General features: G+C 41.0%; 5 protein-coding genes, 3 long non-coding RNA genes and 4 other non-coding genes across 17 annotated transcripts; 9 read left to right on the top strand and 3 right to left on the bottom strand.

The window, feature by feature from the left end:
• The first annotated feature begins 4,054 nt into the window (after positions 1-4,054).
• cfap53 (cilia and flagella associated protein 53) lies at positions 4,055-25,770 on the top strand. Of its 3 annotated transcripts, none has more exons than XM_003227283.4 (8): positions 4,055-4,197; positions 8,146-8,375; positions 10,615-10,788; positions 17,515-17,818; positions 18,655-18,873; positions 22,666-22,882; positions 23,874-23,976; positions 25,358-25,770. In XM_003227283.4, exons 1-8 carry the CDS (start codon positions 4,093-4,095, stop codon positions 25,584-25,586), a joined length of 1,581 nt encoding a protein of 526 aa, XP_003227331.3. In that variant the 5' UTR covers positions 4,055-4,092; the 3' UTR covers positions 25,587-25,770. The 3 variants fall into 3 exon arrangements, with proteins under 3 accessions (XP_003227331.3, XP_016852833.2, XP_062828628.1); XM_062972558.1 differs by lacking the exon at positions 4,055-4,197 and adding an exon at positions 4,210-4,411; XM_016997344.2 differs by lacking the exon at positions 10,615-10,788.
• Positions 25,771-32,279: 6,509 nt separating this feature from the next.
• On the top strand, positions 32,280-387,947 carry myo5b (myosin VB). 4 transcript variants are annotated; one of them, XM_062972559.1, is made up of 40 exons: positions 32,280-32,722; positions 154,243-154,353; positions 166,404-166,575; positions 168,063-168,207; positions 208,748-208,904; positions 243,986-244,129; positions 245,254-245,335; positions 248,733-248,840; positions 251,183-251,292; positions 265,076-265,341; positions 283,004-283,085; positions 284,963-285,103; positions 288,805-288,927; positions 290,058-290,141; positions 300,633-300,785; positions 300,951-301,048; positions 305,077-305,163; positions 314,828-314,942; positions 318,624-318,835; positions 320,311-320,467; positions 323,152-323,391; positions 328,529-328,765; positions 333,499-333,583; positions 334,830-334,978; positions 337,537-337,656; positions 339,074-339,211; positions 345,023-345,088; positions 345,593-345,835; positions 348,724-348,821; positions 350,808-350,885; positions 356,872-357,070; positions 370,579-370,672; positions 375,790-375,933; positions 376,917-377,068; positions 377,894-377,983; positions 379,972-380,122; positions 381,698-381,983; positions 383,403-383,577; positions 384,488-384,568; positions 387,076-387,947. In XM_062972559.1, the coding sequence occupies exons 1-40, from the start codon at positions 32,696-32,698 to the stop codon at positions 387,226-387,228; spliced, it is 5,553 nt and encodes a 1,850-aa protein (XP_062828629.1). In that variant the 5' UTR covers positions 32,280-32,695; the 3' UTR covers positions 387,229-387,947. The 4 variants fall into 4 exon arrangements, with proteins under 4 accessions (XP_062828629.1, XP_062828630.1, XP_062828631.1 ...); XM_062972560.1 differs by lacking the exon at positions 350,808-350,885 and having other exon boundaries at positions 32,281-32,722; XM_062972561.1 differs by lacking the exons at positions 345,593-345,835; positions 350,808-350,885 and having other exon boundaries at positions 32,281-32,722.
• Positions 204,955-395,206, bottom strand: LOC107982332 (uncharacterized). Its single transcript, XR_010003652.1, has 6 exons — positions 395,073-395,206; positions 386,973-387,261; positions 383,365-383,508; positions 379,114-379,188; positions 377,856-377,992; positions 204,955-205,037 (listed from the first exon to the last, which is right to left on the bottom strand). It is a non-coding gene; the product is annotated as an uncharacterized LOC107982332 (long non-coding RNA).
• On the top strand, positions 208,922-230,196 carry LOC134296793 (uncharacterized). The gene is made up of 2 exons (XR_010003653.1): positions 208,922-226,181; positions 226,267-230,196. It is a non-coding gene; the product is annotated as an uncharacterized LOC134296793 (long non-coding RNA).
• Positions 392,763-392,848, bottom strand: LOC134297255 (small Cajal body-specific RNA 18). Its single transcript, XR_010003984.1, has one exon. It is a non-coding gene; the product is annotated as a small Cajal body-specific RNA 18 (non-coding RNA).
• Positions 395,207-395,211: 5 nt separating the features above from the next.
• Positions 395,212-415,373, top strand: acaa2 (acetyl-CoA acyltransferase 2). The gene is made up of 10 exons (XM_003216167.4): positions 395,212-395,326; positions 402,740-402,906; positions 403,788-403,916; positions 406,097-406,213; positions 407,144-407,291; positions 407,533-407,708; positions 409,144-409,273; positions 410,365-410,435; positions 411,145-411,299; positions 414,857-415,373. The coding sequence occupies exons 1-10, from the start codon at positions 395,311-395,313 to the stop codon at positions 414,939-414,941; spliced, it is 1,194 nt and encodes a 397-aa protein (XP_003216215.3). The 5' UTR covers positions 395,212-395,310; the 3' UTR covers positions 414,942-415,373.
• A 98,318-nt stretch (positions 415,374-513,691) lies between these two features.
• On the bottom strand, positions 513,692-539,412 carry lipg (lipase G, endothelial type). The gene is made up of 10 exons (XM_003216174.4): positions 539,137-539,412; positions 530,709-530,905; positions 529,732-529,911; positions 527,004-527,115; positions 524,858-525,082; positions 522,853-523,095; positions 519,372-519,492; positions 518,071-518,289; positions 516,201-516,305; positions 513,692-514,950 (listed from the first exon to the last, which is right to left on the bottom strand). The coding sequence occupies exons 1-10, from the start codon at positions 539,270-539,272 to the stop codon at positions 514,941-514,943; spliced, it is 1,548 nt and encodes a 515-aa protein (XP_003216222.2). The 5' UTR covers positions 539,273-539,412; the 3' UTR covers positions 513,692-514,940.
• Positions 523,079-526,352, top strand: LOC134296794 (uncharacterized). The gene is made up of 2 exons (XR_010003654.1): positions 523,079-523,390; positions 524,818-526,352. It is a non-coding gene; the product is annotated as an uncharacterized LOC134296794 (long non-coding RNA).
• Positions 539,413-569,917: 30,505 nt separating the features above from the next.
• On the top strand, positions 569,918-575,636 carry rpl17 (ribosomal protein L17). The gene is made up of 7 exons (XM_062972563.1): positions 569,918-570,057; positions 571,815-571,867; positions 571,956-571,996; positions 572,552-572,686; positions 573,715-573,813; positions 574,645-574,836; positions 575,549-575,636. Exons 2-7 carry the CDS (start codon positions 571,828-571,830, stop codon positions 575,594-575,596), a joined length of 555 nt encoding a protein of 184 aa, XP_062828633.1. The 5' UTR covers positions 569,918-570,057; positions 571,815-571,827; the 3' UTR covers positions 575,597-575,636.
• Positions 572,390-572,457, top strand: LOC134297244 (small nucleolar RNA SNORD58). Its single transcript, XR_010003973.1, has one exon. It is a non-coding gene; the product is annotated as a small nucleolar RNA SNORD58 (small nucleolar RNA).
• Positions 573,479-573,545, top strand: LOC134297242 (small nucleolar RNA SNORD58). The gene has a single exon (XR_010003971.1). It is a non-coding gene; the product is annotated as a small nucleolar RNA SNORD58 (small nucleolar RNA).
• LOC134297243 (small nucleolar RNA SNORD58) lies at positions 574,283-574,348 on the top strand. The gene has a single exon (XR_010003972.1). It is a non-coding gene; the product is annotated as a small nucleolar RNA SNORD58 (small nucleolar RNA).
• Positions 575,637-576,716: the final 1,080 nt, after the last annotated feature.

Below are 576,716 nucleotides of genomic sequence, written 5' to 3' on the forward strand. Positions count from 1 at the left end.
ATGTTCTCTATTTTTAGGTGTATTTCACACCACTCAAGATATTTAATAATGTGTGCTTTGTGAGGAAATTGAAAGAGAAATTTCATTAGATTGCCCAATAATCTTTTTTAAAAATTAAGAAATACGTATAAAAAATAATGTAAAAAAAAGTCCTTTATAATATAATACAGCAGCCACTGGATGGCAGTAATGCTCCACAAAGGGGATAACCAGTAACATAATAAATGCGAAATGATTCTCAATCATTTAAAAATAATATTTTATATACAGTATATTATTATAAAATATTATATTATAATATAATAATATATTTAAATATGATTGAAATACTATTTAAAATATTACATATAGATATAATATAAAAATTAATATGATTGAAATTTCATTAGATTGCCCGATAATCTTTTTTTAAGTTAAGAAATACAGTAGAGTCTCACTTATCCAACACTTGCTTATCCAACGTTCTGGATTATCCAACGCATTTTTGTAGTCAATGTTTTCAACACATCGTGATATTTTGGTGCTAAATTCGTAAATACAGTAATTACTACATAGCATTACTGCTTATTGAACTACTTTTTCTGTCAAATTTGTTGTATAACATGTTTTGGTGCTTAATTTGTAAAATCATAACCTAATTTGATGTTTAATAGGCTTTTCCTCAATCCCTCCTTATTATCCAACATATTCGCTTATCCAACATTCTGCTGGCCCGTTTATGTTGGATAAGTGAGACTCTACTGTATAAAGAAAAATGTTAAAAAAAGTTGTTGTATGTCTTTCGGGCTGTGTGGCCATGTTCCAGAAGTATTCTCTCCTGACGTTTCGCCCACATCTATGGCAGGCATCCTCAGAGGTTGTGAGGTATGGATAAACTAAGTAAGGAAAGGAAAGAATATATATCTGTGTATAGTCCAAGGTGTGGCAAGAGTTCTTTGTCACTGGGAGCCAGCATTAATGTTTCAGTTAATCACCCTAATTGGCATTGGAAATGTTTTGTCCCTTGCCTGGGGGCATCCTTTGTTCAGTCAAGTCCTCATTGTGTTGGTTCCCATCTACTGTTTTGATTTTGGAGTTTTGTAATACTGGTAGCCAGATTTTGTTCATTTTCATGGTTTCTTCCTTTCTGTTGAAGTTGTCCACATGTTTGTGGATTTCAATGGCTTCTCTGTGTAGTCTGACATGATAGTTGTTAGAATGGTCCAGCATTTTTGTGTTCTCAAATAGTATTCTGTGTCCAGGCTGGTTCATCAAATGCTCTGCTATGGCTGATGTCTCTGGTTGAATTAGTCTGCAGTGCCTTTCATGTTCTTTGACTCGTGTTTGGGCGCTGCGTTTGGTGGTCCCTATGTAGACTTGTCCACAGCTGCATGGTATCCGGTAGACTCCTGTAGAAGGAAAACTGCCATTTCTAGATGTTCTGATCATCCGCAAACCCAATCAACAATTGGGCCACACAGTTTACAGAAAACCTACACACACAGAAAGATACCTTCATAAAAACTCCAACCATCACCCAAGTCAAAAAAGGAGCACAATCAAAGCCCTGACAGACCGTGCACAAAGAATCTGCGAACCTCACCTCCTCCAAGGTGAACTAAACCACCTAAACTGGGCTCTACAGGCCAATGGATACTCCACCACAGACATCAGAAGAGCTGCAAGGCCAAGAACAAGCCATGAGAGTCAAGACAAAGATCCACCCAGAGGAAAGGTGTTCTTACCATACATCAAGGGAACTACTGACCGCATAGGCAAAGTGATGAAGAAGCACAACCTACAAACTATCTACAGACCCACAAAGATTGTGCTTTGATTGTGCTCCTTTTTTGACTTGGGTGATGGTTGGAGTTTTTATGAAGGTATCTATCTGTGTGTGTAGGTTTTCTGTAAACTGTGTGGCCCAATTGTTGATTGGGTTTGCGGATGACCAGAACATCTAGAAATGGCAGTTTTCCTTCTACAGGAGTCTACCGCATACCATGGAGCTGTGGACAAGTCTACATAGGGACCACCAAACGCAGCGCCCAAACAAGAGTCAAAGAACATGAAAGGCACTGCAGACTAATTCAACCAGAGAAATCAGCCATAGCAGAGCATTTGATGAACCAGCCTGGACACAGGATACTATTTGAGAACACAGAAATGCTGGACCATTCTAACAACTATCATGTCAGACTACACAGAGAAGCCATTGAAATCCACAAGCATGTGGACAACTTCAACAGAAAGGAAGAAACCATGAAAATGAACAAAATCTGGCTACCAGTATTACAAAACTCCAAAATCAAAACAGTAGATGGGAACCAACACAATGAGGACTTGACTGAACAAAGGATGCCCCCAGGCAAGGGACAAAACATTTCCAATGCCAATTAGGGTGATTAACTGAAACATTAATGCTGGCTCCCAGTGACAAAGAACTCTTGCCACACCTTGGACTATACACAGATATATATTCTTTCCTTTCCTTACTTAGTTTATCCATACCTCACAACCTCTGAGGATGCCTGCCATAGATGTGGGCGAAACGTCAGGAGAGAATACTTCTGGAACATGGCCACACAGCCCGAAAGACATACAACAACCCTGGCCATGAAAGCCCTCGACAACACATTTTTTAAAAAGTACTTTATAATCTAATACAGGTGCCACTAGATGGCAGTAATGCTCTACAAAGGGGAAAACCAGAAAAATAATAATTGCGAAATGTTTTTCAATCATTTAAAAATAATATTTTATACACAGTATATTATTATAAAATAATATATTATAATATAATAATATATTTAAATATGATGAAAATACTATTTAAAATATTACATATATAGATATAATATATTTAATATGTTTAAATATACAGTAGAGTCTCACTTATCCAACATAAACGGGCTGGCAGAATGTTGGATAAGCGAATATGTTGGATAATAAGGAGAGATTAAGAAAAAGCCTATTAAACATCAAAATAGGTTATGATTTTACAAATTAAGCACCAAAACATCATGTTATACAACAAATTTGACAGAAAAAGTAGTTCAATACACATTAATGCTATGTAGTAATTACTGTATTTACAAATTTAGCACCAAAATATCACGATGTATTGAAAACATTGACTATAAAAATGCGTTGGATAATCCAGAACGTTGGATAAGCGAGTGTTGGATAAGTGAGACTCTACTGTATTTTAAATATTATATATATATATATTATAGTATTCTATTTAATATTTAATACATTTAAATTATATCTATCATAATATATCTAATATTTTAATATATTTTAATATAATATATAATATATATAGTATTATAATATAAGATTTAATGTTTTAATATATTTAAATATTATACATATTATAGTATTATATTTATACTCCTCAATACATTTAAAATACTATATTATATTTAATATATTTAATGATTTACTATATTTAATATGATGTAATATTTATAGTATATATTATATAATTAATGATTGATTGTATTTAAAAGATTATATATAATATTATAATACTTAATTCCATTTAATATATTTTAAATATATGAATTATAATATAATATTTAATAGATTTGAATATATTTACAATATTATAGTATTATAATGTAATATTTAATAGATTTATCAAGATTTAATATATTTAATATATTATATATATATTATAACATAATATTTAATATGATTTAATATAGTGTTTAAAATATTATATATCTATATTATTTTATACATATATTTAAAATATGGAACAGATCGAAAATCACAAAGGATACATATTATAAGTAGTTCACAAAAGGTAAAAATGGAAAAATATGATGTGAAAATGTAAAAATAATAATAATGGAATTATAAGCAGCTAAAATATTTTTTCTCATATACCAAAATAATAAAGTTTTAAATGTGTATACATGCACTTGTTTGTTTTGTTGTCCTAAATGCAACTGTTTTGGAACTTCAATGAAGTTATTAAACTGGCTGCAAAATGAATGGCAGGACTCTTACCGGCTTCAACTCAAGGCGCATGCGCCGCAATGGGCAGGTCTTCTGTTCCGCGTTGACTGACGTGACCTTCCTCCTCCTTGTTGCGTCGTTGCTATGGCAACGGTTCCGCGTCCGGCGAACGCATCCAAGATGGCGGCGAACCCATGGAGCCGTGTGGTTCGGGAAGTGAAGGGACACAAGCCGTTTTGCTTCGGGATTGTGAGTTTCTAGGGTCCAAATACGGAAGGCATAATAATAATATAACAATTATTTTACTTATATTTAACTTGTCGAAGGCTTTCATGGCCGGAATCACTGGGTTTCTGTGAGTTTTCCGGTCTGTATGGCCATGTTCCAGAAGCACTCTCTCCTGACGTTTCGCCCACATCTATGGCAGGCATCCTCAGAGGTTGTGAGATCTGTTGGAAACAAGGCAAGTGGGGTTTATATATCTTTGGAAAGTCCAGGTTGGGAGAAATAGCCTGTCTGTTGGAGGCAAGTGTGAATGTTGCCATTGGCCACCTTGATTAGCATTGAATTGCCTTGCAAATTCAAAGCCTGGCTGCTTCCGGCTTGGGGAATCCTTTGTTTGGAGGTGTTAACTGGCCCTGATTGTTTCATGCCTGGAATTCTCCAGTTTTCTGAGTGTTGTTCTTTATTTACTGTCCTGTTTTTAAAGTTTTTAAAAATACAGTAGAGTCTCACTTATCCAAGCCCCGCTTATCCAAGCTTCTGGATAATCCAAGCCATTTTTGTAGTCAATGTTTTCAATATATTGTGATATTTTGGTGCTAAATTCGTAAATACAGTAATTACAACATAACATTACTGCGTATTGAACTACTTTTTCTGTCAAATTTGTTGTATAACATGATGTTTTGGTGCTTGATTTGTAAAATCATAACCTAATTTGATGTTTAATAGGCTTTTCCTTAATCCCTCCTTATTATCCAAGATATTCACTTATCCAAGCTTCTGCCGGCCCGTTTAGCTTGGATAAGTGAGACTCTACTGTACTGGTAGGCAGATTTTGTTCATTTAATAATAATAATAATAATAATAATAATAGGCACCTCCGATGGCCTAGGGGATAAAAGCCTTGTGACTTGAAGGTTGGGTTGCTGTCCTGAAGGCTGCCAGGTTCGAATCCCACCCGGGGAGAGCGCGGATGAGCTCCCTCTATCAGCTCCAGCTCCATGCGGGGACATGAGAGAAGCCTCCCACAAAGATGGTAAAACATTAAAAAAAAACATCCCCTGGGCAACGTCCTTGCAGACGGCCAATTCTCTCACTCCAGAAGCAACTCCGGTTGCTCCTGACACGGAATAATAATAATAATAATAATAATAATAATAATAATAACTTTTTTTTGTACCCCACCTCCATCTCCCCAAAGGAACTTGGGGCAGCTTACATGAGGACGAGCCTGAACAACATTGTTAAAATATAACATACTAAATACATAGATGGAGCCCCCAGTGGCGCAGCGGATTAAACCGCTGAGCTGCTGAACTTCCTGACCAAAATGTCGGCAGTTCAAATTCAGGGAGCAGGCTGCACTCCCACTATTAGTCCCAGCTTCTGCCAACCTAGCAGTTCGAAAGCATGCAAGTGTGAGTAGATCAATAGGTACCGCTTCTGCGGGACGATAACAGCGCTCCATGCAGTCATGCTGGCCACATGACCTAGGAGGGGTCTACGGACAACACCGGCTCTTTGACTTAGAAATGGAGATGAGCACCAGCGCCCAGAGTCGGACACGACTAGACTTGATGTCAGGGGGAAACCTTTACCTTTACTAAGTGCATATGTAGTACATAGCAAACACATATAGACAATAACATAAAACAAAATAAAACAGGAGCATTATAACAAAATATAAAGCAACCATCAAACCAACCAGTAACCTGAAATAGCTGTCAGTTCATGGGCGTAGGTGGATTGACTAGTGCAAATCAGTTTTGAGGATACGACTATTAGATAAAGTGCATAATCAACAGCAGAGTTTGAGGTGGTGGGCAATGTGCAATGGAGCATAGTATTTTTGAGTAGAGAATAGTAATAAAATGCAGGGACGAGATTTTATGTCCTAGTTGGGGTCAAGTTGTCTAGGGAATTGTATAATCAAAAGCACAGTGGAACATCCACATTTTTAGATCATTTTCATGGTTTCCTCCTTTCTGTTGAAATTGTCCACATGCTTGTGGATTTCAATGGCTTCTCTGTGTAGTCTGACATGGTTGTTGTTAAAGTGGTCCAGTATTTCTGTGTTCTCAGATAATATGCTGTATCCCGGTTGGTTCATCACATGCTCTGCGATGGCTGACTTTTCTGGTTGCATTAGTCTGTAATGCCTTTCATGTTCCTTGATTTGTGTCTGGGCAATGTTGCTGCATTTGGTGGTCCTTATATAGACTTGTCCACAGCTACACGGTATATGGTAGACTCCTGCAGAGGTGTTTTTTATCCTTTGATGAACGTAACATTTGTTGAATTTCCTTATTGGGTCTGTAGATAGTTTGTAGGTTGTGTTTGGGTCAACTTCCCTATGCGGTCAATGGTTCCCTTGATGTATGGTAAGAACACTTTTCCTCTGGGTGGATCTTTGTCTTGACTCTCATGGCTTGTTCTTGGCCTTGCAGATCTTCTGATGTTTGTGGTGGAGTATCCATTGGCCTGTAGATCCCAGTTTAGGTGGTTCAGTTCCCTTGGAAGAGGTGGGGTTCATAGATTCTTTTTGTACCATCTGCCAGGGCTTTAATTGTGCTTCTTTTTTGACATGGGTGATGGTTGAAGTTTTTATGTAGGTATCTATCTCTGTGTGTAGGTTTTCTGTAAACTGTGTGGCCCAATTGTTGATTCGATTTGCGGATGATTAGTACACCTAGAAATGGCAGTTTTCCTTAATTTTCTTTTTTCATGGTGAATTGGATGTTTGGGTGGATGCTGTTGAGTTGGTCCAGGAACTTGTTTACAAACCCTTCATTCCCCAATTTAAAATAATTGAGGAATTTGAAATCAGAATAATCGAGTAAACTAAAATACTAAAATAATTTTATTCAGGAATAAAGAAGACACAAGAAAAAGCACAAATAATACAGAAAATAGCAGATTTCTGTGATATATATTGCTAAAACCAAGCAGCTAACTAGCCACGAATTTTAAACTCTTGTCCTTTGTTTATTTATCTTTTGTAGAAATACATTGTAATATGTGTATTTGTGGTATTTTTACAATGTTTATGTGTTTTAATTATTCTGTAACCTGCCCCAAGGCACAAGAAGTGGGTAAGGAATAAAATTATTATTATTATTACTATTATTATTATTATCGAACTTAAAATAATTGAGGAGTTTGAACTCAGAATAATTGAGTAAATAGTAAAATACTAAAATAACTTTATTCAGGAATAATGAAGACACAACAATACAAAAAATAGTAGATTTCTGTGATATATATCACAAATACTAAGCATGAATTTAAAACTCATGTCCTTTGTTTAATCTCAATTTTTTCTATATTTTAATATGTATTTTATAGAAATATGTTTTAATATTTATCTTTTATAGAAATACATTTTAATATGTGTATTTGTAGTATTTTTACAATGTTTATGTGTTTTAATAAGAATAAGAATAAGAATTCTTTATTTATATCCTATTTTTCTCCCATGAAGGGACCCAAAGCGGCTTCCAGCATGTTAAAATACAATAAAAAATACAAAATATCATCAGTAGTCAAGAACAAAGGTATAAAAACAAATGAAATCAATAAAACAAATCAATAAAACATAAATAGCATTTTAAAATGATATACAGTACATTATGGTGTCTTGTCAAGCTTATAATTATTTTGTAATCCGCCTCAGGCCATGAAGAGACATGGGTAAGAAATAAAATTATTATTATTACTGAACTTAAAATAATTGAGTTTGAATTCAGATTTTACTCAAGAATAAAGAAGACATAACAAAAGTGCACAAATAACACAAAAAATAGCAGATTTCTGTGATACATATTGCTAAAACTAAGTTGCTAACTAACTAGTCACATTCTCCCTCCCCTTCCTTTACTATTCTGCACAAGCACTCCTTTTCTAGAAAATTATGCCTGGTACAAAATCGAAATCTGTTTACTGTGAATAAAGTCATGCATCCTTTTGTTACAGCGGGCCAAATTTCCCAAGCCAAATGTCGCTGGAAAACAACTTATTATCTGGAGGGAACAAGAAAGGATACGTCATGAAGCTGAAATGCACGTCAAGGCCCATCAGATTGGCCAACAGATGAATGAAATGGAGGAATTGGATGAACGCAAACGCCTCCACCGTCTTGTCCAGCAGAAGGTTGATATGGAAATGCAGTGCTACCTGACAGGAGAAGAGGAGAGGAGAAAGAGGTAAGCAAAGCTGAATGATGGTTCCCCGTCAGTTTCTTGCCTATGGGCAGAATAATTTTATATCACCTTAAGCACAAGGCCGACCCTCCGTGTCACTGAACTTCAGTGTCCATCACCCCTGACTTCTTGACGTTGTGTGGATTGATGGGAATGGTAATTCATCAACAACTGGAGGGTTACAACAATAAGGTTAAGTGTACTATTATATTCTGGTAACATCATCAGAGTAGATGCATTTTTAAAACAGGCAAGTTGTTGCCTTGAGATACTTATTGCTCTAAAATGGTGTGGCATCCTTGTTTGATGGTAGATGTTTTGCATGCAGAAGACCTCAGCACCAGAAATTCAGAGCATAAGGGGTGCATCTGTTTCTGAGGCCCTGGAGAATTGCTGCCATTCAATGTAGAGCAGAAGTAAAGATTTATTTATTTATTTGGTCGGGGGATCAAATTCGCATTAAGGACAACTCTTGGGAAATGCATTATATTAGTGGGTGGAAATAAGTGCACTAGTAGAGAAGAGTAGCAAATATAGCATTCAGATGGCCAGCTGAGCGGCCATCAGTCTGGACGTTTTACTATTAAATATACAACAGACAGATCTTTTCAGATGTCCACCCCTATTCTGCAATGTTCCTGCCATTTTGACTCCTTAGTTACATGTGATCGCTTTTCTAACTGCGTATAAAGTTACATATATACAACATTATTTATATATATAAATGCACACCATTAATGACCATTAGGAAGAAAAGAGAAGTACAGTATTAAATATAGAATTAAAAGCAATGTTAAATATAAAATATTTGTATTTATAGTAATTAAGAAGCAACATGTGATAGCAATACTGTTTATGCTAAGACAGCATCTTATGCTGACAGGTAATTTCTGCCACACAAAAACTTGGCTATAATCTCAGGAAACTGGTCAGCAAAAATGTAGTCAATGTAATTGATCAATCCCTGGTATACTTTATAAAGTTGTATTAATAAAGCAGCATTGAAGATCACAATAAAAAGAACAATCCAACAGAATAAGTCTCACGGTTTCTGCTTTTCTGCCTGGCAAGAACACAAGCATTGCCAGTCTCTTTCAACTTCATCTCCTTCAAAGATTTTGTGTACAAAATGGATATAGATCATGCATTCTACCCCAAATTCCCTAGAAAAGTCTTTGAAGTGGAGTTGAATAAATAAAGGGTTGTGCTGAAAGATTCAAATAAAAGTACATTTTGAAGATTAATTTGAACTCTCCGTGTTGTTGGGTACATGACAAGTAGACTTCCCTTCCAGAGTTTGGCCATTTGTGGCCCAGAGGAATTATTCCCAACCTTTGATCTTTCAGGTGTTTTGGACTTCCAAGTGAAAAACCTGGAAGACTAGAGTTTTGGGACTCATTAATTAAGCAAGCCTCAAATTTTAGCATCACAGCTTTGCTTTGGTGTTTAAAGTAAAGAAATTTAAATCATGAGTCCCTTGAAATGAATGCAAAAATGAAATATGAATCCAGAATTAAAATTTTTGTCATTTAAAAATATTTTTATCTTAAATTTTAGTAGTTATTTGAAATGTTCATATCTTGTCTACCAACCAATGTTCTTCAGTGGTCTCATGATATATATAAAATACATCAGAATAGACAAGAGCTATTAGGGTAGAACATACTTGTCCATCACTCCCTGATTTCAGATGTTACTTCATCCATTCTGTTTCTAAATTAGGATAATCAGGTGCCAAAGAAGACAAGGTTAATAAACTTGTACTAGTTGCAGAGAAGATGGAATTTCTGCTGAAACTGCTACTTCTGTGCAGTTATAAAAAGTGCAGGAGCCGTGTCTGTTTATCCTGAAACTCTAGGACATGTCAGATTTCAAAGGAAATAACTTCAGACTAGAAATGGCTGCCAAAACAGCCAAAAGTTAATTCTTCACAAGACAAAGTTTCTGCATCCAGGTTGTTGCTGCTGACTCCTGCAGTTCTGGCTCCTAGTGACAGATGCCAGAGGCTCTGAGAAAGCAAAACCATGCCACTTTTAGACAGCTCTTAGATGTTCAGTCACTGGCCAGTGAACATTACAGGTGTATTTTGCATTGTCAGGCTGTTTTCCCAAAGAAGACATTTCTATCTCTTGATTTGTACAGCATTCTTTTTTCTGTTCACCCACACAGCATTTTGGAGAATTCTCTAAAAAGTCTGAAACGTGTCAAATGTCACTGAGTTCTTAATTAACACTCTATCCAGGCTACTGAATCTCTTGGAAGCAGAGGAAAGAGGTTATTTCATTGAAATGGAAGCACTAGAAGAAACCATGGAGGACCGACAAAAGGATATGAGAGCAAGAGCAAAACAGCTAAGAGAGAAGAGGGAGGAAGCCAGGCAGAAACTTGTAGCAGAAAAAAGGGAGCAGCAGTTCAGGTATGTTGGTCATAAGCATAGATGGCCCTGCTAGGAGCTGTGTGTGGAGGGAGGTGGTTTCCTCAGCACTTGGGTTTTTGGTGCTGTGGTGGCCAGGTGGGAATCATGGAGGGATTCTTCACACCAGTTCATAGAGGACGAAGAGGAGAACCACAAGTGTATGTGTACATAGCTCTTTCTCACTAACTGTGATTGCATAACTGCTAGTACAAAAGTTGTATGTCTGTGGGTTGCATGTGGCACTTAGAGGAGAAATCCAATATATTTCCAGCAACCTCCTAAAATTAGGATTATTATGCTAGGAGTTTTTTTGATTTATTTTGTTTTGCTTATCTGTTATGGCAAATATCACCAAAAACTATCTATAGACCTTTTTTCTTTTCTTTTTTGCTCATCAGCTTTGATTATATTTTATATATTTTCATTATATTTCAAAATATAATTTATTATATTTTGTATATAGCACAAAACAATTCTTCTTCTGAAGTCGCCCATGGATGCCAAAATGCTGGAAACCCTTGTCCTAGAGTTTCAGGATAAACAGACAAGGCTCCTGCACTTGTTTATAACTGCACAGAGGTAGCTATTTCAGCAGAAATGTCCTCTTCTTTAAAACTAGTTCAGGTGTCCTGTCTTCTCTGGCACCTAACTTTCCTAATTTAGAAACAGAGAGGCAGATATTACAGTTGAAATCAGGGAGTGACGAACCTTTACGCTCTACTCTAATAGCCCTTCTTTATTCTGATGTGTTTCATAGATAGTATGAGCTCACTAAAACATTGGTAGGTATGCAGGATATGAACATTCTAAATAACTGTACTAAAATGTAAGATACAAATAAAAAGTGATTTAGTTAAAATTTTGATTTTGGATTCAGATCTAATTTTTCGACTCATTTCAAAGGAATCATGGTTTAAACTCCTTCATTTTAGAATCAAAACTGTAATACTAAAAAAAAGTGAGGCCTGCTTGATTCATGCCATCCTCTAGCCAGCAATTCTCAAAGTCTAGTCTTCTGGGTGTTTTGCATTTCAACTCCCAAAAACCTCAGCTGCCTTATTTATTTACAGTATTTATATTCCGCCCTTCTCACCCCGAAGGGGACTCAGGGCGGATCACATTATAAACACACATAGGGCAAACATTCAATGCCCATAAACACATCAAACAGAGACTGAGAGACACACGCAGAGGCAAGTTAACGTTCTTCTGAGGGGATGTTCGATTCTGGCCACAGGGGGGAGCAGCTGCTTCATCATCCACACTGATGGCACTTCCTCATTCCAGGTCGTAAATTAGTTAATCTTGCCTCCCCACTTTAGTGGTACCTTATCTCCTACTTGATAGATGCAACTATCTTTCGGGTTGCTAGGTCAGCAACGAGCAGGGGCTATTTTTTATTTTTAATTGACGGGTGCTCACCCCGCCACGTGCTGGCCTCGAACTCATGACCTCATGGTCAGAGTGATTTAAGGCAGCTGCTCAACAGCTGCGCCACAGCCCGGCCTTGGTTCTGCAAGCTCCAAAAAACCTGTTACCATCACCATTTTAAGAGAGAAACTGAGATATTTGGGGGCAATATAATTTCTTGGGGTATCTTCACATGTTTACATACCCCTAAATCATGCCTTTTGTAAAATCAAAGATTGTGAAGCTTCTGCAGCCAAAAAGTAGGTTCTGGACATCACCTGAAACCCATGGGCCGCGTGATAACTTTCCCCATTTATTTTCTGCCTTTTCTCCAACACTGGGTCTCTCAGTCATCTTTCTGAGCATTGGGAATTTTGCTGTTTACAGCTGGACCCTTTGAGCAATATTTCACAAGCAAGGAGCATGCTTTTCAGCCAAAGGGGATTGGGGTATGCTGGAGATTATGTCCTGTCCTTTTAGGAGGGTCTTTTAAAATCATCAAGTAGGTTTTCTGGCTGAACTTTTTGCAATTATAATGCAAATTACTGGTAATACTCCAATATTTGTGGATGTAACATACACTAATCTTTCCATTCCAGTCTGTTGTCATCTACAAAGTTTGTGCTTGAGAACTGCACAAGCAATTTACCCCGCAAAAAGAAAAAGTCACCAAAAATGATAATGTTTTAAATAAGTTTAGTTTTGTGTTGAGCTGTATTCATAAGCATCCTGCAGCCCATGCGAGCCATGGGCTGCAAGTCAGAGAAGCATGTTCTAGGACAGGGGTCCCCAAACTTTTAAAACAGGAGGCCGGTTCATGATCCTTTGGACCGTTGGAGGGCCGGACTATAGTTGGCCACCGAGCAATAATAATTATCAACAACAACAACAACAACAATAATAAAGAGGGTTGGAAGAGACCCTTTGGGCCATTGAGTCCAATCCTCTTCTGCCTTTGTGCGCCAAAAGCACAAGCAAAGCACCCCTGACAGATGGCCACCCAGCCTCAATGTTAATAATAATAATAAATAATAATAATAAAGAGGGTTGGAAGAGATCCCTTGGGCCATTTAGTCCAATCCCCTTCTGCCCTGGTGCACCAAAAGCACAAGCAAAGCACCCCTGACAGATGGCCACCTAGCCTCAATGTTAATAATAATAATAATAATAATAATAATAATAATAATAATAATAATAATAATAAAAAAGAGGGTTGGAAGAGACCCCTTGGGCCATTTAATCCAACTCCTTCTGCCTTTGTGCACCAAAAGCACAAGCAAAGCATCCCTGACAGATGGCCACCCAGCCTCAATGTTTAATAATAATAATAATAATAATAATAATAATAATAATAATAATAATAATAATGGTTGTAAGAGAAGAAGAGACCACTTTGGTCATTTAGCCCAATCTCCTTCTGCCCTTGTGCCGTGGGGGCCGGATAAATAGCTTCGATCTGGCCCCCGGGCCTTAGTTTGGGGACCCCTGTTCTAGGACATGTCAGATTTCAAAGGAAATCACTTCAGACTATAAATAGCTGCCAGAACAACCAAAAGCTAATACTTAACAGAGGAGGGTTTCTGCATTCAGGTTATTGATGCTGACTCTCCCAGTTCAGGCTCCAAGTGACAGATGCCAGAGGCCTTGGGAAAGCAAAATAATGCTTCTTTCAGGCAACTCACATGGGTAACTGCAACTTGAGAGCATTTGAGTTGGCGATAGACCTCCAAAACATCCCATGTTCATCTCCCAATTCAGAAGAAAAAAGGAGAGACAATAAAGTATCTTTTGCAATTTCAGGCTGCAAACCATGTATGTCAGCATGGCATGAAAAATGTTAAATATGATCTATGTTCTCCAGTATGAAATATTCAGCCAAGATTTAATTCTTTATGCCCAAATAAACAAGCACATCCATTTCATTTGTATGCAAATTTGCTTTGATCTTTAATAAAAAATTTCTTGGGTAAAGAGAGGCTGTGAGTAGAAAAGGATTAAGAAGGTGCTATTGAGGAAGGTGATCTTTGGTCCTTCAGATGACTGAAATGTCAACTTTGCCTGGCATAGGAAATGATGAGGGGTTTAAGAATCAGGGCCTGTCCCAGGCATATGGAAGAAAAAAGATTCCCCATCCCAGTTGTTCTGCACAGTGCTTATTTTTGTTTTTTGGACCTAAACAGATTCATTGTATCCAGAGCTGGAACTTCTAATTTCTGGTACGCTGAACAAAATACATTGCTTTGGAAGGGTAACTGGATGAATGTCATTGCTGTTCTCTTAAATACATCACATGAACTTGTTGTTTTTTGTGCATTCTACCCATTGGTAGCATTTCTTGTTTTTATGTCTGTATTAATGAAAGTTAGAATTTCCCCAAGACCGGAATAACAGCATATAATTCTCTCTTTTTAGTATAACATTTGTCACTTCTTGCAGAGGAGATGGGAATCTTAATGATTCTGCTGTGGTTTGTAAAAATGGATAAATGTTGGTGAGGGGCACATATTTGGCATTAACCTTTGGAAGTAACATTAAAATTGTTGCTTGCTGTGTCACAAATGCGCTTTGGAAAGCAAAGTGACGAAGTCCAACAACCATCTGGGGGAGCAGATGTTTATTAGTGGCTGTAAAAGTTGTTTTGGAGAATTTATTTTGACAGAATGAAGATGCAATTGCAGAGTTGTTTTGTATATAAAATTTGCTGCTTTAGCTAAATTTTTGCTTAACTCCTACTTCTCTTTTTAGATTACTATTATATGTATAAAACACAGGGATATAATAGCTCTTGTTTCACGGACCATGCCCTTATCAAAACCAACTAAGATGTCACCAGATAGTAAGCTTTTAATTTCTCCAGACCTTTTTTAATCAGAGCTGCATGATATCATTTACATTGTATGAAGAAGAGTTCTGGAAATTTTGAACGGACATCTAGGTTGATTCTAATAAGGATACCGCAAAACTCCGGATTTTACAGATTTTCTTACAGGCCAATATATGTTTACATGTTGACATAGGTTTATATAATATATATTAAAGTGGAGCTGGATAAAGTTTTATGCAATCTTTTGCATATTTCCCGCTCAACACAGTGGTTCTTAATTCTGAGTAAATTTGCATTAGGTTCTACTTTTAATCTCCTTTCCATTAATGGAATTTTGCTACTTTCTTGGAATGTCACAATCTCTAATGCCTTCAAACTGCAGAATCGCTGCCTATAATGTGGTAAAACCTATGCAAATATGAGAAAAAACTTAAGACTTTCTGAATCCAAACCCCAAAATTCTTAAAGAGCAAATCTTGCTGTAGAGTCAACCAATCCCATTGCTGATATTAGGGGCACAGGATCCCTACCTTAAAAACATCTCTAGGAATCTCTGGGTCCTCTATTGTGATCAATTTCCACTGGAAGTTGATCATAGAATCACCGTGGAGGACCTAGAGAGAACATTTAAACAAAATCAATCAAATTCACAAATATCAAGCCTACAAATGTGGAGGGCCAACAGCACTAGAAATACCAAATGCATACAGAAAGTTGTCTCATGTTCCAGGCCAAATTGTATGTGCTGTTAGTCATATCTTTTCTATTTGTCCAATAATTGCCCTTGCGTTGCAGCCATTCACTTTATGTCACATCCAAAGTAAAACCTAAAATTGAATGCATTCCCAGTTTTCAGTGTCCATTTCTTTTTGTACGTATAACAATTATTTATGCTAAAATCTGTATCATTTTATATTGCTTCCTTAGGTCTTCATTAAAAATGTATCTGACTGACTACCAGTGAAGCTCTCAATTTTATTTGCTGAGTCAATTAAACTCTGGCACCTGCAAATTAAATCTAAACTGAGAACAGATCATTAACAGCATTCCCTTGCTTCAGTAACTGCCAAGGCTAAAAAGCAGCAGTGCACAGATTTGTAAAATTGTTCTTCAGTTTTGTTCCAACTGAGTTAGCTGATTCTCTCTTTGATTTGCTAGAATATTTAGTTGAAACATAGTTCAGAACTTGCAAAGTTAGTTTTGAACATCTCCCATAATCTACTAGTGAAGATGTCCAAACTCAAGAAGGATGGTACATGCAAAAAAGATCAATTAGGAAGAGCGAGAAGAAGGGAGAATAGCTTCCTATCATCTTGTTCTTTCTCCCTATGTGGATTGGGCTCAAATGATATATCAAGGAGAAACCTTGCCCTTTTCCTCCCCCAAATCCTAAGTCTGCCCTGAAATAGGGACAAAGCTTTAATTGAAATACAGCAGAAGAGAAACAAACACAGAGTACTGGGTTGTTGTGCATTTTCTGGGCTGTATGGCCGTGTTCCAGAAGCATTCTCTGCTGACGTTTTGTCCACATCTATGGCAGGCATCCTCAGAGGTTCTGAAGTCTGTTGGAAACCTGGCAAGTGGAGTTTATATATATCCCTATGGAATGTTTACGGTGGGAGAATGAACTGTTGTCTGTTGGAGGCCAGTGTGAATGTTGTAATTAATCACCTTGATTAGCATTAATGGCTGTGCCAGCTTCATGGTCTGGCTTCTCAATGCCTGGGGGAATCCTTTGTTCAGAGATGTTAGCTGCCCCTGATTGATTCATGTCTGGAATTCCTCTGTTTTTAGAGTGTTGTTCTTTATTTACTGTTCTGATTTTAGACTTTGTAATACTGGTAGCCAGATTTTGTTCATTTTCATGGTTTCTTCCTTTCTGTTGAGTGGCTTCTCTGTATAGTCTGGCATGATACTTGTTAGAGTGGTCCAGCATTTCTGTGTTCTCAAATAATATACCCTGTCCAGGTTGGTTCATCAAGTGCTCTGCTATGGCTGACTTCTCTGGTTGAGTTAGTCTGCAGAGCCTTTCATGTTCCTTGATTCGTGTTTGGGCAATGCTGCGCTCGGTGGTCCCTTTGTAGACTTGTCTCCATATTAACTTGTGCAGACCCTGCTTAATTTCCAAGGTCAGATAGGACCTGGTGCTTTGGGAGTATTTGGTCCCCATAATGGGACTTATTTTTAGTTAATCAGAAGAGTTTTTCGTGTTCTTTGCTTATGGTTCACTTTTGCTTTCCAGATCTGAGATTGCCTATCTCATTTTATTGTGTGGAGGAAAGGAGACATATAATTCAGTGGGCTGACTATGATGATGTCAGCACCCAGATGTCATGCCATTTTTTTTCTGTTACACAATTATTAATCTATTGAATGGCTGTGTTAGAGGTTATGTCTACACAATTTGTGTATGTATACCTTTTATGTATGAAACATATTGGAATTAAATTCAGATATGTATGCATTTATTTTTCTCATTATGTGTGGCTCAGAGAAACTTCTGAGGAGCTGCGGACACAGTGGAGCCAGAAGCACATGTTGGAGGTGTGTGAAGACCGCCTGGCCCAGCTGGCCCTGAAGGAAGAACTGAACAAGCAGAAAGCGCAGGAGGAGGCCGCTTTTGCAGCTCTCTGGGAAGCAGACAGGCTGGCCAAGGAGAAGCGGGCAATGGAGGATGACCAGAAAAGATCTCGTCGCAATGACGACATGCTTAACATGCTTAACACCCAGCAGGCGATAGCAGAGGCTCAGCGGCAGGAGGAGAGGCGACTGAAGGAAGAAGAGGCTAAGCTGATGGTAACAGCCAGTTTTACAGCTGTTGTTGACTGGTTTGCATATCATTGAGTAGACATTACTTCATATTTTTTAACCCGCTGGAGAGCATTTTTGCCCAATATATTTTGTGTAACCACTAATAGTATAATTTGTGGTTCGCTACATCAGGGTTTCATTGCAAGTGGCTACACAACCACTCAGTTCAAGTCTTTGCCTGAAAACAGACTCAACCATATGACACAAAATGTAAGAAAGCAGAAATGTAGAGCAAGGTGCCTGCCTAAAGCTCGTCCCCACATGGTTTGAGCAATGAATTAATCCATACATCTCCCATGCCCCTCCAGCCTCTGCACCCCCTAATGAGGTTAAGAAACTTGCCATTTCTGTAAGCCACTCTGAGTCCACTTTGGGGTGAGAAGAGCGGGATAGAAATATAGTAAATAAGTAAATAAATCAATAAGAAAGCCAATCTGAAATCAATTGAAATTCTTTTCTGGAACAGCTCAAATTGCAGAAGCATGCGCAAACTTTGACTAGGGAGCTATGTCTCAGGAAGATGAATGGAATGTGGGAAATTATAACTCAATATCCTGTTCAAAGTTGTGATGGTGCCTCATGCCCAGAAAGAGAAATGGGAGGAAGGGTTTTCATGATATTAGATTGAACGAAACTGCTTTCTTGCTCACAAAATGTCAAAAGGTGGACTTATTTATTACTCTGATCTGGGAAATCTTCACCCTGTATGAAATAATAACCTGTTTTTTACATTACTATTTCAGTAAATTAAATCCATCCTGTTGTTCCTTTGAAAGTATAAGGCAAACACTATGAATTGATAATTCCTCTTGCCATTTTAGCAAGAGGACATGCAGCTGATGAAACTAGAGAATGAACGTGCTGAGATAGAAAGACGGAGGAAACTCAGAGAATGTGGAAGCATGCTACTGGAATCCATGAAGGAGAAAAGGAAGCGTTTCGATGAAGAAAGGGAAGAGGAGCTGGCATTAGAAATGAAGATCTTGGACCATATCCTTCAAGAATCCTTGGAGGACACTGAGAGTCAAAGGCAAAGAAAAGTAAGGGCAACTTTTAATTGTGATTGTAGACTACCTGCAGTAGCTCCTAAATGATGTGTGTCATTGTTTAATAGTGGTAGCTTTGAATAATAGAAAAGGTAATAGCAAATTATCCTACTGTTACACATTCAAGTAGCTCCAACTATAATAATAATACTGTAATACTTAATTTCTACCCTGCCACCATCTCCCCGAAGGGACTCGGGGTGGCTAACAAAATACAGCAAAGTGCTGCATATAGACAATATATAAATCTAAAATGATAAATCCATAGAATTACAACCACAACGCAAACATAATTACAATGTAAAACATTAAACTTCATAAGATGAGGTCATAGCTACATAGATAAAACAAGTTGTTTCAATTGACACAGCCCAGTGTCAACGTGATGCCCTCAGTAAGACCTCGGACTAATCCTTAAAAACCTAAGGCTTGATTAAAAAGCCATGTTTTTAAGATGGAACTGATGGCTTGAAGCGAAGGGGCTAGCCTGATCTTTCTAGGGGGGGGGGGCATCCCAGAGCCAGGGCACCACCACCAAGAAGGCCCTCTCTCTCGTCCCCACAATTTCCCTTCCCCTAGGAAGGGAAGTTCACTCCTGAAAGAGTTATTATGGGAGAAAGTTATTTCCACTGAAAATATCACCAATCTTTGTTTCCACAACAAGACGGATTTTTCAAAATCCAATTATCAACAGGGACAGAAAGTGAGGTGAAATCTTCTGAACAGGGGCACAAACAGGAAAACAAACTCCACAGGATTGCTAACTCTTCCTTATGCTATCCAAAGCTTCTATCTATCTAGCTGGTGTTGCACTTAAAAATCTCCCTGTTCTGACTTATAAACAAATTCAACTTAAGAACAAACCTACAGAATGTATCTTGTTTGTGACATGGGGACTGCCTGTATAAGCAATCACAATATTTCTGGCTCAGAAGGATGTGCACTATAGCCAGTTCTTCAGTGGCATGGTTGACATTGTGGTAGCTCTAAAGGGTCTTGACCTTCTCACATGCCCTGAAAAAATAGGCAATATGCTGAAAGTAGATATAATAGATTGAAATCGGGATATGTGGCTTTCAGAATTCCTGCCAGGCAGCCAGCAAGTCCCTGGAAAAGAGGTGCATATTAGAGTCCACTCCCCATTCTTAGTGTTTGGGTACGTTTTTGCCCTACATGTGTCTGTGGGAAATAGTGGTCATATTTGGCATTTGAGTAGCCTCTTTGTCATTGCCAACCTTCTTTACTAAGAAGCTCCCATGAGGTAAGTGTCCAACAAACTCAAGGCTCAGGAGCAAAAAAAAATAAATCATTAATTATATATATGTGCAGTATGAAACTCCCTCCCCAATCCACAGGGGCTTACTGTGGAAACAGGAAACTGTAGTTAGTAGCCAGTCTTATTCAAATAAATGAAGCCATCATAGAGTCACTTTGGAGGACCTACATGTATTCTCTCTGAATTGGCTACCCCCTCCCCCAGCCCAACATGACTTTATGATAACTTCTGGCAAAAGCATACATAGAATCACCTGAAGGACCTAGAAAATTTCTAGAGAGGACATATTTTGTTGGATGCAGATAGGTGAAACCACTGGTATGGGTCCCGTGGGTAAGGGGGTCATATTGTATGTGAAGGTTTTTAAAAATCATGCTTTTTCACTGACTTGCATAAGTTCTGAAATCAAAACAGTTTTTCAAAATTAAGCACAAGGAAAAAAAAAAGATTTAACATCCAACCCGATAGCAAAATCTGAATCAGCAACATTATCTTAAGCAACAGGGAGAATAAAACAAGGCCAACACGCTTGGAAGTTCACAGCTTGCCTAAAAAGAAAAGCCTAATTAACAGCTCATCTCAATGAGTAACGCCTAGGGTATGGAAAGTGTCTCGTAAAGGAAGATTTCCAAGACAGTCAATTTTTTTTGTTTTATTTCTTTTGTCTCTATATTGATTTGTCATGTTATTATCTGGTTTATTTTAACTTGCATATACTGTATAATTCATCATATTTATTTATGTTGTAAGCCACCCCGAGTCCTTTCGGGGAGATGGGGCAGGGTATAAATAAAGTTTATTATTATTGCTATCTGCATAGCACACCTTCCACCCCTTTCAATCACAAAAGTTTCTCAGTAGTTGTTCTGAAGCTTGCCAGGGCCAGCTCAAGATATTTTGCTGCCTTAGACAAGGAACCAGGTGATTCCTCTTCTTTCAGGTACAAAAGTTGAAGGATGTTGCAATTGCTTTTTTTTGGTGGCTGCTCCCAGACTTTGGAACTCCCTCCTAAGAGGGATCAGAATGTTTTTTTGCCACTAGACATTTGCGAGATGATGAAGGGCCGGCTGCTGGGGATGTTATGGGTGGGATTTTGGAGAGATGTTTAGCTTTTAAATGTAATTGCTATTGTATTTTCATTGTATTTTAACTTTGTATCCATGGCATAAATATTGTTTTTTAATTTTTGTTTTTAAATTTAATTGGGTTGTGTCATGTTATTGTTAGCTACCTTGAGTCCCTATGTGGAGAAAGATGGGGAAAACATGATGATGATGATGATGATGATATCTTGTTACTTCAGCAATATAGCATCCTCCTTTACTTCCAAATGCAGCAAAGTAGACAAGTTTTGAGGTACAGGTCAGGATATGACATAAGCAGACATGGATCCATCTGCTGCCTGAGGTTGTTATCTTCCTAATTGTAAGATTGGTCCTGCATGCAGCCTTTCTTGCCTTTTCACTCATAGCAATAAGAGCTACACTGCTCATTTTAACCTGACAGTATAGTACCTTGCACTTGTCTTTTGAAAACAGAATTATCAACAGACACCACACCTAATTATTTTATCAGAGTCATTAATTGTTCCCCAGAAAACCCGCAGATAGTATTTAATTATTCCAGAGACTAACTCACCTGGGAAACATACAAAAAGGTGTAGTCATCATGCACTTTGTCCCTCCAAGCTCTGGTCTCCAAAATAATCCTGTGTCTCTTTTTAGAAGTTTCCTATACCTACCAGGACTAGTGGCAGTTGAAAGCATATTCTCTGTTGACTTCTTCAACTTCATCTTAAAGCCATTTAACCTACTAGTCAACGTGTCATGGCACTGAATTCAAAAAGGTGGTTGTGCATCATATCAAGAACTATTTCTCTCCTAAAACTATCATTAACCAGTTTCACTAGTTGATCTGGAGTTTGTGATACAGCATTCAAACTAATCCACCACATTGGCTCTCTTATATTAGACATCTAGAGACCCACCATATTCCATTTCTAGTTTCAAGATACTAGATTATTTTGTTTGACATCCCCTATTCCCAGCCTCTGCACATAAGAGTTTTTCAGGTAGTTGTGTTTCCCTCTTTAGCTCCAATATATTTTTCTTCCTGCTAGTTCCAGTTTTTTCTGATCCCATCAGTATAAGAATATCTGTCCCAAACTGATCAGAAATCAATCCAGTCCAATCATGGTAAGAGGCAGGGAGCCGGTGGATCAGTCTACTCCTCTCCTTCCTTGATCAACTCAAACAATTTGAATATTCCACAGAAAAATGAATAATTACTGTGATTCAGCTGATAATACAATTATATTGGCTCAAAAGGTTGCCCCAAAAGGAATGAGATGCTGCTTTGCTAATTTCAATTGGCAAAGGATAAGAACATGACCAGAGCTCTGTGAATTTCAGAATTTATCAACAGAAATATGTCAGTTATTCATAACTGTGAAAGCTGTGTGCTTAAAGTGCCTTTCCTTTTTTCTTCTTTTTTTGTCTGACATTTTACAGAAAGAGCTCTTGAAAGAGCAGCAGACCTATCGGGCATACCTGGCTCAACAGAGAGAGGAGGAGAAACAGCGGGAGAAAGAAATGGACAAACTGCGAGCCGAGGACTCTGCCAAGATGTGGGCAAAGAGGGCTGAAAAGGCGAAGGCCCTGAAAACCGCCAGGGATGGTTTGCTAAGAGAGGTCATGGATACAAGGCGCCTTCAAATTGAGGAGAAATGTAAGGCTTGGTGTCTCTGATTATCCCTCAATCAGCATGGCATATGTTTTAATACGACACATTCAAAGGGTGATGTATAGCTCTCCATTTCAGCCTATCCAGAATTGTTGGGTTGTGACAGTGGAACTCTACACAAGGCCATCTGCAGGATTAAAATCCTCAGACACAAAGCTTGTTTGATGGCCTCGCATCCTGTTCTATCTCACAGGAGTGTTGTGAGGTTAAAAACAAGGGTATGTTTTCACATGCCCCTTTGCTTTTTAATTGCATATTTATCAGGAAAAAAACAATACAAATCTATACACATGCATCTATATACAAACAAATGCATTTTGAGCAATATTTCCTAACTATGACATTCCCTCCTCCCACCCATCCTGCTGTAGTGACTTCCCGTCCTTTGGGTTGAAGAAAATCATGTAGTTATGTTCTTCCTTCCTAGTAAAATATTTTTCCATTCTTCTTTCTAGCATAATAGTTATTATTTAAAAATTCCATGCAGAAATTCTAACAGATTAAATTAGAAAGCCTTCTATATAAGCTTTCCTCTCTTCCTTTCTTTTTACAAAATTTAGGAGTGATTCCCAGTCTGATTTTTCTGAGTTTTTTCTTTGTTCCTCATAGCCAATGTATCAATTCTCGCTATTCCAAAAACTTTTAGTATCAATTATTCCACTGTTGGGATATCTGATTTCTTCCAGTGGTGTGCATATAGCAATTATGTTGTTTCACATGCTGCTTTGGACCCTTTAAAGCAATGGTTCTCAACCTGGGGTCCCAGGATATTTTTGGCCTTCAACTGGCTGGGATTTCTGGGAGTTATAGGCCAAAAACATCTGGGGACCCCAGGTTGAGAACCACTAAAAGGGGGGGGGGGAAGAAATGCAGTAAAATCAGTGGTGTAATAAACAGACAGCTGTAATGAGCCTTTTGATATGTGCTTAATTAGTTTGCAGTATTAGGCAATTGCTTTTTTTTTAAATCCTTCCAGTGCAAAGAAATGCTCGCGAACAAGAGGAACTTTTTAGGGACAGAGAGTTATTAAATGAAGCCATTCAAGAACACAAACGTCAAGAAGATGAACAATATGTGAGGTAATTTCTCCCAAGCCGATTGTATGCTTCCTTTCAAAAGTGTCTAGAAAAATCAGAATCTGGTGCTGAACTTCGTTGATTAGAGTTGGTTATAGGTAGAACTGCAAATGAAATAATGAGCAGCACTCCTGTCCCTTATAACGGCTTTGCAAAAGAGGAAATTTCAGCAGGCGGCAACCATGATAGGTCCATGCACCCTATTGCTTCACCTGACAACCCTAGTTATAATATATGACTCCATGTTACGAGAGTTTCATTGACTACAAGATTATTACGAGATACATTTGCCGATGTCAGTTAAAAGCCATATAGCCCCATATAGCTTGAAGCCAGGATATCTTCAGGGCTATATTTTACTTTATGAGTTTCCTGGGTTTCCAGAACTTCAGTGGAGGCCCTTCTCTTTACTCTGCCACCATTAGAGGTTACTTCCACACTGTCAAACCTCCTGATAAGCACTCCCCTCTATTATCCTTAGGGCTTCCAGACTGAGGACTAGGGAGGGCACCTCTACCTTTACTAAAGGTAAAGGTTTCCCCCTGACATTAAGTGTAGTCTTGACCGACCCTGGGGTTTGGTGCTCATTTTCATTTCTAAGCCAAAGAGCTGGCGTTGTCCATGGACACCTCCAAGGTCATGTGGCCGGCATGACTGCACGGAGCACCGTTACCTTCCCACCGGAGCAGTGAGTTTCAGCAGGTGTTGCTTATTTCCTGGTTTTGTGGCAAACAACACCTGCTGAAATATGCTTTTCTACACAGCCTTAAAGCTACAGGATCTCTTTTCTCTTTACAATTGGGTAAGATTCTGGTACTAGCACAGGTATCAGGAGAACTACAAGAGTAAGGAAGGCTCCTGACAGGTTCAAAATTCAACATGCGAGGGTTTGTTTAGTCAATCATGAACCTCAAACTTTTGAAGAGGTTGAAAGTTTGCCTCATGAGGAGAAAGAAAAGTGGCTAAAAGCAACAGTGGAGGAGTTGGATAACATGAGGTTAAATGTGTACAAACCAGAAGGAGTATGACCAATAGAAATCAAATGGGTATACAAGCAAAAGGTGAATACAGAGGGGCAGGTGCACTACAAAGCACGTTTAGTAGCACGTGGGTTTAGTCAAATAAAAGATATTGACTACTTGGAAGTATATTCACCAACTCTGGTGGAGTATAACTGGGTGTGCCCCAAACTTACTAGCCTTATGAGCATATAATATAATGGGCACCAGAATGAGGGTTGTTTTTTTTTCTTAACACATATATCTGTTTCAACCTTGGTGTTGATCCTTGTAAAACTCACCCCATTTTCTGTATACCTTAACACACTATACTAGATGTTTTCTAGTTGTTTGATATATATCCCATTTTATTATGTTACCTACAGGAGTGTACAGCAAGCAAAGAAATATCGGGAAGATCTCAAAGCTCAGATGGACTACATCAATCGAGCACATGCTTCTGAAAAGGAGGAGCTGCAGAGAGAATATGAGATGGCACAGGAAGTAGAAAGGCTTTTACAGGAGAAGATCGCAGATGTCCTGTCAAGGCCTTACATGAGAATGAAAGACCTCCATCCTCTACGGAGGCATCTTGTCAGTAGCTCACAGTCTTAGAATCAGCTAAATCTGATTCTAATCTAATATGTATTTATACTCATGGCATTTAAAACAGTCCAGTGGCCGATAAAGCCTATTCTCATTGTGTTTCGTGATGGATGGAAGGAAAGATTTTTCCCATCTTATGCTTTTCTGTGGTTAAAACTTTTAGAACTTAAATAAAGAATTCTGAACAAAGAAATCAATCAAATTTAAATTATTAATAAAAAAAATTGAAATGAAAAGATCAACCTATAATGCTATTCACATATTCCCAGTATGGCTGCCCCCCACCCAAAAAAAAGTTGTGCGTATTACAGTAGCATGTAGGTCTATGGAAATTTAATGGGGAGAAATTTAGAGACAAATGTTGAATAAAGCTTTGGTAAATTAATTTCATAATTGCCTTGATAATGTATATTGGATAGGAGTTAGTCGTTCCTTCTGAAGATTTTGGACTGAATCTCCCATCAGTAGTAGACACGGTAAGTAATGCTGAAGGTTGTTGGGAGCTGTAGTCTCATAATATCTAAAGTGTCATATTTGCCCATCACAGTATATAACAGAAGTTATTAGGAATGACTTTAGTGCCTAACCAGATTTTAGAACAGGAATGTCAAGCACATTTTCATTGAGGGCCACTTATGGTTGCCTTCAAAGGGCCATTGAATCCATGGACGGAGAATCCATGGACACAGATGGGGCCCCAGATGTCATTGAACAACTCCCATCACTTTTATCCACCATGCAGACTGGGGATAATGGGAATTACCAACCAAAAGCACTTTTTTACTCTGAGATTGGGGAAAGGTTAAAGGACATTTAAAGTCAGGCGTCATACCCACAAGCCTTGTATCTCAATTCAAGCCCCACTCTCCTGACGGAACAGAACAAACTACAACCTTCCAGATGTTACTGTATTACCACTTCCATCAGTTCTAGTGTTTAGTGATGAAATGTCAATTATCCAAAGACTTGAATGACACATTCTCTGAATCAGGGCCATAGCCAGAAAAAAATTCCGGAGGAGGGGGGTTGAAACATTTTTTAGCGAATCATGAAGAATAGTTCCATAATGCAAAATAATTTAGAAATCAGGCTCCATCAATAAACTTCAGTGGACACTCATGGGGATTTGGTTAACCAGTTAAAATTCATGAGTAAACCAGGTTTTTTTTAAACCTGAAAAATTTCAGAGGGGGGGATGAACCTCTAACCCCCCCCCCTCCATTGGCTACAGCCCTGCCCCGTATTACAAAGAATAATAAGAGTTGGAGGAAATTTCAAGGGCCATCTGGTCCAATGTCCGGCCAAACAGGAATACACAACAAAAACACTCCTGAAAGATGGCCATCTCTGTGGATCATAATCTGAGACGTGAATTGACACTTGCACCAAAATAATCAATTTTGTAAGGCAACATTTGATAACAATGAGCAACTAGCTGGGGAGTATACTGCCCCATTTCAAAGCATTCTTGAACATCCTTTAAATCTGTATCCATTTCAGGAGGTTGTTGTTGTGTATCATTTTCCTACTAACACCGAATATTTCCACCTCCTTAATCCTGTTATTCCCCTTCCCACTCAAACCCTTTCATCTCATGCAGTCATACAGTGAGATGATTTACTGCCATTACACGGTTTGGTTGGATGAGGAATTACTAAATCCTAAACACCAGTGATTAATCTGTTTTCCAGTAGCATAATATATTGGCATTAATCATTGTCACATATATACCTAACACACACACACAGATATGTACTCAGCACTGCAAAATTCCATGACAGATTATAAACAGGTGTAACATTATAATTTAATAACCAAAATGACTTACAACGTAATACTGCAATCCAAAATACAGCTGTCAGTATTAGAAGCAGAGCTTTCTCTTACCTGTCCCTTCTATTATGTCCCTTTTATGATAATGCAGGAGATTCAAAATTGCTCCAGAAAATAAACAAGGATGCCCTGAACTCACAAGCCCCATAATTATCATAATGTATACTTTCCAATTAAGTAATGAAGGCTGCAATTCAGTGGGGTAGATCTGGTTTTACTGGCAGATCTCTGGTTTTCTGTGAGTAGAACAGCAAGTGTTAATTATCAGTTGTTTAATATCAGAAGCAATCAGATAATCCACCTCTCAGACTATATTTCTAACATGATTTTTGTTTGGAATGCCTTTAACCTCCATTCAATTTTGATGATCCAAAGAAATTCTTGATATCAGATTTAGTTTGGTATGTATTTTTATACCTATAGTAAAGATCTTGGAATTCTAGTAGAGAATTAAAAAAAATCCCAGGGTGTATCTACACTGTAGAATTAACGTGACTTGACACCATGGTTCAATGCTATGGAATCCTAGAAGTTGTTGTTTGGTGAAGCTCCAGAACTCTGACAAAGAAGGCTTGCAAAACTATAGTTCCCATGTTTCCATAGTATTATGCCATGACAGTTAAAGTGGTATCAAACCACATTAATTCTACAGTGTGTACATGCACCCCTAGAGACATTCAACAGTGAAATCTAATGACAGTACTCCATCCATAAAGTTGCCATAGTTGGTATCGACTCAATTAACAACATGCTGATCCTTCATTTCTGTAAATAAATGAAGATTATAAAGCAAAGCCATCTCTGCTGTGGCAACCCAGCAGGGCAATGCCTGCATCTTGGAGGCCTGATAGGTATATCAAATTTATTCCAAGGCCAAGTTATAATTTGGTTTTTTTTATTAAAGTCAGTGAGGGCAGGTATAATGATTTCATCCAAATCTGTACACAGTAGGCCTGCATATTATGGAAGAAATCCATCTCAGGATCCTATAATGGTAATGTAAGATCTGTAATGCTTCTCTAAAAATTTGAAATACTGTAAATCGCCTGTGTTCATTATTTTGGTTTCCCTAATATTCAGTGATAAACCTACTTTTGTTGTTTCTTAACTTTCCTCAATAGTTATTCGAAGTCTTTACGTTTTTTTCTTCTAGTAGTATGTTGCAATCCATGTTTTTTTAAAGATTGTTGATGTGCCACAAATGTTCATGCTTCCATCCTTGGAGTCTAATCCATCTTTTTGTTTGAAATGCACAGCACAGAAATTAAACAAAGAGGCCAATAGATCTATTCATGGCTATTAAGTATGAAGACATAATGAACCTCTATATTTAAAGGCAGTGTACCTCCCAACAACAGATGTTGTGGACAAACAGTAGTGTGACTCAAAGGCAGGCTTGTTGGAGACCTCCTGGTCACCAATGTTGGAAACATGATGCTTGGTTAGCTGGAACTTTGGTCTAATCCACTTTGGTTATATTTTATGCAACTTTCCCCAACATGGGTTGAGCTACAATACCAACCAATTCCATTCTGGATTGCCAGTGGGCCTACTGGGTGAGAGATGATGGAAACTGTAGTCCAGCACAAATACTAGCCAGATTTCCAAATATTGTTCGGCAGCATCATGATGAACAGGGGCAAAGTTTTGTGTCTAGATGTCCGAGGACAAGAAATATGGACTCCTGTTTGTGGCTAATGTCCCTGCATTCTTACCTGTCATATGGGACTGGAAGAGCATTGGGAGCAAAATGAACTTCCCACTGGTTGGATGATTTGTGTGTGTGTGTGTGTGTGTGTGTGTGTGTGTGTGTGTATCAGGAGCGACTTGAGAAACTGCAGGTTGCTTCTGGTGTGAAAGAATTGGCTGTCTGCAAGGACATTGCCCAGGGGATGCCCAGATGTTTGATGTTTTACCATCCTGTGGGAGGCTTCTCTCATGTTCCTGTATGGAAGCTGGAGCTGACAGGTAGGAGCTTGCCTTGCTCCCCAGATTTGAACCACCGACCTTTCGGTCAGCAGTCCTGCTGGCACAAGGGTTTAACCCATTACACAACCAGGGGCTCTGGTTGGATGAGGATAGTAATAATAACAATAACAACAACAACAGCTGTAGACCTGGGTTACTAGCATTTCCTGTCCAATTATAGGTATGCCCCTCTTGATGGCCAGAAATTAATCTTTTAAGCTTCTATATACTAAGCAAGATCGTTGGTCTATTTAGCTTAACATTATATTTTGCATTGGCTTACTTTGAATAAACTGAGATCCTTTCAGCTGGAGGCATCAGAGATTGTATGGATGTGAAGCAACGAAGGGTGTGCCCATGAGGTCTTCATTTCACATCCATACGATTTCCTTATCTATACCCGTAGACCTTTGTGCCCTTCATGTGCAATCTCCGAGAAAGGGAACTACGCAATTATTAAGTGTGTCAAGAGATGATTCATCCAAATAACCTGCCACTAAAGGAACACCTCAAACAGCAGCTTTCCCCAGGCAGGCACCCATTGGACTACAGCTCCCATTACACCGTAAGAGCAGTAAGTGCAGTAAGAGCACAGTGGGCCTTGTAGTTCATGTAGCTCTTTGCTTCAGCCCTTCCATGCCTAGCTGCCTGAACCTGTTTCTCAGCTTGAAATTCCTCCAGTTTTGCCTGGAACCAATATCTCAAGAGTTACAATCTATCACTTGCATTGTCAACATAATGGGAGCTCTTAAAGAACAAGCAGGAGGACTTAGGGACATGGACATTTTCTTTCTGTCCCACCACAGCTGCAAGGCACTAACATGCTTTGGCAGAGAATGCTAAAAACCTGTAAAACTACAACTCCCAGGATTCCATAGCATAGAGCCATAGCTATTAAAGTGGTGCCATGCTGGATTCATTCTATAGTGTAGATACATCCAGAGTGTTTGACTTGAAGGTGCATCTTAATATAGTCTGATCCCACTTTAATGGAAACACTGGCACTGTGCTTCTACAAGGTCTTTGCCTTCTCCACTAAAGAGTGTTGGTACGATGAATGCTGTTTCAGCCATAAAGTGATACCACTTTAGAGCTCAAGGCTATGGCATCCTGGGAGTTGTCATTTCATTTGGTCTTTAGCCTTTTCTAGTACCGCACCAAACTATAAATCCCAGCGTACAAACTGCCTTCCCTCCCTCCTGGCCCAGCCCTCTCAACTGAGCCCGTAAAGCATCCCAAGGCAAAGAAGTTTACCCATGCCTGATTTATACACATAATCCATAAACATAATAAAAGTGAAAATCTGTATGTGTATATGTGGCAGAGGTGTCCTTTATACAGTCAGCTTCCGGCCTCCACAAACAGCTTTAACTCACAGTGCTGGGGAGCCACCAAAGCCCTCCCTCCAAGGACATTGCAGGCTACAATGAGCCACATCCCAGTGTTCCTTTCTCTCTCCACTGATGTGGAATTTGCATGACCCGGCCACTGCCTCTCCCTCAACCCTTTCTTATGCTTTTCTATGGCACACAGCAACTGAACATACTAAAGAGAGAGGTTTGGGAAGAATTCACCATGATTTCTAGGAGTTGTAGGGACTGGAATGTATAATTCACCTGCAATCTAAGAGCACTCTGAATCCCACCAACGATGGACCTGGAATTAACTTGCCACACATCCTTATGCATTTTCTAATGGCAGAATTCATAAAAAAACAAAACAAAAGCAAAGGCTGGGTCCCCCCCCCCCCCAAGAAATAGCTTAACATATGACCAAGCTAATATTACCTAACATCCAAAAACAAACAATGCCCTTTTCAAATAACCTGGGACTCACTGGATACTCGGAGCCTACAATGGCCTAGGGGATAAAAGCCTTGTGACTTGAAGGATGGGTTGCTGACCTAAAGGCTGCAAGGTTAGAATCCCACCCGGGGAAAGCGCAGATGAGCTCCCTCTATCAGCTCCAGCTCCATGCGGGGACATGAGAGAAGCCTCCCACAAGGATGGTAAAACATCAAAAACATCCCGGCGTCCCCTGAGCAACGTCCTTGCAGACAGCCAGTTCTCTCACTCCAGAAGCAACTCAGGTTGCTCCTGACATGAAAAAAAAAAACAACTGGATACCCAAGCTAGTATAAATATAAACATAAACACACACACACACACACACACACACACATATATATATATATATACACACACACACACACACACATACATACACACACACATATATACACATACACATATACACTAGCTTGGGTATCCGATGAGGCCCAGGTTATTTGAAAAGGGCCTTGTTTGTTTTTGGATGTTAGGTAGGTAATATCAGTTTGGTCATATGTTATGCTATATATATATATATGGCTGGAGCTACACTTAAAAATATACCTGTTCAGACTTTCATACAAATGCAACTTAGGAACCCTGTAACTTGGGGACTGCCTGGATAAGTTTGCTCACTTATTTTTGGGCCATTCTGAAAGGACAACACATTGTGCCTCATAACACTAGAGCATGAATCCACTTTAAATCTGGTTTTTGCCTCCTGCAGAATTCTGGGGTTTGTAGTTTGGTGGGGCCCAGGACCTGTCTGGCTGAGCTGTTTAAAGCCCCCTCCCTAAAGTGGATTTAAAATGGATTTAACGTGGATCCAAGCTCTTGTGTGATGAGGTCCAGGGATTTCTTTGGTGTCGCCATGGGATCTTTTTGGCTGTAGCGCAAAAAGTGTATATAATTTCCCCAAACTTGGGAACTTGGCTGCGGGTTTCCCTTGAAGGGAAGGAGGGAGGGAAGGGTCCTCGTCCAGCAGAGGGCGAAGCCTGCCTTCATTTCTTCTTTCTTTCTTTCTTTCCTTCCTGAAGCGTCTCCATCCAAAGGCAGCCTGTGCGCCAAAGGAGCCGAGGCACCTGCAAAGCCGGAGCAGAGCTCCCCATTGCGCACGCTTGCCGACTTCCTTCCTTCCTTCCCTGCCTTTACCTGGCGAGGGAGCGGCCAGGGAGCCCCGCCCCGTCCCTCCGGGCAGCCCTTGATCCCTCCCCCTTCCGCTTTTCCCTCCCTTTGCATTTAGTCCAGTAAGTTTTCCCCGGGAGCCGGGCAAAGGTCGAGCGCTTCTCTCCGGCTTTGCACCGCCCGGCCGCCCTCTGCTCTCTCTTCTCCTCTTTGCAGTCCAAGAGGCAGACTTCCTGGGCTCTTCCTCCTGCTCCCAGGCCGGACTTTGGATTGTACCGAAGGGGTTTTCCTCTCCTTTTTGGGGCGACGTTTTTGGATGCTTCGGGGACTGGGCTCTCCTTGCGCGCCGCCTGCCAGGAGGACATGTCGGTGGCGGAGCTCTACACCAAGGTAAGGCGAGGTGTTTGGAGTACTCTCTATATGGACGTGTAGGGCAGACTTTCCCCTTCCTTTCCCCCCAATCTCTGAGTTTCTAAGGGCAATTTGGGAGGCCAGGGACCCCCTCCTTCCTCGCCCCCCTCTCCCGATGGAGTTCTCTCCACTACTTTCTTTCTCTGCGCCTCACTTTTACGCATTGCTTTCGGCTTCTCCAACTGGGTCGAGTCCAGGTGCAAACACACTGTAGGCTTAATGCAGTTTGACACCACTTGAACTGCCATGGCTCGAGGCTATGAGAGCCTGGGAGTGGTAGTTTTACAAGGTCTTTCTTCTTCTCTGCCAAAGAGTGCAGGTGCCTCATTGATTGAACTCCAGGATCCCATAAGCATTGAGCCATGGCAGTTAAAGAGGTAGGTTCCTGCTTCTTGCAGGGGGTTGGACTGGATGGCTCCCGAGGTCTCTTCCAACTCTATGATTCTAGGTGTCAAACTGCATTCATTCTGCAGTGTAGATGTGCATTAGGACCCCCAGATTCCTTGCAATGGGGATACAGAGTGAGTATTGCTTGTCTGAAATGCTTGGAGCCAGAAGAGTTTTGAATTTAGGGATATTTGCTTATAGGTAAAGGTTTTCCCTGACATTAAGTCTAGTTATGCCCGACTCTGGGGGTTGGTGCTCATCTCCATTTCTAAGCCGAAGAGCCAGCGTTGTCCGTAGACACCTCCAAGGTCATGTGGCTGGCATGACTGCATGGAGTGCTGTTACCTTCCCGCCGGAGCGGTACCTATTGATCTATTCACATTTGCATGTTTTCAAACTGCTAGGTTGGCAGAAGTTGGGGCTAATAGCGGGAGCTCAAACTACTTCCTGGATTTGAACCACCGACCTTTCGGTCAGGAAGTTTAACAGCTCAGCAGTTTAATCCGCTGTGCCACTGGGGGCTCCTTTGCTTATACATAGTAAGATATATTGAAGAAGCGACCAAAGTCTAAACTGCAACCTCCAGGATCCCATATCAAGCCACGGCAGTTAAATAGGTGTCAAACCATTCATTCTGCAGTGTAGATGCCAAAGCACTATTCATTATGATTCCCAGATTTCTTGATACAGAGTGAGCATCCCTTGTCTGAAATGCTTGAAGCCAGAAGGGCAGAATAATCTGTAGGTAAGAACTTACAAGTGGTAGCAATTAAGGGTGGAGGCCTGCAAGAGAGAGGATGCAGCTGTGATTAGTTGCATGAAAAGAACTTAGAAGAGATTGCCCTTTGGGAGAAAAGTTTCTGCCATACTTGGCAGTGGATACTGGTGGTGTTTCCCCCGTTTTGGTGGATTATGGTATCCAGACCTGTGTCATGAACTCTTGTAAGCCTTGTTCCTTATGGAACCTTGAACCAAGAGGATTATTGTGTTGGTGAAACTCGTTGTGTTTGTAACCTGCTATGGATCTTGATGAACTGTGAATCCCTGGACTGACTCAACTACTGTGTTTGGGCTACCCTTGAACTTCGGCTTCTCTGGCTTGACCCATGGAAATATTATTATATTGCTGTGAGTCTTTCAGGCTGTATGGATATGTTCCAGACGTTTTCTCTCCTGAAATTTCACCCATATCTGTGGCAGGCATCCTAAGAGGTTGTGAGGATGCCTGCCACAGATGTGGGTGAAATGTCAGGAGAGAAAACTTCTGGAACATGGCCATACAGCCTGAAAGACTCACAGCAACCCAGTGATTCCAGCCATGAAAGTCTTCGACAATACAAAGATGACTATGTTTTAAACTCTTGCTCTTTGGACATTTATCATTGACTCTCGGTGTTTGTAGTACATGCCTTGTTATAAGTCTTTGCTTTATATTCTTCGGTGGTGAGCTATCTTTATGTTTTAAACTGGGACCTTGAAACAGCCAATGTGTTAAAATTAATGTTTCAATCAAAAAAGGTTTGACACAAGCTTGCTGTTACAGTTAACCTCTGCCGCATATAGGCAGAAACCTGAATCCTGACACAGATGGAGCTCTTTTTGCCCCAGGGTTGTAATCAGGACATTTTGGACATCCTTATTAAGCCTGTGACATTAGAAGACCTTAAGCTCATTGCTGTCTCTTGACTGAGTCTACCTTGCAGGGTTGTTGTGAGGATACAAATTCCTTTGGTCTCAACATAATGGAGGAGATGGGACTCAGACTTGGAGTTGTCTGATTCAAATACAGCCTTCTTTACTTGGGAACTTCTAGGTTCTTTATTCTCCCCAAAAAGGATTGTTTTCCACCTTGAAACACTCATTATCTGCATTGCTGGCCTGCTTGATGATGTTGTTTTCTAAGGCAGTCAAAACTTTTGTGGCTGGGAGGCGATAGTCTTTGTCCTGAGAATCTTCTTTCTTCTCCTTCACCTGCTCACTTGCTGCAACCTGGTTTAGATTCTGCTTCTACCATTCCCAGGAAAGCCCTATGTAAATCCTGGGCCATCCTTGCAGTACGCTGCCACTTTTCCATTCTAGAAAAATATCTTTCATTTCCCTGTGAAGTATTGCGGGGACACTGCCGTATCTCTTTCCTGTCAGTGGTGTTGACAACTGTGCCGTAATCTCAGAAGGAACACCCCTGAAGTCTGTGCTGTTCCTAGCGCTCCTTCTTCATGATAAATTATCCGTTTGAGCTTTGATTGCTCCCTTGTGTCCCATTGGGGTCAGTGAAGTGAAAATTTCCTTTTACAGTGTGTGTACGAGTGTTCACTTTTCTTTCTGGCACAGAGGGTTGCCTCCGGTAAGATGTAGTGCGGCGGGTTTCACCTCGGTAAAATATTCATGAGTGAAAATCTGACCATCGGCTTTGGACTTGGGCCTGATAATCATGTTTAGAGATAGAAAGGCATGCGTCTCTTCTGCAATTTGGCATTACACTAATTCATAAAAACTCTTCATTTGTGGGGCTCACCATTTTTGCTTAGGGGTTGCCCAGCTGAACTGCCAAATAACTGTTTCAAGGATTTCAGTAAAAAGGGAAAGGCAACAGCATGGTATAATGGTCTGAGGAGTTGACAAGGACTCCTGGAGACTATAGTTTCCTACTCAATAGAAAACCTACTCTCTCAGCTTAATCTTGTAAAGAAAGCCCTATGGTAGGATTGACAAGTTGGAGTTGCTATAAAGGCACATTATAACAACAGTATCAAGAGCAGAGGCAAATTATATCATCTCCTTGCTCTTCGTCAGATTCTTGAGTCCAATGCTGCTCAAAATAGACTGGTAATAGTCCATGAGCCATCAGCATGTGATCCTTGGAGAGTTTCCAAACAAGAAAAAGAAAACTGTTGTAGCTAATGGGCAGATATATAGTACAGAATGACTTTGGTATCTGCTGGGGTTTGGTTTTAGGATGCCCCATCTGGATATCATGAAAGCATAATAAATTATTAGTTTAAGTCTGCTGAAGTAGACCCAGTCCATGAAAACTTAGGCTACAAACGTCTTTCTCTTGATTATTCTCACAGCTTTTAGCATCTATATTTTTTAACTAAAAACCTAGATTTTTCCTTGTTTATAATGAATCCTGATATGTCACCGTGTCTTTGAATAATGTCCAATACTTTTTTAATACTTTGTAGTGGTTTAGTTAGGATATAGACTATATCGTCTGCATAAACCCTAATTTTTAGTTCTTGGCCACTGTCACGACCCAGGCTGCAGAGCACCAATAACCATACACAGAGGCCAGAATCTATCTAATATCTTTATTAAGGAAATATGTAAAGTCAATAAAAATAAGTGTAGAATATAGTTCAGAAGAAGACCTTTCAGGAAAGGTCAATTATAGTCCAGGAAAACAATGTCCAATATAAAATATTAAGGTCCAAAGTTGTAATCCAATAACCGAAACACTCACTTTGCCAAGCAAAGTGAGGGGAGATGACAAGGTTCTTAGTCCAAGGAACTTGATGTAAGGCTAGGAAGTAAACTTGATTCTTGAAACACAAGGCTTGATACAAGGCAACAAGGAACGAGGAACAGGGACAAAATCCGTGGTAAATACTTGGCAAGGTCCTGGAAAGCAAGGCTGAGTCCTAGGAAGCAAGGCAAGGTCCGTGGAGCAAAACAAGGCTGGAAACGGGAACGAAGGCTTGGAAGCGGGAACGAAGGCTTGGAAGCGGGAGTAGCGCTGTCCACACACAACCTACTCCAGTAGCTGACGAATTGACTCCGCAAGATTCCTACAGGGCAAAGAACCTAAATAGGGTCTCGTTTTCCCACCAAAGAACACTTCTCTGGGGAATCAGAACCGAAAGTCAATCTCTGTGTCCAGATGCATGACTCCCTAAAGTTTCTCATGGAAGCAGGCTTAATCAGCTGAATGCCTGGCTGCGATTCTCAGGCTTCTGCGATTAGCCTGTTGAACTCCTTTTTGTTGTTGATAATAATTACGGCGAGAAAATGGGGGAGATTTTGACTCAGGGCTTGTTTGGCAGATTTCTGGAAGACAAACCTCCTGCAGGTGCAAGGGCTCCAATTCTGGCTGGGAAAGTTCCAATTCTGGCTGAAACGGTGGAAAACCCAAGTTTTCCTCTTCATCTGTCACAACAGCGCTAGGAACGGGACTACATGGCCCATGAGTCATCACAGCCACTGATCTTTAAACCATATTCTCAAAGGTTCCATATAGGATCCCTTTAGAACTGTGGTTCCCAACCTTTTTTGACCAGGGACCACTCTCCAACATTAGTCCCAAAAGAGTTACGAATCAGTTTTTGGTCAACTTTTTGGTTTGGTTATCTGGGGTGCTGATTCAGAAAATTGCACTGGATAGACCACATCAGCTCTAGTTTCTGATACAGAACATATGCTATCCAGTAGTCATCATCTGCTCGCGCACAGAAAACCATATTTAATAATCTAGAGATGATTTGGTTTATCCATTGCAATTTTCTGAATCAGCACCCCAAATAACCCCAGGAACAGGCCTAAAAATGAAGACACCAAGGTGCACTACATGAAAAGGGTCCACTCTGAGGGAGGGAGGAGGAGGAGAAGCAGCAGTCAGGAGGCTTGTTGTTGCATCTTTTGTGGGTAGTCAGCTTCTCCCCTCCTGTTACCTTGGTAGTATAAGAGGGTTCTGTGAGACCAGGTGCTCTTGTTGCAATGGTGTTTTAACAGTGAGGCCGTGAACCATATTTTAGTTTTTGGAGACCACTGGTGGCACATGGACCACAGGTTGGAAACCACTGCTTCAGAACTTCAGGGTCATTTTCTTTTCTTTTTTAAAAAAGCAGGCATCTTTCCACCTTATCTTCCAGTTTGGATTGGTCATCTAGCATAGGGAAGGCACTGGGCCAGGCCCCCAGTACAAATTCATCCCCCTTGAAGCTGAATTTGGATGCAGAAAAAAGAACTGGTGGTGCTGGGGATTACAGAGTGAATAGAGCTGGCTTCAGCAATAATCCTGCTCTAAGTGCTGGAATTGATGCTAATTTCCTGGCTGCAATATTGAAATACGGCCCAGCTCTCCAACTGACCAAGGTCTGACTATGAAATCAAGGATGGAAAGTTATCTTCAGATTGCACATACAAATAATACAAATTTCAGTATACATAGGTTTACAGATTTCGGTTGTGGGTGTATCTATCATTACACATACATAATACGTGCATCTGTATCTACGTCCTTCTATATAACGTCCACAATTTCATTTTGTCTCATCATAAATGTAAGGATTCCCCTAGGCAGGGAACAGCCAGACTTTGAAGCTGCAAGGCTTTTCCATGCTAATCAAGGTGGCCAACTGCAACATTAACACTTGCCTCAAACAGACAAGAGTTTTTTCTCCCACCCTGGACTTTCCATAGATATATAAACTTTCCTTGCTTAGTTTTGCCATACCTCACAACCTCTGAGGATGCCTGCCATAGATGTGGGCAAAACATCAGGAGAGAATGTTTCTGGAACATGGTCATACAGCCTGGAAAACTCACAGCAACCCAAAGATAAGGATACAGAGCCAATTAAAAAAAAATCATGTTCAGAAAACCAAGTGCTACCTATAATAATAGTGAGCACTTGACTGCCTAACAACCTCAGCAACCTGGCAACCTCCAAATGTGTTTGACAACTACCATTTCCACCCTCTATGATAATGAATATGCTGATTGGGGATAATGAGGATAGTTTTTCAGTACACCTGAGCCTTGTAAAGGCTGTTTCCCAAAGCTTAGAAATTCTGCGTGAAAGTTTTTGTTATCAGCATCTTAAACTATCGACTTGTTTTGGTGGTTCCTAAGTGAAATTAAGTCTTTTGCTTGTTTGGTGCTTAACGAAGCGAAGGAGGCAGGGTTTTGTTCCACTTGGCAGCTCATTTGATCGCTTAGGGAAATGTTGACAGTCCCTTGTTTCCTGCTGTGGGGTGATTTTTTTTTCTTTTTTTACTTGCAAGGTGGGGCCAATGAGATCATGAACTTCCTGGGAAACCTGTAGTTAGTTAGTTACCTCATTGCTATTTATAAGGAAGGACGGAGAGCAAGTGAAACAGCCTATTGCAGAAAAGTGATTTACATGCCGGGAGCAAGAGAAGAAATGCAGCTTACTAGCAGGCAGCAACTCTACCGTCCTCCTTAACTTCTTAAAACTGAGATACATATTTTCCTATAATAGATATATTGCATATAATAATAAAATGAGCATTGCCAAACAAAGCAGCTGAGATACTCATACAGTAGAGTTTCACTTATCCAACATAAACGGGCCGGCAGAATGTTGGATAAGCGAATATGTTGGATAATAAGGAGGCATTAAGGAAAAGCCTATTAAACATCAAATTGGGTTATGATTTTACAAATGAAGCACCAAAACATCATGTTAGGCAACAAATTTGGCAGAAAAAGTAGTTCAATAAGCAGTAATGCTATGTAGTAATTACTGTATTTATGAATTTAGCACCAAAATATCACGATATATTGAAAACATTGACTACAAAAATGCGTTGGATAATCCAGAACGTTGGATAAGCGAGTGTTGGATAAGTGAGACTCTACTGTATTTTGATTAATCATGCCACGTGTATAGCTTGAGAGAGTTGTCTTTTACGGTATTCTAACTTAGGGTGCATTTATATTGTAGAGATAATGCAGTTTGACACCACTTTAACTGCCATGGTTCTATGCTGTGTAACCATGAGCTTTGTAGTTTAGTGAGACACTAGCACTCTTTTTCAGAGAAGGCTAAATACCTTGTAAAACTACATCTCCTGAGAGTCCATAGTATTGAGCCATGGAAGTTCAAGTGGTGCCAAACTGCATTAACTCTGCAATTTGTGTGTGGGTGTGTTTGTGATAAAGATGCATGATTTGCCATCTTACTTTATTTCTTAAGTTGTGTGCATCTTGCCACTCTTAGAAATTGCTTAAACTATTTAAAATTGCACTCTGCTGTATGTATTTCTTGGGTTTTAGTGTTTCTGGAGCACTTATTTCCCCCCCACTAGTTCCTTTTTGCATCTCAAGCCTGAGAGAGTATAACTTGTTTCTTAGTGTATCTGTAATCACTTCTTTTGTTTCTTTCCAGTTTTGCTTTATTTTCAGGCTTTTTTCCAATGGGGAGGGGTTTTAGTGTAATGGGATGCTTTTATTCTTTGTTTTAAAATCAGTTATCTAATTCTGTTGAAATGTTAAGGCTTCGTTTCAGCATCCCCTTAGTGTAGCATAGGTATCTGTATGAGGAAATGCACTCTGTAACCCTCATTTGAAATAGCAATGTTGTGTAATGCATGCCAGCGACTGGGTGCCTTTGTGCAATGCACAATTGGAGTATACAATACAAAGCTGCAATGCTCAGTGTGCAATCACACCACATAATATTTCTGTATGTGCAGTTCTGCTTCTGACAAGGTCAGCAAAATATGTCTATTGTGCCATGGTGAGTATGTTCACCCAGTGTACACAGTGCAGCGTGCACATGTGGCTCACTAACAAGATGCCAGCCACATGCAAAAAGTTAGATCAAAACTTTTCACATGTTTTGATACCACTTGTTCTGTCACGCGTTGGGCCTGTAACTATTGTCTTTGTATAGGACCTATACTTTATGCCCAGCGGGAAGCCAGGGTGCCTCAAAAGAGAGGTTCTTGAGGATTTCCCTGAAAAGGATGGCCCTTTGAGTCTTTAATGAAATAACAAAGTCTTTATTGATGAACAAATAATAAATCTTCAAGGAGTCAAATAACACTTCAAGGTTTCCTTAATAAACTGTTGACCTTTCAATCTTGTCCCCAGGGGACAGACAATTGGCTTTGGATAACTCTGCTTTCTCTATAAGAAAATCCCCTTATGACCTCTCCCAGGCTGTCTATTATCTGGGCCTAGCTGATGTGGGACCCACTACCGACTCCAAATGCATCTGGGTATCGAGTGGACCTACCAACCAAGGCTTGCAGATGTTTCAGTTGGGGTTCCGTGGATCTGTGGTGCTGTTCCCTCTCCGAGGTTTCTTTGGAAACTTTAGAGCTGTTTCCTTCAGGAGCTGTGAGGCTGAGAGGCTGTGAGCTCTTAGCCAGAACCTTTGGGACCTTTCCCCTGGAATTTCTGTTTTTGATTCCTCGGATGTTCTATATCCCCGGATGTTGTTGAGATATGAAGCTTTTCTACGGGACGAGCTGGTCTACGTCCTATAGCTTAGCTTCCTTAAGAGAGACTGATTTAAAAATGGCTCCTTCCCTCCCAGAGCCCTGAACAAGGGGCGGAACCAAACTTAATGATGATGGACAGGCGGCCTGCCCTATGACTGCAAACATTAGCAGAAAGAAAATAAAGTTGGAGCTTCTAGTACAGCCGTACCAGCACACCACTTTAAGTGCCATGGTTTAATACTAAGTCATCATAGGCCTTGTAGTTTTGGAAGGACTTTATCCTTCTCTGTCAAAAAGTGCTGATGCCTCACCAAACTATATGTCCCAGGGTTCCATAGCATTGAGACATGGCACTTAAAGTAGTGCCAGACTGCATTAATTCTGCAGTGTAGATGCACCCTTGGTGAGTGCCAACAGGATTAGCGCAAAAACAGGTCATCTGAGAAACAGGAGACGTGGTATTGTCATGCTTTTGAAGATCTTGAAGATGTTCTTTATATTTAGATCAAAAGCATCAGTGAATCACTGAAGGAAAGTAATACTGACCTTGTTCGGTGATGGTAGAGTTTGAATGTCAATTGAAAAAGAAAACCAGGTGGGTTTCTTGAAGATGCAAAAGTCTTCTACAGAAGAGGAGGTGATTTGCATTTTTGACCCAAACTGTTGTGATTACAGACTGTCACTTGAGATTGAACTTGATGTCTTGACTCCACATTACTGGTTTTTATGATTCTGGAAGAAGAGCTGCCTCGCATAGAGCCACTGTGGGCAGAAATGCTTTTGCTTGTGTGATAAATATTATATAATTTGGTCCGTCTCTCAGTTCTTTCTGCTTGATATCCACAGGCTTGCCTCTGGGCATGTGTTCTGGAGGGAACACAAGGGATGCCTGTCCAGTGGCCAATAGCATAAAAATCAAGCAAAACCTGTTTTAAAGACAAAAAAGGTGAAAGACTATAAATGGTTTGAATGCTGATGCAGTTACATAGGTATATGGAAAACATACCTATAAGTTTGTGGATCTAGACCAGAGCTTTCCAAACTGTGTGTCGTGACACGTTCATGTGCTGCCTTTAGTATGTAGATGTGTCACACAAACATAATGAGAAACCTCTGTAAGTAATAAATCATATATTTTAAAAATGTAAATGAAATATTTGCATGAGATATGTTGTATACCTATACATTTTGTTCTAACAATTTATGCATGAGTCCATATCTCTTATAAGGGGTTGGTTTAACCTTCAGTTTGCTAGTAAAAGTGAATTGCTGTGTCATGAAAAGATGCATGTCTAAAATGTATGTCACTTAACATGATATGTTTGGAAAGCTCTAATCTAAACATATAATTAATATGTAGGTCTAATTATGTATGTTGTACCAACATATGCTTGCAAGCCACCTATTTATAATCTGTTCAGAGAGGATCTCTTCCTTGTTATTTGCTGCCAAGTTGACTTTTACTTTTGATAACTTTATGAATGAGGGACTTCCAAGAGATCATCAACTGACCTGCAACAGATTATAAGATCAACTACTGTATATGGGTTTCTTTGTTAGGTGAATCCACCTTTTATATGGTCTCCTCTTTTCTTACTGCCTTTCACTCTCCTTAGTACAGTACAGGCAAACATTCAATTTAGAAATGACTCTTAATTAAGAACAGAAATGAGACAACAGGAAGGGAGAGAAATCTGGCCCTCGGAAGGGAAATCCACTCCTTGAAGAGTTATTATCATGGGGAAAAGGTTTCTCCACTTGTTCTTTATTGCCAGTCCTTGTTTCCACAACAAGCCAAATTTCTCATTACAACAATTTATAACAACAATCCAATGCAAATTAAATTTAAGAACAAACCTACAGAATCTATCTTGTTAGTAACTTGGGGTCTGTCTGTATTTCAAACAAGCCATGTCATCTCATGATATGTCCAAAGTATGGCAACTTCAGTTGGGCTCCTCCTACACTGCTATTTAAAATCCAGAATATCTGCTTTGACTTGGATTATATGGCAGTGTGTCAGGACCCAGGCTGCAGAGCACCAATAACCATACACAGAGGCCAGAATCTATCTAATATCTTTATTGTAGGAGTATATAAAGTTAATAAAAACAAGTGTAGAAAATAGTCCAGAAGTAGACCTTTCAGGAAAGGTCAAAATTAGTCCAAAGAAACAATGTCCAATATGAAATGTTAAGGTCCAAAGTTGTAATCCAGTAACCGAAACACTCACTTTGCCAAGCAAAGTGAGGGGAGATGACAAGGTCCTTTAGTCCATGAAACTTAAGCAAGGCTAGGAAGTAAACTTGATTCTTGGAACACTAGGCTTAATTCAAGGCAACAAGAAACGAGGAGCAAGAACAAGATCCGTGGTAAATTCGTGGCGAGGTCCGGGAAGCAAGGCAAGGTCCGTGGAGCAAGACAAGGTCCTGGGAAGCAAGGCGAGGCTGGAAACGGGAGCAAAGGACTTGGACGCGGGAGTAGCGTAGTCCACACACAACCTACTCCCGAAGCTGACGAATTGACTCCGCAAGATTCCTACGTGGGCAAAACACCTAAGTAGGGTCTCGTTTTCCCGCCAAAGAACAATTCTCTGGGGAACCAGAACCGAAAGCCATTCTCTGTGTCCAGATGCATGACTCCCTAAAGTTTCCCATGGGAAGCAGGCTTAATCAGCTGAATGCCTGGCAGCAATCCTAGCGCTCCTGCGAGACGCCTCCTGAGCGCCTTTCTGTTGTTTATAATAATCACGGCGAGAAAATGGGGGAGATTTCGGCTCAAGGCTTGTTTGGCCGACTTCTGGAAGGCAAATCTCCTGCAGGTGCAAGGGCTCCAATTCTGGCTGAAAAAGCTCCAATTCTGGCTGAAACGGTGGGAAACCTAAGTTTTCCTCTTCATCTGTCACAACAATGTTAGGAACGGGACTACATGGCCCATGAGTCATCACACAGTGTAGACTCATATAATCCAGTTCAAAGCAAATAATGTGGGTTATCTGATTTGATAATCTGGATTGTATGGCAGTGTAGAAGTTTCTATCCAGGCCTGATTTTCTCTAGGACTTACTTGGAGAGGCATCAATGACGGAACTGTATAAGATCCTCAAGTGCAAAGATATATCAATCGATGGCAAAAGTCAGTATCCTCCATGTCATGGTATAAAAAAACCTGACAAGAACAAAATCAACACAGTTGAAGTGTAACAACAACCACAATAATAATGCTGAAGGAGAGTTCTTTGAATACCATTAATTGTTAAAAAGTTGTGTTTATTTCTGTCCATGTCTATTTTGGACCTGGTTTTGTAGCTCTTCAAAGGTGTTTTGAACTGCTTTAATTATGGTATTGCTAGAAATATGTTTGATATTTTGAGATTTTAAAAAGGTCATTTGGATTTTTTAGAATGAGCAATGTACTTCTGCAAAAGATTTGTGCAACATCTTGCCCACCAAACCAGAATTCCAGCTGGTGGTGTATTAAATAAGCTCTCCTAAATGCTAAAATGTGTGCCATGTTTTCTGCCATACTTTAAATACATTGTCGTATAGTATGCCACATATCTTCATAATAAATACTTATTTCAATCTGACCTCAGCTGAAAGGAATTGAATTTTTGCATGGGTTCCACCTTCCCCTTTTTGAATATAAGTAAGATAATTTTATGGAAACCCTTAGTTTAATAACTTCCTCAAGACCCAACTCACATGATAAGAACTGATTTCTTCTTATTAGTTTAATGTAAAAATGAAAGAAGCACCCTTTAGCAGTAGACTGGAATTACCATGAGAATTTTGAGGATCTCTCTGTAATTCTATGAATGAAATATCCTTTTTGTTCACACCATATGTGGTCACAGATGGCCATCTAACTATGCATATGCACCTGTTTGGTAATTTCTACAGGCATGCAAAAGCATGCAAATGCAATAGAATAATGGCTGTGTTCATTATGTCAGTGTTTCGTTTTATCCTTACAGTATGACCTTTGTGTCCATGGGGAATATGTTCTCAGACTTCACGTGGAGATGCAAATACCATGGCTAATAGTGAGCAATATTGAAATGAATGACCTGGCACCAAAAAGAGACGCGGAAAATGCTTAGAAAAGACACAGAAACCTCAGATACCCATCCAGCAGAGATACAAGGGCCATTCTGTATTCATTTTCCTATCTGATTTTCATCTTACGTATTTGAGTTCATTTAGCATCTAATATTCTTAAAAGCCATGATTGGGATCTCATACAATAATTGCTTAGTTGTTTCAGTGACCAATTTGGTGATTATGTCTCCAATTGAACCAACTTGATAGTGTGAATGAAAAGCTAACTCTCTACATAGGGTTAAGAGTTATTTAACCTGCACTCGTAAACTAAGTTTTCCAAGGTTAGTCTTAGCATGCATCTACACTATAGAAGTAATGCAGTTTTGCACCACTTTAATTGTCATGTCATTGCTATGGAAGCTTTGGATTTGTTTGGCGAGGAACCAGAAATTTTTGGCAGACAAGGATGAATACCTTGTAGCACAACCATAGTTTCATAGCACGAGCCACGGCAGTTAAAGTGGTTTTAAACTACATTAATTCTATAGTGTAGATGAACCCCTAACCGATCTATATATATATAAAAGAGTGATGGCATCACAGCGACCCACAAAACAACAAAAATACAGGCCCCCCAACCTCAAAATTTGACAACACAACCCATCATCCACGGCTCTAGGTTGATACAACAAAAGGAAAAGGAAAATAAAGTCCTAATGAGAGAGAGAGGAATAATTGCTTTTATCCAACTGCTGCCAGTTAGAAGGCTAAGCTCCTCCAACTTGGTCTCCTAGCAACCCAATAAAAAATAATAAAAAAACACTAAAAAATAATTTAAAACACTAAAAAATTAATACAATAAAATACTATAAGAACAGAAAATAACTCAAAATAATACAAGAAAATAAGAAAATATAATAAATAAAAAGATAACTTAGAATAAAATTAATTAAAAAAATTACAAATAACGTCAAATAAAAATTACACAACAATTTTTAACCAATACCACTACCACTTTGCCACAGCAACACGTGGCCAGGCACAGCTAGTGGAATATAATGATATTCAGTGTACATTGAATTATTTCTTTTTCTAACATTGAAGTTTGTTGGATATTTTTTGCAAAAGTTTTTAATTTACTTCCCTTGGCTCTGCTGCAGAAGAAAAATGACCTATCAAACAAATGAACATATAAATAATACTCTTTTACAAAACAAGGTCTGCTAAACATTGCGTTAGCCTGTAGGGTAGAGGCATTAATAAGTCTATGACAGCAATAACGGCAGTTTTTAAAAGACATTCATAATTTCTAATCAGTCTCTAAACTATCCTGTCTTACTCTTATACATAACTAGACTTTTGTGGCTTGGATGTAATGTAGACATGGTGTCCTGAATGTGTTTAAACAGGAACCAGAATTCGATGGAGTGATTTTGAGATCCAACATTGTTTTGAAAGACTAGGGCAGAACTGAAAACTACAACTCCCAGCTTGAAAAGAGCTCTGATTGCTTATGTGAGTCAGGTCTGGGCAGTGACATGACTCATAGGACCTGGGAAATAAGCCCATCAAAGAATATGACCCGGCATCCTATCTTTATTTGTTCAGAGATTTTTTATTTTTAAATAGTTCGGAGGTGTTTAGACATGCAAACTGCCTCCTCTCCAGCTTTGCCCATTTGCAGGGTGAACTTTAATGCAGTAAAGGATTTTGTTGCTTCGTGTTTCCTTGAGTCATATATAAGCTGGGTATAGAGTTAATGCAGATTGACACCACTTTAACTATCGTGCTCAATGCTATGGAAACATAGGCTATGTAGTTTTACAATTTATTTTATTTATTTAAAGTATTATATACTGCCCTTCTCACTCCGAAGGGGACTCAGGGTGGATTACGATGCACATATACATGGCAAACATTCAATGCCATTAGACATATGGCACACACAGACAAAGACACAGAGGCTATGACATATACAGACAGACAAATAGAGGCTATTTAACATTTCCCAGCTTCCGGCTTCATGCGGGTATGCTTGATTCCGGCCACAAGGGGAGCTGCTGCTTCATCATCCACTATGACACCGAGTCCTTTTGACGGTAGTACTTCCTCATGTTCTTCGCATACGGTCGGCAGTTTTATGGTGTCATAAATTAAGTTAAATTAGCCTCCCCACAACCTAGAGTTTTCTGCTTGCAGACCCATCTGCTTTTGAGCTGCTTAGGTCAACAGCAAGCTAGGCTATTAGCGGTGGGAGAAATTTAACCTCCGACCCGGGTTTCGAACCAATGACCTCACAGTCAGTGATTAATTACTTCTGCTGGCTACTAACCGGCTGTGCCACAGCTCGGCCTTTAGCCTTCTTTGCCAAAGTGTGTTAGTACTTCACCAAACTATAAATCACAGGATTTCATATCATTGAGCCATGGCAGTTAAAGCGGTATCAAACTGCATTATGATACACCCTCAGTCTTGCAGTATGTCATAATGAAAATCATGCTTTGAATCTATCATCTTGCACTTAAAGGCAACCGTATTCTATGCCCTTCACAACTCTTCTATTGAGATCCTTTGGAAACATATTGAATTGATGCTTGAACATTTTGATGTGCAAGGGATGGAAACCTGTCTAGCTTCCAGCATACCTCACAACGTCTGAGCATGCCTGCCATAGATGTGGGTGAAACGTCAGGAGAGAAGGCTTCTGGAACATGGACATACAGCCCAGAAAACTCACAACAACCCAGTGATTCCGGCCATGAAAGCCTTTGACAACACATACCATCATCCTGTCATTCTTAAAAAAAGGCTGCTAACCTTTTCTGCAGGTTCAGAGATTTGTCGTTCTCTTTTAGTGGTGTAGAAAACCAACAACGTCTGCAGTGGATGTCCTGGATCTCTTCCAGCTGAGATCCCATCTTCCTTCCCTCCTGTGTTTGCTTTTTCGGATCACCTCGGAAGGGTAATCATTACTTCGTCTGAAACACGGCAGGTGCTTTGCCTCCCGGGAGGAGATGCAGTCTCCTTAGCTGTGTTCTGAAAAAGTGGAACAGTTGAAGGAAAAGTTATATGTGGAGATGATGGAAAATGGATCATTATGATCTGCTTTTCAGCACAGGACTCTGATGTTTTGTCGAAGGCTTTCATGACTGGAATCACTGGATTGCTGCGAGTTTTTTGGGCTGTATAGCCATGATCCAGTAGCATTCTCTCCTTGGAGAGAATGCTACTGAAACATGGCTGTAGAGCCCAAAATAACTCATAGCAGCTCTCTGCCCTGATGCTTTCTCTATCTACAGAACTTAGGAAATACATTTGGCCTTCCGTATCCACAGATTTCATATACAGTAGAATCTCACTTATCCAATGTTCTGGATTATCCAATGCATTTTGTAGTCAATGTTTTCAATACATCATGATATTTTGGTGCTAAATTCAGAAATACAGTAATTACTACATAGCATTACTGAGTATTGAACTACTTTTTCTGTCAAATTTGTTGTATAACATGATGTTTTGGTGCTTAATTTGTAAAATCTTAACCTAATTTGATGTTTAATAGGCTTTTCCTTAATCCCTCCTTATTATCCAACATATTCGCTTATCCAACATTCTGCCTGCCCGTTTATGTTGGATAAGTGGGACTCTATTGTACATAGATTCAAACCCTGGTCCAATACTCATACCAATAAACTATGTTGGATCTCACAATGATGAATAATAATATAGTTAACCAGTACCTGTGGAAATTGGCGGATACCAGATAAATGTAACTACTGGTTGCTTGAGAGTTACTCTTAAAAATATTTTCCCCTTCAATACCCCATACCAGGGGTCCTCAAACTTTTTAAGCCGAGGGCCGGTCCACAATCCTTCGGACTGTTGAGGGGCCGGATTATCATTTGAAAAAAAAACCCGAACAAATTCCTATGCATACTGCCTATGTCTTATTTGTAGTGCAAAAACAACAACAACAGGAACAATGAAAGAACAATACATTATTTAAAAATAAAAACAATTTTAACCAACATACATTTATCAGGATTTCAATGAGAAGTGTGGTCCTGCTTCTGGCCAATGAGATAGTCAAGTTAATTAGGGTTGTTGTTGTTGTTGTGTGCCTTCAAGTCATTTCAGACTTTGGGCGAGCCTAAGTCTAAAATTTATTTATTTATTTATTTATTTACTGCATTTATTTACTACGTTTGTATCACATCGTTCTCACCCCAAAGGGGACTCAGAGTGGCTTACAAATTATATGTACATACAATATATTATATTATTAGCATAGCACAATATTAGCATTATATATTACTATATTGAACTATATCACTATACTGTAATATTATTAGTAATATTATATGTAATATAGAATATATAATTAATATTATTATATTATATATAAATAATATTATTATTAGTGTTATATTGTATTACATTATAATATTATTATCAATATTATATGTATATACAATATATTATAAAACTGAAGGCGGGGGCCAGGTAAATGACCTCGGAGGGCCGCATCCGGCCCCCGGGCCTTAGTTTGGGGACCCCTGCCCCATACTATAAACTCTGTATTTTGCTATGAAGATTATAATATAATAAAGAAAAACAAATAAAGACAAATTAACTTAATGTAACACCATTTTATTGTATTATAAAGACAGTTTTGTGAATGCAGTATGCAATTTTAGTTAAATGACAATTTAAATTGATTTTATTTTAATTTTTATTTGAAGTATTATTTCTTTAATTTTTTGCCAGTTGCTTGAGAGTTCTGATTGCTTGAACTCTGGTTAACTGAGAGTTTACTATATTATTATTATTATTATTTTATTATGACACAGTAAATAAGATATGCTGGATTTCGTTTCACAAAATCACAAGTCGAACACTTACCAAGTGTCTCGGACTGTGTGATGTATTTTCGGATGATGCGCGCAGATCCCAGTAGGGTGGCCTTTTGCAGTTGGCAGATCGTAATTTTGTCAATGTCTCTTGTTTCCAAATGCCAGCTGAGATCTTTTGGCACGGCACCCAGTGTGCCCATCACCACCAGGACCACCTGCACTGGTTTCTGCCAGAGTCTTTGAAGTTCAATCTTGAGGTCCTGATAGCGGCTGAGTTTTTCCTGTTTTTCGTCAATGCGACTGTTACCTGGGATGGCAATTATTTATTATTATTATTATTATTATTATTATTATTATTATTTATGGGTTCCTTCGTGGGGTATGCCAGCTACAGAAAAGGGATAGATATGGACCTATATAGATGAGTTGTTACTCTCTACCACAGTGGTTCCCAACCTTTGAGTCTCCAGGTGTTTTGGACTTCAGCTCCCACCGTTCCTAACAGCTGGTAAGTTGGCTGGGATTTCTGGGAGTTGAAGTCCAAAACACCTGGAGGCCCAAAGGTTGGGAATCACTGCTCTACCTGCTTGATATACTATCTTGGCTATAAGCTATTTAAAACGTATAAGAAATACCAGATGCAAAGCAGAACCAGCTTGCGGCTGGGTTTAGGAGTAATGTTGGGCAGGAAATGAAACCCCTTTGATTGCCAAAGGAGATGATTTAACAAATCACTGTGCTCCTTCCCTCCCATAAGCGTGGACATGCTGTTTTAGCTCTTACATAGCAATCAAAATTGTCCCTTCGGACAGACTCAAGAGGATGCATTTATTTCAGTTCTCCCTCCCTGTCCCAAAGATGTTTTAATATCTCGTTGCTTTGCAATTATAAAATTTTCAGTATCCTCATCCAACTTGGATCACTAGTCCTTTGTCAGTTTTCCTTGCCAATGCCTGGCTGGACTTGGTGTTTCATCAACTCATTTGCCAACTCTGTTTGTGCAAGTTGATATGACTGATGATGCAATGTGATGCTGCCCAGGGATGGTATCAGTACCCTGTCACAGTCTATGGTTAATTTTTTTCCCCTTGTCCCAGCATGCCAAATCTTGCTAAGTAACTGGCTCTAGTCAGTTTTGATTTCTCAAAATGCCCTGGTTCCATCATTCCAGTTGGGAATTTTGGGAACTTTAAAAGTATGGCTGGAAATAGCAGCCCAGTATAATCTGCAGTGGGCATTTATTGCTCTTGACACCTGGCAGACCTGGAGCTCTTTAACACTGCATACTTGTATTATTTTGATTTTACCTCAGTGGCCATGGCTGCATTCTATGCAATTTTGGGACTTGTAGTTTGGGTTCGTATCGGCACACTCTGGTTGAGATCTTTAAATGCTGTTGGGTGCCGTCAAGTCATTTCTGACTTATGGTGGTTTTCCATAACAACATTTGAACCCTGGTTTCCAGAATTGTAGTCCAGCACTGAAGCCATTACACATTGGCTCTGAACTGCAAATCCCAGGATTCAGAGGAAATTGCCTTATATGACTATGTAATAATTTTGTTTCTGTGTTATAAATGTCATTTCCCAATTGGTTCTATCACATTGGTTAACTCATACTCAAAACAGATACAAATGGAGGCAGATAAAGATGTTATGATCTGTGTGAAAGCTAAGGAATTCATCTTCTAAGTGTCTATCACAAAAACATGGAAAAAGTTTATCAAACTACAAAAACTTTGTTATTGCGGGACATCCTGCCTCACATTTTGCTACAGTTTTTCAATGCATATCTCATGGAGTCTCAACCAATCCAACATAGTTTATGGCAGCCACAAAAATGAAGTTTCCAAAATGTAACAACTACTTTCAAAGTAAGTATCACACAATTAAACAGGAAATAATGCTTTCAAACCAGAAACAAAAAATGTTTCAAATTTTGTTACATAGTGTCATAGTAGTGCTGCAATTTTGTAGTTTCCAAGGATTCCTAAAATCAGGCCTCTTGTTGCACCAAATTGCTTACTGATTCTGTAGAACATTTTACACATCACTAGGCAAAACATTAACATGATTCGCTCATGCATGTAAGCTGCCTTTATCTATTTGATTTTGAAATACTTTTTGAATATAGAACTGACTATGTTTTTTAAATTCAGCACCCCCTAAATATGTTAAAACCAGCTACAATATTGATTTTTTAAATAAAATCACAGTGCTGTGATATAACATCGCAGCATGTCATTTCAATAATTATGTCATCTTGGTTTGTGAACAAGTATTTTTATAATGTTTAATCCTTGGAAAAAGAGCAGCAGCATGCTTGCAATACATTAAGCAGCTTTCTACAAATACATTGGGTTGATCTGGAAATTTGGCTCTTGCTTCTATATACTCTTCAGGCAGCCAGGGTTGGCTGTAGTTCCCTATTGGGATTCCAGATACGTTTGCTCTCTGTGGAGGAAAAACTGTGAAGCCACCTGCAAAATACAGATGGTGCAAATGTGTGTGTGTCATTTCCATTTGTTTGTTGAATGTTGAAGAACCACTGTAACGCTTTACTACCGATTGCATATAGTTTTGGAAGCTAATCAGGACTCACTGTGGTTGGTATTTGGATGGGAGGCCAGCAGGGAATATTCAGAAACTCCAGATAGGGCTAGGTAAGTCTGAAGACACTAAAGTACACAGAAATCTATAATACGTGTAAAGATACAGTTGTCCTATTACTAACTAATATACAGAATGGAACAATGGTAACAGACAAATTATAATCCTTATAGGCGCATGAGTAATACACAAATACAAACTGTTTACAGCATTACATCAAACATTATATTCATGTTTGTATGTTTTTTCAGTAACAAATAAGTCTGTTCAATAACTGAGTACAACACTTTAAATTCCAGTCATGGAGCTACCTCCATGAGCTAATTGCTCACAAATGGAAGGCAGTAGGATCATTATCCACAATTGAAGTGCTACAGCAGAGCCACAAACTCCTTAGTGGAAGTAAGTGTTTTTCTTTGTTTAAATGAGTGTTAAACCAATGAGAAATTGTTTAATGTTACTGGGTGCTGGCAACAGCAAATCTATTATGTTGTCTTTTTTAAATATAGTTTACAAAAGCTGCAGAAAAGTCTACAACCGCTTGAAAGAACAGGGTTGTTGTATGTCTTTCGGGCTGTGTGGCCATGTTCCAGAAGTATTCTCTCCTGACTTGAAAGAACCTTCAGAAGCTACCTGAAGAAGGGATTTTGATCCAGAAACAAGGGTTAAAAAATACCCGGGAATCCTTGTTTCTACATTCCTTTATGGTTTACATTCCTTTTGCGCATCTCCAAAACATTAACTTACATGGGACTATGATAAAGTTATCTAAAGTATGAACCACAATACACAGTTGTTTACTCCTTTGACCAAGCATTTCTAAGACGTTTATCTACGTGGGACAATACTGAAATTTAAAGTGTTGTATTCAGTTATTGAACAGACTTATTTGTTACTGAAAAAACATACAAACATGAATATAATGTTTGATGTAATGCTGTAAACAGTTTGTATTTGTGTATTACTCATGCGCCTGTAAGGATTATAATTTGTCTGTTACCATTGTTCTATTCTGTATATTAGTTAGTAATAGGAAAGCCTGAAGAGCAGCTGCTAGTTGGATATTATCATCCCGGGGTCCCTTTACATTGTAGAATTATGCAGTCTGAGGCCACTTTAACTGTCATGGCTCCATGCTATGTAATTATGTGAGTTGTTGTTTGGAGAGGTACCAGCACTATTTGACAGAGAAAGCAAGACCTTGTAGAACTACAACTCCCACAATTCCAGAGCATTGAACCATGGCGGTTCAACTGGTGCCAAATCCTACAATGTAGATGCACCCTGGTCTAGATGGATTGGTGTTTTGACTCAATATAAGGCAGCTCCCAAGGTTTCTAACTCTTCAAGGATGCATCTGCTCAAACGCTTGTAAGTGGCATAGATTTTAAAAGTGGAACGGATGCAAGGCTTCGCTTTTATTGAACTAACCTGGACTTGCTTTTGTGCTGACATGAACAAGACTGCACAAATGAGCATCTGCTGAGAGTGTTTCTTTCTCTTCCTCCTTCCCCTTTAATTTAATTAATTAAAAAAATTAGAGACCCAGCTTGAAGAACTCCACTAAAACACTGCTTACTATTTTGTGAACTTTTAATTAATGTCATAGTGCAGTCTGCTCTCCTTTCTCACAGATTCTGCATCCATATATTGGAAATACTTTTTTTTAAGTTCCAGAAAGTAAGCCTTGATTTTGCCATTTTATGAAATACTAGCTTTGCCCAGCCATGCGTTGCTGTGGCTTATGGGAATCCTTTGTTGGCCAGATGGAATAGCAGTGAATAGCCTTGCAGTCTCAAAACCTGGCCATTTTCTGGAGTAGCCGGAGCTTTTTGTTGTATAAACGTAGAGGCATGGATGAGGGGTTGTGCTGTCAAGTTTAGTGTTTCTGGGATGTGTAGTTTTGTTGTTTTGTCCTAGGCCGAAATTTCATTACCCTTTTATATATATAGATGTGAATCTGATTTGGAGTCTCCTGGAGTGTGGAGAAATAGTCCATTTAATCCTCCTACTAAAAAGCGTTGTAGAAAATTGAGACAAAGCAATACAGAAATCACTCTTTCCTCAAAAACAGAAGATAATTTCTAACCAACAGTATGCAAGTTGTGTGTGTCTTCATTTACAACAGGGGTCCCCAAACTAAGGCCCGGGGGCCGGATGCGGCCCTCCGAGGTCATTTACCTGGCCCCCGCCCTCAGTTTTATAATATAATATAGTGTATATACATATAATATTGATAATAATATTATAATGTAATCTATATATATAAAAGAGTGATGGCATCAGGGCAGCGGACAAAACAACAAAACTACAGGCCCCCCAACCTCGAAATTTGACAACACAACCCATCATTCACGGCTCTAGGTTGATACAACAAAAAGAAAAGAAAAATAAAGTCCTAATTACAGGGAGAGGAATAATAGTTTTTATCCAATTGCTGCCAGTTGGAAGGCTAAGCTCCGCCCACTTGGTCTCCTAGCAACCTACTCAGCCCAGGGGACAGGCAGAGTTAGGCCTCACTTAGGTCTTTTCCACAGATTATCTAATTTGCACTGGATTATATGGCAGTGTAGACTCAAGGCCCTTCCACATCTATATAACCAATTTAGAATCTTATATTATCTGCTTTGAACTGGATTATCTTGACTCCACATTGCCATATAATCCACTTCAGTGTGCATACTAAACATAAAGACAGCCATACAACAGACATTAAATACAACCACTACCTCAACAATTTCTCACCAACACCACCACACAACGCCACAGCAACGCGGGGCCGGGCACAGCTAGTACAATATAACACTAATAATAATACCATATAATAATATTAATTATATGTTCTATATGACATATAATATTACTAATAATATTACAGTATAGTGGTATAGTTCAATATAGTAATATATAATGCTAATATTGTGCTATGCTAATAATATAATATATTGTATGTACATATAATTTGTAAGCCACTCTGAGTCCCCTTTGGGGTGAGAAGGGTGTGATACAAATGTAGTGAATAAATGCAGTAAATAAATAAATACATTTTAGACTTAGGCTCACCCAAAGTCTGAAATGACTTGAAGGCACACAACAACAACAGCAACAACAACAACAACCCTAATTAACTTGACTATCTCATTGGCCAGAAGCAGGACCACACTTCCCATTGAAATCGTGATAAATGTATGTTGGTTAAAATTGTTTTTATTTTAAAATATTGTAATGTTCTTTCATTGTTCTTGTTGTTGTTTTTGCACTACAAATAAGACATGTGCAGTGTGCATCGGAATTTTTTTTTCAAATGATAATCCGGCCCCTCAACAGTCTGAAGGATTGTGGACCGGCCCTCGGCTTAAAAAGTTTGGGGACCCCTGATTTACAACATGATTCAGTAGCACCTTGAAACAAATCCCACTTTGACTTCAGTTAGACTTTGTGCTTCACAAAAGAGCCGTGGGGCACCTTTAAAACATTTATAAATCTATTTACCCAGGTATTAATCTGTGAAGTGTGGCACATCTCCTTTTGCCGCAATAGACGATCACACCGAGGGAACTGTCGCTCTCCAGAATAGACTTAGACCTGCGGCTTTAAGTGAGAATTTGTTTTCCTTTAGCAGCCATTTAGCGGCATTTTCTGTTTGTTCAAACAACACTCTCATCTCAAATATTGCCATCAAATACCTTTAATCTGATCAAGGTGGCGTTGAGTGCTGAACCGGTGGAAACCAAACATTAATCACAGAAAGCTCCTGCCTCCCGTTGACTTGGCCTGATTGTTATGAAAGGGGTGATTTGGGAATTCCCCCCAATCACTCTATAAATTGCCGGGTTCTTACCAAGCTGTTATGAGTCATCACTCGGAGTCCAAAGGTTGAGGACAAAAACACCTTTATTTGTAGCTACAGGTAGACGATGACCACACGTAGTGGTGGGGTCAGTAAAGATCGTCTCCCCCGACTCAAGCTCTGGGGTCCTTTTTATACCCTGGTTGTTTACAGATTTCTAGTTCCTCTTTCTGAACTAAATTTTACTGGAAATTCCCAGTTCAGTTTGTGGTGAGCTAGAATTTCCTGAGTTGTCAACAACTTCTAACCACAACTTTCGACAGGTGCAAGCAAAACACATGTAATTTATATATTGCATACATTTCTCAGAATCGGCTGACCACAACTGAATTCTTGCTTAAACATAAACACATGATGTCCTAAGACAGCAAGTTTGCAAACTTTATACTTATGGGGGACAGACTGATCCCTGGATTTTTAAAGCAGACAGGCATTCTAAAATGGAGTCACTTTGGCCAAGGCCAAGTGACCCCTTCATTCCCCCGTTTTTTCTTGTAACCAAGGAAGACATTTTCTTGGTTACACAGGCTATTTCACCTTCCCAATTACAGTGGGGTGGTGTCTTGTTCCATGGTGTTTAACTGCATGTACATGACACGCTGAACTTCCCTGCGCTGAGTGAAAATATCAGTGATCAGTCTGGCAACCATGTTTCTCAAGCACAACATGATACATGGCAGAAAAAGCAAGGCAAGAATTACAATCAGCAAAATTACAAACAATATTTTGATGAGGTCCCTCAGCCACCAGATATCCGGAAAAAAATTCAAAAGCCAATCAATCCAGCCGGTTCCCTTTGGGGTGTATTTAGCCCTTATGGTGAAGACAACGCTGTTAATCTTGGCCACATCAGATTCAATAACTCCAGACTCATTGATGTAATGGCAGCAGGTTATATTTAACCATACACATAAACCGCCTTCTGCCGCCAAAAGGTAATCTAGCGCCATCTTGTGTTGCATGAGAACTCCTGTCAATGAATCAATTTCGGTCTGGAGTGCTTTTATGCCAAAGACAGTCTGATTAGCCATAATTTCCAGCTGTGCGGAAATCCTTCTCAGTTGTTTAACATTTAGGGCAGCTCCCACCCAAGGAAACAGAATTGCTCCAAATCGTTCTCCCTCATTTAGGTACGTATTATCAGGATTGTAGCCACGTTTTTCATCATATGATCTTTTAGGCCTGTTCCACCGGTCAGTTGCTCCCAATGCTTGCAGGGGCTGCTCTCGCGGGTGTATCTCAATATTGGTGGGGACTAGGGTACCAATGGTGCAGGTACCAACCCACAGTGGGGGCAAGACTTTACCTCCCCACTTCCCACATATCCAGAAATATCCCGGAGGCAATCCTCCCATGGCATGGTTGTCAAGCAAAATACCGGGCCTTGGCCTACCAGGAATTTGATATTCCATTGGGAAGTTTCCTCGTGTCCGGACCAGATCTTGCCGCGGTGGGGGTGCAGCTCTCGCCACTGGTGATCGTGGTGAAGGTTCAGCACCACCCACAGGCAATTGTGGTGGAGCCGCCGCTCCCGCCACAGGTGGCTGAATTGCTGCCTGAGGCAGCTCCGACCCGGGCTTAACCACATACATCTTAGGGGGGTTATTTGCTTTCCCATTACGTGCCGGACGAGAGGGTGGTGTCTTGTCATCACCCTCTGGCGAGGAAGCTTGCCTTCTTAATCTTTGTGGTTGTGGCTGTTTAACTCTATGGTGTATATTGTCATAGTATACAGGGAGAGAGAAATTACAATGGGGGTAATCTCCTACCTCTATAAGGGTGGCTTGGGGATAATTCTTATGTTCAATCTCTGAGATCCCATCTTTTGATCGTGTCAAACAAGCTGATGCGGTTGGTGCAGATTCATCATGGGCCAACATAAATTGAGCTGAATCAGTCAACCCCTCATGGTCAGCGTATGTCCAAGGGGTGAACAGTTTCCATCCACTTAGATCCAGCAATGGACCTGCTTTCATGACCCAACCCTCATATTGGGAACGAGGGCTATGGGCACAAACCCAGCAGTCTTTTACTTCTGCTTCCTTTACTATATCTTTAATTAGTTGGTGGAACATGTTCCTGTCCCAACCCATATGTGCCTGCACCAACGGCATCATGATCAACATTAAAAAGCACAATTGTGTCCTCATCTTTACCCTTGTGTTTGTCCTCAATATTACAACACTTTAGCCAACACAGAAACAGAATACAACCCACACAGGTACCCACAATTCCCCACACCCAAACCCAAGTGTCCATTCGGTCTTTTGGGACACTCTCGGAAGTGTACCCTCCTTCCTTCTTCAAGGCGGTTCTTGGTAACCTGACCTCTGGGGCTAGCTCTAGGTAGCTTCGGGCCCCTCCTCTTCAGGGCAGCTCTTGGTAGCTTGACCCTTAGGGTGTGTGAGTTTGAGTGGATTGTCCTTATGCAGGTTTACCTTCCAGGAGTCAGGATCTTTGGTGGTGTAGTCCCTTTTTGATGCAAGTGTAATGTACCCCGGCTTCACATCTCTTAACTTCACAGTAGTAGGAGTTATCAGGACCACCTCCAGTGGTCGAACGCCTCCAGTGGTTCTTTCCACCTTAGCCGAGGGGATTACACTGCCAATTTTTCAGCCAACCCTGGTCTCCTGGTAAGAAAAAAAATGTAGCGCAGTAACGGGAAAAGGGATGACACCAGCATACTTATATAGTTTATTTTAACAACATGTCCAGAGATTGGACTTCCCTTCAGAGCCCTGTTCGTTCTTTCCTCGAAGACTAAGGTCAATAACACAATGCAACTTCCAAGCGGTTCCTAACAACTGAGTTAGGCACCCAAGGACCTGGTGCACAAAGGCAGAGCCTTTGCCACCTGGTGAACAAATGGCTAGGCCATTGTCAACCCCAATGTGTAGAGCATCCCGTACCTAGGGATTGCATCCCTTGACATGGCACGCCTGACCTCTACAACTCTCTCAGCAGTGGTTGGCACCCCCACCCTGAGTATATAATCACAAAACTCTAGACCCTTGGCATCTTCGGCGAAATCAACTACTAAGGACTTAAAGAATTACATTTTAACAACAAGACGCCAGCCCATAAACATCCAGGGCTGGGTCCACTAGCCCGGCTGCAACCGGGCCCCAACTGGGCTGGTCTCCCTGGAACACAGCAGCCAAAACCTTGGCTCTATGAGACGCTCTCGCCTCCTCCCGTTTCACTTGCATAGCCTCTCGAGACAAATAAACCTGATTTGCAATTTCCAATATCCTTTCTAATGTCAGGTGGGCCAACCCCACCTCCTTCTGCAACTCTCTCCGTATGTCTGGCCAACATTGGCTGATGAAAACACTTTTCAACACTATCTTTCCATCGGCATGATCATTCCAATCCTTCATATCATAAGGAGAAAACTTCTCAAATGCTTCTCTAAGCCTCTCCAAAAATGCCACCGGACTTTCATCCTGCTCCTGTTCCATCTGGTAAATCCTTCTTACATTGGGAACTCTTGGAGTTCCTTTCTTCAAAGCACAAACAATTAACTTCTGGTACAATCTCAAAGAATCCCTACCATTTGCTGTATTTGGATCCCATCGAGGGTCTACTCTCACTGGGAACACTTTTTCCTGGTATACATCAACAGCATCTAAACTATTTGAGTTTGCATGTTCTCTCACAGCCTCTTGTCTACCTACTTGAGTCAACAACACTCTTTCTTCTGCGGTCAGCAACATTTCTATCAACTGCTTCAAATCCATCCAACTAGGATTATGTGTCAGAATGATACCTTCAACCAGATTTGCCATGCCCCTTGGATCTTCTGTCCAAGCGGGGCGGGCCTTTTTGATATTCAAAATATCTAGAGAGGTGAAGGGTTTATACTGAAACAGATTCCTAGTTCCAAACCTATGGTTCCCTTGATCATCTGGAGAAATGGGCACCAGCTGTGGTGACTCAACTTCACTTAACTTTCCATACCTACGAGCCCTTCTCATTTGCTCCAATTCCTCAAGTGCCTGTGCTTTTGCTCCATTCAGATTCCATTCACTTTCTTCCGGGGGTAGGTATGGTCCGAGGCTAGAACCCATCACAGGCTCCCGCACAGGGACTCTAGCAGCTGCAGTGGGGTGGAATCTCCCCATTGCACCTCCCCCTTTAAGTGGTGACAGTGGAGGATAGAGGGCAGGTGTATATGGGCGAGCCGGCATAGGTTCATGGGCCGGATCCCCTGAATTTGGATAGGGGAGGTACTGCCTTCCCCATTTCTTTCCCATTGGGGTGTCAATTTCCCTTTGGGAATCACCTGAACCAACTCCTCTCTTCCTCTCGGTCATCACATCATCCACATTCATGCATTCACATTCTCCCAACCATTCAGGTTGTTTTCGCACCACATCATACCAAGCAGAGATGTATTTGAACTGATTTGGATGCACGTCTGCAACAAATCTATAAACACTTAAAATCAGAACAGGATCGAGTGAACCTTTGGAAGGCCACTGGGGAGTGAGGGGAAATGAGACCCATTCTAACTCACACAACGCACGCAACTTATTTGGCCTCATTCCTTTCTCAGTAGTGTACTTCTTAAATTGCTCAAAATTATTTAACATACATTGGAGGGGGGTCATGGACCCTCCCGATTCTTTTGATTCTTTCCCACCCATGGTGGTATGTAAAAAAACCAATTTCCTAATGGAGTATGCCCCCGGACCGTGTTTGGATCACCCGTGCACGTCTTGTTACTAGGGTTTGCCTCCTAGACCCGATTGGATCTCCCTTTTCAGGTCTTTCCTAGAGCTCTTTTCTCCCTATGGGGTTCTCTTGGTTCCCAAGGGATTCCTACGGGACCTGGAACTATCTTTACAATTTAAAACTTCCCTCCCCGCAAAGCTTCTTCTTTCCCACCCACTGGGGTGTGAAAGATCAACCCAACAACAACAACAAGCGGTTCAAGAGGTATACTTGCCTAATTTTCGTCCCGTCCCGCGGCGGCCGCCTTTCCACGAGTGGTGGTTGTCTCACAACTTCTGTTTTGGAGGAGAGCACGCCTTCCCTTACCTCGGGTGATGTGAAGGGAACCACCGGTCTTTACCTCTATTAAGAGGCCGTGGCCACGTCTCGGTGCGGACCGTACGCAGCACCCTGGAAGGGGAGGGAGCACGCCTTGCTCCCAAGAGCAACTCCGAGTGGACTTCAACAGAGTCTTGGCAAAACTACAAATCCCAAAATTCCGGGCCCCACGTTGGGCGCCAGAAATGAAAGGGGTGATTTGGGAATTCCCCCCAATCACTCTATAAATTGCCGGGTTCTTACCAAGCTGTTATGAGTCATCACTCGGAGTCCAAAGGTTGAGGACAAAAACACCTTTATTTGTAGCTACAGGTAGACGATGACCACACGTAGTGGTGGGGTCAGTAAAGATCGTCTCCCCCGACTCAAGCTCTGGGGTCCTTTTTATACCCTGGTTGTTTACAGATTTCTAGTTCCTCTTTCTGAACTAAATTTTACTGGAAATTCCCAGTTCAGTTTGTGGTGAGCTAGAATTTCCTGAGTTGTCAACAACTTCTAACCACAACTTTCGACAGGTGCAAGCAAAACACATGTAATTTATATATTGCATACATTTCTCAGAATCGGCTGACCACAACTGAATTCTTGCTTAAACATAAACACATGATGTCCTAAGACAGCAAGTTTGCAAACTTTATACTTATGGGGGACAGACTGATCCCTGGATTTTTAAAGCAGACAGGCATTCTAAAATGGAGTCACTTTGGCCAAGGCCAAGTGACCCCTTCAGTTAAACTGCCGGAGATTGATCCAAACAAAGGCTGGCTCAGCGGGTCATTCTGTGCTGCCTCTGAGCAATGAATCAACAAGAAAATGCTTCACATAACTCAACAAGGAGTTGCCTTAGAGATGGCTTCTCGAGTGGAGAGCTCTCTTTTCATACACAGACCCCAGGATGTTGAAGATCACAGAACGGAAGCGTGTATCATTCTCAATCATGCAACAATTGGGTGATAGATTAAGTGTGTTGATGGTAATGACAAATGATGTCCATCAGAGCAGCTTGGCCATTAAAAGGTGAAGCCAAGGTCAAGACCTGTCATCTTCTGGAACTGTATGTAGCCTCTTCCAGAGCTCTTTAAGTGCGGACTATTATGCTCCTTACTACTCTAGCTTTATTCAAGGTCACTGACACAGAAGATGATAGAACCATCAAGTTGAAAAAGCCATCTACTCCAACCCCATTCTGCAATGTGGGAACCCACAATCAAAGCACTCGCAAAAGCTGACTATTCAGTCTCGGCTTAAAAAGCTCCAGAGAAGGAAACTCCACTGCACCCCCAGACAGTATATTCCACTGTCAAATAGCTCTCACCATCAGGAAGTTCTTCCTAATGTTTTGGTGGAATCACCTTTCCTATAGTATAAGTCTTTTAGTCTGTTCAGAAAACAAACTAGCTCCTTCCTCAATGTGATATCCTTTCAAATATTGAAACATGGTTATCTTTCCGGGCTGTGGTGCAGCTGGTTAGTAGCCAGCTGCAATAAATCACTACTGACCAAGAGGTCATGATATCAAAGCCCGAGTCGGATTGAGTGCCCAACTGTTAAATAGCCCCAGCTCATTGTTTACTTAAGCAACCCGAAAGACAGTTGCATCTGTCAAGTAGAAAATTTAGGAACTGCTTATGCAGGGAGGCTAATTTAACTAATTTACAACACCATAAAAATGTCCAGCAGTGTGTGTGCCTGAAGATGAGGAAATGCTCCATCAAGGACTCGGTGTCACAGTGGATGATGAAGCAGCAGCTCCCCCTGTGGCTGGAATCAAGCATATCCTCATGAAGCCAGAAGCCGGAGAATGTTAAATAGCCTCTGTGTCTTTGTCTGTGTGTGCCGTATGTCTAATGGCATTTAATGTTTGCCATGTATAAGTACACTGTGATCCGCCCTGAGTCCCCTTTGGGGTGAGAAGTGCGGAATATAAATACTTTAAATAAATAAAGAAATAAACTTTCTCTTCTCCTACCTAAGCACTCCTAGCTCCCAAAGCTGGACCTCACAGGGCTTGGCTTCTAGACCTTTGACCAGTGGTTTTCAACCTGTGGGTCCCCAGATGTTTTGGCCTTCAACTCCCAGAAATCCTAACAGCTGATAATCTGGCTGTGATTTCTGGGAGTTGTAGGCCAAAACACTGGGGACCCACAATTTGAGAACCACTGCCTTTGACTATATTAGTTGCCCTTCTCTGGAAACATTGCAGCTTGTCAATATTCTTATTGAGTTGTCCACAGCGGAGAAGCATTCCAGCCCTTTCATTGGTAGGATCCATCATCCCTTCACAGCCAATGGTCCAATGAGGCTTCCAAACAAATTCTATGCAGACTTATCCCCTGGCTAGTCATCAAATCAACTCCCCATTGCTTGACATATGGGGAACATTTGAACCGGGGTACACCATCCAAGGCCATACTAATGGAAAGTGGGCTCCGGAGGGTTATGTAATACATAAACAAGCAAAGCAAATCAGAGTGTGCAAATGTGACCTGCCATATTTTAATAGCCATGGGAACTGTAAAACCAGGGTAGCAACAGAACAACCCACTCCCTCAATCTGTTCCCAGCTTTCATATATTTTCCCAGTATCCGATTGCAATGAGATTTCAAGAAACATCCAACAAGGTCATTGGGAAATGCTAATTATTTCTCACTGTGGACAACTGTTTACACAATGGTGTAGTAAAATGTTGTCTCTTATATTAAATGGCAAAATCATAGTTTTGGATTTTTTTTCTAAAGTTCATGCTGTAGATGATTGAATCATTTGGATATTCTAGAATAGGTGAAAATGGAGGCCCAACTGTAGCTGCCTGCCAATGCTAAGTCCTTTCACATGGAAATGAGTTGTTGGGTTTCTGAGGAGTAGGCTGGCTGAGAGAAGGAAATATGTCCTAATATGATAGTATGCTGAAAAAGGGTGAAGTGGTTATTCAAGGCTAGTCTTTAAGAAAATGTGTGGTTTCATGATAATAGACAAGTCCCTAAAAGTGGAATTGAGACATTTCCACTAACCAGCTCCACAGCACCTCCTCATCTCTCTGTTTCTGACTTGTACACTCTCCTTTTTTAAAAAGCATAAGAAACATAAAGTGATAGCTGTAAACCACGTTAAGAGAATTGGCTCTTTCCCTGGATCCACATGATTTAAATGCATAGCATAAGACCTGATTTGTTGCCATTGTGAAAAGGAGGGAGATAACCTATGAGCTGTTCTAAAATTGGTATCAAGTGTGCTGAGTAAGGCTACAGATTTTTTGCAAGATCTATATCTCAGTATTTAGAACATAGATGATGCCCTTGACATGTGTTTTATTAAAAAATGCTGCCAAATTTAGTATCTAGGATCTAGTTGCTGTTCTGGCAAATTGTTTGGCATATAGTCGAGATCAGCCTTTCTCAAACCTTTTACCCTGGAGGAACCCTTGATATAATTCTCTGAGAAATCCTGCATAAAATATATATTTATCGCTCAATTTTAGTTTTAAAAAATCTCTCTCTTAAGAAAGCCTGGTTTGAATAGTTTGCATGACCTTATACCAAGTTATACCTTTGAGATGCATCACTATTCTGTGGGGCAAATGGGGTGGTTTTTGTACAAAGCAGACCAGTGTGCTGTGATCATAGTTATGCATTAGGGAACTGCAGCTATGTTCCCTAAAATAAACATTGAGCCACTCCCAAATGACACTGTACAGTCTCCCATATTAACTGAAATGCTTTATTCGGTTTTTCCTGAGGCTATATGATCTAACTTGTTCCTTTGCAAATTAGTCATCACCATGATTACCCATTTCTTCCCCAAATGCTCCTCCTCTGTTGTCCTCAAGTCTGGTTCCATGGCATTTGGGAAAGTTTGCATACGTTAGTACGTATGATCCCATTTTGCATACACACAGATCTTGTTACTTCACACTTCTTTCTGTAGTTCCCAAGCTGGGAAACCGATCATGACTTTTGCTGCTGGCAGACCAGACATGCACAAACTTTGGCTCTCCAGGTGTTTTGGACTTCAACTTCAACAATTCCTAACAGTCTATGATAGCTTGGTGCCACTTGTTAGGTCTCTGTTGTTATTGTGTTTCTTCAAGTCATTTTTTTTAGTTTTGGAGACCTATCCCTAGGTTTTCTGAGGCTAAGAGTGTATGACTTTGCCCAGGGTCAACCAATGGGCTTTCATGGCCAAGCAGACATTGAAAGCCTGTTCTCTAGAGTTGCTCAAACTACTGTACGGCACTGCTTCTTGAGAAGTATCTACCTCTTCCTTTAAAAAAAGAAAATACAGGTGTTGATGGTTGATCTTCCCTCTGGAAACCTGGGAGCATAACATTGCCATGGCCAGAAGTTAGGAAATATGGGAGCTATAATCCAAAACATCTGGAGAGTACCAGAATGCTTTCTCTTGTTGCAAAGATTGAAAAGCTGTGAGTGAGATACAGGTTGTTGTTCAGTGATGTTGACCATCTTGGCTTTATGTGCCAGATCTTCATAAATGTTTCATACATAACCCTTCACACCTCATTAGAAGATGGCTTTGTTGGGTGTATGAGAATGTACATTGCTTTTTATAGGAGCTAGGGAGTCATGGTAACTACCAACCACTGACTGAAATAACTATAAAACAATGTTGATGTTGTTTGTTTGCCTTCAAATCAATTTTGACTTATGACAATCTTTAAGTGAACCGATCACAGGGTTTCTTTGACATAATTGGGTTACAGGAGGTTTGCCCTTCCTCTGAGGTTGAGAGAATGTAACTTCACCAAGATCATCCAATATGTTTTCATGTCCCAGCAGGGATTTGAACCCTGGTCTCCCAGTGTACTAGTCCAATATTCAAACTACCACACCACACTGGGGTAGTGAAACCAAATGCGAGTAAGATTATAAAAGCAATTTAAATGAAACACAAAATTACAGATACAGCATACTTCTTAAAAGCTGGGACTTCATTCACCACATGAGAAAAATATACAGTGATTAATGAAGTCAAAGGGTCTCCAAAAGTGGTATTTAAACTAGAGTGTTTAAAATTCGTTGTATGTGTTGTTGTACAAGCTTCAACCAGAGAGAGGAGCTTCTTTTGAAAGGAGATATTCTTTCGATTCCTTACAGACTCTGTTCTTTGCTTTGAACTTAATCACAGCTGTCTTATGGATGTCATTATTAGGTGATAGTTGCACGCTCCAGCCACTTCCTATTGAGCATTGGAAGAGACGATATTAGAAAGTAATGCTCCTTCTGTAAGCAAAGGATTCACCTGCCTATTTGCATGTTTGTTTACATTCTCTAATTGCTTCCTTGGTTAAGCCCAGAGGCAAAGAAATGTTAATTTTAAGTCAATTTTTTAAACATGTCTAAGAGAAACTTCCATGGTAAGAAAGGTATGTGTCTGAAAAGTAGATCTGTTTAAGAAGATTATAGAAACATAGCTATATTTGTGTGGTCTGCTTTAGTTTTCTCTATTTATATAATCACAGGTTTTCATGCCAAGGTTGTTCCTCTCGTAGTGTAATATATGGATGCCTCAGTAGGTTTGAATCAGATGGGACACAGAGTCAAGGCAAGACAGTGCGGTGTCCTGGAGTATATTCTCACCTAACAATGACATCAATCTCAATTTAACAGCTATAGCATTGGCTACAATCCTGGGTTTCTGGTTTAGGAACGTCATAACGCAGTAGTTCCAAGCTTTGGTCCTCCAGGTGTTTTGAACTTTCCCTCCCAAAATTCTTGACATTTGGCCTAACTAAATTCTAAATAACCTCCTTTCAACTACAAATCCCAGGATTCTATAGGATGTCACCATGGTGGTTAAAACTGAATGTTGCACTACAATTTTGGAGTGTGAATCTGGCTTTGGTTAAGGTTTTGAATTGGGACTTTGGAGATCTAGATTCATTAAATCAAGAGAGGAGAATGGGCCGTCCCCAAACATTTCAATTTTAAAATTTTGTATGATTTGGGGGTAATTTTTGTGCACAGACAATTCCTTCCTACTCCCGATTTCTCAATAATTCACCCTGGTTGGCAATTTGGCAAGAGTATGGCTGCCAAATCTAAAACCCCTAAAGTCCCCACAGATCCTGTGTGATCTTGGAAGCCAAGCAGGGTCAACCAACAATGAATACCAGGTGCCATAGGCTATATTTCAAGGGAAGGAACTGGCAAAATCACTCCTGAATTTTCCTTGCCTAAGATAACCTTATGGGGTCACCATAAGTCAACAGGTGACTTGAAAGTACATACTTAAACATTGTTGAAAGTATTATTATGTGCCTTAGAGTGAGGGTGGCCTATGTGGGGAGGAGTGAGGACAGAAGTTGGCATCTACCTTTCTGCAGTTGCCCATTCCTGCATTCAACTTAATGGTTTGTCCCTTGGCTTGACCCACTTTTCAGGGGTGTTCTGAGAATAACATGGGGAATAGATGTATAAAATGGAGACTGTAGTTGAGAAAGCAGAAGAAGCCTAGATTTGGAGAGGTCACTAGACAAGATCCTCAAGTGTAAAAATATATCATTGCATACCAGAGTTTGGGTTATCCATGCCATGTATCTCCAATTTCTATGGTAGTGAAAGCTGGACAGTGAAGAAGGCTGGTAGGAAGAGAATAAACTCATTTAAGATGAGGTTCTTCAGAGGAGTTCTGGATTGCCAAAAAGGACAAACAAATGGATTCAAGAGGCAATCAAACCTGACCTTTCCCTAAAAGCCAAGATGACTATACAGAGACGGTCATACTTAAGACATGTCACAGCAAGACAAAGTTCACTAGAAAAGACAATAATGCTTGGTAAAGTAGAAGGCAGCAGAAAAAAAGGAAGACCACATTCCAGATGGATAGACTCATTCAAGAGAGCCAGCATGGTTTGATCATTAGACTATGATTCTGGAGGCTTTGAATCCCTATCTGCCATGGAAACCCACTGAATGATGTAGGGCAAGTCTCACTCTCTGTCTCAGAGAAGGGCAAAGCCAAACCCCTTCTGAATAAATCTTGCAAACCCCCCCCCCCCCAAAATTATAATAGACTCACTTTTGAGAACATAACTAGAAGACAGACAACAACAGCAGACATGTTTAAGGAAGCCATGGTTTTTAGTTTGCAAGAATTGCATAGGATTTAGCAGGGATACCTAGGAGTTTCTCATCTGTAGGGCCACCATACCTTGAAGTCAATTTGATGTAATTCAACTATATGAACAAGTAATGTGATTTGTGGTGCCTTGAAGTCATTGTGGGTGTGTATGTAACTAATACTTAAATAAAATTACATTTTTTTTCCAGACTGTAATGCTTCTGTTGCTGCAAGGACCATGCCTCATACTCAGCCGATACAATGGCAGCAAGCCATAATTCCTTGTGCAAAGCCTTCAGTGCAAACTGCGGTTCCCAGCATCCCCACTATTAACCATAGTGGAATGCTGGGTGTTTCCTTCCAGCCTTATAGCAAACTCAAGCAGTGCTGGGTTGTTGTGAGTTTACCGGGTTGTATGGCCATGTTCCAGAAGTAGAAAGCAATGCTGTTTTCTCATTTGGGAGCATTGGTGTCAACTCAAGTACAAATCCATCCAACTTTCCTGTAGTTTGGACGCTTTTGTCAAACTCTTTCCAGAAAGAACTCCTACTTGGTGCCTTTATTGCTACTTTACAATCTTAGCCTTGGTGACTCAATCTTTCGGTGTGTCTGCTTTATGTAATATATTTGCTCACTTTTTCTCAAGGTATTACTTTATTTAATCCTGCTTTTTATGGATGCTTTTAGAAGTAGCCGGCAACTGGCGCCATATTTAAAAGTATGGGTGCTGTTACTTGCCGTTTCAGTTCTTTTAGTCTCTATATTGGCAAAAGGGTTGCCAGCAAGAGGGAAATCAAGTTCATTCCCTTTTCATGGCAGGTCTTTGTTGTCAAATCTGCGGCTTCCTTCCGCGTGGTTTAGTGATTGCTCAGAGCTGTTCTCCTTTTCCAAATCTGTGTTATAATAGGCAGAGCTGACACAATGAAGGCAGGCCCATTTGTGTTTTCCCTAGTCACTTGCTGTTTGCTTTGTACAAAGCAGTCTTCGTTTGAACATGGGAGAAATATTTCTAGCTTTGCTGAGCTAATAGGAAGAAGAGCCACAGACAATGCAAAGAGGCTGCCTGAAAAGGGGAAACTATGCCAGTGGCATGAATCTGGAAGGGCAGCCTTATTCGATGTATGGAGCAAGGACATCAGAAGAGCCTTACTGGATCAAACTGAAAACCTATCCAGACCAGCTCTTTCTGAAGTCTCTGGACCTCATCACACTTACCAATTTAAGCGTCCTAAGATGCTTGCTAGCTAGTTGAGGGATGGATTGGCACACAGTCCATCACATGACATCTCTCAACCTTTGGCCGAGGCCCCATCTTCAACTGGCATGGATGCATCCTCATAAACACGGGAAGGCTCCTGTGTTGTGCTGGTGCCAATGAAGCCAGCACACTTCTGCCATGGTTGGGCAATGTGTGATGGGGGAAGTGTAACAGCAGCAGTGGAGAGGGTTTTTTTTTTGTGTCAGGAGCAACTGGAGTTGCTTCTGGAGTGAGAGAATTGGCCATCTGCAAGGACGTTGCCCAGGGGATGCCCGGATGTTTTGATGTTTTACCATCCTTGTGGGAGGCTTCTCTCATGTCCCCGCATGGAGCTGGAGCTGATAGAGGGAGTTCATCCACACTCTCCCTGGCAGCTTTCAGGCCAGCAACCCAACCTTCAAGAGGTTACTCCTTGTGATAAGGTCCTCTGTTCACACAGACATCAACTAAATGTCCACGAACTGCCCATTAGAAGGATATAAATGCAGTTGTTCCTACACATGTACGGTACAACTGCACTCATAGTCTGCTGGCGGACAACCTTTGACATCTGGTATAGTATCAGCATTGTCTGATGCCATGCTTTCTATTCAGAGCTAGAAATATTCTTCCCACATTCAAATGAAGATTGCTTTGCACCAAGCCCAGTGTGAGCATGCCCTAGTTTTTAAAGATCTTTGGAGGAGGGTTTTTTCTTGGTCCTACCACCACCATATGTTCACCTGTGGAGAATTTAAGAGAGACCACTTAATCACAAGATGAATTTTTAGCATCCTTAGACGCTGCTGCCCCAGTTGAATGACAAAGCTCCACGCCGGCCATCACATGCTGTAGACTCACTTCTGGTGGTGCTTTCTTGCTTAACTGGGGTGGTGGCATGGTAGGGCATTGCCCCGCCAACACAGGAGACTCCCTATGCTCCATTTGAAAAAAACGTGGTTACCGCAGGATCAAACTGCATGGCAACACTTCCCCAAATGTGATGAGGAAGCATCGTTGCTGGTTGGGCAGGGTGCGAAACGCCAGGATTGCCCAGCTGCCCTGCTGATTCACGAAGAAGGCTGGCAAATCGGCACAGGGGACCTTATCAATGTGATGAGGTTCAGAGTCTTTCCAGTGGCTGCTCCTCAATTACAAAATTCCTAGGGAAACTAGTCTGAGCAACTTCCTCCTTTTCTTCTGCCCTTTCTGTTTATCCAGGCCTTTGGATATAGTGCACAACATCATTTAGCAGGGTTGTGCAGTCAGTCCAGCACATTTGTGGGTTTTTTTTTTTTGGTGGATTTGATTGATATGTCACCCAGAGAGGACCTGGACTGACTTCGACTGAGATTCAGCAACTACTTGACCTGTCAGAATTTAAAACATAGTTAAAACCTATTTCTTCCAGCAGGCCTGCCCGGTCAATTTTAAACCATGACATTTAAATTGGCAGTTTTGGGAACAGTTATTTAATGAGTTTTAATTTTGTGTCTATGTATTTATTTTAATATACGTATTTTAATTGGCTTTTTGTTTTTATCTACATATTTTAATTTTAACTATGCTATTCCCTGGGTCTGGAGAAGAAGTGGGTTAGAAATCATCATCATCATCATTATTATCATCATAATCTCTCTAGGAATCCCTATGTCCTCTAGCACAACTGTGGTCCTAAAGAGGTGTTGGCTCAGATTTTGATTGTTTAAATGTGGTTTTCCACTTTCACAAGAGTTCTATGCTTCCAGCTTCTATAAAAGTGGAGAACCTGCTGTATTTGTATCCCACTTTAACTGTTTAGGAATCCTATGATTTGTAGTTCGGTGCTGCACTAGAAGTTGCTGGTTGAAAATTCCAAATGCTTCTCCCGAAAAATGCATGTCTTACAATTCTATAGGATGAAGCATAGTGCTAAAGATTTCTAGTGTGAAAGGATACCTAAATAAATTGGAAGGGAAATCAGAAGCAGAAACAGGAAGACCGATTGAGATTTTTGTGGGAACTTGAGCTTTTCCGTTTACACCAGGACTTTCCAGCCTTCAAAATTTGGACGCACTGAGGCTGATTTGACTCTTGGACATCTTATGGGGATCATGTGCCTCGTGATATCATGTGCAGGCATATGTGTATTTACTTATCAGGTTATTTCAAGGCATATAAAGCACCTGAATATTCTTCTGTAAGCATATTTATGTCAATTGAAGCAACTTTGTCCTTTTAAAACCTCTTTGGAATTAGCCTCTTAAGACTGATAACATCTTTGCAGATATGACGTGGCTTATCTCTACAGATATGGAGGGACTGACACAACATTTTCCCCGACTTTGGTGCTGTTTATATAGCTTCAGAATGTCTGTGTTATTGAGGTTACTCTACAAGTGAATGCAATGTATTGTTTCCAATTTACTATAATGAAAAATTTCACTGCTGGAGCAATATGCCAGTAGATCATCCATAATAGTTTTTGTCTTTTGGACCTTCAGTTCTGCTTCCCTGTCTTTCCTTTGGTCAGTTTTCCATTATCCCATCCATTCACTGCAATGGATTGGATAATGGGATTTGTAGTTTGGTGAGATATATACTCTTTTATGTCAGAGAACTCTGCTTCCACAATAAACAAAACCCATAATTGCATAGCAATGACCCATAGCACTATACAAGTGCTATATAGCATATACAAGTGCTATACATATACATAGCAATGACCCATAGCACTATACAAGTCTTTGCAAATCCTATATACATATAGATATCTATAGATATCTACCTCACAACCTCTGAGGATGCCTGCCATAGATGTGGGCAAAACATCAGGAGAGGATACTTCTAGAACATGGCCATACAGCCCGGAAAACATACAACCCTGATTTCCATGTACCTGTATATCTGTATCTATGTGTATACATTATTTTATATATATTATTTTGCCTCATATGTTTGCAAGTCTTTGCAAATCTATACAGATATAATTATCTATATATAGAGAGATGTCTAGATAGATATATATGAATATAGTTATATAGGCCTTGCAAACATTGCAGGGGAAATGCACACACACAGAGAGAGATTTCTAGATAGATATAGACATAAATATATAGGGCTTGCAAATATTGCAGAAGGGAAATGCACATATGTAGAGAAGATTTGCAAACGTTTTGGGGGAAATGCATATGTGAAATTAGTATATATAATTATAGATCTATATCTAGCTCTGCATTGTTTATGTAGGCATTAAATGTTTGCCTGTTACTATGTTGGAAGCTGGCCTGAATCCCCATGGGGGGATAGGGCAGGGTACAAATGAAATTATTATTATTAATTAGTATTAAGTTATTGTTAATACCATATTGTTTTTGTTGCCCCTACTTTTCCACTTACAGAGCTAGTTTACTGTTTTTCTTTGAAATATGGTAAATATTCAAAAACCTTTGACTTACTGATGCTTCAATATGATTTCATTGGGATCTATTTTCATTTTGAAATTGACCAGTAGCTGATGCATTTTCCCTCTTCGGTTTATACTCGAGTCAATACGTTTCCGCAGTTTTTTGTGGTAAAATTAGGTGCCGAGTATATACGGTAATCCTACTTCTATGTTGTCAAACAAGCTTCATTTATTCCTTTATTCCTGCCTTGATAGGAAGCACTTGTATTCCTTCATCCATCTAATATTGTGAAGAGTGTGTTGTTTTTCTCAAATATATAAAGATCCAGCCTTCCAAACCTCATTGGAGAAATATTATTTAAATGAGACAACATTGGACTCAATTGACTGGGGGAAATCTCAGTGGTCACCACCGTACTGTTATGATCAGGGGTCCTCAAACTTTTTAAGTGGAGGGCCAATTCATGGTCCCTCAGATTGTTGAGGGGCCAAATAATCACTTGAAAAAAAAACTGAACAAATTTATATGCTCACTGCACATGTCTTATTTGTAGTGCAAAAAACAAACAAACAAAAAATACCCCTAGCAACAATTACTTATTTATTTATTTACTACATTTATCCCCCACCCTCTCTCACCCCAAAGGGGACTCAGAGCAGCTTACAAGTTGTATGTAAATACAATATAGTATATTATTAGCATAACACAATATTAGCATTATATATTACTATATTGTACTATACCATTATACCGTAATATTATTAGTAACATTACATTTAATATATAATATATTTTTAATATTATTACTCTATATACTCGAGTATAAGCCTAGTTTTTCAGCCCTTTTTTAGGGCTGAAAAGGCTCCCCTCGGCTTATACTCAAGTGAGGGTCCTGGCTGACTTATGTTCGGGTCGCTTATACTCCAGTATATAGGTAATCAGACTTAGACAGTCTTATCTTATTAAAGTCTTATTATTATTATCATCATAAATTACAATTTTATGTAAACATTCAAAAACATTTAACCTATTGATGCCTCAAATAATGTAATTTATTAGTATCTATATTTATTTTTATTTTTGGAATTTTCCAGTAGCTGCTGCATTTCCCACCCTCGTTTTATACTCGAGTCAATAGGTTTTCCCAGTTTTGTGATAAAATTAGGTGCCTCGGCTTATATTCAGGTCGGCTTATACTCGAGTATATACGGTATATTATACAATATTATAGTATTGTATTATTATTAGCCACCCTGAGTCCCCTACTGGGTGAGAAGGGTGGGGTAGAAATACTGCAATAAATAAATAAATAAATATTATATTGTATTACATTATAATATTATTATCAATATTATATGTATGCACAATGTATTATATTATTACCATATCATTCATTTACAATATTTCATTTACAATATTAGTAAATGAAAGAACAATACAATATTTAAAAATAAAAACAATTTTAACCAACATACAGTAAACTTATCAGGATTTCAGTGGGAAGTGTGGGCCTGCTTCTGGCCAATGAGATAGTTAAGTAGGATTGTAGCTGTTGTGTGCCTTTAAGTCATTTCAGACTTTGGGCGAGCCTGTCTAAAACTGAGGGCGGGGGCCAGGTCAATGGCCTTGGAGGGCCGCATCCGCCCCCCGGGCCTTAGTTTGGGGACCCCTGTTTATGATGTAGAGTGCATCTTCATACGCTGTAGAATTAATGCATTTCTCATTATTCCATAGCACAGAGCCAGGACAGCTGAAGTGGTGTCAAACTGCATTAATTCTGCAGTGTGGCTGCACCTTTAGTCTCCAAAAAGTACTTGGAGTGTGGTTTGAAAAAGAAGCATTCCCTGTTCATGCTTTGAATGCATTTACAGCTTGTGTGGCTTTAATGAAATGCACTGTGACATGAGAGAAGCCTTGCAAGCATTATGGGAGTCTGGGGATTAGCTGCATTGCTTTTACTCCTTGAATTACTGCTCAGGATTTCCTTCTGTCAGTAGAGACAGCTGTAAATAAATAGATCCTGCCTGCAGCCAGTCTTGTGTAAAAGGGAGTGAAACGTGGGGAACTCTTTTCAACTGATTCTGTTCCCAGGATTTCATAGCATTAAGCTCTTAAATTGGTATCAAACTCCATTAATTCTACAGTATAGCTCAGGCATGGGCAAACTTTGGCCTTCCAGGTGTTTTGGACTTCAACTCTCACAATTCCTAACAGCCGGTAGGCTGTTAGGAATTGTGGGAGTTGAAGTCCAAAACACCTGGAAGGCCAAAGTTTGCCCATGCCTGGTGTAGATGTATCTAAAGTTGTTTCATATCTTTTCTGCATCCTTACAATTTCTTTCTTCACCTGATTCATATTCTGCCTTTTTCCTGCTATGGGATCTAAGGTGTTGAACTAAAACAAGAGTTTCAGTCTCATTAATACAGGCTAAGTATCCCTTTTCCGAAATGCTTGGGACGAGTAGCATAACGTATTTTTAATTTGTTTGGATTTTAGAATGCTTGTATTTGCACATGTGTACATAGTGTGATGACTCATGGGCCTTGTAGTCCTGTTCCTAGTACTATTGTGGCAGACGAAGAGGAAAACATGGGATTTTCGCCGGTTCAGCCAGAGCCGGAGCCTCTCCACCTGGAGGATGTTTGCCCTCAAGAATTCAGCCAAACAGGCCTTGTGATGACTCATGGGCCATGTAGTCCCATTCCTAGTGCTGTTGTGACTGACGAAGAGGAGAACTTGGGTTTTCCTCCATTTCAGCCAGAAAGGGAACCATTTCAGCCAGAAATTGAGCCTTTGCACCTACAGGAGGCTTGTCTTCCAGAAATCTCCCAAACAAGCCCGGAGTCGAGTTCTCCCCCTTTTTCGCGCCGTAATTACATTCTCCAGCAGAAAGGAGTGCAACAGGCTAATCGCAGGAGTTTGAGAATAGCAGCAAAGCATTCAGATGATTAAAGCCTGTTCCCATGAGAAATTTTAGGGAGTCATACATCTGGACACAGAGATTGACTTTCGTTTCTGGTTCCCCAGAGAAGTGTTCTCTGGTGGGGAAAAACAAGGCCTATTTAGGTTCCTTGCTCCCGGAGAGATCTTGCGGAGTCAATTCGTCAGCAACTGGAGTAGTGTGTGTGGACAGCTACTCCGCTTCCAAGCCTTTGTTCCTGATTCAAGCCTTCGTTTTCCAGCCTTGTTCTTCCACGGATTTTGCCTTGCTTTCCAAGACCCAGCCTTGCCTTGTTTCCCGGATTTTGCCAAGTAAATACCACGGATCTTGTCCTTGCTCCTCGTTCCTTGCTGCCTTGTATCCAAGCCTTGTTTTTCCAAGAATCAAGTTACTTCCTAGCCTCGTTCAAGTTCATGGACTAAAAGACCTTGTCATCTCCCCTCACTTTGCCTGGCAAAGTGAGTGTTTCGGTTATTGGATTACAACTTTGGACCTTAATATTTCATATTGGACATTGCTTCTTTGGACTAATTTTGACCTTTCCTGAAAGGTCTACTCCTGGACTAATTCATACGCTTGCTTTTATTAACTTTACATATTTCCTTAATAAAGATATTAGATAGATTCTGGCCTCTGTGTATGGTTATTGGTGCTCTGCTGCCTGGGTCCTGACAGGCCTTGGGCAGAACTCCCCCCCGTTTTCCCGGAGGGACAATTATACTAGAGATAGGGGAGTCAGAGAGGCTAATCGCCGGAGCCTGAGAATCGCTGCCAAACAATTAGCTGATTAGGTCTGCTTCCCTTGGGAAATTCTAAGGAGTCATGCATCTGGACAGAGTTGGGTTTCGCTTCTCGTTCTCCTGGGAAAGTGTTCTGTTGGCGGGAAAACGAGACCCAATATAGGTGTTTGTCGCAAGGGGAACTTTGCGGAGTCAATTGATCAGCTTGAGGAGAGAGATCGTGTGTGGACTTCGTAACCTCAGTTCCTTGCTTCCCGGATCAAGTTTCAAGCCTGCCTTGTTTCACGTTTTGCCACGGACTTTGTTTCATGCTTCATGTTTGCCTCGTTTCAAGTCTTTGATCTAGCCAAGAATCAAGTTTATTTTCCAGCCTTGTTGTCAAGCTACATTGGACTTTAAAGACTCTGTCATTTCCCCACACTATTGCTTGGCAAAGTGTGTGTTTCGGTCAAGTGGATTATAACTTTGAACTCTAATATCTTATATTGGACAATACTTTTCTGGACTATATTTGACCTCATCTGAAAGGTCTGCTTCTGAACTATATTCTTCACTTGTTTTTATTGTTTTTATATATTTCTTTAATAAAGATATTAGATAGAGTCTGGCCTCTGCGCATGGTTATTGGTGTTCTGCAGCCTGGGTCCTGACACATAATAAGATATTTATTTATTATTTATTTACAGTATTTATATTCCGTCCTTCTCACCCCGAAGGGGACTCAGGGCGGATCACACTGTACACATACAGTAGAGTCTCACTTATCCAACACTTGCTTATCCAACGTTCTGGATTATCCAACGCATTTTTGTAGTCAGTGTTTTCAATACATCGTGATATTTTGGTTCTAAATTCGTAAATACAGTAATTACAACATAGCATTACTGCATAGAGCTTTTAATCTATGTTAATTTTATTAATATTTGTATGTATGTATTTTTATCCTTTACAATTTTATCTTGTAAATCGCCTAGAACATCGTGGATGGAGGGCGATTAATAAGTAATTAAATGATGATGATGATGATGATGATGATATTGAACTACTTTTTCTGTCAAATTTGTTGTCTAACATGATGTTTTGGTGCTTCATTTGTAAAATCATAATCTAAGTTGATGTTTAACAGGCTTTTCCTTGATCCCTCCTTATTATCCAACATATTCGCTTATCCAACATTCTGCCGACCTGTTTATGTTGGATAAGTGAGACTCTACTGTATATGGCAAAAATTCAATGCCATATGAACATAGAGACAGAGACAAAGAAAGAGACACAGAGGCAATTTAACCTTCTCCAGCTTCCTGAGGGGAATGCTTGATTCCGGCCACAGGGGGAGCTGCTGCTTCATCATCCACTGTGACATCTTGATGGATACTTCCTCATTCCAAACATTGCTAGATGATTTTTATGGTGTCGTAAATTAGTTAAATTAGCGGTACCTAAATTCCGACTTGATAGATGCAACTATCTTTCGGTTGCTTAGGTCAGCAACGAGCAGGGACTATTTTTTAAAAAATAGTTGGGTGCTCACTCTGATATGGACTGGCCTCAAACTCATGACCTCTTGTTCATAGTGATTTATTGCAGCTGGCTACTTAACCAGCTGTGCCACAACCTGGCCCCCTTGGAGATAGAACCCAAATCTAAACATTATCTTCATTTTTCGCATACAACCCTATCCAGTGGTTCTCAACCTGTGGGTCCCCAGGTGTTTTGTCCTACAACTACCAGGAATCCCAGCCAGTTTACCAGCTGTTAGGATTTCTGGGAGTTGAAGGCGAAAACATCTGGGGATCCACAGGTTGAGAACCACTGCTATAGACGTAGCCTGTAGGTAATGCATACACAATACTGTTAACAAATTTGTGTATGAAACCAAGTTTGGATTCATTGAACTTGCAGAAAGCAAAGGTCACTATTTCAGTCTCTCACCTAAACAATTACAGATTTCGGAGTATTTCAGAATTCTGGATTAGGGATGCTCCATCTCTATTAATTTTTAAAAAAATTCTTTCACAACACTACATTAAAACAGTTTTAAACCCATTGAAAACAAAGTGCCTAATAGTAATGAGGATAAAACCTGTTGCCCTCAAGATATTGGACTGCATCTGCCATCAGCCTTTGCCTGCCTTAACAATGTAGACGAATGCTGGGAGCTGCAGTCCTGCTATATCTAGAGATGCTGTTCTATCTTTGCACAAGGCAAACTCTGTCATTATTAGACAGATTGAGATGGGTTAGTCAATTTTGTGTGTTCCGACAGAACAGCAAAATGTTTAATCTTTTTAAAAAATAGCACACCTTGCTCCCAAAGAGTGAGATTGATTGATTGATGCTTGTGAAAGTTTCTGCTTCATGTGGCAAAATAACTTGGCCAGCCTTGGAAACGATGCACCTTGTCATGGGAAAGGGTTCCACTATTTTTTCTTGTTCTGCCTAAGACAGCAAAATCTTATATACCAGCTCTGTCTGTCAGAGATATTTGTGTTTTCTGTCCTTGTTTCAAAGTTTTTATATATTGAGTCCTCCACCTTTGCGGCTTTTATGGCTTTGATTATTTGTGAGTTGGATTAATGTGTTCTTTCTGTAAATCTCTAGGTCCTCCAGTAGACCAAAATGCTGTACCGGAGAACCTAGAGATTTCTAGGGAGAATACTTTGAAAGTTTGTATTGAATGTTTGCCATTGTATGTTGGAATCCTCCCTGAGTCCCCTTGGGCAGATAGGGTGGAATACAAATAAAGTAGTAGTAGTAGTTGTTGTTGTTATTATTATTATTATTATTATTATACTTCTCTAGGCATTTGGATGCATTGGACCACCAGAAAGCAAAGGTATGACAGTGTGGACCATTTTGGAGTATTTCAGATTTTTAGCCGAAGTTGACTGGAATTGCAATGGAGCACCTGGAGAGTCCTAGAAAGCTGTTATTAAAGGCTAAAAAATAGTATTTTAATATCATTTTTTTCATTTGCTTTATTTCTCAATCTCTGCAAAGGTATAATGTTTTAAGTGTTGAATCTGCCACTTTGACCATATGAAATTTGGAATACTGTGTCCAATTTTGGGCACCACAGTTGAAGGGAGATGTTGACAAGCTGGAAAGCGTCCAGAGGAGGGCGACTAAAATGATTAAGGGTCTGGAGAACAAGCCCTATGAGGAGCGGCTTAAAGAACTGGGCATGTTTAGCCTGCAGAAGAGAAGGCTGAGAGGAGACATGATAGCCATGTACAAATATGTGAAGGGAAGTCATAGGGAAGAGGGAGCAAGCTTGTTTTCTGCTGCCCTGCAGACTAGGACACGGAACAATGGCTTCAAACTACAGGAAAGGAGATTCCACCTGAACATCAGGAAGAACTTCCTCACTGTGAGAGCTGTTCGACAGTGGAACTCTCTCCCCGGGGCCGTGGTGGAGGCTCCTTCCTTGGAGGCTTTTAAGCAGAGGCTGGATGGCCATCTGTCGGGGGTGCTTTGAATGCGATTTCCTGCTTCTTAGCAGGGGGTTGGACTAGATGGCCCATGTGGTCTCTTCCAACTCTACTATTCTATGATTCTATGATTCTAGATGCAGAATAAAAATGTGAATGAATAAATGAATATTTACCCTTTGCTTTGGGTGCATCTACATGTAGAATTAATTTATTTACTTATTTACAGTATTTATATTCCGCCCTTCTCACCCCAAAGGGGACTCAGGGCAGATCACATTGCACATATAAGGCAAACATTCAATGCCTTAACATAGAACAAAGTCAGAGACAAACGCAGGCTCTGAGCTGGCCTCGTACTCATGACCTCTTGGTCAGAGTGATTTGTTGCAGCTGGCTGCTCACCAGCCTGCGCCACAGCCCGGGCCTGTTTGATATCATTCGAACTGCCTTGACTCAATAGTATGGAATCTTGGGATTTGTAGTTTGGCAAGACAGCAGAAGCCTTTGTCAGAGAAAGCTAAAGACCTTGTGAAACTGCGACTCTCGGGATTCCATAGCATTGATCCATGACAGTTAAAGTGGTGTCAGGCTGCATTAATCTTACAGTGTAGATGCACCCTTTGAGGTTTTCTCTGCTAGACTGGAACTACTACATATTAATCATGATGTGGAAAAGATGGTACAGAGTTCAGAGGTGTTTTCACTCCGGCAAAAGTTATATGTTCCCGAGGAAGGAGAGCTGATTATAAATGGAGGCTGTCAAGGTCCTGCCAATTCAGCAATGCCAAAGAGGGGCGAGAGAGACAGAGAGAGGGCAATTGGGGTAAAGTCCTTGCAGGGAACTATCTGAGGCAGCATGGCTATTCTGCTTTGCCTCATCCAGAGATATGACTATTTTTGAGCTCACAATCATTAATGGAAAATTTCCCAAGGGTAGTGTCAGCTGATGCCCTCCAAGGCACATTAGATCAGCAGGAATGGGCTTTCGTCTTAGGAAACCCAGCCCTTCCTTGGACTGTCTTTCTCCATTTCTGACGTGGATCTGCAGAAGTCTAAACTGAGGGCCCAAAGCGTTCAATGAATTCCTCTCTGTGCACCTTCTAGCACCAAATGTTAAGCTGGCTGCCATCTGTGAATTGGAAAGCTGGCTCTGATTTGTCTGTGCCATGTGTTGTTAATATAATTTGCCTTATGAAAGCTAATGCCGGGCGATCAGTCACATCTTGCCTCACCTGCTGCTGTTTCCTGCTGACTCAGAGCTCATCTACACATCAGAATGAATGCAGCTTGACATCACTTCACCTGCAATGGCTCAATGCTATGGAATCCTGCAGCACCAACACGCTTGTGTAAAGAAGGCTGTTTTTTATTTTTGTAAAACTACAACACCCATTATTCGATAGCATTGGATGAACGGATTTTAACCATATCTATATATATAAAAGGGTAATGAAATTTCGGCCTAGGACAAAACAACAAAACTACACATCCCAGAAACACTAAACTTGGCAGCACAACCCCTCATCCATGCCTCTACGTTCATACAACAAAAAGCTCCAGCTACTCCAGAAAATGGCCAGGCTTTGAGACTGCAAGGCTATTCACTGCTATTCCACCTGGCCAACAAAGGATTCCCATAAGCCACAGCAACATGTGGCCGGGCAAAGCTAGTGTTTTATATTTTTATACTGTATTAATTGTTTGTAATGGATTTTATTTTATTTACTGTTATGTTTAATTATGTGTCGGCATCGAATTGTTGCCAGTTGTGTAAGCCGCCCAGAGTCTCTTCAGGTGAGAAGGGCGGGATATAAATATTGGAAATAATAATAATAAATAAATAACTGAGCCATGGTAGTTAAAGTGGTGCCAAACTGCACTCATCCTGTAGTTGCACCCTAAGACATTACAAAGCGTGATGCCACACCCTGAAATGAATGTGATTTCAAATGCTTCCTTTTCCATGGAAATTGGGGTTTTAAAGCAAATGGGGCAGTAGTGATAATAGGCATTTTAGAGAGATTGACTAGCACAATGTTATGAGTGAATTAGGCTGGATCTACGCTGCCATATAATTAAGTTTCTGGATCCAGATGATCTGCTTTGAACTGGATTATGTGAGTCTACACTGCATATAATCCAGTTCAAAGCAGATAATCTAGATTCAGAAACTGGATTATATGACAGTGTAGATGGGCCCCTTAGCAACATGTTTTGGTTTGTGCCCTCCTTGGTAGGAGTTGTGGTGGTGGTGGTGGTGGTAGTGGTTGTTGTTGTTGTTGTTGTTGTTGTTGTTGCGTCTTTAAGTCAATTTTGGCCTATCATGACATTAAGGCAAACCAATCATGTGTTTTTCTGGGGCTGAGAGTGTGTGACTCATTCAAGGTCATCCTGTGGGTTTGCATGCCAGGAATTCCAATAAATTGGAATTGAAAACATATTCTCTTTCTCAACAGTCAACATAAGTTATACATGTAAAACTGTGTTGATTTAATATATTCTGCAATTCCTGGTTTTTTTTTTAAAAGGAAAAGTTTTCAAGAGTAAGAATGGGGCTAGTTGGCTAAGATCCCTTAAGACTCCTTTCAATATTCTCCAGATTTTCCTAAAAAGCCCACTTGCAGCCAAAGACACTTCCGTAATACTCCCTTGGGATCCAAATATCTAGAAATTTGTTGATCTTTGCAAATTGAATAGAATTAGTGACTATGCGGAATTGAGCAGCAGATGGCCAATTTCAGGATTGTGCAGCGCTTCGATAAATTGCCTGATAATTTCCAATTTGAGATGCTTGTTGCAACCTTTAAAAGGCTCTTGGTTGATGAATTGAGTTGAAACTAAAATTAATTAAGTGCTTATTTTGGGTAAAAAAAAGGGCTTGGTTCGTAACACTGAGCTAGTCCAGATGTTACACATTTACAACAAATTAAAATACCTATTAAAATAATGAACTTTAATTAAAATATCTCTCTCCTAGGTAACGTCTCCCTTCAGGCAGAGAAACTATGTTGGGAAACTTGTTTGCTTAAGTTTTGGTATTTTTAGTAGAATGTTTTCCATAATCCCAAATATTAGGAGTGGGGACTTTTTTTGGCAGATGCTTCCAGGCTATGGAACTCATTTCCATGAAAAGCTATAGTGGTCTCTTCCCTGCTCTTCCTTTACTTGATTTTGAAAGATTTGGGCCATTTACTGGCTGTTACCAAATGATCTTTTAAGTGGGAGATATTTGACTTTTCTCCCATTTTGTATAGTATCTATGTATCCTGCATCCATGGATTCAACCATCCATGGCTTCAAAATATGATATTTCTTGTGTCAGAAGCGAACCAAGGGCATAAGTTGTAATGGATTTGCAAACATAGAGAATTTTTTAAGAAAAACATTGGCATTAATACTAAATGTCTTTTGCCCAGTATCTTGCCTCTTGGAGTGCCTCTGGTGTTGCTGTAAAAAGGTCCTCCATTGTGCAAGTAGCAGGGCTCAGACTGCATTGTAGTAAGTGGTCTGTGGTTTGCTCTTCTCTACACTCGCATGCCTTGGACTCCACTTTGTAGCTCCATTTCTTAAGATTAGCTCTGCATCTCGTGGTGCCAGAGCGTAGTCTGTTCAGCGCCTTCCAAGTTGCCCAGTCTTCTGTGTGCCCAGGAGGGAGTCTCTCATCCGGCGTCAGCCACTGATTAAGGTTCCGAGTTTTAGCCTGCCACTTTTGGACTCTTGCTTGCTGAAGTGTTCCTGCGAGTGTCTCTGTAGATCTTAGAACGCTATTTCGTGATTTAAGGCATTGGCATGCTGGCTGATATCTTAACAGGGGATGGACTGGAGATGTCAATGCCTTGGTCCTTTAATGGTTGGCTGCTGCTTCCTGGCAGATGTCAGGTGGTGCAATGCCGGCCAAGCAGTATAATTTCTCCAGTGGTGTAAGACGTAGACATCCTGTGGAAAATATGTTGAAAAATCCGGAAAGTAAACCTTGGTTTTGTCATTTTATACAAGGGATGCCATAGAATGGAACTTGAGCATCCATGGATTTTTGGGAATTGCCTCTGCGTCTGTCTGTCTGTTGTCTCTGTCTCGGTTCGATGTGTTTATGGGCATTGAATGTTTGCCCTATATGTACATAATTTGATCCGCCCTGAGTCCCCTTCGGGGTGAGAAGGGCGGAATATAAATACTGTAAATAAATAAATAAATAAATAAATAAATAAATAAATAAATGCAGGTTCTGGAACCAAACCTCAATCAACACCAAGGTCCCATTGTAAATGTTATATTTACATACCGTGTTTCCCCGAAAATAAGACAGTGTCTTATATTAATTTTTGCTCCCAAAGATGTGCTAGGTCTTACTTTCAGGGGATGTCTTATTTTTCCATGAAGAAGAATTCACATTTATTGTTGAACAAAAAAAATTAACATTTATATACTGTACAGTAGTTGTCATCACAAACCAGCATAACCAGACAAACTGTGAATCCTATCAAGAATTTCTTGTTACTACCAATATTTCCATTTACAACACTTAATGGTACATACATTTACTGATCCTGCATGTTCTGGTGTTCTGTTCGGTGGGCATGCTTCCAAACAAAAACTTTGCTAGGTCTTACTTTCAGGGGAGGCCTTATATTTAGCAATTCAGCAAAATCTCTACTAGGTCTTATTTTCTGGGGATGTCTTATTTTAGGGGAAACAGGGTAGTTTTAATTTAGGTTTGTTGCTCTTGTGTGACTTCATGTTGTTTCTGACTTACGGCAACACAGGACTGAGAGTATGTGATTTGCCCAGGGTCACCCACTGATGAGTTTCCATGGCCAAGTGAGGATTCAAAGCCTTGTCTCAAAAGTTCAACACTTAAACTATTATATCACACCAGCTTTCTGGCTGCTGACTTTCTCGCTGTCCTTAACTGATTGCCTTTAGCTGTGTTTTGTTTTCATGTATGTTTTAAACTGTCTTGAGTCCTGCACTGGGTAAAGATGAAGTATAAATTAAGTAAGCAACAAATTGTAGGCTTGTTATAAAATCACACTTGAAATTCATTTGCAACACATTTTGGAGTGAGAACGGCCATAACTATTTATAGTTGTTTGGCTAGGTGTGTGTTTACATGGCTCCATTGGTGTGGTTATGTCTACTAATAGTCGACAGACCTTCACATTCCAAAGGTTATTAAAAGTAACATCATTGTGTGGAAAAGGAACTCTTTATGAATTGAGTCCACACACTGACAATACAAGGTTAGGACTTCCTTCTTCCATCTTTTCCTTAGCCCAGAGGGTACCCGGCTTCATTTTCTATGTTTGAACCCTTCCCAGGAGCTACGTGTTCACCTATGAAGGAACTATACAACCCTTATTTCATTAGTGTCAGCTGTTGTTGTTGTTAGTTTTGTGCCATTGAATTGTTTCCGGTCATGTCAATCCTAAGGCAATTCTGTCCTGAGGTTCTCTTGTCAAGACCGGTTCAGAGAGGGTTTGTGTTTGCTTCTTCCCGAGGCTGAGAAAGTGTGATTTGCCCAAAATGAGTTTCCAGGACCCTATGGAGATTCAAATCCAAGTCTCCCACAGTCTTATCGACCATAGATCAACACTCAGGCTACAACTTTTCCAATTCCATGATTCTACCATTGATTGTGTGTACCTGCATGGCAAGGGTTTGGATTGTGTGGCCTTTGTGGTCTCTTCTAACCCCGTGATTTTGTGAACACCACACTGGAGCAAATGTAATAGCCAGGCATCATACCTTTAAAGTGATGTGACGTGAAGTGCAGTGTACAAGGGAGAATCAGTGTTGCTGTTGGGGCTCAGCAGACAGTTGTTGGGAATTCTGATTCAGAGAATGAAGGAGATGATAGGATTTTTTTACTAAGTTTGTATCTCCTCAGGTTGAAATGCAGGCCACAGATCACAGAGACAGGCCTGGGTTAGAAGAGATAAAGGAAGTTTTTCCTGAGAATCAGTTGGCTGGGCCTTCCCAGCCTTTGGAGAATGGGGAGTTAACTCATGATAAGATACTAGGTCTCTGCTCAGAGATAGATAGGCAAGGAAAGGTTAATGAGGAGATCAGAAAGAATTCATGAGAAACAGTCCTTGAAGTCCAGGTGCAAAAAAAGATGATCTCTGTTGGGTCAGGTTTGGGAAGTTAAACAATTTTGTTCATGACCAGCAAGCAAGTTTTGCCTATATTGGTGAATGGGTTTTGCCTTGCTTAAGTTCCTGTTCTAATGTTATAGATTATTGACTATGCTTTGACTCCTTGGATTTTTCATGTCCCTTGTTATGTTGTCTCTCATGTTTTTAGCTCTTGAATGCTCTTTGATACTTTGGATTTTTATGGACATTACCTGTTTGAACTTCTGATCTTGGAATTTTGGGACTATTGCTGTTCTATAACGGTAAAGGTAAAGGTTTCCCCTGACGTTAAGTCCAGTCATGTCTGACTGGGGGGTTGGTGCTCATCTCCATTTCTAGGCCGAAGAGCAGGCATTGTCCATAGACATCTCCAAGGTCATGTGGCCGGCATGACTGCATGGAGCGCCGTTACCTTCCCACTGGAGCAGTACCTATTGATCTACTCACATTTGAATGTTTTCGAATTGCTAGGTTGGCAGGAGCTGGGGATAACAGCGGGCGCTCATTCCGCTCCTGGGATTTGAACCTGGGACCTTTTGGTCCGCAAGTTCAGCAGCTCAGCACTTTAACACACTGTGCCACCAGGGCCCCCCTTTGCTGTTCTATAGCACCTTTTTATTGCCTTTTGGGAAATATCTTTTCCTCCTTTTGTATTTGTCTTTTGTAAATAAACTTCTGTAGTTAGCAACTGCTGGGGGAAAAGGTGTTCCTGACTTAGTGTGCGACAGTTGTACCTCTCCACCTACTTTTGTATTTACCAGTAATAATGTTTTTCCTCCAACTCGAGTTTTGATTGCCCATCAATGAGAAATCATAAAACGGGTGAGGGCTAGATTCAGCTCCCACCCCTACTTGCTTATATTGGTCTTTTATATTCTCCCCATCTGCACACACAAACCCACACATGCACAGATTTATAGGGATATCAGGGTGGATTAGATTGAGACACCTTTCATTTCAGCAGTGCCAATGACAAAAAGGGCAAAGGAGAGAGACAAGACATAATAAAGGACGAAGGTGGACAGGTGACATTGAGATGGGAAAGGATGACTGGGTGGAGAGGTGTTTGTGGGGCTGAGGGGTCCTGGAGAAGATTCGTGGGGCAACGTGTGGCCTGTGGGTCACATTTCTGCAACTTGGAATTAAGAGATTAGCCAAGTTTCTCCTTACATGACCTTGGGCAACAGTTTTATTCCCACCCATTTTTTGTTCTAACTGCACCAGATTATAACTGCTAGGGGCATGCTGCCTGGGGATAATGGGGCATGTAATCCAGAACTCCCGAGGGGCACATGCTTGGAAAAAGATGTTATAGCTGCTATAAAACATTGCTAGTGCCAAACATAGGGGAAGTATTACCTGTGTTTGGAGCCAACATGGTATAATGGTTTAAGAGTTTGACTAGGATAAAGGTTTGCCCCAGACATTAAGTCCAGTCGTGTCCGACTCTGGCGGTTGGTGCTCATCTCCATTTCTAAGCCAAAGAGCCAGCGTTGTCCATAGACACCTCCAAGGCCATGTGGCCGGCATGATTGCATGGAGCGCCATTACCTTCCCACCGGAACGGTACCTATTGATGTATTTGCATTTGGATGTTTTCAAACGACTAGGTTGGCAGAAGCTGGAGCTAACAGCGGGAGCTCGCCCCACTCCCCGGATTCAAACTGCCAACCTTTCGGTCAGCAAGTTCAGCGTCTCAGTGGTTGAACCCACTATAACTCTGGAAATCACAGGGCCGGGCTGTGGCGCAGGCTGGTGAGCAGCCTGCTGCAATAAATCACTCTGACCATGAGGTCATGAGTTCGAGGCCAGCCCGTGGTGGGGTGAGCACCCGTCAATTAAAAATAAAAAATAGCCCCTGCTCGTTGCTGACCTAGCAACCCGAAAGATAGTTGCATCTATCAAGTAGGAAATAAGGTACCACTTATAAAGTGGGGAGGCAAATTTAACTAATTTACGACGTTGGAATGAGGAAGTGCTGTCAGAGTGGATGATGAAGCAGCTACTCCCCCCTGTGGCCAGAATCGAACATCCCCTCAGGAGAAGGTTAAACTGCCTCTGCATCTGTCTTTGTTCTATGTGTATATGGGCATTGAATGTTTGCCCTATATGTACATAATGTTATCCGCCCTGAGTCCCCTTCGGGGTGAGAAGGGCGGAATATAAATACTGTAAATAAATAAATAAACAAAACAGTGTTTGAATCCTCCATTCAACTATGGAAACTCATTTGCTGGCCTTAAGCAAGGCATGTGCTCTCAGTCTCAGAAGACCTCTGTTAGGTTTGCTATAGATATAGAAAGCCTAAGCTGGAAATGACTTAAAGACACATTGCAGCAACATTACCTGCATTTAACGCATGTGATTTTATTTTGAATCCTTATGCACTGAATGTCCTGGAATGACATTTTGTTGGAAAATCCGCATGGGATAAAACAAAGTGCAAATGATCTGTGGCCAGCCTCCAATCAGTTGCTGTTTAAAGCCTTTTTTTTCTTTGTTTAGTTTTTTTTTTTAAGTAAAGAAAAACACTAGGGACAAAAATGCCTCAGCAAATGTATTTCAGTTTTTGGCAAGCAGTCACGATGCCAAGGTTGGACCTCATTCGAGCTCAGCTGAAATTCCTGCTTTTGCAATTCTCCTTGAGATCAGGAAATACCCCACATCTATATATGTAAAAGAATGATGGCATCAGGGCAACGGACAAAACAACAAAACTACAGGACCCCCAACCTTGAAATTTGACAACACAACCCATCATTCACGGCTCTAGATTGATACAACAAAAAGAAAAGAAAAATAAAGTCCTAATTACAGGGAGAGGAATAATAGTTTTTATCCAATTGCTGCCAGTTAGAAGGCTAAGCTCCGCCCACTTGGTCTCCTAGCAACCTACTCAGCCCAGGGGACAGGCACAGTTAGGCCTCACTCAGGCCTCTTCCACAGATTATCAGATTTTAATTGGATTATATGGCAGTGTAGACTCAAGGCCCTTCCACACAGCTATATTACCCATTTAGAATCTTATATTATCTGCTTTGAACTGGATTATCTTGACTCCACACTGCCATATAATCCACTTCAGTGTGCATACTAAACATAAAGACAACCATACAACAGACATTCAATACCACCACTACCTCAACAATTTCTCACCAACACCACCAGACAACGCTACAGCAACGCGTGGCCGGGCACAGCTAGTTTCATATAATACTAGTTTAAAAAACGCTTAGAGCATGAAATTAAAGTACTGGTGATAGTTTATTGTTTGTTTCTCTTATTTATCTGTTACTGTCAGATTTTCTTTTAAAAAGTCAACCCCCCTTTGAAAAATAAACGTGTTAATATATGGTACAATGTTTTCTAATAAATGATAAAAGCATCCTCAGAACCAGTTTTCACTCTAGCCCTTTCTCATCTCAGAGGCAGGCTTTAGGGAATCCCTCAGGAGCAAAAGGTGTGCCAAACAAATCGGCTCCTGCAAAACCAGTGTGACAGCTTGCTTCTTGCCTCTCTGGTTCTTGGAGAGCCACCCTCCACTTTGCTTAGTCATAATCTTTGAATGCGCACAATTAGGTCAAATGGAGTTGGCAGCCTTTTAGGATAGGAATAAGGTTTCCACTGGAATGTGGAAGAACAATTTCAGCCTTCTCTCTCTCCTTGAAAAACTTGATTTAGAGTGGAGTCAGTGCAGCTGTAAGTGTACAGTTATTTGTAGCTGTAAATACCATGTCTAGTCCAGCAAATTCTCATATGCTCTTAATCTGCTTGATTAAATAACTATCCTCCAACATCTAGACACTTTTTGTCAGCTTATCTGGCATTTTCATGCCCAACTTTAGGGACTAAGAATTTGCCACATATTGAGTCAGACTAATTGTTTTTTCCTGGTGTGTGCAAAATGCAGTCCTAGGATGACATATGTCTTCAGAAGATGCTTTTGTGTCCTTCTACAACTTGGAATAATAATTTTATGGCCGGTAAAGGTAGTGGAAGCCTGGCATTTGCTAGATCCTCCAGGCTATTCTGTGGTACACTTCTCCCCAGAAGTCACCATAGCAGTGCATAAACAGGATCTTTCTAGGAATCTCTAGGGTCTTCCAATAGAAGTTCTCATTTGGCCAATACAAGAACTTAATAAGAAGAGATGAAACGAGGCTACATCTGTTCAAGGCCAATGGAAAGTGGCGCGATAGCGGTTCAACAAACTGTATGCCACAACCGTAGGCAATAAGGGTAGTCATCCTGTCTTGGTTGTTCTCTTCCGTGAAATGTGCTTTTTGTAAATCATGAGTATTTCCTATTTTAATTCGAGTTGCATTTTGCAAGCAGAGTCCTACCCAGGAGCCCATAAATTCAGCCAGTCAATGACATAATGAATTGGCCCCTTATCGAATGAATCATAAGCCCCGGGGAAGTGCATATCCATTTGATTACTTTATGCTTTTTCTTTCTGTTTACCTACCCTTTCAATATGATTATAACTTTAACAACATTTATATTCAGATGAGATTTTATGCGCTAACCTGGATGCTCCAGAGGGACGTCTTGGGAGTTTATGTAGGCATTTTTCCTGCCCTCCTTTAAACCTAATGAAAACGGAAATCTTGTTAGGTGTAAGAAACCGGTGTGAGTCCAATTCAGAGACAGCACATCAGCACTTGCAAGGGTGGGTGAATGTAGCTAAATTATTTCACTACAGAGACATTATATCCAGAGTCCTAAATACCCTAAAAGCACTGATGAAACCACTTTTAAATATTCCCTTAAGAAACTATATCAAATTCATAGGGTTACCAGAAATCAATAGGCTACTTGAAAGTGCATGCATGCATACACCCACATTATGTTCAAATCAGGATGTCAGAAAGGGAACATTGCAAAGTCAACAGATTCAAAATCTCCCAAAGTGTGCTTTTGTGTGTGTTTTCTGACTATTGTGTGTGTTCACACCTTCACGTCACTTGTCAACATATGGTGACCCCATACATTTGATGCAATCTGAAGGTGTTTCAGATGATTTGTGCCTCCGTAGTCTGCCAGTAATGACGGGAATCTTGGCAACCATCACACCATAGTATTCATTTATATCTGCATATACAGGGTGTCTGAAAAAGAACACCTTAGTTCTAATGTATTTATACTTAAAACTAGGGAGTTCTTTTTCAAACACCCTGTATATGTCATTGCATCAAGAGATATCTACTACCTTTTGTGCAACAACTGATTGCCTGTAACCTGCTGTCTCTAACTTGTTCCCCAAAGGGGTGGGGGGCATCCAACCTGAATCTGACCATATTTCTTTAGCAAAACACACAGTGAGGAAGTTATCCCTTAGGATTTCTCTCACATAGCTCCTACTATTATGCACTTCTGATGGTGTTTTAATTTGGTTTTATTTCTGGCCATCTATATGTGAATGCAACTTCTATGCAGTAGTGTGCACCTAGATGCAATGGCTTGAATTGAGCAGAAGACAGTTCCTATAAGATGGTAGTCATCAGAAACAGATGTATTGGTCGCTAAACTATTTATGGAAAGATGCAATACAAGTCTTCAATGGACACCAAAAAACAGAGCACCACCAGAGCAACTTGTGCTTGGCTGAAAACTTCTTGCTAATTCACAGGGAAAATGTCTTCATGTAACCCATCATCATGATAAAGGAAATAAGAAGAAAACAGAAGAAAACAGAAATAAACTTCTGCCAATTGTGGAAATGATTCTTCTTTGTGACTGACAAGAACTGGCTTTAAGATGGATGATTCAGGGCCTATTAGTTGTGAAGGATCTTTGCACAATGATGGTAAATTCAGGGCCTTGTTGAGATTTTGTGCTAGATCAGAACACTGAAAAGTCATCTTGAAACTGCAGCCATGAATGGGCAGTCTATTAGACCTCAAATGCAGAATGAAATAATAGAAATTTGTGGTGACAAGATAATCCAAAGATGGTTGAAAGATGCAGTGCATCACAGTGTTTCTGTTTGGCAGATGAAACTTTGGATGTGAGTACCCCAGAACAGTTATCACTCTCAGTAAGGTACATTGATGTTGAAGCTGCAGGAATAAGAGAAGACTTTATAGGTTTTGTGAAGATAAGTGATATGACAGGTGGAGGATTTGCAGGCATTATTTCGAAAACACTGATAAAAACTGGGCTGAACTTGCAATACTTGTGTAGATAAGGTTATGATGGAGTTGCTTTTTGCCTTCTGAAAATGATCCAAACTCCATTTAGGTTCTCAAGGTGACATGGTCTCATGATCTCATTAGTACTGTACCTTAAATCTGTCAAATTCCATTTCTTTCTGGCTTAAAACCTGCATACACTTTCTTCTGCATCCTGTTTATATCATAATTTTTGAGGTTTAGACATTTTCAGCAGTTGGTCTTAGCCAAGAAGCTTGGAAATTCTGGCACATTGCTCCAAAATGAATGCAGTTTGCAGCCTATTTCTCTCCTTCGACTCCCACTTTGCCTTTTAATACATAACTACCAAATTACCAGCACTTTTAACACTCATGGCCCTATTGTTCTTAAAAGTGTGAAAAGATAATTGGAGGTGAAAAAGGTAACAGCAGTTTTAGGAATGTGTAGCAGAAAACCAAATGGCTGAGAGGGGTTTAAAGGCAGGCTCTCTCGGTTACGAATTTTATTTCAGAACTAGGCATCTGAGCCAAAGATGAACCTTCTCCCTGATTTGCTAAGCCGTCCCGTGTGAATAATTACTTGTTTATATTTTAGCAATCGACGGTGTTTAGCTGATATGATGCAGCCAATAGTATCTTTGCCTGAAGCAACATGGATTATGTATGAAGCACTTGCTGGTGTTTTATCCCACTGACATGTTGCATTATAGAAATCTCTTGTGGGTGAGCTGCTCTCTTTATTGTGTTTTCAATTTTTTATTGCCTTTGATTAAAATTGTAATTAAGACCTCTAAAATACAGAGGTGACATTGATTTCAGGCCAAAGGGATAGTTGTGGTGGCCCGAACTTCATGGTTTTTCACTTTTGCAGGGCTCCTAACCATAGTGAATGTGGGGGTGGGAGGCTGACTGTATTATGGTGCTGTTGTGGGGGTAGATTTTCAGCTATATTGGCGTAATGGGTATTCAAAGGGAGTCTGCTAAGGACCACATGAAGGCTGAATATTGCATTGTTTTCACCTCTGGCTTAAAAGATAGAGGAAGTGTACAAATGAGGCTTCAAATGAGAGTTCAGAATATAATTTGCATTGTGTTACATCCAAAAAGGTGGTCAGAGTTCATAGGAACAGGAATGCAGTTCTGAGCTAGAGAAACTTCATGCCTAATAATGCTACAAGCCTAAACATTTTAGTCGTCCGTCCCTTCCTTCCTTCCTTCTTTGGAACCACCATTCTTTAGGGGTCAATCTGGAGCTTGGAAAAGTAACTTTTCTTATCACTTCCAGAATTTCCCAGCTGCTATGGCAGTAGTTCTCATCCTGTGGGCCCCCGGATGTTTCAACTCCCAGAAATCCTAACCGCTGCTAAACTGGCTGAGATTTCTATGAGTTGTATGCCAAAACACCTGGGGACCCACAGGTTGAGAACCACTGTGCTATGGAACTGTCGTCCAAAAAAGAAACTTTTCCAAACTCCTTGGGGTTTATGTGTTAGGGTTTCCTAATAGGGAATTCCCCGTATCCTTTAAGAAGCCACATTCTTTGGTCAATATTATTTATTATTTAATGCCTACTCCACCTTTCTCCCAATATTGGACTCAAGTCAGTTTACAATCTAGGACTGCAACAAAATACATTTAAATAGTAATTATTCTTTATATGAATGTTCTTTACTGTGCTGTTTTTAATATGTATTTTATGTGCCATCTAATAGTCAGTTGATTATAATACATTTATTGTTGTTTTTTATTTAAATCAATATAAAAGTGTAGATCATCTATGAAACCAGCAGTTGTATTAATATACATAAAACAGATTTTTATCTGAACACAATTTGAACTTTTTTTGTATTTTTATTTAAAGCTGGTTAAAATATGGGTCTTTTAAAAATACTTACACTTTTGTAAACTTTTATTGTGAAATCCGACCTGCTTTTTGAGTCATATTTAGGAGGATGTTTTAGTTTTCTTTGGAAGGGATAATACATTGTAAAGTTTGCCCTAATGCAAGATGGGTAAAAGTCATTACTTCATCAACTGGGTGAAGGTCATTATCACATGAAAAAAGTGGATGGTATGCAAAGCAAACACACGGCCAGTTGTCTCCTCAGCTGTAATTATCTAAGGTCACACTACCAATTAAGTCCTGCCCCTGCCCCCAAATTAAGGAGGTGGCATCCCATTAGCAGTTCTCCCAGATTGCGCCCTACTTTATTGCTCATGCAAAAGATTTACATTAATGAGCCATGCCTATGTGCATGCTACTGATAGTGCCTTCTGAAATGGTTATGGCTACCACTCCTGTTTGTGTCTCTTATCATTTTTCTCTTTTGTTTCCTTGGTTGTATATCTCCAGAGTCCAAAATACATACAGGTAGTCCCCGAGTTATAAACATCCAACTTACAAGCAACTCACAATTAAGAACAGGGGTGAGACAACAGGAGGCGAGAGAAATCTAACCCTTGGAAGAAAAATTATCATGCGGAAAAGGGGTCTGTAGCGAAGCTTTATTAGCAATTCTTGTTTCCACAAGAAGCCACATTTTGAAAAATCCAATGATCTCAGGGACAGAAAGTGCAGTGAAAACTTCTGAACAGGCACAAAACAAACACCACAAGGATGTTAACTCTTCCCTATGCTATCCAAAGCATACTTTCACTTCACTTCACTTAGGCAATCTCTCGTTATCCAGGTATGATGGTCTACCAAGTGTAGTGTCTTGGCGGTGGATACGTAGGTGATTGTGGAACCCTATTCTTGACCCACATGTTCTTCCACAGTGAGGACATCTGTTTCCATGTGGAATGTGGTCCCAGTCAGGGTTGACTTGACGTGCCTTCCTCTTAGCATGTTTCTCTCTTTTGCCCTCCATTTGTGCCTCTTCGAATTCCACAGCACTGATGGTCACAGCTGACCTCCAGTTAGAGCATTCAGGGGCCAGGGCTTCCCAGTTCTCAGTGTCTATGCCACAGTTTTTAAGGTTGGCTTTAAGCCCATCTTTAAATCTCTTTTTCTACCCACCAACATTACGTTTCCCGTTTTTGAGTTCAGAGTAGAGTAGCTGCTTTGGGAGATGGTGATCGGGCATTCGGACAAGGTGGCCAGTCCAGCGGAGTTGATGGTGTAGGAGCATTGCTTCAGTGCTGGTGGTCTTTGCTTCTTCCACACGCTGACATTTGTCCAACTGTCTTCCCAAGACAGTTGCATCCAGTGTGCCGATCACCACTGGGACCACCTTGACTGGCTTGTGCCAGAGTCTTTGTAATTCGATCTTTAAATCCTCATATCGTGTCAGCTTTTCCAGTTGTTTCTCCTCAATCCTGCTGTCACCTGGGATTGCAACATCGACAATCCATACTTTGTTTTTTTAACAAAGGTCAGGAGTATTGTGCTCCAAAACTCGGTCTGAATTTGGAAGTCCCAGGGTAGCTTGGCATGTTCATTCTCTGTAACTTTTTCCGGCTTGTGATCCCACCAGTTCTTTGTCACAGGCAGATGGTATTTGTGGCACAAGTTCCAATATCATCATCATTATTAGTAAGAATATGATTATCAGTGTCACTAGTTTTTAAAGAAACAAAAAAATTCTTCCTTTGAAGATGCCACAGCCAGGGTTTGCAACACTGGAAATTATTAAGGTCCATTAGAAAGTATCCTGAATAAGCCAGAAGGAAAAGCTCAAAGTATACAAAGAGCCATTATAGAAACAGAAAGCAACAGCGAGATAACAACTATGGATTTAAAACACTTTCCGCCTTCACACGCAGGTTGATAATGCGGTACATTAATTGCTGTTTATGAATCACCGTGAAGCAGTGCGTTAACAAATGGATAGCATTTAAGGCTTCTTTATGTATTTTTTATTTATTTCACTTCCTTCAGTGAGTGTATAATGTAACCTATGTGTATTTTGCTGAATGATCAACTTGTGAACTTTGGTGCATTTTACACATGAGTGTGAATAGGTTGTGAGAACAGGGAAGGGCATATTGAACTTTCTAATACAAGTCATATCAGGGTGTCATTCAGGATTGCATGGTACTGTTTTTATAAAGCATTTCCCTCTGTTATGTTGGGAACTGGAAAACCTGCAGGCGTTTTGGAGATCATTGCTAGTTCAAATTGTCTTTACCCCAGACTTGTTTGCTGTGAACTTGTTTTCACCGTGCATCAGATAAACATTGAGTTGATAACTCTGGCTAATTGTCCATGAAGCTCATGGTTAAAGGATTTAGGCTCCTACTCCCTGATACTGACACCTACACAGGGCTGTCAGCCTGCAACACCCATTTTTACTTATCGCCAAATTGAGCCTGTAGTTTACTAAAGGCTGTACACAGCCCAGTTGTTAAATGCTTTTAGCTCTGCATCCCTGTCAGGAGCTTTTCTATACTTTTTTAATGGCTCAGTGTTCATTTCTCTCCATGCCTGTACACCGTGCTCCAAGAGGATAACGAGTTTAATTCAGTGTGACTAATTGTTCCGCTTTGTGATCCACGCTCTCCCTGCCTCTTGCGTTATTGACAATAATCCCAGGCAAAGCCCCTGTGCAGTTACTGTTCCGCCTTACCAACACTTCTCCATCCCTGTGCCTGTCCATCATCTTCCCTCTGGGTGGTCATAGATTCATAAGAATTGGAGGGGGATCATAAAGATCATCCAGTCCAGCCCTATTCTGCTACATGGAAATGCACAACCAAAGCACTTGGTTTCTGTGTCCTCTAATAATATGCTGTGTCTAGATTGGTTCATCAAGTGCTCCGCTATGGCTGACTTCTCTGGCTGAGTACGTCTACAGTGCCTTTCATGTTCCTTGATTCATGTTTGTGTGCTGCCTTTGGTGGTCCCTATGTAGACATGTCCAAAGCTTCATGGTATATGGTAGATTCCTGTAGAGATGAGAGGATCCCTCTTGTCCTTGGCTGAACGTAGCATTTGTTGGATTTTCTTAGTAGGTCTGTAGATAGTTTGTAGGTTGTGTTTCTTCATCAGCTTGCCCATGTCGTCAGTGGTTCCCTTGATGTACGGTAATAACACTTTTCCTCTGGGTGGATTTAAACATTCCTATCGCATCTCCTCATAGCCTTCTCTTCTCCAGGCTACACATATCTGGCTCCCTAAGCTGCTTCACATAGGGCTTCACTTCTAGACCTTCGATCATTTTGGTTGCTCCGTTTTGGACAAGTTTCAGCTTGTGAATCTCTTTCCTGAATATAGTGTCCAGAACAGTATTGCAACTGATGAAAATTGGACTAGAAGTGGGTAGAAAGATATACACAAGAAGATGCGACAGGACTGATGCTGATATGAAATTTGATGTTGCTTTCTGGCCAATGCTACTTTGCTGTTTTGTTTTTTTTTGCTAAATCCCATGTAAGCCGCCCCGAGTCCCCGCGGGGAGATGGTGGCGGGGTATAAATAAAGTTTTATTATTATATTATTTATTAAACCAGGGTAGCCTTGTGTTGTTGAAGGCTTTCATGGCCAGGATCACAGAGTTGTTGTATGTTTTCCGGGCTGTATGGCCATGTTCCAGGTTGTGAGGTAACAACCTCTGAGGATGCCTGCCATAGATGTGGGCGAAACATCAGGAGAGAATACTTCTGGAACATGGCTATACAACCCGGAAAACATACAACAACCCAGGGTAGCCTTGTTTGTGTTGGAGGAAGAAGTGCATCACATTCATTGGAACAAGGTGTAGCAGCCACTCCCTCATTAGCATGGATGTTGCAGTCTTTGAAGTATCATTACTTATCGGATGGCTCTATAATGATTCATGAAACCCATGTAGCCACCAGAAGGCAGGGAGCCTTTCATGTCTTTGTGACTTGTATTCTCCTCCCTGAATTGGCTGTAGATTGTGAAAAAATGGGTGAAAACGGTGCGAAACCCAGAGAAGCGGTACTCTATAATTCTGATAGGAATCTATAACATCTGATCTCTGTTTAGAAAAGGGCAATTAAGCTAAAGATCTGCATATAGAGTACATCTAGATATGTAATAGGACGCAGAGTTTGGGAATGTTGCTTCTTTGCACTACTGAATATAGGTTAAGCATCCCTTATCTGGAATTCTGAAATCTGAAATACTCCAAAATCTAAAAGTGTCCACATGGGTGGCTGAAATAGTGACACCTTTGCTATGTGATGGTTCAACATACACAAATGTTGTTTCATGCAGAAAATGACTTAAATATTGTGTATAAAATAAGCATCGGGCTATATATAAGGTGCATATAAAGCATAAATGAATTTTCTGTATTGTCAAAGGCTTTCATTGCCGGAATCACTAGGTTGCTGTGAGTTTTCCAGGCTATATAGCCAAGTTCCAGAAGCATTCTCTCCTGATGTTTCGCCCACATATATGGCAGGCATCCTCAGAGGTTGTGAGGTCTCTTGAAAACTAGGCAAGTGCGGTTTATATATCTGTGGAATGTGCAGGGTGGGGAAATAACTCTTGTCTGTTTGAGGTAAGTATAAATGTTGCAATTGGCCACCTTGATTCGCATTAAATGGCCTTTCAGCTTCAATGGGATTCCTGCCTAGGGGGAATCCTATGTTGGGAGGTGTTAGCTGGCCCTGATTGTTTCATGCATGGAATTCTACTGTTTTCTGAGTGTTGTTTTTTATGTACTGTCCTGATTTTAGAGGGTTTTTTTTAATACTGATGGCCAGATTCTGTTCATTTTCCTGGTTTCCTCCTTTCTGTTCAAATTGTCCACATGCTTCTGGATTTCAGTGGCTTCTCTGTCTGGTCTGACCTGATGATTGTTAGAGTGGTCCTCAGGTGACAATAATTTTTTTCCCACCCTGAACTTTCCACAGATTAATAAATCCCTCTTGCCTAGTTTCCAACAGACCTCACAACCTCTGAGGATGCCTGCCATAGATGTGGGTGAAACGTCAGGAGAGAATGCTTCTGGAATATGGCCAGACAGCCCGGCAAACTCACAGCAACCCAATAAATTTTATGTTTTGACTGGGGTCCCATTTCCAAGATATTTCATTATGCAACTACAGTAGAGTCTCACTTATCCAACATTCTGGATTATCCAACGCATTTTTGTAGTCAATGTTTTCAATGCATTGTGATATTTTGGTGCTAAATTCGTAAATACAGTAATCACTACATAGCATTAATGTGTAATAAACTACTTTTTCTGTCAAATTTGTTGTATAACATGATGTTTTGGTGCTCAATTTGTAAAATCATAATCTATTTTGATGTTTAATAGGCTTATTCTTAATCTCTCCTTATTATCCAACATATTCACTTATCCAACATTCTGCCGGCCTGTTTATGTTGGAAAAGTGAGATTCTACTGTATTCCAAAATCTGAAAAATGGCAAAAAAATGGAACACTTCTTGTCCCAAGTATTTTGGGTAAGGGATCCCACAACAAGCCTTGACATAACCTACTATTTGTGAGATTCTTAAATTTGTAGTTCATATAATACATCCCCAAGTTCTGAAATGGAGTCACAAACTTCTGTCTCTAGGTTTCCACTTTCTCTATTGCATTCTGTTTCCACTTACATTTTTTAATCTGGTGGAAACCTCTGTAGGATCAAAACCGAATGGTAGTAATTTGTAGATTTATCAACAGTTCTGACTCTCTATCCGTTGCAGCCTTTCTTGCTTTGAAATTAGGAATTTATGATTCAAGGGATTCAGGAAAAAATGTTTTCAGTATATCAACTTGTCGCTTCCTGAATGAAGCGGGAGGCGTTGGAGGCAATCTCAGGGCCTTAGTTCCGGCTTCCCTTCTGCTGTTTGGAGAGCAGCCTTGGCAAAGAGCAATAATGAAATATTTAGGAGTCTGTTTAGCTGCAGATCGGCAAGAAATAGTAAAATCCAGGCCAACGCAGGCAGATGGAAGGTCCTCATCCTCCCATTATGGAGGTGGATGTGTAGAATGATTACTAATTAGCATTCTGTTACAAATGCAATATTTGTAGATGGCAGCTTTTAAAGACCCTTTTTGCACGGCACAAGGGGAATTTCTGGAAAATAATATTTGTTATAAATGTATTTAATAAGCTTTGATAGGGATTTGTAATATTCTCTACCAGCTGCACTCAGTGTATATGATGTCCTTATGTACGGTGACTCTTGCTTTGCTTTAACCCTTCCTCAAAGCTCATAGCTATAATCCCTGTTTTTCACAGTTTGGTTGTTCTCAGATTTAAATATTTATTCACTACTAACTTGGGGACCCAGCAGTGCCCGGGTTATTAGAAAAAAGCATTGTTTGTTTTGGGATGTTAGGTAATATCACTGAAGTTTGGTCCACATCCGTCGTTGGCCGGGTTCAGTGGTGTTTGGATAAGAGTGAACTACAACTCCCAGATTCTCAGGGCAGTCATCCCCAAACCCTGCCAGTATTCGCAGTTGGCCATGTTGGATTTTTGTGCCAAGTTTAGTCCAGATCCATCATCTGCTAGAGTCAGGGCTCTCTGGATAAGAATGAACTACAACTCCCAGATCTGAGGTCAATCATCCCCAAACCAGGCCTGTATACACAGGTGGCCATGTTGGGTTTGTGTGCCAAGTTTGGTCCAGATCTGACGTCAGCTGGGTTCAGGGCTTTCTGGATGCAGGTGAACTATAACTCCCAAAATCAAAGTCCATTCCCACAAACCCCTGCAATATGTTAAGTTGATGATGGAGCTTCTCTGTGCCAAGTTTGGTCCCAGTCCATTGTCAGTGGGGTCACAGTATCAATGAAGGTATTGCAAGTCCCATTATCTGTGGCAAGTTTGGTCCAGATCCATTGTTGGTTAATAGTGCTCTCTGGATGTAGGTCAAGTACAACTCTTGTAAATCATGGTGAATTCTCCCCAAACCTCTTGTTCAGTTGCTGATCAATTCCTATGTTAATTGTGTGCCATACCCTGTTTCCCTGAAAATAAGACATCCCCAAAAAATAAGACCTAGTAGAAGTTTTGCTGAATTGCTAAATATAAGGCCTCCCCTGAAAGTAAGACCTAGCAAAGTTTTTGTTCGGAAGCATGCCCAGCGCCCGCCAAACAAAACACCATAGCATGCAGGATTGGTAAATGTACATAATAATAATAATAATAATAATAATAATAATAATAATAATAATACATCACACAGCCCTAGACACTTGGGAAGTGTTCGACTTGTGATTTTGTGATACGAAATCCAGCATGTCTATCTTGTTTGCTGTGTCATACAATAATAATAATAATAATAATAATAATAATAATAATAATAATTTTATTTTTATACCCCGCTTCCATCTCCCCAGAGGGACTCGGGGCAGCTTACATACCAGTTGTATATGGAAATAATGATAGTAACAAGAAAATATTGACAGGAGTCACAGTTTGTTTGGTTTAGTTATGTTGGTTTGTGATGACAACTACTGTACAGTATAGAATAAATGTTCATTTTTTTTGTTTAACAATAAATATGAATTCTTCTTCATGGAAAAATAAGACATCCCCTGAAAATAAGACCTAGCGCATCTTTGGGAGTAAAAAATAATATAAGACACTGTCTTATTTTCGGGGAAACAGGGTAGGAAAGGGTAGGAAAGGGTTAAGGGAGAGGCAGTGGGTGGGGTCATGCAAATTAAGGAATTCTGGGATTCCATTCTGAAGAAGAAACAGAACATCTAGGATGAAATTGTCCCCACATGACCCCGCCCACTGCCTCTCCCTTAATCCTTTCCTACCCTTTCCCGGGTGGCGGACAGAATGGTGTTTGTGGAGGACACTGGCAGGGTTTGGGATACATGTTCATGGCGCTCACTATAACCGCATGTCAGTGGAGGGAGGGCCACTGGTGTCTCCTACTCAGTGGGAACTATAGCTGTTTATACATCTATGTGTATCAATATATTCAATTTTATCACACTTATTTACTGTATTATTATAAGTGTTCCATTTAGCTTACTATGTAGAGTTTTATTAAGTTGTATCAAGCTTTGTTGTTTGTTTCGGTATGGTGATATGGTCTGAGATTATAAATGATAAAATAAAAATAAAAAGCAGTGTAGTTTAGTGGTTTGACTGTAAGACTAGAAATTTGGGAGGTCAGGATTCAAATCCTTGCTCACAGGGTCACAATCTCTCAGCCTCAGAAGAAGACACTGAATACATTTTGCAAAGAAAAGCTGTGATGGGTTCATTTTCAGATCTCCATAATTTGGAAACAGCTTGAAAACACACAACCACAACACAACAACAACATCATCATCAACAACATTATCAACAACATAATCATTTTGATGCACAACCTTTTACATAAATACCTCAATAAACCTGCTTGGTTTATTAGCTAAGTCAAAGCACAACACAAAAGAAAAAAATAATTGGGAGGGAATAGAACAAATGTAAACTTGGCTATCAGTTCAAATAAATAAAATGGGGCAGAATATATTACACATGGACCTAAACAATGCCAGTGAAAGTTGTGCACAGAGTGATGGATGCCTTACCAGAAATATGGGAGGATAAATGAGAGAAATGTAGCTGCTTGCTGTTCAGTTTTTGCACACAAATGTTTTTGCACTTTTCAGATATTGGGAAGCTATAACAGAGCATCCTCTTTTTAACCCAGCATAGCTGAGAACACAGAAAAGTCATGGATGAACTTGGAAGCTAAGCAGTATAAGTTCTGATTCATATTTGGATGGAAAACCACCAACAATTATCGGGTGTTGTGGAGTATACTTTAGAGGAAAGAACTGGCAAAACCGCCTCTGAGATTTCCTTGCCCAAGAAAACCCTATGAAATTCATGGGGTTGCCTTTCGTTGATTGACAACCTGAAGGTGGTGTAGAGTCTGTCCGAGTGAGCTCATAAATTCATAAACATCCCGTTGAGATCTCAGAAATACATAATTCTCTTTGTGTTCTTGCTTTCTACCTAAAAGGATCTGAAGCTAGAAGAGCTTTTGAAACCTCCTGCAAAAGAAATGTTGTGGTACCTCAGAGAATCATTACGCATTGGAATTAGAAACAAAGTCTTCAACTTTTTTTTTTTACAGAAACCTGTCTCTTTTAACACTCTCTGGGCTTTTCCCCCCAGTGGGTGCATACTTTCTGCTAGAAATCTTTGTCACAAAAAAGACCCTTTTCTTGAGATTTTGCTAGAAAATGATCATAACACAGGTTTATTTGCATAACATCACAGTGATAAATAATGCTTTGAAACAAGGTGATTACAGGAGAATCTCATTTATCCAACAAAAATGGGCTGGCAGAACATTGAATAAGTGAAAATTTTGGATAATAAGGAGGGATTAAGGAAAAGCCTATTAAGCATCAAATTACATTATGATTTTACAAATTAAGCACCAAAACATCATGTTTTACAACAAATTGACAGAAAAAGCAGTTCAATACACAGTAATGTTATGTAGTAATTACTGTGTGCCGTCACGCCTGGGGCTATAATTCTTAACGAAAGAGGCATGGACGTGACATCTTTCCCCAGGGGATTGCTTCTTGCCCTCCTTTAGGGAAACTGGAACTACCAAGGACAAAAACACTGTAGATAACACTGTAGATAAGTTTCAAAGGAGTAAAGGAAAATATACATTACAGTCTTTGGTTGTTTTAAGTCCAAGGAGCTCTGCAGCTGAGAAGCTTTTCCAGGTCCCTCTTTCTCAATGGCTGTGAATGCCGGAGCAGTCCTCAGCCTCAGTCTAAATGGCCTATGTTTGAAGACACAGTCTTCCTCTGATGCCAAAGGACTGATTGGAAGGTGCTTGAGACTCCTCAATGTCATCCAGGTTGGCCCTGAACATGAAGTGTAAGTCTCAAGGGTAAGAACCTCAGAATTGGTGCTGAGAGGTAACTTAATCAAGGGCTTTTAGAGCCAAGTCTCTCTCTCACATCCATCTGGTAGAAAGCTTGATGGTGGAATAAAAAAGGAAACACTGACCCACTCCAGGAAAGGGTGGAGTCAAACAATTGAGCTGAGGGAGCAGTATAACTGGTGCAAACATAGATTGACAGCTATAAATAACCAATCAATCCAACTACATTTACAGGGTAAAGGCAAAATCAGGCATGATACAACAATTCAAATCTTGCAGCGTACAGTTCGACATATAGATGGTGCCACTCGCGCCGTCACGTAATGTTATGTAGTAATTACTGTATTTACGAATTTAGCACCAAAACATTGCAACATTTACAACAAAATCATTGACTACTAAAAGGCATACTGCCTTGGATAATACAAAACATTGGATAAGTGAAGCTTGGATAAGTGAGACTCTACTGTAGTTTGCATATTGGACCAGAACTCTGAGGGACCAATGTTCAAGTCACACTCTCCCAAACAGGGAGGCAAACTTTCTCTGAATAAAGTTGACTCAAAGGCACAGCACAGAACATACATATTGTAGAAAGATGTATTATGGAAACTTTAAACATTACATTATATTAATTGTGTCACATGCCATTGAGTTAATGAGCAACTGGTTGGAATCCTGCATTGGTCCCCTTTCTTACAAGTTTGCAAGTAGATCTGAGATAGATCTGAGCTGCATTGAAGGGATGGGATGTCTTTGGAAGGATATATAGAGCCAAAATGTGAGTGGATTATTTTTAAATGAGTGCTGTAGAAAGAATATTCTAAAGAGTTGTCAAAGGCATCCATATGGTACAGCCCGGCAGGTATTTTTGAAGTGAAATAAGTTTCTGGTTTGTTGATCTTAAGAAGTGGCACAGCAAGCCTGGATGATCCCTCCTTTCTCCTGCGGAGAGTTTCAAATTGGCCAGAACAGCCTGAGTCTCCGATACACTTAAAAAGAGTATATTACTGTTTGAATATATCTTCAGGGCTGTGTTTTCTGTACAGAGCAATTAAAATTCTGCCACATAGCTGAGTAGAATAAAGCACACAGGTACACTGTATGTGTATGTGTGTATGTATATATATATACAGTAGAGTCTCACTTATCCAACACTCGCTTATCCAACATTCTGGATTATCCAACACATTTTTGTAGTCAATATTTTCAATACATCCTGATATTTTGGTGCTAAATTTGTAAATACAGTAATTACTAAATAGCATTACTGCATATTGAACTACTTTTTCTGTCAAATTTGTTGTATAACATGATGTTTTGGTGCTTAATTTGTAAAATCACAACCTAATTTGATGTTTAATAGGCTTTTTCTTAATCCCTCCTTATTATCCAACATATTCGCTTTTCCAACATTCTGCCGGCCCGTTTATGTTGGATAAGTGAGACTCTACTGTATTTGTGTGTATGCATAATATTTTGAGTTGTACTCATTCAGCTTCTTCCTTGTTCATTGATTTCAAAATTGAATGAGACATTACTGTGAATTAGCAAAATGCTTATAATCAATGTAAGCATTTATTGGCCATAACTTCTGAATATATGCTGCAGACATTCTGGAAGGAAGCCATTTGTATACCATGTGTCCTCTTCAGTTGAAGTTTCAGGAGCATGGAGGATCTAGCACTTGAATTTTCCTTAAGGATAGATGAAAATGGGAGCCAACGTGGTGTAGTGGTTTCTGCATTGGGACTACAACTCTGGAGACCAGGGTTCGAATCCCCGCTCAGCTATGGAAACCCATGTCACCTTCAGAGGGAGGCAAGGGATATCCCCAATTAACAAGTTCCATCAAGAAAACCCCGCGATAGTTTTGCCTTGGCTCTCCGTAAGTAAAAAATGCCTTGAAGGAAGACGTCAACAACAATAGAGACATTGCTCTCTCACATTTCCGTCTACTGGGTAGGATAATTTGACTAAAATTGGGTAGCTTATTTGGTTAAAAGTGGGAGTAAGCTTTGTTTTATGGTTAAGGGATTTCTTGACATACCGTTCAGACACAACTTGGTGGACCTCTAAGGTTGAGTGTAGTGTGGAATTGACCTCTCCTTCTATCTACTCAGCTATCTCCGCTTTGAATTTTGAAACAAGCCAAGAAAGGCCATGATCTAGCACATATGTAGTGGATGACCATATCATCAGGCTGTACAAATGGAAAGGTTGCAATTAAAATAGGATAAGCAGGGGTCCATTTACGTCCAACAGATGTGACAGTAGAACATCCAGGTCAGTGTGTGATTTCATGGGCAAGTTGTTCACAGTGGGTGAATAACTTGTCAGGTTGTCAACACTATGCATCATGACTCAGATGAAAACTATAGTTTTCTGCTATACTACAGATGTTAGTATGTGGCTTTGTTTGGAGCATGAATCTGGATCATAGCGCCCGCAAAAGATATGCTCAGGATGGAAAATGGTGAGAAATCCTTCCATGATCTGGAGCTTTGGATGGTGCCGTGAGCCAACTAAGGAATTTTCCTGACATCGTAAACATTAATATGACTACAAGCATGCGTTAAGACCATCCTAGGCTGTATTTATTTGTTAAGCTTATTGTGTTATCTTTTTATGCTTACATATTGCATGTTGCAATATAAGGGTAAGGGTCTGTTGTTGTGTGCCTTCAAGTTGCTGCTGACCGCTGGCAACCTTAAGGCAGTCCTGTCACAGGGTTTTCTTGGCAAGGTTTATTCAGTTGTGGGTTTGCTGTTGCCTTCCGTTGAGTCTGAGAGAGTGTGACTTCTCCAAAAGTTTCACAGTTCAGCGGGGATTCGAACCTTTATCTCCTATCATCCTAGTCCAACACTACATTAGCCCTCACTATCCTCATATTACAACACTCTTCATAAAAATGATGCAAATAACCTCTTTTGGCACAGAACATTGTGTATCAGGTCAGGCTGTGTTGTAAAAAATGTAAGAGATTATACCCTCATAGACAATCTGTCAGTGCAAATTTCAATGCCTGTATTGTGCTACCAGTGCTGTAGATGTGTGACTTGTTGGGAACTCATGTTCACTATGAAATGACACCTGGATGTATACAATTCATTCTCTAATTTGAAGAGATTCCCAGTTTGGCTGCTATCATTGTCTCTGTAAATGACTTTATTGGAGCCCAGGGATCTGGTGCACCTCTTCCATAGCTTTTAAATGAACCTATAATTAAATGCTGAGTGTTTATTTTTTAAAAAAGGAATGGCAACTGCTGCTAGAGTAAACATTACGATTTTTTGTGGTCCTAAATTCATCTAAAGAGCTGTCATTCTTTTTTCTTTTTCATCACTGAAACACCTTAATGTCTTATGCCTGATTATGCCCTGTGGTATCTCTCCGTTGAAACCAGGGAAGTATTTGTTGACAAATGAATCTGTGATTTTAATTACAAGAAGGAGGAGTGAAGTTAAACATTAGGAAAGATAAGTTAGATATGTTCAGTAGGCCATTGGATAAGCTTCCCTTGGTGACTTTGTTTACATATTTATACTGAAAAGTTGTTCCACCATTTTTGAACTAAATGATTTTTAAAAATTGTTTATATGCAAAGTTTAATTAATAAGCCCACCCCACAATCCTACAAATATGCAACTGGCAACACTCACAAAAAATAACCCTTAGTGCCAACTGATGGATGTGTGTTTTTCTTGGGTTAAAGTTATTCCACCATTTTTGAATTGAATGATGTTTTAATTGTTTATATCCAACAAGTTTAATTAATAAGCCCAACCCACAATCCTACAAATATGCAACTGGCAACACTCACAAAAAATAACCTTTAGTGCCAACTGATGGATTTTCTTTGGTTATGTAGTATATAGGCCCGGGCTGTGGCGCAGGCGGGAGAGCAAGCCAGCTGCAATTAACTGCAATGAATCATTCTGACCAGGAGGTCATGAGTTCGAGGCCCCTCGAAGCCTATGTTTGTTTGTCTTTGTTCTATGTTAAAGGCATTGAATGTTTGCCTTATATGTGTAATGTGATCCGCCCTGAGTCCCCTCCGGGGTGAGAAGGGCAGAATATAAATACTGTAAATAAATAAATAATAAATATAATCACTGAGCAAAAATAAAATGGGAGTGGGAATCATATGCCTCCCATAATGCTTTTTGTTTATCGTGTCAGAAGTGACTTGAGAACATATTACAAGTCACTTCTGGTGAGAGAGAATTGGCCGTTTACAGAGACGTTGCCCAGGGGACGCTCAAATGTTTTACCATCCTGCTGGGAGGCTTCTCTCGTGTCCCCGCAAGCTAGAGCTGACAGATGGGAGCTCACCCCATCTCATGGATTCGAACTTCAGGTCAGCAATTCAACCTTCAAGTCAGCAGTCCAGCTGGCACAAGGATTTAACTCATTGCACCACCGCGGCTATGGGAGATGCAGTCTCATAATGCTACTGGACTGCATCTCCCAGCATTCTTCACAATTGGTTCTCCTTGATAAGGCTGTTTGGGCATGCAGTCCAAAATCTGGAAGGACAAATGGTTCTGAATCCAAAATTAAACCAATAGCCGTGGGAACATCAATTGTATAACACATTGCCATGCAGTGCTTATAACAGTGACCTCCTTTGAGACATGGATGGTGACTCATCCAGCACCTTTTTGGAAATCAAAAATTGCCTCCAAGCCTATTGGTTCTTTGCATATTTTACATTTTGACTCTTCTTTTAAAAAAGCAAAATAGGATGTAAGCCTCAAGCAGGAACTGGGGAGAAATTCGGAATTAAAACTACAATCCCTTTTCCCCAGAAGTAACTCCCACTGTTTCCAAGTTAAGCATGCCTAGGTTGCCCCTAATATTCCTGATTAAGTTATGTATTTCTGGAGCAAAAAGATAGATTCACATTGACTCAACTTTTGCCTTCTCTTATGAAAGCCACACTTTATAGAAACAAATCAGTTTGGTTAAGTTGTGATTTCATTTAACCAAATTATTTATGGCCATGTCATCATGTTCTCATTTCACAATCTTGATTTGGTACTGTTGTCATTCTTTTTAGCTTTGATGCCTCTTCTTCGAAACCTTTAGGTCTATGTGAGCAGACTAGTTGACTGGGATATAAAATAAACATCAGAACGAAGCCAAAGCTTTGCCTATACAATTGCCTATATATACAAGGTTGGTATAGGATTTTGTGCTGAAAAGCAAGGGTTTGAGGTGAGGTCATCTGTTGGAAACCACTAAGCTTTGTAATTGTGTGATAGACAAGACAAGCTGGCCCCTTTTCAGCTTGTATGCACTTTTCCCATGCATTTCTTTGGAGATATAGAGCATATTAAATAGGATCTGGTTCACTGCATCAGTCTCTTGCTGGTGGCCGCTATCCCAACTCTCATACAAACCAGAGCTGTCCATGGTAATACATTGGGACTATAGACAAATTTTGATAAAAGGTTTACAGTTCGGCCTCCTTGATCTTTCCATATGGAGGGATTTGGCTGTAAGCACTTTTGGGCGATCTGTTCAACCCGCACTTGTTCTTCTGGTTGTAGAAAAATTACAAACAGAAGTCACTCTTAATTTGCATGAATAAACACAAGAACGTGTAGAGTCTGCCTTAGATCTCAACCACTGATGGAATTCCATTAACATGGAAAGTAGCAATAGTAACATGAAGTTGTTCTGCACTTTTTTATATGAATGAACTACAGCATGACTTCCTTATCCACAGATTCAATATCCATGGTTTTACAGCCATGCTTCAAAAAACAAATCCACCCCGAAAGTGTTTGTGGGGCTCTTTAGGTCATCCAGTGAGATTCTATGGCCCAAGTATAGTCAAAATTCATGGTTTTAGGTAGTAGTAGTAATAATAATAATAATAATAATAATAATAATAATAATAATAATAATAATATCCCTGCAGTAAAGAACTGGTGGGATCACAAACCTGCAAAGGTTGTGGAAAATGAGCACGCAAAGATACTGTGGGACTTCCGAATACAGACTGGCAAAGTTCTGGAACACAACACACCAGACATCACAGTTGTGGAAAAGAAAAAGGTTTGGATCATTGATGTCGCCATCCCAGGTGACAGTCGCATTGACGAAAAACAACAGGAAAAACTCAGCCGCTATCAGGACCTCAAGATTGAACTTCAAAGACTCTGGCAGAAACCAGTGCAGGTGGTTCCGGTGGTGATGGGCACACTGGGTGCCGTGCCAAAAGATCTCAGCCGGCATTTGGAAACAATAGACATTGACAAAATCATGATCTGCCAACTGCAAAAGGCCACCCTACTAGGATCTGCACGCATCATCCGAAAATACATCACACGGTCCTAGACACTTGGGAAGTGTTCGACTTGTGATTTTGTGATACGAAATCCAGCATATCTATTTTGTTTGCTGTGTCATAATAAAATAATAATAATAATAATAATAATAATAATAATACAGTAATAATAAAAAACCTTTATTTATATCCCGCCACCATCTCCCAGAGGGACTCGAGGCGGCTCACAGAACACTCAGGTATCTACAGCGGTTGTTTGTAATTACGCCATGTAAGATCATTTTTGTGCCTGGGTTATACATATCTTTTCCTAATTGGTTCTATCATAAAAACATGGGGAAAAGTTTATTAAACTTCAAAAACTTTGTTGTTACCCAGGGCGGGGGGTACGACACATACCCTGCAGCACATTTTGCTATAGTTTTTCAATGAATATCTCATTGGGTCTCAAACCATTCAACATAGTTCGTGAAAGCCACAAAAACAAAGTTTCTGGAGTATAACAACTACTTTCAAAGTAAATACCGCACAATTAAACAGGAAAAAAACACTTTCAGACTAGGAACAGATTTTTTTTTCAAATTTTGTTACATAGTGAATATTTTATTTTGAGACCATGGATTTTGAAGATTCCATATATTCTGTGGTTCTCAACTTTGGATCATCATCATCATCCATTTATTTATGTCACTTCCTTAGTTTTCATAGCACTTTACTAGTTGAACAACAAGAAACAGTTTGTTATATAATAATAATAATAATAATAATAATAATAATAATAATAATAATAATAATAATAATAATAATAACTTTATTTGTATTCTGCCCTCCCCAAGGGGACTCAGGGCAGATTCTAACATACATTCAATGCCTCTGTAAAACAAACAAATACTGACATAAAATCCCAGAGAAACCCCGCATATGAAAATAACATTAAAATCTAACATCAAATTAAAGCCTAACATCAGTAAATTACATGTAGTCAAACAAAATTATATAATAACATAAAATCTAAACAAACATCCACATTAATTTACAACAGTCAAATGATGATCATTGGTCTGGCGTGGACTAAAAAGGGCCAAATACAATATACTATAGTTTGAAAGCCGCTGAGAGGTCCAGGAGAACTAGCAGAGACACACTCCCCTTATCTAGCTTTCTTTGTAACTATATTGAAAGATTTTCTTTAAAAATCACTCAGTATTCGATTTATGAAGCCTGTCATTTTGATTTGTAGTTTATGGCCTATTGCTTTTGCTTTTGTTGTATATTACTGGGTACAGTCCTAACCGAAAGACTTAGGACCAGAAATATTGTGGTTTTCATATTTTTTCGTATTTTGATATTCTGGCATTTGCTTATTACGTACATAATAAAATACCTTAAAGATGGAACCCAAGTTTATAGACATTTTATAAACTTGGCTCAAAGGTCATCATATACACAATATTTTTGATACTTTTGTGCATGAAACAAAGTTGGTGTAAATGCAAAAATGTCGCTGTCTCAGCCACCCAAGAAGACAATTTTTAATTTTTGAGTATTTTGGATTTCTGAATTCTGACTAAGGGATGCTTAATTTCCACTAATATTGTACGTTTGTATATTTACTACAGTTTAATTGCTTCACACTGCCTGACTATGAAATGCATGACGGTATTTGTAGAAATATTTCAAATAAATAATATATTCTGTGTGCCTCATCCTAGTTAGAAGTTAGCCCACAGAGTTCTGTGGCTCTTGAAGCTTCGAAGTCTTAAAGGATTAACTGTTCTTGTTTGAACTTGATCTGAATAAGTACCTTCCTATATTTCCATATCCCTCACCCCAAACCTCAGCACCGTCCCAGAGGGGAACCTAGGCTTTAATTCAATCTTCCTTGCCAATAGATATTTCATTTAGATTTATCTCGGAAAGCTGTGAGATTATTTCTAAATTTCAGAATTATTTTTCTTGAAGGTGCCTCTATGTTTGCTTTAAGTATTTTGCCCTCCAGCAGCGAAAGCAGAGCTTAAATTCTGCTCCAGAGCTAATGGTTTCTCAGCATGAGTAACCACTGGAAAGCATTTCCTTGTTGAGTATCTTTTGAAATGGTTAACCAGACTTCTAGGAAGCGAAAAAGTGACCCATGTTTTAATTTTAGTGTTCCTGTAACAAATTCCAGCAGGCATTTAATGCTTTTTTCATTAATCTTTATCACTGGCTTGCAACATCCCTATATTTTAATGCTCAGGTACTATAGCTTTGGCTGAGATTGTATTAGTTGTTGTGTGCATTGGAAAAACCTTCAAAGGGCACTTCCAAATTCTGCCTTCGGTACATTTAATAAATCAATGAGAAGGTACACATTTTTGTTAGGAAAGAGAGAAAAGAGAATACTTTTGAAGATATTGAATATACATGAGGAATGAGCAACATCCGGCCCCATGAATTGTTAAATATTGAGAATATTTAACCAAGGTGCAAAACTTCTGGTGAGAAATAGCCTTGAGTAAAATAAAGTTCAAATATTTTTTAAAGTAAAAATGGATTAAGATTCCTTCTTGTTCTTCTGGGAGCTATGGTTGCCAGAGCTCTTCTTTCTTATTTTCCATCAGGTACCATATTGCAGTTAGGGATGACTTATTTTCATTTCACCCTTAAAGTAGGACTTGCCTTTGGTGCCAGAGATAGTTTCCTATAATGCAAAGGTGGCACTCCAGGTTTGCGGCTCCCAAGATCCTTCATTATCAATCAGGTTAAGGCTGCTCAGAGTTGTAGTCCAGTAACATGTAGCAGACTAGAATTTCTGCTTTTACTCCATAAGCAAGTGAGAGTCCAAAAGTGGCAGGCTAAAACCCAGAACCTCAATCCATGGCTGATACCAGATGAGAAACTCTTCCCTGGCCACACAGAAGACTGGGCGACTTCACCAGGAGATGTAGAGCCACTCTTAAGAAATGGGGTGATAAAGTGGAGTCTACAACATGTGAGTGTGGAGAAGAGCAAATTACAGACCATGCAACCTGAGCCCTGCCACATGCACAATGGAGGAACTTCTCACAGTAACACCAGAGGCATTCCAAGTGGCCAGCTTCTGGTCAAAGGAAATCTAATATAATGCCAAGTTTTTAGGAGTCCCTGGTGGCACAGTGGATTAAACCGCTGAGCTGTTGAACTTGCTGATCGAAAGGTTGGCAAGTTCGTATCCATAGAACGGGTGAGTGCCCACTGTTAGCCCCAGCTTCTGCCAACCTAGCAGTTCAAAAGCATGCAGATGTGAGTAGATCAATAGGTACTGCTCCGGCAGGAAGGTAACGGTGCTCCATGTAGTTATGCTGGAGGTGTCTATGGACAACGCTGGCTCTTCTGTTTAGAAATGGAGATGAGCACCAACCCCCTGAGTCCGACACAACTAGACTTAATGTCAGGGGAAACTTTACCTTTTATAACTGTATCATCAATTTGCTTCTGACACAATAAATAAATCCATAAGGCATTAATTTGCGGCGTTAATTTCCTCCCACCTTGCAAACAGCGAGAGTTATACGAGGGGAGGGCAGGGCATGGTTGTCTCTCTGCTCCTTTCCTACTTGGCTCCATCATCTTCCAGTCCTCCATTATGAATAGGTGAGTGGTCAGCATCACTGTTCGTACATGATTAGGTTTAAAAAAATCTTGAGTGGATCGAGTCCCTATTAGAATTTAGGAAAAACATATTCTTTTTGGATTAAAACTCTCAGGATCCTCCTGCCGTCATGTTTGATTGGGAGCTGTGCTGTCTCCAAAAGTAACTTCTCCAAGCTTTGACCTCTGTTGTGCTCCAGTGCCCAAATAGCTTGAACTCACATTTATGGTCCCATACTTCTTAATTTGGCTATTTCCAGATCTTTGTTTGGCACTGATCTACCAAATTGCTATATTTTACTTTACAAGACAGATTGAAATTGCAAGGACATTTGTGATAATTAATTAATATTGAGCTGTATGCACAGCTCTTAATCCTGATTGATTGAAATTGCAGGATACTCATCCTACTGTATCCATAAACAAGAGGCCAGAGTCAATGCTTCTTTAATTGAATCAAACTATTTGAAGGTTTTGCTTTGACCACAGGTTTCAAACTACATTGAGTTTTATTGCGTTTGAAGAATTATGGTACTGAGAATGTTTTTCTGGGTGACAGAGATGAAATACTTTCCTCAAAGGAGTTCTTCCAAACCGATGTAGGAATTATACATTTGCTACTCTGGGTGGGAAATAAGACATCCAAGTATCATTTCTAATGACATTTCTCCCAACTTCTCTGAGACACCTGTCATAGACTTGAGAGACTATAAAGAATATATATAGGGTCTGAGTAGGTCTCAAAAGCAAAAGAAGTAAATAAGCATTAATATTGGAGCCCCAAAGAGAGGATACAGTATCAACCCTGTATCTAGTCCTGAAACTGTGGATAATAGTGAACCCTATTGAAATGAATGGCTTTTTCCAGAAACTAGCATAGAGTTGCGCTGTGGACTTAGATAATTCCTACAGAGGTATTTTCTCTAGCAGTTTGCTAGTTCCTATAGTTCTGCCAATGTGACTATGATGACTTCTATCAGAAGAATATCATACACTTTGTTTTGAGGACTCAGAAAATCCTTAGAGAGGACATATTTCACTGAATATGAAAAGGTGAAACTAGATACCAGACCCATGGGTACAGGGATGATACTATAGTTACTTAGAATAATAGAATCATAGAGTTGGAGAAGACCTCATGAGCCATCCAGTCCAACCCCTTGCCAAGAAGCAGGAAAATAGCATTCAAGGCACCCCCGACAGATGGCCATCCAGCCTCTGCTTAAAAGTCTCCAAAGAAGGAGCCTCCACCATAGTCCGGGGGAGAGAGTTCCGCTGCTGAACAGCTCTCACAGTGAGGAAGTTCTTCCTGATGTTCAGGTGGAATCTCCTTTCTTGTAGTTTGAAGCCATTGTTCCGTGTCCTAGTCTCCAGGGCAGCAGAAAACAAGCTAGCTCCCTCCTCCCTATGACTTCTCCTCAAATATTTATACATTGCTATCATGTCTCCTCTCAGCCTTCTTTTCTGCAGGCTAAACATGCCCAGCTTTTTAAGCCGCTCCACATAGATCTTGTTCTCCAAACCCATTATCATTTTAATTGCTCTCCTTTGGACACATTCCAGTTTGTCAACATTTCCTTTCAATTGTGGTGCTCAGAACTGGACACAGTATTCCAGGTGTGGTCTGACCAAGGCAGAATAGAATCAGAGAATCGTAGAGTTGGAAGAGACCTCAAGGGCCATCCAGTCCAATCCCCTGCAAGAAGCAGGAAAAATAGGCTAGGAGAATAGAGGAGGAGCATGACCTTGCTGGATCTAGGCATTAGACTCCCATTTATACAGACCAAAATCCCATTGGCTTTTTTTACCTACTGCATGACATAGTTGGCTCATGTTTAACTTGTTGTCCACGAGGACTCCAAGATCTTTTTACACATACTGCTATCGAACCAGGCATCCCCCTGGCTTATATACTCCCTAGCATATATTCTGAGCTATATATAAGGGAGATGTCTGGAAAAGGACTGGAAGTTATCAGTTAATGTAACAAATGTGGCACAAAAGATAAGCAAGAGGGAAACAGTGAGAACACACTCACTATCTGATTCCTCATTCTGCCTCATGGGCTCTTTTGATTCTTGGTGCAAGGAGTTGCAACTGTTGTATGCCTTCAAGTTATTTCCAACATATGGTGATCCTATCATGATTTTTTTCTTGGCAAATTTTGTTCAGAGTGGGATTATCATTGTTTTCCTCTAATGTTGAAAGAGTGTGTCTTGCCCTGGGTCACTCAGTGGGTTTCCATGACTTAACGGGCATTCAAACTTTGGTTTCCAAAACCATAGTCTCATGCTCAAGCCATTGCTCATCTCACTTTAATATGTCTAAGTTTGTGGGGTATTCATTTCATTATAGAATTGTAGATGTTCTGGACTGTGTCAAGTATTATTGTTTTCCCTTTCTTTATACTGTGTAAAGCTGATAAAAATAAACAAATAAAACCTTTTGGGAAAAGGAAATGTATCATTGTGTGCCTGTGACCTGCTCAAAAGGACATTTTTAATTTTCAGCCAGTATCCAGCTTTGTTTTTCATTCTGTGACTAGTTCTCACTTGGTTCATTTAGGGAATCATGGCCTCATTTTTATGAACTCTTAATATAGGAAATCTCCAACTGAGTCATATATTGAAAATTGTTTCAGGTTATTGTAACCAAGCTTTTTATAGGCAGAGAAGGTTGTTTTGTTACTATGGAATTTAATAGTGGGGTGTAGATTCATATACCTTCAATGAATGATTAATGTGGCACATGTTCTATCTACCATGGCAAATACTGATGATTTCATAGCATCAGAGAGTTGGAAGAGATCACAAGGACCATCTAGTTCAGGCATGGGCAAACTTCAGCCTTCCCTCCAGGTGTTTTGGACTTCCACTCCCACAATTCCTAACAACTGGTAGGCTGTTAGGAATTGTGGGAGTTGAAGTCCAAAACATATGGAGGGCCGAAGTTGGCGCATGTCTGATCTAGTCCAGCCTCATTCTGCCATTTTGACAGTTGCATTTGGAGTCCTTGGTGCCATAGCAAGGAGAGCTATAAATACATCCGGAGCTTGGAGAGGGCCAGTGCCATTATGGCTACATGGTTTTCATGTTGTAGCCCCCCAAAAGTAGTTTTTCCAGGTTTGTTTTCAGTTGTCCCAAAGGGTAGGACCAGGTCTGATGGTTTTAAGTTACAGGACAGCAGATTTTGATGGAACATTAGAAGAAACTTCTTAATCGTAAGAGTAGTTATGCAACAGAACTACCGTTGTCCCTCCACATTTGCTGTATTTTATCAGAGCCTGGCAATGTTACTTTTGTTTCCTGTGGTATTCTATGGAATTGTGTCCCTCTGCTTCCCAAAAAGGCATATTATTGAGATCAGTCTATGCCTGTAATATTGTTTGAATGGTTTGAAGGAAACTCTGCACTCCTTGGAAAACAGAAAGTCCTTAACAATGACACGAGTTGATATATGAGGTTCCTATCCACGTGTCCCAACCAGACATTTTTCATTCCTCCCCTCCCTAAACACACCTGATCCCATTGGATCTTGAATGCTAAGCAAGGTTAGCTCTGGTTAGTTCTTGGATGGGAGGCCTCGAAGGAATCCCAAATGCTATAGTTCAACCTCAGAGTATTCCTTGTCTAAGAAAAATCCTATGAAAAATTCATGGGGTTGCCCTAAGATGGACGACTGAAGGCACATACACCCCTCTCCTCACAATTAGCTCTCTTTCTTTTCTAAAGTGCCTGATATGATTCGATGGAAAAACCTTTTCCCCCCTTGTAGTAATCTTGCCAGGTGCTTTTAAAGCAATCATACTTTGAACATTATCGGGCACTTCTAGAAATGAATTACAGCACCTTAGCTTTATCGGCAGTGGTTTTTCATGAATCTCCTCTACTCAGCAGTCTGTTGGAGAAGGAAGCATTTGAAAGGAGGGCTGCTGCTAGTTTCTCTGGCAGGAAGCCTTGTCGCTTGACCTGTGTCTCTTGTAGTCTGGCATTCTTGCTTCTTGGTCAGATTTTGCAGTCATTAATGAAAAGTGTCCCAGTGACCTGATTCAGAAGTAAGTGGAAAGCTGTCATTTTCAACCAAGGTAGATTCATATGCTGAAACTGCAGAGCATGGTGTTCATATGCAGAAGGTCCCATGGTTTCGTCTCTGGCATTCTTCTTGAGATCGGCTCCAGGTATTTTTTGAGCTGAGAAATTGCTTCTCCATCCTACAATTGAATTATGACATATCCACAGACATTAAACTGGGACATATGTGGCCAAACAAGATCAGAATATACTCAAGATGGAAAATGGCTTTCATGACAAAAAGGAAACAGGCTGGGTGAGATTTAGGATACATCTACATTGTAAAATTAATGCAGTTTAACAGCATTTTAATTGCCATGCTTCAATGCTATGGAAGTCATAGTCCTGTAATGTCTTTAGCTCTCTTTCCTCAAGAGTGCTAGTGCCTCACCATACTACAAATCCCATGATTTCATAGTGTCAAGCCATAGTTGAAGTGGAGCAAGATTGCTTTCTGCTGCTCCAGAGACAAGGTCACAGAGTAATGGATCCAAACTCCAAAAAAGAGATTCTTGGCAAGTTCTTTCTGACAGTAAGAGCTGTTCAACAGTGGAATGCAACAACTTGAAGTTTGGTAGAGTCTCCTTCTCTGAAGGTTTTTAAACAGAGACCTGATGACCATGTGTCAGGGGTGTTTTGTGTATTCCTGCATGGCAGAATGGGGCTGGGCTGGATGGCCCTTAGAATATTTTCCAATGTTATGATTCTACTAGCTGTGCCCGGCCACGCGTTGCTGTGGTGGAGTATGGTGGTATTGAGGAATTGGTGGTAGTTAAGGTAAAGGGTAAATATTTTCCCCTGACGTTAAGTCCAGTTGTGTCTGACTCTGGGGGTTGGTGCTCATCTCCATTTCTAAGCCGAAGAGCCGGCGTTGTCCAGAGACTCCTCCAAGGTCATGTGGGATGACTGCATGGAGCGCCGTTACCTTCCCGCCAGAGCGATACCTATTGATGCACTCATATTTGCATGTTTTCGAACTTCTGGGTTGGCAGAAGCTGGCGCTAACAGTGGGGGCTCTCTCTGCTCCCCCAATTCAAACCTGCGGCCTTTCGCTTTAACACGCTGCACCATCAGGGGATATTATTTCCTAAAGGTTGTGAATATACAATATTTCTGATTTTTTTTTGTCTGTTGGAGGCAAGTATGAATGCTGCAATTAGGGAAAATGATTAGCATGTAATGACCTTGCAGCTTTAAAGCCTGGCTGTTTCCTCCCTGAGTGAATTTTTTGTTGAGAGTTGTTAGCTGGCCCTGATTGTTTCCTGTCTGGAATTCCCTTGATTTTAGAGTGGTGTTGTTTGCGATATTTTATGTGCTTCTACTGTCTGTGGCCCTGAGAAAACAGAGGATTTGCCAGACTTTGGTGATGGGAATACTTTATTGGGAGGTGTTAGCTGGCCCTGAGGTTGGGCGGCCTGTAGTTTTGTTGTTTTGTCCGCTGCCGTGATTCCATCACTCTTTTATATATATAGATGGTTCTGTGAACAACAGCTCTCCATAAGTCAGAGTCAACTTGATCGCACATAACAATGATAACGGTTCAGTGGACGAAGCAATTTTTGTTACTATCCTTGAAGTTTTGCAAACCTCTGCCAGTCAATCCCAGCATGTAGAAGTGAGAGCAATCTCCTCAGAGGTGTCCTCTGTGAGTGGATTGATTTAAAGGGAGCAGGGACTTCTTCAGTAAATTGTCCAGAATGCAGTCCATGTAAGGGCTTCCTCTTGAGAGTCACACATCGAAATCGCGAATGTTGGAGAGCTGTGTTTTGGGCTTCTGTTTTCAGTGGTTGTTATGTGTCTTCAAGTTGTTTCCAATTTATAGTGACCCTAAGGCAAACTCTTTCACATTTTTTTCTTTGGCAAGTTTTGTGTAGTGTGTGTGTCTTTGCTTTCCTCTGGGGCTGAGAGGAAGTGTGACTTGTTCATGGCACTCAGTGGGTTTTCGCGGCTGAGGAGCGATTCAAACCTTGGTCTCCAGAGTCACAATCCAACACTCGGGCAACATTCTGTGTTTCCGGAACTGGCTGTTGCAAAAATAAACAAAAGAGGCAGTTTTTGTAACTGTGAGAAGGTAGCTGCAGGATAAATTCATGCTGTACTTAGCGGCAGGTATAAAAAAGGTATTCCATTACATTTGCAAAACTGTATGTCGTGGTTATGTTACACTGTGAAAGCCTCGATGCACGGCTCTAGTATATCACCTGAAGAATAGTAACATTTAATAGTCTCTCAGGGGTGTTGTAAGCCTTAATTGAAGCTTGTAAAAAAAGCTGTGAGAAACCTGGATTGAGAGCATGCAGTGACTGCCAAATATTTGAAGTATACAGTTATACTTTCAAGAAGGTACTGTTTACATAAATATCTCCGGTCTTTCATTACATTGATAATGCAAGTGGAATGAAATGGCTCTTAGGATGTTTTAGACATAAAAACCAAACAGGCTTCTTTCCATTTCTCCTCTCTCCCTCTGCCCTTAGTCCAATTTTTTGAAATGCTCTGTAGTTTTTAAAAGCTGTCTTTTTTATTTGTGCACTTGCGCGTATTTCTTGTGTACATCACATTATGAAATATATTGCACCGAGTAATGAAACAAAACCGAATTTCTTTTAGATCTTGTCACCATCAAATTCTCACAAAATATTATTATCATTATGAGAACCTGATAGGAACTTTAGTTTATAGATAGCTCAGAAAGCATTGAATCTTCAGAATGGGGATTGTGCTGTCTCAGTCGGTGTTTGATTTTTTCCTGAAATTGAGGGCAACAGAAGTAATGTGATGAAACACCTACTGTTGCTGGAACAGCCCTATCATTCAATGAAATATTTTAAACTGACAAACTCCTTGCTTACATTGGCCTTTTGTTAGGTGTCAAATGGGATAGAAGCTGCAGCACCATCATGGTTTGTGTTTCATAGCTTCACATATACTTAACTACTATATATACTCATGTATAAGTCTAGACATTTTAGTAAAAAATGATGGAAAAATACCTGGGTCATCTTATCTATGGGTCAATGGAGGTACTGTATCTTAACTCTTATCAAAAAGAGAATCATCCCTGAGTAAAATGGAGGAATGTAAAAGCTTTCTCCATATCAGGAGAACCTTAGAGAAGCATTGACTTCTACTGTTCTCTTTGCTATGATGCTACTTTGGGCTTTTTTGAATAATGGCAGTAAATGGGGATGACAGACCCCCTAAGCTGCATTGGTTCTTTCCCTCTCTGCAGAATGATCTCCGAGTTATCCTCAGGTCATATCAAATCCATTATTTTGTAGGTTGATTCATAGGTCAACTTATAGGTAAAGGTAAAGGTTTCCCTTGACATTAAGTCCAGTCGTGTCCGACTCTGGGGGTTGGTGCTCATCTCCATTTCTAAGCCGAAGAGCCGGCGTTGTTGTAGACATCTCCAAGGTCATGTGGCCGGCATGACTGCATGGAGTGCCACCTTCCCGCCGGAGAGGTACCTATTGATCTACTCACATTGGCATGGTTTCGAACTGCTAGGTTGGCAGAAGCTGGAACTTACAGCGGGCGCTCACTCTGCTCCCCGGATTTGAACCTGGGACTTTTCGGTCAGTTCAGCAGCTCAGCGCTTTAACACACTGAGCCACCGGAGGCTCAGTGTTTGATTTATATATCCATATATATCCATATATATATATATATATATATATATATATATATATATATATATATATATATACACACACATATATGGATATATAAATCAATCTTATGTATAGGTTGATTCATAAGTCAACTTATACATGACTGCAACATATAGGTCAACTTATAGTACTATATACATTCATGTCTAAGTTGACGTTACATATAAGTAGGAGAGGCAGTAAGGACCCCATTAGTGAATTGCAAAGATGAATGACAGGACACCAGGATGGATGACTCTATGTTCATTGGCACACCTTAGTCAGTATCCTGATGTGCAATAGGACTGATGTTCATCAGCCCAATTGTGTGTCTGTCCCATTGTTTATTGGTTCTAATGTACATTAGTCACTTTGCCAAGTACTCTATGTATTGAAATAATAGCTGTCATCCATTGGATATGGACACTGTGGAACTGTTCCATTCTGATGTCTGCAGGTGTAAGTTTGCTTCCAAAGTTGTAAGTCCCCAACAGAGTTCCAGCCAGTTCCAGTCCATAAAGATACCATGGTTAGTGTTATGGAAAGCCACTGCGAGGCCTGACAGAACGAAGAATTGTATCCTGTTCCATCTAACACTTATTGTAAGTCATCAGTGGTGGATAATAAAAAGTGATCAGAATTGTTGTTCAGTAACACCCGGGGACCCAATTTGATTTAAACCTGAAGAGCACTGACAACTATATAAACAAGTATAGTTAGCCCTCCTTATTCACGGATACTCCATCCATGGATTCAATGGCCCTTTAAAGGCAACCATAAGGCTGATGTGGACTTTGATCAACATGAGTTTGACATCCCTGATCTATTATGATTATGTTATACTTTCACAAAGTTGTTAATTCATTAACCACTTGTATTGTGTATCCACACAAAGTCCTGGAATGTTAGTGGTCTTCCATCAAAGTACTAATCGGGGCTTATCCTGCTTAGCTTAGTTTTATTATACACTATGTAGCCTTGTTTATGGTTTTTTTAATGTCAGGAGCGACTTGAGAAAATGCAAGTTGCTTCTGATGTGAGAGAATTGGCCGTCTGCAAGGACGTTGCCCAGGGGATGCCCGGATGTTTTACCATCATGTGGGAGGTTTCTCTTATGTCCCCGCATGAGGAGCTGGAGCTGACAGACTGGAGCTCACTCCCCTCCCTGGATTCGAACCACCAACCTTTTGGTCAGCAGTCCTGCTGGCACAAGGGTTTAACCTATTGCACCACCGGGGGCTCCGTTGTTTATGGTAACACCCTTATAATAAAGAGTTTCCATTTTTCTTCAGTGTTTCAGTTTTCTATTCGAAGACCACTTCATTTCAAGAAACAACTAGGTTTAAGTGTCAGATTTCTTTAAAAGTGCTGCACAATTATTATATTGCAGTCTTGTTTCAGAGGAGTAAGTCTTTTTTAAAAAACTTTTTTAAAAAAAACACAAAAAATACATACCGTAGACATATAAAACCTTTACAATTCCCACCACCAACACGAGGATTGTTTTCTTTTTACATATTCATTTCTTTGTGAGACAATCTTTATATCTTTATCTTCATCCATTTTCATCCTATATACTATATAACATTTGTATCTTATTTCTTATGGCTTGATCTCCATGATATAGTTCTTTACCCTTGTCCATCTTTCTTCCATTCAGAGCAGTAACAGACCAAAAGAATTGACACTTCTGGGAAGTTTTGAAAACAAGTCAAATGTTAGATAGCACTGATAAAAACTTTACTGAGTTACTGTCTTTTCCCCCTAGAGAGGCTTTTGCACATCCATCATTCAATTGTCTGATTTTTGAATTTATCTGTTAATGGAGGTAAAAGGTGCTGATGTGTTGTTCATATTTTCTCAGCTACTGTTGCAGAGAGAGATTTACCTTGTTAATAGTCTTGTTTTTAACCATTTCAGTGACGTCAATTATGTACCTGTCAGCATCAGGCGGTTTCATGTATATCTTTTCCCCAGATTGAGGAAAAGGGAAGCTCAGAGTATTGAATGTTAGTTTAGCATTAGTATTGTGTTTAAAATGTGTTAAAGGTAAAGGTTTCCCCTGACGTTAAGTCCAGTCATGTCTGACTCTGGGGGTTGGTGCTCATCTCCATTTCTAAGCCGAAGAGCCGGCGTTGTCAGTAGACACCTCCAAGGGTCATGTGGCTGGCATGACTGCATGGAGTGCCGTTACCTTCCCGCCGGAGCGGTACCTATTGATCTACTCACATTGGCATTGTTTCGAACTGCTAGATTGGCAGGAGTTGGGGCTAACAGCAGCCACTCATGCCGCTCCCGGGGTTTGAACCTGGGACCTTTCTGTCTGCAAGTTCAGCAGCTCAGCACTTTAACGCACTTCGCCAAATGTGTTAGTCATTGCTTATTATGTATCAATACTAGGTATGGATAACTGTAGAAGGCAAGGGGACTGCATTAGCCCTACAGCAGACTATCGAAGGATTCAAAAGCTCCTGCATGCCCTCCCCACAAAGGAAATTATTGCCCCAAATGCCCACATTTTGCCATGTTTTAGGTCTAGTTAGACCATGTTAGGTTCAGAGAGGCCTTTTTTTAATAATAGGAAAGCACAATGCTTCAAAAGAAAAGCCTTGATTGACAAAGACCCCTTCCCCAAATGTGCTTTCTCCATACTATCTAGAGGACATTTATTGGCATTTAGGAGAAAACAAATATCTTTGCATTTTTTAAAAGCCTTGAGAAACACAAACATGGCCCTAGGGGTATAATGCAAGCCCAGATGGTACATTTTGCCCACCTTTGGACAGTAATGATACAAGAAATTATTAGTGTACTTATTTGGTTATCTTCAATTTTTAAAAACAAAAATGCTTTCTCCTCCCAAGGTTTTTGCTTAATGAGTATATTGAGCAATGGACTGCATGTACTGCTTATGATGAAATGTTAGCATTATAGATTAATATATCATGTGTCAGAATTATATTAATGCGTTCATGACTTCAGATGCAATACATTACAAGCAACATTACTTCTAACATAAAGTTGGCCACCCTAATGGCCGACTAAGTATCCACAAAATCAACCTCCTGTGGATTCAAAATATGTAGAATACACAAGTGTACAGTACCATTTTGGTTACCATCTTCTGGACAGTGGGATGTTGAGTGGTTTCTGTGATTGGCATCTTCAGATGGAGGTGAAACATCAGGAGAAAATGCTGCTAGAACATGGCCATACAGCTCAGAAACCACCCAACATCCCAGTGATTCTGGCCATGGAAGCCTTCAACAATACATCCTGTGGACATGTTCCACCTTAACAATATTCTTCTTGAATTGTGCTGCCCAGAACTGGACACAGTATTTCATATATTTTGTAATATGATAGACTAAAACTCCCACTGCCTTGAGCTAGATGGAGGAAGATGAAGTCTAGCATCTTGAAGGCATAGTCAAGATCAAAATTTCAGCAGTTGCACCATACCTTTTATTTGGTCCAGGTGTTTCAAAGATGTGCTGGAAATTCCTCTGAAATATCAACAATTTAAAGAAGGCGATTTTGCTAGCTGTTTGTAGGTTAAATAAATTAGAGCACATATAGCAAACATAGTAGAAATGGCTCTCCTTATGTGATTTTAAAAAATATATGTCATGGCTCTTCCTTTAATTACCAGCAGAAAACATTATTGAGAAAATGCCCAACAGATGGCATGGGAAAATGTGCTCTTTCTTAATAAGACTGTGGTATTGATCGTTCAACCCCCTCGGAGAAAAACAAACCCTATTACAAACTGTGGAAGTAGAACAGAAATTCATCTGAGAATCCCAAAACAAATCTTACAACTTTTTGTGTAGTTATCCCCTATAACTTTGGTATTGGCATGGGAATCTTCTCCGCACTTCCATTGAGATAAGTATTCTCTGGAACATCAGCAGAATTGCAACACTGGCAAGGTGATGAGAAACAGTGTTTGCAAAGGTGACTTTTTAAGGTTTCTAGATCTGCTGGATACTATGGCCATAGTGGCAGTAGGATATATATAATTACAGTCCAAGAATAGGTTTTTTCCAGGGTCTGATTGGAATGCACAAGATGAGGACATTCACAATAATTTGAAATAATTAGCCAGTTACAAAGCTTTGAGTTTTTTATAAATGCGGATAACACTAGTAGTTTGTAGTAGTTTGCATGTTGGACTATGACTCTGAAGTACATGTGTATGTACCTTCAAGTTGCTTCTTGACTTATGGTAACCCCATGCATTTCATGGAGTTTTCTTAGGCAAGAAATATTCCGAGGTCATTCTGCCACCTTCATCTTCTGAAATATGGCTTACAGTACCAGAAACTGAGCAGTGGTCTCTCATCCATATTTTACCCAGGGTTGACTCTGATTAGCTTTCAAGATCAGATGGGATATGGTGCCTTTAGTGTATTTTAGGCCCATGACTCTGAAGATTAAAGACAAACACCTCTGATCAAAACCTGCCAACAAAAATCTGTAATAGAATTCCCTTAGGGTCACCATAAGTCAGAAACTGCTTGAAGGTACACAAGAACAATAGCACTTAATACATCTGGATGACCTTTTCCAAAACATATGCTGAGATAAATATAAATCTTCATGTCACAAGCCTTTGTGTTGTTTTTCCTATTTAGTATCTGCACCTGAATCTTTTATCAACAATGGTTTCATTACAGATCAAAACCTTTTTCTTTTCTGTCCAGAGTGCAAACATTTTGGTGATAATGGTGTGCCCTCATTTTTTTGCAGTGAGAAAGTTTTGCAGCAGAGCCCCCGGTAGCGCAGTGTGTTAAAGCACTGAACTGCTGAACTTGCAGACCGAAAGGTCACAGGTTCGAATCTGGTGTACAGAATGAGTGCCTGCTTGTTAGCTCAAGCTTCTGCCAACCTAGCAGTTCAAAAACATGCAAATGTGAGATCAATAGGTACCGCTCCGGCGGGAAGGTAATGGCGTTCCATGCAGTCATGCTGGCCACATGACCTTGGAGGTGTCTACGGACAACACCAGCTCTTCAACTTAGAAAAGGAGATGAGCACCAACCCCCAGAGTCGGACACAACTGGACTTAATGTCAGGGGCTTTAACATTCTTTTGCAGTCCCTTGTATTTTTCTTCTGTTGTTTGGAATTGCTTCCCCTTCTACTATTTTGTTTTCTCCCAGCCTTGGAGACAATATACTACTGTTGGATTTCCCACTGCTAATGTAGACTATACTGTTTGGGAAACTATGTACTGGAGCTAGTTCAAGGTAGTTGTGATGCCTAGGGCACCTTTGGCCCCTGACCCTGTGGCCATTTCTGACCAGGATGAAGAAGATTTTGGTTTTCTCCCAAGTCAGCAAGATTCAACCCCCTTCCAGATGCCTCATGTTGACATCTCCGAGCCAGAGCCAATTAAGAATTCCTTTGAAACAGTGCCGGCTCTCCCAGATTCTCCGGAAAGTTTAGTGTTCGATCGTAGAGCATTTGTACAAACAGAAAGATCACAAAGACAAAACCTGTGGAGAAGCGCCTGATTAGCGGAGCATGGTGACTATGGCTAAGCCCTGTTCTCTTGGGAAGAATTGGGGAGTTAGACACTTGGTGCAGTGACTGTAACAAGCTCAGTTCTCTTGGGAAGTTTTAGGGAGTCAGGCACCTGGTTTGGGGGAGCTTATGAACTTCAATAAAAGTATTGCCCTGAGAACTTGCCTTCGCGGTGACAACTTTACTTCACACTGAGAAGCATCACCGTCTCTAGCTCTTGAAATCCAAGCAGCCTGAAGGTGCGCTTACTCTTGAGTAGACCGGGCGCCAGTCTACTTCCTTGCCAAGTTTGGACTGCGTTTCAGCTCCTGTACATCTAGTTTCTGCCTTGCCCTGAAATTCTGCTTTTGGACATTTATTCCGGAGAACTCTTCTTGTTACTTGCTCTTTTCCCCACTCAATACTCAAGCCGAGTTTGAGTGTGTTTCGGTTTCTGGACTTTGGACTCTAATACTGGACATAAGACTTTCACTTATTGGACTAATTTTGATCATTCCTGAAAGGTCAATTGCTTATTCAACTTTGCTGCTCAATTCCTTTTGGAACCTTATTTGCTTTAATAAAGATATTATATTGTTATTGGTCTTTGTGTTGGTTTTCTGTGCTCCAGTTGCCTAGGGGTGTAACAGTAGTGTGTGGATTCCAGGAAATAAAGGATTGAATCCTTGCTCAGCTGTGACAACCCACAAGGAAGTCACACTCTTTCAGCCTCAGAGAAAGCCAAGGGTTAAGCTCCTCTGAAGAGGCAGTGTCCACGTTGCAAACATCCAACTTACAAGAAACTCATAGTTAAGAATGGAGGTGAATCAACAGGAAGGTGAGACAAATCTCACCCTCGGAAGGGAAATTCACTCTTGAAAGAGTTATTATCATGGGGAAAAGGTGTCTCCACTGAAGCTTTATCACAATCCTTGTTTCCACAACAAGCCAATATATTTTCTGAGCTGCATTTCCCCATTGTCCCTGGCTGGGAAGACCAATGCCACACAGGGAATTGTAGGAGGTATGGTCCAGAATAGTAATTTTCTGAGCTGTCCTGAAAAAGGGCCACACTGTGCTTAAGTGACTGCAGCTAAATGCTGATACACACAGGTGAGTTTTCACCTGCTTGCACAGCTGCCGATTTGTCAGCACTGTGAGCTGGCTGTTTAACCTCTAGTTAAACACCCATCTCTTTGTCTTCTTCTCAGGAGCAAGCAAATGAGAAAGAATAGAAAAATCAGCCGGACCGTCAAGAGGCAGCTGCCACAAACCATTCTACAGTGGGGAAGAAACACTCAAAGAACCAAAATTAAGTTATTGATTTCCTTTTCAGGAACCCAGGAAGGGCGCTGAGAGCACTTAATAAATCACATCTGAGTGCTTTAAAAAGGGAAACCTTCCTGAATGTCACTCTTGCCAACCCTCCTGAAACCACTGAAATTTGCAGTCCTCCTATATCGATCTCTATATATAGATATAAATAATACACACACATACCTTGGAATCTTTTCTTGACCATATTTGCACCCCTGATATGATGCACAAAACATAATTTGGTTTCTTTTCTCTTTAGCATTTTCAGCATGTTTGTTCATGCTGGTCTACAGCCCTTCTGGACTTGAAAAAAGTCTGGGAATGGCATATCTGAATGAGAGCCATTCTTCCAGGATTGTAATGGGATCTCACTCAAAAACTTAACTTCTAACTCTCATAACTTACCTGCAACCCCTTTAAGCTTTAAGGTGCCAATAGTCCATGTCAGGTCGGCGAGTCAAAAGGTGATGGTCATGCATTACCTTTCGTGTAATGCTCTTACCTGTTGTGTAAAACTGAAAACCCTGAACCAAAGCACAAGGTGAGACTATTATGTGACACCAACTATTATACAATGAAATACAGTAAATGCAACTATTCTGTTAACCCCCCTGCGTTCGGCTTTAAATGCATGAATAATCTAATCTTGTCTGATCAGCAATGCACACAAAGCTGGATTTTACATGACACTTAATGGAGCCACAGATGTTTCTGAGTAAGTGGTGATTAACACATGGCCATGTATATGCATCCTGGAACAACTCCATGTGTGTTTGCAAACTGCTTGAATATATATGTAGGAGAATGGAAATATTTGAAAACCTTTCTTTAAGAGGAATACTAAAACCAGGAATTACAGTAATAAAACAAAGTGATAAAAAAATGAATCCTGTATAACCGGAGGAATGATTTTCTTCGCTACCTAGTAAATTGCAATCCTTAGTAAGTTATAAAAAACCAGTGTCTGTAAGCATCTTGAGATTTATACAACCATAAGCTATATGAAGATTAGCCTGATTTAAGTGCTTTATGTTATGGATCACATAACTGTTGTTATAAAAGTCTGATGAGGTTGGGGTTTTAGCTTTGATAAATATATCAGCTGCAAGGAATTTACATAAAAAGGTGCAAGGAAGGACAATGCAAAGCTTCATTACTTTTTAAAAATAAGAATTGCATTCTGATCCCAAAGGCCAAGGCAGCCGGCCAGCACATTAAAAGATCTGATGTATAAAACAGCTAATTAAAATGGCTATACTAGAATAGAATAAATATTGACATAACCACTAGCAATTATCTTCGAGAGTTCTTGGAGAACGGGAGAAGTCCCAGCAGATTGGAGGAGGGCGAATGTGGTCCCTATCTTCAAGAAGGGAAAAAAGAACGACCCAAACAATTACCGTCCGGTCAGCCTCACATCGATACCAGGCAAGATTCTGGAAAAGATCATCAAGGAAGTGGTCTGCGAACACTTAGAAACAAATGCGGTCATTGCTAATAGTCAACACGGATTTACCAAAAACAAGTCATGCCAGACTAATCTGATCTCTTTTTTCGATAGAGTTACGAGTTGGGTCGATACAGGGAATGCTGTGGATGTAGCGTACCTGGATTTCAGTAAGGCCTTCGACAAAGTCCCCCACGACCTTCTGGCAAATAAACTAGTAAAATGTGGGCTAGACAAAACTACGGTTAGGTGGATCTGCAATTGGCTAAGCAAACGAACCCAAAGGGTGCTCACTAATGTGTCATCTTCATCATGGAAAGAAGTGACAAGTGGAGTGCCGCAGGGCTCCGTCCTGGGCCCGGTTCTGTTCAACATCTTTATTAACGACTTAGACGAAGGGTTAGAAGGCACGATCATCAAGTTTGCAGACAACACAAAACTGGGAGGAATAGCCAACACTCCAGAAGACAGGAGCAGAATTCAAAATGATCTTGACAGACTAGAGAGATGGGCCGAAACTAACAAAATGAAGTTCAACAGGGACAAATGCAAGATACTTCATTTCAGCAGAAAAAATGGAATGCAAAGATACAGAATGGGGGACGCCTGGCTTGACAGCAGTGTGTGCGAAAAAGACCTTGGAGTCCTCGTGGACAACAAGTTAAACATGAGCCAACAATGTGATGCGGCAGCTAAAAAAGCCAACGGGATTCTGGCCTGCATCAATAGGGGAATAGCGTCTAGATCCAGGGAAGTCCTGCTCCCCCTCTATTCTGCCTTGGTCAGACCACACCTGGAATACTGTGTCCAATTTTGGGCACCACAGTTGAAGGGAGATGTTGACAAGCTGGAAAGCGTCCAGAGGAGGGCGACTAAAATGATTAAGGGTCTGGAGAACAAGCCCTATGAGGAGCGGCTTAAAGAGCTGGGCATGTTTAGCCTGCAGAAGAGAAGGCTGAGAGGAGACATGATAGCCATGTACAAATATATGAAGGGAAGTCATAGGGAAGAGGGAGCAAGCTTGTTTTCTGCTGCCCTGCAGACTAGGACACGGAACAATGGCTTCAAACTACAGGAAAGGAGATTCCACCTGAACATCAGGAAGAACTTCCTCACTGTGAGAAGGGCTGTTCGACAGTGGAACCCTCTCCCCAGGGCCGTGGTGGAGGCTCCTTCCTTGATGGCTTTTAAGCAGAGGCTGGATGGCCATCTGTCGGGGGTGCTTTGAATGCGATTTCCTGCTTCTTGGCAGGGGGTTGGACTGGATGGCCCATGAGGTCTCTTCCAACTCTACTATTCTATGATTCTATGATTCTAAGATATTTCCCACTGCCTGAAAACCGTGTATTAAGAGGCAGATCTTGAAATGCTTTTGAAAAATGCTCTGGCAGGTTCCTAAGAAACAGTGCTGCACCAAGCATGCAGTTTATCAAGTTGCACTTATCTGCAACTTGCCATTCAATGGAAAATACACTTAAGTTGCATCTGAATCCAGGGCTGGCCAGTGCATCCCTCCGCCCTCAATGCCAAGTAGGAAAGTGGAGCAGACTCTTTCAGGTGACAGGATTTAGGGGACAGCTGAGGACAGGGATTGATTGCTGAACTATGCCGCAAGATTCATGTCCCAGATGTAGAGCCGATCCATTTAATGCTCACAGTTAACAACATAACACATACTGGGTTTGTTATACTCCAAAAGGATTTCAAATACAAAAAGTTTGGCAGTGCTTTCCCTGTTGCGGAATTTAAGTTTTACGGCACGGTATCTTTCCTGAGTTCGGGGCTGGAGGAAATAAATGCTGTCTTCTTTAATAGGAGCCTGGTGGTGCTGGTGTTAATTACATGTTAACATGTAATTAAAATGCAGTCTTGGACTACATGGAGAGAACAAGTATCCAACAAAAACAACAAGATGAGCTTCGTATTGGAGCAACGAAATATACTCAACCAACTCTAGCCTACTGATAAGTCTTAGGAATGTGTGGTAGCAGCCAACAGTCTAAATCAGTGGTATCGAACTCATTTTAATTGAAAGCCACATGAGCCTTATGGTTGTTGTCAAATGGCCATTGAATCCATGGATGGGGAATCGGTGAATACAGAGGGCTAACTATAATTCTTTTACTTGGTAGTCGGTGATCTTTACTTTTTACTCAGATTGCATCCCCAGATGTCACTGTACAGCAACTCCAATCACTTTTGATTATCCACTATGTGGTCTTGGGGCTCTGAGGTTGGGTAAAGGTTAAAGGACATTGTAAAGTCAGTCAACATATCCCTAAGCCTTGTATCTAAGTTCAAATCCCACTATCCTGAGTTAACAAGACAAACTGAAGCCCTCCAGGTGTTGTGTTGTCCAAGGCTTTCATGGCCGGATTAACAGGGTTGTTGTGAAATAATTTGGATGCATGTGTGTAAAAATATGGAGTCACAAAGGGTCTTGGTGCATCTCAGAAGAAGCCATGCCTGCCAATACTTAAGCTGGTTTGAACTAAAAGTGCAGTGTAGCTTCTTCCAATACAAATGGACAGAGTGCTATATTATCAAGCATGATTCTTCTAAACTATAGCTTCACTCAGGTACAGAATTGACTAAAGTAAGACCCTTGTATCCACAGGGGATATGTTGCTGGCTAGACTGCAGTTACATGAAACCAAAATTATGACCAAACACCATTAAATTACTTCACTTCTGGCCCCAGAATGGATTGGAGGACCTAGATTTTCCTAGAGAGGTATTCTCCCTATGGACTTGTTATATCCTCCAACTCAACTCTGTGATAACCCAAGGGGAAAGTATGCTGTATAATTACTTGGAGGACCTTGCACACTCTTAGAGAAACTATTCCACATCTCCACCCAGGTGTAGGCAAGTGAAACCGTGTCTTAGGAATCCTTGATTATGGAGTTCTCTCTTTTTTTTCCTGTAAACTTTTCCAATAATATGGGCCAGTTGTGATGAGTATCTTATATATGAACAAATTCCTCTACTAAAGCAGTTGGACATCCTTATCTAATGCAACAGCTGTCACACCGAGATCATGGTTGTGGAAGTGCAGTTGTACATATGGCACCATTGCACAAAGTGACTGTGCATTTGGCTACATGTTCGGTGTTTTGACTCAGTTGCATGACATTGCTCAATTGCATCCAAGTATTGTGTTGTGTAATTCAGCATAGCTTCCTATGCAAACCTGATGCAGAGCCTTAGCCAATATGAGGAAATCCTCCCATGACCCTTTGTGATAAAGTTGATGGGGATCATTGTTGAATCCTTGGAAGAGAGAAACCTTGCACACAGTGGAAATAGGGCTTCTGTGAGGTTTTTTTTTTCCTGTTTTGGTGGCAAGTTATTCCTAAAGCCTCTGTATAACAAAGACTTCCTTTGAGTTTTGCACGTATCCCCATAATGTGCAACCTGGCAACATTTTCAATAACTGGATGTAAGTGTTCTTATCTTTGTGATTAAGTTTTCCGAGAGGAAGCTAAACAGGAGTCCACTTTTATTCCCAAAGCCTTACTGGTATTCCCGGATTATGTTTTGCTTGCAGCCATGGTCCTTCTGCTCCCTGACATCTGTCTGTCACATCCAAGAGACAAAGGCTGAGAGTATTTAGGTCAATCCCCTCAATGGTGGCAGCATATCCTTTTCCAGAGACCCCATGACAAAAGCTATCTCATTTCTGGCTAAATGATTTGCCCATTTGCTTTTCACATGTGTCTGCATGTAGGTGACTGATTGTGTAAAAATTTCATTTTTTGATCAAATTTTTACTGATGAAGCATTCCCTGGATGTGAAAATTTGCATTCTCTGGACAATAATATTTGTTCTCGGTTCAAGGAAAAAAATGGAATCTGTTCTTGGCATCGCTCTATAATCCTAGCATTTTGTTTGTATAAAGAGGTGTTTGGCAAGGCTGTGGTGAGAGGCCTCAGCTGTTTGAATCACGCTGAAGGTGATAAAATGACAGCTGAGTTGGCTTTCACATTGACCTGGTTTACAGCAGCCTTGATAGACAGGTCACATTCTGAAATGGAAAAGCCCAAACCTGGTCATGTCTACAAACTGATGACCTTCATTTTGTGAGAATACATGAATTTCTGGAGGCAAACATAATGATTTGATAAGCTAGTAGGATATTATGTTTTGGGAATTGAACCATGCCTCTTGAGGCTAGAGTTTGAATTCAGCCATGGAAACCCACTGGGTGACCTTGTGCGAATCATACTCTTTCAGCCACAGAGGAAGGCAAATCTCTTGTTGCCATCTGATAGGTCTATTTCAGGGTCCCCATAGGTTGGAAATGACTTGAATGCACACACCAACAACAACAATGCCTGGCCCTACCTGGCCAAGAAGAAAAGTGGCATCTGCCTACATTGAGATCCCTTTAGACCATTTTAACGAAGATGCTGACTCGGATGATGAGAAGTCAGTATTTAAATCACAAGGTTTGTGAGCCGAATCTGGCCTGCGATATCACTGTATGTGTGCTTCCAGATGCTGGACAACAACTCTTGTTTTCCTTATCCTTAGACATAATGACTAGAGCTGATGGGAGTTGTGATAGAGTAATATCTGGAAGGTTGTTGTGTGTTTTCTGGGCTGTATGGCCATGTTCCAGAAGCATTTTCTCCTGACATATGGCCTACATCTATGGCAGGCATTCTCAGAGATTGTGTATTGGAAAAAACTAAGCAAGGAAGGTTTATATATCTGTGGAAGGTCCAGTGTGGGAGAAAATGCTCCTGGAATATGGCCATACAGCCCGGGAAACACACAACAACCTTGTGATTCCAGCCATGAAAGCCTTCAACAAACTGGAGGGCTTCAGTTTGTCTTGTTAACTCAGGATTGTGGGATTTGAATTTAGATACAAGGCTTAGGGATATGTTGTCTGAGTTTACAATGTCCTTTAAACTTTCCCCAACCTCAGAACCCCAAGTGCTGTTGGGTTGCAATTCCCATTATCCCCAGACCACATAGTGGATAATCAAAAGTGATGGGAGTTGTTGTGCAGTGACATCTGGGGATGCAATCTGAGTAAAAACTAAAGAGCACCGACCACCAAGTAAAAGAATTATAGTTGGCCCTCTGTATCCACAGATTCTCCATCCACGGATACAACAGCCCTTTGACGGCAACCATAAGACTCATGTGATTCTCAATGAAAATGAGTTTGACACCCCTGATTGAGACTGTTGGCTGCTACCACACATTCCTGACCCTAAGACAGTTGTCAATAGGCTAGAGTTGGCTGAATATATTTGAAAGCTGCAATATGAAGCTCATCTTGTTGGTTTTTGCTGGATACTTGTTCCATCCGTGTAGTCCAAGACTGCATCTTAATTACATGTTTATAAAGTTTGATATCATTTCAGTTGCTCTGGATCCATTCTACAGAGCCCTGGGATTTATACTTTGCCTGAGATCTTTATAAAATAAAGAGATTGGCCCTTTAAACTGCAGCCAAGTTCTGTAGCAGAGAATTCTAAGGGTTGCATCAAATTATGAATCCCGGGAACAAATGTGGCTTTCATGGTCCCAAGGCTCAAATACAAATTTGTAGTAACTTCAAAAAGCATGTGTGTATGTGTGCCAAGAAAGAGCAACCTCATCATTATTCTGCAGTAGACAAATGCAAACTTCAGTGGAAATTTGCAATAAGGAGTAGTCCTCTTATTCATGGCCTTTTAGTGTATTACATGCTATGCGTATCTCCCCATTTTCCAGCCAGCATCTTCTACTTACTGATCATATTTATTCCTCCGTGACCTGTTTTTGAGACCTATCACTCATAATTTCACTACTATCCCCACTTTTTGAGCTACTTCTGGCCTTCTCATCATTCCCTAATGTGTGTTGCTATGATCCATGCCCAAGCAATAAATTAATTGATCAAGTATTGGATTAACTTTCCAGACAATGAAATTGCCAACTAATGTACGAATCACTTTTATCTTCCTGTTTTTACACCAATGTTGACTAATGTTTTCCCCAGGAATGTGAAACCTGTTCTGTTTTGTTTTGATTGCTTTCTGTGCCTTGTGTGATGCTCTGCCATGCGGTGACATCCTGATATTTTTGCCTGCCCAAGGTCTTTTCAGGCTTAGCACCAGATTGCTCCTGTTATTACTGGGCATTGGCAGCTGCCAACACGCCTGTGAACGTAGGATTAAGCATGTGACTTTTCCAAATAATGAGCAGAACAAACAGGAGGGGCAATGAAAGTCGTGTTTCGTTAACTGATGTCATCTGTGGCATGTAAAATGAACTAGTGACCCAAATAACTTGCTCAACTTTTTTTGTCGAGGAAAAGTACTTGGCTAAACTGAAGACTAACCCAGCTTTATCTCAGACTCATAAAAGTCAAAATCATTAATAGTTTAAGGGAAGGCATGAAGGCTATGAAGGAACTGGATAGTAGTGTTTGATTTGTCTGACACTTTTATTTTATTTATTAATGCATTTCTTTTATCCTAGCCATGGCTGGCTACAGGCAAAATACTATGTTTCTTCAATTGTAAGACACCATCAATTGTAAGACACACTCTAATTTCAGTACCACCTCCACCTACAAAAATACATGAGATACACCTGCAATATAAGACGGACCCCATTTGTAGGGATGTTTATTTAGTGTTTATTTAGTTTATTTAGGGGCCCCTGGTGGCATAGTGCATTAAAGCACTGAGCTGCTGAACTTGCGGACCAAAAGGTGCCAGGTTCAAATCCCGGGAGCGGAATGAGCACCTGCTGTTAGCCCCAGCTCCTGCCAACCTAGCAGTTCGAAAACATGCCAATGTGAGTAGATCAATAGCTACCGTTCAGGCGGGAAGGTAACGGTGCTCCATGCAGTCATGCCAGCCACATGACCTTGGAGGTGTCTATGGACAACGCCGGCTCTTCGGCTTAGAAATGGAGATGAGCACCATCCCCAGAGTCAGTCATGACTGGACTTATTGTCAGGGGAAAACCTTTACCTTTACCTTATTTAGTGTGTCTTAGAATTGAAGAAATACAGTATAATAAATACAGAGATCCAGGATCAACTATCTAAGCTGGCCAACATAGTAGAAAATCTGCAAGTTTCTGACTTCTTTAAAAGTTTGTATTACAAAAATTGAAGGATGCTTGTAGACTTTCATGATATTTGGTTCCTAAAATTGACCTACCATTGATTGATTATCATTTTAAATAAATGAAACTACAATTGTCCCCCACATTTGTGGGTTTGACTTTTGCGGATGTTACTATTTTGTGAGTTCGCTTAAAATATTATCTCTGGAAGTCTCTATGTTTTCCAGTGCAACTCTGTGGCGAACGTTTGCCAGATGTTGGCTACAGGATCATGGTGAAAGTTGAGCAGTGGTTCTCAACTTGTGAGTCCCCAGATGTTTTGGCCTTCAACTCCTCAAAATCTTAACAGCTGGTAAACTGGCTGGGATTTCTGGGAGTTGTAGGCCAAAACACCTGGGGACCCACAGGTTGAGAACCACTGACTTAGAGATTGTTAGAGAGAACAATTATTTAGGAAATCTACATCCTCCAGTGCAATGCAGTGGTCAACTTCTGGCAGAGTTTGACCAGAGTCATGCTAGAGGTCCTCAGGGTTCCTAGAGATCTTTCCTTAGGTTAAAAGAAGTGTTATTTTATTCACATTTTCTCACTTTCATAAGGGTCCTGGACCCCTAACTTCAGTGAATGTAGAGAACTGACTGTATTTGTTATGCAAAATCAGTACTGAAATTCAAATAAATAAATCACAATTCGGTTACAATCAGTAAGATCCAAAGGCATGTAATGAATGGCTAAGTCTTAATGTGGCACCAAAATAAAATGAGTGTTCAGCATTAGCATTAATAGGATGCAGAGCAAATCCACCTGAACAGGCCTTGAGGCATGGTTAGATGCATGCATAGGGAGAGAATGGAATATAGAATTTGATTGGAAATTGGCATTGTTCTGCCTTCTCCGGTGCATTATTTATGCTTATAGCAATCTTGCTTCCTTTGACTTGCAAAATACATGTAAAAAGCTGGCACTGGCCAGAATGGAGATTTGCATGCAGACTCTCCTATTTTTTGTGTTTAAGTAACTGGACATGTCACATACAGTAGAGTCTCACTTATCCAAGCTAAACGGGCTGGCAGAAGCTTGGATAAGCGAATATCTTGGATAATAAGGAGAGATTAAGGAAAAGCCTATTAAACATCAAATTAGGTTATGATTTTACAAATTAAGCGCCAAAACATCATGTTATACAACCAATTTGACAAAAAAGTAGTTCAATATGCAGTAATGTTATGTTGTAATTAATGTATTTATGAAATTAGCACCAAAATATCATGATATATTGAAAACATTGACTGCAAAAATGGCTTGGATAATCCAGAAGCTTGGATAAGCGAGGCTTGGATAAGTGAGACTCTACTGTATTACAGTGTGGAAGAAGTATGCCAGTGCTTTCCGTCTCACTTGTCAAATCTTGAATGTGGCTTTGGAAAACAACTTTTCGTCAGTCCTATTGTCATTGTTTGGATATCTATAAGTACAGTGTAGCTGGTGTAATCTGAGCTTGTGGTTGGAAATGGGAGAGATACACGCAGGATACTCTGTTGAGGCTAAAAAGTAAGATTTAGGTTTATTGTTGCAGGAAACCGTAGAAAGGAAGATGAAGATTACCTATACTTTAGGACAAGAATCCCTAAATCTGACTCTCATAGGTGGCTATGAGCCATCATGAGAGCATCGTGGATGCTTCCTTCTCAGACAAAAGGTCATAAAAGACTCCCAACTAACTTCTGGGGAAAGCGAAGTGATCTCTATGTGCAAGAGCCAAGGGGCTTCAGAAAGAGAAAAGTGAAAACAAAAGGACAGGCCTGCATTCTGGAGCTCTCCATGTCCCAAATTATATAAGCATTGAAGCTTTTTGCTTTTAAAACAAATCTGGAGGGTACCAGAGTGGGGAAAGATGCTCACTCCCTACCCTGAGGATATCACAAGGATGTCTTCTTGAGTCTCCTCAACTAGTGCTGCTGGAGTGTGATATTGCACTGAACTAGTAAGCTGACTCTTCTGGTGATGGTGTTACAGGTCATCCTTGCAGGCCTCTCACTCATAGGATCGTCATAAGTCAAAGTTGACTTGACAGCAGTTAACAACAACAGTTACAAGGCAGCTTCCTATGTTCCTGGTGATCAGAACCTGGAAAAATTACTGGCTGGCTGATTCTGTGAATTCTATTGCTGAAAAGTAAAATGATTAAAGCAAAGTGATATAATGACTCATAACTAAAGAAATTCCTTTCAAAGAAGATAATTCTGTTAATGTGGGATTTGTGTATTGATAGTGTTTAAATGCAATTTGTGCCATGCTTGTATTACAACTGATTGCATCATCCAGAATGTACCATAGTGTGGAAAGAGTTAATTGCCAAGAAGCTATGATGACCTTGATGCGTGGCTGGAACTAGGGAGTATCCAGACACAAGTGTTTGTGCATAACGATTGCTTCAGTTCAGTTGAGTTCTGTCTGCCTAGAGTTCGAGTCAAGTTCTGTTGAAGAACAGAGCAGTCCTGTGTTCATCTGTTGTCTGCAAGTCTGTTTGTGTTGATTATTGCTGCATACAGTAAAACTTTGTAAATAGTTTTACCAACGTCTCCGAGTGTCTCTTCGTTCTGCGTTCCACTGCTTCCATCCAACTACTGTTGTGCTGCAAATACTCTGACAAATTCTGCTATATTTCTTGTTTTGGGGGTTTATGTCTCTTTCTTTTTTTTGTGGCGATCAATGGGCTGCGGTGGCACAATGAATTAAACCCTTGTGCTGGTTGAGCTGCTGACCTGAAGGTTGGCGGTTCAAATCCGTGAGACGGGATGAGCTCCCCTCTGTCAGCTCTAGTTTCCCATGTGGGGTCATAAGAGAAGCCTCCCAGCAGGATGGTAACACATTTGAGTGTCCTTTTGGCAATGTCTCTAGTCAGCCGATTCTCTCACACCAGAAGTGACTTCAATTCACTTCTGACATGATAAAAAAAAACTTGCAGAACTGTCCATCTTGCAAGGTCAGAATGTTTCATCATACAGAGACACGGCAAGAAAATGCATGCTTGGGTGAGCTGTTTGTGTTTACAGATACCTCTTACGGCTTATTATGAGGGTGAGTCAAAAAGATTATCAGCATTTTAGTTTCATCAAAACTTTTGTTGGCTGCACTGTCTTCTTGTCTACACTTTTCGTACGAGGTCACTGTCTTTCCAGTCACTGCTGTGCAGTTCTGAAAGTGTTACATCAGTCTGTTTGTGACCATGGTGAAAGAAAAAAATGTAGTCCCTCCCTTGTGATTTGCACAAAAGAAGAGCAGCGTGCCGTGTAAAAGGTTCAGTAGACAGTGCTTATTATAGTGAGATGCTCATTGAGGAGCTGAAGCCTAAAGTTTGAACAAAACACGGAGGACTGCTATCCAAGGGTGTCATGTTGTTGCCTGACAATGCATGTCTGTGCACTGCTGCAAAAAACTTCTCCAAACAGTTCATTTTGAAGTGTTAAAGCATCCTCCCTATAGTACTGATCTTTCCCTATCAGACTATCACTTGTTTGGACCCTTGAATGAAGCCCTACAAGGACAAAGATTTAAGTCTGATGAAAATGTGAAGATTGGTGTATTCATGGCTCATAGTCTAAGACATTTTTTAAATAAGGGAATACGAAAGCTTTTTGACAAATGGACAAAGTGTACTGAGAAGCAGTGAGATTTTGTTGAAAAAGGGTGTATTTCTCTTTTCTGAAAGCTGATTAAATTAACTACTACAGCCAGAGTGCAGATACGTTTTGACTCACCCTCGCGTATTACTTTCAGCACACTGTTGTGTTCCAGCACATAGTTCTTGAATAAATTGTTATTATCAGAGGAGTTGAGGTGGCAGGCTGCAGTGTGGTGCAACAAACCTTGTTATCCACTCTAACAGTCCCTGAACTTTATTTGTTAGGTCTTCAAGAGTACCTTAAATCCTCTTTAGAGAAGGGTTTAGTGTAAGAACTTGTCTCCGGGTGCAGCCTGCTCTTTGAGATTCCTCTTGAGAACCGAGCTCTCACAACGGCACTTCTTTCAGGCAAAGGTCTTGATGCATTAACTGCTTCTCACTCATCCTCTTTAAAATGGTTAACATCAGAGGCACAGATTATGTGCTCATCATCCTTAAGTGTTTTGTTTTTGTGTCAAAGTCGTGATGCTCCAGTCTGTTATCCCGGAGCCGGTGGGAGCGTTCATTAATGTGGGTGTACTTCAAAATACTCATTAGGTCATCTTTGATGAAGTGTGATTCATAACAAATTGCTCTGACAACACTTTATGCAGGCAGTTTGCTCTTCTTTTGATACAAATAATAGAAGCTGAAATTCATGCAAAATGACAAGGAATTAGTATGAGTTTTTTAAATGGGCTAGTTAGAGAAACATAGCACCGCCAAGTTTGTGAGCTAAACCAATCCTTTCTCGATACCGTTGTGAAATTACCATGGAATTCTGAGCGGTTCCAGATAAGGCATTGAATTGTTTGTTTGTTTGCTTAGCCACAAAAATGGTCTAATTGCAATTTCTAACTATAGTATCAAAGAAGATATTTTAAGTTAAATAATGAGAGTGAAGCTAAAATTGGAAATTAAACAATGCTATTTGTGGATTTGTTGTTCAGTTGATGGAACAAGAATAAATCCAAACCAGTTTTAATGCTAATTTGTGCGAGTGCTGTTTTTGTTTCTGAAAAATGTGAATAGAAGTGATAGGAAGGGAAGCAGGAAGAAGGGACTCATGTACCAGAAAGAGAGAATTCAACTCTTATTTTTCCACTGTGCTGTGATTCTAACAAAAAGAGAAGGACGGTTCTGTGACCTGCATTGGGAGTTTATCTTTGTATGCAAATAGCAGCTTCAACTAAGCAGTTTTTGTTTAAAAAAAACATGGTTATATCAAGGTCATGGTCTCTTTCTTGTTGCTATTAACACTGCTCAGTTCATTAGTCATTATTTGTATTTTTTTAAAGCACAAAGATTGTATACCTTTGCCTAATGCCAATTTAGAGGAGAAAGTGGTTTACTCATCATCTGAGCCCAATGACCTCAATCATCATTGACAAGTTGGGTCCAAAGGGAACCTGAACCAGAGCCTAAACAAGATGTTATCTTCCTCTGAATCCCATGTAATTGACTTATACTGGCAGAAGACTTCCAGAGATGAGTTTGTGTACTCCACCCCATCAGAAGACAAACCAGTTTAGAGGGCATGGAAGATAGGGTTGTTGTCTGTTTTTCTGGGCTGTAGAGCCATGTTCCAGAAGTATTCTCTCCTGACGTTTCGCCCACACCTATGGCAGGCATCCTCAGAGATTGTGAGGATGCCTGCCATAGATGTGGGCGAAACGTCAGGAGAGAATACTTCTGGAACATGGCCATACAACCCGGAAAACAGACAACAACCCTGTGATCCCGGCCATGAAAGCCTTCAACAACACAGGCATTGAAGATATTATCTTCCATGCCCACTAAACTGGTTTTCATCTTCTGAACTGGAGGGCACAGTTCTTGAGGAAAAGCATAGTGGAGTCTCCTCCCCTCCAAATGTACAGATGTGTGTAGGGAGATATTTTCTTAGTAAACCTATTGGCGTGATTGCACTTGTGTCAACCTTTTATGTATTTAAACATTATAAAAAGAATCAGGTATGTCATTGCTAAAATCAGTTTAAAATCAAATGGCCAAAATGAAAAAAGGAAGAAGGAAATACAGGAAGGGAGAGAAGGAAGATGGGGGAAGCTGTTCAGTCACTTGGGGAAGTATACATAGTGTTGTAGTCCAGCCTTTGATTGTGCCTGTACCTGGTCTCACTGGGGATTCTGGGCCTGTTAGGCAGCCTGATGTTGACACTGGGGATTCTGGGCCTGCAGGCCAGCAGGAGAATCAAGGGATTTTAAGTCCTGGGAATGAGAGCTCTCTGTCCGAGGGAGGCCACATTGCAGAAAGGAAGTTCCCTAGAGAAGCAAGGTCAGAGACAGAACTGAGCTCAGAGGATGAAAATGAAAATCTAGGTGGACAGACTAATGAGCAGCAGTTAAATAATAGATTTATGTTCCGTCAACATAGAGTTTCTCAAGAGAGAACATGAAGCTGCTTATTAGCCAAAAAGTCCTTATCAGCTTTTCAGGGGAAACAGTGTGATTTTCTGTCTATATTAGCGAAACCAGCAGGTTACTTTGTCAGTCTAGGCAACATTGGTGTTCAAGAATAGAACTTCTGCCAAGTCAAGTCTTCCAAGGGATTTCTAGTTCCAGGTTTCCTTTTGTTCATGTTTCGTGTTTCAGGTTTCTAAAGACTGTTCCTGTACCACATGTTTTTGATCTATCCTGCTTTTGTATTCCTGGTTTTTGGTGCTAATCATGTACTTTGAATTCTGAAGATTATTCCTGATCTTTCGACTCTGGTTTTTTATACTATTTTGCTGAATTGCTTTTTATATATATTCTTCAATAAACTGCTTTGCTATTTTATCTTGAACTGGAGTGTGTGTTAACCCAGAAGTGAATCCCAGCTTTGGAGTGGAACACATAGGTGGAAACTTTTTAAAAGAAAACCCATGCAGTAGATAATCCTAGACAAACTGATGGGAGTCAAACAAACTATTGGAAAATTACTATTTTGAATTACAGCTCTCAGAATCCCACAGATGACATGGTTACTGATTGTAGAAGTGTGTGATTTGTTGTTTGAAAAAGCAACTTTTGAAAGCGCTGGGACAAACTTCCATTCTGGACGGAGATAACTTTTATGGTACTTGAGTACAAAGCAAAGACTGTGTTTTTAATATCTTTCTCTTGCCAATCTCTAAAGGATTGGTGAAATTAGAAAATGTAAGAAAACATATTGATGGATTTAATTTGCCCAATTATTAATGAAAGTTGCAGGGCTCTGTTTCCCTTGGTTTTGATTGCTCTTTCTTCTGCATTTCTCTGTTCAACATATTCAGAGGTTTGTGTGCCCTTCCTGCAAAAGAACTCTCATTTTCCAAGGATCATCTTCTATTTAAGTTGAGTTTGTGGGTGAGATGAAAACGCTCACCCTTATAAAGTGATTTTTAAAAGTGTGATAGCTTTTTCCAAATCCTCCTGTTAGATTTGCCATTCTCCCTGAACATTGGTTTCGGCACATAACTCCCTCTGCAGTTTTCATGTTTGTAATATATCACACATTTTGTACTACTTTGCGAAATTGTCATTTATCAAAGAGCATAAAACATTTGCTAAAAAATTAGATGGGGACTTGATGGGGATGAGAAAAAAATGTAAGCACATGCACACAGATATCCTATGTCCTACATGAGGCCATTTGAGCATCCTATGTGAGCATTAACAGGCAAACATAATTCAATGCTCCACTCAATAATATCCCATTGTCCAACTCCATGGCCACAAATCTTGGATATATATATATATATATATATATATATATATATATATATATATATATAGAATAATTTGTCTCTATCACCCATTATAGTGTTTGAAAAGTAATTCATTGTTACGCCTTACAGTGTTTTAAAAAAGAGCTCATTGCAGTGATGGATGTGTTTCACATTCCATTCTCATTACTTTATGTTGCCTTTTTAAAAAACCCTTAGGCTTACATGAAAATGACATAAAACCCTGTGACAAAATGCCGTTGTAAGTAATTTCTAAAAGGGGCTGTGAAACATAGCCTGTTGCTCCCTGTGCAGTGAATTTATCCTTACTCATTACATTAATTTCAATGTACAGAATCATTGAAGTGGGCCCAAATGGTGCAAGTAAACTATTTTATTCCCCCCTCATGTCTATAATAAGTAATTTGTTTCAGGCAGCATCATTACTTCCACAGTTTATGGCAACTGGAGTCCTTTCATACTATACAATTATGGCAGTACGATTCTGCTTGGACCTCTATGGTTCTATTGCATGGCGTCATGATGTTTGCTGCTTATAGCGAACTAGCTGTGCCTGGCCACGTGTTGCTGTGGCAAAGTATAGTGGTATGGGAAATAAAGTATTGAGGAATTGGTGGTAGTTAAGGTAAAGGGTAAAGGTTTTCTCCTGACATTAAGTCCAATTTAAATGGGTTATATAGCTGTGTGGAAGGGCCTTGAGTCTACACTGGCATATAATCCAGTTAAAATCAGATAATCTGTATCTTATAGGCAGTGTGGAAAGGCCTAAGTGAGGCCTAACTCTGCCTATCCCCTGGGCTGAGTGGGTTGCTACGAGACCAAGTGGGCGGAGCTTAGCCTTCTAACTGGCAGCAATTGGATAAAAACAATTATTCCTCTCCCTCTAATTAGGACTTTATTTTTCTTTTCTTTTTGTTGAATGAACATAGAGGCATGGATGAGGGATTGTGCTGCCAAGTTTAGTGTTTCTGGGATGTGTAGTTTTGTTGTTTTGTCCTAGGCCGAAATTTCATTACCCTTTTATATATATAGATTATTGAGAATTTTCCACCAGAGAACTTGGAGAGCCAATGTGATACAATAATTTGCGTGTTAAATAAGGACTCTGGAAGACCAGATTTCAAATCCCCAGTTAAGCATGGAATTGCAGATTTTGAATTGGGCATATCTTAGCCTCCGAGGAAGGCAGTGGCAAACATCCTCTGAACAAATCTCGGTTCACCTTGTGGTTGTTGTTGTTGATTGTATTCAGGTCATTTCTAACTTATAGTGAAGCTATCACCAAGTTTTCTAGGCAAGGTTTGATTACTCAGTCAGTTTCCATGGCTGAACGGGGATTCAAACCTTGCTCTCCAGGGTCATAGTCCAATGCTCAAACTCTAGGTTCTTTAGGTTCACCTTAGGGTTACCATAGCCAGAGTCGACTTGAAGGCACACAACAGTAAACCAGAGTTCCTTACCAACAAATCTAGTTCCTCACCAGACTAGAAAGCACATAACTCCATATAGAATATAGTTATGTAGCATGAAAGAGCCCCTAGGTCAGTGATTCTCAATCTGTGGGTCCCCAGATGTTTTGGCCCACAACTCCCAGAAATCCCATCTAGTTTACCAGCGGTTAGGATTTTTGGGAATTGAAGGCCAAAACATCTGGGGACTCACAGGTTGAGAACCACTGCCCTAGTGAGAGGATGGAGTTTTTAACTCATGGGTTGCATCTCCTAACAATGAAATTGGAGTATTTCTTTTCAACCAATATCTCCTCCTGCTTCCCATTGTCATGAATTTATTCCCTCCCTCCCTCCCTCCCTCCCTCCCTCCCTCCCTCCCTCCAAGAATTGATGGATGATATGCTTTGCGAATAATCCCTTGAAGCATTTTAAAGAGACATGACAAAATACAGTGATGTGGAACTGAACATCTGGCATGAAAGTCTGAAGCATTTACTCTTAATCTAGACTCTTAATTCATTAGTCATGTCTGGGCCATGATGGGCTGAGAAAGATCTTTGGGGAGAAGGGGAAATAAATAATTGTAAGATGCCAGGAGGTCGGCTGGTCTGCTTATCTTCTTCAGAACAAAATCCTAATGTATGTATGTGCCCAGATGTGCATATTCTCTATGTACAGCTGGTTAGTGGCCTCCATCAGAAGCAACAGCAATTCCTTCAGATTCTATTTTTAAAGGAATGAACCATGGCCCAGCAGTGATGTAACATCTCCTGAAAATTGTTCCTCAAATTTAGCAATAGTTTTAGCTGTCCTAACGGTGACACTGGTGACAAAATGATTCATTTGTACCATTTGAGTTTACTTCATTGATTCTGTACACATAAAGGATGAGAGGAAATGCGAGCAGCTTGCTGCTTCTTCTTCATGGTCTCTGTGACTCACACTTATGAAGTTATTCTGTACCTACACATAAGTGTTTGGAAGCATCTAGAGATGCATTATGGTAGTAACTATGCTTTTATGTGTTCCTGTTGAAACTCAGCTCCTTTTCATATGCCATCACAGTAGAATCATTAGGAAAGCTCAACAATTTTGACATTTTGTCATTTCCACATTTTGTCTTCTCTCTCTAGGGGTGTATGGTTTTGAAGATTTTTATCTATTTTTTTTTGCAAAAAGTATCTAGGCTGTAGGATGAAGAACCCATTTTTGTAGGACCAGTGCATGTATTCTTTCTTCTGCATGGCTGAGGACCATATAGCCAAACTCATGCCCATTTTGCCAGATCTATTAATGGGACACACAGTGTAATAAAGTCTCCAGTCTTAAACCTCTTCAGTAGGAAGTGGCTCTCCAGGCTATGGCCCTTGTAGCCTGGAACAATCTGCTTCATACAACCTTAGTGGACATTACTTGTGGTTTCACCTACTTGCATTTCATAAAATATGCATTCTCAATGTATTTTCTTGGTCCTTAGAGTCACCCTGGAGGATGTAGCAAATTCCTAGAATACATATCTAGGAATTTTCTAGAACAGCTCTACTGTGACTTCTGACCAAAGTTGTTCATTTCAGTGGGGCCGGACTGTGGTGCAGCTGGTTAGTAGCCAGCTGCAATAAATCACTACTGACTGAGAGGTTGTGAGTTCAAAGCCTGAGTTGGATTGGGTGCCCAACTGTTAAATAGCCCCAGCTCGTTGTTTACCTAAGCAACCCGAAAGGCAGTCGCATCTGTCAAGTAGGAAAATTTAGGGACCGCTTATGCGGAGAGGCTAATTTAACTAATTTACACCACCATAAAAACATCCAGAAGTGTGCGTGCCAGATGAGGAAGTACTCTATCAAGGACTCGGCATCACAGTGGATGATGAAGCAGCAGCTCCTCCTGTGGTTGTAATCGAGCATACCCTCACAAAAGCCAGAAGTTGGAAAGTTAAATAGCCTCTGTGTCTGTTTGTGTATTGTTTGTCTAATGGCATTGAATATTTGCCATATATATGTACATTGTGATCCGTCCTGAGTCCCCTTCAGGGTGAGAAGACGGAATATACCGTATATACTCGAATATAAGCCAACCCGAATATAAGCCGAGGCATCTAATTTTACCACAAAAAAACCTGGGAAATCATTGACTCAAATCTAAGCCGAGGGTGGGAAATTTCAGAGATAAAAATAGATACCAAAAAATTACATTCTAACTGGGGCAGATTACAGGACGCGCTCAACGCCGCTGTTTAAAGAGCTCCACTGGCTGCCATTTATTTTTCGAGCCCAATTCAGGTTATCACCGACAAAGCCCTAAACGGTTTGGGACCCACCTACCTTCGAGACCGCATTTCCCCCTATGAACCCGCACGACCTCTTCGCTCGTCGGGGGAGGCCCTCCTCTCGCTTCCACCAACTTCGCAGTTGCGGTTGGTGGGGACGAGGGAGAGGGCCTTCTCCGCCGTGGCCCCCCGGCTGTGGAACTCGCTCCCCAGGGAGATTAGGCAGGCCCCTACCCTACTCTCTTTCAGGAAGAGCCTGAAAACTTGGCTATTCCAGAAGGCCTTCGTTGACTGATCCTTGTGGGATCATGTTATTTACCTATTAAGCAGTAGACCCTCTGGATTGTTTTTAGGATTCATTCAGCACTTTAAGTATTACACCTGCTGTATAATTATCCCTCCCTGATAACTTGATATTGCTTTGCACCTTGGCCTGGATCTTTTGACCCAAATCGGGATTTTAATATTATTGTGTATATTGACTTTTATGACTGTTTTTAATCATGTTGAAGTTTTAATGTTTTATCTGATTTGTGCTGTCGTGTCTGGGCATGGCCCCATGTAAGCCGCCCCGAGTCCCTCCGGGGAGATGGGGCGGGAGATAAGAATAAAATTATTATTATTATTATTACATTAATTGAGGCATCAGTAGGTTAAATGTTTTTGAATATTTACATCAAGCTCTAATTTAAGATAAGACTGTCCAACTCTGATTAAATCATTATTTTCATCTTCTTCAATGTAAATGTTATGTATCCTTTTAATAATAATGGAGTAAAATAATACATGTAATAATAATAATAATAAATACAGGAAAAGAATACATGTCATAGAGTAGAATAATAAATGTAATAATAATAATAATAATATCAGAGTGAAATAATAAATGTATTAATAATAATAATAAAAACAGAAAAATAAATATAATAGTAGCAACAATAATAGAGTACAATAATAAATGTAACAATAGAGTAAAATAATAAATTTTATTTACAGTATTTATATTCCGCCCTTCTCACCCCGAAGGGGACTCAGGGCGGATCACATTATAACACACATAAGGCAAACATTCAATGCCCATAAACACATCAAACAGAGACTGACACACGCAGAAGCAAGTTAACCTTCTCCTGAGGGGATGTTCGATTCTGGCCACAGGGGGGAGCAGCTGCTTCATCATCCACACTGACGGCACTTCCTCATTCCAGGTCGTAAATTAGTTAATCTTGCCTCCCCACTTTATAAGTGGTACCTTATCTCCTACTTGATAGATGCAACTATCTTTCGGGTTGCTAGGTCAGCAACGAGCAGGGGCTATTTTTTATTTTTAATTGACGGGTGCTCACCCCGCCACGGGCTGGCCTCGAACTCATGACCTCATGGTCAGAGTGATTTAAGGCAGCTGCTCAACAGCTGCGCCACAGCCCGGCCCCAAATGTAAATGTAATAATACCAATAATAATAGAGAAAAGTAATAAATATACCATATATTCTCAAGTATAAGCTGACCCAAATATAAGCCAACTAGGATCCTCACCCAAGTATAAGCCGAGGAGGGCTTTTTTAGTCCTAAAAAAAGGGCTGAAAAACAAGGCTTATAATCGAGTATATACAGTAAATACTGCAAATAAAATAAGTAAATAGGGTTCACTATTTTCCACAGGTTCCTGTTTCTATGGTAATTTTAGGAATGTATCCCACGTTGTTATGGGGAGTCATACTGTACAATACATTCTTTAAGGCAGTGGTTCTCAACCTGTGGGTCACCAGATGTTTTGGCCTTCAACTCCCAGAAATCCTAACAGCTGGTAAATTGGCTGGGATTTCTGGGAGTTGTAGGCCAAAAGACCTGGAGACCCTCAGGTTGAGAACCACTGCGTGAAGGACCTGAGGAATCCACCTTCAAAAAGTCCTGCTGAAGAAGAATGGTGCCTGCAAAAGGTTATCAGCGAGAGCACTAGTCCAAGCTCTGTTGGAAGGAAGATCCGTTGTAGATTGGGGTACTGCTATTGATTATATCCCTACTCAAAGTTCATTTCTAAAACTGCCATTAAGAGAGCAATTATGAATGTCGTTTCCGCTTTCTAATTGTTCTAATCCTGTAGAATGTTGTAACTTCTATGGATTCACCGAATTGCCCACATATTGCAAAACACTCCTCGGCCACTGGGGACTAGTAGTTTTTATATATATATAAGCTGAGCTGAAGCTGAGTCGGATGCCAGCCAGTCATTTCTGGGAGGAAAAACTGATTCATATATATATATATATATGAATCAGTTTTTCCTCCCAGAAATGACTGGCTGGCATCCGACTCAGCTTCAGGAATCACAGAAGGGAAACTGCCAAGCTCTGTGATTAAATGAACCCACTGCGAACAATAAATGTCAACATTCTTAGAGGCAATTTTTCGATGGCAATTAAAAGTAGGGGCCCTGACAGCTTCCACAGAGCTTTAAAGGCGTGGAGCTGTACAGAAGGAGGCATGGAGCGTGGAGCTGTGAGCACGTCCTTCCTCCACTCCCTTTCCCCTCTTTGCTTTTACAATGGGAAAACTGCTGCCCTGGCAAGACGTTTGGATAGGTTCATTAACAGGACGTCAAAGGGCTCCTGCTGCTCTAGCTGTTGTGCAACCGTAAAAATAATTACACATCATACTTGCAAAGAACCCATTGCCATTCAGCTGCAAAGTTTCTTTTTTTTAAATCCGCCATTGCTATTTCATGAATGCTTGATGGGCATTTCAGTAACCGCTGCATCGTATCAAAGTTCCATTTTTGTGGTGTGTTAGTGCCTTGTTTAATGTTCAGAGCATCTGTCTCTGGATTCAGAATTCAGTGTGATGTTTAGCTATTTTTTAGATAGAGGTACAGTAGAGTCTCACTTATCCAAGCTAAACGGGCCGGCAGAAGCTTGGATAAGCGAATATCTTGGATAATAAGGAGGGATTAAGGAAAAGCCTATTAAACATCAAATTAGGTTATGACTTTACAAATTAAGCACCAAAACATCATGTTATACAACAAAATTGACAGAAAAAGTAGTTCAGTACACAGTAATGTTATGTTGTAATTACTGTATTTACGAATTTAGCACCAAAATATCACAATATATTGAAAACATTGACTACAAAAATGGCTTGGATAATCCGGAGGCTTGGATAAGCGAGGCTTGGATAAGTGAGACTCTACTGTAACTGCGCCCCAGTGATGGAGCATGTTAAAGCGCTGAGCTGCTGAACTTGCGGTCCAAAAAGTAAGAGGTTCGAATCCGGAATGAGCGCCCGCTGTTAGCTCCAGCTTCTGCCAACCTAGCAGTTCGAAAACATGCAAATGTGAGTAGATCAATAGGTACCGCTCCGGCGGGAAGGTAACGGCGCTCCATGCAGTCATGCCAGCCACGTGACCTTGGAAGTGTCTACGGACAACGCCGGCTCTTCAGCTTAGAAATGGAGATGAGCACCAACCCCCAGAGTCAGACACGACTGGACTCAACGTCAGGGGAAAACCTTTACCTTTACTTAACACCATTCAGATTTGTTGGGTTATTCAGTAGCATGCTTAGGAAAAGCCAGCACTAAGATTTGCAGTCTCCAAATCCCTACAGAAAATAGCTTAGTTTCCTGGATTTCTCTATACCACCCAACTGCTCCCATCTGGTGGAGCAATCCTAGTTAATGCTCTGTCATCCTGCTTTTGCAGCTGTTTCTGAAATGTCTCCTCTGCCCGTCCACTTTCCCCCTTTGCCCTCAGCTTACTTCAGTTGCTGCAAACTAATCTCAATATGTTAAAGCAGTTTGTACTGTTAACAGAGAAGAAAGGAAAGGAGAGGAGGGAGCTGAACTTTACCCTTTCTCGAAAAAATGCAAAACAAATAAAATAAGTTGTGTTGAAGGCTTTCATGGCCGGAATCACTGGATTGCTGTGAGTTTTCTGGGATGTATGGCCATGTTCCAGAAACATTTTTTCCTGACGTTTCACCTGCATCCGTGGCAGGCATCCTCAGAGGTAATGAGGTCTGTTGGAAACTAGTCAAGTGGGGTTTATATATCTGTGGAATAATGTCCAGGGTGGGAGAAAGAACTCTTGTCTGTTTGAGACAAGTATGAATGTTGCAATGGGCCACCTTGATTATCATTGAATAGCCTTTCAGTTTCAAGGACTGGCTGCTTACTGCCTGAGGAAATCCTTTGTTGGGAGGTGTTAATTTATGTTTTCTGAGTGGTGTCATCATTTATTGTCCTGATTTTAGAGTCTTTAAATACTGACATCCACAAGCATGTGGACAATTTCAACAGGAAGGAGGAAACCATGAAAATGAACAAAATCTGACTACCAGTATTACAAAACTCTAAAATCAGGACAGTAAATAAAGATCACATTCAAAAAAGAGAGGCATTCCAGACATGAATCAATCAGGGCCAGCTAACACTTTCCAACAAAGGATTCCCCTAGCCAAATGAAACATTCACCTTTGTCTCAAACAGACAAGAGTTCTGTCTCCCGCCCTGAACATTCCACAGATATATAAACCCCTCTTGACTAGTTTCCAACAGACCTCATTAACTCTGAGGATGCCTGCCACAGATGCAGATGAAACGTCAGGAAAGAATGCTTCTGAAACATGGCCATACAGCCCAGAAAATAAGTTCATTCATGGCAACCCAAAATAAGTTGGTTCTCCATTTTGAAACCATCAATACCATGAGCTTTTTACAGAATAAAAACACTGAACACTTGGAGACATATTTCCTCCATATTTCCCATGCCAATGCCATTGGGCGCACTTAAGTTTTTGTCTCTTCTGACTCTCCCTTTTAAAAATACAATTAATGCCATAACAGGATGGACACTCAAAAGCTTTGGTTAATTTATTATAAGCTGGGCACATGCTCTTTCTAACAAGTGCCTTCTGGGTGGGAGATCGAGATCGAGAAATATCGCATTTATCTCTCTGATCAGAAATATCGTGAGGCCAGATATCTTCCTGACAATACTGCATAGCGCATAAATGTAGCTCTAATTGAATAAAACCCATTAGTAGGTTATGAATGCCGTTGGTTTGCAATTTTCTTACTGCTTTGTGGGAATGTTGTTGAGTAAACCCTTATTATTATGAACCCCACTCCTTTGCATGTATTTCTTTGTATGGATTTCTTGTGTCCATGCATCCCTTCTTCAGTAAGGTATATCCTGCCTTTCTTCTGCCTTGGAAGCAAATTGCTGGTTTCATGCTTTTCCCATGAACTTTCCACAAGAAAATTGCAGAATTCAGATCTCAGAATTCAGTGTAATTCAAGTTGTAGTATTCAAACCTGGTTGGCTAACAAAGGTGAAAACAAGATGCTAGAAAAGAATCAGATATTTCTGAAGTTAGCACTGGCCATAAAGGTGTTGGGAGACAGCAAGTTGATAGGAGTTGTAAGCCACAAGCGTTTGAAAAGTCATTGAGACTAGTTGACCGATCAAACTGGCCCATCTTTCTCATACTTATCTTAATCAATCTTTTCTCCCTTCCTTTTGCAGTATACGAGAGTATGGATTCCTGACCCAGAGGACGTCTGGAAATCAGCAGAAATCATCAAAGATTACAAAGAAGGAGATAAAACTCTACAGCTGAAACTAGAAGATGAAACGGTATGCCCTCTTTTTGTCTTTAATTCTCCTCTTTCTTCAAGTTCTCTGTTTTTCCCCTCACCTGTCTTGTGCTTTGATGTGTTAAAGAATGAGGAAAAAACATTTTGAAGTCCAGCATCAAAGTTTTTAGATGCTTCCCTTTATGTCAGGAAGGGATGTTTACCAAGTTGTGCCATTTCCATGTTGATGTATCCTCTTGAGTAGAAACCATGGCTTGGAAACACTATCCTTAATTTTGGATGACAGTTCTCAGAATCCCCTCTTCATTCTGGCTAGTAGAATGTGTTCCTAGAGACTGGGAGTTGCAGTCCAATTTTTACAAGCCTTGGGGAAAGTGCAGTACATGATGCAACCCTGAACTTGAAGGTTAATATAGGAATGGAGAGCAGGGAAGACTTGATTGCATGACCTTTGAAATCCCTCCCAGCTTTATAATTTAGAGTAGATAAGATCATGCTTGCTGAATATAAATTAATTATACAAGTTAAAGGACTCACTGGAGTGTGAACCCATCACCAGAAGGGAATGTTCAGCACTTGCAATAAGCCCTTTCACACTGTGCAGTTATAGAACTATGATTCCACTTTAACTGCCTGAAGTTCATTTTATGGTATTTTGGGATTTGTGGATTAGGAAAGGAGCTCAGGTACCTCACCAAACTACAAAGCCCAGGATTTCATAAAATGTGGCCATTTATTTATTTGTTAATAAACCACTTAGCAGCATTTATATTCCGTCCTTCTCACCCTATAGGGGACTCAGGGCGGATCACAATGTACATATACATGGCAAACATTCAATTCCGTTAGACATATGACATACAGACACAGAAGCAATCTAACATTTTCCAGCTTCCAGCTTCATGAGGGTATGCTCGATTCCTGCTGCTTCATCGTCCACTTGTGACACCGAGTCCTTGATGGAGTACTTCCTCATTCTTCCGCATGCTGCTGGAAGTTTTTATGGTGTTGTAAATCAGTTAAATTAACCTCCCCGCATAAAGCGGTACCTAAATTTTTCTGCTCGACAGATGCAACTGTCTCAAGTTGCTTAGGTCAACAACGCGCTAGGCTATTAAGGAAGCTCAATCTGACCAGGGCTGGGTTCAAACTCATGATTTCTTGGTCAGTAGTGATTTATTGCAGCTGGCTACTAACCAGCTGTGCCACAACCCAGCCATGGCAGTTAAAGTGCGGTCACTGTATTATAATTGTATACCGGTAGTGTGAAAAGTCATTCTATGGTCAACAGCTAGAGAGGTGTTCTCTCAGGTTAAAAAAATAGGGACCTTCACCCACTTTACCCCCACTTTCTTGAGGGTCCTGTACCCATAATCCCAGTGAAAGTGGAGGGTTGACTGTATATGTAATGCTGTAATTCTCCATGTCCAGGTTTGCATATGAATAAACTATATGCATAACTTGCTCAGTGTCTTTGGAGATGCAATATGTCAAGCCGAAATATTTATTAATAGAGATGTTTCAGATGCCTGCATTTTTCATGCCATATGCGTTGGAAAGGACTTTATACATTTGTGTTTATCCATCATTAATGAGCAGCATTGCATAATTACAATGGTAAGTGTCTTGGGTCACCGTGGTGTAGTGAAGATCCAATATGTTTAACCCACTTGGCCAGAAATAAAGGGCAACAGAAAATACATTTTTTAATTATTCAGTAACAAATCTGTTGTGTCACCAAACCAGTTAGCAGATGTAGTTTTTACAAACTGAAGATCATCCCAGGACATTGTGAATAATTTAAAAGGCCGACCAACAACACCAAAAAAGACCATTGCTTGCATAGATGGTAAATAAACAGTTCTTAAAGGAGAGGATGAGTTAATACTTTTTGGTAAATGTAACTTAAATGTGATTTGTAGAATTTCAAGGGGTAGAGGAGGATGGTAGAGAAGGAACATGGCCTGGTTCAAATGCCATCTCATGCTCGGTTGTGGATATTAAAGCAGTTCTAAGGTGGATTTCAGCTCATGTGGTGATAGAATTCAAAGACATAGCCATGTTAGTCTGCACTATAAGCATTCAAACAGATCTTGTCATGCTTTAACTGAGAGGAAAAAGTTGGTAGCATAAGCTTTTGTGGACTTAAGCTTTCTTCTTTGGATGCATGGCATGAAATAATGCCAAGGGGTTGTTGTGTGTTTTCCGGGCTGTATGGCTATCTCCCACATGTATTTTCTCTTGATGTTTTGCCCACATCTATGGCAGGCATCCTCAGAGTTTGTGAGGATGCCTGCCATAGATGTGGGTGAAACATCAGGAGGGAATACTTCTGGAACATGGCCAAACAACCCAGAAAACACACAACAGCCCCGTGATCCCAGCCATGAAATCTTTTGACAGCACAATAATGCCATGCATTTGAGGAAGTAGACTCAAAACTATGAAAGCTTATGCTACCAATGTCTTTTTCTCAGTTAGTCATTAAGGTGCTAATGACTTCGATGCCTTTGCGTACTAAGGTGGTGATTTCAGTTCAGGTGATACCCTTTGCTCCATTGCCTAAATGTCAGGAGAAATGTGGTAACAATATTTATAACTGTTCCAGAACAGGGTTCATGGACATTTCTTTGGTGACATTACTGCAAATCTTGAACTATGTACAGTTCTGCAAACCATAGTTCACAAAAGGTATCAGAAAGCTGGAATGTGTCCAAAGAAGGGCAATCACAATGATCAAAGGCATAGAAACCAAGTCTTATGAGAAACGACTTAGGAAGCTGGGCATGTTTAGCTTGGAGAAGAGGAGACTAAGATGTGATGTTGATAGATACCTTTAAATATCTGAAATGATATCATGTTGAAGGATGTTGTATTGATAAAGAACAGTTGTGACCCCTCATAAAAGACTAATTTTAGATTAATTCCCTTCAGTGCAGCTGTAAGTTACATTAGCCCCTTTTCAGTGCATGCTTTTACCAGAGGGAGCCTTTGAAGACTCTAAGTCAGTGGTTCCCATCTTTTGGTACTCCAGTTGTTTTGGACCTTAACTCCCAAAAATCCCAGCCAGCTTAGCAGCTATTTGGAATTATGGGAGCTGATGAGCAAAGGTCGGGAACCACCGCTCTAAATGGACTGATGGACTCAGAGCTTTGGAAGCTTACTTGGAGTTACTTATTCCCTTCTAAAATTCCTTCTTTTGTGTTATGGCTGCCGTACGAAAGCATAACGTGCTTGGATGGTGGAGATGACCACAAGAAATTGCTGTTCAGCTATTATGCCCTGCTTGTGAGTTTAAACCAGCACCACATTGGAACTGGTGGCTTCTGTCTCAATAGGAAGATTTGTTTGCTCTGAGATCGGTGTTTGGAGGAGCTATCCAAGGTGCTAAACTTGCTGGGAGAATGGGGTTCAGTAGCTTGGGAAGTTTAGCAACTTTGAATTTCATACTAAAACCTAGAGTGCAGACATTTTCAAAGTGTGGCCCTCCGTGTGTTGATGAACTATAGCTCCTATCATCCCTAAATCACCATCGCCAATGGTGATGAATAGTGGAAGTTCTAGTTCAGCAGATTCTGGAGTACCAGTTCCCAGCCATGCTAGTTCGAATTCACAGCTCCTATTGAAAGGAAGCCATCAGTGACCACTGTGGGAATGGGTTTTGTTGTATACTCATGTATAAGTTTAGAAATTTTAGTAAAAACCCACCCAAAAACCTGGGTTGACTGATCCATCGGTCAGTTTAAGCACTATTCCGTTACACTATCACAAAAGGAACCATTTTTCAATGATTAGAGAACTGAAAAGACATGCACGTACTCTGCTTCAGGGAAACACAAAGAAAATCCCTTTTCTTTTCCCACTGTGCTGCTGCTTCTGGCCTTTTGCTGGCCTGGGTGGGAAAATGGCTCTTTCCTTGCTCTTCTTCTCAAAGAAGTGCCAAGGGGGCAGAGAGTGTCAGTGCTTCTTTTAGTGTCTCCTGGGATGGGTAAGTCTCTCACCTTTTGTGACCCTACTCAGAGAAGGGGATGGTTCCTTTTTTGACAAGAGTCAATACTGTACCTTAACATCCATTAGAAAATGAGCATCCTTTTTTTCTGAGTAGAGTTGCAAAAAACCTTTCTGAATGCTTGGGTAGGAAAATGGTTGCAGCTGGCCCCCAAAGTGGTGCTGATGCTTTCCCACTAAACGAACTTCGGCTTATCCATGGATCATATCAACATGCATTATTTTTACTACAGAACCCGTCTTCGACATATAGGAGATAGACTTTTAAACATGAGTACATATGGTGGAGCCCCGGTGGCGAAATGTGTTAAAGCGCTGAGCTGCTGAACTTGCAGACCGAAAGGTCCCAGGTTCAAACCCTGGGAGCAGCGTGAGCGGCTGCTGTTAGCTCCAGCTTCTGCCAACCTAGCAGTTCGAAAACATGCCAATGTGAGTAGATCAATAGCTCTGGCGGAAAGGTAACGGCACTCCATGAAGTCATGGAGGCCACATGACCTTGGAGATGTCTATGGACAACGCCGGCTCTTTGGCTTAGAAATGGAGATGAGCACCAACCCCCAGAGTCGGACATGACTGGACTTAATGTCAGGGGAAAACCTTTACCTTACATATGGTGGTTTGAGTTGCCTTGGCTCTGCAAAGTATTTCTTGCCACCTTGTTATCAAAGCTCCCTGTTTACCTTCCTCTCACAAACACCATGAAGAGGAGAGTGTTTCCTTTTTTGTGTATTGACCTCAGGTGAGTTTCTTTACTTTGCAAACAAGCCACACCAAAGCTGATCAAAGAGCCCTGGGTTACTGCTTTGGTAAAGAACCCTGTGTGATCTTTTCTGAACGGAGCCGGCGTTTGAGACCTGCTGGGCAGATCTCAGGTGATGTTATAATTGAGTCCCTTGTGGCCGGCTGGCTTCGGTAACACGTATCAGTGGCTGCAGGGAGGACGCTGAGGTTGTGACTTCTGCTATTCCCAAAGGGTTTTCAATGGAGGTGGCAGAGAGCAAGGGCAGAGCACAGCTGTCAACACAAGCCTAGGAGCAGAGAAAACAAAAGCAATCTGAGTACAACCACATCTCAATTCCAAGATACTGACTTTTTGTAAAAAAAAAAAAATGGGGTGTAAAAAATCATGAAACTAGGGAAGGAGACACTGATACACAGATTAATTTCAACATGCTTCTTGTTGTGCTTTGCCAGTTTTCATAGCAAATCATCCCTGTTATTTTATTTAAAGGGAAACAGTTATTTGTTTCAGATGTGCTTTGATGTTTCTGCAATACAAATTAAGAATATCACATTAAATCAGAATTAGACACCGCCTTTTCCACCATTTCAGTTGTTTTAGCAATTACAGTAGAGTCTCACTTATCCAACACTCGCTTATCCAATGTTCTGGATTATCCAACGCATTTTTGTAGTCAATGTTTTCAATACATCGTGATACTTTGGTACTACATTTGTAAATACAGTAATTACTACATAGCATTACTGCGTATTGAACTACGTTTTCTGTCAAATTTGTTGTATAACATGATGTTTTGGTGCTTAATTTGTAAAATCATAAACTAATTTGATGTTTAATAGGCTTTTCCTTAATGCCTCCTTATTATCCAACATATTCGCTTATCCAACGTTCTGCCGGCCCGTTTATGTTGGATAAGTGAGAGACTACTGTAATTCATAAAAACACACATTTTTGAATGGTACAAATATTTATCCTGTTCATTTAGATTTTAAACAACAGCATGTCACCGAAAGACTGCAGCATATTATTTAACAAGTTCAGTTGTCAGCAGGACAAATCCTAGATACTTTTCTGACAAAAAAAAAAAACACACACATTAGAAATGCTGCGATATTACATCTAAATAACATGGTCTACCAATTTCTAAAGCAAGTGAAAATGGCAGTACAAACTTGTATATGTCCATTGCATTTCTGTTTAGCAATAACCTTTGAAAGCTTGGCTGCAAAGAACATTTTCTTCTACAGCAGGGGTAGGGTATTTGTTGAAAGCGTCAGTCTAACTGGGGCACAATATCACCTTTTTCATTCCATTCGTCCTCCTTCCAGGGCTTGTTTGTATGTTTGAATGCAGAAATCTTGTCTGATAATAGACCACAATTTGCCCATCTTTGCAAATCTTTGAAGTAGAAGCTTTGTCACCTGCTTTCCATTACAAGTTGTGTATCTCTTTTCCAAAATACTTTCAGATGTTAGAATATTTGCTTATAGACAATGAGATATCTTGTAGATGGGACTCCCATCTAAACACAGAATTCACTTGTGTTCATATACAACACACACTCATACACACACATATGGTTTGAAGGCAGTTTTATACACAGCGTTTTAAAAATAATTGTTACATGGAACCAAGTTTGTGTACATTAAACTACTGGAAAGCAAAAATGTCACCATTTCAGCTACTTATGTGGATAATTTAGTATTTTGGAGTATTTTGAATTTTTGGCTATCCAAGCTGTTTCATAGCTCAATTCACAAGTGATGAAAATGTAATTGAACCTAGGGCAACAAAACTGTGTGCAGTGGATGCGTATAGAGAGAATGCATGGCCTTTTTGTCGTTCCCTTGTCCATGCCTCTGGAGTAATATTACGCTACCATTAGTTAAATCAGCTTTTGAAAAGAAAATCCTACTGGCAGCAGTACTCACACATTTATACCTTTCAGCCATGAAATTTATTTTTGGTGGCTAAGAAGACAGTTCAATGGCTAAAAAGATAGAGGTATTCCAGGATCATCGCATGTCAGAATGACAGAGAATTTAGAAAATCGAAGTTACAAACCTTACTGACTTGGACCATTTAAGATGGGCTGAAAGACAAATTCCCTGGGGTATTTATTAAAGTTAGGGTTCTTTTCTTGCTGGAATTGCTGAATAAATTTATAAATACATAATGTATAACACACATGGAAAAACTTCAGCTCTTAAGGTGTTTTGAACTTCAGCTCTCACAATTTCTAACAGCTGGTAGACTGTCTGTTAGGAATTGTGGGAGTTGAAGTCCAAAACATCTGGAGGTCCGAAGCTCGCCCATGTCTGATCTATAATCATAGTCTCCCAAACTATGTCTGTCTACTTGGATTTTTCTAATGCAATCCTTTGTTTAAATGGGTTCTCCCTTATGCTCTTAAAACTGGAGCCTAAAATTCCCCACTCTACTTCAAATGAAAGAGGATTAAAGAATATTGATAGGTTTTTCTTTTGTGAGTTCATTAGCCAGCATTACTTGTTCAATTAAAAATAAATGGCTGTAGCCGTGACCAAGTGTATGCATTCGTTTGAAGAGTTTGCTTTTAGAATCATTGCAGAACTTGAAACCATGTAGCTCAACACGTGGAAATATAGATTTGGAAGAAACCATATGGACCATTTCCTAACATTAGGTGGAATCTCTTTCTCCATAGTTTGAATCCATGGCTGCATATCTCAGTCTCTGGAGCAGCAGAAAGCAAACCTGCTCCGTCTTGAATAAGATATCTTTTCAAATATTTAAACATAACTATGATGTCCTCTCTTAACCTTTTCTCTGAGCTTAGCATACACAGACCCCTAAGCAACTCCTCATAGGACATGGCTTCCAGAACTTTGACTATTTTGGTTGCCCTCCTGTGGGCACATATTTAAATATATTAAATAGTTTAAATCATAAATAAATGAGAACCTACTTCTTGTCAGTGGACTCTTAGTATTATTTGGCTGATTTGGCTGTAATACTAGAAAATAGCTGGGTAGAAAAAAATAACCCTTCTTTCTTCCCTTCTGTCTTTGGAAATAAATGTCTAGAGAAGAAATCTTTTTAAAGCAGTGAATGTATGAGGATTTCTAGGTAAATCACTGAAAACACCTAGCAAATAGTGTCTCCCCTTCCTCCTATCTTAGTCAACCATTAAATATATAAAATACTAGAGGCATATAAAAATACTAAAGTCAAAATTCAAATTAAACATTGTGAGATAAGGTTAGAAGATGCAAGATTCTGGGAACTGTCAAATTCCCATATAGGATAGAGAAAGAGCAATATATTGTGTTGACCTTCCAGAAGCAAACACTTGTTTTTCTTTGGTTTCAATTTGTTTCTGGTCTATGAGAGATAGGGGTTATTTTTAAAGAGAAGTTTGCCTTTGCCTTCCTATGAGGCTGAGAGAATGTGACTTTCCTATGATCACCCAGTAATTGAATTCTGGTCTCCAAAATTGCATATAAAATGGAATAAAAATTTATGCATTTTCCCCCAAAGTTGAATACGTCTAAGATTTTAAGAAAGATGTATGATGTTGTTACCTGCTTCCAGTTAACTCCAACTTACGATAACCTTATGATTATGATTTATTTCTGGCATTTTTTCAGAAGGGGCTCACATTACTTTCTTATGAGGCTGAGAGAGTGTGACATGCCTGGGGTCACCCAATATGTTTCTCCAATATGACTTGGAGTTTTAAATCTTAGTCCAGCACTAGCTTCTGCATCAGCCTTGCTATCCTGACATTATATTATTATTTTAAAATGTTTTAAAAGATTGTAAAAGTATTTTTGAGAACATTTAACAGAAGACGCATAGATTTGCAGACTGGAATGCTCACCGATGTATCGTGAGCAGAGCCTCTTTACTATATAAAATCATTGATTTCTTTAAATAGTAGAATTTATCTTCTGCTTCACTGCTGTCAAACCTGGTGAGTTTTCCTCCCTTGCCAGGGCTTATCAATTTTCCTTTAGAGAAGGCAGCATAAAATCTCAAATTTTCACATTTGTTTTGAAAAGTTTGTTTCTTGCTACAGCAAGATGACATATATGTCATGTTTCATATGTATCAGTAGTAAAACAAATTTATTTATTTATTTATTTGCAGTATTCATATTCCGCCCTTCTCACCCCGAAGGGGACTCAGGGTGGATCACAATGTACACATACAAGGCAAACATTCAATGCCATATGAACATAGAGACAGAGACAGAGACGCAGAGGCAATTTAACCTTCTCCAGCTTCCAGCTTCCAGAGGGGATGCTTGATTCCGGCCACAAGGGGAGCAGCTACTTCATCATCCACTGTGACATCTTGACTGATACTTCCTCATTCCAAACGTTGCTGGATGATTTTTTATGGTGTCGTAAATTAGTTAAATTAGCCTCCCCACATAGTGGCACCTAAATTTTCTACTTGATAGATGCAACTATCTTTCAGGTTGCTTAGGTCAACAATGAGCAGGGCAGTTTTTTATTTTAATGGTCGGGTGCTCACTCCGCCACGGGTTGGCCTCGAACTCATGACCTCTTGGTCATAGTGATTTATTGCAGCTGGCTACTAACCAGCCTGTGCCACAGCCTGGCCCTGTTAGCATTAACAGGATTAATGCTAAATTATAGTCCCTAGCTGACTTTTTGAAATGGCATTACAAATGCAACTTCTAGGTAAGCAAACAGGAGGATACTGGTGCCAATGGTGGTGCAAAAGTCCCCGAAGGGGACTCAGGGCAGAGCACAACATATATATGGCAAGCACTCCATGCCGGGACATAAAATAATTATAAATATACACTAACATTAAAATCAGTTATATCTACTTTAAAATCAGCTTTTTAAACCAACTGGCTCTGGTAAGTGGAACAGATTTCCTATTATTGCCTCATTGCACTGCTCCAAGCGGGAAGCTTTTCCAGGTCTTTACAATCTTTCTGAAGGTCAGGAGGGACATAGAATCGCATTGGAGGACCTAGAGAATCCTAGAGAGGTATTCTTTAAAAAAAAACCTTAGGTGTTTCAGCATGATCAGAGGAAGTTGGCAATAGATTCACACTAAAGGACAGAGCGGTTCCTAGAGCGAACATTGTGAATAATCAAACCTGCAAATGTGCAAACTGCAAATGTGGAGGGAGAACTTTATCAGTGGGGGAAAAAACCTCCAGGTTTTCTAAACCTGAAGAAAGTTTACCATAGTGCCAAACCTATTCAAGGGGATAACAATTAGCTTCTTGGATTGGTCCTGTAAATTTGGGGCACAAATGGCGAGTGAATTCACTCCCCCATTGATATAGACATTGCTGGCTATTCTAGGCTCAGACAGTAAAATGTTTGAATGACCAGTAGTAAAATTAGGTGTGTTATGAATAGATAGTAAGGTAAAGGTTTCCCCTGACGTTAAGTCCAGTCATGTCTGGGGGTTGGTGCTCATCTCCATTTCTAAGCCGAAGAGCCGGCGTTGTCCGTAGACACCTCCAAGGTCATGCGGCCGGCATGACTGCATGGAGCGCCATTACCTTCCCGCCAGGGCGGTACCTATTGATCTACTCACATTGGCATGTTTTCGAATTGCTAGGTTGGCAGAAGCTGGAGCTAACAGCGGCCGCTCATGCCGCTCCCGGGGTTTGAACCTGGGACCTTTCGGTCTCCAGCTCAGTGCTTTAACGCACTTCGCCACCGGGGCTCGCTATGAATAGATAGTAATCCTTTTTTAGCATTTAAAAATATTCTTGACTTTCTTGATACGCTTTCACATCCTGTCTACTTTACCTTGTACATATATTGTGTCTCAAACTTTTCCTAAGAATTGGTAACGTCCTTCTTAACTACACAAAGCAAGCTCCCTGGAGAAGCCTTACGATTTGCAGTTATGGCATTTCCAGCCTATGAGTGGCTATATGCGTAAGCATTTTTTGGCCCCGTCTAAACTGCACAGCTATGCTTCCAAATTGGACTAAAGCTGCATAGTATTTCCTTTTATCTGTAAACACCTTTGTTACTGCTCCAGGGTCTTATTTCCATTTTTTAAAGTACGTTGAGAGGGAAGGAGATAGTATCGCAGTTTAAGCCAGGAGACCTCATGCCACTTTCATGCTCTTCTTATCCTTTGGATTAATTTTGCACAAGTCCTTTGAAACCTCTGACAGCTACATTTCTCTGGTTCTGGGCAAAAATAGAGTGCAGGCAAAGGTCTACATAAAATTTCAGATTAATCGACACCTTCCACAGCATCCCCTCACCCCAATTTCTTTGCTAATCCAATTGGGATCATTTTCTATTTATTTCCTAAAGTTGCACCTACAGAGCATTTTAGACTCATTTTAACATGGGTTTTAAAGACTTATTCTGTTTTATTAAAATATCCTATAGCAAGAACATCTTGCAGGAGCATATTACAGTTTAAACAATGTAAAAAGATTTACTGGCTGAGTAATGCTACATCAGGGTTGTGTAAAATAATCTCTGTATGTGGAATTATACATTGGTTGTGTTATACAATCCTTATGTTGAATAGCAGTGTGGCACAAATGAATACACAGCTGAATGTGCAATTGAATGCACAACCAGCCATGCATATTGTGCTCATGCGCATTCGCATCTCATAGTTGTTTTTAATTTATGCACATATCCATGCACAATGGCATTGCACAACCCATTCCACTTCCACTAATTTTCTAAGACGACTCTATATATGATGTTTTGAATTTATAGCTACTCAGAGTGTTTTGCACCCCATTTTACTACACACGAAGTAGACAGAAATTGAAAGCCACAGAATTATAATGCTGTTATTCCACTTCAGTTGCCAGGTCTGCATCCTATAAGTAGGTAAAGGTTTTTCCCTGACTTAATGTCCAGGTGGGTTGGTGAACATCTCCATTTCTAAGCGGAATAGCGGTGTTGTCCGTTGATACCTCCAAGGTCCTCTGGCCGGCATGACTGCGTGGAGCACCATTACCTTCCTGCTGGATCGGCATCTATTAATCTACTCACATTTGCATGTTTTTGAACTGCTAGGTTGGCAGAAGCTGGGGCTAACAGCAGGAGCTCACTCCGCTCCCTGGATTCGAACCTGCATGTTCAGTATGGAAACCTGGAATTTATAATTCTGTGCAGTACTAGTGCTCTCTAGTTGAGAATTCTAAATGCCCTCCCTAAACTGGAAATTCCCTAGGATGTGGTCATGGTAGTCAAAATGTAATATAGTATTATGAACTGTGTAGTGTGAAAATGCTCTTTTTTGACTCGTGGAAGCAAGGAATTAATTCCAGCTATGCCTGCACTACATTTTTAACCATGCATTTTTCTTTGTCATTTCAGATCCAGGAATATCCTATTGATCCGAAAGCCAATAAGCTTCCCTTCTTGCGTAACCCGGATATTTTGGTTGGAGAAAATGACCTGACAGCTTTAAGTTACCTCCACGAACCTGCAGTCTTGCACAACTTAAAAATCCGATTCTTAGAATCGAACCACATCTACACGTATTGTGGTGAGTGCTGCCATGTGCTATATCTTGCAATATGCGTGTTGAAAGGACAGAGTGCAGTAGCAGCATTTAAAGTAAAAGAAGACATGATTGCCATGCTTGCTCATAATGATCGAGCAGAAATCTTAATTCTTTGAACTATAATGTTCATGACCAGCCATATTACTCCTTATGTGAGAAGATAAATAAAACAGGTGTGGATAATTTTGCATTATGTTGAACCTTTAACCTTTTGCATTCATCTGTTGAATTGGTTTTTTAAATTTAAGGATGGGAACAAGCAGCAGACATTGTTCTGTTTCTAAGACTATGATGAAAATAATAAAGGAGGAAGTGCCTTTAAAAGAAATGCTGAGGAGATAAACCATCCCTGTTTACACTTAAACCCATAACAACGTTCCTCTTCAGCTGTTTAAGTAGATACAATAAAGGCTTCAAAGAGCTCTGTGGTTAAATGCGCATTTCTTCTTCCCATGCATAGCTTTCTTATAATATGAGGGCTGGATGAAAAGTATTGCCTCCACCTTTGTTACTTGGGTTTGGATGGGAATATTTTAATAAATCAAATGCAGAAATAATCCTTAGAATGTGCTCTTTAACTACCACTATTCACTTTTCCACATAATCACCAGACAATTGGATACATTTCTGCCAATGATGAACAAGTTTTCTGAAGTCGTCACGGAAGAAGTTGACACTCTGTTTCCGCAACCAGCGCCTCTCAGTACCCATTGTGCACAGATCTTCCAATAGCAAAGCAAAGCAATAATGTGACCCACACGTTCTTGTGAAATGCTGATTGTGCTTGAAATTTCTCTCTGAATGATACGATGATTGTCCCGAATCAATCTATCAATCTTTAGCTTGTGAAACTCGGTGGTTCCTGTCACAGGACGTCCAACTCTTTGTTTGTCACGTAAGTCAGATGTCCCCGCCTCAACATCTTTAAACTTACTCACCCAACGACGCACAGGACTCACATCAACACAATCACCATAAACAGCTTGCATTCTCTGATGAATCTCCTTTGGGGTGACACCTTCTGCTGTCAAGAATTCAATGACTGCACGTTGCTTAAGTCGCATTGACCGACCGTCTGCACAGAGTTCCATACTTCGCACTTTAACAACACAACCATTCAATGCTAAGGCTTCTCGCTAAATGGAACTGTAGAGGAGAGTCTACTGAACAAGCCAGTACCTGCCGCATTCCAGTACTGCTATCTGTTGAGGAGTTACGAAGGTGGAGGCATTACTTCTCATTCAACCGTCGTATAATTACAGAAGGGCTGAGTTTTAATATCGAAGTTGAGTTTTCTTATAGCGATAAGAGAAAAGAAAGAAAAACCAGAAAGGAAGAGTAACCATCAATGGGAGTTGATTATTTTGAGGTGATGAGGATAGAAATATATGTCTGTTCTATACTCAAACGTCATAAGTTCTCATCCAGCTGTTGTTTCTTATTAAGTTTTAATTTTTATGTTTTTTAAGGTATTGTCCTGGTTGCCATTAATCCCTATGAACAGTTGCCAATCTATGGACAAGATGTTATCTATGCTTACAGCGGCCAAAACATGGGAGACATGGATCCCCATATCTTTGCAGTTGCAGAGGAAGCATACAAGCAAATGGCCAGGTAGGCAGAAGACCTTTCCTCCTTACGTTATAGATAGACTTGGACACAACAAGTAAGACTGATGCTGTTCCAAGGTACTGGGGAAACAACAAAGTTCAGCTTGCAAATAGTGTCCAGGATTTACAAAAAATCTTAATCATTTATATTGTGTCATGGTGTAAGCATCTTGCGACTGAATGGAGAATTCAGCAACTTACGCAAGACTCTTATTTATACCTCTCTTTCGGTTTCTTATTTTGCACAGTTCTACTAGGTGGAAAATATGAAAATGCTCTTGTATTATCATAGAGACAGTTGCACTTCTGCTTGAAATTTGGTAATGAGAGTTGGTTTTGGCCTCCACATTTGCTGGTGTTGTTGGAAGTGAAGAAACATCACTGCTTGTATAGAGAGCAATTAGGGACAGAGGGAACTCTGTAGTGTATGCCTGCTATCTTGTTCTTCACCTCTTGAACACCTTCTCTAGAAAGGTTAGACAGGTGCCTTCTTTGAAGAAGGTGAAGGGTGCATCTACACTGTAGAATTAATGCAGCTTGACACCACTTTAACTGCCATGGCTGAATGCTGTAACATCATGGGATTGGTAACTTGACGAGTCACCCACACACTTTGGCAGCAAAGGCTTGAGTGTGGCAGGTGAGAAGGAAAGGCAATTCTAAATTACACCTTTTAAAAACTCTTCTGCAATGTGAACATTTTAGTTGTATCTATTTTTAATTTTTGTAAACTTCCTTGGGACTGGGGCTAGAAAAATGCCAGGGGAAGACAATAATAACAACTTTGTACATTTCTGCAAATGTAGCTATTTTCATCAAAAAGCTTAATTTGCTTCAAGTTACAGAATTTGGTGCCCTTAGGTTTTAGGGTGTGTACTTATGAAACCTGATCTTGAACTCTACAGTATTTGAACTTACATTCACCTTTAGAAAAACACATTTTCTACTTTTAAACATTCTCAATTAGAGGCAGGAGATGACGGTGCATCAGCAGATTCCAAGAGCTCTTAAATAGGTGCTTTATTTCTCTTGCCTTCTGGAAGCAAACACATTTACCGCACCTCCCTCTTTCCTCTTATTACTTTTTACTACTCTTACTCCTGGTATAACTTTATCATCATGACAATAGCACTTAAGCCAAGTTCAGACTGCTGTGAGTAGAGGCTGCTCTCTGTGTTTAATTGGGAGCTTATTCTACTCCTCCTGTTCAGAAATTGACCCAGGATGCAGTTTGAAGTTGCTGACAAGTTGGCATCAGTGGAGATTCCTGAGACATGAGAATCTCAACTGCAGTTTAAAAAAAATCTTTCAAGCAAATTTAGAATAGGACCAGGTTGGCCCAGTGTTGTAGCTCAACAAGCAGCTTAGGATTTTTCTGACCTGTCAGAGGATGAGGGATTTGATGGGTTCAAAGTGAAGAGTCTGTCAGTGTTAGGAGAGAATTGCAGCCAGATGAGGCCGATGTTTTGGATTTCACAGGGGAAAGTGAAAGTTCCAGGTCCCTTGGGAAACGGCTTTTGGCTGATGGGGAGTTTTCATGAGAAGCTAGATTAGGCTTGAGAATGGAGGGAGTGAAAAACAGACCAATTAGACGTTCTGAGAGACTCTGTGAGAAGACCTTGAAGCTCAGGTGTGTTCAACATGATCTCATGGCTATTTGGTCAGGCTTAAATTAAGGAGTGCTGGCTTCAGGCCTTTTAGAGGAGTCAATGTTGCCATATGGATGGCTCTCCTGTCTCGGCTCTCAAGTTCATGATTCAAGCATTCTTACGTTACCTGGTTCATGCCTATGTTTCCTTGAAAGATTTACCTTGGAAAAGTCTTGCTTTCTGGTTTAAGGATTGGTGTTTGAAATACTTCTGTGGATTTGGGTTCTCTTGATTTTACCTACTTTGGCATTTTTGGATTACTGCTATTTTGCATTCTCTATTCTGTTAATCCCCTTTTGAAATGCCCTTTCCCCCTTTTTCCCTGCTTTCTTCTATAAATATCTTTAGTTAGAACTACTGGTGCTCGGTGAAAAGATGTTCCCTGTGCTAGAGTGCAACACTTAGGATCTTTTTCAATTCCCTACTTAATCCAGAAAAAGCACTGTGTCAATACACAAACATATGATACAGTTGAAAATTGTAAAGTGTTCCTCAGCATCTGGTATCCTAAACTCTTCCTGCTTCCTTTATTTCACTTGGATTTTTTCCAGTTCCACTTGGAGCTGTCCATGGTCCCACTTTCCCCGTCTACTTTCTATTTTTGTACTTTGTACTATTGTGCCTAGAAAAATGTGTGTTTGTCTCTCTCTTTCTGTATGTATATACAGTAGAGTCTCACTTATCCAACATAAACGGGCCGGCAGAATGTTGGATAAGCGAATATGTTGGATAATAAGGAGGGATTAAGGAAAAGCCTATTAAAGATCAAATTAGGTTATGATTTTACAAATTAAGCACCAAAACGTCATGTTATACAACAAATTTGACAGAAAAAGTAGTTCAATACGCAGTAATGCTATGTAGTAATTACTGTATTTACGAATTTAGCACCAAAATATCACGATGTATTGAAAACATTGACTACAAAAATGTGTTGGATAATCCAGAACGTTGGATAAGTGAGACTCTACTGTATTTGCTCTCTACTTGCATAATTCAAAACATATGTTTATCTTCAAAGTGACAGGAAAAAAAACATTTACAGGAGTTGCCTCGCCACTTGGAAATGCTTCCCTTTTCTTTTAAAAAACATAAAGCTTTGTCACTGATGCTCACTTACATGCACCGGGTGTGTTGTTTGCCTTTGAGATATATTATGAATGTTCTGAGATGTTGTTGAGGATGGTCACATTGTCTTGTGTTTATACTGCCCTGCCCTGCAGTGTTGGGAGGTTTCCACTGATATTTGATAAAGGCCTTCAACTTCCTTGAGCCCAGAGAGATCGTTTGAGCACATGTTCAGGAAGAAAAGCAAAATATAAATTGCACAGATAAATAAACATTGGTATCATGATTGACAGGCAGAATAAAGCCCTCAAACTCTTTTGACTGTAGTAAGAAAAAAAACAATTAAGGGATGGGGAAACAGAGAAGAAAATTATGTCTGGGTGTAACAGTAATGTGTTGTCCTAGGATACAAGAAGAGTTCTTGGGGTGGTATTAAAGCTCGCAAATCCAGTCATTACTTAAATTAAATGGTGACATAGATTTCTTAATTTTGAGAAGTTATTCCCTGGCTGCTAAAGCAGGGCTTGGAAAAACATTGCTGTATTCCAGCTCCCATCAGTCCCAACAGTTTTGACATTGCTGAGGCTAATGGGAGATGTAGTTATCAGGTTTTTTGAGCTTGCTGGGCTTTGGATTTAAATACTCTGGACATTTCCCAAGTGCCTTTTCAAAAGTACAGGATATCTCAACCTGTGATTGAAGCATTAGTAAAAAAGTTGGAGTTGTATCATTATTGCCTATCAAACTAAGATAAATTCCTGAATGTCATAGATTTTCTTGGTTCCCCTGATGACGAGATGTCAGAGGTGGAAGCATCACTTATCCCATGATATTTGAAAGTTTTACAGCATGAATTCAGTGAATATTTTCCTGCTGATGCAGGCAAAAACTGAACTAGAGATCAATTTTCAGTTAATCTGTTTGAACTAGAAGGGCTCACAAGAGCAAAGGAAGATAAACTCATAGAAATATCCATGGATGGTGCTCTTAAATTTTAGTTCAAGGAACCATGCTTTCCAAATTTCTGAACTTTCTTACAAACAGATTTTCCAAAGCTATCAGAGGGCTATGAAAGTATTGATGCCTTTCATAATGACATAATTGTGTGTGAAAAACCATTTTCTGCTCTTGTTTGTCTGAAAAAGGTAAGGAAACTATTTGAAAAATGTAGAGTCAGAACTCAGAATACAGGTTTGAGGTATTAGGCTCAATGTAACAAGGCTTGTAAGTGAAATGCAATGTCAGTCTTCTCATTAGTTAAGAAATTATAATAAACAACATTAAACCAGAGTCCAGATTTTGTATGAAATCAGGCCAGTAAAAATATTATAACAGGAGTGCTTATATTTACTTATTACTGTTCTCTTCAAATCTGAAGAGCCTTGATGAGCAAGTTTAAATAAATATGTCTTGCACTTTATGGTTTTACATCTTGAGTTAGGTCTTAGTGGTTGGACTGAGGCTGAATTTTGGATATATCTTCTGAGTTACAAGTGTATAAGTGTATAAAGCCATGGTCCTCAGTTTGCAATATCTGAACAGAGCAATTGGCAGCCAGGAATCCTGTTCATAGGGTTACCATATGTTGAAGTCAACTTGATGTCCAATAACAATATAGAATTTTCAGCTAAAGGTCTAGTGTCTTACTATAACTACTGGAGAGTTCTTCTCTCACTCTGGACTTTCCACAAATATATATAAACCTTCCTTGCTTAGTTTCTCCATACCTCGCAACCTCTGAGGATGCCTGCCATAGATGAGGGCGAAACGTCAGGAGAGAATACATCTGGAACATGGCCATACAGCCTGGAAAACATACAACAACCCTACTGCAGAATTCCTTATATATCCACAGTTGTTCATACATAAATGACAGTGTCATTGTACAGACTCATAGTTCCTCATGGAGGACACCCAATGTGCAATCTGATCACCTTGCATTTATGTTTGTAAACAGCATTCCTTTATATAAGTGATCTGTAGCTCAGAGGTTCTAAGAATATTGAATGCACTGCATCGAAAAGCATTTAATATTAAAATACAACATCTTACATTTTGGAAGAGCCCACCTGCCAGGAGCATTTCGATCTAACCGCCAGCTAAGCTCCTGCAATCCACTTTTAAAATTATACAGTTGCTTTGAGTACTGTTCTTTAGCCCTAAGCATATAATTAGTATAATACTAGCCCAAAGTCCAGCACATTCACCGAAAAAATGGAACCAGAGCTTGGAATTAGAGGGCCATTTATTTTAGTTATATCTTACCTTTCTCCCAATATGAGACTCAGGATGACTTACAAAAATGCTAAAACAAGAAAAGGCTTATAAAAATGAGTGAAAAGGAGGTTAAGCAACTTTTTGTATCAATATGCTGTTCAGTTTTGAAAAGTGGAAATTCTTTTTAAAAACTTAATAAGGTGAAAAATACTGTACAGATACTCCATGCAACCATGTACATGATCCCCATATCTGTGGGACCAGTATCCAGTTTCATTTCTCCATGTCTGACAAAATATGTGTTCTTTAGGCATTTTGTAGATCCTCCAGTGTAATTCCATAGTGTTCTTGGACTGGAGGTCCTTCATTTCAATAGGGTTCATTATTATTTGTGGTTTTACATATCCATATAAGGTCTGGAAGCATATTCCCCAGAGATACGGGGTTGTAGTAGTGTAATGTGGGAAGAATCACCAAGAAATCTATCTCCCATCTACTAACCAGTGGGCTTGTGATAATGGTGGTCAAAGTGAGAGTAAGCCCTCATCTGAGGAATTTAAAACTCTGACATATTTCTATATAAAGATAAATCTTTCAGATGCTAAGAAAATCTTAGTTATCTCCAACTCACTTTCACCAATGTTACCGTGAAATTGGTAGCTGTTGAAGCTGGTCTAACATTGTAGGAACACATTTTGACTTCATTTTTTGATGACATTTTTAATGAGCTGGGCCAAAACTAACAAAATGTGTTTCAACAGGAAGATATTATAGTACTTTGGCAATAAAAATGAAATGCACAGATATAGGAGAGGTGACACCTGGCCTGAAAACAGTCCATGGGAAAGGGATCTAGGAGTCTTAATGGGCTATGAGCTGAACACGAATGAACAGTGATGTGGCAGCTAAAAATGCCAATGTGAGTCTAGACTGAATCATTAAGAGTGTAGGGATCGAGGAAAGTCATAGTTCCCCTCTATTCTGTCTCTTGTCGGACTTCATCTGAAATAACACTGTGTCCAGCTCTGGGCCTCACAATCCAAGGACATTGACAAGTTGAAACATGTCCAGAGAAGTGTCACCCAAATGTCCAAATGTTTGGAAGCTAAGATCTATGAGAAGAGGCTGAAGAAGTTTAGGTTTGTTTAGCTTGGAGAAAAGAAGGCTACAGCAGGACATAAGAGCCATGTTTAAATATTTGAAAGTATGTCACATTGAGGAGGGGCAACTAGGACATGGAGCAATGGAATCAAATGGCAGGAAAGAAGATTCCACCTAAACATTTGGAAGAGCTTTCTGACAGTAAGAGATGTTCAGCAGTGGAATACGATGCTCCCTTGGAGTGTGATGGAGTCTCCGTCTCTGGACGTTTTTAAACAGAGGCTGTAAGGCCATCGTTAGGCATGCTTTGATTGTGTTCGTTCATGGCAAGGGGTTGGATTGGATGGCTCAACTCTATGATTATATGATTCCGATGTAGTGGAAATCATAATCAGTTTCATAAACATATCCACAAGGACAGAAATACAAAACTTCTGTTGTTACAAAACAATGAGCAGTTAATGTTGCATTCGCTCATTTACAAGTGAAGAAACAAATCTAGTCTTTGGCATAGTAAAGGAATTTAAGTCTCTAACCCATTTAGAATACATATCATTGTAGTCTTTGCTGTGTTAGAATTTGGACATTGGGTGGTCTTTTTTTATCCCTTAGTAGCATCTTCTGGCCTTTTCTCCTCTTTGGAAGTAGATTTAGATGAACCAGCAATCTAATCCGGAGTGACATCTCCTTTGTGTGCTGTTTCAGAACCACTGGGCAGATCAAAATTGCTCTTTTCAGGCTGCTGGGCCCACATGAGACCTGATTATGTTGTTATTTGCACCACAGTGTTCAGAAAGGGAAGGAATCAGGAGAGCGCAGAGAGGGAAAATGTCCCATGGCTTGCTCTGTGGTCTGATTTCTCTTGTTCTTGCACAAAATTAATGAATCTGTCTCATGGTGGAGAGGAAGGAAAATAATGCTGTCTAAACATTTAGGTGGGGGAAAAATACCACTTGGCAAGTATTTGACTTTTTGGACACTTTTGCTGGAGCAAAATTAAAAATATGTTCACCATTAACAGAAGATTAATCTTAACGTTTTTAGTCACAGAAATAGGTGAAAGCATTGCTGCCAAGGCCAGATCAAAAACAGAACTGATACCTAAAGCTTCAGGTTTCTCATCCAAACTCACAATTAAGCTTCTCTCAGAAAGGAATCAGGTTTTTTTGTCTTTATGGACCCAGAGAGAATATGTATCTAGCTTCTGGGATCATAAGACCTTTGGCATCTATCTTTCGTAGCTTATTTTTAAGCCCTTTATTTTTATTTTCTAAGTAAGGGATGGCAATGAAGCAGTGTGTACAGGGGAGAAGTAGGTAACTTTGGTGAAACATCTACAGAAGACCACCATTAATGTACATCCCCAGTTAATGGCATGCCTTCTGGATTAACTACAGATTCTGAAGTATGCAGTGAGCATTATCAACACATTGCTATAGTCCACTTTAAAATTGAGGGGCAGGTTGAATAAAATGGCTAATTTGTGTCTTCCTAAGCCAGTGGTTCTCAACCTTTGTGTCCCCAGGTGTTTTGGCCTACAACGTCCAGAAATCCCAGCCAGTTTACCAAGTGTTAGGATTTCTGGGAGTTGAAGGCCAAAACACCTGGGGACCCACAGATTGAGAACCACTGACCTTAAGCTCTATTGGATCACAGTCCACTGGTTTTCAGTGATTATCAATGAAACTGGCTCCCTTCATTTATATCAGTCTCAAGTCATACCATGAGTCCAGAAATGCAAAATGAACATAAATCTAGATGCCCTCCCTCTTGCTCCCAGTCCAGGAAAGTGGAAAAACAATTTGGTGGAAAATGAGCTGTCTTACGCCGTATTTACTGCCTTGGCATAGCACTGGCAAGTGGGAGGAACCAATCCATATACATTCCTGTGCAAATCTAGCATGGCTTTTCCTTCTGCCATTGAGACATTGAATTAACTGCTTTCTTCAACACCCCATTCAGAAAATCGTGGAAATTTTGTTCTTTAACAAAGGCTTCTTATACTGGCAGACAATAGTTCCCCATGCAGGAACTAGAGATTTCTTTTCCATTTGGCCCAAAAATCACATAGTGTAGTCTAAAAAAGGCAGGTACGTGGAACACTGCAGAGGAGAAGGATAATCTTGATTTTTAATAAAAGAGTAAAGTCTGTATTTCCCGTTCTTATTTTAACCTCCATGATTAAAAACAACAACTTGGCTTTGAGTCAGCAGTGGAGTATTTCTGATCTCAGTGAGAATGCCAATCTGTTCCACGTTAGGGTTATGTTTAGCACTAGAATATGATTTATCTTTCATATATCCTTCCCATTTCCATTCTAATGCATTGCCTTCATGGGAGAAAGTTCAATTTCCACTGAATGGGACAATTTACAAACAAACCAGAACGTACCACTATTTCATTGTCTTGTGGTTTGTTCAAAATTGGGGTGGAGCATTTTTGTGTCAAAAATTTTTGAAGAAAGAAATATTCCAATGATTTGTTAGCACACTTTTTGTCCAAGTTATTTTTGTTTGCACTAAACAACAGCAGATTTGAAAGCATTGCCTGCAACAATGCAAATACTGTAGAAAAAAGCCTTTGAGCCTCAGGAACATAATGCACCCTCATGGTACATAAGGGTTAAAGCAAAATTTAGTCACGTATTGATTTTCCAGGAAGAGAGATCCTCATTAGAGTTAGAATAGAAAGGACAAAGAACTGGGGACCTGTTCTGTAATATAAAGTTTCTGCAAAAAGTCTGCAAAGATTGACTATTATCCCGAGGGCCAATGAAGCACAGGGAGGGGAACTACGTTTCTTTTATTGAACTAACCAGAAAGGTGGTACCTAATCAAGATATTTTCAATCTAGACGTGGTAGGACCTAGGATGGTTTGAATTTCCTGTGGCAATACAAAACTCGGAACAACTGACCATAATCCTTGAGAATTCCTGGAGAACAGCAGAAATCATAACAGATGGTAGAAGGGAAACTGTTCTTATTATTTTCAACAAAAAATGGGACAAGTGGAAGAGGATCCAAACAAATGCCACAGATACAGGATGAGTAATACCTGTCTTAAAAACAGTCCTTGTTAAAGAAATCTTAGTAGACCACAAGCTGAACATGAGTCAGCCGTGTGATGAGGCCGCTAGAAAAGGCAATGTGATTGTCGGCCACATCAATGAGAGGATGGTGTTTATATCACTCATAGTTCCACTCATTTGTGCTTTGCTCAGAGTTCACCTGGAATAATCCTGTTTCATGTTCTGAGCACCACAATTCAAAGAGATATGGACAAGCTGGAACGTGTCCAGAGAAGGGCAACCAGAAAGGTTTGGGAACCAATCTCTATGAGGAATGACTGTGGGAGCTGGGTATGTTTAGCTTGGAGAAAGAGAAGGTCAAGGGAGGACATGGTAACCATGTTTAAGTATTTGAAAAAGTGCCATATTAAAGATAGAGCAGGGTTGTTCTGCTGCTCCAGAGATTAGGACACAGAACAATGGATTCAAACGACAGAAAAAGAAATTCTACCTAAACATTAAGAAGACCTTGACACACATTAAGCGGTGCCTAGGAGTGTCATGGAGTCTCCTTTTTTGAAGGTTTTCAATCAGAGATTATTGGGAATGTTTTCGTTGTGTATGCCTGCATGGCGGAAGGGGTTGGACTGGATGACTTTTCTGGTCTCTCCCAGCTCTTTGATTCTATAATTGACAGTTTGGTTGTTGGTTCATTTGAGGGTAATAGGTTTTAGAACAAAATGCTTTCAGCTCCTGCTATGCACTGAGAGTGGAAAATAATATATAAGACAAGATGCAAATATAATTGGCGTTTGTAATAGGACACGGTGCTTGGCTCTGTATTGAAAGTGGAATTATTGAAATGATGGCGAGAAGAAAATCTTATTTGACTGCTGTATAGGCTTTCCTTTACATCTCCTAAATGTGCCATTAAGTCATGGGATTTAAAATAAATAACATTAACATAAGTGATGCCAGGGTCTGTGTCCTCATCAAGTAGAGCACAGGAATGAAGGAAAGCAGCATTTACTTAATGGGAAAGACAAGTATAGACAGCTAAAAAATGGAAAAATTGCCCTTCCCAAGTGTCCTCGTCCATTTTTGTGAGATTTGTTAATCTTCACATACTTCTGTAATTTTCCTCCTATCAGCCTTAATCAGCATAACCTGTCGGAGAAATGATGGGATTTGTTGACAGATAGTACCTGGAGTTCCCTGTAGATAGGGATTGCAATGTCAGAGTGTCTTCCTATTTAAGTCTGTTACCAAAAAGTAAACGGGGAAATAATTATTTTGGCAACTGAAAGGCTAACAAATGTATTGGACCATTAGTCAGTTTTCCACAACGTGGCAATTGGTAAATATATTAGAATACCAACCATCGTCATCCAGTGGGCCAATAATTATGGTGAATGAAGATCTGTGGACTTATAAGCTCCATCATTTAATATGGAGATCCTACACTAAAGTCATACTTCCATGTTGACTTAATTGTGCTTAGATCTAGGGAAATGAATCAGTGGGATTTGACTTGCCAAATTTCTATCCTGGTTTGTGGCCAGAGAGTTCTAGGAAAACAATATGTGCCAGAAATTAATTTTGACACTGCCAGTTCCATTTAGCACATGAAGTTGATAACACATGATGCTGGCAAAGGCTCACAAGTGTTCAGATTTATTGATTTCAAGGGGGGGGGAGGGAGTTAAGTGCATCCTACTGAAATATGTGATATTTAAGTGCCTTCTTTTAGTCTGTAATAAATGATAAAAAGAAATTACGTTGAACTCCTGGATCATAAAATCAGTGATAAAAATTCATTGGATGACCTTGAGTGAGTCACACATTCTCAGCCCTAGAAAACTCTGTGATGGCCTTGCTTTAGGATAGCCGCAGGTTGGAAACAGCTTGAAGGCACACAACGACAACAATACATCTACTTAAAGATGGTGCATAAATTTCCTGCTAATTAACAGGAAAAACATGCATACCCTGACATGACATGAAGCACAAGATCACTTTTTAAAATCCATTTTTGTACATCTACCTAAATCCCAGATAAATGTGGCACGCATGACACTGTGGTGACAAGAACACAAGAAAAATGCTGGAGCAAACCAAATAGTCCAGTATTCTCTTCCTTTAGTGACCAGTCAGTTGCCTTCTGGAAGCTCAGATGAATTTCATGTTTAGCCTTGGGTCTCATCTTCAACAGATCCCTCAGGCTCACCTGACAGCTCAAATGGAGGCTGGGATACAACAACATTATAACTGTGTTGGGAAAAGGCTCCGAGTTAAGCATTCAAACTGTTGTATTGAATAGTGTTCAATATAGTCGAAATTCGTTATCTAGTGTGATGTTCTATTAGGACCCCTGATTTGTTAGGGGAATTCAGAATAGCAAGCCCATTCACTTATTGGTGAGTTTGTCCCTTACTTTTTGCTGTGTCTCCTTCTCTAACAATCAGAACAAAAGGAAAATAATCTGGTAACTGTCATTCTTCTTGGATGGTTTAAACCATAGCAAATGCCCCGGGGAGACTGTTGCCCTTGAACTCTCCCCAAAGGATGTTCTTCTTCCCAAAGATCATAGTGCTCATCTTCAGAATAAGTGTTTAAAAGTGCGATTATGGGACTTTGTTGCTGAGAATCGAGACGGAGGTAACAACCCGAGATGGATCTGACGTTTTGCCAAAGCTCTTGTAATCTTAGATGTTGAAATGTAATCGAGTGAGAGTTGCTGACATTTCAGCCTCTGTAGTAAAGACTGAAGGAATGTGCACATTCCTAATATGTAGAAGAAGGGGCCTCCAGTGGCGCAGTGTGTTAAAGCGCTGAGCTGCTGAACATGCAGACCAAAAGGTCACAGGTTCGAATCCGGGGAGTGGAATGAGCACCTGCTGTTAGCCCCAGCTTCTGCCAACCTAGCAGTTTGAAAACATGCAGATGTAAGTAGATCAATAGGTTCTGCTCCGGCGGGAAGGCAACGGCGCTTCATGCAGTCATGCTGGCCACATGACCTTGGAAGTGTCTACGGACAACGCCAGCTCTTCAGCTTAGAAATGGAGATGAGCACCAACCCCCAGAGCCCAACTTAACGTTAGGGGAAACCTTTATTTTTACCTTTAATATGTAGAAGGAAAGTGTCAAACGCCTATCTGGCTCAGTGGCTCTATCTGTGGCTTCTTTATAAGGAAGAATGTTAAACTGGATCCTTGAAGTGCAGCCAGAGTGGTATGACGGGTTTGTAAGCAGAGGCTTCCAGCCCTTGGCCTCTATCTCCTTGGCTGCCTGAAAGATCTGTCACACGGTCCGGGGGATCATGCCAGCCGCCTGGGACTCCATCTCCTCAGGGCCCTCCATGGCCCCGTTTGGCCGTACGTGAAGATACAAACGTGATAGCCATCCAGGGCAGATTGCACTAGCAAGGAAATATCCTCAAAGACATCTGCCTGGGAGCTGGAGGGAGGGAAGACCCAGTTGAAGTGGAACTCGTAGGTGATGTCCTTCTTGCGCTCCCGATCGATGTGAGACTCCTCCGCCTTGGAGAGGACGAGGCTCTTCCTATCTTTGGAAGGGAAGTGGAGATGGGTTTCTGGATCTCCCTCTCGGAGGGCAGCAGCAGGTGCACGCAGGAGAAGACATGGATGTTGCCCTTCAACTCCTGGATGGTGTTGTGCAATTGCCGGTGCTCCATCTCTGACTCGTGCAGCTTTTGCTCGATCTCAGCCTCACGGGCTTCCAGGGCCTCCTCCACTCGCAAAAGCTCCAACTCTCTGCCCACTAATTGGGCTGTCAGCTCGACGTTGGCCTCTTTGGCCTCCCAGCTGACTGCTTCCAGTTTCACATTGTCCAGGGCCTGGTTCCGGACGATCTGCTCCAGTTCCCTCTCCTTGGCCACCAGCTTAGTGATCTTCCGGTCTCTCTCCCTGGCCTCCTCCCGACTGGCCTGCAGCTCCGGGACCAACACGCTGACGCTTCTGCTGAGCTCTTCCACCTGGGCAGTCTCCTTGACCAGTGTTGCCTGCAGCTCGCTGATCTACCCCTTCAGGTCCCAGGAGGCCCTCTTCCTCTCTCCCCCTCCACACAGACCGGTGGCAGCAGCAGCAGCGGCGGCAGAGGAAGCAGAAAAGGTGGCTGGTTTGGGAAGAGCTGCTGTTCCCGGCCAGCGAGTTGCTGCAGTGGAGGTCACAGTTCCTCCTCCTCCTGACCGAGAGGATGACTAGCATTGGCCTACCCCCATGGGGGTTGCACCGCCTGGGGCAACCGGACGGGGCCATAGACAGGAGTTGGCCACCATCATGACTTCTCTCTTAGTGGTGGGGGCAGCCTCCTGAAAACGTTTCTGAAGGAACTCAGGAATGGGTTTGTAAGCAGTGGCTTCCAGCCCTTGGCCTCCATCTCCTTGGCTGCCTGGAAGAGCTGTCACACGGTCCGGGGGATCATGCTGGCCGCCTGGGGCTCCATCTCCTTGGGGCCTTCCATGGTGTAGGTCTTTGGACTCCCCGTCTGGCCGTACGTGAAGATGCAAACGTGATAGCCACCCAGGGCAGATTGCACCAGTAAGGAGATGTCCTCAAAGACCTCTGCCTGGGAGCTGGAGGGAGGGAAGACCCAGTTGAAGTGGAACTCGTAGGTGATGTCCTTCTTGCGCTCCCGATCGATGTGAGACTCCTCCGCCTTGGAGAGGACGAGGCTCTTCCTGTCTTTGGACTGGAAGTGGAGATGGGTCATGCCCTTCTGGATCTCCCTCTCGGAAGGCAGCAGCAGGTGCACGCGACAGAAGACATGGATGTTGCCCTTCAGATCCTGGATGGTGTTGTGCAATTGCCGGTGCTCCATCTCCGACTCGTGCAGCTTTTGCTCGATCTCAGCCACACGGGCTTCCAGGGCCTCTTTCTCCTCCGTCTGCTGGGCCAGGGTCTCCTCCACTCGCGAAAGCTCCAATTCTCTGCCCGCTAATTGGGCTGTCAGTTCCATGTTGGCCTCTTTGGCCTCCCAGCTGACTGCTCCAGTTTCACATTGTCCAGGGCCTGGTTCCGGACGATCTGCTCCAGTTCCCTCTCCTTGGCCACCAGCTCAGTGATCTTCCGGCCCCTCTCCCTGGCTTTCTCCCGACTGGCCTGCAGCTCCGGGACCAACACGCTGACCCTTCTGCTGAGCTCCTCCACCTGGGCAGTCTCCTTGCCCAGCGTTGCCTGCAGCTCGCTGATCTGCCCTTTCAGGTACCAGGAGGCCCTCTTCCTCCCTCCCCCTCCACACAGACCGGTGGCAGCAGCAGCAGCAGCAGCAGCAGCAGCAGCAGCAGCAGAGGAAGCAGAAAAGGGCTGCTGGTTTGGGAAGCGTTGCTGTTCCTAGCCGGCGGGTTGCTGCAGTGGGGGCTGCAGTTCCTCCTCCTCCTGACCGAGAGGATGACTCGCACTGGCCTGCCCCCCATGGGGGTTGCGGAAGAGGCCTTAGACAGGAGTTGGCCACTGTCATGGCTTCTCTTCTTAGTGGTGGGGGCAGCCTCCTGAAAGCGTTTCTGAAGGGAGTTTCATTCTCACAGGCGGCCGGGCACTTGCGGTTGAGGCCTGGGACAGGGAATGGGGATGCACCTTTTAGCAGGAGCAAGGCCTCCTTCTCCACGTTGGCCTTCTGCTCAGTCAGAGGCAGCATTGGAGCTAGGCTGTCCATGGCCTCAAATGGGGGGATCAATGGGGTCCAAGCACAGAATACCCTCAGGGAGACACTCCTAGGTTGTGCAGAAAGACGCTTCCACTGCTCTCTCTCTCTCTCACACACACACACACACACGCCCAACTCTGTTGAAATCCCGAGCCGACTTTGTAGAAGCCTCCAAGATCATGTGTCCGGCTAGACTGCATGAAGCGCCATTACCTTCCTGCCTGAGCGTACTTATTGCTCTATTCACATTTGCTTGTTTTCGAACTGCTAGGTTGGCAGAAGCTGGGGCTAACAGCGGGACCTCACCTTGCTCCCCTGATTCAAACCGGAGACCTTTCAGTCAGCAAGTTCAGCAGCTCCTATATTATAATCGGGAGTTATACATTCATATATTCAATATGGAATTTGTGTTGAATCTATTTGATTGTAAAAGAGTTCAGGTCCTTGAGGAAAGCGTCATTGACTCACTATTTTGCATGGAGTAGAAAGTCACATTGAGTGCACTGTGCTTTTGTTACCTTGTGGATTGTTCTGCCCATGAAATAGACTTACATCCTTCTTCCCATGGGGAAAAAGCAGAAAACTTTTTTTCTTGTGCAGAAACAAGAAATTTTGTTTCTTCACAAAAAGCATTTTGTTGTAATTATCCCTTGCTTTTTGAAAAACAATTTTTTGCCCTTTTCAATTATACGCAGAAAACACTTATTTGATACATGGTCCACTCTTTTGTCATTTATTAACATAAAACTGGATTAAAATTCAACCGATTTCAAAATGCAACTGAGTTAAAAGCAAATTAAAATTCAACTAATTTAAAATGCAACAAGATAAAAAATGAAGCCAAATTAAAATTAAACTGAGTTAAATTAAAACTAAAATGTGATTTAATGTTCTGCACTTCCACAATTTCCTGCTTTAGACAGTGCTGTGGTTCTTAAGCTGTTGAATAAGCAAGGGATGCCTTGTATTATTGTTTTTGTTGTTGCTGTTATCACCATCATTATTTGGTGAGATTGCTGGGTTTTGCTATACTTGCAGTACATAGGATAGAACTGTCCATCAAAGAGTTCCAAGAGTATCTTAGAAAAATGTGTGGATTGCATTATAGGACTTTTTTTTATTGTTTGGAGTCTTTTTTTTTGTTCCTGTCCATCCATTTTTAATATCAGATATCATAATGTCTAGCAGCATAATCAAATAGAGGCCACGCTTGTGATAAAAAGCACAGCAGAAAGTAATATCAACTGGATATTGTAGCCGAACGATTGCTGTAAAGCTTGTTTTGGATGTTTTCCAGCAAAAAATGCAGGGAGTTAAAGGCAAAGGCTTGTTGATCCACAGTGAAATTCATGGGGGTAGTGAAATGAAATCTTTATTATGCCTTATTATTCAGACTATCATGGAGCCTAATAAAAACATTTCAGTACCTATATGAAGCTTTAAAACCCAAGTGTTCTTTGTTAATTTTTTAAAAGCCAATGTAGAAAACAGGGCCTGGAGTCTTAAAGGCAATTAGTAAAGTGGTTAAAAAAAATCTGCTGACAGGAAAGCCATAAATATTGAGAGACAGAGAGAAATGCAATCAAGTTCCAGAGGGAGATTGCTGAGTGAGAAAGCTCCAGGAGGGTCCACATGGATATCTGGAGATTTACAATCAATAGATGTCGTATAAAAGAATCATGCAGCACCTCTGAGTATGAGAAAGATCAATATCTAGCAAAGGCTTTTGGCAACGTCAGTCCACTTCGTTAGGTATAATGGAGAAGACACAAGTGACCACAATCTGCCAGTAATAAACCATAGGCAATCTTCCACGGGACTTGAAAAGACTTCCCTGCGTTTCAGACCCTTGAGAGCTGCTGCCAGCTGCAGTGCGTACCCTTAGATAGATGTACAAATTGCCTGTCTTGGTCTATAGCGTTGTCCAGTGAACCACAGACCGAACCACAGACTTTACACACTATATTGTTTTCTTTTGGCTTTGTTCCAAGACTCAGGTCATTTGCCTGAATGTTGAATCCAATTTCAGATATAAGAGGTTAACCAAGAGTCAATCGAGATGCGTTTCTTGTCCCTTTATGCAGCGAGGATATGAGAGAAGCCTCCCACAGGATGGTAAAACATCTGGGAGTCCCCTGGGCAACGTCCTTGCAGACTGTCATTTCACTCACACCACAAGCGACTTGCAGTTTCTCAAGTCGCTCCCGACATGAAAAAAATTGCTTATTAAAAGTGGGACATTTCTAGCTTACATGTGAAGGAGGGTGTTAGCCAAAGTCCAGTCTGGAACGACTGTCCTCTTGACTTGATGGCTATTTTTCTTGAGAATGCTTTGGCTACTTCAACAGTATAAAATCAGAGTTTCTTCTAATATACAATCATTTAAAACCAGAAGGACTTTTAAAGTATTTTCTGCCTACCAGACTGCGTTTCGAGTATGATCTACCTACTGTTATCGTTACTAATATTTCCCTTTGTCTTACTCTCCTTTTGTAAGGGACCCCATTTGCCTTTAATTATGGGAAGGTATTAGCATGGCGTTGGTGGAAAAGGCATGCAGGCAGTGAGGTTTGGCATACCCTTTCCCATTTTATCTCTAAAGCATGCTTGAATGAAGGTATCAACAGAGAGCAGAAGTAGCAGATGATAAGAGTTTTTCCTTTGTTTTGTTTTTGCAGCACCCTGCATCAACAGCAGACTTTCAGAACAGTTTACAATCTCTGTCCCTTCAAAAACGACTGCCAGTGTTGTTAAGAGAAAATGTGCCCTTTTAATTTTTAAGAGGCAAAACATTTCACAGAATCGATTTCCTTCCTCTTTTTGTAGTCCTAGGAATAAGCGCCAATAAAAATCTCCTTGAATGTTTTTTTCCCCCATTTGAATTCTTCTTTTACCTGGGTGAGAGATAAACTTTACTAGCCTGGATAGCTTTGGCAGAAGATAGCTTTGAGCTGAAGGATCACAAATCACAGGGCGCTGTAAATGGAGGGTCCTCCCAAAGCACAGCAAAGGAGGCATCCAAGGGAAGCTTTCCTAAAATATTTGCTGCACTTGGCTGAAGAGCAGCGAAGGGCAGAGAGCTGGCAAAACATATTCTTTAGTAACTTTTCATTGGCTGCACTGAAACTCCTTTTCACGTGGCACCTCTAGACCTGTCAAGTTGCATTAACATCGATATACCCAATGCAGTACCATGTTAGGAAAGCTAACTATAGAGAGCAACTCCCTTGCATGAGTAGATGAACCTCTCTGTGCAGAAAACTAATTTATTCACATTATGATTTCCAGTCTAACAGTTAGACCAGGGGTGTCAGATTCATTTTCAGAGAGAGCTACTTCAGCCTTATGTTACCTTCAAAGGGCCGTTGAATCCATGGATTCAACGGCCCATGGATTCAATTTTTTACATAGAGGTCAGTGCTTTTTAGTTTTTATAGTTTTTGTCCCCAGATGTTATTGAACAACAACTCCCATCACTTTTGATTATCTGCCATGCAGACTAGGAATAATGGGAATTGAACACAATAGCAGCTGTGCCTCTGAATTTGGGTAAAAGTTAAAGGACATTTTAAAGTCAGACATCATATCCGCAAGCCGTGGTCTAAATTCAAACTGCACTCTCCAGACTTCCAGATGTTACTGTATCACACTCCCACCAGCTCTAGTCATGATGCCTAATGATGAGGAACACAGGAGTTGCAGTCCAGCATCTGGAGGGCCACATAAAATGACATGGTGGGTTGATTTTCAGATTGACACATGTAAGTTAGACCTATTCTTTTCTATCTCTTGGACATGTAGACTGAGAAGAACTATATAGAACAGGTTTATCCCTTTGGACAACAACCCAAATCATTTTCACCCAGCTCAACCATGCTGTTCTAGAATGATGAGGGTTAAAATATAATATAGCTAAAGGACACCCAGATAAAGAAGCATAATACAGAATATAGAACTGCTCCACTTAGCTCAGAAGTGTTGCCACCAGTGATGGTTCTCCGGAGAGGTCTTTCTCATCCTTGCTTAGATATGCTGTGGACTGAATCTGGGAATCTTCTAAATAGCAGAACAAGTGTCTTGCTGTTAAGATACAGCCCCATTTCAATCTTAATCTATTTGCCCAAATAATTCACATCACTGTAGCTTGTTTATTGTGGGTAGAAGCCCATTGCCTTCCAGCATTATGCCAAGTCTTTTGGGGGTAATGGTGTCTCACTGTGGTTCACTTTGGATTGTAGATTCATACAAAGTGTTGGGCAATCCCTCTTTGTACTGAAGCTTGTGGAGTCTGGAATTAACCAGGCTTTATGGCTAATATTGTGATTTCATCAGACCAAGAACAATCTTTTGCACATTTATTTTGTATGAGGAACAGAGCTTAGAGTATTACGAACACTGATAGTTAGAAATCGAGAACTGTGGAGTGGTAGTAGGATTTAATATTAATACTATTATTATTTTTAAATAAGAAAGTATGTGTATTTCTGTATCACTGTTGCCCCTTAGTGATGCAGTTTGTTACTGATTTTTCCAAGAGTAAGGTTTTGGAAATTTTAGATGCCTTCCTCTGCTTGACACTTTCCAGATGCATTAGACTAAAGATCCTTGCTGGTGGCTGAATTGACAGTAATTGAAGCGCAGTGCTCCTTGAAACTGTCAGGTTGGTCTTAAAGCAAGGGATCTAAAACATATTTATTAATAATTTGTTGTCACTAGTCTCCTTCTTTCTTTTCTCCATCCTCAACAGCCAACGCTAATAAGTACCGTTTTCATTCACCTCTCAAACATCATGACAATCTGGACTGGAAAGGTGAATGAAGGCTGACATGTTCCTTCTAGGTAGAGGATACTGCACCACTATAATACTGATGTGCATTTATAATTTCTCTGAAATGTATTCAGTTCTTTTGAGAATATTTCCCTTCAAGAACATTTAATGCACTGTTGAAGACTTGCATCTTCTCCAATCATTTCAATCAATAAGCATTGTATGCGCATTTCAATACTAGTCCCCATGATTCCCATGAAGGGAACAAATCCAACAAATCCATTCATTGCCACCTCACTTTCTTAAAAAGCCATCACTCTTCAACTACCCTCCTCCTCATGAGATAACCCCCCAGGCACGAATAATAACAACACACGTATTTGTTGCACCACAGGAATATTAAATGCTGTTAACCAGCAGTGGTTTTTTTTTGGGTAACTTTTCTCTTCATAAAATTTTCCAAATAACCTGAGCAGAGATTGCTGCTGTTTTCCTTCCTCTGCCATCAATCATAGCTGAAACAAGCTTTTATTTTGCTCTTAGCATCCCTTTCAAGCCTCGGTTTTGCTTTTTTGACATCTGTACAGTAGTCCTTCCACATTTGCCAGAATTTGAGGCACAGGGTGCCCACAAAAGCCAAACAAAATTCCCACAATATAAAATTGCAAATGTTATATTGCATTTACCCGAGAATATTTCCTCCAGGGTAAGGAACAGTCAACTTCCAGTAGATCATAGAATTACTTTGGAGGGTCAACAAATGCCTACCGTCACATATAGGACAACAGTGGAAGCAGCAGCAAATATAGGAATCTGTGAGTGATCAAATTCATGACTGTTTAACCCACATATGTATGTGGAGGGATGACTGTATTTCTGTGGACTAGTTGTCCATACTCCATTGTGGACGTTCCACATTAAATCTTAAATCCATATTCTCCATCAAGCTTTTCCCATACCATGGGATGGCAGTTTCTGGCAGTCTGAGATTTTACCTGTTCTGGTGCAAGTTAGTTTTCCTTCTTTCTCTCATTTATTCTTAGCCAGATGTCCTACATAGGTCCACCTTGATCAATCTCTTGAATTTCTAAGGAAGCATAGTTATTTTGGCAATTATGTTAGTAGGTTCCCCTTTCATGTTGTCTTGTCCAGAATATTTCATACTCAATTTATCCGCCTCCTCTAGATACGGTGATTTTTCCATTAAGTTTTCCACTCATGACTAATTGGAATCCGTTCCTTGGAGAGAAATAGGACATTCTGTGTCATTCATTTTACCTGCTGTTTAGGTTTTCTATAGGTAATGTCTGTCACTTTTAATATCCTGGAAATAATCTGCAGAGGTACTTTTGTGCAAGATGGATGATCCGCATAAAATAGGTCTCATCTTGCCTTCTTCCGGCACAGATGGCTCCAAATGTCAGACCACGAAATTGTAAGACACTTCAAAGGAGTTCCATGCATAATTCTGAGGAGGAAGTAGTTTTCCCCCCATTCAAACAGGACCCCTGAAGTATTAATTCATGGTTTGAAAGCAGGTGTAAAAAGGAATACCCAGCATTTATGGTCAGAGTAATAGTACAGCAGCAGGAAATGACTGGATGCAAATCAAGACAGAACCACCAACCCAGTTGGCTGGAGATTCTGGGAATTATAGTCTAAAAAGTAACTTTTCCAAATGCTGGAGGGTGTTACAACATTCTTGGCTTGTTTCTTTCATTTGCCAGAACATTGCAAGAGGGTGTTTTGTGTGTGAAAAGAGAGCTAAGGTGATGTAGCTGTTTGAATATAGTTCTGTGACCCTATAAGCCCACAGTTTGAATTCCTGCTTAGGTATAGAAACCCATTCAGTGAATTGGTGCAAGCCACACTCTCAGCCTCAGAGGAAGACAATAAAAACTCATTCTGAACAAATCATTTCAATAATTTTTGATAAATCACTAGGTGTTGGAGTTGATATATAAAAACACATGTCATTCCCAAAATCCTGGTAACCTGGAAGTATACAGCATCACAGAATGGCAGGTGGACTTTCATTTTGGTTTAATTTCAAATGCAAATATGGGCTACTTTCGACATTCGTTAATTTTTCTCTGTCCTGCACAGAATGAAATATAGTAAATCAAGCAGCTCCTGATTGGGTTCAGATGTTTTGCCCAAGGGAGTCAACAGCTGAGCCTCAGCTAGTCTCACACCTAGTTGCTCCTCCTCTTTGCATCTTCCCACGTTTAATACAATTGAATAGATTCTAGGTCAGATTAAGTGGCCATTATCTAATCCAATCCATTGTTTCATGTTTTAACAACAATACAATAAATTATATATTACAGATCTAACACAAATCAGCTGCCCCAAAGGCATCCAGTGTGGTGCCAATGCAGGATTTCATTGCAGGACTCTTCTTCTTTGTAGTACAGCAAAATAATAAAATCCATTCATGCATAACCCACAAATGTGAAGGAACAACTGGGATTACGATTAGAATGCCGAGACCTCCTAAATTAACTAGCTAATGATTGTATTTTTAAAAAATCCTTAATATTTCATTTTTCAGCAGGAATCAAATAGAATACTGTTGATTGGGTTTTTTTTAAAGCCATCTGAATACAAGTAGAACAGACTCCTCTCATGCCATTATGTTGATGTGAAAGGTACTTTGACAAAAAGGTAATATACTGAGGCTTTCAGAACTGTAACAGCATATAGATATAGATTGTGCTTCTGTGTACATACCTTGGGTGCAAGAAGTAATTTTTTTTTCTTGGCTCATGCTAAAATTTTGCAGATGCCTTTGTTGAACCTGAGGGTTTAAGCAAAAGGTAAAGGAGAATGCCATAGACTTGAAGTCCATCACACCAGTACTAGATGAAGTACTATCATTATAACATTGGCATGATGACAACCTGGCCAGGTACCCAACACTTTCTAGGGAAGTTAAGTGCATTTCTGATGGCTTTGAGTTCCATTTATTCAATTCTAAATGCTCATTGATGAATCACAGTTTTAGAGTCTCATCATGATGCTACTAATCATCATTAAGTGCAGGTGCTGAATTCATAATTAAATGTTGGGCTTTAAAAAACGACTTGAATGTGGGAGACATCTTATTGCTGCGAAGGATTCGGCTGTTAGTTTAAAAGAGGAACATTTACAAATAAATCATACATGCACACAGTTGTGATTGCTATAGCTTTGGCTTGGAGCGATGCTCCCTTTTTGAACATTAACCTTTATTTTATGTAATAATTTACTCTTCCCTCGTTGCTTCCATTCCTTAGAGCCACTGGCTATGCAAGTGTGGGCACTGGCATCTTGTTTTTGAATGTCAGCTGGCAGAAAAACAAAACAAGAAACTGTAGGAATAAGAGCGCAGAACTGTTCCTATGTTATCACTGCTTCCTTGCCTTCAAGAGATAACGCGGCTTGAGTCAAGTAGATGAAGTGTAAACTTTGCATAACTTAAAGCAAATGGTCTCTTCTCTTCTGTGAGTCTGTATATTTCTCCACTCATTTATTGGCAATCTCGTTGCCATTGTCTTAATGCCTCTTTGTTCATCTTATGGCTTTAGTCCATCACTTTTCTTGAAGTAAGTCCCTTATTGCCACATAAATATAAGTATTGGCCCTTCTACTGTTTACCCAGGGTTTGGGTTGATTTTTTTGACCGAAATGTCTAGACCAGTGGTTCTCAACCTGTGGGTCCCCAGATGTTTTTGGCCTACAACTCCCAGAAATCACAACCAGTTTACCAGCTGTTAGGATTTCTGGGTGTTGAAGGCCAAAACATCTGGGTTGAGAACCAATGTATATCAGTATATAGGGTTTATATTTTATATCTGTCTGTCTGTCTGTCTGTCTGTCTGTCTGTCTATCTCAAGGATCAAAGATCTGCTCTAAATGTTTTCTGTTTCCATGGTAATTTCAGTATCATATCTCTTACAGATTTGGGTGTTGTACTGTGCCGAATTTGGATGTATGCCACTGACCCTAGAATCCTTGCTCAACCAGTTTTTGCTAGATTTCTTCAAGGTATCCTGGTAGCATTATAATTAAGATAAATGAGGGAAGAACTAAAAAAATAATAACAACAATGAAAAACACTTTTGCTAATCACAGCATTGGTTGCCCAGTGGTTGAGGTCATGAAACCTGGTAACAGAACCCAAGAGCCATTATAACCATGTGGAGTAACTAATCCCTAAGCTTTATTGTGGCAAATATAGATGGTCTTCCACAGGCATGGGCAAATTTCGGCCCTCCAGGTGTTTTGGACTTCAACTTCCACAAATCCTAACAACCTGCTGGAGGCCCAAAGTTTGCTCCATGCCTGGTCTTACAACTTGAGCTCCTTGTATCACGTTCAGGAAATACCTTGTGTGTGTGTGAATCTTTAGAATTGATGAGCTGTTTTTTTCCTTATATAGTGTAAAGCATTTAGGACTGACATAGACAAATGGTAAACACACAGTTCCTTAATGTAAAGTAATTATACGTGATCCATTTAGAAACAACGGAGGTAGCTGTTTGTGAAACAGCCTGATTTGCTAAAGCTAATACTTTACTATTACAGATGTGAATATTTTTTTTGCTCTGTATATTAGCCCAGGAACAGAGGGACAAGAAATTAAAATGTAATGTATGTAATATTACACCAAACTAGTACATTATTATTGTGGTTATTTGTAATACTTTTAAAAACATGTCCTTTAAAAAGTTTTATTATTTATGGTGTATTTGTGTTTATTTTTAATGTAGCCCCTGAAGCGGTCCAGTTAGTTTATGCATCAATTGAGATATATTTGGTTTTATTAAGCCTAAAGTAGACCATCAATAAGCAGATAAATGATAAATGATACTTGCTTTTAAATATCTATTCTTAACTTTTGATCTCTGTGGCCCAAGAGAAGCAGGTCTAATGGTTATAAGATACAGGAGAGTATGTTTTACAGAGCATTAAGAGTCATGTCTCAATAATAAGAGTGGTTTGGCAATGGACCCAGTTGCCAAAAGAGATGCTGAGATCTTCTTCTGTAGATGTCTTCAAAAAGAGATTGGACATCTTCCTGGTGGGCTTTCTTTATCTGAAGATCCTAGATTGAGCAAGGGGTTATTAACCCTTTCCAAGTCTATGATCTTTGATTCTGTTTTTTCACGCTTGGTGACTCAGTGGTTCCTTCTCCCGCACATTTTTGGTAAGACTTGACTTTGTGGTAGATGATATGATTGATCATACCATTTGTGAACACTTAGGCAGATGGTATTTTATAGGTCATGAAATGGTTTTAAAGCCCATTTTATGAAATTGAGAATGAAAAGCTGGAAGACCAAGGGACGGGACCTTTGATCTTATTGGAAATTATAAGTATGCAGGGTTGGAATACAATGAAGCATAATTAACCTTTGTAATTAGCCTGTCCATGGACTTGTGGCATTAATTAAACTGCAGACACCCGGTAAAGTGCTCTTCTGTCCTGAAGATGGGCAATCGGAGAAGGAATCTTCCTGACTTCTTTAGAACAGCAGGAAGGGAAGGTATTGCAAGTGAGAATACATTTCATGACTTCTGTCCTGAGAGGGTTCCATGAAATAGCTGGTACCTTGGAAGATTCTGTTATTAATATTACTTTTGGAGAAAATGTAAAAACAGAATTGTCATTTATTCTGACAAACTTTGTTAGCTGGGTGTGAGCACAGACCAAAATTTTGCAGATCATGTTTGAGTAGCTTGTTTGACTCATATTAATTTAAATGAATGATTACATTATTTCTTTTGCTTTTTTTTGGTTTTGATTTCATCCGAGGAGCCACAAAATTGAAGTCCAATCTTTTATCTCTTGGGATTCATATCCAGCAACTGAACTGATTTCTCATCATGTATTAAGCACATTGAGTGACCAACTTGATCATAGTACAGTAGAGTCTAACTTATTCAACATAAACGGGCCGGCAGAATGTTGGATAAGCGAATACGTTGGATAACAATGAGAGATTAAGGAGAAGCCTATTAAACACCAAATTAGGTTATGATTTTACAAATTAAGCACCAAAACATCATGTTATACAACAAATTTGACAGAAAAAGTAGTTCAAACGCAGTAATGCTATGTAGTAATTACTGTATTTACGAATTTAGCACCAAAATATCACGATATATTGAAAACATTGACTATAAAAATGCGTTGGATAATCCAGAACGTTGGATACGTGAGTGTTGGATAAGTGAGACTCTACTGTACTAGTGAAAGGAAATCCTTTCAAAGGCAGTGGACTACTTCTGGCACATATTTGAACAAGGATTTGATAGCCATCCTTTGGCAGTGGATTCCTTCATGGCAGGAGGTTAGACTTGTTGATCCTTGAGACCAGGGGTCCCCAAACTAAGGCCCGGGGGCCGGATGCGGCCCTCCGGGGTCCTTTACCTGGCCCCCGCCCTCAGTTTTATAATATAATATATTGTATATACATATAATATTAATAATAATATTATAATGTAATACAATATAACACTAATAATAATACCATATAATAATATTAATTATATATTCTACTTTACATATAATATTACTAATAATATTACAGTATAGTGGTATAGTTCAATATAGTAATATATAATGCTAATATTCTGCTATGCTAATAATATAATATATTGTATGTACATATAATTTGTAAGCCACTCTGAGTCCCCTTTGGGGTGAGAAGGGTGTGATACAAATGTAGTAAATAAATGCAGTAAATAATAAATAAATTTTAGACTTAGGCTCACCCAAAGTCTAAAATGACTTGAAGGCACACAACAACAACAACAACAACAACAACAACAACAACAACAACCCTAATTAACTTGACTATCTCATTGGTCAGAAGCAGGACCACACTTCCCATTGAAATCCTGATAAATGTATGTTGGTTAAAATTGTTTTTATTTTTAAATATTGTATTGTTCTTTCATTGTTCTTGTTGTTGTTTTTGCACTACAAATAAGACATATGCAGTGTGCATCGGAATTTGTTTGTATTTTCTTTCAAATGGTAATCCGGCCCCTCAACAGTCTGAAGGATTGTGGACCGGCCCTCGGCTTAAAAAGTTTGAGGACCCCTGCTTGAGACCATCCAAAACATGCCTTGCGAAGGCAAAAAGGGAAAGAAAAATGCTGATCACTGGCATGCTATTTTCCGATATATATATATATATATATATATATATATATATATATATATATGTGTGTGTGTGTGTGTGTGTGTGTAAATTCAGCTGTGCCTGGTACACCTGGATGATTGCTTCTGAACAAACAGCTATTGAGGCAATTTTTGTGTGAAACTTGAAGGGATGAGGGAATGAGTCTTACCAAGCCAGTTGCATTAGTAACAAATCTTGTTTGCTGTGTCTTTTTATCACTTTCTGTTTATCCCCTAGGAATCTAGGAGTATAGGAATGTGCCTTAGCAGGAGTGCACTTAAAAGCCAGGGAGGATGCACAGAGGGAAGAGTGAAACTTAGCTCCAGGATTTTTTTGTAATAAGTGAAAGTCTGCGAAGTAGGGACACTATATTTATTTTAATATTGCTACATTATTTTAGGCTGTAAATTGTAAATTTTAATAATTTATAATAATCTTTTAGAGTTTATTGAAAAACCGTGAAAAGTGAACTGCGACGTAGTGAGGGAACATTGTATCTGCAGGACAGGTATCTATGGTTTAATTTATCTGTCTCTGACAAAAGATGTCATTGTCACATTTTCTAGGCCCTCAAGTGAGAAGGATCATTTTAATAAGGTTTGTTATTAGTCATGATTTTGCATATCCATGCAAAGTCCGGGCATGTATCCCACAGACATGGGAATTTTACTGTACAGTTTAATATATTTATGTTTGACGGTCACTTCATCCTATTGGCAACACAGCTAAATAGATGGCAATCAAAGCAAGATTTGAAACTCAGAGAAGCCATAGAAACATGCTCTGGGCACATCCCACTCTTTCAGCACACTTCTGAAAAAAAGGTATCCAAGCCCTCCAAAAGATAGGTTCACCTTGGGGGTCACTGTAATTCAAAAAACACTTGAAGACACACAACACACAAACACACCTTCTATGGTGGGATGCCACTGCTGGGAAAGCACTCTTCTACTTTGACATCTAAAAAACAACCCTTCCCCCTTGAATTATGCTCTCCCATGGAACACTGGCTTTATGGATAGCTGTTGTGATTCTTGACTTGGATCATTTTGTTTGTGCTGGTAATTCATCTCCCAGAGTTGGAACTTCTTATTTACCAGGGGAGATAGTGACTTGTCTGTGCTCTGATTTGTGCTAGCCATTTAAGGCAGAGTTATAGGGTTTGGAACCCACTGAACCTTCTCCTTCCTATATAATTTTTAAAAAGGGTCCCATATGTCATTATAGCTTATGAATGTGGCTGTCAAAGGATTTTTTGTACTTGTTTGTGGGATTCATGCTCCATATCCTACAACATGCTCAGGGCAATATCTATCACAGCTCCAATATTGAGTGCAATCCCTTTGCAATCTCATTCTGTTCTGGGAATTGTGATGCAGTAGCTCCACTTCATAACTCATTTTTATGAGGAATCAAGCCGGCTTCACCCTCTGACTCATCTGACTCAGGACACTTTCAAAGGGCTCCTTTAATTCCTATCTGCCAACTGTGATCACCAAGGCACTCTGCGGCAACTAGAATTATTTGATTCTGGCTCCACTTTTCTACAGTTTTTAGAGGTGGCTTAAAAAAGCTCGTGTCTCAAACAAATTAAAAGAGAAACATTAAGCACACCATTAAGCACAGTATAAAAGCAGCTGGCAGAATTGAAAGCAAGCATAGTGAAAGCAACACATCAGAGATTTGTCACGACCCAGGCTGCAGAGCACCAATAACCATACACAGAGGCCAGAATCTATCTAATATCTTTATTATGTAAAGTCAATAAAAATAAGTGTAGAATATAGTTCAGAAGAAGACCTTTCAGGAAAGGTCAATTATAGTCCAGGAAAACAATGTCCAATATAAAATATTAAGGTCCAAAGTTGTAATCCAATAACCGAAACACTCACTTTGCCAAGCAAAGTGAGGGGAGAATGACAAGGTTCTTAGTCCAAGGAACTTGATGTTAGGCTAGAAAGTAAACTTGATTCTTGAAACACAAGGCTTGATACAAGGCAACAAGGAACGAGGAACAGGGACAAAATCCGTGGTAAATACTTGGCAAGGTCCTGGAAAGCAAGGCTGAGTCCTAGAAAGCAAGGCAACGTCCTGGAAAGCAAGGCTGAGTCCTAGAAAGCAAGGCAACGTCCTGGAAAGCAAGGCTGAGTCCTAGGAGGCAAGGCAAGGTCCGTGGAGCAGACAAGGCTGGAAACGGGAACGAAGGCTTGGAAGCGGGAACGAAGGCTTGGAAGCGGGAGTAGCGCTGTCCACACACAACCTACTCCAGTTGCTGACGAATTGACTCCGCCAGATTCCTACAGGGCAAAGAACCTAAATAGGGTCTCGTTTTCCCACCAAAGAACACTTCTCTGGGGAAACAGAACCGAAAGTCAATCTCTGTGTCCAGATGCATGACTCCCTAAAGTTTCTCATGAAAGCAGGCTTAATCAGCTGAATGCCTGGCTGCGATTCTCAGGCTTCTGCGATTAGCCTGTTGAACTCCTTTTTGTTGTTGATAATAATTACGGCGAGAAAATGGGGGAGATTTTGACTCAGGGCTTGTTTGGCAGATTTCTGGAAGACAAACCTCCTGCAGGTGCAAGGGCTCCAATTCAGGCTGGGAAAGTTCCAATTCTGGCTGAAACGGTGGAAAACCCAAGTTTTCCTCTTCATCTGTCACAACAGCGCTAGGAACGGGACTACATGGCCCATGAGTCATCACAAGATTTGAAAGAAAAGGCTTTTGTCTGGCATGAGAATGTGTCTGAATCTTATTGTAAGTTCTAACTAGAGTACATCCATTGAACCTATTGTTGAATGGTGTCTCAACATGCATGTAAATCTCATGGATTCAATGACTTCTTAAATTGGTAATAGTTTTCAGCATGTGGAGCTTCCCATTTTGAGGAGGCACCCTTCATGTTTCAAATGAAACATCTTTACATGAAAGCAGGTGGATGTGGGGAAATGCTCCATATTAGAAGTGCCACCACTAAGAAAGCCCTTTCCCTACCTCAAATTGTGATGACATCTGTAGAAGCACCTTTGCTGAACTTCTTAATCTATAGGAAGGTAGGCTTAAGGCCAAAATCTCGGTCCTAATTGCATCTTAGCTGCTACTGTTGATTAAGAAGGAGTGGAATTTTGGGAGAACGTTTTTAAAGAAATAAAGGGAATCACCAAAACAGAAATAATAGGAACGCCTGAAATAGCACTGTTGTCATTTATGGATAATATTCAAGTATCAAAAGAGTTAAAGGAACTAATCGCCAATTTGCTAACAGCAGCAAGATTGTTAATAGCCAAAAAATGGAAAGGTAGTGAGGAGTGCCAATTGGAAGAATGGTATAAGGAGATTTGGGATATTGCGATAAATGATAAATTGACATGTAAGATTAAAATTAAAAGAGGGATATTAAAAAAGGATGATTTTGGGAAGATATGGGGAAAATTTATAGTTTGTATATGTAGAAGGTAAGGGGAAAAAACCTGTAAAAGAAACAATTGAATTTTGGAAATAAATATTGTAATTGGCTGGTCTGGGGTGAAGGGATACCACTAGGTGAGGGGTAATAAAAGGTAAATAATATGAGTATGTAATATAGAGAGTGAAAATACTATATGAGCTTGATATACATAACTCTGTATTGCAAATTTGTTTAAGAATGTATAAGTTTTAAGTATAAATAAATAAATAAAAATTTAAAAAAGGAAGGAGTGGAGCGGGTGAAGGAACCTTTTGGCTGCGTTTTGCCTTGTATAAGAGAGAGTAAAGTTTGAGAGAAGCTGTAGGAGACGGTTGGCCCAGTGGATTAAACAACTAAGTTATTTCTTGCTCCATTTAACCTGTGGCCTTTGCCGTCATAATTCATATAATCAGCAAAGCAGGCACAAGTTGAGTATCACTTATTGGAAATCCAAAATTGTCCACGTGGGAGTCTGAGATAGAAATACGTTTGCTGTCTGGTGGTTCAGTACATAACCTTTGTTTCGTGCACAAAAATATTTTTAAAAAATTGTATACAAAATTATCTTTGAGCTATGAGTAAAAGGTACATGTTATTGTTTTTCTATGAGTATAAGGTGCATATGAAACACAGAAGAATTTTGTGATTACGTTTGGGACCCATTTCCAAAATTTCTCATTATATATGGAAAATTCTAAATCCCAAACATTTCTTGTTCCAAGCATTACAAATAAGGGATACTCAAAATACACTTAGTTTTTTTCTTCGTGTACTCTGTGAATGCACACTAATGGAGAGACTGCACCTGCGCAGGTTCCAACGGAAACTCTTCCCAAGCTAAAGTTTAAATTTTGGCGGTAGCCACGCCCCCCGTCCCCAGAGGGCATATAAGGCGGCCCTGGGCGCCCGCTCTCCAGTTCCTTTTTTTCCGCCGCAAAGTTCACTTCGGATTCTCATGTCTACTACTCGCTTCAAACGCTGCACTCAGTGTGCCGCTAAAATTCCTGACTCCGACGGCCACGCCAAGTGCCTCTTCTGTCTGGGAGAGGCCCATGTCGTCGGTACCTGCCGTTTTTGCCTAGCCCTAACGGCTCAAGCAAGGAAAAATAGAGCCGCGAGACTCAGAGCAGCGCTCTACGAGAAGTCGCTCGCCCCTGAGCCCACTCCGTCGACATCGGGCACGTCGTCGACGTCGAACCTGAGACCAATGTCGGCACCGGCTGCTAAGGCCTCTTCAGTTTCGTCGAGGGCGTCTAGGGCCTCCAAAACAGCTAAGCCCGTCAAACCGCCGTGCACGCTCACCACGGTCACCATGTCGACTCGTTCTGGCAGACTTGGCCCCTCCTCAACGTCGAGCTCGGTGGCCTCTGTGTCTTCGATTCGATCCCACCTTGGGTCTCCTCCATCAACCTCCGCGATGAAAATCGCCTTTAAGAGAGCCCACGAGGAAGCTCGTCGGACCCAGTCCGATTCGGCAATGGTCCCTCCGACGCCGGGAAAATCTCTGAGGGTTCCTTCTAAGCAGCCGCTTGCTAAAAAGAGAGCGACCCAACGTTCCTCTTCTTCTGCCTCTTCTAAAAAAGACGTCCCTTCTTCTTCGGCGACTTCTTCTAGGAGATCCTCTCCGATCGCTCCTGCACAGCGGCCTCGTCAACCCTCTCCTCGAGTTCTGTCTGATGGCGAACTTCAGGATTCACCCCACCACTCCACCCAAGCAGTGGTCAGGGTGCCGTCGCCTTGACCTGCTGCCGTGCATCATCTATCACGCCAGTAGCTTTTTCCCCCGACCTCGACACCGGAACGGGGTAGACAAACCACCTGCTTGGCTCGAGCTGCCCAAGCTTCGGCCTCCAAAGAAACTCGGGCTCAGATGGCTCCTGCTCTTGAGGCCTTGCCTCCCCCAGAGACTATGCTTTCATCTCCCCCTCAGTCCCCCCAAGGGGCTGAGGACGATGAGATCGATATCGATCGCCCTGACTCCGCTCTCTCAGCCTCGGTGGTGTCTCTCGGCCTCGACCTCTCTCCTCCTCACGATGCATACGAGGTGGATCCTCCCTCACCCACAGACAATATTCGGGCCTTTTCGGACCAAATGGTGAGAATGGCCGATGCTCTAGGTCTAGAGATCAAACAAACTTCTAAGGCGGTGTCTGATCCGGTTTTCAAGCGGGTCCAAGCCCAAGCCCCCCCGGCCACGCTGCTTCCGTTCTTACCTTACCTTCTGGACGTCATCCAGGCATCCTGGAAAACTCCTTCCTCGATCCCTCCTACCTCAAAAAGGATCGAATCCTGGTACCGCACCGATGACGATGCCTTAGAGTGGCTAAAACACCATCCCGACCCGAATTCTATGGTCGTTAAAGCTTCACAGACCTCCGGTCGTGAGTCTAATACTCCTGCGGATAGAGAGGGCAAAAGGTTTGACGCGGTGGGCCGAAAGCTCTATTCTGGGGCCCTTCTACTTTGCAGAATGGCGAACTATGGGGCCTGTATGGGTGCATACCAGCAAATCCTTTGGGAGAAAGCTCAACCCTTCTTCTCAAAGCTGTCTGACGAGGACCGTTCGGTGTTGTCTACTCTTCAGCAAGAGGCTGACTCCCTAGCCCATCATCAAATTCAGATGGCAAAACATACAGGCGACACGGCCGGTAAGATGATCGCCCACGCCATTGCCATCCGCCGTCACGCCTGGCTGAGATCGTCGGGCCTGTCTTCTTCCTCCAGAGAAGTTATTGAAGACCTTCCGTTCGACGCCTTGGGTCTCTTTAATTCCGGCACCGACGATAAACTCAAAACTAACCATGATTTTAAGGTCCTAGCTACCAAATGTGGAGACCAGCCTCAAACTCACCGTACCAAATGGTTTCCTCAACGCTTTCGTCGATTTCCGCCTCCTTCTTACCGACACCAGCCCTTCAGGCGTCCCTCGGTTTCGAATAACCAGAACCGTCAACAACCTCGTCGGCCTGCTCATCCTCAGAAGCAGCGCGGCCGTACTACTCCTACCTCCGGCCAGCCTCATCGGCGCTCCTGACGCCATTTCTCCTTGTCGGGTCTCTACCTCCGGTATCGATGCAAGACCCACTCCTCCGCAGCCCTCCCCTCTGCTACATCAACCTCACGGCCTCTTTTCAGATCGCCTGGCTCCTTTCTTCCATCAGTGGGAGTCTATTACTTCGGATGCCTGGGTTCTCCGAATTGTTCGAGACGGTTATGCCTTGGAGTTCGAAGAGCTCCCGCCCACAGGGCAAATCCTTTTATCCAACCCTTCTCAGGAAATTCTCGCCGAAATCGACACCCTCCTCGCCAAAGGGGCTATTCGGCCTTCTCCATCAGTACAGGACCCTCAAAACTTCTTCTCCAGGTACTTCACGGTCCCGAAGAGGGGAGGGGGCTCCGCCCCATTTTGGACTTGCGCGTGCTCAATACGTTCATACGCCCTACAAAATTCAGAATGGTATCCATCGCTTCCATCCTTCCCATGCTTCAGCGCGGAGACTACTTCGTCTCCATAGATTTACGAGACGCTTATTTCCACGTGGCGATTCGAAAAAGCCACAGGCGCTTCCTTTGCTTCAAAGTCCTCGACCAGACCTACCAGTTCACCGTTTTACCCTTCGGCCTCGTCACAGCCCCAAGGGTTTTCACCAAAGTCGTCGCTGTCGTGGCTGCCCACCTCAGACTCCAAGGGATCACAGTTTTTCCATATCTGGACGATTGGCTTCTGGTCGGGCCTGACCCTGTCCTCCTCCGTCGTCACGTCGACGTTACCCTCACTCTTCTCGACTCTCTCGGTCTCCAGTTAAATCTCGACAAATCTCACCTTATTCCGTCGAACAAGATCCGCTTCATCGGCGCCCTGTTCAACTCACTCTCTCAAACTGTCTCCCTCCCGCTCGACAGGTTTCTCGCCCTTCGGCATCAAATCTCCCTCTGCGAAACCAACCGGAGAGTTCGAGCCCGGTCCATCCAAGTACTCCTGGGCCACATGGCCTCCACAGTCCTCACGACCCCGTTTGCCAGGCTCCATCTTCGCACCCTGCAGCGTTGGTTTATAGACGTCTTCAAACCATCCCGCCACCCCAACTCGAAGTTTCTCTCCATCCCGCTCCATGTTCGTCGCTCGCTCCGCTGGTGGAAGTCCCTCTCCAACGTTTGCAAGGGCCTCCCGTTTCACCAGCCTTCTCCTTCGGTCACCGTGACCACGGACTCCTCCAATTACGGCTGGGGAGCCCACCTGGGCAGTCTCACCATACAAGGTCTTTGGTCTCCTTCCGAAAGGACCAATCACATAAACTTTCTCGAACTTCTCGCCATCCTCAAAGCTCTGAAAGCCTTCTCCCGCCTGATCTCCCAGAAGTCTGTCCTCGTTCAATCAGACAACACAGTGGCAGTCTTCTACATCAACAAACAGGGTGGCACGGGTTCGAGGAAGCTGATGCTCCTTTCCTCTCAGCTGTGGTCCTGGTGCATAAGCCGCAACGTACAGATCCTGGCAGTCCATCTTCCCGGGATCCAAAACGACTTGGCGGACGCCCTCAGCAGGATGACGAGTTCCTCCCACGAGTGGATGCTCGATCCCAAGACTCTTCTCTCTCTCTTCCGAAAGTGGGGATTCCCCACTCTGGACCTCTTTGCCTCTCCCCAGAACGCGCAACTACCTCGATACGGCGCGAGACTTCCTCCGGCCTCCTTTCCGGGCTGTCTGGGAGACGCTTTCCTTCTGGACTGGTCGTCGGAACCGATCTACCTCTTTCCGCCGTTCCCCCTGATACCGAAGGTCCTCCAGAGACTCCGGTCGATTTCGACATCGGCGATCCTGATAACACCAGCTTGGCCTCGACAGCCTTGGTATCCGGCTCTTCTCCACCTCTCCAAAATGAACTTTCTCACTCTACCTCTTCTGCCACACCTCTTATCCAGAGAAAACGGCCAGATCCTGCACCCGGATCTCCCCTCTCTACATCTCACTGCATGGAGAATTCTCGCCTAACCTCCCTCCCGCAAAACCTACAGGAGATCCTCCGGGCGGCCCACAAGCCGGCTACAACCAGGTCATACACTTATAAAATCTCCCGCTTCCGTGCCTTTCTCCGGTCTCGGGACATCGCCGTTGTTCCGACCTCGGTACCGATAGTCTTGGACTTTCTTATGACTCTTGCAGATCAGGAGCTTTCGCTTTCCTCTATGAAGTCTTATCTGGCTGCTCTTTCCTGGTGTTTCCAGCAACATGGTAGACCGTCTTTATTCTCCGACCATCTTGTGAAAACCTTCTTAAAGAGGTACAACAACATCCGTCCGCCCTCCCAGCCACCTATGCCGGGCTGGAACCTCGAGCTCGTGCTCTCCCAGCTAACTTCCTCTCCTTTCGAGCCTCTAGCATCTACCGACCTGCGCCTACTTTCTTGGAAAGTAGTTTTCCTGGTGGCCATAACTTCGGCTCGCAGACCCTCGGAGCTGGCGGCCCTTAGGGTTGATGAACCTTATCTTCGCTTTCATCACGACCGAGCCGTTCTCCGCCCGGACATCACCTTCCTCCCCAAGGTGGTCTCGGCTTTTCACCTTAACCAGGACATTGTCCTCCCCGCTTTCTTTCCGAACCCCTCGTCTCCTCTGGAACGGAGGCTGCATCTCCTCGACGTCCGTAGGGCTCTTCTCTTCTATTGGGACCGCACCAAGGACATTCGTAAGACTCAGAGACTCTTTATAGCCCATGTCCCAGATAAGCTGGGTAATCCTATTTCTTCGCAAAGGTTATCTCACTGGATTGCTCAGGCCATTGAACTTGCCTACGAACTGGCTAAACGTCCACCTCCCCCGTCTGTTCGCCCGCGTTCGACGAGAGGTCTTTCCACATCAACTGCCTTTTTGAGGGGCATCCCGCTGGACTCTATTTGTAAGGCGGCGATCTGGTCTAACCCCCTTACTTTTGTCTCTCACTATAGAATAGACCAAAAAGCCTTAAAAGACTCAGCCTTTGCTAGATCGGTTTTGTCCTCCTGTTTGTCCTGAGGATTTTATCCTCGATACTTACCTACCACTCGGCCCCCTGGAGGGTCCCTCCTCAATGGTTCTTTCTTATCAGATGTCCCCGTGTTTGGCCATCTCGTTATGCCATATCTATGTTCTAATTTGCACTGTTTTCCTGAACCATTGTGCCTTATGTACTTCTCCTTCTCTCCCCTTCGGAGATAATGCACAGTACTTGTTTTTTTCCTCATGTTTGAAATTGTTTATTTGGTGTCCTACCAAGTTCCTCTCTTGGCATGATGCTTGTGTTACTATACGGATCCTTCGGGCCATGTTATTTATGTTTAATAAAGATATGTTTGGACATCAACTTGTGATTAAGGTTTGCCTTGTCCCACCATCCGGGACCTAAGCGTGCCAGTCTCCATTAGTGTGCATTCACAGAGTACACGAAGAAAAAGGACAGGTTGCTTACCTGTAACCGTGTTTCTTCGAGTGTACTCTGTGAATTCACACAAGCCCGCCCTTCCTTCCCCTCTGGCAAACCCTCTTCCTTTCTTGTTGCCTTGGCGGCGCAGGAACTGGAGAGCGGACGCCCAGGGCCGCCTTATATGCCCTCTGGGGACGGGGGGCGTGGCTACCGCCAAAATTTAAACTTTAGCTTGGGAAGAGTTTCCGTTGGAACCTGCGCAGGCGCAGTCTCTCCATTAGTGTGAATTCACAGAGTACACTCGAAGAAACACGGTTACAGGTAAGCAACCTGTCCTTGTCTGTCCTGACTTTTCGCCCTTTTCCTGTTAGCATTATTAGATCGCCTTGGGCTATGTTATCCTGGATTAGAAAGAGAAATATTTCTACATAATGTATATTATTTTGTACATCTCTTTCTTGTCTCTCCCTCCTCAAATTTTATCTAAACTAAGTAAACTTTAGTCTCGTTCACTTTGTGTCAGTATTTTGGATAAGGGATACTCAAGCTTTAAAGCAATATTGTCATAGGAGTTTAGGGGTCCATCAAAGCCATGAAATAAAACAAAAACATGCCAAGTGACTAGAGATACGAAAAAGTATTAATTTATATTGTTTCCATTTTTTAGGACTCTCAACACATTGAGGTAATCTCTATAGAAACTAGCAACAACTACGAGATTTTTTCCCCTTGTGCAAGAATTAAAATAATTAAACTATTTGTAGTGTGCACAGAATGCAATCATTTTGTGGAGAAAATATTTACTTTTTTGAGGAAAGAATAATGTTTTAAGCAATACATTACAATTTTTCCTAAAGTCCTCAAATTTGAAAACAACATCAGAAATGTGCAAAAATATACCGCCTTCTCTCCCAGCAGGGTGAAAACTTATTTTTTTCCATTTTTGCAAAGGAGGTGTTGACTCCTGTGGTCTTAGAAATGACTCACAAGAGGTTAATACATGTTTTATCATTTAGGACCCCTATGAATCATTACAACTATTTTGAGATTTGATGCTATTCATTTTTGCCATGTGCCCTATGGCCTTCCTGTGAATAAGAAACTGCCTGTTACAATTCAGGGCAGTGGCTTAATTAATTAAAGTTGCCTGATTGTAATAATGGCACCTCCTTTCCCCACTGCCTTCCATTTTACAAAGCATTATTGTCTTTTCCAGTGAGTTTCATCTCGTGATAGGTCCAAAGTACAACAGTTTCACAATTTAGTCACCTTAGCTTCTTTGGAGAGTTTAGGACTAATTTGCTCTAGACTCATTTCTTTATCTTTTTAGCTGTCCAAAATATCTGCAGAAGTCTGCTCTAGCATCACATTTCAAATCAACTTATTTTCTTTTGAAGAAGTATTGCAAGCAAGCAACCTGGAACAGAGTTGTGAAGTAGTCAACCATGCAAAGCCAATGACTTCTTGATTCCTAAGCCTGGCCAGGGAAGCTCACAGGGATGTAAAACTACCTTTAAACTGAATAATAACATTTGCAAATCTCGACTTTTATATACTCCTTTTTGTTCTCTCTGCCACCTCTCCTTCATTTCCCAGTTGCTATTACTTCTTTGATTTGCCAGGGAAGTATTTGAAAACCAGAACAAAAATAAGAATAAATAAATAATATGGGTAATTTTATCCAGATCACACAGTGAACGGGATTGCCATCAGAAAGCAGCTCAGTTCATCTTTTTCTCTGCGGGAAAATAAGAGAAGTGTAACTAAGTTAAGATTTCCATAAGGAGTGCTGTAAAATCGTTGGGTGGCATTTTATAGCACCAGTGAAGACATTTGCAAATCTTTTCAGCATGAACACTGAATTTCCTCACACCGCTCTCTGATTTAGGACTAATTCTGTTTAAAGAGGCTCAGAATGAGATAAGTGTATATATTTGCTGAACTAAATAATCAGTTTTAAGGTAGCAGAAAAGAGGAAAACATTAATGATGCTGGCCATATCATGAGAAGAGAAAGAAAAGACAGTAATGCTTGGAAGGGAAAGAGGAAAACCATAGTACAACCAGATGGACTTCATCAAGGAAGCCATAGTTTTTAAGGGAAAGGATTTTGTGCATTAAGTCTTCTGACAGATTTTCTCATATATATATTTTGCCTAACCTGCATACACAAGAGCATGAATGGTGATAAATCACACAAAGTTGAAATAAAAAGTCAGCATTATGAGTGGATAATGTAATGTGCCAAATAAAATAATTAATTTAAGTTGATGGACACAAAAAAGGTCAATATTTAATAAAATTACTTTTTCTCTTCTGTTCATCTCACTTAGCTAGCTGACCCGCCATGCCGGGCCTCCTAATCCTGGCTTCCCAAACCAGAGCCCTATCAAACTCTCCCCTTGGGATCATGCCTTTGAGACTAATGGAAAGACATTGCTAGAGTTGTAGCCCAGCCTGAGATTGGCCCCATTCAGCCAGTGATTGTCCCTGCACCTGCCTTGCCAGAGGACTCTGGGTTTGGGCCTGAGATACAGCCACAGTTTGTTCCAGTGGATTTTGGGACCAGAGACAGAATGGTTGCAAGCAGGCATTTTGAATCACATTCCTCACAGTAGTCAAGGTCAGATCTCCAGGTGCCAGAAAGACATTCTAGTTTGGATGTAGGAACTGATAAGGTGGAGAGGGATAATGAGCTTAACAGGAAGGCAGCAATAACTCATCAGAGGAGGGAACGTGAATCTTTGTGAAGAAGTAGCCGTTTGCTTTTGAAGGAATCTAATGAGCAATTTTGCCTGGGCATGGGCGATCAACCTCGCCGGATAATGAACAAATAACCACGAATACAACATGACTTTTTTGGGTAAAACTGGCCACAACATTTTATTGGTTACAGGAATGAAGGGTTGGCTGCCCGACATGGGTCCTGGATCAACGATCGAACAGCCCAATGCTGCCCGATCGTAACAAGCCAAGGCGCAACCGATACCAGACCCGGTAGTCGGTATCCCCAGCGCCGCCTGGTGGTAACTGTGATATTCCCCCCCCCCCCTTATGCCAATGAAAAGGGGGGGGATTATTAATACAAGATCCGGGACCCATGTCACACGCCAGCAAACAGTTGTGACAAAAATGACAAAACATGAATACCTGCAGGGTGGGCGGGATGGCAAGCTGAAACAGCCAAATGGCTGTTGTTCGGCCTCCCGGGGGTGGCGCCGACGTGGGGCGCGCCCCCTGGGAGGGGGTGGTCTGGCCTGCCATTGGCCAGTCAGGACTGGCGGCGGGAAACCTTCCCGCCGCCCCTCAGAGGCTTCTGGGAAGAAGAAGCCCCTGCCCCGCCGCCATGATGGGGGTGGGAACGCCCCGCCCTGCAACAGGCACGGCCCGGTAAGTCGGGCCATGCTTTTTCTCATGGGAGAAAGACCTTGGATTAACCTTAAAAAGGTTTGCTTTCCCTGCCACAGCCAGAGGTGGTAACATTGCTTATTCAAGAAAGAAAGAAAGACCGTTGTTCCATGTTCTTGTGTATTCCTGCAGCCTTGTGTATCTTGCTTCAAGTTCCAGTTTCGCTTTGGCCTGTGAATCCAGTTGGATATTCCAGTGATTTTGCCGTTTGGCTTTTATTCTAGTCAAGACCCTCGCCTTGTGTTTCACCATTGACCTTGGAGTTAATCCTGCACTCTAGTCTTGTTTTCCTGTGGTTATTGTTTGACTCTTGTCTTGGAATTAATCTTGTTTGGACTATTCTTGATACCTTTCTTGGGACTTAACTTTGATATCCAGTTTTGGACTATGCTCTTTGAGTGACTTTTATAGACTCTTGCTTAAAGATTTTCAAATACCTTGCTCTTGTGGATTTCAACCTATCTGATTGACTCTGAACTTTGTTTTGCTATTGCTTGCATATAACCTTCAATAAACAGCTTGCTTGCTTATATTCTGGGGCTTTGTGGTTTGAGGTGTCTACGTAGCCTAGGGGTGCAACAGCTAGCAACTGAGGTCTACTTGGAGTTGTGACATCTTCCTTCTTCTTTGTCTTGTAGAGATGAGAAGAACCAGTCTATTATTGTTAGTGGGGAGTCTGGAGCTGGCAAGACGGTCTCTGCCAAATACGCCATGCGCTTCTTCGCTTCAGTCGGAGGTTCTTCCAGTGAAACCAATATTGAAGAGAAGGTCTTGGCTTCCAGCCCTATTATGGAGGTAAGATTGGTGGTGTGGATTTTTTTGGTTGCAGTTTCAATTGAGATACGGATTTTTCTATTAATTCAAAAAATCAAATGTGGTATGCCTGACTGTAGAGTCAATCAGGTGTTTCTTGTGTAGAGCCTGTTTCTCTGCTAATCAGGGAGGTCTTCAGGTCAGTGCAATCTCTCGTCTGTATTATAAAAGGAACAGAGCACTTAACTCTTCTTCAGCCTCCCCGATGTACTGGGTCAGCTTGCTCCACCTCCTGGGAAATGGTAGCTATTTCTGAAGACATCTCTTCTCCAATAACTAAACTAGGCAGGGAGGTCTACTGGGAGCTGCTGGTCTCCAATACCAACAACCCCGCTTCCTTGCTATCAGAGCTGACTAAGACATTCAGAGTTGATGCATTTCTACCAACCCAAACTCTCTGAATCTGACTCTAAAACCAGAATGGTGGCATGGCTGATGGTTGGATTTCGGCTCCCACAATCATTTGCCATGAACTGTACTGCTTGGAGTTGATGTGAGATGTTTCACACATCTGAATTACAATAAAATCCCCCATATCCATGAGAGATACATTCCCGGTCAGACCTTAGTTACTTGAAACTGTGGGTGCATCTGAATAATGAATCATGTGACTTGCGTTGTTCCTCTGTTTTTTTGGTTCTTATACCAGCCTGTTTCCAAAATTCCTACATGTAGACATAATGGAAGCAGGCCCCACTGCTGAATTCAGGATACAGGGATATATTTTTGGATGTTAATACAGTTCTGTAAAGAGATTTCATCCATGGCTGCTTTTGTTCCTCTTGATCCAATTCATTTAACCAAGAATTTTGCTTCACAGTGTCCAGTCTGATCATTACATTTTATCAATTTAAATCCCATCTTGTTTTCAAATTAGAACATATAGATTAAAGCTTACATCAGCAAAAAATACAATATAATTATAAGTTTTGAATAGAAGTGATATAAAAGCATAACTCATTAAAGCAGCAGGAAATACGAATAGTTTAGCATACTATTAAAAGGCTTTTCACCACTGGGGTTTTTATACTGGCTTCACAACAACCAAAAGTCTCTGGGAATCTCCCAAGCAGGAGTCATAGCTAATATCATATTTACTCAAGTCTAATGCGCCACTGAATCTAATGCACACCTCAATTTTCAAAACTCTGAAACCAAAAAAAGTATTTTCTGCAAAATGTAATACGCATCGGCAAAAAGTGCTTGCTGTGTAACTTGGCCATTACAGTTGCTGCATGCTTAGAATTCCTTCTTTAAAAACTATAGTGTTAGAGCACCAAAGCTTCCAACAACAGAAAATAAAATCCTGGGCTGCATCTATGCTGTATAGTGAATCCACTTTAATTGCCCTGGTTCAATGTTATGAGATCACAGAGGCTGTAGTTTTACAAGGTCCTGAGTTTCCTCTGCCAAAGGATGCCAGTGCCTTACCAAACAACAAATCCCAGGACTCCACAGCATTGAGCCATGGACAATAAATTAGATGACGTCCTCCAAATAGTAGCTCCAGGTATGCCTGAAGCAGCTTCTCATTTTGCTTTGGCTCACCACTTAAGATTACCAGATGACACAAATCTAAGGAGCACACTAATTTTGGGAAGGGAATCCAACCAAAAAAAGTGAGTATTAGATTCGAGTAAATAGGGTAGTTATCTTCTGTTTCCTAGCAGTCCATATGCAGCAGAATACTGGATCTCCATGTGGTCGTTGTAATCATTGGTTGACTTGCTTTGTTAATCCAGCCATCTAAAGCCATATGAGGTTGTAGGTCTCCCTTCTGGTGACAGTGGATTCCATACATTAATTATGCACTGTATGGGGAAACAAAAATGTTGGGTTTTTTTTTTTTTGCTTTTTCCAAATACACATAACTGCATGACCTCAATTTCTAATGTTTTACAAGAAACAGAAAAGTTTTGTTGTGTTTGCTTCCTCCACCATCTATCATGTCTCCACTTAGTTGATTTCCTGGTCTCTAGGACTGAGAGGTCTCAAGTTTTGATGCATCAAGTGGTCTTGTTATATGTATTTTGTACCTTAGCAGTAAGGGGAAAAGGAGGTGTTCTTACTGAATTTGAACTGGGAAATTTGGTGATTCCAACACATTCTATTGGATTTCTCATGCTTACTCTTTTGTGTCTTGGGTGTGATGGTTAGGATGGTTGGAAGCAGACAGTTTAGTTTGGGTTAAGTGAAATAAAATGCTTGATGGAGATTTATATGTGAGAGTTTTGGGGTTCCATTTGTGAAAGTGAAAGAACTACATTTTGGGTTTTGATTGAGCATATTTTGATGATTGCTGCAAGTTCTGGAAAACTTGTTGAAAACTGAAGATGTAAAGAGCTTCTCTGAGATTTTCTTAGTCTTAGGCAACTTCTTGGCTTCAGAATACCTCAGATCATCTCCTGAAATTAATTTTAAATGTTACAGATGTTTTCTTTTAACCAAAAATTTAGCCAGATGCTCCTTGAATATCATATTACTTTCATTCCATGATGGGTTGCTTGAAGTCTTCAGTCAGATCTTAGGTAAGAGCATGTTTGGGGTGAAACCTCTCAGAATCACCTACTTGCACCACAAGTTGAAGTTTAAAAAAGTTTTCTTCAAGATGAGCCTCAATTCAATTCACAAGCTCAATTCAATAGGGAGTCCCAGCTAGAATAGTCCCATTAAATTACTGAGAATGTGTTAGTTTAGCACATACAGAGTTTACCCTTTGTCTTCATCTGTGGCCGAGAGACTGTGACTTGCCCAAGGTCATTCAGTGAGTTTCATGGCTGAGAAGGGATTTGAAACTGGGACATTGTCCAATGCTCAGACTGCTATATTATCCTAGGCTCTGACCCTATTCTATGCCAGCAGCGTTATGGCTTTTTGAACAGTGAAATGTGTCCAGTCTCAAGGGTTTGTTTCAGAGCTGCAATCAAGCTGTTGCCCTTCTGCATGGCAGGGTCATTACTTTACTGCTTTCCCTGCATCTGAAGCCTTGCATTTAATGTCCCCTTGGATTAAAATCCATGTAAATTAAAATATATATTGATTAATGACTGAATTTATTGCAAGACCCGTCAGCAATTGTAGGCAAGGTCCATATCAGTCTGGGAGAGCTGCCAAAACGACATAATTATTTACCTGGGATCTAAAGGGTCTTCCCCAGTGAAAGTTGCACATGACTCTTGGGAGCAAACCTAAGGAATATACCATGCGTTCTTACAGAATGAGTTGGCTGGAAAGTTCCTTTAATGGGGAAATCTAAAGTTAAGTTTGCTTTACTGCTCCCCTCTGTCATATTCTCTCTCTGTGTGTAATGTTTAGAGTGTTGTACTGAGACTTCTGAGATCCAGGTTCAAGTAACCACTGAGCTATGAAACTCACTAGGTGATTTGAGGTCATTTTCTCTTCAGTAGTATCACCAAGGTTGGTATCACCCAATGAGGTACCTCAACCAATATGGGCTTCCTTCTGTACCAAAACATGCGACAATATTGTGGCTAAAATACCAGAAACTTCAAGTATCTGTACCCCCATCCCTCCTTCATCCTAAAAGTTTGCATATGCATTCACCTAAACACATACACAGCAGAGTCTTGCTTATCCAACATAAATGGGCTGGCAGAACATTGGATAAGCAAAAAATGTTGGATAATAAGGAGGGATTAAGGAAAAACCTATTAAACGTCATGTTTTACAACAAATTGACAGAAAAAGCAGTTTGATACATGGTAACGTTATGTAGTAATTACCAGTACTGTATTTATGAATTTAGCACCAAAATATCTGAATGTATTGAAAACATTGACTGCAAAAACATTGACTACTAAAAGGTAATCTGCATTGGATAATACAGAACGTTGGCTAAGCAAGACTCTACTGTATGTATATGTGTTTGTCCATGGTTCAACACCTGGTTCCTCACTCTGCATACTAACCAGAAGTTCAAAATGGTATAGTTAGTGCAAACAAACTAATGGATACGTTTAGACAATTCTAAGGTCACAAATGATACTTATTTTGATCCTGCATCCCTGGTAGGCTATTTATCGTATTTCATATCTTAAAAGAAAAAGGATGCAGACGGCAGTCACTGTGGCATAGAGGATGGAATACTGAATTTTTACTTAAACTTGGGAAGAGGGCAGGATTGACATCCCCGTTCAGGTTATGAACATGCAGTGTTCAGAGCAGATCTTAAGGGGGATGTGTATTCCCTAAACAAACATGTTTTCTATTCAGTAGCAGGAAAGGTGTCTATCTGCAATCAGAATTGCAAATTAAGGCCATGTTTACCTTCAGAAAACAAAGTACATCAAACAAAAGAAGGTATTATGGCATACGCCTGTCAACTCCCCCTTCTTCACTATCTCTCTCACACACAATTTCACCAAGAACCTACCATTAGGAAGACACATACTGCAGTTTGGCATACAGCAGGAAAAATGCAAATCACCCCGTTGCTGGAATCAAAAGCTGTTTTGGCTGTTTGGAGCAGTGGGAGAGGGAGAAAAGCTGAAGATTAAAACTCTGGAGAATTCTATGTTTTCTTATCTATGGCTTTGATTTTTTTAAGGGGGGGGTGTCGAACAACAGGAGGTAAAGCAAGGCACATCTGAGGAGTAATCTGAGAGCACATATGAAGGGGGTGAGAACTGATTTGCAAAGAAATTCAACTGAGAGGGAAAGATGAAGTTCTTACCCATCCCTCTGAATCTTAGATATGATTCTCCATTTGGGATGCAATATTTTTTCGGTTGCTATTGCTTTGGGCAAAATATGTCCACCCCAATCTATTAGTACCCTCTACTTTCTGCAGTAGTCAATCAAATGGATCTAAGAAGCCCATGAATGAAACCTCAAAGCAGAGACACTCTCGGTTGATGTTCTCCTTCAACATGTGTTTTGTGGCACACTAGATTTGGACCATAAGGGTACATAGCCATCATGAGCCATTGATAAAATTTATACTTCATGGATTTGCTGAAACCGTAAGTGGGCATCTTCTGAGAGTTACTGACTCTTTGGAATCCATGAAGACATTTGGAGATGAAGCACTGCTGCTGCAATTTGGCAATGTTTCCAATTTGTTTCTGCAAACCGTAATTCAGAGACTAGAGTGGCATGCTATGATGCAGGATGTTGCATCAGCAGCTTTTTGGCATTACTCGGCTACTTTCCCTCCTAGCTTGTCCCCATATGTCTCCCCATCCTGATATACCTTACAAGGTGGTTGTGTAGTTAAAGAGCGGAAGTGGAAGCCCTGTAATCAACCTTGAAATCCCTGGAGGAAAGGAAGGCTATCAAAGTTAATCAGTTAAGCAATACGTACTGGTATGACTATCAAAGACCAGTTAACAGAAAATATTATCTGTATTCTGTGAGCATCACAGTAATTCTCAAAAGATTCTCTGCTTTCCTTGATAGGATGACTAAGTTTCTAATCCTTATGGCTGAAAGACCTAGATTTTAGGATGTGTGTGTAATGCATTACAACTTCCCAAAGCCAGAGAATTGAGAAGTAAAGGACTTAGAATTATTCCCACCAGCCATTGTTCTAATATAATGGAATATTGGTGATTTTTTTAGATGGTGGCATTGGATTTAGAATTTGGTTTTTGTGTGAGTGGCGTGCTACTGAATAAATGTCCCAATCCAGGAAAAAGATTCCACGTTGCTGTCATACCTTTATGATGCCAACTAAAAAAGGCACCATACTATTTTAAATTATTTATAAATATATTTATTTTATTTATATCCCACCTTTCTCCCACCCTGGAATCCATTATACAAGCTGTCAGAGGCCCTAGGCTTCTTCAACAGTTATGAATGCTAAAAAGCTATTCTTTGGTAGGAAATGTGATGATGGAAGGCCAGGGTTAAACTGATGGTTAACTTTAAAGCTGATGGTGACTGAAGGAGGTTTGAAGAAGGTATAGGCCAAACATCTTGCTGACCATGAGGTATTTTGGGATACAAAAATAAAACAAGGTAGTAAAACTTTTTCTGCCAGTCTTCCTCTGAAAGTAGTATGTACCTTAAGAAAACAGTTCCTAATGCTAAGGGGTTTGGGGCCCCTTCCGCACAACGGTATAAAATCAAAATTGAACTGGATTATGTGGACTCAGATAATCCAGTTAAAAGCAGAAATCGTAGATCATCTGTCTTGATATTCTGGGTTATATGACTATGTGGAAGGGCCCCGAGTGTAGCATTACTGAGTTTAGTTGGTCCAAAACAATCTGTTTTATAAGGACTTTTGAAGATTGAATGCAAATTGGTATTCCCCTTCTGCTCCTTTTGGCTTTGTAACTTCAAGATAATGGGCTCTAGCAAATCTGACTTTGTGTCAACATTGTTCCTTTTTATTCCTGAAATGTTCAGTTCCCTGCACCAATAACATGCTGAGGAAGTCAAACCTACATTAGCATTGTCCCCAAATAGAATCAATACTCCTTTCCCAAATGCTCTTTTGTCCTCCTTTGTTTCGGTTTTTGCATGTCATCAGAGTTATTTTAGCAAGTGCTTGCCTCCTGGGTTTTGGTTGTTTGTACTCCAGAGAAAGTTCACCAGTCCTTCAGCAAAAGCACGTCAGTAACAGGGAGACATTTGGATGGTTAATATTCTCCGTTCTACGCTGGCAATGGAAGGGAAGCTGGGAAGTTATTTGGTTTTTTCAGTAGCTGTGTGATGTTGGTACATTCCAAGCCTTGAGCCGGATTCCTTCCATATTGCATTAGGAAACCAAAATAGACGTGAGAAGAAGACTGGATTGTGATGAGAGGTAGACTGGGCATTGGGTGACACGTTGCCTGCCAACCTATGGTGACTCCATGAGTTCCATAACTTTTCTAAGCACTCAGAGATGGTTTTGCCAGTCCCTTCTTCTGAAATGTAATAAACAGCAGGGACCCTCAAACTTTTAAAGCAGAGGACCAATTCATGGTCCCTCAGACTGTTGAGGGGCTGGACTATAGTTTGAAAAAAAAATGAACAAATTCTTATGTACACTGGGCATAACTTATTTTAAGTGCAAAAAAATCCCATGAAAGAACAATGCAGTATTTAAAATGAAGAACAATTTTAACCAACATAACCTGACCAGTAATCCAATGGGAAGTGTGGGCCTGCTTTTGCCTGATGTGGTGGTTGTTGTTGTTGTTGTTGTTGTGTGCCTTCAAGTAGCTTCAGACTGTAACCGCCCCAAAATCCAAAATGTTGGGCCGGGACTGGGTAAATGACCTTGGAGGGCCATGGGCCTTCATTTGGGGACCTCTGGTCTACAGCACCTAATGTTCATTGGGGTCTCTTACTGAGTACTAACCAGAGCTGACCCTACTTAGCTTCCAAGACCACGTTGAACATTCTTGCTCTGACCAATCCATTCTGTATGTATTGTGCGGTGAAGAGAGAGTGGCTTGTGGTCTCAAAAGATCTGGAATGTTTTCAACCTTCATACCATGTTTATAGTTGGAACTGATTAGATAACTAGTACCAACAAAAGTTTGCTTGCCTTGGAACAGGAAGGGCTGAGTTTAAATCCCTCCTTGGTCAAGGGATTTGTTCTTGGGCCAGTACCACCACCTTTTATGAAACCCACCATATGCATCCTTCCCTTGCTTTTTGGATTTCACCTCTTATCCTGCTCCCTTTCGCTTCCCTTACTTCGCCTTGCGCCATTGATTCTTCTACTTAGCCACTTGCATTGCTCAGTTTGTTCCCTCCTTGTCTTTCCCTTACCTCACCTTGCAGCATCTCAAGGTGTTCTTTGCCTTTTTCCAAAATAGGAAAACATTGAATCTGAGCTAGATTATGGTCCAAGAAGTGTCAGATGGCATGCCTAGTAAAACCCAGAGATCTAGGTTGCATGGTAACTCTGTCCAAAGTCCCTAGAGCAGGGGTCCCCAAACTAAGGCCCGGGGGCCGGATGCGGCCCTCCAAGGTAATTTACCTGGCCCCCGCCCTCATTTACAATATAATATTTTTATATCAGTTTTAATAATATAATATATTGTATATACATATACTATTGATAATAATATTATCATTTTATACAATACAATACTAACAATAATATCATATAATAATATTAATTATATGTTATATATTACATATAACATTACAGTATAGTGGTATAGTTCAATATAGTATAATGCTAATATTGTGCTATGCTAATAATATAATATATTGTATGTACATACAGCTGCTCTAAGTTCCCTTCGGGGTGAGAAGGGTGGGATATAAATGTAGTAAATAAATGTAGTAAATGAATAAATAAATAATTTTGGACTTAGGCTCACCCAAAGTCTGAAATGACTTGAAGACACACAACAACAACAACAACAATCCTAAATAACCTGACTATCTCATTGGCCAGAAGCAGGCCCACACTTCCTATTGAAATCCTGATAGGTTTATGTTCCCAGATTAATAGGAAATCTCCAATACCAAGTCCCATAAGCACTTTATTAGAATTAAGATTGCATATCGCACTCTGCACTTGCCCTATAAGCCTTATATATCACCTGTCACATAAGCACTTTTAATCTTGTACCCATTACTCTGGCCCGGCCCAGTTCTATTGTGTTTTAACGTATTGTTATTGCTTGTGGTTTATACTGTTTTAATTCTTTTAATTTGCCTTTGTTTGTATTGTTATATTGTGTGTTGAGGCCTTGGCCTTTGTAAGCCGCATCGAGTCCTTCGGGAGATGCTAGCGGGGTACAAATAAAGTTTAATAATAATAATAATAATGTTGGTTAAAATTATTTTCATTTTTAAATATTGTATTGTTCTTTCATTGTTGTTGTTGTTTTGCACTACAAATAAGACATGTGCAGTGTGCATAGGAATTTGTTCGTTTCTTCCCCCCAAATGATAATTCGGCCCCTCAACAGTCTGAAGGATTGTGGACCGGCCCTTTGCTTAAAAAGTTTGAGGACCCCTGCCCTAGAGTTTCCTGCTCTTAATATATGGGCAGAAATAGGTACAGAGCTACATTTCACACATAGATTACATTTGTCTTTTCCTTCAAGCTGCATTGAGAAATAGGGAGAGATTTCTTTGTTATCTGCTCTGAGGGTGCTCTTCTCCAAGTTGTGTTCTTCCTCGCCCCATAAATCTATCATTTTCCTGCCAAGTCTAGTTTCAGATTTGTAATGATAAGAGGAGGCTGCAGTTTAGACAGTGAAAGCCAATGTGAGGCTGCCTTGAGTTATTTAAGCCAGTTCCATGCCTTGTTTTCTGACTATTTCGAAGATTGGAACATTACAGTTATAGTTACAGGACGCCCGGATGTTGTGAATTCTTTTTATAGGGTGAAAGTGACAAATTGTGAATAAAGATAGTGCACTTTTAAAGGATTTTTTTAGTTTTTTCAGCACAACACTATGGTCAACTTTCACTGGAAGCTGAAAATAGAATTGCATTGGAGGACCTAGAAATTCCTAAATAACTGTATTTACTCTGGAAATCTTGCTCCTCCAGCGTGACTGGAGGAAGTTGACCATTATACACCTAGATATAACATTTTAATCAAATCCGTAAATACCAAAATCAATAAACGGCAAAACTACAAATGGGGAAGGTAGACTAGACTGTACATCCTTTTCAGTTTCTAACAAGTGACTGAAATTATTACTTTTAATTACTTCTAAAACCTTATCAAAGTGCTTCTGATTGTGACAGGGAACCCATTACCTTTCTCTTTTTTCTTTGGCATCACTTGCAAAACAGTTCAAGGTAGAAGCACAAGCCAGCACCTGGATGGAATACTCCCCCTCTACCATTTAGTGACACTATTTTCCAGTAATTGTATGAGTAACTTTAAAAGCACAATATGACTAGTTATTCTATCTGTAGTACTGGGCTTCTCAAAGTGTGTTTTGTTGAGCCCTTGGGGCTCCGTAAAGCATATTGAGGGGCTCTGCGCTTTTTTCCTTTTCTCCCCCTCCTTTCCTTCCAAGCGTTCCCTCCAGTTTCCTGCTCTTCCCCTGCCTCCCTTGCTGTCAAAAGCTCCTTTTCCTCACTTCCCTCACCACCCAGATCCTTTCCCCCTCGCCTTTCTTGCTTCCAAAACCTATTTCCCTCCCACTGCTCAGGGAGTGCTTTGGTTGAGCTTTTCCTGCATGGCAGAAGGGGGTTGGATTGGATGGTTCTTGGAGTTACTCTTATTATTATTTGAAATACTGTAATGTGTATGTTGGTCAAAAAAATTGCCTATGCCTGATATACACACACACACACACACAATATATATAATATGCTATTTAATACAATATTTAAACATTTCTTGGGGCTCCGTGAGACCTATTTGCTTCAAAAAGGGTTTCACGGCTGAAAAAGTTTGAGAACCCCTGCGTAGCAAATAGCATTTAGAGAGTAACATAGCTGGCTCCATAATTATTTCAAACGGGAACTGATTAAAGTGACTGGTGTATTTATAGCTGATTATTTCTAGATTCTGGGCATTTTTAGAAGATGATTTGATTTTCACTGTTCTTCCATCTCTCATTGATTTGCCTTAGTTCCAGTTTGCTTGTAGTAGTATTAACAGTAGTCGTGGTGGTAACAACAACAACAACAACAATAACAACATTTTATCTGTTACCCACTTCTGAGAGGTTGAGAGGAGACATGATAGCCATGTATAAATATGTGAGGGGAAGTCATAGGGAGGGAAGGAGTAGGCTTGTTTTCTGTTATCCTGGAGACTAGGATGCGGAACAATGGCTTCAAAGTAGAGTAAAGGAGATTCCACTGAACATGAGGAAGAACTTCCTAACTGTGAGAGCTGTTCAGCAGTGGAGCTCTCTGCCCCGGACTGTGGTGGAGGCTTTTAATCGGAGGCTGGATGGCCATCTATCAGGGGTGCTTTGAATGCGATTTTCCTGCTTCTTGGCAGGGTGTTGGACTGGATGGCCCACAAGGTCTCTTCCAACTCTATGATTCTATCATTCTATGATTCCCGTAATGGTTTGAAGCATGGTTCAATACAGTCAGAAAACATCAACATAATAAAATACATAATATATCAAAAAGCACCACTATAAAATAGATACACCGAAGGACATGATCAGAATACAACACCATTAGAATGCAAATGCTAGACTCATGGTTGAACGTTGACTGGGTAGGCCTGCTGGAAGAGAGGTCTTCAGTTGTGTCTTAAATTCTGACAGCTCATTTAGCTGTCAAATACTTTCCAGCAGCTCATTCCACAGATTTCTTGGGGTGGTAGATGAAAAGGTCATCTGGGTGACAGTTGGAGTCAGCGTCTGTCAGAAGACCTCAGTGTCCTCTGAAGTGTCAACCAGAGGACTTCAACGGATTGTGCGGGAGAAGGCCACCTTGCAGTTAACTTGTACCCAAACCATGCTGGGCTTTGCAGGTTATAACCAACAAGTTGTACTTTTCCCATAAACTATTTGGCAATCAGTGCTTTTGTTTGGGTGTGATATGCACACTCCTAGAAGTTCCAGTAATCACTCTGGCTTCCATGTTTTGAAATAGTTGGAGTTTCTGAACTTGGTAAAGAGATAGCCCAATGTACCATGCATTGCATTGTAGTTCTGACTCTGATTCATCCTGATTACCTCAGTTTTGGGTTGCTTTCATATCCCTAAAGTTTCAACTTTTGCACTCCCTAACCTTTGCTTTTGACCTCAGAGTAACCTAATCTTAGCGAACAGGGATGCTATGGGAAGGCATTTGTATTTTGGTGCATATCATTAACTGTGAGGCTCATTGTGATTATTTCCTGCTTCAAAAGGCTTGCAATATACACTCCTTTATTCCATGGACCATCTGTTTTAACAAGGACAATTTTGTAAACAACGTTAATAATAGTTTTCGTGATATGTGGAACCCAGTAGTGAATAAGGTAATTCAAAAAGTAGGACTTGCCAGTCTTGAATATAAATGACTTTCTGTTTTCCAAGATTGTGCATTAGATGCTTTCAAAAATGTAATTAACTTTTTTTTTAAAGAAACTTCCAATTCCATTTCTTAAGTTTTTCTTTGTTGCCTTGAAATTTAAGTTGCACCATGATACGTTGATTATACTATAGGATTCTACTTGCCTATTACAGTAATAAGACTTCAAGAAAGATCTTAATGGAGCTGTTAATCTGCCCTTTTGCCTCCCCGCTTTCTCATTTCTGGCTGTTGTTTGCTTCTTGCCTGTCTCCTGTGTCATTTGATGGTGTTTGCAGAAGATCAGCCTGGCTTTGGATCCTTATGATTGCTTCTTTCTTCCACTGTTCTGTTAACAGAGCCGATCAGATCCGAGCGACAGTAATTGAAATTCTGTGTGATGGTGATATAAAGCTCTGACCCCTAAGGGATTGTATTCTAATGCCATATTTTTTAATTTAAGAAAGCGTTGATGAGAGGAGGAAATTAACAAGCCCATACACACTGTAAGTCAAGCATGAGGTGGTGAATCCTTTGGTGAGTAAACCTCAGGAGGAGCTTAGGGAGTACGGATCAGGAGAGCAGGCACAAAACACGGAGTTGTTTGCATTTGGACTTCAGCCAAGGTTTTGATTGGGCTGCTCCACAAATTCGTGTAATCTTTTATAGCTGACATGTAGGATCTGATACTCTTTGTGCAAATTTTGTGTTGGCACCAACTTTTGTGACCACATTGAATCCCACTATCATTTGCCTGTTTAATTGCTTTATTTAATTTATATCCCACTTTTCTCCTTTCTAGGAGATCAAGGCATTTTACAAAATGTTAAAACAAAGCACAGCTTTTTAAAAAGCTAATATAAAACTTTAAAACAAACGGATTAAAACTGTTTTAAAAGCACATTTGGAACCCAGATACAGATACAACACATCTCGTTAAACTCCCACGTGCTGTAACAAGTTTCAAAGCGAATGACTTCCCAAATACAGTCTCACTTATCCAACATAAACGGGCCAGTAGAACATTGGATAAGCAAAAATGTTGGATAATAATGAGAGATTAAGGAGAAGTCCATTAAATGTCAAATTATGTTATGATTTTACAAATTAAACACCAAAACATCATGTTTTACAACAAATCAACAGAAAAAGCAATTCAATACATGGTAACGTTTTGTAGTAATTATTATATTTACAAATTTAGCACCAAAACATCACAATGTATCGAAAGCAATAAGTACAAAAACTTTGGCTACTAACAAATTGACTACAAAATAAAGATAGATTTGTATAAAATGAACTTAAAGTAACAATATTGTCAGAAATTAAATTCTTAAGTTCAGTCCCTGCTGCCTAGAGAAACAGCTGTGGATCTGGGTGGGAGGCAGACTGCATTGGATAATCCAGAATGTTGAGTAAGTGAATGTTGGATGAGTGAGACTCTACTGTAAAAAGATCTTTGCCTCTTAGCAGAAAGACAGCAAAGCTTGACAGCAGTATGTGTGAAAAAGATCCCTTGTGGACAAGTTAAACATGAGCCTACAATGTGATGCAGCGGTGAAAAAAGCCAATGCGATTTTGGCCTGCATAAATAGGGGTATAGCATCTAGATCCAGGGAAGTCATGCAACCCCTCTATTCTGCCTTGGTCAGACCACACCTGGAATACTGTGTCCAATTCTGGGCACCGCAGTTGAAGGGAGATGTTGACAAGCTGGAAAAAGTCCAGAGGAGGGCGACTAAAATGATCAAGAGTCTGGAGAACAAGCCCTATGAGGAGAGGCTTAAAGAGCTGGGCATGTTTAGCCTGCAGAAGAGAAGGCTGAGAGGAGACATGATAGCCATGTATAAATATGTGAGGGGAAGTCATAGGGAGAAGGGAGCAAGCTTGTTTGCTGCTGCCCTGGAGACTAGGACGCAATGGAACAATGGCTTCAAACTACAGGAAAGGAGATTCCACCTGAACATCAGGAAGAACTTCCTCACTGTGAGAGCTGTTCGGCAATGGAACGCTCTGCCCCGGAGTCTGGTGGAAGCTCCCCCTTTGGAGGCTTTTAAACAGAGGCTGGATGGCCATCTGTCAGGGGTGCTTTGAATTAGATTTTCCTGCTTCTTGCAGGGGTTAGTAGTTTGTGCACTGGACCAGAATACTGGGAGACAAAGGTTCGAATTTCTTCCTTGGCCATGGAAATCCATAATCTCTCTGACTAAGAAGGCAAGGACAAATACCTCTGAACAAATGTGCCAAGAAAGCAGCATGATAGGGTCACCATAAGTCAGCAGGGAAGATGGCTGGCAAACTCCCTATGGAAAGGATTTCAAAATTTAGAAGCAGCCATCCAGGAGACCCTTTCCCATGACCCTACCAAATGTGCCTACTATGGTGATCATACTGAGACAAAACCATACTCTGGAGAACAGGAGACATACAGAAGAGCGGCCCAGTTGAGACTGCGGTTACGGTTCGCAGACTGCGACCCTGCCCAGATTCTGCCGGAGTGGAGCGTGGCCCTTGCACCTCAGTTTGCGAAGCCCTATGTTGTTGAGCTGTTGAAGTTTGTAGTGCGGGAGTGCATCTATTATGAAGTGTTACCACCAGCACGCCCGGCAGTGCGTGTGCTGGTACGGCTGTACCAGAAGCTCCGACTTTATTTTATTTCTGCTAATGTTTGCAATCATAGGGCAGGCCGCCTGTCCATCATCATTAAGTTTGGTTCCGCCCCTTGTTCAGGGCTCTGGGAGGTCAGTCTCACTTAAGGAAACTAATAGGCTTGATCGATCCATGAAAAATTTGATTCTAAACTCGTTTCAAAACTAGAGGGGGCAGTTTTTCGTTTTTGTTGCTAATAACGAATTTGGCCCCCAAAATTTTTCGAAATTAACGAAAATTCGTTATTTTCTAAATTAATTCGTTAATGGCGGACGCGCATGCGCGGTGGCCCAAAAACAGCCCGAAGGGGGGGGGGGGGACTTAGGGGGCTCTCCCGCCCTCATTTTTTGAGTGATCTTCTTCAAACTTGGTACAGTGGTAGAACACATTTAACACTGATAGCTCACCAAAATGTGGAACGTTTCCCTTATCCTGATTTTTGGTGCTCATCTCCATTTCTAAGCCCAAGAGCCAGTGTTGTCCATAGACACCTCCAAGGTCATGTGGCCGGCATGACTACATGGAGTGCCATTACCTTCCCAGAAACACCCAGAAAATGGGAATTCCAGACAGGAAACAATCAGGGCCAGCTAGTACCTCCCAACAAAGGATTCCCCCAGGTAGGAAGCAGCCAGGCTTTGAAGCTGCAAGGCTATTCAATGCTAATCAAGGTGACCAATTGCAACATTCACACTTGCCTCCCACAGACAAGAGTTCTTTCTCCCACCCTGGACCTTCCACAGATATATAAACCCCACTTGCCTAGCTTCGCACAGACGTCAAAACCTGTATGTCTGCCACAGATGTGGGTGAAACGTCAGGAGAGAATGCTTCTGGCACATGGCCATAGAGCCCGGAATACATACCACAACAGTGTGATCCCGGCCATGAAAGCTTTCGACAACACAACCACAGTATCCATTCAAGTTCATGTAGCGTGGTATGGACTGGAGACCTGTATTGGGGGGAGGGAGGGTGCGAATCTGGGCCCCTGGGAGCAGCCGAGGACGGGCCTGGCCCACACCCCCTCGCATCCCGGGCCTCTTCCTTCCTCTTCCTTTTGTTATTTAAACTATATATTGTGAAATTATGGTGTGTTTTTTTTCATGCGTGTTCTGTGTTCAAGATAGGGAGACCAAAGAGGAAAAGCAAGGGAGGGACGGAGGCCCCAACACTTCCGGCTCCCATGCGAACTCCCCCCTTGTGTGCCTTGGAGGGTGGAGCATGCGCACTGGCTCTCCCTTTCTCTATGGCTCTTTTCAGGTCGCTTGGGAACCCGAAGTGCCTCCTCCCTTTGCCTTTGTGTCCAAGAAGGAGAGAAGGACGTTGCAAGGTTTGCATTGAGGGTGTTTCTCTGGTGGGTTTGGCTTGGAAGGGGGCTCATTAAGGCCCAATTAATTAATGCACTGAGCTGAGGAGAGGCGGCGGCGGCGGCGGCCATTTCCCCCCTCCGTCTTCCTCCTCCTCCTCGGCCTCCTTCCCCCTCGCCCCCTCCCATTGGCTGAGCCTCCCATTGGCTGAGGGGCAAAAGGAAAGGAGTTTGGGTGATTTGCAAAAGCTTTTTTTTTCTAACGAAAAAAACGAAGAAATTAGAAAAAACGGCCTCTCGCGATTCGAAACCGTGATATCCAGACGTGTGGACAACCAAGGTTCGATATTGCTTCAAAAAAAACGAAAATAACGAATTAATAACGGGTAACGGGAAAATCGAATTATTTGAGCAAGCCTAGAAACTAAGCTATAGGATGTAGACCAGCTCGTCCCGTAGAAAAGCTTCACATCTCAAGAACATCCAGGGATATAGAACATCCGAGGAATCAGAAACAGAAATTCCAGGGGAAAGGTCCCAAAGGTTTTGGCTAAGAGCTCACAGCCCCTCAACCTCACAGCTCCTGAGGGAAACAGCCCTAAAGTTTCCAAAGAAACCTCCGAGAGGGAACAGCACCACAGATCCACGGAACCCCAGCTGAAATATCTGCAAGCCTTGGTTGGTAGGTCCACTTGATACCCAGATGCATTTGGAATCGGTAGTGGGTCCCACATCAGCTAGGCCCATATAATAGACAGCCTGGGAAAGGTTATAAGGGGGTTTTCTTCTTATAGAGAAAGCACAGTTATCCAAAGCCAATTGTCTGTCTCCTGGGGACAAGACTAAAAAGACCAACAGTGTTATGATTGAGCCTCATGGCTCTGTTACTGGCAGACGTGGGCGTAAGACTCCTCGAGAGTCAGATACTCTCGAGGAGCGAGAAAGAAAGAGACTGCGAGATATCTTTGCAGCACCATCTGACGAAGAGTCTTTTGAGGGGTTTACGGAGAGAATGGAGGAGGGGCTGGTTAGCTCGGAGGAGGATGAGATGGATTGGACTCGGGTGAGGGAGGAATTGGGTGCCACTGGCAATGATGGGATGGAAGATGAATGGGGACCTTCAGGATTAGACCCATGGACAAGCTGGAGGGATGGGACGGGATCCACAGCTGGGGATGCTGTGGGGCGTAGTCAGAGGTGTTCCAGCTCTGATGAGGAAAGTGATGAGGAAACGCCCGGGTTAAGGAGGGCAGCTGATAGTGATGAGGATTTGTAACTGGCATAAAATGAGGCTTGGGAGCAATTGGAAATTGCGTTGGGCAAGGTAATCTGGACGAACGCTTGGGATCTGTGTGGGACGCTTTCCTGAAGACTGGTGTGTTTTCGTGTGCTGATACGTAAGTTGTTTTGGAATTTGGGGTCAGACGGCGGGAGGAATTGTGTGGGCTTTTGTTTGTGCAAACTTGTGCTTAATCTCATTAGCTTTGACCTTCCGTCGTCTTCTTGACGGACGCCATCTCCTGCTTTGGATTTCGGACTGAACTGACCACGGCTTGACTTCCCCCTACTCGGACTTGGTGAAACTACAAACGTTCTGCTTCTGGCTTGAACTACGGAAAGGAACTGGGTCTACTCTACTGCTTCAATCCTCGGCTGATCTGTGTGTATTGGAAATCTTGCCTGCTGTGTGGAGGAGTGACTCAAGTTACTCAAAGCACAGTGCTGGCAGCAGAGAGGAATCTGCTGCCAATTAATTGCATTCTTTTGAACACTTTGTTCCCCGGCTTCTGTTTTGTTTATCCCCAGGCTGAAGCAAGCTGTTTTGTTTTTACCCGGATTAAACTCTGGTTTAATCCGGTTTATCTTTTGAACGTTTTTCCTTGCCCCTTTTTGCTTTTAAAGGCTAATACTGCCTGGCCCTTGTATTTTACGGGCATTTTGAGTTCTGTTATCCAATAAACTCTGTTATCTTTGATCTTGTGGCGTTTTGTCCTTGACAAACAGTTTATTAAGGAAACCTTGAAGTGTTATTTGACTCCTTGAAGATTTATTATTTGTTCAATAATAAAGACTTTGTTATCTAGTTAAAGACTCAAAGGACTATCCTTATCAGGAAAATCCTCAAGAACCTCTCTTTGAGATGCCCTGGCTTCCCACTGGGCATAAAGTATACGTCCTATACAAAGACAATAGCTACAGGCCCAGCACGTGACAGAACAATGCGACCTAGACAAAGTTAGAGTCATGATTTTGGGAGATGAGGCCGCTTGTCACCTATCAGACAATAGCCTAGCCTTCAACCTCAAGAAATACATGTTGCTCAGCATGTACATGTTTATAGAATTGTACGCTACCATTCCAGTGTTTCCTAGTCGCTATAGTGGAGATCTGATTGCATGGGCCACAAAAGGCGTGCTCTTATTGAATGAGGTCCTGACTGTTCGGAAGGATGCGCCCGGCTCTCACCAAGGGAGAGGCTGGGAGAGGTTCACCAATGCCATGGTTGCCTGTCTGAACAAGGAACGTGAAGGCCTTGTCTCCTTGCTCTGGGCCCCCCGGGCCTGCAGAAAGGGGAGGCGCATTGACCGAGGGTGACACACAGTCCTGGAGATGGATGTTGCTGGTGACAAACTTGGATTTTTGGGGTGCTCCTCCATCTTCAAAAGCCCCAAAAGAGATTTGAAAGACAAAGGGGTTCAGAAGTTTTCTGACCTGCCTGATTTCCTCCTTTGGAAGGCGACTTTCAAAAAAGCTGTAAGAGATTTAAAGTTATCGGCTGATGAAGAGCACACACTGCTCATCGCTTGGCTAGGCCCTACTTCTTCGCTGCAAGTACAGAGTCTATGACGCACATGTGTCAGACCCTAAGAGTCCTAGAGACAGTCTGGTAACGCAGGATAGATACGGAGCCTCCACTGAAATCAAGGCTTCTCTGCTAAATAGACTTTATAAGTTTCCAATTCTCAAGCTCAAAGACTGTAAGCAAGTATGGGATTTGAGTGACCTACTAGTAGATTTAGAATCAGCCATGACCAGCCCACAGCTCCCTGGATTGGCATGCCTTAACCAGTACATAACACAAAGGCAAATTCTGCGAAAACTCCCCTTCCAGTTCCAAGAAGCGTGGGGGGGAAGAAGTATTCACTTATAAAGAGCAGAATATGCAAAGATATCCACCTTTTGCCCACCTTGTAGTGTTTATAACCAGAGCTGGAAAGGAGAGAAATGATCTTCAAAAAGGATTTCCCACTCTTTATCAAGGCCTTCGGCAGGAAAAGTCACCCAAAGATCAGAAGTAACTATTACAACCGATCCCAGTAGTGTCCACTCCATTTGAAAAAGTGGGAATTGATATCCTTGGTTCGATGTCGCCTGTGACCAGAGATGGACATCAATTCATCTTAACAGCAGTGGACTTCGCAACTAGGTATCCAGAGGCTATACCCCTGAAAGAAACTGACTCCAGGATGATGGCACACGCATTGCTGAATCTGTTCGCGCGTGGGGGATTTCCCAGATCAATAGTAACTGATTTAGGGACAACCTTCATGTCATAGCTGATGAAGGAGATGATGCATGCGTGTGGGATCAAACACCTGACGACAACCCCATATCATCCCCAATCCAGTGGCCTGACCGAGAGGTTCAATGCTACTCTGAACCATATGCTGAGGACTTATGTCCACAAGAACCCGAATGATTGGGACAGGAAGATTCAACATTTCTTATTTGCCTATCGAGAGGTGCCTCAGGAGAGCACAGATTACAGTCCTTTCCAGCTACTGTACAGGAGAGCCCCTCGAGGTCCCATGGACATCTTAAGAGAAGCATGGACGGGACGGGAGGAGATACCAGAGAAAGATGTCGTCAACTACGTCGAAGATCTCCAGAGATCCATCATCAGAGACTGTGCAGCAGAGAGCCTAACAGTAGCCCAGAATCGACAGAAAGAATATGCTGATTTACAATCAAGGCATAGGACTTTTGTCGTAGGGGATAAGGTGTTGGTGCTAAAACCCAGGGCTAAAAGGAAATTGGAAGCAGCCTGGGAGGGCCCATACACTGTAGTAGGCAAAGACTCTGAAGTGACTTATTTGATTGCAAAGGAGAATGAGGAGGGGAGATGCAGAAAGCTACATGTAAATAGACTCAAGCCTTATTTCTCCAGGGCCAATGTAGTTTTGCAACTTTCCCCAGAGACTGAGGGAGAAATATCCTTGTCTGGTTGGGGGAGGGTCGATACAGAATGTAACTTGCCTTCAGTAGAGGGAAGTGAAAATCTCTCTGCTACACAGAAGGAGCAGCTGAGAGAGTTGTTACAACAATATAAGGGAGTGTTTTCGAATGTGCCAGGGAGAACCAACTTAACCTGTCACAGAATAAACACAAGGACAGCTGACCCCATTGCAGCTTCACCCTATAGAGTGATTGGGGAGCAGGCACAGGTAAATCTCTAGAGAAATCCAAGAGATGTTAAACACATCAAAGTTACTCAAAATGTAGTTGCTGATGCATTATCACAAATAATTGCATAAGATATTCAGGTAAACCTAAGGTAATGGGAAAAGTGTAAGTAAAAGGTAATGTATGTGATGTGTAATGTAATGTTTTGAAATGTTTAACCTGTTTCATTGCAGATATATGAAATGTATTTTGACACTGCCCTGATGAATGGTCTATATTCATGCATTATGTTTAATGTATAAATGCACTGCTAGAACTTGCCTAATGTTTAAAGACAATGTTTGACTTAAATGCATTGAACGTGATTTCCTGCTACTTGGCAGGGGGTTGGACTGGATGGCCCATGAGGTCTCTTCCAACTCTACTATTCTATGATTCTATGTATGAAAATGTGATAGATACCTGTGATTTGCAATAGGCATTTTGTAATTAGCAAAGTCACTGTGTAGGTGTAGAAATGTTTATATTGATTGTTTACGATAGGTTAGAAACTGTAATAGGTAAGTTAGGAAAGGGAGACATTTAGAGTGGATAACTGAGCGCTAGGCACTTTGTCTCCAAAGAGGAGTAAAATGCCTCTTTATCCGGAAAGGTTTCTCAGGCCAGGGAGGTAATGTAGTGAATCTTACCTGGTAGGCCGGGAAGGAAGCCTGGATAACAGTATGGCAGGCCTCCATTTTGGGAGAGAATGCCAGGGAGGCAGCTATCTTGAGTGAGGATGGTTGGAAAAGGGGAGAAATTTGGAGATTTGGATGGGCCAGAGGAGTTGGGAGGAGCCAAGTATTAGAGAGGAGAAGAGAGGGAGCTTGAGAGAAAGTGTGGAAGAGTGAGTGAAAGAGTATGGAGAGTTGAGAGCTCGTGTGTGAAGGTGTAGAGCAGGGATCCCCAAACTTTTTAAACAGTTCACGGTTCCTCAGACCGTTGGAGGGCCGGACTATAGTTTTGTTTTGTTTTTTAAAAAAAACAAACTAACTATGAACAAATTCCTATGCACACTGCACATATCTTATTTTGAAGTAAAAAAACAAACAAAAACAAAACGGGAACAAATACAGCCTCAATGTTACTAATAATCATAATAAAAATAATAAAGATGGTTGGAAGACACCCCTTGGGCCATTTAGTCCAACCCCCTTCCACCTTTGTGCACCAAAAGTGCAAGTAAAGCACCCCTGACAGATGGCCACCCAGCCTCAATGTTAATAATAACAACAACAACACCAACACATCACACAGTCCTAAACACTTGGGAAGTGTTTGACTTGTGATTTTGTGATATGAAATCCAGCATATACATCTCGTTTGCTGTGTTATACAGTGTGGCTTTGTGTCAATAATAATAATAATAATAATAAATAATAATGAGGGTTGGAAGAGACTCCTTGGGCCATTTAGTCCAACCCCCTTCTGCCTTTGTGCACCAAAAGCACTAGCAAAGCGCCCCTTAATAATTAGTTATTAATTAAATAATAATTAAAATACCATTATAAACAAGCAAAGCTTTGGAAGTAGCGCACCAGGTGAGGGAGGAGGTGAGAAAGGTGCGCGCCTTTCCCTCCTCCCTTGTGCCGCATGTGCCTTCCTCAACGGAGGAGGAGGGAGCCGCCGCCACTGGGGCCGGATAAATGGCTTCGAGGGGCCGCATATGGCCCCCGGGCCTTAGTTTGGGGACCCCTGGTGTAGAGTTTGAAACTAGGTTTTCAGGGAGAGAGTTGAGTGCTGTGAGCTGAAAGGAAAAAGGTCAGACAGCAGTTTGATTTTTTGTGAGAGTTAGCACAAGAGATCGACTCTCCAGGCTTGGGCTAGTTAACAGGAAGAACTCTAGGGTAGAGTTAGTTAATAACCCAGGGGCTACCTAGATAGGTTAGTCAAACTCGTCACTATTCTCTGAAATAGAGCAAGGGTTTTGTTACCAACAGTTAGATCAGTTTGGTTAAATCCGTCTGTAACAAAGTGAAGAGAACTGAACAAGCAACCAATTCAAGCTGAAGAACTTTTGTAACAAATCACGCCTTTTGTACCTCTCTCAGGAGTAGTTGTCTGTTTAAAAGAAAATAAATCTTATTCTATTTAACTTTCAAAAAAAAAGTCTCTGCAAGCCTTTGTGATAGTTCCAACAATTTTAACATCCTGGTACTACAGAAAAGCCTCTTAATAAACAGTTGTTTGGGAGCTAGGTGTGAAAGCAGTGTTGGCAGAAGTGGGAGAAGTTTACCTCAAATACTTTTGAAACAAAAATCCTAAAACATCTTAGGTTGGTGGCAGCTTTAATTCAAAAGAAAGTTTAAAGACAAAATAGTGTTCATTTCTCTCTAACACATATCCATCATCGTCATACTATCATATTGGAGGCACAGGACTGGGATTTGCTAGGGTTGGGGAAAGGTCTGCCCTGCCCTAAATAAATCAGTTTGTGTCCTCTCCTTTCTCCCTCGGTTTGTTATACTCAGCAACCAAATCTGTTCCTAATCTTCGCAAAGAAGAAAAGAAGCCCGTCGTAGCCTGCACTAAGTTATGTCAGAACTCCAACCAGCCACGAACTTGCCACCCTAATTGTTTGGCTGAGGTTTTCCCTCAACTTAAAAAGAGACTTTATGTTGCCCTTGACTCCCAAAGTGATGCGTCCCTGGCTACCCCAAGTTTCTATGATATGTTCAACGTCAAAATAAAAACTTTATAATATGTAATGTTCACCTGCACCGGCCAACAGCAGCTGCAGGGAAGGAGTTACATCAGACTTCGCCATCTCCCTGTGCAACAGCAAGACCAGCTTCAAGTTGCCTGCATTGCTTGAGTGTTCCACCATCCCAAGGAACAAGAGTCAGATAGTTTCCAAGTCTGTAGTCAAGAGTCATTCTCCCAAAAGAGACTGGAAAATTAGTTCCCTGACTTAGAGGCAGATATATCTCTCCTTCTAGGATCGGACTGCCCTGAGTTATTTCAAATCCTGGATCAAATAAAAGGGCCCTCCAAGAGCTCCCATTGCCCAGAAGCTTCCATTAGGGTGGATTGTCATAGGGCCAGTTTGCCTTGACAACATGTGCCGTTCAGCCATATTCAATCTAGTGGGCAACAGCAAATTTTCCGATTCACGCCCTACACAAATGCAAAGCTATATAAGTCACATCAGTGTTTGCTGTTTTAAGTTCTGTTACTGACAACTCTTCAATTTTTGAATCTACTTAAGTTTCTCCAGAGATGAGCCAAGGTTTCTGGATTAAACAAAGAAACAGGATAGCTCCCCTTCCTTTTAAAGATGTTAGGCCTATTCTACCTAACAACAGAGTGGTAGCCAAAAAAAGACTTTTGGCTCTCAAGAAAAGAATGGCTCACGATACCCATCTAAAGTGCCAAATCATCCAAGTTCAAGGAAGGCCTGTTTGTCTGTAATTACGCTGAGCCAGCCCCTCAGTGTAATTAAGCCATTGAGAAATGGTTTCTACGATTGCACAAAGTTACTCACCCCCCCCCCCCAAAACTTGACAAAGTAAGAATAGCCTTTGGCTCTAGTGCAAAGATGCAAGATGATTCTTTAAATGATGCTCTTTTAAAAGGTCCTGATCTCCTCAATAGCCTTGTGGGTGTCATTCTCAGATTTAGAGAATGCAAAGTTGCAGTCACTGCGAACATTCAAAAAACGTTTTATGCTGTTTTTTGTGAAACCTGACCATTGCCGTTATGTAAAGTTTCTTTGGTTTCATGACCCTGAATCTCTGAGTCCGGTAACAGAGTTTTGCATGAGGGTGCACGTATTTGCAATGGTATTCCCCACAGTAACCTATGGATGCAAGAGCTGGACCATAAGGAAGGCTAAGCGAAGGAAGATAGACGCTTTTGAACTCTGGTGCTGGACGAAAATCCTGAGAGTGCCTTGGACCGCAAGAAGATCCAACCCGTCCATCCTCCAGGAAATAATGCCCAATGGCTGCTCACTGGAGGGAAGGATATTAGAGGCAAAGCTGAAGTATTTTGGCCACATCATGAGGAGACAGGAAAGCTTGGAAAAGATCACGATGCTGGGGAAAATGGAAGGAAAAAGGAAGAGAGGCCAACCAAGGGCAAGATGGATGGACAGTATCCTTGAAGTGACTGGCTTGACCTTGAAGGAACTGGGGGCGATGACGGCCGACAGGGAGCTCTGGCGTGGACTGGGCCATGAGGTCAAGAAGAGTCGGAGACGACTAAACGACTGAGCAGCAGCATGCATTTGGCAACACTCCCTCACCAGCAGTGGCTAATTACTGCTTAAAGAAGACATTTAGAAAAGTTTAGACAGCAGTTTAGTTAAGAGGTTTACGAAGTAGTTAATTTTAATTTCTATGTTGATAATTTGCTAATTTCCAAGAAGCCATTCAAGTTGTCCAAGACATGCAGGATATGTTAAAACTTGCAAATATAAAGTTGCATAAAGTCATGTCTAATAGTATGGAACTATTAAGTGCATTTCCAGCAGAAGACTTGGTTGAAACCGACTTAAAATTATTATTTAAAGAGCTGCAAACTCAAAGCAGCCTAAGAATTCTTTGGAATGTCAAAACTGACCAACTTTCCTTTTGAGCCCCGAAATTTGACACCCATATGTCCAAAAGAAAGATCTTATCTATAAACAGTGTTTATGGCCCCTTGGGCATTGCAGCTCTTGTACTAATTTTAGCCAAAGACATCTTCAGAAAGATAACACAACAAATAAAGGGTTGTTACCCCCACCTTTAGAGGCTGCTTGGAGAGCTTGGATATCACAAGCAAAAGATATAGAAAAACTTAGGATATCCAGGCAATATGTTCCAGCAGAACTCACACCCAGAGCCACCTACTTTAATTCTGTCTCAAGAGTTCTTTATTTAAAGAACAGAAGTACATCAGAGGGTATACCGATAGCTGCTGGGCATAGCCAGACATATAGTATAGTTTTCTCTTTAACCCTGGTGTGCCATCACAGAACTGGTTGTTTCCCAATTATGGAAACAAGGTTTGCTACATGTTTTATACATGTATTGTGCTGGTACGGCTGTACCAGAAGCTCCAACTTTATTTTCTTTCTGCTAATGTTTGCAGTCATAGGGCAGGCCGCTTGTCCATCGTTATTAAGTTTGGTTCCGCCCCTTGTTCAGGGCTCAGGGAGGGAAGGAGCCATTTTTAAGTCAGTCTCACTTAAGGAAGCTAAACTATAGGATGTAGACCAGCTCGTCCCGAAGAAAAGCTTCATATCTCAAGAACATCCAGGTATATAGAACATCTGAGGAATCAGAAACAGAAATTCCAGGGAAATGTCCCAAAGATTCTGGCTAAGAGCTCACAGCCTCTCAGCCTCACAGCTCTTGAGGGATACAGCCCTAAAGTTTCCAAAGAAACCTCGGAGAGGGAATAGCACCACAGATCCACGGAACCCCAGCTGAAACATTTGCAAGCCTTGGTTGGTAGGTCCACTCGATACCTAGACGCATTTGGAATCGGTAGTGGGACCCACAATAGCTAGGCCCATATAATAGACAGCCTGGGAGAGGTTATAAGGGGGTTTTCTTCTTATAGAGAAAGAACAGTTATCCAAAGCCAATTGCCTGTCCCCTGGGGACAAGACAGAAAAGACCAACAGTTTATTAAGGAAATCTTGAAGTGTTATTTGCAATAATAAAGACTCTGTTATCTCATGAAAGACTCAAAGGACTATCCTTTTCAGGAAAAGTATAAGTCCTATACAAAGACAATAGTTACAGGCCCAGATAGATGATACAGAACATGTATCATGTCCTTATCTGGATGGGTATATTTAAGTTCCTTATTTTAAACACTAAAGGCACTGTTTACAACATTGTTGTTTGTCAAGACCCAGGCTACAGAGCACCAATAACCATGCGCAGAGGCCAGATTCTATCTAATATCTTTATTAAAGGAATATATAAAGTCAATAAAAACAAGTGAAGAATATAGTTCAGAAGTAGACCTTTCAGGGAAGGTCAAATATAGTCCAGGAAAATAATGTCCAATATGTGATATTAGAGTCCAAAGTTATAATCCATTAACCGAAACACACACTTTACCAAGCAATAGTGTGGGGAGAAGACAAGGTCTCTTAGTCCATTGAAGCTTGACAACAAGGCTGGAAAACAAACTAGATTCTTGGCAAGACAAGACTTGATACAAGGCAAACAAGAAGCAAGAACAAGGTCCGTGGCGAGGTCCGTGGCAAAACGTGAAACAAGGCAGGCTTGGAACTTGGTCCGGGAAACAAGGAACTGGGGTTACGAAGTCCACACACGATCTCTCTCCTCAAGCTGACGAGTTGACTCCGCAAGGTTTCCCTTGCGGCAAAACACCTAAATAGGGTCTCGTTTCCCGCCAGAAGAACACTTTCCCTGGAGAACAAGAAGTGAAACCCAACTCTGTCCAGATGCATGACTCCTTAGAATTTCCCAAGGGAAGCAGACCTAATCAGCTAGTTGTTTGGCTGCAATTCTGAGGCTCCGGCGATTAGCCTCCCTGGCTCCTCTATCTCTATTATAATTGTCCTTTCGGGAAAACGGGGGAGAATTCTGCCCAAGGCTTGTTTGGCTGACTTCTTGAGGGCAAACATCCTCCAGGTGCAGGGGCTCCGATTCTGGCTGAACCGGTGGAAATCCCATGTTTTCCTCCTCGTCTGCCACAATAGTACTAGGAACAGGACTACAAGGCCCATGAGACATCACATTGTTGTTTAAGTCCCTTGACTTAAGCCCTAAAGATAGTATTTACTGCATGGACCACACAAGGCATGCTCTTATTGAATGAGGTCCTGACCATCCAGAAGGATGTGCCTGGCTCTCACGGAGGGAGAGGCTGCGAGAGGTTCACCAATGACGTGGTCACCTGTCTGAACAGGGAGCGTGAAGGCCTTGTCTTCTTGCTATGGGGCCCCTGGGCCTGCAGAAAGGGGAGGCACATTTACCGGGGGCAACATAGAGTCCTGGAGACTGGTGCCACCGGCAACGATCTTGGCTTTTGGGGGTGCAAGCACTTCTGCATCGCCAACGAGCTGCTGCAGGTGGCAGGGAAACAGCCAATTCAATGGGGAGCTCTCTGAATTGGCTTCTTGTCTGATCTGGTATCCTGGGCTTGTTTTTTGTTGTTCCAAGTTATGGAACTGGTTATGTTTCTGAATTGTGGAAACAAGGTTTGCTTCATGTTTTATAAATGTACCATATCCGTATCTGGATGGGTACATTTAAGTCCCTTGACTTAAACACTAAAGGCACTGTTTACAACATGGTTGTTGTTTTTTAAGTCCTCTGACTTAAGCACTAAAGATACTATTTACAACATTATTGTTGTTCTTGTTGATGTTGTTGTGGTAGTGGTGAGTTATTGTAATAAATTCATATTGGCTCACATTTTGGTCTTGTAATTCTGGTTTGTCCACGGCTACACAGCCTGGCCCCTTCCATGCAACTTGAATAGTTCCACTTTGCTCTGTAATTGATATGGTTGTGTTTCATTTTAAGATGTTTTAAATAATTCTTTTGCTATGTTTAATTTTGTAATTTGTACTGTGTTTTAGTTGTACATTACACTGATGTTTTAGGGCTTGTCCCCATGTGAGCCACCCCAAGTCCCTTCGGGGAAATGGAGGCGGGTTATAAGAAATATTATTATTATTATTATTATTATTATTATTATTATTATTATTAATATTATTATTGTTATATAGGCAGATACAGTCTTTCATACAGTCTGGTCCCAAGCTTTAAATTTCAATCCCAACACTACCCTGGAATGGGCCAGTAGACAGAGCTGTTTCATCTCCATAACTGGTTATAGGGCGTTATAAGCAGCCATTGTCATCAGCCTGGCCGGAGCATTCAAAAGTGTTGCAAATTGGCACACCAGCCTTATGCATCACTGCAGCTTAGGCATTGGCATGATGTGCAAATGGAAAAAATGACATTGAGAAACAAGAAGGAAGATGAAAATAGTATTAGGAAGCAAATTTTATCTCATGAGCCCCATCTAGAGTTTACTCATTTTACCCTCTGGAAGTCCAGTTATTATCACTGTTCAAGTTTTAATTGTTGTTGATGTTGATTATGTTTTTATGCAATTATTGTTTTGATTATTGATCTGTATTTTAATCTGTTGTTGTCTGGGCATGTCTCCATGTGAGCTGCCCTATGTCCCTTTGGGGAGATGGAGGTGGGATACAAAAATAAAGTTGTTATTATTATTATTGTTATTATTATTATTAACTGCTACTGAAATAAACAAATTGTGGTTGATTAGTGCAGTATTGCTCTTCAGTGGAATTTTTTTGGTGATGATGGTAATTACTGTTTAAGTCTAGAAAGCATGTATAAGTCCAGAAATTATAGTCAAAACTCATAAAGCTGGGTCAACGCATCCACAGTTCAATGTAAGTAGTGTACCTTAACTCTTATCTAAAATCTGCCCCCCCCCCTTCAATGAATACAGTGGCAAAAGGCTAGAACCTGAAAGAAGCACTGACTCCCTCTACTTTCTCCACTACAATACCTTCCTGGTTTTCTTTTAAATGCTTGGGTAGAAACATACCATTGGTGACCAAGGGCAGCTGGTCCTCTGAGATGGCCATGGGCCTTTTTCGTCCTTGTGGAATGACCCTCAACTTATCCATGTGTCACATTAAAATCCATTATTTTGGTTCCGAAACCTGCCCTCAACTTACACACGAGGTCGACTTATACAGTAGTATGTATGGAAGATTATCCAGTGTGCTATTATGAAGTACCGTAATCACTGAAATAATAGAATACTTTATATCCCCCCTCTTTGAAGTGGATTGTAAGAGGTCAGAGTTGGACTGTGTTGGTTTTCTAAAAAATCTTTATGTTCACCCCTTGTTTAATAGATCAAAGCTGTCAGCTTGTCCTGAAGCAACCAGGGACTACACTAAGTCAGTTAAATTGAATACATTTAGAAGATGAGATCAGAGTGAAGACAAAAGTTAAGATGGTTCAATTAAGATCAAGGACAAGCGATTTGAGAAAAGTCATTCCAAATGCCAAGGCATTTACAGAATGTGGGAGAGTGAGAAGACTGAGAGGTAATGTGATAGCCACATTTAAATATCTGATAGAAGATGTGAGTTTGTTTGCTGCTTTAGAGGATAGGACATAAACGAGTGGATTCAAATGACAAGAAAAGCAATTCAGACTTAAAGTTAGGATGAGTATCCTTGTTGCTCAGGAGTGGAATGAACTATCTTGGAATGTGATGGACTCACCCTTGCTGGAGATAGCATAACAGAAGTTAGGTTGGTACCTCTCATTATTATGTACTTTAGTAGTGGATTCCTGCACTGGCAAGAGATGGACCAGACAGCCATTGGGATACCTTCCAACTCTGTAATTCTAGAGCAATCTATGAACAAGTTCTAGATTCCGTTATAGGCTCTATCACAAAGACATTAGCAATAAATGTGCATTATACCAAGCTTGCACATATTTGTCTTAGATCTTATTGCACAACACATCGATCAGTTTAATACATCACTGCTATATAAGAAGAAAAGATTGTAACATTCTGGAAAACTTTGGAAGCTTATTTCTGAACAAGTGTAGACCACTATCATTATTATTAGTCTCTTAAGAGAATACAGCCTTCTCTCAATATTTACAAACTTTTGCAAATTTTATTCACAGATTTGATTAAACACACTTGCACCCGTTTGCCACACAGTTAATAGGAGTTTCAGGAATATAGCTGACACGGAAATCAGAGAGAGCATGCAATTGCAACACTTGATTGCACCCCCTTGCCTGTTTTGTGCTGATGGTGAAAGAAATGTTATCAATGGCTTAGTGGCCATCATGCTTCTTCTGAGCCAGAAGCAGCTGGCCTCTGAATATAGGTTGTTGGGAGCATATCATACAAAAGGCATTGCATCCTTGGAGTTTGCCTGATAGACTCTCAGCTTGAAAACTTTACAGTCTCACTCTTCTTTGTGTGTGTCATGTGAACTGTTTTATTACTGCTCCTTCAAGGTTGTAGATGCATTTAAATGTTTATTAAAAAGCTTGTTCATATTTCACAAACTGCAGTGAGGGAGAGGAAAGAGAGATAACATTCATAAATTCCATATCACTATCATTTTCTTCCCCATAGATTTTTCTATTCATCTTAAATTATGAGAAGCTATAAATCTTTCCCTAAAATACTCAAGGGTTTCCTTGGCCCATCCTATGTGACTATTGATTATTTGCTCCACATTTTAACTTTACAGGGCTATGTTTAAAGTAAAATTGGAGGTTATGATAGCAGCAGTACTGTTGACCTCAGATATCTGCTGAGTGCTTGGGTGCTTAAGTCCCTTCCCTGTGTACCAAAATCCATGAGATGGTCCAGTCCCATTATATGATGGCATAATAAAACAATGTCCCTTATGTCAAATGGAAAAATCAAGGTTTGCTTTTCAGATTTTATTGAAGTGGGGGATATTTTCAAGCTGTGAGTGATTGAATCCATGATGCAGAATCTGGATATTTGGAAGGAGCAACTGTAGATTGTTTGAATGTGGTATGATTTATTAAAATCTGAGATTTTGAGGATGCTGATAATTCAGACAAAACTTTTAAAGTTAACTTTTTTAGTCTATATGTACTAGAGTCCTTCTGCCAGCATGGAAATTCAGCAGAGGATTATAGTCCAAATGTTAAATATGTGTCCCCTTGATGGGTGCCTGCTACTTGACTATGGTACGTTGGATAGATTGGTTCAGGGGGCTCAGAAGGTGGATGGACATCCTTTGGACAAGGTGTTATCCATTGCTGGTTTGTCTCTGAAATGAAATGAAATGGAGTTTCCATGTTTTATGCATGGAGGTGAACTGGGGTAGTGCTGTGTCTGTTCCATTTGTGGCTTCGCTTAGAAGGTCTCCGTTCCTTGCAGAGGCAAGAAAAAAAAAAGAATTAGCATCTCTTTCTCTTGGAGACGCTCCAGGCTTTTTGCCCAATTTGTAAACACAAACAGACTCCTCCTTTGCCTGTGCAGTCTGAGTTCTCCTGCTGTCAGATGGCATAAAGTCTTGTCTCTCTCCCAGTTTTGCAGCCCAGATTTTTATTACAGCAGAGCAAGTTAAACTTCAGAGGCCTTAGTTCAAATCCTGGGTCAGCCGTCAAGACCCATTTGGAGGCACTTTTCTGCCTAATTTTGTTGTGAGAGTAGAATTTGGATAAGGAAAGGCCCCGTTTTGTGTTAGCCCAGACTCCTTAGAAGGATAGAATATAAATGTTAATAAGACGAATGCATTCTAGTTTTCACAAATACAGCTCTTGTGAGTACACATTGTAAGTACAGATTGGATATCCCTTATCTGTAATGCTTGGGACCAGAAGTGTTTTTGATTTTGGAATGCCTGCATTTTTATGTAGTTGCATAATGAGATGTCTGGGAGAAGGGACATAAGTTTAAATATTCATGTTCATATCACCCCAAACATATAGCCTGAAGATAATTTTATAACACAATATTTTCAATACCTTTTTGTATGAAACAAAATGTGGGTACATTAAACAACCAGAAAAACAAAGGATTCACTATTGTATCCACTCATGTAAACAAATTTGTATTTTGGAATACAGTAGAGTCTCACTTATCCAACATAAACAGGCCGGCAGAATGTTGGATAAGCAAATATGTTGGATAATAAGGAGGCATTAAGGAAAAGCCTATTAAACATCAAATTAGGTTATGATTTTACAAATGAAGCACCAAAACATCATGTTAGACAACAAATTTGGCAGAAAAAGTAGTTCAATACACAGTAATGCTATGTAGTAATTACTGTATTTATGAAATTAGCACCAAAATATCATGATATATTGAAAACATTGACTACAAAAATGTGTTGGATAATCCAGAACGTTGGATAAGCGAGTGTTGGATAAGTGAGACTCTACTGTATTTTGCATTTTGTAATTTTGGATAAAGGATCCTCAACCTCTAATACATTCTTTTCCAACTCAGTTAGAAAGAAGGCAAGTGTCACAAAAGATTAGAACAAATATTTTCTACTGGATCTGCTTCTCTTATGGTTAGCTTAGTATATTTTTTGAAGGTTTACACTCAACTACACCTTTCTTATATTCAAGATAAAAACGGTGCACACTTGTTTTTCTAGCTCTTCATAAAGTTTAGTTTGACTTCATTTTTAAAAAATGTCATTCCATCCCAAATCATAAAAAATCAAGAAGTTACTGACAGAGTGCCAGTATTTTCCCAGTGGACACCAAGCTGAGTCTATTAAAGAATTGATAAAAGATTTGAGCAGTTTTTGGGGAGAACAAATCAATAAACTATCTTGAAGACATGCTGTTAATGTTTATTTTTCTTCCCCAAGTAATGAGAGGTTTCATTTTTGTCTGAAAGTCTCTTGAGGCCTATTGGCCTTTTTGGTTTTGTTTACAAAAGTGCAGTCAAATACAGGTGTGTGTGTGTGTATATATATATATATATATATATAGCCTAAATACTGCAGCCTCCACATAGGATCCCCAGAGGGACGTATCCTGGAACCCAAAATACTGCACAAAAACTCAAGCTTCTCACTGTCACTTAAAAACTACATTCTACCATTTCTATTTGTGTGTATAAAAATAAATATTCTTAGTTAGGAGTACAGCGAGAATAAAAGGAGTGAATATAGAAATGTTTTCTTTCAGTTGGCACTAACTCTTGAATCTTCCAAAATCAATAGATGAATGCTGTTCCCATTTCACATGTGAAAGTGTGTCTATAATCATATTAAAAGGGTGCTCGGTTTGTTGCAGATTGTAGATGGTAAATAGAAGCTCTTACGTGTGCCAGTGAACTAAGAATCACGCTGCAGGATAATGATGTACCACTCAGAATTGCAGAACAAAGTAAAACAGGATCTTTACTGATTCCAAAGGATCAACAGAGCAATGGTCAAATCAAATCAAATCACGTTTTATTGATTAGCTCATCGGCCGTAATAAAACATTCAACACAGACATACATACAACATACAACCCGTGGTACAAGCGAAGTTAAAATAAACAAGCTGTTGACAAGATCCCGTTCAGGTCAAATATCTGCATCACCTCCACAGTTTACCCCAATTGATTCCAAATATGCAATTCTCAGCTGTGTTGCTTTGCATAGGAAAAGGGCTGTTTTGTGTGTTATTTTAGGATTCTGGCCGGCCAACAAAAATAAAGTTTTAATATGTGGGTCCCAGTGTGTTTTATGAATAATATATGGTCCAAGGCATTCGTCTCTCTTTCTTATACAATTCATAGCTGAACAGTACATGTGCAATATCCTCCACCTCTGATGCTCCACAAATACAATTGTTCATTGTATGGAACTTGATTAAACCTTCCGTGTTTGACCATCGTATCCAGTTGCTCAAAACGAGCTCTGGTAAATACCCTCCTGAGGTGTTTAGGCATTTCTGTCGTTAGATACCGGGCTGTTTGGAAAGTATGTTTAAAGCGGCTTAACCATTGACTGAGGCCAGCTGGAGGCTTGCTTGCTAGCTAGCTTGCTTGCCTGCCTCGTTGCTTCCTCCTCCTCCTCCTCCAATCGGGCAATTTCGCAGCCTTGTCCTTCCCCTGTTTGGCCGAGGGAAGGGGAGCCACTCTTTTCAGAAATTGGCGCAGCCACCTAGAGAGAATCGTCATACGGACAGGTAGAATTTGTCAACATTTGAAGACACTTGAGGTGCAGTATACTTCCAGCAATATCCAAGATATGTTTGAAAGAACCTGATTTTTGAAGGCACTTACTCTCTCCATACTAAGATTCACACCCTATTTTTTAAAAGAAAAAAAAGAAAAAGAACAGAGCAGCAGAGGGGAAAAAAATCTAGGACTCCGTCTGCAATCATAACATCATCTCTGATTCATATGACCCCAGCACCCCTATCAGTTCTTTGTTCTCCTTCACCAGCCCAGCTGTGAAACAACTGCTGGGCTGGAAGCAAGGAGATGAAGAGCAAAAGTGGACAGAAAAAGCTGTTGACTCCTTGGTGAAGAAGCTAAAGAAAAAAAAAGGGTGCCATGGAGGAACTGGAGAGGGCACTCAGCTGTCCTGGGCAGCCCAGTAAGTGTGTGACAATCCCACACTCTTTGGATGGAAGATTGCAAGTGTCTCATCGCAAAGGTTTGCCGCATGTCATTTACTGCCGAGTGTAGCGTTGGCCTGACCTGCAATCGCACCATGAATTGAAACCACTGGAAGTTGTGAGTTTTCATTTGGTTCAAAACGAACAGAGCAATCGTATTTACACCAGTCCTTCTGATTGCTTACAGAAAATCAGCAGTCACGAGCAGTCCATAAATATGCTTCGGTAGCAAATAAGCAGGCTTCATAAATGACAAGGCCTCACTGAATAGGTAGTCATCTTTTCCAGGCAGCTACTCAGCAAGCACTCTCCCTGAACAGATCCTGTTCAAAATGGTTCCCCAGCAGCAGGATAGAAAAGGTATCAAAACAAATTCCCTGATTCTTTTGCAAGTTCAGCCAAACAGCTGCATTCATTTCCCTTTTCCAGTCAACACACACACACATAGTGCTTTTGCAAACATTACACACTTTACCATACTTTGCCATTATGTCTGACTTCTTCTGTTTCCTTTTTGTCTTTTAATATAACATTTAATATAACATTGATTTATTTATAGGCAACTGTTGACTTACAAAGTGTACTTAATGCACATCCTTGCAAAAAGGATTTCTGTTTCTCATACTCCTGTTTCATTTCATAAAGGCAATCGGGAATGCAAAAACAACCCGCAATGACAACAGCAGTCGGTTTGGGAAATACATTCAGATCGGCTTTGATAAAAGATACCGGATCATCGGTGCGAACATGAGGACGTATCTGCTTGAGAAATCAAGAGTTGTATTTCAGGTTAGCTTGTTTACCATTTTTGGATGCTTTTCCCCATGTTTCAGAGATCAAACTACGTGATGCTGGGCCCTGAACTAAAACACTAGGTAACTTTAGATTACTTAATTGAATTTGTACGTCTTTTTGCAAAATGAATAACACTTATTCGTAGTGTAAGCATTCTGACAGTAAGTAGGGTCTTTACCTAATAATAAACTTTTCATTTATTTTCTTACTACACTTCTAATCACATGCATTATTAATCCTCTAGTTTTTGCCATAATGTGGCCATCCTTTGAAAGTTTATAACCACTGCTACTCACATACAGCCATTATCTGCATCCTGTTTCCACTGGGGTCCCAACCACCTCCAGACGTGATAGTGCATGTCTACCTGAAGCTTAGATATTGTATCCCATGAATGTAATTTAATGTATTTATCATTTATTTTGAGTATTTATACCCTGCCCTTTAGCCAAAAAGGCTCCCTCCCAATGTGGTTTGCAGACTGTTAATTTGACCATTCCCTGCCTTTGGGATTGCAATCTAAATAAGATATGAGACATAATGAAAAGGGGAGAAGATTAAGCCCACCAGATATTGCCTCTTCTTCTGTCCCTTTATGACAAGGGCAGTGGCAGTCGGGATGGAGTTGGGGTGAGTCACACTGGAAGACAGTAGAATTAATGCAGTTTGACACTTAACACAGTTTGACATAAATAGCTTTTTAAAAAAAACATTTAGTGGAGGTTATGCACACCACACACCCACAAAAGTGGAGAGTCTTCTGTATTATTCTTTCATGAGAATCCCTGGATGAATCATGACTTTGTGCATGCAGCCAGTTCTCCTGATAACACTAGGAATAACAATGGCTTTCTTCACCAGTCCGTAAGGAATAGTAGTTTTTTATACTTCCAATCTTTTGTTAATGCTGGTCAGAACCATGGCTTTTCTGCTCCCTAAAAATAGCCACACATGGTTGGTTAACTGTGGGTAACATAAATAAAACAGAAGCCATACTTAACTAACATGTTGGCAATGGCAGGGGGTAAAATCTGTAATTTGGATACAGTGGCAAATAATGGCCCAGATTATCCTTGATGCCAGTTTTTGTCTCTAAAACCAAATGTTTTACTCCTCAGGCAGAAGATGAGCGAAACTATCACATTTTCTATCAGCTGTGTGCCTCCGCTGGTCTCCCAGAATTTAAAGATCTCTCTCTAAGTGAGTATATGTTTGTATCTTCAGGCTCTCTCCACTGAAAAATATTTGCCATGTAGTTTTCTATTCCATCCATCATCAAATTGGCGAGATAGATACTTGGCATGATATTGCATATGTCCACTTTCTGAACTCTGTCACATTTATGAAATGGATTATATGGTGCTGTTAGCAAGGAAGGATTGGGACTGAAAATGCCAGCAGACCTGGGCTGCATGCCTCTCCTTCAGCTCTTTGGGTCAAAAGAAAGATTCTGCTGTGCAGATCACTTTTCTCGGGTGTAAAAACCGTGCCTTACATCTAAACATTGTATTGCAATAGATTCAAAGTGTGTAATTCCTCTCTCTCTCCCAATGCATAAGAATTACAGTAGAGTCTCACTTATCCAACACTCGCTTATCCAACATTCTGGATTATCCAACGCATTTTTGTAGTCAATGTTTTCAATTCATCATGATATTTTGGTGCTAAATTTGTAAATACAGTAATTACGGCACAGCATTACTGCATACTGAACTACTTTTTCTGTCAAATTTGTTGTATAACATGATGTTTTGGTGCTTAATTTGTAAAATCATAACCTAATTTGATGTTCAATAGGCTTTTCCTTAATCCCTCATTATCCAACATATTCGCTTATCCAACATTCTGCCGGCCCGTTTACGTTGGATAAGTGAGACTCTACTGTATGTAACTGCAATCATAATGTAAAAAGTTTGAGATGCTTCTCAATTATTTTTCTTTATGGCTAAATACTGGACAGGTTTGAAGCACATGCTTATTAGGGGAACTTAAGAGATTCCAAGAGAGAACATATTAATCAAATATGTGAATAATCAACTCCACAAAAGTCAAACCCACAAATGTGGAGAGATGATTGTACCCAATTAAAGCACTGTAACTTCACTGACTGTTATGATTCCATCCATTGAATCTGGAGAGATATATCAACTCTCCAAACTACAAGCTCAAGATTTCATAAAATGAAGCTGTCACAATTAAAATGGAGCCATGGCTGCAATTAAGTGGTCAAAAATCACTCCCAGCTACTTGGGCTGTTCTAGATTAATCAATGTTGGCAGTCATTTTGACACCCAAAAGTCCTGTGGCAGTGAGCAGTTGCCCATCTTTGCCTATCAATGTTGGACTTTTTGGCACATTACCTTTGTGTATATTTTTAAGATACCAGATTACATTAGATAGGAAATTGCCCTTTACAAAAACTAGGATATAGAACAACACAGATCCTATCAGGAGGCGCTGAGAGAAGCAAGAGAAAAAGGAAGAGAGGAAAGCTTTTCCCGGGCCCTGGAGGAAAATACTCTTTCATTCTATTAAATCAGCAGCTTTGAACTCTAGTGGCTGGGAGGGAAATGCTTGATGGAAAATGCCAGGCATGATAGGAAGCTGAAAGCATGGGGAGGTTGTCCCTGCGAGGTATTTAACTGCATGGGATATGTTTGCGTTTTCTTTTTTGGCTCTAATGGCTTTTGAGGAGAGAGCGCATCTATGCCTTCCAGCTGGGCTTGTCTCTTGGTGGGTGTTTTTGTGTTTATGTCAGTGTGAAATGCTCTCTGTTCCACAGGCAAGCCTGCAGTCTTTGACTAAGCATTCCTCAGCTTAGTTGGGAAAGGATTTTTTGGGTTTTTTTCCCCATAAAAAGCTGGGAGACTGTGTTGAAACTAAACCTATGTTTCCTTCATTCACCATGCTTTGGAGAAAATGTGTTGTTTTCTGCATGTTGTTGTGCTGCATCTTGCAGTTAAAGTGGATTTAATTGGCATAATTACCACTTGATATAGAGAAGGTACTCAAAGCTGCAAAGATGTAATATATATATGTATTTTATTGGAACACAAAAGTAAATAGCATTGACTCTCCACATTTACGGATCTGACTTTGTCGATTTGATTATTCACAGTTGATTAAAATGTTATCTCTAGGAATGTCTAGGAGTACATCTCCACCATAGAATTAATGCAGTTTGACACCACTTTAGCTGCCATGGCCCAATGGTATGGGATCTTAAGAGTTGTAGTTTAGTGGGGCATCAGCTCTCCTGATTCCAAAACATTTAGTTCTAGTAGTATCAAACAGTATCAATGTAGACATCACTTTAAATGCTTCCAGTGCAATTCTGTGGTCAACTTCCAGCAAAAGAACCTTGACACTTTTAGAGAAGTGTTCTCTCAAGTAAAAAGTGGCTTTTTTTATTCATGATTTTTCCCACTTCCATAGAGGCCCTACAGCCGTACTTTCAACAAATGTGGGTGGGCTGATGTCCTTCCCTGTCCTTCCATTTGTTTTGGAGTTCAACCTCTCCAAACTTCTCCAAGTCCAGACAACAGAAGAAGCGATTATGAGTTTTAGTTCTAGTCAGTAGATGCACCCACACCACCATTTTTGTTTCAGAATTTCCCAGCCACGTGACCAAGAGTCCTGCGGTCAATCAAAAAAGCAAAAATTCCAAACTTTTACCATAGATTTTCCAGGTATAAGGAGTTTGATGGGATTTCAGCCGAAGTACACCCAGTTGTTGCTGGCAATTCTCTTGTGTGCCTTTGAGGGATCTCAAATGTTTGGCTCAGGAGTAATCCTGAAACGTATCTTGGCAGTGTTTGTTGAAATGCTTATGAAATTTTCAAAGAAAGCCATGCCATTCTGATTAAAGGAAGACAAAGTGGAAGCTTACAAAGAAAAGGACTTTGGTTGTTGTCCTCAAGAAGGGTTCATTGAATGCAAAGTTAATCATGCAGAATTGCTGAACTAATCATGAACAGAAAAAAAAGTCTCTCTTACATGTATAATCGGGTAGAAAATCCACATTTTAGAGGGAAACATTCCCATAAACAAGCAGTAGGACATAAGCCATGTTATGTTTGTTGATATTGTTAAATGATCCATGGCAAAAGTTATTCATTTCCTTTACCCTATCCAGAACTATGTTAAAATATGTCTTCAGATATACACATTTAAAGTCCTTGGGGCAAAGAGGCAGCAACCCCTAAATAGGTACATCGGGGTATTATCCGACAGTAACAAATGACCATCCATCCTTTTGATCCAAATTTACTTTAGGTGAAATATAGCAAGGTACCATTTTGAAATCCTTGAGAAAACCAGGCTGCCTCAAGGAAAATGCCTTAGAGAAGAGGTAGAGATGTCTGAAATACTATAAAATTATCTTTTATAAAAACTAGGAACATCAGTTGAAATTATCTTTGATGAGTGAATAACTTTTCAATGAAGGGTTACGATACGATACTCACATTGACCCATGGATAAATCGGACAAGGTGTTTTCAGGTTGATTTTTTTACTAATACATGAATACATAGGGTATATGCCAGCAAATAATTTGAGCATTAGCTTCTTCCACTCACAATTTATTTCTCTCTCAGCATGTGCCGAAGACTTTTTCTACACATCCCTGGGAGGAGACACGTCTATCGAGGGAGTGGATGACGCAGAGGATTTTGAGAGAACCAGGAATGCTTTCACTCTGCTTGGTGAGAAGTTAATTATTTTTTACAAAATGAGCTGGAGAGGTTCCCAGTATAACATTTGGATGAGACAGCTGTCTTTCACAAGGACTCTAAATAACCCTGCAGGAGCTTTGCTGTGATACCCATGTGTCCTTGGACATATTTGTTTCCTATATTTATTATTTTATTTCTCTAAACACGTTCTTTGAAATTATAGGCCAGAGCTTGCAATTGTCATAACAATTGGAGTTGCACCACTGATCAAGCAAATAGGCTAGATTCCTATGAATTGTTTTCATCATCAGACAGGCTCAGCCAAATCTTGCATCAAACACATAGCCAAGATTTAATGGCTGCATATAAATACATCTTCATCTGAACTCTGAATCTGACCTTAAAACCCAGTAATTTGTCCCAAGTGATTGAATCGATGAGCAACGGGGGAAAGGGGCTGCAGCACCCCAGTAACAAGCGGCACAGACCTTCATCACTCAAAATCAAAATGACTTTTTATGTGGGTTTCAGGTTCATTTTTGGTCTAGTGCCACAATCATAAATTAAAATACAAAGCAGTATCAATGTCCTAAGTCCTTTTTATGACAGCACAACTGACTAATAGAATGCTAACCATAACACTATGTAATAAAATTTGAAAAAAATTCTCTTCCAGGTTTGAAAGTGTAATATCCTGTTTAATTGTGCACTACTTACTTTGAAAGTAGGTGTTATACTCCAGAAACTTCATTTTTGTGGCTTCCACAAACTATGTTGAATTGGTTGGGACTCAATGAGATATTCACTGGAAAACTATAGCAAAATATGCTGCAGGATGTCCTACAAAAACAAACTTTTTGCAGTTTAATACACTTTTCCATGTTTTTATGATAGTACCAATTAGGAAATGGCATTTATAACCCAGGAACAAAAATAGTTTTATATAGTGTAATATTTCATTTACATATAGGTTGAGTGTCCCTTATCCAAAGTACTTAACAGAGGTCTTTTGGATTTAGGGTTTTTTAAATATGCAAACCATGACAGAGTCCACGACATGCGAGTGTGGAGAAGAGCAAACCACAAACCACTTAATACAGTGCAGTCTGAGCCCTGCCACATGCACAATGCACAGCAACACCAGAGGCACTCCAGGTAGCCAGCTTCTAGTCAAAGGAAATTTAGTACAATGCAAAGTTTTTACCTTTAGTAACTATATTGTATATTTATATTACATGTAATACTACTAATAATATTGCAAAATAGTGGTATAGTACAATATACAGTAGTCTCACTTAACCAACATAAACGGGCCGGCAGAACGTTAGATAAGCAAATATGTTGGATAATAAGGAGGGATTAAGGAAAAGCCTATTACACATCAAATTACATTATGATTTTACAAATTAAGCACCAAAACATCATGTTATACAACGAATTTGACAGAAAAAGTAGTTCAATACGCAGTGATGCTATGCAGTAATTACAGTATTTACTAATTTAGCACCAAAATATCACGATGTATTGAAAACATTGACAACAAAAATGTGTTGGATAATCCAGAACGTAGGGTAAGTGAGTGTTGGATAACTGAGACTCTACTGTAGTAATATATAATGCTTATATTGTGCTATACTAATAATATATTGTATGTACAGTAGAGTCTCGCTTATCCAACGTAAACGGGCCGGCAGAATGTTGGATAAGCGAATATGTTGGATAATAAGGAGAGATTAAGGAAAAGCCTATTAAACATCAAATTAGGTTATGATTTTACAAATTAAACACCAAAACATTGTTATACAACAAATTTGACAGAAAAAGTAGTTCAGTACACAGTAATGCTATGTAGTAATTACTGTATGTACTAATTTAGCACCAAAATATCACGATGTATTGAAAACATTGACTACAAAAATGCGTTGGATAATCCAGAACGTTGGATAAACGAGTGTTGGATAAGTGAAACTCTACTGTATATATTTTGTAAGCTGCCCTGAGTCCCCTTTTTTGGGGTGAGAAGGGCGGGATATAAATGTCGCAAATAAATAAATAAAGGTTTTCCCCTGGCATACCTATTGATCTACTCACATTTGCATGTTTTCAAACTACAACATTGGCAGAAGCTGGAGCTAACAGTGGGCGCTCACTCTGCTCCCCGGATTCAAACCTGCAACCTTTCGGTCCGCAAGTTCAGCAGCTCAGCACTTTAACACACTGCATCATTTTATTAGTGGTTTTTCTATAAATGATTACTGTATTCTCAATTCATTTTTGACACGATAAATAATAAAAATTCAGTATGTGAAAACTGCCCAATCTAAATACTGCTTTGTGTCCTGGTGATGTCGGATATCAATTGTTCTTTTCAGGAGTGAAGGACTCACACCAGATGACCATATTTAAGATACTTGCTGCCATCCTGCATCTCGGGAATGTGGGGCTGCAAGCAGAACGTGATGGAGAGTCATGCAGTCTATCAGTAAGTATGGGAAGCCCTATTCGTACTGTTTCATCTGCCTCTAAATCCCATAAGATAACTAAAGGCTCTTTCAATATTACGTTGGACTATAACTTCCCTGAGCCGTTAGGGCATTGTAGAGGCAGGGAGCAAGATGGCTGGAAAGAACTAAGCTCCCAATCTTCATCATCAGTTTAACATGAAAGATTGTCTAGAAGGAAAAGATTACCGGCTGCAAGTAAAATTAAACAAAAGAGGGATGAGTCAGGGCTCCTTTAGCTATAAAGATAACAGCATAAAAGCCCTGTTTATACCACAAGCTTTAGAAAGGGCCCAGGACAATGTAGACAACATGGTAATGGGAGGGAAAATTCAGATGAAAGGAAGCAAGGATGACTCAGTCCCTCTGTATGAAAATGGCTCCGTCAAGAAACGTAGGATGTTATCAGCCCATTAAAAACCAAAACAAAGGAAAATCTCAAAGATATTGTCAGATATAGCAATAACTGCAGATGAAGTATTGGAAGTAGACCTTGTGTATATCAGGAGCACTAAATGTGAAAACCAGACTGTAACTGATTAAAAATCAAATATTGAACTGATGAGTAAGAGGAGTAAAATCTGGCAAAATTCTAACTCAGGGCCCTTCTACACTGCTATATAATCCAGAATATCAAGGCAGATAATGTACATGATCTGCTTTTGAAGGGACAAAGATGCAAAAAGTACTCTTTTTAATCTAAAGTCAAAAGCAGGAGCCCCCTTCTAGTGTAGAGGGCAAGGAAGGACATCTTCAAACTGCAAAAAAAAAAAAAAGAAAAAAAAAAAAGCTATTCATTGCATGGCCATAGCAATAACGACCAAAAATGCATACAGCAATGCAATCAATGGATTTGTCGCACCCTCAAAATGGTTGCAAGGCTTTTTATCATTATTACAAAAAGCAGAAACATATTCTTATTGGCTTACAAAGATCATTTACCCCATTCGTCTAATATCGACTACGTCACAAGCATTTTTACTTTCATGCAATTTCATTGGTTTTCTTTGTTGTAACATGTGGCTCTTTAGACAATGGTGTTTTCATGTTATTGACCCTGATCATAGCATCTGGTTATCTACATAAGTCCAAAACCGCTGGGAACCCTAGGGAGTATTATCTATCCAGTTATATCCTGATGTAAAAGTAATTCCCTTTCTGCAACAATTCTTTTTCCAAACATCAGCATTTTTTTCTCTCTCAAACATAGGCCCTGCAAACGCCTTTTGCAAATTAGGTCAAATAGTCAATCAGAACATATGGGACTTATAGTCATTAGAAGTACAGTAGAGTCTCACTTATCCAAGACTCGCTTATCCAAGGTTCTGGATTATCCAAGGCATTTTTATAGTCTAGGTTTTCAATACATCATGATATTTTGGTGCTAAATTCGTAAATACAGTAATTACAACATAACATTACTGCATATTGAACTACTTTTTCTGTCAAATTTGTTGTATAACATGATGTTTTGGTGCTTACTTTGTAAAATCATAATCTAATTTGATGTTTAATAGGCTTTTCCTTAATCCCTTATTCAACATATTTGCTTATCTAACGTTCTGCTGGCCCGTTTATGTTGGATAAGTGATAATATACTGATATATATTATACTAGCTGTGCCCGGCCACGCGTTGCTGTGGCGAAGTATGGTGGTATGGGAAATAAAGTATTGAGGTATTGATGGTAGTTAAGGTACAGGGTAAAGGTTTTCCCCTGACATTAAGTCCAGTCGTGTCTGACTCTGGGGGTTGGGGCTCATCTCCATTTCTAAGCTGAAGAGCCGGCGTTGTCCATAGACACCTCCAAGGTCATGTGGCCATCATGACTGCATGGAGCGCCGTTACCTTCTTGCTGGAGCAGTACCTATTCATCTACTCTCATTTGCATGTTTTCGAACTTCTGGGTTGGCAGAAGCTGGGGCTTTAGATAATCTGTGGAAGTGGCCTAAGTGAAGCCTAACTCTGCCTGTCCCCTAGGCTGAGTCGGTTGCTAGGAGACCAAGTGGGCGGAGCTTAGACTTCTAACTGGCAGCAATTGGATAAAAACAATTATTCCTCTCCCTCTAATTGGGACTTTATTTTTCTTTTCTTTTTGTTGTATCAACCTAGAGCCGTGGATGATGGGTTGTGTTGTCAAATTTCGAGGTTGGGGGGCCTGTAGTTTTGTTGTTTTGTCCGCTGCCCTGATGCCATCACTCTTTTATATATATAGAAGATAGAAGATAGATATTCTACTGTACTCTACTGTACATCATATTTTGGGTGCTAAATTCGTAAATACAGTAATTACAACCTCATTTACCTTGGTTAAGTGAGACTCTACAGTATCTCTGAAAATTCTCATTTTAAACCCACGTCCCCCTCACTTTGAACTGGATTATCTTAGTCTACACTGCCAGACAATCCAGTTCAAAGCAGATAATCTGGATTTTATACACCTGTGTAGAAGGGGGCCTCCCTCAACCCCTCTTAGCTTGCCCACTTGCTTAACTTGTAGAAATTTCTATCTCTTGACATGGTTATTTTCCTTGTGAGGAAAGAGTACTTGGGTGATTTGTGGTTGCTGTGTCCCATGTTTGATTTAAAGTGACCCTATCCTAAGGTTTTCTTGGCAAGATTTGTTGCAGACTGTAGGTGGTGTTGAATGTGTGCCTGTGAACCCAGAGCCACACTGCAGAATGATGACACACCACTCAGACTTGCAGGACAAATAACAGGAATTTTACTAATCCCAAAAGATCAACAGAGCCAATGACATTTACAATAGTCTTCTGATTGCTTAAGAAAAAAACAGCAGTCCTTTCTTAGTCCATAAATATGTCTTCATCCTCTTCTTCAGCAGCAAACAAGCACAGCCATCTTGTCCAGGCAATGCTCAGTAAGCAGTCACACACTTCACTCACTCACTGAACAAGAACCTGTTCAAACCGGTTCTCTGGCAGCAGGACAGAAAATGTATCAATTTAAATTCCCGCCCTTTTGCAGGGCTAAACCAATCGGCTTCATGCATTTGCTTTTCCAGTCAACACATACATTACAGGGTTTTTGCAAACCATCTCAAGATTGATGCAGAGGTGGTTTGATACTTTTTTCCTCCTAGGCTTGGCCTGGTTCACCCAGTTGATTTCCAGGCTTAAAAAGTCTTTGCCCAACACTCAAACCACATCTTATTTACAGCAGTCTCACTTATCCAATACTTGCTTATCCACCGTTCTGGATTATCCAACACATTTTTGTAGTCAACGTTTTCAATACATCATGATATTTTGGTGCTAAATTCGTAAATATGGTAATTACTACATAGATTACTGCGTATTGAACTACTTATTCTGTCAAATTTGTTGTATAACACGATGTTTTGGTGCTTACTTTGTAAAATCATAACCTAATTTGATGTTTAATAGGCTTTTCCTTAATCTCTCCTTATTATCCAACATATGCGCTTATCCAACATTTTGCTGGCCCATTTACATTGGATAAGCAAGACTACTGTACTTATAAGTGTGTGGGGAAACAAACAGGTTTCTGGGATTCTCCACATTTGCGAGATTAAATTTTGGAGGTTTAACTTTTGACTTTTTGCAGATTTGATTAAAATATTCTTTTTAAGAATCTCAGAATGAAACAACCTCCCTTTCTCTAGGAAGTTGTGGGCCCTCCAGTGCAATTATTTTGGTTAATTTCTGGCAAAAGTTGATTTTAGAGTCACTCCAGAGAGGTTTTAAAAATAAAGCTTTTTTCTTTAAAAAATAAAGTTTTGCACTTTCATGGGGATCTGCTTCTTGCTAGTCAGGTTCATAACCCAGATGTCTGTCTTAGGCCCCTTCCACACAGCTGGATTAAATCCCACATTTTCTGCTCTGAACTGGAATATATGGCAGTGTGGAACTCAGATAACCCAGTTCAAAGCAGAAATGGTAGGATTTTCTGCCTTGATAATCTGAGCTATATGGCTGTGTGGAAAAGCCATCAGTTCCTGTCAACATTTCTTTAGAATAGAAAGAAATAGGGTTTTCAAATAGTGTACATAAAATTAAATATTTAGGGAGTGTGATCTCTTGGCCTACACTTTTCCCTCTGTTTCATTTCCTGGTTTAAGTTCTCCCTTTGGTGTGGCCTTTTCCATTTGCTCTTAGTTTAGGGGTGGAGCTTAAAAACCCCCTGGAGGCCTGGCTCAAAATGGTTTAGCCCTTTTGCCTCGAGAGCCAGCCGGCTTTTTCCTCCATTTTGCATTCTGTGTCAGAGTTTCATAAGAGAAGGCCAGAAATTGTCTGGGTTTCCTTTGGCCTTGGGAAATCCAAACAGGCATTCTATAGCACATATTTACCAAATAGTTACCTTAGCCTATATTTACCTTATAGCTAGTATTTACCTTATAGCTAGAGCTTACCATATAGTAACCAGAGCCTAGAGTACTTACCACCATAGCCTTGTAGTTACCTCACAGCCAGTACTTGGCTCATAGCCTGTATTTACCTTATAGCCACCATAGCCTGTACTTACCATATAGTCACTATAGCCTAGAATATATGCCAAATAGCTATAGCCTAACCTTATAGCCTAAAGTACTTACATTATAGCTTGTATATACCTCATCGTCGTCGTCTTACTCGTTCAGTCGTTTTCGACTCTTTGTGATCTCATGGACCACAAAGCCATTAAAGCAGGGGTCCCCAAACTTTTTAAACGGGGCCAGTTCACGGTCCCTCAGACCATTCCCCAAGGCCGGATTATAGTTTTTTTTTTTTAAAAAAAAAACCTATGAACAAATTCCTGTGCACACTGCACATATCTTATTTTGAAGTAAAAAGCAAAACAAAAAGGGAACCAATAGAGCCTCAATGTTCATCATCATCATCAAAATAATAAAGAAGGTTGGAAGAGACCCCTTGGGACATCTACTCCAACCCCTTCTGCTTTTGTGCACCACACCATAATCAAAGCTGACAGATAGCCACCCAATAATAATAATAAATACCATAATAAACATGGTTGGAAGAGACCCCTTGGGCCATATAGTCCAACCCCATTCTCCCTTTGTGAACCAAAACATAAAGCACCCCTGACCACCACCACCACCAACAACAACAATAATACTGTAATAATCGGGGTTGGAAGAGATTACTAGCCTTCAAGAAAAATGAATCCACAACAGGGCTGCAAAGGAGGGAGTCTGTATGGCAAGATAAAATGGGAGGCCTCTACCTTTTGCCACAGGCATGTTTCCATTGTTGTTTTGCCTCCTCCATCGCTGAGGAAGGCTCACACCAGTTGAGAGAGGAGGTGGAAAAGGAGCGTGAGAGGCGAGCGAGGAGGCAGGAAAGGCGTGCACCTTTCCCTCCTCCCTCGCCCGATGCAGGCCTTCCTCGATGGTGGTGATAGGAAAGCTCCCAGTCAGGCAAGGGAGGAAAGGTGCACGCTTTTTCCTCGCGGCCCTTCCTTGGCGGGGTGGGAAAGGTGACTGGGGTGAGGGAGACAAGAAACCCGTGCGCCTTTTCCTCCTTCTCCTTCACACCACATGCACCTTCCTTGACGGAGGAGGAAGGAGCCACCCCCACGGGGGCCGGATAAATGGCTCCGATGGGCCGCATGTGGCCCGCGGGCCGTCGTTTGAGGACCTCTGCATTAAAGCCTTGAGTATTTTATCATTATAACTAGCTTTGCCCGACCACGCGTTGCTGTGGCTTATGGGAATCATTTGGCCTGGTGGAATAGCAGTGAATAGCCTTGCAGCCTCAAAGCCTGGCCATTTTCTGGAGTAGCACCCTCAATCAAAGAGCCGCTTTGAAGCCTGGCTACTTCCTTATTTATTTGCGACATTTATATACCGCCCTTCTCACCCCGAAGGGGACTCAGTAGACTCAGTACTAACTTCCTTAGTAGGGGAATCAGCTTGAACTGCACTGAATAAGTATTTCAGCATAAAAGCCTGGCTGCTTTCTACATAGGGCATCCTTTCTAGTCCTGGTTGTATGGGACAGAGTAGACTCGTGGCTTCAGAGCTTGGGGGTTTTCTACCTAGGGGAAATCTTGGTTGGCCAGGTTGAATAGCAATTAATAGTCTCAGTGTGGCAGGTATGAATGCTGCAATTAGCCACCTTGATTAGCATTTAATGGCCTTGCAACTTCAAAGCCTGGCTGCTTCCTGCCTGGGGGAATCCTTTGTTGGGAAGTGTTAGCTGGACCTGATTGTTTCCTTTCTGGAATTCCCAATTTCCCTGCTTTCAGAATGTTGCTGTTTATTTACTGTCCTGGTTTTAGAGATTATATTGTTCTGCATTATTATACCACAGTAATTATTTCATATTACAGTAGAGTCTCACTTATCCAACATTCGCTTATCTAATGTTCTGTATTATCCAACGCAATCGGCCTTTTAGTAGTCAATGTTTTTGTAGTCAATGTTTTCAATACATTGTGATGTTTTGCTAAATTCGTAAATACAGTAATTACTACATAGCATCACCGCACATTGAACTACTTTTTCTGTCAAATTTGTTGTATAACATGATGTTTTGGTGCTTACTTTGTAAAATCATAACCTAATTTGATGTTTAATAGGCTTTTCCTTAATCTCTCCTTATTATCCAACATATTCGCTTATCCAACATTTTGGTGGCCCATTTACGTTGCATAAGCGAGACTACTGTACTTATAAGTGTGTGGGGAAACACAGGTTTCTGGGATTCTCCACATTTGCGAGATTAAATTTTGGAGGTTTAACTTTTGACTTTTTGCAGATTTGATTAAAATATTCTTTTTAAGAATCTCAGAATGAAACAACCTCCCTTTCTCTAGGAAGTTGTGGGCCCTCCAGTGCAATTATTTTGGTTAATTTCTGGCAAAAGTTGATTTTAGAGTCACTCCAGAGAGGTTTTAAAAATAAAGCTTTTTTCTTTAAAAAATAAAGTTTTGCACTTTCATGGGGATCTGCTTCTTGCTAGTCAGGTTCATAACCCAGATGTCTGTCTTAGGCCCCTTCCACACAGCTGGATTAAATTCCACATTTTCTGCTCTGAACTGGAATATATGGCAGTGTGGAACTCAGATAACCCAGTTCAAAGCAGAAATGGTAGGATTTTCTGCCTTGATAATCTGAGCTATATGGCTGTGTGGAAAAGCCATCAGTTCCTGTCAACATTTCTTTAGAATAGAAAGAAATAGGGTTTTCAAATAGTGTACATAAAATTAAATATTTAGGGAGTGTGATCTCTTGGCCTACACTTTTCCCTCTGTTTCATTTCCTGGTTTAAGTTCTCCCTTTGGTGTGGCCGTTTCCATTTGCTCTTAGTTTAGGGGTGGAGCTTAAAACCCCCCTGGAGGCCTGGCTCAAAATGGTTTAGCCCTTTTGCCTCGAGAGCCAGCCGGCTTTTTCCTCCATTTTGCATTCTGTGTCAGAGTTTCATAAGAGAAGGCCAGAAATTGTCTGGGTTTCCTTTGGCCTTGGGAAATCCAAACAGGCATTCTATAGCACATATTTACCAAATAGTTACCTTAGCCTATATTTACCTTATAGCTAGTATTTACCTTATAGCTAGAGCTTACCATATAGTAACCAGAGCCTAGAGTACTTACCACCATAGCCTTGTAGTTACCTCACAGCCAGTACTTGGCTCATAGCTTGTATTTACCTTATAGCCACCATAGCCTGTACTTACCATATAGTCACTATAGCCTAGAATATATGCCAAATAGCTATAGCCTAACCTTATAGCCTAAAGTACTTACATTATAGCTTGTATATACCTCATCGTCGTCGTCTTACTCGTTCAGTCGTTTTCGACTCTTTGTGATCTCATGGACCACAAAGCCATTAAAGCAGGGGTCCCCAAACTTTTTAAACGGGGCCAGTTCACGGTCCCTCAGACCATTCCCCAAGGCCGGATTATAGTTTAAAAAAAACAAAAAAAAAAACCTATGAACAAATTCCTGTGCACACTGCACATATCTTATTTTGAAGTAAAAAGCAAAACAAAAAGGGAACCAATAGAGCCTCAATGTTCATCATCATCATCAAAATAATAAAGAAGGTTGGAAGAGACCCCTTGGGACATCTACTCCAACCCCTTCTGCTTTTGTGCACCACACCATAATCAAAGCTGACAGATAGCCACCCAATAATAATAATAATAAATACCATAATAAACATGGTTGGAAGAGACCCCTTGGGCCATATAGTCCAACCCCATTCTCCCTTTGTGAACCAAAACATAAAGCACCCCTGACCACCACCACCACCAACAACAACAATAATACTGTAATAATCGGGGTTGGAAGAGATTACTAGCCTTCAAGAAAAATGAATCCACAACAGGGCTGCAAAGGAGGGAGTCTGTATGGCAAGATAAAATGGGAGGCCTCTACCTTTTGCCACAGGCATGTTTCCATTGTTGTTTTGCCTCCTCCATCGCTGAGGAAGGCTCACACCAGTTGAGAGAGGAGGTGGAAAAGGAGCGTGAGAGGCGAGCGAGGAGGCAGGAAAGCCGTGCACCTTTCCCTCCTCCCTCGCCCGATGCAGGCCTTCCTCGATGGTGGTGATAGGAAAGCTCCCAGTCAGGCAAGGGAGGAAAGGTGCACGCTTTTTCCTCGCGGCCCTTCCTTGGCGGGGTGGGAAAGGTGACTGGGGTGAGGGAGACAAGAAACCCGTGCGCCTTTTCCTCCTCCTCCTTCACACCACATGCACCTTCCTTGACGGAGGAGGAAGGAGCCACCCCCACGGGGGCCGGATAAATGGCTCCGATGGGCCGCATGTGGCCCGCGGGCCGTCGTTTGAGGACCTCTGCATTAAAGCCTTGAGTATTTTATCATTATAACTAGCTTTGCCCGACCACGCGTTGCTGTGGCTTATGGGAATCATTTGGCCTGGTGGAATAGCAGTGAATAGCCTTGCAGCCTCAAAGCCTGGCCATTTTCTGGAGTAGCACCCTCATTCAAAGAGCCGCTTTGAAGCCTGGCTACTTCCTTATTTATTTGCGACATTTATATACCGCCCTTCTCACCCCGAAGGGGACTCAGTAGACTCAGTACTAACTTCCTTAGTAGGGGAATCAGCTTGAACTGCACTGAATAAGTATTTCAGCATAAAAGCCTGGCTGCTTTCTACATAGGGCATCCTTTCTAGTCCTGGTTGTATGGGACAGAGTAGCCTCGTGGCTTCAGAGCTTGGGGGTTTTCTACCTAGGGGAAATCTTGGTTGGCCAGGTTGAATAGCAATTAATAGTCTCAGTGTGGCAGGTATGAATGCTGCAATTAGCCACCTTGATTAGCATTTAATGGCATTGCAACTTCAAAGCCTGGCTGCTTCCTGCCTGGGGGAATCCTTTGTTGGGAAGTGTTAGCTGGACCTGATTGTTTCCTTTCTGGAATTCCCAATTTCCCTGCTTTCAGAATGTTGCTGTTTATTTACTGTCCTGGTTTTAGAGATTATATTGTTCTGTATTATTATACCACAGTAATAATTTCATATTACAGTAGAGTCTCACTTATCCAACATTCGCTTATCTAATGTTCTGTATTATCCAACGCAATCGGCCTTTTAGTAGTCAATGTTTTTGTAGTCAATGTTTTCAATACATTGTGATGTTTTGCTAAATTCGTAAATACAGTAATTACTACATAGCATCACCGCACATTGAACTACTTTTTCTGTCAAATTTGTTGTATAACATGATGTTTTGGTGCTTAATTTGTAAAAGCATAACGTAATTTGATGTTTAATTGACGTTTCCTTAATCCCTTCTTATTATCCAACATATTCGCTTATCCAGCGTTCTGTCGGGGTGTTTATGTTGGATAAGTGAGACTCTACTGTATATTTATAATTTTATTTTATCTGCTTAGAATTGGATTATATGAGGCTCCTTCTACATAGCTGTATAAAATGCACACTGAAGTGGATTATATGGCAGTGTGGAGTCAAGATAATCCAGTTCAAAGCAGACAATATAAGATTATACATGGGTAATATAGCTGTGTGGAAGGGCCTTGGATTTTACACTGTCATATAATCCAGTTCAAATCAGATAATCTGTATTTTATAGGCAGTGTGGAAGAGGCCTGATTGAACAGGCCCTGGGCGCCATTAAATGTCTGAGTGGGTTGCTAGGAGACAAAGTGGGCGGAGCTTAGCCTTCTAACTGGCAGCTATTGGTTAAAATCAATTATTTATCTCCCTCTAATTAGGACTTTATTTTTCTTGTTTTTTTATGTCTAAACACAGTGGGGATGACCATGTCTTTTGTGGCCAAGTTTCGTGGGTTTGGGGTGTTTAGTTTTGCTGTTTACTTTAAGGCCGAAATGGTCAGAACATTTTTATACATATAGATTTAGTATTTATACCTTACCTCAATAGCACATACATTTCATAGTCATCATAGCTTGTATTTACCATCAGCATTGCCAAAGTACTTTCATCTATAGCCTGCATTTACCACCAAAACAGTGCTGTTTCATCATAGTTCTGTATTTTACCTCATAACCATTATAGCATAGTGTATTTCACCATAGTTCTGTGCTGTACTATCTTAGCTCTGTATTATATCAATAACCAAGTGATTTATCACAATTATATTCAAGTATTATATTATTTTGATTCATCCTTCAAGAATCCTGACTGAAGTTAACTTTGCCTCTGTTTTAGTAAACTTATTTGGTTAACTTTATCCAGTCTCAATAGTCTTTATTATAAGAACTAAAGCATTTCAGAGGGTAAACTGATAGCCACCGAGTAGCCAGACATATAGCTTTCCTTTACCCTCGGTGTGCCATCACAGGGAGAGAATAAAGGTATAGGGAATAATATATAATTATAAAATAGAATTAAAAAAAGAAAAAAGGAAGAGAAGGAGGTGAGGGGGGAAGGTGTGGGAGTGGGGGGTTGTTCATTGACTTCCTGTCTCTTTCTTTGGGGTTTTGAGTTCTTGCTTAAAGTTTGCTCTTGTTCTCTACTGCCCTTGGTTTTACTTGGTTGTATCTCTTTCATAGTTCTCTTGTAGTTAAACTAGTCTTTTCATTTTTTTTCTTGTTTCATACACTCTTTGATGGGCATCCAGTCTGCTGTCTTTTTTGGGATTCCCTGGATATTTTTAAGTTGTTGTGTTAAGGTGTCCATATTCATAATACCTAGGACCTTTAATAGCCAGTCTTCTACTGATGGAGTTGGTTTCAATTTCCAGTTATTTGCATATGCTATTCTTGCTGCTGTGTTCCTATCAAAATTTCAACTCTTTAATTGTTTTGTAATGGGATGCACCCATTAGACAATACAGTCTTCCCTCGCTACTTCGCAGTCCACTTTTCACTCCCTCGCTGTTTCGCGAGTTTTCAGTAAATATTAATTTAACCATTTATCGCTGTATTTTCGCTGTTTTGCGGGTTTTTGCGGTGTGCAAAGGGTTTTGGAAGGGGGGGAAAGGGAGAAATAAAGGGAGACGGGGAGAGGATAGGGAAGGGTTGGAAATAAAAAAAGGGTTATTTAGCTTCCATTCTTCTCTGCTAGTGTACTGTGTATTGTAACTGCTAAAATAAAGTACAGGTTACATTGTAGTAAGTAGTCTGTGGTTTGCTCTCCTCCACACATAGAATAAATATAGTGTCCCTACTTCGCAGATTTTCACTTATTGCGGGTGGTCCTGGAACGTAACCCCCGCGACTTTTCCAGAAAATAATGACACAGAAATGTAAACAGAGCACTTGCTTATCAATAGCACAGTTGGGAGAAATTATCTCTAGAGATAAGTTAACAGTGCCTCTTTTTCCTTTGTCTCACATGCATTATTTTAAGATTACAAAGGAAAGAATATTAATGTGAGCCTTAATGCATAGCATTTGTGATAAAACTGTGGATAAATTGTCATGCCCTGATTGTGATCATACTTTGCAGTGCTGCTATTTTTGCAATGAACTATTTAATTTTGGAGCTTTGACAAATTGCCGATGTAAGTGAATCTTCTCTCATAGTGTTGTCTCCCCTTGATAGTTCTCTTCTTTAATTAATACATAAGCATAGCTGTGTGGTGCCAGGTCTCTCTGTAAACATGTTTAATCAGTGACAAAACAATGCAATGGCAGCAAAAGGTGATAGTGCAAAGAAGAACATAGTTGTACATGGCCATTTCTGACAGCTCACTTGTGCCTTGTTTTGCCTGCTTGCTTTTTTCCTGAGTTGCAGGTCAGGCAGCTGTATGGAAGCCCATTCCTGATATTTCAATATACTTTTGAGATATAGAGCTTAGAAATAATTGGTTACCAAATAAATACTAAATAATAACTAGCTAATTTCTCAGAAGTTAACTTCTCAGTAGAATCATTGGGTTGTAAGGGGGGCATCTATTCCAATCCCCTGACATGTAGGAAAATTTATTTATTATGTATTTATGTATTCAAATATTTATATCCCACACTTTATCTGAAGATCAGGGCACCTTAAAATGGAATCAACTTGAAACATTAAGTAATTACAAAAATTTAAAACATTAAATATGATTCTAATGTTGGTGCCAGTTGGGCCTCCCAGCTAAAGCATTGCTGAAAGATGTTAATCTCAACCTCAATTTTAAAACCTTCACTCTTTTTACAGGGCATATTTTGAGTTATTTTCGTATTTTTATAATTATGAGTGCATCTACACTGTTTGTAGAATGAATCAAGTTTAACACCACTTTAATTGCCATGGCTCAATGTTGTGGAATCATAGAAGGATAAAGGCCTAGTTTTGCAAGGCCTTTAGCCTTCTATGTGTGTGCCTTACCAAACTACAACTCCCGGGATTCCATAGCATTGAGCCATGTCAGTTAAAGTAGTGTCAAACTGCAATCATTCTACAGAAAAAATGCGCTCTATGAGATTGGAGTCTTACTTAACAGAGGTGAAGGAATATCACATCATGGTTCAAAGATTGGCTCAAACTATACTGCTGTCTCATGCTCTCTTTAAGATGGTGAAGCAATGATATTGGTGGAAGAAAATTGTGGTCAGTATAGTTTCCACGATTTTACTGCATGGTGTTACCCAAAAGTATAGTATTTAATGTTGACTGACATGGCATTATTTCACTTTAAATAGTTGTACCTTCTCTATAGCAGAATATAGACTTTGTAGGATCTTCTTGGTCTTTTTCTCCAAACTCCTGCATCCAAATCATCTGGACACTGGGCAGAGTAGGAGCTTAGGTCATTTGGGACCTACAATTGAGGAATTGTTTTCAGACCTGAATTCATAGTCTTTCCATCTCCCTTGAGCATCAACTGATTTCCCCCCAAACTTGCTTTGTTTTCACTGAGTTAGAGGGAAGAGGAGTGTTTTTGTTGTACATAGTATTACAAATGATGCTATAAAGGATCAAAGAGGAAAATCCTTATATATCATAATAGGTTTGGCTTGGAGTCACCATAAATTGGAAATTTCTTGAAGGCACGCAATAATAATAGCAACAAACACAGTTGCCAGCATATAGGATTGTTAAATTAACAGCCCATGAGAAAACTATGGTTGCTTAAAATACTAATACTTCAGATACTAAAAATACAGCTATTGATGAGCTGCATCTATAGTGCAATACATTTATAAGTTGAATTTGAGCAGCACCAAAATTTAGGAATCAGTGAAACTGAGAGCAGCAATTCTGGAAATGACTTCCATTTCTAAAATTGAATATTTCCTCCCCTTCCCAAGCCGAACGAGGGGAAACAGGTGGACCCTTGTCATCGGGTTGCGGCTACCGTTGCATGCTTTGCTGAATCGGATGTCTTTCTTTATATCCTAGAAACAGGATGAACACCTGCATAATTTTTGCAGATTGCTGGGGGTGGAGCACACTCAGATGGAGCACTGGCTCTGCCACCGGAAGCTGGTCACCACCTCAGAGACCTACATCAAGAACATGTCCGTCCAGCAGGTCGTGAATGCCAGGAATGCGCTAGCCAAACACATTTATGCCCAGCTGTTCAACTGGATTGTGCAGCACATCAACAAGGCTCTGTACACCACGGTCAAACAGCATTCCTTCATTGGGGTCCTGGACATTTATGGGTAAACAAATAGCTATTTATTGATTTGGTTTCTATTGCTTTCACATTCTCTGCAGCTTTGGGTTTTGTTTGCCAGAGTGATCCTACAGTTGATCGTTGCAGATTATGTATTGGAGTGCCTTAGGTTATTATGTGCTCATGGCATGGTTGGATGCTCTTTACTTGAAGGAATTTAGCACTCACACTTAGACCTCAGTCAAAAAACTTAGGTCTGAATTTTCAACAAGAATGGGCCCATTGACCTCTGTGTTGATTCACCATTTGATAATTAAGTTGATGGTACTACAAATGGGATTCAAGGCTTAGTGTTTGTAGAGTTCTTTCAAGGAGGGCTTCTTGAAATAAGAATTGTGGGGAACTGAGCTTTGGTCAAGAGTACAGCTACCATGCGTTTTCTGCACCCTCGGCACTGGCCACAGTTAAATCCGGGTTTAGGACTACTTTGATGTCCTTAGAGCACCATTTGTTAAAACAGTCCTGTGCAGTAGACCAGTTCTGTAATTCTACTCTTTCAGATCAGACCCTCAAGAACAGAGGCTTGCTTACGGCTCCATAATGATGCTCTTTAAAACAAAGGAACAGAAGAAAACTATGACTGAACCAATAAGTTCATTATGTTGTTAAGCATATATTTGACTTTCCTGCGTAAACTCAAGAGACTGTAAACAAAAATGATAATCACATAATGTGTTGAACCATTTTCTAGATATTATAAGGCACATGCATCAAACTCAAGTCCCATGGGCTTAATCCGATTTGCCAGTTCATTTTATGTAGCCCTCCTCCAGAGGCAGGACTACAACTCCTGTATTCTTCTTCATAACTAGAGCTGATAGGAGTTGTGATACAATAACATGTGGAAGGTAGCAATTTGTTCTGTTTAGTCAGGAGGGTAGGGTTTGAATGTAGATACAAGGCTAGTGGATATGATGTCTGACTTTAAAATGTCCGTTAACTGTTCTCCAACCTCAGAGCCACAAGTGCTGTTCGGTTGCAATTCCCATTATCCCCAGTGTGCATGGTGGATCATGAAAAGGGATGGGAGTTGTTAAACAACATCTGGGGACTCAAATACAGTAAGAACTAAAGAGCATCGACCACTATGTAAAAATATATATATAGTTGATACTCAGTATCCACAGAATCTTCTTCCATGGATTCAACGGCCCTTTAAAGGCAACCCCAAGGCTGATGTGGCCCTTGATAAAAATGAGTTTGATATCCCTGCTATAAGACGTAAGAATTTCTGTATTGGAATCAACTCAAATACTGCTTCTGTTTAATTCCCTCATTCCAATTGTAAACAGCCATGCATCTCTAGGAAGCTTGCAGGCAGGCACCAATGCAGCATTTCATGCTTTGCTGATGGGTCCAGTATCTATCCATAAGTGACAGAGAGCCTCTGCTCATGGTTGTTTCACTTAATATTTACTAATAAAATATATGGTCTTCTTCATTGAAAAAAGTTGCTGTGCTCATAAAGAGAGCTGCTCTTTTGAATCTGTTAACCTCTTTCTGCCCCAGAACTATCTATGCAATTGGCTAACACCACTCTTTTGTTAGTTTTTGAGTGAATAACCCACCAGGCATGAAACTGTTTACAAATCTGTACTGCACTTTATTATTGTTCCTCACTCTATATGTTTTAGTATTTTAATGGAACCATCCCCTCGTTCTTCCCCCAACTGTCCTGATTTACCCTCTCAGAGTTCTAGCACTAGTCACCCACTGTTGGATGTAGCAATTGATGCTCAGGTTTTTAAAGTAATTGTTATGTTATGTTGCTTATATCTTATTGCTATAACTGTTTTTAAATTACTGTTTTGTATTACTGTTTGTATGTAAATTTATGTTGTTGTTGGGCTTGTCCCAGTGTAAGCCTCCCTAAGTGCCTTTGGGGAGATCGAGGCGGGATACAAGAATAAAGTAATTAGTAGTAGTAGTAGTCAAAGAGGTAGCCATGTTGGACAGTTTTAGCATAAAAATTCATGCAGGATTCAGTAGCACATTTGAGTTTAGCACGAGCTTTTGTGGATGCAGTCAATCAGAGGCAAGGAGCAATGTCTATAGTCTTAGAATCATAGAATCTAAGCATGGGCGAATTCCTCAGAATCGTCGGTTAATCGTAATAAAATCATACTTATTTTGGGTTCCGAGGTGGTTTGGTGATTTGGAGTAAACCTTCCAATTTGAAGTGTTGGAGCCCATTTATTTAATGGCCTTGGAAAACCTTCGAATATATGAGAAAGCAGATTTAATTCAACCAAACTTTGTTTGCAGAGAGGAGCAGCCTAGCCTGCGCTTGCCTCTTTGCCCAACAATCAGTGCTGAGTCTTGGCAAAAAGGGAGGAGCGTTTCCATCCGGGCTTAATAAGAGCCCCATAGAATGCAACCAAGTTCTGAGCATTTTCCTTCCTGGCTGGGGAGAGCAAGGGGCTTAATAAGAGCCCCATAGAAAGCAACCAAGTCCTGAGCATTTTCCCTCCTGGCTGGGGCTAGCGAGGGGCTTAATAGCCCCATAGAAAGCAACCAAGTCCTGAGCGTTTTCCCTCCCGGCTGGAGTGAGCTAGAGCCCCAATGAAAGCAACCAAGTCCTGAGCGTTTTCCCTTCTGACTAAGGCAAGCAAGGGGCTTAATAAGAGCCCCATAGAAAGCAACCAAGTCCTGAGCGTTTTCTCTCCTGGCAGGGGCAAGCAAGGAGCTTAAAAAGAGCCCCATAGAAAGCAACAAATCCTGAGCATTTTCCCTCCCGGTTAGGGCGAGCAAGGGGCTTAATAAAAGCCCCATAGAAAGCAACCAAATACTGAGCGTTTCCTTCCTGGCTGGGGCGAGCAAGGGGCTTAATAAAAGCCCCATAGAAAGCAACCAAGTCCTGAGCGTTTTCCCTCCTGGCTGGGGCGAGCAAGGGGCTTAATAAGAGCCCGAAAGAAAGCAACCAAGTTCTGAGTGTTTTCCCTCCCGGCTGGGGTGAGGAAGGCGCTTAATAAGAGCACCAAAGAAGGCAACCGAGTCCTGAGCGTTTTCCCTCCTGGTTGGTACGAGCAAGGGGCTTAAGAAGAGCCCCAAAGAAAGCAACCAAATCCTCAGATTTTTATAAAAATCTGAGGATAACTCAAACATTCTTAGATTTGGTGAGCTAACACTGGTAAATGTGTTCTACCACAGTAGCAAGGCTCAATTAGTATAGCTGAAAAACGAGGGAGAGAGAAGCCCCTCAAGTTTACCCATTGACAATAATGTTTTCCTTCATGCGCATCCGCCATTAACAAGGTTCATACAAAGATACGGAAGTTTCTGAAAGTTTTGAACTTTTGCTTCAAAATTTGAAAATGACTTTTGAAACAAAGTGCCAGAGCCCCTTACTTTCGAAGAGAGTTTAGAACCATTTTTTCCTGGATCGCACATGTCTAATAGGAATCATAGAGTTGGAAGAGACCTCATGGTCCATCCAGTCCAACCTCCTGCCAAAAATCAAGAAGTTGCATGCAAAGTATCCCATCCAGCCTCTGTCTAAAAGCCTCCAAAGAAGGAGCCTCCGTCACACTCTGGGGTAGAGAGTTCCACTGCTGAACAGCTCTCACAGTGAGGAAGTTCTTCCTAATGTTCAGGTGGAATCTCCTTTCCTGTAGTTTGAAGCCATTGTTCCACATGCTAGTCTCCAGGGCAGCAGAAAACAAGCTGCTCCCTCCTCCCTGTGACTTTCCCTCACATCTCTATCCATGGCCCTCATCATGTCTCCTCTCAACCTTCTCTTTGCAGGCTAAATATGCCCAGCTCTTAGCCGCTTCTCATAGGGCGTGTTCTCTAGGCCCTTGATCGTTTTAGTCGCCCTCCTCTGGACACATTCCAGCTTGTCAACATCTCTCAAATTGCGGTGCCTAAAATTGGACACAGTATGTTTCCAAGTGTGGTCTGACCAAGGCAGAATAGACGGGTAGCATGACTTCCCTATATCTAGACACTATATTCCTATTTATGCAGGCCAAAATCCCATGGGCTTTTTTAGCTACCACATGACTCGCTGGTTTATGTTTAACTTGTTGTCCACAAGGACTCCAAGATCCTTTTCACATGTACTGCTGTTGCGCCAGGCATCCCCCATTCTGTATCTTTGTAGAATCTCTTCATTCCATGCATCAGATAAAATGGACTGTGCTTATGAAATCTCTTCTTCCAAGTTAATACTACAATCCTTTGTGTCATTTTATACTGTTCTTGTGGTAATGAGTTTCACAGGTTATTTGTTTTGTGGAAATGCTTACTTTTGTCTGCTAAGAGCTTTTTGCCAGTTCACTTTATTGGGTCTACCTTTATCATCAGGTCTGTGTCTTCACTCTACCACTTGAATTTATTTCTCAACTCAAAAATCTTCTTTGGCCTTTTGTTACAAAAGAGTGACTCCAACGCCTTTATGAACAATAGGAAATAGATGTGCAGAGTCTGGGTTTTTAAAAAGAGTTTCAAAATCCCTAAAACTTTGCTTGATTTTAGAGAGAGAGAGAGAGAGAGTTCTTTCTGCCGAGGGCAGTGCTTTGACAGGCCAAAAGTGAAAAGCAGAGCAGGGAAAGAAAGGAGAAAAAAAGGGCAGCTGACCAATATAGAAAAAGACCGTCTGTGCCAACCAGCCTGAGCAGAGCTGAGAAAAGAAATGTGAATTAGAGGATAATACCCATGAAAGATTAAATTAGACATGAGAATATCTATTAGGGTGGAAGTCTCTTGACCTACCAAATGCAGCTTACACTTATTTGGCAGAGAAAAGTTTGGGGTGGGAGTGGAATCTCTGCCCTAAAAATAAAATACTAGGTGAAAGTGGGATTTGTTTAATTGATCAAAGGGATGCTTTATTGCAGGGGCCCTCAAACTTTTAAAATGGAGGGCCGGTTCATGGTCCCTTAGGCTGTTGAGGGGCCAAATTATCATTTGAAAAAAAAGTACAAACAAATTCCTATGCACACTGCACATGTCTTATTTATTTGTAGTGCAAAACCCCCAAAAAACCCCAACAACTATTTATTTATTTACTACATTTATACCCCACCCTCTCTCACCCCAAAGGGGACTCAGAGCGGCTTACAAGTTGTATGTACATACAATATATTATATTATTGGCATAGCACAATATTAGCATTATATATTACTATATTGTCTTATACCACTACCATAATATTATTAGTAATATTACATTTAATATATAATGTATAATTAATATTATTATATTGTGTATTATTAGTATTATATTGCATTACATTATAATATTAGTATCAATATTATATGTATACACAATATATTCAATTATTACCATAGCACAATATTAGTAAATGAAAGAACAATACAATATTTAAAAATAAAAACAATTTTAACCAACATAAACCTATCAGGATTTCAATGGGAAGTGTGGTCCTGCTTCTGGCCAATGAGATAGTCAAATAGGATTGTTAGTATTGTATGCCTTCAAGTCATTTTAGACTTTGGGCGAGGCGAAGTCTAAAACAGGGTGAGGGCCAGGTAAATGACCTTGGAGGGCCGCATCCGGCCCCCGGGCCTTAGTTTGGGGACCCCTGCTTTATTGCAAGGAGCTTTTCCAGCAGAGGTGCCAAGGAGACAATCGTTTTAGAAAAGGAGCTTTATATGTTAGGAATAGTAGTAGAAATGAGATCTTCTACCTTCTTTTGTGATGGTATTCACATAAGTCCAATTGTTAATCCCAAGTAGCACATACCCATTAACTTTAGGAGGTCAATGCTCATGTAACTCCCATTGATTTAAGGTCATTATAGTAGAAAGTCCTGATTCCATTCATCAACTCTTTCAGTCCTTTGCCAATTGGACCGGAAGAATACATCAACCAGACCTTGCATCCAGTCAATGACACCCTTGTCAGCCATCCTAATAGTTCAGATAACTGAAGAAGGCTTCACTGATTGCATTCAGATTCTGGCAAACTTGTTCATAAATCCTGTTTACATGTAGAATCTATGTAGGAGAATGAGAATGCTAGATCAGTTTTGCCATTCATACAGGGGCAGAGCTGATGTATCAATCCATATGCCTTTGGCATAAAGTTTACATGAGTTTGAAGAATTGAAAATGGGTTGAATATTTTCCAGATATTTGCAAAACTAGTTTCAAAACATCAATTTGCTCAGTAGGCTTGTAGGAAGGGAAAGCCTATGCTTAGCCAAGTCTTGTGTTTAACTGTGCACAACATCCAGTGCAGTGCAATATAGAGATGGAGGTACAGAAGGAGAAATCTGCTGAGTACCATGAACCACGCTGACAATTTTTCATAAGCCATATGGTTGTAATTAAGGTGTCTGCTTTTACATGTAATTGATTAAATTAACAGGAACATCACTCAGAAATATGAGGTAGCGGGCCATAAACTGAGACCACATATTGCTTGGCAATATGGATAAGGTTGTATATCATTATCACGTGTCCATGCTCATAGGAATAGCTATTTTCTGTAGGTGAGGAAAATCAATTCCAATGTATATTTTGCCATGGTTACTCATTTTAGTAAAGGTTTTCCTCTGACATTATGTCCAGTCGCATCCGACTCTGGGGGTTGGTGCTCATCTCCATTTCTAAACCGAATTGCTGGCGTTGTCCGTAGACCTCCAAGGTCATGTGGCCATAGGCATGACTGCATGGAGTTCTGTTTTATCTTTCCGCCGGAATGGTACCTATTGATCTACTCACATTTGCATGTTTTTGAACTGCTAGGTTGGCAGAAGTTGGGGCTAACAGTGGGAGCTCACCCTGCTCCCCGGATTCAAACAGCCGACTTTTCAGTCAGCAAATTCAGCAGCTCAGTGGTTTAACCCTCTTCGCCACCAGGGGCTCTCCTTTTTAGTTAGGCCTAAAACTGCCAAAAATTGAGATTTACCCATTTTAAAAAAACATTAAAATTATTAGAGTTGATAATAGAAATGATGTAAAATGTTTTCTTTCTAAGCCTGGGCTAGGAGACATGTCTCCCAGATAGTGCTGGATTGCAGTTCCAGCCATCCCTTGCCTTTGGTTATGCTATTTCACATCTTCTGGAAGACTGCAAGTCACTGACCACAGGTTTGGAGGGACATTACCTTCCATTCATTCTGTTTTAATCTCTAGTAATTTCTAAAGTAAACTCATCTTCAAAATATTTGGAATGCATGGAACAACTGTGCATCTGTACTTGGGGCATTCTTTGTAGCTTTAAGAGAATCCCATGCTTGCTTTCTATTGAAAAACCTTCTGAAATCTGGCAAAAAGCAATATTCAACGCAGAAGGTCGCAGAGACATCACGGAATCTCAAAGGCTGCATTGCCATCACCCTGTTCTACAGTTTTGAACAAGTTCATGACTTGTCTGAGAAGCCAAGCCATCTGTTCTGTTAGGAAGAGGCCTTGAACTAAATTGCTCTCATTTTCATAAGCTGTTTTTCTAGCTTTGAAATTATAAACATCAGGCAGGTAAATTATTAATGTATATAACGCTTCAAATTGGTTTGAAAGACTAAAGCTGAAGAAATCTTCTGTGTACCAAAGCACACAGAGGACCGTGGAATCTTTTTCAGATTTCTTTTTGAGGCAGATATGATAAACTGCATTGTTTTTACAGTGTAGATGCATCCCTCGATTCTGGGAAACCAGAGTTTGAATCCTTGCTCAGCCACAGCTGAATAAAATCCCACATTTTCTGCTTTGAACTGGAATATATGGCAGTGTGAAGGCACTGAAGTCTCTCCTTCTTTTCAGTTCTGCAATGCTAGCACAAGTGTATGCAAAGTATGGTTGAAATAATATTTTAAAAATTCTAAAAATGATAGAAAACATAGTTTGCAAGTACAGTTTTTCCTCACTTATTGCGGGGGTTACGTTCCAGGATCACCTGTAATAAGTGAAAATCCGCGAAGTAAGGACGCTATATTTATTTTAATATTTATACATTATTTAATTGTTATACACTATTTTGTCTTTATCAACCAATTGTGTGTTGAAAAATCGCCTCCTTCTCCCGCTGCCGTTTGGGCTCCTTTTCTCTCCCTTTGGCTTCTCCTTCCTCCCTTCCTTAGGCTGTAAATTGTAATTTTTTTATGATTTATAATAGTCTTTTAGAGTTTATTGAAAAATAGTGAATCCACAAAAAGTGAACCGCAAAGTAGTAAGGGAACACTGTACAGGCAAACCCTGAGTTACAGATATATGACTTACGAACAACTCATAGTTAAGAACAGGGGTGAGACAACAGGAAGTGAGAGAAATGTAGCCCTATGATGGGATGTTCACTCCCGAAAGAGTTATCATGGGGAAAAGGTATCTGGAGTTATACTTAAAATGTACTTGTTCCAACTTCTGTAAAAAATGAAGAACAAACCTATACAACCTATCACATTCATAACTTGGAGATTGCCTATATTTCAAAACTTTGACAAGAAGAATCCTAGACTAATAAGAATTTTTGCCATTCAGAACTGATTCTCCACAAATTCATAAGTGATTGTTTTATATGTGCACAACTCAGTTTTGATTCCTGACCTGTATATAAAATGTGCTTGATAATGTTCTAGAGGGTTTCAGAGACCTAAAGAATGTCTTGCCCGTTAATTGAAGAGGTTTAGGTAATTCTACAACATAAGCTGGTTATGAGACATGGTGTAGCTCAAAAGCCAGAAAAATATAACTTTTTTATTTACCATATTTATATCCCGTCGTTCTCACCCCGAAGGGAACTCAGGGCGGATCACAGAATACATATAAGGCAAACATTCAATGCCATTATACACAGACAGGACAGACAACAATACAGATAGAGGTATATAGGCATTTCCCGTCTTCGGCTATTGGGGAAGGGGTGCTGTCGCTCCGTCCTCCATGTCAAAGAGCTCTGTTCAAAGACTTCCTCCTTTTTTGATCCATCGCATTTTTCTGGTATTTTCTTATGGTGCCCTTAAAATACCTCCCTGCTTAAGCAGTACCTATTTATCTACTCAGGGCAATTTTCGATCTGATAAGTGGGTAGTGAGCTGGGCTGAAGGTGGGGTGCTCACCCCCGACCCGGGCTTAGAACTGCCAACCTTTCCATTGGCAAGATATATTGCAGCTGGTGGTTACCCTGATGTGCTGAAGTAGTAGTTGTGTAAAGTTTAGAAGTGGTGTAAACCCCAGGATGTTTTTCATTTATTAACATTCACTAAATTCCTACATACAATCGATTGGATCTACAAATTGCAACCCAAGTGTTCTGATCTCAGATATTCTTTTGACTTCTGTTACTCCCGAGACATAATAAACTAACAGCCGAACTGCCACTCGACAGTACAACCAACATTGCTACATATTGGGAATTTAGTAGTTCCTGCCATCATCAATTTTGGGCTAATCTATCACTTTTGAAGTGATTGTGTTTGCTTTCCCTGTAAACATAAAATGAAATCTTTGCCTGATTTCATGGGGCAAGGGAGGCATTGAATTCCTAATTTTAAGACTTCAGATAGCAATCATAGCATCGCAGAGCCACTTTAAAGAAGAGCAACCTAATTTCACATTTTTTATGAGAAGATTAGTAGTCATGCATATTAAAGTGGCTCTAAAGGGAGAAATTCCCTTAATTGACGTCAACAACGCGGATTGGATTCCCATTTCATCAACACCTTTACAGACTAATAGTATTATCTTAAGCCGTAGTCCTCTTGGTCTGTTACAGTTTAAGCTTGTTCAGCTTGACAATGGAGGAGCTCGTGATCTGATAAAATCGAAAAAACTAGCAGACTTTTTAACTGTGTAGTAAATAACAAGATTATAGGGCATGAAGAGTTACAAATGTAGCTCCTAAAAATGACAAAAATATATATTTAAGCCACTTATCTTTATGGTCTAGTGAAACTATTCCACTTCACTGTGCTTTTAATATTCTCAAAAGCTTTATTAATTGGATGAAAATTTCTCACTTGTATTTTTAAACATAGATAGATAGGTATTGGTTAATTTTAGATGTTCAACCTGTCCTTTTTTTGTTATGCTGTCTCAAAAAGTGGGAAGGGTTTTTATTCACTAACAGCTTGGCTAATCAACATTTTGAACAAATGTTAGGACCTTGCATCAGTAGGAGTATATAGTGTCTAGATCAAAGGAAGTCATAGTCTATTCTACTTTGATCAGACCTCATCTGCATTAACACTGTGTCTGGTTCTGAGCAACGCAATTCAAAAAGGATATGGAAAAGCTGGAAGGTGTCCATAGGGAGACAGCTATAATGGTCAAAGGTTTGGAAACCATGCCGTACGAGGAGTGACTTGGAGAACTGGGTGTGTTTAGCTTGCAGAAGAGAAAGGTTGAGAGGGAACATGTTCAAATATTTGAAAGGATGTCAACCAGATGAGGAGGGAGCTAGGTGGTTTTCTATACTGAGCAATGAATTGAACTACAGTTCAATGGTGATTCTTCTTCGTGGTGCTTCTGTGGAAATCACACTAATGGGTTTTCCTGTGCCTGCACAGCAATTGTCGGAACCTTCTAGAACTTAGAATAAACAAAATGGCGGAAGCCCCGCCCACTCTCCCCAGTATGATATATAAGGCCCTGTGGGCGGGGCTAGCCAGTTCCTTTTTTCCGCCGCAGAGGCAGCAACATTAGGAACCTCTCTAGAGCTTTTTTGCATCGTATTTAATCCTTTAGACTCGGACCGGCTGCGAAACTCCCATCCTTCTTTGACTAACGGACTGGACTTGGTAAACCCTTTTGGCTTAACGGACTGGACTTGGCGTTTCATCTTAACCCCCGTTTTTATAACGTGACTGGAGTGAGCATGGCCTCCTTCTTTAAGAAATGTTCCAATTGCGGGAGCAATCTCCCTGAGGCGGATGGGCATTCTAAGTGCCTCTTATGTCTGGGTGAGGGGCACATCACTCAATCCTGCCATGTGTGCCAAGGGTTTACGCCCAGGCACGTAAAAATCGGGAATCCAGACTAAAGGCCTTGCTATATGAACAGGCCTTGGCGCCCAACCTCCCTGGACCCTCCCCCCCTCAGAGTAGGCCCAATCCATCGGCCTCAAGTAATGCTAGATCGCCAGACGATCCGCCATCGGAGGCCATCCAGACTGGGCCCCTGGGCGTGGAGGACTCTGCGGCGGCCATAGGCCCCCGCAATGCCCGTAAAAAGACCAAGAAAGTGAAGCACTTGAGGGCATCACGCCCGCGACCCACTCGACAGCAACCCGACCTCACCACGGGGCGCTCCCCGGTACGAAGTGATCCCCCTCTGCTCACTCCAATGGAGCCGCAGGGCTCGCAAGCGCTCAGCCCGACCGGGCTTACCCCTGCTCAGCCGGCCCCACTGTTGCCGAGCGTACAGCAGGAGGCGCGGGGTCGGGGAAGGAGCCCGGCAGCGCGAAGCTCATCATCGAGCTCTCTCACCTCCTCTCCATCGCCCAAAAGGTCCAGGAGGAGCCAACGGGGCCGCCCATCCCGACGCCGACGCTCCCCCTCGTCGGGTTCGGGGCGTTCTGCTGCTGGGTCAGACAACAGGAGTCGCTCAGGAGACTCCCGCTTCCCTCCTTATCCATACGGGTTCCCTCCTTACCCGTTCTTTCCACCCGGGTTCGAGGGTTTTCACTTCTGGAACCCGTATGGGCCCTATCCAGCTCCAGCGGGTTCGGGGCGTAGCCACGCCCCCCGACCACTGTGGAGTCACGCCCCTCCGGCTTCACCTTCGAGTGCTGCGGCTCAAGACCACACTCTACTGGCGAGCCAGGGCAATGCAGCTACAAACGACTTTCCTGTGGAACAGACCTCCGGCCCAGCACCAGAAGCAGGAGATAGGGAGCCCCGCCCCCGATCGCCGTCCCTTCCAACACTGCAGGCGCCGCCGGCCCCAGTGACCCCGCAGACGCGGGCATCGCTGGGTCCCTCTCAGGAGACGGAGGCTGATCGCCCTGAGGACGCGGAGGGCCTCCCGTCCACATCGGTTCCGCTTGCAGATCCGCATGATGATTTTGATCCTCCCTCAGCGGAGGATATTAAAACCTTCTCATCCCTGTTGATCCGCCTCTCTAAGGCTCTTAACTTACCAGCTCAGAAGCCTACAAAAGTGGTCAATGACCCTGTGTATCCCTCTTCCAAGCAACAGGGGCCCCTTACCTCGGCGCTACCATCCCTTCCTTACTTAATAGAGATTATTAAGAATGAGGGGGTATCCCCAGCGGCTCTTCCTGCGACCCCGAGGAGAGCTGAATATCTTTATAAAATCGACTTCACTGGAGCCCAATGGCTAGCCAAGCAGCCGAAACTGAACTCTCGTGTCGTGGATGTAACCCAACCCAAGCAAATTCAGCGCTCTCAGCCAGCGCCCACAGACAAAGAGGGCAAAAAACTGGAGAGCATGGGAAAGAAATTCTATTCCGCTTCGTGCCTTTTCGCTAGGATGGCTCACTACGGCGCGTATACAGGGGCATACCAGACGTACCTCTGGGAGAAGATGTCCCAGTATCTAGATCTCCTCCCAGTACAACATCAAGCCATGGCGAGGGCCTTCCAGCAGGAGGCTTGCCTGCTCTCGGAGTTGCAGAAAGACCTAGCTAAGAATATAGCGGACGCCTCGGGAAAACTCCTGGCAGGGGCGATTTCACTGCGACGTCATGCGTGGCTGCGTGCAGCCAATCTTTCCCCATCGGCTAAATCAGTCATAGAAGACCTTCCCTTGGATGAGGCGGGCATATTCAATCCAGACACTGACGCTCAGATCAAGGACACACATGAGGTGACCCAAGCCACCAACAAGTACGCGACGCAACAGGCCTACCAATACCAGCGAAGACGGTGGAATCCATACTATCGATCTAGGAGGTCGAATTCACCATCATATAAAGGAAAACAACGATCCTTTTTTCGTCCCTTCGGACCGAGGCGCTCTGCCTTTCAATATAAAGGTCAGCAACGGAATGGGGGAAAACAAAATGAGAAACAAAGACGTCGTTTCTAACCCTATGGCGTCGGCCCCCTCCCCTAAGTTTGCTCCAAGTTCGCAACCCCTGGACTCCTGTTCGGGTTTGTTGAGTCCACCTGCTTCCCCTTCCATTAGTGTGATAGAGCACTTAAGCTCCTCGTTTGTGTCCCCCCAAAGGGAGCATTTAGCCTTTTTTGAAAGGCTTGCCCCGCGCCTTAAAGCGTGGGAGTCGATAACATCGGACTCTTGGGTCCTAGAAGTTATTAAAAAGGGTTATGCCATTGAGTTTATATCTCACCCCCGAACGGGGATTCTTCGCACCACCACCCCATCCGCTTGCCTCTTAGACGAAGTCTCGACCCTACTGCAGAAGGGTGCGATCTCTAGAATACCTCCGCGTAAAGCCCATTCCTGTTTTTTCTCCAGATACTTCCTTATTAGGAAGAGGTCAGGGGGACTGCGTCCAATACTAGACCTACGTGCCCTTAATAGGCACGTTCGGGCCCGCAAATTCCGTATGGTTACGTTGACCTCCATTTTGCCTCTATTGCGTAGGGGAGTCTGGTTTGCGACCATTGACCTACGTGACGCGTATTTCCATATCTCCATACGGCGCTCCCATCGTAGGTACCTTAGCTTCCTAGTAGGACGCTCCATCTATTCCTTCAATGTACTCCCATTCGGACTAGCCACGACGCCAAGGGTGTTCACAAAATGTATGGCCACTGTAGCCGCGTACTTAAGACAAAAAGGAATAATTCTTTTTCCATATATTGATGACTGATTGGTCGTCAGTGACTCAAAAGCAGACCTAAGGGATGATGTGTCCTCTACGCTCCTTCTTTTGCAGGACCTCGGCCTGGTAGTCAACAAAGAAAAGTCTCATTTAACTCCTTCGCAAAACATCGAGTTCATTGGAGCGGTCCTAGATTCTCGGTCAGGAAGGGCCTGTCTTCCAGAGTCCCGTTTCCGGGCTATCCGGGCCTCCATATTGCAACTCCAGTCCCGGCGACGAGCTTCGGCGTGGCATATCCAGTCCATCCTAGGCCATATGGCCTCCACCACTGCAGTGGTAGGGCTGGCAAGACTAAGAATGAGACCCCTTCAGAGGTGGTTCCTGGACTCGTTCAATCCGCTTTGCGACAGCCAATGGGTGGTGTTGACACCCCCACCTCCTGTCCTGCAGTCGTTACGATGGTGGACAAGCAGACGCAACCTGCGAACAGGTCTACCTTTCCGCCCCCCGATACCAACTTACGAGGTTACAACGGACGCGTCCCAGGACGGATGGGGCGCTCACCTCAACGACTTAGTAATCAACGGTCGTTGGACAGGCCGCGTGCGAAACTACCATATCAATATCCTGGAATTCCTGGCAGTGGAGAAAGCCCTCCACGCCTTCGCAAAGATCCTGCGAGGAAACACCGTACGGATTGTGACGGACAATACAACGGTAAAGTGCTACCTCAACCGGCAGGGAGGTACCCATTCGAGGCGTCTCCTGCTCTCCTCCCTCCGACTTTGGGACTGGTGCGTCAAGAACCGGGTGACGCCACAAGCAATACATCTACCGGGAAAAGACAACGTGCTAGCAGACTCTCTCAGCCATTCAAAGACGGCATGTCACGAATGGCAGCTGAAACACACAGAGTTCCGCCTTCTAGCACGCCGATGGGGCTGGCCGATAATCGACCTCTTCGCATCCCCAGAAAACACCCAATGCACCGCGTTTTGCGCACGTCTTCGCCCAGGAGCGGCTCCAGGGTGCTTAGGGGATGCATTCAGGTTCCAATGGACCGGGGGACTACTGTATGCCTTCCCTCCCCTACCATTGGTAGGGAGGACCATCTCGAAGATCATGTCGGACAACACAGACTGCATAGTAATAACACCATGGTGGCCGCGCCAACCGTGGTTCGCCCCACTCTGGAAGGCAGCGAAGGGCGAATACGTCAGGTTGGGGAAGTCTCCAGACCTTCTAGCCCTCCACAAGGGGCGGGTCCGACACCCAGATGTATCAACGTTGAATCTCACCGGCTGGAGGATCAGGCCAGCCTCTCAGCCCCAGTGAAGGCCATTCTCGAAGCAGCGCAGAAAAGCTCAACCAAGCGCTCATATCAATACAAGTGGAAGAAGTTTCAAAGCTTTGCGCAATCCAGGGGTGTGGATCCAGCTACAGCCCCCACACCCATAATATTGGATTTTCTGGTGCATCTCTCCAACAATGGGCTATGTTTGGCCTCTCTTAAATGCTACGTGGCGGCTATCTCCTGGTACCGGAAGGGCTCCTCCGGCCAATCCTGCTTCCAGGACCCTTTGATTGGCCTCTTTCTTAAGGGATTCAGGAATTTACACCCACCAGTGACACCACCGCCACCGGCGTGGAGCTTAGAGCTGGTATTGTCTCAAATGTCTAAAGCACCGTTTGAACCGATGGCCTCGTGTGACATCTCTTATTTATCATGGAAGACGGCCTTTTTGGTGGCGGTCACGTCCGCACGAAGGGCTAGTGAATTATGTGCTCACAGAGTAGACCCCCCGTATCTAAGATTTCATCAAGATAAGGTTGTCCTTAGGACGGACGTAACTTTCCTACCAAAAGTGGTGTCCAGGTTCCACATGTGCCAGGATATCACTTTACCGGCCTTTTTCCAAAATCCCTCCACACCTCTGGAGATAGCGCTACACTCTCTAGATGTTAAGAGAGCACTGGCTTACTATGTCGAAAGAACCAAGACTTATAGGAAATCGACCAGGCTTTTTCTGAAGTACAGACCGGATGCGTTGGGACTCCCGGTCTCTTCCCAACGTCTAGCCGCGTGGATCGTCGCAGCGATTCGTACGGCCTATTCTTTGGCGGGGAGGGACCTCCCTCAAAAGGTGGTGGCCCATTCCACGAGGGCTTTGTCTACCTCCCAGGCCTTTCTGAAGGGGGTGCCGCTCGAGGACATCTGCAGAGCAGCCACTTGGTCCTCCTCCTTCACCTTTGCTTCCCACTACAAGTTGGATGTCTTGGCGAAGAGGGACGCAGCCTTTGGAAGAGCCGTGCTGTTCTCATGCGTGGCATGACCCTCCTCCTTTGGTGAGTAGCTTGCTAATCTCCCATTAGTGCGATTTCCACAGAAGCACCACGAAGAAGAAGATGTAGTTGCTTACCTGTAACTATGTTTCTTCGAGTGGTGTTCTGTGGAATTCGCACGGCCCGCCCATCCTCCCCTCTGAAATCATGCCACTAGGCTCAATTGCTACCTGGCGGCGGGGAACTGGCTAGCCCCGCCCACAGGGCCTTATATATCATACTGGGGAGAGTGGGCGGGGCTTCCGCCATTTTGTTTATTCTAAGTTCTAGAAGGTTCCGACAATTGCTGTGCAGGCACAGGAAAACCCATTAGTGCGAATTCCACAGAACACCACTCGAAGAAACATAGTTACAGGTAAGCAACTACATCTTACACCAAGACATTGAGTATTGTGCATGGAGCAGAGCCATTATAGTGTAGTGGTTTGAGTGTTGAGCATGGAATGGAGTCATCATGGTGTAGTGGTTTGAGTGTTGAGCATGGAGCAGAGCCAACATGATTTAGTACAGGCTGGTGCAACCTGTAGCCTTCCAGGTATTTAGGCTTCAGCTCTCAGATTTCCTGACCATTAGACAAGTTGGCTAAGGCTTCTTGGAGTTGGAGTCCCAAACATCTACAGCGCCACGGGTTGTGCAGGCCTAGTTTAATGCTGAGCATGGAGCAGAGCCAGCATGTTGTAGTGGTCTGAGTATTGGATGAAAACTATGGGCAGATAGGGTTCCAATGGAAGATAGCTGTGTGACCTTGGGCAGGTTATACTCAGATTCGAAGCAAAAGGAATTGAAAAACATGCTCTGAACAGTCTTGCTTGTGCCTGCGATTGCTGGCTCAGTGTTGAATGGCTTATAAGACCCAGCCACACAATACTGAGTTTTGATTCTTGTGGGATTCTGGTGGGAATGCTTTTACTATCATCAGAGGTTGGTTTTGGGAAGACACTCAAGCAAGCCGTAGTTGTTCCTGGAGTGTAAAGCTCAGATGGCCCCATTTCTGTTTTTTCTGCCAGAAGGTAAAAGCCTCATTTGCTAGGCTGATTTTTGGTTGTTAATGAGTCTTTTAATAGGGTATGTGTATGTATGTGCCTTCATGTTCCATGTCAACTTTTGGCAGTATCATAAATTTAATGATGTTTTCTTAAAGAAAGAATTCCCAAAGGTGGCTTTGCCAGGTTCTTCCTTACGTTCTTTGAAAAATGGGGTGGGATTATATAGATATTATGAGGTCTCCAGATATACAAGTTGCAGCTGGAATAGTGGAAAAATATTATAGAATGACCAGAGGAAAACAAAATTATGTATAAGCACCACGGTACATAATGCAACATACCATTACAGAGTACCTCAGCAATGCCTTCTGACTGGCAACTACTCTGTGGTTACTCTGACATTTGGAATGTGCAGTTCTACAACAGCAATATCCCCCAGCTCTGGCTTAAGCTGCTGCTGCTGTTATTCAGTAAATTGATGAATGACACTAAAGTGTCATGAATTTTTATTTATTTAGGTCTTATAAGTATTTTTGCAATACCATGTAATCAAATTCCCATGGTGTTTTAGAAAAAGAATGTACATTTTAAAATGTAAATAAAAAGGTGGTTGTTGGAAGCAGCTTTATGTAGCCTTGACTTAAGACAATTGTTTTGCTCTGCAGGTTTGAAACCTTTGAAGTGAACAGCTTTGAACAATTCTGCATCAACTATGCCAATGAAAAATTACAACAACAGTTCAACTCGGTAATTTGGGTTTTTCACAGACTTCTTTAATATATTTATGAGTATCCTAAATATTCCCCTTCTACCCTCTACTTTTAGTTAGAGCTAATTGTGTGGAAGGACATGAAGAAAAAGACTACATTTTGGCAGGTCCATTATTTTAATCTTCTGCTCTACCCAGATCATTCTTACAGATCTTTTATCATTTGTTTACTCATATCTACATAATTATGTTTGATCAGTGTACAGCAATTTAATGAATACTAAACCCTCAGCATTTAATTATTTATTTAAATTTTTAAAACGGATCATTTTGACTGCTACTTGCTTTTCTTCTTTATGTGTAATCCTTTTGTGTATGTGGGTGTCACCCAATCACCTGTTGATTTGTGTTCCCATGAATTTAATAGTGTTTACATAAGAAATAATGTGGTTTGCCAGTTTTTATTATTTAAAATATAATCTAGTACCAGGTTTTCATTCGTGGTCTCTGATCTGATTATCTTCCAAGGTAAGATAGGATCTGGTTCCTTTGAGGTATTTAAGTAGATGTAATCCTTTCACTTTTCCATATTGGTCAAAATTTCCAACAATTCAAAAATAATGTTCTTCGGATTTTGAACCAGTAATGTAATATAATCAGTAAGTACATTAATAATAACTGAATACCCTTTGTTTGGTGATCCCTCTCTAAAAGTCTACTTCTATATGGATTAAGAAGTGGTACTAAAGAAATCATAAATCTATAAAATTGCAAAATGGGGAACTTCATATCTATTGACACAGATTTTATCATAAGGGTGTTGATAGATTTGGTTAATCATACATATAAAATCCGAGTCCACTTACCAGGGCACTGTCAAAAAGCAAAAATATTTGAACAGCTAAACCCTGTCTTCTTTCAGCATACAAATGCAAGCCTGAAAGGCAAATGTCCTCAAACCAACTGGTAAAACAACAACATGCTGAATAGATTTACAGGGGGTGGGGGGCTGTGTGTTTAGTAGATAACAAAAGAAGAGTGTGTTTGAAAGAATGGACCAGAGGTTGAAACTTTGGTTCATGGTTATAATTTAGATTTGTTGAATTTTCAGAAAGCAAGGCATCAAAGGGCAAGGGAAGCCTGTACGCCAGTGGTTCCCAACCCTTGGGCCTCCAGGTGTTTTGGACTTCCAACTCCCAGAAATCCCAGCCAGTTTACCAGCTGTTAGGAACTATGGGAGCTGAAGTCCAAAATACCTGGAGGCCCAAACGTTGGGAACCAATGTTGTACACACTATAAGATTGTCTTCAGAAAGAACCATTCGGTCCTATCAAATGCCTTTTTGGACTGCAGTGAACATTGAGTGTAGTAGGATTATCCAGATGGATTAAGAGTGACATCTTTGCCCTGGTGAGTTCTCTGTGATTTCTTTCAACTTGAATACCAAGATCCCTGAAAAATCTGTTTGTACATTTAATACTTGAATGTGGCCACTCTTCCACTCTATCCAAACATTTAGTTGTTTTCCCTCCTTCTGCTCTTTCTCTTAGAAGCCTTATAGAAATGTCAGAGTTCAAAAGATGGGAGTTTCATCCTTACGAAATATTTATACTCTTTCAGAATTCATGGTTCAAAAGATTAAATTCAGAGCCATGAAGCTCTGAATTCATATTTATTCATATTTTTTTCTTGGTTCACATTTACAGCCTATGTACTGTCATATTTATATGACTAGAAATGCAGACAGAAGGAACCAGAATTCCAAGGAGTGTTTTAACACACAATATGTTAAATCCAGATACTGCCTAAGCAGCTAATTACAATACAGTCTCGGCTTTTTAAAAATGTACTAGACCCATGGGAATGTTTCTGGTTTATCGTTCAGTGAGATCTTTACTCTCTGTTTCTGTTGCAGCATGTATTTAAATTGGAACAAGAAGAATACATGAAGGAGCAAATCCCTTGGACACTCATAGATTTTTATGACAACCAGCCATGCATAGATCTCATAGAAGCTAAGCTGGGTATTTTGGATTTACTGGATGAAGAATGTAAGGTAAAGAGAGTACAACGTCTTGCTGATACTCACTGATGAAAATGGGAATGTAGCCCTTCAGGTATAGCGCCATAATCAGTAAGCTTAAAAGCTTTCTAAAAAAAAATGGCTCAGTTGTTTCTGTAATTCTATATTATATGAGCAGAGAATGCAATGTTTTAAATTCTGCTCTGGAATATAACATGCCTTTTTATTTACCTTTCATTTAGATCTCTGCCCCATGGTTGGTTTAAATGACTCTGACTCCCTTTTCCATGGACAATATTTGAGCTCCAAATACATCAAATAATGCAATTAAATTGTATGAATAAATTAATCCTTAAGAAATAAATGCTAGCATAGACCCCTTGAAATTAATGAGGATTCTTCATTACAATGAACACAGAGGTCTCATTAATTTCAATAGGTCTTTCTTTGGTATTGCTGGCATAACATGTAAACAAAAGTTACCAGAACCTATTAAAAGGGGAGCACTCAAAATACTAACAGTTTAATTGGGAATATCCAAAGGCCAGAGAGAATGAAACTTTTGAATGCCGTATCAAAACAGTATTTCCCCAAAGATGTGGTTTCAGATTTCCCCACACTATTCAGGCACCTGGAGGCCTGGTTCCTTTAGATTCAAAATGTTTTCTTCTCTCCTTAGCCATTCATTGGTGTGATCACCATAATAGCCTTTTTAAAGGTAACACCCACTTTATGTCATTCAGCAAGAGAAGCTGGAAAAGGGCTGCCAGTTAATCGTCTTGACACACTTTCTTGAGGATATTGCCACAACAGCCTTCTTCTGCCATTGAAGCAGAGCAAATTCTTGCCTGCCACCATTTTTACTATGTTGCTCGGTTCCTAGTGTCATTTGATTTATTTTGTTGGCTTTATGTTCCGTCGAGTTGTGTCTGATTTATGGCAATTCTGTCATAGGGTTTTCTTGGGCAGATTATTCAGATTGCCTTCCTCAAGTACTGAGAGAGGTCACCTTGGTTGCCATAGCTTAAGTCAGGATTCAGACCTTGGTTTTCTAGGGATCTGAGTCCAACATTCAAATCACCACAACTTGTTGTCTTCCTGTTATTGTTACTTTAATATTTTGTGGTAAATGTGTACAGTGTAGGAATGTATGAACTTAGCAAAGGTCCAGAGTCAAAGATAGAAAGCTTGCAGGCTAAATTTCCCTGCAGAGATGTTGATCTAATAAGAGAAGATCTTGTAATATCTGAAAATTCTGTCTGTTTTGTGTCCAGTTCTGTTGGGCGTTTCCCGTTGCTTTTGTAATGATAGGGCAACAAATGGTTAGTGGCTTAATCTGCTGATACTGGAGAAGGGAGCTTGTAGGGTCTTCGTTATTTTTATATTTTGCCTCATATGCTAGGACAGTGTCCCTCACTTTAACTTTTGCATCTTCTGAAGCTAAAGCTACAGAGAGACAAAATGATCCTCAGCATCAAAATTCTGCCTTCTTCACTCCCATGGAATTTCCTTCCCTTCAGGCCCCAAATTTCTATCTTTGTAGTGACATAAAACCTCAGTTGAGCATTTAGAAATGTACTTTAGGCATCCAGAGAATGCCAGAAGGATGAAGTGATTCTAGGAGATGTTTAAGCCTGAAAGCTTTGGAATGTGAAGGACAATATTCCTTATGTTTCGACAGTAGACATCAGGGAGAAAGTACAGCCCTTGTTTCAGTGAATGCTGAATAAAGAAAGTAATTTAGCACTACAATAAATCCTAGGAAAATGTTACCGTTGCATATTTGTCGGATACTTGCATTATAAAAGTACCTGAGTAAGTAAATAACCAGAGGAAGCATATCTTGATGACACAGTGAAATTGTATGAAAAGCCTTTTTTTAAAGGTTCTATTCAGTACAGTAATTAAATAGAAAACTAGAGGGGCCTTTGAATGTTATGTGAGTTAATGAAACTAAGAGAAAATACTTGTCAGGTTGCTGCTGAAAGATGTGTTTCCACATCTGTGTGTTTTTTGCTTGGGGCAATGAAGATAGTTTGTGTTTTTAAACTTGGAAAAGCTATTGCTGTTTGCTGCAAAGGCTGAACCTATTTATTAGGGCAGAAAGCAATATTCAAGCTGAATAAATCAATTTTGCACTTAATTTCAATAGGAGTGTTTGTTTACTGCTTTCTTTTGCATTGGTGACCTTGTGCTAAAAGGTTCTAATCCCTAATAAGAGTTGTAAGGAAAAAATATGAAGTATAAAATGAAAAAAGTCCAGCTTGCTTATTCTTAACTCACTAAAAGTGTGACTAATAAAAATGCCCCAACTTGCCATTGCCATTACACATGTTCCTGTTGCAATAGCTACATTATCTGCCCTTCCGTTTCTGGGACTATTCAAAGTATGACCTATAAAGCCCTATATGGCTCAAATCAAGGTATTTCAGGGACTTCCTTTTCCACCATAGTGTGATGGTGTGAGAACTGAACTGCGACTTTGGAGACCAGGGTTTAATTCTGCCATGCCCTGCTCAGATAGCGAAGAGGAAGAGCAGGTGGAAGCACCAGTGGCTGAGCTTGAGGGGTGCAGCACCCAGCATCCACCCAACATGGAGCCTCTGGAAGTTCCAGTGGCTGAACCTGAAAATAGCAGCTCCCAGAAAGTTCAAGATGAAAGCTCACAAGTACTCACATTGATAGAGCAACGTCAAGAAAGGAAGGGGGCCAAAAGGTCTTTGCCTTGCTAACGAACACTCTGTAATCAACAGACTCCTGAGAAGTTGAGGCTAGGCTATAAATTCAGCATCAGGACTTTGACTGTTGTTGACAACTGACCTGAGGTGCAGTGCCCTGCCCGTCTCTGTATATTTTGATTTGGACTCTGACATCATTAATCTTCTGGATCACCCAAACAGACTCCTTATTCTCCAACAATTTTGACTACATCTCTGTTTCACATCTCTTGGTAACTTGTTTTGCTTGAACTCTGAGGAAAAGAGGAAGACCAGATTGTGTTTCCAGTTGCTATCTGGAGAAACCACCTTGGCTACCATTCAGGCTTGGACAGATCCCCACTTGGCCATGAAAACCCACTAGCTGACCTTGGGCGAGTCACACACTCTCAACCCCCCCTCCCCCAAATTGTAATAGGTTTGCCTAAAGGTCACCATAATTTGGAAACAACTAGAAGACATACAACAACAAGAATTTTCCTATGTGAATCTGCTTATGTTTTGATATCTTCTTGGGCGACCCTTCTCTTTGTTTCACTACTGTTACAAGTATACCAGTTAGGAACTCAAGGAAAAGTCTTTTCTGTAACTGCCCCAAATTCAAGAACTCTCTTTCTAAGAAATTTTATTATTTGTTTGCCCCAAGATGATTTATTTATAGCCAATGGGTCTTTTAGGCTTTGTATAACTTTTTAAACTTTTGTATGCTAAGAATGTATCAGTAATATTTTAACTGTTTAAAGCTGCCTCAAATTCTGAACTGGCAAAAAGGCACAATAATACGGTTTATAGAAGAAGATTGCATATTGTTAATCCTCAGTTAAATTTAAAATAAAACTTCACCATGTTATGTCATCATGATGTCTAATGAACTGACACAGGAAATCTTCATTGGGAGCTACGTTAACTGGAATAGATTGTAAACTTTTAGAGTAATGGATGTATTTTCACTCATTCCTTATGTTGCTGTCTTAATCCCTTTCCAATCTCTTCTTCTCTTTTCTTTTTCTTAATTAGGTCCCTAAGGGAACAGACCAGAATTGGGCTCAGAAACTGTATGATCGCCATGGAAGCAGCCAACACTTCCAAAAGCCCCGCATGTCCAACATCTCCTTCATTGTTGTACATTTTGCAGATAAGGTAATGAGAATGAAGATTATGCTCTTCCTTCAAGAAGACAAAGCCATTTTTGAGGAGGCCTTCTACTTGCACAAGCAAGAGAGTGCTGTTGTGCTATTGAGCTCCCCATATCTTGACTATGTTAGGAATAAAATGCTATGGTAGATAAGCCTTTGAGTTTATCCAACATGGCTCTTCTTATAATCATATGTTCCATCTTTAACAGATGCAAATTATTCTTCTAGTTCTTAATTACAATAAGTGCTTTCCTCAATTAGGGATGCTTTCTGCTTAACTCTTTGGGAAATATAAGCATTGTTCATCAAACAAGAAACAACCGTTTGACTGTAATGTTATTCCAGAATGACTTTTTCCATAAATTATAGTATTGGGATTTAGGCATTTAGATTTATTTAGTGGATGTGACTACTACTTCTGAAGGCTTACTTGTCATTAAAAAGACAATGTTTGGCTTAATGCAAGAACTTTCAACTATAAATATATTGATGCAGAACAGATATTTTATTTGTGCATACCCGGAGGAAAAAAATGTCTTTCTTGGAATTTGCTAAGTCCTTCAGGTGATTCTATAGTATATTTCCTTCACAAGTTACTGTAAAGTTGTGTTGGATTACCCAGCAAATTTCTATGGGGCTCCTTCTCTAGGAATCTCAAGGGCTTCCAGTACAACTGTATGGTATGCTGAGACCAGAAGTGAATTATTGGTATTTAGTCGTATCTACATTTCACATAACCACAGCTCAGTTTCCCACATGTATATGGGGTTTTACTATAAATCCAACTGCTAGTCCTTGCTAGAGAAGGCCCATGGGGTTTATGTAACTGTTGCCATGCCATTTAGCAGTTGATTCAGTGGGTTTATTCTGGTTGGGACTTGCAATTGTGTTTAGGCCAGATACTCCATTCTGCAAGTTATTTCTTTATTACCCCTTGTCATCTAAGCTTCCCATCATGGAAGAAGATCCTAATTTCAGGTGCCAGAAAAAGTTGTATTATTAAACTTGTTTTTGGAGTGTAGAGGAAAATAACCCAGTATTTATATGGATGGTTCCTGGTTGTATCAGCTAGAGTAATCTATACTGAACATTTCATCTCTTCCCACCCTCCCTTTCCTTTGTTATCTCTCCTAGGTGGAATACCAGTGTGATGGATTCCTGGAGAAAAACAGAGATACTGTTTATGAAGAGCAGATCAACATACTGAAGGCCAGTAAGGTAAGGCAGACTAAAATCTGGCTTGGTAGAATTAAAAATTGTTGTTGCTTAAGTTTTTCCTCTTTTTCTCATCCTCAGGGGTTTACTTAAAGGCAGACCCTTGAAGACAAACTTTCTGTCCTGACTTAAAAATAAATGTGACCCCCCCCCCTTAAAATATTTCCATACAGTTTACAAGAAAGGCATGGACAAGGGGATAGTAGTTTGATTTTAACTGCAGTAAAGGAGGACTGTAACTCAGTGGTAGACAAATGTTTTGCTTTCAGAAGTTCTCTGGTTGAATTTTTAGCATGTCCAAGTATAGTTGAAAAAAATCTGCCTGAAACTTTGGTTTTGAGTCAGGATCAATAATACACAGCTGGATGGATCATCTCTATGAAAAACACCTAGAAGTGATGGTTATTTGATCACAATTTAGATTAACTTGCCTTTGAGTTCAAAAGTGGCTTTTTGCAGCAACAATCTGAAATGAAAAATGGGTTGCTTACCTGTAACCATGTTTCTTCGAGTGGTCACCTGTGAAATCCACACATATGGGTTTTGCTGCGCCTGCACAGAACAGTTCGGAATTCTCTAGAAGCTCTAAGATACATTTTGGCGGAAGGCCCTGCCCACTCTCCCCATCTCAGTATATATGGCCAGTGGGAGGGGCCAATGCCCCAGTTCCCAGCCGCGAGAGACAGCTCGAAATTGGAGCATGACGCATTGCGGGGAGGATGGGCAGGGATGTGTGGATTCACAGGTGACCACTCGAAGAAACATGGTTACAGGTAAGCAACCCATTTTTCCTTCATCGTGGTCCCTGTGAAATGCACACATATGGGTGATTAGCAAGCTACTAACCTGGATAGGCGGGCGTCATGCCACACACGAGGACAAAACAGCTCTGCCGAAAGCAGTATCCCTTCTAGACAGGGCGTCCAATTTGTAGTGGGATACGAAAGTCAAAGGCGTAGCCCAGGTAGCTGCATGGCAGACGTCTTCCAATGGAACACCTTTCATGAAAGCACACGATGACCCCATCGCTCTCGTGGAATGCGCCTTCACCATCTCCGGTGGGTCTCTGCCCGCGAGCTGATAAGCCAGGCGTATAGTGGAAACAATCCATGAGGAGAAATGTTGTGATGACACAGGAAGGCCCAAGGAGTCCTTTCTATACTTCAGGAAGAGACGGGGGGAGCGCCTATGGGCGCGGGTCCTGTCGACATAGAAAGCAAGAGCCCTTCTCACATCTAGGGCATGGAGCAAGATTTCAAGCGGAGTCGTAGGGCCAGGAAAAAAGGTGGGCAGTATAATATCTTGTGATAGATGGAATTGAGACACCACCTTCAGGAGAAATGTGATGTCGGTCCGAAGGACTGCCTTGTCCTTATGGAATTGTAAGTATGGTCCATCAGCTTTGAGAGCGCAAAGTTCGCTAGCCCGTCTGGCCGTTGTGACTGCGATCAGGAATGCTGTTTTCCAGGTAAGATGTTGGAGGTCGATAGACACCATTGGTTCAAAGGGTGGTTTGATTAACTAGGACAAAACTAGTTTTAAGCTCCAAGCTGGAGCGGGTGGTCAAACAGGTGGGTGTAGATTTTTGTGTCCTTTCAAGAATAGCCGTATTAGGGGCTCTGCAAAGCAAGATGGCTGTTCAGCCTTCCTTCGGAACCGCGAAATCGCTGCCAGGTAGAATTTAATGGATGACAAAGACAACCCCTTCCTAGAAAGGGAGAGGAGGAAATCAAGCAGCAGAGTGACGGGGGCCGAGGAAGGATTGAAGCCTGCTTGTTTTGCAAAGGTAGAAAAACAGTGCCACTTGTAAGTGTAGGATTTCTTGGTAGATGCCTTGTGAGCAGCGGCAATGATGGCTTTCACTGGCTCCGACAATCCTGCTGTGGCCAAAGTCTCCACGCCGTCAGGTGGAGAGATTCCGCATCCAGATGTCGAACCTGACCGTTCTGTGTTGTAAGAATGTCCTGTGTGAATTGGAAACGATGAAAGTCTCCCCTGGCCATCTGGAGAAGGGGGCCAAACCAAGGTTGGCAGGGCCACCAGGGTGTCAATAATATGCAATCTGAGTCATCCTCCAGGAGCTTCGCAACTGTTCGAGCTATGAGAGGAATCGGGGGAAAGGCGTACATCAGCCCGGGGCCCCAGGTGTACAGGAAGGCGTCTCCCAGGCAACCCATCGATAGATCCTCGGGTAGCCGAGCACAAAACAGGTCGCATTGTGCATTGCTGGGAGCTGCGAATAGGTCCACTCTCGGACGACCCCATCACTGGAACACTGGTTCCAGCATCCGAGGGCTGACCCGCCACTCGTGGCATGAGTTCGGCGCCCTACTCAACGCATCTGCGAGATCGTTCTGTTTCCCTGGCAGGTAGATGGCCAAGAGATGGATTTTGTGCGGAAGGCACCAGGTCCATATGCGCATGGTGAAGTTGATGAGCTTTTGGGAGCGAGTGCCACTCTGTTTGTTTATATAGAACTGAGGTTTGAATGCACGAAGAGCTTTCAAGACCACAAGCATTTCCAGATAGCTGATATGATGGAGTCTCTCGGCTTCCGACCATACCCCCTGGATGGTGAGATCTCCGAGGTGTGCTCCCCACCCCGACAGGGAGGCGTCCGTCGTCAGCATCCTGGACGGCCTCGGTTGCTTGAAAGGCATTCCCCTCTGTACATTGTTTCAAGTCAGCCACCAGTGAAGAGACTCGCGAACCCTCTTTGGAAATGGGACGATGGATCTTGGGCTGTCGGGAAGAGCATCGAAGACTGAAAGAAACCAGTTTTGAAGTGGCTGCATGTGAAGCCTGGCGTAGGGTGTCACCGCTGTGGTGGAAACCATGTGACCTAGTAGTTTTTGGACGAGACCGCCTCTTACGTTTGAATGATGGAAGGCCTCGAGTATATTCCTTAGGGCCGCAAAGCGGGCATCCGGAAGGAATGCTTTTTGACGGATAGAGTCGATAACAGCACCAATGAAATGGATTGATTGGGAGGGCCGCAAACAGGACTTTTCTGAATTGATGACTAAGCCGAGGTCCTGTAGAAGAGATAATGTAAAATCAATATCGCCCAACAAGGCTTCCTTTGAACTCCCCGCAAGGAGCCAGTCATCAATGTACGGGTATACGACTACACCCTGCTGACGTAAGAAGGCTGCAACAACAGACATGCACTTAGTAAAAACTAGGTGCAGTGGACAAGCCAAATGGGAGGACGTTAAAACAATACGACCGATGGCCAACCTTAAAACTGAGAAACTTACGATGGGACCGTCTGATCCCGATATGGAAATAAGCGTCCTTCAAGTCCACAGTAGCGAACCAAGCGCCCTCACGCAACAAAGAGAGGATAATGGGAAGTGTCACCATTCGAAATTTTTGGTGCCTAATGAAATAATTTAGGTACCAGTGGTCTAGGATAGGACGGAGGCCTCCATCCTTTTTTGGAACCAGAAAGTATTTTGAAAAGAAACAATTGGGGAGGTCATGGTTTCTTAGGCGTTGGATAGCACCCTTGGCCAGAAGGGATCTTATCTCCTCCAGAAGTGGGGGAGAGGGTGGAGTTGTTCGCACCCTTCTGGTTGCTGGAATCGCCTCGAATTCGATGGTGTAGCCCCTCCTGATAATGTCTAAGACCCATCTGTTAGATGTGATCTCGAGCCATGCGGCCAAAAATGGGGCCAATCAATCCCGAAAGAAGGGGGGTCTTGAGGGTCTTGACGGTCTTGTAGGCTGAACAGAGGAACAGCTGGAAACTCGGGGATCAACACAACGAGAAACTTCAAATTTGATCAGGGGCGCTAAACACGCCGTCTGGGCGCATAGGAATGTCTAACCCTACCCTGGGGACGACGTCTTGACAATGTGGTCATCCTCCTCGAGATGGAAGGTTGAGTTGGGATGCGAGGCCTTGATCCTGCCGTAATGTGACAGCAGCAGCGAAAAGTTTGCCTGCAGAATCCGCTGTGTGTTTGGCTAACTCCTTTTGCAGGTCGGCGAGTTGACAGGCTTCCTGTTTGAATGCCTTGGCTAATCGCAAGTCCTCAGCAGGTAGATGTTGCAAGACGGGGGTGATTCTATTCCAAAGGTAATTTTGGTAGGCTCCCATATACGCTCCGTAGTGTGCTAATCGGGCAAACAGGTCAGCGGATGTATAGATCTTACGGCCCATGGCATCTAGTTTCTTCCCCTCCCTGTCTGAGGGAACCGATTGCGACCTCTGGGCTGGACAAGGTTGAGAAACATCCACTACAATTGAATTAGGCTTGAGCTGCTTTCCTAACCATTCTGCAGCTGTAAGGTCAATGCGATACAAGCTATCAGCCTTCTTAGATATCTCCGGGATCAAGGAAGGAGCTGTGTCTGGGGCCTTAAGGAGACGAAGCAGATAGGGGAGAAGGGGCAGTGGGGTGGTCACTGGTGCCTGCTGCTGCTCACGAGGAAAGACGGGGTTGTCAACCACACTGTGATCTTGTGGGGTTGGTAAGTTTAAAGCCTTGGCCAAACGTAAAATCAAGGAAGAAAATCCTCTCATTTCCTCTGGCGAGTCCATGTCACCTCCTGGTGGCTCGACAGGGCCTTGGGAGCCCATTGCCCCACCTCCCGAGCTGGAGTCTGACTCCAGATCAATGTCCACAGCCCCAGGTCCCTGGGTCTGCTGAAGAGTGGGCACAGGGTGAGGAGTAGATGCTGGTGCCTGATGATGCGCTGGGCCCCCTGGAGGTGATATGGTGTGGTGCACTGGGCCCGTGTTAGGATTCGTAGCTACATGGGAGAGAATGGGATCCGTCTGGGCTGGGCCCGGTTCCTCCCTCTCGCCCTGGGAGGATCTGGGGTAATCTCTGGGCGAACGGTACCAGCATCTATGGTGCCGAGAAATAAAACGGAAATAGTCCCGAGTATAAATTGGGTCTCCATGAAAATAATAAGGGGAGGAATGAATTAAGTAATTAGTTTCTTTTTACAAAGTAACCTTCCAAGCACTGAATGCAACAGGGCAGACTTGTGTTAGCACCAAAACCAAGGTACAGCCCTTCATTGTGTCTTAGCAATTTCCTTCATTTCTAATAAGGGACAAAGTGCAGTCTTCATGACAGTATTACATTTTAAAATTGGGTCCTGAGCAGTGCTCAGACTTCTTGCATTGTAATTACAATCAGGCTGTAATTATTACATCAGGCTTGTGCACACCTGAAACTGCAGAGCTCAGCAGTTCCAAGCCATCTAGCCACTGACCACGAGGGTGATCTCCAGATAGCACGAAACTCATTTCATGTAGTAAATATATTATTGTTCCTTTTAAGGGACAGTCCAATTTGAGGCTAAAGCTTATTCCCTAGAGCTGCATGTTCACCTCTTCCTACTTTGTTTATCTCCTGATTACTGTTTGTAATCAGGGCACAAGTCCTAGGAGAACTCCTGGGAAATCATACAGAATTAAGGGAGTAGACAGGGGGTTTCTCCAAAGAAGCAAACATCAGACTGCAGAGAGGTGATAACAACGTTATCTGCAGCAGGTTAATTTCATGGCATTGTTAGGGTATAGGTTCACTTGGGGGGGGGGGGGCAGCAAGCAGACAACAAAAAAAGCCCAAGGCTGAACAAAGAACACAAAGGTGTGATTGTGGTATTTAGAGCAAGATTCTATTTTTGTAGCAGTTGCATGTGAATGAAACACAAGATTTCATATGGAGGACTCTGTGTTGACTGGACTAGTTCAGATTTTCTCCTGAACTAGGGGAGAGGAACATATGACCCTTTGACAGATTACACCTCCCGCAGGTCTGATGATGGGCCATCTTGGCTGGAGATGCTACGAGCAGGAATGCAACCAATTCTAGAGTATCACCCCATACTCTTAGGGTGTATCTGCATTGTAGAATGAATGCAGTTTGACACCACTTTGACTGCCATGGCTTAGTGCTATGGAATCCTTTGGATCTGTAGTTTGGTGAGCTGCTAGCACAATTTGGCAGTGAAGGTTAAAGAAGGTTAAAACTACAATCCAAGGATTTCATGGCATTTAGCCATGTAGTGTAGATGTATCCTAAATAGTCCTCAAATTAGTTTTTCTCTGATATCTTCAGACAAGAGAATAGGAGGAAGAAAAGATGAAACTAGAGAAATAAGGTCACATGGACTGCAGGTAAAGAAGTCAATTTCTTCCTTTACTGAAACATGTAATATGAAGCCATCATTTATACATTCTACCTTATTCCTGTCAATATTGGGAGTCATAAAGTAGTCGTAATACAGGGTGGGCATAATGCAGTTTTGGAGCCATGTGCCACCAACTACCTTTGCTGGGTTGTGGGTTTTTTGGCCTTTGACTTATCCAGATCCCTCCCACTGCCCTTTTTCTGCCCCCATTCCCAGGAAACTGTTGTCTCCTAGAAGTCTTAAGGAACAATATTTCATCTTTTAAATAAGTTATAGGGCATAGGGAGTCCCCATCTCTGATGGACAGAAGAAAATACCAATGTGAATTGTCATGTTTAAGTACAGTTCTCTTTTAAAGCCGATTCTATTTTTTAAATCTCTTTCTTTAAAACTATACTGCACTCATTTTAATTTGATGACCACATTGAGTATAGTTTTGGGGAAAATAAGTTAATATAATCATAATGATAATGGCAATTGATGATCTTTCAAAACCAGAAAGGATGTCCAGACATACCAGTGGGTTTGTGGGAGGCTGGCATTTTTGGTTCCCTAGAAAATTGGCCCCAGGGTACAAGTTTAAGAGAAAGTGAATTGTTGTATATTGAGGCTAAATGACATATCTGAAGGACTTTCTAAGGCTGGATTGCACTTTTCTGCTCTTGGCTTGAAATGATTCTTGTAAAGATGTGGTAGGGAATATGAAACATGTTGAACATTATTTCTTCTTGTTGAAATAGTCGTGTTCATCTGTGAGATACACATTTTACCGAGCTCCCAGGGAAATACTTTGCTTTTTACACACTTCAGACTGTTCTGGCATTCTGGGGAAACCTTTTGTCGCTTCTAGGGTTTTATGGCTGCTGCCCAAAATATGTCACTCCAAAAGGGAGATTAAATGTCAAAGTCTCCAACTTGCTGCACAAATCATTAAGTGCATAAGAGGAGCTTTAGTGGCTCACATCCAACAATCCCATAGTGGTCAAACAGATGCTTATAGTAAACCCATGAGCATGAAATGAGTCACATAGCACCTCCAACAACTAGTTCCTCAACAACTGTTGGATGTGCTAGAAGGCTTCTATCCCTGAGAAGCTGGACAGGACTAGTTGAAGTCAACCACTGTGAAAGGGGAATTGTGGGGGAAAGCATGTAACCCAGAAGCTTGTTTGTGGAAAAGTTAGATATGGACAAGGTGATACGGCATTTGGGAGTCAGAAGTAATGTGTGAGGGCAAGTTAGAAGGACGGAATGGATAAGACATGAATAGGGTTTCGGTAACTGAGAATGTGGACAGAATCCAGGAAATTGATATTTAACTTAATTGTTATACAGCCACTTAAACATTTTGTAGGCTTAATGTTTGTAGATTTGATTAGTGGATCCTCAGGGCAAAAAGAACAAGATGCATGAGTTGAGTCGGAAGGTTGGATCAGTGGTTCCCAATCTGTGCTCCATGGAGCCCTGAGGGCCCTGCATGTACTTCCCACAGGCTCCAGGGCCGCTTCAGGAAAATACAGAAAATTCTTATATTCCCTGAAATAGAAGCCATGTTTTAGAAATAGTGAGTCAACATTAATTTTTGTGCTTAGTGATCACATTGACTCAGTGTTATGTTCCATCATTATGCCCTCATTGCTTCAAAAGTTACTCTCCAAAGTAGTTTTGTTACTTGTGAGACATTGCTTGCGAGCTCTGCTCATCTGAACCAGGGCTAACTGAAGGTTTGCAAGTTAGAGTCTCTTGCTAGAGACAAGAGATAGACAGACAAAAGAATTCTGTAGGTGGTTAAAATTAAAATAACAGCCAGCAAGCATAAAGCAAACGCACCGTTGTGTGTTTGGCTGGATGATAATACAATGCAAACAGATTCTTTCCTCTGTGGGATATAGGCAGATATGCAAACAGAGCAAGACCCATTAATCTGTTGGAGCAAATGATGAGAAATCACAAATCTCCGCTTCATAAAGGCAGCACTGGGGTGATGCTGCTTTATTTCCACATAGCTCTGGTGTGCATCTTGGGGAAGGGTTTTAAAATGGGACTAATCACAGTTTCTTTCATGACAGAATTGCTGTGAACTACAGAATATGCAGGAGGCAAGCTGTGATAGCAAAGAGCTGTTCTTCACAGCCCAGCCTTACTAAGTTAACGTTTTTCCTTGAAATGTCCAGAACCTTTCAGAGGCTTTTTCAGAACTCTTTTATCATGCATATTCTTAAAAGAGTCAAAACAGAGAGAATGTTTTTATCATCTATATTAATAAGCAGAGCTTGAAAATATCACTTTTAGATTCTTCGAATCCCTCATGCTGAATAGCATCTGGTACATACACATGCAAGTTTCTCTGAGTCATGCATCTATCTGTTTTGGGGTGCTTTGGGTGTTCATGGTGGAGTCTCCTTCTCTGGAAGTGTTTATACAAAGTTGGGTGGCCGTCTTTTGGGAGTGCTTTGATTCTTGAATGGCAAAATGGAGTTGGGCTGGATTATGGTCTCGTTCAACTCTGTGATTCTATGATTCTGTGTTTCAGCAAACCTTTTATTGAAAACTAATTTTGAACATTGTAGAAATCAGTTGAAAGCTTCTTTTAAAATATGCCCTATTCTTTCCCAGCCCCAACTTTATCACATTGTTTATTGCAGTCACAAATATTAAAAGTCTGTGTTTATCCAACCCACCTTCACCAAGCTCCCAGTGCCAATCTGTCTGTCTATAGGTCAGCATTTCTCAACCATGGGTTCGGGTCCCCCGGGGGGATCCCAAGAGGGTATCAGAGGGGTCACCAAAGACCCCCAGAAATCTGATGGTCTTAGGAATCCCTTTGACAGAGGAGGCTGAAGATCTCTCTGCCTGTTTAGCCCAATTCTATCATTGGTGAGGTTCAAGGGATCATTTGAATGTAGGTCAACTATAAATCCCAGCAACTATAACTCCCAAATGTCAAGATCTATTTACCCCAAACTCCACTAGTGTTCACATTTGGGCATAATGAGTATTCATGCCAAGTTTGGTTCAGAGCTATCACTGTTTAAGCCCACAGTGCTCTCTGGATATAGGTGAACTCTACAACTCCAAAACTCAAGATCATTGTCCACCAAACCCTTCCAATAGTTTCTGTTGGTCATGGGAGTTTTGTGTGCCACGTTTGGCTCAATTCCACCGTTGGTGGAGTCAGAATGCTCTTTGATTTCTAGGTTAACTATAAATCCAATATTAAAATTTGGGCGTATTGGGTATTTGTGCCAAATTTCGTCCAGTGAATATACATCCTGCACATCAGATATTTACATTACGATTCATAACAGTAGCAAAATTACAGTCATGAAGCAGCAACAAAAGTAATGTTATGGTTGGATGGCACCACAACATTAGGAACTGTATTAAGGTGTCACAGCATTAGGAAAGTTGAGAACCACTGCTATAGGTGATCCCTCATGGTCAAGTCTTTCAAGGGTAAAGTCTTGGCGGTGGGTCCGTGAGTGACTATAGAAATTTATTCTGGATCCGCATGGGCTTTGACAATGAGGACATAGGTTTCCAAGTGGAAGGCGATTAAGACAAGCATTTGCTTGAGGCGCCTTCTTCCTCTTGGCACTTTCTCCCTTCACCCTCTATTTGTGTCTCTTCAAAATCCATAACACTGTTCATAACAGTTCCACCGCTTGAGCACCAGGGCCTCCCAGTTCTCCCAGTTTATTCCACATTTTTAGGTTAGCTCTAAGCCCATCTTTAAATCTCTTTTGCTATCCATTGACATTCCACTTTCTGTTCTTGAGCTGAGACTAAAGTAAGTGCTTTGAGTGATTTGAGCATTCAGGCAACGTGGCCAGTCCACGTTGTCTCAGTGCCAATACGGTTAAAGGACAAGGAGGAAAGCAGGGACAAAAAGACATTGTAAAAAAGAGCTTCTTTGTGAGAGGCTTTGTTAACCAAGGTATGCTGCTGGTATGTGCCTTCCAGTCCTTTATGAGTTATAGTGACCCATTATTGGGGTTTCTTGGCAACATTTGTTCAGAATAGGTTTGCCTTTGGCTTCCTCTGTGGCTGAGTTATCCAGGTTCACTCATTGGGTTTCCAAAACTCAAAGGACTACCTCACTCTGGTTCTTACCTAAAGTATGCTAGATGATAAAGAACAGTTGCAAGGAGCCACTAGTTTGGCTCCAGTAGACTGCAAGATTTCTTACATTTTGGCACAGACTTCTTTATGGAACTTTCATTGAAAGCACAGAGAATCTCCCATTTGCTAATAAGAAAGAGTAGTGCTGCTATTGTTTGATTGCTTGTAGTGAAGAGAATAATAAACTCTCTTGTTGCCTTTCTCTCTTTCTTCCAGTACCCGATGGTTGCTGATTTGTTTCATGATGAAAAAGATCCCGTGCCCGCTGCTCCAGCTGGAAAGGGAGCTTCCTCGAAAATCAATATCCGTTCTGCTCGTCCAACTATGAAAGCTGCCAATAAAGAGCACAAGAAAACAGTCGGGCATCAGGTAGAGACAACTTGCTTTCAATGAAATCCCCATACTTACATTGCAACATGCTTAAGTCCCACTAAAAATTCTGTGATAAGAAAATGAGGAGATGACATGGTTACAGAACATTATTAAAGAAATTCTGACTACAAAATGAATGCATTTTTTAATTTCTCTTTTTAGTTTCGTAACTCCTTACATTTGCTAATGGAGACCCTGAATGCCACAACTCCGCATTATGTGCGTTGCATCAAGCCAAATGATGAGAAGCTTCCTTTCAGGTAAGTGCTGCATTATAATTCAGCAAGAACATAAATCACTGTTAGAAGATCCACAGCAAAATGTTCCAGAAATATTTGCCATTTGACTTGACATATAAGCCAAGCCAAATGGCATATATATGACAAAATTATAAAAATTTACAATTTGCTGTATCAATTAATATAATATCCAAATGCAGGTGAGTTTTCAAACATGTTTTAACCCAGATAAATTCATACAAAAACAAAATATAACTTACACTGCAACTTTAAATCCACCTGCTGGGATTCCAAAAAGAGTGTTTTTCAAGTTTGTCTAGAAATTGCTAGTTTGAGAAGTAGGAGGAAGAGCATTATACTGTTCCTTTTTTTTCAACTGTGTACGAAGGACACTTTTATCCTAACAATTCTACAGACAAATGGAATTGGAAGGTAGTCCAAGGACTAGTGGGAGGGAACTGTAGAATTCAGCAACAGAGTCATTACTATTCTCCCCTTACTTTCATGCTGTGTAAGGATAGTAATGAGAGATACTAGGGATTATTGTAGATTCTATGGTGTGAAAGTAACCATGTAAACAAAGAACATGTAATATATGTGATCAAATCAGGGGAACGCCTTCACTTGAGAACCTAGAGAACAGGCTGAAATCAGAGCAGATAGTATTGACTTCGGTGGTCTAATGGTCTGGATCGAAAATGCATCTATCTACTTTAAAACTCAAGTTTTCATGTGTCCCATAACTTTCCAATTGTCTAGAAATTTCTATATAGCAATTTCTTTATTTTTGGTTTTTCATTTTCACGTGGGACCTTGTGCTCCTAACTCTAGCAAATATGGAGGGATGACTGTGTTTTAAAAAATAAGTCTTTTGTTATCTTCAAGGCTGACAAAAAGGTGCCATAAGAATCTTATGTGATTTTGTTGCGACAGACTAATAAATATGGCTATCATTCTGGAAATAATGTATATTGTTAAGATATACTATAGTGATAAGTATTTTTTTTTTGCTGGTGTTTCATAACATATTTCAACATCGTTTTGAATGTGGTGTTTATATGGAGGTGTTTGTGGCTTTTATTTTAGCTTCTTCATTTCAGGGAGAATGTATAGAAGCAACACCAAATCAGTAGCAGAAACCAATAAAGCAAGCACTGTGTGGAATACAATGGAAAAGAAGCACAACTATTATGTGTGTTGTGAAAAAAGACATTAGTTGGGAACGTTACAGAAACGCAAGCATTATCCCTATTGGGTGGTGCTGCAACACAATTTTGATGGATACACGGATCTCCTAGCTTGCTGACATTTGATAATACGTTGCTTTTTATTACATATATATTACTTAATGAACCTCCAGGTGGAAGATCTTTAAAACTAATCTTGTGCTGCTTTATACTCACTAGCTGCTTTAAGGAAATGAATGCTGAACAAGGATATAATAGGAAATATAATTTTACAATCTCTGTTATCATTAAAACAATGTGCTACAAAATTCCTCATTTGTTTTCTTGAATATACCAGCCGAGAGTAAATGGGGCATATGGTTAAATATGTAATTCAGAATCTAGGAATGTAATAACCAAAAGTTTTCTTGCCGATAATATATTAATTTGAACCACATCTGAAGGTAACATGTTAGTTTGGATCACATTTCACTGTCCAAATCCTACAAACCCAAATTTGACAGAAATAGTGCAATTGGTTTCTATTAATAACACCACACCTTTAGTCACTGTTAAAAATAACTATTCTTAGACTGTCCATCTCAGTCAAATCATACATAGTGTATGCTTTATAGCAGCATTTTCCAAACTTTTGTCTTCCACATGTTTTGGGCTTAATGTCCTTCTATTCCTTACTGTTGACCAAGCTAGATGGAGCTCCTGTGAGTTGAAGTCCAAAACATCTGGGTTACCAAATTTTGGGTCTCACTGTTTCAGGGCCCCGAGAAGCTGTAGGACTATAAGTTCCTCCGTTTTAAACAAATGGATGCGGCAAATTCTTATTTCTTTTTAGCTTTACCAATACCTTGAGAAGCATTATTTAATTGTTTTGCATAGAGCTCATACAATTCTTTGAGTTATGGTTCTTATTCAGGTTAGAGTTGAGCCTGTTTTGTAACCGTGAAGAAGCAGTACCACAACTAGGTCTTTGGAGGTCTCGTGGCCTTCTCATACACATTTGAGTCTCTCACATCTTCTCTTTGAAAGAAGAGGTTAGAACAGGTTTCTGGGCCACTGTGAAACATTGCCTCTTTCTTTTGGCAGAAATAATAAGGGATTAAGTCATAAGAACAGTGGAATGCCTTGTAAAGTGTATAGTCCAACCAACTCTCTACTCGGTATTGGAAAAATGGAACAGGAATGGCCCTAACATATTAATTCCCAGTGTCCCAGTTCGTTTAAAACCAATTTAGCAAAGGTTGATCAATAGGGTGTCCATCCAGAGCCCTCCATCCCCCAGATAATTGGTTCCATTCTCAAACTTTACCTGCGATTCATTAATTTCTCCTCATGAGCAACCAGAATCTGCTCTTCTGAAACATAATTCCATGGAGAGCAAAGGGCAAGTCTTTCTCCTCCTTAGTATTGCAGGTACTATTATATCCTACATCAGTGTTCCTACACGCAGTATTTCTCCAAAATCTCCCAACTCATTCAACTTCACAGTGGTTCCTGTTGGGAAATTTGTAATACTCTTTGCCATTTGCTATACATACTGCATAGTAATTGTTGTGTTCTGTCCCCAAAGCAGCTATAGTTTCATAGTAACAGCAGCAATTTCACAGACATCTCTTTGTTACAACCAGTGGAAAGTATTGCTGTGGGATTTACATGATGAAAGGTCTTTATTTACTAGAATGGAAGCGGCATGTGTGTGCACATGTAAGCACAGAGTTCTCTCTTCTGGAGCAATAATTTATTGATACTATAATGGATTACTTGCTTTGGGATGGACAGCTGTGGTGAATTTTATAACACAGTAGGCACCAGAAAGAGGCACGTTCTTATTTTGTTGTGCAAGTAGGTAGGCCGAGTCAAAATGACTCATTGATTCTGGTTCTACACTATTTAAATACCCCAAAACAAGTAGAGTACATCTGCTTGTCTTTCTGTTCCTCATATTTACTTATGTTTTAGAGAACCAAAACTCAGAAAGAAAGGTTTTGGATGAAATATCATCAACTTAAACAGTACTGAATATTCGAACTAAAAGGGTGCTTCATATTGAGATCATGGAGAGATATCATATATCACTGTAGTGAGGAATGGGCTGTTATTCACAAGTTGTATACAGACCCAAGGGCAGTTTTTGCTGGTTTCAAGGATCCATACATCCTATTTGAAATGTCTGAGATGTTAAAAACCCAACTAAAATGTCTAGTAGCATCATTGCCACTACAACCAGCAACTCCTAGGAAGGTACCATTGACTACTTCAATACATTTTTTGAGCCTTACCCCACACCTTAGTCTGAAATTCATAGCTGCCACTTCTCCAAAGTCTCAATCAAGGGATAATTTTCTGTCAGCCCTCCTCTGTGATTGGAGCATGAAGGTGGAGTATGTTGTATCTGCAGTGCAAAGAAAGCTTTAGTCAGATGTATTTGCAAGTTCTCTGAACTCATAATTTATGTTTGCAAGATCTGAATAGTGTTGGTTTGCTTGCAGTGATCTTAATCCTTGATTGGTTTCACCCTCTCCCAACTTTTAATTACAGTTTATATTGTGTTGAACATCAGTCTTCCCTTAGAAGTGTATTGAACCTTGTTTAGTAACGCAAATTGCAGCAGTAGTTCCATTAGGAACCCTGCAGTAAAGCAGAAATGACAGTGGATCCTATACACCAAGGCAAGGTACTGGACCTCCGAGCATCCCTTGCCAATGGCTATATTTCTAATACTGATGAGAGGAATAATTAATCATCAGGTTGACTGCATGTTCTTCAGCTGTACTATAAAACTTAGCCTTGTGAAGAGTCACCTTTAAAGTATTTTTACTTGGACATTCAAACTTGTAGTATTAATACATTTATGTCTCTTTGCAGCTTTGATCCGAAGAGAGCAGTCCAGCAATTGAGAGCTTGTGGAGTTTTGGAGACCATCCGCATCAGTGCAGCTGGCTACCCATCCAGGTACTTGCATTGTCTAGTTGACTTTCTGTGTGTGTGTGTTGAAACTATCAAACACAAAAGCAAAATACAATTGTTAATGCACATCAGAAAATATTAGTCTCCTAATATGTTGGCATTTTGTAGCCTGTAGCAGAGGTCTTTGCGGGAAACTGGCTTCTGTACGCATTACAGTTGTCCACCCCGTAACAGCTAGAGCTGAGTCCATATTTTGTTAGCTATTGTTCACTGGGGTCAGTGCTATGTATCAGAAAGCAAAGCTTGACACATAAATGTCTTAGCTTTTGAAAGGTAAATAAATCCCACAAAAATGACTAGCCGGCTCATTAGCCTGATGTTTTCTCATAAGAAGGACTGGTAAAGGAGGGAGTCTTGTGTAAAAAAAAAAAAGACATAAAATGTTTGTCAGGCTGGACAGAGATAGATATACTTGTATCTGCAGTTTGAAAGAAATTCCGTCCCCACTGCTGGGTTAACAGAATGGAAGGCTGTTAATCACGTTTTTCTTTTCATGGTCTGCACAGATAAGCCGTTATGCTAAAGTTCAGCAGACCTTACTAGGAAATTATATTTCCGCCCATAATGTGGGGTTTTAATATTATTTTTTCACAGCCTCGCCATTACTATTTAAAACCTTCCCAAAGCAATAAAAAACCTGTATGTAAAATTTATCACAGCCTGTCAAAAATACCAGAAAAAAATTATGCCACTTTGAATTTTATACTGTTGTCTGATTTATGTCCTGCACTTCCCCTGAAAATGGCCAGAGAAAGTCTATTTGATAAAAGATCTGGTCTGATCACCAGAGGGACTTCTCAGTGGCTGCTTCCAGGCTGTGTACATCCCTGTCAAGTGAGACAACGAGCGTTTCTACACTGTAGATTTAATGCAGTTTGACACCACTCTATCTGCTATGGTTCAATGCTGTGGAATCATGGAAGTTGTTGTTTTGCACTCTACCAAAGAGCTGGTGCCTCACCAAGCTACAACTGCCAGGATACCATAGCATTGAGCCTTGTTGGTTGAAATGGTATCACACTCCCTTTCGTTCTCTATATTCTTTTAAAAATTTAATTCCAGACAAGGTTTACTAGCGTTAAAGTGAAACTTCCATCCTTTTATTGATTGACTTACATTAGTTAACCACTTGACCCATGAGTCCCTTTTTGTTTCTTGCTGTGTGTTTATTTATTTGAAATATGGATATCCCATCAACTCTCCAGAGAGCTCAAAGTGCCCAAAAACAATGATAAAAGCATTTTAAAAACTGGAAGCATCCTTTACAATTTAACACGAAAACAGTGGCAGTACAGTTCTTCAGGAACTGGTGGGGATGGGGGGGGGGGGGGGGGGGGTAAAAAAAATCAGTAAGAACAACAAATCACCAACCAAATGCCATCCTTTTAAAAGCTTTTCATAAGCTTCTAAAATGGGATTTAATGAAGAAGTGAGACATACAGTAGAGTCTCACTTATCCAACACTCGCTTATCCAACATTCTGGATTATCCAATGCATTTTTGTAGTCAATGCTTTCAATACATCGTGATATTTTGGTGCTAAATTCATAAATACAGTAATTACTACATAGCATTACTGCGTATTGAACTACTTTTTCTGTCAAATTTGTTGTATAACATGATGTTTTGGTGCTTAATTTGTAAAATCATAACCTAATTTAATGTTTATTAGGCTTTTCCTTAATCTCTCCTTATTATCCAACATATTTGCTTATCCAACATTCTGCTGGCCCGTTTATGTTGGATAAGTGAGACTCTACTGTACCTCATTTTCAAAGAGGTTCACAAGTGCAGCCAAGAATTTCTGTCTGTGATTCCCAGCTGGGAACATTTATAGGAAAGTTGGAGATCCTAGCAGTGATTGTAGCAGATGAGAAGTTTCGTACAGAAGGTGGCAGTCCTTTATACTGATCAATTAGAGAACTGTGGTCCCATTTCCAATTGTTGTGGTTTTGTTTTATGGTATCTTGGAGTTTACGGAGAGGGATTTAGAATTATCGGCCAGACAGTTCTTATATCTCACCAGGTAAAAAAACTTCTCATAGGAGAAGTCATACCTGTTAAAGTGGTTCATATTGCAATGTTTGTATCTCATGAAAGGGCCATCATACTTGAGTGATTAGTCCCGAATGACCATCCTTTTTGTTGGAAACACCTTGAGGTTAAACAACAACAATATTCCAGATATATTCCCTCCAAGAACTGGTGTGGCATAGTGGCTTGAGCACTGAACTGCAACTTTGGATCTCTGCTCAAACATGAAAACCCAACTGGATCACCCTAGGCAAGTCCCACATTCAGAGCACCAGGGAAGCTATTCTTAGGGTTGCATTAGAGTGGTCATAAGTCAGAAACAATTTGAAAGCACACAAAAACAATTCTCCCTCTACTTTGTCATCTTACTGCTTTTTGTTTTTTGTGTAAGATACTAGACCTCATAGAGGAAATTTGTGATCTTTTTGGAAGGTTTTTCCTAGTAAAAATCAGCCATGAGATGCTGCCAGTTTTAATGCAGAACCAAAAGTTTCTCATTTTGTCTTCACTACAGTTTAGTGTTATGTCCAACCCCAAGATTTTGTACCTAACAGAAGGCCAAGAAACCTTGAGTCCCACCTGAACAGATGGCTGAGCTAACCATCTGGGCTACAGATTGCCTCCACAACTGTCTATACATCTCTGTCTGTGTAGAAAACCATGTACTTCAACTTGACTTGTTCCACTCTGTTTGACCCCTGGTGAATTGCGTAGCATTCGTGAGAGAGACACTAGAGTCTTCTGTTTCTGTTGCTATTCTTTTGATATATGTTAGAGATGAAGGTTGTTTTTTTTACGTCCTTCACCGTCTTGTCAGGATATTCTGTGTGTTCAAATATTCCCCATTCTCCCTTTAGGAGATAGTTTTTTGGCTTTGTGAGCAGTTTAATCCTTTCCTGATAACAGAACTCCAAGGCGAGTTGGTTTGATATAATTCCAAACCAATGTTCAGGTGCTGAATAATCTTCATGCTCGAGTAGGATTTAAATGTATAAGCTAATTTGGTAGATAGTGCTGAAAGTCAGAATATGATTCCACAGTGAAAGCAAAGAATTATTCACTTCAGCAAGGTAATACAGGCAAGATGCATTGTGTAGACTTGTTTCACATAGAAAAGGTCTTTTAAATGAATGCCAAAAAAAAAAAAACCAGTGAGAGTATGCACTTTTTCCTCTACTAAAATATGGATATCAAACTCCTATATATCAATATTTGTAGAAACAGAGAGAACTTGAAACAGTTCTGATTTGCCTCTTTCGTGTTCTTGTCTTTGGGAACTATTAACAAGAAGCTTGCTTCATATAAATGAGAGATCGGAAAGGTTTGTTCCTCAATGGGGGTTCTGTGTGCCAAGCTAGTTCCAGGTCCATCGTTGGTGGAGTTCAGAGTGCTCTTAGATTGCAGGTGAACTATACATCCCAGTACTCACAACTCTTATAAATCATGATGAAGTCTCCACAAACCCTTCCAGTATGTTCAGTTACTGATCAATTCCTCTGTTTGCTGTGTGCCATAGAGCAGAATAGGAAAGAGTTAAGGGAGAAGCAGTGGGTGGGGTCATGCAAATTCCACAGTATTGGAGAGAGTAAGAAACACTGGGACATCTGTGGTGGAGGAAACATAAAATCTAAGAGGAAATTATCCCCATCTGAAAGCCTTCACTTGGGTGGTGGGCTGAATGGTGTTTGTGGAGGATGTTGGTGGAGCTCTTTGTCATGTTCATAACACTCACTATAACCTGCAATGTCATTGAAGAGAGGGCCATTGGCGTCTCCTGCGTAATGGGAGCTATAGCTATTTGTGGAGGCAGAGGCCTGTCTATGTAAGTGGACACCCCAGCCACACACATACATACATGCACATTTTCACTTTTATTATATGTATAGATATAGATATAGGATCTGCACCTCCAAACATAATCACTCCTTTACATGCAACATATTCTAAGAGGATGTAACTTTGCACCTCATTCACTGCAGAATAAGTTCCCTTAATGAAGACTGTTGAAACATTGGGAATAACTCATTCAGTGACAGTTGTTTCTTGTCATCCTTGCCTATTGTATCGTTTCAAACTATGAGCAATTCCACACAGTTGAAAGGGAAAATTCACAGTACAGTATTATTTATAGACATCTGCTTCCCTTTTTATTTTCAAAAGCAAGTACTAATCTTTATGCCTTGAAAGGCGTGTCTGAAAATGTTTGGGCAATATCAGTTAAGATCTCAGAAACTGAAGGGAGAGCGTAATTAGATTTCTAATATACATGGATGAGACCATCGTTTCACGCAATTACAGCTCAATAGAATAACAATCTTGGCAAAAGGCATGTTCTTATTTGAATAGTCGTGCAGGTTATGGAATTCAGTTTTTCTTGGTGAAGAATTTTACATTGGCTTGCAGTGTACTTTCAGAGAAATATTTTAGAGAAATATATATTTTTTGTATTGCCAACCTTTTTTAAAAAATGCATCAGTCCCCTTGGAGAGATAGGGCGGAATATAAAGTTTTATTTATTTTATATTATTATTATTTTATTTTATGACACAGCAAACAAGATAGACATGCTGGATTTCGTATCACAAAATCACAAGTCGAACACTTAATAATAATAAGATTTGTATTACAGTAGAGTCTCACTTATCCAACATAAACGGGCCGGCAGAATGTTGGATAAGCGAATATGTTGGATAATAAGGAGGCATTAAGGAAAAGCCTATTAAACATCAAATTAAGTTATGATTTAACAAATGAAGCACCAAAACATCATGTTAGACAACAAATTTGGCAGAAAAAGTAGTTCAATACGCAGTAATGCTATGTAGTAATTACTGTATTTATGAATTTAGCACCAAAATATCACGATATATTGAAAACATTGACTACAAAAATGCATTGGATAATCCAGAATGTTGGATAAGCGAGTGTTGGATAAGTGAGACTCTACTGTATTATTATTATTATTATTATTATTATTATTATTATTATTATGTGTGTAAGAAGCTGTGCAAATAGTAACTGAAGAGTGTGATAAAACCACTACTCTACTTTATGGTCCATGAGAATGTATACAAGTATTTCTCAATACTTTTAAAATTCTATATCAGGAATACCTTTGGTGGCTCACTTGTCCTCATCAGTTCCATGCTCACCTCAGCCAATATATATAACCCCATCTAGCCAGGAGCACTTTGGGTTGTCACTTGAATGTTCCAGACTTCTCACTCATGCCTCTTTCGCTTATCCAAGCTGTCTGTCGAACGCTACAGCCTTGTACCAGTTCGAGGTAAAAATCACAGCTGCTAAACTTTTACAGACATCGCACATACATAATTTAAATGTTTTCCACTGGCACCCCTCTCCGCAGTATGATTTCTCATAATGTGCCGTCAGCTGCCTCCCGATCCCTTCTAGGAACACAGGCTCCATAAATTAATGCAGCTACCAATCAAGCTTTATTTATCACCTTGGAAAAAGGGGATTATTTAAGAGCCTTGAGTTTTGTCAATCCCTCGCTGTGTTGTGTGCCAGCTTTACCACAGAAACATTCTCAAGCTTCACACTTAAAAGCAGGTTGTAGCAGCCAATCCACAACGTTTTTGTAAGCAAGAAATATAACTCAAGGTGGGGCAACAGAGGCAGGTGAAAATTAATTTTTGATGGCTGAAGTCATTACATTCATTTTGGAATTGAACCCTCTCCATAAGTGTATCTTTTGACTTTTGACTTTTGAGATGTCTCCTCTGAAGTCAGTTCAACTGAAATACCAACAAGCAGAATATGCACCCAGTAGCCCTATTTTGTCCTATGTTGTTCTTCCTAGTGCCATATATACCCATGTATAAGTCAACTCCATTTGTTGTGTGACAAAGTAATTAAACTTAATTGTAGTCAGTCTTGTGAAACACATCTTGTAAGTCAGGAAAGAGCAAAGCTCCACTTTTTGTTTTCCATTCATCACCAGCTGTGGGTAAAGTCCATCTTAGTAAGCATTGATTCTTCTCTTTTTCATCTTGACTTTGGTTTGGGCTTGCTATAACTCCCAATCACATGTGTTAACATTCTAAAAATCTATTGTAGAAAGTCTTTCTGTCAGTATCTCCTCTTTCAGAAAGGTTAAAGCCTATTTAGTTGAAATAATGTATAGTTAACCCCTCATATCAGTGGTTCTCAACCTGTGGGTCCCCAGGTGTTTTGGCCTACAACTCCCAGAAATCCCAGGCAGTTTACCAGCTGTTAGGATTTCTATGAGTTGAAGGCCAAAACATCTGGGGATCCACAGGTTGAGAACCACTGCTCCATATACATAGATTTTGCAACCATGGATTCAACTATTCTCAGTTTGAAAAATGTTCAAACAAAATTTTAAACGCATACACTAATTTTGCCATTTTATATAAGGGACACTATTTTGCTAAGCACTGTATACAATGGAACTTGAGCATCCATGGTCTTTGGTAACTACAAAGGGTCCTGGAACCAAATCCCAGTAGTTCCAAGGCCTGACTGTTTCTGCCAACTTTAATGCTCTTATTTCTATTCAGTCATGGTTAGGTTTTTCATTCTGGCTCTATTTCTGCATAATACCGATGATGAACAGAATTTGCTGTGTGTCGTGCAAATCATAGAATTGTTGCCATCTAATCTCCCTTGTTGTCTAAATACCCCCAAGACCTGATCCTGTTCCCCAGTCTTCGCTTTTAGTACATTCCTGTATCTTCTTTTGTTTCATTTTCAGTGAATGTTTAAAATGCCAAATTTACCAACTGGCTTACTAGGCAGATTATTTTGATCACAGATAATTAGGTTTTTAGGATAAAGACAGGGTTACTACATGTTTTGATTTCCCCTGACCTTATTTTCAGAGCTAACATTTCTGTTGGTGCAGATTTTTAAACAGCTTTCTCTCCTGGCTGCCAGTGCTGCTTCCTCAATACCATCTCACCAACTTCACGAAGAGTAGAAATACTCAAAGAAAGAGAAACTGGGATGGGAGCCAAGAAGGGAGATAGACTCAGAGAGGAAAAGCAACTTCTAACTGCATTGGAGTGATGTGGGGCACTTTGGTAGTGCAAGTGAGAGAGCTGCCTGAAAAAAGAAAAAAGGGTAGGCAAAAAGGAAGGCAGAAAAAAGGACTTCATTGTATTTAAATATTTCTAGACAACTTTCACAGTTTTATATGAAGTGTGATTAAAATGAGAATCATCCTAGTGATTGGTTGTTTGAAGAACTCAGTTGGTCATTGGGGACCCTCACAACTGCAAACGATGAGAAGTGAGCTTCAGCCTCAGAAGAAACTAGTAGCCACACTTCTGCCGCGCTTGTGGCCTATCATAAGTTATTAGCTGCAAAGTTCAGGTGAAATTTAACTGACACAGTACATTGATCATGGGGTTCAAGAGTCAAAATCTGAAGAACAAGAAGGACCCCCAGGAAGTAGCCAAAGTTTGTTGGAAAGAAGGAGCAAAACACAGTAGCCAATGTTGCTATAGAAGGTTGCTGGCCCGTCTTTGCCAAGTTCATTTTTGTTACTGTTTTTAAGGGAAGAAGGAATAAAGTCTGGGGAGTATGCTTTCTCAAAAAGAGCAAATCATGATTAATTTTGTTTGGAATTTGGTGGAGCATGAGTTCCAGGTACTGCAGAAGGCTGTAGGCAAAAGGCATTTCTCTTTCTACTCCTAGCATTCCTGCAAGGTTTTGAGGTTCTTTAAGGGTTTTTTTTACACTTGCATGTATTTAATTATGGCAGCAATTGGCAGCCTCAGAATCTCCTAGCGGTTCTATTTAAAAGGCTCGTTTTGAGGGGTCCATAACTCAGCAGTTTTAATTTGCACTGGGCTGAAACTTGGCAGACAGTGAGCCAATTTCAGAATCCACTCTGGGTCCTAAATCTAAATGGGATGGCAGGAGATGCATCTTTCATGTAGTAAAATATAGTTTCAAATTCTTTGAGTGAAAGCTTCAGCATAGTCTGCTGGTAGCAAAGCACTAAGCTCAAATCTGTACCCAAAGATTGAATTTAAAGATTTAATCAGAAACCATGGGTTTAAACAAAAGCCGCAGGAGCAATGAAGATTTGTTTTCCAAAAGCATCTCTCTCAAAAGGCCTACCCTTCTCCCAATAGGAGAATGATTAGGAGGAAAGATTGCCCTGATTTACGCATGTGGGAGCTGGAAAATTCACAGCAGTTGCACTAGGTTTAGTGCATTCCACACCATTTGTTTGCATTTTGTGCTTAATGGCTGTATAAATTGGCAATCTACTTTCCTCCACCTGGGCACTTGTATGGAGCCTAAAAGAACTGCTCAGCTATCAGGAAAAAAAAACCCTGAAACCCAAGGGTCTTAATTTCACCATTAGAAGGACTGCAGTTCACATTAGGATTGCTAACTTTGAATTTAAAAGATCCAGAGGATGCATTCTATTTTTGGACTACAATTTCCAGAATTCCTGCACTAGCCTGGAGATTTCTGTACTCAAACCAAGAGGTGCAGGTGCAAACCTGGCTGATGAGTGTTTGAACAGAGTAGAGCCTGGCATCCTAGATGAATCCAAGCAGAATCTGATGGCTGAGATACACAAATTGTTTGTTACAGGGGATGGGATAGTAGAGGACAGGGATGTGCAAAAATTAGACAATTGCTTGCATGCATCCACCAGAGCCATTTTTGTTGCACGTTGTTGGTGAATTTAGTATTGAACATACAAGGTGTAATGGCAAGAGACTTCTGATCACTTCCTATTATTAGAAAAGGCCTTTCCTGTACTTCAAATGGCTCAGGTAGGCCTAAAAACAAGACAAAATGTTTAGAGGGCATTGGGGGAGCCTAAAGAATCATGTGTCCGGAATAAAGGTCTAAAACTGAGTCAAGTCATAGGTTACATGTTGAGCGCCGCTCTTCCCAAACCTTTAAGTCCATCTCTTTCTATATTTGAATAAGGCTTCTAGATATGCTTATAATTATTTTATTTTTCCGGGTAACTGAAAAAAATTCTCACGGTGGATGTTGTACCTTACTTAAATAACGTTTTGATTTCAAAGCCTGTAAGCAAGTATAGGAGAAGCTTCCAAACACCCGGTCATAGCTGATCTCTTGGCCAATTGTTTTGTCATTCTCCATCTGTTTATTGGCTGCACACCTGGTTTCTGTCTTGCAAAGAGAAATACTTAGGGTTTTTGTTTTGTTTGTGAAATGCAAATTGTTAAGTGAATTCAATCCTGTTTTGTTGGCTCATCATTCAGAAATTGTGTTTTTTTTATCAATGGAGGCTCAGCTCTCAGGGCTTCTGCTGTGTGACCAAGATTTGCGAAGGTTGACAATTAAATGTGACATTTAATCTAATGCAGGAAGCCCACTATTTTTCATTGCAAGTGAAAGAGCAACCAGTGTGAGACTCTTCTTAATTGCTGGGAAAATATATTCTGAATTCATAATGATGGATCTACTGTTTCTTTACAAGTTACCTGCTCTAATTTCACCGTGTACTTTAAGGAGAAACTATAGATTCCTATACCCTGCAGTGGTTTTCATCTGAGATCTTCCTTGATCTAGCTTTTTCTGGCTGCTCTCTGGTTATAGAAGTTATATAAATCTTTTCATGCTTTCTTTTCAGGTGGACCTACCATGACTTTATGAACAGGTATCGAGTTCTTATGAAAAAACGGGATGTCTCCAAAAAAGAAGACAAAAAGGTGGCCTGTAAAACACTGCTTGAAAGCCTAATTAAGGTGAGTATTAACTGAGGATGGGAAGGTACCCTGTTCCTACCTGCACAAAGCCTTGACACTTTAAGGCCAAGGGCACTTTGTCTCTATCTTGCTACTTACATACATCAAAATTGTCCAGGCATTGATATAACTTGTTAGATCTGGGAACTTCTTAAACGATAGAATCCAGATCTTCACTATTTTTTGAAAACAACTTCTAGAATTCCCTGGGAAAGGGAAATTCTGGAACCAAAAATCCAAACAGCAGATTTTCAAAGCAGAAATAAAGGGGCATGACCATGAGCATTAATGGCTATGACTGTTATTGAAATATAAATTATTGTACTTAGGCAAAAAAAATGAAATGCACAGTTCAAAATTCGTATATATGAAAGGGGTCTTAGTAGACCTCAAGTCAGCAGTAATGTGGAAGATTTAAAAAAAAGCCAGTGCAATCCTAGACTGCATCAATAGGGGGTACAGTGTCAAGATCATAGTGCTGCTCTATTCTGCTTTGGTCTGACTTCACTTGGAATCATACTGTGTCCAGTTCTGGGCCCCATAATTCAAGAAGGATATTGTCAAACTGGAATGTGTCCAGACAATGGTGACCAACATGGTCAAATATCTTATGATGTTAAATGTGATTGATGGGGCTTGCTCGCCATGTGAGCCGCTCCGAGTTCCCATTGGGGGAAATGGAGGCGGCATACAAAAAGAAAGTTGTTGTTGTTGTTATGCCGGGAGGCCAAGTCCTATGTGGAACAGCTTAGGTAGCTGGGGGTGTTTACCTTGGAGTAGAGGAAGCTGAGGGGAACATGATAGCCATTTAAATACTTGAAAGGATATCATATTGAGGAGAAATCAGCTTTGTTTTCTGCTGATCCAAAGTCAAACTGCAGGAAAAGAGATCCCACCTAAATATTAGGAATCTTCATAATGTTCATCAATGGAATACATTGCCTGGGAGTATGGTGGAGTCTCCTCCTCTGGATGCTTTTGAGCAAAGGCTGGATGGGAGTTTTTTTACTGTATTTCTGCATGGCAGAATGGGGCTGGACCAGAAGGCCGTTGTGGTCTCTTCCAGCTTAATGGTTTTATGATTGCCTTCAGTCTAAAAGCAATTATTTTTTTATGGCTGAATTCTGCCATCCTGTAGGTCTTCTTAGATACTACTGTGCTCTTTTTAAATCTCACTTCACTAGAACCATATTGGATTTGCAGGCTTACATTAGTTTAAAGTTGTTCCTTCTTGCCATACAATTTTGAGAACTGTAACTTCATTTCAGGATGAGGATCTATGGAAGCAAAAGCAATTGCAGCTTACCAAAGCTTCAACCCTCCCCCTTTGATTTTGGGGGCAAACAAAACTATTATAACATCAGTGTGGATTTATACTGCAAAATTTCTCTTGAGCCCTCGGTAATATTTGGCCTAAAGCAAAGAGATCTCATTTTTCCACCCCAAATGTGTTTCTCCTGTGACATCCATAGGTATATCTTTCAACAAAAGTTTCAACTTCTGAACAAACCAGTGGGACAAACATCCCCAGTTTCGTCTTTCCTCATCTGGCAAAATATGTCCCCTTTAAGAATTTTCCAGATTTTGCAGAAGATTCTATGGTAGGACAGACGTTGTCATAGAGCAGCCTGCACAACATACCGCCCACAAGTAGAATGCGGCCAACAAAGGGTTTCCCTGGAGCCATCAGAAGAGTCTGAATGTCCCTTTTGCTGGTTGCTCTTCTGCTGCCTACCTTCCTGGTCAGGCAAGTGCAGAGGGAGTGAGCAAAAAGGAGTAGCTTATAATTAGTTTATTTTAATATTGACTCTTTACAACGGCCAAGTTGTGTAGACCAGTCATAGAGTCTCATTAGAGAACTTGGCAAATTCTCAAAGAGGATATCTCTCTAGGTTCTTCAGGGTGACTGATAATTTCCAGTGGAAGTTATTCATTTCAGTAGGACTCACTGTCATCCACTGTTTCCTGTTTCTGTGGTAAGTTAGGGGATGTATCTCATATGGCTGCAGGAACCATAATGTATAATTATACAAGCAATAAAATTAACATCTGACCGTTAAAAAATACTATAGTCCACATTAAAGTTTCCCTTTCCCTCAAGCCATCCTCTCAAAGGTCTGCTGAAGCAATTAGGTCTATGTAAGTAATGGGAGGGTTAGAGGGGGTATTGTCAAGTACATCACCATGGAATCACCAACAGAGCAGTCATACAGTCCAAGGTCAGACACTCAGTGTTCAATCACAACAGACTTAAAAAGAACAAGCAACATGACTAAACTGTATCCACAAATCCAATGCCAAAGTCATGTATCAGTCCCAAATTACAACATTATCCAGAGGTCTCCAAACACAAGGTCCAGGGCATAGTTACAAACATTGCAGCCAGCAATCACGCATCACACTGCAACCTCTTAAATGCTGCTTTCACAGCTGATCCGAATTGCTGGCTGAACACCTCAGCTGGGATTTTCTTCTTCCATGCTGAAAATGAAGGCACAATCAACTCAGCCTGCTCCTCAGAAGCTTGAGTTTGGCCAACAGGTTGAGTAGTTCTTACCTTCGGGTGTGGCCAAGGGGTTTGGCTCAACCAAACCCTCATTAACCCTATCCATGGCAGGTACAGATTTGGGAATAAAGAATGTGATAAGACAATTATATTATGTTTTAAATGCTTTGGAATTTTGAAATACAATAAAATAATTAGAAATAAAACATAAAATCAATTAAATAATAGGTATCCCTTATAATTTTGGGACTCCGTGTGATTGACATGTTTGAAACGTTTGCTTCATTTCACACAGGTCTGAGACTTTTGCTTCATTTCAGTGTAAATTGTCTCAGAGAACCCTAAGAGCTGATAGTAAAAATGTGCATTTGTTTTCTTAAACCAGTTGAACAAGGGTAGTCCAGTGTAGAGCATGTTGCAGAAGTCCAATTTTAAGGTTACCAGTGCGTGAACTACATCTTCAGTGTTGATGATAATCTTTTTTTTTCAGTGTGGAGCTCAAGGTAACTTACAAAGGTTAAAATCAATACAATTTTAAAATTCACCTCATAGACACTTAAAAAAAACATAACTTCCAAACCAGTGGAACAAACATCTCCAGTTTCGTCTTTCCTCATCTGACAAAATATGTCCCCTTTAAGAATTTTCCAGATTTTGCAGAAGATTCTATGATATGCAGACGTTGCCATAGAGCAGCCTGCACAACATTCTGCCCATGGAATGAAGACAACAGAGGGTTTAACTGTAGCCAACTGAAGAGCCTGGACTTCCCTTTCACTAGTTGGCTCTCCTGCCTATCTTGTTGGTCAGGAGGGAGCAAGGGAGGAGGAGTGGCTTATAATTATTATATTTTAATATTGACCCTTTACAACTGCCAGGTTGTGTAGACCTGTCATAGAGTCTCATTGTAGGACTTGGCAAATCCCCAAAGAGGTTTTCCAGGGTGACACTGATAATTTCCAGTGGAAGTTGTTCATTTCAGTTGGGCTCGCTGTGGTTCACTCTTTCCGTGGTAAGTTAGGGGATGTATTTCATGTGGATGCAGGGACCATAATGTATATAATCAGATACTTTCGCTTCATTTCACTGTTAAATTGTCTTAGAGAACCCTAAGAGCTGATGGTAAAAAATGAGCATTTGTTTTCTTAAATCAGTTGTCATTTTTTTTCCAATAGGATCCAGACAAATTCCAGTTTGGGCGTACCAAGATATTCTTCCGTGCTGGCCAGGTGGCATACTTGGAGAAACTACGGGCAGATAAGTTCCGTGCTGCCACCATCATGATACAAAAAACAGTGCGTGGCTGGTTTCAGAGAATGATTTACAGGAGGATGAGAGAGTCAGCAATAAGAATCCAGAGACATGCCAGAGGGTTCCTGGCACGGAGGTGAGCATAACGTGTTTGTTTCCCCAAAATAATTGGTCGCTACATCCATCATGGCATAGCTTTGTTTTGTAATGTTGATAACTCTGAAAACCAAGCCCTTTAGTTCCTAGGAGCTTATGAATCTCTTTCCAAACCACTGCTCATGGCTTTAATGTCACATCAGTTTGTTGCCATTGTGCTGGATTTCATTTCATGTAAACAGTAGTTTTACTGCGCTTTCATAAGGTTGTCTTTCGAGTTTCAAAATTTAAGACCAGAACATGAAAACCAAAGAGGAATTAAATATATGGATATATGTAGTACTTTTATAGTAAGAGAATTAAAGGACTTTTCAGATACTGCAGACATGCCAATAGTGCCATCCAACCAATGCTTAAATTACATGGGATATTGGATGTGTAGAGAAGGATAATTGCTGCTTGAGTGATTTATTTTTAACTATAAGTCGAAAATTGAAAAAATATCATAGAATCCTAAAGTTGGTAGGAAACACAAGTGCCATCTGGTCCAACCAAGGAATCAACAAAATGGCTATTCAATCTGTGTTTGAAGACCTTCCAAGAAAGAGAATCGGCCACCCACTCAAGCTGTTTATTCCACTCTCAATCAGCTCTTACCACTTAGAGCTACTGACCACCTCATATCTAGATGGAATCTATTGTTATTTGAGTCCATTTATTTGTGTCACATTCTCTGGAGAAGCAGAAAATAATTTCACTCCATCTTCAACAGTAGAGATCTCACTAAGCTCCATAAGCAAACCAATACAACACCAAATAAGACTTTCTTTCAGATCCTATAATCATCATTAGATTCTCACAATCAGTGACCTGTCAGGCCACCTGCACTCCCATCTAAAAAAGGAGAACCATTGGGAACGCTGTAAAACATTTTGGCAATTCACATTGATTTATAGATTGTTAATTTGTAAAAAAAAATTGACAAAGCTGTGTTTGGAAATAAGCTTTTATATCTTCAAGGTTTGTTGCTTGCATTCTTGATCTTCATTGAGATTCCTCTTCTTGATAGAACTCGGGGCTATTCACACTACAGAGTTATAGCACTATTATTCCACCTTAATTATAATTTACAGTTTAAGGAGGGGCAATTTCAGCTCAAGTCCTCCAATGCCTCACCAAACTACGAGCAACCAGAGTTCAATAAGATGGAGCAAGAACAGATTTCTGTAGTGTTGCTTGGATCCTGTTAATCAGGGCCAACAAAAGCTGGGCCAAAATGGGCCCAGAAAGGAATAAGAGGAAGCTAGGATAATTCTCAAGAGAATCAGGAAGCCCAGTAAGGAGTAGATACGATTAGATATGATCAGCAGCCAATAAAGGTTTCAACATGGGCTGGAAAAAAAGAAGTGAAGTTTCCTGGAGGAAGTTCGTTCGAGTTCATTACACTGCATCATTTTTTATTTAGTTTTCAGACCTCATTTGTAATTTCCAAACCTTCTCCTTGCTCTTTTACAGGCTGGCTGCTCGTCTACGGCAAACAAAAGCAGCCATTGTTTTCCAGAAGCAATACCGAATGGTGGAGGTCCGCCGTGCATACCTAGCCATCCTTAAAGCTGTCATCACCATCCAAGCCTTCACGCGAGGAATGTTTGTAAGAAGGAGCTATCAAAAGGTGCGGTTACTCTTTTGAAAGTAGCCATGCCTTACAAAGATGGGGAAAGTACACTTTTGCTTGTCAGCCTCCTGACTGTAACTTGTTCTTGTGCTTTGTTGCAAAGTGGCCACAGCACTTTTCCCATCCATTCTGTGAACCTGACCTCTCTTTGTACTACACACATACATGCTAGTAAATATAGTACTGAATTAGCCGCTTCATGTGGCTTGGACTATCTCTTCCTTTTGTTGTGTATGGGGACAAATAAAATGATTGATTTGTCTCTCGTTTCCAACAATCACAGATACTTTAAGAGTAGCAGCAACACTGCTTCAGAGAGTAGGAAGAAAGATTTTTGCATTGGAACTATCTAATAAGTAACCACCATGGCCAATGTCTCCAACTTAGACCAAGCCACACCAGAAACTTGCAGAATTCTCCAAAATTGGACAAAGTTTGAATGGCTTGAAGAATATCAACAGTACTATCAGGCCACCAGCAAAACCTTTCAAACTATGAATCTGGTCTTATCTCTTCCTCCCATCAGCTGCTGAACTCTCATTGACTTCAATGTTATTTAGCAGATCAACTGTGCACAAGATTGTATCCTAGGCTCTACTGAAGGCTAGTGTAAGTTTCCATCTGAATGATTCAACTTCAAATTTCTTAGTCTTAAAACCATACAATGTGTGAAAAGGTCCTAAGATATGCCTTATGTAATATCTGCTATCCAGCAGTTCTTAATGTCTTTCATGTATTCAGTATGTTTTTTCCTGTGTATTCAGTGACATTTTGACAACTTGATAAAATTTCATACAAGGCAACCTAATGGATACACATTTTTGCAGGGGTAGTGTAGAGAGGTGTGTGCGTTATCTTCTGTTAGGGGTAATCTTACTAGCTGTTTCTGAATGTCATAAGAATGTTGTTGTTGTTGTTGTTGTTGTTGTTATCCCACTTTCCTCTCTTAAATGAGACTCAAAAAAATTACAAGAGCCATACTGTTTCAGACCAAAGATCTTTCTAGTCTATACAGTTCTGTTCCCTATGGGAACCCTATCAGTAGGTTATGACTGCAGCTCCATCCTATATGAATGCATATATTGAGAGTAAGTCAGGATAAAAATGCAATCTATAAATAAATACACCCTACACTTTGTGCTCCTCAGCAACTATTTGAAAAAGGTACACAAAGGCAAAGTATTAATTCCTAACCTCTTTTTAAAAATACATTATTCAAAAACATAATTACACTTTTAAATTATTTATTATAGCTTTCCACAAAATAATACTGCATTTGGGATTCAACAAGATTTCCAAATTCTAAAGACTTTTGCTGGCTCTTCCTCTTTTTTTCTAGGTCACTCCATCCATCCTTCACCTCCCATTTTGCTTTTGGGTTTTTTCCTGACCTAGAAGCTTGGGCATTTTTCAGATTTTAAAAGTGTTAAGAGCAAGTCATTTCAGTGTTGAAACCGTAGAGGCAGACACAATTGTTCTGCAGCCTCTTGAAAGGCCGGCTTAATGAAGCTGTTCACACTGAGAGCTGCCCCAAGGCGAAGTAGAAATCTGGAAATGTCATCTGGTATCAGCCTCTCTGCGGAAGAGCTTACCTGATGGAACAGTGTTTATCTGAGTCATATTTGGGAACACATCTGTCTGGTGAAGTTAGTCTTACAGCTAGTGTTCATGATCTCTCAGTCTGTGGGGGCTGCTTTCTCCTCGTGGCAAATGCAGCAGCATCAGAGCTGTTTGCAAGAACAGAATATGGAACCTCGTATCTATACCCTTTAGTTCCCCTTTCCCTTATTTTTTTCTGTTTCTTTTCTTTTGGCATGCAAAATGCTAAGTTCTACTCAGGCTAGACAAGTCATAAGATCTGGAGTGAAACTTTTTTAGAAGCGGTAGATAAGAGAATTACCCACCAAATGATTTTTTCCCTTTAGTATCCAAGATTACATTGGCTTGAATTTTATCTAGAAATGTAGTTTAGGCATCCAGAGAAAAGGGGGAGGCAAAGCCTGCAAGGAAATGCAAAAACAATAAATATAGTAATTTCAGGTGTAAACTACACTACACCTCTTTGTCCTTTGTTTAGCAGGACAGTTTTAACAATATGAGGATTGGGAGGATTTTAAAGGAAGGGTAGAGAAACATGGGCTTTTGGTCTTGGATTACAGCAGTCTATCTGCAGTAAACAAAAGGTAAAATTTGATCCTGTATTGTACAGTTATAGGGATCAATCACTTATGGCTGAGTATGATTGTCTTCCAAAGTTAGACTGTTGGTGGTAAGTCTATAAGTAACTGTAGAGACCTATTCTGGATCTTCATGGTCCTGTGTAGTTGTGTGTACTTGCCTAAAATAGACAAGGTAAAAACAGTATATCTTTAGACACCCTTCTTAAGCATGTAAAACAGAAAGAGAAAGGGAAAGCCTCTCACTGGCTATCCCTACGCATATTTAAAAAGGAATAGATCTATAGATATGATCCCTGACATAAACATCTGCTGTTCTTTTTTATAGTGCTAGGATCTATCCCAATTCTTTCAATGTGATATTTGGTACCAAATTTTCTGTTAAAGAAGTAATGTTCAGGAACACACCCGCTTTGCTAACTGAGGCATACTTGCATTGTTTGAGACCCTCGTTCTCTGCTCCCCGCCTTTTCCTGAAGGTCATGTTATCCCTTTGTCTTGTAGATGCTCATGGAACACAAGGCCACGGTCATCCAGAAGCACGCCCGGGCTTGGCTGGCTCGCAAGCGTTTTGCCCGATTCAGAAGTGCTGCTGTGGTCGTCCAGTGCTACTTCAGGCGCATGAAGGCCAAGCGGGAGCTGAAGACCCTGAAGATAGAGGCACGGTCTGCAGAGCACTTGAAGAGGCTTAACATTGGCATGGAGAACAAGGTTGTTCAGTTGCAGAGGAAGGTAGATGAACAGGTAAATCCCCTCCGTCCTCTTGTGTTTTGTTTAGGTGGACTTCTCATGTGTTTTAGGGGTGGCACTCATTTTAGGGGTGGCACTTACCCACAGAACATATCATAGCCCAAAATGAAAGTAGTGGATGTTAAGAAATGTTGTAATAGCTATGTTTAAATATTTGAAAGAATGTTATGTTGAAGATAGATCAAGCTTGTTTTCTGCTGCTCCGGAGACATAGGACACATTAGAGTGAAATCAAAGTGCAGGAAAAGAGATTACTGATAGACTAGCCCTAAAATCATGTGCTTCTCCTTTCTGTGGCTTAATGTTTCCAGTAACATTTCAGGTCACCCTGGAGAAATTGCCAGACATGGCTAGTAGATAGCGTTTAAAACCGAGGTCTACCACATGTAGCTGACTACAGGTCTTGTCATTGTTGACCATTGGCACTACTTTTTTGACTTGATGGCTGTTTCGTTCTGTCAATATCTGGAGGGCACACAGGTTGAGTTAAGAACATCTTAGATAGGCTATTAAGTCACCAGATGAACATTAGGTAGTGATTCCTATATTTGGTAGGGCTTATATAAATTCCCATGCAATCGGAAGGTCAGATAATCTCTTTGGAGAACAAACTGGTAGGATCTTCAAGGGTAGCCTTTATTTATTATTGTATATCTTCAGTTCTAAGAAACACTTTCCTTTCTTTATAAATATCTCTAAAAATGAGGTACATCTTAGAATCCTGGGTGCTTTTTATACATATTTAAAAACTGTTGGTAGTTGTTCCGTCTGCCAGAGGTTTGGTTTGCATTTTTTCATAGTTATAGAAAATAGCACCTGTTTGCATTTGCTCCAGGGTTGCTGCAGATTCTGCAGCAGTCTGATAGTTAGGATATTAGCAGAGTTTGTAGCCAGCTCAGCAAAGTCTTTGCTGCTTGCAGCCTGCAAATGTATCTGTTTGTTCTGGAGACTGCCACTTTTTCTGGGGAAAGAAGGCTCCATTTTGAGAAGCCTTTTGCCTTCTAGACAAAAAGAAAAAGAACTCAGATGTGCTTATGTGGCCAAGCCAGGCCATCTCTGACAAAGCCATCGTAAGTACTGACTTGCCTTTAAAACCAGTGCCGAGCTGTCAGGACCCTGGCTGCAGAGCACCAATAACCATGCACAGAGACCAGAATCTATCTAATATCTTTATTAAGAAAATATATAAAGTCAATAAAAACAAGTGTAGAATATAGTTCAGAAGTAGACCTTTCAGGAAAGGTCAAATATAGTCCAGGAAAATAATGTCCAATATGTGATATTAAAGTCCAAAGTTATAATCCAATAACCGAAACACACACTTTGCCAAGCAAAGTGTGGGGAGGAGACAAGGTCCTTAAGTCCATAGAAACTTGGCAAATAGGCTGGAAGCAAACTTGATACTTGGCTAGAACAAGACTCGAAACAAGGCAACAAGAGCAAAAACAAGGTCCGTGGTGAACGCGGGACAAGGCAAGCCTGGAAACATGATCCGGGAAACAGGGAACTGGAGTACGAAGTCTACACACGATCTCACTCCTCCAGCTGACGAATTGACTCCGCAAGGATTTCTTTGCGGGCAAACACCTATATAGGATCTTGTTTTCCCGCCAAGGAACACTTTCCCTGGGGAACAAGAAACGAAACCCATACTGTGTCCAGATGCATGACTCCTTAAAGTTTCCCAAGGGAAACAGACTTAATCAGCTAATTGTCTGGCAGCTATCCTGGCGCTCCTGCGAGTCGCCTCTCGAGCGCCTCTATCTCGATTATAATAATCCCGGTGAGAAAATGGGGGAGATTTCTGCTCAAGGCTTGTTTGGCTGACTTCTGGTGGGCAAACATCTTGCAGGTGCAAGGGCTCCAATTCTGGCTGAAACGGTGGGAAACCCAAGTTTTCCTCTTCATCTGCCACAATAGTACTGGGAACGGGACTACATGGCCCATGAGTCATCACACGAGCATAGATAGGGGAAAAACCTGTTCTTTCTAATAGCTTTGGCACTGGGGCAGAGAACATCTCCGGATTTCTTTGCCACTGGAGGAAGTCCTACCAACTTCGCCTCAAAAACTAGCTTTGAGCTTAGATAGATATAGACCTTTTTGATAGCAGCTCAGGGCTAGGGTAAAGAGGATCTCAGGATCTCTTCGCCTTTGGTGGAAGTTAACCCAGCAACTAAAGGGGAAAAGCAAGCAAGGAACATCTGCAAGGTTTTATAGGTTGACTGTTTTTATTTGCAACCTTAATTATATGTGCCAAGTCTGCCAAGGACTTTGTGAAAATAAAATTTTGTTTGATTGGTTCTACTTGAAGTGCCTTTGGTTACTGGGATTTCCAGAGCTTCTAAGTAAGGCCCCCGCAGTTCACCTGGGCAAAGGAAGAAGCACATCCTAAAGCTTAAAAAGGTGCCTGGGTGTGATGGCATAGTAGTACTGAAATTAATGTGTATCTTAAAATCGATAGTATCTTAGAATCAAATAAGTATTGTATTTTTCTTTTCTTTTAATTATGATATCCCATCTTTCTTTTGCCATGGGAGGGTAAAATATGACCTGGTACTGAAAAAATATTAAAGATCACATTATGATATGTGTGTGTGTGTGTGTGTGTGTGTATGTATAATCATTTTGTAAAAAGCATTAAAAATAAAAATACAGTACAAAAATACCGTTTTAAAAGACTTCTCACAATCACTTTAACCATCAATGCCTATTTAAGGAGCAAGGTCTCTGCTTTCCTCATTTTGTTAGCAGCCACCAAGAAGACTGCCCTTTGTCCTCACCCTACGATCCTGTGATGGTGATGGGGCCAAGAGAAAGCCCTCTCTGAAGAATCTTAAAGCTTGTGAAGGTTCATCTTGGGGGGGATACAGTCTTCCCCAAAATTATCTTTCTTACTGTCATGCGAGACCCTACTATAGCTCCCAGATTGCCCAGACAGCCATAATGGCTAAGGGTGTTCTGAAAGCTGTATCTGTCACAAAAGAGAGCTTTGGTTCAAGGTATCTGGAAATAACCAAGGAAAACCCTTCTGAAGGTCATAGATGTCAAAAAAAGAAAACTGACATCTTGTGTGAGCATTTAACAACAACAAAAAGTCAAAGGCATAGCCTTGCTTAACCTTGGCTCTGACTGAATTAAATAAGACAATTATAAGTCTTGAAGAGAAATCCCTCCAGTGTGCGGGTTTTGTCATAGCATTGAAAGGAAAATGCTGCCAAGCCAAGCTGTCCTACTAAGACTTCATTGTGCTGTTCTTCCATTGCTTATCTCTATTGACGGAAAAGCCATGCCAAGGCAGACTTCAACAAAAAAGATAACAATCTTTGACCTCTTTTGCTTTCCTTGATCATGGATTACAAAGGAAAGCTTTTTTTTTAACAGAAAGATGCGTATATTGGAAAGGCTTTCCTTTAGAGATTTGGAAGAGACTTCCATTGGCCGAGTTCTCCGTTGCCCTCAGTTGTGGCATTTTATAACAAAAATTTCATAATGGATATTTCAACAGTCCGTAATATCAACAGATAATGACATCATATTTAATTTCGCCTTCTTACTGTTATGAAACTTTAAAAGTAATTATCCTCTTATTTGCAGAAATGTTATGTTCTATATTTGAGAGGTTTAAAAATACAGTCGTTCTTTTACAGAATTTCCATAAATGCACCTACAATTCAGTTGACATGTCCTCTATGGCTCTTGATCAGAAGCATTATTTTTTTCTATTCATCTTTGTCTTGATCTTTCTCACCCCAGCCTTCCACACAGGATTTCTCAGAGAATCACTTATCGCTGTCTTAAAGATAATGAGACTTCTAAACCTCCCGTCAGTCTCATTTCGTTTCTGAGCCCATCTAATAGTTATTGACTCTTGTTCATTTTGATGGCAGTCCTATTATATAGTGTTCTCCTAAGCATTCCCTTCTCAGTTCTTAAAACCAGAAAAAGAAAAGACTTGTGATCTGGGATGTAATGATGCACTAAGATTCTTTTCAAAGGAAGTAATATTCTTCCATTTTGAAAGCCATGCCTTTTTTAAAAGAGTATTCATATTTTGGGAGTTAGTCTGTGAAAATTTCACACACATGGTTGTTTTGTGCAGAAAATTGCTTTTCCTGTGCAACAGTAGTTCCCAACCTGTGGCCTGTGGACCACCAGTGGTCCCCAAGAACTAAAATATAGTCATTGCTACTACACTGCTGCAGCAAGACTCGTCTTGTGAAACCCTCTTATAGTGCTGAGGCAACGGGGATATCGGGAGGCAACATGCTTCCCTTCCTCCCTCCCCCTGAGCAGAGCTCTTCCGTATGGCACCTGGAAGTGGGGGCACCTTGGTGTCTTCATTTTTACACCTGTTCCTGGGGTTATTTGGGGTGATGATTCAGAAAATTGCATTGGATAGACCACATCAGTTCTACATTATTAAATAGTTTTCTGTGGGCAAGCAGATAGCGATTACTGAAATGGCACATGTTCTGTATCAGAAACTAGAACTGATCTGGTCTATCCAATGCAGTTTTCGGAATCAGTACCCCAAATAACCAATCCAAATCTAAACTTGATCAAAAACTTACTCCTAACCCTTTTAGTACTAATGTTGAAAAGTGGTCCCTAGTCCAAAAAGGTTGGGAACTACTGCTGTACAAAGAGCAGCATTTTCTGCACAAAAATAATGTTTCTATGGAAATATGTTTATGTGTACAGAATTGTGTTTACTGTGCAAATTATATAAGTGACTTTTGCACAGAGTAAATCCCCAATTACAGAGCTTTCTATACAAGAAATAGAATACAATAGAGTTGTCCCGGAAGACCTCGGAAATGGCTAGAGAGAACATCTCAGTAGTCACCATTAGGTCATTCAGCATGACTTTTGGTCAACATCCCGTGGAAACACACCATACAATTTCTTGGAAGGCCTAGAAAATGCCTAAAGATGACATAATTTGTCAGATGTAGGTAAAGGAAATCACAGATACATGGGTCCTAATGTAATACACATTTATAATACTATAAAAACAATTAATAGTTGATTATTTTAATAATGGCTGTAATTTTTTTCTGGTGTGTTATTACTTCTGTGGAATTTTGGGATGAACTCATATGTTCTTTCTTTGGTCCCCTCATTGTAGAACAAAGAATACAAGCTCCTGAATGAGCAGCTCTCCACAGTCACCTCTACTTATTCTGTTGAGATAAGCAAATTACAGAAGGAACTGCAACGCTATCAACAGAAGAATGAGGACGAGAACCAGATTACAAATTTGCAAGAAGAGATTGACACTCTCCGGTTGGCGCTGGAAAAGGCGCACGGGGAGAGAAAAATTGTGGAAGATACCTACACAAAGGAGAAAGACGTCCTCCAAAAGGTAAGGCACTCTTGCGGTTTCTAGGTTCACTGTATCATGGTGTCAAGGCTTGGAAAAGTTACCTCTTTGAACGCCGGAATCTCCTTGCCGGTGTGGAATTTGGAGTCCAACAAGTAACTTTTCCAAGCTTATTTCTGACAATATTTTACTCTTCATAATATGGAAAATATATGAATACATCTGAGCAAGGCATGTTAAGAACGTTCTGTATTATCCATTCTCCACCAAAAGAAAAAAAGAATAGAGACTTCTGACTTTCAAGAAATCCTGTCAGGAAGAATAGCCCAGCAACAAGAATTTTTTAGCAGTTTGGCACATAATAATAATAATAATAATAATAATAATAATAATAATAATTATTATTATTATTATTATTATTATTATTATTATTATTATTATTATTATTAGAGAATTTTTACCCCACTCCTCAGCTATAAAGGCACTCAGAAAAGCTTGCAACTGATATTTTTTCTTGGGCTTACAATGCACAAGTATCTTCAATATTTGCAGCACTTGAACTTCTATACCAGTTTCCGTGATCTTGCTGTGATGAATTACATAGATTGATGGATCGATTGATCTGAAAACTTTCCTATTTTATTTTGGATTAACACTTAACTAGAAAGTTGCAAAACTCACATAACAGATTTTAGAAACATTGATTCAGGGAAATCGGATCCCGTAGTTTCTGCATTCTGTTGTAGAAAGGAAAAGAAAAAAGAACAGTCTGAACTCTACAACATATATAGTTTATGCTATTTTTATTCTAGAAAGTACAGGGTGTTTGAAAAAGAACTCCCTAGTTTCCATTTAATTTAAATGGAAACTAGGGAGTTCTTTTTCAAACACCCTGTATTGGCATGAGGAGTTTCTTTTGGGGTTGTTTCTTGGGAGGGGTGGGTTGATAGTTATGTGGAAAAACAATGACAAGGGGTCCTTGATAAACAGAAATATTTGCCCAATATCCTGCCGCATCATCTGAGGTTCAGCATTTCTTATTTTCAAGTCTTATCTTTGCATCCATACAGACTAGAAACTAGCTTTTTCTCTGAAAACACTTTCTCTGAAAAGTGTCTTATGAGATTTAATGTTGGTTTCCTGATTCTGATTTCCATAAATTAGAGCTTGGGATTAGTTTGGGATTCAGAGTTATCATGATAAAAAGTATTATTTCCATATTCTGTTTCAAACTATGGCTTGTAATGATTTGCAGCTGTGGCTTTTCTTTGACTTGTTTCTCTCGGTGCCTATCCTGAAATAAGAACTCACTAAAGGTGGGAGAGAGAAAACAAATCAGAAATGGGAAAACAGACAATGGTTTGTTTGGTCATCTTCAGCGCAATGTGTCTTAAAAGAAAGAAACACATCATGGTTGCCATAAGCAATGCCGTGTTATGACATATGAATATGCGCTGTATGTGTTGTTGACTGGTGAAAATACTGAAGTCGTGCAAATCCTAAATTTCCCAAACTGTGCTTGAATGGTGGTCCCAACCACAGCAGCAACTTATGGTTGGGTTGTTATAGTTTGTTGTTTTATGTGCAACAATGAATGCACCAAGACCTTTTTGGGAAGAAAAAAAGCTGTTCTACTGTAGTTGTTTTGGGTTTTTTCTCCCTTTTCTGTTTTTTGACTTTCTGTCACCCTTGAAGCACACCAAATGGCTCCTTGTAACACAAGAATCCTTTATAAAAAATGGTTTGCTTCCTTCCATCTCCTGCTTCCCATTTAGGACTTTAAAAATGCAGTGTACTTACACTACTTGATAAAATGCCTCTGCAGATTCTCTTTCTAAGAAAACCGAGGAAAATAGATAAAATTAGGCTGCAGTATAAATGTGTATGTCTTTCCGGCATGTAGGACAGGAGAAAAAAAATCTGTATTATACTGACATTACAAAGCTTTCGTTCACTGTAACTCAGAAACCATGTGCACTCTTGGTAGCAATTTTCTAAATTATAGTTGTTCTGTTCTGAGCTACAATTGTATAGACAGAAAAGAATGAAGTTTTAGGGGTTGGAATGCAGTCTCATAGATGGTGCAGCACAACAAAGCAGTATCACATGGACAAAAATAGTTCGTTCAAAACACTTTCTTGAAATAAAACTGCTACTAGACACAGGGCTTGGCATTTCATTATTTTTAGCTTGCGGATTCAAGTTAATTACTAATTTTTATTCAGAAATAAAGGGAAAAAAATAGAACAAAAATATGAAAAGGAAAATTTCATAATATGAAAAGCTAAGACATTGAACACAAATTAGGACCTCATCCCACAAATGGGGGGAAGCGGGAGGAAGAATCGTCTTCTTCCCATGGCTTTTTGTGACATTCCGTCTTGAAAGAAGACTGAGAATACACTCACCCCCATCACACAGTATCATCTCCACCCATTTCTACTTAAATCCTTCATTTCTAACCACACGGGTGGGTGTAGTCCACCATGTCATCATCCATAGAGTGCCCACGTTACAGTTTTCTTTAAAGCAGTGGTACTCAACCTGTGGATCTGTCAGGACCCAGGCTGCAGAGCACCAATAACCTTACACTGAGGCCAGAATCTATCTAATATCTTTATTAAAGAAATATATAAAGTCAATAAAAACAAGTGAAGAATATAGTTCAGAAGCAGACCTTTCAGATAAGGTCAAATATAGTCCAGAAATGTATTGTCCAATATAAGATATTAGAGTTCAAAGTTTTAATCCACTTGACCGAAACACACACTTTGCCAAGCAATAGTGTGGGGAAATAACAGAGTCTTTATAGTCCAATGAAGCTTGACAACAAGGCTGGAATTAAACTTGATTCTTGACTTGATCCAAGACTTAAAACGAGGCAAACATGAAGCATGAAACAAAGTCCGTGGCAAACGTGAGACAAGGCAAGGCTTGAAACTTGATCCGGGAAGCAAGGAACTGGGATTACGGAGTCCACACACGATCTCTCTCCTCAAGCTGATCAATTGACTCCGCAAAGTTTCCCTTGCGACAAACACCTATATTGGGTCTCGTTTTCCCGCCAACAGAGCTCTTTCCCTCGAGAACGAGAAGCGAAACCCAACTCTGTCCAGATGCATGACTCCTTAGAATTTCCCAAGGGAAGCAGACCTAATCAGCTAGTTGTTTGGCAGCGATTCTCAGGCTTCGGCGATTAGCCTCTCTGACTCCTCTATCTCTAGTATAATTGTCCCTCCGGGAAAACGGGGGGGAGTTCTGCCCAAGGCCTGTTTGGCTGAATTCTTGAGGGCAAACATCCTCCAGGTGGAGAGGCTCTGGCTCTGGCTGAACCGGCAAAAATCCCATGTTTTCCTCTTCGTCTGCCACAATAGTACTAGGAACAGGACTACAAGGCCCATGAGTCATCACAGGATCCCAGGTGTTTTGGCTTACAACTCTCAAAAACTCCAGCCAGTTTACCAGCTGTTAGGATTTCTGGGAGTTGAAGGCCAAAACATCTGGGGACCCACAGGTTGAGTACCACTGTTTTAAAAGATAGAAGTCCAAAAAGTAATAGTGGCAGAAGGACCCTTAAGAAAAATGAAAAGACCTCCCATACTCACATCCACACTGAAACATCAAAATACAGACTTAAAAAGGGTGAATGTACCATTTCTCATCCCACAGAAAAATTCCAATTTCTAAGCATTTCTAAGTGCAGGGAGATAGAGTCAGGTCGATTCCAGCCCGTCTTTAAAATCCATCCATTTCTATATGCTTCAGTGACAGTCTCACATAGAACAGGGCCTGCATTTTTGATGGGATCCATTGAATTCCATCTTTTAAGTGGGTAAATTCAGAGGACAACCTCTGTCTGATAAGGTCCTAAATCTAAAGTAGTCACCCTAACTAAAAACATGCCTCCACTAACAAACAAGATTCAAGTTAGACTGAGCTTTTTTTCACTCTCAGAGAAAATGAAGTTAGGTACCCTTTATCTTTGCTGTGAAATAATCATTCATATTGTGCCAGAAAACAGATAATAAAAGGTAAATACAGTTTTTGGGTCTCTGGTGACTGGAAAGTCCTTCAGGACTAGTGGAAATATGTTGCTTAAGGAGATATTCCTGCATTATAATAAATTTGGGGGAAATCGTTTGCTTTCAAACTGTCATGGGCATGTTGTGCCTGGTTGTCTTGCTTTTTAAGCATAAGATTTAAAAGCTGGATTAAGGATTTCATGATGGCACAGAGAGTATCAACTCACTCCTGAGCAATGCATTGTAGAGAATCCGATCATGTTATAGATCATTTAGTATTAAATGAGAGTTCCATAGCTTTTGAACTGTTAATTCATATTAAGCCTCTTACATGGGGACATTGGAGGAGATGGAGTAGCTGTCCATCAATGAATACTGTCTACTACCATAGAATTTATCACTGAAAAAATCTGATAATTTTTTGTGAAGCGCTGTTTTCCTTGGAAAAAAAACCCTCTTTGCCTTAAACTTATACAATATACACTATTTTTAATTAAGCTGTTCTTTTTTAAAAATCCAAAAATTGAAAACTTGCAGTCACTATAGTGTATTTTCCAAAATATTTTTTCAGACTAAGCTGTCAAAGTAACACTTCCACTGTTGTGTATCGTTATTCCAGCAACTGAGGGAGAACGAGAAAGCAGTTTACCTATAAAAGGCAGCCAGGTGAAACCCAATCGCTCTATGAAGCTGGTTGACCTTGGCTTGGCCTCCATTGTAAATGTTAATATTGCTCCCTTATTTTGTCCTTAGCGGATATCGGACTTGGAGGAAGAAAATGTGCTGCTAAAGCAGGAAAAAGAGAATCTGAACAACAAAATCTTGTGTCAGACGGAAGGTAAGGAGAAGAGGCTTGTGGATTAATTAACACTGATAATGATCTGAAGAATCTGCAATGCTGTTTGTTGTAGGTTTGTTTTCTTTCTTATGCGTCTGAATCTTTTCCCCTTATACACAGCTTTGTGAATGATAAGCAGGAAATGTTAATCTTCTAGCAACACTTTTCCCCAAAATATTTTTGAAATCTCTCAGAGATGGGATGGAAACTCTCTGGAGGGAAGAGGGAAGTTGAAGATAAAAGATTTCCTGAAAATGTTTGCAAATTGTGCTTCTCCCCCTTTTCAATTTAATTTCTAGAGTAACTGAGAGCAATTCTAACAATCCCAAAATGCCAGAAACCAGAAAAGAGGGGTACAAACAGCAGCATTTGTACCCTCCAAAGGATCTGTTTAAAAAGACATGGCACAATGAGCAAATAGTTTAACAAGCTGATTTAGAAATAATTGTGAATGTGAGAAAACAGCTGAAAGGCCGTAAGTGTGAGGAATGCAAGCACTTGATCCATACCTTGTTCTATATATCATATTGTAAAAGCACCTAGCTCTCAATTTTTTTTCTTTCAATATTGGGCTATGATCAAACAAAAAACCTTTATTTAAATACCAAATGAGGTTTAATTGAGTAGCCATATAAATCTGTATGTGCCTAAAACAAGAATTTTGAAGCAGTTTCTCTTATTTTTAGATGTAGTATAGAAAATATTTTGCTCGGTTTGGGAGTAAAGCAGTGGCTCTGAGATGGTATTGGCCATGCTGGCCATGATTTTGGTAGTTGTAGTCCGAAATCCTTGTGGCTTGTCATTCAAAATGTAGCTTTCACAAGGTCTTAACTGATTAACTATTACAGGTACTGTGTACATGTTGTGCAAACCCCATGCCCACAGGACCTACCCGCATCCAACAAAATGTATCGTCTCTAGGAATTTTCTAGGTCCTCCAGGTGATTCTATTATAAGCTTCCAACAGAATTTAGTATAGAGACACATTGAAGGACTAGCAAATTCCTAGAGAAATATCCTCTAGGAATTAGCTAGTCCTTCAGTGTGAACTTTATACCAACTTCTGTCGGAAACTTATAATAATTTTCTAGGTCCTCCCGGATGAGTGTTGCCTGCATAGACAAGAGATAGATGAAAATAAAATCACTAAATTGCTATCCATCTAAAGTGGACAGCAGTGCCCTTCTCTATCAATCCAGGAGTTAAAACATATCAAAAAGGTTCCCCTTTGTTTTTCCCCTGCAAGATGAAATTTCACAAAATGCCGTTGAGGAAAATCTTCTGATGAAGAAGGAGCTGAATGAGGAGCGAACTCGCTATCAGAACCTGGTGAAGGAGTATTCGAGCCTCGAGCAGAGATACGACAACTTGAGGGATGAGATGACTATCATAAAGGTAATGGGAAACTATTTTTACCTTGATACTACACTGAGATATTTGTAAATCGCATTCCGTCCACTTGAATACTCTCTCTGACAGCGTTCTGTAACTGCTTCCTGCTGTGGTTAAGGGTCACTGTGGGTTGGAAATGACATGAAGGTCCACAACAATGACAACTACTTAGTGCCAAGCAATTTCCATTAACATAATAGATGTTTATTTATATATTCATTTGTTTCACACAATTTGTCAGACCCCTGGCTGCTGGGCACCAATAACCGCACGGAGGCCAATCTCTATCTAATATCTTTATTAAGGAAATATATAAAAGCAATAAAAACAAGTGAAGAATATAGTTCAGAAGCAGACCTTTCAAATGAGGTCAAATATAGTCCAAAAATGTATTGTCCAATAAATGATATTAGAGTTCAAAGTTTTAATCCACTTGACCGAAACACACACTTTTGCCAAGCAATAGTGTGGGGAAATGTCAGAGTCTTAGAAGTCCAATGAAGCTTGACAACAAGGCTGGAAATAAACTTGGTTCTTGACTAGGTCCGTGACTAGAAACAAGGCAAAACATGAAGCGTGGAACAGGGTCCGTGGTTAAACAGCAAGGCAAGGCAAAGGCTTGAATGCTTGATCCGGGAAGCAAGGAACTGGGGTTACGAAGTCCACACATGATCTCTCTCCTGAAGCTGATCTATTGACTCCGCAAGAATCTCCCGCGTCAAACACCTATATTGGGTCTCGTTTTCCCGCCAACAAAACTCTTTCCCTAGAGAACAAGAAGCGAAACCCAACTCTGTCCAGATGCAAGACTCCTTAGAATTTCCCAAGGGAAGCAGGCCTAATCAGCCTGTTGTTTGGCAGCGATCCGTAAACTACGATTTGCTTCTCTGACTCCTCTGTCTCTAGAATAAGATTCCTTCCTGGGAAACGGAGGGGAGGAATGCCCAAGGTCTGGTTTACTGAAGTCTTGAGGACAAACATCAACATCCGGCAGGTGAAAGGACTCCGGCTCTTGTTGAACCGGCGAAAACCCCATGTTTTCATCTTCATCTGCCACGATGGCACTAGGAACAGGACTACAAGGCCCATGAGGCATCACACAATTACAGATAAGAATGCTTCCAGTTCAAGCTTCATTTCTAATATAAAGTTTCTGTGTGTCCTGAGGTTTGTCTTTCAAACTCCTCCCCTCATATGCAATAGAAAGAAAATAATAACTACTCTATAGGTGGACATGTACACAAATATATGCCAGCATTAACCCAATGGATCTGCAAAGCAGCAGCATCAGAAGTGGGACACAAGGTGTGTAGATCACACTATGTTACACCATCAGGAGAGGTGACACCAAAATGACTACACACTTTTGTGCAATGTTTCAGTAGAATGTTTTAAGGATCCTTGCAGTTAGTTAAAACCTAGCAATATATTTTGTAAGTCCAGTTTACATGTATGTTATCAATACACTAACAAGATTATGGACTTGAGACCGTCACATCTCTGTTTCTCTGTGCTGCCGAAACGGAGTCCCACGGAGGCCATCACATGACGTGAGGCGACTTTCAGTCTCTGTGGCGGCAGCACAGGGAAACGGAGGGAAAGCTCCATTTGCAGGAATCGGGTACTACCCGACTTCCAACTGCAGAAACCACAGAGAAGACAAGGAAGGGTGCAGAAAGGACATCAGATGGCTGCCATCCTTGAAGATAGAAAGCCACAGCAAGGAATGAAAGAAGACAGATCCCTCCGCTTTCCCCCACTGTGATGAGATCCTAAAACTATTTACTGCCTTTCTTTATGAATTCTGTAATGCAACTTTATTCAGGTCAGAACTATCATTACTACCCAGTTACAATGACACTTCGCATCATAGTTTTAGCTGTACGAGGTTCAAACACGCACATGGTTTGCATTGCTGCTGATTTGTTTATAGTGGCTGATTTAGTAAAAATATACAAGCAATGATTTAAACATAACATTAGTTCAATAGATATTAAGGATGGTCTTCTACAAAGTAATGTCCATGGGAGTGACACCATTGGTTATCACACTGGGTGACACCAACCTTAGTGATGCCACTGTTACAAAGTCACTTATTATCCAGACAAAACATTCAACAAGTGAGATCTGCAACCATTTTTTATTCCACTTCTTTCCCTGCTACACATCAAACCAACATTCTTTTGCCATGAGGTATACACAGTATTCCTAAATCAAGGATGAGTAACTATAGCAGGTCCGGATATTACTTCTATGCAATTTGCCTTTCTAGAACCCACATAGATTGCTGAAAACTAAGGGAACAGAAACTGAGACTGTCACAGTTTTTTATATCAGTGCACTGGAAGGCCATTTCCAGGGTTTTCCAATTACAATTGTATTAAAACTACAGTGCAACCCTGTAACTATGGGGGATTCCAACAAAATCATTGTTTTTGTGTGAAGCCCCCCCCCCCCCCCCCCAGGAATTGTTCCTAACAAATCATCTGTATTATGTCACTACTGGTCCTTAAGTCTATCTTAGTAAACACAACTTTAATGTAGTCTCTTTCATTGGACAGCAAACTTCAGGACACAGAAGAAATCCGTCTAACCAAAGCAGCCTGGAATCAGATTCCAATTACCCATCGATTTCTACATCTGAGATTGGAGATACAGAAGATGCGATACAGCAAGTGGAGGTATGTGAATGGACTCGAGACCGGCATTGTTGTGGGATCCCAGCAAAGAGATTGCCTCTGGTGACACGGTTTGCTCTCTACGTAGTCTAAATGAAGGAGATGAAGTAGAGACGGGCTTCGAAAATAGGACTAATACATCTTCATTTTGCTGTTGGAAAGCAATAATTAATTTATTAGAAGAAGCAAATGTCAAAACCTCAGGCTAGCACTGGGCAAATTGTTCTGTTTATTTAATTTGATTAGTCAGTTAGAGCAGATTAATTTTTAAATGCATGCTTTTAGTAATCACTTAGGCCTCTACATAGAGAGCATTAACTCATGATGATGGAGAGTAAACCTGGTTTCTCGTAATGCATTTATATGTGACCGACTCTCCTTTTGGAAGGGTTGCAAGCTCCTAAAGACTCGTTTTAGCTTAGTTGTGTTTTCATAAAAGTTTTCCAGCCTATCTGAAGCATGGCTATTAAAGTGGTGTCAAACTACATCAATTCTATAATGTAGATGGATGCAGAAACTTTTCTATCTCTGTAGCATGCTGGTTAGCAACAGAAAGAAAGTTCCAACATTTTGTAAGACAAATAAGAATCCGTTAAATTTAAATTATGAGCACCACAATTAAGACTGATATTTTCAGTTTCGTAAAAGAGACATAATTTGTTCAGCCTGCATGGACAGCGTTAGAGGATCTTGCTGTAATCCTTCTGTTATGACTAAGCACTCAGCAAGTGGTTGTTAGAGGTAAAAAGAAAGTGTGGGGACAAAGATTAGAAGTACAGACAGTAGAATAAAAATAATATATTCTTTGGCCATTCATCCTCCTTCTATGATCTTTCTTGTGATTTTAATCACTTTTCAGTATTTCAGTGTCCTCCTCTGTTACAAATGGAGTTAGACTTACTAGTTTCCTGTTCTTGAGAACTAGAAAGATGAAGATGGATTTCTGAAATACTGATTTTATTTGGATAGGTTCTCTTTCTGTTGGGCCAAGAAAATGTGCTAAGCGTCTTATGCCATCCAGACTCACAACTTAAATAATATGTGTGATTGATTTGTTTTCCTTCAAGCCCATAAGCATCTGTTGTGTATGCTATGCCAGGGGCATTATGGAGGTGAGTTCTGGTTAATGTACCCCATGCTGGAAATGTTCTGCACAAAATCTGTAGACTCTTTCCGCTTCAGTGTGTGTGCATGGGGGCGGTAGTCAATGATTCTTAGACACTCAATTGAGGAATACTTTTAAACTAAACCAGCCACGCTGCCAGTTCTTTTTCAGCCATTCAAAGCATGTAGGTGTTTCCGAGTAGCTCTCCATGCCGTCTTGTGTTTTGCGTGTTTCACAGGCAGCTTGGAGCTTTCTCCTGCACTTTAAGGTAATTGTGTGGATTCATCTCTTTTTTCCACTATTCTTCTACCACAGGAGGTTGGCGTGGAGAAGGCAGCTATGGACATGACTCTCTTCTTAAAGCTTCAGAAGCGAGTGCGAGAACTGGAGCAGGAAAGAAAGAAACTGCAAAGCCAGTTGGAAAAGAAGGACAGCGAAAGCAAGAAATCCCAGGTACAAAGTGACATATTGTTGCTTTCACTGTTGCTTTCAAATCTATACCTGGCATTTGCTGACAAACCAGAGGAATAAAGAGACTAGACAACAGGAGTGGAATGAACTAAGGGCAACTTTATTAATTGTTACCAATTTAAATGTTTCTTGGTGGTAGTTAATCTAATTTGGGGGAGCATATTTGATATACGAGCGGCTGAGGAAATTGGTCATCCTTAACTCAAGCCCCCATCCTCCCCTGGGCAAAACACTAAAGCCCCTGAAAATAATCCCTGATCAACATGGTCACTCAAAGGTCTAGCTCAGATACTGGAAGGATAGCTAGAGGATGTAAGCCCCTGAGTCCCTTATTAGACTGATCTGTGGCCAATTGTATAAGGGAAATCCTAGAAATGCTTGCCATTACTGCATTCCAATAGCAATGCATAAAAGGTACTTACTGGGGGTTCTCCAACTGTGGCAGGAATAAAACTATAGTACTCTACTTCACTGGTGATCACAACTCAGTACCACTAAGGAAAGCCATGCTTAGCTTTGGAATTTATACTGGGCCTCAGGCAGACAGACAGATAGATAAATAGATTTACACTTTAAAATATACCGATTCCGACATACATACAAATTCAACTTACAGAACCTATCTTGTTTGTAACTTGGGGACAGCTTGTATTGCAATCTGCCAGAAATCTTGTATTAGAACCCATGCTCAAATCTTGCAGTTCCTTCTGCCTTCAGTCTTACTAAGCATTGTCTTTTCCAATGAGTCACATAATTGCACTGATTAAACATCAAACTTAAATGTTCATCAGTTGCATTACTGCTGAATACTACTAATGAAACCCCATGAAACATCTAATGAAACAGTGAAAGGGGCTAGAGCTTATGCCAATCCCCATCTCCTTCCCTGTCTAAATGTCTGTAAGGAAAAGGGTGGTTGTATTAATGCAGCAAACGACAATGACACCCCATGAAACATATCATGAAACTGTGATGAGGTTCTTCTCTCCCTTCTTCTCTATCTTCTGCCCTGCCCAAATGGCTGTAGGGAAAAGGACACATCTGTTTGTCTCTTTATGCCATTCGAAGCATCAGCATCCTGAGATCTGCACACCTGGGTCCCCCACATTTATTTAGAAATCTGTGTTCAATTCTGATGCTTTATTCTTTTACTCCCAGTTTTTGCCTTAGGACAGACAACTGCCATCACCGGAATGCATAATCAATATGGGAATGATTTATCTCATGGTAGGGTTAATTGACCAGACAATGACTCTGTTCCTGAGCTGTCATGGATGCAAAATCCAATCAATTCTATTTCCCAGGCAGACAGGAAATTTGGGTCCAAACTTAATTCTGAGATTTTGAGGCCAAGAGGTGCAAAGGCAGCCTAGACATGAACGTCCGTGTTTTTTGTGAAGTAGAGTTTGGTTCTGACATGTTTTTTAAATGGCACATGTTAATTAAAGGAAACACCCCTACTTTTTGGGTGGAATAGGGATGAGGACTTATAGAATCATAGAGTTGTAAGAGACCTTGTTTTGCTTCTTGGCAGGGGATTGGACTGGATGCCCCATCCAGTCCAATCCCCTGCCAAGAAGCAAGAAAATCGCTTCTCAAATCCTTCAGCGAACACAGCCAGTAAGCGTGAGGACTGGGGATTCTGGGAGTTGTGTAGGACTTCTCCTGTCCCAGTTTGACAGGAGAAGTCCCAATTCATCATCTCACACCCACTTTTCCACCTGATTTTAAAATGTTGGGGTTTCTCTCTCCTCCCTCTTTCCCCCCTTTGTCCTCAGCTTCAGTTGCTGCAAACTAAGTTTAGGAGTGCAATTCCCTCCCTGCAGATTTGAGCAAAAGCAAACTGCTGTAGCCTCTCCAAGCTTATCTGTTTTTCCTCATTAATAACTTTTGCCATCTTGATCACAATCTGATGTTGCTAGGCGATGTATGTCTCTATTCTCTTCAGTGCAATGTTGGCAAGTATGGAGTTGTAGTCCAGCAAACATAGTTCATCCAGACTCTTCCAGAGTGTGATAAAACCTCAGCAGCTCCAGTTGAATGATGAGGATCAGTCTTGTTTACGTACCTACATTTAAAATTTGGGAAGCTCTCAGATTCAGTTCCTGGCATCTCCAGTTTTTGAAAGGGCTCAATTATAGTAGTATTAGAACTAACCAACACATCGTTGGAAGGAGAGATGGGGAACATAGGAAATCCTGACTCTTTCTGCTCCTGGCAGGCTTTCCACAAACAGATACCAAGCTGGTAAGGGATGCTTTCATATTAAGGTACCTTTTTGAGAGCCAGCGTGGATTGCGACTCAGGAGACTAGACTTCAGTTCTGTGCTTGGCTATGAAAGCCCACCTGGTGACCTTCAGCAAGTCATACACGTACTCTTAGTTCCAAATAAGCCAATGATAGGTTTGCTTTAAAGATACCAAAGGCTGGAAATGACTTTAAGGTACCTAACAAGAAACTTTCTGTGCTTGGCAGAAGTTGGTTTTTTTGAACTTCAACTTCCTGAATTCCTCCATCTAGGAAGATTGCTGATGTTTCCAAACTCTAGGCAACTTTGACATTTCAAGGGCGCCTAGCCCTATCTTGTCTTTCTACATAGTGCTGGTGTTTAAAGTAACATATTTATAAAAATAATTCTTGAATACAGCTTTGCTTGTGAAAAGGTAGGAGGCCTGGGAAGTGATATGCATCTCTGCTTGTCTTGTTCCCCCATTCAAATGCATGACTTTTAACCAGCACAAAAAAGCTGCTTTGAAACTCTTTATCTGGCCATGGAATGGTAATTGCCTTCTGGTGATATATTATAGATCATGACATTTTAATTTTACTTCTACCCACCAGTTTGCCAGTTTCTCACCCAGTGACCAATAGGATCCTTTAAGAGATAGTCTCTTTCCTTTTTTATATAGTCTGCTGGTCCTGCAAAAGAGAAGCTTCTGTTTGAGGTTTTTCTGGGACAGAAAGGAGAATTATTTATTTAAAAGGATTCTCATCACAACCATTCCTTGTAGAATAACACTTCTGCTTTACAATTCATTATTTATTAATTTTTATAAAAACAAATGCATTCAAGAAAGTGGAAAGAAAAACAATCTTGATGCATTAATGCACATTAATGCAAGATACCAACTGGACCAAGCATGGACCTTTGGATTTTGTTGGACTCCCATCAGCCATCGCTCCTGCCCATTAGCCTAAGCAGGAATCTAAAAGTATATTCTGAATCACCTAATTATGTGGAATACATTGCCACCATATACAGCTTTTACTTTTACTCCACTGTAACATGAAGGGCCTTCCTTCCAAGCCTTTGAAATTATTTGCAAAACCATAACGGGGAGTTCACCAAATTGGATTTCCTGTATTTCCTACTTAAGTGAGACTCCACTTTGTGTCCATTTGAGATGGGCAACTGGTAAGAGTTGAAGGATCACATAGACTTTCGCGGGGACCTTGGAGGGCTGTTTCCCAATTGCTTTTGGAATAGTCTTGAAAGCAAAATATTTGGACCAAAAATGTCCCTATCATTTTTAGGGCCATGACTCTGGGTCATTTTAGGTCAGGAAAAGACTCCTTTCCCCCCAAAATCAATTGGCACAAAAGCTTGGGTGTGCATATGGCCCACACGTTCCATATCCCATTCCTTGTGGTTCTACAAGGTTCGTAATACTCAATCTTTCATCCCCAAAGTAACTTTGTGGGGTAAAATAAGTGGTAAAGTAGTAATAATCCACCTAATGGTTTGAGTGTTAGATTACAAGTCAGGAGACCCAGGTTTGATTCCCTGCTTGGCTATGGAAACCGGCTTGGCTTTGAACAGCAATAGGGAACTATGGCCTTCCAGAGTTTATTGGATTTCTCCTCCCATCAGCCCTAGCAAGCACAGCCCATGTTGAAGGATTCTGGAGTTGCAGGCCAACATCTGGAAGGCTACAAGTTGCTGAGCCTTGACTTGCAGAGATTTGAGCCTGAGTTTCTATGATCCTGCTCTATCACTCTTCTCATTATGCTGAACTAGGTTTCATGTTCCCTAAATGAAATATTAATCTAGAAATCCACTTATTCAATAACATAAAATAATATATCTCACTAAATATGCACATTGATCCCACGTTTTTAGCATCTCATGTCAGTGGTTCTCAACCTGGGGTCCCCAGATGTTTTCGACCTGCAACTCCCAGAAATCCCAGTCTGTTTACCATCTGTTAGGATTTCTGAAAGTTAAAGGCCAAAAACATCTGGGGACCCCAGGTTGAGAACCACTGTCCCATGTTGTACTGCCTCTTCTTCCTTTGCCTACTTTTGGTGACAACAGGACTCACTTAGACCAACAATCCCATTCAGGGTTATCAGATTGAAACCCGGGGATGGCTCTTGTACCTTTCATAGTTGTAATGGAAGAGGAAATTTGAGTAGATATTGCTTGTCGGGAAACCTTTTAACAAGCAGCAACTGCTGAAATTCCCTTTTCTACACAGTAGTGAAAGCTTCAGGAATTTTGCCTAGTTTTCATTCTGACAACCTTCTCCATTTTAATTCCTTTAGTTAAATCAGCCAGCATGATTTTGTTTGGGGGTCTGTCGTGGATGCTATGTCTGAAACAATGGTGGTGCCATGGGTGCTCATAAACAAAATGACATGGTCTGTCACAACAAACTGGGTGAAGTGAAAATGAAGATCAGTGAAGCACCTGTCAGTAGAAATTGTCCCGTGAGAAATGGGATCAAAATGGAACAAATTACGCTCATAATGGGTGTTGAAATTGCCAGATTAGCTAAGACCTTTCTCACTCAAGATCTCAAATGTGGAGCAAGTAAAGTCGCTTAGTGTCAACCCTAATTTTAAGCTTTAATTATATAGGCTTTCCTACATCCATATGAGAAGTCCTTTTGCATTTGTAAGATATCCTTCTCTAGCACATAAAACAGACTCCTCAAGGTAAAAAGACATATAGGGCTCTTCAGAGACAAGTCTTCATTTGCAGTATTTATTTTATGACAGTTTCAAGGCAATCTGCAATAAAACAATTAAAATAGTATGAAATGTGAAGAAAACAGGATAGAATAAAACTACTTTTAAAGCAACTAAAAGGCAGTGACCCCAATAAAAACGAAATGGGTCAGTCATTGAAAGGCGGCACACATTACATCAGGTCATAAAAGGTCAGAGAAGACAAACACATAAAATCAGAACAAATGAGTAATAATACAGCATCAACCACTAGAGATAAAAGGGGTTGGGCATATAAAACACAATATTCAAAAGCTTTAATAAAGTGCATAAACAAGTGTCTAATATTTTTACCTTTGGTGCCAGTACCAATCTTTGATAGCTTGAGTCAAATGTGTTGTGTTGTGTGTGTAGTCTGTGACCAAGGTGTCTTGACTCAGGAGAAGCAGAAAATAACTGACTTTTTAAGATTTTTTTCCTGAAAGCTCAGGGATTTCTCCTATGGAGATTTCTTAATTCCTCCTCCAACATCATCATCTACAATAGAAGAACAAAGTGGGTGAATAGGTTGTTGATAAATAGTACAAATGCTAGGGAGAGAAAATGGGTTTCCTCTGCTAGTGCCCCAGTTGTATCGGGTACATTGTTTTATCTTCCCTCCGCATCAATTTGATATTTACTTAAAACCCCTTTTCTTTCTCTGCGCTTCCTTTCATGGCTAAATCATTCTACTAGCAAACATCAGATTTTGTAAGGTGACCCCATGCAGCAATGTAGATACCCAGCTGTGTAGTCAGTTGTCAAACCAAATCTTTCTCGTTCTGTCTTCCTAATCCATCCAGGTAATTGAAACGAAGAACGAAATGGATTTGGACCGTGATACGGATCTAGCATACAACAGTCTGAAGGTAAAACCAATTGCTAGGCTAAAGATAGATATTTTTGCAACCTACGTGTCAGATGCTAATAACCAGCATGAGTCTTTGCTGATATCCAGAAATCCATTTGGCCAAAGCATATCAAAATAAAATATTAACTCTTTATAATCCTGTTTCCTCCCTTTACATGAGTTATAGGATAGCTCTTCAGCTTTCTCCCCTTCTGAGAGAAGATATTTTGTTTACAAGACAGTTTGCCAACTTTTTATTTATTTTGAGCAACATTTCGGCAGAACTGAAGACTAAATTGCAAGTTTCCAGTATCTTGAGTGTTTGTTAATGGCTGAAATGATACTTAGAGAGTACAAAATGTTTCATGGGTTCACAGTTCAGCTCTCTGAATCTAGTGGGTCATTCTGTGTCTGGAGCTTTTTGATTAAAGGAGTTTCCACTGCAAGATTGTAAGAAGTGAGGCAACAGCAGTTATAGAAATGTACTGAGCCGGGATCACGTTTCAAATATCATTTTTAATAGAGGCAAGAGTTAGAGTCAGAGAACAAGAAACTGAAAAATGACCTTAACGAGCTGAGGAAGGCCGTAGTGGACCGGGTGGCCCAGAACAACAACTGTTCCCATGACATCTACGACAGTTACAGCCTCCTCCTCAATCAGCTCAAGTCCGCTAATGAAGAGCTGGAAGTGCGGAAGGAAGAGGTGCTTATTCTAAGGACACAGATTATAAAGGCAGCCCAGCAAAAAGATGCTGGCAGAAACATGGTAATGGGAAAAACTGTCCTCTGTGTGTTTGTGTTCTTTTCACCATGTTGCCATCTGCTGCTGTTTTTGTATGGTTGAGCACACTGGTTTGTAGATTGTTTTGCAGAAGCCGGACCTTGTCATTCCCCAAAACCTTTTTTAGATTTAGAACAAGGGCTACTGGAGATTTGACCAAGGGCGTTAGAGCCAAAGACTGTTAATCTCATTTTACAGCGAGTCCAGGATTAAAAATGAGCAGTGAAGACAGAACCAATTTGATTTTAAAATTTTTAAACAGTGCTGTAAACCTAGAGAATCCAATTCTGCAAGTCCAGTGTGCACAATCATGCTTGCAAATTATATCATCATTACATTATTTGGCGCAAAAACCTATTGATCCAGTTGGCTGTATCGCATGCCTTGCAAATACAAACTCAGTTCAGCTTCAGCAGATGAAGAAGTAACATGTTTTCAACTGCTAAGGTAGTTGAAGTGTCTTGGTGCAAAAATGATGCTATAGGCTGTTTGCAGTAAGAGCATTGTGTGGAGTTGGTGTTCGCACCATTAGAATAGAGACATGAGGTTTGGTAGAAAGCTGCATTGAAATCTCTTTGCTTTCTCTGTTACTGCTTTGCTGCCAGGTCAGTGAGATTGCTTGAATCCAAACCTAAACTTTGAGACAAAATACTGTATAGCAGATGCACTATGTCATGTTGCTAACAGGGTTATCAAGAGAAAGAAACAAGGATTGAAACAAGTGCGTTTCATGAGATTGCTAAAATTGGAAACTAGGGTTAGTCCATAGGACTGTCCTATCAGCAGCTTCCAGGCAGCAAAAGGTGGTCTTTGTAGTTACCCTGTTTGCTTCCAACCATTTCTGATCCTGAGGCTTGGCCATAGATGTGGTTCCTTGTCGCAAGCACACTGTGAAATGAGATAACTCGGGATGCTTGTCAGGAATTGGGCCTCATAGTGTTTACTTAAACTAATTGGCTTCTGTGCTGTTGAGTTCTCCGATGATTGCAGAATTCCAGCATCCGTTTGTATGTGACCCCATACATACATCTGCCATACACCCCATACATACATCTGCCCAATTTTGCAGGTTGTCTGGGGAAGCTGTTTTCCTTCAGGATGTCCTGTTTTTCTCTGTGTTGATAGAACTTGTAGTAGCATCCACCTCCATTGAGGTGGCTTTGTCTGATCCTAGTAGCAATGCTCTTAAGCTGTACATGTTGGGAGAATCATCCATATTTGGTAACCTGGCAAACAGATTAAGGCAGATGTCAGGTTTTGCTGACATGAACAGGGAGCTGATGGATACAGAGATTTAAGGGCAAGGATAGATTCCTACTCTTATCTAAGCTAAGACTGAGACCTAAGATAGAGGCCAGGCAGGATGAGGAAGACCCAGTGTGCTTCATTGGGAGTAAAGCCATGCTAACATACTATAAAGAGGTAGGTTAAGCATTAGTCATGGGTATAAATGAAGCTTAGTTTCAGTGTTTCCTTGAAGAATATGGTTGCCACCATCTTGCCCATTCGAAAACACTGTTCTCATTTGGATAGAGGATGAACACATTGTCTTACAACTTAGGGTAAAGGCCGAGATAGGATCCCTAGATTGGAAAATTTCACTCTATGATTAAGGAATCGCCTTCCTCGAGAGTACCTTTACTAGATATATTTTTCTAAAACTTTCTAAAGTTTTAAAGGAGAGCTAGAAACCTAACTCTTTCACTAGAAGACTGCTTCCAATTCTGTGTAATCTAATTTCTGGGTTACTTCCTCCAATTTGAAGCAGTTGTACTGAGGTTTGGACTTGGCACTTTGGGGAAAGAAGTAGGATAACAAAAACAGGGTAGAAGACAAGCTGTTTGAGCCATGTCGCTCCAGTTCACATTTCTTTGTGTACTGACTGAACTGATACAAAGACAAATTGAAGAATGAAAAGATTTGGGCTGATGTTTGGCACCTCCATACCGCTGTCTCTGGTCCATTTTGGGAAATATATACCTCCCGTATGAGTTTCAACCCTTCTAGATTCTGGCATAACTCTACCACCAGTTTCCAATCTTCATGAGCTACAGTGTGTTCAGTAATCCTTTTGTTGCGCTCATATGACATATCTGCACTTTAAGCTGGTTTAATGTCTTTCCATGGAACCTTGGAATAGTTCTTCATATACATGTGTAAATCAACATCATGTATAAGTTGAGGGAAGGTTTGGGAGGCAACATTATGGATTTTGATATTACTGATGGATAAATCAAGGATTATTCCATGTAGAGGGGAATGTAAGAGTGTCATATTAGAGGGCCAGACACCCTTGGCTGCCAATCACCATTTTCCCATCCATTCATTACAAGGAGGCCATAAATGTTGCTGGATGGAGAGAGGGGTCGATGCATCTTTTAATTTCTCCCAAGATGGATTAGGTTTTCACCTTACTTTCTCCTACTCTGAGAAGAGGGTGGTTCCTTGTTGATAAGAATTAAGGTACCGTACTCACATTGGTCCATGGATACATTCTTTGGACTAATTCTTTGACTAAAATTTCTATATGAATATAGAGGGTAGTTCCTTAAAAGGTGGGATCCTTGCATTGAATTATCACCTTTCTTGCTAAATTGCAGTTCCAAGGAAGCTTAAACCAGCAGATCACTAAGTAGATTTGTGTGGTAGAACATCCAATTGCTCTTAACTTTTCTTTTGGCTGCGTCCCACTGGACTCTTTTTGCTTCTTTTCTGTCTGTTTTCCAGCCATTGAATTTACCTCGTAGCAAATGCAATTGTGTTTCTAAATGCTTTTGTAGATCAGTGCAAAGTGATGCATGACCGATCTCGAGCATTAAGAAATGGAAATAATTTATGAGATAAAATATTTCATGGTTGACTTTTTTTTAAAGGAATCGAACAACATCCAAACGGTTTGGCCAAACAGTGATAAACATGTAGATCCGGAAGACGCCATCGAGGCTTATCACGGAGTGTGTCAAACAAACCGGTAAGCCCATCTTTGTTTATCCAAAATAAAAGATTAGATCTACTAGAATTGAGACTTTTGCTTTGATCTCATTTGCAAGTAACACAGGTAACCATCCCTAGATACAAGTAACCAACACTGGCAGTAACCATAAAGAGAATTTTATGACTTTCTGTTACACAGTTGGATAGTATTATACATTGTTCTGTGTATATTATTCTTGATTCTGAGCTGATCACACAGGTGCAGAAGCTGGTATTTTGGGGGAAACTGGCATCAGGATGGCACTTTACTTTTGCATAACGGTTGGTTTTTAGCTCTCATGGGAGCTAAACCTTGGTGACCTTGGAGACCTTTTGGTGGCGCCTTCAAAGATGGTGCAGGAAAACAAACCTAAAAACTTTGCATGATCTTTTAAATATTTGGAGGCCAGTTTGCACAGCCAGAAGAAAATAGTGAGGATGGGAGTAAACAGACAAATAACTGAACCGATTATGTGACTTCTTCAACGTGTGCTCAGATTGCAAACAAGATTGATGAAATTGAAGCAGACCTTTCATCGCAATTGAGGGAACGAGATATTAATTTAAAATTAGGTAGATAATGCATTGGGCTTTGGTCCCAGAACCCTCCACGTTCTCTGGGTTTAGGGGCACAGGGCCCTCACAAAAGTGGAAAATCTGCAAATGAAAACCTGACAGATGAAACAGAGCTACAGGGGAGAAAGAGGAAACCTTGGCCAAAGTCAAGTGTAATATTTCAGACTTCTCTGTTTTCTTCCACTGGCTATTGTTCTTATTTCCACTCCTGGAGCCATTTAACATAGCCAATTATAGCTCTATGATTCCACTTGAGCAACGTCCTGTGAAATCTTGCTATTTACCTTTTAGAGAAAGGCATTTAGACGTCTTTGCTGAGAATTCTAGTGCCTTAGAAAACTATAAGTAGGATGCAACCATGGCAGTTAAAGTGGAATCATAGTGCTTTAACTGACTAGTGTGAAATGGATCCTGGTGCCTGTGTGTGCGTGTGTTAATACCAACACCGGGATCTCTTGCTCTTTGCACTACAGTTTACTTAATGACTTTTTATAAACTTATATATAGATTTAATTGATGTTTTTGCATGCTTTGAATCTGTTCTGGTTTCAGAATTTTATAGGTGATCCTGAATCTCAGAACTGGGGAAAGTAAAATTCCGATGAATAAAATAGTAATAAGAATAGTGTCAGGAGGTGACATTCTCTAGTTCTAACCGCAATATTGTAGGATTTATGAAATAGAATTGATACCAAAGCTAGAGAGGAATGTGGCTTTCCATGTGATGATATTTTGAGAGTGACTCACATGAAACGTACTAAGCAGAGTTAGGGACATTTAATGGAAGTGTTCCTAACCCATTTCTATTGAGGCTGGAAAAGAGTATTTAAAAAAACATATCCACTAAACCACTAGTTTTAGAATAGTGAAATGACCTAAGATGCATATGTTTTGTTTTCTTGACATTCATTACCCACGTTAGAGCTACATTTGTATCATAGCTCTTTGCCAGAATTACTCTTTGGATTACAAGTTTCCCACAATGAGAGTTAATACTCTGAATTTGTGTCATCTTCTTAAAAAGGGAGGGAGAGAGATGTTTATATTTTTCTCATGAATATCCTCCCATCTATTCATCCAGTGAAACACCAGTACAGATACATGAGACAGAGGAGGTAGAGAAAGGTATAGAAAAAGACAATGGAACGTTGCTAAGACTCCTGTAAGTATGCCAGGTATTCATTTATGTGACTCTAGAATAGTGTTATGGAATTTCCCCCAAAACAGGACCTTTGGGTTATTTATTTCGTGTCAAAAGCATTGTACAACAAATACATACCTTTGGGTTTATAATAGTCCTCACGAATGCCTCCTTTTTCTTCCCTTTTCTCATATCTGACTCTCCTGTTCTTCTTCCTTCCTCTCTGTTTCCACTTCTGTTTCCCTTTCCTCTGCCCTTTCTTTCTAGCAAGACTGAGGACTGGGGGTATCTGAATGAAGACGGAGAGCTCGGCTTGGCCTATCAGGGTCTCAAGCAAGTTGCCAGGTCAAACACTTTTACTTCTGTTTCTTCTCCTTTGCTCCTCCCTCCATCTGTTTCTTCTATGTTCTTCCTCTTTCTCATGTGGAACAGTGAAGTGAGTGTAGCTGTCAAATATCTAAAGGTGGATTGCTTTGTAGTGCTTCTTGGCCCAAAGTCCAGCCTGCTGCTTAGATAGAGACTATCACTAGCTTTGTATCTGAAGATGGGCTGATCAGATGGGCTGCCATACAGAGTGTTGCTGTATCAGTTGGGATAGCAATGGTTAGCTGGATATTCAACTGTTAATTTGCCCAGTTGTGTCATTTTGTCACAGGAAGAAGTAAAGAATCAAAACGTATAATAAACACTAGCATATTTTATTTTGTGTGTGTGTGTGTCTATATCTATACTCAATAAAATGTGCTAGTGTTTATTATACGATTTGATTCTTTTCTTCTTCCTGTGACAAAATGACATGATTATTGGACCATTTCATCAGACATTTGGAATATTGTCTTAGTTGGCAGAGATGGTTGCTTGGATGAAGGGGGGATGTAGGAGAACTGAAATGTAAATGTGCAAACATGATTCATTAGCCTTAATAGTGGCCTCTAAAATAGTAGTTGGGTAGTAACACTGCATTAGTAAACAGATCAGCAGATGCATTGTGTGAAAAAGTTTGTGTTTTATCCAAGTCACAAGACAGTGCTTGATCTCTTAATGATCTATAGTTGAGTGTGGGCTGCACTCAGTAGGATCCTGGAGAACACCAATTACAGAAGTATCGATAGTGACAACTGCCTAATCTGTGGCCATTAACAAGCAGTAGTTGGATGGCGCAGACATCTGAGATGGGACATATATAGTAGGATTTATAAAAGTCTGCATCCCTATTCAAACTGCAGGAGAAAGAGTTGAAGTTGGTTGTGTGTCAGTGCAGGCTCCAAACCTAAGATCATTGATGCTTCTGGGGTCTCCCTGTGATGTTACTGGATTTTGCTGAATCTAATTAAGTAACAGGAGGAAGTGGCTATCAGTGGTTTGGAATGGCCATTTTACCATAAGAGACATGACATAGTCTGGGAAAACACGAGGACGCATTAACAAGTCTTGGATGCACAATACTTTTTTAGTATTCTGGATGCTGATTCTAGGCACATTTTTTGGCCAGTTCTTCTCCTAGTAAAAGATATATACAGTAGAGTCTCACTTATCCAACACTCGCTTATCCAAGGTTCTGGATTATCCAACGCATTTTTGTAGTCAATGTTTTCAATACGTTGTGATATTTTGGTGCTAAATTTGTAAATACAGTAATTACTACATAGCATTACTATATATTGAACTACTTTTTCTGTCAAATTTGTTGTTAAACATGTTTTGGTGCTTCATTTGTAAAATCATAACCTTATTTGATGTTTAATAGGTTTTTCCTTAATTCCTCCTTATTATCCAACATATTCGCTTATCCAACGTTCTGCCGGCCCGTTTATGTTGGATAAGTGAGACTCTACTGTATATATATATAATAAGATATATTGCCAAAGGCAATGCACCATATTTTGTGATCACGGGGCTTGCCATGCAAACAGCATTTGCACACCCCAAACAATAAACTTGCTATCAAATCTTCTGGAGTTTTTCCTCCTGTGCTTTTTCCTTTGGTCCTATACTTCAGTAGCAAATGGTGCCCAAAAAAAAGCTGATTTAAAATTAAATTTGATTCTTAGGATATAAGTTTCCCCACCTTTTCAAACATGTGTCAAGAGTATAGCATAGGTTTTAGACTTGCAGAATTTCCCATGCAATATTGCAAGTAGCATCAAGTGTTTTCCATATATCTACATAGGTGGACAATCAGGAAGGGATAGGGGCATGTCTGTGAATACACATATGTATGCAAAATAAATAAATCCCAATGTAACAGACAAACAGACCTTTTCACTAGGATGAAAAATTCTATTTTAAGATATCTGTTGCCTAATTTGTGGAATTTTAAAATCAAACTTTGCAAATGGCTTTCCTTGGCCTGTAGCTTTGTATACTCAAACACTTCAGTATGCATGTATACTAAAACATACCATCAGGTGTAAGTGTTATAAATGGGCACCATTTCTATTCAACGCTCAGTCATCTTCAATTTGACACAGTAGCGAAATAAAAGAATGATTTCAGCCATTTATCTTCTGATATTCTCCATATTTGCAGAGACAACTTGTCATTTGTCCCAGTAATAACAAATGTTACTTCATATGTTGCTGAGTTGTAGGTGAATAGGCTTCACATCAATTTGAAGAGTATTTCTTTAGTTGATTCAGCTCCCTGAATTGAGATTTTTTTAGTTGACTCTTACTCCATGAGGGCATCTATCATCTTCTCTGTTTGTTTATTTTGGAACGGAGGCCTCGAGAAGAAGGAACAAGCAGATAGCACATTTGGTTATGGAATGCACCCCACCTTCAGTTGTTACCCCATCTACACTAACCATTTAATGCAATTCAAAACTAGCTTCGGACTGCTGTTGCCAGGCAGCAAACTCCTACAAAAGTGTGTGAAAGAAAATCCTGAATGGGTATCAGTGCTTAATAGATTGTCTAATCCAGTGGTTCCCAACATTTGGGCCTCCAGGTATTTTGGACTTCAGCTCCCAGAAATCCCAGCCAGTTTACCAGCTGTCAGGAACTGTGGGAGCTGAAGTCCTGGAGGTCCAAAGGTTGGGAACCACTGGTCTAATCAATCACTATCCAGGCCACAAACTGGTTCCAGGATTTCCTATGTAGTCGTCTGCACAGTGAAACCACTTTCTTCAATACAGTTTGAAACTGCATTGAATGGTCAGTGTAGACGGGACCAGTTCCAGGACTGTGTAGACTTTCAGCAATAGACAAATCATCTCCCCCTTGCCTCTTCTTTCTCAAAGTGGAATCCAAAATCTGTCATATATTACCGCGCATCAAATCTGGTGTAGAATAGATTGTGCTGTGATATTATTAGCGTAGATCCTGTCTGAAATTGCCCGACCCTCCAACGTGGATTGCTCAGTCCAGTTTTCATTTCTCATTGTGTGAACCAGGTGTGAGGTTTCCTGGAGAACATGCCAATGGATGACTGTGACCTCTTTTGTAGAGTTTCTTGGAAAAGCTTTGAAAGGGGATTAAAGAAGAGAGATTTCATTTTAGCGGACTCCAATTGGTACCTTTAAGAATCAATTTTGCCTGCCAAATTGTTAAGCTTATCAGCAGACCCAGCGGTACATCCACATACAGGGGACTGTGACCTTTTCATTGGTGAATCAGGCTCATTGGGATGGGTGGGGAAGGAGTCAGAAATGTATAGAAATGTTCCACCCAGCCCCTCTTATGGAAAGTACAGCTTGTTCCTTAATTCATCATTTGAACAGAACTACACAGTATGCAAGAGTTCTTTTTGTGATTGAAAACCTCCCCTCCACTTTGCTGTCAAAAGCCATGGTTTTAATTCCCCTTTGGTTCGATCTCAGTGGGTTTCCTTCCCTTTTAAATCTCCTTTTTTTGAAATGCTTAATTTTGAAATAAAGTCATTTTTACCTGTTTCTCCCATGGAGGGAATCAAGATACAGAGGAGTTCATAAAGCAAGACTTAGCTATTCAAAACGATTTAATAGGCTTTTGACCTTTAGCTACAAAGAACTTAAAGGGTCCTCATAATTGTGGGTGTTTCATCTTCTGAATAAGAGACCATTGTTTAAGGTTTGAGGGGTACAAAATAAATAAGGTGATCATATTAGTGTTGGGATCATATTTGTTGTTTAAAGTGTAGTGAAGTTTAGAATGTATTTTTTCATCAGTTATTATCTGAAAACAATACTGCATTTTTGGAACCTTTGTCACCAAATACGTTTTGGCTATACTTTTTTTATTTTGCTGTCAGTTATCTTGATTCCTGTACCAGTAGAAAGACAGTGAACTAAAACTAAATTAAAGTCCCACCTCCTTATATTATCCCTTTCCCAAGGTGACAGTTCAAAGACATGGTTCTTCAGTTTAACAACTGAGTTACCTGTGCACCAAAAATTATAGCATTTTAATAACTTAACGTTTTCATTGAGCATTTAGAAATAGAGTGCAGGCAGCAAATGAAAAGGAGCAGGCCATGTTACCAAAGGAAGGTTGGTCATAACAAATATAAGAGTTAGTAATGAAAGTAATTGTGAATATGAAGCCGGTTGATCTGAATTTCTCTTATATGTGGCCTACAGAAGTCACTTGGGGTGAACTGTTAACTGAGAGTGTAGGTATAAGGATGTTATGAGTTAACAAATTATTATTAATATGATTTTATTTGTTTGTTAACAAAAAAAAGAAGAAGAAGGAGTTATATATTAACGAAGGCAGGCCTCGCATGGAAGCCAGCTGGAAACAGTATACAACAGGTTGCCATAGCAACATAGCCTCTCTTTGGAGGAGAAGGGGGCGTGGCTTAGTTGGCAGTTAAAGGTTAAACCCTTTTTTAAAAAGTTAGTTGCTGTTCGACTTTTGAGGAAGTGAGGGGGCTGTTTGAATCAGCTGAAGAGAGATTGCTCTTTGACAGCTTAGAAAAGCTGGGAAATTGAGGCTTGTTCACACAAGCAGACGGCAGCTTATTGTCATTCAGGGAAAGGCTGAGGATATAAGCTGACCAGGAGTTTAGTCTAGAGGGAGTCGGTCAAAAAATAAAAAAAGATCAATCCACGGCTTGATTGTTAAAGTGATAGTTAGATCACTGTTCTTTGAAGAGAAGTTGTTTAAGAAGTATTCATACAAATAAGACTGCACTGTAACTCAAGATCCTGAAACGTCTATATATTGCAACCACAAGCTTATGTACAAATAAACTTGAACTTCGTTGTTGTTCATAAAGATCAGTCTCCTTGCCTCACTCTGTGCCTGGGGGAAAGCCATTACCATTTACCATTTATCATTTACGTTAAAAGACATTACCTCACGTTGGTGGCAGTTACCGTACCTTCTTATATAAGTTACCATATTTTCCCTCCATATTTTAAGGACCGTTCACAGTAGGATATTGAGTTTAAAATGACTTCATTAATGTTGTTCATTGCAAAAGAAAAAAAATCATTGCTTTTAATTTTATTAATTGCATTAATTGTAAATTACTTCATTAAATCATTAGTTTATAAAGAGATTATGGAATTTATAGGGAACAGCGTGATTCCTCATTGCACTTTTTGTTATTGGTTCCTTCCTGTTTGTAGTTACTAATTTTATAGAATCAAAGAATCAAACTTTCAAAGAGTTTGAAAGAGACCACAAGAGCCATATATTTCACCCATGCAGGAATATGCTACAAAAGTACAGTACATCCAAAATATGCCCATCTAACCTCTATTTACAGACCTTCAAAGATGAGGAGCCCACCACTAAGATGTTTAACAGCTCTGACAGTAAATAAGTTATTCCTAATGTTTATGGGGATCCCTTTTCTTGTCATTTGGAGCCATTGACTTGTGTTTTGGTTTCTGAAGCAGCAGAAAACAAGTTGCCCTTCCCTTATGCTGGTTATTGACTTCGTATGCTGTTTACCCTAGTTGCGGAGAGAACAAAATTAAGTATCACATACCAAGTTAGATTGAATGAATTATTCCCAAACTCTAGTTGAGTGCTACTAACCAGACAGACACCCCATCTTCCAGCCCTAATCATAATGGATGGATGCAGCATGTCTGATTATTTTGAACCAAAATCCAAACTTTTTTGTTAATAATATCTTCTGTGCTTTGATATTTCACATGATGGGCACAGAGATGTGCCAATCCCATTATAATTTTGCTGGAGAGGTACGCTATTGAGTCTTCCTTCAAACTATTTCCTTTTGTGTTCTTCAAATGGACAGTAATGCAACCTTCATCACAGAACTCCACAAGAAGCCACAGTTGGTCATCTTGTCTCGATATTTCTGTATTTCTTGGGCTACTTTGTGCAATTAACCAAGTTTGCTTTCTCTCTGTCTTCCACAATTTCTTTCCCAACAGGCTTCTTGAAGCTCAGCTCCAGGAGCAAAAAAGAAATCATGAAGAAGAACTGGAAAAACTGGAAGAAGAGATGCAAGCTCTGAGGGGTGAAATGGAAAAACAACAGGAGGCCTTTTATCAGACCCTTCAACTGTCGCCAGAAGCTCAAGTAGAGTTTGGCATACAACAAGAAATCACGAGGCTGACCAACGAAAACCTGGTATGGATAGTTAACAGAATACCTATGGTTTGTTACAGAAGGTGATGGTTGTGAAATAATTGTTCATCTAACAATAATAATTACTGTTAGCACAACATATTAATTTAAAATTAAACCAGTTTCTGTACTAGTCCATTGAGTGAGATTCAACTGTCAATTTTAGGGTGGGCCTAAGCAGCTGCGAGAGGCTGGGACCAGAGCTAGAGGCTGGGGCCAGGGCTAGAGGCTGGGGCCAGGGCTACGGCAGCACATGACATGGGTAAAGTGCAAACTGGTGGCCAGGAGAGGGCCTGGACATACTCAATCTCAAGGCCTGTTGTGCAGTTGTTAAGGGATTGGACTATTTACCTGAAGGACTTTTATACTGCTCATCAGTCACACAAGGATTCTTAAGTCATTGACAAAGATCAATAGTCAGATCATCCCTGTTCTTAGATTTACAATCATACATAGGCCTAACAGACTGAAGTCTTGGATGATAAAGCCCTTTTAATGACCAGTTGGATTGGAAGAGGTGGGAAGACTTGATGGGAGAAAATACCATGTTGTGGAGACCACAGCACCCCTCCTTGGCTGTAAATGCATCTGCTATCTATCTATGAAAGTATGTGTATATGTTTGTATCTCAAAGGTTCCTACATGGCATCTGTCACGACCCAGGCTACAGAGCACCAATAACCATACGCAGAGGCCAGATTCTATCTAATATCTTTATTAAGGAAATATAAAAAGTTAATAAAAGCAAATGTAAAAGTTAGTCCAGAAGCAGACCTTTCAGGAAAGGTCAAAATTAGTCCAAAGAAACAATGTCCAATATGAAATATTAAGGTCCAAAGTTGTAATCCAATAACCGAAACACTCACTTTGCCAGGCAAAGTGAGGGGAGATGACAAGGTCCTTTAGTCCATGAACTTGAGCAAAGCTAGGAAATAACTTGATACTTGAAACAAGGCTTGAATCGTGGAACAAGGTAACGAGGAACAAGAACAAGGTCCGTGGAATAACTTGGTAAAATCCGTGAAACAAGGCAAGGTTTAGTCCTGGGAAACAAGGCAAGGTCCGTAGGTAAACAAAGGCTGGGAAACAGGAGCGAAGGCTGGAAACAAGGACAAGGCTTGAGCAGGAACGAGGCTTGAAACGGAGCGCGCTGTCCAGACACAACTCGCTCCGGAGGCTGACGAATTGACTCCGCAAAGTTACTCCGCGGGTAAAACACCTATATAGAGTCTAACTTTCCCGCCGAGAGCAGTTCTCTGGGAACCAGAAACGAAAGCTAATCTCTGAGACCAGATGTTTGACTCCTTAAAGATTCTCATGGAAAGCAGGCTTAATTGGCAAATTCTTAGCAATTATTCTAGCACTCCTGCGCGAGGCCGCTTCCAAACCTCTCTGTTGTTTACAAAACTCATGGCGAGAAAACACAGGAGAAGTAGCCTCAGTGTTTGTTTGACATACTTCTGGAACATAACCCTCTTGCAGGTGCAAGGTTCCCAGATCTGGCTGGGAAGAATCTGTCTGGGAAGAATCCAGTTCTGACTGGGAAGGTAAAAAACCCAAGTTTTCTTCTTCATCAGGCATCACAATGTCATGAGCAGGACTACAAGGCCCATGGGTCATCACACTATCCCCCTCCTCAAGCCCCCTCCCAAACTGGGACTCTCTCCCCGAGGCGCGAGGTCGTGGCTTGGCGGGATAGGTCTGATGAAAGCGACGGGTTAGATCAGGAGCATGGACTGTGGAGGCGTCTTCCCAAGAGCGTTCCTCAGGGCCAAAACCCACCCAGTCAATGAGATATTGCAGGCGGCGGCGGTGAAAGCGAGAATCCAAAATGTCCTGAACCTCGAACTCGTCCTCCCCATCCACCAAAATAGGGACGGGGGCCGGCCGGTCTACATCTGGCCGCACACCATCCGCCGGAAGGAGCAGGGAGCGGTGAAACACTGGGTGAATGCGCATTGAACGCGGAAGTTGGAGTTTGAAAGTCACGGGGTTTAGTTGCGCCACCACTGGATAGGGACCAATGAAACGGGCATCTAACTTCCGGCAAGGGCGATGGGAGGGCAAAAAGCGAGTGGACAGAAAAACCCGATCTCCTACCTTGATTTCGGGGCCCGGCTGGCGATGTTTGTCCGCGTGACGTTTATAGTCCTCCTTGGCTTGTTCCAGTTGCTGGAGCAAAAGTTGTTGCACCGCTGTGAGTTCCTGCAGCCAATCTTCTGCTGCGGGAACTTCTGAAGTTTCAATGACAGGGGGAAAGAAACGTGGATGGAAGCCGTAGTTTGCAAAGAACGGCGTTTCTTTTGTGGAAGCCTGGACTCCATTGTTGTAGGCAAACTCCGACAGTGGTAACAGAGAAGCCCAATTGTCCTGTTGGTAGTTTACATAACAGCGAAGGTACTGTTCCAAAGTGGCATTGGTGCGCTCCGTTTGCCCATCCGTTTGGGGATGATGAGCTGAAGATAAACGAGAGTCTATGCCCAATAGTTTTTGTAGTGCTTTCCAGAAACGAGAGGTGAATTGGGATCCACGGTCTGTGACCAAACTCTTGGGCAATCCATGTAGTCTGAAAACATGTTGGAGGAATAAATCTGCAGTCTCTTGGGCCGTGGGAAGGCCTTCACAGGGAATGAAATGGGTTAACTTGGTGAAAAGGTCCACCACCACTAGGATCGTGGTGAATCCACAGGAAGGTGGTAAGTCAGTGATAAAATCCGCAGAAATTATTTCCCATGGGCGAGATGGGGTAGGAAGGGGGTGTAGAAGCCCTGAGGGCTTCTCCCTTCTTATCTTGGAGCGCTGGCATACTGGGCAGGTGTTGACATATTTTTCCACATCTTTGCGGATCTTGGGCCACCAGAAATCTCTTAGGATCAAATGCATGGTTTTAAATAGTCCGAAATGCCCTGCTGGTTTGCAGTCATGACACAGACGAAGTGCTTTTTCCCTGCCCGGTCCGGGTGGGATATAAACATGATTTCTATAGCAAAGCAGTCCATCTTTAAGCGAAAAGGGAAAATGCAGACCTTGACGAAGTTGGTCCTGCGCCCAGGCATCTGCTTGCTGACTAGCCCTGATTTCTTGAGCACAGATGGGTCCTGGAGTAGAGGGAGTTGAATCAATGGGAGTGGATTTGGTGTTCCCCACTGTGAGCGTGGCAAAGTTCTCGGGTTGTAGTAGTTGGGATTCAAAGGTCTCCTTGCGTCCTGCAGCGTATTCCGGTTTACGTGACAGGGCGTCTGCTTGCTTGGTTTGGGCTGGGGTCACATAATGAATCTGGAAGTTGAAACGTTCAAAGAATAAAGCCCAACGTTGCTGCCTTTGATTTAGCTTGCGGGCAGTTCTTAGATGTTCTAGATTCCGATGATCAGTGTGGACTTCAATGGGAAATTTGGCCCCTTCTAGCCAATGCCTCCAAGTTTCAAAAGCTGCCTTTATGGCTAATAGTTCTTTTTCCCAAATGGTATAGTTCCTCTCTGGTGCGGTAAGTTGACGAGAATAATAGGCACAAGGATGAAGGTGATCTCCCACCGGTTGTAGGAGCACAGCCCCAATTGCCACGTCAGAGGCGTCCGCTTGCACCACAAAAAGGGTTTCAGGATCTGGATGCTGAAGGATTGGCTGGGATGTGAATAATTTCTTTAGTTGCTGGAACCCTTTCTCTGCTTGAACAGTCCAGCGGAAGGGCTGTTTCCCACGGATGCAGCTGGTGATTGGGTCAGACCAGCGGGCAAAATCTGGAATGAACTTGCGGTAATAGTTCGCGAACCCCAAGAATCGCTGCACCTCTTTCTTGTTGGTTGGCGCCCGCCATTCCAATACTGCTGAAACTTTTGCCGGGTCCATGGAGAGCCCTAGAGGCGAGATGCGGTACCCCAGGAAATCTACCTCTTGTAGATCAAAAGCGCATTTTTCCAGCTTGGCATAAAGTCCATGATCCCGCAATCGTTGTAACACCATTTTAACGTGGTTCTCATGTTCTGATTGTGATCTAGAAAACACCAAAAAATCGTCCAGGTAGATGATCAAGAACCGATCTAGATAGTCCTGAAAAATGTCATTGACAAAATGCTGGAACGTTGCGGGAGCTCCGCATAATCCATAATTCATAACTCGGGACTCGAATAATCCGAATTTAGTCTGGAAGGCGGTCTTCCACTCGTCCCCTTCTCTGATGCGAACTAGATTATAAGCCCCCCGTAGGTCCAGCTTGGTGTAGACCTTGGCTCCTCGAAGTCGGTCTAATAGATCCGAGATTAAGGGCAGGGGATAGCTGTTCCGCTTAGTGATATTGTTCAATGCTCTGTAGTCCACCACCAAGCGTAATTCCCCTGACTTCTTCTTCACAAACATCACTGGGGAGGCGGCTGGGGATTGAGAGGGTCTGATGAATCCCTTGCGAAGGTTTGTCTCTATGAATTCCCTGAGAGCTTCTTGCTCTGGTTCAGTCAGGGAGTAGAGATGCCCTCGCGGGATCGGGGCCCCCTCCACCAAGTCAATGGCACAGTCATAAGGTCTATGTGGGGGTAATTTTTCGGCTTCTTTTTCATTGAATACATCCCAATACTCGGAGTACTTCTTTGGCAAGGTGATAATGGGCTCGGTGTCTGTGGCATGGCAGACCTTGGCTACGAGGCAATGGTTTTGGCAGTACTTTGAAGCAAACTGCAGTTCTCTGTTGGACCAGGAGATGCTTGGGTCGTGAAGTGTCAGCCATGGAATCCCCAAAATCACAGGGAAATGGGGAACCTCAGTAACAAAGAAGGAAATCTCTTCCATATGTTCCCTTATCCACATCCTGGTGGGTTCCGACCACTGGCTTACGGGGCCCGTCTTGAGAGGGCGGCCATCGATGGCTTGCACCACACGGGCATTCTTGAAGTCATGATATTGTAATCCCAGAGAGTCGGCATACTCTCTATCAATGAAATTGTTGGTAGCTCCTGAGTCTATCATGGCGTGGATCATGACGGGTCCCTTTTTTGCTGACCATAAGGTGACCACTAGAAGGAACAGGACCCCGGTTGGCGGCTCTTGAATGGGTTTCTTGACCGGGTTGGCGAGCCTCTCTACGCCCGGTCGTTGGCTTCCCCCGCCGGCTGTGTGCCAGCCGCCTCAGACGCCTTCGTCTCCGTGGAGGACGCCGCCGCAAGACGGGCGGCGGGCTTCCCTTTGGCTGGGCACTCTCTGGCGAAGTGGCCCCCATTCCCGCAATACCAACAGAGATTTAGGCGTTGGCGGCGGGCCTTCTCGGCGGCATCTAATCTGGGACGCACATTGCCCAACTGCATCGGCACCTCCTCGCTCCCTCTGGGGTATGGGGATGGTGGTGGGGGTCTCCACACTGGACGCGGCTGAACGCTGGCGGGAGCGGGGGGTTTTGCCCCAGCTCTACCGCTCTGGCCTCGTACCCACTGTTTCCTGTTGGCAATCATGACTTCAGCCCGTAAACATTGATCGATGAGTGCTTCAAGCGTTTGGGGAGGATCCACCTTGGAGATTTCCTCCAGCATTTCAATATTGAGACCCTCCCGAAATTGTCCTCTGAGGGCAACATCGTTCCAGCCGGTGTTGTGGGCCAGCACTCGGAACTCGGCTATGTACTGAGACATGGGTCTGTCTCCTTGGAAGAGGCGGCGGAGTTTGTGCCCGGCTGCCTCCAAATTGTCCTCGATTCCCCAGGTCGCCTTAAGGTGGTCCAAGAAATGTTGCGCTGACCTTAGATGTGGGGAGGCTTGGTCGAACAGAGCCGTCGCCCAGTTAGCCGCTGGCCCGTCTAGGAGACTGTAAATCCACGCCACCTTGATGTCTTCCTGGGGAAACTCGGCATCACGGGCCTCTAGATAAGCTTGGCATTGGCGACGGAAAACATGAACCTTAGAAGCTTCTCCAGTAAACTTGGTTGGCAACGCCATGGCCGGAAGACGGATTCCGCGTTCCTTCAAACCCTTTATTTCCCCATCCTGTGCATTGAGCTTATCACGGATTCGGTCCACCTCATCCTTGTCGATGGTGTAGGTAAGCGGCTGCCCACCCGGCACGGTTCCGGTAGACATTCTGGCCTTGGTTAATTGGTGCTTATGGGTGGCGGAGTCAAACTGTCACGACCCAGGCTACAGAGCACCAATAACCATACGCAGAGGCCAGATTCTATCTAATATCTTTATTAAGGAAATATAAAAAGTTAATAAAAGCAAATGTAAAAGTTAGTCCAGAAGCAGACCTTTCAGGAAAGGTCAAAATTAGTCCAAAGAAACAATGTCCAATATGAAATATTAAGGTCCAAAGTTGTAATCCAATAACCGAAACACTCACTTTGCCAGGCAAAGTGAGGGGAGATGACAAGGTCCTTTAGTCCATGAACTTGAGCAAGGCTAGGAAATAACTTGATACTTGAAACAAGGCTTGAATCGTGGAACAAGGTAACGAGGAACAAGAACAAGGTCCGTGGAATAACTTGGTAAAATCCGTGAAACAAGGCAAGGTTTAGTCCTGGGAAACAAGGCAAGGTCCGTAGGTAAACAAAGGCTGGGAAACAGGAGCGAAGGCTGGAAACAAGGACAAGGCTTGAGCAGGAACGAGGCTTGAAACGGAGCGCGCTGTCCAGACACAACTCGCTCCGGAGGCTGACGAATTGACTCCGCAAAGTTACTCCGCGGGTAAAACACCTATATAGAGTCTAACTTTCCCGCCGAGAGCAGTTCTCTGGGAACCAGAAACGAAAGCTAATCTCTGAGACCAGATGTTTGACTCCTTAAAGATTCTCATGGAAAGCAGGCTTAATTGGCAAATTCTTAGCAATTATTCTAGCACTCCTGCGCGAGGCCGCTTCCAAACCTCTCTGTTGTTTACAAAACTCATGGCGAGAAAACACAGGAGAAGTAGCCTCAGTGTTTGTTTGACATACTTCTGGAACATAACCCTCTTGCAGGTGCAAGGTTCCCAGATCTGGCTGGGAAGAATCTGTCTGGGAAGAATCCAGTTCTGACTGGGAAGGTAAAAAACCCAAGTTTTCTTCTTCATCAGGCATCACAATGTCATGAGCAGGACTACAAGGCCCATGGGTCATCACAGCATCATAGATCTGGACCAATCTTGGTACATCACCTTTCAGTGTCCACCAATGCTGGTGGTTTAAACTAAAAGATCTACCCCTTTTGTTATAGATAACAGTGTATAGATAGAAAGGCTACCTCATATGAAGAGATAACAAATGGAAAAGGGCCAGAGCATCAGCAGGGAGGCACTGGAGGAGTCCCTCTCAGAGAGCCTACCCACAGATAAGGAGTCTCTTTAGAGGATCAGAGTTGTCATGAAGATTTCTAATGGAGGCCTTCTCAGATGGTAAAGAAAAGGTGGACATAAGCCAGAGAAGGGAGATAGAAGGTGGGTGGGGGAGCCCCTTGGACATGGATTGGAGGGGCTGGTAGAAGAGGCAAGACAATGGCTGCCTTGGAGGGGAAGGAAGAAGGCATACTCGATCAACACTGGGTATATATTGTAGTAGAGTGTAACCACGGCTTACCGGTTTCCCTATTTATGAGTTTGCCGAGACACACGACGTTCCTTCATTTCTTGCTTTGAAATACGAGCCGAGATCTGAGTTACAAACTCCCTGAGCTGCCTTCACTAAGCACTTGAGAGAGATCTAAAAGAGTCTTCCTTGCATACAGGAGAACACAAATGTGTGGGTTTTTTTTACTGTATTTACCTTTCAAAAAGAAAAAAAATATTGGGTTGTGTCATGTTATTGTTCACCGCCTTGAGTCCCTATGGGGAGAAAAGTGGGATACGAGTAAAATCAATCAATAAATTAAAATAGTTAAATAGATAGAATCAATGCTAATATAATACCACACACCAAACGTTTTATTAATGTTTGTTAATTTCTTCTAGAAAGTCTGCATTATCAAGAAGCTATATAAATGTATCTAGTAATATATGAAATAACTAGTTTGTCTATAAAGAGAGAGAGAGTCTAAATACTGTAAAGGCACCAGATCCTGTGTGATCTTGGAAACTACATAGGGTCAGTTGTGTTGTTTCTGTAACCAATACATTCTGTCCTTACTATTTCCTTTTGTATTTTTCATAAAGTTAATAATGCAACCTTCATCACAAAGTCCATGACAACTAGTAGTACATACTAAAAGCTATATTTCATAAGAGGAAACTGACAAAACCATATCTGAGTATTTCTGGTTTAAAAAGTCCTACAGTGTTAATGGGGTCACTGTAAGATGACAGGCAACTTGAAAGCACATACAGAGAGAGAAATTCTGAATCAAGCCCTTTTGGTCCCATATTAGTGACTCCCTTTTCCCACTCTCCAAGGTCTTAGGTAGATATCTTTGCCATTCTTTTTCTTTTTAACTTGGAACTGGATTTTCTGCATGCATAGCATGAGGGAAGAATACATTTGATGGAACAGGAGCCCTGAAGAGTACAAGGATGTCTTAAGCTGGTAAAGTTGAGTCGCCCGCTGCTTGTACTTCTGTTCTACTGTGGCATCTTATTAGAAGGGCTTTATCACGTTCAAACAGATGTGTCAGAATCATTTAAATATGAATGTCAAGAACTGCCGCAAAAGCACTGGGGTGACAAACCATAAATTATTACTTGCAGTGCATTACTTCCATCGGAAGTCAGGAATTGGTGACCTTAGCGGGAGAGGCAGAGGGCGGCAGAGATGGGTTTCTCTTCTCTAATTGACAACAAGTGATAATCGCAAAAAGGAAGCCCTGTCAGACAAACCACTAATTCCCTTATTGATTTTAATGTAATTATTTGTGTTAGGAGAAATGGGTTATGACATGCCACAAAGAGCATCACTTGCTTGTTGAACCTGTTAGTGATAGCTCTGGCCGCTCAGTTCTGTAAAGCAAATCTTGCCATTTTTACAAGAAGATGGATTGCCTTTATAGGCATGGCAATTTCAGTTGTTTATATTAAACACTAGCTGTGCCCGGCCACGCGTTGCTGTGGCGAAGTATGGTGGTATGGGAGATAAAGTATTGAGGAATTGGTGGTAGTTAAGGTAAAGGTTTTCCCCTGACATTAAGTCCAGTCGTGGGGGTTGGTGCTCATCTCCATTTTTAAGCCGAAGAGCCAGCGTTTTCCATAGACTCCTCCAAGGTCATGTGGGATGACTGCATGGAGCGGCGTTACCTTCCCGCCGGAGCAGTACCTATTGATGCACTCACATTTGCATGTTTTTGAACTTCTGGGTTGGCAGAAGCTGGGGTAACAGTGGGGGCTCTCTCTGCTCCCCTAATTCAAACCTTTCAGTCCAGAAGTTCAGCAGCTCAGCGCTTTAACACGCTGTGCCATCAGGGGATATTATTTCCTAAAGGTTGTGAATATACAATATTTCTGATTGGGGTTTTTTTTTGTCTGTTGGAGGCAAGTATGAATGCTGCAATTAGGCAAAATAATTAGGATGTAATGGCCTTGCAGCTTTAAAGACTGGCTGTTTCTTCCCTGAGTGAATTTTTTGTTGGGAGGTGTTAGCTGGCCCTGATTGTTTCCTGTCTGGAATTCCCTTGTTTTCAGAGTGGTGTTGTTTGCAATATTTTATGTGCTTCTACTGTCTGTGGCCCTGAGAAAACAGAGGATTTGCCAGACTTTGATGATGGGAATACTTTGTTGGGAGGTGTTAGCTGGCCCTGATTGTTTTCTGTCTGGAATTCCCCTGTTTATTTACTGTCCTGGTTTTAGAGATTATATTGTTCTGGATTATTTTATCCCAGTAATTATTTCATATTAAAGTAGAATCTCAGTTATCCAACATTCGCTTATACAATGTTCTGGATTATCCAACGCAGTCTGCCTTTTCATAATCAATGTTTTTGTAGTCAGTGTTTTAAATTCATTGTGATATTTTAGTGGTAAATTTGGAAATACAGTACAGTAGAGTCTCACTTATCCAACATAAACGGGCCGGCAGAACGTTGGATAAGCGAATATGTTGGATAATAAGGAGGGATTACGGAAAAGCCTATTAAACATCAAATTAAGTTATGATTTTACAAAATAGCACAAAACATGTTAGACAACAAATTTGGCAGAAAAAGTAGTTCAATACACAGTAATGCTATGTAGTAATTACTGTATTTATGAATTTAGCACCAAAATATCAATGAAAGCATTGACTACAAAAATGCGTTGAATAATCCAGATCGTTGGATAAGTGAGACTCTACTGTAATTACTACATAGCATTACTGCGCATGGAACTACTTTTTCTGTCAAATTTGTTGTATAATATGATGTTTTGGTGCTTAATTTGTATAACGATTACCTAATTTGATGTTTAATTGGCTTTTCCTGAATCCCTTCTTATTATCCAACATATTCACTTATCCCGCCGGCCTGTTTATGTTGGATAAGTGAGACTCTACTGTATATTGATAATCTTATATTATCTGCTTAGAACTGGATTATATGAGGCCCTTTCTTCACAGCTGTATACAATGCACACTGAAGTGGATTATATGGCAGTGTGGAGTCAAGATAATCCAGTGCAAAGCAGATAATATAAGATTATAAATGGGTTATATAGCTGTGTGGAAGGGCCTTGAGTCTACACTGCCATATAATCCAGTGCAAATTAGATAATCTGTGGAAGAAGCCTAAGTGAGGCCTAAGTCTGCCTGTCCCCTAACTGAACCCTGGCTGTCCCTGGGCTGGTTGCTAGGAGACCAAGTAGGTGGAACTTAGCCTTGTAATTGGCAGCAATTGGATAAAAACAATTATTCCTCTCCCTCTAATTAGGACTTTATTTTTCTTTTCTTTTTGTTGTATCAACCTTGAGGCATGGATGATGGGTTGTGTTGTCAAATTTTGAGGTTGGGGGGCCTGTACTTTTGTTGTTTTGTGAGTCACCGTGATGCCATCACTCTTTTATATATATAGATTGACAAATTTTGGGGTTTTCTTCCAAAGTTAAAAATGGGAGGTCCACAATGAATAATTTGCTTATATAGCTGAGAAATGGTTGAAGCTTCTTCTCTCAAAGTATTCATCAGCATCTTAAATAGAATTGGACCATATGAGGAACTGATCATGAGTGACCAAGATCTTTTGTTCTGATGTTTCCTTGGAAAAACCGGTCATAAATTTGCACAGCCATGCCTAATCTCTAACGTATATACCTACTTTAGGGGCAGATAGATCAACCTGGTCCAGTCTGTGTCAGATTTGCATTTGTTTGTTCCTTTCTTTTGGATATGTTTAATCCTTTCTCTTCTGAATTCCTACCTAGTTGTGATTTTTTAAATGCAAAAATAATAGTTAATTTTAAATATATTTTTTACTATATCTGCATGTTACTACATGTTGTATTTTTTGCATTGAATTATATATACAGTACTTTTGAGCTAAGACCAGTATTGCAAAATTCAGAGCACTGCAAAACACAAAAGGCAAATGTGTTCAATTTATATATTACTCTGGGAAGTGCAAATAAGATTGTTTTCCTAAAAAGGAGGTCAGATTGAATCCATAAGCATTTCCAGCCTACACAAAGATATTAAATTGGATGGGTGTTTTCCTATGGCAGAACAATGAATGAAACAGCCAGTTATTATCATATATTGTTATGTTCCTGTACAGATATAATTGTTAAAAAACCGTTTAGAGTATGTATCTACACTTCACCATCATCATAACATACATCATAGATGATCACTCATGGCCAAGTATGATAATCTTCCAAGGGTAGAGTCTTAGCGGTGGGTCCATAAGTAACTGTGAAGACCTATTCTGGATCCACAAGGTTTTTCACAATGAGGACATAGGCAGGCTTGTGTAGATAGAGCAGTTTGAGACCACTTTAAATAGCATGTCTCTGTCATATGGGTTTTGGGGATTTATTGTGCTAGAATAATTAGAATTTACTGTTAAAGAGTCCCAGTCCACTCCCCTGAACTTCAGCACTACAGTTCTTTAGCAGAGAAGTCTAAATATCTAAGTAAACTATGGCTGGCGGAATTACATATATGGAGTAATTATTATTAACATAGTATCTAACAGATATTGCATGGTAGTATATGCCCAACAATACATATAGTGCAGTGTGCTACCACTTATCTACATACCACTTAAATACATTCAACACACGTTGGTGCTATTCTTTTGTTGTATGCTTTTTGCAAGAGCTGGTTCAACTTCTTAAAAGCATCCAAATTTGAATTGCATCTCGGTTCTACAACTGATAATAGTGTTGTTACATGAGACACGAATGACATTAATTAAATGGCAATTCTTTCTCCTGAATAGTTCCATTTTACAGTACAAATTGAAGAATTAATAGCATGCCGTTTTTCTGTTACTGTAAAAGATGTAGAGTGTCTGAACAGATGGCCTCGGTGTTCTTCTGTATCTTGCTCACATTGCCCATTGTTTTCATAGCATTGCCTTGAAGAATACCCTCTTCTTTCTCTTTCCTCCTTTCACCCCTAGGAACCTGAAATATTATAGTCCAGAAAAAGTTTAACAGTTTCAAATGGCTGTTTTCTTTCTTGTCTACCTCCATCTCCTTTGCAGAGTCAAGTTTTTTTAAAATGATATTGCCTTGAGACCAAGTAGTCTCTTGAGGCCAGAGAGAGAGAAAAAAGAGAGCATTTCAACTCGCTCTTTAAAATAAGCCAGCCTCACCCTGAGCAACTTGACAAATTGTTCCCCTCACTGCTATGTGAAACACTCACAATGCATGATGGATCAGCCTGGTGCAGGCTGAAATAGATCCTGAAAGAAGAATCAGTGTGTAGCTTGATAAAGATGGTTGTGTGTTAAGGGTCAGTCAGTCTTCCTCACATTTTAAAGAAGCACTTTTAGTACTGCTGAGGCAAATAATACAAATTCTTTAACTGGGTGAAGAAATAAATTACATACAGTCCTCTGAGATATAGATAGATAGATAGATAGATAGATAGATAGATAGATAGATAGATAGATAGATAGATAGATAGATATCTCTTCTGTCACCTTGAGTGACTTAACGTTTGAGTGGACCTTTTGGCTAAGCAAAGGTAATCCATGACTTTCTGGTTCAACTCCAAAACTATAATTGCAGTTTATTGCAGCTTTATACATGGGCTTGCATCAGCATTGTGCTTTATAAAAATAACCATCACAACTTTAATATATGGACATGTATAGTCAGCAAAGGACTCTGGCGCAGTTCGGAGTTGTGTGTGCCAAACTTTGACCAGGATTCTCCAAGTTGAACAGCCATGGTTCTTTCCTGTTCTTCTACTTTCTAGCTCTTTTCCTGCTTTCATGTGTTACAACTTCAAAACTCTTGAAAGGAATGTAGTAATCATGCCACACCTTTGGGACAACATTAGTCATTTAGCTATCACGATGAACTTTTTCTTACTATTGTATTGTGGAGTTGCTTAAAGCAAATCATTTTGTGTGTGTGTGTGTTTGTGGTGTTGGCAAAGTGTTTGTATTCCATGCATACTTTGCTCGATTTCCCTAATGATGCTGTTTCTTTTTTCCCTCCAGGATCTCAAAGAGCTTCTGGAAAAGTTAGAAAAAAATGAAAGGAAGCTTAAAAAACAACTACGGATTTACATGAAGAAGGTCCAGGATTATGAAAGTAAGTCTGATTTTGCACACTTGTGCTGTTCTTGAGTAATCAGTGAAGCACCATGATCTTCTATGGGATTTAATTTCACACCTATGCGTTGCAGAAAAGGTAAACCCAAGCCTCAAAAGAAAATACTTGGATCCATGCCATGACTTCTCCCCCTCCCCCAGTTTAACTCACAACATACCCTTTGAATGTAGTTCTGCAGCTCTATCTTTGTGTCTATTGAGTGCAAGTAGATTATACAACCTCTGGAGAAAAGTGCTTGCCATTATCCCTATATAGATAAGACATCTGCACTTATGACTGGATGGATGATGGAGTGCTGCCCATCTAGGTGAGGTTACAAATGATCTCCCAGTTAGCATGACATTGGGCTGCATTGATCAAAGAGTTAGAATGAGTGCTCTAGTTACAGGCCTTCTTCAACTTTTTCCATTCGTGACCCCTTTCCATCCGAGAAATTTTCACGTGACCCCAGATGTATAGGTATATTTAAAACTCAAAACATTTACTGAAAATAAATCAGCATTTACAAGGTTTGCTAAACAGGCTGTTTTTCCTTTTTTATGAAGTACAGCTGAAGCATTTTCTGCAGAGTCCACTGTAAACCACTGCATGTTGTTGCTAACAGAAACCTTTTACTGTTGCCAATTTTTTTGTGACCCCAACGAAAAATGTGCACTAAGGGGTACCCCATTTGGAGCTGGGACCACAGATTGAGAAGCACTGCTCTACTTCACCCGCCTTTAGTAACATCGTGTCCACCAAATTTGCACATCCAAGAGGTCGTGGGTGAGGGTGGGGGGTCACCCAACACTACACCAACAAATTGGAGCCAAGTGAAAGACAAGTTGCAGTGAGTTCGATAGTCCAGAGGAGCAAAGCTCCCTACTGCAGGCCTATATAGCAGTCTGCCAAATTACATATGTAGTCTTGTTGGATTCGTAGTTCAATGAGACTCCCTCCTCCCCAAAGATCTGATGTGAGAATCCGTGAGATCTCATCCTAAGCCTTGTGAGGATGAAGGCATTATGAGACTTCCTCAGGCCCAGGTCTGAAGCCATGAATGCCATGATGCTGTCCTGGATGGCTTTGGGTGCAGCAATGGGGTGTATGGGAATAATCCATCCACATGATTTAATTTGATAGGATAAAACACATACCTCAAAATGAGGTGCTTTATAGCTGCAAATGTAGAGGGAAAGGTTTACTGGTTTTCTTTTATAACATTTGCTCTCTGGCACATCAGAGCCATAGAGTATGGCTTAAATATTATTTCTACACAGATCATCTCACTCTATCATCTCAAGCACATGGTCACTTATATATATTGATTGCCTTGCCTTTAGACATTATTCACAAAAAGAGAAACATAGTAAAAAAAAAAATAATCATACAAAAAGCAGATATTTTAATATACAGTGTTAAAACCACACAGACAACTAACAACTACAACAAACAACACAACTAAATAAGAAACAAAAATACACCAAGACACACACCTACAGAAACATAATCTACACTAACAAATAAACAAATCGTAGGTACCATTCTATGAACTTCACACTCACTATTTGTTGGTTTTTATCTGTAATTGTTCTCTCTTTAGGTAATACTATATAACCACACTTCAACTTTTGGTAACACTCTTCTAATTCGTGACTCTGACAAATTATTAGTGTCGCTCTTGTTGTTGTAGAAAGGCAATAAACAAATCCCATTCTTTCTTGAAATTGATCAAAACGTTCTCCTTTATCGGCATAGTCAGCTTCAATTTTCCATTCCTATGTGATTTTTAAAATCATCTGTTGAAGCAGCTGATGGGCTTTTGAAACCTAACATGCTGGATTTTGCATCTTTTGGATGGCCTGGTTAGAGTACTGCAACAAGGCTCACAGTAGTAAATATTAGGAGGAATTTCCTGAGGGTTAGAGCTGGCTGTCAATGGAATATGCCGATGCCTGGGAGTCTGGTAGAGTCTCGTATTCTGGAGGTTTTTAAGCAAAGGCTGGATAGCCATCCGTCAGGAGTGTTCGAATGTTCATGGCAGAAAGGGGTTGGACTGGATGACCATTGAGATCTCTTCCAATTCTGTGACTGGTGGAACTATCTAAAACTATCTTTCCAACTCAGTGAAGGAACCCCAGTGAGTTTTAAAGAGCCCAACGTAACTGAAAAGCTGGCATTACTTTTACACCAAACAAAAAAGCAAAGTTCAGTGAGGTTGCAGCAGTTCATCTAATTTTAAAGATGTAGATCAAAGCCTTGACTGGAAGAAGAAAGGGAGCAGGAGGAAGGCCCTGTCAGGAGCCATAAGGGTCAAAGTCAGCTTCAGTTACCCATTTGGTAGCTCAGAAGAGGCGTCCTGGGGATGCAGGGGAACGTGGCTGACTGCAGCCGCTCCTCTCTCTGCACTTCCCCTTCTGCCTCCAGCTATTTTGATGGTCCTGGATGTTCAGTTTTGCCCTCTTGTCCATAAGAATAGATAGAAAGTCTTAAACAGTTCTTTTGGTGCCTCCTTGTGGCCTCCCGTCCCCATCCTTTCTCCCTCCCGGGACCATCTTCTTTTGGGTTTTGCAATCCTATTATAAAAAGGCAAAATGCTCCACCTGCTGGTTCTTCTCGCCTAAGTTCTAGTTCATAAGAGAACCTTCTGCATTTGTAGTAAGGAGTTGAAACACCATGGAAAGAACACAAGTGTGGGAGCCTTTTAATTCTTTTTTATTTTGGTGCCTTGAGACAGAATTATTAGCCACGGCAGGCTTTGATCCTCCGGAATGGTTTCAGAAAGCTGGTCATTAAATGAAATTAAGCTGAATGAATGGGGGGAACCGCACAGATGGTTCTTGTCAATGTAATTTACATGCATCAACCTGACACTTGCTGCATTATTTGCACTGTGTCTTTATATCCATCAACTTAACAAATTTCAGGACTGCAGCATATGGCAGTGGGTACCGCACTGTTTATCCTCTCCGATAAGACAATTACAGGAAAGTTCACACAATAACAATGCAACTACTTTTTACTTCTATATTAAGTTGTGGCTTAGGGCATCTTTCTTTACAAGGGTAAAATATAATTCACTGGCTCAATTCTAAACAGTTAAACAGTTGTAACGTTTGTGGCATATCACTTGTAGAAAGCAGTTTTCTCCAAGGACACCAAACCATTAAAGCTAGCTTAGCATTTCAGTGTGTTTTGAAAAATGCAGCTTTAATCTATCTGTTAAGTGATTTTGTAGTATTGTATTCAGACTTTAATGTTATGCAGCTTCAATCTGATACAACCTTGTTGTGAGTGTTTGAAGGTATACATGAAAAATTTGATACACAAAGATCTCGCAATACTTTTAAGTGGAACTGAATGCTCAGAAGAATCCACAATCCGCAAATCATAGCATCACAGAATCAAAGAGTTGTTAGAGACCACAAAAGCCATCTAGTCCAACCCATTCTGCCTGCAGGAATGTACAGTCAAAGCACTCTAAACAGATGGCCATCCAGCCTATGTTTTAAAAACTGTGGAGAAGGAGATTCCATCACAACAACAACAACAACAACAACAACATAATAATAATAATAATAATAATAATAATAATAATAATAATAATAATATCGAACTGCAAAGGCTCTGGCATAAACCAGTACAGGTGGTTCCGGTGGTAATTGGCATACTGGATGCCATGCCAAAACATCTGAGCCAGCATTTGGAAACAATAAACATTGACAAAATCTGTCAGCTGCAAAAGGCCACCTTACTGCACGCATCATCCGAAAATACATCACACAGTCCTAAATGCTTGCGAAGTGTTCGACTTGTGATTTTGTGATACGAAATCCAGCATATATATCTCATTTGCTGAGTCACACTGTGTCTTTGTGCCAATAATAATAATAATAATAATAATAATAATAATAATAATAATAATAATACATTTTATTTGTATACCGCTCTATCTCCCCGAAAGGACCAACATAGAACATACAACATACAACATAGCCAGACTAAAAACATCAACATATTACTATTAAAAAACAATCAAACATATTTAAAATACAGTTCCAAGTACTACTCAATTGGATGAATTTCAGGGTGGGCCAAGGCCACTATTTGAAGTAACATAGGGCCGGGAAGTAATAATAATAATAATATTATAATAACTTTATTTTTGTATTCCCCCTCCATCTCCCCAAAGGACTCAAGTAGCTTACATGGGGAACGAGCCCCAAAAACATCATAGCATCATAAAATAATCAGAATTAAAACACAAACATCATTAGTGGGTGAAGTGCAAAAACTGGTGGCCAGGATAGGGTCTTGACTACTCGATTCCAAGGCCTTCTGAGCAGTTATAAGAACTAGGGTAGTAAATGGTCTCGTGGGGGGGGGGGGGGGGGGGAGTAAGTAAAGTGCAAGGCAGGGTCCTAACTGGTGGCCAAAGTAAGGACTGAGACTAATCATTTTTCGAAGGCCTGTTGGAACAACCATGATTTCAGGTCCCTGCGGAAAGAGGATATACATATAATATTGATAATAGTATTATAATGTAATACAATATAATAATAATAATAATAATAATAATAATAATAATAATAATAATAATAATAATACACTATTAAAATTGTATATTTATTGTAAGTAATATTACTAATAATATTGTAACATAATGGTATAGTACAATATAGTAATATATAATACTTATATTGTGCTATACCAATAATATAATATATTTATGTACCAATAACTTGTAAGCTGCCCTGAGTCCCCTTCGGGGTGAGAAGGGCGGGATATAAATGTCATTAATAAATAAATAAATACGAAGCTAGAAATTATGTAAAATCTGAAACTAGAAAAGCTGCTTTTAAAAACCTACAAGGCAAATAAGGATAATTTTGAAACTGTATTGTACCTGTTCATTACATTCTCTTTAGACATGAACTTCACCCATGCACATCAGTGTAAGCATTCATTATTTTGGAATGAGATGTTAACAATGTGGGTTTGTCATTGTTGTTAAATTTAACTAGATTAGCCTTGTAACAATATTATTGTATTATTGATAACAGTGTTCGTTTGGTGTATAAAAAATTAAGAGCCTTCAATCTGTTTGCATTTCACAGCCGATCAAGCCGTTATACAAACTGAAAAACAGCAGCACGAACTCAGCAGGCAAGTCACCGTCCAAAGGAAGGAGAAAGATTTCCAAGGAATGCTGGAGTATTTCAAAGAAGATGAGCAGTTCATCATCAAAAATCTCATTACAGGTCATTGCTTTTGTTTGGCTGGTTAACCCTAATTCTATCAGTATTTTTCAAGCTCTTCTGAGATTTCCTAGCAGTTTCTCAGAGATTGTTCTAGTGATGCAGGCTTGTTAGTAATACATTAGGCCTGCGTGTTAAGTGATCAATCTGTTCCAGGGCTCTTTGTATAATACAATGTTCATATATAATCTGGAACTCTTTTTCTTACCTGGCTTAAACAAATGAGATTCTGGTCAAAGCAGAACACAGAATATCATAGATAATTATTCTCTCATGCCTCCAGTCTGAGCCTTTGGTCACTTTCTGATGCAACTTCTAGCAAAAGTTGACTATAGAATCGCATTGGAGACTTACAGAGAACACTTATCTTAACATTCCCAAATTCGTAAATAAATTCATTTACTTAATCATTTCAAGACCACAATTTTGAGTAGCCCTGGTTTAGGCAGCAAGTGTTCCATATATGTTGGAAACCTAAAAGCCATATAGAATTATAGAATAGAGTTGGAAGAGACCAAATGGCCATCTAGTCCAACCTCTTGCCAAAGCACCGTTGACAGAGGCCCGTCCAGCCTGTTTAAAAGCTTCCACTGGACTCTGGGGCAGGGAGTTCCACTGCTGCACAGCTCTCACAGTCAGGAAGTTCTTCCTAATGTTCAGGTGGAATCTCCATTCCTGCAATTTGAATCCATTGCTCTGAGCCCTAGTCTCCAGAGTAGCAGAAAACAAGCCTGGTCCCTCTTATGACACCCTTTCACATATTTATACATTGATAAAACCAAAAGACTATATAGCCCAACATTCTGTACACAGTGGTCAACCAGTTGGCTGTTGGAAGGTCCTAGCAACTGATCTATAGAACTACACTGTCTCTGCTACTGGAGGGAGTATGTATATAATTATACGTATATATGTATGCAATTATACTTTATATAATTATGCTGCGAGTTAGACACTCATTGAACGTTTCTCTTTCCTCTTAACAGATTTAAAGCCTCAGACAGTATCTGCTACAGTACCCTGTCTTCCCGCTTATATCCTGTACATGTGCATCAGGCACGCAGATTACATCAACGATGATCATAAAGTACATTCCTTACTCACCTCCACCATCAATGGCATTAAGAAAGTATTAAAGGTAAGAAGGGAAGGGGGAGGCTTTGTTCCGATCTTTTTTGCATTCAGGAGAGGAGTTATATAGAGTGAAAACATGCTTCAGGGCCCCAAAATGCACTTAAAATGACAACTACTACACCAATATACAAAGCTTCCCTTTAAGGATAAGAAAGGAGATCCAGAGGGACCCATTTAAAAAAAAACTAAGGTTGCAAGTAGCACCCAGTGATGTTTTTAGAGCTAGGCTCAGTTAGAACAACCTCAATTCAAGGTCTTTGCCTTATATTTAAAAAATGTTAGATTCCACAATTACAGCAAGTCCTATACATTTACTGGGGTTAGGGGCACAGGAGTCCTGCAAAAGTGGGAAAACTATATATCAAAAAATTAACCAATATAACACCTCTCTAGGAATCTCTAGATCCCCCAGCATGAGCCTGTAGTCTGTTTCCAAGAGACCTTTGAATGAAATCTGCAGAAGACAAACACGCCATTGTAGTGAAACTGTATACCCAGTTTTTGTTAGAGACTGAAAAATAAAGCCAATGTTTTTGAAGGATTCCCATGTGAAGAAAAGGCCAAGTTCTGTTGCAGTCCAGCTAATGATGATGTTCCAAGGATTATCCTGGTCTTTTGGTCTGTTTTTACAGCATTACTTATATCTCCTCCATATTGTATCCTCTCCTGACGTACATAAACCTTTGAGACTTGCCACTTCTTTCCAAACAATTGAGCTCAAGCAAAATTGGAAGTGAGAGTGCTGATTATTTCCATTGTGCAAGTAAATAATACAACACAGAGGTTTTTACATTATTCTTTCTCATTATTTATTTTGGGTTCCTTGCAGAAACATAACGATGATTTTGAAATGACATCTTTTTGGCTGGCCAACACCTGTCGCCTTCTTCACTGCCTGAAGCAGTACAGCGGAGATGCGGTGAGAGCACTGTGTGTGGAAACAAGGGAAAAAAACATGAAAAAACAATATAATATTTTAAATGAAGAATTTTAACCAACATAAGCTTAGTAGCATTTCAATGGGAAGTGTGGGCCTGCTTGTGGCTAATGGCTTCGTATCTAGCAAAAGACATGGCTCCAAATCTACCTGCAAACATTACTTAATCCTTGTAAAAGTAGGAAAGTGGGTAATTTTGTTGCACAGAAAAACAAAGTTACCAAAAACTCATTTTCTGTGCAACAGCATTACCAACTTCATTACTTTTACAAGGATTAAGTGATGCAATTGTATTTTATGTTTGCTTGTTGTTTCTATAAACATTTCTTGATGCTAATGATTTTGGATGATTTTTTATTATGGCATAAAACAGTCTGTCAAGTGCACCTAAAAATTAATATTAAACAGGTAGGTAGTTACAGGCAATGTGTTACCTAAATTGAGCATCCCTTGCCATGAAATCCCATTCCAAAATCTTCCAGATATGTGGCACAGATAGTGACACCTTTGCTTTCTATTGATTAAGTGTTCACAAACTTTGTTTTATGCACAAATTTATTTAAAAATATTGTGTAAAATTACCTCCAGGAATGTGTATAAGGTATATATAGGACATCAATGAATTTCATGTTTCGACTTGGATCCCATTTCCCAAGTCTTCCAAGTCATTATGTACATAAAGTATGTGCAAATTCCATAAATCCAGAAAAACCAAAATCCAAAACACTTCTGATCCCAAGCATTTTGCATAAGGGGCAGGGCTTTAGCATAGCTGGTAAATCACCAGCAGCAATAAACTGTACCAACCGAATGGTGGCCAGTTCAAAGCCCGGGTTGGAGTAAGCACCCGACTGTCAGCCCAGCTCACTGTTTACCTAAGCAGTTCGAAAACAGCTTAGAGCTGTAAGTAGAGAAAATAGGTATCGCTAACAAAGCAGGGGAGGTATTTTACGACACGATAAAAGAAAAAGACCAGGAAATGCCTGGTGACCAAAAGGAAGGAGGAAGTCCTGATGTCTTTTTGTCATAGAGGATGGAGTGACGGCACTCCCCTGTGGCTGGATTCGAGCACAACCTCCAAGGCGCTGAAGGTGAACGCTGACACGACATACCTCCTTTCCGTTGGTTCTGTCCTTTCTGTCCAAACGGCATTTGTGATCCGCCCTGAGTCCCCTTGGGGAGATAGGCTGGAATATAAATAAAGTATTATTTTTATCATTATTATTCGCATAAGGCAGTGGTGTCAAACCCATATTCATCAAGGGCCACATCCTACTTATAGTTCATTTCAAAGGGCCATTGAATCCATGGACAGAGAATCATGGATACATAGGACCAACTATATATATATATTTACATCGTAGTCGATGCTCTTTAGCTTTTCACAGCTTTGGTCGCCAGATGTTATTGAACTATCATTTTGGATTATCCACCATGTGGACGGGGGATGATGAGAAATGCAACCCAACAGCACTTGTGACTCTGAGGGACAGGTTAAAGGACACTGTAAAACCAGTCATCATACCCACAAGCCTTGTATCTAAATGCAAATCCCACTCTCCTGACTAAATGGAACAAATTGCAGCCTTCAGTTTACTGTTTTACAACTTCCATCAGCTTTAGTCATGATGTCTAAAGGTGATGAATACAGGAGTTATCATCTGCTGGGCCACATGATGATGTTGTTCAGCCCACAGCCCTAATTTTGACACGTGGCATAAGGGATACTTCAACCATAATGAACTGTGAAGTCCACAAATTATTTTTAAATGGCAACATTGTAACATGTTTCTCTGCAGCTAGAATAAAATTGAGTATTACTGATGTCTGGCCTGACCTGAAATACAAGGAAAAAAACCCCAGTTATTTGCAAACTTCTGTTGTTTTTTTCCTTATATGTCATAATTAAGATGTGTGGTGGATTGAAGACAAGCTCAAGCCATTTTTAATTTCTGTATTTCTCTCTTTAGGGTTTTATGACCCAGAATACTGCCAAACAGAACGAGCATTGCCTGATTAATTTCGACCTCACTGAGTATCGCCAGGTCTTAAGCGACCTCTCCATACAGATCTACCAGCAGCTCATTAAAATTGCAGAAGGTGTCTTGCAGCCCATGATAGGTGAGATACTAACATCTGCATTTAACTCAGCCCAATAGTTCACTTGAGGATAATGCATACTTTCCTTATGGCCTGAAAAAAATGCAGCAAAAGGTCTTTATCCCTAAAAAATGTGTCCAATGACCTGAATGTCACTTTCCATTCATTTCAAAACTATTTGCAAAGAAAACTCTTTTTGTTGAACTGTGACCATTGTAAAACCAGCTTGGGTATTACTTTTTATTATTTTGAACCTATTTATTTGGAAAAATGTATGGGTTGATTGAATTTGTATCCAATCGTTTTCTCCAAATTGGCTGAAAACACAGTTAAAAACAGGTTCCAATAAGAACACAATGTTAAAATATCATGAAACTTAAAGTGTGTAACCATAAATGGATAGGCAACTTGAAAGCACATACAAACACACACATATGAACCATGACAAAAATGAGTTAAAATAATGTTTAAATGCTTCAAGGATAACTATGAATGTTTTATACATTAAAAAGTTCAACACAGCCATTGAAATAATCAGCTTCAGACAGCAATTAGCTTTGTGCAGAAAGAATCTCACTGGAACTGAAAATCCATGACACTTTTCAAAGATGAATCTGTGATGGATACTTCCAGGCATCTGATACAGATTCAGTGCCAGTGAAATTCAGATGTGAATTTCATACAATACAGGTTAAGTCAGACCTAGACAATATCCGAGGGATGGTAAGATTTTCAGTCTAACACTTGGAAGACTGCTCTTTTCTTCTGATTTCTTTTCGAGACATGAGCCACTTCTGCTGCTGGTCATCTTTCTCACGCTCTGTGTTGTGTTTTAAATCTTTCTCTGTAACTCTTTCAAAAAGGGAATCTGAGCCTATAGTATAAATTTATTACAATTCCATGCAGAGGTATTAGTAATTTTTACAGTATGTTAATTGAGTTCATCCTATTACCAAACGTATTTCATGGCTTTATAGCCATTAGCTAATTAATCCTTCCCAAGACGCTGATGAAAGAGGAATACTGGGCAAAACGATCTTGCTCATGTCAACAGCAGGGAGGTTAATCTGGCAAAGGAAATCTTTCTTATTATTTGGTGAAATTCCAACAACTCTTTGTGCATATTGCACCCTTGGAGCTGCCCATATCCTGCAATTAGAGGGGCATCTACACTGTAGAATTAATGCAGTTTGACATTACTTTAACAGTAATGACTCAATGCTATGAAATCATGAGAGTTGTAGTTTTATAAGGTCTTTAGCCTTCTCTGCCCAAGAGCACTGGTGCCTCACCAAACTACACCTCACTATTCTATAGTACAAAGTACAACTTCCACAACTCAATAGTATTTGTGGCAGTTAAAGTGGTGTCAAACAGCATGAATTCTACAATTTTACAGCCTATGACTGCTCGAGCCTCTTAGTATCTCTTTATGAGACTGAAATGCAAGTCACCTATAATTTAAAGGAGTGATGCAGGGACAAGCAGACCATTGCAATGGATGGGGTCTTTTAAGCAGGTGAATGCAGAAATGCTGAGTTAAACTTCCTTGGAAGATCTAGTTTGCCTTTCAAAAACTATTTCTTTCCTTCTCAGTGACTGCCGTATTGGAAAACGAAAGCATCCAGAGCCTCTCAGGCATAAAGCCCATGGGCTACCGGAAACGAAGCTCTAGCATGGAGAACACTGACAACTCTTACACTTTGGAGGCTATCATCCATCAGCTGAACACCTTCCACAGCACCATGTACGACCAGGGCCTTGACCCCGAGATCATCCAGCAGGTGGTCAAGCAGCTCTTCTACATGATCAATGCCGTGGCCCTCAACAACCTCCTGCTGAGGAAGGACGTCTGCTCCTGGAGCACAGGGATGCAACTCAGGTGGGCTTCAGGATGAGGGATTACTCCGCCACTCCGTTCACGGTCCTATACAAGGCCTGCACAGTGTGTGTTTTGCTTCTATATGTTGCTTTTCTGTATGCACCAAAGTTACCAAACCAATATGTGGCAAAAGGGGCACCACCAATAGATCTGGTGAGGATACTGGGAGTGCTGGTCTCAGTTGGAAACGTGGTCTGGAGTAGTGGGGAGCGGGGATGAAATTTGAAGATGTATCGGACCTTCTTTCATGGCAGGGGATTTGGAATCTTGGGCTCCAGGTTATGTCAAAATTTAGCATTAGCTTGGCTGTTTTAGAGGGAGGTGAAGATGATAAAGAACCTTAGTTCTTGCCTCTGCGTCTCTTTTCTTTTTGCCTCTGCATCCACTGGTAAAACCACCAACTGTGCCGTTTATTTCCATTGCTTTTGAAGGTGAAAATTGATTATGTCTCTTCCTTTTTCTTTGCCTCTTAGGCCCCTTCCACACAGCTTTATAAAATCCGCATTGAACTGGATTATATGGCAGTGTGGACTCAGATAACCCAGTTCAAATCAGATATTGTGGATTATCTGCCTTGATATTTTGGGTTATATGGCTGTGTGGCAGGGCCCTTAGCTGCCACTGTTGTCTCTTCCTCTTCCAGTTGGAAAAACAATATACCAGTCGCATAGCCCTACCAGTTTACTCTTCAGTCATAAGCAGGAATTTCATGTAAGGGAAGCAATAGATAAGTAGCCAAGTTGACTGTTTTGGGTGTGTATTCTTGTATGGCAGGAGGCTGGATTGTATGGCCCTTGAGGTCTCTTCCAACTCCATGCTTCTAATGGGCTGAAGTGTGGTGCTAATTCATGGACATCCGTTTTGTAGCTTCATGTAGGTCAGTTAATTTTTAAATCACTCTATGACTCAGTGCAAGACAGCCACATCAAAAGTTTTTATTGTGAAGTCGTGCGTTTGAAACAAGCAAAAACAGTTCATGGGTTGATCCATGATGTTTCGTTTCCACATGTAAGCCATCATGTGATGCTGCATTCTTCTAATAATAAGAACCAGAATAAACCATAAAGGTTGTGTATCCCTTAGCCAAAAACTTGGGACCAGAAGTGTTTCAGCTTTTGGAATACTTACATTTGCATATATGTACATAATGATATCTTGGAGATGATTCCCAAGTTTAAACAGAAAATTCAGTTGTTTTTTATTATATTCTTGCCTATCAAAAATTCAGGTATTGATCAGCACAGACCTTGTGATCCATGGTAGAACTACTTTATGTGTATCTTGTTTTGCCATTGGATCACACTGCATTTAGAGCGTGTTAACAGGACTCAAATTTTCCCAGTAACTTTCAGAAGCAAGTTTACCATTTTGAAACTGTTACCTTTTTTGGTCATTCGCGGCTATCTTGTGTGTGTCCAGGTTTAACATCAGCCAGCTGGAGGAATGGCTGCGAGGGAAGAACCTGCACCAAAGCGGAGCTGCCAAAACCTTGGAGCCTCTGATCCAGGCCGCACAGCTCCTACAGCTGAAAAAGAAGACCTCTGAAGATGCCGAAGCAATTTGCTCCTTATGCACTTCCCTCACTATGCAGCAGGTTAGATACCAAGAGAGAAGAGAGTGTTTATTCCCGTTATGAACTCAAAGGGATTAACAAAAAATAAGAGCCAGAGAGACCCCCTGCCCATTAACCATATATCAAAGCTATGTCAGGATGGAAGAGACTTGATTGGCTTGATATTATTACTGAGCTTTGGGCTAAATGGAGGTTTATTAGGAGTGCTTTGGTTGTGGGTTCCTGCATGGCATAGGGTTGGACTGGATGGGCCTTGGGGTCTCTTCCAACTCTGATTCTATGATTGAATCTAAAATGTATCAATGCTATAGAATTAATGCAGCTGGACACTACTTTAGCTTCTGTGGCTCAATAATATAGAATCCTGGGAGTTGTAGTTTTACAAGTTATTTAGCCTTCTCTGCCAAAGAGGGCTGGACTCTCCTCAAACTACAAAAACCAGAATTCCATAGCATTAACCCATGGCAAAAATGTAAGTTTGCTCCCTTCCATTGAGAGAGAAGTACAGCTTTGTATTTCTAGCACCTTGGAGAATAGTGATAGAGGAATGGGAATGGGGCAAGGAAGCAGATTGGAGGGAATGAGGTTTCAAACCTGGCAGAGCTTTGTACTGAGAAGGTGCAAAAGAGAGTGAAGGACCTGGGCTTTGGTGGGAAAGGAGCCTGCAGCATTTATGTTTTTAGGGGGAGGTTATAATATTTATGTTTTTCCATTTTTGTGGCGGTCCTGTGGCCCAAAGCCCTGCAAATGCGGAGCACTGACTGCATTCTTAACTTTGTGTCAATGCAAGAATCTATACCTAAAGTAACCCCGACAGGTAGCCATCCGATCTTTGTGTTAAAAGCACCAAGGGGAGCCTACAATATTCTGGTATACTCACACCACTCTTTCTTGCTCACTATTAAATCCCTGTGTTATTTTTCCTCTGCAGATTGTAAAAATCCTCAACCTCTACACTCCTGTTAATGAGTTTGAAGAGCGAGTGACTGTAGCCTTCATAAGAAATGTTCAGGTGAGTTCTGCCACAAAGAAAGATGGGAGGGACCTGGATTCTTTGCACAATTAAAACTTGTGCGCCAACTGCGACCTTACCTCGTGAAGTCTGATCTGGCCATGGTGGTCCATGCCTTAGTTACCTCTAGACTGGACTATTGCAATGCACTCTACGTGGGGCTGCCCTTGAAGATGGCCCGGAAACTCCAACTAGTCCAACGTTCGGCAGCCTTGCTTCTAACTGGAGCTAATTATAGGGAGCGGTCAACCCTCCTGCTTAAGGAGCTCCACTGGCTGCCATTCACCTTCCAGACCCAATTCAAGGTGCACGTGATCACCTACAAAGCCCTGAACGGTTTGGGACCCTCCTACCTTAGTGATCGCCTCTCCCCCTACGAACCTGCACGATCTCTTCGTTCGTCGGGGGAGGCCCTCCTCTCGCTCCCACCTCCGTCACAAGCGCGGCTGGTGGGGACGAGAGAGAGGGCCTTCTCCGTGGTGGCCCCCCGGCTCTGGAACTCGCTCCCCAGGGAAATCAGGCAAGCCCCCACCCTGGTAGCATTCCAAAAGAGCTTGAAAACCTGGCTCTTTACTCAGGCCTTTAGTTAAAGATTGCTCATCCCCATAGCAATCTGTATCTGTGATCATTCCTGTACCATTCCTTGATAAAGACACAGGGTCTATTCCCATCCCAATTTGCACTTCCAAGAATTTGCAGCACTTTATCAGTCACCTCATGTTTACAATATTTATATGGTGTACCTTACCCAGTCTACTTTTACAACCTCTCCATTTTAATCCATGTTTTTATTAGCTCTTGTCATTTGTTTTTACTGGCTAATGTTTAAATTTTTATAATTGTGCATGTTTTTTGTCTATTGTTTTATATTGTTATTGTTTTTATTCGGGCTTGGCCCCATGTAAGCCGCCCTGAGTCCCTTTTGGGGAGATAGAGGCGGGTATAAAAATAAAGTTGTTATTATTATTATTATTATTATTATTATTATTATTATTATTATTATTATAACATGCAGAATTTCAAAAGCCTAGTCTCAACTTCGGATCACATCCAGTGGCTACGAAAAAATTGCAACTGAGCATCTCAAATGGAAAGAAGGCATTTGCCCTGCCACTGCTGGCATCTATTATGTGAAATGTTACCCACAGAAACATACAAAGCTGCTTGAGCCGAACTAGAACATAGGCCCATGTTAGCTCTGTTCCTCTCAAATGGCTCCCCAAATCCTGAGCAAAGAGAGAGTATTACATACTGCAAAGGGTTAGGAGGACTTTGTGGTTCTGTGCATTGTAGAAATAGAACAAATCTATAAAAAAACAAGTACGTCTTTTCAGACTTTGCCTGAATTGTACAGGTTGGAAATCTCAGATTTGCTTGGCGCAAATGTTTGGTTTTCAACTCCAAATCTCCCACACCAAGCCCTCTTAAGAGGCCACATGCTCATCAGAATGGCTTAACTGTAAAACAGTAGATCAGACTCAACATAGTTAGACATTTGACCAGTACCTCTCAAAATGGTGAATTGCTCAATCAAATATTGACCATTACCAATAATTAAGTATTTTAAACTTTATTAAATTACACAAAAACATACTTTAATCAGCAGATCCTATACTTGAATAAGACATTCAAATTAGATACATTGTTGTGAAATAATGAAGTTTAAAAAAAGATGATTAATGATCAACTACGCCAAAAGAGGTTTTTCTCTCTACAAATATTCTCAATACAAATGGAGAATGTATTGAATGGTCTTTCTCCTATGCTTTGATCCTGGAATAGCAAAGCCAGCCTATACTTCCAGGATGTAAGCAAAAGAGCTGCCATGAACGGTTCACATTAATAAAAGCTATTTACTTAAAACAGAAGTGAAGCATACCAAGAGATCCAGAGTGTTGTTGTGGATTATGACTGGAAACCATAGAACAAAATTCCCAACCTGCTGGTGTTTCGGTGTGGTTTTATATTATTAAGGCTGGTTATATATTCTAATTTTGTTTGTTGATTTGATTGGATTACATATGGTAAGAAGACTCACACTTCCTGTAATAAAAAATAGTAACCAAACAGCAATAATAATAAATGTGGTCATAACCACCACCATAATAAGACATCAAATAACAAACAGGACTGGCCCAGTGTATGGAATGTATGGAATCAAAACAGACTGGATGTTGTTTTTTGTCACCTTTATCTGAGATGGTCTTGTTGAGCTGCCTGCAATAACTGTATTAGGCAAATGTTTTTAAGTGTGTTTATTTCTTACTGTAAATTTGTTTTTATAGGTTGTTTTACATTTGTAGATTGTTTGAATTATCTTTTATATAATGTTTTAAGACGCTTTAGGTTCCACTTAGGGAGAAAAAAGATATAAATATTTATTATTATTAAAACAACAGCTAACCTTAATTGTACAGAAGAGTTGTTTCAAACTGGGCTGCTACATACTTTGCTTTTTTCCTGATGAGTTTCCACTTGTTCTCCTCTCCCTTTCCTGTTTCTCGAAGGCGCTTCTCCAAGAGCGGAACGACCCTCCGCAGCTGCTGCTGGACTTCAAGTTCATGTTTCCAGTTTTGTTCCCATTCAGTCCTTCCTCTCTCACCATGGACTCCATCCACATCCCGGCTTCTCTTGGACTGGATTTCCTTATGAAAGTTTAAAGACACAATTTGGAATCCCAAGAGTCCAACTTTCTAAGAGTTCAAGCAAAAAAAGAAAAGAAAAGAATAACTTAAAGGATGTCTTCAAATGTGGACCAAACTATTGGTTGAAACAAACCAATACATTTTAGCCAATTAATGTTCAATTGTACAGCTTAAAAATTGAATCTTATATTTTCATTGGATGCTTTTTGATTTGTACAGGGATATTTTTTTTTGGAGGGGACTAGATCTTTCAACTAATACTTGAAACAAAAAAGGGGATTTGTACTGCTCAATAACATGCTAATATATTGTCTCCCAACTGTCACTCAAGTTCTGGCATTAGTAAGAGAGACGTCTGTTTTGATTTTCATAAATTATTTTACGTTAAAAAAACAAAAAACAAAAAAAGCAACTTAGATGGCCAAGCATCTTTAAACTGTTCTAGGTTATGAGGTTTGCCATTACATATTAGAAGCAGACTTCAGTTGGTGCTACCAGCCACTATTTGAAAAATATTGTTTCATAGATTAGAGTTGCAGTAGGCAAAACTATGGATTTGTGACACTGTTTAAAAAGTGTTACTTGTACTCTGAGACTTAGCAAAGCGACTAAAGTTAATCTTCTCTGCTCCATTACATACAAATTTGTATATAGTATAATGCGGACTGGTAACTAAAACAGCATCAGTCCACCACTGACATATTACATGACCATAAATACATTTATTTTGAAAATGAAGAATGCCATAGACATATAATCCTCCCCATTAGTTGAATGCCATTATTATTCCATAACTATTTTTCACCAGATTAATCCAGAACCACGTATGGCAGCAGTCCATGCTTTACTCCTCTTCAATCTCAATAACATTTGAGATTACTTTGGCACGCTGGATTAGAAAAGGCAATGTCATATTTTAAAATAATTTAAAAGGAGGACAATTTCTTGCCAACATGGTTGAGGAGCCCTTAAGTACTGCAAGTTTTGTAAGCACACAAGCAACTGTGCCAATCTGTGGTTAGGTTGTGTTTTACCGCAGAGGCAATATTCCCCAACTTGACTGATGCAGGAAGTATAATTCTGGTTGAGCTGTAACCCTTCAACGCATCTCCAATTAACCTAATGCCCAGCTTGAGACAGACAGTATTTAAGGGCTCCTCAAACATGTTGGCAAGAGAATACTATTTCATTCCACAGAAACCACTGTGGGATAACAAACTAGACCACAAATACTGATTGAAAGGGATCCCTGTAGAAGACTAGCACAGGATATTAGCACTTATAGCCTCATGTCTCATGTAAACAAACAAGAGGAGGCAAGGAGATTTATTTCCTATAGAGGCAATGACACTAATATTTGAGGTAATGACAGTTACGGAGTTATAGCCCCAGATTCCATCAGCAGAAGAAACATACTTTGCTTCGCTGATAAACAATGAATGACCCTACAATGTTTTTCTAATTAAAAGGAAAGGTGCCAAATCCTGTTAACATAAAATGTTTTCCCAACTATCTGACTTCAGCATTAAAATGCATCTGCTCCTAACAACTTATTTCCAAACCACTGACATTTCCAAAGGTAGTAGCACTCTACCTACCATTAGAGGAGATGTGTTACTACCAAGCACCTATGAAAGAGAAAAATATTATTTTGCAGTTCTAACCTGATGTTAATAATTGCCCATGCCCAAATGGCAAAATTGCTACTTGTGCCAGATCCAAACTGAAAAACAGGAGATCTTTTCACTCTCCTAAAAGTCGTGCCATAATAATTCTTACCTTCTTTGCCCTTTCATTTCTGGCTGTAGATGTTTGGCGAGATTGCTTTCAAATAGGTAACAGATAAATTTCAAAACATCCTGACCCTATTCAAGGAAGAACCCATCCTTAGCAGATAATGATTCCCAAGGGCCTTTCCTCTGACATGAAAGTTCAGCAGTCTGCACATCCAGGTATTGCTGATTCAGGCCACATTCCTCAATACTTAGCAATATCGGATGCAGAGAGAAACAAATTCCCATAAGCGAAAAAAAGTGTATCTCATTCAGCAAGTCTCATACTGAAATGCTGCTTCCACAGTTCGGTATATTCCAACTCATATCTAGTATTAACATTGGATTCCACGTGTATATATACTCTTAAACTAAATTCCAGTAGAAGGATAAGTCCCTAACTGGCAAAGTCCCTAACTAGCATCTTCAAACATGTCTCATTCTGATCAATTTGTTACTGTGCCATCACCTTTGGCCATGTAGTTTTTTTGACTCTGCCAAAGGTGCTTAGTCTGTATGGCCTAAACCATTGATATTTCAAGGAATATACTCAAAAATATGACATTGACATAGTAGAATTTGCTCCTTTACAAACAAGACACTATAATACTCATTAATAGGCAAGGACTCACCCATTAAGCGAATTAATGGGTAGCAATCCTATGTTTAAGGATGCCATATCACAGGTCCTATGCGTAACAGAATAAAAATACATCTAGTTTGTTGCCTCCAACTGAACAATCCCATGGTACCACCATTGCCAAATAATTTGCTTCTTATTGCAGCATAATTTCTTTTAAAAATCACACTCAAGTGTTTAAATGAGTACTGGAACTCCAGCCAATGTGGTGCCATGGCTAACTATATATATACACATACATATATACACATACATATATATTTAAAACCAGGATTAAGTTTTGTTTTGACAGCATCCCAGCCCAAATGCATTACTATAGCAGAGAACTTCCTACATCATGGCAGCTTCTTCCTCAAGACTTAAATCTTCCAATTCTTAAATAATTACCCTGATAATGGTGTATTCTTGCTAACTTATCCTAAAAATGAAAGTAAATTGAGTACAACTGGATTAAGACTCCCAATTTCTCCATTATTGTGTAGACATGAGTGTTGTCCTACACTACAGATCTAGCAGAAACAATACATTCACATAGTTGCCTCACATTGAATCTGGAGCACCAACTACTGGGAATAATAATAGGGAATATTATAATTGTGTAATGTGTGAAAGCATCCCTTGCTGCAGTTTCCAAGTGTATCACTGAATGCAGTCACAATGAGTCAGGTTAAACTAAAGGGAGCCGCAGAACACACCTTGGCAGGGATATTCGGAAACCTATTTATACAAATGTGTCTAATGCTCTTCCAGAGGATAAATAGTATTTCACTATACGAGCGCAAGCAAGTTAATTTATACTTTGTATTATATTAGTGTATATTTTAAGAATCTGTTAGTATAATAAGAGATAGAAACTTAGGACATATCTGTAATACTTAATTTTATCTGCAAACTTGGATTTTCAGAACGATTCCATGTGAAATAATTTTGATGTATGTAGTTTTGTTATCTGTTTTTAAATTATCTTTAAAAAAAGTTTATTATCTTAAAAGCTTGTTCACTTGAATTGTCATGCACAAACATGCCTTCTCTTTAATTGGCCATATTGATTTGATTTAATACACTTTAGTGCAGTACAAAGAAGTGAATGGTGTCGTTTGTGTCATTCTTTTAAAAAGAAAACTGAGAATTTCCCGCTGTGTGCCTTTTCACTATTGGTTTGAATCACTTTTTATCTGAACTGAGAGTTATAATTACAAAAAAAATTACAGTTGGGATTTAACGTAAACAGTTGAATCTGGGAATGGAGGGGAAAATATTTAAGAGTCTGTAAGAGGCGTTCTGTAGTCATTTCAAATTATTGTTGCAACCTAGTAGTCCATCCGCAAAAGCCAAAATCATACGTGGATCCAACTCTGGCTTTTCTCTAAGCAGCTGCTTAGATTTTCCAAAGCCAAAACACAACCTATCAAAGTTCAATTTTTTAAAAAATGATGTCTTGCATGTAACTTGTCCATACTTAACTGCAGTTACTATGAAAGGAATTTTAACTGTACTGAACTGCATTATATGAGTCTACACCAGTGCTTCCCAACCTTTGGTCCTCCAAGTAATCATCATCATCATCATCATCATCTGTATTTGTATTCCGCCCTATTTCCCCAAAGGGACTCAGGGTGGAGTCCAACATACAATGGCAACTTGGCAAGCATTCAATGCCTCCGTAAAATCCAAGAGAAACCCCGCATATAAAAATAACATTAAAACCTAACATCAATTTAAAGTCTAACATCAGCATATTAAATCTAACATCACTAAATTAAACTACATGTAGACAAACAAAATTATATAACAACATAAAATCCAAACATCCACATTACAACAGCCAACTAGAGTTCACAGTGTGGGTTGGTTATGTGGTCAAACCTGTTTTGGACTTCAGCTTCCCCAATTCCTAACAGTTGGTAAGATTTCTGGGATTTCTGGGAGTTCAAGTCCAAAACGACGAGAACCAAAGGTTGGGGACCACTGGTTTACACTGATTCATATAATGAGTTACCAACTGCATTATATGGCACTGTATGTGGAGCCATAGATAGATATTCTGCAAGGCCTATAAAAGAAAGGATACAATCTAGATAAAGTCAAAAATATTTTTTATTTCTCTGGATGGTGCAAGAAACTTAGATTGCTTCCTACTATCCAGATACAAGGTCACTGGAGGAAGATGAAATTGCAAAAGACTTCTTGATTAGGAGGGAAAATCTTTTGCTGGATTTCTCTGAAATTGGAAAAAGTATTTACAACTAAAAGAACAGGTATTTCCCATCCCATTCTAGTTCCGACAGTATGACCCACAGAACTGGTACATATCCACATCCAACAAAATATATCTTCTCTAGAAATCATTCATATGATTCTATGGTGTGCTTCTGCTATAGGTTATTAGTCACTCTGGAGGACCTGACAAATTCCTAGAGAGAAAACCCTGGGAATTTTCTAAGTACTCCAGAGTAAGGCTATGGTAACATCTGGCAGAAAGTGTTTCAATAAGGTTCACAACTTTCCAGTTCTGTATTTCCATTGTAAGTGGATGTAGGGATCATACTCTAACAAAGGTGGGAATATTCCAAATTTCTAAACTTAATAAGATTTTAGGCATTTATATTTTGCCTGTTGTTGCTGCTGTTTTGGGGGATTTAATTTACTGAGATCTCGGCTTTCAGTGTCTTGTTCATTCATGCATATTCACAAACTCATCTAATCAATAATTGCCAGTGAGATCAGATATTAAATACACCCAACCAAATAGGATATAAAGATAAAAGGCCATGTGTTTGTGCCACAACAAACATTAGACTTGGGGCAGTCTGATGCTTTATCAAAGGTTCATGATTTTAAGGCAGGCCAATGGATTGCTGTGTATTTACATTCCTCACTTTTCTTCCGCTGTCCTTTAGCCATTTCTAACTGTGGGCATCACTGATCCTCTCTTCCTCAACTTCTCTTCGTTAATAGAGGTGTTCTCTCTAGGTCCTCCAGTACGATTCTACAATCAGTATCCAGCAGACATTAACCACAACACTACAGGATCTAGGGATTCTTACAGAGAACATTTTAATCAAATCTCCTAATAATTTAATCCGCAAATGTCGAGGGTGGATTGCACACCTGCATGAGCTCGGCACTCATTGTCTTGGTCTCAGATGCCTTCGAAAGCACAAAATCCATCATTGGGTTCTACAGAACTCAGATTGCGCAGTGGGCTATTCATCACAGACCAGTCCTTGCAACAAGGGGAAATGCTTCTCTAACTGGAGTATTTGAACGTATGACAAATTACATCCTAAAATTGTAGCCACAACCAAACACCCTTAAGTTACCTCCATGCTGAATGCAATCTATATCTAAATATCTAGTCTAGTCTAGTCTAGACAAGACTAGACATACAGATCTAGTAAAAACCTGTATATGTGTGTATGTGGCACGGGTGTCTGTTCACACAAACAGCCTCCGGCCTTCACAAATAGGCTACAGTTCCCAGTGCTGAGGAGCCACCAAGTCAATCTTTTCCATTGACATTGTGGTTACAGCGAGCTCCATGAATATGCAGCCCAACCCCTGCCAATGTCCTTCCCAAACACTACGGCCCACCACCCAAGGAATGCTTTCGTTTGGGGACCATTTCATCCTAGATTGTGCATTGTCCGCCATCACAGGCAGGTATCCCAGGGTTCTCCATTGGTGTGGAATTTGCATGACCCCGCCTACTGCCCTTCCCTTTCAAATCTGTCTGCAGAACAAACACAGCACAACTACACTTCCTAGAGGAGTTTGGGGGATTGACTCCACATGGTGGAAGTTGTACTTTAGCCTGTATCAAGTCAGAGCACTGTGACTCTACTGGGGAATGTAGAGAAGTTGTAGTTCACCTACACCCAGAATGCTATGAACCCAAACAATGATGGCTCTGGGCCAAACGTGCCATGCATACCCGATATGCCCAGATTTGAATACTGGTGGGTTTTAAGGGGAGTTGGCCTGGACGTTTGGGAGTAGTAGGTACTGGGATTTATAGTTTACCTGCAATGAATGAGCACTTTGAACCCCACCGATGATGGACTAGGGCCAAACTTCACACACAGAGCCCCCATAACCATCAGAACATATTGGACAAGTTTGGGGGAGAGGGAGTTATAGTTCACCTGCATCCAGAGAAACAGTGACCCCCACTGACAATGGACGGGACCAAACTTCGCACAGAGAAGCCTCATGAACACACTACAGGGGTTTGTGGGAATGGGCCTTGAGTTGTAGTTCACCTGCATTCAAACACCACTGAACCCAGCCAACAACGGCTCTGGACCAAACTTGGCACACAGATTCAATATAGCCTACTGTGGATACTGACAAATGTTTTGGAACAATTGTCTCGGGAATCTGAGAGTTGTAGTAGTTCACCCCCATCCAGAGAGCACTGCAGCCAGGCCATGGCCAGCCAACGACAGATTTGGACCACACTTGGGACACAGACCCAAAATGGCCAACTTGGAATACTGGCAGAGTTTGGGGAGGATTGACCCACGATTCTGGGAATTGTAGTTCACCCACTCCAAACTGAGAATACTTAGCATTCAAATACAAATAATGCCTTTTTCAAATCACCCGGGCATCGCTGAGTTCCCAAGCTAGTATACTATATAACCTAGTTGTATAGGAAAATCTAGGGATTATATGGTGACTTCCAAGGGAAACATAAAGGATAATGTCAGGGTATTTGCAGCGCAGCAGTAGTTGGATGGAAGCAGTGGAACGCAGAACAAAGAGACACTCAAGAGACGTTGGTAAAACTATTTACAAAGTTTTACTGTATGCAGCAGTAATCAACACAGCCTTGCAGACGACAGACAAACACAGGACTGTTCTGGTCTCCAACAGAACTTGACTCGAACTCTAGGCAGACAGAACTCAACAGAACAGAACAGAACTGAACTGATGCAATCGTTATGCACAAACACTTGTGTCTGGATACTCCTTAGTTCCAGCCACACATCAAGGTCATCATAGCTTCTTGGCAATTAACTCTTTCCACGCTATGATACATTCTGGATGATGCAATCAGTTGCAATATGTGCATGGCACAAATTGCATTTAAACACTATCAATACACAAATCCCACATTAACAGATAATACAACGGCATCATCATAGCAGTCTAACAATGTAGCATAATGCCTCTATTCACACTGCATTGTTGTAACTTTGCCTATGGATCCTGTGACGTGCAGTTGTACAATTCTCAGAGTGCTCTAGTGTTCCTCTGCACACTTTTAACACTCCAGGAATGGTTAAAGCGGAAACAGAGCGCAGTAACCGTGGAAAAGGCTAGGACCCCAACACTGAGAATAAACCAGACCCCCAAATCTGGAGGCTAAAGTCCCTGGGCCCCTATGAGACCCCTCCAATCCCTGCACATCCAAATCCCAGGGAGGCTCCTCCTTGACTCACCTGTGTCTTTTGCAAGCCCGGCTTCCAGGCGGTGCAAACACCCGGGAGGATGCAAGCCCGGCTTCTGCTTTTGCAATCCCTCTCTTTGCAAGCCTGGGAGGGAGAGGAAGGGGAGGGGAAAGCAGGGCAAAGGGCGGAGGCTCCTCCCTCCCGCCCCTTTCTTCTCTTTGCAAAGGACAGCCTGCCTTCCTGCTTTCCTTCCTTCCTTCCTCGCCTTTTTAGAAAACGCGCAGCAGCCATGGCTCTCCTCAGAGGTAAGCCTTCCCTTCAGTTGCCGTTGTTTTTTGCATTTTATTGTTTGCCTTTATTGCAGCCCTGGGTTTGGCCGGCCTGCATGCAAGCAAAGCCCGCCTCCTTCCTCACTTTATTTCCTTTGCAAGTTTTTATGGCCTTGCTTTAGCCCTGGATCTTGCATGCAACTCCCAGTTTCTTTGATATATATACTTTATGGCTGCAGTTTGGATCTCGGAGGAATTGCAAACCCCGCCCCATTCCTCACTGTGTTTGCAATTCCTTTGACTTTTATGGTCTTACTTTAGCCCCATTTCTCACTTCATTTGCAATCCGTTTCCTTTGTGTCTGCCCCCTCCCTTGCTGTAGGATCCAGGGAGCTATAGTTTTCCAAGGTCTTTAGACTTCTCTAGTAAAGTGCAGAGCCTCAGCAAAGTACAACTCCCAAGACCACATAGAATTGAAACTGTTGTCGAGCAAATTTGAGATTCGCCTCAAAGAGCAGGGTAAAATGGTATCAAGCTGCCGTCATTCTAAAGTGTATATGCCTTTAAATTGGTGTTAGCAGTCATTCTAAAGTTTAGATCCATATAAACTGGTGTCAAACTGCACTAATGCTAAACTGTAGATGCATTTAAACTGGTGTCAAACTGCAGTCATTCAAAAGTATAGATGCATTTAAACTGGTGTCAAACTGCACTCATTCTAAAGTGTAGATGCATTTAAATTGGTGTCAGCAGTCATTCTAAAGTGTAGATGCATTTAAACTGGTGTCAAACTGCAGTCATTCTAAAGTGTAGATGCATTTAAACTGGTGTCAAACTTCACTCATGCTAAACTGTAGGTGCATTTAAACTGGTGTCAAACTGCAGTCATTCTAAAGTGTAGATGCATTTAAACTGGTGTCAAACTTCACTCATGCTAAACAGTAGGTGCATTTAAACTGGTGTCAAACTGCAGTCATTCTAAAGTGTAGATGCATTTAAACTGGTGTCAAACTTCACTCATGCTAAACTGTAGGTGCATTTAAACTGGTGTCAAACTGCAGTCATTCTAAAGTGTAGATGCATTTAAACTGGTGTCAAACTTCACTCATGCTAAACTGTAGGTGCATTTAAACTGGTGTCAAACTGCAGTCATTCTAAAGTGTAGATGCATTTAAACTGGTGTCAAACTTCACTCATGCTAAACAGTAGGTGCATTTAAACTGGTGTCAAACTGCAGTCATTCTAAAGTGTAGATGCATTTAAACTGGTGTCAAACTTCACTCATGCTAAACTGTAGGTGCATTTAAACTGGTGTCAAACTGCAGTCATTCTAAAGTGTAGATGCACCCCATTTGACTGGACGTACTACACTGCCATACAGTCCAGATTTTCAAAGCTGGTAACCCAGATTGTTTGCTTTGAACTGGATTAAATGAGTCTACACTGCCATATAATCCAGTTCAAAGCAGATAATAGTGGATTTTATGTGACATTATAGGGTAAAGTTCAAGGTTTCCCTTTGACATACTTGGCAAAGCCATAATTCAAAAACAAATAATAGAAGTCCTTTCTGTGGAGCTCTGTAGCAAATTGGATTTGCTGTTTACCTATCTGTAGTATTTATTATTGTATGTTATGTTATTATATATTATAGCTATACAGTTATATTGTATTGTATTGTTTTATATTGCATTTATTTGTACCTTGTTTTTCTCTCTGGATCAAGACCCAAGGCAGCTCACAATAATGGAATTTAAAACCTAAAGGTAAAGATTTCCCCTTGACATTAAGTCTAGTCGAGTCCTACTCAGGGAGGTGGTGCTCATCTCCATTTCTAAGCCGAAGAGCCAGCGTTATCCGTAGACGCCTCCTAGGTCATGTGGCCGGCATGATTGCATGGAGCACAGTTACCTTCCCACTGAAGTGGTACCTATTGATCTACTCACATTGCATGTTTTCTAACTGCTAGGTTGGCAGAAGCTAGGGCTGACAACAGGAGCTCACCCTGTCCCATGGGTTGTCTAAGGCTTTCATGGCCGGGATTTCAGGGTTGTTGCATGTTTTCCGGGCTGTATGGCTATTTTCTATAAGTATTGTCTCCTGACGTTTCGCCCACATCTATGGCAGGCATCCCATGGATTTGAACCACCGACCTTTTGGTCAGCAAGTTCAGCAGCTCAGTAATTTAATTTGCTGCACCACTGGCAACTCGTCATACATTCATATATTCTGTTTTATACATTGATGCCACTTTAGCTGCCGTGACTTAATGCTGTGGAATACTGGGACTTGTAATTTGGTAAGGCACCAACACTACAACTCCCATGATTCTATAGTATTGAGCCATGGCAGTTCAAGTGTTGTCAAAGTGCATTAATTCTAGAGAGTAGAGACACACAAAATCAAACAACAGGATCAAATCAGCTACAGACCAGCCTTATCCACTTCAAATTTATCTAATCTAGAAAGCCACTGAACTTTAGACCTGTTTTCTGAATTGTTTCCAATGTTACGACATTCCTTTTGAAGTTCAGCGGTCCAAGTTTACTACTCAAAGTGTGATCGCACCATAGATTTATATCAAGGCATAATGTTCCCTAGTTGCTTAAACATGCTATGTTGTGGACAGAAATGGCACACTATCGTTTTAGATTTCCCCTCCCATTTTTCTTTCTCTTTCGTTCTTTGATTTCATTCATGGCATTGCTGGGTTTTCAGTTGTAGTAAGACCTCCTGACCCATTGGCATACACCGAGATTAGCAGAGTATAGGTTTTCTAGAAAGATATTAACCTTTATGGTGCTTGTCTTTTTTTTTTCCTGGCCCTGCAGACATTTGCTTTCATGAGATAAACTTGCACGTTGAGATGATCAGTGAGGATAGTTTTGTCAGCCACATGATTTATATAATCCCCTGCTACTCGGTAGACACAATTTTATCACTCCTCCTGTAAAATTATGTTTTTCTTGTTGATTACATGGAATTAGGCCTGTTTTTCTTATCCTCTCTGTTGTCGGCAAGCGGTGGGATACGTGTAACATCCCTGATTTAGTGCCTCAGATCGCTCATAAGAAAAAACTGTGAGGTAAAATTTGTAGAAAATGGCCACCAAAAGACAGGAAAAGACCACCATGTCAGAGATGATGATGAAATATCAGCTAGAGATGAAGAAATTGGAAGTAGAGTTGGAGATGAAAAAAATGGAGAAAGAAGCAGAGGAGCAACAGAGACAGGCAGAGATGGAGATGGAAAAAATGGAGAAGGAAGCAGAGGAGAGAGAGAGACTGGCAGAGCTGAGAAAGATGGAGATCAATTTAGAAAGACAGAGACTGACACTCTCTCCGCCTTCTGTGGTGGCACAACCAGGGACTCCCATTATTAATCCCAGTGATTTAGCCTTAAAGAGGTTTCCTAAATACACTACGGAAGATGATGTGGAGATGCAGCGGATTGAGCTCGCACCACTTTTGAAAATGCCATTGTGCCCAGGGGATTCTATGTGCCTGATCGATTATAAGTGGTTCATGAAGTGGAAGAAGTACGTGGGATTTGAACGTTGGGATCTGTATTATGCAGGAAAGCCTGATCACTACCCAGGACCCATTGACAACGCGAAACTTTTTGTGGATTCAGAAACTTAGACTTTAAAAAAGTATCACATGAATAAAGTGGACTATGAGGTAATTCCTATTGCAGCCTGGAATAAGTTAGTCAATTGGTATGGATGTATAGAGGGACAGAGACCAATTGAGAGAAAAGTTGTGGAGTATGGCGAATATTTCAAGTACTGTAGAGTAGAAGTTTATCCGTGAGAGGTGAAGCTATGTCAGAACAATGACGCCACTGATCTAGTGAGCTCTCATTTTGACCAAGCAGAAGGTTCTGCTGGAGATGGAGGAATCGTAGGCCAAATCGAAAGGAATCAAAGAAATGCTGCACTTGTAGAGCTCAGGCGGTGTTGTATTTCAGTGTCAATGTTGACTTTTGTGGAGAGCTAACTGCCAAGGTAGCGGAAATGGCCAACATTTTCTAACATTACACCATTATGCAGTATTTCCGGCATTGCAGAGGGATTGGCTGGTGACTGCTGGAAGAGCACTTTGGTTTTCTCGATGTTCAGTGAGGGGCCGAACTTCTCGTATGCTTCTGCGAAGGTGTTTAGAGTGGCTTGTAGGTCTTCTAAATGCACAGAAGCTATGTTATCATCGGCATATGGGAGTTCTATAACATTTAACTGCCATAGCTCAATGCTATGGAATTATAGAACTTGTAGTTGGATGAGGCACTCTTTGGCAGAGAAAGTTAAAGGCCTTGTAAAACTGCAGTTCCCGTGATTCCATAGCATTGAGCCATGGCAGTTCAACTAGTCTCATACTGCATTCATTCTACAGTGTAGATTATTATTATTATTACAGTAGAGTCTCACTTATCCAAGCCTCTGGATAATCCAAGCCATTTTTGTAGTCAATGTTTTCAATACATCGTGATATTTTGGTGCTAAATTCGTAAATACAGTAATTTCTACATAGCATTACTGTGTATTGAACTACTTTTTCTGTCAAATTTGTTGTATAACATGATATTTTGGTGCATAATTTGTAAAATCATAACCTAATTTGATGTTTAATAGGCTTTTTCTTAATCCCTCCTCATTATCCAAGATATTCGCTTATCCAAGCTTCTGCTGGCCCGTTTAGCTTGGATAAGGGAGACTCTACTGTATTTTATTATGACACAGCAAACAAGATAGATATGCTGGATTTCATATCACAAAATCACAAGTCGAACACTTCCCTAGGACTGTGTGATGTATTTTCGGATGATGCACGCAGATCCCACTCGGGTGGCCTTTTGCAGCTGGCAGATCGTAATTTTGTCAATGTCTATTGTTTCCAAATGCTGGCTGAGATCTTTTGGCACGGCACCCAATGTGCCGATCACCACCGGGACCACCTGCACTGGTTTCTGCCAGAGTCTTTGAAGTTCAATCTTGAGGTCCTGATAGCGGCTGAGTTTTTCCTGTTGTTTTTCGTCAATGCGACTGTCACCTGGGATGGCGACATCAATGATCCAAACCTTTTTCTTTTCCACAACTGTGATGTCTGGTGTGTTGTGTTCCAGAACTTTGTCAGTCTGGATTCGGAAGTCCCACAGTTATTATTATTATTGTATGACACAGCAAACAAGATAGATATGCTGGATTTCGTTTCACAAAATCACAAGTCGAACACTTCCCAAGTGTCTAGGACTGTGTGATGTATTTTTGGATGATGCATGCAGATCCCAGTAGGGCGGTGCAAGGTTCACTTCAAAAACAAACAAAGGCACAAGAGTGGCTTCTCAAACAGTCAGGGGGAAATCTCTCTTTCAAGATCCCAACCACTGCCACCATTAAATGTGGGACACCCTACCCAAAGCCCCTTTATATTTAGGCTAAGGGAGTCTTTTCTTAATATCCCACACCTTTGCCACGCCTTTAATATGGGATCTCTCAAATCCCACTATGACAGGGGGCAATCCTTCTTTCAGGATCCCAGCCACTGCCAGCTATAAAACTTGAGTCTGTGCGTGTGTATGTATGAGAGGATGTAACACTGAGGGAAAATATGTAAGACGAATCTCCCACTGACTCTAAGTAGAGCAGTTCACACTCAGGAACACTGTCTTTATTAAAAACAAAGAATTATTTATTTATGGTTTCTTTAGTCCAAAAAGCGTAATTTGTTGTATAGTTTTACTTCTTCAGTTTCATTTGTACATAATATGGACAATATCTTTCATTCTTTTCTATTAACAACTTGACTAAAACTTTGTCTCTACAGTATTCCTTTTCCTCAGCTCTTTCTCTCTGGAAACCTAAACCTAATTTACTTCAGATATCTTCTTTCTAACACACAGGCTAGAAACTAAACTGTGAACACACAGAAATCTTTCTTCTAGCTCCCCTTGCTAGAACCTGAACATACAGACGTCTTCTTCCTAGCTCACCGGCTAGAGAACTTTACTGACTAACTTTCAGACTTCTTTCTAGCTCAACGGCTAGAGAACTTCCATAACTGACCCCTCAGACTCACACAAGTCTTTCCTCTAGTTTCCCTCACTAGAAACAAGAACATAACTGAACTCTTTTTAAAACATCCCCTCCTTTTCTCATCCAGCTAGCTCCGCCCCTTTCATGCTAGCTTCGAAATAGTTACATTTCTACAGAAACAGTTACGTTACCATGGTGACACATAGCCAATCATCAGTAGCTAACTCCTTCTCACCTTTATCTCTGAATCAATATTAAATAACATAGAAAAAAAGCACCAATAAAATAAGGCTTTACGTTACAGGTGGCCTTTTGCAGTTGGCAGATCGTAATTTTATCAATGTCTATTGTTTCCAAATGCCGGCTGAGATCTTTTGGCATGGCACCCAGTGTGCCAATCACCACTGGGACCACCTGCACTGGTTTCTGCAGAGTCTTTGAAGTTCAATCTTGAGGTCCTGATAGCGGCTGAGTTTTTCCTGTTGTTTTTTGTCAATGCGACCGTCACCTGGGATGGCAACATCAATGGTCCAAACCTTTTTCTTTTCCACAACTGTGATGTCTGGTGTGTTGTGTTCCAGAACTTTGTCAGTCTGGATTCGGTAGTCCCACAGTATCTTTGCATGCTCATTTTCCAATACTTTTGCAGGTTTGTGATCCCACCAGTTCTTTACTCCAGGGAGGTGGTACTTGAGGCATAAGTTCCAATGAATCATTTGGGCCACATAGTTGTGTCTCTGTTTGTAGTCTGTCTGTGCAATTTTCTCACAGCAGCTGAGGATATGATCAATGGTTTCATCAGCATCCTTGCACAGTCTGCATAATTATTAATTATTAATAAATAAATAATTCATTATTTAATTAATTACTTAAATAATTAATAATTAATTAATAATTAATTATTTTACTGTATGACACAGCAAACAAGATAGACATGCTGGATTTCATATCACAAAATCACAAGTCGAATACTTCCCAAGTGTCTAGGACTGTGTGATGTATTTTCGGATGATGCGTGCAGATCCCAGTAGGGTGGCCTTTTGCAGTTGGCAGATCGTAATTTTGTCAATGTCTATTGTTTCCAAATGCCGGCTGAGATCTTTTGGCACGGCACCCAGTGTGCCCATCACCACCTAGACCACTTGCACTGGTTTCTACCAGAGTCTTTGCAGTTCAATCTTGAGGTCCTGATAGCGGCTGAGTTTTTCCTGTTGTTTTTCGTCAATGCGACTGTCACCTGGGATGGCGACATCAATGATCCAAACCTTTTTCTTTTCCACAACTGTGAGGTCTGGTGTGTTGTGTTCCAGAACTTATTATTATTATTATTATTTGTATAGATGAACCCTAAGTCTAAATAGCTTCTTACCCTTCTTATTGGTGACCCCCCCCCCCCCCCCCATTGCTTTCTTTTGCAGGTGTTTTCATTGTTTCTGCCAAGAGAACCCCGTTCGGGGCTTTCGGAGGCTTCCTCAAAGACTTCACAGTCACCAACCTCTCAGAGATTGCAGCGCGCTCAGCCCTATCCGCTGGCAAGGTGTCTCCCGAAATTGTTGACAGTGTGATTATGGGGAATGTTATGCAGGTGGGTAATGACCAGCAGTTGACCTGATGTTTATAGCAATGTTCTTTCTATGACCATACCTACTTGCTCAGGCCCAGCAGAAACTAATTAGAGCATCCATAGATCCATTTGCAAAACAATTTCCCTTGGAAAGTTTTCAGTCATTGCATTTATCTCTCCTGAATTTCTTGGAGACAGAAGTATCTAAATAGATAGACAAATAGATAGATTCACAACCACTCCAAAACTATGTTAATCTCGGTACAATTTAGACTGAGATGCTGCATCAGAAGACAGGAAGACGGGGGGGGGGGTGCATCTACACAGTAGAATTAATGCAGTGTGACATGGCTAAATGCTATGGAATCCTGGGAGTTTTAGTTTGGTGAGACACTAGCACCCTTTGTGGCGAAGGGTAAAAATCCTTTTAAAACTACAGCTCTCGTGATTTCAGAGTTTAAGCAGTGTTGGGCATTTATTTTGCAGTGTAGATCCGCCCAGAGGTACAACAACAGAGTTGTAATAGCTACAGCTATGGCTGTATTGACGGTCCCAAAGCTTCAAGGAGGAGTGATTCACTTTTAATTAATTCGTTTAAACCCCACCTTTCTCCCACCAATGCACCCAAGGTGGCTTACAAAATTTAAAATAAAAATTGGTTGCAATGTACAAGCATTAACATTCTTTATAGGATTAGACCAGGCATGGGCAAACTTCGGTCCTCCAGGTGTTTCGGACTTCAACAGCCTACTGGCAGTTAGGGATTGTGAGAGTTGAAGTCCAAAACACGTGGAGGACCGTAGTTTACTCATACCTGGATTAGACCGTTGTCTATGTGATGTCTGTATCTCAACTAACATGCTTTGAGCAGAATTGGCCTAGTGACTGTCCTCTTCTGGCAGAGCGCCTCAGATGCTATTTATCTTGCACGTCACGTTGGCCTGCGCATCGGAGTGCCAGTCGCAGTCCCTGCCTTAACCGTCAACAGATTGTGTGGATCCGGATTCCAGTCGATCGTCAATGGATGCCAGGTACTGGATTTGCTCTTCTGGAAACCCTTTATTTTAACACTAGCTTGGGTACCCAGCGATGCCCGGGTTATTTGAGAAGGTTTGTTTTTGGATATAATATCTGTTCGGTCATATGTTACACTATTTCTTGGGGGGGGGGGGGAAATAAGTATTTGCTTTTGTTTTGTATTAATGCTTCCATTAGAAAATACATAAGGATGTGGGTGAACTACAATTTCCAAAAATCTTGAGTCAACCCTCCCAAAACTCCCAGTATACAAAGTTGACCTTGATGGCTCTGTGTGGCAATTTGGTCCAGATCCGTCGTCTGCTGGGTTCAGTGTTCTCAAATAAGGATAAATTACAACTCCCAGATTCCCAGGGCAATCTTCCTGAAACACCTAGAATCATAGAATCGTAGAGTTGGAAGAGACCTCACGGGCCATCCAGTCCAACCCCTTGCAAGAAGCAGGAAAATCTTATTCAAAGCACCCCCACAGATGGCCATCCAGCCTCTGCTTAAAAGCCTCCAAAAAAGGAGCCTCCACCACAATCCAGGGCAGAGAGTTCCACTGCTGAACAGCTCTCACAGTGAGGAAGTTCTTCCTGATGTTCAGGTGGAATCTCCTTTCCTGTAGTTTGAAGCCATTGTTCCGTGGCCTAGTCTCCAGGGCAGCAGTGCCAAGATTCACAGTTGGCCATGTTGATTCTGTGTGGCAAGTTCAGTCCAGATCCATCATCAGATAGGTTCAGTGTTACGGTGAGCTATAATTCCTGGGTGTCAAGGTCGATCACCCCAAGCCCTCCCAATATGCACATTTGGCCATGTTGGACCTGTGTGCCAAGTGAGCTCCAGGTCCATTGTTGGTGGGGTTCAGAGTGCTCTTAGATGGCAGGTGAACTATACATCCCAGTCCCAACAATTCCTAGAAATGGATACCTCACAACCTCTGAGGATGCCTGCCATAGATGTGGGCGAAACGTCAGGAGAGAATGCTTCTGGAACATGGCCACACAGCCCGAAAGACATACAACAACCCTGTGATTCTGGCCATGAAAGCCTTCGACAACACAATTCCTAGAAATCATGGTGAATTCTCCCCAAACCTCTCTAGTATGTTCAGCTGCTGATCTCTGTTTGCTGTGTGCCATAGGAAAGGGTTAAGAGAGTCAGTGGGTGGGGTCATGCAAATGAAGAGAGAAAGAGACACTGGGATGTGCTTGCTGTAACCTGCAATGTCCTGGAAGGGAGTCACTTGGTAGCTCCTCAGCACTGGAAACTATATCCTGTTTGTGCAGGTCGGAGGCTGTCTGTGTGAGCGGACGCCTATGCCACATACACACATACAGATTTTCACTTTTATTATGTGTATAGATGTTAAGCTGATCCTCCACCAACCCATGTGCCCATTGCAAGTCACAACAATAGAATCCTCATCAACGACAGTAATGCTGTTATTGCCCATCTCTCCTTGTGACATATCCAAAAGCCTTGTGCTTTGCGACTGCAGTTTTAACAGAGTTGTGTAACTGATGGAGGGCTATTAACTCCTCTCCTTGCTCTCTGATGACAAGTTTTACTGTATATAACCAAGTATAAAGCCAGGAATTTAAGACATGCCCTTGACATATACATGAAGTCGACATACATGAGTATATTCAGTACATGGCATATAAAAGGGTAACTTTGATAAATATCTAGGCAAAAAAATTGCATTGGAATGGCTTACCTCTTCTTGGCAAAGAAGAGGCTTTGAATCCCAATTAAGGACATGGGAAAGGGGGAGGTGATGAGCAATCTTTTGAAAACTTTGCAAAAAGGTTAGTGAACCTCATGGAAACCTGAGTTTCTGCCAAAACTAAGGCTGTGGCTACACTATAGAATTAATGCAGTTTGACACCACTTTAACAGCCATGGCTGAATGCTATGGAATCCTGTGATTTGTACTATGGTGAGGCATCCACACTCCTTGGCAGAGAAAACTAAATACCTTATGATACTATAATTCCTATAATTCCATAGCATTGAGCCATGGACATTACTGCATTCTTCATTGTAGATCAAATCCTTCTAGAATTGCGTCTAGACTTCCTTTTTGACACAACCATCTCGTTTCTCTTTGTTTGCAGTCCAGAGTACTAAATGGAATGGGGAATTACCATGGATTGCTAATATGGCTCTTTTTCCTTTCTCAAAACAGGAAATTTGCCTTAAAGAATCAGAAATAGTACTGTGTGGTGGAACAGAAAATATGAGCCAGGCTCCATATACCGTTCGAAATGCCCGCTTTGGAACAAAATTAGGAGTTGACCTCAAGGTATGTGCCCAGGTTGTTTTGCTTTTGATTTTTGGTTATGCTTGACTGACATATCTGAAGCTGTCTTTAGTAAGAAGTATAGTATAGCAGTAGAGAGTAAAAGAAAGGAGTCTCTCCTTTTAATGAGTATTTCTTTCACAAAACAAATCTAGAATCTAGTCCTTAGTACTGATGAAATTCTAAGGTTTTAAAATGCTCTTTTTCTTGCCTGAGAATATGTCTCTAAGGCTCTTTAGGTTTTCCATTGTGAGTCTATGATCAGTCTGATGCACTGTATGACCTAGAGATTCCTAAAAAGACCATATAATGGAAAATAAATTAAATCCATGATAGCAAAACCAGCTGATGTAGAGGGATTACTACTGTATTCATTAATGGTCACCATCATATAATAGTTGCACTCCCATTTTTAGGGTTCCGGTTTTGGTACTTCTGTTTTCTTCGCATAATAGTCGCACCCTTGATTTCCCAGGGTAAGCCCCCATCCACTTATCTGCCCATCTACTCATCCGCCCAAAGACCCACCCACTTACGCATGCATGCACTCTCTCACTTGGTCACCCATCCATTTGCTGACCATCCCTTTCCAAGAACTTCGCTTCAAGCAATGTTCTTGGAAGGAGATGGTTACCATATGGATGTGTGATCGAGTGAGTATGTGGACAAGTGAGTGGGAGGGGTTTTCTCAAGTTGTTTTCAACATTTTATTTTATTAAAATGCTGTTTCGGAACAAAATAGCTTTTTTCCTTGTGTAATAGTCGCATCCCCTTTTTAAAAAAGTGTTGAGACCATTATGCAATGATCTACAGTATGTTGTGTCACTATGCCATCCTTTCCTACTAAGATGGAATATCTGTGGTATTGCACTTAGATTCTGGAGTGATGCTGTCTCTGCAGACATCCCACTCCACACTTCTTTCTTCCTACAGCTAGAAGACACGCTGTGGGCCGGACTGACAGATTCACATATTAAGACACCTATGGGCGGCACAGCGGAAAATCTGGCTGCACAGCATAAAATCACAAGGGAAGAATGTGACCGTTATGCGCTGAAGACACAGCAGAGGTGGAAAGCTGGTCAGTAAATTGCAACTATTAAAAACTTACAAAAGCCAGGGTCTAATGGTCACAAACAGGAGATGTAGTGTTAGATCTGTGTCTAAAAATGTGGCCTCCATGTATAGTGCTGCCAGTCCTAGCCAACATCTGGAGGGGTTTTTCTTACCCGCTACATTTGAAATTCTGCTGTTGATCAGCAAGGGGGATTTTCTAGGTCTTCCTTGGGGACACTTTGGTGTTGACTTTCTTTTTTTTGCAGCTCATGAAGCTGGCTATTTTAAGGCAGAGATGGCACCCGTTGAAGTGAAAACCAAGAAAGGGAAACAGAATGTGGAGACGGATGAGCATCCGCGACCGGACGTGACACTGGAACAACTGGCAAAGCTCCCCTTGGTTTTCAAGAAGGATGGGACAGTCACAGCTGGAAATGCCTCGGTGAGCCATGTGCTTTTGAGATCTTCTATAACAAATTACAATCCTTAGGCATGCAGTCCCCAAGCTTTTCTTACAGACTTTTCAAACTATTCCCTGCTGAATCTTTACCTAAACATTTCTAAATTGGATAGGTTTGCAAGCAGGAGAAAGAAAGGGAAAATAATGGCTCACAGACTCCATTTGGATGCATTGCCAGATTTCATCCAACCCACCTAAGGAAAGTCATAAAGATCTAGAGGGAGAGAGGGCAGGGTGCAAACTCTGAAATTCCCTATTAGCCCAACAAAAGTATTTCATATCCAATACATTTCATTTATTTATCGTGTCAGAAGCGAAACCGAGGGTACAGTTGTAATGTATTTAGAAACACAAACGAAGTTTAAAAGTTGGCATTATACTAAATGTCCTTTGACCAGAATCTGGCCACTTGGAGTGCCCCTGGTGTCGCCGCGAGAAGGTCCTCCATTGTGCATGTGGCAGGACTCAGACTGCATTATAGTAAGTAGTCTGTGGTTTGCTCTTCCCCACACTTGCATGTTGTAGACTCCACTTTGTAGCCCCATTTCTGGAGATCATCTCTGCACCTCGTAGTGCCAGAGCGCAGTCTGTTCAGTGCCTTCCATGTTGCCCAGTCTTCTGTGTACCCCAGGAGAATCTCTCATCCGGTCTCAGCCACTGTTTGAGGTTCTGGGTTTTACTCTGCCACTTTTGGACTCTTGTTTGCTGAGGTGTTCCTGCGAGTATCTCTGTAGATCTAAAAAAACTATTTCTTGATTTAAGGCGTCGGTGTGCTGGCTGATATCTGAACAGGGGATGGGTCGGAGATGTCACTTCTTGGTCAGATACATGATTGTTTTAATTGATTTAAACCAGTGTGGACCCTTCTTTTAGCCCAAGTTCTTTGCAGACAACTATGACCTTTCCTAGAATCATAAAGTTGTAAGAAACCCAGTCCAACCCCCATTTGCCATGCAGGGACACATAAAGCACTACAGATAGATGGCCATTCCGCCTCTGCTTCCATTGGACTCCCAGGCAACATATTCCACTGCTGAACAGCTCTTACCATCAGGAAGTTCTTCCTAATGTTTGAGCAGAATCTCCTGCAATTTTCCTGCAATTTGAATCCTTTGCTCCATTTTGTTCTATCTAGAGCTGCAGGAAAAAAGGTTTTCCCTTTTGCAGAACTTCTTCTGAGCACCAATGGGATAGGATTGATCCTAACATAAACTGGGTCACATGTTTTCATCATTTATCACTTTAACATAGACTGGTGCCACATAAATGTATCTTTTGAATGAAGCTAGTTCTTTTATCTCAGGGGTGAGTTTAAATCTTCAGTCTATAAAAGCAATCAGGTTTTCCTTTTCCCATCCAAGGATGCTCTTTCAATGATCTCTTATGGAGTTGCTGTCTATTCTGTTTTGTCTGCTAGGGAGTATGTGATGGAGCTGGAGCAGTGATCCTGGCAAGTGAAGATGCTGTTCAAAAGCACAGTCTCACTCCCTTGGCTAGAATAGTGGCCTACCATGTATCCGGTTGTGACCCCAACATCATGGGCATTGGTAAGTTGCAACAGTACTCACTTTTCAAATAAAGGGCCATCCAGGCTGTGCAAGACAACTCAGAAAGCCCCAGACATTAGCATGATATCTAACCAGGAATTGCACAAGATCAATCTCTGCATAAGGAATTGTGCATTACCCATGCTACACAACTCTAGTGCTGAATGGCAATGGCACACAAGTGAAGCATGACACAAAATGTGCAACACTGAATGCACAAGCATTCTGGAAGATAATCATAGTCAGCCATGAGGGATTGCCTATGATGATGATTCACAAAGGGCTCAGTATTCAAAATTAAACAAAATGAGGGAAAGTTTAATTAATTAGAAGGGCATTGCTATGTCTAACTGATCATCTTTTATGTGGCTAGATGGACAGCCATGCTCCAAGAAAACATAGAAGTAACATTTATGTTCTGTAATATATTAATTGAAATGAAGGGTTAAAAGCTATCAAGAGCATTAATGTGACATTCGCTGTATTGGGCATTTGTAGTCCTGGCACTATTTTTATACATGGTGTTAACAATGTATAGAAATGTGGAAGATCTCCTTTTTGTGTATCAGAGTTATTTGCCCAAGGGAAGGTGTTCTGCCAAATGTGAGCAGCCGGTGATAGTTGTGTATGCAAAGCCAAGTAGATGTGTACAAACGCTCAATATTTGTCATAAGATATTTTTACATCGGGAACAGAGTTCCCACTTTCATAGTCTAGGCTTTGACAACCAAAATCCCTTTAAAAGAGATTTGTGGAGATAAGAGGTCCAACTAGATTAGGAATGGATAGTGTCCAGGCTTTAAGGGCCGTGTAGCATATGTGAAAATCACAATGGGCAACATTACTTCTACTGGGATGTGATGGGACCTGACAATTTTGCCATTGCCACCATAATGCAAATCCAGCAGCTTTGGATGGTGAAGCAATGGATCTGAAAGCACCCCTAGAAACCAAGGCTAGGCTTTTCTTTATCTTTCAGAAGGTATAAAATGGTGGAGAAGGTTATATTGCCCAACCCATTACATAGGAAGCATTTCAGATTCTTATCTTTTAAATGAATTGTGGGTGTCTCTGTGTGTATTTTAACCTAGGCCCAGTATTTGCCATCACAGAAGCTCTGAAGAAAGCTGGACTTTCTCTGAAAGACATGGATTTGGTTGAGGTGAGGACAAACATGTGGAAAAATTTGCATTATGTCATATACACGATTCTGAATACTGAACCCCATGACAAAGTGTGTTACAGTGAAATGACATGTCACTTTCAGAGTCCTATGAGCTCTTCATCTCAGGACAACTTACATAGTCTTCTCTATATAGGCATTTTTTCCATCTTGGGAAAAACTCTGTTTGGTCAGCATAGATTTGACCTGACTGTCGGATCTCATTTTGTCGGCTTTTTTCCATTTTTGCGTGTTGCTTTACAGCTTTGATATTGTATTCGTTTTCTATATATTTGGTACAAGGATGAGTAGCTACAAGGGGAATGGAAATAGCAGCACAGCCAAAAGTGATGTGACATCACTTCCTATTCCTGAAATAAATGTATTCCAGATAGTATTTTAGTTCTTTTTATGGTGACGTGGGGGATTTCAATAGGACCCAAACTGCTACACCTCTGCAGCAGCTTGGGTTATTTTTTTTTCCAAGTAGAAAATGTCAAAAAGTAGTATATTTTCAAAACAGACACCATGCTCACTCAATTTCCCAAACTTATATATTAGGGGGTTTTTTTAGTGTATATTTTTCACTAGTGTTTTCCCCCACCATCCCCAGCTGATTACAGTTCTAGGTCACGAGAACCTAATATTGTATATTATAGCAGTTCTACCTCAGTGGTTTCCAAGCTGGCTTTTTCTTTGTGTTTTCAAGGTCAATGAGGCTTTTGCTCCACAATACTTGGCAGTGGAGAAGGTTCTGGGTTTGGACCCCGAGAAAACCAATGTCAACGGGGGAGCCATTGCCTTGGGTCATCCATTGGCGGCTTCAGGATCAAGGATCACAGCTCATCTGACTCATGAACTGAGGTAAGTAAATGGCTAAGAGAACCCTTTTTTACATGTTGGTTTCCTTGGTTTTGATATACTAGTACAGGCATAGGGGCAAACTTAGGTCCTCCAGGTGTTTTGGACTTCAACTCTCACAATTCCTAACAGCCGGTAGGCTGTTAGGAATTGTGAGAGTTGAAGTCCAAAACACCTGGAGGACCAAAGTTTGCCCCCATGCCTGTACTAGAAAGTGTATTTCAGAAAGTCCGTAACTCAAATGCATCAAAAATGTCCCACGTGTAGGTCCTGGAGTCTCCATTTCAGAAGGATGTGGTAGCCAATGATGGGAAAATTCTGGTCTGAAGCCTCAGAGAGTTGTGGATTAGTTGAATAGATAGTCCATCTAGGTATATGTCAGCTTCCTATGTGCTCTTGCAACAAATTGAAAGATCAATGCAGGCACTGAAATACATCAATTGGAAAAAGATTGCTGCCTCTTAATGTGACGTATTTTCAATATTTCGAAGGTTGTCACATTAAGGAGGGGGCAAGCTTGTTTACTGCTGCTCTGGAGACTAGGTCACAGAGCAATGGATTCAAATTTCAGGACAAAAGATTCCACCTAAGCATTAGGAAGAACTTCAAACTGTTTGACAGTGGAATATGCTGCTTTGGAGTGTGGTGGAGTATCCTTTTGAGTTTTCTAACCCAAGGATGGATGGCCATCTGTCAAGAGTACTTTGTACCTTTCTGCATGGTAGAATGGGGTTGGACTGGATGGACCTTGTGTTCTCTTCCAACTTCTATGAAATCATTCTAGGCATGGAAACATATTCAGATGGTCACTCCTGAATGTGTTGACTAATCCCATTGAAATGACCTCCTTTTGAACTGAGTTGCAAAATAGAAAGTTATTTCTGTGGCTAAACGGGACTGCCTCTGGCCAGTGCTTGGACGGAAGTGTGTCTCAGAACTCTTGTCGGTGTCACCTTGAGCTCTGGGGAAGGACAGGCAAGATAAAAATAAATCCCAGCTGGTTCATTGAAGCTTGGCATAGATCCATTTATTCACACGAAAGTCCAGGAGGTCATTGGCTGTGTTCCTTTCCTCCGGCGGCATGTGAGGCTGTTTGGCTACTGTTGGCAGCTGTTTTCTAGCGACATCATGACACCGCAGTTGGATAAAACTAGCAATTATTTGCCTTGGTCACTCATATACTGAATCGTTTGGGGGCTAAATTTTGCTATTCTTTATTGGAGCCCCGGTGGCACAGTGAGTTGAACCCTTGTGCTGGCAGGACTGATGACTTCATGGTTGGGTTGCTGACCTGAAGGTTGCCGGTTCGAATCAAACCTGGAGAGAGCACGGATGAGCTCCCTCTATCAGCTCCAGCTCCATGCGGGGACATGAGAGAAGCCTCCCACAAGGATGATAAAAACATCAAAACATCCGGGCATCTTCTGGGCAAAATCCTTGCAGGCAGACAGTTCTTTCACGTCAGAAGCAACTTGCAGTTTCTCAAGTCACTCCTGACACGAAAACAAAATATCTATATATATATATAAATGAGTGATGGCATCACGGCGACTGTAAAGAAGTGTATGATTTTATTTTGTTTAATGATGACATGTTTATTTGATTTGTTTAAACAGTCAGGTTTAGTTAATTTAAAATGGTGAGTATTAGAGCTGTTAATACCAGCATTGAAGAACCGGCTGCTATGACAACGGGGGCGGAGCCAACCGCCATTTGGAAAGGAAAAGGGGAATGTTTTAAAACCCAGTTTTCAGTCTGTGATTTTGAGTCGCAGGAAGAAGACTGATTCTCATGTGGAGGATCAGGGTGACTCAAAAGAATTTGAGTCAGGTCTAAAATAAAAGGATTTATTTTAGACAGTCTGTGATTTTAAATCACAGGGAGCAGTCTGGTTTCAAGACTGAAGGGAACCAGAAGGCCAGACTAAGCAAGTTAGGGGACTTGTTAGGGTCATTTACAGAGGCTGTGGATTAGGGAAAGTTAATCCCAGTAGATCCAGGAGGATCAGGTTTTAGTTTAGCTGAGAGGAAGAAGTATTTTGAAAGTTTGAACACCTCATATCTGTTTGTAACCATTAAGCTAAGTGCCTTTAAAAAGTTATAAGAAACCATCAAGCTCTGTACAAGCAATAAACTTATTTTGATTTTATTCCACCTAAGTCTCTGTCACAATTATATACTAAGTTAAGCGACATCATCATCTGAGGTAAAATAAACAAAGAAATCATTAAAAAGAACCAGTGCCATCTGCCTGACGTCTCCTCAAATGGTGGCAGCGAAGAAAACAATTAAATAAATAATTAATTAAAATCATCATTCATAAAACATCTTTATAATTGGTGGTATCTGTGTGTGTGGTGGGATCAAAAAGGATTCCATCTCTGTCACACATCTCTCACCTCTCCACAGCGACCAACAAAACTACAGGCCCCCCAACCTCGAAATTTTACAACACAATCCGTCATCCATGCCTCTAGGTTGATACAACAAAAAGAAAAGAAAAATAAAGTCCTAATTAGAGGTAAAGGAATAATTGTTTTTATCCAATTGCTGCCAGTTAGAGGACTAATCTCTGCCCACTTGGTCTCCTAGCAACCAACTCAGCCCAGGGGACAGGCAGACTTAGGCCTCTCTTAGGCCTCTTCCACAGATTATCTAATTTGCACTGGATTATATGGCAGTGTAGACTCAAGGCCCTTCCACACAGCTATATAACCCATTTATAATGGACTTAATGTCAGGGGAAAACCTTTACCCTTCACCTTAACTACCACCAATTTCTCAATAGTTTATTTCCCATACCACCAGACTTTGCCACAGCAACGCGTGGCCGGGCACAGCTAGTTTATTTATAAACCCCCCTCCCCAGATGCTGGACTACATCTGTATTCCTCCTCATTAGACATCATGACTAGAGCTGATAGGAGTTGGGAGACAGTAACATCTGGAAGGCTGCAATTTGTTCTGTTTAGTCAGGACAGTGGGGCTTGTGGATATGATACTTTTAAAATGTCCTTTAATCTTTCCCCAACCTCAGAGCCAGAAGTCCTGTTGGGTTGCAATTCCCATTATCCCCAGTCCACATGGCAGATAATCAAAAGTAATGGGAGCTGTTGTTCAGTAACATCTGGAGACCCAAACTGATTAAAAACTAAAGAGCACTGACCACTATGTAAAAAAAATATATAGTTCCTCTGTATCCATGGATTCAGGAACCCTTTGAAGGCAACCATAAGGTTGATGTTGCTCTCCAAAAATGAGTTTGACACTCTTAGTCTAGACCAGTGGTTCCCAACCTTTGGGCCTCCGGGTGTTTTGGACTTCAGCTCCCACAGTTCCTAACAGCTGGTAAACTGGCTGGGATTTCTGGGAGTTGGAAGTCCAAAACACCTGGAGGCCCAAAGATTGGGAACCACTGATCTAGACCTATAATTCCAGATAGGTATATAATCATTAATTCATCTAGCCCAGCACAGAGAAGAAATTACTCTTGGAGTCCTTGCTGTAATGTCAAGGTTATTATATATATGTATATCCTTACTTGGTTCTCCTTTTTTTTAGGCGGCGTGGAGGCAAATATGCAGTTGGTTCTGCTTGCATTGGAGGTGGCCAAGGTATAGCGGTCATCATTCAGAATACAGCCTAAAGGACAATCTCAAAGGTTTAATACAAAACTTTCAGCAACTGACTAAAACATGCTGATAATGATTTAGAAGTGTGGAAGTTCAGAAGTTGTTCAGTATTAACTATATGGAAAATGGAAGAAAAGAGTGCAGTTCTAGGCAATCCCTTATTTGTGTGAATCCTGCCATAATAATCATTGATCTACTACCTCCTGCTCGTTAAGTTTTAATCCCTGAAGATGCCTTATAGCAAAGTTGGATATTTCTGGTGATTTTTTTTCTGTAAAAGGTACTTCAATAAGAACTTTGCATTGTCAGGAAATGTGTATTTTCATTGAATGGATTTGGCATGTCTGTGCCCATTTGATTTTGTATTACGACCTGAAAGCAAAACATGACAAAACCAATGTGCCTCATAGTAGAAAATAAATTATACTAATTTAAACCAAAAAAAATCTTTCTTGTTGTTTTGCATTCTATTGTGAGAACACATTTAAATCCTGTGATATCTGAGAGAACAATTGTGGATTGTGGCAATATTTGTGAGCCAGTTCATTGGCAGCAATAGCACTGGCCAATGTACACTTTGGTGATTAAAATGTTAGCCCTGTTTCTGGGTGTTTTTGACTGATTCCAAAAATGGCACCAGTTTTCCCCTATCAGCTCTAGCTTTTGAGGTACAGAAAATATGCCATCTATCAGTTACCACCTGCTCGCCCATTGAAAACTATGATAACCATACCTAAGAAACTAGAGCTGATGCGGACCATCCAATGTAATATTTTTGTTGGGTTGTGTAGCCCTCTAATATGTATTCATTAATCAACATGGAAACTGTACTCAAAGAAACTAGGACTTGGAAGGGCAGCTACAAAGGATCTAGATGAGATCCTCAACTATTAAGAATAATAAAGGTAGGATTGTTCATGCCACCGTATTTCCAATTTCTATGTATGTTTGTGAAAGACACGGATAGGAGGAGAATCCACTAATTTGAGGTTTGACACTAGAGCAGAATTGTGTGGATCAGTAAATGGGTCCTAGAATAAATGAAGCCTAGAAGCCAAGATGACTATTGTGAGGCTGTTCTGCTTTGGTCATATCATGAGAAGACATTGTTAGTGTTGTCAAAGGCTTTAATGGCCGGAATCACTGAGTTGCTGTGAGTTTTCCGGGGTGTATGGCCATGTTCCAGAAGCATTCTCTTCTGACGCTTCACCCACATCTATAGTAGGCATCCTCAGAGGTTGTGAGGTCTGTTGTGAGGCAAGTGGGGTTTATATCTCTGAAAGGTTCAGGGTGGGAGAAAGAACTCTTGTCTATTGGATGTATGAATGTTGCAATTAATCATCTTCAGTAGTATTGAAAAGCCTTGCAGCTTCAAAGCCTTGGCTGATTCTTGCCTGGAGGGAACAATCCTTCGTTGGGAAATGTTAGCTGGCCCTGATTGTATTCCGTCTGAAATTCTCCTTTCTTCAGAGTGTTGTTCTTTATTTAATGTCCTGTTTCTGGTGTTTTTTTAATACGGGTAACCAGGTTTTGTTCACTTTCATGGTTTCTGCCTTTCTGTTGAAATTGTCCACATGCTTTCAAGCCATTGAAATCCACAAGCATGTGGACAATTTCAACAGAAAGGAGGAAACCATGAAAATGAACAAAATCTGGCTACCACTATTTAAAAAAACACCAGAATCAGGACAGTAAATAAAGAACAACACTCTAGAACAAATGAAGAACTCTAGATATGAAACAATCAGGGCCGGATAACACCTCCCAACAAAGGATTCCCATAGGCAGGAAGCATCCAGGCCAAGTCAATTCATTGCAACATTCACACTTGCCTCCAACAGACAAGAGTTCTTTCTCCCACCTTGGACTTTCCACAGATATATAAACCCCACTTGCCTAGTTTCCAACAGACCTCACAACCTCTGAGGATGCCTGCCATAGATGTGGGCGAAACATCAGGAGAGAATGCTTCTGGAACATGGCTATATAGCCAGGAAAACTCACAGCAAGCCAAAGGCAATAGTGCTTAGTAAAGCAGCTGGAAAAGAGGAAGACTGCATTACAGATGGATAGATTCAATCTAGAAGGCCATGGGGTTCAGGATGGTGCTGGACTTCAGATTTCTCAATTGTTTTGTTATTTACCTCCATCTTCACACTGAGATCCTATAGATCCTATAGACATACAGTTTTAGCACAGGCATGGGCAAACTTGGGTCTTCCTCCAGGTGTTTTGGACTTCAACTCCCGCAATTCCTAACAGCCGGTAGGCTGTTAGGAATTGCGGGAGTTGAAGTCCAAAACACCTGGAGGAAGGGCCAAGTTTGTCCATGTCTAGTTTAACAGATGCATTCTTACATATCCAAAGTTTTTATAGCAAAGTTTTAAAAAATGCCAACCTTGGAAGTGGCATAATTTCCCCGCTCACATTGGAAGCAAAAAAAAGAAACACCAACAAGGTGTTAAGGTTGGATTTCTGACCTGAAGGTTCCTGGTTCGAATCCAACCTGGGGAGAGTGTGGATGGAGCTCCCTCTGTCAGCTCCAGCTCCCAATTTGGGAACATAAAGAGAAGCCTCCCACAAGGGTGGTAAAAACATCAAAATGTCCGGGTGTCCCCTGGGCACCGTTCTTGCAGATGGCCAATTCTCTCACACCAGAAGCGACTTGCAGTTTCTCAAGCCACTCCTGACACGAAAAAAAGCTATTGACTATTTTCAATCCGTCACCGCAATGCGAAAAATTTAGGAACTAAAGGTAAATGAATGGGGGAGGCAATGTTTTATTGGCAGTTCAATACCTTTTCCTCCATCTTCTGTAGTTAAAATGCAATCTCTATTAACTGCAATATATTAAATGGATTGTTTAGGAGGAAAGCAGGTTATAAATAAATATACAGTAGAGTCTCACTTATCCAACACTCGCTTTTGCGACATTCTGGATTATCCAATGCATTTTTGCAGTCAATGTTTTCAATACATCGTGATATTTTGGTGCTAAATTCGTAAATACAGTAATTACTACATAGCATTACTGCGTATTGAACTATTTTTTCTGTCAAATTTGTTGTATAACATGATGTTTTGGTGCTTAATTTGTAAAATCATAACCTAATTTGATGTTTAATAGGCTTTTCCTTAATCCCTCCTTATTATCCAAGATATTAGCTTATCCAAGGTTCTGCCGGCCCGTTTATGTTGGATAAGTGAGACTCTACTGTATATGCAAAACACGAGGTTATTTTTTTTAGTACAGGGCTTCAAACCTACCAATTAGCAATTGTTCCAGAGAGGGGTGCCTATCTGATGTGTGTTTATAATTAAAAATGCCTTTTCCTGATGTTGCTTCTCAAAATGATATCCAGCCACAAGATGGTGCTTGTTCACCACATTGCAAAGGCATCTCCCCTCTATTAAGTTGCCTATGACCCAGCAATTATGAGCAACTTATACAACTTATAAGGTGTTCCATGCAGTCATGCCAGCCACATGACCTTGGAGCTGTCTACGGACAACGCTGGCTCTTCGGCTTAGAAATGGAGATGAGCACCAACCCCCAGAGTTGGTCACGACTGGACTTAACATCAGGGGAAACCTTTACTTTTTTATATTGTCTCAGCCTCAGCAAGTGCAAAACTTCTGTAACAAGAAAATCCCATGATTTTCTTAGGGTCACAGTAAGTCAGAAAGATAGAAGCTGGCCATAGAACTACACTAGCAGGCCCAGAGATTCCCAAGGAAAACATATTAACCAAATCCACTAATAACACTATGTAACATGAGCTTTGTTCCTGGGTTATAAATGTCATTTCCTAATTGTATCTATCATAAAAACATTGAAAAAGGTTTATTAAACTGCAAAAATGTTGTGTTGTCGAAGGCTTTCATGACAAGAATCTCTAGGTTGGTGTGAGTTTTCCGGGCTGTATGGCCATATTCCAGAAGCATTCTGTCCTGACGTTTCGCCCACATCTATGGTAGGCATAGATACACCTGGAGGGCCCAAGTGTGCCCATGCCTGTGTTAAACTCACAGATAGCCACTCTTGTTTGTAATATGTCTAGGATCTCAATGTGAAAATGGAGTTAAATGACAAAACAATTGAGAAGTCTGAAGTCCAGCACCAGCCTTAACCACATGGCCTTCCAGATTGAATCTATCCATCTGTAATGCAGTCTTTCTCTTTTCCAGGTACTTTATTAAGCACTATTGCCTGCCATTTATGTGGGTGAAACGTCAGGAGAGAATGCTTCTGGAACATGGCCATACAGCCCAGAAAACTCACAGCAACCCAGTGATTCTTGCCAAGAAAGCCTTCAACAACACAATATTATTATTATTATTATTATTATTATTATTATTATTATTATTATTATTATTATATTTTATACCCTGCTTTATTTCTCCTGCAGGAGAATCAAATGACGTAATATAGAAACATCAGCATATAATTTAAAATATAGAAATATTAAAACAGCATTAAACATCATTGCCATTAAAATTAGTATTAGTTTTTGTGGGACATCCAGCAGCACATTTGGCTATAGTTTGTCAATGAATATCTCATCGAGTCTCAACCAATTCAACATAATTTGTGGCAGCCGCAAAAACTAAGTTTCTGAAGTATAACAACTACGTTCAAAGTAAGTGCCGCACAATTAAACAGGAAATACAGTAGAGTCTCACTTATCCAACATAAACAGGCCGGCAGCACGTTGAATAAGCGAATATCTTGGATAATAAGGAGGGATTAAGGAAACGCCTATTACACATCAAATTAGGTTATGATTTTACAAATTAAGCACCAAAACATCATGTTTAACAACAAATTTGACAGAAAAAGTAGTTCAATATGCAGTAATGCTATGTAGTAATTACTGTATTTACAAATTTAGCACCAAAATATCGCGATGTATTGAAAACATTGACTACAAAAAATGTGTTGGATAATCCAGAACGTTGGATAAGCGAGTGTTGGATAAGTGAGACTCTACTGTAACACTTTCAAACTAGAAACAGAATTTGTTTCAAATTTTGTTACATAGTGTAATCAAATTTGCAAAAGTCGAATCTGCAAATGCCGAATACTGTACTCCTACATTTTGAATTCAATTTGCAGCAATTAAAACTAGGACAAATTTTCCCAAATAAACTCTTCCTATATGAACACTTGGTGGCATTGTTTTGCAAGGAGATTTCTCACTTTAAAAGGGAAAAATAAAACCAACCAAGATAAGGCAGACTTCCCTGTTTGCAAGATTTTATGACTATAAATCTCTCTCTGTGTATTCTTAGGGTTTGCACAAGTTTTCTCTCGTGTTTCTGGGCTTTAAGAAAATAATTCCATAAATGTCTTCTAATTTATTTTCCCTGCTACAACTGGGCTGGAAAGAAGATTCCTTCATATAACTGCTCAGATTTTCCCCAAACTGGACTCACTAGGATACTTGGGTAAGGATTTGTCTCTGCAGGAAACCTATCAGTAATTATTTGGAATGGACTGCTGATGGACAAGACTTTTCCTCCCTTTCAGGTCTATTACGAGAGAACTTAACAGAAAATTAAATGGTAACTTTCCAAAGCTAAACATCATCTAACACACTTGTTTCTACCTCACTGAGTCCAAACAAACATTTCATTAGCATCAATTTGACACAAGTTTTTATCATCCCACCTATTTTGTCTAGCTGTTCAAGAAGGGCTTTGTTTAGCAGAATAGCCAGCCATATCATAGCACCTCATTTTGTATCTCTTTCGCTCTCATTTATTTGGCCCTGATAGGACAATATTAGAAATCTCTACAATCCAATCTTTCTTGCTGAAGATTCATATTTTTCTTTGAAAGGGATGTTCCAATTCCAATGTTTCCTCTGCTTTGTATAATATTGTTACAGCTTGGGAAGGGAGTCTACCAGTCCGATCTCAATGTTTGAAAGAAGCAGATGACCTAGAAAAAAAACCTATCCAGACAATGGGGATTAAGAGAGATTAAGACGAGATAGTAATTTTGAAAACACACACCATCACCCAGATTCTAGATGAGACATTTTAGGGCATTTTTCCATCTGAGAACAAAGGAAGTCTGTAAAACCCTTTCAACTCACTTCACTCCAAAGAATGCTTTCTTAGACTCCTAAGTCTGCCTAAGACTCCTAAAACCCAGAAGTCCTCCCAAAATGTTGGACTATCTCTCATAAACCCTAGTTGTGTAGCCATTGTGCATTGTGATGGTTGATGGTGAGGAATGTCACCTTAGAACAGTGGTTCTCAATCTGTGGGTTCCCAAGTGCTTTGGTCTACAACTCCCAGAAACCCCAGCCAGTTTACCAGCTGTTAGGATTTCTGGGAGTTGAAGGTCAAAACATCTGGGGATCCACAGGTTGAGAACCAATGCTTAAGAAGATCAACATTATCAAAACAGAATAGAAGCTAAAGACGTAATAGCTGCACAAATGCAGGGCCAGGAAGGATCCCACAAACCTCCCACCATCAAACCAGGTATTTCATGGAATCATGGAGCTGGAAGGGACCCCAAGGACCATCCAATGCAACATTATTTTGCCATGTAGAATCAAAGCACTCCCAACAGCCATCCATCCAACTTACTTCGTCTTAACAACCAAATGAAATTTCAGATTATTTCTCAGGAGCCACACTGTAAAGCATTTCAATTTGTAAGAAGGGGAAGGAAGGGAATAAATAAGCTGGAGATGCATCATTCCAATATGAAGCACCCCAGGCTGGAATTCATCTCCAAAGCTTGAGGTTCCACATCGCTGTTGCAAATCCTATGGGAAAGATATGCATTTTTTTCCAGGCTAATCTCACAAACCGCATCAAATCCTGGCATTGAGCTATATCTAGGTGTAATTTAGCTGCACTCTCAACCTAGTTGTATCCTCTTAGGAATGGGTATGTGGCCATGCCATCGTTGTGGCTTGTTATCACAGAGAGGGAAGAAGAAAAGACAGAAGTTGGTCCCGTTGGCTGACTGCCTGGCCAGGCCCTGGAAGGAAGCCATCCGAATTATGAGACTATGGGCCAGACTGAGTCCATTGATTGTCTCATAGCTCCTCTGAATGCTTCCTTCCCGTGGCTGGTTAGGCAGAGAGCCAATGGGCTTGGCTCTTGTGTCAATCTTGTCTCCCTTTCCACAATACCAATATGAAGAGAGCTAATCCTAAACAAGAGCAACGGGGATCCGAAAGCCAAACAAAACTGGCTTGTGCAACTTGCAGAATTCCAGCAAATAACTGGTAACTTTACCTACCATGGTGGAAAAAACACTCAGTGGGAATATAGCGGGAAAGCTCAGGAACCTGCTATGACAGGGGTCCTCAAACATTTTAAGTGGAGAGCCAGTCGACTGTCCCTCAGACTGTCGGGGGGCCAGACTATGATGAAATAGTCCAAAATTAGGATTGTTTTTGTTGTTGTGTGCCTTCACGTCATTTCAGACTTAGATCAACCCTATGGGTGAGAAGGGTGGGATATAAGTATTGTAATAAATAAGTCTAAAGTTTAGGACAGGAGCCAGGTAAATGACCTTGGAGGGCTGCATCCAGCCCACGGGCTTTAGTTTGGGGACCCCTATTTATTTTATTTGTTTTATTTATTTCCAACATTTGTATCCCGCCCTTCTCACCCAAAGAGACTCAGGGCGGCTTACAACAATATCAAAGAGATAAGCAAACACTATAAAGGTTCAAAACATAAAAAGAGATGTGTATATTAGAGCATCTTGCAAAGGCCACAGAAATAGTCAGGCCTCTCTGAGTATAGAACTATCTTCTTTCTATGTCAAAAAGATAAGCGAATACTATAAAGTTTCATAACATAAGTTGCACTATGTAATTTAGAGCATCATGTACATACAATATTACCTGAGAGTTAACAACAATGATGAAAATAATAACTATAGTCAACTGTTATAATCCACAGTAGTATCTTCCAGACTGTAATGTTTAAAGGAAACTGTAATTATCAAGGCTTAAATAATTATGTTTTGAACCTTTATAGTGTTTGCTTATCTCTTCGATATTGTCTAGTATAGACATTTGTGTGTAGTTATCATTATAATCGGCTTACAACAATGGCAACAATTCGATGCCCACACACACAAAAAATCAAACAATACATAAAATCAATTAAAACTATTAAATACAATATAACATTACAATATATAAATTTAAAACATTTGATCAGTGCTGGCGAGGGTGCCAGGAAATTGGAACCTACATGCATATGTGGTGGGATTGTAAACATGTAAAAGGTTTTTGGGAATTGGTCATAAGGGAAATAGAAAATATTATAAATATAAAAATTAGAAGGAATCCAGTGGAAATATTACTTTTAATTAAAAAAGAGGATGAGAAAGATAAGAAGGAAAAAAATTTAATAGACATGCTATTAACAGCAGCTAGATTATTAATTGCAAAATATTGGAAAGGAGAAATGAAAATACAAATTAATGAACGGTATAAAGAAGTTTGGCGAATGGCACTGAATGACAAGCTAACATCAAATTTAAAAGTAAAGAAGGGATTATGGAAAAAAAATGATTTTGAAAGTATTTGGAGAAAATTTCTAGAAAAATTATTGGAAAAAGAAGATGGGAATTTACCTCCAAATGAAGAATTGAACTTTTGGTGGGACTACAGAAGAAGAGATGGCTCTGGGGAAGGGGAGCACAGGGGTGAATGTAAATAAAAGAGGGGGAAATGTATAGAATATGTTTATATAATTGTAACTTTTTCTCAATAATAACAATAAAAAATATTTTTAAAAAATAAAATAAACGGCATATCCTTCAAAAAAAACAAAAACATTTGATCAGATCAGTTCATCCAGAAAACCTTGTACTGTATCCATAGGTCCATCAGTGTCGTCTTTATCATTTATTCCTTGAAAGCCTGGGCACATAGCCATGTTTTAGGGCTCTTCTGAAGCCCAAAAGGGTTGGGACTTGTCGGACCTCTATGCTATGACATCCCCATTGCCCAATGGTGAGGAACAAAAGGATCAGTCCATCAACTTGTCCTGCATTTCCCAGCCCTTCCCTACATCAATCCCAGTCTTGCGTAAGGAAAAAGAAAGCTACTGATCCGATATCCCATCTATGGAGGAAGAAGTGTCTGCTATTCCTCTTAAATCTTATACCCCATGAGAAACCAAGGTGATAAGTGAACTACTAGTTTGGCAGTAAACGCTTCATTAAGCTGCGCACAACATTGGCACAGTGTTAATGACCGTCTGGGCTTTAATAGACACCAGGGAGGGTCTACTGCTAACATGGTGTTTGCCAAAACTGCAAGCCGCTGGCAATTGAGAGGCAACTAGCTATTGAAATAATTGCTGAAAACACTTTTGCTGCAGGGAAAACTGGCAAGACTGCATTGGGAGACTCGTCTTTAGAAGGGATGAGAGCACTTGATAAGGTTAATGTAGGTGATTTCTTTATGTTGGTGCAGGCAGAAGGAGACCAGCTCAAGTCTTCAGCTCACAGGCACTTAATCTGCAGCCCGAAAGTAATAGTTTAACAATGTCTCTAAGCCTTACCCACCACTGAATACTGGACACTCACCAAACTTCTCTGCTTCCATAGCATTGAGCCACAGCAGTTAAAGTAGTCACAAACTGTCGTAACATTCCAGTGTAGATGCATCCTCTGGTGTTGCTTGGTGACACACATCCCAGTTTTCATTTGTGAAATTTTGGAAGCACGTGAGGTGAGATACCTGAAGTACAAGTAAAGGTTTCCCCTTGACATTAAGTCTAGTCGTGTCCAACTCTGGGAAGTGGTGCCCATTTCCATTTCTAAGCCAAAGAGCCGGCGTTGTCCATAGGCACCTCCAAGGTCATGTGGCCGGCATGACTGCCTATTGATCAATAGGAGCGGTACCTATTGATCTAGTCACATTTGCATGTTTACGAACTGCTAGGTTGGCTGAAGCTGGCACTAACAGCGGGATCTCACCCAGCTCCCCGGATTTGAACCACCAACCTTTCGGTCAACACGTTCAGCAGCTCAGCGGTTTAATCCACTGCACCACTGGGGGCTCTGTAATACCTGATGTAAGCAGCAAATTTGAACTGCTATGAAAAGGCATCCCGTAGCTATTTAATTTATTGTGTCTGTATTCCAAGGCTTGGAGAAATTACTTTCTTTTTGCGTACCGCTCCTAACATTTCTCAACTAGTATGATGTGTTAGTGGAAGGATCATACGTGACTTTGTTCCCCATAATTACCAAAGTAATTGCCTGCCCTGGAGGAAAATGCACCTTGACATTGGGGGTGGGAAACATCGTTTGTTCTGCTTCAGACAGTGAAATGTCTTGGACCAGCCCTGTATCCCTAAACGCACAGGCAGATTAAAATCAAAAAAGTAAAGGTTGAGTAATTAAAGGCAATTCAAAGTAGAACATAGTGATATTACTATGAAATTTAATTTCATACTATGAATAGCCTAGTATGAAAAGGCCCCTGGGTACACATTTTCCATGAACTATTTGTGTATTCCTCTATCAACAAAGTCCTTCCGCACTCTACATTGGGCAGACAAGCAAGTATATGCACCTGAGGATAAATAGTCACAAATTGGATGTTAGGAATGGAAATATACAAAAATCAGTTGCAGAACACTTCAGACTTCCTAGGCATTCCACCTCTGACCCAAGAACTGTCCTTGAACAACAACAACACCATCACTACCAAGAACAACAACAACCTACAAAGAGAGATTATAAAGAGAAACAATGGAACCAGAATTTACCCACAAACTCTAGTCCAGGGGTCCTCAAACTTTTAAAGTAGAGGGCCAGTTCATGGTCCCTGAGACTGTTGAGGGGCCAAATTATCACTTGAAAAAAAAAACGAACAAATTCCTATGCACACTGCACATGTCTTATTTGTAATGCAAAAAAAAAAATCCTCCTGACAACATTTATTTGTTTATTTACTACATTTATACTCTGCCCTCTCTCGCCTCGAAGGGACTCAAGAGCGGCTTACAAGTTGTATGTACATACAATCTATATATATAAAAGAATGATGGCATCAGGGCAGCGGACAAAACAACAAAACTATAGGCCCCCCAACCTCGAAATTTGACAACACAACCCATCATCCACGGCTCCAGGTTGATACAACAAAAAGAAAAGAAAAATAAAGTCCTAATTAGAGGGAGAGGAATAATTGTTTTTATCCAATTGCTGCCAATTACAAGGCTAAGTTCCACCTACTTGGTCTCCTAGCAACCCACTCAGCCCAGGGGACAGGCACAAGAGTTTGGAGAGACCCCTAAGGGCCATCCAGCCCAGCAGGACACAATCCAAGCATTCACAACACATGGACAACGTATAAATACTATACAATACTACACAGGGACATAGACCCCCTCTACCCTCACCACTTTCACAGTACACAAACAACCAAATGCATACTAAACATAAAGACAACCATACAACAGACATTCAATACCACCACTACTTCAACAAGTTCTCACCAACACCACCAGACAACGCCACAGCAACGCGTGGCCGGGCATAGCTAGTATATTATATTAATGGAATAGCACAATATTAGAATTATATATTACTATATTGTACTATACCACTATACTGTATTATTATTAGCAACATTGCATTTAAATATAACGTATAATTAATATTATTATGTTGCATTATTATTAGTATTATATAGTATGACATTATAATATTAGTATCAATATTATATGTACATATAATATATATTATATTATTAGCATAGCACAATATTAGCATTAGATATTACTATATTGTACTATACCACTATACTGTATTATTATTAGTAATATTGCATTTAAATATAACGTATAATTAATATTATTATGTTGCATTATTATTAGTATTATATTGTATGACATTATAATATTAGTATCAATATTATATGTCTTCACAATATATTCTATTATTACCATAGCACAATATTAGTAAATGAAAGAACAATACAATATTTAAAAATAAAAACAATTTCAACCAACATACAGTAAACCTATCAGGATTTCAATGGGAAGTGTGGGCCTGCTTCTGGCCAATGAGATAGTCAAGTTAAGTAGGATTGTTGTTGTTGTTGAGTGCCTTCAAGTCATTTCAGACTTTGGGCAAGCTTAAGTCTAAAACTGAGAGCAGGGGCCAAGTAAATGATCTTGGAGGGCCGCATCCGGCCCCCGGGCCTTAGTTTGGGGACCCCTGCTCTAGTCCATTGATAGTAGATTGAACAGAGGCAAAGGTTTCCTGGCACACTACACATATTATATTACTTAACACATCAGCCTCATGAGAGTCCCTTTGGCCAATTGATCATATCTCCTTCCTGGTTTGTGCCAGCATCATAGGATTATATGCTCATATTGCCTTTAGGCAACATCTTCCCTTCTGTCTCAGTCCCCCAAGGCAGAACTTGCCACCTCATCATCATACCCACAAGTTTTGCATTTCTATGGCTATTCACTACACAATCTGCCCTAAGCACTTCACTCCACACAACTGAGGATGTACACTGAGTCTATGAAAGCTTATGCCACCAACGTCATTGCCCCAGTTAGTCTCTTAAGGTGCTTCAAGAGCCCTTTGGACACTATTAGTATATTCTGGGAATTCACATCCTTTACAATCCTAGCCGAAGAAAAGATCACCCCACTCCTCTCCAGATAGACACTCTGTTCTTTTGGCCTGATCCCAATCGTCATGTGCGCTACATCAAATAAAAGCTGCTTGTTTATGACAAAAGAGGACAGAACCAGTTTCCAGCTACTTCAGCCAAGGAGATGCGGAAAGGCTCTCTGCATTTCCATCGGATTGTTCCCTCTATTGTGTTGGAGGACTTCTGGTTCTATTTGTCAAAAGGCATCTCGTTGTAATCCCAGTTGCCTCCTTCTCAAAGGGGTTTCTGAGGAAAGGGGAAGAAAAAGGTGAGGAAAGCGATGGGAAAACACAGGAGGGAGGCAAAGGGGAAGACACCACTGAGGACTCCATGGATGAGGCAGGGAAGTTGCATAATTTTTTAAAAAGCACACATTCAGAAGCAACCTAGAAAACAACAGCATAGGATAGACGGCACTATGGATAGGCAAAGGCCATGACAAATTCTCTCTATATTATTCAAGCTGGAATTCCCTATGTGGCATAACTTTATGGAAACTTAACTGTATCACAGAGGTACTAAAGAACCCTGTAAATGAATTGCAAAGATGTATTGGGGCCAGGCTGTGGCACAGCTGGTTAGTAGCCAGCTGCAATAAATCACTACTGACCGAGAGGTCGTGAGTTCAAAGCCCAAGTTGGATTGAATGCCCGACTGTTAAATAGCCCTGCTCATTGTTTACCTAAGCGATCCGAAAGACAGTTGCATCTGTCAAGTAGGAAGATTTAGGGACCGCTTATGCAGGGAGGCTAATTTAACTAATTTACAACACCATAAAAACATCCAGCAGCGGTGCGTGCTGGATGAAGAAGTACTCCATCAGAAGGACTTGTTGTCACAGTGGACGATGGAGCAGCAGCTCCTCCTATGGTTGGAATCGAGCATACCCTCACAAAGCCAGAAGCTGGAAAGTTAACTAGCCACTGTGTCTGTCTATGTGTTGTTCGTCTTATAGCATTGATTATTTGCCATATACAGTAGAGTCTCACTTATCCAACACTCGCTTATCCAACATTCTGGATTATCTAACACATTTTTGTAGTCAATGTTTTCAATACATTGTGATATTTTGGTGCTAAATTCGTAAATAAAGTAATTACTCCATAGCATTACTGCGTATTGAACTACTTTTTCTGTCAAATTTGTTGTATAACATGATGTTTTGCTGCTTAATTTGTAAAATAATAACCTAATTTGATGTTTAATAGGATTTTCCTTAATCTTTCCTTATTATCCAACATATTCACTTATCCAACGTTCTGCCGGCCCGTTTATGTTGGATAAGTGAGACTCTACTGTATATGTACATTGTGATCCGCCCTGAGTCCCCTTCGGGGTGAGAAGGGTGGAATGTAAATACGGTAAACAAACAAACAAACAAACAAACAAACATGACATCAGCAAGACTCTCCTGACGTGCACCAAGTTCTACAGATGGTCACAAACACTACCCAGTCAGTGTCCTGATGTGCATTGGTCCCTTTGTGCATCAGGTCCCATTGTGCATTAGTCTTGTTGTATATCAGTCCCATTACATACGGATACACATTGCACACTGAAATGCATTGTGCACCAACGTATATTACACACCAGCAACCCACATCAGCCCTGATGCTCATTGGGTGCCCTTGCCAGTGTCCTATTATGCATCTTCACAATTACAAATGCAACTAAAAACAGTAATAGATCAGACTTGATTTGGTAGCTCTGTTGATGTTGGGGGAAGTATAAAGGACATAATTGAAAATGGGGGTTTTTAGAAGGAGGAGGAGAAACCACACAAAAGAAGAAGTGATGCAGCAAGATGTTCTAGGGAGAGACGGATGGTAACCGTACACACCTGCAAAGGAATGATGATGGCAGCTTCTGCAGCTTCTACAGACTGCTTAATTTTGCCCATTGGGTGTAGAATCCTAAAGGAAAGCCTGAGCTCTTAAAATATTGTTTTAGACTGAGATAAAATTGCTCTGGAGAGTAATGAAGCTGCTGTTCCCTGGGGAGCTGCAATCTGAGTCATAATTACCTTGATTGAGATAATGGATGTCATGTGTGCAGGAAGGGAGGAGGACAGAAAGGCAAGTTCTTGTAGTGTTATGTATATATTTTTTGCTTTGAGGTTTTACCTATTGGACCTCTGCTCAGAGATTTATTGAGATTGATCTAAAGACATGTGATTATCAAGACAGGCATCCTTGAGTTTATTCCATTCTTTTTGGGGGCTTCATATGTGGGGTGATTTTTTTCACCATGGCATGTAATAAATATTCTGCTGACAGTGGTGGAAGCAGAGAGGTGCATACAGAAATGTTGTGCATTATGATTTCGAACTGCAACTGAACATTGCAACTGTATACTTCAGATATTTATGCTATGTCGAGGAGCTGTTAGACCAGGCATGGGCAAATTCGGCCCTCCAGATGTTTTGGACTACAACTCCCACAATTCCTAACAGCCTAAAAATTGGGGGGGGGGGAAATAGTCTCACCCCGTATTTTTGCTTTCTTTGCAAAATAGTTGCTCGTTTATTCATCGCTCCAATGTATTGGAGGAGACAACTAGCACTCAGTGTAGCCAGCAGTCCAGGTAGGCTTCCCTTTGTACATGTCTTGCTGTACTACATAAATAACAACTTCACCCACCCATCCACTCCCTTTCAGGTACAGCACTTTCAGACTCAGCCACGTGAAGCCCATGTCTAAAAGATGAGTGGGTGTACGGGCAAGTGTGTGAATGAACAAAGTGTCCTGGTTGAAAGGCGGTGGACAGGTGGGTGAAGCTGTTGTTTATGTAGTGCTGCAAGACATGTGAAGAGGGACATCAAGCTAGACTGTTTTCAACAGTGATTTAATAATAAATTATGTTTTGTTTCATAAAACTGGCATGACTTTTTTCACTGCTTAATAGTTGCATCCCCCTGTTTTCCAATCAAATAAAGAGGATAAAAAGTGTGACTATTATGTGATGAAATACGGTCCTTAATATTTTTTATACTAAAATCTATTTTAACTGCCTTTTAATGAAAACTGCATATTGCGTCCACAAATTTGTTTTTATAATACAGTAAAACTTTGTTACCAAAAGTTACGTTTGTATTTATTTATTTTAATTGGCTTTTAAGTACTTTATTTCAATATTAATATCAAATAATTACAAAGTTTGTTATATGGTACAGTATGGGGTATAGTATCAGTTAGGCCTATTTTTAACAGTAATTCTCAAGCAACCAGAAACTAAATGTATCCAGCATCTACAAGGACCAATCTAGTTAACTGAGAGTCTTCTGTATGTGTGTGTGCATATACATACACATTATCACTGGGGAATTTCTTGGCAAGACTTGTTCTCAAATGGTTTGCCATTTCCTTCATCAGAGGCTGAGAGAATGTACCTTGACTAGTAGATTTCATGGTCAAGTGAGATTCGAACCTTGGTTTTAGTCCAGAGGCTCTTCTGAACAAACCTTGTCAAGAAAACCGTGTGATACGGTCGCCATAGATTAGAAACAAGTTGAATGCACACAACAATATATCAGTGAGTGTTTGTGTATAGTGGCCAGTGCGCAATACATTTATATTTGTTATTTTTCTACCTATCCTTTTGATAAGTGCAAATACAGAGATTCCTGCTGTGCCTCCAGTAAATACTATCCTCATTGAACCCAAGAAGATTTTCACACTCCCACATATGTACCAAAGCTTGCCAGGCATTCTTGAAACTCACATACACAACCCACCCTTCCCTCTCCCCACAGGCAGACACTTTGTGAGACTTGCTCTAATCTACAAACTCCGGCTGGCATTGGTTCCCAGAGAGTCAGGCCATATCTCACTAGCAGGAAATATGAGACCCACCAAAGAGACCAAATGTTAGCTGAGTGAGTAAGAGAATAGGGCAGACGGCTCTGTTCTCTTCTGTGACTTGAAATGCTATTATGCAACACCCTTATGCAAACCTGCCTTCCTTTTTCTTACGTACTACTGCCTAAAAATCTGGATTAGCAACACTGTCCTGCCCATGTTCTGGCTTGGTTCTTATGTGAGCAAAGAGCACTAACGGGTTTGAGCTATACCTGTTTCCGAAGATCCAGAAGTAGGAGCACATCTTACAAAACAGTACAGTTGTCCCTCTGCATTTGCAGCTTTGACTTTTGTGGATTTGATTATTTATGAATTTGATAGAAATCTCTAGGTTTTCTAGTATGATTCTACGAGGGTTGAATGAAAAGTAATGCCTCCACCTTCATTACTTGGGTTAGGGTGGGGATATTTTAATAAATCAAACACAGAAATAATCCTTAGAATGTGCTCTTTAATTACCACTATTCACTTTTCGACATAGTTACCAAACAATTGGATACATTTCTGCCAATGATGAACATGTTTTCTGAAGCAGTCACGGAAGACGTCAACACTCTGTTTCCGCAGCTGATACTTTCCCCGCTGGAGCAGTACCTATTGATCTACTCACATTTGCATATTTAGAACTGCTAGATTGCCGGAAGCTGGGGCTAACAGCGGGTGCTCACCATGCTCTCCGGATTCGAACCACCAACCTTTCAGTCAGAAAGTTCAACAGCTCAGCGGTTTAACCCGCTGCATCACTAGGGGCTCCCTGACCATACGTACCTCTTTTCTTATGTGTAATGTTGGAGTATGAATCTAATGCACACCCTAATTTTGGGAAATTAATTCCCAAGGGTGGACAGTTGTCCACCCCTGTAGTAAAGGCATCAACTCTAGAGTGTAACATTACAAAATTGGGAATGTTCTGGGATGTGCTAAATCTTTCATTCATGCCACTTAGCCTTCCTTTTTTGCCTTTTCTAGGGCACATGAGCCAGCCCTATGAGTAACATACAAGCCAAATAGTAGATGTTCCCATTTCCATTATATAAATGTTAGAGAGGTTGGCTATTGTAGAGAACAGCAACCAATATGATGAAGCAGCTGAAGCATTTTCGGTCCTATGAAACAGAAGAGTTTGAGCCCATTTAGTTTTCGGGGCAGAGGGCAGACTGCTTTAAAGAAGTATAAAAAAGGGTTAATAAAGAGTATGCACTGATAAAGAGAACTCTTTGCTCTTCATCTCTCTTCCAACCCAGAATTATACATATAATTATGAGTCACTCAAAGTGATTGGCAGAAGATTCAAGACAGATAGAAAGGAGTATTTCGACACTTAAAAGTGATGCAGTCTCATCAGATGTCCTCCTGCCCTACATAACTACACGAACACATGGCACAAATAGGCCAGAGTTTTTCAATGATTTTTCAAAAATCCATCAGTAAGAAAGGAAATGTTGCCAAATACTTGCCTGTTTGAGCCTTATATTCAGCAACATGGATTTATTTTGTTCATCCTTCACATTTATTTTTAAGTATGAGCAGCATAAAACGTCTTAGGCATTCACAATGATTTAGTTCTAATATTTATCAACTGCCTCTCAATGATGAAACAAATAGAAAGATCTGCATTTAGGGTGTGGATCCTATGATTTTCCAGATATTGCAAATCCCATCAGCCTTAGCTAGTGGAGTCAATTGTGAGGTATGCTGGGAGCTGCAGTTTAACATTGGAAGAGTAATTTCATTCTCATCTTTGGTCCCAAACCAAGTCTTAATGCTAACTACGGACTTCATCACATGCAATAAAATCCGCGTTTCTACACATGTAAGAAACGGCTACCAATGGAACCCATCACATGACGCAATCTCGTACTGTGGGTTCCAAGTATTTCATCATTTCTAAAATTTGTTTTTTCCCCTACACTTCTTAAGTTGATTGGCAATTGACTTCTTTTTAAATTCCCCATTTAGAGACAAATAAAAACATGAAATTTAACGTGTGATAGGAATTCCTCATTGTCCGCTTGTAAAGATAATGATGGCATTGTTCAGTAGGGAGGAGCCAAGATGGGCAGTATAGAATCCTTTATTCCGTCATAATTTTTAGAACCGAGGAGGAAAGAATGGTAAGCTATCTTTTTTTAGCAATGTAGATTCAATACAGTTACCTTTTGAATGGAGAGGTATCTGTGTGATGTGTGCCTCCTGTGTGATGGGAAGGCAAACAAATTATTTGACAAAAAAGTTGAATAAAGTAAAACATGTTATGGGGGCAGGAAAATCTTTTATTTAATTTCCAAACAGGACGTTGCAAAGCTTAAGGGAAAAACAATGATCCCCAACTGGTCTTTGCTTATTAATAATAATACACTTTATTTATATTCCGCTCTATCTCCCCGAGGAGACTCAGAGCAGATTACAATATACACTCATAGACAAACATTCAATGCCTTAACACAGTGAAATAACAATCTATCTATATAAAAGGGTAATGAAATTTCGGCCTAGGACAAAACAACAAAACTACACATCCCAGAAACACTAAACTTGGCAGCACAGCTCCTCATCCATGCCTCTACGTTCATACAACAAAAAGAAAAGAAAAATAAAGTCCTAATTAGAAGGAGAGGAATAATTGTTTTTATCCAATTGCTGCCAGTTAGAAGGCTAAGCCCTGCCCACTTGGTTTCCTAGCAACCCACTCAGTCCACGGGACAGGCAGAGTTAGACCTTACTTAGGCCTCTTCCACACTGCCTATAAAATACAGATTATCAGATTTGAACTGGATTATGTGGCAGTGTAGACTCAAGGCTCTTCCACACAGCTATATAACCCATTTATAATCTTATATTATCTGCTTTGAACTGGATTATTTTGACTCCACACTGCCATATAATCCACTTCAGTGTGCATTTTATACAACTGTGTAGAAGGGGCCTCATATAATCCAGTTCTAAGCAGATAATATAAGATTATAAATATACAGTACAGTCTCACTTATCCGACATAAACAGGCCGGCAGAACGTTGGATAAGTGAATATGTTGAATAATAAGAAGGGATTCAGGAAAAGCCGATTAAACATCAAATTAGGTAATCATTATACAAATTAAGCACCAAAACATCATGTTATAAAACAAATTTGACAGAAAAAGTAGTTCCATGTGCAGTTATCCTATGTAGTAATTACTGTATTACAAATTTACCACCAAAAAATCACAATGAATTTAAAACACTGACTACAAAAACATTTACTACTAAATGGCAGACTGCGTTGGATAATCCAGAACATTGGATAAGCGAATGTCTACATGAAGCCGTTGGGAGAGATCATCCGGAGTTTCGGGGTCCGGTGTCATCTGTACGCAGATGATGTCCAGCTCTGTCACTCCTTCCCACCTGTCACTAAGGAGGCTGTTCAGGTCCTGAACCGGTGCTTGGCCGCTGTGTCGGACTGGATGAGGGCGAACAAATTGAAATTGAATCCAGACAAGACAGAGGTCCTCCTGGTCAGTCGGAAGGCCGAACAGGGAATAGGGTTACAGCCTGTGTTGGATGGGGTCGCACTCCCCCTGAAGACACAGGTTCCCAGTCTGGGGTTCTCTTGGACTCATCGCTGAGCCTGGAGCCTCAGGTTTCGGCGGTGGCCGAGAGAGCCTTCGCACAACTCCGCCTTGTGCGCCAGCTGCGCCCGTTCTTTGGGAGGTCTGACTTGGCCACGGTGGTCCACGCTCTGGTTACAGCTCGTTTGGATTACTGCAACGTGCTCTACGTGGGGCTGCCTTTGAAGATGGCCCGGAAGCTCCAGCTAGTACAACGGGCGGCAGCCAGATTAATAACTGGGGCGGCATACAGGGAGCGTACTACCCCCCTGCTAAGCCAGCACCACTGGCTGCCAATATGCTACCTAGCCCAATTCAAAGTGCTGGTTTTGACCTACAAAGCCCTAAACGGTTCTGGTCCAATTTACCTGTCCGAACGCATCTCCTCCTTAAGGTTCTCCACGAGAACCTTAAGATCATCCGGGGAGGCCCTGTTCTCGATCCCACCGGCCTCACAAGCACGGCTGGTGGGGACGAGAGACAGGGCCTTCTTGGTGGTGGCTCCTCGGCTGTGGAACTCCCTCCCCAGTGACATCCGGCAGGCTCCATCCCTTTTGGGGTTCAGGAAGAAGCTGAAGACCTGGCTATGCGCGCAAGCGTTCAATGAATGAACTCAGTTAGCATTGACATGGATCGGATAAAGGTTTTGCACAAGGTCTGATGGATGATTGGTATATATATTTGGTGTTGCATTGTTTTAAATTTTTATATATTGTATTTTACTATGTTATTTAATTATTTTAACTGTTTTATTCTTATTTTATTGTATTATGATGTACTGGTAGTGATCCTACCAGTTGTGTAAGCCACCCTGAGTCCCCTCGGGGAGAAGGGCGGGGTAGAAATATTCGAAATAAATAAATAAATAAAATGTTGGATAAGTGAGATTCTACTGTAATATATACCACCATACTTCGCCACAGCAACGCGTGGCCGGGCACAGCTAGTGACATATAAATATACAGAACAATGGTAAAGGCTTCTCCTTTCATCTCTGGTTTTCTGGGGGCGGTGCTCAACTCCGGCCATGGGGAGGTGCTCTTGTTCCATTTCCAAGCTGAGAAGCCTATTGTCCATAGACACCTCGTGATTATGTTGCCGGCATGGTTGCATGGACACCTTCATTGCCTTCTCGCCGAAGCAGCATCTATTGATCTACTCACATTTGCATGTTTTCTAACTGCTAGGTTGGCAAGAGCTAGGGTTAACAGTGGGAGCTCACCCCAACCTGCGGCTTCAAACTGCCAACCTTTAGGTCAGCAGATTCAACAGTTCAATTGTTTAACCCGTTGCGCCACCGCGACCCCTTATTGCAAGTGATGAAGTGCTAGAGCAGAAACCTTTGACTGATGGAACTTAACACAAATGTTAACTTACCAAGTTTTTATTGATTTTTTAAACAAGTCAAAAGAGCACCACAAATTCATAGTATCATAGAATCTCACAGGCCATCCAGTCCAACCCCCTGCCAAGAAGCAGGAAAATCGCATTCAAAGCATCCTCAACAGATGGCCATCCAACCTCTGCTTAAAAGCTTCCAAAGAAGGAGCCTTCACCACACCACACTATTCTTTGAACATTGGTGGACTATAACTCTGGACACCAGGGCTCGAATCTCCACTGGGTGGCCTTGGGCAAGTCACACTCTCTCAGCTTCAGACTCAAGCAGTGGCAAACCCACCAGAACAAGACTTACTAAGAAAATGTCTCAATAGGATCACCTTAGTTGGAAATGACTTGAAGTCACACAACACCAACTGAATTTTGTTGGGACCAACAATTGGATTCAAATCCACATCACCATAAAGTCTACATAAATTAAGCCAGCATCATGGAAGTCAGGAACCCAGAAAGCCTTTCTCTTTTTGATTCTTTAAATTGTTATATATCATATATGTGGAACAATATTTGTGCAATAACAAGACTTAATGAGAGAAATGCGGAGGATGAGGAAGGCAATTGGGAAACCAGAACAACCAAAAGATTAGGGAATGAAGGGAATGAAAGGCATCTTGCTAGAAGCAGTTATCTGGTAATCCCTGACTCTCTTCTAGCTGTGAAAGGAAAAGTTCATAGTTGAGAAATATTTTGAACTGTATGTTGCAGAAGAGAAGTGCTCGCTTGACAGGAGAAAGTAGTTTGGCAACCCTTCTTTTATCTAGTACAGTTTCCTAATCTGGAGCAGATGAGTATGGGCAGGAATGATGAAGCAACACATTTAAATGTGGAAGTGCAATATTATCAGATGTGGAAGAGAAATACAATGGAAAGTCTGCCACTGTTTAACATGTGAGACATGGTTTTAATGTGGAAGCATGGCATGAAAGTGATGCAATTATAGATCTATGGAAATGACCTCTTTCATGCACTGGCAATGGTTCTCTAGAAGATAAACCTGTTTGCACCATCACCCATTCTTCACAGTAACAGGATTTCATCTTTTGACCTTGATGCTCCTTTCAGCTAGAAAAGCCAATTTAGAGGTTTTATATCATGAATAATAGAGACCACAATCCAAAGAATGATATTCCAAGTGTGACAGCATAGATAGCTCCTATCTAGCAGGCTAAGCATTCATGGATTTGATTGTTTGCCTACTGCTATATTCGCTACCTCCTCTGCCATTTTTAACAGGCACTTCAACCATAGCAGAACTGGGTTGCTGTGAATTTTTCAGGCTATATGGCCATGTTCCTGTAGCATTCTCTCCTATTGTTTCACCTGCATCTGTGGCTGACATCCTCAGGGGTTCTGTTGCCAGTGAGGCAAGTGGAGTGTATATATACCTGTGGAATGATGTCCAGGGTGACAGAAAGCACCCTTGTCTGTTTGAGGCAAGTGTGAATGTTACAATTAGCAAGCTTGATTAGTATTGAGTAGCCTTGCAGCTGCAAGGTCAACCAGTGAGCAGGGGCAGTTCAACCGCGAGGCCATTTAGGCACTTGCCTGTGGCACCATAATCCGGGGGTGCAGTTGAGGTGCGCTGCGTGCACCCCCTGCCTCCTCCTCCTTCGGGCCTTTGGCCTGGCCTGGGCCCAGCCGCGTAGGCCCACCATTCCCGCACCACCCTGGCCGCCAGCGCCAGCACCGTTTTGTTCCTCCCACTGCCGCTGTCATCGCAGAATGTTGGAAACTAGGCAAGAGGTCTGTTGGAAACTAGGTAAGTGGGGTTTGTATATCTATGAAATGTAAAGGTTGGGAGAAAGAACTCAAAGAACTTTTGTCTGTCTGAGGCAGTTGGCCACCTTGATTAGTTTTGAATGGCCTTGCAGCTTCAAAGCCTGGCTGTTTCCTGCCTGGGGGGGATCCTTTATTAGCTGGCCCTGATTGTTTCATGTCTGGAATTCCCCTGTTTTTGAGTGTTCTTTTTTTACTGTTTTGATTTTATTGATTTATTGATGTATTTATTTCCCATACTTGTGTCCCACCCTTCTCACCTCGAAGAGGACTCAAGATGGCCTCACAACTGGCAACAATTCGATGCCCAATTGGTTGGGGAGGGGGGGGCAAAATTCTGTTCGCCTACACTTGAAAATTTCCTTTGTCTTTACTCCCGTAACTTGTTCTTGGTCTTTCAGGTGTTCTGATGTCCGAAGAGATAATGCTGCTGGAACATGGCAATACAGCCTGAAAAACACACAGCAACCCAGAGATTTTGGCCTTGAAAGCCTTCAACAATTTATAGCAGAATTTCTCAGAGGAAACTAAACTGGTGCATGACTGGGCCCAGCTGCACAGGTAGTTCTCCCTCACTCACTTCATTGAAGCATGGGAATAGTACTTGCTGAAACGTCCCCTATCTCCACTGGTGTGGTAGCCACAGTTTCACTCATAATAAAAGCTAGGAAGCTAGGACCCTATGCATGCACAAGGTGAGCTAAAACGGGCAAGCATGCAAAGGGTGAGCTAAATATTAATTGAGTTTCTATATCGGGATATGATGTTTTAACTATGTATTGCTGTTTAATGTTTTTGTATGAATTTTATATGTTGTATGCTACTTTGAATCCCAGGCACGGGAGAAAAGTGGGATAAAAATGAATTAATAATAATAATAATAATAATAATAATAATAATAATAATAATAATAACAACTACAACTACAGACACATTGCATAAATGTAATTATCAGAGCTTGGAAAATTTCAGAGTATGGCTTCTAGAACTTGCTCCCAATATCACAAATTTTAAAAAGTCCAATTGACTATCCAAATTCTGATCATTACCACTGAAGGATCCCAATTGAAATAATTAGCATTATGTATTTATTTCCATAAGCCCCAAAATACAGAGGAATGTGTTTCAAGTGTTAGGACACAACCCAAGGGAGAGTTAAGCAAGAAGTCTACCTCGTGTCTGGGATTATCTCAGACGCAGTGCTTTTTAATTATTCTGTGTGATTACATAGAGGGCTTTTATATACACTCATAATTTTAAAATAGCTTTCCTCAACCTGGAAACCTCCAAATATGTGGAAATACAGCCCTTATCCATCAGCACAGGCATTATGCATTAGACTTGATCTCTTCTGTGAACTTGAGTTCTGTATCCTTATCTGATATGCTAGGGATTTTGGAATACCTGTGTTTGCATATATATATATACCTAATGAGGTATCTTGAAGATGGGATCAAAGTCTGTATACAAAATTTGTTTATATTTCATATATACCTTATAGTAGCCATAGCCTGAAAGTGATTGTATACACAAATTTTAAAATAATTTTGTGCACAAAACAAAGCTTATGTACTCTGAACCATCAGAAAGCAAAGATTTCAACCATCCATGTAGACTTTTTTAGTATTTTGGATTTTGGGCATTCCAGATAAGGGATGCTGACCAAGATTTCCATATGCAGGAAAGCTTTCAGTTATGAAGAAGAGTTTGAATATCTGAATCTCCCACTGCAGATGGAGAAAATACAGCCAATGAGCCAACTTTGTGAGAACGAAGTTTCTGAGATGAAAATAACAAATGTAAACCAGTTTTGTTATTCCCTGCATCTGAACAAAAGAATACTCAGTATTTAATCATAGAATCATAGAATCATAGAATAGTAGAGTTGGAAGAGACCTCATGGGCCATCCAGTCCAACCCCCCGCTAAGAAGCAGGAAATTGGATTCAAAGCACCCCCGACATATGGCCATCCAGCCTCTTCTTAAAAGCCTCCAAAGAAGGAGCCTCCACCACAGCCCGGGGGAGAGAGTTCCACTGCTGAACAACCCTCACAGTGAGGAAGTTCTTCCTGATGTTCAGGTGGAATCTCCTTTCTTGTAGTTTGAAGCCATTGTTCCGTGTCCTAGTCTCCAGGGCAGCAGAAAACCAGCTTGCTCCCTCCTCCCTATGACTTCTTTTCACGTATTTGTACATGGCTATCATGTCTCCTCTTAGCTTTCTCTTCTGCAGGCTAAACATGCCCAGTTCTTTAAGCCGCTCCTCATAGGGCTTGTTCTCCAGACCTTTGATCATTTTAGTCACCCTTCTCTGGACGCATTCCAGCTTGTCAACATCTCCCTTCAACTGCGGTGCCCAGAATTGGACACAGTATTCCAGGTGTGGTCTGACCAAGGCAGAATAGAGGGGGAGCAGGACTTCCCTGGATCTAGATGCTATACCCCTATTGATGCAGGCCAGAATCCCGTTGGCATCACATTGCTGGCTCATGTTTAAATTGTTGTCCACAAGGACTTCAAGATCTTTTTCACATGTACTGCTGCCTAGCCAGGCGTCCCCCATTCTGTATCTTTGATTTCCATTTTTTCTGCCGAAGTGAAGTATCTTGCATTTGTCCCTGTTGAACTTCATTTTGTTAATTTCGGTCCATCTCTCTAGTCTGTTAAGATCGTTTTGAATTCTGCTCCTGTCTTCTGGAGTGTTAGCTATCCCTCCCAGTTTTGTGTCGTCTGCAAACTTGATGATTGTGCCTTCTAACCCTTCGTCTAAGTCGTTAATAAAGATGTTGAACAGAACCGGGCCCAGGACGGAGCCCTGTGGCACTCCACTCGTGACTTCTTTCCATGATGAAGATGACGCATTGGTGAGCACCCTTTGGGTTCGTTTGCTTAGCCAATTACAGATCCACCTAACCGTAGTTTTGTCTAGCCCACATTTTACTAGTTTGTTTGCCAGAAGGTCGTGGGGGACTTTGTCGAAGGCCTTACTGAAATCCAGGTACGCTAAATCCACGGCATTCCTTGTATCGACCCAACTCGTAACTCTATCGAAAAAAGAGATCAGATTAGTCTGGCATGACTTGTTTTTGGTAAGTTCAATAAAAGAGCTGAGGACCTCTAATAATTCTGTGTAAGTAAACTTGGAGGCTAAATAACAGAACATAAATTGAGGATTATTCTCAAGGAGGTACACACTGTGCCATAGCCTTGTGTGCAAATGACATATCAAGAGAGCCATAATTAGATAAAGTGGTCCTTCCTTTTTGCTAAATGCAGTCGCAAAGTAGGCCAGTCCCAACCACGGCTGTGGCACCACAGAATGAAGATGGGTAAACCTGTCACATTCAATTCTCCTGATTCAGCCACTAACCAAACAGAAACTAGTTACAGAGGGATTTAAGAACAAACATGTCTTGGTATGTCTCATTGAACCTTAAAAACTAACTATTTTTGTCCTCTAAATAAATACTGAACCTTTTTTCGGCCATTTCATATGAGAAAAATGGGTTTGTGCAGCTGCTGTGAAGCCACTGTTGTCCAACCTGGGCTCTTTTAAAGGACGAGGACGATCAGACTTGTAGTCCAACACATCTAGAAGACACCAGTTTGAGGAAACATGGCACAACCAGTAGTTATAATTAAATCTAACTGATAAATATTTGGCCAGTTTTGTTTGAGTTAAAATAAGGCTCTCCGTCGGCCTCAGTAGTTCTAATTAAAACTGATAAACATTTGGGTGTTTTTGTTTGTTTTGGTTAAATAAGGCTCTCCTTTAAGCCTTACTTTATAAAAATAATGTGTTTCTTTGCCCTCAAGTTATGCAACAGCTTCAGCAGACTGAACAGAACAGGTTCGTTATAGAAAATTCCCTTTTTTCAATGCTCACTATAAATATTTCTCAGATGGGAGTCATTTAAGGTTTCTGGACAAGGCTATGAAGAGGTCTTTTGGTTTCTAACTGAAGTGGGACAGCGGACTAATTGTGCTGATTCTCAGAAAAGCAGCAAATGTGTGCTAGTTGTGCACAAATACAAGGTGATTATTTTCAGCTATGGGAGCATGTGGATATAGCACATGTTAAATGCATTCACCTCTAATTGAGCGTGGTGTCAAATACAAATTGAGATCCTCCATCATGCTTGCTTCTTCTAAGTCTAGTAAAGGTAAAGGTTTTCCCCTGACATTAAGTCCAGTCGTGTCCAACTCTGGGGGTTGATGCTCATCTCCATTTCTAAGCTGAAGAGCCAGCGTTGTCCATAGACACCTCCAAGGTCATGTGTCCGGCATGACCTCATGGAGCGCCATTACCTTCCCGCCAGAGTTGTTGATCAACTCACATTTGCATGTTTTTGAACTGCTAGGTTGGCAAAAGCTGGGGCTAACAGCAGGAGCTCACCCTGCTCCCTGGATTTGAACCGCCAACCTTTCGGTCTGAAAGTTCAACAGCTCAGCAGTTTAACCCGCTGCACCACCGGGGGCTCTAACTCTACAGTGACGGAATTAAATGGGGGTTACATTACAACACCCTTCTGCTGAATATCAGATTTGTGCAACCAATTATAATAATTATAATAATAAATATTTATTTATACCCTGCCACCATCTCCAGGTGGTGCCACGTATAGACAACAATACATAAGCATATGCAAAGTGACACAAGTATAAAAACAACAACGCACATAAAAACCCAGCTAATAAAATTGTAAAAATTATTTTTAAAATCCCTAAAATGCAGTAGAACCTGCGAATAAAGCTGGGTCACTGCAGTAACAAATCAAATTGTGCATCTGACCAATGTGATTTTGGAATCCCACTGAATGAAGCCATCAAAGGCACTGGTAAGAAATTGCACGACATCCAAAAAAGCACAACGCTTGTAGAAATCTTCTTACCCAAGTGTGAACTGAATACGGATGGTATGCAAGTACAGCTATGTGCATAAATGAACTTATATATGTGTGAATCAACAGGATACCATGCTTGTTACAGTGATGTGCCTTCTCATCAAAGCACAAAATTTAGACCTATATGAATATTGTGGGCCCTCAGCATTCACTGGAGTTTGGAGTCAGAATCCCTGTGGATGCCAAAATCCCTAGAAGCTCAAATCCCATGATATACAGCAGCATAATAAAATGTCATTCCTTATATGAGTCAACAGGCTAATGCGATAAAGCCCTTTGCTCCTCTTTAAAAGATGCCGAAACTCTTATTGCTAAATGCTCAACTTCTAGAACAAACTGGCATGCAATCTGTGAACTGTGCAATTTTAGCATGTGCCGATTAAACAGGAGATCATGGGAAACAGCAGGCAACCTATAACAATAAGAATAAAGTATTATTAACCTAGTATAAAAAGCATATTACCCAAGCATTTTACTGAGCAATGTTACTCGGATAATTGGTCAGAGGAAACCCAACTATTCTAGCTCAATTCAACATCACTTTCTGTTTCAAAACTACATAACTTCGCACTTTCATGGAATTATATTGCTGTGGCACAGGCAGGTGAGCAGCCTGCTGCAATAAATCACGCTGACCATGAGGTCATGAGTTCGAGGCCAGCCCATGGCGGGGTGAGCACCCGTCAATTAAAAAAAAAATAGCCCCTGCTCGTTGCTGACCTAGCAACCCGAAAGATAGTTGCATCTATCAAGTAGGAAATAAGGTACCACTTATAAAGTGGGGAGGCAAATTTAACTAATTTACGATGTTGGAATAAGGAAGTGCCATCACAGAGGATGATGAAGCAGCTGCTCACCCCTGTGGCCAGAATCAAACATCCCCTTGGGAAGAAGGTTAAATTGCCTCTGCGTCTGTCTCTGTCTCAGTTCTATGTGTATTTGGGCATTGAATGTTTGCCCTATATGTATATAATGTGGTCCACCCTGAGTCCCCTTCAGGGTGAGAAGGGCGGAATATAAAAACTGTAAATAAATAAATAAATAAATTAAATGCCCTGAGATAAATGAACTGTAACGCAATACTCGATCAAATGCTGGGTAACATGGCCCCATTCCATTAATCCGACAGCACTCCTAGTGTGGAGAAATACTATTACCATACAGTTGGCAAGGAACCATATAATTCAGTGCTTGAGCACATAACTTCAATGCAAACAGCAATAAAACTTTATCACACAGTAGGTTTGTTGCACAACTGCACTGGGTTAATTCCATTTTTGATCTGTTCTTAGCATGCAACGCCATGTCTCTCCCATAGTTAAGCAGCCTGATCATTATTATGGGATCACAGCTTTGCATGATTGCTTAGTCTTCATATAATCTTCAATATGGATGATGTTCAACTATTGCTTCAGGTGCAATTATTTCATTGCACTGTAGTTCCAATATCCTGGTAGTTATGTGGTGTGAATGGCTGTGGTTCTACTGTTCTCTACCCAGTGTATTGCTTAGCAGGATGATGTTCTGTTACTTTATTCCATTCACCTTTTTTTACTGTATCCATGCAATTGTGCAGCCATGGTGGGTGGCTGTTCATATGCTGCCATTGCGCAATTATGGCAGCATTTGCAAGAAGCATCAAAACTGTGCAATTTCACAGTTGTGGTGTATATATAAAAGAAAAGGTAAACAGTGTAGGGTAGCCATGGCAGATGAGATCAAGCTTGGCAGTGAAAAGACCAATTATGGGAATATGCATCACCGAAAGGTCCCAGGTTCAAACCCCAGGAGCGGCGTGAGCGGCCGCTGTTAGCTCCAGCTTCTGCCAACCTAGCAGTTCGAAAACATGCCAATGTGAGTAGATCAATAGGTACTGCTCCGGTGGGAAGGTAACGGCGCTCCATGCAGTCATGCCGGCCACATGACCTTGAAAGTGTCTATGGACAAGTGTCTTTGGCTTAGAAATGGAGATGAGCACCAACCCCCAGAGTCAGACATGACTGGACTTAACGTCAGGGGAAAACCTTTACCTTTAATAATAATAATAATAATAATAATAATAATAATAATAATAATAATTTATTCTTATATCCCGCCCCATCTCCCCGAGGGGACTCGGGGCGGCTCACAACAATAATAAAAACAGTGACAAATTACACATTGTAAAATCAAACACTGAAGCCGCATGATATCACACCATTGGAGAGAAAGTGTGAGAGTGATTCTTTTTATACTAGTATGTTTCTGTTTGGTTAAATAACACAATTGCTGTGAGACAACAGGCTGGTGTGACAAAACTCCTAGATTCAACCCTCCATAACTCTTAATTTTTCCAAACAAACAGGTAGAGAGTGATAAGAGACCCTGAAAAACTGGTACAACTGGATCTGACAGGGAAATAACTGGTAGAATGAAGCCGCATCATGTGTCATATACCTTTTACAGTACATTTCCTAAGGCCACCTTAAAAACAGAGTTGAAATCCATAGGAAGAACCATATAGTACTTTGATATTCAAAATAGTGGTCCATGGACATGCAGTATGCAGCCCTCCAACTGTCTCATTTTGGCAGAAAGAGCCCCAATTCATCCTCTGTCATCCTACTTTTTCTGATGTTTTTGGAAAGTCCTAGTTTTCCTCCCCTCTTCTCACTTTGTCCTTGAGATATTTAATTGCTGCAGACTGAGTTGAAAATGCAAAAGTAGTTAATTCAGCAGAATGAAAAGAAGCTGTCAGAATCTCACTGTTCATAATAGGCTCAGGCAAAAGCAAATGCGCTTATCCTAGTATTTTTTTTTACTTTTTTCAAGAAATAGGCTTATCTTGCCCAGCATTTCCAATCAGAGCTTATTAGTCAACCAGCCACAACACATGGTTGTTGTTATTATGTGTCTGTGAATCATTTCTGACTTAAGCAGACCCTAAAATGAAGCTATCCTTGGCAAGATTTGTTCATGACAGACAGTTGCCTTTGCCTTCCTCTGCGGTTGAGAGAGTGTGATATGCACAAGTTTTCATGGCTGAGCAGGGTTTTAAACTCTGGTTGCGTCATTGAATGACAAATCCCATATTTGTCAAACCAACAAAAATATTTCCCCACATATAGGGTTACTAGAAGTTCAAATTAGAGAAGATTCTTGTACATATAATCATTACGTAAAAGAGAGAGAGATGTTGCTTGTTACTTGGCTGTATGGCAAACAACACCTGCTGAAATACTCTCTTCTACATTAAAGGTAAGAATGATGCAGATATGACGCACAAAGGGTTGCTGTGAGTTTTCCAGGCTGTATGGCCATGTTCCAGAAGCATTTTCTCCTGACATTTTGCCCACATCTATGGCAGGCATCCTCAGAGGTTGTGAGGTCTATTGGAAACTAGGCAAGTGGGGTTTATATATCTGTGGGGTGTACTGGGTGGGAGAAAAAAAACTCTTGTCTGCTTGAGGTAAGTGTGAATGTTACAATTGGCCAGCTTGATTAGCATTGAATAGCCTTTCAGCCTCAAAGCCAGGCTGATTCCTGCCTGGGGAATCCTTTGTTGGGAGGTGTTAGCTGGCCCTGATTGTTTTGTGCCTGGATTTCCCCTGTTTTCTGAGTGTTGTACTTTATTTACTGTCCTGAAAACCTTCAACAACACAATGACACACAGATGTTTTGGCAAATCCACATGTTAATCCGTATTCCAGAATACAATTCGGAGCTCACAGGTCCAAGCATTCAAGAATTCAAAAGAAGTCTAGGACTTGAAAGGGCAGCTATGAAGGAACTAGACATGATCCTGAAGTGTAGAGACTTATCATTGAAGACTAAAGATAGGATTGTCCATGCCATTGTATGTCCCATTTCTATCTATGATTGTGAAAGCTGGAGAGCGATAGGAAGAAAATCAACTCATTTGAAATACGGTGCTGGAGATGAGTTCTGCTAAGACCATGGACTGCTGGAAAAGACAGATAAATGGGTCCTAGAATAAATCAAGAATAAATTCACCCTTCAATCCAAGACGACTAAGATGAAACTGTCAGAATTTGGACATATAATGGGATGATATATCTCACTAGAAAAGACAATAAAGTTTGGTAAGGCAGAAGGCAGTAGGAAAAGAAGACAATCTTCCAGATGGCGAGACTCCACCAAGGAAGACATGAGTCTCCAAGAGCTAAGTAGGGTGGTTGATGTCTTTGAGGTCTCTTATTCATAAAGGCACCATAAATTGCATTCGACTTGACAACGAACAACTATGACATTGCTACATGCGATTGCTACAGTATTAACTGTAATGCACTAAAAGTGCATTTCCAAAGGAGACAGTTCCAGTGAAAAAAAACAGCAATATTCTGGAAAAACAGCCGCAATAGCAACTTCTGAGAAAGTCAAAGCACACATATTTTATTCCAGTGAAAATGGCGCAAAATGCAAATTTCTGAGGAAAATGGCCCAGACTGCCAGGTTTGGAGTGAGTCAAGACAACCAAATTCAGCCTTCTTGTTGGACCAGATCAGGGATGTGAATTGTGCAACCCTCCAGATACAGTTAATCTCTCCCAGAGTTCCTTATGTTGAGTAAGGATGCTGGGAGTTGCAATCTGGCAACATTTCATGAAAGAATGGAAATGATGCAATGGATTGCTAAAGGTTTGGCAAACAGTAGGTCCTCCACTTTCATGGGAGTTAGGAATGTAGGATCTCTACAAAAGTAGTAAAAAGCTAAAGGTTTCCCCTGATGTTAAGTCCCGTCATGTCTGACTCTGGGGGTTGATGCTCATCTCCATTTCTAAATCGAAGAGCCAGCGTTGTCCATAGACACCTCCAAGGTCATGTGGCCAGCATGACTGCATGGAGCACTGTTACCTTCCCGCCAGGGCTGTACCTATTGATCTACTCACATTGTCATGTTTTCAAACTGCTAAGTTGGCAGAAGCTGGAGCTAACAGCGGGCGCTCATTCCACTTCTCGGATTCGAACCTGTGACCTTTCGGTCCGCAAGTTCAGCAGCTCAGCTCCTCTACTGTTTATATCTGACGTCTTTCCTCCATCCTTCCCTTTTTCCCTGCTACAGTACTGAAATTAGCTGAAGACACTTTGTAACTGGAGATACTAGAGTGAAATTAAGGTGATATTGTGATGGCACAGAGAACAAGCAGAGAAAACTCTACGAAACGCTCATTGTAAGTCAGAATGATTTGAAGGCACATAGCAACAAAGTATTCAAAGGACACTGTGTCCTAAAACCTAATATATCTTTGCAAAGGGGCCAACCTGAATATTTATCTCTATCAGATTTAATTTACTAGGCAAATAAAGTGTTTCTCATCTTTCCAATATCAGCCATGCTGCATGTTAAATCCAACCTCACCGATCATACATATTTCACAATATTGTCTGTCTGTCTGTATGGAATTTGACGTCAACTTCTTTGTTACCAGTTCATGTTTATTGCAAGTGGAAATGCAATGCACATAATAATAGAAAACAGGTTTAGATGTTCCCAACGCAAGCAATTCTATTCTTGCCTTTTTACACCTATTTTTTTTCATATATTACACTGTAACCCTATGCTTGTTTACTCAAATATAAACCCCAGTGTATTTAGTGGCCCGGGCTGTGGCGCAGGCGGGAGAGCAAGCCAGCTGCAATTAACTGCAATGAATCACTCTGACCAGGAGGTCATGAGTTCGAGGCCGCTCGGAGCCTATGTTTGTTTGTCTTTGTTCTATGTTAAAAGGCATTGAATGTTTGCCTATATGTGTAATGTGATCCTCCCTGAGTCCCCTTCCGGGTGAGAAGGGCGGAATATAAATGCTGTAAATAAATAAATAAATAAATAAATAGTAAGATGTAAAAATGTGCTTAGTACGGCACCCTTGTGTGGGTGTGTATGTGCTTTCAAGTTGCCCATCAAATTATGGTGATCCCATTTATTTTACAGAGTTCTATTAAGCAAAGAATACCCAAGAAGTGGTTTTTGCCAATTCATTCCTCTGAAATACAGCCTGATTTTTGTTGATGGTCTCCCATCCAAGTGCCAACCAGGGCTGAACCAACTTAGCTTCCAAGATCAGAGCGGATATGGTGCCTTTTAGAGCATTAAGACTTAATGGGCAATTTATATATGGCTACTCAGAACTAAGCTCAAGTTGGCACATACTCAACAGGACACAGCCAAGAATTTCCTTATAGATTTTCAGCATTAATCTTTCCAGTGAAAGCTGGAGAACCTCTAAAGTGCTTTCATAACCATATTTAGTTTTCATGTCACCTGTATACAGTTAATGGCTCTCACTGTGCAGCAGAGGGAAACAAACAGTGAAAGGACTTCCCAAAATGTGCAAGGAAGCATTTTATTTACTACGAAAGACAATGTGTGTTCCAGTTATGAATGAATGAATGAAACACCAGGCACAGAGAATTAAGGAATCACATGATAAGCCCTACAATTTTTTCCCACCGTCGAGGTTACTCCAAGTCACTGAACTTCGGCTACATTATAGGGGACACTTCAGACCAATAGGAAAGGGGCAAAGTTCTCCGAGAGGTATCAGGCGAGGCTGGCAGCCAATGGCAGCTGCTCCTTGACTGACTCACGCCACACAGCCTTTAAGTATGTGGTTTGGCAAGAGGAACTTGTTTCCAAGGTATGATTAATCTCACACGGAACAATATTAATACTGTGCCTACAGTTTTGTGCCTGTCCTTTGTTCAAATGGATGTAAAACTATAAAACCATAAGGGGGTGGGGGACATTGCAAGAAGGAAGGAAGGAAGGAAGGAAGGAAGGAAGGAAGGAAGGAAGGAAGGAAGGAAGGAAGGAAGGAAGGAAATGTATCAAACACTGGGACCCCAGTAGGGAAAACAGGTTGATTTTTGACCACAGAGGGATGGGGCAAGCCATAAAGACAAGCATAATAATAATCACTATTGCCATGATCCCTCTGTCAACAATCTTACAAAAAACAAATCTGGGCTATCAAACATTTAAGAAATCTCACAAAATTTCGCATCTGATGTACATGGATGACCTGAAGCTGTATGGGAAAACGGAAACTGAAATCCAGTCTCTGACTAACACTGTCCAAATTTTAGCACTGATATCAGCATGGAGTTTGGTTTGGACAAATGTTCGACAGTGGCATTGAAGAAGGGAAAAATCATTGAAAGTGAGGGTATAAATATGCCTAATGGCCAAACGATCAAGTGTCACCAGCCAGAGGCCTATAAATATCTGGGCATATTACTGCTGGACAACATCAAGCATGAACATGTGAAAACTGTGCTCAGCAAAGAATACACACAAAGGGTCAGAAAAATTCTCAAAAGCAAGCTCAATGGAGGCAACACCATCAAGGCCATAAACACCTGGGCCATACCTGTCATAAGATATACTGCTGGCATCATAAACTGGACACAGGTGTAACTGGACAATTTGGACAGAAAAACAAGAAAACTCATGCTGTTTGAGGTGAAGAGTAAGATACCACCATTTCCACTGCCTATAACTTTCTGGACTGGTTGACCTCTCCTGGAGTGCTGGCAATGGGATAGAGTCCCTTACCACACTGTGGGATTGGCATAATTTAAACTTCCATGGCTCAATGCTATGGAATAAAAGTCTAAAGACCTTGTAAGACTACTCCCATAATTCCACAGCATTGAGCTATCACAATTAAAGTGTCATTCAACTCCTTTACTCCTAGATGCAGGCTGTGTCAACAAGATACTTCAAGGTGAACAGGTTGGCACACACAAAGAAAGGAAACAGGTGGAAAGTTCATGAGAAACAACAGACAGCTCAACATTTCCTCACCTGAGCCTCTTAAGATACTACTTTCATCTACGCTAACAATAGGGCCAGTGCTATGCTCCATATCCTATAATCTTGTTATTTAAACCCAAGATTTTCAAAGTTTCTGCGATCATGGAACGCTTTCCATAATTGATGCTACTGCCAAGGATACAATGCCTCTTTGACATGGAAACTCTGAATGCCAAAAAGGACTTTGTGAGACCCTAAAAGCTTGTCTGATCTTGGAATTAAGCAAGGTCAGCCCTGGTTAGAACTTGGATGGGAGATCCCCCCCCCCCCCCAAATATCAGGTGATGTAGGAGAGAGACCACAGCAAGGGACCGTTAAAACCACCTCTGAGTATTCCTTGCCTAAGAAACCTATGAAACCCTTGAGGTCGCTATAAGTCGACAGATGACTTTGATGTGCATGCATTGAAGAGATGGCTTAGCATTGCCAAAAGAAAGGAAATACATCAGCCCAAAAGAGGACAAAAGATAATACAGATGTGCATTAAAATTTCCATATTCTAACTTATGGATATGGGTGTGCATTTAAGAAATGGTGACCTCGTTATTGGTGACCCCATTGTTGGAAAAGAGTGTGATGGTATTTGCTCAGCTTGCATTCAGATATAAATAATGATGGGTAGACGGCTTTTTGATTGGCTGATGCTGCATTGGCCTAATTTCTGTTGCACATCTGCAGGGAGAACGTTCTCAGCACAATCTAGCCAAAATCTCTAAAAGTTGGGGGGGAAATTGACTGTAAGGTGGGATGTGTCACTTCCAGAACTATGCATAGTTTGTTCCCCAGACTTGGGATCTTACTCTTGAGAAACTGAACTTACTTCCAATAGATTGTAATTTCAAGAGATATGCTATACATTTGATGTCATCAACACAGGATCTCAAAGAATCACAAGAACCTTTGGTCAAGGTTTTTTTTTGGAACAAGCTTTTCAATACCTGTGAAGTCTTAAAAGACATATTAACCAATATTATTTTGCAAAGGTTGAATGTGTTTATATAATTTTGGTTGCCAAATTCAATTCATGTTTAAATAGTGGAGACTATTACAGTCTGGAAGATACTACTGTGGATTATAACAGTTGACTGTACTTATTATTTTCATTATTGTTGTTAACTCTCAGGTAATATTGTATGTATATGGTGCTCTGAATTACATAGTGCAACTTATGTTTTGAAACTTTATAGTTTATCCTTTTTACATAGAAGGAAGATAGCTCTATACTCAGAGCGGCCTGACTATTTCTGTGGCCTTTGCAAGATGCTCTAATATACACATCTCTTTTTATGTTTTGAACCTTTATAGTGTTTGTTTATCTCTTCGACATTGTCACTTCCAGAACTGTCAGCAGGACAATTTATTAAGCAATAATAGTTTTAGACAATAAAACAATATTGTAGCTAACATAATAGGAGGTTTGACAGAAACCAGTGACTATAAAAACAATAGCAATGGAAAACACACGTGCTTGTAATACATTTGGATAAAACAATATTATTTGAAACATCATTGTAATTGGGTAATAATGACACCCCTGATCAAAGTGCATGTCCATTAGAAGGTTCAAAAAGCAAATTAGCCTAGAATTTTAGCCTTATAAGTCAACAGTACATGTAAGCTGGTCTTGTGAAAAAATGGTTATATCAACAGGGATATATTTATTTTAAAAAATTATACATTTTTGCTGCAATACTGCTTTTTTTCAAAAGGCAATAATTTTAGTGTCATCTGATGCTGTTTGCACCCTCCACACCCTTCTAATGATGCCATTGCTTTAGGTCTGAATCCTGTATATGCCACAGACATACAAAAATTCCCTTTTACATTAATTTGTCCTTTCTGAGCTGTTGCGTAATGGGTGTAATGCAGTTCATGGTTGTGTAAGCAGAGTTCTAGAAGTGCAGTGATTTCACATTGGCCTAAACCCTGACTGCAGTATTAGCCACTGAATCAATTGCATTGACCTATGTGTTAACTCACCATTCAGCAAATGATTCAGGGATCCATTTATGTTGAAACTAACCAACAGGATTCCAGCTACGCATCTGTGCATTCTTGAATGTAACCCAGTTGTCAGTGCCTTCGGTGTACAACTTTATTCACTGGAGGCACAGAAACACCGAATTCTCCATTTCACAATGAGACAAAAAGAAGGAACTTTTGACAGATAGTCAGTTGCACAATATCCATATTCAGCAGAATGGGCTGTATAGTACATCCACTGTACACCATTGTGGGGGGGTTTTATATTATGTAAGTAGTATGATGAAGAAACTTGACCTTAACATGAGGTTGCATACCCTACAACATTTCACAGCAACACAAGCAGATGTGGTTTCCTTGACTGAATCTATCCAACTGCAATGTGGTCTTCCTCTTTTCCTATTGCCTTCTGCCTTTCGAGCATCACTGTGCTTTTTAGTGAATCCTGTCTTCACAAGATATGTTCAGAGTACAAGACTCTCAGTTTTGTCATCTTGGCTTCGAGGTCTCATTTGATTTAGGACTAACCCATTTGTTCTTTTGACAATCCCGGATATACCTACTGACCACTTCTCCTGCACCATGTTTAAAATAAGCTGATATTAATTTTCTTAACTCTCCAGCTTCCACAACCATACCTCAAAACTGGAATTACGACACATGGGCAATCCTAACTTTAGTGTTCAATTATATATCTTGATACTTCAGGATCTTGTCTAGTTCCTTCATAGCTTCCCTTTCAAGTCCTTCTTCAGATTTACTGCCATATTGATTGGAAGGTATGGGATTTGGCAGATTTATGGCTCAGAGGTAACCCAGCCCAACAAAAAACAATTCTTGGTGTCTTCCTTTTTAGGTCTGTTCCTGGGGTCCTTTTGAGTGCTGATTCAGAAGATTGCATTGGATAGACCGCATCAGCTGAAGTTTCTTAGATATTGTTGTCATGATTTTCTATGGGCGAGCAGATGCAAACTGCTATATGGCAGATGTTCTGTATCTCAAAAACTACAACTAATAGGGGGGCAATAGTGCCATGTTTGGAATCAGCAGGTGAAATATATTCAAAAACAGGTCCAACACTTAAGGAACCAAAATGAGTGTCGACCAGAGTAATATTCCTCAGAAGATCGCTTCCTGAAAAGTGGTGCAAAACTACAGAAAACTTGGAGGTTTTTTTCCTTCTCCTTTCATTGGGTTTCCTTAATGTTTATTGCTGTATTGGATCAGGGCTGTATGAGAAATTTCAGGCGAGGAAGAAAGCAAGCAAGCCTGTGGCCAAGATGAAAAGGTATTGCGTCCTGGTCGGACCACACCAGCATTGGCACCATAAATCTTGAAAGGTCTCCACCATGAACACATTTAATATGAAATCATTTCTTTCGTCTTTTTGAAAATTAAATCTAAATTCAGCAAGGGAACTGACAGTTTGTTTACCTAGTTGAATGCTAGCTTGCCAGGACTTTTCTAAAACATCACTGACTATATGTCGAAATGCCTGCCTCTTGGATGATGTTACTCTTTCTAAGGTGATTGCAACCTTCCTTAAATAACAGAGATGATGATAACCACAAGTGTTTCCGTGGTACTAATTTAATCCTATTAATATTGGGAAATGTGACAGATTTTACTACATAGATCTCCCTAGGAGAGTAATCAATTGGCAAGGCAGAAGCTGAACAGCTGGTCCCAGCTCCCAACAACCCCACGCAGAGGATCTGGCAGATAGAGAGAAACCAGCTTAATTTTCTATTTGTTTTAAAAAAATGAATGAACAAAAAGAAAGACAGCACAAATCTATGTTGTGCCTAAATGTCTATACAGCAGGCATGGGCAAACTTTGGCCTTCCAGGTGTTTTGGACTTCAAGTCCCACAATTCCTAACAGCCTACTGGCTGTTAGGAATTGTGGGACTTGAAGTCCAAAACACCTGGAAGGCCAAAGTTTGCCCATGCCTGCTATAGAGTAATATTAAAATCAGTGATTAGTCGCTAGAATCCTTTATGACCTGTTATGCTGTGCAACTTTACATATACATACAAACACACTAAGAAATCAATTTACTTAATTGCAAAGAGGACACCTAGCAAGAGTGCCCAGTGAACATTAGTGTTGATTTTGTATCAGGACCCATGCACATTGGTCCTGTTGTCCATTGTGCATCAGGCATTTTGCTGACTCGGTGATAAGACCAATTTACAAAGACTAAAATCCTCAAACAGCACACTGGTCTATAAACACAATGTTTGCTGTTTTCAGTTGTACTAATATATACAGTAGAGTCTCGCTTATCCAACATTTGCTTGTCCAACGTTCTGTATTATCCAATGCCGTCTGCCCAAATCCACAGCTGTTTCTCTAGGCAGCAATTCTATTTGTAGTCTTTTTTTTAGTAGTCAATGCCTTTGTAGTCAATGTTTTCAATACATTGTGATGTTTTGGTGCTAAATTCAGAAATACGGTAATTACTCAATTGGTATCTGGTCCCACCCACAGTGCAGGGCACACACTAGACCTGGTCTTCTGTCAGGGATGGGAGGAAGGTGGCAGTGTGGAGGAGCTCACCATCACTCCTTTGCCATGGACCAACCATCACCTGATCAGGTTTAGACTTACTGTGCCCCCCAACCTCTGCAGGGGTGGTGGACCTAAAATGGTCCGCCCCAGGAGACTTATGGATCCAGAAGGATTCCTGACGGCTCTTGGGGAATTTCCCGCCTCCTCGGCAGGTGATCCTGTTGATGCTCTGGTCTCTCTCTGGAATGGAGAAATGACTAGGGCAATAGACACGATTGCTCCGGAGCGTCCCCTCTCGAGTAACCAAGCTAAACCAGCTCCTTGGTTTACTGAGGAGCTGGCAGCGATGAAGCGAAAGAAGAGGGAACTAGAGTGCGTGTGGCGATCAGAGTATAACAAGTCAGACCGAACACGGCTAGGCTCCTATCTTAGGGCTTATGCCGCGGCAATCAAAGCCGCAAGGAGAGTCCACCTTGTGGCCAACATTGTGTCCACACAGAACCGTCCAGTGGCGCTGTTCCATGTCACCAGAGGGTTGTTAACTCCCACCAATCAAGGTGGGATCCCTGATAACTCGGCAGCCCGCTGTGAAGCATTTGCTCGGTTCTTTGCGGACAAAGTCGCTCTGATCTGTTCCGACTTTGACACCATATTAACGGCAGTCTCTGAGGATGTATCGAGTGCACCTGCTTGTCCAGTTTTGTTGGATTCATTTCAATTGGTTGAGCTCGAGGATGTGGACAAGATCCTTCGAGAGGCGAGACCGACCACGTGCATCCTGGACCCCTGCCCATCCTGGCTGGTGAGAGAAGCCAGAGGGGGTTTGGCCGAGTGGGTGAAGGTGGTGGTGAATGCCTCCCTTCGGGAGGGCAAGTTTCCAGCGAGCCTAAAAATGGCTGTGATCAAGCCGCTGTTGAAAAAGCCATCACTGGATCCCACTCAATTTGGAAACTTTCGGCCTATCTCCAATCTCCCCTATTTGGGCAAGGTCTTGGAACATGTGGTTGCCTCGCAGCTCCAGGGATTCTTGGTTGACACTGATTTTCTGGATCCGGCACAGTCTGGCTTCAGGCCGGGGCATGGTACCGACTCGAGACATGGTCGCCTTAGTCGATGATCTGCACCGGGAACTGGACAGGGGGAGTGTGTCCCTGCTGGTTCTGCTGGATCTCACAGCAGCCTTCGATACCGTCGATCACGGTATCCTTCTGGGACACCTCGCAGGAATGAGACTTGGAGGTACTGTTCTGCAGTGGCTCCACTCATTCCTGGAGGGTCGGTCCCAGATGGTGTCATTGGGGGACACCTGCTCGGCCCCACAACCATTGACTTGTGGGGTCCTGCAGGGCTCTGTGTTGTCTCCCATGTTGTTTAACATCTACATGAAGCTGCTGGGAGAGATCATCAGGAGTTTCGGGGTCCGGTGTCATCTGTACGCAGATGATGTCCAGCTCTGTCACTCCTTCCCACCTGTCACTAAGGAGGCTGTTCAGGTCCTGAACCGGTGCTTGGCCGCTGTGTCGGACTGGATGAGGGCCAACAAACTGAAATTGAATCCAGACAAGACAGAGGTCCTCCTGGTCAGTCGTAAGGCCGAACAGCCTGTGCTGGATGGGGTCACACTCCCCCTGAAGGCGCAGGTGCGCAGTCTGGGGGTGATCCTGGACTCATTGTTGAGCCTGGAGCCCCAGGTCTCAGCGGTGGCTAGGGGAGCCTTCGCACAGTTAAAACTTGTGCGCCAGCTGCGACCGTACCTTGGGAAGCCAGACTTGGCCACGGTGGTCCACGCTCTCGTTACATCCCGTTTAGACTACTGCAACGCACTCTACGTGGGGTTGCCTCTGAAGACTGTTCGGAAGCTTCAATTAGTCCAACGGGAGGCTGCCAGGTTAATAACTGGAGCGGCGTTCAGGGAGCGTACTACTCCTCTGTTACGCCAGCTCCACTGGCTGCCAATTAGCTACCGAGCACAATTCAAGGTGCTGGCTTTAGCCTATAAAGCTCTAAACGGTTCCGGCCCAGCTTACATGTCCGAACGTGTCTCCCGCTACGACCCACCTTGAAGCTTAAGATCATGAGATGAGGCCCTGCTCGCGGTCCTGTCAGCCTCACAGGTGCGGCTGGCGGGGACGAGAGACAGGGCCTTTTCAGTAGTGGCTCCCCGCCTATGGAACGCCCTCCCCATTGAAGTCAGGCAGGCTCCCTCCCTCCTATCCTTCCGTAGGAAGGTTAAAACTTGGTTGTGGGGCCAGGCTTTCGAATAAGAATCAGCAGCATTAATTACTATTATGTATACTGGAACTCAATTGACAGACCCAGTCTTTTAAACTTGAGCACGCCTATCTGTATTTTATAATGCGTTTTATGAATGTTTTATGTAAGTTAATTTTTTAAACTGATTTATAGTGTATTGTACAGTTTTTATATGTGTGTTTTATTGTAAGCCGCCCTGAGTCCCCTGTTGGGTGAGAAGGGTGGGATATAAATATTGTAATAATAATAATAATAATAATAATAATAATACATAACGTTACTGTGTATTGAACTGCTTTTCTGTCAATTTGTTGTAAAACATGATGTTTTGGTGCTTAATTTGAGAAAGCATAACGTAATTTGATGTTTAAATAGACTTTTCCTTAATCCCTCCTTATTATCCAACATTTTTGCTTATCCAACGTTCTGTTGGGCCATTTATGTTGTATAAACGAAACTCTACTGTAGTGCTTATTATAAAGGATCAGGATATGAAGCAGTTTCCTAAATAACCAGGCATGCTATTGGTTGAATGAATCTGTTCTTGAACTTGATTGTGATTTCTTCAACTGATGTCTCACTCTACTTCGATGAAAACTATCTAAATTCTTACAGTTACTTTACCACAATGGTATGCAAGCAGAGAGAGAGAGAGAGTAAACCACAAAACAATGATTCTGCAATTCCAAAGCCACTCGGGAATGTTTCTCATTTATGTGGTTGTTTGTAACACTTGAAACATGATGGTGTGATGCGGAAAATAGCAGATCTAGCATTAGACTCAAGGCCAGTGTAGATGTCAGCGATAACTCTAGACTCAACGGTGCAGACAAGAAAAATCTATATGACTCCTCTCTTGGCACATCTACACTGTGAAGTTTGACACACTTTAACTGCCGTGGGTCAATGTTATGGAATTATGGGATTTGTAGCTGGCTGCCCCGGTGGCGAAGTGTGTTAAAGTGCTGAGCTGCTGAACTTGCAGACCGAAAGGTCCCAGGTTCAAACCCCGGGAGCAGAGTGAGCGGCCACTGTTAGCTCCAGCTTCTGCCAACCTTGCAGTTCGAAAACATGCCAATGTGAGTAGATCAATAGGTACTGCTCCGGCGGGAAGGTAATAGCACTCCATGCAATCATGCCGGCCACGTGACTTTGGAGGTGTCTACGGACAACGCCGGCTCTTCGGCTTAGAAATGGAGATGAGCACCAACCCCCAGAGTCAGACATGACCTGGAAACCTTTATCTTTACTTAGCTGGCTGCACTTATCGGCAGAGAAGGCTGAAGACACTGGCGAGATCCTGATTTCTGATACAGAACATTCACAGTTAGCGGAACTTACCAGGCTTTCCTCTATATCTTTAGGGTCCTTGGAAAACCCCAAATTTTCAGCATCACAACCTTTAGAAGTCAAGTTTCAATGGACAGCATCAGTACAGCTGATGTGAATGTTCCCTCTCACTAAAAAAGGAAGAAAAACTAACTAGCTGTCAGGCTCATGAAGGTCACTCAACAGTCTTCTTCAATTCTGTCTCTAAACAGAGTGTACTTAACAGGCTGTTGTGAAGATAATATTGGGATGACCTTAAATCTGCTGCCTTGAGGAAGGACGGAACTCCTTCTCCTTGGGTGCATCTACGCTATTGAATTAACACAATTTGATACCCTTTAACTATTGTGGATCAATGCTATACAATCACAGGAGCTGTGGTTTTACAAGGTTTTTAGCTTTCTCTGACAAACAGTGTTGGTGCCTAACTAAACTACAAATCCCAACATTGCATATCATTAATCCATCATGGAATTAATGCAGTTCACACCACTTTAGCTGCCATGACTCAATGCTATGGAATATTGGGATTTGTAGTTTGCTGAGGCCCTGGCACTCTTTGGCAAAAAAGGCTAAAGACCTTGTAAGACTACAATTCCCATAGTTCTATAGCATTGAGCTATAGAAGTTAAAGTTATATGAAACTTGATATTGAACTCTTTTGGACTTAATAATAATAATAATAATAATAATAATAATAATAATAATAATGATAATAAAACTTTATTTATATACCGCCCTATCTCCCGGATGGGACTCAGGGCAGTTTACAGTCATAAAAACAACACAAAATTACATAGCAACATAATACACATTATTAAACAAAGTAAAATAATACAATTATAACAATAAATCACACTTACATGACCAGATCAAGGGGACGGGAACCATAAAACCAATATATTAAAATGTATCATTTTAGGCTAGGGAAATCTTGTGCAATATATTCAGGCCCAGACTTCAATATCAAGTCATCATTTTGCCTCCATTCTCTCTTTCTAACCTAATTTGGTGGCAAAATTTTGCCTGATAAGGAAATTTTGATATTTCAAAAGCTTGCCTTTTTTTGAGGGGGTGTGTGTGACCTTTCAGTTGTTCAAATAATGTTTTTATATCTGTAAATAAACTATTTAACTCACTTTTAATTTCTTTCACCACATTAAGCATAATCAACACTCAACCTATGCCACTACCGTGTTTCCCCGAAAATAAGTCAGTGTCTTATATTAATTTTTGCTCCCAAAGATGCGCTAGGTCTTATTTTCAGGGGCTGTCTTATTTTTCCATGAAGAAGAATTCACATTTATTGTTGAACAAAAAAAATGAATATTTATTATATACTGTACAGTAGTTGTCATCACAAACCACCATAACCAGACAAACTGAATCCTATCAAGAATTTCTTGTTACTACCATTATTTCCATGTACAACAATCTATAGTAAAACAATTACCAAACCTGCATGTTCTGGTGTTCTTTTTAGTGGGCATGCTTCCAAACAAAAACTTTGCTAGGTCTTACTTTCGGGGGAGCCTTATATTTAACAATTCAGCAAAACCTCTACTAGGTCTTATTTTCTGGGGGTGTCTTATTTTAGGGGAAATAGGGTATTGGGCAAAATACTCAAATATGCTCTAAGTGCAAAATGGAGGGTGGGGAGTAATACAATTTGAATATCGTGCTGGCATCATAGGAAATTTGCAATGACTACATTTGCAATTTTATTTGGTCTAAATACTCCTAAGATGCACATTTCCCTTATCTGTCACAAGGTCTCAAATTCGTCACAACATTGCCTTTCAGAAGCACCCCACGATCTTGCTGTTTCACTCCGTTCCTTCAGAAAAGGCCCCTCGGCTGCCTTTATAACTGCTTTGTATTTGCTTTTTTCAAAAGGCCAAAATCACAATATCACAGTTCTAAAGAAGCTGCTGGAACAGAAGAGTCTGGCAGTCAAATTTTTTTTCTGCAGGAGACATACTAGTTATTCATTTTTCAGAGATGAAGATTCAGGACGGGATTAAAGACGTTAGTCTAGCTTTTTGTTCACAGTGGTGACCTTAAAGCAGACATGGGCAAACTTGGGCCCTCCAGGTGTTTTGGACTTCAACTCCCACAATTCCTAACAGCCGGTAGGCTGTTAGGAATTGTGGGAGTTGAAGTCCAAAACACCTGGAGGGCCCAAGTTTGCTCATGCCTGTCCTAAGGCAATCCTAGCCTCCAGAGTCATAGCACAAAACTCAAACCACTACAGATCTCCAATTTTGGCGCTTCTTCTAGATGTATGGACTCAGAAGTATCTTTAGGATCTACGATCTGAATTCCCTTATTCTCTTATCTAAATCCCATAGGCCACCGATCATTATCTTCTGCTGAGCTCATAGGGCCAAGATATTTTGCTGCTTGAGGCAAAGAACAAGACAGAAGCCAACAGGAACAGATGGCAATGGGATAGGAACCCTTAACATACCTGAGTTTTATAGGGTAGTTATGAACTGCAGGGCATAACATGTGACTCACACAACTTTATCCTCCTCTAAAAGAGGAGAATGTTTTAGGGACTCTGGAGAAATAGGTGTTCCAAATCCGTATATACTTCCTTGGGTGCTTGCTTACTTCTAACCAGCCTTGTACTATACAGAAACCATTTAACTTATACAGGCATATTTCCATATTTTGTGCATTTCAAATGGCAGGTCAACTACATGCCAACACCTCTTGGAATCTCTAGATCAGGGGTCCCCAAACTTTTTAAACAGGGGGCCAGTTCATGGTCCCTTAGACCGCTGGGGGGCCGGACTATAGTTTTTAAAAGAACAATGAACAAATTCCTATGCACACTGCACATATCTTATTTTGAAGTAAAAAAAACAAAACAGGAATAAATACAGCCTCAATGTTAATTATAATCATAAAGGTAAAGGTTTCCCCTGACGTTAAGTCCAGTCATGTCTGACTCTGGGGGTTGGTGCTCATTTCCATTTCTAAGCCGAAGAGCCGGCATTGTCCGTAGACACCTCCAAGGTCATGTGGCTGGCATGACTGCATGGAGCACTGTTACCTTCCCGTCTGAGCAGTACCTATTGATCTACTCACATTTGCATGTTTTTGAACTGCTAGGTTGGCAGGAGCTGGAGCTAACAGTGGGCTCTCACTCCGCTCCCGGGATTTGAACCTGGGACCTTTCGGTCTGCAAGTTCAGCAGCTCAGCTCTTTAACGCACTTTGCCACCGGGGCTCCAATCATAATCATAATCATAATCATAATAAAAACAATAAAGAGGGTTGGAAGACATCCCCTTGGGCCATTAAGTCCAACCCCCTTCTCCCTTTGTGCACTAAAAGCATAAGCAAAGCACCCCTGACAGATGGCCACCCAGCCTCAATGTTGTTAATACAGTAGAGTCTCACTTATCCAACGTAAACGGGCCGGCAGAACGTTGGATAAACGAATATGTTGGATAATAAGGAGAGATTAAGGAAAAGCCTATTAAACATCAAATTAGGTTATGATGTTACAAATTAAGCACCAAAATATCATGTTATACAACAAATTTTACAGAAAAAGTAGTTCAATACGCAGTAATGTTATGTAGTAATTACTGTATTTACAAATTTAGCACCAAAATATCACGATGTATTGAAAACATTGACTACAAAAATGCATTGGATAATCCAGAATGTTGGATAAGTGAGACTCTACTGTGATACAGCACACAGTCCTAAACACTCGGGAAGTGTTCGACTTGTGATTTTGCGATACGAAATCCTGCATATATATCTCATTTGCTGTATTATATTTGTCTTTGTGTCAATAATACAGTAGAGTCTCACATATCCGAGTTTCACTTATCCAATGTTCTGGATTATCCAAGGCAATCTGCCTTTTAGTAGTCAATGTTTTTGTAGTAAATGTTGCAATGTTTTGGTGCTCAATTCGTAAATACAGTAATTACTACATAACATTACTGTGTATTGAACTGCTCTTTCTGTCAATTTGTTGTAATACATGATGTTTTGGTGCTTGATTTGTAAAATAATAATGTAATTTTATTTTTAATAGCCTTTTTTTCTTAATTCCTCCTTATTATCCAACATTTTCGCTTATCCAAGGTTCTGCTGGCCCGTTTATCTTGGATAAGTGAGACTCTACTGTAATAATGATGATGATGATGATGATGATGATGATGATGATGACGATGATGATAAAGAGGGTTGGAAGAGACCACGTGGGCCATTTAGTTCAACCTCCTTCTGCCTTTGTGCACCAAAAGCACTAGCAAAGCACCCCTTAATAATTAGCAATTAATTAAATAATAATTAAAATACCATTATAAACAAGCAAAGCTTTGGAAGGCATGCACCAGGCGAGGGAGGAGACGGGACCATAAAACCACACTGGAGAACCTACAGATTCCTAGAGAGGTTTTAAAAACAGTGTATTTAATTCATTTTTTTCCTCTTTTGGTGGGATCCTGAGTCCCTAACCCTACCGGTTGGTTGTGTAGATAAAATTACTGGCTCTTGCTGTCATCTTACTTTTTTGCCTCTCGGCACAATGAAGTGGAAAACGAAAAACAAGAGCAGTTTTTGCCGATAAACATCATAGCATTGAAAGCAGCTTCTTGAAATGCGCTCCCCATAATTACTGCCAAGGCATTGGCTGTTGTTGACTTTGGATGCAAACAGAACGAACACCCGGCTACTGTATATTCCCCAAAGATGCTTTGCTCAGCTGCCAGTCGGAAGAGCCTCGATTAAGGAAAGTAGGGATGGAAATCAAAGATGTTTACTAAAGCAAAATACATGTGGGTCAGAATAGCAGCCCTGGCCAGCACTGACTCAGACCTCACATATCAGCCTTCCTCAAGCTTGCAATCCAAATTTCCAGAAAGTACAACTCCTATTGCCCACCGCATGTCCATTATGCGCTGCACAACAGCTGTGTGTATGTGTGGGTGTGTAAAGATTTACATATCTTTAACCAAAAGAGCAAATGCCATCTTGGCTTTTAAACAATTGCCAAATCCATTCAGCAGGGCTGGTGAACATGTGAACATCTGGTGGATTGTCGTTCTCATCTACTTGAGGCATGATAACCAGTGATGATCATGGGACTTGCATTTCAACAAAAACTGGAGTTCCCCGTCTTTGGAATGCAGTAAACCATATAGAAAGTTGAGCCTTGGAGCAATGTGTAATGGACAGAAAGTTTCAAAATGATGTGTTGTCGAAAGCTTTCATGGCCGGAATCACTGGGTTGCTGTGAGTTTTCTGGGCTGTATAGCCATGTTCCAGAAGCATTTTCTCCTGACGTTTTGCCCACATCTATGGCAGGCATCCTCAGAGGTTGGGAGATCTGTTGGAAACTAAGCAAGTGGGGTTTATATACCTGTGGAATAATGTCCAGAGTGGGAGAAAGATCTCTTGTCTGTTTGAGGAAAGTGTGAGTGTTGCAACTGGCCATCTTGATTAGCAAAGCCTGGCTGCTTCCTGCCTAGGGGCATCCTTTATCTGATGCTTCATCTGAGAATATGATGCTTTATCTGAGAATATGCACATTGCCATTTTCATCTATGAAATTTTGGACGACATGGATAAATGGGACTTGGATAAACAGAACTAGATGCTGTGGTGGGGAAGGACGAAAATTTCATTGGGTATTCCACCAGCTATTAGCACCAATTGTATATTTATATGTATATTTTTATGAATGTTTATTGTATTTAATTTTAATTGATTGAATGTTCAGTATTATTTTTATATATGTGTTTTTATTGTAAGTTGCCCTGAGTCCCCTATTGGGTGAGAAGGGTGGGATACAAGTAATGTAATAATAATAATAATAATAATAATAATAATAATAATAATAATAATAATACAGTAGAGTCTCACTTATCCAACATAAACGGGCCGGCAGAACGTTGGATAAGCGAATATGTTGGATAATAAGGAGGGATTAAGGAAAAGCCTATTAAACATCAAATTAGGTTATCATTTAAAATGTAAGCACCAAAACATCATGTTATACAACAAATTTGACAGAAAAAAGTAGTTCAATATGCATTAATGCTATGTAGTAATTACTGTATTTACGAATTTAGCACCAAAATATCACGATGTATTGAAAACATTTCACTACAAAAATGTGTTGGATAATCCAGAATGTTGGATAAGCGAGTGTTGGATAAGTAAGACTCTACTATAATAATGATGATGATGATGATGATGATTAGCCCTAACACAAAGAAGGGCCAACAAGAAAGTTTGCAAAACAGGAGCTGCCCTTTGGAGGCTAAAGGCAGACAGATAACATCTTATCTCTTGTACAGATCAATTGAATGCCGGTTATAATTTGGCCCTGTGACTTCATCTAGAATCAGGTCCAAATCATATCATTTATTTATATTTACTTGGGACACGTTATCCTAGGACAAGACAACTGGTGCAAGCACATGCTTAGATATTCCAGCGTGTGCTTTCCTAATTAATAGCTTTGCCTTACTGTCCACAAAACATGACAGCTTTTATTTAAGACACAACACAGGAAATAAATTGCTCTTGCTGCCATGTGCATTTGTAACTCTGATCCGAAACAAGTTAACACCAATCTTAACTTTTGTCTCTTGTGTTGGGAGGTGGGTTTTGTGTTTGCTCTGGGAAAACGGTGCTTTGCTGGGCTGTTTCCATCTCCCCCTCCGCCCCTCCAAACGAGGGTAACTTTGAGACAAGTTGCAGCCATTCAAAATACCAAAGGGGTCATGGGAATGTATCTTTAAAGTTGTTCTAAAGGCCTATTATCAATGGGTATCAGAGCCTTCAGCAGTTTGAAGGGAATACTTTGTAAGCAGTTTTAGAGGCATTCCAGTGTCGGGATCCCTGCCCCCTTGCAACTCCTCCCTTCAGTGCGTATATTGGACGGGGAAAAAACATCATCTGGGCTGGACACTGGCTCACCAGATTCCTACATCACCATGGCATGATTATTATAAAAAAACACATAATGGACACATACTAAGCAGATTGTTTTAGTGGGAGAGATAACGAGTGCAGGACTGCTACATTTGGACCAATTGTGTGGAAATTGTTATAGAACAAGCTATCAGGAGAGTCTGCCAGAGAGAAGAGAAATGCCCAAACAATCCTTCCTTTGCCTCATGCTAAACTGGAGAAGGCTCACCACAGAAGTACCGACAATAATATAAACTGAAGTAGTGCAGCAACCTCTGCCATCAGAAAAGCGGAGCATGTAATATAAGTGAGCATTTGCCATGGACCTTGTTTACATTTTACTCAGGGTCTTTCATTCACTGAAAGCTCTGCTCAATAAACAGTTATTTATGCCTTGCTTTGTATACACTTTACAAACTTTGGGGCCTTTTTAGCTCCCTCCATGATCCGACATGCCAAGTCTGCATTTTCAAATTGTCCCAAACATTGTTTGCTGTGACATTGAAATCAGGTAAACAATGATGAGATCCAACACCAAAACATAGATTGTAGACTCTCATTTCAGATTATGATTTGCTCTCATTTACCCTTTGTATGAGGGTTGAATGAAAAGTAATGCCTCCACCCTCGTTACTTGGGTTTAGATGAGTATATTTTAATAAATCAAATGCAGAAAAAATCCTTAGAATGTGCCCTTTAACTGCGATTATTCACTTTTCCACATAATCACCAGACAATTGGATACATTTCTGCCAACGATGAACAAGTTTTCTGAAGCCGTCACAGAAGAAGTCGACACTCTGTTTCCACAACCAGCGTCTCACAGGACCCATCGTGCACAGATCTTCCGATAGCCAAACAAAGCAATAATATGACCCACACGTTCTTGTGAAATGCCGATTATGCTTGAAATTTCTCTCCTAGTGATACGATAATCATCCTGAATCAATCTGTCAATCTTTTGCTTGTGAAACACGGTGGTTGCTGTCACAGGACGTCCAACTCTTTGTTTGTCACACAAGTCAGATGTTCCCACCTCAACATCTTTAAACTTACTTGCCCAACGACGCACAGTACTCACATCAACACAATCACCATAAACAGCTTGCATTCTCTGATTAATCTCCTTTGGGGTGACACCTTCTGCTGTCAAGAATTCAATGACTGCACGTTGCTTAAGTCACATTGACCGGCCATCTGTGCAGGGTTCCATACTTCACACTTTAACAACACAACCATTCAATGCTAAAACTTCCCACCAAATGGAACTGGAGAGGAGAGTCTACTGAACAAGCCAGTACCTGCCGCAGACCAGGACTGCTATCTGTTGAGGAGTTACGAAGGTGGAGGCATTACTTTTCATTCAACCCTCGTAAATCTCAGGAAAACAATGGTTGCTCAGACCAATCTGAAAAGCTCCCTCTTCCAGAGTAATGTGCAAGTGTAGACTCATATAATGCAGTTAAATTGCATTATATCAGTCCAGACAGACTTCATAATGCAGTTTCAAAATATAATATAATGCTGTACTACATTATATGGCAATATAGATGCAATATAATGCATCTATATATGGCAGTATAGATGGAGTCTATGATTTGCAGCACTGAGAATGTGGATTATGTGCATCCTTTCCCATCCTTTCCCGTCTCCTGCACATTACTCTGGAAGAAGGGACTTTTCAGATTGATTTACTCATATAATACAGTTTCCAACTGTATTATATGGTAGTGTGGATGGGGCCATAGATTGGGCTAGGAGGATGAAGTTGAACAATAAACTTGTATCATGTGCTGCTCCATTTAGGATTGTGATCAAGATACTTCAAAACTACAGGTTGCCAAGTTAAATATTTGGCCTGCTAGGAAGCCAAAACATGTACAGTAGAGTCTCACTTATCCAAGCTTCGCTTATCCAAGCCTCTGGATTATCCAAGCCATTTTTGTAGTCAATGTTTTCAATATATCGTGATATTTTGGTGCTAAATTCATAAATACAGTAATTAAGTATTGAACTACCTTTTCAGTCAAATTTGTTGTATAACATGATGTTTTGGTACTTGATTTGTAAAATCATAACCTAATTTGATTTTTAATAGGCTTTTCCTTAATCCCTCTTTATTATCCAAGATATTCACTTATCCAAGCTTCTGCCGGCCTGTTTAGCTTGGATAAGTGAGACTCTACTGTATTTCTATGGATTTCAGGAAGGAGATCCCTATCACCCTATACAAATTCATAGAAGTGCCCACAACGTCCATAGCAAATGTGACACTTCTGAATCAACAGCATTACTAACAGGTTGGAATTTTTTTTTTGAAAGCCAGAATAGGAAATGAAGAGTGGACGTAAATCTTTGTATAAGGTTTAACTATAATCCTTTAAACATAAATTCCAGAGCAATTCTAGACATCATCTTGGCAACAAAAGCCGTAATATCATCTCCCTGATGTGTTTTCCTCTCGTTGCACTGTAGCTTGAGTCCTTGTCCCAGATTCAAGTGGTGTCAAACTGCATTAATTCTGCAGTGTAGCTGCATCCCTAGTCTCAGAAATCATAGTAAATGAAATTCCCCATAACTATTAATTATCGCATCTTTGTGATTTCTAAGAGGGTGAGATATTTTATTTGATCTCTTGTAGCCGGGCATTCCAGTTTGATTTTATTGTTGAAGGGAAAAGACCGTTCAAAATATTAACAAAGAAAAGTTTTGTTCTTATTCTGGCTGCTGGATTTCTAAAAAGTGTCTTGTTCACTTTCATAAATATAGAGAATTCTGGGGCTTTTGGGGAGGATTGCAGGAGCAAATATGGGAAGGAGGGAGGGAGTCTGCTCTATAAATCTCAAGGCATCAGCATAAAATCATTAATGCATATAAGACTTAACATTCTTCAGTAATATGATTATGGAAGGCCACATGATTATTGAGCAATAACTTTTCTACTGGCAACAGGTTGCATGAGCAGTAAAGGGAAAGAAAGGAAAAGAAAAGATGATCTGCATGGGTTGCTTCTTCCATTGGCGACTGCAGACATGGCTTATTTCTCTTTTTGGTGTCAGGAGCTACTCAAGAAACTGCAAGTAACTTCTGGTGCAAGAGAATTGGCAGTATGCAAGGATATTGCCCAGGGGACATCGGGATGTTTGATGTTTCACAATCCTTGTGGGGGGCTTCTCTCATATCCCTACATGGGGAGCTGGAGCTGACAGAGGGAGCTCACCCACTCTCCCAGGATTCGACCCGCCAACCTGTTTATTTCCCTGAATCTGGAAAAAGACACTCTGGAATGCATCTACATTGTAGAATTAATGCAGTTTGACACCACTTTAACTGCCATGTCTCAATGCTATGGAATCCTGGGATTTGTAGTTCAGTGAGGCACCAGCACTCTTTAGCAAAGAAGCCGAAAGACCTAGTAAAACTACAACTCCCAGGTTTCCATAGCATTGAGCCATGGCAGTTAAAGTGGCGTCGAACTGCATTCATTTTACAGTGTAGCTGCACCCCCAGTTGCATTTTCCCTTTTTGTGCAGTCTTTCCAAGAGAAAGAGCTATATAAAACTACAAAGAATAAGGACGTATATGGCAATACAATTGGCCCTCCACTTTTGTGGGTTTAACTCTTGTGAATTTGATTATTCATGGATTTTCTCTCTAGGAATCTCCTAGTCCTCCAGCGCAACTCTATGGCAAAGCTGATCATGGAATTAAACTGGAGGACCTAGGCTGGATCTACACTGCCCTATCTCCCAGGATCTAATCCCATATTATTTGCTTTGAACCTGATTATATGGGTCTACACTGCCAGATAATGTCTCTCTAGAATCTCTAGATCAGTGTTTCTCAACCTGGGGGTCGGGACCCTTGTGGGGGTCATAAGGAGGTGTCAGAAGGGTCTCCAAAGACCATCAGAAAACACATATTTCTGATGGTCTTAGGAATCCCTTTGGCAGAGAAGGCTGAAGATCTCTCCGCCTGCCCATCTCTTCCTTTTTGGAATCCTCCCATATTTGTGCCAAATTTGGTCCTGATTCATCATTGTTTGGGTTCACAGTGCTCTCCAGATGTAGGTGAATGACATCTCCCCTAAATCACTGTCAGTTCCTCCCAAATCCCTCCAGTATTTTCTGTTGCTCATGGGGGTTCTGTGTGGGAAGTTTGGCCTAATTCTATCGTTGGTGGGGTTCAGAATGCTCTTTGATTGTAGGTGAACTATAAGTCCCAGCAACTACAACTCCCAAATGTCAAGGTCTATTTTCCCCAAACTCCATCAGTGTTCACATCTGGGCATATTCATAATATTTGTGCCAAGTTGGATCCAGATCCATCATTGCTTTGAGTCCACAGTGCTCTCTGGATGTAGATGAACTACAACTCCAAAATTCAAGGTCAATGCTCACCAAACCCTTCCAGTATTTTCTGTTGGTCATGGGAATTCTGTGTGCTAAGTTTGTTTCAATTCCATTGTCGGTGGAGTTCAAAATGCTCTTTGATTGTAACTTAGCTATAAATTCCAGCAACTACAACTCTCAAATAACAAAATCAATCCCTAAATTTGGGTGTATCAGGTTTTTGTGCCAAATTTGGTCCAGCGAATGAAAATACATCTTGCCTATCACATATTTACATTACGATTCATAACATTGCAAGACTACAGTTCTGAAATAGCAATGAAAATAATTTTATGATTGGGGGTCACCACAACATGAGCAATTGTATTAAGGGGTCATGATATTAGGAAGGTTAAAAGACAAAATCAATCCCGTCCAACCCCACCAGGATTCAAATTTGGATGCATCAGGTTTTTGTGCCGAATTTGGTCCAGTGAATGAAAATACATCCTGCATATCAGATATTTACAATACGATTCATAACAGTAGTAAAATGACAGTTATGAAGTAGCAACGAAAATAATTTTATGGTTGGGGGTCACCACAACTATATTAAGAGGTCACGACATTAGAAAGATTGAGAAACACTGTTCCTGCAGAAGTTGAGGATTTGGGGCACCAAAATGAATGTGTGTGTGTGTGTGTGTGTATATGTGTCCGTCCCATTTCACAACAGTCAAAATGCAGCAGCTGCCTCATTGTTCTGAATGGCAAGGTGGACTCTGTTTACAAAGGTTCGCCAGCCCCCTCCCATGTTGCTATCACCAGAAACAAAAAGGGGAATAGATAAATAGTTTCTATGGCAATGGGTCTTGACAGAAAGCCATTGAAAGTGGGTACTGAGGCATTGACAATGCTGCTGCCCTATACACTATTCCTTCTCTGAAGTATTTCTCTTGTGGGGAAGAAAAAAAAATCAAAACAAGGGGTACAAATCAAGGGGAAATGTCTTGCTGTCCTAGTTTTTCTTCCAAAACAGAACAAAAAGGGGTATGGAAAGTAGATGTTGCCAAAAACATGATGCCATTGGGATGGGTAGAACTGCATTTAATTCATGATTAAAATAAGAAGCTTTCCAAAATTCACAGATTTCTTTGTAAACTTGACTGAAGTTTACAAACTTGATCATACCTCACAACCTCTGAGGATGCCTGCCATAGATGTCAGCGAAACGTCAGGAGAGAATACTTCTGGAACATGGCCACACAGCCCGAAAGACATACAACAACCCTGTGATCCCGGCCATGAAAGCCTTTGACAACACATTGACCGAAGGATGTTTTGAAAAATATCTTGAACATGGAAGAAAGCAAAACTGACAGATGTGTCTACCCAAATGATGTCTCTGGATTCGTAGGTTTTGAAAATATAATTTAGGATGCATCTACAACATAGAATTAAATGAGTTTGACACTACTTTAACTGTCATTGCTCAATGCTTTGGAATTGTGGGAGTTGTAGTTTTACAAGGTCTTGAGCATTCCCTACCAAAGAATATTGATGCCTTACTGGCGAAGTGTGTTAAAGCACTGAGCTGCTGAACTTGCAGACCGAAAGGTCCCAGGTTCAAATCCCCGGGGCGGAGTGAGCGCCCGCTCTTAGCTCCAGCTTCTGCCAACCTATTTATTTATTTTATTTATTTCTCACATTTATATCCCACCCGAAGGGACTCAGGGCGGCTTACAACAATGGCAACAATTAGATGCCCAACAAGGCAAGGCTGGAAACTTGATCCGGGAAACAGGGAACTGGAGTACGAAGTCTACACACGATCTCACTCCTCAAGCTGACGAATTGACTCCGCAAGGTTTCCTTCGCGGCAAAACCCCTAAATAGGGTCTCGTTTCCCGCCAGAAGAACACTTTCCCTGGAGAACTAGGAGTGAAACTCATCTCTGTCCAGATGCATGACTCCTTAGAATTTCCCAAGGGAAGCAGACCTAATCAGCTAATTGTTTGGCTGCGATTCTGGCGCTTCGGCGATTCGCCTCCCTAGCGCCTCTATCTTTATTATAATTGTCCTTTCGAGAAAACGGGGGAGAATTCTGCCCAAGGCTTGTTTGGCTGACTTCTTGAGGGCAAACATCCTGCAGGTGCAGGGGCTCCGTTTCTGGCTGAAACGGTGTAAATCCCATGTTTTCCTCTTCGTCTGCCACAATAGTACTAGGAACGGGACTACAAGGCCCATGAGACATCACACAGAGTCAGACATGACTGGACTTAACGTCAGGGAAAACCTTTACCTTTACTTTACTACTAAACTACAAATCCAATGATTCCAAAGCATTGGGCAATGGCAGCTGCAAGTGGTGCCAAACTGCATTAATTCTACAGTGTAGATGCAGCCTTATCTTACTGACACAAGGTTTAGAGACACAGGGCTGCTGCTTTTGCTGGCAAGTATGTATGTATCCCATGTAATGCTTTCAGGTTTTTTGGGAGATTTAAACACGTGTTCACAAGTTGTCTTTCCATCAAAACAGAGTAAATTGTCACCTTATCTTTTATTGCAGAATGATGTCTCTCCTAGAAGACTATACGTTGTTATCTCTTCTTTGTCTAAAAGCCTCCCGAATTACACACAGCTTTTCCCATTTCAGTCCATATTAGTGAGTATTACTGCAAGAACACTAATCATGAGCCTAAATATGGCTAATCTCACTCCCAGCACCAAAGTATGGGTTTATAGTCTTATATATGGTTCAAAAGGTTTTAAATTCTATTTTTCTTTCTTTCCAATCCTCTTAACTCTCTTAGATGGTTGCAGAGCAAAAGCAGGGAAATAAACTCCACTCTGATTCAACAGGATTTCAGGAAAAACATGAGTTTTCACATATCTAGTATCTGTGTTGTTGAAGGCTTTGATGGCTGAAATCACTGGGTTGCTGTGAGTTTACAGGGTATATGGCCATGCTCCAGAAGCATTCTCTCCTGATGTTTCATCCACATCTATGGCAGGCATCCTCAGCTATTTGAATGTATCTGTGCAGCATGGCAGAAAATGAATAATAAAGAACTGGGTGGCACTTGGCTTGAAAATAATACATGTGAAAGAGATTAAGAGTTTTAGCCCCCTTCTACACTGCCATATAAAATCCAGATTATCTGATCTGAACTGGATTATTTGGCAGTGGAGATTCATATAATACAGATCAAAGCAGTTAATGTAAATTGTCTGCTTTGATAATTTGGATTATATGGTAGTGCAGCAGTAGCTTTTGTAGACCACAAAATGAACATGAGTCAACAATGTGATGCGGCAGCTAAAAAAGCCAATACGATTCTATGTTGCAATAATATATAGTGTCTGACCCATGGCTTCCAATGTGGGACACACGGGGGGAGAATTTGATGTTGAAGGGAAACTATTCGAGAATGAATATTTTGCATATCTTATGGTTCTTGGAAACTCCTATAAAAGGTAAAGAAGAGTTAAATACTCGCCTGAGTCAATCTTCTCCTTAGTGGTAAATAAATATCCACTAGTATTCATGCAAGGCCATTTAGGCTACTCAGTTGTTAGACTGATATCCCTGGTTTTCTCTTTGAAATGTTAAAGGTAAAGGTTTTCCCTTGACATTAAGTCTAGCCAAATTCGTCTCTGAGGGTTAGTGCTCATCTCCATTTCTAAGCCGAAGAGCCGGCGTTGTCCATAGACACCTCCAAGGTCATGTGGTCGGCATGACTGCATGGAGCGCGGTATATAAATATATATTGTGACATACATTTTGAAAAATAAAACCAGATGGGGAAAGCCTGTTCATAGAAAGGAGTAGGGCGAGCATATAGTTCACCAGAGAGCATATAAGCACAGAAAAAGGAGGCCTCTTTCATTTAACACACCCCACTCCTCTCAGGCCCCTTGTACACTGCCCTATATCCCAGGACCTGATCCCAGATTACCTGCTTATCCCAGATTATCTAGCCGTGTAGACTCATATAATCCAGTTCAAAGCAGATAATCTGAGACCAGATCCTGGGATATAGGACAGTGTAGATCCAGCCCCAGTATTATTTTTTATATTTAAAAATGAATTTTTGTTCTGCATATGAATGTGGCAAGACATCTGTGAAAAACTCCAAAGCACAATCATTACTTTCATAGGCAGACCCATACTTTTGTATTAAAAAAATTGAAGATTATTATTTGCATGGAAATTAACATCAGGTGGCCAGATATTCTGGCATCATATTCTCACCAAAGACCAAATGAATTTGGACACTTTAGTTACCCCGAATTCAATGCGGATTACTCAAATCAATTTGTTCTTTTATTTATTTATTTATTTGCAGTATTTATATTCCGCCCTTCTCACCCCGAAGGGGACTCAGGGCGGATCACATTATATACAAATAGGGCAAACATTCAATGCCCATATACACATAGAACCAAGACAGAGACAGACGCAGAGGCGATTTAACCTTCTCCTGAGGGGATGTTCGATTCTGGCCACAGGGAGAGCAGCTGCTTCATCATCCACTCTGATGGCACTTCCTCACTTCCTCATTCCAGGTCGTAAATTAGTTAAACTTGCCTCCCCACTTTTATAAGTGGTACCTTATTTCCTACTTGATAGGTGCAATTATCTTTCGGGTTGCTAGATCAGCAACGAGCAGGGGCTATTTTTAATTTTTAATTGACAGGTGCTCACCCCACCACGGGCTGGCCTCGAATTCATGACCTTGATGACCGTCACCCCGACTTTCAAATTGAATTGAAAACGCAGCGGAGAGTTCCGCCGGTCACCCACCAAAGGAACGGAGCGGGACCGCAACAGACTATTATTAAAAGACCTTTTTTTTCTTCATTTTCCTCTTCCCTGAACTATGTAACAAATCCCCCCAATAAAAGTAACATTTATTTTAACAGTAACACTCTCTATCTGGTTATTTTGTATCTTTCCCTGACTCCTTCCTTCGCATGAAATCTCTCTCTCTCTCTCCCGTCCCTTTAACTCCGGTTGAGGTTTCTCTGCCATAGATTAACATGGCGGTCGATATAAATTGGCTCATATCTCTATCAAAATTACCCCTAGAACGCTCCTCTTTTAGTCCTAACCCTTTCTAAGGCTCCTGACTCGAAGACAACCAGCAGAACCGGAATCGGTCCAGTTTTCGGCACCTCAACAGCTGACTGTCAAACGGGACCGACGGCTCCTTCCAAGCTAAAATGCTGCCTTATCCCGGATTTTCCTCTCCCCGCGGAAAGGGTTTAAGAGATCCCTAGCCCCTTTCTGTGAATTGGGGATGGGGGGGATCGCTCTCTCGCTGGGGAGACATAGTTCTCCAAGGACCCTCGCCCTCTGCAGCTGCCAAGGGGTGCCCGGACGGGTGCCCTCCACGTTTCATTCATACTTTTCATGATTTTATGAAGGAGAAGAACACTCTTCCCCAGACCTACCCCTGGACTTATGAAATCTTATACTTCCAAAGACTGCAACCCACATGTGCCCCTTCCCATGCCATCTCTATGAATTCCTTATGAACTCTTTTTCCTCATGTATTTGTGAATTTCCATATTCTATGTACTTGGACACTCTCATGACTCACTGTTGTATGAATTTCCATATCGGGTTCCCCAGATGTTGTGAACTTCGTCCTTATCAAATGTTTTCTATTGCTTATATCATTCATGATGCCCCTTTATGCAATGTCACCCACCTTTATGGATTCTCCTTTATTTCCTTGAAATCTATCTATCTGCCTATATGTATTTGTACTCTTTGGGATCCCCGGAACATATGTGTTTTTCCCAGCTGGGTTTATGTTCCAACTTTATTTTAATTTTCATTCTATCCCATATAATTATCAAATCATGAAATCTAATGGGAAATATTATGACCCCAACATGAACTCTAGCCCTATGACCCAGACCTCCCTTCCCAAAAACAAAAGGATAATCTGCCACAGTTTAATCCAATCTCATTCCGATCGCATGGACAATATAGGGCGAGTCACCAAATTCCTAAAGGTGACTCGCCCCCAAGGCAAACATTGTCATATCCCAGGCCAGGACGCCGCAGGAAGGCACCCTGTGGGGCCGTCAATGACGGCTCATCACCACCCATCACCACTTCCCGTCTGACACCCCAAAGATATATCTAAAATCTGTGAACGTGACAGGACCCCGGACATCCTTGATGGGTGTCATTAATTCCTTTAGAAATCGGCTGGGCCAGAATTAATCTGATATTTCCCGTCCGGTCACCTCATTGTTTCAATAGCTCCCGCCTCCTCCTCTCTGATTGGCCCGAGGGGGGACAAAAAGCGGCTCCCCATTGGGCCAGCAGAGCAAGGCGGGAAACGAAAGCCCGCCTCGTTCAACCTCTCAGCCTATCCACGATCAGATGGGCGGGGAAGCGGGGCGGGAAATTCAAAGGGCTGTCAGACCGAAACATTGTATAAATATGGCTTTATTTGAAACATATGTTACGCTAGTAGATTGAATGATCGCTATTAGCGTCCTTTTCAGCTGAATTGCTCAATAAAAACTCCTTGGCGGATTTTCCTTCAACTTGGCGGACCTTCTTCATTTCAGGCTTCAGGTTGTATTGCGGCTTATATTCTTCTTTTGGCTTCGCCAAGGTCCGTTCCCTCAGGACCGGATCGGCTCCCTCCTTAAGGGGCCCGATCCCCCAGAAACGCGGTCGACAACATAATTTGGCTTTACCACGAAGGGACTTGCTTGGAAGTTCCAAAGATCAATTTCTAGGCTAAAATTCCAAGCGGCGACCTTGGTCCAGATATTCTGGAACAGGTTGGGGAGAGAAACGGCTGCAAGGAGGGCCCTCCGACCAACAATTTGACCTCATTTCACATCCAAATTTCTCTGGCAGTCCCTTTCTCTCTCTAGATCTGATTCAGGGTACTGAACAAAGGAGCCAGATAGGAGGAAGCAGATTTTTAGCTCCTCGAAGGAAAGGCGCCAACGTGAAACGGGGGACGCCCTGTAAAAATAAAAGGGAACCGGCCCCGTTGTTGAGACCCAGGTGGGCGGAGCCCTGGAGGTATTGCACTTCGGATCAGGGCTCGGTAACAAATTCCTGGTGAAACGCGGGAAAATCTGGCACCCGGGGGGCGTGTGAGAACAGTCTGGCTTGTAAGATTACAGGTTCAAGAATCGCGGGGTAGGGGAACGGTTGTGTTCCCGGGGCACCTGCGGATTCCACGGACGCCAGCCATCCAGTCTTGGTGAAGGGAACTCTCGGTAGGACGAGCGGCACCTAGCCGGTTGGGTGAGTCGTTACTCCGTTAACTGTCAGGTACTGGGCAGGGGTTGAGCCAAGAATGGGTGTTTGTTCAGCACGTCTAGGGTGTCCCACCCCAGCAGACATCCCCAGGGATTCTCCATTGGGTAAGATCCTGGCCAATTGGGGTGGGCTTTGCATCAAAAAACATGGTGCAGGCCAGGTTGGGCTAACTCAGAGCACATAAGTGGCCCCTTGTGGCCCTTGAAGGGGGAACAGCTTGCCCCCCGTTTGAGTCACCGAATTCGGAGTGTTGACCTAAGGTGACTCACCATGGGGAGGGCAAGTGGTCCCAACTTGCTTATGCTGCGATGTTCATGGCCTCAAGCCAGAGGGAGAGTGGAAGGAGGGAGGGGGGGTCCAAGTCTTCCCATGCAGGGACGTGGGCTCCAAACCTACCCTCAGAAGCTCCTCTCTAGACCTACTTCCCCTCCCGCCTCCACCAGAAGAGGAACTTCTGGAGACATTTGCTTACCCCCCACCTTACCAAACCCGACCCCCATCCCTTGCCTCACCTCATCCCCCGTTTTCCCCCTTGTTCTGAGTCTTGCACCGACCCAGAAACCCCAAATCGACCCTTCAAGGGAACCTCTGCTTCCCGGGATCCCACTCTCCCAGACTCACTCTCCCAACTCCCTACCATTTACCCCCGTCTCCCTTCCGTTTCCCAGCCCTCTGTTTTCTCTCAGCCCCATCTCCCCTCCGTTTCCCAACCTCCTATTCCCTCTCCACCCCTCCCCAACCGAATCCCTCTAAGCCTTTTTCCCTTCCACCCCAAGACTTCTTCCCCCTTGCAGCCCCCCTCCCTTAATCTCTCCCTCTCTTCCTCTCGCTCGTCCTTTTTGACCAGAGGAACAGGGGGAGAGGAGGGGCCGGGGGGGGGGATGAGGACCCTCAGAGGAAAGAGGAATTGACTGTTCAGAGACCATAAAACATCCATTGCCATCCTCTGTTTTATCTGAAGCCTGAATATTGGGTCAATAGTTCTCCAAAGAATTATTTTCCCCTCTCTCCCTCCGTTTCAAAGCAATCTGCTTCTGAATTTTTAAGTCACAGTTCAATTCCCTTTTTCCCTCTTCTTTTCTGTTTGCTTTCAAAGCTTTACCCAAAATCTCTAGAAACTCCCCAAAGATCCCAGAGGAACATAAATTTTTAGACTGTCAATTTGCATTTTTGTTGGTTACAATTTGTAAGTGGGACCTTTGATCTGGCATTCTTTCCAAATCATCAGGTCACACCTTGAAATTTGCTCAAACTAAAGGATCCTGTGTCCTCAAAGACTCCTTTCCCTTTTTCTTTTTTCTTCACCCAATCCCTTTGGGCAACCCTGCAAAACCCCTTCCCTTTTTGAATCTCCCTCTCAGCCCCCCCTTCTCTCTGGGGGATATTGTGTATCTTTGGGAAACCTTCCATCTTCAGAGACTGGCTGAGTCCTGCCTGGGGCTTCCCTGTTCTCTGAGTAGTATTCTTTGTTTGTTGCCCTGACTTTGGAGCTTTGTAAATGTGGGGAACCAAGCTTTGTTCCTCTTCCTCATCGTTTTCTTCCTTGAGCTATCCTTTCTGTTCTTTTCTCTCTCTCTCTCTTGTTTGCTATTTCTTGAATGACTGTGTATACAATGGGTTAGGGGTTTTACTAACACTCTCTCAGTATAAAAGGGACCGTTGGGAATTGTAGAATGGGGATCCTGGCACCCCACATGGAAGGCACCCCACTCTGACCTGGACTACCAGGACCATCATCCGCTCCTGTGGCTATAAAGGGACTCTGAGAAACCCAGCTCAGATAAGGCGAGAGCAACGAGTGGGGTGCCATCACGGTGATGAGGCCCCCACCCACAAGCTGGCTCCAACCCCTGGCAGGGGTCGTAAGGCTGACCCTGAGCAGAAGAACATCCCCCTTCAACTGCAGGGAGGAGAGGGCGCCCCCACGAGACCAGGAGAAGGCTGGCAGGTAAGGGCGACCCCCCCTCACCTGAGAAGAGGCTAAAGGTGTGTCCCCATGGAGCCACGAACAGGACCCTCGCTGTTGGTCGCTGGGTCAGGCGCGAGTGGGGAGCCCAAACATGGCTGCGAGGGTGCCAGAGGAACCTTCAGTATTGAAAACGTCCCAGAAGGTATGAATGATTTATTTCCCATTTTTTTCCCCTCCTTTTATTCTTCCTTATAAAACTAACCCTCCACACTTAGGGTCTTGGGGGAAGGGGAGTGGGGAGGGGACACGTGATCTCTTTTCTTTGCTGTCTTGAGGCATTCTCTATCCCTTGGACCTCCTCCCGGGTGGAGGTGCTGGACCTGGCTGTGGACACTAGGAGGCGCCTGGTGAAGATGGCATCACAACCTCCTCGGAGCCCTCCTGACCTCCTACATCGCTTGCAAGGTGCTGGAATCCATGCCAGGATCCATCAAGAGTGCTCCTGAACCAGAACCAGCCCCCACCAGCGGTGAGGAAGACAAAGACCTGTGGACTGCTGAGCTGGGAGACGACCTGAAGGTGTTGTTCCGGAAAACACCTCCTCAGGGCCCGCCGCCCGCAAGCTGTCCTGACCCACACCCTCCCGAGGTCCGGAGAAAGACCAAACGCCAGAGACGGAAGCACAAGACCCCCTCCGAGGACCCCTCCAAATCCCATCCCTCTAGCACCACGGGAACACCCCCATTTGGACCTACAAACATTTGACAGCTCACTTTGACAGCTGTCAAATCGGCCCTCACTTCAACCCCCCCGCTCGGAAGAACTGATACCGCGGTTCCCCGCTGGGGAGCTGTCCAGCATGCTGAATCAGGAGCCGTGAGTTCTAATTTTCTCTCTATTTTTCTCCTTGGGAGCTGTCCAGGGTACTAACCCTAACCCTAATCCTCATTTCTTCTCTAACTCTCCCTGTCAATTCTAGCCCGGTTTTGCAAAGGATTTCTCCTCTTTCTAGCTGTAATCCTTTTCCTTCTAATAATAAGCTGCTGCTGGTCACATTTGCCCGCTCTGTTCCAAATTTGTCGCAAAAAGAACCATTCGAACCCCTCTCAGCAGATGGCCATGCTGCCGCTGAGAGGTTATAATGTTTATGCGGTAGGGCAGGGGCGAAATAGGCTCCGCCCATCTCGCCCCGCCCTTACCGAGTGGGGAATATGATGACCGTCACCCCGACTTTCAAATTGAATTGAAAACGCAGCGGAGAGTTCCGCCGGTCACCCACCAAAGGAACGGAGCGGGACCGCAACAGACTATTATTAAAAGACCTTTTTTTTCTTCATTTTCCTCTTCCCTGAACTATGTAACAAATCCCCCCAATAAAAGTAACATTTATTTTAACAGTAACACTCTCTATCTGGTTATTTTGTATCTTTCCCTGACTCCTTCCTTCGCATGAAATCTCTCTCTCTCTCTCCCGTCCCTTTAACTCCGGTTGAGGTTTCTCTGCCATAGATTAACATGGCGGTCGATATAAATTGGCTCATATCTCTATCAAAATTACCCCTAGAACGCTCCTCTTTTAGTCCTAACCCTTTCTAAGGCTCCTGACTCGAAGACAACCAGCAGAACCGGAATCGGTCCAGTTTTCGGCACCTCAACAGCTGACTGTCAAACGGGACCGACGGCTCCTTCCAAGCTAAAATGCTGCCTTATCCCGGATTTTCCTCTCCCCGCGGAAAGGGTTTAAGAGATCCCTAGCCCCTTTCTGTGAATTGGGGATGGGGGGGATCGCTCTCTCGCTGGGGAGACATAGTTCTCCAAGGACCCTCGCCCTCTGCAGCTGCCAAGGGGTGCCCGGACGGGTGCCCTCCACGTTTCATTCATACTTTTCATGATTTTATGAAGGAGAAGAACACTCTTCCCCAGACCTACCCCTGGACTTATGAAATCTTATACTTCCAAAGACTGCAACCCACATGTGCCCCTTCCCATGCCATCTCTATGAATTCCTTATGAACTCTTTTTCCTCATGTATTTGTGAATTTCCATATTCTATGTACTTGGACACTCTCATGACTCACTGTTGTATGAATTTCCATATCGGGTTCCCCAGATGTTGTGAACTTCGTCCTTATCAAATGTTTTCTATTGCTTATATCATTCATGATGCCCCTTTATGCAATGTCACCCACCTTTATGGATTCTCCTTTATTTCCTTGAAATCTATCTATCTGCCTATATGTATTTGTACTCTTTGGGATCCCCGGAACATATGTGTTTTTCCCAGCTGGGTTTATGTTCCAACTTTATTTTAATTTTCATTCTATCCCATATAATTATCAAATCATGAAATCTAATGGGAAATATTATGACCCCAACATGAACTCTAGCCCTATGACCCAGACCTCCCTTCCCAAAAACAAAAGGATAATCTGCCACAGTTTAATCCAATCTCATTCCGATCGCATGGACAATATAGGGCGAGTCACCAAATTCCTAAAGGTGACTCGCCCCCAAGGCAAACATTGTCATATCCCAGGCCAGGACGCCGCAGGAAGGCACCCTGTGGGGCCGTCAATGACGGCTCATCACCACCCATCACCACTTCCCGTCTGACACCCCAAAGATATATCTAAAATCTGTGAACGTGACAGGACCCCGGACATCCTTGATGGGTGTCATTAATTCCTTTAGAAATCGGCTGGGCCAGAATTAATCTGATATTTCCCGTCCGGTCACCTCATTGTTTCAATAGCTCCCGCCTCCTCCTCTCTGATTGGCCCGAGGGGGGACAAAAAGCGGCTCCCCATTGGGCCAGCAGAGCAAGGCGGGAAACGAAAGCCCGCCTCGTTCAACCTCTCAGCCTATCCACGATCAGATGGGCGGGGAAGCGGGGCGGGAAATTCAAAGGGCTGTCAGACCGAAACATTGTATAAATATGGCTTTATTTGAAACATATGTTACGCTAGTAGATTGAATGATCGCTATTAGCGTCCTTTTCAGCTGAATTGCTCAATAAAAACTCCTTGGCGGATTTTCCTTCAACTTGGCGGACCTTCTTCATTTCAGGCTTCAGGTTGTATTGCGGCTTATATTCTTCTTTTGGCTTCGCCAAGGTCCGTTCCCTCAGGACCGGATCGGCTCCCTCCTTAAGGGGCCCGATCCCCCAGAAACGCGGTCGACAACAACCTCATGGTCAGAGTGATTTATTGCAGCAGGCTGCTCACCAACCTGCGCCACAGCCCGGCCCCCAATATTTATCTCTTTCACTGATGCCATGTTCTTTGGAAGCTTGTTTAAACCAGATTCATGGCATTTTAAGTGTCCTCCATGTAAATAAATAGGACTTTCCTTTTTGAATTATAAGAATTATATCTCACGGGAGGGAGGATTTTGGAAAGGCTTAGGTGGGACATGGCCAAAAGAAGGTTGGAAACTACTGGTTTAGATTGAGAGAAATCATGTTCTTCTTTGGCCAGACCTTACCTGGAATAACTCTGTGTCCAGTTCTGGGCATCAAAATTCAAGAAAGATATGGACAAGCTTTTTGTGTGTGTGTGTGTGTGTGTGTGTGTGTCAGGAGCAACTTGAGTCGCTTCTGGAGTGAGAGAATTGGCCATCTGCAAGGACGTTGCCCAGGGGACGCCCGGATGTTTTGATGGACAAGCTAGAAGGTGTCCAGAGAAGGGTGACCAAAACGTTCAATCATTCGGAAGCCAAACCATATGAGGAGGAGATCCAAGGCATCGTTCTTAACCTAAGGAGCTGGGTATGCTTAACTTGGAGAAATGAAATGAAGACAACAAAGCGCTCTGTGGCAAATTTATTGACTAGCAGCCTCTTCATCAAAGGCCTCGTTTCCGCAGCCTCCCCTAGTAACAAATCCTTAGCCCTGGGTGGCCTCTAATCACAAAAGTTAGGAGATTTAACTAATTTGCTTCCAGGAGCAGCAGCTGCTTTCCTGCTAAACAGACTCATTAGCACCTCATTAGCATTCACCATTATTGTGCAGAGAAGACCTTCCCGACAGAGGCTCATCAAGAGGGACATCCAACTCCGCATAGTAAAGACAATACACCGACTGCAGCCTGTAGAATTAATGCTTTCAGGCACCACTGGTTCAGTGCTATGGAGTCCTGGGATTTGTAGTTTGCTTTTTGGCAGGGAAGGCTAAAGAGCTTGTGAAACTGAGCAGTGGCAATATAATCACTCTGGAAGACCTAGGAATCCCTAGTTCCTCCAGAATGACACAAAGAAGTTGACCATAGAGTGACACTTGAGGACCCAGAGACCATTTTAAATCAAATCCGTAAATCAAATCTACAGACCTGCAAATGTGGAAGGACAATTCTATAAACAATACAATGGTGTAATTGCAAAATCAAGCTTTGACTTTTAGTTTTGTTTTGGTGGAAGGGATATTTTCAATGTGTGGATGGTTGAATCCATGGATGCAGAAACTGTGGATACATAAGTTCACAATACATATGTCAGGCTCACTTCAAAGGACCAGTCTGAACGCAGATCAAAGATAGCTGCTCTCAAATTCAATCTTTATTGAAGAATACATGACTTTGGAAAAGTCGAGAATGACCTAATGTTTACATACATCTACTTTTATCACTTCTGATGCAACGTAATATCACACGCAAATATCATCATCAAACCCCACCTTCGGGATCACATTTCTACCATGATTTCTATTCCCACACACTACAGCAATTATAATTGTTTATACTTTCAACTCTGAGTTCCCAGGCTCATTTTATCTTCTCCCGCCAGGTGCTTGCAGGGTTGTTTTATGTTATGAAGTCAGATTCAGGGCTTGGAAATTCAGCCCTGGGATCTGGCTCCATGACATGGCGCCCTCGTTTTCTTCGTCCTCCTCTTCGGTTCTTCTTTCATCATAGTTCTGAAACAAATCAAACAATAACTCTATGTGTCCATTTTGTCCAAAGTCCCCATATACTTTTTCAGTAAGCTGCGATGGAATACTGGGTGTATTTTCCCTAAACTTTTTGGCAATGCCAACTGGAAAGTCACTTCATTGATAACACCCTGTATTCTGAATGGTCCAATATATTTGGGGCCCAGTTTTCTTGAAGGTAGCCCCAATTTGATGTTTTGGGTACTTAACCACACTAGATCTCCTTTATTTAATTTATCGCCTTCCACCCTCTTTCTGTCTGCGAACGCTTTATACTTTTTGTGTGCTTCCTTTAAGGATGCAGTCACTTGACTCCAACATTCTAGCATTTGCGTTTTCCACTTCCCTGCCTCTGTTTCCTCATTTTCTGTCCACCTTGGCAATGTTTTACTATTGCCTTTGTTGTTTTTGTAATTCCTGTATGACCAGCGCTCTGGTTGTTGTGAAAACGATGCAGAATCTTAATCCTTGATATTGCTGGGATATACAGTTTCTTGTTTACAAACCAAAATCCCCCCTTCTGTTCCCCCTTTTCTGCGTTGGACGCGATCCATTGATCTCCTTCATAAGACTGTTTCAGTTCATTTCCCCAGTTTTCTTCCCCGCCGAGTTCAACAAAAGCCGTGTCCTCCTTTTGGGTTTGTGCTCTTGTCCTGACAGCTAAGCCCCATTGTTTGTCAGAGAATATTGTCCCCTCTTTTGCTGTGGTTATGCCTTCGTGTTGAGGCATGCGTGAAAGAGCATCTGCCAAGACGTTCTGCTTCCCTTGAAAAAACTTTAATTGGAAATCGAATCTGCTGAAGTATTGCGCCCATCTAATTTGTTTGGGGGACAATTTTCTAGGAGACTTTAAATACTGGAGATTCTTATGGTCAGACCAAATTTCAAATGGGATTCCGCTTCCTTCGAGGAAGTGTCGCCAGCATTCTAAGGCTTTTAATATGGCTAATGCCTCTTTTTCCCATATTGGCCAACTTTTTTCAGTTTCGCTGAACTTCCGTGACAAATATCCACAGGGTTTTAAGTTCCCATTTTGATCTTTTTGCAATAGCACTGCCCCATACGCACAGTCTGAGGCATCGCAATGGATTATGAAAGGGCTCCTGATATCGGGGTGTTTTAGGATGGGTCCTTCAGTGAAGCATTCTTTTAAGGTTTCGAATGCCTTTTGGCATTCTGGCGTCCAACTCAGTTTGGCGCCAGGAGCTTTCACTTTTGCTGTCTCCCCTTTCCCTTTTGTTTTTAAAAGTTCTGTAAGGGGTGCGGTTATTTGCGCGAAACCTTTTATGAAGGGTCTGTAAAAATTTGCAAACCCCAGAAATGATTGTAATTGCCTCCTTGTTTGAGGCACTCCCCATTCTTTCACATCTGCTACTTTAGCTGGATCCATAGCTAACCCTTCTGGAGATATCCGATACCCCAGAAAGTCAATTTGAGTTTTATTGAATTCACATTTGGACAGTTTTGCGTACAGCTTTGCTTCTCTTAGTCTCTGCAAAACTTCCCGGACCAATTTTACGTGCTTTTCCTTATCTTCAGTTACGATCAAGATATCATCAAGAAATATGAATACCCCTCTGTACAATAACGGGTGTAGTATTTCATTTATAAGCTGCATAAAGCAGCCGCCTCCGTTTTTTAACCCGAAAGGCAAAATTTCGTATTCAAAATGGCCGAATGCGCAGGAAAATGCAGTTTTCCAAGTATCCTCCGGTTTGATCCTTAATTTATGATACGCTTCAATTAAATCCAGTTTAGTAAATATGCTCCCTTTCTTCAATACGGTAATTAAATCCTTGACTAAGGGCATAGGGTATTTATTGTCCTTAGTAATTGCGTTTAAATTTCGATAATCAATGCACAATCTTAGGGAGTTGTCTTTCTTTCTCCTAAATAACACTGGGGCCCCGAGAGGAGAATTGGATGGCTTAATGAAGCCTCGCGCCAGGTTTTTATCAATGTATTTCCTCAATTCCTCCTTCTCCTGCACAGACATGGGATACACTTTTGGTTTGGGTAAGTTTGCTCCTGGGGTTATTTCAATTTCTACTTCTATATTCCTTTTGGGAGGCAATTTACTGGCCTCTTTCTGATTGAAAACATCCACAAAGTCTCTGTATTCAGGTGGCAATAGCTGTGGGTCTATTTCCCCTGCTTCCTCTTCCTCGTCCTCCTCTTCTGCAATTTTGCTTATCTCCCATTGCATCTGCTGTTCTTTGAATGCTAGGCTTTTTCCTCTCCAATCTACTTCAGGATTTGCCTGTTCGAGCCATGGTATCCCTAATATTACGTGGTATGTGGCAATAGGGGCTATCACAAAGGATATTCTTCCTTCCCATTTGCCTATTTTACATGGGATTTCCCGTATTTCCTTTGTAGATACTTCCCCAGCAGCGACTGATCCATCTAGCTGCGAAAATGCAATTGGGGAGTCAAGCGCCATCTGCTGGCATTTCAGCGCTCCTGCTAACTCCGGGGTTATAATATTTCTAGAACACCCACAATCCACAAATGCCTTGCAGGTGGCCCGATTTTCTAGCCCTGAGAGGCAGATTGGCACTACTATCATGCGGCTGTCCCGACTCACCAGTTTTTCTGAAGATTCTGGGGCCTGCACCTCCTCTTCCGCGCGCCTCCCGGTTGCTGGCTTGGGCTTTGGGGCTTTGGGCGGCTCCCCCTTCCGGGCCCAGCATTCTGCTGCTCGATGGCCCGTCTTCCCACATACAAAGCATCCCGGTTTAGGTTTGTTGTCGTCTCCTCTGGAGGGAATCCCCGGCCTCCCTCCGGGTCTTTCCTGCTTCCTTGTTTCTCCTCGACCCCTCGCCACCGGTCTTTGCTGGCCGCTGCCGCTCCTGAAGCGCTTTACTTGGGCCAGGGTGGATTCGACGCGCCCCGCTAGTTGAATCCATCCCTGGAGCGTTTCGGGGTCGTCTCTGTGCGCTGCCCAGCTGAAAATCTCGGGGCGTAGTCCCTCTTTAAATAATTCCACTTTGGTCACTTCAGACCATTCTGGTACCCTTTCCGCGAGGTGAAGGAATTCCTCTGCGTACTCGGGCACTGTTTTGTCCCTCTGCTTTATTCCTTTCAGCTGGTCTCGAGCCCTCAATTGCTCTAGCCGGTCTCTGAACCGGTTTTCCAGTGCGGCGAGGAAGCGGGGCACTGACCTCAGGCATGGGTCACGTCTGGCATGAAGCTGCACATACCAGCTGGCTGCTCCTCGCTTTAGTGTGTTGCCGATGGCTCGAACCCTGCTTGCCTCGGAGGGGAATGTGTGTGCATTGTCTTCCATGTATCCTCTGATGCTAATTAGAAAAAAGTTCAGTTCATCTGATTCCCCTCCGTATTCTAGTTTGAGATCTTCCCTTCTAGGCATCCATTCTGCAGCCCGTTGATGCTGTCTGGGAGGCATGGGGAAGGGTTGCATCAGGTTTCCTCGGGCGGCTCCTTGGAACACGCCGCGCCCCACTCCGGTGGTCATTCTGCGCGGCTCCCGAAAGTCTGCCGCCGCTGTCGGCTCTTCCGCCCATCCGCATACTGGCCTTGCTGTAGCCCTCTCATCTCGCCTTTCCTCGTCGTACGGCACATCCTCCTCCTCTTCCTGGATCCCCCGCTCCTCTCCGCCTTCGTCTGCCAATCCACTGGACCCGATCCCTGGCCCCAGTGGCCTTTCCACCCCGACGCCCATTCGGGGGGTTGGGAGCTCTGTTGGAGATGGCGGCCTCAGAGTTCCCAGGGCTCGCTGACGCTCCACTTCTCGCGCCATTCTGTCCCGGAACTCCAGCTCCCGCCAGTATTCCTCATCTCCCTCGTCCCTTGCCGCCACGGGACTCTGCGTTGACGCTCGCTGGCCCCTCTGGCTCCAATCTCCTTCTTTACTTGGTTCTCTCTCGGCGCCATATCGGCTGGGCTCCTTTTGGAGATTCTCTTCCAATAATGGCACCAATCTCCCCACGGTTTCCGACAGCCTGGATAAATTAGTTTCCAGGATGGATAACCGCAGGGCCACGGTCTCCGGCATACTTCCTCCAGATCCCCAACTGGTTTCTGCAGCCGCAGAGACGCCTCTTCCTCCCCTGGGAATTCTCTGGGTCACGCCGTTCGGCCTGGGGTACCCCGTAGAGGAAGCTATGGCTTGCAGCGTTTCTTCTCTCTTCGGCCGGGCCCCTTGCAAAGGCCTCTCTGCCCCATTTGGGCTTTGATCTCCTTCTTCACTCATTATCACTTCACTGCGAATTCCGCAGGAGGGTGAGAAATGGATTCTCGACTTTAATGTCAGGCTCACTTCAAAGGACCAGTCTGAACGCAGATCAAAGATAGCTGCTCTCAAATTCAATCTTTATTGAAGAATACATGACTTTGGAAAAGTCGAGAATGACCTAATGTTTACATACATCTACTTTTATCACTTCTGATGCAACGTAATATCACACGCAAATATCATCATCAAACCCCACCTTCGGGATCACATTTCTACCATGATTTCTATTCCCACACACTACAGCAATTATAATTGTTTATACTTTCAACTCTGAGTTCCCAGGCTCATTTTATCTTCTCCCGCCAGGTGCTTGCAGGGTTGTTTTATGTTATGAAGTCAGATTCAGGGCTTGGAAATTCAGCCCTGGGATCTGGCTCCATGACACATATTTATTTATTTATTATTTATTTACATCATTTATATTCCGCCCTTCTCACCCCGAAGGGCGGATCACATTACACATATTAGGCAAACATTCAATGCCTTTTTAACACAGGACAAAGACGAACAACATAGCTCTGAGCGGGCCTCGAACTTATGACCTCCTGGTCAGTGACTCATTGCTCTCCCATCTGCGCCACATCCTTCTTGACATTCTGTATCAAATTTCATAGAATCATAGAGTTGGAAGGGACCTCATGGGCCATCCAGTCCAACCCCATCTTGCCAAGAAGCAAGAAAATCGCATTCAAAGCACCCCTGACAGATGGCCATTCAGCCTCTGCTTAAAAGCCTCCAAAGAAGGTGCTTCCACCACACTCTGAGGCAGAGAGTTCCACCGCTGAACAGCTCTCACAGTGAGGAAGTTCTTCCTAATGTTCAGGTGGAATCTCCTTTCCTGTAGTTTAAATTTACAAAAGCTCACTTCCTAATGGTTGTTGGATGTCTTTCGGGCTGTGTGGCCATGTTCCAGAAGTATTCTCTCCTGACGTTTCGCCCACATCTATGGCAGGCATCCTCAGAGGTTGTGAGGCATGGATAAACTAAGTAAGGAAAGGAAAGAATATATATCCGTGGAGAGTCCAGGGTGTGGCAAGAGTCCTTTGTCACTGGGAAGCCAGCATTAATGTTTCAGTTAATCACCCTAATTAGCATTGGAAAGGTTTTTGTCTCTTGCCTGGGGACATCCTTTGTTCAGTCATTAGCTGCCCTCTGCCCTCAGAGTGTTGGTTCCCATCTACTGTTTTGATTTTAGAATTTTTTAATACTAGTAGCCAGATCTTGTTCATTTTCATGGTTTCTTCCTTTCTGTTGAAGTTGTCCACATGCTTGTGGATTTCAATGGCTTCTCTGTGTAGTCTGACATGATAGTTGTTGGAGTGGTCCAGCATTTCTGTGTTCTCAAATAATATCCTGTGTCCAGGCTGGTTCATCAAGTGCTCTGCTATGGCTGATTTCTCTGGTTGAATTAGTCTGCAGTTCCTTTCATGTTCTTTGACTCGTGTTTGGGCTCTGCGTTTGGTGGTCCCTATGTAGACTTGTCCACAGCTGCATGGTATCCGGTAGACAGAGTATTAAAAAACTCTAAAATCAAAAGAGTAGATGGGAACCAACACTCTGAGGGCAGAGGACAGCTAATGACTGAACAAAGGATGCCCCCAGGCAAGAGACAAAACCTTTCCAATGCTAATTAAGGTGGTTAACTGAAACATTGATGCTGGCTTCCCAGTGACAAAGGACTCCTGCCACACCCTGAACTCTCCACGGGTATATATTCTTTCCTTTCCTTACGTAGTTTATCCATACCTCACAACTTCTGAGGATGCCTGCCATAGATGTGGGCGAAACGTCAGGAGAAAATACTTCTGGAACATGGCCACACAGCCCGAAAGACATACAACAACCCTGTGATCCCGGCCATGAAAGCCTTCGACAACTCACTTCCTAATCTTTCCCCCATTGATGGAAGGAAGCATGCTTCCCAACTTTCCTAATTTGGCAGTTGAAGCTCTGATTAATCCTTTGTTACTCCCAATTTTTGTTTAGTGCTTTTAAAATATCACAGTTGTCACTCTTCTTCCCACTTTCATTAGTCCACTTGGGAGGATAATAGTCCAATTTCTCTCCTCTTTCCCTCAAATAGTACAAACTACTTTTGTATTTTGAACTTGCAACAACCGAAGCAGGCTGAGGACAAAAAAGGAAACTGGGAAGAGAAGGAAACTGGGATGTTTTAATTGGGACTGTTCCTGTCAAATGAGGACAATCAGAGGTTAAGGTTCTCTGTTCACGAAGTTCGGATCCAAGTTGTTAAGGGTGAGGTGAGGTCTGGGAAGTGAAAATAATTTGGAAAGTTAAACAGAAATGAAGCATAAAACAAAGATAAGTTTATGAACATGTTTCGGGATTTGAGCCAGTAAACACTGGTTTCTTCTGTTTACAAACCCTAGGCACAATTGACAGATGAAAATAGGTACAATTATTCTCGTTAAGTAAACACGTGGCTTCATCAAACAGCAGCCAGGCAGCCGGATGTTCCTCGCTGAGTTCTAGTGAACAAATTGCACTCATTATTTAAAAATTAAGATCCAGAATGATATCTCTCACCATGTTTCAGGAAACACATTTCCATATTTAAGTGCTAGAATTAGCCTGAACCTTTTTCCTGGCAGCATTTAATAGCTCCACATAGTATGGTTTTACCACTGAAGCTAAGCAGGGCAATCTGAGCAAAAGGAGAAAATAGCAGAAGTGTTTTATTATGCTTGCTTTATTTAAAGCATTGTGCCTCCGTGGGCAGGGGTCCCAGATCCCAGAGTCAAACTCTTAATATCTGGTCCTCAAGGCAAACAGGAGGAATCTCTGGGTGAGAGAAGGACCTTGAAAAATATGGATATCTCTCTATCCATTTACCATATTTCTTCAATTGTAAGATGCCATCGATACACTCTAATTTCAGTACCTATCACTATCAACAAAATGCCTAAGATACACCTGTGATTCTTAGATGCATCCCAATTTAAGAAATGTTTATATAAGAAAAAAGTGTCTTAGAATTGAAGAAATACAATATCTAGCTAGCTAGCTAGCTAGCTACCGTATATACTCGAGTATAAGCCGACCCAAATATAAGCTGAGGCACCTAATTTTACCACAAAAAAAACTGGGAAAACATTGACTCCAGTATAAGCCGAGGGTGGTAAATTTCAGAAATAAAAATACATACAAATAAAATTACATTAATTGAGGCATCAGTAGGTTAAATGTTTTTGAATATTTACATAAAGCTCAAATTTAAGATAAAACTGCCCAACTCTGATTAAATCATTATTCTCATCTTCTTCGATGTCAATGTGCTTATGTATCCTGTGAATAGTAATAGAGTAAAATAATACATGTAATAATAATAATAATAAATACAGGAAAATAATGCAAGTAATACAGTAGAGTCTCACTTATCCGAGCCTCACTTATCCAACGTTCTGGATAATCCAACACATTTTTGTAGTCAATATTTTCAATATATTGTGATATTTTGGTGCTAAATTCGTAAATACAGTAATTACAACATAACATTACTGCGTATTGAACTACTTTTTCTGTCAAATTTGTTGTACAACATGATGTTTTGGTGCTTCATTTGTAAAATTATAACCTAATTTGATGTTTAATAAGCTTTTCCTTAATCCCTCCTTATTATCCAATATATTCACTTATCCAAGCTTCTGCCGGCCCGTTTAGCTTGGATAAGTGAGACTCTACTGTAATAAATAGGGTAAAATAATAAATGTAATAATAGTAAGATCAGAGTGAAATAATAAATGTATTATTATTAATGATAAAAATAGAGTAAAATAAATGTAACAGTAGCAACAATAATAGAGAAAAATAATAAATGTAATAATACCAATAATAATGGAGAAAAATAATAAATGTAATAATACCAATAATAATGGAGAAAAATAACAAATGCAATAATACCAATAATAATGGAGAAAAATAACAAATGTAATAATACCAATAGTAATAGAGAAAAATAATAAATGTAATAATACCAAGAATAATGGAGAAAAATAACAAATGCAATAATACCAATAAAAATGGAGAAAAATAACAAATGTAATAATACCAATAGTAATAGAGAAAAATAATAAATGTACCATATATTCTCGAGTATAAGCTGACCCAAATATAAGCCAACCAGGACCCTCACCCAAGAATAAGCCGAGTGGGGCATTTTCAGTCTTAAAAAAACGGCTGAAAAACTAGGCTTATACTCGAGTATATACAGTATTTATCTATCTGTCATCTAGCTAGCTAGCTATCATCTATTCCTAGCTTGTTAGGCTTGGTTTGAATGGCATACCATGTTCAACATACTTAATGTGTTATGCTTACGATCATTGATAGTACCCAAACCCTTTCATATCACAAAGTGTTGCCCCCAGGTTTCAGGTTTCGGGAAGGCAAAGGCAAAACTCTCTGAAGAAATCCTTTCTAGAAAACCCCATTATAGGTTTGCTTGAAGACACCCAACAGTGTTCTAGAAAGTCCTTTCCGCACTAAGCAAACAGATATCAATTTATTTATTTATTTCGTGTCAAAAGCATTGTACATTTCAAATAATGGAAATAAAAATAAAATTAAAAAAAAAGAAAAGAAATCACAAGCAACTAAATAGTTTTGGACCAAAAGCGGGCAATCAATATCAATATCAGATATCAATAGCCTGCAGAAACAAAAAGTCTTCACCTGCCTATGAAAAGATAGTAGAGGAGAGCACTAGCCAAAACTTTCTAGGAACAGAGATCCATGTTGGGAAATCATCCTGGACTACTCAAGTCCAAATGTAGTTAGATAGATGATAGAGTTAGATTGAGGGAATCCTTTCCCTGTTTCCAAAGCATGCCTAGACAGGCTTTACTGTGTTTTACTCTATCCTGTTTACGTCACATCCCGTACTTTGAAGTTAGTAGAAATGTGAATCTTTAGGGACATTAACTTCCCATTGGTCAGAATGTCTTTTATGGCCCCAATAAACTGGACCATGCGGTTGGAACCATTTTGGTTCTCTCTTCTCCCTTTGTTCTTCAAACTAACAAGCAGCATCCTGCCATCTCTCCTGGCAAGATGTAACTATGTAGATGTTTGTTATTTTTCCTTTCTTATTTTTCCTTAGAAACCAGTCTATACTAATCTAGACAGCTCCCAAGCCTTTCTATCTACAATGGAGTTCTTTTTACCTAAATAAATACTTTTTGAACTTTTATTGAGACTCTGCAGTCCATTGCAATCCTAAAAGCTTCTCTTGCTCGCCAGTGTAAGTAACTGTTGCATTTGAAAGCTTTGCTTTTGCTACTCTGCTGATTTTGGTGGAATCTCCCCCAGAGAGGGTTAAATTGAGTCTAACCGCTCAGAGATTACCACAACAATCCAGAATTTGGGAGTTGCCACCAAAAAGGCCCTCTCCCGTGTTGCCACCAAATGTACTGTACGAATGGCAGGACAGAGAGAAGGCACTGACAGAACACATGGTAGCAACAACAGCCACAAAATTGGGATTTTCTGAATGTATACATATCATTATCAATCCTTTAGGGTGGAAGATTAGTTGCCCAAGAAGCCTCCGCTATTGCAATAAGTTATCTCTTCTCCTCCATACTGTTGACTGTAATTCAGTGTTGCTGCAACATTTGGAAGGCCTTTACAGTCTTTGCTTTACCGGGGTCTCATGAGCAACAAGTGCCAGGGGCTGTTGCTATGGTAAAAGGGGATTTACATGGATTCAATAGCTCGTATTTAAAACTTGCCTGAAATGAATGGATCTCCCTGTACACGGAGATTGCGGACTGGGGGTGGGGAGGAAAAGCAGGAGCCTTTAACCATGTCCTGGTCATTGCCCATCATTGCCGTGCTTCAGCCCTTAGAAACAAACAAACAGGTTGTGCTTCTTTGACCCTCCCCATCAAAAGAATAATCATAACATGGAAATATAGGTCTCTCAGTTAAAAATCTGAACTGTTTCTTCTCCCTTGTTGCTTGTCTTGCTTCTCCTTCCCCCATCTCAGATTGATTGCCTCTGAAACATAAATATCCAACACTTCCACACACCCATCCTTTTCATCCAGCTAATTCTTTTTGTTCCAGTCTGTCTCGGATTCATTCGGGCTCTTCAAAGTTTCTCCTTCCTTCTGTAAAAGCAGACCGAAATATCTCAAGACCACGGAGCGGAAGGAAATTAGTAGTGTTAGAGTGATGAAAGAGTGATGATGTCTCAGCAAACTGGAATTCCTAGGATTTCAGAGCATTCAGCTATGGCATACTTGCATTATTAATTCTCCAGTTTAGATGCACCTTGTCTGTCCTTCATATCGGAATCTACACAAATGGTTGCATTTTGACCTCCAGCAGATGATAGCGTGGTTTGAAGCTTGTAACATCCATGTCACATAGATTTGAAGAACTAACAGAAGTGCAATATATCTTACCACAGTGAGAAAAAATGAAGCCAAACAACTTTTATGACTCTGTGAACATATGTGCCTGCTGTTCAAATAAAAAATTCCTTAGATCAGAGCCTCTTGAATCAATGAACCTGCCAACTCATGGCCATGCAGCTGGGAGATTGTAGGAGTGATAGTCCAGATTTTAGTGAAGTAACTGTCCAAAGCCCTGGCAAAGGGACTCCTCAGATCTGTATCTAGACGACTAAACAACTTACAACCTGATCTCAGCTGATGGCACATTCTTCCTTGAGAGGAAGAGCAGAAGACGCAGTGCCAAAACAGATGGTTTGCTATCAGTTTGGAAGTCAGGATGACTTGCTGCAAGATTCGTTGGTAGCACACCATGACCTGCTCCTTTTTGCGTTTTCTTTGTTTTGCTGAAGGAAAAACAGCACGATAACAAAGATAGTAGTCTCACTAGTATGGAGACACAGGGACGAGGCATTCCAAAACAGTTATGAAGCCCTTTGGCTCGTCTCGTACCACATTCAGCACAAAGTAATATCATTTGTGGTAGAGATGCCATTGCGTCTCCTGAAATTTATTTATTTATTTATTTACAGTATTTATATTCCGCCCTTCTCACCCCCAAGGGGACTCAGGGCGAATTACAATGAACACATATATGGCAAACATTCAATGCCAACAGACAAACAACATACATTAGACAGACTCAGAGGCATTTTTAACATTTTCCAGCTTCACGATTCCGGCCACAGGGGGAGCTGTTGCTTCACCGTCCAGTAGTGGCTGTACTTCCTCATTCCTTTCCTCGTGTTTTGCTGGCAGTTTTTTTATGGTGTTGTAAATTAGCTTCCCGCATAAAGCGTCCCTAAATTTCCCTAATTGACAGATGCAACTGTCTTTCGGGGCTGCATAGGTCAACAGCAAGCCGGGGCTATTGATGGTCGGAGGCTTAACCCGACCCGGGCTTCGAACTCATGACCTCTCGGTCAGTAGTGATTTATAGCAGCTGGTTACTAGCCAGCTGCGCCACAGCCCGGCCCCTTTACAACATTTCTCTTGTTCATCATAATGGGGACAGGGAGAGACTGGAATGATAATTTATCCACCATGGCCCTTATCAATCAACCAAAAACTCATCACACATCACATAAACTCAACACACTAGATTTCAGAGCTTCACTGGCTTCTTCATTGGGCAAAATGCATAAAATCATCAAAACTGATGATGGTAGAGTTCTGAATTTCATTGCAACTGGTACTTCTATTGTCAGTTAAGATGATCTTCAGGCATCTCAATGTTGGACAAATCTCTTCCCTTCTTGGCTATTTGGGAAATACAGACAAAAGTTTGCTTCTTTCATGCATTGCATATAAATTTATAATCAAAGCAGGTATTACAGATATGCCATAAGCCTCCAGTGTTCGTTCATCCAGAAGGAAATGGATTGAGGGAGTTCTCACAGCTTGGGTATATGCCAGGAAAACCTGAAATATTATTTGCACGCATTCTTTATGGGATGTTGCTATAGATTTGTGGCCTCTGCCTGCAATCCTATATACTTACCTGGGGGGGAAATCCCACTGAGCTCAGTGGGGGTTATTTCTTATTAGGCATGCATAGGATTGCCCTGCCAATCTCCATGAATATTGTCCACAGCCAAAGAGGTTTATTTATAACTAGTTGTGCCCGGCCACGCGTTGCTGTGGCTAGAACTTAATTTTTCTTTTCTTTTTGTTATATGAACGTAGAGGCGTGGATGAGAGGTTGTGCTGTCAATTTTCGAGGTTGTGGGGCGTTGAGTTTAGTTGTTTTGTCCGGTGCCATGATTCCATTACCCTTTTATATATATAGATGACAAGAAGCTTTGGTTCTTTTAATTTTGTGGCATGAGCATTCATGAAATGAAGCAAAGTTTATCGGATGCATGGGACATCATACTGAGTTGGTACACATTTATGAGCATGCCTGCACAACTACACAGAGATACACACAGGGGTAAGAAATACAAGAAACGTTACCAAAGGTTTGAGAAAGAGAAGCTGGAGGGAAACAGAAACACTGTACAGGAAAAACACACAGGTAGGTTAAAGTTTAAATAATTATAGTGATCATTCACAAAAAGTACAGTAGAGTCTCACTTATCCAAGCTAAACGGGCCGGCAGAACCTTGGATAAGCGAATATCTTGGATAATAAGGAGGGATTAAGGAAAAGCCTATTAAACATCAAATTAGGTTATGATTTTACAAATTAAGCACCAAAACTTCATGTTATACAACAATTTTCACAGAAAAAGTAGTTCAATACGCACTAATGTTATGTTGTAATTACTGTATTTATGAATTTAGCACCAAAATATCATGATATATTGAAAACATTGACTATAAAAATGGCTTGGATTATCCAGAGGCTTGGATAAGTGAGACTCTACTGTAGTATTGTTCCATTCACCAACACTTATCATGTGATGGCAGCCTACAATCACAACAAATGCAACTCCTGACTCTACTGTTTCCAGGTTTTCAAAAAGCAATAACAGATGATCAAAATCCAGGACATGCAAGTTGAGAATCAAGAATATCTACAGGTTTTACCTACGTATATAAGAAATGAAACTACTTAATGCCTTCTTTGCCTCAGTCTTCTAACAAAAAGAAAGCCATCCTCAATCTCAGCAACATGGAGTGGTTGAAGGATTAGGGGAAATCCCGGTGGCACAGTGTGTTAAAGCGCTGAGCTGCTGAACTTGCAGACCGAAAGGTCGCAGGTTCGAATCCGGGGAGCAGAGTAAGCTCCCATCATTGGCCCCAGCTTCTACCAACCTAGCAGTTCAAAAACATGCAAATGTAAGTAGATCAATAGGTACCACTCCGGTGGGAAGGTACCGGCGCTCCATGCAGTCATGCCAGCCACATGGCCTTGGAGGTGTCTATGGACAATGCTGGCATTTTGACTTAAAAATGTAGATGAGCACCAACCCCCAGAGTCGGACACAACTGGACTTAATGTCAGAGGGAAACCAAAACCTCAAATAGGAAACAAGTCATCCAGGAATACCTGGGTGCTCTAAACGAAGTTGATCCCCAGGGCCAGATCAACTACATCCAAAAGTATTGAAGGAACTAGCAGAAGTTATTTTGGAACAACTAGCAATCATCTTTGAGAGTTCGGAAGAAGTCCCAGCAGATTGGAGGAGGGCAAATGTGGCCCTATCTTCAAGAAGGGAAAAAAGGACGGCACAAACAATTACCGTCCGGTCAGCCTCACGTCGATACCAGGCAAGATTCTGGAAAAGATCCTTAAGGAAGTGGTCTGCAAACACTTAGAAACAAATGCGGTAATCACTAATATTCAACATGGCTTTATCAAAAACAAGACATGCCAGACTAATCTGATCTCTTTTTCCGATAGAGTTACAAGCTGGGTCAATGCATGGAACACTGTGGATGTAGCACATCTGGATTTCAGTAAGACCTTCGACTAGGTTCCCCATGACTTTCTGGCAAAGGGTAGTTGTTTGTTTTCCGAGCTGTATGGCCATGTTAACAGCATTCTCTCCTGACATTTCGCCCACATCTATTGCAGGCATCCTCAGAGGTGTGAAGTATATTGGAAAAACTAAGCAAGGAGAAAATGCTGCTGGAACATGACCATGCAGCCCGGAAAACAGACAACAACCCTGTGATTCCAGCCATGAAAGCCTTTGACAACACATTAAACTAGTCAAATGTGGGCTAGGCAAAACTATGGTTAGGTGGGTCTGTAACTGATTAAGTGAACAAACCCAACGGGTGCTCACCAAGGCTTCCTCTTCATCCTGGAAAGAAGTGACAAGTGGAGTGCAACAAGCAGGGTTCTGTCCTGAGCCCCATTCTGTTCAACATCTCTATTAATGACTTAGATGAAAGGTTAGAAGGCATGATCATCAAGTTTGCAGACAACACCAAACTGGGAGGGATAGCCAATACTCCAGAAGACAGGAGCAGAGTTCAAAACGATCTTAACAGATTAGAGAGATGGGACAAAACTAACAAAATGAAGTTCAACAGGGACAAATGCAAGATACTCCACTTAGGCAGGAAAAAAATGGAATGCAAAGATACAGAATGGGGGACGACGACGCCTGGCTCGACAGCAGTATGTTTGAAAAAGATCTTGGAGTCCTCATGGACAACAAGTTAAACATGAGCCTACAATGTGACGCAGCGGCAAAAAAGCCAATGGGATTTTGGCCTGCATCAATAGGAGTCTAGTGTCTAGTGCAATGATGGGCAACCTTTTGCGCTTGGTGTGTCAAAACTCACCAAAAAACTTAGCATGACTTGGGTGGTGTGTCACTTTGTGAAAAAACCATAATTTCACAATATGTATAGTTTAAATAACAAAAATATATAATTGTAATATATAACTGTATTCAATAAATCAAAAACTATTTACTACCATTATTTCCATGTACAACAATCTATGGTACCTCTTGCAGTTTCCATGCTGATTTCTCTCTATTGCAGTTTCAATGTAGTCATGAGCAATGAATAATATAATAATAATAAAATAGTAATAATATGATAATATATTACAATAATAATAGAATAATAATAGAAATTATATATATCTATATATAGATAATAGATATAGATAAATGTAATGTGCATAATTCCCATGGAGTAAACAACAAAACCATTGGACCAAATCACACCAAATTTGGCCACAAAAGACTTAGTCATCCAATCAATCTGCATGCAGCAGCGTGTCAGCAAAAATGGCTAGGCGTGTCAGTTCTAACACGCGTGTCATAGGTTGGCCATCACTGGTCTAGTGTCTAGATCCAGGGAAATCATGCTACCTCTCTATTCCACCTTGGTCAGACTACACCTGGAATCACACTGTGTCCAATTTTGGGCACCACAATTGAAGGGAGATGTTGACTCTAAGCTGGAATGTGACCAGAGGAGGGCAACTAAAATGATCAAAGGTCTGGAGAACAAGCCCTATGAGGAGCGGCTTAAAGAGTTGGGCATGTTTAGCCTGCAGAAGAGAAGGTTGAGAGGAGACATGATGAGGGCCATGTATCAATATATGAGGGGATGTTCCCAAAATATCTGGCAGTGGGGACTCCTATAATCCAGTTTAAAGCAGAAAACCTGGGATCAGATCCGGGGATATACCCGTTTCCCTGAAAATAAGACATCCCCGGAAAATAAGACCTAGTAGAGGTTTTGCTGAATTGCTAAATATAAGGCCTCCCCTGAAAGTAAGACCTAGCAAAGTTTTTGTTTCGAAGCATGCCCACCAAACAGAACACCAGAGTATGCAGGATTGGTAAATGTACATACCATAGAGTGTTGTACATGGAAATAAATGGTAATAACAAGAAATTCTTGATAGGATTCACAGTTTGTCTGGTTATGCTGTTTTGTGATTACAACTACTGTACAGTATATAATGTCCATTTTTTGTTCAACAATAAATGTGAATTCTTCTTCATGGAAAAATAAGACATCCCCTGAAAATAAGACCTAGCGCATCTTTGGGAGCAAAAATTAATATAAGACACTGTCTTATTTTCGGGGAAACATGGTAGGAAGGACCACTTGAAGATCACAGAGATGTTTCTCGATTTTCAAAAAGATCCACATGTCAAATTCTGCATGGTGAAGCAAATCCCATTTCTTTGTTCTCTTTTCTTGGATGTGAGGAGCTGGACATGCAGTTTAAGGTTCATTTCAGGCCAGAAGGCTCAACCTGAATTTTGGCACTGTTCAGATCTCATTTCCCCTAAATGAATAAATATTTTCTTTTCCCTCAAAATATTTGTCACAGATGGAGGAACATATAGTCTCCATACCTGCAGCTGTGTGCCTGCAGAACACAATCAGGCTATGAATAAAGAAATAAAACTTCGAATATATCCAGAAACTGTAGTTTCCACATTCAAATGGCATGACTGTTATGGTATCAGTCTTGTTATATTGAACCAGGAAGGATGTTCATTTCGGAGAATTACAGTACTCATAACCACCGTCCAAACCACATGTGGGTTTGCAACTGTCATGGGTGGTTTCGTTATTGCAAAGCTACCGCAAACATTAGGTTGTACCTGGGGAAAAACATCCTTCAGCTTGAGAGCCACATCCCCGAATGATTTATCTTTTGGATGCCACATGCCAGCAGTGGGCAAGAATACAGCTTTTTATGGTACAGGTGATTTATTTTCTTCCTTTTTAGTGCTCGTGTCAGTGTGGTCTCAGAAAGCAAACTGCAAGAATGGTGATATTTCAACCCATGAGACTTTCTTGGCACTTTTTCCTATGGCTTGCTTATCTAGAATTTGAGGTGGAAGAGAAATGAAATATGAAAACAATATGCCAGACCCAAAGTAGGCATCAGTTGCAGGGGGGCTCAAAACTGAAGAAAACACACCAACAATAAATCAGAGCTCAGAAGACTTTTGCTCCTGAGACACTTAGAGTGATCTTGGAAACTAAGCAGGGTCAGCTCTAGTATTTGAATATACTTGGGTGGGAGACACCTATTAATACCAGGTGTTGTAGACTACATTATGGAAGAAGGAACCTGAAAACCCACCTCTGAATGTTCCTTCTTAAGAGGAACCTATGAAATTAATGGAGTCGCCTTTAAGTCAACAGAGGCTTGAAGGCACATATGCACATACAAAAAGAACTGCAGAATTGCTATCTAGTGAGACTGGAAGCAGTCCAAATGGGAACAAATGCAAGCAAATCTAAGAGGATCAATAGATCCTGGGAAGAGATATATCCCTTAATTATTGGGGCGCCTCCTTATCACTATTTCCATATCCTCTAACTTGTCCCAGTTGCTAAAAAAATGCCTGACATGCCATTCTACTTTTCCAGCTACTTTTTAAATGCCCCAGTTTCTTCCACTTAATCCCTTTGTCCTCACCTTATTTCAACTGCTGCAGACTGAGTTCTAAGTGCATGCAAAAATAGTATCACTCCATGAAACATCATTGGTGGGAAAGAGAGAAGGTGGGGAAGACAAGCAGTTATCCTGGATCCTATAGCTGTGCAACCAACTACACATTGTATAAAATGGCCTCGATAATGATCAATGAGTCCCCAGTGGTGCAATGGGTTAAACCCTTGTGCCAGCAGGACTGCTGACTGACAGGTTGGCAGTTTGAATCTGGGGAAAGTGGGTGAGCTCCCTCTGTCAGCTCCAGCTCCCCATGAGGGGACATGAGAGAAGCCTCCCACAAGGATGGTAAAACATCAAACATCTGGGCAATGTTCTCACAGACATCCAATTCTCTCACACCAGAAGTGACTTTCAGTTTCTCAATTTGATCCTGACACAAAAAAGCACCCCATTTTCCTCTTACAAAATGACAGACTGCATTAGGGATAACATTTGTGCAACTCTTGAGAAATCAACCCAGCTGTAGAACATTTTTTGTTCTGTCACGCTCTGGGCCTGTAGCTATTGTCTTTGTATAGGACATATACTTTATGCCCAGCGGGAAGCCAGGGTGCCTCAAAGAGAGGTTCTTGAGGATTTTCCTGAAAAGGATAGTCTTTTGAGTCTTTAATGAGATAACAAAGTCTTTATTATTGAACAAATAATAAATCTTCAAGGAGTCGAATAACACTTCAAGGTTTCCTTAATAAACTGTTGGCCTTTTCAGTTTTGTCCCCAGGGGACAGACAATTGGCTTTGGATAACTGTGCTTTCTCTATAAGAAGAAAACCCTCTTATAACCTCTCCCAGGCTGTCTATTATATGGGCCTAGCTGATGTGGGACCCACTACAGATTCCAAATGCGTCTGGGTATCGAGTGGACCTACCAACCAAGGCTTGCAGATGTTTTAGCTGGGGTTCCGTGGATCTGTGGTGCTGTTCCCTCTCCGAGGTTTCTTTGGAAACTTTAGGGCTGTTTCCCTCAGGATCTGTGAGGCTGAGGGGCTGTGAGCTCTTACCTTTGGGACCTTTCCCCTGGAATTTCTGTTTCTGATTCCTCGGATGTTCTATATCCCCGGATGTTCTATATCCCCAGATGTTCTTGAGATATGAAACTTTTCTATGGGACGAGCTTGTCTATGTCCTATAGCTTAGCTTCCTTAAGTGAGACTTAAAAATGGCTCCTTCCCTCCCAGAGCCCTGAACAAGGGGCGGAACCAAACTTAATGATGATGGACAGGCGGCCTGCCCTATGACTGCAAACATTAGCAGAAAGAAAATAAAGTTGGAACTTCTGGTACAGCCGTACCAGCACATTTTTACTCCTGTGTAGTTCCAACTAACAGATGGTCAAATGAATAAAAACACTCCTGCATTTTTAACAAGAGAGGGAATTTCAGCAAGCATAATTTCTCATGAAAACATCACCTGCTAAAATGCTCTCTTCCCACCCAAAGATTGTAGACGTGTGTTTTGTGTCTTCAGTCATTTTTAACTTATAGTGACCCTGAGCCAAAGCTATCGCAGGATTGATATGTTATCAAAGGCTTTCATGGCCGGAATCACTGGGTTACTGTGAGTTTTTCAGGCTGTATGGTCATGTTCCAAAAGTATTCTCTCCTGATGTTTCGCCCACATCTATGGCAGGCATCCTCAGAGATTGTGAGGTCTGTTGGAAACTAGGCAAGTGGGGTTTATATATCTGTGGAAGGTCCAGGGTGGGAGAAAGAACTCTTGTCTGTTGAAGGCAAGTGTGAATGTTGCCATTGGCCACCTTGATTAGCATTCAATAGCCTTGCAGCTTCAAAGCCTGGCTGCGTTGAATTCAATACTAATCAAGGTGGCCAATAGCCACTTTGAGTCCAACACTTAAGCCACTGCACCATGCTGACTCTCTGGCAACTATCTGCCTTGGAACAAATGGGATGTGAAGTCTAGGGTATTTAAACAGTGTGTTTATAGCTTTAAAAATCGCTTTAATTGCAAACATATTGGAAGCAGAAAGGTGTAACCAGAGCTCTTGCAACTTTTTCTTTGACTTTTGCATTTTAAAACATTGTTCCGTGTGCCAGTTCTACAGAAGGCCACTAAACTTTACAACGTGATAAGAGAGAAGAACAATGTTATCTTTGAAAAATGTGAAAACTTTCCACTGCTTTGGATATTACATGTCGCAAACACCTGACAGATAAAACAAAGCAGAGCATTGGCAACATGCATATTGAAGATCCCAAAGCAGCTAAATTCCTACCGAAAAGAATCTAGATTTTGAAAAGAAGGGTTATCTCCCCAAATGTGGGAAGAGTTCTCCTATAACAAAGAAAGTGACCAAGATATTGGTCTTGAGATCCAGGGTTAGGGATAATTTCAAGCTTTTCTGGTGAGGACAGGGAAAAGAGACTCACCTGTTCTCTCTTTTTTTCAATTGATAGCAAGCAAAGAGCTTTTTATTTAAACAGACCTCCAATATTTAACTGATGGGTTTTTAATGTGTGGAATCTATTAATTACTACATTTTATATGTGTCTTAATGGGTTTTAAATCAATGATTTTACCAGACTGGCTATTCAACAGCTTTTTGATATGCTTTTAAACCAGGCATGGGCAAACTTCGGCCCTCCGGGTGTTTTGGACTTCAACTCCCACAATTCCTAACAGCCGGTAGGCTGTTAGGAATTGTGGGAGTTGAAGTCCAAAACACCCGGAGGGCCGAAGTTTGCCCATGCCTGGTTTAAACTATACAGGATAAATATCCCATATCTAAAATGTTTGGGATATAATGTGCATTTTGGATTTTTTTTTCATTTTTTAGAATACAGTATCTATATTTGCATATATATAAGCAATGAGATACCTTGGAGATGGGACCAAAGTTTAAACACCACATTAATGTGTTTCATATGCACCTTATGAATGTAATTTTGTACATATCTTACTTACGTCGGTGCAAACTGAGTTCTAAGTACAAAAGTAGTTTGCACTTACGGTAATTTACGACTCAGCAGCACAGAGAAGAAAGGACTGGAAGGGATAAAATCCTGCCATTTATGGAACCAGATAGACTTTTTAATTGTTGGCCATATTCAATTCAAGGCTATAGAAAAGGGGAATCACTACATGTGTGTACACTAATGAGCCTATGTGTTACATATGGTTGCACACTGATGCAAATTGTGTATTGACACATAGTAATGTGAAATTCCCATTTAGTTGCACAGTGTCACAGTTGGTTAACAAGGTGGGGTTGCACAACTGCCACGTCCATCTATGACAATAAAATCATGCTCCACCTCCTCAATGTCAGATCCCAGCCAAGGGCTTGATGGCAAGATAGTAAAAGGTTTTCCAAATAAACCTATGTATGACAAGTTCCTTCACATCAAATAAAAAGAAAGGTTTGAACTTTAGGGAAGCAGTTTCCTCATGTTAACATACTAAATGTCAGTGAATAGAGTTTTTAAGGTCATGGCTGTGGTGGGGAGCAATTGTGCTTTGCTTATGGTTGGGATTGGGTTTTTAAGGGAACCTCATCCCACACAATCATATATATATATATATATATATATATATATATATATATATATATAGAGAGAGAGAGAGAGAGAGAGAGAGAGATAGCAGGAATAGGCAAACTATATATATATATATATATATATATATATATATATATATATATATAATTTGTGTGTGTGTGTGTGTATCCCCGGTGGTGCAGTGTGTTAAAGCGTTGAGCTGCTGAACTTGCAGACCGAAAGGTTGCAGGTTCGAATCCAGGGAGCAAAGTGAGCGTCCGCTGTTAGCTCCAGCTTCTGCCAACCTAGCAGTTCGAAAACATGCCAATGTGAGTAGATCAATAGGTACCGCTCCGACAGGAAAGTAACAGCGCTTCATGCAGTCATGCTGGCCACATGACCTTGGAGGTGTCCATGGACAATGCCGGCTCTTTGGCTTAGAAATGGTGATTAGCACCATGCCCCAGAGTCAGACACTGGACTTAACATCAGGGAAAACCTTTACTTTACCTTATACACACACACACAACACACACACACACATTATATATATATGTATACACACACACACACACACACACACACACAATCTATCTATCTATATAATGTAAGCCTCTTTGAATCAGCTAAATATATATCAGCTAAAACATTAGTTTACAAAGGTTATAAAGACTCAAATAATAATGTTATTTTTAAAACATGACAAAAACAGTTAAAATACTAAAACATTTTTAATGTAATTTCCAGAATAAATTTACATTCCATCTGAGTAACTGGCTAAAAAAAGCTAGTGACAATGGTAAGGGTTTGAAATTTACTGGTAGACTTACACCTTGACTCTTTATTGAACAAAGGATTAAATAGATTAAATGGATCTAATCTCATTTCGACTAATTAATAGGATTCACGCTACGCTATCCATCTCACTTCTTGTATATTTTTCCAGATTCTTTCCTCTAGTCCCCATCTTTCCTAGCCTTGGTTTGGCTTTTCCTTTCTCCCTGCTCACAGTTTCTTGTGTCCATATTTGTTGGAAATCTAACACACACTTGTATAAAGGCCTATCTACCTACAAGTGCTGATAAGAGAGCTGAATGGCTTAATGTGCCTCCTTGCTTGTCTTGTCCAACCTGTCTCTCCCTTATCTCAACATTGATTCTGCCAGGTTTCAGTTTAGAACACTCTCTTTGTTTAACAAGGTGGCCAAAGAATCCCAAAACTACTGTATCTATAATGCAGTTCCTTCGAACTACATTATACATTTTCCCTTAAGATGGACTTTCTCTGTTATTTTAAGTACCAGCTTCCATACATTTCTAACAAAGATTGCTTTATAACAATCCTGGAAAGTGGTATGTGTTGCCTACATACCAAAAATATGCAATTTTTTAAATTCACTATAGAATAATAATAAAGTTTTTATAATAATACATTAGAAAGGAGCAGATACATGCCAGAGATAGTACTTGATACAGTGAAGAGTTGGGAATGGGATGATCCCACAAATGGAGTGACTAAAAAAAACCTGTGCGATTCTACACTGTTTCAATAGGAGTATGATGTCCATATCAAGAAAATTAATACCATCATTTTGTTTGGCATTGGTCAGAACTCATCTGGAATAATATTCAGTGCTGGGCACCACAGTTCAAGAAGATTATTGAAATCTGGAACCTGTCCAGAGTTGGGTAACCAAAATGATAACCATGAATCTCTTTGAGAAGGAACTTAGAGGATGGAGGGGAAAAGTGGAAGGAGAAGTTGGGACATATTAAAAGCAGGTGAAAAAAAATGGGATGGCAGAGGATTAATTAGGGCTGTCCCTGCCAAACTGAAGATGCATCTACACTAGAAAACTAATGCAGTTTGATACCACTTCAACTGCTATAGTCCAATGCTATGGAATCGTCAGAGCTGTATTGGACGTGGTGTCAAATTGCATTAATTCTAAAGTGCAGATGCACCCCAGAACAGTTGGAAGATATGGATCTGTGGGAAATGGCTATAGTTCACTATACCATTCCTATGCATTCCTTCCAGTTTTTGATGTCCCTTTGAAAAATCCAGTTCCTGCTTCAGGGTATGTCAGAAGGAAGAGAATTACAAGGAAGAGCTTTTCCAAAGGGCTTATTATGCGCTGGTGCAAATCAGCTGGAGAACAAGCTTGACATGGCAGTCTAAAAATAAGCAATGGGACCTGGCAATCTGCAAAGCCACTTCAGAGGTGGACACTTGCATTTTGTTAACAACTGGGACTTGTGTCCCAAATTCCATGCCATCTGGTCTTGTGCCCGACCTGGAGTTGAACAAATGACCACAACAGCCCAGCCTTGATTTCATTTAGACATTTTAACCCATGTCTTAGTCTTACAGATTTACCATAAGAGACTCAGAACTGTAACTTTTCTGGTTCTGTGTAAAAGATGAATTGTTAGTAGTTAGTAGTGCCTTTTTGCTATCTATACAGGGCAACTGGTCAGTCTGTATGTAAAATAATTTATTTGAAGTATGACCATCACATCCATGGAATTAATACCTGCGTTTTCCTTTATCCATGTCCTACAAACTATGCTATCTCAAAGCATTTTCTAGATCATCAGCATAACCCTATAGTATCCTTGGGATTGAAATCCTTAATTTCATTAGGAATTGCTGTGGTTTCGCATATCTGCACAATGTTCAAGACTGAATTGTACTGAATTTGTTTATTTATATCCTGCCTTTTCCCAATATTGGGACTCAAGGTTGTTTAAAACATTTTTAAAACAATACAGATGTTGAATTATATTAAAACACCAATAAATGTAAAAGTTGGGTTGTTGGATGTCTTTCGGGCTGTGTGGCCATGTTCCAGAAGTATTCTCTCCTGACGTTTCGCCCACATCTATGGCAGGCATCCTCAGAGGTTGTGAGGTATGGATAAACTAAGTAAGGAAAGGAAAGAATATATATCTGTGTAGAGTCCAGGGTGTGGCAAGAGTCCTTTGTCACTGGGAAGCCAGCATTAATGTTTCAGTTAATCACCCTAATTAGCATTGGAAAGGTTTTGTCTCTTGCCTGGGGGCATCCTTTGTTCAGTCACAGCCCGAAAGACATACAACAATCCTGTGATCCCGGCCATGAAAGCCCTCGACAACACAATGTTACTTAAAAGAAAATTAAACAAGGTATAAAGTCAAAACCATTAATATTCATTATAGGAGCTGTATTTCAAAACTCCAAGACCATAAAGCCTAGAGTCCTGAAAGATGGCAGCTATATGGGGGAATCCTGCAGATGTGGACTTCAATATTATTTCAGGTTTTTAAAAGTAACAAATTAGTTACTGAAAATGTGTTTATAATCTGCAATACTGTCTTCAGTTACTAGGTGGCAGGATTCCTTAACCATCAGAGAGGCAGCTGAGGTCCCATGTGGCATGTTAAGCTTCTTCTCTAGACTCTCTCTAGAGCAGGGGTCCCCAAACTTTTTAAGCAGAGGGCCGGCCCACAATCCTTCAGACTGTTGAGGGGCCGAATTATCATTTGAAAAAAAAATACAAACAAATTCCTATGCATACTGCACATGTCTTATTTGTAGTGCAACAACAACAACGAAAGAACAATACAATATTTAAAAATGAAAACAATTTTAACCAACATAAACCTATTAGGATTTCAATGGAAAGTGTGGGCCTGCTTCTGGCCAATGAGATAGTCAAGTTAATTAGGATTGTTGCTGTTGTTGTTGTTGTTGTTGTTGTTGTGTGCCTTCAAGTCATGTCAGACTTTAGCCGAGCCTAAGTCTAAAATTATTTATTTATTTACTGCATTTATTTATTACATTTATATCCCACCCTTCTCACCCCGAAGGGGACTCAGAGCAGCTGTATGTACATACAATATATTATATTATTAGCATAACACACTATTAGCATTATATATTACTGTATTGAACTATACCACTATACTATTATATAATATGTAATATATAACATACAATTAATATTATTATATGGTATTACTATTAGTATTATATTGTATAACATAAGATTATTATCAATATTATATGTATATACAATATATTATATTATTAAAACTGATATAAAATATTATATTATAAAACTGAGGGCGGGGGCCAGGTAAATGACCTTGGAGGGCCGCATCCGGCCCCCGGGCCTTAGTTTGGGGACCCCTGCTCTAGAGTTTATCCAGCCAGAGTTTGTCCCAGTGGATTCTGGGACCAGAGACCGAATGGTTGCAAGTAGGCATTGTGAACCACATTCCTCCAAGCAGTCCAAGTCAGATCTCCAGGGGCCAGATGGACATTCTAGTTTAGAGGAGGATAATGAGTTTGACAGGAGGGGAGAAATAACTCACCAGAGAGAGAACAAGAATGTTTGCGAAGAAGCAAACAGTTGCTTTTGAAGTGCGCTAATGAGCAGTTTTCTCAAGATTTCCCTTAAAATGCCTTGTTTTTCTCTGCCATAGCAGAGGTGGTAACACTACTTATTCAAAAAAGAAGGATCTTTGCTCCATGTTCCTAGGTATCCAGCTTCAAGTTCCAGCCTTGTCTTGGTCTGTTTTTCCAGTTGGATTTCAGTAACTTTGATGTTTGGTTTTTATTCTAGTCAAGAATGTTGCTTTGTGCTTTATCATTGACTTTATACCTTGGACTATCTTGAAGTCAATCCTGCATTCAAGTCTTGTTTTCCCGTGTTCCCTGCCTTGGATTTAATCCTGTTGGACTATCCTGGATATCTTTTGGGACTTACTTTGCCTTCCAGTTTTGGACTATGCTCTTGGAGTGGTTTGTAAAGACTCTTGTTGCTTCATGAATTTCAAGTACCTTGTTTTTGTGGATTTAAACCTATTTTACTGACTCTGAACTTTATTTTGCTTTTGCTTGCACATAACCTTCAATAAACAACTTGCTTGCTTATATACTGGGGCTTCAGTGTGGTTTTGAGGTGCCTACGTAGCCTAGGAGTGCAACAGCGAGATCTTGAGCAAGCCACACTCTCTGAGTCTCGGAGGAGGGCAATACCAAACCTCTTCTGAACAAATCATGCTGAGAAGACACTACGATAGGATTTCCATACGTTGGAAATGACGTGAAGGCAAGAATGGAATTGACATCAGCAACAACAGAGAAGGAAGCTGTGGAAGAATAGAGAATGACAAAAAGAAAGAAAGTGAGCACTGAGATGTAAGAGAGAAAGGAAAGAACATCTGAGTAGTAAGGGGTGAGGAAAACCATCTGGCTTTGTAGCTGATGAGAGAAAAGGAATATAGTAGAGTCTTGCTTATCCAGCATAAATGGATAAGCAAACATGTTGGATAATAAGGAGGGATTAAGGAAAAGCCTATTAAATGTCAAATTGCGTTATGGTATTACAAATTAAGCATCAAAACATCATGTTTTATAACAAGTCTGCCACTTGTTTGGGAGCGAGCTGCACTTGTGTTGTTGTTGGGCAAGTTGGCTTGCTTTGCGTTGCTGCCTAGAGAAACAGTTCTGGATCCGGGCGGGAAACAGACTGCATTAGATAATACAGAAGGTTGGATAAGCGAGATTCTACTGTACTTAGATTGGTGGGAAAATAAGAGCACTTTGGGGAAATTGGGGGGTTCCTAAGCTGTGGGCTTGTCTTGTCTTGAACAATCTCAGGAGCTAGATTCATAGAATCATAGAATCATAGAATAGTAGAGTTGGAAGAGACCTCATGGGCCATCCAGCCCAACCCCCTGCCAAGAAGCAGGAAATTCTATCTCAATCCTAAATAAACTGACCTCTACTGAAACCTATTCAAGCGTGTGCGTGTTGGAGGAAGGGCCCAAGCTAAAGGAAAGGCTTGTGCTGTGCCCTGCTTCCAAGATCTTCACCAACGACAAGGACACATTGATTTCTGAATGGACTCCTCCCTTACAAAAGCCATTTCTTTTTCCTTCAACGGAAAGGGAGGCATTTGAAGTAGATGTAGCGCTGTGGTGCCAGGGAAGCAGACGTGCAGAACATCTTCCATTCGGGCGGCTGGACTGTGCTTGAAGTCCGCCTGGGCTCAGCCAAGACAAATACAGCCAGGTTGACTGATAGTCGCACAAGACTCTTAGGTCAATTTATAAACTGCAGAGAAGGAACACAGAGGAACTCTTTACCACGTACATTTGGCTTTGTAAGAAATAACATTTTGGTATCCTGCTCCTTTGCCCTACCATGGTTTATCTTAATTTTAGTTCTGTATTTTTGTATCATAGCTCAAGACAAGGAGCAGGCCTTTTCTTGCTGATTACTTGGGCTGGATAGCAAAACGATGTTGGCAGAGGTGCCACGCAGCCAGGTGATATCCCCTCCTTCTTTGTCAACAGAGATTCTCACAACATTGAGGAGCTTGCACAGTGCTAGAAGCAGTACGGACAACACAGAGGAGGTGAGATGCTCACCATCCCATAGAAATGGATGCACTTCTCAGCCATTTGAATAACGGCCCAGATGTGGCAAAAATGGGTCAAATCCAGGGTTGGTCCTGGGGCATGTTTACCCAAGACTTGGTCTAGATTAGCTCTAACAGTGAGTTACTAGAAAGTCACATCCAAGAGGGAAAATTGTACCTTTGGTGTCTTTGTTGTGAAGAATATTCTTTGGAGTAGCATGGAATTAAGGCCAGCATAAAGTACAGCAATTGTGGAGGAGAAACAAACCCAAAGCAGCCACAAAAAAGCCTTTTGATTGAAGCTTCTCTATTATTGTGGCAGAGGACCCATTATCCCTGCTACTGTCAAGCACTGGGGACTGAAATCTTCTTGACCTTTTGACTAGTTATTTCTCAGTCAGCTCTCCACATTGACAAGTCCAGCTTTTGTAAATCTGAGTAATATATTTCCTTCAGAAATCTCTAGGTCACCCGGGGCAATTCTATGGCCAACCTTCAGTAGACATGGATGATAAGAGTCATCATGGAGGACCTACAGAGGTGTTTCTTCTGGTTTAAAAGAGTTTATTATTCATGGTTTATCCACTTTCACCAAAGTAATGCACCCCAGCAGGAATAAACTAGCAGGGCTACTGTATATGCATTTTTTTTTCGTGTCAGGAGCAACCGGAGTTGCTTCTGGAGTGAGAGAATTGGTCGTCTGCAAGGACGTTGCCCAGGGGACGCTCGGATGTTTTTTGATGTTTTATCATCCTTGTGGGAGGCTTCTCTCATGTTCCCGCATGGAGCTGGAGCTGATAGAGGGAGCTCATCTGCGCTCTCCCCGGGTGGGATTCGAACCTGGCAGCCTTCAGGTCAGCAACCCAACCTTCAAGTCACAAGGCTTTTATCCCCTAGGCCACTGGAGGCTCCTGCATTTATAATGACCAAGAGGAAGAGTTGAAGTCACTTTGTTCTTCCTTTTCTTATTGATCTTCATTTTTAAATTCTTGTTTTATCATATCTTTTTCTGTTTCTTCTTTAAAATCTTCTAAGAATTTTTAAAATATATATATTTTTAAAGGGTATTTTGGTAGTTTAGGGAACAAAAATAGTATTTTTAAAGGGGATTTCAGTAGTTTAGGGAACAATATATTGGCCCTGCTCTGTGCTTTATTGCAGAGATATTCGCAGGAACACCTCAGCAAGTGAGAGTCCAAAAGTGGCAGGCTAAAACCTGGAACCTCAATCCATAGTGGATACCAAATGAAAAGCTCCTCCCTAAGCATACAGAAGGCAGAGTGACTTGGAAGGTGCTGAACAGACTGTGCTGTGGTATCACGAGATGCAGAGCCAATCTTAAGAAATGGGACTACAAAGTTGACTCCATGACATGCGAGTGTGGAGAAGAGCAAACCACAGAACACCTACTACAATGCAGCCTGAGCCCTACCACATGCACAATGGAGAACCTTCCTATAGAGGCACGTCAAGTGGCCAGCTCCTGGTCAAAGGAAATCTAGTATAATGCCAAGTTTTTAACTTGGTTTGTGTTTTTTTACATACATTACAACTGTATCTTCAATTCACTTCTGACACTATAAATAAATACGTGCTCTGTGGAACCCCTGTTCAGCCCCCAAAAAGTGTATTGCATTGCTCTGAACATCATTTACCATTTGTCACCATTATGCATCTGCACTGGAGCAATTGAAAAAAGACCAGAATGTTTTTTTAAAGAAGTCATTTAGTTTATTTCTCTGCTTCAAGCTTATAAAAAACTTGTTAGACTCCAAAAAAAAAAAAAGGCTTGACTCTTTATACATATATACAGACACAGAGATATGCAAAAAAAACAATAATAAATAGGGGAGGTGCGTGTATTACAAAACCCATTATATACATATTAAACTTTTTAAAGAAATCCAGGCTGTTTTTATAAATACGTGTGGCAACATAACAATCGCAGCTAAGGCACAAATGAGCTGGCCATTCTGTGGGACCAAGACATATTTCATACCTTGTTTGGGGAGGAGATGACAGTGTTTGGATGCTTCCTCCTCCACCCAAAGATCTCTCTCCTTGCATGTCAAAACTGCCTACCCTTCTTGCTATAACGCTAGAGTTCAAGACATTATAAATTAATGAACTGGTAGGCTTGGATTAGCAAAAGGAGGTAGTGGTTGAATACATCTGACAGCTCCCTCTCATCCTCTCGTTGCAGAAAAGGCAAAATTGTCACCCTTCCAAACATGGACGGAAGTTACTTCTTTGTTCCCTGGTTCACAAGGGCTGCTCCATTTGTTCATTCGGGAAGAGACATTGTTTCACAGAGCCATCAAGCTGCCTTTCTGCACCCAATGGAAAAGTACTGCACAAGGAGGTACAGAATACCTCCTTCCGCAATGTCTCTAGAAGACATACACTGGAGTAACTTAGAGAATTTTGGCCATGATAATTGTACAGCCTACAAAGAGATAGGCCCAAAGGCTGGCACTGTATGGACTGGCCTGAGTATTCAGACCAATCTTTCACTTTTTTGTAACATTGTGCAATATATTTTTGGTGGTAAGTCACACCTACAGACAAAGCTTGGCACAAAGTAGGCTTAGCCCTACAAGGACAGGCTCTCCAAAAAGAGGACCAGCTTAGTAACAGGTTGTAGACATTGCTATTTTCTTTTTAAAAATAAGTTATTCTAAAGGTTGCCACTGAGGCCATAAATATGACGAGAGACTCAGAAATATTATTCACAGTGCCTAGTGACCAAGGCATCCACCTTTAAATAGAAAACTGTTTTCAAGTTCTAGCAAGAAGTTCATGTTTTGTATTTAAAGAAGGGTTTGCAGCAACATCTTTTGTCAGTGCTGGTTTTTTCTCCTCCTTCTTCTTCAATAGACTTGTTTGGTTCATTTTGGCTGGTTAGGGTCCCAGATGAATGTAGAAAGTCATCCAAGGAAGATGTTTCAGTGTGAGCTTCATATTGATCTGGGAGTTAGAGGAGAAAAGAAGATTGGAATTACTTTTTTTCAATATTGTTTTTAACTTCTGTTTTTTAGACATTTAGTTTAACTGTGCTTTAACTTTTGGATAAGCAGTTCAATTGTATCATGCTTTTAAATATTGAACAATACCTTGGATCCCATATTGGGAGAGAGGATGACAAGTACGTACAATTTTACAGCTTTCTAAAACATGGCAGGTTGGTTGACAAAGCACACCAACAAACTCCAAGGATTTCTCAAGTTTTCCATTTTGGACAGCTTATGGAATGTGGAGTTTGACCTAATGGGCCTCTGGCCACAAACCAGGCTCGCTGAGGTTTGGAATACCACTAATGGAAGCTTTGATGCACCACAGAAAGTTAAATTTGCTTTACAGTAAAGAAACAACCACAAACAGGTCATCCACAAGCTTTGAATAACACACCATATATGTTAAGTGATCCGTTAGAGTCGACATGAAGTGCTATTTGGCAAGCTGCAACAAAGCAAGAGCTGCGTCTCTTTACAAAATAATATTCAAAAATGCAATAGAATGCATTAGAATGCATAGAATAACATTGTGAATAGCATTGATTAATTCCATATTACCAAAAATGAGACAAATTAGGTTAAGTATTTTTTATCATGTCAGGACCAACTTGAGAAACTGCAAGTCGCTTCTCGTATGACTGCAAGGACATTGCCCAGGGGATGCCTAGATGTTTGATGATTTACCATCCTGTGGGAGGCTTCTCTCATGTTCCCACATGGAGAGCTAGAGCTGACAGACAGGAGCTCACTTAGCTCCCCAGATTCGAACCACCAACCTTTTGGTCAGCAGTCTTGTTGGCACAAGGGTTTAACCCATTGCGCCACCGGGGGATCATGATGTGCAAAACTTAGGAAAGTGACTTTTTGTAAGTGGAATTCACAGACTTTTCACCTGAGGATCTGTTTAGACAGTACTTGTAGCCCCAAAAGTAATTTTTTTCAAACTCTCCTAAACCAGAAAGGGAAAGTGAACAAGGATGTGCTGCAGTTAGCATGATCAAAGGGACTCTGAGATGTAACTTGGCAAAATAGTCAATTGCACCATGCATCAGATGCTAAATTGTGTAACAAAATTTAAATGCTGGGTTGTGTAAACTGCTCCTACTAAGTTGTCTCTTTCTTGGGCAATGTGATACAGAAGCCAAGAATGCAACATTTTCTTTCCCCATGAAACAAACCACCACCGTGGAAGAAAAGGCTTACAAAGTTTCGTTTCTTTTTTGCCAGCCTTCTCGACATTTCACAAACCAAAGCTCTTGGCCAGGCGATATGTTGGTCTTCTGGGGGTCTTCTGCACAAAAAACTAGCCTGAAACAAAAGAAACCAAACTGTATTCAGAACAATGTGAAAACTGTCAAATTCTACCAAGCTGAAAAGGCTTAATTAATGGTCTCAACAGGCAAAGTGTGTGACTGTAATCCAAGGACAAGTTCGGCTATGTACAGAGAAGTCCATCACCACATGTAATAGCTGTGCTGATGGAAGAATTGCCCACACCAAAGAAATCACAGACCTTCCAAGATTCATGTGTATTATTTGAAATTCAAGGCATATGATCTGACTTGGCTGGCTTCCCAAATTCAAGGCATATGATCAGACTTGGCTGACTCAGAAACACATAGAGACCTATACTTTTGATGTATATTGAACTTCTAACACTTCTACTATAGCTCTTAATGATCAAAATTGACCTCAAGTTTTAACATTCATCAAGTATTCCATTAGAATATACAGTTATAAAGAAATGAGAAAAGGCTCTGAGTGGTTAGGTACTGTATCAGTTATACGGCTAGAAGAGTAATGTGTATTATTCCTCTAAAACTAGTATTTCGGTTAGTTAAAGAATTCTCTTCTACTAAATGCCTGAGTTAATATGTAAAGATATTGGTCAGCAGAGAATACTGTACAGGATTCTTGAGTGCTAATTATTATTCTTAGAGGTGATTATGTCTTGCAGGCTCACATGTGTCATTTTAATGTGTAACTTAAGTACTCCAAGCCAAAAGTGCAACTGGTGCCAAAATGTGTTGCATTCATTCACCACTTCTTCTAAAATTTAGACTAATTTTCCTTACAATTTACTAAATGTGATCAAAACCACAACGGGACCATTCACATTGAACAATTAAAGTGCCTTGTGCCATGACAACATCCCATGTAATCCTGGCATTGGTAGTTTAGGAATGTGTGTGTGTGTTTAATATCCTGCCAGTGTGATAAACTGGTTTGAGTGTTGAACTATTACTCTGGAGACCAGGGTAGTGTTACTGGAACATGTGGCTATTGTGTACATGTGTATATGTTTCCCTGAAGAGCAATCCAGGAATTAAGGGGATGCATCAACTACACTTCAGGCTAATCTAAGGACTCTCAATTGTTAAAATATACTATTACCAATTTTGAAATGAAAATTTTCCAACTAGGTTAATTCTTTCCAAGATGATTTCTGAAAGCAGTATGATGCAGTAGTTAAAGTGCTGGATTAGAAATTGCAGTGGTTTCAGCATTAGACTATGAGTCTGGAGAACACAGTTCAATTCCAACTGGGCCATGAAAATCCACTGGGAGACTTGGGTGGGTCTCACATTCTCAGCCATAGAAAACCTCATGATAGTTTTGCCATGGAGACACTATAAGCCAGAAATTACTTAAAGGCGCACACAACAACAACAACACTCCATGAAGCCAGAAAATTCACTTGCCCTCAAACTAATCGACCTCACATGGTTCTTGTAGAAAATACAGAGTATAAGCCTAACAACTCATTGAAGGGAGGACAAGATATAAGCATAACACACAAACATTGTCAAGAACCTCAGCTTGATTATGTTTAATAATGATTGGTGGATGTACACATGTGCAACAGAATGGGAGAACATACTCTACCACAGTGGTTCCAAAGCTTCCCCCCCACACTATTTTGAACTTCAACTTCCAGAAGCTTCAGCCAAACTTGACCAAAAATCAGGAATTCTAGCAGGTGAAGTACGAAATATCTGGAGAACAAAAGTTTGGCAATTGCTGCTCTACATTTCAGGTTGAGCTGCTCTACCCAGTATCTGACTGCACTTACTTCTTTTGAGTTTCACCAGACTTCACTCGGATACGCCTGATTTGCAGCTCTTTGTGTGCATTATCCGGCTGCGCCCAATAACTTTTCAGCTCTTTCCACAAACTATACCAAGTCTGACTGGACCCTTCCCAGGTGAGTCTGATCTTCAGAATATCCCCAACGTCTTCTTCCGTGTAAACAAGAAAGGTGTTTGTGAAGTTCAGGCCAATCTGCTCATACCTGAAAAGAACAGAGAGTTTATATTAAGGAAGCAAAAACCACCATGCCACCCTGACATGCCCATCTCGTTTGATTTAGAAAGCTAATCAAGGTTAGACCTTGTTAATACTAATAGAAAGTCAACGAGAAATATAATGGAACTCAACATAGGGCTAAATAAAAAATATTGGATTTAGAAAGCTTTGATTTGGCTGGTGTGATTATTTATGATATGACAAAGTGAAAACAAAGCTGGACTTCAGTTATCATTTTTTGGCAAAAGGAGGTTAGTACAGTGTGTCCTCCACCTTTTGCAGATTTAACTTTTGTGAATTTGAATATTTGTCAATTGAGTCCCCTCGGGTGAGAAAGGTGGGGTAAAAGTGCTGTAAATAAAATAAATAAATTGTGGGTTTGATTAATATAATTTCATTTACTTCTAGTATTGTCACTTTTACGTGGGTTCTGCACCCCTAACACAAGCTAATGTGGAAATCTGACTGTAGTAGATGTAGAGGTACAGTAGAGTCTCACTTATCCAACATAAACGGGCTGGCAGAATGTTGGATAAGCGAATATGTTGGATAATAAGGAGGGATTGAGGAAAAGCCTATTAAACATCAAATTAGGTTATGATTTTACAAATTAAGCACCAAAGCATCATGTTATACAACAAATTTGGCAGAAAAAGTAGTTCAATACATAGTAATGCTATGCAGTAATTACTGTATTTACAAATTTAGCACCAAAATATCATGATATATCAAAAACATTGACTACAAAAATGCGTTGGATAATCCAGAACATTGGATAAGCGAGTGTTGGATAAGTGAGACTCTACTGTATATATTTATTGTATGGTGTTATATTATTTTTAAATCATTCTATGTAGATTTTAAGGTAAAGATAAAGGTTTTCCCCTGACATTAAGTCTAGTCGTGTCCAACTCTGGGGGTTGGTGCTCATCTCCATTTCTAAGCCGAAGAGCTGGCGTTGTCCGTAGACACCTCCAAGATCATGTGGCCGACATGACTGCATGTATGTCAATTGAGCAGGAAGGAGAGAAAATAAGAAGAGAGTTGATGATGAAAATCCCAACTTACATTTCCAAAGGCAGTGGCTGGGAATCACCGTTGGTGCCCTGAAGCGTGACGGAGAACGTTGGTTCCGTTTCTCCCATGTTTTTGTAGCTGAAGACGTGTATTTTCATCTGATAGTGGAAAACTGTGGAGACACAAGTGGAGGCACTTCACACAAAGCCAAGAATCAGGCTATAAATTCCTTGTTCTGCAAGTCAACCTCAGCTGGCACAGGATCTCTTTCATCCTGGCCAAGTAGCATCGCTGAGATCCTTGATCAGCCACAGATAACTGCAGATGAGGGAGAACTTAAAAGACCCAGAAAGCAGCTGTCTCTGCTGAACGTCTGTTTGCAACGTGTTCCTTCCAATCTGCCTTTGCAAGGCCAGTTGCAGCCCTTAGTGGGAACAGAGCCTTCCCAGAGAGGTAACATTGGCCCTCATCCTACTGTACTTTCAGAGCCAGGGTGGAGATGTTTCTGTTTCTGCAGGCCTTTGATGGCCGATTGCTTGAGAAGAAAGTGCCTTTCAGAATGCACTGTACTGTTTATTTCTTTTCAGTTATTTTTCTTTTAACTCCTTTTCATTCTATGATTATATTTTTTCACAATATGAATTTTACAATTGTACCTTTTTAAAATCTTATACTTGGAAGATGCTCCATAGGCCATTAAGTCGCATCCATGCCCAATGGAGGAAATCCAATAATCACATTCCTGGCAAATCACTGTCCAGCTTCTTTATGCATTGTCCAGAGAGTGAGACCCATCTCTTTAGGTCATTGATTGAATTATTGAACCACTCTTACCATGAAGACCTTCCTTCTAACGATCGAGCAAAATATACTCTTCTGTAACGGAAAAGCTTTAGAGCTAGTCCTACTCTTTGGAGCAACAGAGAACAAACCTACATAATATTTTCAATCGTGTCACTCCTCAGTCTTCTCTTCATGAGCAATGGCATCACTAGGAGTTATGGGGGATGCGGACCATAGAATCATAGAATCATAGAATAGTAGAGTTGGAAGAGACCACATGGGCCATCTAGTCCAACCCCCTGCTAAGAAGCAGGAAATCGCATTCAAAGCACCCCCGACAGATGGCCATCCAGCTTAAAAGCCTCCAAGGAAGGAGCCTCCACCACGGCCCCGGGGAGAGAGTTCCACTGTCGAACAGCTCTCACAGTGAGGAAGTTCTTCCTGATGTTCAGGTGGAATCTCCTTTCCTGTAGTTTGAAGCCATTGTTCCGTGTCCTAGTCTGCAGGGCAGCAGAAAACAATCTTGCTCCCTCTTCCCTATGACTTCCCTTCACGTATTTGTACATGGCTATCATGTCTCCTCTCAGCCTTCTCTTCTGCAGGCTAAACATGCCCAGCTCTTTAAGCCGCTCCTCATAGGGCTTGTTCTCTAGACCCTTAATCATTTTAGTCGCCCTCCTCTGGACGCTTTCCAGCTTGTCAACATCTCCCTTCAACTGTGGTGCCCAAAATTGGACACAGTATTCCAGGTGTGGTCTGACCAAGGCAGAATAGAGGGGGAGCATAACTTCCCTGGATCTAGACGCTATTCCCCTATTGATGCAGGCCAGAATCCCATTGGCTTTTTTAGCAGCCGCATCACATTGTTGGCTCATGTTTAACTTGTTGTCCACGAGGACTCCAGGGTCTTTTTCGCACACACTGCTGTCAAGCCAGGCGTCCCCCATTCTGTATCTTTGCATTCCATTTTTTCTGCCGAAGTGAAGTATCTTGCATTTGTCCCTGTTGAACTTCATTTTGTTAGTTTTGGCCCATCTCTCTAGTCTGTCAAGATCGTTTTGAATTCTGCTCCTGTCTTCTGGACTGTTAGCTATCCCTCCCAGTTTTGTGTCGTCTGCAAACTTGATGATCGTGCCTTCTAACCCTTCGTCTAAGTCACTCCCGGTGATACAAGGTTATCCAGAAAGTAGATTATGTTTTGGAATTAAAAATGAACAAAGTATAGGAGAAAACATTTACCATATGCAGTTGAAAGCCACACCCAAATACCACTTCTCAACATAGTTGCCATTCAAATCTAGGCACTTATCATAGCGATGAATGAGTCTGGCAACTCCTTCCCCACAAAGCTCTGCCGCTTGCGTCCTCAACGCAGCATTTTGACGACGATGCGCAGCTGCGGAAAGGGGAGACCGGCTGGTTGAGGACGCAAGCGGCAGAGTTTTGTGGGGAAGGAATTGCCAAGCTCATTCATCGCTATGATAAGTGCCTAGATTTGAATGGCAACTATGTTGAGAAGTGGTATTTGGGTGTGGCTTTCAACTGCATATGGTAAATTTTTAATTCCAAAACATAATCTATTTTCTGGATAACCCTCGTACTACTAGAGGGGGTGACACCAAAAAAACAGTAACAATCCCACGGTCCTTTTCAAATGCACTGCCTTGAAAAAGTCAAAGAACAAGGAGTAATAAATGCCTTGTTGAAACCACTCCCTATCTCTAAGATTTCTGAAGGAAGTTGGGGTGGAAATCCTTCAGATGCTGTCAAACTGGAATGCCCAGTATTCCATCCCATTGGCTATGCTGGCTGATGGGACTGGCTGTGCAACCCCATGTGGAGGGCTACAAGATTCTTACCCCCAAGAGAAAAAAAAAAAGACTTGAGGGGAGAATTGCACAACTCCCCGTCATCTATAGACAGTATGGCCAATGGAAAGGGATATTGGGAGCTATATACCAAGAACATCTTGGGGCCTTTTCTCACTACACAACTACAATGCTGTGATTCCCCTTTAAACTACCATTGCAGTATCCTATTGAATCCTGGGATTTGCAGTTTGTGTATATGTGCCTTCAAGTCACTTATGACCCCATGGATTTCATAGGGTTTTCTTAAGGAATGAATATTCAGAAATGATTTAGTCCTCAGTTGCTGTGAATTTTCTGGGTTATATGGCTATGTTCCAGAAGCATTCTCTCCTGACGTTTTGCCCACATCTATGGCAGGCATCCTCAGAGGTTGTGAGGTCTGTTGGAAAACTATGCAAGTGGGGTTTTTATATCTGTGGGAGGTAAGTGTGAATGGTGAAATTGGCCAGCTCAATCAACATTGAATAGCCTTGCAGCTTCAAAATATGGCTTCTTCCTGCCTGGGGGAATCCTTTGTTGGGAGGTTTAGTCCTTTCTCTGAAATATAGCCTATAATACTTGGTATTTGTTGCCAGGGTTGAACCTAGTAATCTTCCATGATCTGACGAGATCTGATGCCATCATTTAGCTCTATCAATCTGCATTTTAGAGAGGAGCATTTAACATTCTCAGCCAAACAGCTCAAAGGCATCATTGAACTACCTCCAGGTTCCATAAAATAAAACCATAGTAATTAAGATGGAATCACAAAGCTAAGTGTAGTGTGGAAAGGGCCCTTGATTAACCAAGGGGAACAATCTCCAAGTCTTTAGCTATTTAGTGCATTATTCTGCACAAATTAGAGAGAAGTTCTGAATGAGCAGCGGAGGAAAGCTTACCTTTGAAAGGCATTCCAGCCCGTGTTTTCAAGTACATCTTGCTGTTCCTCTTGTTCCTCATTTTCTTGGCGTTGTAGCCGATGCTGTTGCAGCGGTTCTTCCTGCAGCTCAGGCAAATGCCCTTCTTGAAACGACTAGAGTCCGTGCATTGGAAGGCAAAGCTCTGCTTGTCTTTGTTCACAAGGGAATCCACAAAGAGGTGCACAGACCTTTCGTGCTCACACCTCACCGCGTCACCGATATCTAGATTGATCGGTGGAGGAAAGGCAAGAGTTGTAAGGCAGTAGGCCAATGACTGAGCATTTGCTACCTCAATCCAGGAAGGAAAAAAAAGAAGGACACACGTGCAATCGGGATTTATGGCCCCCTCGGCCCTTTGTAGTTCAGCACAAGCCAATTTGGCTAAAGACCAGGTGGGCCGGTAGCCAGAAATGTTGCAGCATGAATCAAAGGTATACTGCAGAAGGCATTGCAAAATGGGAGTAAGGCATGGTGAAATTGGAAAATGAACAGATTGGACATCAAAGAACAACCTAAGGTATTTATAAATGTTCATATCGAAAAATAGGTTTATTTCAAGTCAGATTTCAAGCAGAATTCAATGACTTTGCCAAGAGGTTGTCAGTCACCCTTGGTGCCTTTGTGCTCATTGGTTAGCAAAGGCAAGGAGCCAGTTTGTGTCTTAATGAGCAACTGAGCAGAATACGGCTGGTGTGTTTTTCCTACTTGGTTCCACAATCAGAAAAGTTGTAGAAGTTTTGCTTTAGTGAAACAAATAGTTGACATCTGTATAGCGCTAGCTCAAAGTTTTATATGCATTGCCTAACTCAAATACAGTAGGTAAGGTAAAGGTTTCCCCTGACGTTAAGTCCAGTCATGTCTGACTCTGGGGGTTGGTGCTCATCTCCATTTCTAAGCCGAAGAGCCGGCGTTGTCCGTAGACACCTCCAAGGTCATGTGGCCATGGGCATGACTGCATGGAGCGCCGTTACCTTCCTGCCGGAGCGGTACCTATTGATCTACTCACATTGGCATGTTTTCGAACTGCTAGGTTGGCAGAAGCTGGAGCTAACAGTGGGTGCTCACTCCGCTCCCAGGATTTGATCCTGGGACCTTTCGGTCTGCAAGTTCAGCAGCTCAGTGCTTTAACACACTTTGCAGAACCCATATCTACATATTCACTTAGCCAGGAATCTAGGAATTTGCTAGGGCTCCAAGTGATTGTATGGTTTGCCTCTCCCAGAAGTTACAACAGAGCTGCATTGGAGGACCTAGAAAAGTCCTAAAGAGGGAAGGCTCTTATACTTAGGGGCATATCATGAGATGAGATGATTTATTGGAAAAAACAATGATATTCAATAAAGTGGAAAGCAGCAGAAAAGAGGAAAGTTGCATTACAGGTGGAGTGACTTAACCAAGGAAGCCACAGCCCTTCATTTGCAAGATCTGAGCAGGTGTGTTCCTAGCAGGGTCTCTTGGGAGTTTCTCATTCATAGAGGTGCCATGAATCAAAGCCATCTTTGCAGCAAGCAACAACAGTTGAGGCCGAGAGAACCTTTCTTAATCCAGTGTGAGCCAGAGTCTAAGACAAAATGTTTCTACTGAAGTCTCCATCTCAGCCAATACATTGTATACAGATTGAATAGTCTTTATCTGAAATGCTTGGGACCCATACGTATTTTGGACTCTCCCCCCCCCCCCCCCAGATTTTGGAATAGTTGCATATACTTAATGAGATATCCTAGATTTCTAAACAAGAAATGCAATTAAGGTACATATAGAACTTATATACATAACTTGAAGTTAATTTTGTGCACAATATTTGTGCATGAAACAAAATATATGTACGTTGAACTGTCAGGCAAGCAATGGCCCATGTAGACCTTTTTGGATTTTGGAGCATTTTATCGTTCCAGATTAGGTATTCTCAACATTTTTCAATCTCTCGGTCTCATTCTCATTCAGCAAGAAGACCAACATAAAACAAGCAAGCCAAAAGACTTACTGCCATAAGCAAGTGCTCCCAAGACCTCCCCAAGGCCGCATCCTGGCTGGTTGTCTCCTCCATTGGGATAGACGTCGATGTGCCCCACAGGCATCTGGATGCCAATGCTAATGCCCAGCGCTTCCCGCGTGTAAGTGTGCAAGACGTCCACAAAATCTGCATCGTCGGGAGAGAGGCGCCGGTTGGGTTCGGCGCCTTCAAACATTGGGCCAGCCGGGTCCAAGCCTGCAGCATTCAAGGCGCCTTGTTAAAACTTCAGCCAAGGGAGACACAGATGTTTCACAGGAAGCTGCTTCATATAACATTAAGCCACCAAACCCACCATTGAGTGCATCCACATTACACCGGTAGAATAGTTTGATGCAACTTTAGCTCTCAAGGCACCATCCTACAGAACTTTGGGACCAAACATTTGGTAATAGCTGTCCCTCTACAGGTTTGACTTTACCAAGTTTGAATATTAATGGATTTGATGACAATGTTCCCTCCAGGTCATCCAATATGACTTTATGGTCAACTTCTAGAGTTGTGTTCTAGGTGTTACCACAGTATTGTATTGGAGGACCTAGAGATTCCTAGGGAGGTGTTACCTCTAGTTTAAAAAATTGGGTTTTTTGCATTCTTGTTTTTCCCGGTTTTGTAGGGGCCCTGCACCCCTATCTCCAGCAAATATGGAGGGCTGACTGTACAGCACCAGAACATATTCAATCCCAAAGCAACTTACAAATCCCAGTATTTCCTAGGAAGCAGCCATGACAGTTAAAGTGGTATCAAACAGTTAAAGCTTTGAAGTATAGAAATACAATAGGGTGTTTGGAAAAGAATTCCCTATTTTTAAGTATAAATACATTAAAACTAGGGAGTTCTTTTTCAAACACCCTGTATATTCTTATAGAAGCTCTCTTTGCCATCACCTGCAATATTCCACAGAAATCCTTCTGCACAAACGGCAAGGCCTTTGTCACTGGGTCAGTGTCCCTTTCTTTGTTTCAGCTGCTTAATATACTGTAATATCCCGTTCTCCCCCAATTCAAAATCTGAAATTGTTTGCATTAGGTCTAAAAAAAAGTCTTCGAGATCATGGAGCAAAGATAGGGATAGTTGGGATTTTCTGCATGACTGCAGCTGGGAATAAGAAAGAGTAGCCTGGGAGCCAATAAGGAGGTTTTCCATATAGTTATTCAATTTGAGGGGGATTTAGAATCACTGTAAATAGAAATTCCCTATCTATTCACATTCTGTGCTTGGGGGAAGGTGGGGGATTTTTGTTGACAGAACATAGGGAGAAATGAAAGGGAGTAACCACACATTTTCTGGGGCTGTCTACATATTCTTTGGGTCTCCAACCTGGGATTATCCCTGAGGAAATGTGCCTCAAGATGTTAGGAATGTCTCTTGATCCCTGCCCAAGATTTCCACCCCAGAATGACACCTTCCAGTTTGTTGACTCTCAAAATTAAATCACCGTCTAATTCAAGACCTGATCCAGATCTGGCTGAGGGATTCTGGCAGACCCAGAACTTGGAGAAGTTACAATCTCAAGAGTGACATATCTAAGCTCTGGACCTGCTCCAAACTGAAGTGATACTGTCTGACCTACAATGTCATACAGGAGAAAGGAAGAAAATACTACAGTAGAGTCTCACTTATCCAACATAAACAGGCCGGCAGAATGTTGGATAAGTGAATATGTTGGATAATAAGGAGGCATTAAGGAAAAGCCTATTAAACATCAAATTAGGTTATGATTTTACAAATTAAGCACCAAAATATCAGGTTATACGACAAATTTGGCAGAAAAAGTAATTCAATACGCTGTAATGCTATGTAGTAATTACTGTATTTATGAATTTAGCACCAAAATATCACGACGTATTGAAAACTGACTACAAAAATGAGTTGGATAATCCAGAACATTGGATAAGTGAGACTCTACTGTATCTGTGATTCTGTTTAGCATGGCTTCCAGTCAAAACTGGTCCCACTGTGGCATTCCTAGGGCGTGCTGAACTGCAGGATTTACCTGTGTTCTCATACCATGAGGCACCTCAAAAAAAGAAAAGGAAATGGGGGATTTGGTTGTCTCAAGAAATATAGATTGTACAGCATGTTAATGTTTGGAAAGTAAGAGGGAAACCAGGCTCACCTGTGATCCTGCCTATCGTCCCATGGGCATAGTTGCCGGTGAAGCCAGCCACGTGAGCGCCAAGGCTGTAGCCAATCAAGTGGACATTCTTGTGCTGGAAGCCCTCTTTCTCCTGCCATTGGAACATGCAGAGGATCAATTAGTCATTTGTTAATAAATAGCCAGACCAATTAGACCAGAGGTGGGAAACATCATGGGGAGCAGGGACCAATTCCCTCTTCCTTTCCCCACTCCCAAACCACAATAGCCCCAAACAAGTCCCAAGGCTTTTGTTTTCCATTGTCATTCCTCTCCAAATTGTATCATGACACTTCTAGACAGCGTTATGAGAAGAAGCACAGAGAAAAATGGGGGTAAGATAATGGGATTTGAATTGGGTAAGGAAATTTCCACACATTTGGGGGATTTTCTGTGTGGTTGCCCCAAAAGTGAACTGAACAACTAATAAAATGTATTAAATCCTGATATTGCTCCATGTGGTTAAACCCACACAGGTTTTACAGTCTTCAGGAAGTAATTTGGGGGCCATCTGGAGGGCCAAGTGATTTGTGCTTCCTCTCACTATGTCTTCATAACTCATGTGATGATACATGACATGCCCCAGGGAGATTGGCACTGAACAGTACACCTGGGGAGATACATGTATTTATGGCAATTTGGGGGATTTCTAGCCTTCTGGCACCATCATCCCTAACAAACATGGCCTGAGTGGAGATGGTGAAGTGTGTAGCCCAAAAGGTTTTGCAACCTCTGCTCTATGGACTTTGAATGAGACGAAGAACAACTAATCCACATATTAATATGATATAGAACTTTTGAACTGCTGGTATTCAATATAACAATCCCTGCAGAAGGAATGGTTTTGATCAGTATCTCTCTTCTGTTTTTATCCTTACTTGGCAGCTGAAGTATTTGGTTTTAAAGGGAAACACAAATAGCAAAAAATGATAACAAAAACATACATGCTCATCTTTGAACATGAATTCTGTCAGAATGACAGGGAAGAGCATGTTGTGCTTGCAAAGGGGCCTCCTGTCAAACAAGCTTCAAAGAAACTGACTCCTCCGCAGGTTCGCTGTGGGTGACTATCCCAGACCCCACAAATAAGCCGCATCAAAAATAACAATCCAGAGATTGCTTGCTATTTGCTGTCAAGTCAACTTTGACTTATGGCAACCTCCAAAATGCTCCAAAATCTGATATTGCCCACATGAATTGGCAAGTTAGTGACTCCCTTAATTTTGTGATGGTTCAGTCTTCACAAACTTTGTCTCATACATAAAAATATTGTGTACACAATAATTTTCAATTGATGTATATATGACACATAAATTAATTTTGTAGGGTTGTTGTATGTCTTTCGGGCTGTGTGGCCATGTTCCAGAAGTATTCTCTCCTGACGTTTCGCCCACATCTATGGCAGGCATCCTCAGAGGTTGTGAGGTATGGATAAACTAAGTAAGGAAAGGAAAGAATATATATCTCTGGAGAGTCCAGGGTGTGGCAAGAGTCCTTTGTCACTGGGAAGCCAGCATTAATGTTTCAGTTAATCACCCTAATTAGCATTGGAAAGGTTTTGTCTCTTGCCTGGGGGCATCCTTTGTTCAGTCATTAGCTGTCCTCTGCCCTCAGAGTGTTGGTTCCCATCTACTGTTTTGATTTTACAGTTTTTTAAATACTGGTAGCCAGATTTTGTTCATTTTCATTAATTTTTGTGTTTAGATTAATTAATTTTGTGTTTAGACTTGGGTCTGATTGTAAAGCTATCTCATTCGGCACATGCAAGTATTCCACAATCCAGAAAAATCTAAAAATGTACCTAGTTCCAAGCATTTGGGATAAGGAACATTCAACCTGTGATTCTAAACATATGTTTCAACTGCAGATTTCTTAAGCCACAGAGAAAGGAGGAGGATGAATACAATGAGCTTGTAAGATCAAGAAGCCTCGTCACCAGTTGTCAGTTTTATGGAGGCTCTCCAAAAGCCATGGAGGTAGCTGGCTATTCAAAAATGAGATGGGGCAAGAGGGGAAAGGGCCAAGCAGGATTCTTTATAAAGAGGGATTTGCCAGATTGCAGGGAATGAGAGGGGTCACTTGAGGTCACTCAATCCATTATGTGCCGGGCAAAACAGAAGCAAGACATCTCAGTCCCAAATTTACAAAATGCTATTGATCTCCATGCTGCAATGATTAAGTGCACACAAGCTTAATTTATGGAGCTTCTAGGACTGAGGAGACCAGAAGACAAATTCAATGGAACGAGCCAGCAATTTCCAGAAAGGAACATTAATGGACTATCTAGTTAATTTCCATTAAGAGTAAGAAATGGCAGAACAGAATAAGGTTGTCAAGTACTGGAAGCAGATAGCAATGCCTTGGCTTTTATAGGAAAGTACTGAAAAACTCAGACTGCAAAAGACTTCTTTTCCTTTACTGCAACTCCAACAATCTCCCAGACAGTTGGGGGATTCTGGCAGTTGTAGTCAAAAGGCAGCACTTTCCCAAGCTCTGTGGTGAATGTGAATTCGGCTTGCGTGATAAGGAAAGTCCAGCAGCCCCATCCACACATTGAGCCACTCTTTGGCACAGAGCCCACTTTTCAATGCAACAAGCATCAGCTCCTGCCAAGTCTCCAATAGCAAGCTTGGCATTCCTGGAGCATCCATTCAATGTGAGGCTCCCTGCTTTGCCCTCTTGCATAATTCCCACTGCTCATGCATTTTACCTGTAACCAGTCCAGCAGCTTTGCAAGCTCTTTTCCAACCACCCTGGTGTTGTTGACCGCGTTGGGGTACAGCTGGTGGGCCAGGGTCAACCAGTCCACCACCACCACGTTGGCCTCCTTCTCGCGCTCCTGCAAAGCCGACACCAGGCTGCCCAGCCACCGCTCAAACAGGCCACTCATCTGGAAGAAGGAAAACGGCATTTGAGCTTCTTCCTCGTCACAGAAAGACCAATAACAGTCAAACATTGGTGGGAAAAATCTTGAAACATGCATGCTATCAAAACGGCAATTTATGCTAACTTGGCTGTGTTTTGTTGTTCTCTTTTAACATCACAAACGTTTCAACAACACCATATCCATATCTGTAGAAGATATGCTCCAACTAATAATAAATCCTGTTGTACAAACCTCTATCTGAAGTTAATTATAGAGGATGAATACCACTCGAGGAATTGTGGTCAGCTTCCATGGAAACTTACTACAGAATTGCCTGGAGAAAGGTCTAGACAGAATAGGTTTTGTCCAATGAAATTGCAGTTACTGGTCCCATAGATACACTTGAGAGAGTTATGGCATCATTGTGAACAACATGGAGACCTTGGTCTTTTTTGAAAGCCATTTGCAAGAGATTCAGCTCCATCAGCAAAAGAGATTTGTCTCTTACCTGACAGCTTTCTAAACTGAGAGGAAAAGGGAGATGCAAAGAGAGAGGGGTGAGCTCCAGGGAAGGAACTGGGCCCAATAAGAGAGAAATTGGCAACAGTTTGTATACTTTCAAGTCTAGTTCCCATGTTTTGGTGTCACTCACTGCCACCACAAACGTTTCTGGAGATAACATATCTTCCCACATAAAAATAACTTTTTGAAAATGGACCCACATCATCACTGGGGAGGGGATGTGTTAAGGGATAGAGGATTTGGGATGGAGGATCTGGCAGAACATGGGCCCTTAAGGCTGCAATATTTTGTCTACTCACCGTCCAACCATGAATTATGAAAAAGCTTTTAGCAGAGACATTGAACTTGCAGTCTTCTAGATGCTGCTCTTGGCCAATAGTGAGGTAGCAGCCTTTGTCTTCTGGGTCTGTCGCTACACGAACATTGAATTTCACTTGCCGCTTCTGAGCTGTTGAAGGCGCTTCTTCTGGAATTAGCAGCTGAGATATACTATCATCTGGAAGAAGAAAGAGGAATCAGAATCCAGTCTTGCTGGACAGTTATGGAGCATTTAAAAGAGGTCAACAAGTAGCCTTGTTTAAATATTTCAAAGGATGTCATATTGAGGAGAGGGCAAGCTTGTTTTCTGCTGCTCCAGAGATTAAGACATGAAGCACTGGTTCGACCTGCAACAAAAGTAATTCCACCTGAATATTTGGAAGACCTCCCTGACAATAAGAGCTGTTCTACAGTGTCCTTGAGCATAGTGTAGTCTCCTTCTCCAAACATTTTAAAGCAGAGGCTAGATGCGTTTTTGTATGTTTTCCGGGCTGTATGGTCATGTTCCAGAAGTATTCTCTCCTGATGTTTCGCCCACATCTATGGCAAGCATCCTTAGAGGTTGTGAGGTATGATGGTCATCTGTGAGGAGTGCTTTGATTGGGTATTCCTGCTTAGCAGAACAGGTTTGGACTGGATAGCTCTTTAGGTCTCTTTCAACTCTATGATTTTAATATTCTAAGACTCATTTCCAAAATTATCAGCAATCACCACCATGAATTACTCTTGCAAGCATTCAGTTTTTGGGCTACACAGAGCTGTAACAGTGGGCTAAAGGGTGGCCACAAGCTTCGGTGAAGTTGCAGCTCTCCACTGCCAGGAATAAGACAAACCTGGTAGTATTTCAAGTTAGCCAAGGCACTCCTAAGAAGTCTCACCTTATAGGTTACTTAGTACACAAGTCAACTGCAAGCAACTCCTATAAGTTGACATCTGAACTCCATTGCAGTGGCTCAACAAGACAGCAACGTCTTACAGGTCCTTGGTGCCCCACCTCAAAGAGATCTTGAGAAAGCCAACAATAGATTTCCCCTATCACCTTGAACAAATTATTGTCCTCCACCCCACTCCCTGGAAACAAAGGCACTGCACACAAACCACAAAAGGAAAGGCTCTAATGATAGGAAGACAGGAAAAACTGGTGACAGACTTGGACTAGAATATATCTAATTGATTTATATCCTGCTGAAAAGTGCCATCATGGAATAATGGTATAAGCATTGCACTCTGCCTGCTGCCTCTGCAATGGCTCTTATATCTGAAGATGTTTGTTCTTGGCAAAAAATTGACATCTCTTGAGGATGAGAGTGTGTGACTTACCCAGTGGGTTTCCAAAAGGCCTTTGATACTTAATTTGTTGTTGGACTGATCTATCTGCCCATTTTATTATAGCCCCATTCTTGAGGTGTTGCCAATGTTATTTTGCACTTTATTGTCCATTTCAACCGTGAAATACCTTTCCCATTCCGGCACATTCTGTACTGGGTTTTATGAACTAGTCTCCTGTTTTAATATTGTATGTTTTATGTCGATTTTATCGATTGTTTTGCTGATAATTGATGTTTTATTGGTATAATTGTTTTATTGTTGTATCATTGATATTTGATTGTTTTATCGGGCTAGGCCCCATGTAAGCCGCCCTGAGTCCCTTCGAGGAGATGGGGCGGGGTATAAAAATAAAGTTATTATTATTATTATTATTTCCCTGGCCATGTGGGAATTCAAACCCTGTTCTCCAGAGTCTGATGCAACGTTCAAACCACTACACCACTCTGACTCTCGTATATGTTTACTCAAGTGCAAATGGTATGCAATTAAGTGCTGCATAACTGGCAATCTAGCAAAGTGTCTTGGCTCAAATTATATGCCCAAGAGGCAAACAAAAAGTAGGGCAAAGTATATATTGCATTGATCTTAAAGATGTCCACTCCTATGACCTTTATCAGAATCTCAATATAAAGCCATCCAATTCACAATCAAATCCCCAGTAAGATCAGAACATGCGATAGTAGTTCTGATAAGCTGTAGTGCAAATACAGTAGAGTCTCACTTATCCAACATAAACAGGCCGGCAGAAGGGATAAGCAAAAATGTTAGATAATAAGGAGGGATTAAGGAAAAGCCTATTAAAGGTCACATTACATTATGGTTTTACAAATTAAGCACCAAAAACGTCATGTTTTACAACAAATCGACAGAAAAAGCAGTCCAAAACATGGTAACATTATGTAGTAATTAGTACTGTATTTACGAATTTAGCACCAAAACATCACAATACATTGAAAACATTGACTACAATAACATTGGCTACTAACAAATTGACTACAAATACAGAATTGCTTAAATGAACCCACAGTAGCAACATTGTCGGAAATTAAATCCATAAAAAGTTCAATCCTTGCTGTCTAGAGAAACAGCTGTGGATTGGGGTGGGAGGCAAACTGCGTTGGATAATCCAGAACGTTGAATAAGCAGATGTTGGATAAGTGAGACTCTACTGTAGTTACTTTTTCCTAAGATCTCTATCTACCAAATATTTTTAACAATTATGTTCCTTATGCATAGTAATAGTTGCAGTTTCCATTTTCAACTGTGTTCCTATATCGTACACACATGTTATCGCAAAGCTGTTTCAGAAAGAACACACCCCTGGAGAAAGTGATTGCAACGATAGCTAGCTACTCCTTATACAGTAGAGTCTCACTTATCCAACATTTGCTTATCCAACGTTCTGGATTATCCAATGCATTTTTGTAGTCAATTGTGATATTTTGGTGCTAAATTCGTAAATACAGTAATTACTACATAGCATTACTACATATTGAACTACTTTTTCTGTCAAATTTGTTGTATAACATGATGTTTTTGGTGCTTAATTTGTAAAATCATAACCTAATTTGATGTTTAATAGGCTTCTCCTTAATCTCTCCTCATTATCCAACATATTCGCTTATCCAATGTTCTGCCGGCCCATTTATGTTGGATAAGTGAGACTCTACTGCAGGGGTCCCCAAACTTTTAAAACTGGGGGCCAGTTCATGATCCCTCAGACCATTGGAGGGCAGGACTATAGTTGGCCAGGTGGTCACCGAGCAATAATAATAATAATAATCCAGCATATCTATCTTGTTTGCTGTGTCAGACTGTGTCATTGTGTCAATAATAATAATAATAATAATAATAAAATTTAGCCCAACCCCTTTCTGCCTTTGTGGACCAAAGCACCCCTGACAGATGGCCTCCCAGCCTCAATGATAATAATAATAATAATAATAATAATAAGATTGGAAGAGAACCCTTGGGCCATTTAGCCCAACCCCTTCAGCCTTTGTGCCATGGGGGCCGGATAAATGTCTACAATGGGCTGTAGTTTGGGGACCACTACTCTACTGTATGTAGTTACACCTTAGATAAGGGCAGCACTGCATCTTTATCTACACCAATCTAACTAGAAATTTAGTAACAATCTATAAATTCCTTTATGTTGGAATCAAAGAACTACACATCCTCTAACTGTCTTGATTTGAAAGGACAGTTCCAATTAAGCCCCATTTTTTCCAGTTGCTTTTGAAATATCCCAGTTTCTCTCCTAGGACCTTTAGGGATACATCCTTCACGTTGGATAATATACGGCATGTGATGAAATCGTAAAATTCAGATGCAAAGAAGTAGAATTACAGAGTTGCAGAACGGTAGAAAGTTGGTTTTACTTGTTCAAGCCGCAGAACCAGTTAAACAACCTCAACTAGGTACACATGAGCAAGAGTTAAAGTGGTCTGATTGCTCTGTAAGAAATGGGAGCCCAAGACTTTTTGCTGCCTGAGCCTAAGGATAAATACTTACTGCTCAATGTAAAGAAGTGGGGAGACAGCTTGGGCCCTCCAGGTGTTTTGGACTTCAACTCCCATCCTTCCTAACAGCTTCAGGCCCTTTCCTTTCCCCCCTCAGCTGCTTAAGCGGCTGAGGGGGAAAAGGAAGGGGCCTGAAGCTGTTAGGAAGGATGGGAGTTGAAGTCCAAAACACCTGGAGGGCCAGAGTTTGCCCATGCCTCCTATACAGCCTTCAAGGAGCAAAAAGGCCTTATTTCAGCCTTGTCTCTTTAAAACCGTGCCTTGAAAATATGAAGCCAGTAATTTTTGATTAACCAAGGACTTCTGAGCATGTGCAGAGTGTTTCTCCTTTGCTGAGAAAGGAGAACAGCTGCTACAAATTTAAAAAACTATCTTGCTCAAACAGCTGGGGTCAAAATAGGCTCGATCCCAGAGATGTTAATTATAAAACAGGAGTACTGCAAAGCTTGATTGCATCTCCTTCATTACTTTGCACCTGATGAAGTAGATTCATTCTATATTTTAAACAAAGAATGAAGGATGCCTTAGGGTGCATCTACACTGTAGAATTAATGCAGATTGGCATTAATAAATTTAACTGCTATGCAAGAATTCTCTGCCAAATTAAGCAGATACCTCAGCAAACTACAACTGGGTTGTTGTGAGTTTTCCGGGCTGTATCGCCATGTTCCAGAAGCATTCTCTCCTGACGTTTCGCCTGCATCTATGGCAAGCATCCTCAGAAGTTGTGAGATATGTTGGGTTTATATATCTCTGGAATGCTCAGGGTTTAAGAAAAAAACTCTCATTTGTTTGAGGTACAGTGTTTCCCCGAAAATAGGACAGTGTCTTATATTATATTTTGCTCCCAAAGATGCTCTAGGTCTTATTTTCAGGGGATGTCTTATTTTCCATGAAGAAGAATTCACATTTATTGTTGAACAAAAAAAATGAACATTTATTATATACTGCAGTATTTGTCATCACAAACCAGCATAACCAGACAAACTGTGAATCCTTCAAGAATTTCTTATTACTACCGATATTTCCATGAAAAACTATCTATAGTATGTACATTTACCGATCCTGCATGCTCTGGTGTTCTGTTCGTTGGGCATGTTTCCTAACAAAATCTTTGCTAGGTCTTACTTTCGGGGGAGGCCTTATATTTAGCAATTCAGCAAAACCTCTACTAGGTCTTATTTTCTGGGGATGTCTTATTTTAGGGGAAACAGGGTAAGTGTGAAAGCCTTCAATAACACATCAAACTACAACTCTACAACGACTGAGCTAAAACAGTTAAAGACATTTTGCTGCCTGAGCCAAAGGATAAATACCTGCTGCTTGATGTATAGCTGCATTTTCCTTTAGCCTATACAGCAGGCATGTGCAAACTGTGGCCTTCCGGGTGTTTTGGACTTCAACTCCCACCATTCCTAACAGCTTCAGGCCCTTTCCTTGAGCTAAGACAGTTAAAGCGGGGTCACACTGCATTCATTCTAGTGTAGATGAAGCCTTAACACTGCACATTTCTTTCTCCCGAGGTAGGTAGTCTCAAAAGTGCTATAATATCCCTTGGCATGTCGATCCAGATATATCTTTGGAGTCTAGCTCCAACTAGCTGTCACTTTTCTGCCTCCTGTGGCTGTCTTAATCAGCAGGGCTTCCAACCAGATTTAAAATAAAAACCCACCACCTAGCAAACATTTTCCTCTTTAGCCTTTTTTCTATTATTAGCATAGCGATCATCCTTCTCTCATCAACTTTAAACACTGACAGCTTGTTTGCATAAATCAAGAATGGTGTTTGCACACTCATCAGGACTGCAAACTAAAATAAGGCAGCGGACGGTGCAAAGTTACTCAGAGGCAGATCCTGCAGAGTACAGTATATTAAGAGAAGCTGAGAAGCCGCAAGGCTATTCAATGCTAATCAAAGGGACCAATTGCAACATTCACACCTGCCTCAAGCAGACAAGAGTATTTACCTCCAAATGAAGAATTGAACTTTTGGTGGGACTACAGAAGAAGAGATGGCTCTGGGGAAGGGGAGCACAGGGGTGAATGTAAATAAAAGAGGGGGAAATGTATAGAATCTATATATATAAAAGAGTAATAAAATTTCGGCCTAGGACAAAACAAAACTACACATCCCAGAAACACTAAACTCCGGAAAACTGCCAGGCTTTGAGACTGCAAGGCTATTCACTGCTATTCCACCTGGCCAACAAAGGATTCCCATAAGCCACAGCAATGCGTAGCCGGGCAAAGCTAGTATGTTTATATAATTGTAACTTTTTCTGAAATAATAATAAAAAAACGTTAAAAAAAGTTCTTTCTTCCACCTTGGACATTATTCCACAGAACTCTTGTCTAGTTTCCAACAGACCTCACAAGCTCTGAGGATGCCTGCCATAGATGTAGGTGAAATGTCAGGAGAGAATGCTTCTTGAACATGGCCAAACCGCCTATAAAATTCACAGCAACCCAGTGATTCCAGTTATGAAAGCCTCCAACAACATACTAATAGTATTACAAACGGCAAATAAAAAAATGGGTGAGATTTGAAAAGGAAATGAATGAAGTGAATTGTGAAGAAATTCTGGCCATAAAAGCCTCCGACAACACGTAAGCCAAGCTCTACTTCCATATTTCTGGAGGATAGATATGTTCCCAACACACAACTCTGAATGTGTTTTCCCCACACCTCTTCTCCTCTTTATCTTCCTTTTCCTCCTCCTCTTCCTTTTACATCCTCTTGAAGTACCTGCACTCTTTGGCAAATAACCTAAGCTAATAACCTTGTAAAACTATAGTTCCCACGGTTCTATAGCATGGAGTCATGGTAGTGCATCAAGCTGCATTAATTCTACAGTATAGACCAGGCATGGGCAAACTTCAGCCCTCCAGGTGTTTTGGACTGTAACTCCCACAATTCCTAACAGCCTACTGGCACAGAAGTGCTGGACCACTCTCACAACCACTATGTCAGACTACACAGAGAAGCCACTGAAATCCACAAGCATGTGAGCAGTTTCAACAGAAAGGAGGAAACCATGAAAATGAACAAAATCTGGCTACCAGTATTAAAAAAAACTCTAGAATCAGGACAGTAAATAAAGAGCAACACTCAGAAAACAGGGGGATTCCAGGGCCCTTCCACACAGCACCATATCCCAGAATATCAAGGCAGAAAATCCTACGATACCTGCCTTGAACTGAGTTCAGATAATTTGGGATTTTTTGCCTTGATATATGGCTGTATGGAAGGGTCTCCAGACATGAATCACTCAGGACCAGCTAACACCTCCCAACAAAGGATTCCCTCAGGAAAGAAGCAGCCAGAACTTGAAGCTGAACAGTTATTCAATGCTAATCAAGGTGGCCAATTGAAACATTCACACTTGTCTCCAACAGACAAGAGTTCTTTCTCCCACCCTGGACAGATATATAAACCCCACTTACGTATGTGTTGTCGAAGGCTTTCATGGCCGGGATCACAGGGTTGTTGTATGTTTTCTGGGCTGTATGGCCATGTTCTAGAAGTATTCTCTCCTGACATTTCGCCCACATCAATGCTAATTGAGGTGATTAACTACAACATTCACACTGGCCTCCAACTGACAGAGTTCTTCTCTCAGCCTGGACTTTCCACAGATATATACAGTAGAGTCTCACTTATCCAACATTCGCTTATCCAACGTTCTGGATTATCCAACACATTTTTGTAGTCAATGTTTTCAATACATCGTGATATTTTGGTGCTAAATTTGTAAATACAGTAATTACTACATAGCATTACTGCGTATTGAACTACTTTTTCTGTCAAATTTGTTGTATAACATTATTTTTAGTGCTTAGTTTGTAAAATCATAACTTAATTTGATGTGTAATAGGCTTTTCCTTAATCCCTCCTTATTATCCAACATATTTGCTTATCCAACATTCTGCTGGCCCGTTTATGTTGGATAAGTGAGACTCTACTGTATAAACCTTCCTTGCTTAGTTTCTCCATACCTCACAACCTCTGAGGATGCCTGCCATAGATGTGGGCGAAACGTCAGGAGAGAATACTTCTAGAACATGGCCATACAGCCTGGAAAACATACAACAACCCCACTTGCGTAGTTTCCAACAGACTTCACAACACCTGAGGAAGCCTGCCATAAATGTCAGGAGAGAGTGCTTCTGGAGCATGGCCAGATAGCTGTGGAAAACTCACAGCAACGCAAACTTGTAACAAGTGCTGTCGAAAGCTTTCATGGCCGGAATCACTGAGTTGCTGTGAGTTTTGTGGGCTGTATGGTTATGTTCCAGAAGCATTCTCTCCTGACGTTTCTCCCACATCTATGGCAGGCATCCTCAGCGATTGTAAGGTAAATCCCAGAAGGTGAAAGAAAAGCATTGAGCCAAGGCAGTGAAAGTGGAGCCAGGCTGCAACCCTTCTCCTCTCCAGTGCAGCCGTGGCAAACTTTGCAAGGAAGCCTTGCAAAGGCGGAATGCGACTCCATTTCGAGTGGCATCGATGCCCCAGCGTGGGAGCGTCCCTTGAGCCTCGTATGAGATGCTTTGGGCTTTACCTTCTTCCCCGGGAGGCGCCGTCTCCTCTTGCACCGAGAGAAAGTCTTTCTCTTCCTCGGCGGAGCTGCCTCTGGAGAAGATGCTCAAGCACAAGAACAGCAGCAGCAGCAGCACCCCAGGCACCCGGCTCCCCATTGCTCCGAAGGAAGCAAGCCTCCTTGTCCCTTGCAAAGCCGACTTTCCCCGGAGAGGAACTCGCGGGACCGGAGGAAGAGAAGAAGGAGGAGAACAAGGAGGAGAACGAGGAGGAGGAGGAGTGCGCCCGGCGCCGGGACTCCGGCTAAATAGGCGAAGGAGCGTCACCTGACTGACGCCTGGCCAGATGGGCAGGGACGCCCCACGGGAGGGGGGCAAAGGGGGGGCTGCCGGGCCCCCGGGCCCTGATTGGTCACGCCTCCGTGACGTCGAGCCCAGCCCCGGCCCCAAAGAATGAATGGGAAGGAGGCACACCTCCCAAAGAGGAGGAGGAGGAGGGAGACGGGGAGAATGGGAACACGAGGCAGGCAGAGAAGAAGAGGAAGAGGGGAGAGAATAGGGAGAGAAAGAGGAGGAGGAAGGGAGGAAGGAAGGAAGGAAGAAGGTGACGGCAAGCACCCACCCTGGCTTCCTTCAAAAAGCTGCTTAAAACCTGGCTCTTCCGCTGCGCCTTTGGATAACCAAGCCCATAGCTATAGTATGAGCCAACAATGTGATGCGGCTGCTAAAAAAGCCAACGGGATTCTGGCCTGCATCAATAGGGGAATAGCGTCTAGATCCAGGGAAGTCCTGCTCCCCCTCTATTCTGCCTTGGTCAGACCACACCTGGAATACTGTGTCCAATTCTGGGCACCACAGTTGAAGGGAGATGTTGACAAGCTGGAAAGCGTCCAGAGGAGGGCGACTAAAATGATTAAGGGTCTGGAGAACAAGCCCTATGAGGAGCGGCTTAAAGAGCTGGGCATGTTTAGCCTGCAAAAGAGAAGTCTGAGAGGAGACATGATAGCCATGTACAAATATGTGAGGGGAAGTCATAGGGAGGAGGGAGCAAGCTTGTTTTCTGCTGCCCTGCAGACTAGGACACGGAACAATGGCTTCAAACTACAGGAAAGGAGATTCCACCTGAACATCAGGAAGAACTTCCTCACTGTGAGAGCTGTTCGACAGTGGAACTCTCTCCCCCGGGCTGTGGTGGAGGCTCCTTCCTTGGAGGCTTTTAAGCAGAGGCTGGATGGCCATCTGTCGGGGGTGCTTTGAATGCGATTTCCTACTTCTTAGCAGGGGGTTGGACTAGATGGCCCATGTGGTCTCTTCCAACTCTACTATTCTATGATTCTATGATTCTAGTACCCTGTTTCCCCAAAAATAAGACATTCCCGAAAAATAAGACCTAGTAGAAGTTTTGCTGAATTGCTAAATATAAGGCCTCCCCTGAAAGTAAGACCTAGCAAAGTTTTTGTTTGGAAGCATTCCCGGCACCTGCCAAACAAAACACCAGAGCACACAGGATTGGTAAATGTACATACCAGTTGTACATGGAAATAGTGGTAGTAACAAGAAATTCTTGATAGGATTCACAGTTTGTCTGGTTATGCTGGTTTGTGATGACAACTACTGTACAGTGTAAAATGTTCATTTTTTGTTCAACAATAAATGAGAATTCTTCTTCATGGAAAACTAAGACATCCCCTGAAAATAAGACCTAGAGCATCTTTGGGAGCAAAAATTAATATAAGACACTGTCTTATTTTCGGGGAAACACGGTATAGTAGTTGCACAGGCCATCTCTTTGACTTGAAACATTGACCTATATTCCTCTGCCTGAAAGCATCTTAGAATATAACATTGTATTTTAGTACTAGTGCTCCCTCCAAGCCATCCTCTCCTCCATCCAAGTGGTCTTTTTTCTTTTTTCTTTGCAGATTCATATGTTATTTGAGTGATTATATTCCTTCTGCTTATGTAATTGTTTTAGTCAATTGTTATGTTTTGTTTTTAATTCTTATAGCGTTTTATAGTGTTTTTAGTGTTTTATTGTACAATGTTTTATGCTGATTTTATATTCCGGAGAGAGGGCGGTATACAAATAAACTTTTACTTACTTATTTACTTACTAGGTGGAGGGAAAAAATGAGAGAAAGAAGGATAAAAAGAAGAAGGGGGAGAGAAAAGGAAGAGGAGGAGGAGGAAGGAAGGAAGGAAGAAAAAAGGTGGAGGAAAAAGGGCAGGAAGAAGAAAAGGAGGAAGAAGAGGAAGAAGAGGAGGAGGAGGAGGAGGAGGAAGAGGAGGAGGAGGAAGGAAGGAAGAAGGTGGAGGGGAAAAGGAGGGGAAGGAGGAGGAGAAGGAAAAAATGAGAGGAAGAAGGATAAAAAGAAGAAGGGGAGAGAAAAGGGAGAGGAGGAGGAAGGAAGGAAGGAAGGAAGGAAGGAAGAAGGTAGAGGAAAAAAGGAGAGGAAGAAGGATAAAAAGAAGAAGGGGGAAAGGAAGAGGAGGAGGGAGGAGGGAGGGAGGGGTGGAGGAAGAAGGTAGAGGAAAAAAGGAGGAGAGGAAGAAGAGGAAGAAGGAGAAGAAAAGGAAGGGAAAAAAAGAAATGAAAAGGAGGAGGAAGAAGAAGGGGAGAGAAAAAGGAGGGAGGAAGAAAGAAGGTGGAGGAAAAAAGGATGGGAAGAAGAAGAGGAAGGAAAAAAGGAGAGGAAGAAGAATAAAAAGAAGAAGGGGAGAAAATGGAGAGAAGGAGGGAGAGAGGAAGAAAGAAGGTGGGTAGAAAGTAGGGGAGGAAGAAGATGAAGAGGAAAAAGAAAAGGAGGAAGAGGAGGAGGAGGAAGAAGAAGAGGAGGAGGAGGAAGGAAAAAGGAAAGGAAGATGGATAAGAAGAAGGGAGAGAGAAAAGGAAAAGGAGGAGGAAGGAAGGAAGAAGGTGGAGGAAAAAAGGAGGGGAGGAAGAAGAATAAGAAGAAGAGGAAGGAAAAAAGTAAAGGAAGAAGGATAAAAAGAAGGGGGAGAGAAAAGGAAGAGGAGGAGGAGAAGGAAGGAAGGAAGAAAGCAGGTGGATGAAAAAGAGGAGGAGAAAGAAGGGATGGAAGGTGTAGAGGAGGAGGAAGAAGAAGAAGAAGGGGAAGAAAAGAAGAGGGAGGAGAAAGAGGGGAGGAGGAAGAAGGATAGGAAGAATGGGAAGCGAAAAGGGAAAGAAGGAGGTGGAGGAAAAAGGAGAGGAAGGGGGTGAAGAAAATGAAGGAAGAGAAGAGGAGGAAAGGAAGGAGTAGTGGAGGTGGAGGAAAGGGGGGAAGAGGTAGAAAGAGAGGGGAAGGAAGAAGAGGAAGAAGAAGACAGTAAGAAAAAAGAGAGAGGAAAAGGAAAAAGGAGTGAGGAGGAGGAAGGAGAGGAAGAAGAAGAGAGAAAAGGAAGAGTAGGAAGGAGAAAGAGGAGTACAAAAAAAGAAGGGTAAGGAACAGAAGAATAATGAAAGAAAAGAGTAAAGGTGGAGGGGAAAGAAGAGGAAGAATAGGGAAGGAGGAGGAGAGAAAGGAGAAGGGAAGGAGAGGGAGCGGTACCTACTCACATTGGCATGTTTTCGAATTGCTAGGTTGGCAGGAGCTGGGGCTAACAGCGGGCGCTCATTCCGCTCCCGGGATTTGAACCTGGGACCTTTTGGTCTGCAAGTTCAGCAGCTCAGCGCTTTAACACACTGTGCCACCACCAGGCCCATGGGAGTTGTAGTTGTACACAATTTTTAAGCCTTCTTTACCAAAAAGTGCTGGTGCCTCAATAAACTACAATGAGCCCCCAGTGGTGCAATGGGTCAAATCCTTGTGCCGGCAGGACTGCTGACCAAAAGGTCGGCAGTTCGAATCCAGGGAGTTTGGTGAGCTCCCGTATGTCAGCTCCAGCTTCCCATGTGGGGACACGAGAGAAGCCTCCCACAGGATGGTAAAACATCCGGGCGTCTCCTGGGCAACGTCCTTGCAGATGGCCAATTCTCTCACACCAGAAGCGACTTTCTCAAGTCACTCCTGACACAGAAAAAAAAGCAAACTACAACTCCTAGATCTACATGTCCTGCCCACTCACCTTGGAGACCTGGTTCCCAACACGCCCTGCTACTACCGGTTTACACTTGTAGTCCCCACAACAGAACATGCTCTAGCAGGATCCTTTCTTTGCGTTGGCGTTATCACCCGCTTCCATCATAAATGTGTTTAACCCCAGGCATGAGTCAGCTAAAGCATACAGATAGTTACAAGGTGCCAGAGGACTATATGGCCCTCATCTGTATGTCCAGGTATGTATTTTACACACTTTAATTCTTTTATTGTGCATTGAGAGTGATGCAAGCCATGAAATTGCATGTGGTAGGTCATTTGGGGTCGTACGACGTCAGTCTGCTTCATGGGAATCCCTTTTTTTCTTTTGAAAACTATGTTGGAATAACAGCCTATGAAATACAGGCACAGGAGATAACGTAACATTTCTTACTGAGGATTTTGCAATCCAGTTTATAAGCCAATTAATCAGACTCATTGCATGTACTGGTGTAACATACATTCTGAAGAAGTCTGCACGTTGTTAAAGCAGCCGGATACTAGAAGTCACCCATTTTTATTATTCCTTTTAATTTGTGCTGTCACTCTTACACATATTGTTCATATTACATTATAGCCTGATTGTAACATGTAACATGTAAACCGGGCTTAGTACAGAAGGCTAAACAGCTAGCTGCAGAAAAATCCTGCTGATTGAAAGGTCGGCATTTAGAGCCCAGCTCAGGATGAGCACCTGCTGTTAGCCCCAGCTCCCTGCCCACCTAGCAGACTGAAAGCAGAAATGCGAGTAGATAAATAGGTACTACGTTTAGTGGGGAAGGTAAGGACATCGATTAGGAGGGCATCTAAGGTCGACAAAGCTCCTCGGCATGGAACATGGAGCAACAGCATCTCCCCGTGGCCAGAGTCGAGCACAGCCTCCAAAAATGCCAGAAATAAGGTGGGAAATGCCTTTACCTCTGTCTGTGTATTGTCTGTCCTTGTTAATTGTATAACAGCATTGAATGCTTGCCATATATGTGTTCTGTAATCTGCCTTGCGTCCCCTCAAAGAGACAGAGCGGAATATAAATAAAGTATGTTGTTGTTGTTGTTGTTGTTCCTGGGTTATAAATGTCATTTCCTAATTGGTTCTATCATTTTAAAAAATGGGAAGAGTTTATTAAAGTGCAATAACTTTGTTTTTGCAGTCTGCACAAAAAGGTTAAAAATGGCAGCCACAAAAACAAAGTTTTAGAAGTATAACAGCTACTTTCAAAGTGAGTGCCACACAATTAAAAAGGAAATAACACTTTCAAACCAGGAACAGATTTGTTATATAGTATTATTGATCCAATCTTGTTTTTTAAAGGAACCCTTTGGCTCTACAGTGCTTGGTGTGTTTTTATTATTTTTCAAAAGCTGCCTTATTTGTTTTTTGTTCGTTTTGCTAATACTTTGGCCTCCTTCACCTAGAGATCATATACCGGTAGTTATTGGCAGGGCATATATACAGTGTTCCCCCACAACTTCGCGGTTCACTTTTTACGGATTCGCTGTTTCATGGTTTTTCAATAAACTCTAAAAGACTATTATAAATCATAAAAATTACAATTTACAGCCTAAGGAAGGGAGGAAGGAGAAGCCAAAGGGAGAGAAAGGGAGCCCAAGCAGCAACGGGAGGAGAAGGAGGCAATTTATCAACACACGATTGGTTGATAAATACTTAAAATAATGTATAACTACTAAAATAATATATAAATATTAAAATAAATATAGTGTCCTGACTTTGCAGATTTTCACTTATTGCGGGTGGTCCTGGAACCTAACCCCAGCGATAAGTAAGGGAGCACTGAACCGGTAAATATAAATAAAGTAAATATTATATTCACATCAGTGCTTGAATTGAACCACCGATAACCCAAAGTATCAGGGTCTGCAGGACATATCTACACTGTAAAATGAATGGCATTTGACACCACTTTAATTGCCATGGCTCAATGCTATGGGGTCTTGGGAGCTGTAGTTTGGTGAGATGCCAGCACCCTTTGGCAGAGGATGCTAAAGGTCTTATAAAACTACAACTCCCAGGATCCCATAGCATTGAGCCATGGCTCATCAGCCTAGCAGTCAGACTCTGCAAATAACAGAAAAAAAATAAGCTTTGGGTTGAGCTACCTGTAATTCCCCTAAAAGGACACAAAAGACAGATTAGTTAGTGCGTCCAAAGATCCTAGAACAGCAGCTCTATTTTCCCAGGGGTTTTCCTGAGAAATGATTGCTGAAACCCGTTGCACAATAATAAAAGTGGGAAACACTTCTGGCAAAATGAAAAGGTGCTTATTTACATGAGACAGACTCTAATAAAAGTGAAGGTGAGTCTAATCAGTGATAATAATAAAAAAAAACTACAGCTGTAGCTACACTGCAGAATTACAGCCATTCCACTCCACTTTAACTGCCGTGGCCCAATGCTGCAGAACTCTGGGATATTTAATTCTTGGGGATATTTAGCCTTCTCTGGTTGCATCTACATTGTAGAATTAATGCAGTTTTAACTGCCATGGCTCGATGGTATGGAATCCTGGGATTTGTAGTTTTACAAGGTCTTTAGCTTCCTCTGCTAAAGATCTCATAAACCTCACCGAGCAACTTCCATGATTCCATAGTATTTAGCCATGGCTATTGAAGTGGTGGCAAACTGCATTAATTTTACAGTGTAGATGCACTCTTTTAGTGCCATGGCTCCTTGAAATCAAGGGAGTTGTAGTTTTACAAAGTTTTTAGACTTCTCTGTCCAAGACTATTGGAGTCTCAACAACTTTCAGAATAGTATTGAGCCATAATAGTTAAAGTGGTGTCAACCTGCATTAACCCAACAGTGTAGATGCACCGTCTGCCAAAGAACTCTTGTGTCATTCTTTGGCAGAGAAGTGTAAACGCCATATAAAATAGAAATCCCAAAATTCTATAGCATTGAGTAATAGCAGTTAAAGTGGTATCATTACCTTAATTCTGCACATTTTTGGATTTACAGTAGAGTCTAACTTATCCAAAACTCGCTTTTCCAAGGTTCTGGATTATCCAAGCCATTTTTGTAGTCAATGTTTTCAATGTACAGTATCATGATATTTTGGTGCTAAATTCATACATACAGTAATTACAACATAACATTACTGCGTATTGAACTACTTTTTCTGTCAAATTGTTGTATAACATGATGTTTTGGTGCTTAATTTGTAAAATCATAACCTAATTTGATGTTTAATAGGCTTTTCCTTATTATCCAAGATATTCGCTTATCCAAGGTTCTGCCGGCCCATTTAGCTTGGATGAGTGAGACTCTACTGTATTTCAATTTGCATTATCTCATTTATTAATTTATTTCATATCCTGTTTTTTTTTCTCAACAGGGGAATTTTGCTGTTGCTTTGGGATTTCAGGTTTTTTCCAAACTAAATCTTGAGGTTTTCTTGGTGATATGTGTTCATTTGCGGGTGTATGCTTTCAACTCCTCTGTCAATTCATATTGAGCCCTATGAATCTCAGTGTTTCTTAAACAAGGGATACTCAGTTTTGCCAATTCCTTCCTCTGAAATATAGCCTCCAGCACATGATATTCATTAGTGGTCTGCCATCCAAGTACTAACCAGGGCTGACTCTGCTTAGCTTCCATGATCAGATGAGATCTGATGCTGTTAGGATGTCTGGGCCAGGCATGGGCAAACTTCGGCCTTTCAGGTTTTTTGGACTACAACTCCCATCATTCCTAACAACCTGCGCCACAGCCCGGGCTGTGGCGCAGGCTGGTGAGCAGCCAGCTGCAGCCAGCTGCAACAAATCACTCTGACCAAGAGGTCATGAGTTCGAGGCCAGCTCGGAGCCTGCGTTTGTCTCTGTCTTTGTTCTATGTTAAAGGCATTGAATAAAGGCATTTTCTGTTGGTCATGGGGGTTCTGTGTGGGAAGTTTGGCCCAATTCTATCACTGGTGGAGTTCAAGGGACTCTTTGACTGTAGGTGAACTATAAATCCCAACACCTACAACTCCCAAATGTCAAGGTCTATTTTCCCCAAACTCCACCAGTATTCAAAATAGGCACATTGAGTATTCATGCCAAGTTTGGTCCAGATCCATCATTGTTTGGAGTCCACAGTGCTCTCTGGATGTAGGTGAACTACAACTCCAAAACTTGTTGTTTAAAGCTACGGGCAATGTGATTGCTGTTGCCCGCTTTTGGTCCAAAACTATTTAGCTGTTTGTGATTCCTTTATTTTATTACTTTTTAACTCATTTATTATGCAATGCTTTTGACACGAAATAAATAAACTCCAAAACTCAAGGTCAATGCCCACCAAACCCTTCCAGTATTTTCTGTTCGTCATGGGAGTTCTGTGTGTCATTTCCATCATTGGTGGAGTTCAGAATGCTCTTTGATTATAGGTAAACTATAAATCCCAGCAACTACAACTCTGAAACAACAAAATCAATCTCTTCCAACCCCACCAGTATTCAAATGTGGGTGTATCGGGTACTTGTGCCAAATTTGGTCCAGTGAATGAAAATACATCCTGCATGTCAGATATTTACATTACAATTCATAACAGTAGCAAAATGACAGTTAAGAAGTCGCAACGAAAATAATTTTATTATTGGGGGTCACCACGACATGAGGAACTGTATCAAGGGGTTGCGGCATCAGGAAGTTTGGGCCGGGCTGTGGCGCAGCTAGCTAGTAACCAGCTGCAATAAATCACTACTGACCGAGAGGTCATGAGTTCGAAGCCCGGGTCGGGTTAAACCTCCGACCATTAAATAGCCCGGCTTGCTGTTGACCTATGCAGCCCCGAAAGACAGTTGCATCTGCCAATTAGGGAAATTTAGGTACGCTTTATGCGGGAGGCTAATTTAACTAATTTACAACATCATAAAACTGCCAGCAAAACACGAGGAATGGAACGAGGAAGTACAGCCACTACTGGACTCTGAAGCAACAGCTCCCCCTGTGGCCAGAATCGTGAAGCTGGAAAAAAATGTTAAATGCCTCGGTGTCTGTCTATATATGTTGTTTGCCTGTCGGCATTGAATGTTTGCCATATATGTGTTCATTGTAATCCGCCCTGAGTCCCCTTCGGGGTGAGAAGGGCGGAATATAAATACTGTAAATAAATAAATAAATAAATAAATAAATAGACGATGTACCCTAAGAAAACCCAGACCTCACAACCTCTGAGGATGCCTGCCATTGATGTGGGCGAAACGTCAGGAGAGAATGCTTCTGGAATATGGCCATACAGCCTGAAAAACTCACAGCAACCCAGTGATTCTAGCTACGAAAGCCTTTGACAAGACATTCAAAATGCTGCTATGAATTCAGAAGTGCCTTGAAGGCACATAGAGAAATGAATGCAAAAAGGAAGTGGGAAGTTGCAAAGGAATGGACAAGCTAGAGGATGCTACTATGGGGGTCTCATCAGTATGAGAAACAAAAGGATAAATTGGGATCATTGACCTGTGGGACAAGGGGAGGGCTGGTACATGGGATTAAATCTCACTGAAAATGGAATCGATCTCTGAATGAATGGGAAATCTATCTGCTTGGGATTTTATGTATTTAATTCCTCTTCTCCAAATGAACAATCCTATGATTCTAAACCTGCTTTGAAAAAAGCACTGAACTAGTTGATCCTCAAATCATCTTCCAAAAATCCTATGAGCCTACAATTCTCCTACAATGCTGCTGTACGCGTCAAAGGCTTTTGTTTTCAGATGCAATTGGTCTTTGTTTGTATCAACTTTCCATCAATGGTTAAGACTATTTTTGAAAATAATACACTATTATCCAAATATGCTGAGGTTTCCCCTATTCTTCATACTCTGTGCTTCTTCTTTGGAACGGGTAACGCAAGAGAAAGAAAAAAGAAAGAAAGGCAGGCAAAGCACAAGCAAAGAGCACACACAAGGACTTAATCAGACTCCCGGTTGCCAGGTTCCCTGCCCAATGTCCTCTCCACCTAATCTGGGGGTCGGAGAAGGAGGGAGAGGCGGAATTTGTAGAGGGAGCAGAGAAGTATTGAGGAATGAATGGCGTTGGGGGGAGGGCTGGTTTTGACTGCAAATAACCCCTCGGCGCACATAAAGCTGGGGGTCTCCGAAAGGGCATTGAGTGGCTTTTACAGGCTCAAAAGCGACCAGCGTCTGACTGTGCAAATGCATTTCAAGCAGGCTCCATAGATGACTTGACGGATAGACATTCAACAGGTGCTGCTTGCTCTGGTGTGAAGGGGATGGGTTGATAGGACATCTCTTGGTTGTTGAACTGTCTGTTTTGGAAGCTGGTAAAAGACACAAGAAGGACAAGAGGAGGCCCTAGCACAGGCATGGTTCTAGCACGTTGCCAGGTTCAAATGCAATAAGATAGAAGAACCGTCATTATTTAGCTTGGAAAACTGATTGTTTCAGATTAAGTTGAATTCTTGGGGGCGGGCTGTGGTGCAGGCTGGTTAGTAGCCAGCTGTAATAAATCACTATGACCAAGAGGTCATGACTTCGAGGCCAGCCCTTGTCGGAGTGAGCACCCAACCATTAAAATAAAAAAATAGCCCTGCCTATTGTTGACCTAAGCAACCCGAAAGATAGTTGCATCTATCAAGTAGGAAATTTAGGTACCACTATGTGGGGAGGTTAATTGAAATAATTTACGACACCATAAAAAATCATCCAGCAGCGTTTGGAATGAGGAAGTATCCAAGGACTTGATATCACAGTGGATGATGAAGCAGCTGCTCCCCCTGTGGCCGGAATCAAGCATACCCTCAGGAAGCTGGAAGCTGGAGAAGGTTAAATTGCCTCTGTGTCTGTCTCTGTCTGTGCCTCCATGTTCATATGGCATTGAATGTTTGCCTTGTATGTGTACATTGTGATCCACCTTGAGTCCCTTCGGGGTGAGAAGGGCGGAATATTAATACTGTAAATAAATAAATAAATAAATACAATGGCATTAGTCTACAGCATTTCTATCCTGCCTTTCTCACCCGAGGGGACTCTAGTCTACAACTAGTCCTCACACACACACAAAACCTATATACAGTAGAGTCTCACTTATCCAAAATTCACTCATCCAACATTCTGTATTATCCAACACAGTCTGACTCCCATCTGGATGCACAGCTGTTTCTCTAGGCAACACGCCCAACAACAGTACAAGTGCAGTCACACTCTCAAACAAGTGGCAGACTTGTTGTAAAACATGCCCTTTGGATGCTTAATTTGTAAAATCATAACGTAATTTGACATTTAATAGGCTTTTCCTTACTTACTCCTTATTATCCAACATTTTTGCTTATCCAACATTCTGCTGGCCTGTTTATGTCGGATAAACGAGACTCTATTGTATATTCATACATAAGTTGACCTCGTGTATAAGTCGAGGAAAGGTTTAGGGACCAAAATTATGGATTCTGATATGGCCTATTGATATGTCCCTGGTGGGGAGAGGGAGCGAGATAAATAAAATAAATTATTATTATTATTATTATTATTATTATTATTATTATTATTATTATTCAGTTGAGGGTCATTCTGCATCAATACTGCCTTGGTTACCACTGTCATTGTCATTGTCCTGCCAAACATACAAAAAGGCCAGAAGTGGCCAAAACCCAAACAAAGTAGAGGAGGTCTGTGCTTCTTTTAAATTCTGCCGGAATGGACGAAGCTCTTCCTTTCACCATTTTACTCAAACAAAGAGATGGTTCCTTTTCTAATAAGAGTAAAGGTATAGTATTCATATTGACCTGTGAATAAGTCGACCTAGGTTTTCAGTTTGGTTTTTCAACTAAAATTTATATAAAGTGTATAAAGTTGTCCTATCGCGTTTGAGGGTTTGACCTTTGCAGATTTGATTACTCATGGATTTGATTAACATGTTTCTAAGAATCTCCAGGTCCTCCAGTGTTATTTCTGTGGTCAACTTCCTACAGTCATGATGGAGATTTTAATCCAGTGGCCTCAACAAGGAAACAACTCCAAATAAGTCTGCTTATTTAGGAGTGATCCACACTAAAACAATGGGTCACACATCTGAGCAGGCATGCACTAGCTTGTATCATTTTGCTGTCACCTGGTAACTTATCCACAACTGTGGAACAATGTGTCGGAAGAGCTTTGACAGCTAGATCAGCTATTGCAATGTAAGGACACAGGTGAAGACCTATCTCTTCAGGCACAGCTACTCAGATGGTTTGAATGAAAAATTTTAAACCCACATCTTATGTCTAATCTAATATATGTTTTATTTATTTTATTATTTATTTATTATTTACAGCATTTACAGCATTCTGCCCAAAGTGTACTCAGGGCGGATCACAGAACATATATATGGCAAACATTCAATGTCATTATACGGACAGGACGGACAACAGATAGAGATGTGTGTGTGTGCGTATATATATATATATATATATATATATATATATATATATATAGAGAGAGAGAGAGAGAGAGAGAGAGAGAGAGAGAGAGAGAGAGTGTTAGGCATTTTCCCATCTTCGGCATCCTGAAGGTTGTGCTCAATTCCAACAACAGGGGGTGCTGTTGCTCAATGCTCCATGTCTTTTTTTTTTTCGTGTCAGGAGCAACCGGATTTGCTTCTGGAGTGGAGAATTGGCCTTCTGCAAGGATATTGCCCCAGGGAACGTCCGGATGTTTTGATGTTTTACCATCCTTGTGGGAGGCTTCCTCTCATGTCCCCATATGGAGCTGGAGCTGATAGAGGGAGCTCATCCATGCTCTCCCCGGTGGGATTTGAACCTGGCAGCTTTCAGGTCAGCAACCCAACCTTCAAGTCACAAGGTTTTTATCCCCTAGGCCACCGGAGGCTCCATGTCGAAGACCCCTGATCACAGACTTCCTCATTTCTTCAGCACTGATCTCCAGCATTTTCTGGTACAGTAGAGTCTCACTTATCCAAGCCTCGCTTATCCAAGCTTCTGGATAATCCAAGCCATTTTTGTAGTCAATATTTTCAATATATCATGATATTTTGGTGCTAAATTCGTAAATACAGTAATTACAACATAACATTACTGTGTACTGAACTACGTTTTCTGACAAATTTGTTGTATAACATAGTGTTTTGGTGCTTAATTTATAAAATCATAACCTAATTTGATGTTTAATAGGCTTTTCCTTAATCCCTCCTTATTATCCAAGATATTCGCTTATCCAAGCTTCTGCCGGCCCGTTTAGCTTGGATAAGTGAGACTCTACTGTATTTCCTTTTTATGGTGCCATAAAATACCTCCCTGCTTAAGCACTGCCTAATTTATCTACTCATAGCTGTTTTCAAACTGCTTAGGTGTGCAGTGAGCTGGGCTGAAAGTCAGGCACTCACCCCGACCCGGGCTTCGAACTGCCAACCTTTTGATAGGTAAGATTTATCACACCTGGTGATTAATCAGCTGTGCTAAAGCCCGGCCCATTTTAAGATATTTTAATATGTATCTGCTGGAGATATGCTTTAATATGTTTATTTTAAAGAATGTTTTTAAGTGAATGTTTGTTTTGCAATGTTGTAACACATTTCGAGCTACGAGAAGAGGAGATAAGAAATTATTATTATTATTATCATCTGATCTAGATCCAAACCAAGATGTCTCTTCCACTGATTTTTATTTTTCAAAAGATCAATATTAAGCCTTCATCCTTCCTAGAAAAAAGCAGTTATTTCTGCTTAGTTGACAACCATGGGTTCTCAAAATATTTCACAGCAATACTTGGGTGTATTCAAGTACAGTATGTCCCCTATATCTAAGGAACCAGTATCTGCAGTTTCATTCAGCAAAATATGTTATCGCTAGGGCTTTTTCTGGGTCCCTCCAGCATGGGTCTAAACTATGGTATTCAGATGCTTTTTATCTCAATAGGGTTCGCTATTAACTGTGCTTTCACATATAGTGAAGTCTGGAAATATATCACCCAAGGTTATGAGTCTTACTGTGCTAACTGGCCATTTGTATTTGTGCAAGACTATAACAACCCCCCCCCCCCCCCACACACACACACACACACACACACAAATTTCAACACTGTTATAGGAATACCTACAGCAAAACAAATAAAATTAAATTGTCCTTCAGGTATCATTTCAGGGGAACTGTATCACAAACTGCACAAAAATTAGTAGTACTACACATGAATTTCTGCATTGGTTAAGTAATTGGTGAACTGATTAGCAGCTGAAAATGCATATTAATGAATTGAGTGGAATCTCTCACCCCTCATTTCTAAGTAAAGGGTCTCATTAAAAACAGTATGAATTGTCGTCTTAAAAGGAACACACTCCCTTCTCTTTTGCACACTTGCCTCTTTTGAGATTATGCCTCCTATGAAGCCGGTGACATAATTAAAGCCAAGTAAAACCTTGCCTTTTGTTCAACACTATTCCCTTTACTGATGCACCAATGAAATCGATTAGCCCACTAAAATTCCTATAATATTCTCCTATAATATTTCCACTAACACTCCTAATAATTCTCAATTAGGGGGCAAGAGAACAGGAAAGTGTGTCAGTTATCCCCTCCTATATCGCTGCTTTTGACCTGGTAAAACCTCTGCATTGTTGCTGTTATTATTGAACAAAATGGGCATTTGGGTAAACTCTGATATGTTGATTATATATAATGATAATGCCAGGAATGTGGTGTTGTTCGTTGCGTATGTCAGATATTAGCAAGCAAGTTGCAGGTGAGAGCATTCATCCACTTTCTAGCCTAGTAATTTATATAGATGCTGTTTGTCTGAATCTCAGGGGTTCCTTTACATTGTAGAATGAATGCAGTTTGACACCACTTTTACTGCCATGGCTCAATGCTATGAGGTCATGGGAGTTGTAGTTTTACAAGGAATTTAGCCGTCTCTGCCAAATAATCCTGGTGTGCCACCAAACTACAACTCTCATGATTCCATAACATTGACTCATAACAGTTAAAGCGAGAGCTGTAGTTTAATGAAGCACTAGCACTCACCAAACTACAGCGGAGAAGGTCCGGAGATCTTGTAGATCTCCAAATCCCATGATTCCATAGCTTTGAAACTTTGCAGTGAAAGTGACGTCAAACTGTATTAATTCTTCCATGTAGATGCACCCTTTAGTCTCAGAACCATTTACCATTGCCTGTTACCTCTACTTTCACTGTTGTGGATTTCCCGCGAATTGATGGCTGACAGATTTGAAAGCCAGATTCATGATAATACATGAAAGATATTCAAAGAGATGCCAGGAAACTCAAAAGTTCCCTAGAAGCTCACCTGGGGACTTTTGGTAAGAAGATCAGTTACGATGGGTGAAATTCACCCAAATGCAACATGTCCATGGGCCCTTCTAGACAGGCCTTATATCCCAGGATCTGGTCCCAGGTTTTCTGCTTTAAACTGAATTATATGAGTCTGCACTGCCAGATAATTTGGGATAAATAGAAAACCTGGGATCAGATCCTGGGATATAGAGCCTGTCTGTAAGGGTCCCATGACTACCAATCTATCAATTCACCAAAGTGAATATTGGTCTAAGAGTACACGAGAGCCCAAATACCTCAAACTAAACATCTATCTAGATCACTGTTCATAGGACAACACTGCATGATTGGTGCTGTCCTGTGCCATTTTTGTGATGTGGAATAGTGGCAACTTCCCATCATGGTGATGGGCAGCTTCACACAGTGGCTGGTATTGCGCAATTGCAAAATCTCGTCTGTGCAAATCTGCACTTCAGGGTGGATGGTGTAACTCCATCCTCTACCTGTATTACTTCATTTAAAAATATAATATTTACAAGCAGTTCACAATTGATCAGTGCTCAGTGAATTTGTTTTTTGAAGAAACACAGAGAGGTGAGCATGGCATAAGCTGCCATAGAAGTGCTTGGACTCAACGCAGACGATAAGTCCAGGGATTGTTGCATGATCAGGGGCTATTGAGGATCTTTGCCTGTCAACTGTCCCGAAATTATTTTTCTCAGGAAGGTGGAGGACTGGCCGTGGGTATCACAAAAAGTCATGCTACTCTGCCAGTTTGCCACTCTTTGTGATAAAGTCTATAGTGGCCAACCAGTTGTCCATGGAAAGACCACCAGGAGGAGATGGTTGTTGCTGCATCCTCTACCTTGCATTCCCTATTAATTGATATTCAGATACACACTGCTACTATCTGCTAATACTACCAATAGACCACTGGGTTACTTTTTAGTAAAAAAAAAGGAATGAGTTGTGACTCTATATTGTTGAACATTGATAACTATAAAATCTCCCTTAGGCTATATCTGCAATGTAGAATGAATGTAGTTTGACACAACTTGAATTGCCATGCTTCAATCCATAGAATCATGTGAGCTGTAGTTTTACAGTCTTTAGCCTTCTCTGCTAAAGAATGCTGGTGCCTCACCAACCTACAACTCCTGGGATTCCAAAGCATTCAGAATTGCCTTCCTCTGCGGATGAGATAGTATGATTTGGCCAAGATCACCCATGGGTGTTAAAAAGCCAGTGAGCAAGTTTTGGGGTCTCCATAATCCTTGATAGTTTTTGCTATGTGCCTTCAAGTCGTTTCTGACCTATGGCAATCCAAAAGTGACTCTATGGCAGGATTTTCTTGCCAATATTTGTTTAGAAGAGGGTTACCATTACCTTCTTCTGAACTGAGAGAGTATGACATACCCAGGGTCAGTCACTGAGCCGATTTCTATGGCTAAGCAGGAATCCAAACCCTGGATTCAAGAATCATAGTCCCAACACCACAACCACCACACTACACTGGCTCTTTCATCAGGTTAGGAAATATATGAATAAGGGATGGAAAGAAAAAAATAATCCAGATGTTAGGACTATGAAGCCTACAGTTGACCTGTCCCAGCATATTGTAGGAATTTGTACATCTTCACAGCAGGAGAGCATCAGGTTGAGAAAAGTCTCTATTGGGCTATATGGACACATTCGCAAACTTCACCCTGATTTAAAAGTATACTTTTTTTGAAGAAGTTTTTCACATATCCCAAAGCATTGACCATGTCTCCATACATACAAAAATAGCTTGATACAGACACAAACAAACACATGATGGGCTCTAGGTAGCCACTGCGGTTTGGTTCCAGGATACCAACATCCGAGGATTCTCTAGTCCCATTATTATTTGCAATAAAATGACATCCCTTATATAAAATAGCAAAATTAAGATTTTCTCCTTGGTTTGGGTGGGATTATTTCAAAGTTATGAATGCCAGAATCCATGGATATAGGAGGCCTGACTGTATCTGTACCTATCTATCTATGCGTCTGTCATTGGTAAGTAGGTAGATAGATAATTGTATTCTAGTGGTTATTTGTATCTTTTTCTTATATTGCTATGAGCATCCTTGGGTGACGGCATCCTATTTTACAGAAAACCATCTTCGCTTTGAAAGTTCCCTCTTATTGAAAGAGTTTTTCAATCCAAGTTCAAATGATAATGACTCCAGCTTTTGGTGCCTCACAATGTCAAAACAAACACTACAGCTCAAAACGTACAAAAAGTGAATGTTAAAATGGAATTGAACTATTCACATTGGTTTTTAAAATTTATTTAGAGTATATATACCCTGCTCTCCAGCTGTAAAGGCCTGGTCTCAGGCTTACAATCTAAACAAGGGAGAACACACAAGGAAAAAGAAACAGCAGTCTGGGAAGGGATTAAGTCCTGCAGTTCCTGCAACCAGAACCGTGCCAGTTGGAATGAAGGGAAATCCTTTGGCGTTCCTTCCAAATGAGGCAGGTGGAGCTTACGGGAAAGCTGCCTAATTAAAAAGATCAGGTCAATGGATAATGTAGGGGTGAATCTACATTGCAGAAATAATGCAGCTTGACACCACTTAGACTATCATGGCTCAATGCTATGGAGACTTGCAGGTTGTTGTTTGGTAAGGTGCCAGCACTCTTTGGCAGAGAAGGACCTTGTAAAACTACAACTTACATAGCACCATGGCTATGTTTAAGTAGTCTAAAACTGCATTTATTCTATAATGTGGATGCGCAGGGTGCACCATTCCCATGCTGTCTCATATCAAGGTTGTCTGTCATGAGACACTCCAATGTGGTGTTTGGAGACGATTCCTTGGAGTATTCAGGCCCTTTGCTCTTCATCATTGCTCTGTCTGGACTTTGTCTGCACAGCCAGTGTCCCCTGGAACCCTCTCCTATGGCTGTGTACAAACATCAGGCTTGTGAGAGCTGTGTGTTTGTCTATGTCTGTGTTTGCTAGGTGCCAAGAACACCAACTAGGGCCAAGTGTGAGCACAGATATAAAAATACAAGGAGGACAAAGGATGCCTCTGAGTTCATGCTCAGGCCAGGAATGTATTTACTTCACCATAACTTCTCACACAAAAGCCCAGTTTCTGGTAACCTTTAGAATTTTCTTCATATCAAGACTGCGAAAAACATAAATTATAGAATTAATGCATTCAGAACATTGGGACTATGGTTCTGGAATCCAGGATTTGAATCACCGATTGACCATGGAAATCAACTGGGTGATTTGGGATAAGTCATACTCTCTCATCCTCAAAGGAAGGCAATCACAACTAACTTCTGGACAAATCTTGTCAAGAAAACCTTGTTTGCCTTACGTCACCATAGTTCAGAAATGACTTGAAGGCACTCAACAAAAACTACACAAAGCATATACAGTAGAGTCTCACTTATCCAACACTCACTTATCCAACGTTCTGGATTATCCAACGCATTTTTGTAGTCAACGTTTTCAATATATCTTGATATTTTGGTGCTAAATTCGTAAATACAGTAATTACTACATAGCATTAATGTGTAATGAACTACTTTTTCTGTCAAATTTGTTGTATAACATGATGTTTTGGTGCTTAATTTGTAAAATCATAACCTATTTTGATATTTAATAGGCTTTTTCTTAATCTCTCCTTATTATTCAACATATTCACTTATCCAACATTCTGCCAGCCCGTTTATGTTGGATAAGTGAGACTCTACTGTATAGTTAAATCCCTAGTGAAGGAGACTAGAGCCCTCTGGTGTTGGTGTCAGCTTGAAACAAGAGAGTCCCATTAGTTTATGAGAAAATGGCAAAGGCAGGTGGAAAGAGAGCTTGGAAAACTCATTTTTGGGCCACATTTCCCAGAATTGGTTAAATAGCATGTCCAGTAGTTAGGGATGAAAGGTAGTCCCAAGAATCAATGAAATTTATAGCTAGCTGCAAAATGTTTTTGTATCAGGCAATCCTATGTTAGTTCCAAGAATCAATGACATTTAACCCAAGTATTAACAGGTTCTATTCATTTAAAGGGCTTGTTCTAGTTGGGACTTTTTAAAATCATGCTTTTTGTCATAGCAACATTCCCTCAAACTATCCCATATGTCAGGTACAGTTCCAATCAATCCTCGGTCTTCCCACTTTCAGTGCATCTACACTGCAGAATTAATGCAGTGTGACACTACTTCAATTACCGTGTCTCAATGTTATCAAATCATGGGAGATGTAGCTGTAAAAGGCTGTTAACCTTCTATGCCAAACCACAACACTATAATTCCATAGCACTGAGCCATGGCATTTAAAGTGGTGTCGAACTGCATCAGTTCTACAGTGTAGAATCTACACTGTAGAATTGATGCAGTTTGACACTACAGATGCACCCCTAATGGCACAAATGTCTCTTCTAGTTGATATTTTCAATGTTCTTTGCCTTTAAAAACTAGTAGTAGAGACTTCCTTTCCCATCTGCATCTTCATGTATTCATTTTGTCAATCTAAGATCATGACTATTAACTAATAAGCAAAAGGGCTGTTCTATTCTACTAATGTGCCCATTGCTTTCTGTGCAACTCTACACCCTAAACTGAATTCAACAGGGTTTACTTCTGACTAGACAGGTAATCAGGTTAGTCTTTAAGGTGCCATGACAATTGTTAGGGTCCCTTTTTCCCCTTATAAAGCCACTTATTCTATTAAGCAGTATAAAATCTGATATGTCTGCAGGGTAGCGAGGATTAGATGCAAAAAAACCCAAAAACCGCTTTTGTTGGAAACAGCTGTACAACTTGTAATATTCAATAATATGATCCTAAAATGCGTAAATCATTCCCCTGCCATCTAAGTCGTTTGGCTGACAAATATTCCTTCACTAATCAATTTGTTATGGGCTAGGGTCAATTGCCTTGCTGAACATTTTCTGTTTATACTCCCCATCACTCACTTCTTCCTATGCCGGAGCACCTGCATAAACTTGAAGGAATTTTTCAATATTCATCTCGGAGTAGGAACTGTCTTTATCTTTATCATAGTACTGAGGCACTGCAGTTGAAGTGGTTTCAAACTGCATTAATTCTAAGTGCAGATGCATCCTAAGAGGGCCATAGCAAACCTCCATGATAGGTCTGCCTTAGGGTTACTCAGTAGCATTTTCAGAAGAATACAACATCAGTTGATACCATCAGAGGGAATGACACCAAAATGATTGTCTATCAAATGTTTATGCTGTTTTTCTGGAGAAATATATCATTTCAATTAAACGTTAGGTATAACCACCTTTTTTGTGGTTTATATAAATCAACAAGGCTTAAACTCTGTGCTTTTTCATATCAGGAGTGACTTGAGAAACTGGTGCGAGAGAATTGGCCATCTGCAAAGACGTTGCCCAGATGTTTCGATGTTTTGTCATCCTTGTGGGAGGCTTCTCTGATGTCCCCGCATGAGGAGCTGGAGCTGACAGAGGAAGCTCACCCTCGCTGTTCCCGGATTTGAACCAGCAACCTTCAGGTCAGAAATTCAACCTTCAAGTCAGCAGTCCTGCCGGCACAAGGGTTTAACCCTTTGCACCACCTGGGGCTCCTCTGTGATTATTTACTTTTTGAACCTTCCAACGCACTCTGGTTAAGATCTGTTATTATTATCTCACTGCAATGCTACTTGGAATCATGTGGATCCATCTATGTGCACTATAATACCTGATTTTGTCAATTTTTCTGGTGTTTTAGCTACAATATTATGGCATGGTCTGGTATGGGAGGAGGTCCGTGCAGATGACATTATGCACTATGCATATTATCACCTCAGTTGGGTTCCTATAAGTTGGAAATTACTTTAAGACACACACAAATAAATAAATAACAAAATGAGCTACAATACTGGATTGAGATGAGGTCCTGGTAATTTATCCCGTTTCAGAAATGGAATTGTGGACTGTCAATGCAAATGTTTTCTTGCTGATCCATTCATTTTCCATGTAGGTTTTTAATTCTTCCTCTTGGAAGCACTATTTTGGAAGTATGAGATTTGGAAAGTGGGAAAAGACCGATATTCCTGTCAATATGTTTGTTTCAATCTCCTTTCCCAAACATGTTGCCTTATACAACTTTGCATTTGAGGAAGTAAATCTAAATCTATGAAAGCTATCAGTCAGTCTCAAAGCTGCTACAACAAGACCCCTTTGCAAACTGATATTCCAGACTTACGATTATGGCTTTGAATTCTATCTTTGTGCATAGTTTTCTTTCCAAAACTTTGTAATTAAATAGGGCGGACCTAGTTCGCCCCATGAAAATTGTCTTAATTTTGTTAAAATATTAATGATATTCACACAATGAGTCATAGTGATGAGTAGGTATGCTCTCATCATAATAATTAGAATATAAGCTTGTTGAATATAAGCAGTTCAGAATGTATCCTTCACAAGCTGAAGATAATACAGATGACATTTCAGGCAGATATCGCACTCAGAAATGAAGTACTTCCCCACTGCATTGATATAGAGTGCAAATCCAATAGAATAGGGCCATTGAATCAATTCAAGACTGTTAGTTTGATAGATAGGGCGCCCCTTCTCAATGCACAGTTATTAAAGCACATTGATTCTACGTTTACTGCCATGGTTCCATCTTATGGAATCTAAATGTAGAATTCTCTGCCAAAGAGTCCTGGTGCCTAGATCAAATTTCACCACTGGCAAGATGGGATAGTGGCCAATGTGCTTCCTGGCAGAATCTTAACAATTTGAATATTTTCTGGTAAATACTACATGTTTCCTGTTAGTTCTGTCAAAGGATGACAGGAAGGACCCAATGCATAGCTATAGGGAACAACGTCAATTTTCTTTTTAACCTACCCAAGTAAGAATTGTGCTTCCCAATGAATATTTCCTTCACTCCCCAAATTTCTGGCATTGCAAAGGGCATGGTTCCAAAAATTATTTACATGTGAGCCTCTTCTATTTGCTGTGTTCATATTTCCTTGGGAACTTTCTTGTCTCTTTTATCTGGATGCCTAAACTGTATTTCTAGATGCTCAGCTGAAGATATTGATTGGCATCTGGGGCTGAAGGAACCCAGAAAGTGGCCTGTAAGATCCTGTAGAGCTTGGCTCAGTCCCCCATGCTGTTTAATATATACAGTAGGTTCTTGGTAACTGGTTACCGAACCCTCTGTAGGTACCAGAAATCATGGATGCGTAAGTCACCATGATACTTCAATGTATGCAGGAACAAGTCCTGGTGGCCAAGAACATGGTGATTGGCCTTACTCCCTTCCCATCTGGGGATGAAGGAACCCAGAAAGTGGCCTATAAGATCTTGCAGAGCTTGACTCAGCCCCCCATGCAGTTTAACATATACAGTAGGTCCTTGGTAACTGGTTCCAGAACCCCCTGTAGATACCAGAAATCATGGATGCGTAAGTCACCATGATACTTATTCCCTTGTCCATGGTTTGTTCCTGATGGTGACTGTACACCAGATTGCTTCCTCAATGTTACAAACTTCTTTGTTTTAATTGGCAGCCTCTTCCTGATGATTCTGTAGGATCAATTCGCCTTCTGTTCTATCCAAATCTCTGATGTGTTGAAGAGTCTCAGCATGTAGTTGCAGTGCATTCACCCTCTTTCCCTGGAGAGTCATCAATTGGAACTATTTGCAAGTGTAGTCAGTGACGTTTTCTGGCAGGAAGACAAATGTTGTACACACATTGCAGAACACAACGACAGATCCTTCTTCCTCCATCCCTGCAGTTCATTTTTTCACCCATTTCAAGTTGTAATAATTCTTACTAATATGACTGCTCCTTGGAAAATGAGTTCTTAAGACTGTGGAAGCAATCATACAGAACTAATGGCTTTACCTCCAAGCAGTTTGGTGACTCAACAGAAGTTTGACACTCTTAAAAAACCATATCCTTATTTTGGGACAGCACATGTCTCAACAACAAAGAATATTAAAACAAACAAAGAAGTAACATTAAATGCTCCGAGTATAATTGGGTACAAGATGCCATTGTTCCCATGTTGCACATCCAGAAGAATTCTGCAAATTGAGGACAGAAATACTTTCTGTTGTGTTTCGTGGAAAGAAGGCAAACAAGGCTTGTTTTAACAAAGTATGTTGGATATTGGTCCTAGGAAAAGTGTGTACGTATACTGCTGCTATTACCTATTCCCCTGACATATTATGCAACCACAAAGGTTGCAATGAGAGTGTCCTTGCATCCCATGGCAAATATTATACCTTACTTGATGATGTGTTCCCTGTGTTTCTAGGAAACAGGAATTTGAAGGATTTAAAGCTTTTCAGCATTTTATTGGTAGAAACCCTAAATATTACGTGGTCTGGGAGTGTGCCTGTGCTGGTATTTGCAGATGTTGTCTTGCTTCTCCAGATTTACTCTCTTAACAGTTTAAGTACAATAAATATTGAAAATGTTATCTGATGAAGTGATCATTCCATATGTTGTCGAAGGCTTTCATGGCCAGGATCACAGGGTTGTTGTGTGTCTTTCGGGCTGTGTGGCCATGTTCCAGAAGCATTCTCTCCTGACGTTTCGCCCACATCTATGGCAGGCATCCTCAGAGGTTGTGAGGTATGGAGAAAACTTTTCTCCATACCTCACAACCTCTGAGGATGCCTGCCATAGATGTGGGTGAAACGTCAGGAGAGAATGCTTCTGGAACATGGCCACACAGCCCGAAAGACACACAACAACCCCGATCATTCCATAGTTTTTTGTTCGTTTGTTTTTTCGTGTCAGAAGTGACTTGAGAAACTGCAAGTTGCATCATTCCATAGTATAGAACCTTTAATGTATGATTAATTATATCTGCTAAACAATTCAAAGCTAGATTGCTTACGATTTCTGATAAAGTTTCAATCACTGATGTCTGTCTTTGTATGAGTGCATCTGTACTGTATAATGAATGAAGTTTGACACCACTTTAACTGCCGTGGCTCACTGCTATGGAATCACGGGAGTTGTAGATTTACAAAGTCTTATTGCCTTCTCTGCCAAAGAGTGCTGGTGTCTCACCAAACTACAACTCACAGTGCCCCATAGCATTGAGCAATAGCAGTTAAAGTAGTTTCAAACTGTATTTATTCTACGGTGTAATGTACCCTCAGAGAGCTAAGGCAGGGCTCTGTGAAAACATTTGGTTTCCAATAGGTAAAGGTTTCCCCTGACGTTAAGTCCAGTCATGTCTGACTCTGGGGGTTGGTGCTCATCTCCATTTCTAAGCCGAAGAGCCGATGATGTCCGTAGACACCTCCAAGGTCATGTGGCCGGCATGATTGCATGGAGCGCCGTTACCTTCCCGCCGGAGCGGTACCTATTGATCTACTCACATTGGCATGTTTTTGAACTGCTAGGTTGGCAGAAGCTGGAGCTAACAGTGGCTGCTCACACCGCTCCCCGAGTTTGAACCTGGGACCTTTCGGTCTGCAAGTTCAGCAGCTGAGTGCTTTAACACACTTCGCCATCGGGGCTCCAATAGCTCCAATATTGGTTTCCGATAGCTCCAACTATAATCTGGCAAGGAAAGAGAAATACAATGAAGCCTCAAAACTATGTTTGCCCAACGATGACTGCTGTAAGTACATATGGAAATAAATTGCACATCACAAGAATGACATGGGCCTGATCTACATTGCCATATAATGCAGTTTGAAACTGCAATATAAGCATCTACACTGGTCATGTAGTGCAGTTTCAAACTGCGTTATATGGCAGTGTAGATTGAGCCTTAAGCCTCCAGTATCTCCTTTGAAGGAAACTCAAATCCAGAGTTCAGACATGGAGTTTTCATTGAATAGATAGGGAACTAGGATTCAAATATGGAGCAATGAGAACTCTGGATATTCAAGCAGTTAGGAAGAGTGTATGAGTGACTTTCCAGAGAAAAAGCCTGAATCATTCACAAGTGATAAGAAAGTACAGTAGAGTCTCACTTATCCAACACTTACTTATCCAATGTTCTGGATTATCCAACGCATTTTTGTAGTCAGTGTTTTCAATGCATTGTGATATTTTGGTGCTAAATTCTTAAATTCAGTAATTACTACACAGCATTAATGTCTAATGAACTACTTTTTCTGTCAAATTTGTTGTATAACATGATGTTTTGGTGCTTAATTTGTAAAACCATAACCTATTTTGATGTTTAATAGGCTTTTTCTTAATCTCTCTTTATTATCCAACATATTCACTTATCCAACGTTCTGCTGGCCCATTTATGTTGGATAAGTGAGACTCTACTGTAGTAGTAAATGTACTGTGTTTACACACAAGCCTTGGTTATGCCACACCTAGCCCAGGAAAAAAAGAAAACATATATACTAGTTGACATTTAGTATGGTTGATAATTAACTTGCATTAGCTAATACATATGTTTATGCCAGTCAGGACTGAACCTCAAGGCTATGCTTTTTACAAATACTTTTACGTCAGATGAACCCCCTATGAAGTCAGTGGAATTCAAGGTTCATGAGCAAAGGTTTATTTAGCAATGCAGCTTTGCTTCTGGTACTGTATAAAAATTGACAAAAGGTGGGGTCAAACATGGGGATGGAAATTAGATCTGGAAATGTAACTATTATTTTAAAATAATAATTGATAGTTTACTTATGCAAATCATTTCAACTGTGTTGCCGCAAATTGCACTGGAATTCACTACCCATAAGCAATAAAAGGACGGATGTCATGATAGAAGCACACATACTGATTTTTAAAACATGTATTTAGGCTGACATAAAATAATCTATTAACCCAAAATCAGATTTCAGGAGTTTTGGAGAAAAACACTCAGCTCCTTTGAATAAGCACTGACAAACAACTGGATCCACACCGTGGTTAACCTAGGCTCCTTCTACAATGACATATAAAATCCAGATTATCTGCTTTGAACTGGATTGTATGGCACTGTAGACTCATATAATCCAGTTTAAAGGAGATAATGTGGACCATCTGCTTTAACAATCCAGATTATATGGCAGTGTAAAAGGAGCATTAGGGTCCATCTATACTCTAGATTTAATACAGTTTGATACCATTTTAACTACCATGGCTCAGTGCTATGGAATCCTGGGATTTGTAGTTTTACAAAGTCTTTAGCCTTCTCTGTCAAATAGTTCTGGTGCCCTACCAAACTCCAACTCCAGCTATTATCATTTCTTATGTGTTCAGTTGTTCTAGACCTAAAAAAAAAAGGTTTGCGAAAATAAAAATAATACATTTTTAGAATTGCCAAAATGCAGCACTTAGATATGAAATGCACAAAGTCTGTAAAGTGAAGACATGCAGGCAACCAAATGGGATTGCAATGTGTATTTGAAAAGCACCACTGACGCAAAGCACCTTAAAGTGAGGTGCACCTGTAATTCCTTTTTGTATTCCTGAAACAGTTCAGATATACAGTATAATAATTGCCAAAATGTTAGGAGTTTAGCAAACAGCTCCATCTGGTGGCTCATTTCTTTCTCTCTAATATTGATTCTTTGCAACCAGAGTCTCTTGGAGATCTCTCATCAATCAGGTTGCCAAAAATTGAAGCCGGCTTGATGGCACATAGGTAAAGGTAAAGGTTTTTTCCTGATGTTGAGTGCTCATCTCCATTTCTAAGCCGAAGAGCCAGTGTTGTCCGTAGACACTTCCAAGGGCATGTGGCCGGCATGACTGCATGGAGCGCCGTTACCTTCCCACCGAAACGGTACCTATTGATCTACTCACTTTTGCATGTTTTCGAACTGCTAGGTTGGCAGGAGCTGGGGCTAAGAGCGGGCACTCATTCCGCTCCCGGGATTTGAACCTGGCACCTTTTGGTCCGCAAGTTCAGCAGCTCAGCGCTTTAACACACTGGGCCACCGGGGGGCCCTTGATGGTACATAAGAGCAACCAATTTGCCAGATAGAACTAATATGGTAATGATTTTAAAGCTAATATTTCTACTAATATTTCAAAGTTTATTATTTATAATAGCATATATAGATACACACACATACCAGTATGTGTGTACTGTATATCTATATCTATGTACATACATGTGACGGCGCGAGTGGCGCCATCTATATGTGGATCTGTAAGTTGCAAGATTTGAATTGTGTCATTCCTGATTTTGCCTTTACCCTGTAAATGTAGTTGGATTGGTTATTTATATCTGTCAATCAATGTTGTTTGCACCTGTTATATTGCTCACCCAGCTCAACTGTTTGACTCCACCTCTTATTTATTTATTTATTTCCAATATTTCTACCCCGCCCTTCTCCCCAAGGGGACTCAGGGCGGCTTACACAACTGGCAGGATCAATACCAGTATATCAAAATACAATAAAATAATACAACAGTTAAAATACTTAAATAACATAATAAAATACAATATATAAAAGATTTAACACAGTGCAACACCGAACATATATGCCAGTCATCCCTCCGACCTTGTGCAAGAGCCTTAATCCAATCAATGTCAACGCTGAGTTCATTAATTAAACGCTTGCGCACATAGCCAGGTCTTCAGCTTCTTTCTAAACCCCAGAAGGGATGGAGCCTGCCGGATGTCACTGGGGAGGGAGTAGGACAGTGTTTCCTCCTTTTCATTCCACCAGCAAGCTGTCTATCGGATGGACGTGAGAGAGAGACTTGGCACTAAAAGCCCTTTAAAAGTTACCTCTCAGCACCAATTCTGAGGTTCTTACCCTTGGGACTTACACTTCATGTTCAGGGCCACCTGAACGACGTTGAGGAGTCTCAAGCGCCTTCACATCAGTCCTTTGGCAACAGAGGAAGACTGTCTTCAGACATAGGTCATTGGACTGAGGCTGAGTTTGCTCCGGCATTCACAGCCAGAGAAAGAGGGAACTGGAAAAGCTCCACGGACTTAAAACAATCAAAGACTGTAATGTATATTTTCTTTTACCCCCTTTGTGAACAATAAACCCAGCTTTCCAGTTATCTACAGTGTTTTGGTCTTTGGGAGTTCCAGTTTCCCTAAAGGAGGGCAAGAAGCAATCCCCTGGGGAAAGAGATCCCCCTCTTTCACTAAGAGTTATAGCCCCAGGCGCGACGGCACAATACATATATACACACATATACATACATATACAGATACACACACACATACATACATATACTGACATACACACGCCAGTATATATGATGTTTTATATATGGTCTCCTTTACACTGCCATATAATCCAGATTATCAAATCAGACAATCCACAATAGCTACCTTGAACTGGATTATGAGTCTACACTGCCATATAATCCAGTGCAAGGCAGATAATCTGGATTAAATGGCAGTGCAGAAGGGGCCTATGATTCCCCTTGTCCTAATCTAACATTTTAAATGCTCTGTTGTAGAGCTTTCCAAGCATTGTGTTGGTGACACACCTTTTTAGACATGCATCATTTTGCGACACAATAATTCCGTTTTTACAAACAAAGCAGAGATTAAACCAACCCCTTATAAGAGATACGGACGCATACATAAATGGTAATAAGGGAATGTTCAGGGGCACAACCTTTCTCATGAAATCTTTTCATGTATATATTTTAAAATTAATGATTTGTAAGATAATTGCATACATGTCCAAGGTTTTTGTCATTTCTCATCATGTTTGCACGACACACCTACACGCTGTAACGTTGTGACACACAGTTTAGAAAGCTCTGTTTATTGTCCTTAAAACATTCTCTATTTCCAGGGTGATATTCCTGATTGGTTGCTGTAATATCTCCTTGAATGTTTTGTATGTGTTGTTGTTTATAAATTGCATTATTATTATTATTATTATTATTATTGCAACATGATGGGACTAGTACTCTGGCGCCCCATCTAAACTGCCATATATAATCCAGATTATCTGCTTTGAACTGGATTATATTAGTCTATACTCAATGACACATAATCCAATTCAAAACAGATAATCTGGATTCAGAAACTGGGTTATATGGCAGTGTAGATGGGGCCTGGGTGACCTTGGCAAATCACACTTTCTCAGCCTCAAACCCCATCTACACTATTATGTAATCTGGTTTCTAGAGATATATGGTTCATGTTGCAGCTAAATTTATATCATTTAGAAGATGTTAAATTAACTAGACAATTAAAACCACTAGTTAAGAAAGTGAAAGTCATTAGGTTTCTTGTTCCTTTAATTCTAGTGTAGTTGTTTCAGTTTTGTGTTCTTGTCCTATGTGTTTGTTGCATTTTATATGTCTTGTATTGTTTGTTTATCTTTTTCCTTAAGTGCTGTTTTTACGTATACAAAACCTTTTTGTGTCTCTGTGTTAATAAAAATATTTATCAAAGATAGAAACAAAAATTAACAGCAAACAACGAAAGTACATTATGCTTAATGGGAAAAAGAAACATGAGAAAATAAAGGCTTTCTTTCCTTGGGTTGCTGTGAGTTTTCCAGGCTGTATGGCCATGTTCCAGAAGCATTCTCTCCTGACGTTTCACCCACAACTATAACAGGCATCCTCAGAGGTAGTGAGATCTGCTGGAAACTAAGCAAGTGGGGTTTATATATTTGAGGAATAATGTCCAGGGTGGGAGAAATAACTCTTGTCTGTTTAAAGCAAGTGTGAATGTTGCAATTGGCCAGATTGATTAGCACTGAATGGCCTCACAGTTTCAAAGCCTGGCTGATTCCTGCTTGGAGGATCCTTTGTTGGGAGGTGTTAGCTGGCCATGATTGTGGGAATCTGCCAGGTTTTAATCTGCAAGGTTTATACAGTAGTCTCTCACTTATCCAACATAAACGGGCTGGCAGAACATTGGATAAGCGAAAATGTTGGATAATAAGGAGGGATTAAGAAAAAAGCCTATTAAACATAAAATTACATGATTTTACAAATTAAGCACCAAAACATCATGTTTTACAACAAATTGACAGAAAACACAGTTCAATACACAGTAATGTTATGTACAGTAGAATCTCACTTATCCAACACTCGCTTATCCAACGTTCTGGATTATCCAACACATTTCTGTAGTCAATGTTTTCAATGCATTGTGATATTTTGGTGCTAAATGTAATGCTATGTAGTAATTACTGTATTTATGAATTTAGCACCAAAATATCACGATATATTGAAAACATTGACTCCAAAAATGCGTTGGATAATCCAGAATGTTGGATAAGTGAGACTCTACTGTAGTCTAAGTTAGTCTACTACTAAGACTGTGTTGGATAATACAGAACATTGGATAAGTGAAGCTTGGATAAGTGAGACTCTACCTTATATTTGTGGAATAATGTCCAGGGTGGGAGAAAGAACTCTTGTTTGTTTGAGGCAAGTATGAACATTGCAATTGATCACCTTGATTAGCACTGAATAGCCTTTCAGCTCCAAAGTTTGGCTGCTTCCTACCTGGGGGAATCCTTTGTTGGGAGGCTTTGTCATAATGTCTGCGTTTCTCTCAGAAAATGAACTTCGCGCACGGTGCCTTGGCCATTTTCTTCGTTTCCTCCCCGATGACGCAACTTCATCCAGGTCCCTTACCACCAAAATCACGTTCCTGAGCTTCTTCTCGCGAGAAGTCTAGAGTTGCAAACTTCCTCCCAGGAGCCTTTGCTGTTCCTTTTCCCCGGCGGTAGTGGGAGGCCGAAGGTAAGCACCGTGGGCCTTGGCTGCTATCCGTCGCTGTGCGCCGCCATCCTGCTCTCGGGATCCCGGGGATTGTTCCTAATGGAGGCGGAAGGCTTCTGGGCACTCGATGGCGGCAGTATTTCCGTGTTTTGAGGAAGCCTTTAAGGAGAGAACGGGGCGGATGGAGAAGCGGGGGGTAGAGCCGAGGAAAACATGGCGGATGCCGCAAGGGAAGAGAGGGTCTGAATGCCCGGATGTACAAGGCATTCTATTGGGGGGAGGAGGAGGATGAAATGCACAGGGATAGGACTGCTGCCTCCTGGCTTGCAAGCAGCCCAAGCCTCGCTTATCCAAGCTTCTGGATTATCCAAGCCATTTTTGTAGTCAATGTTTTAATATATCGTGATATTTTGGTGCTAAATCCGTAAATACAGTAATTACGACATAACATTACTGTGTATTGAACTCCTTTTTCTGTCAAATTTGTTGTATAACGTGATGTTTTGGTGCTTAATTTGTAAAATCATAACCTCATTTGATGTTTAATAGGCTTATCCTTCCTTATTATCCAAGATATTCGCTTATCCAACATTCTACCGGCCCATTTATTTATTTGCAACATTTATACCCCGCCCTTGTCACCCGAGGGGACTCAGGGCGGCTTGGATAAGTGAGACTCTACTGTATTATGTATTGCATGCTGTCTATTACTGTTGTAAACTGCCCTGAGTCCCTTCTGGGAGATAGGGTGGTATATAAATAAGGAATTATTATTATTATTATCATTATGTGAAAGGGCCTGAGGAGTCTTGAGTATACTACAGCAGAGTCTCACTTATCCAACATAAACGGGCCGGCAGAACATTGGATAAGCGACAATGTTGGATAATAAGGAGGGATTAAGAAAAAAACCTATTAAACATCAAATTACATTATGATTTTGCAAATTAAGCACCAAAAGCATCATGTTTTACAACAAATTGACAGAAAAAGCAGTTCAATACATAGTAATGTTATGTAGTAATAACTGTATTTACGAATTTAGCACCAAAACATTGCAACATTTACTACAAAAACATTGACTACTAAAAGGCAGACTGCGTTGGATAATACAGAACATTGGATAAATGAAGTTTGGATAAGTGAGACTACTGTATAAGCATAAGTCAGTCGCGTGAGACGGCATCTAGAGAAGGCAAGGCAATTCTAGGCTTCATCAATAGGACTATAATGGATCAAGGAAAATTTTTAACAAGAGTCTAGGGCCCCTTCCACACAACTGAATAAAATCCCAAATTATCTGCATTGAACTAGAATATATGGCAGTGTGGACTCAGATAACCCAGTTCAAAGCAGATATTGTGGGATTGTCTGCCTTGATATTCTGTGTTATATGGCTGTGTGGAAGAGCCCTCTGTCAGAAGTGATTTGATTTGATTGTGTACTGGGTTATCTGAGTCCACACTGCCATATGATGCAGTTCAATGTAAACTTTATATAGCTCTGTAGAAGGACCTCAGATATTCCAGCTCAAAGCAGATAATGTGGATTCTCTGCCTTAATATTTTGGGTTATATGGTTGTATGAAAGGGCCCCAAGTCAACCTTTTAATCCTATACACATGAATTGTTAAGAAATTTGTATTCTGAAAAGCTTTATAAAATAATAAGACGCTGCATTGATAACATTCTTACGATTCGTTGGGATAAAGTCATAAAAACACAGGTAACTTGTTCCTACAACTCTCTTAAATATTTCTCTTTCTACCTTTTCCCTAGGTAGGCTTCGAAAATGGTCCGCTACTCGCTTGATCCAGAGAATCCCACAAAATGTAAGTATTTCCTCATATTCAGTCAGAAGAGTCGTGACCAAACAATTGAGCTCTTTGTTTATATTGTTTTCTTTCAATTTTTCCTTAGCATGCAAATCAAGGGGTTCCAACCTTCGTGTTCACTTCAAGGTATGTGAAATCTAACTTTCAATCTCCCACCTCAAAATTAATGGATTGGGGTCGAAACAATTTTTAAAGTGCGTTGAGACTTGTGCCCAATCTACAAGCTATCTCATTATGTTCTATTTGAACTCTTAAGATGCTGTGGTTCTAGGTTTCTTGTCCACCTTTATCATATTGTAAGCCACATTTTGTTTTGTATTTGTAAGGCAATATGGATGTGAAGAAATACTTGAAGAAATATTGCAGGATCAGGAAACACAATTATGTATGAACCTTTGCAGAATTCTATCTGTAAGGTTTTTTTTGGTTTGGTCAGATGGCTTGTTAATTTTTTAATAACTGATGCAGTTTTGGGCATCAGTGAGTTACAAATTCAGTGCCAGGAGGACTGTTTCATAACTGCAATGATGACCAGCTTAGGACACCTTTGGAATCCTCATGAAAACAGCTAAGTGATTCTGAGCAGTTACTTCCCCTTGGGACTTTATCAGAGTATGACTTCCCTTGGTTTTAGAGTTTGCTTGATTAAAAATATATGCAATCTCCTTTCTCCCACTTTAGAACACGCGTGAGACTGCTCAGGCTATCAAGGGTATGCACATCCGTAAAGCTACCAAATATTTGAAGGATGTGACTCTGAAGAAGCAGTGTGTTCCCTTCCGTCGTTACAATGGTGGGGTTGGCAGATGTGCCCAGGTATACAATTGGGTTTATTGGATTTACCAGTTGGATTGTTGGATTTCTTCTTGGGGAAAATGCTGACAACAGTCACTGGCATTGTGAGGCAAATACTGTACCTCAAAGGGATAAAACCTTTGTCATGATGAAGACATTGATTGGGAAAGGAATAATGGTAACATGAACTGGAAAACGGGTGGTTATTGATTGTTGGCTGTGATTAGAAATAAAATGTAGCTTTGTAAAGTCACAAGGGGTTATGTATTGAGTGTAGATTAGTCAGTTGCAAGATGGCAAACAAATGAAACGCACAATTGTAATACTCAGTGCGCACCTCCATGTCCAAAGCCAATGTATATCTGCATGTGAAATGCTCTGTTGTACCACATGTGCAATGGCACCACATACTCATCTCTACGCCCACAGCCTTCAGTTGAATACAAATATCCCATGGCCAAAAGAGGAGGATGAGTATAAACAAACTTAAACATAAATCACTAATAGAATGCCATCTAGTGTGTCAAATATTGAAGCCATAATAAGTTACCCATTGTGAATGGCTTCAATGGCCCTGATAGTAAGAGATGTGATAAATGCCTGAAGTTCGTAAAAGTATGTGGTTGCAGAGGAGAAGTGTATTCACTGCTCAGTGTGCTAGTACTAGTTTGTTCATACTAGAAATGTCAAAGTAAAATATAGTTGTGTGCACACTGAACTGTTATTCCCATTGTTTGGTTTGCTGGGTACATATGTGATATAATTTCATTACTTCTGTATCTGTCATGTTCTCATGCACATGCATGATTCAGGTTGCTGTGATGACTTTCTTAGGACACCTTTGGATTAACCATGAAAAGAATGTTTAGGTCTGAGCAGCCTGTATAACCATATAGAGCAGGCATGGGCAGACTTCGGTCCTCCAGGTGTTTTGGACTTCAACTCCCACAATTCCTAACAACTGGAAGTTGTTTGCCCATGCCTGCTATGGAGTAAGCATATGGACACTTGTTTGGAAGATGGCTCACATCAAACTCTTTGTTTTATAGGCCAAGCAGTGGGGCTGGACACAGGGGCGCTGGCCTAAAAAGAGTGCAGAGTTCCTCCTGCACATGCTCAAAAATGCAGAGAGCAATGCTGAGCTCAAGGTACAATTAAACGCATGTTGGCACACTTGGAAATTTGTTCAACAGATGCTACCATTTATCTTTAGTTCTGTGGTTCCTCTGAACATTGGCTTGTATTAATCGTGGGTCTGGCTGATAGGAGAAAGAAAGGATAGTCTTAACTCAAAAGTATTGTATGTCTAGAAGCGTGGTGCCTGATAAAATAATGGCTAGTTTTGGTACTTAAGCAAAGAATGTTGGTGATTAAACTAGGAGCTTTCTGAATTTGTGCTGCTCTTGCCAAGCTGTGGAGCTTCCTTAATTTTTGCTAAGGTGGGGCAAATAGAACAAAATTGAATGGATCAAAACCATGTTGAACAGGCAACAAAAAAGGGCAGTTCACTCTTAAGAGGGGTTTTTGGGAGATAAGAGTATGAAAGCAGGGGTTATAGAAGATGCAGAGGGTTAACCAAATTCATGAGCAGGATTAGTAACCTTTAATGGTCTTCAGTGGCAATGATGACTATCTTAGGACACCTTTGGAATCACCATGAAACAAATGCAAATTCTGAGCCACTGTTCACATTTCTAATTTAAAATACTTGCCATTTGTACATCAGTTGTACTATTCCGTGTGCTCTTTATGATTTGAAGCGCTTTGTTTAATTTTGTTACGAATGTGACTAGTTAAGTCCATGTTCATACCTGTTTATATATATTTAGCTGTATTCTTGCTTTAAATTATAGACCATTGCAAGTCCTAAGAAGTATAGAATACTTAGACTCGGTTATGGGAAGGACTGTAAACTGGAAAAGTTACAGTGCTTTGTTCCTGGAGATGTAATGAGAATTTCTGCAACTGTTTCTCCATAGGGTCTGGATGTAGATTCTCTGGTTATTGAACACATTCAGGTTAACAAAGCTCCCAAAATGCGCAGGCGGACGTACAGGGCTCATGGCCGCATCAATCCCTACATGAGTTCTCCCTGCCATATTGAAATGATCTTGACGGAAAAGGAACAGATTGTCCCGAAACCGGAAGAGGAAGTTGCTCAAAAGAAGAAGGTATTGAAATTGTTGGCATTTCTGCTCAGGGAGTCTTATCAGAGTGTAAATACAAAGTGGTCTTTTGACATGATTAAAACCAGATTGATCCTCTCCCCCCCCCCCCCCCCGAAAAAAGTAATAAAAATCAGTCTAATTAATCTGTTCCGTCCAATGTATTTTTCTCGGAACTGTTAAATGATCCTTGCTTCCAAGTATTTTCCCCTTTATGAAGTGCAGTACGAGCAATACTTAAATGGCAAGGGACACTATTCCAGTCCATAGACACAGTTATTATGCAAACTTTAATTGAAACTGGCATTCAGGTTTTCTCATTTTAATACATACCTAACAGTTAAAACAAGAGATTTTACTCTGTAAAGTTTTTAGTTTTTCTCTGTTGCAATATTTATCTCTCCCCACTAGACACAATGAGTCAGTCCCACTTTGAAACATTGTATACTGATTAATTTTTTGGGTTTACCTACAGGTTGACTCACTGTTCAGTGATTAATTCAGTGGGTCTGTTAATAGTTGGGAATAAAAGAATTCTATGACCTGAAAAGCTCACTCTTATTATAAATGGCAAAATACATTTTTGTGATTATTATTTCTCATATTCTTCCAGACCAATGGAATATATTGTGTTGTGAAAGTACTTGATATTTTTGTAATTTTACATGCTGTTTGTAGTGAACAAACACTGATGAATTGCTTTTTCCTTTTTCCCCAGATATCTCAAAAGAAACTGAAAAAGCAGAAACTGATGGCTCGGGAATAAATATTCATTTAACAAACACAAATAAAATTTGTGAACTTCACATTTGTTTTCTGTTTTATTTTAGAACATAATTATGCAATTACCACTATATTTTTTCTGATTCTATATTGTAGATTTTTAAATGGCATTCTAAAATATGCAAAACTCTTTTAAATGCTTTTTGTGGCATTTTCTACTTGTCATGGTGTTACAGGTACATACTGCATTTCCACATGGCTCTCCAATTCATTGTGAATTAAGTAGTGTTATAAAACTATTTTCCTGCTTGCTGAGTATGGGTTTATAATATGTGTGTGGACTAGTCAAATGTCAGTTGGCCATCCGTTGTGACAGCTTATTTGATTGGTCAGGTGCTAACAAATATATTTTTAAACCAGGAATGTCACAGTGGTTTTTCAGCCTTATTATTTGCATGTGCTGTATGAAAAGGGAGCCTTCTCTAATGTGAGAAATGTGGATTAGACACGTCTTGTAAAAGGCAAAGCATAATTTGCTGTTGAATCCGAATGCCATAGACTATGATTTGACATTTTGGTTTGAGGAGAAACTATGGTTTCAGCAAATGGTAGTTCACCCCATTCAGATACAGGCCCCTTCTACACTGTCATATAAAATCCAGATTATCTATTAAACTGGTTTATATGGCAGTGTAGACTCATAATCGGGTTCAAAGCAGACAATGTAGATTATCTGCTTTGATAATCTGGATTATATGGCAGCGTAGAAGGGGCCACAGTGTTGAATTGGCTATGCTGACATTAAAATCACAGGTGTATAATTCAGCCTCCTGTACAGGGAAAGTGGAAATGGCTAAGACAGATATTTACTCCTTGACATCACACCACAGCATTTTATTTATGCTTGTATAGTTGGCAGATTTTCCTTTTCATCATAGTGTCACTTATTAGCAAGGATACGCTTAAGGACAGATCCTAACCCCTATAACTACTTCTTCCAGGGGATTTCAGGTATGCATTTTGTACTGGTTGTCTGCTACATGCCCCAAAGGAGAAGATAGGCAGTGGTGATGAAGACTTCTGTCCTTTAATATGTGACTGGATTCAGGGTGCAAAAAATGTGTTCCTTGTGTTGGATAAAACTAACAAGGAACTCATTAATA

Source organism: Anolis carolinensis, chromosome 2, assembly GCF_035594765.1.
Source record: "Anolis carolinensis isolate JA03-04 chromosome 2, rAnoCar3.1.pri, whole genome shotgun sequence".
NCBI lineage: Eukaryota > Metazoa > Chordata > Lepidosauria > Squamata > Dactyloidae > Anolis > Anolis carolinensis.

Coding starts and splice junctions, on each gene's coding strand:
- acaa2 (XM_003216167.4), top strand. Junction 407,292..407,532: donor ACAGCAGAGGTGGAAAGCTG/GTCAGTAAATTG, acceptor TTTTTTTTGCAG/CTCATGAAGCTGGCTATTTT. Junction 409,274..410,364: donor CCCCAACATCATGGGCATTG/GTAAGTTGCAAC, acceptor ATTTTAACCTAG/GCCCAGTATTTGCCATCACA.
- lipg (XM_003216174.4), bottom strand. CDS start 539,272: ATGGGGAGCCGGGTGCCTGGGGTGCTGCTGCTGCTGCTGTTCTTGTGC. Junction 527,116..529,731: donor AGCTGCTGGACTGGTTACAG/GTAAAATGCATG, acceptor TTCCAATGGCAG/GAGAAAGAGGGCTTCCAGCA. Junction 518,290..519,371: donor CAGCCACTGCCTTTGGAAAT/GTAAGTTGGGAT, acceptor TGTTCTTTTCAG/GTATGAGCAGATTGGCCTGA.
- cfap53 (XM_003227283.4), top strand. CDS start 4,093: ATGGCAACGGTTCCGCGTCCGGCGAACGCATCCAAGATGGCGGCGAAC. Junction 8,376..10,614: donor GAAGAGGAGAGGAGAAAGAG/GTAAGCAAAGCT, acceptor CACTCTATCCAG/GCTACTGAATCTCTTGGAAG. Junction 10,789..17,514: donor AAAAGGGAGCAGCAGTTCAG/GTATGTTGGTCA, acceptor TGTGTGGCTCAG/AGAAACTTCTGAGGAGCTGC.
- myo5b (XM_062972559.1), top strand. CDS start 32,696: ATGTCGGTGGCGGAGCTCTACACCAAG. Junction 314,943..318,623: donor TGCTTGAAAGCCTAATTAAG/GTGAGTATTAAC, acceptor TTTTTCCAATAG/GATCCAGACAAATTCCAGTT. Junction 370,673..375,789: donor GAAGGTCCAGGATTATGAAA/GTAAGTCTGATT, acceptor TGCATTTCACAG/CCGATCAAGCCGTTATACAA.
- rpl17 (XM_062972563.1), top strand. CDS start 571,828: ATGGTCCGCTACTCGCTTGATCCAGAGAATCCCACAAAAT. Junction 571,997..572,551: donor ACCTTCGTGTTCACTTCAAG/GTATGTGAAATC, acceptor CTCCCACTTTAG/AACACGCGTGAGACTGCTCA. Junction 572,687..573,714: donor GGGTTGGCAGATGTGCCCAG/GTATACAATTGG, acceptor TTTGTTTTATAG/GCCAAGCAGTGGGGCTGGAC.